Here is a 576716-nt window from a genome sequence, read left to right on the forward strand (position 1 = left end):
CGTCGAGCTGACGGTGCCTGATGGTGCGGCGACGGCATGCGAGAACGATGGGAGAGTACGATCGACAGTGGGCTGCAGGTGGGCCATATGGGTCATGGACGTAAGCTCCTCCCTGATGACATCCCGCAATGACGTTGAAGAAGGCTGAGTGGTACACACTGAAGGTAGTGTGAATCCCATTGATTCTAATTCTTCGCGTATTATCACCCTTATCGTTTCTCGTAGGTTTGGATCAGTCGCAATACGGGCCGTGTCACTGTCCGGTTGTAGGAGCATCGACTCAAGTTCTTCGAGGCGCTGACAGGTTGTGGCAACGTCAACAACGGTAGCCGGATTCTGGATTGCAAGGGCATTGAATGCGACGGGTCCAATCCCCTTAAGAAGCTGGCGTACCTTGTCTGACTCTGTCATTGGGGTGTCAACCCGGCGGCAAAGTTAAAGGACATCCTCGATGTAGGATGTATACGACTCCCCGATGTGCTGTTTCCGAGTCGCAAGAGCTTTCTTTGCGAGAGCTGAACGAACAGCCGGTGTGCCAAAGACATGGCGAAGCTGATCTTTGAAGGCTGACCAGTCGGGGATGTCGATGAAGTGGTTGAGGAACCACGTCTTCGCGTCACCCGTGAGGTAGAATGACACGTAAGCAAGTTTGTAGGTGTTATCCCACCGGTTAGCAGCGCCGACACGTTCGAAATCGTCCAGCCATTCCTCCACATCTTCCCCGCGCATACCAGCGAAGGGATGGGGCTCACGCTGGAGGCTGTTAATGACGTGAAAAGGCGCTGCACGCGGTGGCGGAGTGGGAACGGCTGCAGCACCGACCTCTTCTTGGTGCGACATATTTCCGGACACCTGGCCCAAGCGGCGACTTGAACGTAGCTCCAGGAGGTAGAGTGGTCGAGAGGATGACGGGGGATCCAACAGCACGCTCCACCACGTATGAAGTCTTGGTTTGGAGGAACTTTATTAGGCCCGAAGAACCGGCAGCCGACAGCTGAGATGAACGGACCAAAATGATGATGCTACGTGACAACGATGAGGATGCATGAGCAACACATGATAATGATGATAATGTACAGATGAAGAGGATGGTATACTAAATGCCCACAATATATAATTCGAAGGTCGTAGGTTCGATTCCTGCTTACAGTTGGTAATTTTTTCATCCACTTTTCTTTCTTCTTATTTACATTCCATTAATGTTAATAACTTCCCCTGTACATTCCTTGGCATTACTGTCTGTTATATCTCATTATTATTGTGTTAAAAACACGGAAAAACGAGCCCTTAGGTATACACTTCTTTCCCTTATTTTATATATATATATATATATATATAAACACACACATACATACATACACACGCATGCACATTCACACACACATACATACACACATTCATACACATATGCATACACACATACATACATACAGACACACATACATACATACATTCATACATACATACATACATACATACATACATACACATATACATACACACTTACATAAACACACTTACACATACATACGCACATGCACACATACATGCATACACACATACGCGCATACACACACATACATACATAATACATACATACATACATACCTACATACATACATACATACACACTTACACACATACACAACATACATACAGACATATACATAAATACACATACCTACATACATACATACATACATATGTACATACATACCTAACACAAATACACATACATACATACATATATACACACGTACATGCATACACCCATACACACATACACACACACACACATACATACATACATACATACATACATACATACATACATACATACATACATACATACATACATACATACATACATACATACATACATACATACATACATGCATACATACATACACACACACATATACATACACACACATACATACAAACACATACGCATATACATACACACATACATACACACATGAACACATACAAGCCTACATACATACCTACATACATATTACATACATACATTCACCTATATACACATACATACATACATATATACACATGCACACACCCAAATACACACACATACACACACGCATACATTCACACATATACACACCTAAATGCACACATACACACACATACACATATACATACACATATATACATACATACACACATACAAACATACATACATACATACATACACACATACGTACAAACATACATACACACGTATGTATGACTGCCCGTTTTAATGACTATCACCAAGACTTACTCAATGCCAACCATCTAGAAACACCCCTAGCACACTATTGTCAATTTCCTAAGCAGTTCTCAAGCATTGGAATGTCCAGCGCGGATCGACAAGTGCTTTAAGACGAAGTGGCACATGGGTTCACTTACAGAAGGCCATGCATACATTGGGAAAAACCGAACCATCAAGCGCGTCTCTCTTGTACACAAAAGTCGGCTTTTACGCAGCCATTACTTCAGCATATGACACGAGACGTTGCTGAACCACCTGATGCCCTGCACTCTTCGTCTCGCATACGTGATCCACCACCTGGGTTTTCGTCACTCGGTTCTTCAAGCGCTCCTAACGCTCACCACTTGCCTTATAAGGACGCCGTATTCATGGCAGATGAACTGGTGCATCGGAAAAATACTCTGCCAAGCCATTCTTCCGTACGGTTTCACGTATCACCGTCCGGTGCACACACCCTCGAGAGTCCAAACAAAACAGAAGGCTCAAACGCATCGAACGTCGCACGCTACCAGGCGCAAGAACTACTCGCAATGAACAGCGAAAAAGAAGCCCCTGAAGAGCTTCGTGTCATTTCTACGGCGCCGCAGACTTGCCAAAATCGGCCGTTCAAACCTAGTAATGCCATGTCACCTGTGGTGCCCACATGCAGAGCTCACCAATTCAGGAATCGAACAAATTCAGAAGTGCATGATACATCAAACCTCGCACACAGTTGTCTTTCGGAAGCGCCCGTAATGAACCCCGTCACCGAAGCCTCTGAAGAGCATGCTAGCAATGATGACGCATTACCAACTATGCCAGACAAGCAAGACACCAGTTCACCATTCATCAGTTGTCTACAGGACGCATCAAACACCGAAGGAAATGAATGCCCTATTCCGGAAAGCGCGCCACTACAGCCATCTCCTGAGCAGCTTCAGGAATGCAAGAAAAGCCAAGTTCATAAACTCATGCTACAACGAGAGAGACTGCAACAAGGGCATCGACGAACGCAAAATTCAACGGTAGCGCACTCACCAATAAAAGAACTTCGGAAAATAAGATCTCCAAACCAAAGACCAATTCAAGATGTCAGACACTTTCGCACAAAGAAAAGTCACCAGAGACACTCCCTGCCTCAGCTATTACACTGACAGCACCACCACAGAAAACGCCTAGAAAGACGCGGAAGCACTGCTTGCACACCGCAAGCACTCAGGCACTTCATCACAGTCTGTCAAAAAGCACGAAAGCAAGAAGCACCGGTATTGCACCATTCACGACGAAAATTACAACCCCGACGACATCCGAGCTGCCGATGCAACAATGCGTTCCAATCTTGCTCATTCCCAAGAACAGTTCAAGCAGTATTGTCAGTGTTGATTTGTAGCCCACTCTGTCCGGAACGCAACAGTCAAGCTCGTCCACCAGAGTCGTCATAAAAATCACCTCGGCCTTGAAGATTTAGTCAGATTGTGGAACTCCGTCGGGACATGAAACTGCGAATTCAGCCATTATTTTGTTTATTTTGTTTTCAATTAGTTGTAGTTTGTAACCGGTGCCAGCTTTCGGGGGAGAGAGAATTGTGTGACGTATGAAGTGATGGTTGGTAGAAGCTTAGAAGGAAGGAGTGAGATTGGAATAAACATGGTGTATGAGCCAGGCCACGTCACCCAGTCATCGTAGCGTCACATACATACATACATACATACATACATACATACATACATACATACATACATACACATGCACATACACAATATTACAAACACATACATACATACACACATACACACACACACACTTACACAACATATACACATACCCACACACATACACACACATACAAACATACACATACACACATATATGCACACATACACACATACATACACATACATACACACATATTCATGCATACACGTACACACATACACAGATACATACACACACATACACACATAGACAACATACATAGAGACACATACATAAATACACATACATACATACATACATACATTCATACATACATATATACACAAATACATGCATACACACATACACACACATATACACACATACATACACACATACATACATAAACATACATATACATACACACATACATGCACACACACATACACACATACATACAAACATACATACATACATACATACATACATACATACATACATACATACATACATACATACATACATACATGCACACGCATACACACACATACATTCATACATACATACATCCACATACACACATACACAAATACACATACACACGTACACACATGCATACATTCACACACATACACACTTATATGCACAGATACACGCACATACATACACACATACATACACATACATACACACACACATAATCATGCATACAGACGTACACACATACATACACTTACAAACATACATACGCACACATACACATATACATACACACATAAATACACACACAAATACACATACATACATACATACATACATACATATATATATACATACATACACATGCATACACATACATACGCGCATACACAAATACATATACTTACATAAACACATACATCATCATCATCATCATCATCAGCCTGACTACGTCCACTGCAGGACAAAGGCCTCTCCCATGTTCCGCCAGTTAACCTGGTCCTGTGCTTGCTGCTTCCAATTTATACCCGCAAACTTCTTAATCTCATCTGCCCACCTAACCTTCTGTCTCCCCCTAACCCGCTTCCCTTCTCTGGGAATCCAGTCAGTTACCCTTAATGACCAGCGGTTATCCTGTCTACGCGCTACATGCCCTGCCCATGTCCATTTCTTCTTCTTGATTTCAGCTATGATATCCTTAACCCCCGTTTGTTCCCTAATCCACTCTGCTCTCTTCTTGTCTCTTAAAGTTACACCTACCATTTTTCTTTCCATTGCTCGCTGCATCGTCCTCAATTTAAGCTGAACCCTCTTTGTAAGTCTCCAGGTTTCTGCTCCGTAGCTAAGTACCGGCAAGATACAGCTGTTATATACCTTCCTCTTGAGGGATAGTGGCAATCTACCTGTCATAATTTGAGAGTGCTTGCCGAATGTGCTCCACCCCATTCTTATTCTTCTAGTTACTTCAATCTCGTGGTTCGGCTCTGCGGTTATTACCTGCCCTAAGTAGACATAGTCTTTTACAACTTCAAGTGCACTATTACCTATCCCGAAGCGCTGCTCTTTGCCGAGGTTGTTGTACATTACTTTCGTTTTCTGCAGATTAATTTTAAGACCCACCTTTCTGCTCTCCTTGTCTAACTCCGTAATCATGAGTTGCAATTCGTCCCCCGAGTTACTCAGCAATGCAATGTCATCGGCGAAGCGCAGGTTACTAAGGTATTCTCCATTGACTCTTATCCCTAACTGTTCCCATTCTAGGCTTCTGAAAACCTCCTGTAAGCACGCGGTAAACATCATTGGGGAAATTGTGTCCCCCTGCCTTACACCCTTCTTGATTGGTATTCTGTTGCTTTCTCTATGAAGCACTATGGTAGCAGTTGATCCCCTGTAGACTTCTTCCAGAATGTTTATATATACTTCATCTACGCCCTGATTCCGCAGTGTTTGCATGACGGCTGATATTTCTACTGAATCAAACGCCTTCTCGTAATCTATGAAGGCTATGTAGAGTGGTTGGTTATACTCTGAGCATTTCTCTATTACCTGATTGATAGTATGAATGTGGTCAATTGTTGAGTAGCCTGTTCGAAATCCTGCTTGTTCCTTTGGTTGATTGAATTCTAATGTTTTCTTTACTCTGTTAGAAATTACCTTTGTAAATAGCTTGTATACTACAGAGAGCAAGCTGATCGGCCTGTAATTCTTCAAGTCCTTGTCATCTCCTTTCTTATGTATTAAGATGATGTTAGCGTTCTTCCAAGATTCTGGTATTCTTCCCGTCAGGAGACACCTCGTAAACAGGGTGGCTAGTTTTTCTAACACGATCTGTCCTCCATCTTTCAGCAGATCTGATGTTACCTGGTCCTCACCAGCAGCTTTGCCCCTTTGCATGCTCTCCAAAGCTTTTCTGACTTCTTCTATCATTACTGGTGGGGTGTAATCTGGGTTACTGCTAGTTCTTATAGTATTAAGGTCATGGTTGTCTCGACTACTGTACAGATCCCTGTAAAACTCCTCCGCTATCTTAACTATCCTATCCATATTGGTAGTTATTTTGCCTTCTTTGTCCCTTAGTGCATACATCCGACTTTTGCCTATCCGAAGTTTCCTCTTCAATGCTTTGACACTTCCTCCGTTTTTCAGAGCGTGTTCAATTCTCTCCATGTTATACCTTCTTACATCGCATACTTTACGTCTATTAATCAATTTCGAAAGCTCTGCCAGTTCTATTTTGTCTGTTGTACTTGACACTTTCATGATTTGACGCTTCTTAATTAGGTTCTTCGTTTCCTGTGAAAGCTTCCCAGTGTCCTGTCTAACTACCCTGCCTCCAACTTCCACTGCACACTCCATAATGATACTCGTCAGATTTTCATTCATTGTATCTACGCTAAGGTTGGTTTCCTCACTGAGAGCCGAGTACCTGTTCTGCAGTGACACTCTGAATTCCTGTACTTTCCCTCTCAGTGCTAGCTGATTGATTGGCTTCTTGCGTATCAGTTTCTGTCGTTCCTTCTTCAAGTCTAGGCGAATTCGAGACCGTACCATTCTATGGTCACTGCATCGTACCTTGCCAATCACTTGTACATCCTGCACGATTCCAGGGTGTGCACTCATTATAAAGTCTATTTAGTTCTTATTTTCGCCATTAGGGCTCCTCCACGTCCACTTGCGGTTTTCTCGTTTTCGGTAAAAGGTATTCAAAATCCGTAAATTATTGCATTCTGCGAATTCTACTAGTAGCTCTCCTCTGGCGTTTCTAGTACCGATGCCATAATCTCCTACTGCCTGGTCTCCAGCCTGCTCCTTCCCTACCTTTGCATTAAAGTCGCCCATCACTATAGTATACTGTGTTTTTACTTTACTCATTGCCGATTCCAAGTCTTCATAGAAGCGTTCAACTGAAGTGTCATCATGGCTGGATGTAGGCGCGTAAGCCTGTACTACCTTCATCTTGTATCTTTTATTCAGTTTAATTACGATAACTACCACCCTTTCATTAATGCTATAGTATTCCTCTATGTTGCCAGCTATGTTTCTGTGAATTAGAAACTCCACTCCCAGTTCTCTTCTGTCTGCCAAGCCCCTGTAGCAAAGGACGTGTCCATTCTGTAGCACCGTATAGGCCTCATCTGTCCTCCTAACCTCACTGAGCCCTATTATATCCCATTTAACACTCTCTAGCTCCTCGAATAGTACAGCTAGACTTCCCTCACTAGATAAGGTTCTAGCGTTAAACGTTGCCAAGTTCAGGTTCCAATGGCGGCCTGTCCGGATCCAGAGATTCTTAGCACCCTCTGCTGCGTTGCAGATCTGACCGCCGCCGTGGTCAGTTGCTTCGCAGCTGGTGGGGACTGAGGGCCGTGAGTTATTTGACGTAAGAATGTGGGAGGTAGTGGCCAGATACTGCACCAGGGTGGCCAATCCTTCTCTGGTGAGGGAGTGCGTTCTCGGCGGTGTTTGCCGGTGAGGCCGCACCCCAGGCCTCTTAATGCAGTTCCATCAACACGCGGATTTTTTTTTTAATCCGGTTGGGAACTGCGCGGTACCGGGATTTGAACCCCGGACCTCTTGCATGCGAGGCGGATGTTCTAACCACTACGCCATCGCCGCCTCTGGTAGTTATTTTGCCTTCTTTGTCCCTTAGTGCATACATTCGACTTTTGCCTATCCCAAGTTTCCTCTTCACTGCTTTGACGCTTCCTCCGTTTTTCAGAGCGTGTTCAATTCTCTCCATGTTATACCTTCTTACATCGCATACTTTACGTCTATTAATCAACTTCGAAAGCTCTGCCATTTCTATTTTGTCTGTTGTACTTGACACTTTCATGATTTGACGCTTCTTAATTAGGTTCTTCGTTTCCTGGGAAAGCTTGCCGGTGCTCTGTCTAACTACCCTGCCTCCAACTTCCACTGCACACTTCGTAATGATACTCGTCAGATTATCATTCATTGTATCTACGCTAAGGTTGGTTTCCTAACTAAGAGACGAGTACCTGTTTTGCAGCGACACTCTGAATTCCTGTACTTTCCCTCTCAGTGCTAGCTCATTGATTGGCTTCTTGCGTGTCAGTTTCTGTCGTTCCTTGTTCAAGTCTAGGTGAATTCGAGACCGTACCATTCTATGGTCACTGCATCGTACCTTGCCAACCACTTCCACATCCTGCACGATTCCTGGGTGTGCAGTCATTATAAAGTCTATTTCGTTCTTATTTTCGCCATTAGGGCTCCTCCATGTCCACTTGCGGTTTTCTCGTTTCCGGTAGAAGGTATTCAAAATCCGCAAATTATTGCGTTCTGCGAATTCTACTAGTAGCTCTCCTCTGGCGTTTCTAATGCCGAGGCCATAATCTCCTACTGCCTGGACTCCAGCCTGCTTCTTCCCTACCTTTGCATTAAAGTCGCCCATCACTATAGTATACTGCTTTTTTACCTTACTCATTGCCGATTCCACGTCTTCATAGAAGCTTTCAACTGAAGCGTCATCATGGCTGGATGTAGGCGCGTAAGCCTGTACTACCTTCATCTTGTATCTTTTATTCAGTTTAATTACACTAACTACCACCCTTTCATTAATGATATAGCATTCCTCTATGTTACCAGCTATGTTTCTGAGAATTTGTAACCCCACTCCCAGTTCTCTTCTGTCTGCCAAGCCCCGATAGCAAAGGACGTGTCCATTCTGTTGCACAGTATAGGCCTCATCTGTCCTCCTAACCTCACTGAGCCCTAATATATCCCATTTAACACCCTCTAGCTCCTCGAATAGTACAGCTAGACTTCCCTCACTAGATAAAGTTCTAGCGTTAAATGTTGCCAAGTTCAGGTTCCAATGGCGGCCTGTCCGGATCCAGAAATTCTTAGCACCTCTGCTGCGTTGCAGATCTGACCGCCGCCGTGGTCAGTTGCTTCGCAGCTGCTGGGGACTGAGGGCCGTGAGTTATTTGACGTATGCATGTGGGTGGTAGTGGCCAGATACTGCACCAGGGTGGCCAATCCTTCTCTGGCGAGGGAGTGCGTTCCCGGCGGTGGTTACAGGTGAGGCCGCACCCCAGGCCTCTTAATGCAATTCCATCAACCCGCGGATTTTTTAATCCGGCTGGGAACTGCGCGGCAACGGGATTTGAACCACGAACCTCTTGCATGTGAGGTGGAAAACACATACATACACACATACATACATACACACATACATACACACATATATACATAAGCACGTACATACAAATACACATATACACATATACATACGCACATATATACACACATACACTCACTCATACACATACATACACACATACACATAATACCCACAAATACACACATACATACATACATACACATACATACCTACATACATACATACATACATACATAGATACATCTACACACCTACACACACATACACACATACATCCATACACACTTACATATATACATACACACATACATACATACACACATGCGCGCACACACTCACATACATATACACATACAGACATACATACATACATACATACATACATACATACATACATACATACATACACATGCACACACATACACACACATAAAAACATACATACCCACATACATACATACACACTCACACATACAAAGATATATACATACATAAGTACACACATACACACACAAACACATGCACACATACATACATGCACACACATACACACACATACTTACATACACACAAATATACACACATGTACACACACACATACACAAACATACACATGCACACACACATACACACATATGCACATACATTCATGCATACATACATACATACATACATACATACACTTAGATACACATACATCCATACATGCACACGCATACACACACATACATACATACATACATACATACACATACACACATGCACAAATACACATACACACGTACACACATGCATACATTCACACACATGCACACTTATATGCACACATACACGCACATACATACACACACATACACATATACATACACACATACATAAACACATACACTCACACATACACATATATACCCACATACACACATACATACAACACAAATACATATATATTTACATACATACACACGCATACACATACATACGCACATACACAAATACATATACACATACACACTTACATAAACACATACATACACACATACATACACACACGCTTACATACACACATATATACATAAGCACGTACATACAAAAACACATATACACATATACATACGCACATATATACACACATACACTCACTCATACACATACATACACACATACACATAATACCCATAAATACACACATACATACATACATACATACATACATACATACATACATACATACATACATACATCCACACACCTACACACACATACACACATACATCCATACACACTTACATATATACATACACATTCTATTCTATACATACATTCTATTCGTTTCGCAAAATGTTTAAAGAGTACCTAATCACAAAACGTGTTTTCTAAACTCTGCCGTCGTGCCTTACTCCTAATTTTAGTATTTCTTTTACTAACTATACCACTTGCTGTTGCACAGAACTTTTCTTGCCTTGTTATTACAAAATTTTAACCATTCTTTGTTTAATTCGTACAAAGTGTTTTTCACTGCTTGCTGCATTGTTATCGCAATTTACTTATTCTCTAACGGAGGTCCCCCCGACAGTTTTCTAACTTCGGGACCTCCTCTGTACTGTAAAATTTTATTCACGTAATGTATGCATTCCTGAAATAAAGTTTGATTGATTGATTGATTGATTGATTGACACATACATACATACACACATGCGCACACACACTTACATACATACATACATAGACATACATACATACATACATACATACATACACACACACACACATGCACACACATACACACACATACAAACATACATACACACATACATACATACACACTCACACATACACACACAAACACATGCACACGTACATACATACATGCACACACATACACACACATACATAAACACATACATACGCACATACACAACATACATACACGCACATACACACATACATACACACGTACACACATACAATTATACATACCTTCGTACATACACATACACACATACATACACACACATACACCCATACACACCCACATACAAACACACACACACACACATATATATATATATATATATAAATAAATATATATATATATATATATATATTTATATATATATTTATATATATATACATAAGTGTCAAGTACAACAGACAAAATAAAACTGGCAGAGCTTTCGAAGTTGATTAATAGACATAAAGTATGCGAAGTAAGAAGGTATAACATGGAGAAAATTGAACACGCTCTGAAAAACGGAGGAAGTGTCAAAGCAGTGAAGAGGAAACTTGGGATAGGCAAAAGTCGGTTATATGCACTAATGGACAAAGAAGGCAAAATAACTACCAATATGGATAGGATAGTTAAAATCGCGGAGTAGTTTTACAGAGATCTGTACAGTAGCCGAGACAACCACAACCTTGATACTATAAGAACTAGCAGTAACCAAGATGACACCCCACCAGTAATGATAGAAGAAGTCAGAAAAGCTTTGGAGAGCATGCAAAAAGGCAACGCTGCTGGTGAGGATCAGGTAACATCAGATCTGCTGAAAGATGGAGGACAGATTTTGTTAGAAAAACTTGCCACCCTGTTTACGAGGTCTCTCCTGACGGGAAGGGTACCAGAGTTTGGAAGAACGCTAACATCATCTTAATACATAAGAAAGGAGATGCCAAGGACTTGAAGAATTACAGGCCGATCAGCTTGCTCTCTGTAGCATACAAGCTATTTACAAAGGTAATTGCTAACACAGTGAAGAAAACATTAGAATTCTATCAACCAAAGAAACAAGCAGGATTTCGAACAGGCTACTCAACAATTGACCACATTCATAGTATCAGTCAGGTAATAGAGAAATGCTAAGAGTATAACCAACCACTATACATAGCCTTTAGAGATTACGAGAAGGCGTTTGATTCAGTAGAAATATCAGCCGTCATGCAGACACTGTTGAATCAGGGCGTAGATGAAGTATATATAAACATTCTCGAAGAAATTTACAGGGGATCAACTGCTACCATAGTGCTTCATAAAGAAAGCAAGAGAATACCAATCAAGAAGGGTGGCCCCGCCGCGGTTGTCTAGTGCCTAAGGTACTCGGCTGCTGACCCGCAGGGCGCGGGTTCGAATCCCGGCTGCGGCAGCTGCATTTCCGATGGAGGCGGAAACGTTGTAGGCCCGTGTGCTCAGATTTGGGTGCACGTTGAAGAACCCCAGGTGGTCTAAATTTCCGGAGCCCTCCACTACGGCGTCTCTCATAATCATATAGTGGTTTTGGGACGTTAAACCCCACATATCAATCATCAATCAAGAAGGGTGTAAGGCAGGGGGACACAATCTGCCCAATGCTATTTACCGCGTGCTTACAGGAGGTTTTCAGAAGCCTAGAATGGGAACAGTTAGGCATAAGAGTTAATGGAGAATACCTTAGTAACCGGCGCTTCGCCGATGACATTGCATTGCTGAGTAACTCAGGGGACGAATTGCAACTCATGAATACGGAGTTAGACAAGGAGAGCAGAAAGGTGGGCCTTAAAATTAATCTGCAGAAAACAGTAATGGACAACAACCTCGGAAAGGAGCAGCGCTTCGAGATAGGCAATAGTGCACTTGAAGTTGTAAAAAAATATGTCTACTTAGGGCAGGTAATAACCACTGAGCCTAACCATGAGATTGAAGTAACTAGAAGAATAGGAATGGGGTGGAGCACATTCGGCAAGCATGTCAAATTATGTCAGGTAGATTACCACTATACCTCAAGATGAAGGTATATAACAGCTGTATGTTGCCGGTACTTAGCTACGGAGCAGAAACCTGGAGACTTACAAAGAGGGTTCAGCTTAAATTGAGGACGACGCAGCGAGCAATGGAAAGAAAAATGATAGGTGTAACCTTAAGAGACAAGAAGAGAGCAGAGTGGATTAGGGGACAAACGGGGGTAAAGGATATCATAGTTGAAATAAAGAAGAGGAAATGGACATCGGCCGGGCATGTAGCGCGTAGACAGGATAACCGCTGGTCATTAAGGGTAACTAACTAGATTCCCAGAGAAGGGAAGCGGGTTAGGGGGAGACAGAAGGTGAGGTGGGCAGATGAGATTAAGAAGTTTGTGGGTATAAATTGGCAGCAGCAAGCACAGGACCGAGTTAACTGGCGGAACATGGGAGAGGCCTTTGTCCTGCAGTGGACGTAGTCAGGCTGATGATGATGATGATGATGAGAGATATAAACCCACATACACACACATACTCACATACACACATACATACACACATACACACAAACATAGACACACACACACATACACACATTCATAAACCTATACATACATACACGCATACATACATACATACATACATACATACACACGCATACATACACACATATACATACATATACACACATACATACACACCCACACACACACAGATACATATTTACACACACAACACGTACACACACATACACACACAAACACATACATACATACATACATACATACATACATACATACATACACATAAACACACGCCTACACACATACGCATACATACACACACATATACATAAAAACACACACACATACATACATACATACATACACACACACATATATACACATATACATAAGTACACATACATACACACACATACACACATACATACACACACATATACATAAATACACACACATACATACATACATACATACATACATACACATACACACATATATACACATATACATAAACACACATACATACACATACACACATACATACACACATACGCACACATACATACATACATCCACATACACACACATATATATTGTTACGCCTGAAGTAGGGGTACGGGGGGTTTATTGAACGGAAGCTGGGATGGCGAGGCCGCACCGGATAAAACTGCCGAGAGATCTTCTTCTTCCCAAGTCCACACTTCTATTCCCTCTTATCAATCCGGCACATACACGTCGTAATATTTCCCCCTTCGCAGACGAAGCGCACCGCGCGTTTCATGCATCGTCCCGCAGTCTAAAAGCTTTGAGGCGAGCCACATGGGTAACCTCGGTCTTGGTTGATCGTCTCCCACTAGCTGTCAGTCGTGCTATTTTATAATCTACTGCACTGAGGCGCTCAAGGACAACGAATGGGCCAGTGTAGTGGGCGAGAAGTTTTGTGGACAAGCCACGCTTGCGGATAGGCTTCCACACCATTACAAGGTCTCCCGGTTCATATGTGACGTGGCGGTGCTTGCTGTCGTAGCGGAGCTTTGAGCGGTCTTGCGATGCTATAGTACGCAGGCGGGCAAGACGCCGAGTTTCTTCTGCAAGGCATAGTGTTTCAGCTAATGAAGGATCGTCATTGTCATAAAACGAAAAGATAGTGTCCAGGGTATAACGAGGGGGTCGAACGTAAAGAAGGAAGAAAGGGCTGTGGCCGGTGGTTTCGTGTTGGGCAGTGTTGAAGGCATACGTGATGAACGGTAAGACGTCGTCCCAGTTCTTGTGATTGGACGCCACGTACATTGAAAGCATATTCACCAGTGTCCGGTTCGTTCGTTCAGTAAGGCCATTCGTCTGTGGATGGTAAGGTGTCGAATGACGAAGTTCCGAGCCACACATACGGAGCAGTTCCTCAACAACGTCTGCCGTAAACTGACGGCCGCGGTCGCTTATTATGACGCGAGGAGGTCCGTGGCGCAGTATGATAGAGTGCAGGAGAAAGGAGGATACTTCGCCAGCAGTCGCAGATGGCAGGGCGGCCGTTTCGCAGTAGCGGGTCAGGTAATCGGCGCACACTACAATCCAACGGTTGCCTTTTGCCGAGCGTGGAAAAGGGCCCACGAGGTCAATGCCAACTTGCTCAAAGGGAGTGCTGGGAGGCGTCACAGGGTGTAGAAGTCCAGCCGGAGCAGTCGTGACTGATTTGTGCGTCTGGCATTGAGTGCAACTGGCCACGTACTGCTCAACTGACTGGCGCATGCGTGGCCAGTAAAATCGCTCCTGTGTACGAAGGAGTGTTCGCGTCATTCCCAGGTGACCCGAAGTTGCGTCGTCGTGCATGGCGCGCAGAATGGAGGAACGGAGTGTGTGCGGCACCACCAGCAAGAAGCGGGAACCCGTGGCCGAGAAGGTCCTCTTGTAAAGTAATCCTTCACGAACGCAAAAGCGTCCGGCCAAAGTGGACGCTCGTGCTTCAGCAAATAATGGCTCCAAGCTGACATCCTTCCGCTGTTCATTTTCAAAGGTGGTCTTGTCCGGGAATACTGGAGTCACTGACGCAATTAGGTGATCGAAATTGTCGGCATCGCAAAGTGTTGTAGTAAGCGGCATCCGCGAAAGGCAGTCAGCGTCAGCGTGCTTCCTGCCACTCTTGTATGACACCGTGAAGTCATACTCTTGCAAGCGGAGGGCCCAGCGTGCCAGGCGGCCAGATGGGTCTCGGAGGCTTACAAGCCAGCACAAGGAATGATGGTCTGTGACCACTTGGAAGGGACGACCGTACAGGTATGAACGGAATCGCTGTACAGCGAAGACGAGTGCCAAACATTCTTGCTCAGTCACTGTGTAATTCCGTTCTGGTTTACTTAAAGTTCTGCTGGCATACGCAATGACATGTTCCTTTCCACTGTGTCGTTGTACTAGAACTGCACCTATGCCAATGCCACTGGCGTCAGTATGAACTTCGGTCGGCGCCGAAGGGTCGAAGTGTCGGAGAATGGGCTGCGATGTGAGTAAGAACTTGAGTTGGTTGAAAGACGTCTCACAGTCATGTGTCCATTCAAAGCTAGTACCTTGACGTAGCAGACTGGTCAAGGGGAAGGCAACGTCGGCGAATGCGGGAATAAATCGGCGAAAGTACGAGCACAGGCCTAGGAAGCTGCGAAGCTCTTTCGTTGAGCGAGGTGGTTTGCACGCTTTCACAGCTGCTGTCTTGCTCGGGTCAGGCCTGATCCCATCTTTGTTCACAAGGTGCCCAAGTACTAAGGTTTGTCGCTCGCCGAAATGACACTTCTTCGAATTAAGAACAAGGCCAGCGTTTCTAATGCATTCCAGAACAATGTCCACGCGTTCGTTGTGCTCACGAAATGTGCGCCCAAAGATCACGATGTCATCTAGGTAGCACATACAGACGTTCCATTTTAGGCCACGCAGAATGGTATCCATGAACCTTTCGAATGTGGCAGGAGCATTACATAATCCAAACGGCATCACGTTAAATTCATAAAGTCCGTCTGGAGTTATGAAAGCAGTCTTTTCCTTGTCCGCTGGATGCATGGGAATCTGCCAGTAGCCTGAACGTAAATCGATAGACGAGAAGTATGACGCCGAATGGAGACAGTCCAAGGCGTCATCAATTCGTGGAAGAGGATAAACATCTTTCTTCGTGATGGAGTTCAAACGGCGATAGTCGACACAAAATCTCCAGGTACCGTCTTTCTTTTTCACAAGGATCACAGGAGCTGCCCAAGGGCTCGATGATTCTTGAATGATGCCCTTTTGGAGCATTTCACGCACTTGATTGTCTATTATCTTGCGCTCGGACGGCGATACTCGGTACGGTTTTTGTCGGATTGGCTGTGCTGTTTGTGTATTTATCCTATGGCGTATACGAAATGGAGGAATGGAAGGCGTATGGTCACTCTGGGAGAAATCAAAAACTTGCAAGTACTTTAACAAAACGTCCACAAGCATTCTGCGCTTGTCGGCAGTCAGCGCCTTATCAACCATAGGTAAAACTTTCGAACTGTCTGAGCAGGCGGTCACTTGTTCATCCCGTCGAACGTCACTGAGGACAGCTACTGTTGTTGGCGAGTATTCTTTAAACGACGCTAGCTTAAGTCCTCCTGGTAGCAGCACCGGTTCGTTTGAATAATTCGTTGTCCAAAGGTCTGAACGACCTTCACTCACTGAAACTATGCTGTGGGGTACCAACGTGTTCTTCTTTATACAACTTAGATGGAAAGGCTCCACTAGCGCATCGAAACTGGTCTTATTGTCGTTAATATGCGAAGAAGCTACTGGAACGCGCACAGCACAGAAGGCCGGGATAACGGTATCTTCATAGACTCGGAGCGCACCGCTTTCCGTACCCGAATTCTCGATAAGTCCATGAGGAACAGCGTCACTTATGATAACTTCGCCATTTCGACAGTCTACAGTGGCTCCGCACATTCGCAAGAAATCTATGCCTAGAATGATGTCATGAGTGCTCCGCGGAAGAACCGTGAATTCTGTCACAAACACTTGATCACTCAGTAACACTGCCGCGGTACAAACACCAATCGGACACAACGAGTTGCCGCCCACGCCACAGAACGTTATCGCTTTCTCCAACAAAAAGGTCACCTTTCTTCCCAAACGAGCTTTGAACGCAGCACTCATGATCGACACGGCGGCTCCAGTGTCCACCAAAGCCATCGTATGTACACCATCAACAAAAACTTGCACTTTGTTTTTAAACATAAGCACCGGTGGAGGTATCTCTTCTTGCAGCGAATCACCAGCGACCTCACCCCCAGCGGCCGCGCTGCCTAGTTTTCCGGAGGCGGCGAAGGGTAGCGGCGCCTAGGAGACGGCGACCGATTGGAGCGAGGGGCTGGCGGGGGTGTCAGACTGCGGTCAGAGGCTGGAGAACGGTTTCGCAGCGGCCTTGGTGTCTCGTAAGATGCGCTTCCAGGGAACGTTGGTGCTTGTGCAAAGTCGGACAGGTGGGATCTCGGTGGCCAGTCGTACCTCGGCGGCTGCCGGTAGTTACAGTACCTGGCAATGTGGCCTTCGACGCCACAGTTGTAGCAGATGGGTAGGGGTCGCTCGCCGAACCACTGCTGAGAGCGCTGGGCTGTGTAGGGTCGCCTAACCGAACGGGGTGGAGCAGATTGCTGAACGGGAGCTGCGCGCCTCTGTGGGGCGGGGCCGGGACGAAGACGTTGGTCATACCGCTGGTCAGACGCGAATGAGTCTCGGCGTGGCCACGAAGCCCTAGCTTCGCGAACGTCTGTCACACATACTGATGGTGGCAGAGGAGCGAACGGGGCCGGGTAGTAGGATGAACAGGTAGGCGTATGGCGGATGGTGTCGTGGAACAGTGTGTCTTGTCGCTGTAGTTCTTCCCGCACTATTGTCCGGATAGTAGCGGCAAGGTCGGCGGGCGGGCTCACGTCGACGCTGGCGACCGTTGTTACATTTGCCAGCCTACCAAATTTCGGGGCAATACGACGGGTCTTTAGCTTCTCAAAAGTACGGCAGTGACGTTGGACGGCGGAGACGGAAGTGAGGTCTTCCCTGCCTATCAAAAAGTTGTAGACGTCCTCTGCTATACCCTTCAGAAGGTGGCCGACCATGTCCTCTTCAGTCATGTACGGGTCTATGATCTTGCAGAGCATCAGGACCTCCTCTATGTAGGTGGTACACGTTTCTCCAGGAGTCTGAGCTCTTTGAGCCAACGTGCGCTCCGCGCTCTTCTTTTTTGAATCAGAGTCGCCGAAGCATTTCTTGAGCTCTTCAGTGAAACGATCCCACGTTGTTAAGGAATCTTCGTGGTTTTCGTACCACATCAGAGCTGTTTCCGTGAGAAACAGCGCGACATTTCCCAGTTGGTCGGTGGCATCCCAGCAGTTGTACCGGCTCACCCTTTTGTACTGTGTCAGCCACGCATCCACATCTTCTCCTGCTCTTCCCGCGAACGGGCGGGGTTCCATATAGTGATATCGAGGTGCAGCTGGCACTGACCTTTGTGTGGTTGAGAAGGCGTGACCTTCGCTCTCGGCCATGGCAGTTGGTGTCGGTGGCAGACCGGCAATACGACGGCTCCGGCGAAGTTCGAACAGCTGTGGCTCCGTGGTTCGTCGACGTATACTGTACCCAGCACCTTCCACCACTCTGTTACGCCTGAAGTAGGGGTACGGGGGGTTTATTGAACGGAAGCTGGGATGGCGAGGCCGCACCGGATAAAACTGCCGAGAGATCTTCTTCTTCCCAAGTCCACACTTCTATTCCCTCTTATCAATCCGGCACATACACGTCGTAATAATATATATATATATACAGACATACACACACATACAAAAACACACATACACACAGGCATACATACACACACTTATATACACACATATACATAGACACATACATAAACACACATACATACACATGCACACACATACACACATACATACACACGTATACACACATACACACACTTACATACATACAAACATACATACATACACATATACACACACAGATACACATTCATACACACATTCACACATACATACACACAAACACACATACAAACACGCACATAAACACACATGCACACACAATAGATACATACACACACATAAATACATACAAACATACACACATACATACATACATACCCGCACACATATATGCATACATACATACACATGCATACACACATACGCACACATGCATACACATACATACATACATACATACATACATACATACATACATACATACATACATACATACATGCACACATACACACATAAATACAGATACACACACACACATACACACACACATACATACACACATACACACAAACATTCACACACACATACATACACACACATACACGTACATTACCTATCTGCCATACACATACATTACCCATCTGCCAGGTTTAAGCGATCATACTCTGCTATCGTTCAACATCAACTTATCCTGTCCCCAGCGTGTAAAAACGGTTAAAACAATTCATGACTACGGTAAAGCCGATTTTGTCTCCAATAATAATGAACTTTTTACATTTCTTGATAGTTTCCTCTCCACGTTTGATAGTCGTAGTGTTCAAACTAACTAGGACGTTTTTGTAGATAAGGTGAAACAGCTAACAAATAAACACATTCCTGTTCGCACTATCACATCAGACCAAAATGCATCATGGTTCAATATACAGATTAAGCGTCTCCTAAACAAAAAGCATCGAATTTACAAGGCCGCGAAAAATCCTCCTGCATCTTTCGATCGGACAATTACAAAACAGCCTCCCAAGAGTACACCACCGCACTAAAAGATGCGAAATATTGCTATTTTAACACCACGCTTCCGAATATGCTACTAACTGATCCTAAAAACATTTGGCGCGTTATTACCCCAAACATAGCGAAGATTTAACCTTGATTGACAGTGCTGGAAACACCATTCCCCTTATTCGTGTGCAGAAGCCCTTATATATGCCTTTTCCAGAAATTTCTCAGCAACTACAGACGCCCCTGTTCCGACCACCCTCCATTGTGACTACCCACCCATGCCTCCTATTATTATTGACTACGTTGGTGTTGAAAGTGTAATCAAGTCCTTAAAGCCTTGCTCGTCTCCTGGGTGTGATACGATCAGTCCTAAATTTTTGAAAAACACCAGCTCTTATTGTTCAATCATACTAACGAAGATATTCCAACAATCGCTTCATGAAGGCTGTCTCCCCGTCGACTTTAAGATTGGAAAGATAACTGGACTGTTTAAAGCTGGTAACAAAAATTCACCGTCTAACTACCGGCCTATCTCGCTAACCAGCATACCTTTTAAAATACTTGAACACATACTATATTCCAAACTGGCAGGTTTTCTCGAATCTAACTCGTTTTTTTCCAAGTGTCAACATGGTTTCAGAAAAAACTATTCATGCGAGACTCAACTTGCATCTTTCACCTATGAATTAAACATCATTCTCGATCATTCATCCATCGCTGATTGCATTTTTTGGACTTTTCTAAAGCTTTCGATAAAGTATGTCACAAGTTGTTACTTCACAAACTACAATATTTTAATCTTGATTCGAAACTTTTATTTTGGCTTGAATGTTTCCTTTCTAACCGCGCTCAGTTTGTTTTAGCTAACGATAACGTCTCACCCCGAACGAACGTCTCTTATGGAGTCCCTCAAGGATCTGTCGTGGCTCTCCTGGTTTTTCTTATTTACATTAACGACTTACCTTTATCTGTTACTTCTCACATTCACTTGTTTGCCGATGACTGCGTCCTCTTTCGTTAAATATCTAACGACAATGACCTATTAACCCTTCAATCCGATCTTAACGCTATTTCTGTGTGGTGTAAAACATAGGCAATGGAACTCAACACTAACAAATGCAAGTTCCTTCGCGTATCTAGAATTAACCGTATATTGCCCACTTACTATCTGAACGATGCTCCACTGGAATCTATCAGCACTTACAAATATCTCGGAATACATATTACTACCGACCTCACTTGGTCCGTGCATACCACGTATGTAATTATTAACGCTAATCGCATGCTCGGCTACGTACGTCGAAATTTCTCGCAGGCTCCTTCAACACTAAAACTAACTCTCTACAAGACGCTTATCCGCTCCAAACTGGAGTATGGTGCATCAGTTTGGGATCCTAACCAAGAAAATCTAATACACTTACTTTGAATGGTTCAAAATAACTCTGTTCGTTTTATACTCTCTAACTACAACTGGACTGCCAGCATAAGCACTACGAAATCCAGCATCGGATCACCTTCCTTATCATCTCGTCGGAAAATTCTTCGCCTTTGTCTTTTCCTTAGGCTTTTCTATCACAGCCAGCTACGAAATGAACCCATTCTGCCTCCTCGGTACATTTCGGCTCGCATAATTCATGTCCATAAAGTCGACCTGCCGTCCTCCAGAACAAACTCCTTTTCCCAGTCATTCCTACCGCGTATATCACAGGAATGGAACCACCTACCCGCACTGACAGCAACAATCTCGGACCACCAACTTTTTAAAACTGCTTTAGTTAACACTGTTTAACGTGTAACACTGAAGTACATTGCATTTTTCTGTTTTTATTGTGTTTATACCTATTTTTGCTCTGTTTTATATTATGTTTGTAACTATAGTAACCCACTCCCCTCTCTAATACCTCTGGCCCTGAGGGTACCTAAATAAATAAATAAACAAATAAATAAATACACACACATACATACATACACACACATACACACATACATACACAGACACACACACACACACACACATATATATATATATATATATATATATATATATATATATATATATATATATATATATATATATATATATATATATATATATATATATGTGTGTGTGTGTGTGTGTGTGTGTGTGTGTATGTGTGTGTATATATATATACATGCACACACACATACATATACATTGGGCACGGTGGACCCGGCAATGCCATGACACTAAGCAGGAAACTGTTTTTCGTACTGCAGGGTTTGCTGGGAATCGCCGCTGGCTTACCAACGACTTGTCAGCTGTGCCACGAGGTGCGCCAAGCCAACGATGCATGCCAGCTTTTCAATTTGGTTTCGTCATGAAAAGAACTAGGGCCATCGCTTGATAGCGCGGAACTTCTGGCGACACCTATCTATCAACGAGGCGTGACGTCATCAACAGCCGGGGATATAAAACATATGCCTCACGACTACCACTTCATTGGGCACGGCGGACTCGGCAATGCCTTGACGCTAAGCAGGAAACTGTTTTTCGTACTGCAGGTTAGTTCTCATTAGTCTACGTTTCGATGTGACTGTCCTGGCCTAGTGGTCCTGCCGTGCCCCAAACGGTACTATAGCATTACTTATGAATGTGTGTTTATGCTGAAATTGCTGTTGTGTGGTGACGAGGAAAGAACCCTACACCTACACAAAAAGAAATTTTTGAAGAGCTGCTTCAGGGCCAGAAGGCCTTGCATTGTGGCTTAAATGAATTAAAGACAGAAATAGCAGACATGAAAAAGACAATAGAAAGGCTTGAACAAGCCCTGAACCCTTCCTTCCTTCAGGGCAAGCTGATAAAGTACAGGCAGTGCTACAGTCAGTGGAGCTTGTCAGAAACTTTCAAGCAAAAAAAAACTTACAGATCTGGTGGACTGAACCAGACGATCTAATTTGATAGTTCATAGAATACCCGAATCATTTGATGAAATCAAACCGTCGCTTAAGGATAAGGTTGTGAAAGACGTGTTCGAAGGTAAACTTGGCGTGAAATGTAGATCCATTGGTCACATTCATCAACGTGGACATCACATAGGCGAGCGCCGAGTGATCATATACCTGCATGATTTCAACGAAAAACAGGGAACCTTCGCTAATGTAAAAAAGCTAAAAGGCAGCTCAATATTTGTCCAGGATGACTACTCCGCATTAACATTACGAAAACAAAAACTACTTTGGGAAAGGGCTAAAAGTGAAAACCAACTCGGGAAGAAGGTTTCGCATATTCACGACAGACTAAGAATAGATAAAGAATAATTTTTTGAGCCGAAGCGCTGAACAAACGTATTAAAGCAACAAAAGCCGCACAGTTCATGCACGCAAAAGGTCAGCGCGATAATACATCCACATTATCATGCGACTGACATGATGCCTTTAAAAGCCCTAAAAAAGTTCGAATATTGAATGTGAACGCCAGCAGTGTGAAAACCAAAACTGAATCCTTAGAAATTTCGTTGCTACAGTATGATCCTCATGTAGTTGTCTTAACAGAAACCTGGCTGAATGAGGAGATATGTGACAATGACATATTCCCCCCTTCTTACACAGTATTTCGTAAAGATCGGCAGCCTAGGGGCGGAGGCGTGGCTATCCTAGATAAATACAGTATTAAGGTGGTTTTATTAGATGACGTAGTAGGTAGCGAAAGCCTGCGTGGTAAAATCTCTATCTGGGGCCTGAGTTTCATATTGAACGCAATTTATAGACCTCCAGTTACCACAACAAATGTATTAGAGACGCTGAATAATAAAATAACAATGCACGAAAATAAGAAAACTGTTCTCGGTGATATTAACCTGCCGGGAGTAGATTGGCAAGGCATTGCTGCCAGTATCTTATATAATAAACACGTCAGTATTATGTTCGATACTATGTTTAGGTATAATTTAATGCAGGTAGTCCATGAACCAACTCGTGTACAGAATTAATTTAGCTCTGTGGTAGACCTGGCGTTCATCAGTCTTGATTTTTCCGATTGCACTGTAGAAGTGGAGCCAGGGCTCTCTGATCACCATCTCGTAAGCATATCATTAACGCTTCAACCACTTAAAATATAAGCACGTTCCTGCACGTTCTTTTAAGGACTTTTCTTATGCCAATGACCCAAGCATCATCGATTAATTGCAAACTGTTTGATTGATTTCGTGGGCAACAACGCTGAATTACTTTGGAACAAGTTCAAAGATATGTGTCACTATGGCCTGGATAATTTCGTCCCTAATAAACTATATAAAGTTAAAAAGGAAACGCCTTGGATGAATCGGGAAATCATTCAACTAACACGCTGGATGAAGAGATGTAAAAAGAACCATGTGCAGAGTGACGAAATAAGGGAGATGCAAGATGACCTCGCTCGTGCTCTTTGCGCAGCAAAAGATTATTATTTCGAAATATTGCTTCCACCCTTCTTGAAAAAATGAGCCTGATAAGTTTTGGCACTACATAAAAAATAGCAAGTAACCAGTCACTCAAATATCAGTTAACGGGAAGCCGGTGACAGATAAGTGTGACATTGCTCAACACTTCAACAACTATTTTCAAAGTGTATTCTCTAGTGAAACTGTATGCGCGTGTGACGGTACATTCTTCAAACAATTAGATACAAGTTTTGTATCGTATGCTGTGGTATTTAATAGGCTTTTGAACTTGAAAACTAATAGTTCTTCTGGTCTCGATAAAATCCCTAACATAATTCTCAAGCGATAGGCCGAGCTTCTTGCAAACTTTCTTGTAATATTGTTTCGTGTCTCAGTCATCACTGCACAACTGCCTATTGACTGGAAAACAGCCTGGGTTGTTCCTGTGTTTAAGAAAGGTGACGGGACACTTATACAAAATTATCGTCCTATTTCACTGATATCCCAATGCTGCAAACTAGTGGAACATATTATAGCCCCACTGTGTTAGTGAATTTCCAGAAAATAATGCTGCACTAACAGAACATCAGCATGGCTTTCGAAAAGGGTATTCAACGATAACCCAACTAATAACAGTAGTTCACTCGTTCGCTTCATTTCTTGATTCTAATAGCCAAGTAGATGTAATATTTCTTGATTTTAGCAAAGCTTTTGACAAAGTTCCGCACAATAAACTGATCATAAAGCTTAGAATTCTTGGCGTCCCTGAACACCTCATCAGATGGATTTCTGCTTACCTAACTAACAGGAAGCAATATATTGACATGAGAGGTGAACGTTCTGAAAGTTTTGCAGTGCAGTCACTTCAGGGGTGCCACAAGGCAGTGTCCTAGGTCCCCTGCCTATCTTGGTTTATATTAAAAATATTATTAACGTAGTAAGCCCTGTGTTCAAATTTGATTACCTGCAAACGACTGCGTATATTCAAAGAAAATTTTCATCTTGATGATCAGGTTGAATTAGATAGCAATTTAAATAACGTATTGCAGTGGTGCGAAAATGGGAAATGGTTTTGAACTCTGATAAAACCGTATTGCTCCCTATAACGCGTATAGAAGCACTTTTGTCTTTTACTTACCAACTTGGTTCTTCGCCCCTTTTGCAAGTCGATAACTATAAATACTTAGGTGTTACAATAACAACTATATTATTGTCCAATAACCATATAAAAATTATTCCCCTCCTCTGCATTTAGAAAGCTTTGCTTTCTAAAACATAAGCTTCATAATGCCCCAAGCAATGATAAATTACTGAAATATTATTCTCTAATAAGACCTAAATTTGAATACGCGAGTGCAGTATGGGACCATTACCCTCAAACTAACATCAAGTGCCTGGAAAGAATACAAAGGAAAGCTGTCCGGTTCATTTTTAACAAGTTCTCACGAGTCAACTCTCCTTCTGAAATAATGAAGGCCAATGGCCTTTCCCTTTTTAGCACACGTCAAAAACATAAGAATTGACCTTCTTTCGCTTCTTCTGAACTACAAGCTTGCGATTGACCCATCACCGTACCTGATATTGTTATCAAGCAAACCCACAAGGCATCATCACGCCAAATCTCTAACACGCTATTTCTGCAGGACAGACGCTTGAAAGTTCTCATATTTTCCACGCACGGTCTCAGATTGGAACGGAACAACTCTGGCATCCTCATAGAATACATTTCGCCTCCGCTCTAAATAGCATGGTCCTGAAAATTCAGGCTTCCGATCTTTTATTACAGCGTTTTTCTTTTCTTTTCGTTTTCTTCTTCATCTTGTGTGTGCTGTACTTATTGTATACTTATGTATTCATTACTATCTTGGCTTGAACGATGAAAATAAATGTGTTAATTGTTTTGCATTTAAAATGTACTTATCTTTACTTTAATCGCACAACATATGAAGTGTGAATTTGTGGTGTTTTTTTTTCTCTTTTGTCTAGTACATGGGTTATTATGAAATAATTTGCTATGTCGCTCCTTGTGTTCATTCACTATGAGTGTATGAAACACTCACCCCAAACAATCTTTATGGTAAATACTGTTTCAACTTTGTCTTCTTGTAACTGCCCACTTGCTTGGACCTAAGGGTCAGCAGTATGTAATAAATAATAAAAAATAATCATGCACTTAATTCATATGCTGTGATTTTTTTGGAATATTATGCTTGGGTGCTGATTATACGTCCTAAAGTTTTCTATTGCACGTAGCGCATGGTTTTGAAGTATTTAAAGTGATCCTAAAATATGCTGTGTTGCAGTTGACCAAACTGAAATACAGTATGTTAAACGGAATCGTATAAGCGTGTTATAAATATGGTGCATCAAGCTTGTTGGTAACAAATATAGCAGCCTGTTTAATGCACCTAACGCTCGAGCAATACTAGTTTTGAGAGGGTGTATATGTGGTTACCAGGACATGTTCTCATGGAATATAACTCCTAAGAATTTCACCAGTATTCGCGCTGACGCCTAGTCAGTTGTGTTCAGCTTTCAAAATCAACGTGTGCACACCATGTTGAGCAATCGGATCTAAAACCATTTCAACTGGTGTTTAAGACTGCGTCATTGTGAATATATTTTTTCAACACAGCCATAAAAACTTTCAACTAGTTTAACCAAATTACGCGGGAATGATATTAGCCTTGTATTATCCAACTCTAATCGCATCTCCTGCTTTTTAAGAAGTAGAATCATTTTAGGCAGCTTTCATTCCACCGGTATTCAAGCTTTTGTCAAAGAAAAATTCACCATATTAACTATTTCAAAAAGAGAAATCTCGATTATTACTTTTATCACTGCATTGGTCACCCCGTCTGGTGCAGACACTGAATAAGATAAGTGCCTGAACAAACCTGCCAGCTCATGTAACTCCTCGAGAAAATCACCTGCTAGTGGTTTCACAATGTGCACTGTCATAGTTCACATGAATCTATCTAGGAGCGCTTTCGCAATATTTTTGTTTATTTGTTTATTATTTATTTGATACCCAGAGCGCTATAAGGCATTATATTGGGGGGAATACAACATGATTACAAGACAGAACACAAGCTCAGTTTGCGGCAAGTACAGTACAGCCTATCCAGATAGTAGGAAGTACACTGAATACACAACGTAACGGAGATTGACGAAAATGTACGAAAAATGCCAGCGGGTAATATACAGAAAAACAAATACAATAGGTATAGCAACCAACAAGACACCCGTCATCAACTGAACAATTCACTTGACTCTAACAAAGGAAAAAATGAATCACTACCAATAGCGGGAACGATCGCTGAAGGTAATCGATTCCACTGGGAAACCGTTTTAGGGAAAAAAAAACTACTGAAAGCTGCTGTCTTACATCGGTACTCCCGCACTCTGTAAATGTGATCGACTCGTTCAGACACTTAATGAGGTGGAAAGATGTAACTGTCACGAGGAATACTTGTTGGAGATAAATATACATCTATTAAATAATTTTATGCTAAATGAGAGAGTTCACGGGAAGAACTGAAGAGTAAATATTTTCAGAGAGTGGTGACATCTTTCAAGACCTCAAAAATCCTAAAAGCGCTGCTTTATTTTTAGCCCTATAAAGATAAATCACTTGCTGTTGTAGTTATTCTTTCCTTTACTTAATGAGTGTTTGAAGTCTGCTGGTGCGAATTCATAATCATATCAATTTTTCGGGCATTAGTTGACCAGGAGTTGTTTCCATGCATCTTTGTGTTTTATAGCCCTTTTGCATTCTTCATTTTACTATGAATTAAAAGAACCTCCTGTAGACGAGTTGATACAAAAAGTTGCGTTTTTTTAGTCATCTGTTTAGCACTGCACACAGTCTCATAGCCCTTGTGTCACTTTGCGTGCTCTAGCGACGAGTAAAAGTAGCCTTTGGGTCATTTTCTAAATTTTGTAGTTGACGACTGAGCCGACCTTTTCGGCGACAAGTGTTCTCGGAATGAGGGCAAAACTAAGAGGCAAGTGATCACTGTTAGTAGCGCAGTTTAAAGTTTTCCACAAGCATGTATTGAAGGATGAGTTTAAAAATGTCAAGCCTATTAACGATTTAGACAGACATCGGACAAAACTTGCCAAGTGCAAATTTAAACTAAATGAATTCTTGTCAAGAGCCCATTCTCACCAGCTTTTTCCGCTTGATATTGTTTTGACACCCAAGCACTGCCTCCGAGATGGCGGGCACGCGGTGTGTTTCTCTCCGGCCATCCCACTTGCACGGAGAGAGCGTGTTTCCAGAGGTGGGCGTGACGCGGCCTTTTCTCCGTACCGCGGCGCTACTTCGTATGATCGAAAAGGCTTCCGCGCTGTTGGCGAGTCATGACGTGGGGAGAGAATGGTTTTGCGCTTTTATATAACTTCGCACTCAATTGAGAATGTTGGGCCATGGTGTATGAGAGGAAAAGTCAATGCTTGGGTATATATATTTTTAGGTGGACTTTTTTTGCTGTAGATTTGCGCCGCCGATACTAGAGCGCATTTATTTGCGATGTTTCTACAATAGATCCGCATGTGCTGGAAACTTACCTTGCTTCGAAATTTGCAGGCTGTATAGTATGAAGGGTACTTAAGAAGAAAAAAATAATGACAGCCAGATCAACAAGAGAAGTCGGAAGCGCTCACAGGTTACACTGGATTGAAACGGTTGCTTTTTTATTCCTTTTATGAAACTACCGCTGCTTTTCTTTGTAAAGCCGTTTCAAGCATCCTCCCGTCGAGCCGCAAAAGCAGGATACAAGGAAGAGGGTGCAGGGCTGGTTACAAGCTTGTTTTGGTCAGTCATGGTCGCCCATTCACACTGTAAGTTGTACGGTGTTCAGTGGATACGTTGGACAATGTAAGAACAGAGAAATGTTTTGCTTGTTCAACAAGTACGCAACACGCGTTCAGAGTTTGATGTACCAGGTATGAGACACTGTGGTATTACATATAACTGATGACTTGTACTTTTTTAACAGCGCTTCGGTTTACCACCTCATAAATATGCATATAAGCAGTGTAATAGTAAAATGTCAGTCAGGATAGGAGAGAACTAGAATTCTACGACAACAGCTAGAGCAGTTTTCGCCTATGCAAGTCTAGAAAATAAAATAGGAATACTAGTATGCCTCTATATTTCTCAAATTGAGGTATTTAGCACCGAGAAAAATGAATCATGATGAAAAAAAGTGATACTGCCACAGACGAGTTGACACCTCCTTACAATTATCTAAGAGGAAAATGCAGGAATTACCATGCTTTATTTCGCAAATTGGACCAAAAAATGCAGTAACAGAAAAAAAGCTTTCCTTCAGTCCAGCCAGAAGATTCTGGTGGGGATCCTTGCTCGTAGGCAGGAAAAAAACCATGCGCACTCTAGAATACGTTGCGCTCTGCTGTATGCCATAATCTCAGCTGTCACCGGAACTCTCATTGAATGCACCCTCTTGTCGTAGCCGAGCGCGCGAGGCGATACTCATTGGTTTTCTGGGGAGCGCGGTGATTGGGATGGCCGGAGGGAAATACGCCGCACGCCCACCGTCTCGGAGGCGATGCCCCAAGCTTTGTGATGTGAATTGAAGCTCCCAGTAACGAATATATCCTTTCTGTTGGTAGATAACATGATATCTAGGCTTCTCGCGTATTGCACCCCGGCAGGAAAATGCGCATTTACAAATGAGAAGGAAGAATCATCGGATCATATTGTGTCTAATACAATGATTTTTGGACCAAGAACCATACACCGACAAAACATTTTAGCTTTAGGAATCAACTTAGTTGATATTAAGAGAGCAAGTCCACCACCTGTACCAGATCGGTCTAAACGAAATATCTGTTATTTTTTTAGATGACACTTTTGAGCGGTTGAAAGTAATGTTTCTTGCAGTGAAATGATATCTAGGGATTGTTTCGAAGGATGTGTGATAGGTATGTGGATACAGACACAATTGATCTGCATTTTGACTGCAATATGGTTCGGCAGCCTATTTTGATGTTAGAACCATAGCAGAAATTGCTTGCTGCGAAATGTCGTTTCGCTAAAAGACTTTCTTAGAAAGGTTCTCGAAGAAGTCTATCTTGAAGAAATACTTTCTGGGTTTCGAATTGTGTGAAGAACTTTTTGATGGGGGAGATCGGGTACACTACGGAGCCTTCTGAGAGTCCGTATACATATCTACAAAGGCTTCCGACTCGTCTGCTCGGAATCCAGATCATCATGTACTGTAGTTTTGGAAGGTCCTGCCTTAAGGGAGACAAATCGCTGACGTACTGCCGAACTGTCTATCACCATATGCTGTGACAACACCGAAGCCTGGGAATCCCAATATGGCGTATACGCTGCCCGAAGAATTTCAGACAGTTAATTTAAAGCCAATTGTGCAAGGTTCCAAAAAAGGTTGTTTGGGAGGTGGTCTGTTGCCTTTTCCGTAGCGGACTCTATGACAGATGTTGTGAGCGCTCCATCTATGGCGGTGGTACTACGAGCTGCAATGCCTGCAAAGCCTTTGGATCTACTTCGCTTCTAGAGCACCACTACCATTCTACAATCTCGAATATACACAGCTTCCTTCCTTTTGCCACTAAGATGGCAGAGTCTGCAGGATGCGCACCATTACATAAACAGCACCTTTCTTCATCTGAGCTGCAGTCGCGGCTGTCATGACTCTCTTCCCACTGGCGGCATCTAGGTACTGATCGGCATCCTGTAATGCTATATCCATATCGCCAACATTTCAAACATTGTAGGGGTTCGGGAGCAAGTGGCCTTACCTCATAGATTAGTGGCCATCAGTGTTGCTTAGTTGCCACTTAAATCGGAATGACTCGGGAATATTTACACAATTTTACGATTGCTGAAACGAAATGAGGACAATATTTGCAGGAGTGGAATTCTAATGAAATTGAGCACATTTTGCCCGAAAGGGAATGGCAGTGAAATTACATATTTTCCAAAAACAGAGCACATTTTTGTCACGAGATGCTCTTCGAACTTCAAACATTAGAAAATCAGAGCCTCGAGTTTAACATTAAAGCAGCATTTTTAAAATGACTTGGCTCTTTACAAGAACGGCACATGTATATCAGCACGCCTCCTACAACTCTGTTGGTATATGGAGTGTGTTTCTCTGCAGTTTGTCTCTATTATTCGCGTGATCGTGGTCGAGCAGAACTGCGGCCGCAGCAACCCCCCCCCCCCTCGCCGTCTCCTTTACGCCTTGGGATTTTTTCCTTCGAAGGAGCCCCAAGCCACCTGCTGAATCCCCACCCTTCGGTTCTTTGCGTTATGTCGCTGTCGGTGACTTGGGCGTACATTTGAAAAAAAAAGTTTTTTTTTTAAGTTGTGATGCGTATCAACGCTAGTGCTATGCTTTTGTTGAAACAAGCTTTTGCTTGCAAGCTCGCACGCCCTCTCACTCCATACCCCCCCCCCCCTTTTGCAGTACTGTCACCCCTGTCTAGACACATTGATGCCTTCATTCGAAACTATGTCGGCGAAAGTCTGTTGGTCAGCGCAGCACACAGCTTTACACAATAACTGTATGTGCTCCCCCTGCGCACAGATAGAGAGAGAAAGAGGTAATAAACTTTTGAAAGCATTGGTTCGGGAAACCACTCGAAGCATGAAAGCCCACGTAGACATGGCCAGGACGGTGCCTCCCTGCGTGCCGACGTGACGATTCATGCCGAAGAAAACCTATGTTCACTCTGTTCTCGAATGGAACAAGGCCTGTGTGGTGCCGCCGCCGCGCATTTTGGCGGCTAGGAAAGCAGTGCCATAATGCACTGCCACGTATATGCTCAGCGTCTAGTGGTTCGTGCTCTAGCGGCTCATATTTGTGAACCGCAACACATATTTAACTAGACGGCAATGATTTTATCAATATTTTTTAGAACCAACTGTTCGAAAAGCTGTCGTTCACAATTTACCTTTCAAAAACTAAACGCCGAAGCGTCCATTTCTTTCTCAATATTTCGTGGCAAAATTTATATACCAAAATAATGCTTCTTTTTGCACCATTTAAGGCTTGAGAACTTCATTGCAGCATTCAAAACCCCGAAAGCGATTAACAACTTTTTATTACGTAAGCCTGGCGACCAATGAACTATTGATCGATTACCGAATGTGTTCGGAAGACCATGTGTTTGGGAGAGCAAGCTCAGAAGATTGACGTTCCTGAGTCTCGAGCTGAGAACTGGTAATCCAACACTCCCGTGTACTCGGATTTGGGTACACGTTAAAGAACCCCAGGTGGTCGAAATATCCGGAGCCCTCCACTACGGCGTCTCTCATAACCATATAGTGGTTTTGGGACGTTAAACCCCACAAATCAATCAATCAATCAATCAATCAATCCAACACTCCTTGTGCTCCGGGGTGAGATCATTTCATTATTATTGTTATCGTTTTATTTAACTTTGCTTCGTTCCTATGACTCGGCATTCATCTGTGTTCACATCGTCAAACAAAAAGGACACCAGGGAGGAACGTATTTTGCTACACTTTTTAAACTTTCTACTGCAATATCACGCTCAAATCAGTCATGTAAGCCTTATTACACGTTCTATCGAAGTCAAACGCCACGCCGCATTCTATAGTTCCACATTTACAGCCATAGGGAGGGGTTGGCGTGGTGTGACAGTGGAAAAAATCTGCCCACTTTTCAAAGAGAAACAGAGGCATAAGTTAGTGTACAAACAAATACATTATCCAAAGTGATACTGGAGGGAGAAACAAATTATCCCTGCACGTTGGTACAAGCACATGAAAGTGGTGAATGTGATATATACAGCCTGTTCTTCATCTCCGAAGCAGTTTCGTACAGGACGCACGTAAATACCCTTTGCGACAAGACATTGCATAGCTGCGCAAAAGCGACACTGTTGGTTCTCGTCCCTTTTATGCTTGCGAGGTGCGCTTGACAAGCGTGAGCGCTGACGAGCAATGCAGCTCAGTGTTCCGTATTGCATGCAAAGGCACAAGGTGTCTTAGTGGTGGTTTATTGGGCGAGCCTAATGAACAGGCGAAAAAATCTGAGATAGCCACAGGACGAGAAAGATAGTGGTGCTCAAGCACAAACCTCGTGGTGCTTTTCTATGTGATGATGCTTGTGGTTTCCTGGTGTTGTCATCATTCCTTTATTACAATTGCCGCTGACAATAAAGACGAAGCCATCCTGGTGATATAGCAGGTGGGAATGAGCGCCTCAAAGTATGACTTCAAGTGGTCCACGTGAACAACATCGTGTCCACGCCGACGTTGGTCAACGAGCGGCGTAAGTGGTTCAATGGCGTAATTGGTGGGACATGTGCGCTCTACCACGCGGTATGAACCATTGTAATTTGAAAGTAGCTTGGTAAACAACAAACCAGGGGCACAGGGTGGTACATACAGACATACAAGGGTTCCAGGGGCGCACTTTGCGGCATGAGGGTGGTCTCAAGCGGGCATCTTTCTGTCGTTGCTGGTCGGCCGTAGTAACTGCTTCGCTAGTTGGTGGCATTCTTCGGCGTGACGGGTGGCTTAGAACACGGTCGTGCACTGGATGCGTCTGGTACGTATGGCAGCGAAGTGTCCATTGTGTGCGATGGTTCAGGTCCGTATAGACGGTAGAATGGGGAAAAGCCGGTGGTGACTTGGGTAGTGCCGTTATGCGCGTAGGTTGCAAACGAAAGAACCAAGTCTCAGTTCGTTTGGTCAGATGCAACGTGCGTCGCGAGCATGTCACCTAGGTCCAAAATTACTCAGCCAAGCGATTTGTCTGAGAGTGGTAAGCAGTACTCATCTGGTGTACAATATGGCACTGGTGAAAATGTGCATGAATTACGTCGGACAGAAATAAATGCATGGCCCCGGCAACTGAGGATTTCGCGAGGGGGGGCCATGACGTAGCACAAAACGATTGAGGATGAAAGCTGCGAAGTCCTGTGTGGTCGCTGTAGGAAGAGCAGTGATTTCAGCGTACCATGTCAGGTGATCCACAGCAACAATAGCCCATCGGTTACCTGCCGTGGTCAATGGCAGTGGTTCATAAAGATCAATTCCTACTTGATCGAATGGGCGGTCGGGGCACGCCAACGGCTGTAGTGGAGCCGCTTCGGGATGCTGTGACTGTTTCCGTCGCTCACACTCGTGGGAGCTGCGAATAAACTGTCGAACAAAGGTAAACATCTGGCGCCAGTAGTACCGCTTCCGTAAACATTGGTACGTCTTGAAGACACCGGCGTGAGCACGTTGCAGGTCGGAGTGAAATGATGCCCAGGTTGTTCAGCGCAGCATTCGGGGAATAACGAGCAGCCATTTCCTGCCATCTGGTGAGTAATTACACCGGCAAAAGAGGCCACCTTGGATGGTGAAGTGCGAAGCCTGGCGTTGCATTCCTCGAGTGGCTGGAAGAGTCGGTGTCTGAGATAAAACGTCTAGAAGCGAACTAATCTATAGATTATCGTGCTGTGCAGAGGACAATGTGTTGATGTCAAGAGCTGACAGCGCGTGTTCTATAGAAGATATGAAGGCAGCCTCAGTGGACAGTGGTGATCTTGAGAGCGCATCAGCATCGGCATGTTGGCGGCCAGAATGGTACACGACGTGGATGTCATACTCTTGAAGTCGCAGAGTACAACGAGGAAGGCGACCTGATGGATCCTTAGCGATGGCAGCCAACGTAAGGCATGATGGTCTGTAACTACAGCAAACGTGCTGCCGTATAAGTATAGGCGAAACTTGACAAGCGCCCAAAGTACGGCCAAGCACTCTTATTCGGCAACACTGTAGTTTACCTCAGCCTTGGTGAGCGTTCTGCTGGCGTAGGGGACGACATACTTAGGGAATCCAGGCTTGCGTTGAGCGAGAACTGCACCGATACCGACACCGCTTGCGCCTGTATGGATGTCAGTTGCAGCCGTGGGATTGTAGTGGTGCAATGTAGGCGGTGATGTAAGGAGACGGTGAAGGACGGTAAGTGCGTGATCACATTCAAAATTCACGACCAGATGTCATTGGCGCTCCTGAAAAATTGGGCCAAAGCGGCAATTATGAAGGCGAAGTTGCGCACAAACCGACAGAAGTAGTGGCATAATCCTACGAAGCTGCGTAACTGTTTTGCGGTCGTTGGTTTGGGAAGACAGTGACAGCGCGTAGTTTTTCGTAGTCGAAAATAACTCCATCTTTTGATACGACGTGACCGAGAATGGTGAGCTTCCGAGCAGCGAAGTGGCATTTCTTGAGATTCAGTTGGAGCTGCGCATTCTTCAGACACGCGAGAACATGTTTCAGGCGTACAAGGTGTGTTGTGAAATCGGGTTCAAAGACGACGTTATCGTCGAGGTAGCAGAGGCATATGTTCCATTTCAAACATCGCAGAACCGAGCCCATCATGCGCTCGAATGGGGCCGGCGCATTGCAGAGGCCGAAGGGCATGACATTAAACTTATATACCCCGTCCGATGTCATGAAGGCTGTTTTTGGACGAACGGCATCTGCTAAGTGCTCCTGCCAATACCCCGAACGCAAATCTAACGACGAAAAAAAAAAACTCCGCACCTTGTAAGCAATCAAGGGCGTCATAAATCCTGACTAAAGGGTATACGTATTTGCGAGTGATCTTATTTAAGCACCTGTAATCGATTGATATGTGGAGTTTAACGTCCCAAAACCACTATATCATTATGAGAGCGAGCACCTGTAATCCACGCAGAAGTGGATTGCACCCTCCTTCCTAATATTAAGAACGACAGGTGGTTACCATAGACTTTGGAAGGTCGGATAACGTCACGCTTGAGCATATTGTCAACCTGTTTGGTGATAACCTAATGTTCCGCGGAGGAAACACGGTATGGTCGTTGTCATGCTGGCACGTTGGAACCTGTGTCAATGTAGTAAAAAAGAACTCGAAGTTCGGCCAAGAGGAGTTTGAGCAACGTCAATCAATTGACGGAACTGGTAGAGCAGCTGGAAAAGCTCGGAGCGTTCAATGGCGATAGTTCGTCGGTGATCAATGAATTGAAAATCCCCGAAGGTGGTAAATTGGAAGGATTGAGTGCACTGACGACGTCGTAGTCCCCGGTACAATCTGTCGGCATGCTTAAAATTTGTTCTTTGTCAATGGCATGCACGTGTCCAAGAGATTCACCTTGAAACAGTTCGACGGGATACAGAAGGGCATTATTAATGTAGAGAGCACTATTTCAAGGAATTTCGGTGTCTTCTTCGATGATGAGTTTTTGTACGCTGGGTTCAATGTGGTCGATTGGTTGGTCGTAAAACGGGACGAGTTCAAGTTCAGGTCTTGCACAATCAAAAAGGGCGTGGTTACAAGATCGAAAATCCCCTCCATGTATGCTCTTGTGTGAGCATGACAAAAACACAATAAACACAACAGTGTAGTGGTCCGTCGCGATGATCAGTCGGAAAGTACAGGCATCTACACGCCAAACAGGATCCCCATTCGCTGTTTGCAAGGACATCATATTGCTACAGGAAATGGCCATTGCTCCACGCAACGCGGACTTCGGGAACAAAGAGAAACGCTAGTGGCATGACTACGAGCGACGAAGCCAGCCGTAATGCACCAGCCGGCAATGCATGCGCACGGTACTCCACCGAACAGCCGACGCGCGTGAAGAAGAAGAGAAGGAGTGTGCTCGAGGCGGAGGCTCACGAGGATTACCGACCTTCGGATCTTCTTTATCGCTGTGCGTCGTTCATTTTGGGCACAAGTTAGCCTATAATAAACCGTGTTAATAGAACTTCGTTGTTGTGAGGCTGCTATAATTGTTACATTTACTGGTGGAGGTGTTGGGTAGATGATCCCAAACCACACGAGAGAGCGAAGTCCAGGCCCTGACCATCCGCAAGCCGTAGAGCTCAAGCCGGTACGCCAACACACCAGTCGCCGTATTTGCGGGGATTCACTAGAATTGGGACCGATTCCCCCTGTGCAAAGGGCATCGGCGACGGAGACGAGAAACGCCACCACCATGACTAGCCAAGTTGCACCGTCACAGCTTAATGTCAGCCCACTCGTCATGCCGAAGGTGTTCCATGGTGACCCGCTCGAGGACGCCAAAGACTGGCTAGATCATTTGGACAGGGTGGCGAACATAAACCAATGGAACGAAGCAGGCAAGTTGTGCATTGTATACGTCTCTTTGGAAGACGCTGCGCGAGTGTGGTATGAAAACCACGATGCATCTCTGACGTCCTGGAAAGAGTTCGGGCGGCCTCTACTATGTACGTTTGGCGACAATGATCACCGGGAAAAGGCAGAAGCAGTTATTCGTGCACGAAATCAGCGCACAAATGAGACTGTCGCTATTACATAGAAGACATGTCCCGCCTGTTCAAGCGAGCTGATTCCACCATGACTGAAGACAAGAAGGTGCGTCATCTCATGCATGGGGTAAAACAAGAGCTGTTCACGGGACTTGTTCGCAATCCGCCGCGCACTGTTGCTGAGTTTCGAACGGAAGCGACAACAATAGAAACGACGCTGCAGCAGAGATCCCGGCAATACAATCGTTACGTAGCCTGTACATCAACAGGAGTCTTATCGACAAACGTTGTCGACAATCTTGACATTCTGCGGGAGGTTGTCCGGTCAGTTGTCAGGGAGGAACTACACAAGCTGCAGCCACCTGCTTCACCGGAACTGTTTATTGCGGATGTTGTTCGTAAAGAAATTCGGCAGGCCGTACGGGAGCCGCGGAGTGATGCACCACTGACACGACGCGCGGAAACTAATTCTGAGGTACGCAGGCGGCCTGCTGTCCACTGTGTGCCTATTGAGACATCAGGTATAGTTACGCACCGACAACACGTAGCCCTCACCATATTGTAGAGGCAACTCGCAGCACACCTCTCTCGACAGAGACAAGACCACGCAGAAGTGATTTATGGCGAGATGCGGAACGTAGGCCCCTGAGCTTCCACTGTAGAGAGGCTGGCCATCTGTACCGGTTTTGCCGATACCGCCAAGCTGGTCTTCGAGGATTCGCGATCAACGCACCGTGTCCGCGAAACGACGAAAGGCCGTCCGACATCGAGGAATACCTGTGCCCACGTCAGAGCTTCTACCTGCATCGTCGTCATCAACCGCGGTCACCATCCCCTATAAGTCAGCGCTCGCTAAGCCCACGTTCCTTTGCAAACGCAGCTAGGCATCGTTCGCCTTGTCGAAACCCGGGAAACCGAAGTGGGTGACCTGCGGAGGCGAGGCCGCTGGTGATTCGAAATATGAAGATCCTCCACTGCGACACCAGCGTGACGACGCGGACGACGACGACTGTCTCCAGGTAAAGAAGTGCAGTAATGAGAAGATAACTTCAGACTTGCCAATGGTAATTCACGGGCTAGAGCTCATGGCTTTAATCGATACTGGTGTGGATTACTCCTTGATAAGGTACGATTTAGCGGAGTGCCTCAGAAAAGTTCTTACCGAATGGAGTGGACCTCACGTACGTACGGCAGGCGATCACCCTATAACGCCTCTCGGCAGATGCGCCGCAAGAGTTGAGATACGAGGTTTCACATACGTTGGTGACTTCGTTGTCCTGCCCGTATGTTCGAGAGACGTTATACTCGGAATGAATTTTCTGCAAGCAAATGGTGCCATTATTAGTTTACAGAGGTACAGGGTATCAATTTCGATGGAACAAGCTATAAAGGTAGCCCGAGCCGACGAGCGATACACTATTCCACGGCGCATCGTGGATGATGATGTATCTGTACCGCCGCAAAGCAGAGTAATGGTTTTAGCCAGACATTATTTCTTTGGTGACTACAAAGGTGTGGCAGACAGCAACGTGGATATTTTCCTGAATAGATGTGTTTGTGTGGCACGAGGGATTATCCAGCTACGAAAAAGATACGCAAACATCCTTCTGACAAATTTCACGAATGAATTCAAGCACATCGGAAAGGGGACAGCCATAACCTTTGTTTATGAGGTTTGTGAAGCCACAGAAATATGCAGTCTTCAAACAACGTCAACGGATAAGAAATCAACATCTGATGTCGGCGACGTAATATCTGTAAATCCTAACATTTCAGTGATTCAACGTCAACAGCTATACGACCTTGTACGGGAATTTGGCAGTTGTTTCTCCAATAGTTCAAAGGTACGACGCACGACCATTACAAAACACAGGATCATGATAGACGAGACAACCAGACCGGTAAGCCAGCACCTGTACCGTGTTTCATCAAAAGAAAGGGAAGGTATCAAAAATCAAGTACAGGAGATGCTTGAAGATAATGTTATTCAACCTTCTAGCAGTCCGTGGGAATCTTTTGTAGTACTTGTCAAGAAAGATAACACGCTAACGTTTTGCGTCGACTACCGGAAATTAAATGCTGTGACTAAACGGGATGCATATCTCCTCCCACGTATTGACTACACAGTAGACAGACTTCAGTGTGCCAAGTTTTTCTCATCCCTGGACCTGAAAAGTGGATTCTGGCAGATGGAAGTTGATGGACGTGATTGCGAGAAGACTGCTTTTGATACCCCAGACAGACTCTATGAATTCAAGGCTCTCCCTTTTGGTCTCTGTTGTGCGCCGGCAACGCTCCAGCGCAAGATGGACACTGTACTTTCCAAATTGATGTGGCAGTGTTGCTTAGTGTACCTTGACAACGTGGTCACCTTCGCCGATACATTCGAGGAGCATATCAAGCGCCTACGAACAGTGTTAGAAACAATCCGTTCTGCAGATTTAATCATCAAGCCAGAGAAGTGCCAATTCGGTTTCGACGAGCTTCAATTCCTTGGGCACGTTGTCAGCGCCCACGGAGTTCGCCATGATCCAGAAAAGACAGCCGATGTTCCAAGGTTCCCGGTGCCAGCAGACGAAAAGTCAGTACGGAGATTTCTAGGTCTGTGTGCTTACTATGAACCCTTTTCATAAATACGCCACCTGGCAGTAAGCTTTTCATCAGTTTCGCTTCGCAAAGGAGCGTGAAATAGCTAGCGCCATCATAAGGCCAAGAAAAGCGAGATGTCAAATGCGTGAGTGCTGTGATGTTTGTGTTGGCGGCTAGTTCCCCGTATCATCTGCTGCAATCGCATGGCTTTATAGCTTGAACGAGCTCCTCGTACTCTCTAATAAGCTTTCTGAGCTGTGTCCGCTGCACAATGAGAAAATTTTGTACCCTTCAACGGGTTGCACGAGCCATTTGGCTTGTTATGTCTGGCAATGCATAGATCTGGCCTGCAAGAGACTCTTATTTGCGTGCCCTCCCGACGCGGTCTGTGTCCTGCTGGAACGCAAGAGGTGTCTGCGTGTGATGCAAGAAACGCGAATTAGCTTCGCTGGGACCCACAGCCTGCGTCGTATGCTGCGGTGCCCTCACAATGGCGGCAGACTGTATTTCGTGTCCGTGGTGCTAGGGGCGCTCTTTTTCGAGAAGGGTCCATAGAAGATTTGTTCGAAATTTTTCGCAGATCGCAGAACCCTTGACGACACTTACGAGAGAAGACGTACCTTTCAAGTGGAAAACCAAGCAACAAAGCACCTTCAACGAATAAAGAAAACGGTTGCAAGAGCCCGGAATCCTTACGCATTTCGATGATTTCAGCTGACATGGAAATACACATAGACGCCAGTATTATTGGCCTTGAGTGAATCCTAATACAGTGGCAGAATTGTGAAGAAAAAAAGGTGATACCATACGCCAGCCGTACTCTAACAAAGGCGGAGCCCAATTATTCGGCCACAGAGAAAGAATGCCTTGCCGTCATCTGGGCCATCAGTAGGTTTCGTTCTTACTTGTATGGTAGACCATTCAAGGCCGTGTCAGCGATCACCATGCCCTTTGCCGGCTCGCCAACCTCAAGGACTCATCCAGACGACTAGGAAGGTGGAGTCTTAGACTGCAAGAATTTGATATAACTGTGGTATACCGAACTGACAGGAAGCCTACCGACACCGACGGTTTATCACAGGCAGCTGCAGACACAGCACTATCAGAAGAACAGGACTTTCCATTCGTAGGTATTGTCGAAACTTTTCAGATAGCCGAATTTCAACACGTGGACGAAGAATTGCTCTCGTTCCTCAATCACCTGGAAGGAGCTGACGTACAAGTACCTCGTATGTTTTCTCGAAGCCTCGCATCATTGAACACTTCCGAGGAAATGCCTTCTACAAGAGAAACTTTAGGCCCAATCGTGAAAAGTTCCTGCTTGTCGTTCCTTAAACTATGCGACAAGAAATATTACAAGCGTGCCACGATGCGCCTACGTCTAGACATTTGGGGGTCACTCGAGCGCTTGCACGAATCAGTCTTCATTTTTATTGGCCCAAGATATTGTCTTCAGTACAGTGCTATGTTAAAACATGCCACGAGTGCCAAAGACGAAAAACGCCTTGTGCTAAGCCAGCGGGCCTTCTGCACCCGATAGACCCACCGAAAGCACCTTTTCAACAAGGTGGAATGGACCTCCTTAGACCATTTCCGACATATTTATACGGCAAGAAGTGGATCGTTGTAGCGACTGATTATTTAACGAGATACACGAAAACAGAATCCTTGCATCGAGGAACGGCAGCTTAGGTCGCCAAATTCTTTGTACAGAGCACAGTGCTACGGCATGGCGCTCCGACTGTTGCAATCACCAATCGCGGACCGGCTTTCATGGCAGAACTCATGGAATGCCTGCTGAACATTACCGACGCTGTTCACAGGAAAACTACCGAATATCACCCTCAAAGCAACGGCCTGACTGAGCGCCTTAACAGAACTCTAGCTGACATGATATCTATGTACGTGGATGGCGAACACAGTGGGACGAAATTTTACCATACATCACCTTCGCCTATAACACCGCCGTTCAAGAGACTACCAAGATTACCCCGTCTTAACTAGTTTACGGTCGTGTAGCTACTACAACACTGCATACTATGTTACCTATAGACCAAGATGACTACTCTTCTGATCTTTATGACTATATAAAGAGAGCGGAAGAGGCCCGCCAATTAGCAAGGTACCGAATATGTCACCAACAACGAATTGATGCCGACCGCTACAACCGAGGAAGACGTGAAACACCGTATGAAGTTGGTGACAAAGTGTGGATATGGACCGCAGTACGGCGAGGGGGCCTGTCTGAAAAACTCTCTATGTCCATATTTCGGTTATTACGAGGTAGTACAACGACTCAGTGACCTCGTTTATGAAGTCAAGCCTACAGGACACGGGCATTCCGAACGACGCAACCCCACCGAGCGTGTACACATTGTGCGCATGAAACCGTACTTCAACCGATACGAACACTAGCCACCCCACTCGCTTGCTGTACAAGCATTTCATTCTTTCAAACCTTCCGCAACTGCACACCCGGACCACCTGCCTCTACTGATATCAGCCACGTGGGCATCACTGATACCAGAAGCCGTCCAGGTGGCGCCGTTGCAGATTCCGGCTATATATGAGCGTCCTGTTCACTCCTCGGCCACTGGGCACGGCGGCACAGCCAGTATGCGGTGGTCTCAAAATCCGTTTGTCTTCCTTCTACAGGTGAGCAGGCGTTACGGAAAATGCTTTCGCTCAGGCGACCCGTTCATACTTGTGCTGCCATGCCCATGGTCTTCTGGTGTGTTTTATGATGTTTCTGGCTTGTTGCGACAACTGCTCCTTCTGGGCGGAGACATTGAGACCAATCCTGGTCCTGATTTGGCTAATATTGCTAAACAACTAGAGAGCATAGCTACTGACATAAAGGACATGAAAGAAAAGCGACTAACCGATATAGAGAAAAAATTGGACGCCTTGACTATTTTAGAGAACCAAATTGCTGCTTGCCAAACTCAAATAGCTTCTATGAGCACCGTAATTCATCAACTAGAAAAGCAGGTTGATCAGCTCGAAAACCATAGTAGAAGATCAAACCTAATAGTGTACGGCTTACTGGAAAGGGACAACGAGACCAGTGACACACTTGAACACGTTGTCAACAAAGAAGTAATTCAAGACTTGTTGGAGCTTGAACCAATTAGGATTGAGTGCATCCATCGAATAGGTAGGCCTGCACCAAACAAGATTAGCCCAGTTATTTTTAAGCTGCAAGACGCACACGACAAGATCTCAATTCTTAACCAAGGATCTAAGCTAAAAGGTTCAGATTTCTCCATTGGTGAAGATTTCTCCCGTAGAGTGCGAGATGTCAGACGTAAACTGTGGGCAAGTTCGAAACCAAACCGCGACAAAAAAGAGAACGTGTCGCTAGTTTTCGACAAACTATTCATCAATAGGAACGTTTACACTTGGGATACCGAAAAAGATGAACGCCTACTCCTACGAAAAAACCACGAACGAAAGCCAAATCGTCCACAGACGAGGCAACAGGCTCAGGCAATAAACAACGCATCATGATCAAAAATACTTTCAAAAGGCCAATCAACCGAAAAACCAGGAACACCCCTAACAGTAATGCGAACCCAACCAAAGAAAAGCAACTGCGCCTGCTGAACCTGAATGCTCGTAGTCTAATAAATAAAACTGACCAGCTTGAAATTATCTTGCTTCAAAATGACCCGCACATTGTCGTAGTGACTGAAACTTGGCTCCGAAGCGACATATCAGATGACAGCGTCTTTCCCACATCCTATCAGATCTTACGTAAAGACAGGGCCTCCAGAGGCGGGGGCATGGCTGTTCTTTTGAAGAACAACATACGGGTCGTTTTGTTGCCTGATATCGACGAACTTGAATGCCTGTGCATGAAGGTTTTGTGCTAGGGGTACTCTTTCATTCTTTACGCGGTTTACAGGCCTCCTGATTCCCCATCAGAATATCTAACTAGACTTCGAGAGCACATGTCGAAATATGTGAACAGCAAAGTTTTTCTGATTGGGGACTTTAACCTTCCAGGGATTGACTGGAAACGATTGATGGCTGGTTCAGAATTTTCGAAACACACAAACATAGTGTTTCATATCATGCTTACACATAACCTACTACAAGTAGTAAACGAACCAACTCGTGTACAGGGCCCTTGTAGTTCCCTTCTGGATCTTGTATTTATTCCCCGTAATTTTGACCGATACTCTGTTACAATAGAACCCGGGATATCTGACCACCACTTAGTATGCGTTACTTTACCCCTTCTCAAGTTAAGCTCCCAAGATAGGTCGACGACACGGCGCTTCAAAGATTACTCACGAGCAAATGACAAATCTGTACTTGACCATCTAGAAATATGTCTTGCCAGTTTTGATGGTGATGACGTTTGCAATCTATGGGGCCGGTTCAAAGACATGTGCCATTACTGCCTTGACAACTTTCTACCGAGCAAACGCAAAAAATTTCACAAGTGTACACCCTGGATAACACGCAAAATTGTTCACTTGAAACGCAAACTTAAAAGATTAAAAAAGAAGAAGGCACAGTCTGACGTTATCACTGAGATTAAAAATTCTTTGCAAAACGCAGTGCGCTGCTCAAAGGACCACTACTTTCAAACCCTCCTACCAAACTTCATAAAAAATGATCCTGATAAGTTTTGGCATTACATTACTGATAAAAGGCAGCCTGTAAGGGAAATGAAAATCGATGGGGACCTCGTTTCTGACCCTGCAATTATTGCTAAATATTTTAATCATTATTTTCACAGTGTGTTTTCTCCTGCGCAAACGTATCCACTGTTAATATCAGATCCTGACATTTATGACGCTGACTTTGTATCTTACTCTGGTGTACTATCTATGCTGTTAAATTTGAAAACCAAGTCTTCATGTGGTGCAGACCAGATTCCAAACGCCTTTTTACGCAGATATGCCGAAATACTTGCTAAGTTTCTTGTAGTAATATTTCGTACTTTTTTGTCCACTGGGAAGCTGCCAAGTGACTGGAGGATGGCTCTGATTGTTCCCGTTTTTAAAAAAGGTGACCAGTCCAGCTTTCAAAATTACCGTCCGATATTTTTAACGTCTCAATGCTGCAAGATCATTGAACATATTATTTCCAAACAGATTTTTGAATTTCAAGACGACAATGCCGTACTAACAAATTTTCAACAAGGTTTTAGAAAAGGTTATTCCACGGCAACCCAATTGGTGACAATAATTCATTCGTTCGCAGCGTGTCTTGACAATAATGGCCAAGTTGATGCTATATTTTTAGATTTCAAAAAAGCTTTTGACAAGGTACCACACGACAAACTAATAGCAAAACTTAAAAACATTCACACTCCGGATATTTTTGTTTCCTGGATTGCAGCCTACCTATCCAACCGCCAACATCTTGTAAAAATTAACGAAGAAGAATCTCGGTGTCTTCCTGTCACCTCTGGGGTTCCACAAGGTAGTGTTTTGGGACCATTGCTTTTTTGTTGTATATTAACGATTTAGTAACTGTTGTTGACCCTACTGTTCAAATTCGATTGTTCGCTGACGACTGTGTTTTGTTTCGGGAAGTCACATGTACTAATGATCAGAACGAACTCGAGAAAAACATTGAAAACGTGCGGGAGTAGTGTGTAGAATGGGGAATGGAATTAAATTTGGAAAAAAGTGTATATGTCTGTGTAACGAGAAAGAAAAACCCTAGTGAACACGTGTATAAATTAGGATCGTCTTCTCTCACACAGGTTGACAGTTATAAGTACCTCGGCGTTACGCTAACAAACAACTTATCATGGAACATGCACATAGATAATATTTGCTCGTCTGCCTTTCGGAAATCATGCTTCCTAAGATATAAGCTCTATAAGCTCAGAAATTCCCCTCCAAACGTAAAGCTTCTTAGTTATTTCACTTTCGTTAGGCCGAAGCTGGAGTATGCGAGTATCGTGTGGACCCCCATACTAAACAAAACGTTAAAAAACTTGAAAGGATTCAGCGGAAGGCTATTCGGTTTGTTTATTCTAGGTTTTTGCGAACGGACTCCCCCACAGACCTAATGCTAGCTAATAATATTCCTTCCCTTCAGGATCGTAGAAAGAAGTCCCGCCTTGATTTTCTGTCTCTTGTATATAATCGCAAACTTTCCCTTGATCCAACCCCTTTTCTTTCTCCATTAAACACAACACCGACAAGACATCACCAACCAAATGCACTAACTCCGTACTTCGCGAGAACGGACACGTTCAAATTTTCATTTTTTCCACGCACCATTTCAGACTGGAACCAGACAATCGAATCTAGTACTTGCGATACTGAGTAACTGTGCACTGTTTTGTTTTTGTTTTGCGTGTATTGTATTTCTCTTTGTATTACGCCATGCCCTCCTGCTTGGACCGAAGTGTGGTCCGCAGTATGTATTAAATAAATAAATAAATAAATAAAATAATAAACCGTACTAAATAGAACATTGTTGTTGTGAGGCTGCTACGTTTGTTACAATATGAAGAGACGTAGTTACTTTTCGGAGCTTGCGGCCGCTTGGTGTCTATCGCGGAAACGCAGCACCGGTACCAACTAGAGTATATGCGTGATTACCTTCTACCAAATTTCGACAATATTTGACTGCAATGTTCGAGAACTTGGGCATTTCTGCAGTGCAGTTCCGAACTCCTGAACTGTGACGGTTGATTTTCCTCGTGTTCAGGAGCTGTCCGACGACGCATGGGTGATAGGGAGCGACGACAGGGTGAAAATGAGTGACCAGACACACGTTCGTGAATATTCCCGTGAATGCGAGCTTGACTGAGGATCCGAATTCTCTAGACGAGACGGAAAAAGGTCCATGAAGCTGTTCTGTGTCCGGGCGTCTGTGTATCCGGGCACGTGACGACGGCAGAATCGGGTGATATGGCCAGGACCACCGCACACAAAACAGATGGGCCGGCTATCGCGCCTCTCCGGAAATTCGCGGTGAAGGGAGCAGGCTATGTGGTGGACGGGTGAGCTGGGGCTGTGATAGTGATTGGAGGAGCCCATGCGGTGAACAGCTGAGTCAGCGCTAAGGTATGCGACAGTCCCTGGAATGGCGAGAGTACCTGCTGCCGCTTTAGTGCCTCAGAGTACGTAAGAGGCGCAGTGACGGGGGGGCGGGGGGGCTGCTGGAAAGGCACCGGCCAAGCATTGAAAATCTGCTCCTGTACCACATGTCAGAGCATGGGAGCCAATGGTGGTGGGTGTCACAGCGGCTGATGCGGTGAGCGCTCCTGGCGTTTAGCAACAAGGCAGTAGAGAAAGCTGCCGAGCCACTTCCTCTCGCACAAAGTTTTTTAGTTGTGCGAGAAGGTTTGTATGGTCAGGCATGACGTCCAGTGTGGTCACTGGTTGGATTGTCTGGGATGAACTTCGCTTCTGAGCTCGTTTCCTCCTTACTTCAGCTTCAACATAGCTTTTACACAAAGTCACCACTTCGGCCACAGTGCTAGGAGGCTTTACGAGAAGCATCTGAAAAACGTCATCGTCAACGCCCTTCATAATATGCTGTATCTTGGCACACTCCTCTAGCTCATGGAGACATCGACGCGCCAGCAGAGATTGATTACTTCCTCTATATATGAGGTGAAAGTTTCACCTGGCTCATGTGCTCATGTGCGCAGACGTTGTTCGGCGCGTAGCTTCCGTAAGGCAGGGCGACCAAAAATGCCGGATATCGCCTCCTTGAAGTCGGAACAGTTCACGAACTCAGTTTCGTGGTTTGTTTACGATAGCTTCGCCACGTTGGTGAAATGAAAATTAACAGTGCCCAACTTAGCAGCGTCATCACACTTTTTGGTCCCACTGACTTTTTCGTAGGATGACAGCCATTCCTCGTTATGTTGGCCTTCGATGCCCACAAAGATTGGGGGGGGGGGGTCTCGCTGGTGAAACGGGCCGGGGTAAGTAGCGGCCGTGAGAGGTACTGTCTAGTGGACAGCGTCAACTTGCATGGTCGACGGCAGGGTGCGGGATTGGAGTCCAGGTCATAGGCAATGTGGTTACCCAGCACGATCCACCAAATGTACGAAGGATTATTGGGTGAACCTAATGTACAGCTTGAAGATCGGTGATAGCAACGGGATGAGGAAGATGGTGCTCGAGCGCTTTTCTCGTGGTTCCTTCCTCTGCGGTGGTGCTTGTAGTTCTCTGGTGTTGACATATTTTCTTCGTTATACTACTAATACATTTAGATCTAGAAGGTTTCATGTCTCATTACCAAATATTTAGTGAATCTTGGTTTTCTCTATGCTCACAACAACTCCATAGCGTGACGAAACAGATTTGTCTTCTTTAACGCTACTTTTGTCAGCATCAATATAAGCTATGTGGTCATTTCAGCATTAACACATCTAAGCTTAAACAATACTAAGACATCACATTTGTTCAAACATGCTCACTATGCAAACACTATATGTAGTGGGAGAACTGCTTTTATGATAATTATTATGGTGGTTCTACGGCATGAGATATTCTGGCAAGCTACTATCCCTCAACCTTGCTAACGCGTGTTGCTTTTTTTTTGCAGTACCTAATGCATCTCGTGACACCAGCTTTATAGGGGCGTTCATTTTCTTAACCCAATAGAACGATCAAGAGGCATTTTCTACACTGAGCAATCACAGGAATGGAATTGAACTGCCCGGCCATTCCCGGAGTGGGAATGGGCTAGGTTTTTTCGTTCTGGGGCATTGAATGGAATATCGGCAAGTCATAGTTCCGCGGAATGGAATCTAAATGGAATGAAGGCGCCTATTCCGCAACACTGGTGGCCATGCCTTAATTTTTGAATGTGTGATTGATCCTAAAAAGGTAAATAATACCGATCCGGTTGGGGATTTTTTGTTGTTAGTCATACGGGTGCACTTGTAGACTAAAATTACACCCGCAACCGAAAACAAATCCAGTATTTCTGCAGGTGTGAGGCTTGTGTTAACACTGCGAACTATTCCTTTCGAGCATGCGAGGTGTGCTGGAATGAACGGGCTTACTAGTTGCACTGCAAACTCAGAACAATGCACATGCTCACGAATGTATTCCTGATCTGCAGAACAGCACAGGATGCCTTCGCGACCGAACTGGCAGAAGTAAGTGATCGGCTGGAAATATGAAGTGGCTTTTCTAAGCTCCAATTGAATAACCTTTCTGTTCTTCAGGGGTATATTGGTGCCATTGGTAGGTAACAAAGCCACAGGGACGCTGCTCACTCCACTACGTAACAAATATTCAATAGGCCAATCCTCGACCAGAGTAGAAGCTAATCATGGGGAGTGCCCTTCACCAAGGAGATGAAAATGGCACTGAGATGGAAACTCGCTTTAGCTCAAAATGATCAATACAGCTTACAAAAATAAACATATTTTCAAGTAGCAATAAGGATGCCGATCCTAGGCTCAGGCAGCTTCTTCACAGCCAAGCTTGCAGTCCTGACAGGGCAAGAAGCAGAGCAGACCGAATATTTCTTCTGTGCCAGCGCGTGCTTCTTCTTCTTCCACTTGACCTCTTGAAGGTTGAAGGTTGAAGCGCCAGGGGCAGTGCATCCATAATGTACTGCGCCAAAACAAACGGTCTTTCTTTTTGTCTTTCTCGTCCCTTTTGCGGCTTCCCTCCGTGCGCAGCTTCACAAATAAACATGTAAGAACCTGTTTTACTTTGTTATTAGAAATGTATTTCCCCTAAGGATGAAGCATGTTTTTACTTGCATCTTTATTGATCTTTCACGGACTAAATCATTCTTTGCTAGCCAAGGATGACGCCGACGTTCATCGATGTCAAATTATCTGCGAAATTAGCTCCGCAACGCTGTTGCGTTAATAAGCCTCCAAAATCACAAACTTTTTAAATTAGCACCAATGAAGCTCCAAAATCAGCTGATGATTGAGCATGTGTTTAATCGACAGAAATGTAGAAATTCTGCAACGAGAGCACACGTAGTTCCTACAGAAAAAGTCTCGAGCAGCGCTCTGCGGCACTCGGCAATCATATTTCCCACTCTTTAAGTGCCGGTGGAAAGCTCCATTCGTCCGGCTGTCCAAGGTGCGGCACCGATGCAAATGGGGATGAGCTCCAAGAGAAGGATTGGCTCTCGTACCGGGTAGGGCCACACTGAGTCCACAAGCTGTGATGAGCCATCATGGTCGAATTCACTACCTGCAATGACACGGTTTTCAATGAACGCAATTTACTATTTGCAAAACGTACTTCCCAGATTGAATGTAACTTATCACCAAAAAGTAATGTCACCAACATTATACGACAGCGCGTTTTCCGGCGAAAATTGGAAAACGCGCTGGTATCCTTGTCGATTTTCCCCAAAAAAAGCTATGAAAGCTTTGATTCATATGTGGGGTTTAACGTAGCAAAACAACCATCTGATTATGAGAGACCCTGTTGTGGAGGGCTCCGGAAATTTCGACCAACTGGGGTTCTTTAACGGGCACCTAAATCTGAGCACATGGGCCTACAACAATTCCGCTTCCATCGGAAAAACAGCCGCCGCAGCCGGGATTCGATCTCACGATCTGCGGGTCAGAAGCCGAGTACCTTAGCCACTAGACCACCGCAGTCGGGTCTATGAAAGCTTTGTGAGTTGGTGAATAATTCCGCTGCAAAGAGTTTCACATGCACTGTGAAACACAGAACGCACTTTGTTGGTGCGTTCTGTGTTATTGGTGACGTATATCTTATTCTGCAAGATGCGGTAAGACATACACAGTGCAAACCAGAGTGGCTTGAAAGGCCGTTTAAGAGAGAAAAATTATTATGTGCACAATGCTGTTCAACGACACCTTGGATTCCACTGCCGAGACAGTGGCTGCGTGCCACTCCTTGAGCGTTGTGAGGTAATAGGCAAACATGACTCGTAGGCCACGCGTGAGATAATTGAAGTCTATCAAATAAGTTTGACGGTAAATATGTAAGTTGCCCATCAATAGCGTTGTTGCAAATAGAGATTGCGTATCTCGGTCATTTTTAAGCTACATGTGTATTTGTTTCTAGCTCATTCAAATAGGGACAAAAGTTTTGCTGTCATTGTATCGCAGTGGTTGTTAACTGCATCCTTTTACGCATGCCTATTCTCTTCTTTTCTCGCCTATATATGTACACCACTCCGCTGTCAGTTTATTTTTGAAAGTCAGCGCTCTTTTCCTTACTTTTTTTTCGCTTCCTAGTTACACTGTAACTACTTCTCAACTACGCTGCTCGTATTATCAGTACAATCTCGTTTGGCAACAGACTCCCTGATATAAGTCAAATTGCGAGCGAAACGTTCCGCTTAGTGTTCTCTTGTTGTCGTTGTGGATTGTTGTTACTGTCCGGAAATATACAGACGTATACTGGTGGAAAGTGACAAAGTATACAATAAAGTTTATGATAACAAAAATGAATGTCCTACGTTACCAACAAAAAAGTTGACGCGTTATTGTTACTGATAAGAAGTAAGGCATGTCACATCTTTTGTTCTTCCATACGTACAGGGCACACACATTGAGTCTTCAGTGCACCTTCTCTGCAAAGGAAAGAATTTCGTGCAAGACTCCGGAGATCATTGGAATGAAAACTTGTGAGTAACGTGGCACGTCATGTTACTGAATAATGTTAAGAAAAGTGCGTTACCCATTGCAGCTACTAAATATATCAACGAGCACATTACTAAACTACCAAAAAAAAAGCCTTACCGGTAACGTCGTTTCTTGTAACGTGTTACCGCTGACACCAACGAAAAGCGGCCTGGAGCCTACGTGTGCCTCTGTGCTGTGAACGCTCATTCTACGGGGGCCATTGAGAGCTTGGTTAAATATTACGTCAAACACCATATTATTTACGTAAGAGCTTTATATACAAACCTAGATCATGCACAAACTACGGTAAACAACGGTTAAGCTCACGTATACCACCGCTGTTTGAAGTACGGTGTTTTCCCGGATAAATTAAAGGTTGCGAAGGTAGTGCCAGTATTTAAAAAAGGTGATACCTTCAGTATGTGCAATTACAGGCCCATATCTGTCCTTCCCTTCCTGGATAAAATTTTGGAAAAACTAATTGAAATAAGAATATCTAAATATTTAAGCAAATTTAACATACTTTCTTCTTGTCAGTTTGGTTTTAGGGCTGGTCTTTCCACTGATACTGCAATTGCTTGTTTCACTGACAAAATCAGATCATTCATTGATAATGGTAACATCGCAGGATCTGTATTCGTCGACTTTACTAAAGCATTTGATAGTATTGATCATTTCATCCTATTTCGCAAACACGAGTACTATGGCATAACTGGTCCCGCATTAACGCTATTACAGAGCTTTCTTCTTAATAGGTTGCAGGTGGTCTCGGTCGATAATTTTACATCCAGTCCCAACCCCATTACAAGAGGTGTTCCGCAAGGTTCAATTTTGGGTCCATTATTATTTTTATTATTCATAAATGATTTACCACGTTGCCTTAATTATTCTTCCTGTTTACTTTACGCTGATGACACGACTCTCTTTTCTCATCACTTGGATTTAGCGACTCTCGTGTCAAGACTTCAAGCTGACCTTAATTGTCTTGTTGACTGGTGCAACTGTAATAGATTGTTGATTAATCCTTGCAAAACCTGTTTTATGCTTTTTTTATTCACCAAACAAAAAACTATCATTTATTCCTTACCTTAATGTGAACTCAATAGTTATTCCTTTAAGTGATCATACGTCATTTTTAGGAGTTATAATGGACACACATCTAAAATTTCAGCAACATATCAATTCTGTTTGTAAAAAGATTTCGTACGGTATCAGGGCATTGGTCAAGTCACGAATGTGTTTTAACGTCGAAACTCTCAAGGCATTGTATTATGCATTCATACACAGTCATCTCAGTTATTGCATTACATCTTGGGGTAATTCATATTCGATGCACATTTGGCCGTTAAAGGTATTGCAAAAACAAGCAATTCGACTCATAACTTTCGCTTCACGTCAAGCGCCATCACATGAGATTTTTCGCCAGCTTGACGTATTACCGATCTCCCAAATGTACGTTTACAATGTGTGTGTTTTGTTTTTCAAAATTTTCCACCGTACCCTCACTATCGACATCTTTCCTATTACCTTGTTGGATAATTCCAATAATACTAGATTCGCGGTCGCCCATAACCTGTTATTACCTAAAGTTCGCACTAATTATGGAAAAATGAGCATTGTTTTTTCATCAATTTCATTATGGAATTCTTTGTCACATGATGTGAAAGACTTAATGCACATTCATGTTTTTAAGAGGAAATTGAAAAAGTCTCTATTAAACGTATAACTGCTGGATTTTGTTAAGTTTTGATATCTTGCTTTGTTTGTAGAAAAAAAAAGTTCAAAATGTTCTGTGACTTGCTCTTTCGATATTCATATTTTAGCTTTTTCATTGTAATAACATAGGAGGTCCCGCCTGTGGTTTACTACCTTGGGACCTCCTCCTGCATACTTACTCACAATGGACACTTCTGATGCTAATAAAGAAACATTGATTGATTGATTGATTGATTGATCCTAAATTCATACCCAACCATACTTTATTTATTGCAGAATAAAAGATCAGTTCATTAAAAATAACAAAAGAACTCATAACAGACCGACATGATGACCACATTGATCCTTTTTGTGACTTTTATAGGTCGTGTATTCGGGTACACCTTGGATCTAATGGCCTGTGATAGAATGGAATGAAAAAACTTTATTTCAGTCCTGCAGGAGGCGCTTAGCGTGTAGCGGGCGTCTCCCACGTAGGGACTTACAAGGAGTACCTGGCGGCCGCTTCGTAGGCCTGCTGGACGGCCCATTGCTGGTCGGCGAAAAGTGTGCTCCTGAGGGACCTCTCCAACCTTTTTGAGGTAGAGTCAGGAGGAGTTAATCTACACTCCCAGAGCATGTGTGCGAGTGTCGCTGTGTGTCCACATGATGAGCATGTGTCTCTGGGATATGCAACAGTATAATAAACGTGAAGCGTGTCAAGGTTTGGGTACGTGTGTGCCTGTAATAGGCGTAGGGTTAATGTCTGCAGTCTATTAAGTTTCGAATGTGGGGGTAGAAAATGCGGCGTTCCAGGTAAAAATACTTTGTTATGTCATTGTACGTATTGGGTGCATCCCGAGTGGTCACCAACTCAGCAAGATGGGGTTGCCTTGTGGCGGTGCGGGACGTAAGTGCGCGGGCTGCATCATGGGCGATCTCGTTGTGGTTGGATAGAGCACCCGGCATCTGGTCAAGATGGGCGGGGAACAATATAACAGTGTGGTGCTTCAGGGCACTCGGAACCACTCTGTGCAGAATAATAACGCCTGGTTGGAGATGACTCCGCGTTCGAAGGCTTTGATGGCTGGTCTGGAGTCGCTGTAGATGAGTTCCCTTTTGCTGTCGAGCATAGCTATAGCTATAGCTACTTGCTCCGTTACTTCGGGGTTTCGGGTGAGCATTGTGGCAGAGTTAAGAGTCTGCTGCGTGGATGACACCGCGACCGCGGCGAAGTCTCGGTTGTTGTGATAGGCAGCGGCGTCCAAGAACGAGACGTTGCCCGCGTCTATGTCTATGCGCTTGAGAATGCTGGTCGCCCGCGCAAGGCGCCTGCCTCTGTTGCAAGCGGGGTGTAAAATTCGTGGAATGGGACCAATCGTGATAGGTTCGCGGATTTCACGGGGAATTAGAGTCAACTTTGGGGGGGGGGGGTTCCCTTGCCCTCGAGGAGAAGAAGCCGAGCTCGCGCAGAATATGCATGGTGGCCCGCCTTGGTGGTGGTGAGTCGGGTCAATTGCACGCGTTTCTGAGCTTCGGCGATATCTTCTAGTGTGTTATGTACGACAAGCTCGATGAGTTTGGCGTTGGGGTGGTGATAGGGAGGCCAAGGGTTCGTTTGACCCCCTTGCGAATAAGCGCATTGAGTTGATCGCGCTCAGCACGTAGCCATTTGTGTATATTGGCAACGTAGGCAAATTGGCACAAAACAAACGCATGTACGAGACGCAGCAGGTTGTCTTCTTTGAGGCCATTGTGTCTGTTGGCTACTCTATGAACAAGTCGTATAGCATTCTGAGTCTAAGTCCTGCGCTTGTGTACTGTTTGGGTGTTGATTCTGCAGGACTCGATGATCATGCCGAGGACCTTGATGGCGTCTACCCTGGGTATAATACGACCATCTCTGGCGTGGAGGGTGATAGTGTGTTGCGCCGGAGGTTTCCACCCTTTTGGCTTGACACCCCGGCGTTTGGGCAAACAAATCAACAGCTCCGACTTCGCGGGTGAGCACCTGAGACCAGTGTCGTCGAGGTTGGACTCGGCGGTGTCGATGGCCTCTTGCAGGGCGGACTCAATGAAGCCATCCGACCCTGTGGAGCACCATATAGTTACATCATCCGCATAGATAGTGTGGTTCAACCCGTCGACTTTCGAAAGTCGCTCGGAAAGACCGATCATCTCAAGGTTGAGGAGCGTTGGCGAGAGAATGGATCCCTGAGGAGTGCCCGGCTGTCCGAGCTTCACTTCTTCCGATGCTAGGTCTCCTACGCGGAGGACGGCTCTACGTCGAGTGAGAAAAAGAGTGGATAAAGTTGTAAAATGAATGACCTAGGCTGAGGGCTGCGATGACTTTCAAGATTTACGATTGTGTTATGGTATCGAATGTCTTTTCTAAATCGATACCGAGTATTTCACGAGTGTCTCGAGTGTTTCCGCCATCTAGAATTTGATGCTTTAGGAGTAACATCGCGTCTTGAGTGGATAACCCTAGTCGGAAGCCAATCATTAGGTGCTGAATGCAGTCGTTATCTTCGAGGTATCGACCAACCCAGTTGAAGGCGACGTGCTCAGCCACCTTGCCCACGCACGACGTGGGAGATATGGGGCGTAGCTGGTCTAGTCTCGGTGCCTTTCCCGGTTTGGGTATGAGAACCGGGTGAGCTAGTTTCCAGGCAATGGGTATCTCACCCTTTTCCATGTTTCGTTGATAGTGTCGGTGAGGTAAGTGACGGAGGGATCGTCCAGGTTGCGTAGGAGCTTGTTGGTGATGCTGTCGGGGCCAGGCGCTGAGCGGCCATTGAGCTCATGGAGAGCTCGGTGGACATCTTCAATAGAAAATTCAGTCCAAGATGGTGTTGTCACAGCCAGAGAGAGAGAGAGAGAAATACCGTTTATTGCACCCATCTAGAATGACGGGGGAGGAGGCTTCGGCCTCTACCACAATCATCCCCCTAGCCATCGGCCGGAATCCCTTGGGACTCGGCAGTGGTCAGGGCGAGACCGATAAATTGACGCTGTTCTTTGGCGTCACGGCTGTGTAATAAAGCCTCCCAGGATTCTACGTTTCTACTTGGATCATTGTAGGATGGGCAGACCACACCATGTGCACTAAACCCGCAGTGCTGTTGCAGTGCGCACATCTGGAGTTGAACACTTCCGGGTGCCATTTACTGTACAGGTGAGGGTTCGGAAACACCGCGGTTTGCAATTTTCGCCACATAATTTCCTCCTTTTTGCTGAGCTGTTTAGCTGCCTCTGGATAAATCTTACGGTGCAGTTTATAGTGTGCGGTGATTTCCTGAAACGTTCGTAGTTCGTCTCTTGTGGAGAGGGGCTGCTCGCGCGAAGGCGGCGGGTCAGCGTCGATCGACCGCAAAGTGAGCCCTCGGGCGATCGCGTGTGCCTTCTCATTCCCCTTCAGACCTTGATGGGCCGGGGACCATACTAGTGAGATTAGCTCTGCGGGTACGGGCCCTTGTCTTAGAATTTCGGCGGCTGTAGCAGAGATCCTGCCCATATCGTAGTTTTTAATGGCTGAATTAGAGTCGCTAACAATCACCCGTGTGCCTTTTTGAGCTATTGCCAAAGCGATTGCAAGTTCTTTTGCCTCTGTGGTGGTTGTGCTCTTAGAGGTGCAGCATGAGACCAGGTCCCCGTTCTCGCGAACCACTACCACTGTGTGTGCTCCCTTTCTTTCGTATTCTGCAGCGTCCCTGTAAAGCATGCTAGATCGACCTTCAAGTTTCGCCTGCAGGGCTACAGCTCTAGCTTTGCGTCTGCCTTCATGAAGCGCCGGATGCATGTGTTTCGGCAACGGTATAATTTTCAGTCTTGCCCTAGTTGATTTAGGTATGCTAGTGGTCTGCCTGAAACACTCCGTGGGCTCGAACCCCAAGCGCTCCATGATTTTCCTCCCTGTTCTACTTGTCAAAAGTCTTTGGTGCTGTGACATCATGGCCGCTTCTATTAGTTCATCTAAAGTGTTGGAGACACCCAGCCCAAGAAGTTTAACCGTGGAGGTGTTCAGGAGAAGCTCTAGCGCAGTCTTGATGCCTTTCCTTATAATGGCTTCAATTTTATCTTTTTCTGCTCTACTTAATTTAACATAAGGGGCAACGTATAGCACATGGCTTATCACGAAAGCTTAAACTAATCTTAAAAGATTGGCTTCTTTCATCCCCGCATTCTTGTTAGAAATGCGCTTAAGCAGGTGGCACGTCTGGTTCGCACTAGCTTCGAGTCCCCAGATAGTTTCAGTGTTTTTTCCATTTGCTTGTATGCGCATCCCTAGAATTCCAATACTGTCTACGGTCGGAATAGCATTACCATTCACTCGTAAAACGATGTCACAACCCCTTCCGAGGGGATTGTTTGTTTTCCTTTTTTGCGATGGTAGAAAAGGAGTCTCTGATTTTTCTGCCGAGCATTTTAACCTTAGTGGTTCGAGATATTGTTCGAAGGTATCTATAGCCACCCAAAGTGCGCTTTCAATATGTCCGTGCCTACTCCCGTTCATCCACAGCGTCACATCGTCTGCGTATATCGGGTGATGCAGATTTTTGATTCCTTCCAACTCCTCGGGAAGTCCAATCATCGCTATATTAAAAGAGTCGGAGAGAGTACAGACCCTGGTGGCGTCCCTTTATTTCCCAGTTTAATGTTTTCGAGCGACTGCCCTCCCATGCTGATAGTGACTGTACGATTTAAGAGAAAGCCCCTCACGTAGTTGTATGTCTTGACGCCTACGTTTAGCGCACAAAGGTTCTTAAGTAAGGCTTCATGTTTGACATTGTCAAACACCTTGGAGACGTCCCGACTTACAATTACGTTGGTGTCCACAGTCTTTTTGTCTATTATCTCCTCCTTTAGCTGTAGCATAATATCGCACGGCGATAGGTGGGATCTGAAGCCTATCATAGTATCAGGGTACAGGTTTTCATCTTCCATGAACCTAGTCAGTCTTGTTTGGATGACGTGCTCCATCAATTTTCCTACGCAAGATGTAGTGTAAATGAGTCTGAGATGTTCAAGACTGAGCTTTTTCCCTGGCTTAGGAATGAAGACTACATTGACCGTTTTCCAAGCTTGCGGTATGTCTCCCTTGTCCCAGCATTCTTGCATGTAAGCTGCAAGTTGACAAATGGAACCGTCGTCAAGATTCCTGAGCATTCTGCTATTGATTTTGTCCAGACCGGCAGCCGTTTTCGTTTTAGGTCGGTTAATTTCAGCCCTGACTTCTCCAACCGTGATGGGGCTGTCTAGGTCCGGGTTTTCTGAACCAGCGTAGTCGGGAAGCTTTTGAGATTCTGCGCAGCAGAGGTATCGATTCCTAACCTCCATTAATAATTCCGTCGTCTGACCTTCATATTTACACACAAGCTTTTGAAGTTGCTGTCGGGCCTCCGACTTGGTTTCTCTGGGTCTAATTGATGCCGTAGTAGCTGCCATGTTTTAGCACTGCCAATCTTTCTATCCATCTGATCACAGATACTACCCCACTTTTGCTTGGTAAGTTTCAATGCATAATCTTCGATCTCTTTATTCAGTGCAGCAACTTCCTTTCGGAGATTCCTGTCTCCTCTTCTGTGACTGATTTTTTGCTCTAGGTTTTTCTTTTTCATCCACATGCTTACAAGAAGTCTATCAACAAATTCCTCATCGCCAGCGTTAATATCTTCGGTAAAGTGCTGAACCGACTGGATCACCCCTTTACTTCAATCGGTAATATTATTTATGGGGTCTTGTTCCGACCTGATATTGCTAAAGGTCACCCAATCTGTACTTTTAACTTTTTTCTTATTGATCACCAGCGGGCCAGTGGCAACAATAATCTTTAAAACTCTATGATCACTACCTAGGTCTTCGCCGGTATTGCACCACGTGGCGGCGGTGCCACTGCTGACCAGGGCAACATCTGGCGTCGTGTCTTCAGATACGCTGTTTCCTTTCCTCGTTGGCTGCATTGGGTGTGTTATAAGTATGAGCTCATGTTGTTGAATTTTGTTCCGCAAACTTCTGCCCTTAACCTGGGTGAATTTATAACCCCATGCCGTATGATGCGCAATAAAGTCGCCCAAAATCAATAGTAGACCATTTGCTGAAATAACCTTTGTTTTCGTGAAAAGATCACCAAAGATGATTTCGTGCTGCCTGGGGGAACTATACACATTCAGGATAAAAAGACTCTTGTCTTTGCGCTTGCGAGGCACGAGTTCGACTAAAACATGATCAATCTGCGAGTTCCCCGTCTCGTGCTGCAATGTCGTAATGTTTCTCTTTATGAAGGTCATAACTTGGGTATCATTACCCGACCCGGCAAAAGATTTGTAACCTGCTAATTTTGCATTTTCCCCACACTACTGGATCGCAATAACCTCCGGTTGATCGGCGTTGGTAAGAAAAGATTGTAAAACCGCACGTTTGCGCGAGAAACCCCTACAGTTCCACTGCCAAGTCGTATTACTGTAAGGGTGCAGAGCCATCATGGTTTAGCTTCAGCGCTTGGCATAGCCATTCTATCTGTCGATCCCTGCTAGCATATTCAGCCTTAATTTGCTTAATAGTGTTGCCTACTTGTTTCATCTGTTCCAGTACAGCTTGGAGCATACCTTTATTGACTTTGTTACCACCTCAAGCGCTTCAATTTTCACTCCGTGATTTTCTTCAATTTCGGTTTCTTTAGCCCTCTTCTTCTTTAAAGGCGGTTGGTTTGCTACCTGGGGTGTTTCTAACGCCTTCCTTGGTTTACTGGTTAGATAAGCCTTAATCTCTTCAAGCTGTTTGCGTAATTCCGCATTTTGCTCCTGTTATATCCTGTTTTGCTCTTTAACAGCATTAATCATCTCTGTATTAGCATTCTGGGAGACCTTAGTTACCCAACCCACCTGTGGTCCTGTGGATTTTGACTTCTCCTGGGCACAATCACCACCATCATGGTATGCCTTGTGAGAAACTCCCGGCTTCTCCAGCGGTGGCAATTGGGGGAAGGATTCCAAGCGCCCTCTCGATGTACTTCGATGCTTGGATTTGCGCCTCAAACGATCTTGAACCCCGTCTGTCCTGCTGTGCCGCTGCATGCCCTCTTTGGCCTTGCGTCGTTCTTCTTGCTCTCGCGCTTTTTGAAGCTTCATTTCCCAGTGTCGCTTCTTTACTATATAAGGTGTCCGAAAAGGTTCTTTGCACCTTTAGTCTCTGGTCACGTGCTCCTGGCCACACAGACGGCACCTCGGCGTACATTCATGGTCCTTGGGTGGGGAGGCCACCCCACAACCTCTGCAGTTTTCGTTCGGGCTGTTACATACGTCGGATCGATGTTCCAGCTCACCACGCAGAGTAATCAGGGTGAGTGGTCACAGGGCCCATGGGAAGTGGGAGATATTTTTCCACGAGTGTCTTGACAACATCATCCGGTGATACTGTCCGTTTAGCTTGATGAAGTATCCTCATGATCGAACGACGCTGATTTGTGCGGGTGTCGGTTTAATTGAGGAGGCGTTTGAGTAAGTTCCACGTTTTGCCAATATGAGCCTGATCATCAATCGACTTACAAACTTCGTCCCACTGCTGTTTTGAAAGGATGCGGCAGTGAGCCATCATGGTCTTGTTCAGCTGAGATATGCGATTACGTACACTCCAATTAAGGCGCTGGCCCTTGCACCGGGCCAATAGAGACTCCGATACACCACCGAGTCTTGAGACGTGGATAACCTGTGGTTGTTTATTAAATTTTGTAATGACATGTTTGAGTTATAGATAACCTTTTTTTTTTAAAAATTCTGTTTGAGACGTTCGTAGGCTTCTCCTTCTGTGCATAACCGTGCCCAGTCTTATTGTTTTTTTTCTCATGAATGTTGATTATACTTTTGTGCAGTTCTCTCACAATAGCAGCAAGAGACTAGTTTTTTCTTTTCTTTGTGGCTCATTGTGAGTACACGTTCATTGTATCGATGTCACTTTAAATCAGCTTTGTTTATATCTTTGTGCCCTTATAATTTTTTTATTACTGTAATCATTCTGTATGATTATGTACCAGTGTATTCTTTAAGACAAATACTCCTTGGTGTGTCTATGCTTTTGCTGCCAGGGTGGCACGACCTAGTCAGGCGTTTACTTACCTTTTATTCATGTCCCCCCAAGGCAAAGTGCTACAATTTCACCTTGAATAAATTGAAAGTAAAATAAAATAAAATAAATAAAATGCAGACATACGTCGGTGTTCAGCGAAACTCGCGTGACTAGTGACTGTTCTCGCTCACGGTGCGTTCATCATTGCGAAGCAGCTTTCACGGCACGTGAAGATGACGCCGCCAACGGGGCGTTTTTTTTTTATTTAGCGTTTAGCGACCCTAGTTTGGTTTCCCTTTTCTTTTTGTCTCGTAATCTTTGAAAATGTCTCTAGCAAACAATAAATGTTAAATTGGCAGCAAGCGATCGTCTTCACCGTCTCTGTCCCTCATCGTGCTTGTTGGCCTTGTCTGAACACCTCAAACAACTACTCATTCTCGGAAAAGATTGGCTTGTGTGTTGCGTCGTAAAATATCGGTTATTACAGCTTCTTGCTTCTCACCGAGATGGCGTGAAGCAACACTGAAAAGCAAACCTGTTGACGCTTAGGTGCATAAATGTTACACAAACTAATGCTGTGGGAGGCAGCCTTAACGTAGCGTACCCGCCTTACCGCGGGGGTATAGTGGCTACGGTACTCGGCTGCTGACCCGCAGGTCGCGGGATCGAATCCCGGCTGCGGCGGCTGCATTACTGATGGAGGCGGAAATGATGTAGGCCCGTGTGCTAAGATTTGGGTGCACGTTAAAAACCCCAGGTGGTCGAAATCTCCGAAGCCCTCCACTGCGGCGTCTCTCATAATCACATGGTAGTTTTGAGACGATAAACACCACATAATAATCAACGTAGCGTACACAATGCACAGCTAGTTGCGGACGCACAGCCTTGCATACACTGAACTAAAACTCGAAGTAGAGTGACAACTTATTCAGGTGCAGCATCCGAGTGTTAAAGCAGTTGTTACAACGCAATCTGTCAAAGAGTGCCAAGTCACAACGCTTTCTAGACATTTTATCAGGCTCTACTGTCGCCTTAGTGCCGAGCATCCTGACATAGCTGAATACCTGTGCACACCTGGGGGGAGGCTGTGGTATTCCAAGGGTTCCCAATCGACCTCCTCTAAAATAGCGCTACCAGCCCTTCCCTTTTTCAGTTTTTTTTTTCAGAGAGATATACAGATAGTACCACGACATCACTCTTTCAAGTGTGGGCACTTTAGGTGGCTAGCCTGGCTGTCACGTGTGGTCGCCATCGCTTGACGTGTATAAGTTATTGAGATCGCGCGATTGTTCTTCGAGTGTCTAATTGATTAGCGTTTATCGTGATGAAAAATAAAAAGAAAGAAAAACTAGCGTCCTATGCGTAACGCAGGCAAATCCACGTATGAAAACAGAGAAAAAAAGGGGAAGCAAGCGCGGAATGAGGAAAGAGAAAAATAGCGAAACAAATGCGAAGAGGAAAAAGACAGAGATCAAGAAAGAGGAAAACACAAGTAGAAATAGAGAAAAAGAAGTCTGAGGAACACGAAAAAGAGACGAGAAAGAAAAAAAAGCCTGCAGCTCCGGGGTTCCTTTGGGCCCCTGGTGCGAAGCCTCGTTTATTGTTCAGCTGATTCGCCCGTACTTAACCATGGTAATCATAGTAAGAAAACCTTTGCTGTTTCTTCTTTTGCTGATTGTGAACAATGACTGCTGAAGTGAATGCCATATGCTTCGCCTTGTGATCGGCAGTGTTGAACAAGAACTATGTAAATAAAGCTTCACTTTCATGAATGTGTCCTTCTCATCGATGTTTGTTTTATTTTATGTATCATAACGTTCTTCACGTTTTCATTGAAACTATGTATTCCCTCTCTCCTGTAAATGCGTTGTAAATTCATTCATGGAATAAAAAAAACATCAATGTTTACTTCGTGTATTTATTTAGGTATTTATTTATTTACTGTATACACTCTGAGTCACATGCCGGATAAAGAACGGCGCATAGGTGGCGCGCTGTTGTGTACTGACTAAAATCCTGTGTATAGGAAGCCCAGCAATAAGAAAATACTTGTGTCATCCGCGCGGCGCGACATTCGCGCGTACAGCTGGTAAAAGCAGGTGCAAGAAGAAAAAAGAAAGAAAAAAGGGGAGAGCCGCCCTCTCCTTCGCGTCAGCCTAGCGCCAGAAGCTGGCATCAACTTACGCAGAACCGTTCAGCCACAAGAGCGAGCGTGAAACAAAAAAGAGAGACCCCCCCCCCCTCCCCTGCTGTCCCCACGCAAGCTGGGCGCCCAGCGCCGGCATCACGTTCTCTGTCGCCTGCATGCCGTGCCATTTGTGCGTCGTAGTTTCGTCCCGCTGTCTTTTCATGGTTGTTTTTCTGCAAGATGGTCTGGGACGAAAACATTTTCCAGTGCTATACGGGACGCTTTAATCAAGATATCATACATCTCTCTACATTTAGGCATAGACTGGGATGTGCAGTCCCACTGTTACTCCTTTGACTTCAATAAAAGGGTACAAACAACTTTCCGTTGTTCAGTTGTCGAGGTAGGACACTGTGTCATGCACTAAATAAAAGAGAGCTAGTGCATGCGCGACAGCTTACTGAAATACTGGCTTATTATGTTGATGCTCATATTCTACAAAACAAGTCGAACTGATGATTTTAGGAAAGCATGGCAAAAAGAAACGAGCCGAAGGCCGCCAAACAGAAAAAAATCAAAACTGAAAATCGATGCGTCGATGTTTTATTAGTAGTTGCATAATTTGAGGATGAACACCAAGTACAGAAGTCAAAAGTCAGGTGCAGAAGTCAGCAAGAGAGCCCCGCCAAGGTGATATAGTGGCTAAGTTACTCGGATGCTGACCCGCAGGTCGCGGGTTCGAATCCCAGCTACGCAGCTGAATTTCCGATGGAGGCAGAAATGTTGCAGGCCTGTTCGCTCAGACTGGGCGCACGTTAAAGAACCCCTGGTGGTAAAAATATCTGGAGCCCTCCACTACGGCGTCACTCATAATCACATGGTGGTTTTGCAATCAATCAATCGAAGTCAGCAGGAGAGCGTATGTCACCGACATTTGCTCACTCTTTCAAAGATTAGGTACAGTTCTCATATTCCAGCATGGATTTGTAACAATGAACCGTGACCGAGACAACCAGTGTAGTGCTGTGGAGATAATGTACCAGCTTTAAAAATCCCTAATTTCTATAGAGCAACTGCTAGCAGTAACGATAAATATTTTGAGGTTTATTCTGCACCATTTTTTGACCCCAACTACACGCTGACGCTCGCGAAAGAGATGTGCAGAGGCACTATTTATTTGAAGGGAGACCAACCTGTCCGTCGCTAATTTGTGTACGCCATACTTGACCTTGTCGCGCGTTTCGGCATTCACTTGAACAGCAGTGTGATGCTGAATAAAGGTAAGAGTAGCCACTCCCCGTAAGTAAGATCAGTTAAAGATTGAAAATGAGTAAAAACTGCTCTATATAGCGAAATAATGCGCACAAATTCTAATTGCAGAAATAAGTAATCTTTGAAGTGCTAAAAAGGTGCTGCTGCCCCAGCGTGCAGGTCGACTCATTGGGTGTTACACGACTACCAGATATTACCAGCACTGAATGCATACTGCTGAAAGTTCATCTCGAGGCATTTCATTTGGTAATTGGCGGATTTTACCACCCCCCGAACAGTGACGGTACTTTTTTTGAGGCGCGAACGGGTTTATGGGCAGGAACCACGCTTCTAACATTGTGCTAACCGGAAATTTCAAGACTCCACTAATTAATTGTGCTGGTGATTTTCAGGAAGCATTCTGTGCCTCCGCTGAACCACTCGTAGAGCAGTGTTTCATTACATGGCCTAACACAACTACTATAGGTGCCTACAAGAACACGAGAGAATAGTGAATCACTTTTGGATCTCTTCATTATTAGTGATAGTGTTCTTGATCGTGCCCTGAGAGTTGACATACTCAAAGGTATCTAAGACCACATGCTCGTGTGCCTAAATCTCGAAGTGAAATTCTGATCACGGCTGGCGAAGAAAGAATGCATTGTTCCGGTGTTTTCTCGTGCTAGTGATGTTGATATTACGGATGTTTTCGATTGTTCTTTTTTTTTGCTTAACTCGTTTTACGAATCAGATGCCTATACTGTTGAACATATGTGGTGCTTTTTTTTAAAGATTTGGGTGCACGTTAATGAACCCCAGGTGGTCTAAATTTCCGGAGCCCTCTACTACGGCGTCTCTCATAATCATATGGTGGTTTTGGGACGTTAAACCACACAAATCAATCAAATCAAATTCTGCTTTTTTAGAAACATTGTTTTGACTTTTGTGAAAAAGTTTATGCCACACAAACGAGACTTGAAGCGTACACAAAATCCATAGATGACGAAAGAGATTGCACGTGACCAACGTAAGTTCAACAAAGCGAAAAGGCAGTACAGGCGGTATCCATGCTCAAGTGGTTCAGATAAGATATCGGAGTTACGCAAACAAATGAAGAACCGTATTAAAAAGGCCAAAGATTTTTACGAGCACGTTCGTCTGAAAACTTTCTTAAAACTTCGCCAGAAAAATTTTGGCGACACAATTCGTCAAAAAAGAAACATCCTTCTACGCTCTAAATCGATAGTGTCCCTGTGACAGATAACGCAGTAAGTGCCAAAGCTCTTGATGATTATTTCGGTTCTGCATTTGTCGTCGACGACGGCCGCGCACCCAAATTTAGCAAATTCGATCATAGCAAAGTTATTGATAATGTGTCTATATCGGAAGAAGGCATACTAGCACTAGTGTTAAAACTAGATGACAAGAAATTGCCAGGCATAGATGGTATACCAAATGCATTTTTAAAGCGTTATCCTGAATTGTGTTCTAAATATCTATGTCTGTTGTTCAAGAAATCCCTGTCTAATGCAAATCTTTCATGCGACTGGAAGTACGCAAAAATCACGCCGATCCCTAAAACAAACGCGCCATCAACTCCGTCATCATATAGACCGATTTCTTTATTATGCACACGCGAGAAGGTACTAGAACACATAATTTTTAAACATGTATCCAGCTTCCTTGAAAATAAAGGCTTATATGGTTTCTTCCAGCATGGCTTTCCCCGTGGTTACTCTGCAATCACCCAGCTCATCGAAACTGTCCACGACTTAGCAGCAGCCCTGGACAGACATAACCAGGTCTACATTACAATTATTGACTTTGAAAAGGCATTCGACCGGGTCTCACATCAAAAATTATTATTGAAGTTTGAACCAATACTCAAGAACACCAAATTACTAGCTTGGATAGAAACCTACCTCTCATGTAGACAAGTCGTGGCCATTGATAAAGAAGCTTGGCGTGTCATTCCAGTCCTTTCAGGAATCCCGCATGGCTCTGTTCTTGGTCCTTAATTTTTTCTTGTATACGTCCATGACATTGTTCGGAACATACCCGTTAAAATAAGGCTCTTTGCTGATGATTTTATTATATACCGTGAAATTACCGCACTCCACGACCAGATAACGTTAAATAAATCTTTGGACCGAATTCAAACATGGTGCACAGACTGGCAAATGACCATCACCAAAAAGAAAACTGTCGCGATGACAATTAGTCGCAAAAAGCACCCTATAACGTTTTCTTACTGTTTTGATAATGAACCTCTGGAAGTAGTAACGAACTATAGGTATCTGGGAGTTATCATTTCTCACGGTCTTAAATCGAATGACCACATTGACTACATACATAGAAAGGCAATGAAAAAAAATTCGGATACTTAAGGAGGCGCTTGAGTAAGTCCTCTCCAGAAGTTAATATATTAGCCTATAAAACATTTATTCGGCTACTCCTGGAATATTGTGCCGCTGTTTGGAATTCATACACAAAAATAAACATTTCAATATTGGTAAAAATACAGAGGAAGTCAGTTAGGTTCATCTTTAATCAATACAGCTCGGAGGTATCAGTCACATCTCTTCTAGAAACGGCTCAGCTGGAAAAATTAGCAAGTCGCCGATACCGCGAACGAATGAAACTATTTTACCTTCTTTATCACGGACAATTAGGTAGAAAAAAGGATACATATCTAAAAGACTCCCACCGGCGGCCTACTCGGTCCCTTCATAATAAAAAATTAAGCGAGTTCTGTAGTCGCACGAACATTTTCCAGTATTATTTTTTCTCGAGAACCGCAACCAACTACAATTTCTTTCCTTCAGCTCTGGTAGAATGCCCGTCGCTATCATCCTATTTACAGGCCCTTCAGTCCATTGGACATAGCTCTGACATAATTTTACATGAACCCTGATGCTTTTTTTCTTTCCATATGTTTACGTATTCATGTTTTCACTAGGTATTTTAAAATATTCCTGCTGTGCTTGTATGATCCCGTTGTACTCTTCTTCTCTTGCTGTTAATATCGCCGCAATTCTTCATATGTGTTTATTGTAACCTTTTTTGTATTCACTACCCACTCCTGCCTAAGGTCTAAAGATCGGACCGCCAGTACTGTAATAACTAAATAAATAAATAAATCACTAAATAAACAAATAAATAAATAAACAAAAATTAATTTTAAATAAATACTGTATGTACCAAGTTAGCTCATTTGCGTTAAGGAACGTGACAGTTAAACGATAAACAAAAGATGGTAATGTTTCCAAGTTAAACGCATTATCTACAGCTTTGAAAAAACGTTTGTCATCATCGACAGCGACAACGGCATTAGGAAGGCGGTTCCGTCGGCGTGATGTTCTGGGGAAAAGGAATTCACGAAAAGTGATGGTATATGTTTCCTGCTTGGGTGCCGACTTCGTAGCGATGAGCCCTATACTGTGAAAAGTAGTAAGAGTGTGACACAAAGTAATAATAAAGATGAAGCACGTTTCACCGAGTGGAGCGTACTACTCAAGCGTCTGAATGCGGACACGGAAATAACTTATACGCGGCCTCTGTAACGCATGAAATATGTAATGCTAGCCCTGATCTCGCAAGATTTATGTGCATTCTATGCCCCCTTTTTAACTTATCTCCGCCCTAAGGCGCATTCCAGGAGGATACGCTGTATGACACCAAACACTTCAGCAATCTGCAGTAGTTTGCTTCTGCTACACAGCTGCGTAGGTCTGCATTAGCGCTGCATGTTTCTGGAGTTTACTGTTCTTGAAATCGAATAGCTGTTTATTTGTTCATTATAATTTCTTTGCTGAAATGCCACGTTTATCCTACTTTATTCTATGGAAAACCCCATATATTTAAAATTCCGCGTTTAATTTTGCACTACACACTGGGTCGTGGTGAATTGTATCCTATGTTCTTGTGACACGGTATATTGAGCAGACTGGGCGCTACCTGAACCTACATCTGCGACAACACTACAACGCGCTGAAGTTGGCCCCGTAGTCGCGCTCTTGAAGTTTAGTCCACGCCTGTATTCACCCTTCGTGACACAAAAACTAGGGGAATGGCGGAAGCTGTTTTCATTAAAAAAAGCATGATAGTTGTGATCGCTCACCGTCCATATCGCCCCGCCGCCGTGGTCTAGTGGCTAAGGCACTCGGCTGCTGCGGCTGCATTTTCAATGGAGGCGAAAATGCCTAAGGTTTGTGTGCTTGGATTTAGGTGCACGTTACCCAGGTGGTCGAAATTTCCGGAGCCCTCCACTAGCTCGCATAATCATATGATTGTTTTGGGACGTTAAACCCCGCCTTCTTTATAACTATTAAATTGCGAAATTTCGTTTCTGAGCGACGCCTCATCGCGTAGGAACCTAAGCTCTAGTTTTTTCTTACTTGGTGTTTTTCGGTTACATATTACTTTCGGTGAATAAACCAAGCATGCGCTCAATTGTCTTCTCCTTTTGCGTCCTGTAGGTTTGCGATGCCGTTCTTTCAGTACACTAGTAACTAGCGCGTCTTTGAACACTTCTGCAATGATTAACGTCGTTCGCAGAATGCGTGCTCACCTTGGCGTCGGTGCCACCGTGTGGGCGTTTGCCCATCTCGAAGAACGGATACCGGCCCACCGACGGGTTCAGGTCACTCCGTGCGGACAGGGCGTTCTCGGCGTTGTATTTGGGCTCGCACGTGGCACACACGGACAGCGGGTCGTTCTCGTAGTTGTTGTACCTTTGACGAAAGAGAAGAGCTCGCCTCGTCAGGTTGCCCGTGTATAGTTCACCCGCTATAACCGAGTAGGCACGGATAAAGTCCGTGAAATGGTGTAAAGATCCTTCCGTGAGTATGCGAAAGAATGTGTCCTTTGTGGCATGCATTAAAGAAAAAAAAGGGTCCTTTGTCGCCGAGTCACTTTGTGCCACGCATGTATGAGCAAGTGATCGAAGGGTGGACTCCTGGCGGTAGAATTGTTTTCTTCTAGCTTTTCATTGGCATTATTTTGTGACGTATATCCCCGAAGATATACGTCAGTGGAGCCGTGGACACTGGCATAAATTACTTTTGCGTAAAAAAATGAACAGCAGTAATTACAGCGTATGACAGCACTAATTATACGCCTGCCCATATATTCACACCAGCATGACGTTTCTCTTGCCTTCCGCCTGCTTTTAGGGGTGAATATTGTTACGACGTGGGTCGTGCATCTCCTGTACGTAGTAGCCACCTCTCGTTTTAGCCCTTAGATTGTCCGCTATATGACGGTACTTGTATATAATGAATATATGACGAAAAGATGTGATATGGTGGTACATGGAAGTGTTTACTTAGATGAACAGACGGACGGATTGACAGGCATACAGACAGATGAACATGTGGATAGACCGATAGAGGGACGGACCGATGAACATATATACATACAGACAGTAGAATGGATGGACGTAGAGACTGAAAGACACAAACGAACGGACGCGGCCAGCGGATAAATCACGGTTTGCCAATAAAACCCTTCAAAGTCTCGCTTAACTCACTATCGTTGATTCCGTGGATGTGCTGTGATTTTTTATTTAGTGTCATGTTGCTTGTGCACATTTTTCACTTTTCAGCGAAGAAGTTAAGTGCGAAGCTTTTAAAGAGCCCGTAAGCCACCTCCGATATTTTTTAAAACCTTTCAAGTAAATACGCGCATCATGTGCAGAATATTGTTCCGATCAACTATTCTGCACGTGGCAGCGCTACGAACTGCAGGTGCGTCACAAATTTCAAGAAACCATCCCTTCTTCTTTCCAGGCCTTTCGGGCCTCCGCGTGATGCGCTGTACGAATATTCTTGAGGCACCTTTCAAATATCCAGCCCCGCCGCGGTGGTCTAGTGGCTAAGGTACTCGGCTGCTAACCCGCAGGTCACGGGTTCGATTCCAGGCTGCGGCGGCTGCATTTCCGATGGAGGCGGAAATGTTGTAGGCCCGTGTACTCAGATTTGGGTGCACGTTAAAGAACCCCAGGTGTTCAAAACTTCCCGAGCCCTCCACTACGGCGTCTTTCATAACCAAATGGTGGTTTTGGGACGTTAAACCCCACAAATCAATCAATCAATCAACCTTTCAAATATCCATGCTAGCCACAAGAATGACGTGATTGGTCGAGCAAGAGCCTACAAACTACTGAATGCTGCTCAAATATGCCACAAGCTGCTGCCGCCACAACAACGCTGACAAGTAACAAATGTGGCTACGCCTGCTTGCTGTACAATGTCAATTTTTATGAACGAGATCACGGCGACGCGTGGCCTGCGGGCTCCGGTGGCTACTGGCAGCACGTTCAAGCGGAAGCAAGAGCAACCACAGTCTCTTTTCGCGTCATCTCGCGGCGAACAAAACAACCATTTGTTGGTGATATAGAACGACAAGCTTGCAAACCTTCCCCCTTCAAGGTGGTTACCAGCTCTCGCGTAATCGCCTTGAAGAGGGAGGGGGTCGCAATCTTGCCACTGGTTCCATATCAGCAACGAACGGTTGTTTGGTCGCTGCAAGATAACGCGAAAAGAGACTGTAGTTGCTATCGCTCCTGCTTGAACACGCTGCCAGCAGCCACCGGAGCGCGCAGGCCACATGTCGCCGTGATCCCTTTCATAAAAATTGACACTGTACATCCGCTACTGCGTGTCCTGCTGTGTAATAATATTCCGTGAACACCACGTGACGTCAGCGCCTATTTAGGCAGGGAACACACTGACGCCGTCAACATTTGGGCGATACGCATAGCCCAGCCCCGGCCGGTACTGCCGAAATTGCTGAAAGGTCATTCTGTCATATTTTAGGTTACCACTCAACGCTGCCCGAATTTCCCGCATTTTGCTGTCGCCATAAAAACGATCAAAAGTATTAAATGTAGCTACGCCGGCCTGCTGTACATCCGCTACTGCATTCATTGCTGCGTATCAAGATTCCGTGAACACCACGTGACGTCAGCGCCTATTTAAGCAGGGAACACACTGACGCCGTCACCATTTGGGCGATCCGCATAGCCCAGCCCCGGCCCATACTGCGAAAAGGCGAAAACGTCTTCCTGTCATATTTCGGGTACGCACCGCTCATTTTGTTACCTCGCTGCTCAACTAAAAAAAGGCTATCGTGGTTAGCTATTTCGGTAGTTACTATGCCTTCAATAGCGGAGCTTGAAAAATAAAAATTCAATTCCTAAAAGCTTCCCTTGAACAGGTATTAGACGAACTTCACTGGGCATTTGCTCTCGGCGAGAAAAAAGTACTAGAAAAGAAAAAAAAATAATTCAGGAAATGCAAAGTAGCCTCGTGTTTTTGAGGAACGAGTGTGAGAGCATCAAAGGTGAACGGAACGAAGTTCTCGCTGAGAGCAACGCTCTGAAGAAGGACAATGAGGACCTAAAAAAAAGCAATTGGTACTCTCACAAGAGATATCGCACTGTTAGAACAATAGTCACGTTTGAACAACCTTCAGATACGCGGATTACTAAATGATGCAGACGAAAAGTTAGTGCAACTGATGGTTGACATCGGTGCTAAAGTAGAATGCCCGATTGCTCCTACAGACATTGACACCGTTCACAGATTGCCCGCTACTAATAACTCGAGAGAAAATAACTTTTGTTCGGTTCGTGTTGAGCAAAAAAAGAACATCTTTCAGAAAAGAGCTAGGAAAGCTCGACTACCTGTGAAAGACCTCGGCATAAGCAAAGACTCTACCAAACTGTTCTTAACGACCACCTAAATCCGCAAAACAAGTAACTTTTTTTCTGAAGCGCTGAAGCTAAAAAAAAGCAAGCATTGACAGTTTACTTTGACGGATAACTGTGTCATTAGTGTCATTAAAGCGACAAGCAGTCCACTTCGCAAGATCAGATCACCAGATGATTTAGACGTCGCCACATGAAACCAAGCTACAACAACATAATTAAAAAACTGACAACCACGACCATTTAGTAGCCAGTTATCAGGCACATCCAGTTTGTCATTTCTACATCTCAATATAAGAAGCATACAAAAACAATATGACGAGTTCGTTGATTTTTGTGCTACAATTCACCACCACACTTCTCATTTCATTGCTTTATTCGAAACCTGGTTGTGTAAAAACACGTGTCATTTATACCCGCTTCCCGGTTATCGCCTAGAACTCGGTTATAGACGGAGCTTATAAAGCACAACAGGTACTCAAACTGCGCGTGGGAGTGTAGTTCTTTACGTGAAAATTACATAATATACAAAGGTAAAACAGACATAGCTTTTAAGTCCACATAGTGCGAATTACTTGCTATGAAAGTACCTCCGAATAAATCAGCCAAAACCATTCTACTGCATAAAAATAAAAGCACATTAGTAGGTGTGGTTAGAGGTCCCCACAAAACAATACAAATGAGTTTCTAGCTGAATTAGATGAGTGGCCTAATACTAACAATAACAAGAACACTCTAATGATTTTAAAAGCGATATCAACATTGGCATTAGTCGAACGGACATTTATGAGTACAAAGACTTGCTAACTAGGCACGAGTTCCAACATCTAATTGAATGGCTAACACGCGTTATTAGCTCAAGACAGCATGTTAGATCCCATTGTCAGAAACATATCGAAAATAAAGTTCAATAGCGGTACATTAGCATCTGACATTACCGATCATTTGCCTGTCTTCGCCACCACTTCTTGTAGCAACCAGTCGTGAATTCCCCTAAAGTTAATAACACAGAATTATGACATTTTCAATGCCCTGATGACAGAATACTGGCACTCTGTGTATTCAGCAGATACCACCAACGATAACTTTGGGAAGTTTCGTGAAGATATTCAACAGATGTGAAAAACCTGGTAAACGTGTCTTCGAACAGCAATATAGAGCGTAAACCATGGCTAACAAGTGGACTTTGATAGTCGATAAACCTGAAGGATAGCATGTATGGAAAATTAGAGCGAAAACCGTATAATGTGATCTTGGAAAGTAGGTACAAGATCTACAAGAAAAAAAGTTGAAACTTTAATCAAGAGTTCGTAGCAAAATTATTTTTATGCTAAATTTTGACGAGGTCATGGCGGCTCAAAAACTACGTGGAAAGTGATAAACACTGTTCTAAATACGTTTCACACACACGCTATATGTAGAATCCTGGTGAATGACACAATTTTAGGTGACCCTGCTATATTTGCCGAAAGCTTCAACAATCGTTTCACGACAATGAACAACAACTTAATAGCCAATAATTCACATGCATCACAACTAAACACGAACACAAGAAGCAACCCTTCCAGTTCTCTCTTTCTCGAGCCCACCGATCCACATAAAGTGAAAAATGTAATTCTCGCCTTAAAAATACTTCTTCGGCCAACGTAGACTCAGTGTCGCTATCACTGTTGAAACATTGTTTGATTATTATTTGCGAACCACTGTCACATTATATCAACAAGACAATTGCCTCAGGATTATTTCCGACGCAATTACAAATTTCCAATGTTGTGCCAGTATTTGAAAGAATGATAAGATGAATAAGTCAAATTACCGACAAATATCCGTATACCCAAAAATATAAGCTAAAAACAATACGGGTATATATAAAAGAGAATTCGACTGAAACAGCGGTAATTATCTTCGTGAAAAAACCGATGGTAAATTTAGAAAGAAAGCTATCAACTATGGACATCTTTATGAACCTAATCAAAGCTTTTGGTCATGTAAGCTACGACATATTGCTGCAAAAGCTTGACAAGTATGGTATTCGTAGAGCACCATTAAGCCTCATTAACACGTATTTTGGAAGCCGGCAACAGTATGCAGTTGTGAACTACATGACATCATCCCAAATTACAACAAACAGAGAAATTCCTCAGTGTTCTATTTAGGCTCCTTTCTTTTCCTGGAATACATAAATAATTTACCCAACTATATCTCAGAACACTGCATTTTAAACTTGGATGATGCATTAATCTTTTTCACAGCTGAAGCGGAGAGCGAACTTTACATAAAAAGGCAATTATGTCCTGCTGAAGTTATCTAACTGGCTTAATTTAAATAACCTTCGCGCAAAAAGAACAAAAAGTAACTGTATATTATTCAATGCAAAAAATACCCTACTAATGAGCGCTACGTTGTTGAACTTCAATAGCCTTTTTTTGCATTCAGTTCGTCACACGAAATCTCACGGTGTTCCACTCGACAGTTAGTTAAAGTGACATAACCATATACATAAAACAACGCTATCCATGTATAAGAAAATACCTATATTGTATAAACTCCGTTACATTTTTTCTTTGCACACCCTTCGCATTCACTATTTCAGTTTCGTATATTCATACAAAAATACGCCATCACCATATACGGACTCACATACCCCACGAGTTTATTGCCGATTATCAAGAGACAGAACATAGCGCTCCCAGATGTTCTCTTTTTAAAAAGAACCGATTCAAGTACATTTTCATCACCATTTTTCAACATTATTCTTGTGAAACGCTGCATTATTTACCAAGTTCTCGTGTGGCCGTTTAAAATCATGCATAAAATTATACTGTGTCCTTCTATAAAAATTAATTACCGAAACATTCCTTACCCGATACGATCAGTTACCTCCAGTACTCTCCGAACCCTCCGACGAATTAAGGATTATTTATATTCACACATATGGTATCACATCTTTGAAACTAACAACAGACCTAACAGACTGCGTGTCGTTTACCTGTTATAAAATTACCATACATTGGTTCATGCTCTCTTCGCTAGTTTGAATCTTACTTCCATTCTATCCGCGTCATACATAAGGGCCCCCTTCACAACTCCTCTGCGAGTCATGGGGCCCTGCCTTTATAACAAAACTGATGTACATAAGTCCTTGTGTATAATAAATGAATTGAATTGAATTGAATAACCCAACCTTCTAGTGTCCTCAGCTTGACCACTCTATGTCGTAATGCAATAAAAATTGTGGGTGTTAAGCCATGCTCGGCGAAAGCAACAGCTGTAATTTGAAGCTGTTACTGAAGCACCTCCTGCTGATTTTCGCCGCTGTTTTGTAATGATAGTTATTTCTAACAAGACACGCTTTACTGTTAGTTTTGCCTGTGAAAATGAAGGCGTGCGGTTTGCGAACTCGCAATAATGCGTTTAACACGAGATTTTTTTTTTTGCATCGTAACATGATATCTGTTTTTCTGTCAATAAATATTGTTCCCGTAAATTGTGCTTACTGGTGCCAGCTGCCAATGAATGCATTTCGGTTCCATGTAACCTCTGTATGCACAGGCACTGTGTTCCGAAGGGCGCTTTGGTGTGCTGCTAGGCGTATCGACGCGCTTAAAAGAAGCGGGCGAAAGATAACGAGACACCCGCAGCCCGGCGCGAGTCCTGTTCTCTTTCGTCCACTTCTGTTTAAAAAGAGAGCCATAGAAAAACGAATCTGCCGAGGCAACCGCGTAGGTGGATACGCACCCCATACCGAATAAAACTAGCGGCCATTTGTTTTTTTACGCCTAAAAAGCAAAACAAACAACAGAGTTTGTTTTTCACCTCCTGTTTATTTAGCGCCATATCTTGGTTGACCTCGGCAGTTCCATGCGCCACCGCTGCTTATTTTGCAAGCTGCTGTCAAGGCTATAAAATTTCCCTTCTCTAAATTGGTTCTATAATCTGTGGGTAGCGCCGGAGAGCGAAAATTGTCACGGTTTGAATAATCCAACACGTTTAACCCTGCTATGATGGCACCGTTTCAAAAAATTCTCACGGATCCGTATTCGTCGTGCACTCGTTCACAATTTCCCCACGACAACAGAATTTTGAACTTTATGTAGTTTACGGGCTCTGAGGCAAAACTTCGTGTGTCTGAAAAACACCCTCTACGTTGTTTCCTATCCCGCTTCATCGCTTTTCAACTGCGCTCATTGACGGGGACAGCCACCGCGCCGAGTGTGCTTGCCGCGCGAGCCGAGTACGAACGACGCAAGGCGCGCGCTTCTATCGCTGATGCCGGCTTTGCCCGTGAAGTGTGGTGGTTTGGGTTAGTTGGTATGACATGACGATAGTTATAGCGCGAGAACAGAACGACGACAAAGAGACGTCTCTTTCTTGTCCCTTCGTAGTCGTTCTGTTCTCGCGCTATAACTATCGTCACGTTTTGCCCGTAAGGTCTGGCGCTAAAGTTTGGGCATTCATGCTAGGTCTGTGACAGGCTGTAGTTCGACAACATGCCCTGTATACGCCAAGGAATGACCCAACAGCAGCCAAGAAGGCCACATTAGGCTCTTAAGATCAACTACATTCGCTTTTTCTTGAGATTTAGACAGAAAGTTCGCCCTGTTTAGAAAAGCACTGGCACAAAAAACAACTCATACCTCATATATGAACTGTAGAGTAGACATATCTAGGTATTGTGGCAAGCACTGAAGGTGTTTGGTTATAAAGCTGTATGATGGCTTCAAAATGTAAAGGGTAACGAAAGTAGCCCACTGTCCCGCGATTTTCGAAGCGACTACCTCTCAGGCACATTTTCACCGAATTAGGCATATGCGATGGCTCATTAAATTCATATATATATATATATATATATATATATATATATATATATATATATATATATATATATATATATATATATATATATATATATATATATATATTGATACGTGTATAAAACTGTCGCCCCGACACAGCTGAATTGACACCCAAATGAAGAAGACGACAACGTGGTTGTAGTGGGTTGGACTCTCAAGCTTCTCCCGTTGGCCTGCTTGACGGTGCGCTCTCTAAGCCGTTAGCAAGACCAGCTCTCGGTGAATAAATCTTTCCCGTAACATCTTTTGGTGGAAGGTGCTGGGTCTTCACACAACCCGGCTCTGAAACTCCGCAGTGGACGCCAGTTTTGTCCAGCAGCGATGCCTGAAACTGGCACTCAGGCCTCGCCATCCGCGCCGGCTCCATCACCTGTGATTCCCCCCCATCTTCTCTACCCTGGCACGTTTTCCGGGACGGACAGCACGGACGTCGAAGAATGGCTCGCATTATTCGAGCGCGTCAGCAAGCACTACAGGTGGGACGAAACGCTTATGCTGGCAAATATTCTATTCTACCTACGTGGCACGGCACGCGCCTGGTATGAGACGCATGAAGAAGAATTAACCAGCTGGGACACATGCAAGCAAAAGCTTCGCGATTTGTTCGGTCGGTCAGTTGCTCGTCAGATGGCAGCCAGGCAGGAACTCGCATCGCGTGTTCAATCATCGACGGAGTCGTACGTCACGTACATCCAAGACGTATTGGCACTGTGCCGGAAGACTGACAAAAACATGTCCGAGGCGGACAAGATCAGCAACGTGTTGGAAGGCATTGCTGATTATGCTTTCAACATACTAATGTGCAAGAACTGCACCACTGTCGACTCCATCATATCTGAATGCCGGCGATTTGAGCAAGCTAAAAGCAGGCGAATCACCCACCACATCGCGAGACTACCAAACACTGCTGCGACTTCGTCTTGCGAGGATTCTGCAGCGCCCCGTTCACTTGCGCCTCCTGCCAATATCGCAAGGATTGTTCGCCAGGAGCTGGAAGCCATGGCACCCGCTTCCTATCAGCCCCCTGCGACAGACAACTGGGCAACAGTCTCGCTTATTCAAGCCGTCGTACGTCAGGAGTTTGCTAACCTGGGCGTCCAGGTTCCCCAGCCCGCCAGACTTATGCCGCAGCCCATGAGCACTCCCGTCGACAACGCTGACCACCACTCTGCTCCACTTGTCGCTGCGGCAGCTTCGACTCCTCGGTTTCCACCACGCTACCGAAATCCATCTGAGTGGCGCACGCATTATGATCGACCAATCTGCTTTTCTTGCTCTCGAGTTGGGCACATCTCCCGCCATTGCCGCAACAGGTCGTATTTCCGGCCAAGCTTTCGTAATGTAGATCGCCGTCAGGACCGCGGACACTATTCGCAACCCGGTTTTCTGGATGACCATATTCTGGACCCTTCAGCTCGCCGTTCAATTCCACGCTCCGAACCGTCCTACGCTGACGTCGTCACCCAGAGAAACTGGTCGAGCCGCTCGCCGTCCCCTCAGGGTCGGCCGTCACGCTCCCCTCAACGCCGCCGCTCTCCGTCACCGGCTTATCCTGCTCATTCCCCGGGAAACTGACGAGTGCAGCTCCTGGAGGTGGCGTTGCGTTGACGACTCGGAACGAAAACCCTCAACCGGCTACAAATTCAAGACGCAATTTACTTCGGGTGTTCGTTGATGGCCACGCCGTTACTGCTCTAATTGACACTGGTGCCCAAGTATCTGTTACGAGTTCTACACTTCGATCTTGCTTGAAAAAGGTTCTCACACCACCTATGTTCTCTACTGTTCGAGTTGCTAACAGAAGTCGAACATCGGTGCTTGGTATGTGCACTGCCCGCGTTACTGTTGCTGGCCACCACACTTCCGTTCTCTTCGCAGTCCTCGATGCTTGCCCACATGACGTCATCCTTGGAATTGACTTCTTAACCGCCCACTCCGCCCTCATCGATTGTGTTACCGGTATCTTACGGCTCGAATTGCCTTTGTGCTCCGATTTCACTCCTCCAAGTCGCACTCGGCTACGATCCGTGGAGTCTCTACGGCTACCGCCCCAGGCTGCTATGTACATTCCTCTGTCGCCCTTCCCATCCGTTCCTGATGTAGACTATCTGGTAGCTCCCCTCATTGATTTGACCCTTACGCACCACATCGCACTACCACATACTATAGTGGTTGTTGCTAACAACACGGTGCTACTTCCAGTTCTCAACTTCTCTACGTCAATCCAAGTGCTTCCCCAAGGCATCACTTTAGCCGATCTTTCCACCCTTGATGAATATTCGATTTGTTCTTTTACACCTGACACTAAGAACATGACGAAACCTGTCATCACGTCGCAAAATAAGGCGTTCCTCGACAAAATGATATCCAGCGACCTCTTACCTTCCCAAGTTGCGGCGCTCCGGGGTGTTCTATTTTCTTACCTGGATATCTTTGACGTTGACGACCGTCCCCAGGGCCGCACAAGTGCCGTAACCCACCGCATCGACACCGGCGACGCCAGTCCACTTCACAAACGCCCTTATCGCGTGTCACGTGCTGAGCGCCCTGTAATACAGACGGAGGTCGACAAAATGCTGAGTAAAGACGTCATTGAGCCGTCATCGAGTCCTTGGGCCTCCCCTGTGGTCTTAGTTAAAAAGAAGGACAACACCTGGCGTTTTTGCGTCGACTATCGCCACCTGAATCGGATCACCAAGAAGGACGTTTATCCTTTACCTCGAATCGATGATGCGCTCGACTGCCTCCACGGCGCCAACTATTTCTCGTCCCTTGACCTTCGATCCGGATACTGGCAAATTTCGGTCGACGACCGCTACCGCGAGAAGACGGCATTCATCACACCCGACGGCCTTTACCAATTCAAGGTCATGCCTTTTGGGTTGTGCAGTGCCCCGGCTACTATTGAACGTATGATGGACTCTCTTCTTCGCGGTTTCAAATGGTCGACCTGCCTCTGCTATCTGTATGATGTAATAGTTTTCTCGCCCTCCTTCGAAAGCCACCTGTCTCGTCTCTCGGCAATTCTTGACGTTTTTCGTTGCGCTGGTCTCCAACTGAATTCGTCGAAATGCTCATTTGGACGTCGGCAGATTAAACTACTCGGCCACCTTGTTGAGGCCACTGGTGTTCAACCCGACCCTGACAAAGTCCGTGCAGTCCGAGAATTCCCGGTTCCGCGTTCCACACAAGAAGTTCGCAGTTTTATTAGGCTCTGCTCATACTTCCGCCGCTTTGCCTTCAATTTCACGGATATTGCTAGGCCCCTCACGGATCTCCTCAAAAAGAATGTGGCATTGTCTTGGGGAAGGGACCAAGAACATTCCTTCGCGTCGCATATTACCGCCCTCACATCACCACCTGTGTTGGCTCATTTTGATCCAGCGGCTCGAACAGAGCTTCGCACCGATGCAAGCGGCCATGGCATTGGTGCTATACTCGCTCAGATACAGAATGGCACCAACCGTGTGATAGCCTACGCTAGCCGCCTTTTGTCGCAAGCGGAACAAAATTATTCCATCACTGAGCGGGAATGCTTAGCCCTCGTTTGGGCTATTGCGAAATTCCGTCCGTACTTATACGGACGTCCGTTCGCAGTCATCAAGGACCATCATGCGCTTTGCTGGCTGTCTACGCTTAAGGACCCTAAAGGAAGACTCGGCCGATGAGCACTTCGATTACAGGAGTACACGTTCTCGGTTGTTTACAAATCTGAAAAGCTGCACAGCGATGCTGACTGCTTATCCCGGCACCCTGTTGATCCACCTAGCTCCACTGATTTGGAATCCGATGCCTGCGTTTAGCTATCACTGACTTTCTGAACGTGGCTGATGAACAGCGCCAAGATCCATCGCTGCTCACCATCATTGACCGCCTTCAATCGCGTTATGCTGACCCTTCTCTTAGCAGATACCTGCTTCAAGACAACGTTTTGTACCGCCGCAACTTACACCCCGACGGCGCGGAACTTTTAATCGTCGTACCGCATCACCTGTGAAAGGATGTTCTGCGACAATTCCACGACGCTCCAACTTCTGGACATCTAGGAGTCTCCAGAACTTACGACCGCATTCGACGACGAGTATTCTGGAAGGGTCTGTACCGCTCTGTTCGCCGTTACGTCACATCTTGTGACCTCTGCCAGCGCCGAAAGAAGCCTACGACTCCCCCTGCCGGTCTACTTCAACCTATTGAAGTTCCAGCCGAGCCATTTTATCGAGTGGGATTGGACTTGCTAGGCCCTTTTTCTACTTCTACAACTGGAAATAAATGAATTGCAGTGGCCACAGACTAGGCCACTCGGTATGCAATCACTCGAGCGCTACCAACCAGCTGCGCAACTGACGTTGCTGACTTCCTGCTGTACGACATTATTCTCCAGCATGGCGCTCCGACTACCCTGCTCACAGACCGTTGTCGCTACTTTCTATCTCGTGTGGTTGATGATCTACTCCGATCTTGTGCTACCCGTCACAACTTCACCACATCTTACCACCCTCAGACTAACGGCCTTACGGAGCGAATAAACCGCACATTGACGGACATGCTTTCCATGTACCTATCTACTGACCACACTGACTGGGACATAACTCTTCCGTTCGTAACCTTCGCCTATAACTCGTCACGTCATGAAACAGCGGGCTACTCCCCTTTTTATCTACTCTACAGACGTCATCCCTTACTGCCCTTCGACACACTGCTTTCATCAGACCACCCATCCTCCACCTCGTACGCTCAGGATGCAATCACCCGTGCCCTCACGGCACGTGCGGTAGCGCGTGCTCGGTTATCGTCGTCTAAGACAGCACAGAAGTCTCTTTATGACCGTCGACATAGAGATGCCGTTTTTTCTGCGGGATCTCTTGTTCTCCTGTGGCTCCCATATCGACGTGTTGGCGTCTGCGAGAAACTACTATCGCAATACGCTGGGCCCTACTGAGTCATTCGTCAGGTCACACCTGTGACCTACGAGATTGCCGCTACCCCAAACTCATCAGATGCTGCACCCAGAACGGAAGTGGTCCACAGGCACCGCGACGGTGCCTTACGGGCCGGGGTCATGATACGTGTATGGAACTGTCGCCCCGACACAGCTGAATTGGCACCCAAATGAAGAAGACGACAACGTGGTTGTAGTGGGTTGGACTCTCAAGCTTCTCCCGTTGACCTGCTTGACTGTGCGCTCTCTAAGCCGTTAGCAAGATCAGCTCTCGGTGAATAAATCTTTCCCGTAATAATATATATATATATATATATATATATATATATATATATATATATATATATATATTGAAAACATGTGTATACCCAAGGGCTCGTTTTTCCGTGTTTCGACACAATATTAACAAGACATAACAGACAATAATGCCAAGGAAAGTATAGGTGAAGTTGTTAGAACAAATTGAATGTTCAGTTTCAGTTTATTATTCATATCAAAAAAGTAGTACAGTAATATTAATATATAGACGGGCGTCCCAAAGTTAAAAACTGTAACGGGACCCTCGATGCATTATAACAATCAATAAATCAGATCAAGTTAACAAGCAACGAGTGAATTGAAATCAATTATACAATATAGAGTGATAAGTAATTATTATAGGCTAAGTGACACATCAGGCAATAAAAAGCAAAGCAAATAAGGAAAGAAAAAAGAAAGAACGAGAAAAAACCAATCTCGTTCAGTGGCGGACATTGTCAATCGAAATGCAATGATCTAAATGGCATAACCAAAAACGCAAAGCCCCCAAAAAGCCCATATACAGGCAGCTAATAATTTAACAGAAAACTTTTAAGCGACTCTTTGAATGATGACAATGTGGGTATCGTTTTAACAGAAAGAGGCATGTTATTCCAAAAAGTAATGGCCGCATAGGCAGTGGTCATTTTTCCATAATTTGTGCGCGACGCGGGTAGCAAAAAGTTAAGGTTCATTGCAAATCTGGTTACATTGTTGTTTTGTAAGAAAACTGAATCAATGAACTCAAACGGTAGCAGTGCATTGCGCAATTGAAACAGAAGAACGGCTATGCTATAAAAAAATAACTTACGAACAGGTAGGATTTTGTTGTCTTGGAGTAGATGGCCTGCACTGGAGTATCGTGAGCTATTAGTGATAATGCGGATCGCCTGATTTTGTATGTTCTGAATGGGTGATAAATGACAGTCATACGTGTTTCCCCAAGCAGCGATACCATACATGATATGGGAATGAATGAAGGCGAAATACAGAGACATAAGTACGTTTATATGAAAAACTTCACGAGCTTTTATTATAGCCCGAATTCCGAATGCAGTTTTCTTTCTGAGGTGATCAGTGTGGAGATTAAACTTTAAATGGCAGTCAAGATGTACACCAAGAAAAATTACAGTATCACAGGTGGGTATAGAGTGAGGACCTAGGGTTAAGGGTTGATGAAAAGGCAATGGCCTTTGAGCGGACCTAAATATCATAAACTTGGTTTTGGCTGGGTTAATAATAAGTTGGTTCTCGTAGCACCATTTACTAATATCTAGAAGTGTGTTATTCAAGTGTGAAGTAAGAGCGGTTAGAGAGTCCTCAGCTGCAGTTATAGTCGTGTCGTCTGCGTATAACACGCAGTGAGTTGATTTAATTGCATCGACAAGATCATTAATATAAATAATAAATAATAAAGGGCCCAAAATAGACCCCTGGGGCACGCCTTGATTGATTAGCTTAGTTTCAGAAGAAGCGCCTGATACGTACACCGAACATTCTCTATTGTGCAGATAATTTTTTAGGAAGGTTAATGGAGCTCCAGTTACCCCATAGGCCTCCAATTCGTTAAACAGGGTGGCATGATTAATGGTGTCAAAGGCCTTGGTGAAATCTAGGAAGACAGATCCAACAAATTTACCAGAGTCAATCGATTTTTTAAAGCAATCTATTAATGAAACTAGTGCTAAGCTTGTCGAACTGCCTGAACGAAAGCCAAATTGACACGGATGAAGTATATTAAATTTGCTTAGGTAATTACTTAAACGATCAACGAACAGTTTTTCAATAACTTTGCTGAGAGAAGAAAGAATTGATATGGGCCGATAATTAGAAACTGTTCTTTTGTCACCCTTTTTGAATACCGGAACTATTTTAGATTTCTTTAAAAGTTTAGGAAATACGCCTTGCTGAAACATTAGATTAATGATATCACTAAGTATCCCAGAAATATTACGCGCAACCAGTTTTAAGTGATACGCAGAAATATTGTCAAGACCTGCGCATTTATTTTTTAGATTCAAGAGAACTGAGCATACTTCGTCAGTGGTTACGGGCAAAAGAAAAAATGAAGAAGCGACCCGAGAAATGGAACATTTTGGCATGCCCGATTGTGTAGTAGGAATGCTAGAAAAAAAAATCGCTGAAAGCATTTGCAATAGAAGTTGGCTGTTGCAAAGAAATATTATTATATATTATTTCAGATATAGGTGAGTTTCCAGATGATTCGTTTAAAAAGTTATTCAAAAGGTTCCATTGTTTTTTAGGGTCCCCCTGATGTTTGGTCAACTCATTTTCATAATAACGCAATAATTCCTGTATCGGCGGGCAAGCGAAGTATTAAAAGGCTGTCTTTTTGTTTTTTTGTAAAGGTTATCTTTTTTTACGAACACTTGTCAATAAGCCGTTTGTCATCCAAGGATTGCGGGGAAATTTATACCGTTTTTTGCATTTAACAGTTGATGTACTAGATGTTACGGCCTTTAAAAATAAAGCGCAGAATTTCTGTAGCATAGCCTCTACGTCGGAGCAGGAATTATCAAGAATATCGGACTTAACAAGTGACCAGTCAGTTGTAGATATAGCATCGATAAACTTGTCATGATCCAGCACAGATGTGTAAAAACAGCTATCGACACTGGAGCGCCTAGCATTAAATGTTATGTAAACGGGGAAGTGATCTGTAATGTATGTGTCAACCACGCCAGCCTCGGGGGCGGGAGAAAAATTGCATAAGACATGATCTAAAAGAGATTCGTAACCCTGGTGGCCACATCTTGCTGGAGCAGTGATAAGTGATTCGTAGCCGAAGCCACTGAAGCAATTCGTGTAAGCCGAGTAGACACTGGATTCCATATCTAATAAGTTCATGTTGATGTCCCCTACCAGTACAACTTGCTTATTCTCAAAAGATAGCTTGTTAAGTAATCTGTCAAGATTTGACGGAAATTCTAGAACAGGAGATGAAGGAGAGCGATACACACTGCCAATGATTAATTTTTTTCCGTTGTTTAGGGGTGACTTGCCACATTCGATCCACACAGATTCGCACAGTGGTACGATGAAAGACAGATCAAACCTGCGCGTGTATGAAACCACACTGGAAACAAAAATTGCAGCCCCACCATGCGCGTCATAAGATCGGTGACAATACTCTGCCTGATACTGTGGAAAAGAATACATGTTACGGTCTGCGTCGCACAACCACGTTTCCGAAAGGCAGATAAACGAAAACTGGTGGTGCAGTAGAGAAAGAAAAGTGGTAATCGCGTCATAGTTCTTTCGAATGCTGCGAGCATTAAAATGAATTAGCGAATATTTCTGTAACGTAAGCGAATGTTTGAGGTTGCTAACGGTAATCGAAGACATAAAAAAAAAGAAAAACTTAGTGGTCGATACAGAATATGTAAGGCATCGTTTAAATGAAAATCGAAAGGTCAGAGGCGGTATTTATTTGAAAGACCCTGGTATCTTCAGACTTGCGTGCTAGGATGCGACAGTTCTCTGTCCAGAGAAATTTCCACTGATGTTCTTTCTTGAGAGCCAGTGCCCTAGCAAATAGCTTCTTATTCTCAGCAGTAAGGTGGTCATTCGTATAAATAGCCTGGTCAGAAGATTCCGAAAAGCCAATGCTGCCGGTACGAAGCCGAGCCTTGCGAGCTTTGCGGATGAAGTCATTTTTTTTGTCACGACTGCAAAACCGAGCAATGATGTTGTTCACTGCTGATTTCGTGGGAACACGATGCACTGTGTCTATGTGAGCAGGTGTTACAGTACATCCTATTGCATCGCTCATGCGCTTTAGAATGGCAGTACAGTCCTCGCCTTTAGTCGTTGGTACACCTTTAATTTCTATATTGTTTTGTCGAGAACATTGCTCAAGTTCAGCCAAACGGGTTTCAAGAGACTCGTTATGGGCCCTTAGCGCTTTATTTTCTGCAATGAGCGCATTCTGCTTCACACACATGTTATCGTACCGAGCACTGAGGAACTTAACGCTCTCGCATAGTTTTGCATGCTCTTCAAGGCCTTTGTCATCCAGTGTTTTCCTAGCCTCAGCCTTGAACTCTTTAACTGCAGTTTCTAATTGCTCTTTAAACGCAGATTCAAGCGCTTCAATTTTTTTAGCAAGTTCAGCACAGGTAGGCATTGTATACAGGTCAAAAGCAGCGTTGAGCAGCAGTCACGGTAATTTTTACAGCACAGAATAGTTACATAAAATTCGCACACCAACCTGGAAATACAGAGTGGGGCGATTCAGAGCGTGCACATTCCGCCGTGACTGCTGCTGCTGCAATGGATTCCAGGCAGTCCAGAGTGGTCCTTATAGCCCCGTTTTGGATGTGCAGAGCAGGATGCGCAACCGCTGCTTGCGTATCCCTTGAACACTGTAGCTGGCGACACGCGGGCGTGACGGAGCGATGTTGCGAGGGGTACCAGGGCGATACTCAGCAGTAGTGCCTGCCAAGCAAGGAACTTCGGGCACCTGGAAATACAGAGTGGGGCGATTCAGAGCGTGCACATTCCGCCGTGACTGCTGCTGCTGCAATGGATTCCAGGCAGTCCAGAGTGGTCCTTATAGCCCCGTTTTGGATGTGCAGAGCAGGATGCGCAACCGCTGCTTGCGTATCCCTTGAACACTGTAGCTGGCGACACGCGGGCGTGACGGAGCGATGTGGCGAGGGGTACCAGGGCGATACTCAGCAGTAGTGCCTGCCAAGCAAGGAACTTCGGGCACCTGGAAATACAGAGTGGGGCGATTCAGAGCGTGCACATTCCGCCGTGACTGCTGCTGCTGCAATGGATTCCAGGCAGTCCAGAGTGGTCCTTATAGCCCCGTTTCGGATGTGCAGAGCAGGATGTGCAACCGCTGCTTGCGTATTCTTTGAACGCTGTAGCTGGCGACACGCGGGCGTGACGGAGCGATGTTGCGAGGGGTACCAGGGCGATACTCAGCAGTAGTGCCTGCCAAGCAAGGAACTTCGGGCACCTGGAAATACAGAGTGAGGCGATTCAGAGCGTCCACATTCCGCCGTGACTGCTGCTGCTGCAATCTAATGTGGTTAAGAAGAAAAAAAAAGTGGGTGAAAAAATAACCAGCCGTGAGCAGGAATTGAACCTATGATCTTAGAAGCATCGAACGCCTTATTCGAAGGTCGTAGGTTCGGTTCCTGCTCACGGCTGGTTATTTTTTCACACACTTCACACTTTTCTTTCTTCTTATTTACATTCCATTTGTTTTAATAACTTCCGCTATACATTCCTTCGCATTATTGTCTGTTAGATCTCATATATATATATATATATATATATATATATATATATATATATATATATATATATATATATATATATATATACATATATATATATATATATATATATAGCTTACGAAATTGGTTGTAGGGCTACTTGGTAATTCTTCACATTGTAAGTAAACTAAGAGAAGCTCGCCAATTCCTCGAAACGCTCGCACATTCACTAAAAGTGTGTGGTGTATGTTGCTTGAATGGGAGTGTGTGTGAATGCTTGAGTGTGAAAATATCCAAGCTGTGCTAAACTCACTTACATTATACAGGTTGCTCCAGCTATCTTTAGCCAGGGTTTAAAAACCCGCAGACACACGCAATTACGACGTGACCAAATGCATATTGCTGATCGTTGTGTTGAGTTAGTAAGACCATTTTTGTGTTCTAAGTTATTGTTTAATTAGATTTGTTTATTCAACTACCTTTTGAAAGAACAAAGATGGATGAAAATTTTCAATAAGGAAGTTGCAAGTCGCTTGAAAAACGTCCGATTAGACAGTTTCGAACTATATATGTTTGTTATTGATTAGTGTTTTCTGCTAACTACAAATGCCCGTGAAATAAAAGAAATACCACGTGAGAAACCCACTGGTGCGCCTGCGTGGGCCGCGATTCTGGTGCTGTCTAACGTTCCACGTATAAACGATACGCTTTTATCGCACCGGTTCATGACCGCAATAAGCAGTGACCGCAGTTATCGCTTTTGTGGCCAATATCGAAACGTGATCGTGACAAAGCCACCACCATTGTTGCGGCCCGGTCGAGAGAGCAAAATCAGGCAAATGCTGTGGTGGTTCGTTCGCTGAACGTTAGGGAGCACTCGAATCATCGTGCACACTGGTGCACGAGCGGGTTTGTCACGTGGTACGTTATGTATTTCACGGGCATTTGTTGTTAGCAGAAAAATGCTAATAAAGCATTTCTAATTTTCGAAACTGTCCAGTGTTACGTTTAGCAAACCGATTTAAAAATTTCTCATTCAAACTTATTATCCATCATCACACATTCGAAACCCAATTGAATAAAAAGATCTAATAAAATTTATTTTACGACACAAGAAATGTTCTGACAAACTAAAGGCAATGCTAAGCAACATGCATTTGGTCGCGTCGTAATTGCGTGTGCAACATATTTTGAAACTCTGGCTAAAGATAGCTAGCATGCCCTGTATACCAAAAGCTGGTAGGAACAGTGACTCATGTGTACGCTCAAGAAATTCTGGTTAATGATAGTTTAATATTATACGAAGTGTTTGTTCCGATATTACCATTCAGGATAAGCAAAGCCCTCACAGTTTAAAAAGAGACGCCATCTCGTACAGTGCAATTTGTAGAGGCACCCGTTCCTTCGTTGAGCAGTGTCGCCCTTGTGGGCGATACCGATGGTGAAAACCAGGACAAACTTCCCCGAGACTCTTTACACCATTAGAGCCAGCAGGCCACCGCTGTGTTAGCGTTTGCCAAAGCTTGGCTAAGTAAGGTATTTCTAAAATTTTATCGCTATACGATACCAGATACCGGGGTAAACATTATTTGAGGTAGAGAAACACAATACTTCAGAAATAATTCTATCCAATACGATACTTGTCAATTGTATCTCTAGCTACTTCCACACGCTTCGAAATGATCTCTGTATATCTATCTATAAAAGGAAGCAGCAAGACCATATGAACAAGTGTTATCGCTCGAAAATTATGAACTTTGACCAGCCTTTTTTTTAACTAAATACCTGTTTATATCACAAGATTTGCTTTTCTTGCTCATTGTATATTAGTTTAATTGTGGAACAAGAATGCGGGATTTATTTGGCTGTTTTACGTGAGAGTTCTTGAACTAGTGTGGTGTTACTGGTTTGTGCTTAATCCTATTCGATTGATGGGGGTCGCTACCTAACTTAGCGGTCAGCTAAGTTGAACCGGGGTTTCAAACGCGTGGCCGGCCCGCATCCGAACTGCCAACCAGGGGTCCGCGCATGATGGTCTTCGTCCCGTACTTTGTCATTTTCTTAATGATTGTAATCGTAAACAACGCAGACACGACAAGTCTCGAGACATCTTTTTTTTGTGTGTGAGTGACCCCATGCAGTCATCATGTACTGAAACCTGACCATGGAACAATATACATATATATTGTCCCGCACCAAGAGCCGTAGATACAACACAGGAACAGCGGGGCAGAAAGACACGAGCGTGTATCTTCTAAACGAAGCGCTAACACCCACTTCTTCATCGTTCTCTTTGCCCTTTACGGCTGGCTAGGACTTGCCGGTCCATAAATCTAGGTGGCATTATTCGCCATCTCATTAGAGCATCGACTCAGTGCTCGTACACAAGGGAGAGCAGGGTACACAAGGAAAAAAAAAAGGAGAAACGCTACTTATAGTGCACAGGGCATATGCAGATGCAAAAAAAGTCTGTAGTGAGTCATAAGACGAAAAACATTAACACAGTTGACAGTTCGTTCCAGACCCAACAGACAACGTAAAAAAAGAAAATGTTTGCTGCCCGGGCACAATAAGGAGAGTATCACCGCATAAAATAAGGTTTTAGGCGGACGACATGCACCATCTTGGTTCGTGGTTAGTGGCGCTGGGTGTTGCCAAGCCTTCATCTGGAATAATTTCATAGTGGACCTCCTTCAACCGCCGTAATACTTTGTAGGGTCCGAAGTACTTGCTCAGGAGTTTCTCGCTGAGGCCTCGCCGTCGGACAGGAGTCCAAACCATCACTTGGTCACCAGGCTGATAGGTGACTTGTCGATGGTGGATATTGTACCTTCGGTCGTCTTCACATTGCTGCGATCTTATGTGCACGCGAGCTAGTTGACGTGCTTCCTCTGCACGCTGAATATAATCCTCGACATCAGGAGTTAGCAGCTCGTGCTGGTCGATGTCACAAGGAATCATGGCGTCTAGCATGGTTTGCACTTCTCGACCGTAAACGAGATGGAAGGGTGCGAACCTCGTCGTTTCCTGGGTTGCGGTGTTGTACGCGAGCGTTACGTACGGCAGGATCTCGTCCCACGCTTTATGCTGCACATCCACGTACGTAGAAATCATGTCCATTAGCGTTTTGTTTAGCCTTTCTGTCAAGCCGTTACTCTGGGGGTGGTATGCGGTTGTCTTGCGGTGGTTCGTGTAACTGAGCTTGAAGATATCATCCAACAGTTTTGCCATAAACGCTGTCCCTCGGTCAGTGATGATGAACGACGGAGCGCCAGGACGAAGCACGTGGTGCATAAAAAACTGGGTGACTTCAGATGCTGTAGCGTGTGGCACTGGCTTTTTTTCAACGTAACGCGTCAAGTAATCAGTCGTGAAGATGATCCACTTGTTTCCGGAGTGACACAGAAGAAACGGTCCAAGGAGGTCCATCCCAACTTGGTCAAAGGGTGTACGCGGTGGGTCGATGGGTTGTATTTAGGAGGCCTGCAGGCTTTACAGGTTGTATTTAGGAGGCCTGCAGGATTTACCTGCGACGCTGACAATCGCGGCATCCTTTCACGTAGCATTTGACGCAAGCTACGAGTTTTGGCCAGAAATATACCTGTCGTACCCGGTCGAGCGTCCGTGAGTATCCAAGATGGCCGGATGTCGGCTCATCTTGGCAGGGTAATAGGATGTCATCACGAAGGTTGCATGCGTCAGTGCGCACCTCTGTGTCAGCGTCCTCATCGAAATGACCAAGCACAGGAGGGGAAGACAATCTATGTTGCAGTTCCGCAAAGGCAGTCACTTGTTCGTCAGTCCACAGAAATGGGGTGTCGTCACGCGTAAGTCTGATGAGTGGCTCCGCAATCTTAGACAAGTTTTCAATAAAGCGGTGACAGTATGCGCAGAGCCCCAGAAAACGTCGAAGACTTTTCTTGTCTGCCGGAACTGGAAAAGCGGCACAGCGGCAGTCTACTCGGGATCGGGCCGAACGCCTGCAGCGCTCACAACGTGATCCATGAACTTCAGTTCTTTGTAGCCAAATTGGCATTTCTCAGGCTTGAGGGTAAGGTCAGTGGATCGTATAGCTTCAAGAACACTCCGAAGGCGACGAAGGTGCTCGTCAAACGTTTTCGAAAAGACGACATTATCTAGATAGTCGAGGCAACTTTTCCACTTGAAGTCAGCAAGAACGGTATAAATCATTCGTTGGAATGCGGCCGGAGCGGAACAGAGGCCGAATGGGAGCATTCGAAACTCATACAGACCGTCAGGAGTTACAAAAGCCGTTTTTTCGCGGTCACGTTCACCAACTTTATTTGCCAATAACCACTTTTGGGGTCGAATGAGGAAAAGTACTTTGCTCGCCTACGCCTGTCAAGGAAATTGTTCACTCGAGGCAACGTCTTTCTTTGTGACGTTATCGAGCTTCCTATATTCGACACAAAAGCGAAGTGTGCCATCCTTCTTATTTACAAGGACCACTGGTGATGACGATGGGCTGCTTGATGGCTGTATTACACCGTCTTGAAGCATTTCCGTCACTTGCTTTTGAATCACTTGTCGTTTGGTTGGTGAAACGCGGTAAGGCTGTTGCGTATAGGGTGCGCATCGCTGTAGGTGATAACACGGTGTTTGGTGATCGATCTCTGACGGATTCTCGATAAACGTGCAAAACCGGCGTGGAATTCTATCAACAGGTCGTTAAGCCTTCGTTTGTTTTCGTCATTATCGGTTGCCTCGGAAGCAAAACACTCAGTCACATTGGTTACTGCATGGGTAGGCATAGGCGATGACCATACTAAGGAAAAGGTGTCGGCTCTCGTAGCTGAAGTTTGTAACAAGAACCTCACACTGGCCAGCCTGGAGGTTTACTAGGCTTCGTGCTACGCAGACACCTAGGGAAAAGAGAAGGGATCGATTGCCCTCCGCAACCATTTCACCGTGTGCTCATTTGTTACACGCCACTTGAACCATCACACTCGAGCACGGTGGTATCATCACAGCGTCGTCAATTACACGCAGACATACTCGATCGTGGCTGGGAATATGCTCTAGGGTGCACTTTTTGTTGAAAATGTGACGAGGCGTTGTCAAATGTCGATGATAGCACTGTGCTACCTCAGAAAATCCATGCCAATGATCAGGTCTCGAGAACATTGACAGAGAATGCTTAAACGGACAACAAAGGTAGAACCACGAATCTGTATTTGGGCTGTGCAAACGCCGAGTGGCGTGACTATGTGCCCGCCAGCAGTATGAATTGGCCTGAGGTTCCAAGGCATCGTCATTTTCTTCAGAAGAGCAGCCTTTTTTCACTTATTATAGAAAAATCCGCACCCGTGTCAACTAATGCACTGACTTTGTGACCGTCGAGCAGCACTGAAATTTCTAATAAAATCTTTGCTGAACCAGCTAGTGTCGTCGTCGTCGGGGAATCGTCAGTTTGCAGAAGCGTTGGTAGGAGGCCTTGAGCTTGTCCAGTATGAGCGGCCTCACACCCGAAGGTCGCTGTGGTTGGTTTTTCCGGCGTGGACTGGATGACCGATCCTGCGCCAGGCTCAAATAGGTACGGCGATTAGGAGAAAATCGCCGTGGTGACGGGGAGCGTGACAGGTGCAAGGATGACGAAGTTATGCGCTGCTGAGCCACATACTCTTCAATTTGAGGGGGCCGCTGACCGAACCTGGGTGGCGGTGAGTTCGTCGGAAATCCACGTTGTCCAAGTTGACGGTAATAACATTGTTGGTATAGATGCCTAGCTTCGCCACAGTGGAAGCAGACAGGACGTCGATCTGGCGCACGCCAGACGTCTGATTTCCGTGATATCAGGCGAGGTGAGCTGTAATATGGTGCCGATTGGACCGTCTGCAGTACGGCTGGGGCCAAAGTGGGAGGCGGGATTTCAGGTGTAGGAGGTTGCCGCAAAGCTTGAGCATACGACATGCGGGGGAGGTCACTGGGTGGTTGATAATACCGCATCAAAGACGGTTCCCTTAGGGCAGGCTCGACTTAATCTCGGACAACGCTGGACAACGAGGAGATAGTAGGCAGCGAGGGCACTGACAGCTTCTGGAGTTCTTCGCGGATGACTGAACGTGTGAGCCCTAAGGAAAAATCCATTTGTCCACCGAAAGCTCCCAAGTAGTCAGTAGGTGAAGCATTGACGTACCGTTCGTATGACGGGGCCCGGTGCCTAAGAGAGCGTCCCACGGTGACGGCTTCTGTGAGAAATTCTGACACAGTTTTGGGTGGACTGCGCGCAAGCTCACCGAAAAGCTGCTCTTTCACCCCGCGCATAAGACACTGTACCTTCTTTTCTTCTGGCATGCCGGGGTCAGCTCGGTGGAAAAGGTGTGTCATGTCCTCGACATACATCGCAACCCCATCGTTCGGCATTTGTATGCGGGACTGCAGGTCGCGCTCAGCTCTGATTGATATGTGGGGTTTGACGTCCCAAAACCGCTATATGATTATGAGAGACGCCGTAGTGGAGGGCTCCGGAAATTTCGACCACCTGGGGTTCTCTAACGTGCACCCAAATATGAGCACACGGGCCTACAACAATTCCGCCTCCATCGGAAATGCAGCTGCCGCCACCGGGATTCGAACCCGCGCCCTGCGGGTCAGCAGCCGAGTACCTTAGCCACTAGACCACTGTGGCGGGGCACGTGCTCAGCTCTCTCACGACGGTGAGGGCTGGCATATGTCCCAAGACTTCGGCGTTTGAAGTCTTCCCATGATGTAAGAATACCTCCTCGGTTCTCATACCACACACGTGCGCCGTCCAAAAGACTGAAATAGACGTGCCGCCGTTCCTCTGCGTCGTCTCACTGGTTGTTCACGGCAACCAACTCGTAATGAACAAGCCCATCTTATACATCCTCAAGCGCAGTGCCATGAAAAGGATTTGGCGTTCGCGGTGTGAGTAAGGGACAATGAAGCGGCGTCGTGCCGTTCGTACCGGTTGGGTTGGTGTCGGTAGGGCTGGTCGGAGCTGCCATGTTGTTTGCGAGCAGTCCAAATTCAGGTGATTGCCTTCGAAATCTGCTGCTGGCGCGGTGCACATGAGTGACGCTTGATTTCTTGCTCTGTGGAGGGGTATGATGCATAGATCACCCAGCACGTCCACCAGATTGTTACGCACCAAGATCCGTAGATACAAGACAGGAACAGTGGGGCAGAAAGACACAAGCGTGTATCTTCAAAACGAAGCGCTAACACCCAGTTCTACTACGTTCTCTTTGCCCTTTTCGGCTGGCTAGGGCTTGTCGGTTCATAACTCTAGGTGGCAATATATATATATATATATATATATATATATATATATATATATATATTATTCTTAGCGTAGGCATCTATTATGCGCTTCAACCTCATCTGAACAGCCGTCAATCATCATCTTGTTTGAACGTGTGCTTCATTATTGGGTCCATTGCGCTTGTTTGTTCACGAGTTCACGGCCAATAAACCTCGTTACACCCGAGTTGTCATACGTGGTGGAGGTGGATTGACGATCCCAGTACCTCTCCTTACAACGCCTACTCGCTGGAGCTCCGTTCAGGCAGCCGCTTGGACGCTCAGTCCACCAACATGTCTCAGAGTGAGTGGGTGGATGCCCTTTCTGCTCTCGTCTTTGCACCGCAAGCCCCTCCTCCTTACATCGTAAACCACCAGCGTGACCCTCCGATCGTCGCTGGTCTCCGCGGCGAATACGTGAAAGACTGGCTCAATACCTACGAGCGAGTAAGCGCAACTAATCACTGAGACGACTCTAGCAAGCTCCGCCGAGTATCGCTTTATCTCACGGGTGTTGCCAAGACATGTTTCTCGAACCATGAGATCGACCTCACCGACTGGCCTGCCTTCAAGCAGCAGCTTCGCCAAGTATTCGGCACGCCAGCCGTTCGATCCGCTCTAGCGAGGAGGGCCCTAGTTACTCGCCAACTACATCCTGGCGAGTCATACACATCTTACATCGAGAATGTCCTTGCGCTTTGCCGGCGCGTCAATTCTGTCCGAGTCGGACAACCGCGCCACACCCTGGAGGGCATCGGAAGCATTGCCTACAATGCCCTTGTTGCCCAAAATCCTTCTACTGTCGCTGACATCGTCTCTACGCGTTCAGCGTCTCGACGAACTTGATTCGGTTCGCCTTCAGTCGGGCAATAGTGAACACCGTAGAGCAGACCGGGACCTGCGTGACATGATACGGGAGATCTTACGCGAAGAACTTCAATCAATGCGCATCTCACCACCTTCGCCATCTGTCACACAGCCTTCAAGCATGGCCCTGTGTGACATCATAAGGAATGAACTAACATCATTCACCGGTCCAGCCTACGTACAGCCACCTCCGTCTAGCCCTCCAGCGTACGCGCAAGTTGCAGCCACGCCTTCTCGCAACGTAAACTCTACTTTGCTGCTGCCATCATTCACGCCGGTTGCTGCTGCACGATCGGTCCACATCCGGCCAATGCCGCCCGACCCTCCGTCTGGCCACTTGAGTGCGCTATCTCCCCGTGCGCCGAACGCCCTCTACTACCCGCCTTGGCGCCCGTCTCGCCCAACATGTTTTTACTGTGGATATCGTGGCCATATATCGCGCTTTTGCCGCAAGCGCCAGCAGGACGAGCGTCGCGGGTACAACATGCGCGAACGGGACTTTTCCAGTGGGGTTTTCTTACGCTCGGCGTTATTCATCTGGACAGCAGCGGTCTTTATCTCCGCCCGTGTCGACTGAGACGCGGAACACTTACCGTTCAAGCCGACGCCGATCACTTTCGCCCTTCCGTCACTCCTCCTCTCCTCTTCGGCCAGCCTCGTTTACGACTGACAACCGGTCGGAAAACTGAATGATGCAGTTTTCGAAGGAGAAACTGCATGTAACAGTAGGACTCATATTCCTCCAGCCCACCCGTTGAACATGGTTTCTGTTACGGTGGAATGAGTTCTCGTGGACGCTTTGGTGGACACCGGTGCTACAGTTTCTGTGATTAAGTATGATTTGTGCAAACGCCTGAAAAAAAGTAATGACACCTTATGATGTACCCAATCTAGTCAAAGCCCAGGGAAACCTTATCCGCCCTTTTGCTCTTTGTACTGCTCGTGTGTTTATTAATGACGTTTTGCATTACATCAAGTTCACTGTGCTTATCCGGTTCTCACCACCTACTTCTAGGGTGGGACTTCCTATCTTCTTCAGCCGCTATATGTGTTGGTGAACGGAGTCTGCACCTAACTAATATGGACTCCATGTTCGACGAAGGCGTCTACAAGCCACTACGCCTGTTCGCTCGCAAAGATCTCGAACTACCGCCACATCAAGAACGAATTGTGACCCTGACTTTTAAGGACATCGACCACGGTGACGTCTTGGTGTCCCCTTCGTCGACTTGCGTCGCTAAAGGCGTAGCCCTTGCATCAGGTGTCGTACGCTTTCCCCATGGCTCCGCGCTCGACATTGCTACGAATGAAACGCCAGAGAAAGTTCTCCTGCCAGAGGGCACTGCAGTAGCCTGTGTTGTGGATGCTGAGCCTGTCAGCGTCACGCCTCTTAGACCTGCCTCTACCAACGACCGTTCTATGAGTAAGCCTGCATCATCCTCTCCCTTCACAGCCCTTATCACTGTTGACTTAACAGCTATGCAGGCGCAGCAGTTGCTTGCGTTATTAACGAAACATGCTGAATTTTTCGACATCTGCTCCTCAACGTTGGGCCGAACAACCACTGCAGCGCATCGCATTCACACGGAGGCAACATCTATTGTACATCACCGCCCGTGCCGCGTGCTCTCGCTAAGCGAAAAATCATCGAAGAAAACGTCGCTGACATGCTTCAACGAGAAATAATTCGTCCATCAACTAGCCCTTGGTCATCCCATGTTGTTTTGGTACGAAAAAAAGATGGCTCCGTGCGCTTTTGCGTTGATTACCGGGCACTTAACAACATCACACGCAAGGACGTATACCCCATGCCACGCATCGACGACGCCCTTGATTCACTGCAAGGCGCCGAATAGTTTTCAAGCCTTGATTTGCGTTCGGGATATTGGCAAATTCCCATGCACGATGACGACAAAGAAAAAAAACGGCATTTGCAACCCCCGACGGCCTATACGAATTTAACGTGATGCCTTTCGGGCTCTGCAATGCGCCCGCGACGTTTGAACGCATGATCGACACCGTCCTGCGTAGTCTCAAATGGAAGACGTGTCTCTGCTCCTTGATTACATTATCATCTTTTCATCAACGTTTTCCCAGCACTTGAGGCGCTTGGATGACGTCCTAACATGCCTTGCCGGTGCGGATCTGCAGCTCAACACTAAGAAATGCCGTTTCACCACCAAATCTATCAAGGTTCTCGGTCATGTCGTCAGCAAGGACGGTATTCGCCCTGACCCCGAAAAGATCGCTGCCGTCCTTCGATTTTCACGCCCCACAAGACTCAAGGATTTGCGAAGTTTTCTTGGCCTCGCATCCTATTTTCGTCGCTTCATACGAAATTTCGCGTCAATAGCTGCGCCACATCAAAAACTACTTGCTTGTAATGCACCCTTTGTGTGGTCCGAGGAATATCAGTCAGCGTTTGACCTATTGAAGGAAGCTTTGACGTCAGAGCCTGTACTCTGCCATTTTGATGACACCGCCCCAACACTCCTGCATACCGACGCCAGCGGTTGCGGTATAAGTGCGGTTCTCCTCCAACGCGATATCTCTGGATGGGGAAGGGTCATCGCAAATGCCAGCCGAGTGCTCACTTCTACCAAAAATAACTATGCCATCACTGAGCAGGAGTGCCTCGATGTGGTTTAGTCCTTACAAAAGTTCCGTCCTTATCTGTACGGCCATCACTTCACCATCGTAACGGACCACCACGCCTTATGCTGGCTTTCTACAATGAAGAATTTGTCCGGACGCTTGGGTCGTTGGATTTTACGCCTACAGGAGTATCAGTTTGAGATTATTTATAAATCGGGCAAAAAACATCTAGACGCCAACGATCTTTCTCGTTGCCCACTACCTAAGGCTTTGTTCGACACTCCAGCTGCCACCTCCTACGACACCAGTGCGGAAGTGACTCCCACTTCTGTTGCCTTGCTCGCCTTGCTGTACCAACCGCCAATCGACGATGAAGAACCCTTCGGTTCTCTCCAGCAGGCTGACCCGTATTGTTGGCGCATTATAGACCACCTCTCAGGAGCTACGCGTCCACCCAATACACGCCTTCGTCGACAACTCGAGCACTTCAAATTTCAGGACGGTGTGCTGTATCGTCACATATATCAACCTGACGGCCAACGCTGGGTACCTGTTCTGCCACGCGCTCTTCAACATCATCTACTTAACGCCTTTCATGACAATTTGACTGCTGGCCACCTCGGCTTTCACAAAACCTGCGACTGCATTCGAAACCGCTTATATTGGCCTGGGATTTCTACCAGCGTAGCAAAGTACGTGGGTTCCTGCTCTCCGTGCCAACTTCGCAAACTTCCGACATCTCCCCTGGCTGGTCAGTTACCGCCAATGACGTGCCCTACAACACCTTTCGAGGTCGCCGGTGTCGATGTTTATGGGCCCCTTCCTGTTACTGGTGCTCTAAATAGATGAATAGTCACCGCCGTAGACCATATGACACGCTACGCCGAGACAACTTCAGTACCTACTGGTTCAGCATAGGAAATTGCTGACTTCGTCCTTCAGGCCATAATACTACGTCATGGTGCTCCTCGTGTACTTCTAAGTGACCGTAGAAGGGTGTTCTTATCACAGCTTTTAGGTTATGTTCTTCTTGTAATGGTACTACAGACAAGATGGCGTCTAGCTACCATCCTCAAACAAACGGTCTGACCGAGAGATTTCGTCGAACCCTTGCCGACATGATCGCCGTATACATTCAACCGGATCACAGAAGCTGGGATAAACTTCTACCGTTCCTCACTATCGCCTACAACACCACTGTTCAGCGCACAACCGTTTACTCACCGTTTTATCTCGCCGTTTATCTCGTTTACGGACGTTTACGGACCGTTTTATCTCGTTTACGGACGTTCACCTACTTTCTTTATCGATGTTTCCTTCTTCACCAGCAATGGCCCTCTATCACCATTTTCTTCGAAGAGTATATTTCTCGCCTTGCCTAGTGCCACCAGCGCGCTCGTATGAACACCGAAGCTACGCAACAAGCAAGGAAGGCCGTCTACGACACCTCTCATTGTGTGGTATTATTCCGACCGGGTGACGAGGTGCTGCTATTGACACCAATTCGCACACCTGGTCTCTGCGACAAGTTCCAGCCTCGATTCATCGGCACATATGTTACTTTAGAGCAGACTTCACCTGTCAACTATGGTGTGACGCCTCTTGTCGTGCCAACTGACCACCGTTACCGCAGTATAGAAATTGTACACTTTTCCTGCATGAAGCTTTTCACACGACGTTCCCCGTTACCTTGACTACCCACCCGCAGCGGGCAGGGTGGCCGCTTCCAAGGGGGGAAGGGGGGGAATCAGTGTAGGCATCTATTATGCGCTTCATCCTCATCTGAACAGCAGTCAGTCATTATTATATGTTCTGGCTGACAACCATCATCTTTTTTGAACGTGCGCTTCATTATCGGGTCCATTGCACCACGGCCAATAAACCTCGTTACAACCAAGTTGTCATTATATATATATATATGTGACGCTACGATGACTGGGTGACGTGGCCTGGCTCATACCCCATGTTTATTCTGTTCTAACTTCTTCCTTCTCTACTTCTCCTAACCATCCCTGCCTTCTTACGTCACAGGATTCCCCCTCCCCCCGAAAGAAGTTGCGTCAGACTAACAGAAATTATAAACTGAACATGCAGGACTAAAAATTGAACACAGTCAAAAAAGGGAAGATTGTTCCATGTCCCAGGAAGTTTCCATAAACACACTAGCTTCACGGGAGAGTGCAGCAGTCCGGTTAGTCCTAGAGTTCTGGTGGGCGAGGCTGACTGTTGCGTACTATAGAACACAAGTACACCTTTAACGTGGAAACTGCAGATGATGAAACTGTTTGTACTCTGGCAAGGAATGAACGTAGTGTGAAGGCTTTGGAGCACCAGCAGCTTGGTTTGCGTAGGCGTCGTGCTCTTTGCCTTGATTGGTACACATGCAGGGCCACCCGTCTGCATGTTTGTTGACCAAGGTTGTTCCGGTGATTTCCGCGTCCTTCCGGGCTACAGGGTGTTGATTTGCGCCTTTTCTCTCGTCGTATGTCATGTTGCCTGAGTATTGATCTCAGCTTGAGAAAACTTACTCGACGTCCTTTGGGAAAACGTCTGGGATTCGATGCTTTCTTTGTCTCGAGTGAGGCATCTTGAATATGTTGTCGTTTCGGTTGAGTCGTTTGTAAACGTTTTTCTTGACACCATGTGTGTTCTTCCGACGTCTCAAGTTGTCCGTGTCGAATAACAAGACGCTTAATCTGGGCGATTTCATTGTTCTGACCTTGCTGATGTTGCGATAAGTGTTGATGAGGTGGCAGCCTTTTTGCAATTAGACAATGCTTTTCTTGGCGATTTGACGTATTGTTCAGTCGGCAGCTGTTACAAAGCTTTTCAGGCAGCGAAGTTGGTAAGACAGGTTTGACTGGAGGAACATCAGAGGCGCCTTCGGCAGCATTGATTACGTAGTCTTCTGGCACCTGGCAACCTGTTGGAGTCGCTTCCGAGCCTCCTGTGTTTGGGCTTTCAGATGGCTTTGTTTTCAATGGCGACGCCGCATCAGGCGTGGTTTGGTCAAATTCCAGTTGGGAATGGCTGTCTTTCTGTGCAACGAACGATGCATGCTCTTCTGGTGCATGCATCTGCACAGAAGGGCCAGAGCTTGGCTGAGCCATCGAAATAAAGTCTTGTGATGAAAAACACCTTTTCGAGTCGTCATGGCGTGGTTGGGCAACGTCTCGTGTCATACGCTGAAGCGATGATTTTGGAAGTGCCGTCTTGCGTGTAAAACGGAGGCCCGAGCGATGGCTGTGGTTTTCCCGAAATACGCTTGGTCGCTTGTAAGTGTACTCATGTTCTACTTTTTGTTGTGGTAGTAGTCGATTCATGCTGAGCATTCGTGAGCTTGAAGACTGCTTGTGAAATTGACAACCGAGTGCGATTGCATGTGGATGGTTGGTTATAAGCGAGTCTTCGTCATAATCGTCATTGTATTCTTGAAATCGGATGGTCATTTCTTCTTTAATCTTTTTCCATGACTCGTCATTTTGAAATATGTGAGTGAGGTAGAATTTGAAAGCCTCACCGGAGATGTAGTCGGTAAAGTTGATGATCATCTCCCGTTCCGACCATGATGCAGCGGTAGCATGGAGCTCGTACAGGTAGAACCAGTCCTGCACGGGTCCATCGTCCGCTGCTCCGGTGTACTTGGGGATGTCAAGGTCGGCCGATGAATCTGTCATGGTGCTGGTCGTTGTGTCCTCGTTGAAGATGAATCGGTAGATGATTTATGGTCAGGGTGTCTTGTGGGGAACTGCGTTCATGATGAGCGACTGATGAAGGGGCATGCAGGTCTCCATCCTGTCGACTTGTGTGACGCTACGATGACTGGGTGACGTGGCCTGGCTCATACCCCATGTTTATTCTGTTCTAACTTCTTCCTTCTCTACTTCTCCTAACCATCCCTGCCTTCTTACGTCACATATATATATATATATATATTGATGAACCTGCACTTTAACGCTAGAGCCTTAGCTAGTGAGACAAGTCTAGCTGTACTATACAAAGAACTAGAGGGTGGTAAATTGGATGTAATAGGCCTATGTGGCGCTACAGAACGTGCCTTTGCTATTGGGGCTTTGCTGACTGGGAGTGGGGTTCCTTATCCACTGACACATAGCTGTAAACATAGAGGAATACTACAGCATTAATGAAAGGGTGGTAAGTATATTAAATAAATTCAATAAGTTATACAAGATGAAGAGAGTATAGGTTTACGCGCCTAAAACCAGCCATAATGGCGTGGCAGTTGCAAGCGTCTATGAAGATGTGGAGTCGGCAATGAATAAAGTAAAAACACAGTATACTACACTGAAGGGAGACTTTTTTGCCAAGGTTGGGGAGCATCAGGCTCGAGGCCAGGCAGAAGGATATTGTGGCATCGGTACTAGAAAAGCCAGTGGGCAGCTTTTGGTGGAACTCGCAGAACGCAATAATTTGCAGATCTTGAATACCTTCTACCGAAAACGAGGGAACCGTAAGTGGATATGGAGGAGCTCTAATAACGAAAATAACGAAATAGACTTTATACTGCGTGCACACCAAGGCATCGTGAAAATTGCGGAATCGCTTGGCAAGGCACGATGCAGTGACCACAGAATGGTGTGGTCTCGAATTCCAAGAGACTTGAATAAGGAATGACAAAATCTGATACGCAAGAAGTCAATTCATGAGATAGCACTGAGAGGGAAAGTACAGGAATTCAAAGTCTCGCTTCAGAACAAGTACTCGGCTCTTATCAAGAGAACCAGCCTTAACGTTGATGCAATGAATGACAATCTGACGAGCATCATTACGGTGTGTGCAGTGGAAGTTGGAGGTACGGTAGATAGATAGGACATTGGCAAGCTGTCCCTGAAAACAAAGAGTCTCGTTAAGAAGCGTCCAAACATGAAAGTCTCAAGTACAACAAACAAAATCGATTTGGTCGAGCTTTCAAAGTTGATTAGTAAGCGTAAGGTAGCCGACGTAAAAAGGTATAAATTAGAGAGAATCAAACACACTCTCAAGAAGGGACGAAGCGTGAAAGCATTGAAGAAGAAACTTGGGATATGTGAAAACCATATGTATAAACTATGGAACAAAGAAGGCAAAATCACTACCAATATGAATAGGATAGATAAAATAACCAAGGAGTTTGACAGAGATCTGTACAGTAGCTGGGACAACCATGACCTTAATATAACAACTAGCAGTTCCCCTTATAACACTTTACCAGTAATGATAGAGGTCAGAAGCGCATTGAAGAGCATGCAAAGAGGCAAAGCTGCTAGGGAGGATCAGGTAATATCGGATCTGCTGAAATATGGAGGACAGATTGTGTTATAAAAACTAGCCACCCTGTTTACGAGCTGTCCTCTGACGGGAAGAGTACCAGTCCTGGAAGAATGCTAACATCATCTTAACATATAAGAAAGGAGATACGTGCGCAAGCTTTTGTGGTCGACTGTGCATACCTCGTGACTGTGTGAGATGCGGAGCTCCTCTCGACGCGGACATCAATGCGGTGGTAGTTATTGCAAATAAACCTACATCAAGAGTTTGTGTTGGCCGGTTTCTGGCGCGCACTTTGAGTTCGCAGTAACAGCGATTTCTCCCTGCGTGCCTGCGGCTTTTCGTGTGTGGCCGTCAGTGCGCCACCCGTTCGCTCAAGTTTTTGAATGTAGCGCCAACATCACAGTTTAGGCGTGGTCCCCTGGTACCTTACCACCGGAACTGATCCTGACTAGCTTGGTGCATAAGGTTTCCCATAAATACAATAGAGAGAACTTTGGCGCTAGTTTCTACGGCAGCTGCAACGCTTGGCGCTTCAGCGAGCATGGTAATGATGAGTAGTAAACAATTTTGCCAAATTTTTGTACTTTCAGCTCTGTTTGACGTCGCGTGGCTTGGAGCTGCTTTGTTACGAAACAGCAATCAGAAAATGTTCAGCAGTTTCACTTCACCACCTTAAACATTCAGACTTATCAATTCAAATAGAGTCATAAAGTTCAAAGTGGTTTGCTCTTTCCTTAAGAACCAAATCAAAAGACAGTAACAACAGAAGCCACAAGTGCGTTCGCCACCCGCAAGTACAAAGAATAGGTAAATCACTCATCATTCCCATGGTCATCGAATGATCGCAGCGCTAGAGTCCCCTCTAGTTATTTTTAAGAAACTCTACGGCTTGGCGCGCTGTGAAACCAAAACTGCTGCGGGGGGTTCCAAAAAAAACGTTTCTAAACAAATAACGGTCTAGCACTTGTGCAAACTAGGTTTTCAGCCATGACAACATAATCATAAGCTACCTATTGAAAAAAAAAATAATATGCAAGGTTTTCATGCTTAATCGGGATACGGAGTCACCACTAAGTGCCTACCACGGCATAAGTGCCCACAACGCTAAAGGTTCTTGAGAATCAGCGAAGAACCCAGAACACGTCCGTCGGACAACACGTGGATCATACTCAGCTTGTCACTTTGTTGATGGTTGATGGTTCCGCTGCTGGTGATGATAATGTAGCGATAGAGGAAGACGGGACGGCGGCCAACGTGGTCGTGTCGTTCTCTCGCCACTTCATTCCACGCCTCAAACGGAGCCACGGTGGCTGTCCACCTCCAACACACCAAGTGCGCTGGCTTGTTCTAATCCTCGCGCAGCTCGAGCTAGCATCAGCTGCGCGAGAGGCGCGGCGCGGTCACTGAGAAGTGATGATGGTGATGATGGCACTACAATAAAATATGTCTGAGCACTTTGTAGTGGATGCACGGGTCTTCAAAACAGCCACTCATTGCTCAATGCACATCTTTTGACGCCTGGCGCGAATCTATCCTTCTGCAGTGCAAAGTATCATTTGTTAAGATGGTTCATTTCACTATGTAACAATCAGATGTTGTTTTCGAAAGTGTTTTCATATAGTGCCTATGAAAACGATTTCAACCATTCTCGTTGTTTTATAGAGTATATGATTGTCCCACAGATGGTATGGTTTCGATCACTCTCGGACACAAAAAGTTTTATTCGTCTATCTATCTATCTATCTATCTATCTATCTATCTATCTATCTATCTATCTATCTATCTATCTATCTATCTACCCACCTTGGGCTCTCGTGACCGGACTGTTTATGAATTTTCTGCACATTCGGTTTGCAATGAAATGACTTATAAAACATATTGACTTATACAACAAATGATTGATTATACAACAAATGACTGGTCATTTATGCTTCAATCAGTATGATATTACTTCTGTTACTGAGCTGAAGGGTAGAGTTGGTTTACGGACTCTGTCGGGCTAAACTGAAATTGCCCTCCTTCGTTTTATGTTTAAAGTTGTGAAAGGCAAACAGAAAAGCAACAACTATGTACACGCCACACTTTCTTAAGGCTACGCCACAAGACGCAGAAATCCATTCACGTTATTTTCTTTACAGACAACTACAATATTTTCAAGTATTAATTTTTCCTCGCTTGGTAATCGAGTGGAACGAGCTTGATTGTTGATGGGTTGACGTGGACGGCGTTGATAAATTTCAGATGCTCATGGAAAATAGTGTGTGAAATATAATATTTTTCTGGGTAGATTTTACTTTCTACTTTGTAGTTAATTGTAATACCATTGCTGTTTTACGAATCATGTCTTTTTCAAAGTTTGTTTTCTTGTTCTTTTTTTCTTGTTAGTATTTTCCTATATGCTTTTGTCTTTCCATCCTTCTACGGCCCTTACTTGGGGCTAGCAGTATTGTAAATACAATATACAACGTCGTCAAAACTATGAAAAACTAGTCATGAACAGTCTAATTTACACGCCATGGTTGTGGTACTCCTGCGACCGTTTTCTTCAATTTATATATGTAAAAATTGGCACAATGAGACGTTTTTAGATGGCTAACATAAATGACAGACAGTCATAGGCGTATCAGCTATGGGGGGGGGGGCAAGGGGTGCGTAAGCCCTCTAACATATAAGCAGACACGTCCAGCGCTGCTCATTGGCCTCTATTTCTCTTTCTATCAGCAAGTATGAGCTCACAGATATGTATGTACATGCACAAACTTCTAAACATTGTTATGCTTCAAGTGGAAATATTTTATTATATTCATGGTCCATCTCGCTTATATGATTGGCAGCTAGTTTTCTTGAATTAAATTTAGTATGAAAAGGGGTTTATTGGCGACTGTTGCGACGGTGGCCCTACGATGAAACCACGATGGGGACAGAGCAACGGTCAAGCAGATGCCGGCGATGATCAGCACGAGCCGAGCGAGAGAAGCCCAGCACCCAGTACCCAAGCGGTGGCAATGTTGCTTTCCAACGATGCGTTTTCTTCTTCACAATTTGCCCCCGCCGGAAAAGAGCCATCCTGGCGACCTAAGAGTCTGGAGGCAGAGGGCTCTGATATGGCTTAAGGCGGGCGACATGGACGATGTCACATCCATGCCGGCGCATATCGTCAGATGGGGAAAGTGGCTCAATGAGAAAATTTACCGGCGAGGTTTGCTCCAAAACGCGATATGGGTCCTCGTACTTTGGAACGAGTTTTGAGGAAATGCCTGGGGTTTGGTAAAGAACAGCCAGCCATACAAGTGATCCCGGGAAACAGCTAGGGCTTTGTGAAGAGTCGGCTTTGTTTTCTTTCTGGCGCTGTTGTTCTTGTGACGTAAAGGTGCGTGCGAGTTCACGGCACTCTTCCGCATTTTGGGCAGCTTCGGACACGGATGGGCATTCGGATGCGTCAGTACGGTATGGAAGGAGAGTGTCGATGGTGTGGGATGGTTTGCGTCTGTAAAGAAGAAAGAAAGCTGAAAATCCAGTGGTAGACTGTGCCGCGGTGTTATATGCGAACGTGAAGAATGGAAGAATGCGATCCCAGTTAGTATGATCGGATGTCACATACATGGCGAGCATATCGCCAAGGGAGTGGTTAAATCTTTCCGTGAGCGCCTTAGTCTGCGGGTGCTATTCCGTGGTCTTGCGATGAATACCATGGCATTCAGAAAGCAGAGACGTGACGACTTCTGATAGGAAGGCTCGACCTCGGTCGCTTAGTAGTTCTTGAGGTGCACCATGTCGTAGTATGAAGCAACGAAGGATGAAGGACGCTACGTCCCGCGCAGTGGCACTTGGAAGGGCGGTGGTCTCAGCGTAGCGTGTTAAATGGTCCACACAGACTATGATCCACTGATTTTCATCTGATGTTGTCGGTAGAGGGCCATAGAAATCAACTCCGATCCGATCACAAGGTTTGGCAGGTCACTGAAGCGGTTGAAACGCACCGGACGAGTGGAAAGGCGGTGATTTGTGGCGTTGACAGTCAGGGTAGCCCATAACGAAATTTCGAACAAAATTATACACTCCGCGCCAGTAAAAGCGATGACGAATGCGTTCGTAAGTTTTGAAAACTCTGGCAAGACAACATTGGGGATCGTCGTAAAAGGAGGCGTAGATTTGTGATCGCAAGCTGCGCGGGACAACCAAGAGCCACTTACGACCTTCAGGGGCGTAGTTGCGTCGGTGTAGTAGCTGATCACGAATGGCGAAATGAGCAGCTTGACGTCGGAGAGATCGTGGTACCGCAGTGGTTTACGATCCAGAGAGACAGTTAAGAAAGGAAGTGATCCATGGGTCCTTGTGTTGTTCACTGGCAAAGGAGTTGAGGTCGAGAGATGCGACGCAGTTGGTACCAGTGGTTCCGCATGGCGAGTAGGGAGGTAAAGGCAAACGCGACAAGGCGTTGGCGTCAGAATGCTTGCGTCCGCTGCAATTGATGACGCGAATGTCGTACTCCTGGATTTGCAGTGCCCACCAAGCTAGGCGGCCAGAAGGATCTTTCAATGTGGCGAGCCAACAAAGTGCATGGTGGTCCGTTACCAGGTCCAATGGGCGACCTTACAAATAAGGGCGGAACTTTCGAAGCGCCCACACTAGCGCCAAGCACTCTTTTTCAGTGACGCTGTAATTGGCCTCAGCTTTAGTAATTGTGCGACTCGCATAAGCGACGACGTATTCGGAGTAGCCAGGCTTGCGTTGGGCGAGGACGGCGCCTAGACCAACCCCACTAGCGTCTGTGTGAACTTCCGTTGCAGCTGTTGGGTCTGAATGCCGAAGAATTGGAGGAGATGTTAGCAGACTACGGAGCGTGGCAAATGCAACGTCGCAGTCAGGAGACCAGGATTAAAGGTCTGCGTCACCGCGTAGGAGGTTGTTCAGTGGTGACATGATCGACGCAAAATTTTGCACGAAGCGCCGGAAGTACGAGCATAGTCCGACAAAACATGCGTAATTCTTTCAGTGTAGTAGGTTTCGGGATATCAGCGACTGCTCGCAGTTTTGCAGGGTCGGGTCGAACGTCATGCTTGGACACGATGCGCCCTAAGATGGACAGCTTTCGCGCGGCGAAGCGGCACTTTTTAAGATTTAGTTGTAGCCTAGCGTTGGTTAAACACGTCAGAACCAGTTGGAGCCGAAGCAGATGTGAAGGAAAATCGGGAGAGAAAACGACAATGTCGTCGAGTTAGCATAGACACACAGACCACTTCAGTTCACGCAGCGTGTTGTCCATGAGTGGTTCAAACGTGGCAGGAGCATTACAAAGCCCAAATGGCATTACGTTAAATTCGTACAGGCCATCTGGCGTAATGAACGCAGTTTTCTGGCGATCAGCTCCTGCCATAGGAACCTGCCAGTATCCAGATCGTAAGTCTAAGGAGGAGAAGAATTCGGCTCCTTCGAAGCTGTCAAGAGTGTCGTCGATGCGTGGTAATGAATAGACTTCTTTCCGCGTCACCTTGTTTAATCGCCGGTAGTCGACGCAAAATCGAATCGACCCATCCTTCTTTCGAACTAGAACGACAGGAGATGCCCAAGGACTGTGCGATGGTTGAATAACGCGATGGCATAGCATCTCGTCGACCTGGTCGTTGATGACGTGACGTTCTGCAGCAGAGACACGGTACAGTCTTTGACGCAATGGCTGGTGCGAACCGGTGTCAATGTAGTGGTGCACTGCGGAAGTCCGACCTAATGGCGGCTGAGAAACGTCGAATGAATTCGCGAAGTGCTGGAGGAAATTAAGAAGCTCGGCGCGTTCATGGGCACTTAAGGTGTCGGCGATGGAACTCGAGAAGGTGTCACTCAATGAGCATTCCAGTGGGGAAAGGGCATGAAGTGCGGTCGAGGCGCTACTGCGCGATTCATCTGGCATGTTAAGGAATAAAGAGGAATCGAGGTACTCCACTCGACTGAGACATTCGCCGGCAAGTAGCGTAAGCGGTGCAGAAAGGAGGTTGTGGACGAAAATACTGCTTGGGCCAGCATTGACGTCAAGTGTACCGAAAGGCAAGGAAACGGCTCTGCGGCTCATGAAATGTCGGAAGGTGTAAACATTACTGTAGCATCGTTATGGTCATCGTAGCAAACAGGGACAACGGCAAGAAAGGCTGGCGGAATTTCAGTGTCTTCGCGTACGACGAGTTTTGGGGACCGCTCAAGAGTTTCGTGCAAAGGTTTGTCAGACAGGTGCGAAAATTGAACTTCAGCGCGTGCGCAGTCGATGGCGGCATGATGATATGACAGGAAGTCCCACCCGAGGATAACGTCATGCGAGCACACCGAAAGGAGGATGAACTCGACAACGCACATTGAGCCTTGGATGAAAATGCGGGCTGTACAGGTGCCGAGAGGTCGAACTGGTTGTGCGCTCGCCGTACGAAGCGATAGTCCAGAGAGCGGCGTGGTCACGTTGCGTAGGGAGCGGCAGAGCAGGGCGGCTATAACAGAAACGGCCGCACCTGTGTCGATGACGGCTAAGGTAGAAACACCATCGACAGATATGAAGACGACGTTAGCAGGTGAAGTGCGAGGACTTAGGCATTTCGACGACGGCGCAGTTCTTGCCTCTGGAACTGCGGCGTTCAGTTTTCCCGGTTGGAGGAAGCGGGTCAGGGACGCATTGGGGAGAGAGATTGCCTGCGAGGAGACGGCGAGCGGGGAGAGTGAGTCGGAGCTGGGAGCTGGGGTGACTCAGACTCGGGAAGGTTAGTGTAGCCATACTGCGGTGAAGGATAGAGAGCAGGTAGGTGCGTGGGCTGCGGGTCATACCGTAACGGCCAAGTAGCGTTGTGTTGTGATTGAAAGCGACGACGACAATATTGTGTCACGTCTCCTGGAGTACCGCAGGCGTAGCAGATCGGTCGATTGTCAGCAGTGCGCCAGGAATACCTCACTCGCGGTGCGGCCCAAGGTGTCGAAAGAGGGGAAGAGTGGGGAGCAACTTCAGGCATGGGTGGCAAAAGCTGCTGGCGGGGTCTGCTGCGCACCACCTGGGCATAAGTAAGAGGCGCGGCCACGGGCTGCATAGCCGGCGCATGGGGAACAGGCATGGCCACAGGCTGCTGGTGGGCATCGACGGGAACAGCTTGAGCTACCTCTTCGGCAATAACGTCGCGGAGTGGTGAGGGCAGATGAGAGGACGGTGGCTGCTGCGTGAAGGGAATCAACGACTGCTGCCGAGCTACTTCTTCACGCACAAAGTCTTTATTCTCTTGCAGAGTTGGTGAGTAATCAGTAACAGAAGTAAGACTGGAGAGTGAGTCGTAGTGTGAGGGAAATGGCCGAGTCAGGGTGCGCCGCTTCTTCAACTCGTCGAAACTTTGACGCGAAGTCACAAGTTCCGCAACGGTGGCAGGATTGCGCTCCAGGAGCATCTGCGATGCGCCGTAATTTATCCCTTTGAGGATGTGCTGAATCTTCTCCGACTCGAGCATGGCGGTATTCACACGGTTGCAAAGACCAATAATGTCTTCGAAGTAACTGGTGAACGATTCAGATAGCTTCTGTGCGCGAGTCCGCAAGCGTTGTTTGGTTCTGGACTTGCGGACAGCGGGTCGGCCGGAAACGTCAGCAAACGACGTTTTGAAGATGGCCCACGTCGTAATTTAGTTTTTGTGGTTGTTATACCACATTTCAGCTACGTCAGTGAGGTAAATGATGACGTTAGTGAACTTGTCCGCGTCATCCCTCTTGTTGTTTGCGCTCACCAGTCTTCCACGTCTTTCTCTCTTTACTATATATATATATATATATATATATATATATATATATATATATATTATTGTATATGTATATGTATATATATATATATATATATGTGTGTGTGTGTGTGTGTGTGTGTGTGTGTGTGTGTGTGTGTGTGTGTGTGTGTGCTGACGAGTTAGGTGGATTTGTGGGTTTGCCTTCCCCCCCCGCACTCGCTCAACAGATGGTACGCACTTTAGGTGGTAATATGAGAATGATGGCGGGCTTGTCCTATGCATCATCATTTACATTGCACACTCACGGCACTCTCAGGGCCGTTGCACCAGCTGACATACATCACATCTGGTACTACGTCACGCGACAGTAACAAAACAGAAGAAACAGGCGATAATATAAAAATAATAGCACTTCATGTGAAACATCACTTTTATGCGACGCTCATGACGCACACGCGCGCGTTTGCTTTGTTAGACAAGATATTAGTGAGGAACAGCAGATAAAAAATGCCAAGGAAAGCACAGGAGATGATACCCGAAGATAAATAACGAAAACAAGTCTCAGGTGACAGCATGAATTTCAGGACATACATGTCATGTGCAACTTGATTTACATGCCATGCTCCTGGTGCGTTCGCAGTCAATTTGCTACTTCGATATACACCGAAATTTGTATTGCGTAGTGTGAATGAATGAAGAACATAAATGAAAGGTCGGAACATGCAAACGATGACACACATGTTATGAACAGCATGATTTGCTTTTTGCTGGCTGCTTTGCATTACATCAATTTTCACAATGCGTTGGATCTGCTGTTGTTTTTTTGCTTTAAAGACTGATATATGAGCAAATACTCAAGATGACCGCGTAGTATCGCAGCAAATCAGCCCGCTAAATGCAGTGTTGGCATTCATATATTTGTTTAGGTCAAAGACACCTGTATTGCACCAATCATATGCGCTGAGAACGAAATTACATGCGTTAGTTAACCCTTATTGTTCGCTCTTTAGCTTGTGAGTACCGTATATTGTACCTCGTTCTCACATGTGCTGTCTTTCTGTTAGTATGTTACTGGGCAGTTGTCTATAGCTATCTATGTTGTGTATGCTAGAGTACTTGATGTGCGTAGCAGCAATCGACCATTCTTTAGTAACATAGACGACGTGGCAGTGAGTCATGCAAATGCATACCTGACAAAGTCCAGGACTTGTTCTATACCACTCGGTTCCTTGGCCCCTCTCCTAAACATCAGTGCGCGCGGACACTTGTCGTAGGTGAACCAGTTGCCATGCTCAGCCGACAGTTCTGGCATACCGCTAACATTGTAGATTGTAGAAAAGAACCTGCATGGACCCAATTTCGCGCAACCATATCTTGTAAGAGCAGGACACTGGTAAGTAGCGCGCACTTGCACACAATCCCCCAAAGATTACGTGGATGTAGGACGGTTAACGCTGTACAATACTTGCAGCAGTGACACGGCTATAAAACAACGGACATAGCACGTAAAGTTAATACCACAAGCATTTCGCGACGAATATTGATGAATGTATGTAAAAAATTGGCCCGCTAATTGCAGTGAATGCAGTGGCCCGCTAAATGCAGTGGCGCGCTAAATGCAGTAGAAAAGAACCTGCATGGACCCAATTGCGCGCAACCACATCTTGTAAGAGCAGGACACTGGTAAGGCGCGCACACTTGCACACAATCCACCAAAGAATACGCGGATGTAGAACGGTTAACGCTGTACAATAATTGCAGCATTGACACGCCATTAAAAGAACGGACATAGCACGCAAAGTCAATACCACAAGCATTTCGCGACGAAGATTGACGAATGTATGTAACAATTGGCCCCGTATCTGCATGTTACACTTCAAACGTCGTCGGAAGACGATAGTGTTGCGTATAGAGAGAGTGAACCGAACGTTTGTTTGCTGTTTTGCGCATGAAAATTGATTGGTGAATGGTATTCTGAAGGCGCTGCGTTAAAGTGCCTCGAGCTTGCAGCGGAGGCGAACGAGCGCATCAAGCCACGTCACACGTGAGGCATGAGCACTATCTCGCAGTTAACTGTGAAAATGAAGCGCGTGGCGTGCGCGCCCGTCTCGGAGGTGATGAGGAGTAGAACGCAAGGCGTCGGGTATTTGCAACCACACTGTCGTCTTAGCAAAGCATTGGAAACACTTGCCCTTTCGTGCAAGCGTTGTATGGTCAGCGCAGCGTGACAATTGCCATGGTCCTTACAATTACTTATGTATGTCTCTTCTAGTAAAGACGCACATACAGAATATTGACGTGTTGTTTTGGTGCCTAAGATATGTGCGATAATTTCTTTTTCATTGACTATCGCACAAGTATGAAAGCCGAACTTCCCGCAATAATGATGGGCACTGCGGATGAAGTCAGCCCTTTGGGGCATCGTATGGTGCCTTTTAGAGCACCGTTAGGGCGAGCAGACGGACAAATGTACAGACAGTCAGGCAGACCAAAATGTTTCGTTGAACGTCCGCAAGAACGATTTCGTCTTTATTAACTGCATTAACATCAAGAATTGTAATTGCGCACAGAAAGCGAGGACGGAAAGTAAGCACACACACACATAGCGCCACTTTCAGCGCACTAATACCATTTTTGACCATGGAATATGAACGTTCCAAGATGTCCTCCTTGGTGAACTGCAATAATGTGTTTTGCCTTAGTGAAAGCTTCTTTGTTGCCCTGTGTACCACTACAGTTGTAATGGCTTGCTCACGTGCATGCATTATGTGTATTGCTTATTCACATGACTTCCTCAAAACGAGGACATAGGCGGTAACCCCATCAAGCTGCTTTTGTTTTTTTTCCGTGCAACCACCTTCTTCTTGTTGTTGTGAGAAAAACTGTGAGTAAAGATTCACAACACTACTTTACTGAACCTAGGAAAGTGTGAAAAAAAAGCACACTATCAACCAGCATGCTGCATCTTCCGACATAGGCGCTGTACGGAGTGCAAAGCAGCTGTTTATATGATCTTTCGTGACGCTTGCGCTCACGGGCGAGAGAGTGCTTTTGTTCCTTACGTTCGTCGTTCATGTGGGAAAGAAAACTTTCTCTTTGCAAGGAGGTGGTGTCCTCTTTCTCCAAGCTCCCCTTTACCGCTCTCTTGCTATGCTGTACTATACGCAAAAGACAGTGGTATTGGGTGTGTTGGTATAACATCATAAAGGTTGCTTACCAGCACAAACGACAGAGCATGAGGGGCTCTGTCTCGTCTCTTCTCCTGTCTCCTTCTGCCCTGTCGTTTGCGCTGGTAAGCAACGTTTATGATGTACTATACGATACACGGCACTGCTACGCTTTACTCTTCCTTTCCTTTTTTTATTCCCTTTCACCCTTACATAATCCACTCCCTCCGCTTTCTACCACAATCGGTATTGTGCACTATATTGCCACGTTCCTTTCGTCAAGTTTTGTTATCACCTTGTTACACTACGTTCAGCGCGAACCGTGCCTACGATGTTCGAGAAGCTTTGAGATTGTAGTAGATCGTTTTGTTGAGAGCATGCCTATTTTGTGAACAATAATGATTATGCGAGAACCTACGTATCAACTATCAATAACGCTAGAATATTCGATTGCAAGGATATAAATGCCCAGAAGCTTCGCCGCTTGTCCGTTGATCGACGGAAGATGTTCTGCTTGCCGTTACCAGTGCCAGTGTGTCGCTGTAATCTAACTTTCCTTTTACGTGGCCACAAGCTTGGCCCAAATAAACAGTTTATTATTTAACCCGCACTCTGCTCCCTTAATTCACTTCACCACTCCGTGATATCTGGTGGAGGTGCTTTCCGTTCATGTACTGAGCACCCCTTACCAGTCGAGAAGCAAGCCCTAACCATCAACCAAACATCCCCGCCAACCTCGACCTGCAAACAAGCTGCCGGCAACAAGGACTACTTCCGAAGTACGGGCTCTACTCGATAACAGTCGCATGCCGAAGGCGACCACCACTACTGCGTCAAATATTACAGCCCCTTTACCAACGCCCGCCATAGTCGCAATGTAGCAGCCAAAAGAGCCGCCCATCTTCCCGGGATCTCCATTTTAAAAACTAGAGACCTGGCTCGAAACGTACGACCGAGTGGCAGCCTTGAACCAGTGGGACACGGAAGAAATTCTGCGCCGCGTCTACTTCCACTTAGAAGACTCGGCAAGGACCTAGTTCAAAATTGGGAGTCCGCACTTCGCTCCTGGGATCTCTTTTTGCGGCGCATTTCTGGAAACATTTACTAGCGTTGACCGCAAAAAAAGGACCGCTGCTTTGCTGGAGACCCGGGTATAGCTACCAAATGGAAATATCACCATCTTCACGCGCAGGTTAAGAAGCCGCACCGTTGCAGTTCCGAAGCCAGCCATCGCCACCGTCAACGCCATACCGTCCACCCACCACCCAGCTCGACACTCAGAGGAAAACCGACGCGTGGCGTGCCCCCGAACATCGACCTCTCTGCTACCACTGCGGAGAAGCAAGCCACAGCTACCGTCAGATGAGACTGCGTCGTTTCGTATTAGATGCGCCACGACCACAGCAGGAGGAGACTCCGCGACAACGACGACTACTTCGCAGCAGTCCAGTGGATACCAGGGGGATCTTCCCGTTCGCCGTCACCCGGCTGCCACATGTCGCCCCACCGCCGGCCATATACTGGTACAACCCGGGGCTGGTCTCTTAGCTTTTATCCCGGAAACTACGGGAAGCAACCGCTGTAGTTACGGTTGCTTCCGATGACAACAATGACAACGCCGCGACGGTACTCTCCAAACACCACGCCAACCAGGCAAAGCCCTGACGACGAAACCCCGTCTACTGATGACGACCTGACGACGACCTGACGACGCAACATGGAAGCATCGGAACAAGCCGACGTAGACGTGACCCAGCGTTACTACCGAACTGCAACGCAAGACGACGAACTAGCGACTTCAACGTTCTTATCGACGGCTAGAGTGTGATAGCTCTCGTCGACACTGGAGCTGACTATTCTCTCATCAGTTGAACGTTCACTATGAGAATTAGGTCAAGCACGCCTGGGAAGGTTCTGATATAAGAACAGCTGGAGGCTACCTAGTAACATCGGAGCGAATCTGCACAGCGAGAGTTTGAGTTAACAATCGGATTCACCCCGCAAGCTTTGTAGTAATACAGCGGTGCTCGAGAGATACGACTCTTGGTATGGACTTCTTATGCCTTCATGGTGCAGTCATCAATCTGATATCAGAGTCGATAACGCTATCAACAAAACAAGCCCCCACCGCCGCACACGCCAACCGGGAAGCAGGCCTTGAATGTACTGGAGGATCAAATCACAATTCGCTCTCGATCCAGCATCCACCCTTCTGTCGGATCTCAGAAATCTGCATGCATGCAAGGCGTCGTTGAAAGTGGCCAGGGCTTGTTGATCAACTGCGAGATTTGCGCCGCAAGAGGAATAGCCCAGCTGAGAGAGGGGGAAAGCAGTAGTGATGCTCACAAACTGTAGCAATGATTACAAACACGAGAGGATAGGCAGTACGTTGCCTATTTTGAAGAAATTGTGGAAGCCAACAACGTTATTGCTCTCGCTGCGGTTCTAATGAATCTGCTTCGCCGAATCGAGGTCTCCACGACTCTTCCAAAGCATAAGCAAGAATGGCTGAAAAGCCTGCTCCAGCGATACAAGGACTGCTTTTCATAGTCGTCGAAAATTCGGCAGACACCACTAGCAAAACATCGCACCATAACACAGGAAAGTACCAGATTACTCTGTCAGATCCCGTACAGAGTTTAGACGCGAAAGCGGGAAGCAATAAAAAAACGAGTCGACGAAATGCAATGTGAAGACGTCGTCCAACCTTCCAAGAGTCCATGAGCGTCACCTGTGGTGTTAGTGAAAAAGGATGGCACCCTACGCTTCTGCGTCGGTTATCGTCGCGCGAACAAAATCACGAAGAAGGATGTGTATCCTCTTCCACAGATTGACGACACTTTTGATCGACTTCACAACGCGAGGTATTTTGCGTCAGTGGACCTCAATACCAGCTATTGGCAAATTTAAGTTGACGGAAGAGACTGAGAAAAAGATGACCTTCATAGCACCAGACGTTATCTCCGAATCCGAAGTGATGCCGCTTAATCTTTGCTCGGCCCACAACCTTCGCGCGTTATGGATACTTGGACAGGAAGACATCGTCCTGTGCTTGGACGATGTCATCGTGTTTTCTTTAAGCTTCGATGAACATCTCCTGTTCCTTGAAGCGGTACACAAAGCAATCAAGGACTCGAGACCCACCCTAAAGCCAGAGAATTGCCGCTTTGCGTGTGAAGAATTTATGTTCTTGGGCCACGTGATAAGCAAGTCTGGTGTATGTCCCAACCCGCAGAAGACAAGCGCCATCACTGTAATCCTTTTACCCGCCGACAAGAAAGCCGTCCGTCACTTTTTTTGCCTAGGCACTTAATACAAGTGGTTAGTAGAAAACTTCGCCAGAATCGCCCTACCACTCACTAACATTACTAGAGCCAACATAGAATTCGAGTTGGAAACGCCCCAGCAAGAATCATTTAAAGAACTAAAACGACGCCTGCAGACGCTTCTGTTGCTTGAGCATTTCGATAAATTCGCCGAAACAGAAATCATACCGATGTAACCAGTGTAGGACTCGACGTTATTCTTGTGGAGAGGACTGACAGACAGGAAAGGGTCATCAGTTATGCCAATTGGTCGGTATCAAAGGCGGAGGTCAACTATTCTTAAACAGAAAACGAGAGTCTTGCCATCATTTGGGATACCTCAAAGTATCGCCCCTACCTTTACGGGAAGTCCTTCAAAGCTGTAAGCGAACATCACGCCTTGTGTGGGCTGAAAAACTTGAGAGACCCTTCGGGTTGTCTCGCAAGGTGGAGTCTGAGACTATGAGAATTCGACATTTCTGTCGTTTGAGAGTCCAGAAGAAAGCACACCGACGCCGACTGCGATGCAACACCTTCCTGCTCCTGTACGCACCACCGCAGGATGACCGAGAGATGACTGCTTCGTAGGAACCGTAAGTGCCGTCGACTTCGCTGAACGACAACGAGCCGATCCAAAACTCAGGGGCCTTATAGAGTACCTCGAGGGCAGTGCTGGCGTTGTCCCAAAGGTATTCAAGCGAGCACTGAGGTCGTTTATCATACTAAACATCATCACCATCATCATCATCAGCCTGACTACGTCCACTGCAGGACAAAGGCCTCTCCCATGTTCCGCCAGTTAACCCGGTCCTGTGCTTGCTGCTGCCAATTTACACCCGCAAACTTCTTAATCTCGTCTGCCCACCTAACCTTCTGTCTCCCCCTAACCCACTTCCCTTCTCTGTGAAACCAGTTAGTTACCCTTAATGACCAGAGGTTATCCTGTCTACGTACTACATGCCCGGCCCATGTCCATTTCCTCTTCTTTATTTCAACTATGATATCCTTAACGCCCGTTTGTCCCCTAATTAACCTCTGCTCTCTTCTTGTCTCTTAAGGTTACACCTACCATTTTTCTTTCCATTGCTCGCTGCTTCGTCCGCAATTTAACATGAACCCTCTTTCAAGGTCTCCAGATTTCTGCTCCATAGCTAAGTACCGGCAAGATACAGCTGTTATATACCTTTTTCTTGAGGGATATTGGCAATCTACCTGTCATAATTTGAGAGTGAGTGCCGACTGTACTCCACCCCATTTTTATTCTTCTAGTTACTTAAATCTCGTGGTTAGGATCTGCGGTTATTACCTGCCCTAAGTAGACATAGTCTTTTAAAATTTCACGTGCACTATTACCTATCTCGAAGTGCTGCTCCTTTCCGAGGTTGTTGTACATTACTTTTGTTTTCTGCAGAATAATTTTAAGACCCACCTTTCTGCTCTCTTTGTCTAACTCCGTAATCATGAGTTGCAATTTGTCCCCTGAGTTACTCAGCAATGCAATGTCATCGGCGAAGCGCAGATTACTAAGGTATTCTTCATTAACTCTTATCCCTAACTGTTCCCATTCTAGGCTTCTGAAAACTTCCTGTAAGCACGCGGTAAATAGCATTGGGGAGATTGTGTCCCCCAGCCTTACACCCTTCTTGATTGGTATTCTGTTGCTTTCTTTATGAAGTACTATGGTAGCAGTTGATCCCCTGTAGATTTCTCCCAGAATGTTTATATATACTTCATCTACGCCCTGATTCCGCAGTGTCTGCATGACGGCTGATTTTTCTACTGAATCAAACGCCTTCTCGTAATCTATGAAGGCTATGTATAGTGGCTGGTTACACTCTGAGCATTTCTCTATTACCTGATTGATAATATGAATGTGGTCAATTGTTTGGTAGCCTGTTCGAAATCCTGCTTGTTCCTTTGGTTGATTGAATTGTAATGTTTTTCTTTACTCTGTTAGCATTTACCTTTGTAAATAGCTTGTATACTACAGAGAGGAAGCTGATCGGCCTGTAATTTTTCACGTCCTTGTCATCTATTTTCTTATGTATTAAGAAGATGTTAGCGTTCTTCCAAAACTCTGGTACCCTTTCCGTCAGGAGACACCTTGTAAACAGGGTGGCTAGTTTTTTCAACACAATCTGTCCTCCATCTTTGAGCAGATATGATGTTACCTTACCCTCACCAGTAGCTTTGCCTCTTTGCATGCTCTCCAAAGCTTTTCTGACTTCTTCTATCATTACTGGTGGCGTGTCCTCTGGGTTACTGCTAGTTCTTATAGTATTAAGGTCGTGGTTGTCTCGGCTACTGTACAGATCTCTGTAAAACTCCTCCGATATTTTAACTATCCTATCTATATTGGTAGTTCTTTTGCCTTTTTTGTCCCTTAGTTCTAACATCCGACTTTTGCCTATCCCAAGTTTCCACTTCACTGCTTTGACGCTTCCTCCGTTTTTCAGAGCGTGTTCAATTCTCTCCATGTTATACCTTCTTACATCGCATACTTTACGCCTATTAATCAACTTCGAAAGCTCTGCCAGTTCTATTTTGTCTGTTGTACTTGACAATTTTATGCTTTGACGCTTGCTAATTAGGTTCTTCGTATCCTGAGAAAGCTTTGCAGTATCCTGTCTAATTACCCTGCCTCTAATTTCCACTGCACACTCCGTAATGATACTCGTTAGATTATCATTCTTTGTATCTACGCTAAGGTTGGTTTCCTTACTAAAAGCCGAGTACCTGTTCTGCAGTGACAGTCTGAATTCCTGTACTTTCCCTCTCAGTGATAGCTCATTGATTGGCTTCTTGCGTATCAGTCTCTGTCGTTCCTTCTTCAAGTCTAGGCGAAGTCGAGACCGTACCATTCTATGGTCACTGCGTCGTACCTTGCCAACCACTTCCACATCCTGCACGATTCCTGGGTGTGCAGTCATTATAAAGTCTATTTCGTTCTTATTTTCGCCATTAGAGCTCCTCCATGTCCATTTGCGGTTTTCTCGTTTTCGGTAGAAAGTATTCAAAATCCGCAAATTATTGCGTTCTGCAAATTCTACTAGTAGCTCTCCTCTGGTGTTTCTAGTGCCGATGCATAATCTCCTACTGCCTGGTTTCCAGCCTGCTTCTTCCCTACCTTTGCATTAAAGTCGCCCATCACTATAGTATACTGTGTTTTTGCCTTACTCATTGCTGATTCCACGTCTTCATAGAAGCTTTCAACTGAAGCGTCATCATGGCTGGATGTAGGCGCGTAAGCCTGTACTACCTTCATCTTGTATCTTTTATTCAGTTTAATTACAATACCTACCACCCTTTCATTAATGCTATAGTATTCCTCTATGTTGCCAGCTATGTTTCTGTGAATTAGGAACCCCACTCTCATTTCTCTTCTGTCTGCCAAGCCCCGATAGCAAAGGACGTGCCCACTCTGTAGCACCGTATAGGCCTCATCTGTCCTCCTAACCTCACTGAGCTCTATTATATCTCATTTAACACCCTCTAGCTCCTCGAATAGTACAGCTAGACTTCGCTCACTACATAAGTTTCTAGCGTTAAACGTTGCCAAGTTCAGGTTCCAAAGGCGGCCTGTCGTCCAGAGATTCTTAGCACCCTCTGCTGCGTTGCAGATCTGACCGCCTGCATGGTTAGTTGCTTCGCAGCTGCTGGGAACTGAGGGCCGTGAGTTATTTGACGTATCCATGTGGGAGGTAGTGGCCAGATACTGCAACAGGGTGGCCAATCCTTCTCTGGTGAGGGAGTGTGTTCCCGGCGGTGGTTACCGGTCAGGCCGCACCCCAGGCCTCTTAATGCAGTTCCATCAACACGCGGATTTTTTTTTCCGGTTGGGAAGTGCGCGGCACCGGTATTTGAACCACGGACCCCTTGCATGTGAGGCGAATGCTCTAACCACTACGCCATCACCGCACCCGTGTTGTTATGTTCTAAATGTAGGTTTCAGCGGCGTATGAGTCAAGTTTGTGGTTATTTTTATAAAAATATTTTAATGAAATGAGATTTCTGCTGATTACCCCCTTAATTAAGGGTCTAGAGAGTACGGAGTTGGGCCTCCAATTAGCCTATGGGGTGCTGTTTATTAATATATTAAGCGGACAAAATTTAAATTCGTTTGTGAGGTGATGTTACCAAATTAATTTTTTTAGTGATTAGGCTTAATTTCGGTCACGAAATAGTTCCGGCACTATTACTCCTGTCCTGATGAAACCTGAGCGGCGACAGATCTACAATTAGGGCTTTGCACTGTATGAGTTAGAAGTTTCCCGGTAGGTTATTAGCAAAGTTAAAAGCGATCGTAAGGGGAAAAAACGTGGTTGAAGACTTTGATCTGACAGGTGTACCTTTCTTCCGAGCAGTGAGCCTTCCTCCTCCATTGAGCGAGGGTAAGCAGTGTTCTCCAAAAGAAGAGCTTCTCGGCACGTCGAGCCAAGTACCTTCTCGTCGTGCTTTTCGCATTGCGACCAGAAGTGCTGCAATCCCTGTACGACGACACCACGGCTGGACCCCTGGGTGTTTCCCGCAGGCTCGCCAGAATACAGAAAAATTATTGCTGGTCTCGCCTTGCTGCTGATGTTGCTCGTTACGTAAATGCTTGCCGATATTGTCAGCGACGGGAGACACCAACGACTAAGCCAGCTGGACTTCTACAGCCCATCGAGCCACCACGTGGACCAATCCAGCGAATCAGCATGTTCCTACTAGGGTCATTTCCTGCCTTGACTTCTGGAAACAAATTGATCGTCGACGCTACCGACTACCTCACATGCTATGCCGAGATAGAGGCCCTGCATCATTGCAGGACATCCGAGGAGTAGCCAAGTTCTTTGTTGAAAACTTCGTCCTACGTCACGGTGCGCTGGAGGCCCTCGTCACCGACTGAGCTACGGTCTTTACGGCAGACCTAATTCAGGCTATCCAGAGTTACAGCCTGACAAATCATCGCTGCACCATCACCTGTCATCCACAGACCAATGGACCCACAGAGCGGCTAAACAAGACCATCGCCGACACGCTGACCATGTACGTCGACGTCGAACACAAAACGTAGGGCATGATCCTTCCAAAATAACAATATATATGATCACTTGGGAGACCATAGCCAAAAACTTCGGAAATTTCAACCTTTTCAGGTTCATTGACGTGAACCTAAGTACACTGGCCTCAAGCAGTTTCGCTACCATTGAACCTGGATCACCGCTATCAACGTACAGCATGAATTCCTCGCTGTGCATTTTAATTTTGTTGGCGCGAGTTTGCCCAATACAGAGTTTCAGCTTTTCCAGCCTGACGGCCACCTGCTTGACTGTGATGACCTCGGGAAAGTACGTTCTGGCCTCTCTCCTAACTCTTTCCCTCCTTTTCTTCCTGACATCACTCTACCTTGCTCTCACATATCCCCGCTTTCCGCTCTCTGGCTACACTATAATATACGTAGCTGTGCTGCACATTGATATGTGTATGGTTATACCTGCGTCACGCCAATACACAGTATGAGGTGACAGCATACGATGACAGTATACTTTCTTATATTGATGCGCCTCTTAATATTTATGCGCTGTCAAAAACACGTCAAAATATAGTGGCATAACTCTAAAGCATCCAGTACTACATTCGAAGTAATAAAATTACCGAATGCGTTGTTTTGTGCTATCTTTAGTAATTAGTGGTAATTAGTTTGTAACTAAGTAGTTTATTAACCTACCACCAAACAGCTTGAGTAGTTGCATTGAAAAAAACAATCTACTATTGGACCCACAATGCATGAACACTTTGTTTTCTAGTTGTACTTGTCTCGGGCGAAAAAAAAATACTTTTCACATCGGTCCCGGAACGCGTTATGTCGAACAATTGTCGACAATCGTCAGCAATCGTCGGCTTTGCTTATGTCTTTCTATTTTACTATTCTGACAAGTAAGAATGCTTGTTAATGTTTGCTGCTGCTGTTATTGTTCTGGGAGGTGGGACTAGTCAAGCTGCCTACATGCAGCTTTTATTCCACCATCCTTGTTGTTTAAACATATTTTGATATATGTGGCAATAAAGTTCACTTCACTTCACAGTGGTAGTGTGTCCAGCAAAGTTATCCTCTGCAGAAACACGCAGCGTAATCAAGTTATATGATCACTACTTGTCTACTGAGGAGGCCTGCTCGAATTTGCATTCTAGTTTTAAGCCATTTGACAAAACTCTCGATGCGTGACGTGACATTGGAGGTGGCGTCTCCATTTGTACACACCGTGACTGAAAGGGATGCTGCGTGCGAAGGGCGGTGCTCCCGTAGTGGCGTGAACATATAAAAAAGGTTACAGTTTCACCACAAGGGTGAAGTAAGGAGTCCGATAGCTAAAGTGCAATGTAACAAGAAATAATAGTAATCATCATTAGCCTGACTACGCTAATTGCAGCAAAAATACGTCTCTTATGTTCAATCAATCAACTCGGACCTGTGCTAGCTGCTACCGCTTTCTGCCCGCAAACTTCTTAATCCGCTTGCCTTCCCTTGGAAACAAGTCTATGATCTCTAAGGACCAGCGCTTATTTTATTTTCACGCTGTGTGCCTATCCCATGACCATTTCTTCTTCTTCGTTTTGACCATGATGTCCTTAACACCCGTTTATTTACTGATATGCTCCGCACTCGTCTTGTCCCTTAGGTTACACCTGTCATTTTCCTCTTTATTGCTTGTTGCGTCATCCTCAACTGAAGTTGAACCCCCTTTGTAATTCTCCAGGTTTACGCTTCGTAGGTAAGTACAAGTAAAATGCACCTGTTTTATACCTTCATCTTGAGGGATAGTGGCAATTTACCATTCATGGTTTGAGAGTGCTTGCCGAATGTTCTCCAACCTATTATTCTTCTAGTTACTTCAATCTTGTGGTTAGTCTCCGCATTAACTACCTTTTTTTAAGTAGACGTACATCTCTACGACTTCGAAATTGAAAATTCGAAGTTACAACTTTGAATTGGCTTGCAGCCAACCAATTGGGCTGCAGCCAATTCCTTAAGAATCTGATCTGGCGTAATCCTTAAAAACGCAAGCGTAAGAGAAGGCGGCCGCTCCAGCTACCTACGAGATTCTGGCGCTATTTTTGTTTTTTCTGCTTCAACGTGAAGTAAGCTGTGAAAACAGAGTGCGTAGAGAGGCCTAAGCCGCTTGCTCCACTCAGCCGAGATATTAACACACCTATTCGATCAAGGTTCACAATAGACCCTTTTTTAATTCGCAAGTGTGCTTCTACGCGCTGCATGTTTTCCCAAGTAATCAGGGGACCTGTCATTGTACAAGCGGAGACGTGGTACTAGTTGAACGTGCTTGGCTTTGCCGACTGTGCGTGTTTGTGTAGAAAGAGCCGACTCTACACTTTCCACATCACCGCAAAGCAATTCGCGTTTGATCAGGTTGTTCGCAGTAAGTGACTAGACGCCATAATCGTTCATACTGCACAACAGCAAAGCTAGTTTTGCAATTGTGAAAACTCTCTATTTCTGGAGTGATGCAGGCTTTCTACCGGCACGTTTCATGCTCCTTCACCTTACGGAGCCGGTCGGCGTGCTGCCATTGCTGCATTAACTGCTGTATTGCTGTATGATTTGTCTTTTGGTATGGGCTAGTACAACGGCATCAAACGTAGATAAAATATACAAGCTACAAACTATAGCTATTAGGTATTTAACGAATGTCGACTACTATGCACACACTGATGAACTATATACGTGCTCTAATATTGTACCAATTGACAAACTGTACGAGTTTTCGGTAGCAATAACATACTACTCCTTACTGAAACATATACTACTCCTTACTCTATTCTTCACCTTCAACGATGGGACATTCCATTGTGTACAACTGATTTTGGGCGGCCGATGCTTGCCGCATTGATCCTGCAATGTTTCGCTGTTACTGAATAAACTACTTCCAAAAAATAACCACTAAAATGCAGTGCACGTGTCATCAGGGAAATACTTTTATAGTGACAATCAAGATAATCATTTTTGTGTTCTTTATTATTTTTGTGCAGAAAATTGTTGTTTATGTGTATCAAATGTTTCTGTTTTTTTATATTCTTTATAGTTCAACGAAACATATAGCTAAAGACTGCTCATGTATATTAGGCGTTTGTGCGTAGCATTGTTTACAAACAAATTTCCACTCCTACTGCGCTCCGTTTTTCCATGTTCTTTGTTTTTTTCACCCATGATCGACGTCGTCGTTTCTTCCATGTATCGGGGAGGCTTGGGTCGTCATCAAATGGCAAACGCCACTTTTATTTATATATTTATTTATTTATTTCATTTTCCACATACTGGTAACCATTTGGAGTGGTTTTACAGGAGTGGGAGCAAAAAGAAGAAGCACAAAAAAAACTGCCACATCAAAAGTAACAACTCCGATCGGTCGGAACAGCGTTGCTAAACAAGTACAAGTTAAGAAAAAGAAAACTACAGGTATGAATAAAGTAACAGCGGACGCATTATTAATCTTACCTAATCCTAAAAGTGGGTTGAGAAAAAGGTAACACATTTGTAACAGTTGGTGTAAATAAAATATTGGCACTTAAACCTTATACAAGGGGGCAATCTGCCGTCATCCTTGCGATGAAATAAATTTGAATTTTATTGAATTGAAAACCTGAGTGTCTTGAACCTATCTTAAGAGTCCTCGCGCTACAGAAAAAGCAAACTGGAAGACAGTGAGCAGATAACCAGTCGTAGTTTTTAAGCATTTTACACACATTTCTTGAAACACCCTGTATATAATGCGCATCAATGCAATAACTCATATCATGCCCAGGATTACAATCATGAAAGCATTTACCAATGCGCCAGCATTTGAAACAGGAAATGGTATTTCATACGCTACAAATGAAGTAGAAGCCACTAAAAACCTCTTGCTACCAAGTAGTGGTTGGCGAAGCATTGAACGTCAAAGCGAAAAATTGGAAGGTCACGCACAGAATGGCGAGCAGATCGAAACGTGCCCCACATTTCGCCCGCACAAATGACGCACAAAACGTACTTTTACGTGCAGAATAACGCGAATAAGCGTCTCAGTTGTTACTTCGCTGTGTCAGAAAAGCGCGCTCTTTTCGCGAACGCAGACTGTGCAACAATTGCAGTGACCTTCGTGCGCCCAGCAACTAAAACAGATACGTTCCGGTAAAAGCCGAACACCAGCCAAAACGTACGTTTCTTGCTATCACGAGCTAAGAGCGCGTGTGTGAGCGTCGACCCCAGGCTCTTCACGGGGGAAAGTGCGCGTGGGAGATGAAAGCGTGGCCGCCACGTCGTGACGATGTTGCTACGCGTGCTGATTACGCCATCTTGCTGGTAATGCTCAAAGCACGATAGTTCCCCTCCAAGATGTCCTTCAGCACCGGTAAGTGGTAGGTTCTGGAGTCCTCCCCTACGGTGTCTCTATCATATCGTGGTTCTGGGTCGTAAAACCCCACATAATGTTATTCATATTATAACCCCAGTTTGGCGGTTAACCAAAGAAATAGCAGCGTTCGTGGAAGATCAATTGGCCACCTTAACCGACTATTCGCTTTTGAGCTGTGTGACATCAGCGAGCCGTGGTAGGTTGTAACTGGTGTTAACGCGCCTGTGTGTGATAAGTAGCTCACTTGCTTTCTCTGCCGCTTTTTGTTGTCTTTTGTAAGCGAGGTCGTTCTGTCAACGTGGTTGTTCAGATTATAGTAATTCCGCTTCGATTCGATATATGCGACGGCGCTTCTTCAAAACAAAGCTCGTTTTACCGACGAGACTAGTGGTACTGGACTATGAATTGTAGCCCTATGGGCCCCACCATGCAGAGCTCTGGTGGTGTGTATTGCGGAATCCAGCCTCTATCTTTATGTGTAACTCTGTATACCGTTGTAAATACGTAACAGACCGATAAGGGCTCACGTAATGCTCAGACAAAAAATGAATGATTGAGTGAGTAGCGGTGGTGCAGTTTAGAAGAGCGAGTGGCAATTAAACACTCTCCTGAGTCTATGAATGAGCTCCTTATACTGAAACTTATACACAAATGTGGTAACCTATGACATGAGCTCAACTTGGTTGCTTCGTTTGCTCGACAGTTTTACCAACGTACGTGCATAGCCAGTGCATGAAGGATGCCGACTTACGGAATGTTGTACGAAGCCCAATAGCCTTGATTCTCCACCACGGAGGTTACGTCAGCCGACACGGAGTATCCTCTGCAGAAAAAAATCAACACATCGAACTTTTATTTGTTCACGTCTGAGTTGCGTTACGTGTCTGAGTGTTAGGGCGATGCATCATTTCAATGCAAAATTACTAATATTGCACCTATAGGACAAGCTATTTTCTATAAAAGCAGGATAAAGCTTTAAGAACTGCTTTGCCAAAAACCAGAGTTGAAACTTAATATCGAAAACAGGTCAAATGACGGCGCCCATAGTAAGCCGGAGCAACTGTGCGCTCCCAGGCACCCCATCAGGAAAGCGGAGGAATGAACACGGAGAAATGAACATGGTGATCACTGAGTAAAAGAAGATGTTATGATACAGAAGTGTGTCTCCTGGTTGGCCATAGAAGAAGTGTTTTATAATGTGTAGCCGTCAGTCAGTTCATCATTTCTGAAAGAAGTGCTGATGGTGCCATGCAAGCAACGAAGAGTTTAGTGTCGCCAAAATAAGACTCCCCTGAACGTCAAAGGAAAACTACTTCTTCACCGCCACAGCCAAGGCTTGCCACTGGGGACTTCTTTACTGCAAACAGGTTATTGTACGACCATGCCTGGGGACAAAAATTTCAGGTTGGCTGTATAAATACATTGTATCTGTCGCAACTTAGATTATCTATTGTTAAGTATCTACTAGTGGTATTATTTATTATTTAGGGTTAAAATAGCAAGTAAATGATAAACATTTTTCGCAACCTTGTATCTGGTGTAGCCTTATGCGTGCTCAGTATATATATATATATATATATATATATATATATAAGGGAAAGAAGTGTATACCTAAGGGTGCGGTTTTCCGTGTTTTGACACAATATTAATGAGATCTAACAGACACACACACACACACACACACACACACACATATATATATATATATATATATATATATATATATATATATATATATATATATATATTGAACGTTTTCAGATGGTGGACCAGCCTTCGTCCGAATAATGTGACGAGAATTCATACGTGGCTTTAAAAACTCATTTTAATAACAGGTCCGCGCCATCTGAGCTGGTTAGCATTACAATGCGCATCATAAAGGATACCTGTCTATCGAGCCCTACATCCCAGCTTTGAGGGTTCAAGACTCACAGCAAGCCACATCCGCCAGCTTTTCCCCAAGAGAATTCTTGACGCCATGTCGTCCTGGTGTGACCACTCGACAGAACAGCCCCCGAGCTCCCCGAAACAGACTTCAAGATCCAGAGACAGAATGTCAACCTACGTTCGGAACTGCAACACTCCGAACAAACCAGCCGCAAGAAGCCCGTGACTACAGGACTTCTCCGGTTCTCAAAATTTGAGTACTGTTTCGGCATGCTTTCTGAAGTACCGGCTGATGGTTGAAAAACGCATTTGCGTGGAATTACATGTTTGGTGCCTCAGGCAATATGTAAATACTTCCGAAATTCACGAAGGTGTTAGGCTTTATGTAAACCCTGCTACCTCTGAACTGTCAACCGCAAAGAAGCTTAGGCAAAGAAGATATGCTGAGAAATGCTTCATTTGAGCTTATTGGCATTATCATAAATCACTATAAAACGTCAATTGGTAAGCTTTTGAAAGAAGAAACTACCCTATCTAGGCAGCAAATTTGTTGAGTGGACATGAGAAAAGAAAGGTAGACGCCCTAGGCAAAATAAAAGCTCGGAAACTATTGTGGGCTGATGCTCCAGCAGCATTCTACATGACTAAGATTAGGAGTTCGCCATTTACTTTTTTACGAACACTTAAAACATTGCCGAAGATAAGCCAACAGGACGCCAATGCAGTCAACATTTTTGACGTTACATTCCTCCCAGCAGAGGAATGGGTTCTTTCAAAAGGCCTAAATTTTTGTCCAACTTCTGGCGGCCATGACGAATTTCAGTTGATGAAGAATATATATGTTTCGCTCGGAATCTCAGGCTAAAGGAGTGTTTTCACGACCATGCTAGCAACTAGGAAGCTCGCCCGGCTATACCCTCCATGACACAATGGATGCCCGCCTCGCAAAGAAGATAAGTGCCAAGACCTTTACATCAAAGCTGTCTCGCGTGACATGCTCTACGCTTAAAAAACGCGTAGTCCGTTCCAAAAAAAAATCGTTCTACCAGAACATTTGACGCTCTCAAAATTTTGAATGCACGTGATGATACTGTCATAAAACCAGCAGACAAAGGCAGCTCGATTGTGATAACGGGCAAAGAAAGTTACATAAAAGAAGCCGTATTAGAGTTATCTGACACTGCTTTAGAATAACTTCCCGTTATCCTACCACTGACTTCTTTGTCATCATAAAAGATACCATTAAAGCATTGGTAAAAAAGAAAAGAGTCCACGATAAGACAGAACGCCGCCTCATTTCGCTTATTCCTTTTGCCGGAATGTTTTAACTGCTACCAAAGATACACAAGTCAGCAAATCCAGGCCGTTCCATTGTTTTATCCATTCGAACAGTATTAGAAAACATATCTTGTTACGTAGAGAGTTGCATAAAATTTCTTCCGCCCACATTCGCTTCCTTTGTTAAGGGTACGAATGATTTTCTCATTGGAATATCGCAACTAGAAGTGTCTAATGATTCACTTCTGGGGACGATGAACGTCATCTCCTTCTACACTAAAATCCCCCTCAAGGACGGTATACAGGCTGTTCTATATTCATATGACCACCTCGAATCTGACAAGCTAATTGACACGTCAACTCGTGAAACACTGCTGAAGCTAATTGTCGAGTTAATAACGTCGAATTACATGACTCTCATTACGTACAGATCAGTGGAACATTGATGGGGACAAAGATAGGCTCTACATACGCAAACATCTTCATGGGAGTGCTCGAAGACTCGTTTCTTTAAGGGTGTGCCAATAAAGTCTGTGCACTTCAAACGCTGCATCGATGACATATTTTTTTATTTGGACACATGGTGAAACCAAACTTCTAAACACTATAGCGAAATTCAACCATGTACATCCCGGTATAACATTCTCCTATACTCACTCACCCTTGTCTGTAGCTTTCCTCAACGTCACGACTACCATTTCCCATGGACACCTAATTACGAAGCTTTTTAAAAAGCCAACGGTAATCACCAGACCCTTTATTTTGAAAGTAGCCACGTGCGCCATTTGAAAACTGGAATTCTATATAGCCATGCACAGTGCTTTAGGCGCATATGCTCCGAAGATCAAGATTTTAATTCCTGCCGCCATCATCTGAAGAAGCTTCTTAAGTGAAAATATCCAGAAACAATTATTGACAACGCCATTCTCCGAGCCAGAGGACGCGATTGAATAGACTGTTTAAAAGGTAGCATAAAAAGCAACGGGCTGCAGTAAGCCAATTTGGTGCTAAAACGCTCAGCGTGCATCTCCAAAGTTCAAGGTATACTGCTTAACCATTACAACATCCTCCCCCAAAGCGACAGACTAAAAGCGGTCTTTCCTGAGCCCCCTCGATTAGTGTAAAGGTGCTCAAAAAACATAGGTCGCATCCTGACGTCATGTAAAAGTGATACCACTCACCATACTGGTTATAGCTGCTGCAACAAACCGCGTTGTAAAGTTTGTTTCCATATAGAACCGTCATTTACGGCCACCAGCACATCTAACCAACTCATTTTCACAATTAAGGGCAGCTTTAATTGGGATTCATTCATTGTAGTGTATTTGCTTTAGTATGGCACCTGCCACTTGCAATACACAAGCCACACTGAAACCCCGTTCAGAATACGTTTTAACAATCACAGATCGCATGCTAAAACCCAACCAAACCTTTCATTATCAAAACATGTGAATATGCCCGGCCACTCATTTAGTAACCTTAATGTCACAAAACTAGAATCGGGATTTCACACCAGCCATGATCGTGAACTACACGAATCATATCTCATTCATAAATTTAACGATGTTTCCGCTGGAGTCAAAGAAAAAAAAGGAAAACTGACCTGTCTTTCAGAAGATTAAGAGCAATGATGCACTGGTTTCACATTGTACCACCTAAAACACGCCTTCTTTGTTTGCCCCTTTTGCTTTTTTTCAAATTCATCTACATTTTTGAAAAATTTATCTTCAATCATTTCACAGTGGCTTCAATTATACGATCACATTTTGCTGAGATATTCTTCTACTACCATGCAATGTAATTACACAACACTGTGCTTCTACATCTTTTAACTACATGTAGGAATTTTACCACGTCACAATAGATGCAAGGGAATCCTCAACCATGTCTTCAGTGTGTGTGTGTCCTTCTGCTTGTTTCTTTTTTTCTTTTTTTTCTTTTTTTTCTGAAGCACGTGAGACATTATGGTGCGCATTGTAATCGTAACCGGCGCAGATGGCGCTGACCTGTTATTGAAAGGAGCTTTTAAAGCCATGTATGAATTCTTGTCACATTATATCTGACGACGGCTGGTCTACCAGCTGAAAACGCTAAGTAAAGACGCTTCCGTGAAAGTTTCGTCGTCTTTCTTGCATACAATACGTCGGGTCCAGCGTGAATGACCTTCAAAGAATCTGGTATATATATATATATATATATATATATATATATATATATATATATATATATATATATATATATATATATATATATATATATATATATATATATATATATATATATATATATATATATATATATATATATATATATATATGAGATCTAACAGACAGTAATGCCAAGTGCCAAGGAATGTACAGGAGAAGTTATTAGAACCAGTAGAATTTAATTAAGAAGAAAGAAAAGTGGATGGAAAAATAACCAGCCGTGAGCAGGAATTGAACCTACGACCTTCGAATAACGCGTTCGATGCTCTAACCATTGAGCTACCACAGCAGCCTCTGTGGTACGAGAGGCCGCTTTGGTAGCCCTTATTCGAAGGTCGTAGGTTTGATTCCTGCTCACGGCTTGTTATTTTTTAATCCACTTTTCATTCTTCTTATTTACTTTCCATTGGGTCTAATAACTTCCCCTGTACATTCCTTGGCATTATCGTCTGTCAGATCTCATTAATATTGTGTCAAAACACGGAAAAACGAGCCTTTTGGTATACACTTCTTTTCCTTATATATATATATATATATATATATATATATATATATATATATATATATATATATATATATATATATACTGATGAAAAGAAGTGTATACTTAAGGGCTCGTTTTCCCGCGTTCTGACACGATAATAATGAGATCTGACAGACAATAATGCCAAGGAGTGTATAGGGGAAGTTATTAAACCAATATAAATGTAAATGTGAAGAAAGAAAAGTGGGTGAAAAGGTAACTTGCCATGAGCAGAAACCGAACCTGCGACCTTGGAATAATGCAGGTTCGGTTCCTGCTCACGGCAAGTTATCTTTTCACCCACTATTCTCTCATCACAGTTACACTTATATTGGTTTATTAACTTCCCCTATACACTCCTTGGCATTATTGTCTGTTATATCTCAATAATATTGTGTCAAAACACACATATATATAAAGTGTATGCGCAGTTGTAGACCTAGCTCTAAGAAATCGCCGGTGTTGGTTATGAAACCTCAATTCTGACTCTTTCAGCGGGACGCCACTTGGGGCCAAATTATATGTATATTGTTTCGAAGGTATGGCATTACAAAAACTACGCTATGATTGTGAGGGATGCCGCGAGGAAGCGCTCTGGAAATTCGGACCACCTAGTGTTCTTAACAGAACTCCATCGAAATGTTGGCCTTGCGTGGGCGATCCGGTACCGTGATCTTGGTACCGTGATCAGCAGTCGAGCACCAGATCCTGGTCAAGAAATATTCGGCCACCTTGCCGTGGTGCGTATATTTGTGGAGCTGTACAGCTGCACAGCCCCACTCAAAGAAATGGTGAAAACTACAACAATCAACAAGTAGTTGACTTGCCGCTACATTAATCCCTCCATGAGTATCCATACTGAAGAAACAAATAGGTCAGCTTGGAAGACTTTCATATCTCACGACGAACAAATTCTGAGAGTGCCCTTGAAATGGTCATTACACTAAGCTCTGACAGCGCTAAAAATGTGCACGCATAGCTGCTCTCACCTAGAAAACGTTTTTGCGGGTCAAATATGAAAGAAAGGGCACTGCATAACACTTGATTTGATTCTACTCCTTTGTGTCAGTTGTCCTGTTATATATCATATCGGCCACAGAACACGCCAAAAAAATTTAAATTTGAACTTACGGCAGCTCTTCGTGATACCACACAAAATCTTGCGGCAGTTTCTTCATTCTTGGCTTGAACAAGTTGTAGTCAATTACGGTCCATTGACTATTTCCCCTGTAAAGAAGTAAAAAAGGGTTGAACAAACTTGACTTAGGTGCCTGCAGAGTAGCAAACTCCTACTGATGGTGAGAGTTCATCAAGCTGTACACTCTAAGGCAAAATTACCCAAAAAACGAGTAACGGAGCCCAATAGGCGCGCGATTAACGGAGAGAGCATTGAGGAGCAACCACGGAGGGAAGCGTGCCGCGGGAAACCAAGGGATGAACCGCCCGGGAATCGCAGGCAGTGCGAAATGCGTTGTGAAGGTGACCTGCCCTCCTTCTCCTCCTCTGCTGGCCCAGTCTTTCCCCGTATTTTGCCGGCGACGGTTAGCGTTGCGTCGCACTCGGAGTGCTTGACCACGGCCGCCTGGATTTGACGATCTAAGAATTACGACGTAGTGCTTGTGTATACGCTTGAATGAGCGTGGGCTGCAGCTTTTGCGTTTCGTTGCACCCATGAAGTCTAGAGCAAGTGTCGACACGTCACCACGCCGCGCTGTATATCTCTGGCTTCAAGATAGTCACAACGAACACACGACAGCAACAGTAGGGAAGGCCAATATGGCGGCCGAGAAGATAACAGATCTATTGGATATATACTTCAGTTCGACTCAGGGCGGAAAACAGCGCTCGATTCTAAGGTAAGTAGGTTATCATTAGTTATTCTACTCTACTTGTCACGCTTGCTGGCAACGGGCTCGGTCGTGTTGTACATCGCACGCACGAAATGCATCGCGAAGGTCAGCCTGGGCGTCTTCAGTTCGCCTTAGCTTTGCGACCGCCGTTGGCCTCCCGTATGCTCGGTCGTCGAGGGCTCACCTGTCTTCGCCGCCGCGATGAGCTCTGGGCTGACGATATTGGGCTGAGACCTCGTCGCTGTGTTGGAGTCAACGAAAACATGTTGCGGGTTTTCGTAAAGAGCTTGGTTGTAGTATGTCGTGCACCGTAAGTGCACCAGCACGGGCTGGCGGGGCTTTCGCTAGCGTCGGAACTCATTTAAAATTGGGCGCCCTTACAGTTGGCTTTTCCGTCAGTCGGTCGCAAGCACCTCGGTGCCATCAGTTGGCCGCGGCGGTGGACTCGCCTTTGCGCGCTGCACTCGCTCGAGTTTGTGGAAAAGGGCCTCATTACCGTCGATGTCTTCAGCGCTAGCTCCAAACCAGCTCGGCGCTGTTCGTGGCTGTGGCCAAGCGTACACTCGCTCTCCTGTTCGAACTTCACTGGCGGCAGACACTCAGCGTGTAGCGCCGTGCTTGGTCTCACGTTCGCTTGCTCGAGCTGAACGACGTTGCTCGCTTGGGACTCACCGACTTGTTAGCGGCACGGTGGTTCGCGAATTTGTGGCTGCGGCCGCCGCTCCTAAGCTGTTGCGCTACGGGGATCGAAATGAGTCTTTGACGATGTGTGACATCACAATCAAATTATTAGCATGTCATATCTCACGTATGTTTTCATTTTATCTTGCACGTATTTCTCATATGCCTTTGTATTCATCCTCTGTCACGTGCGACTCACTATTTTATTTACTTATTGTGCAGCCGTGGGCACACGCCGTGCTGAAGACTGTGTCGCTGGCGTCTGCGATGCCTGTCATCCATCTCTTTCGTCAGAGCAGATTCAGAAGGACTGTGCGAAATGTGAAGATAAAGTTATTTGTGTGTCATATTTTAAGCCTTGTTTTTCTATTAACGCGCACGTACTTGTCATATGCGTGCATCTTCATCTCCTGTCACGTGTGTGTAACTATTTTTACTATATTATTGTGCGTGCAGCCGTGGGAACACAACAGGCAGGAGGCTGCGTGCCCTGGCGCTGCAATGCCTGTCATCTATTGCTTCCGTCGGAGGAGCTCCCCAAGCAGTGAACAAGATTTGACAACGTGACTGGACTTGTACACTTCACCGGAAATTCACTTAAAAGAATGTTGAATTTTCATGTGTATATAGAAAAATAAAAGATTTTGATGTCTCACTTTTGTCTTTCGTTGTTGCCGTGACTACGAAAGCAGTTACACATAGGTAGCTAACTACTTTCAGCGTGTTCTTTTCGGCGCAATTTGTTGCTCACTGCGCAGAAAAACCGGCGAAAAAAGTATTAGACCTGGCGGAAAATAAACAAAAAACTATGTTTGAACTGGAGACAAAAAGTCCACCCGATTGAAGTATTTGAGTGAATCAACCATTCGTCCGGCAAGGTGCAGCTGTGATGACTAACAGTTGCCCGGTAAGGTGTAAATGTGGGAATTAACAGTTGCTCTATAAGGCGCCAATGTGAGGACTAAATGTTAGTCCTTTGATGTGAATTGTGGGACTAACGGTTTCTCACTAAGGTTTAAATGTGCGGACTAAATGCTAGTCCCTTGAGTACGTCTGTGGGGACTAACTGTTATACTTGGTGCCGTTAGTCCATAAAGGGATTAATGGTTGTGGCAGTCCCATTAGTCCTCAATAGGACGAACCACACACCGTTTTAACACCCTTTTGCTTTAGAGTGTAGCACACTGAAGTATCGAAGGTATAAATTCTATATTATGCACTAAAACTTAAGATCGGGAAAGTCTCTTTGGCCGCTCTGGTGCAAGTACGTCTCTGATACTGCAGCTTAAATTAGTCCAGGCATTTATTATTACGCTAAGTTTTCTGTTAGGGAATCGCAGTTTGTCTTTCAGTCATATAACATCACAAATAAGTAAATAAATTATACACCATCTCCCCAAAGAGAACCTTGATGAGATGCGAAGCAGCAGCGGTGCGCACGGCATTGAGTCGGTCGAAACGGGCAACGAAGCGTGTTCTGAAAGAACAGTTTGCAGTGAAACTCGGTGTAGTGTACCGTTTACTCGAGTAAACGTTTGTTTGAAATGCAAAGACAAGGGAGGCGGGTTGGGTTTTGTGTAAGTTTCCTCACATGAACGAGCCGAAAGAGTATAGAGATGTAGTTTCGCGTCCGCAGCAGCCGTACGGATACAGCCTGCCAGCCTTTTTCAAAGACAGGCCACGTCCGTACGGCTACTGCATACACGCAAATAAATGCGTCTATAGGCGGTAACAGGCCAAGAATAATTGTAAGCTCCGCCCGCAGTGATCCTCATCCCAACTAGTCTGAATTTGATTAAATGTCTCAGGGAATCGCAATCGGTGAATTTATGTGACGTTAGGCAAATTTCGCGGACTTCACGCGTATAACTTGCTCATGCAGGCTGGTGTTTATTTCAAAAGTTTTTTATAGATCAATTTTACTTCTGGACAAATTTCATCGAAATTTCCGACTGCATTGCTCTGCGAAACATAACGTTTCAGCGAAAAACTACGAACCCTTATGTTATGTGTAGCATTTGCATTACCCACAAAAACCTGCTTATGGTTAGATCGTAAATTGGAAATCATTGCTCTCAATGACATGTTTAAGCCGCAAATACCACAAAAACAAGTAAAGGAACGCACAATAGCAAGCAGAAACATCCCGTGCATGTTTTTGTGTGTTCCTTTACTTGTGTTTGTGTTATTTGTGACCAAAGCATGTCAATAAGCAAATACCATTTAGGCCAACAATCAGCATTGTTACCATCATTGCTCTGTTGCACCGACGAATGACAGAGGAAAAATTTGACCCCCTATCTGCATGTTTCACTGCAAATGTCTCGAAAGACGATAGTCTTGCGTCTGGAGAGAGTGATAAAAATGGCAGCATGTCCACGGAGTGAATGATGGATAGTGTGGCGAAGCATTAGTCCATCCATTTATGCGTGCATCTGTGTGGCCACCCGTGCGTCCATCTACTCGTCCGTGCGTGCGTCTCTTCGTGCATCCGCACGTTCATCTGTGCGTCCGTCCCTCCGTTCGTCCATGCATCCGCTCCTGCGTTCGTTTATGCGTCCATTCGTCCATGCAGCCATACATGCGTTCGTCCATGCACCTGTCTGTGGGTCCGTTCGTTCACCTATTCAACACTCCAAGTACCACCATCTCGCATCTTTGCATCATATATTCTTCATATAGAAGCACCGTCATCCAGCGGACATTCCAAGGACTGAACGAGAGGAGGCACACGCACACTTTCTTACTGCTTGCGCTTCGTGTCTACTTCCCACCTTTAACCACCTCGAGTTCATGGTATATACTAGTTCACTGTATTCATGGCACTGCGACCCAACGCACGCTAAACCTTTCTAAAACCTAGGAGGTTACGCCCAGCGAGTATAACGTAGCAACCCTTTCTTGTCTTCTGCGCGTTGTTGAATAGTAAAAAATTTGCAGCGTGCGCGTTAAATAAAGACGAATTCTCCTGTCTCTCATTCCCCCTTAGCAGCCATTGCCATGTACATTGAGCACTATCTTTTATTGTACAACAACGCACAGGAGAAATCTCGCACCGCCACAACCCTGGAGGTAAAAATGTAATACTTGTTACAGACTACTACTACGGCCACGAGGGACGAACGGGTACCGCTTTAAGGAGCTTCACCATCAGCGTTCATGTTTAATTGTGTCAGGGCGGCTCTCACCGACGTGTGGGTCCAGTGTTGCGGCGGCGTCCCTTCGGCGTCTCACCCACATTCAGGTTCCCTGGGGCTTCGGCCGACAAGTCGCCAACCCCTGGGGCCCCTGGGAGGATGGCGTCTTGGGCAGTAGGCACCTCGCCAAAAAACATTGTTTCACGTTTACCGTTCCTGAAGGCGCGGTATTCGCCGATGAGATCATCGAGTGTCTCGAGCAGACGACTGGTAGCGAAGGGGTGTTGTTACTGCAGCACCTCAGCGCTTTAAAGTTCTTGGTAGCAACGAGGACAGCGGAACAAGCCACCAAGCCCATGGTGAATGAAGGTTTTGTCCTTCAGAGGAAAAAAGTTCAAGTGAAAGTAGTCGGCCCACCAAGTGTGTTCGTGAGGTGTACAGGTTGCCGTCGTCTGTACCCGAAGACGCGGTCATCTATGCTTTGCAGCATTTCGGCAAAGTACGTAGTATATCATGTGTTACTCTGCAACGACGTCAGTCTACATTTACCGGTACACGAGTGGTGAAGATAGAAATGGCAGAGCCCGCACCGAACTTCATTTCATCCATGGACACCGCGTTATGTTGGAGTACCGTGGCATGCTTCGCGCCTGTGCGCGTTGCCACAACGAAGGCCACATGGCCGTGGCCCGTGCAACACCTTTTTGTCATAGGTGCAGCGCGTCCCGACACGCTGTGGAAGAGTGCACTGAAGCCTGCAGGAGGTGTGGAGGTGATCACCTGACCAAAGAATGTTTCAAGCGCAGATCATAGGCAGACGCAGCTCAGAATATGCCGTCACCGAGTGTCATAGACTTCCCAACAATTGAAAAATCCTCTTCAAGCTCATCAGGTGTGACAAAGCAATCTAGAACCTATGAAGGACTGTGTCCTCAAAACAAAATGACACGAGTCAAGACACCAAACCACTGGGATGAAAAGAGACTGCCCGATGATTTCGTTGACGCAGACTCGGAAGACGCTACTAGCGTCAAGCTGACCAGTACGCCAGATGAGGCAACTTCAGATGAACAGCCCACTCAGACGCAACATGAACACCCAAATGGGAGTTCCACGAAACGTTCAGTGATTTCTCATCACTAGTAGGCAGCATCGAAACTCGACATAACTGTAGCTATAAATGGCGTCCGAGAAGCACCAAACGCCGGACGACCAGATACACATTACAAGAGGCATCGCCGAAAACACTGTTTGGATTTCCTCTCCCACGACAGTGACAGACGCCAGTAACAGTACACCAAACGCTAACCGTAGAATGTCGAGGACCTTGAAAACATGAAAGCTACGCCTTCGACATCGATGAAGCAGCTAAGAAGCCGACCATCGACGTGGAGTGAAACGGCAAACAGCAAGGTTTCTACCAAACCAGCACAATCTGCAGACGCACCGAGTCTTTCGAGTTTACAACGCCGATCCAAGCCAGGCAGTGGGAGCAACGGCAGTGACTCAGCTGAACAGGGAACATTTAAGAAACCCCGCGTGGGATTATCACCACGCCAAACGTCACCAACTGTGAGCGACGACGATATGTACTTTTAGCATTTGGCTCTCCTCTCTCTTACCTTTTCTTTCCTTTAAGCAACTTCCTCGCCTTTATTTCAACTATGGCATCACTTTCTTCATGTCGTTCAGTGTTCGCGGTTTCCGAAAATCGGTGAAGCAGCAGGCAGCACTTGACCTCGAGCTGGCGCATCGCGTAGACATGCTCTTGTTGCAGGAGACAAACTTTCGTACTAAGCTTGACGTTGCAGAGTTTCAGGAAAGGTTTCATGTTGCGGCCTTCTTCTCACTCACAGATGCGCGTGCACGTGGCACAGGACATGTTTTCATGAACGCAATGCTGAGGAGGGGTGCTCACGGTCTTGTTGACATCGAAGGCCGCATCATAACAGTAGATGTGGTACTTAACTGCAAGCGAGTCAGATTCGTCAACGTATATGCGCCCGTAACGAGGTCAGAATCGAACGGGTTCTATAAAGGTGTCATAAATTTTTTGATCAAGCTGATATCATACGTGCTTGTTGGAGCTTTCAACTGCGTGCTCGGTACTAGACGAGACGTCAGGGGTCCTGGCCATGGCACCAACAATTATTACGCCAGCGAACTACAGCAATTAGTTCAAAATCTCAAGCTGTCAGATGGGTGGTTGGCCCTACATAGAGTCAGGTTCGTCGCAACCCGCGCTTGTGGCATTTACCAAAGCCGAATCGATAGAGCTTATGTGCCCGAAGACTTTTTAGCGAACGTACAAGCATGTGAGGTGGTCCAGCTTGCGCCAAGCCAGCAGAAACTCAGCGATCCGCTCCGTTACTCTTCACGTTTAACGTGAGCACAACAACGAAAACCCACAAACTATGGAGGATGGACCTAACTATTCTTCATGATGACGAAAGCATTTCCGTACTTCAAACTGAGCTGGCGGCCTCACTGGCGGAAGTGGGTTGCATAACTCCGACTACATGGGACCATTTGAAATCTCGCTGGCACCTCATAGCTTAACAGGCAGAAAAAGCGCGCCACGTTTGCCTCAAGGCCAAGATGAATGAGATTCTCCGACGCATTCAAATTATTGAAAGACGTGGGTCAACTACGTTCACTATGCTCGAATACCTTGAAGCATAAAAAATTAAATATCAAAATCTTTTAAAGCAGAGGTCCCAGGCTACAAAGCTCGCAAGAGAAATGCCCTCATCGACAGATGAAATTAAAAATTTGACATAAGCGCAAAGAAACCGAGATCGTCGATGCCAGCCCCGCTACATCTATGAGGTGCTGAAAGAGGATGGTACCATTGTTAATGAACCGGATAATGTTCAAAAAGTTTTCCGAGACTATTTTGCAAAACTGTTTACTGCAGACCATGACGCAGAGGACGACGAGTTTACTGCTAAACTCTCAGCCTTTTGCGAAGGTTTGCCATTGCTAGGCTCGGAAGACGGTTTAGTATTATATGCAGAAACTAATAAAGAAGTATGGTACGCCCTAAAATCAATGAATACGTCCACGTCACCAGGCCCAGACGGAATACTCAGTGGATTTTACCTGCATTTCTTTGATATCTTTGGAGATGCGATCACCGATCTCGTGAATAGTTTGTTGCGTGATGGCCATAAACCACAGTCCTTCAGCGAAAGAAGGGTGATTCTATTGCTGAAAGAGGGTATGGAGCCATCAGATCCTAAATCGTGGAGGCCCATTACCCTTTTAAACACAGACTATAGGTTAGTAGCCACGCTGCTACCACGGCGTCTGCTACCTGTCTTGGAAGAGATTGTGTCCCCCTTGCAGTCATGTGCAGTACCAGGACACTCCGTCTTCGCACCTCTTACAATCATCAGAGACATCTTCACATATGCCAGAGAAAAACAAATCTCAGGAGTATATATTTCTCTTGATCAGGCCAAAGCATTTGATAGAGTTGAACATGGGTATCTTTTTGCTGTTTTGTGCATCTTTGGCCTCCCAGAGCAGTCTGTGCGACTGGTAGAAATACTTTATCAGGACATGTCAAGCTGTCTTTATTTCAACAATGAAGCGACCAGAAGCTTTGCATTTGAAAAGGGGGTGAGGCAAGGCTGTGCGTTGTCTCCGGTATTATTCATTTTGTCTCTGGAGCCTTTGATTAGAAAGGTTGCTAACTGCGAGCGCATAGTGGATTTCCCGACGCCAGGCAAGAAAACCTTCAAAACTGTCGCATGCGCCGATGACATTTCGGTATTTTTTAGTGACCTGTCTAGCTGTAGTACATTCCTGACATTTTGGCTGAGTACTCCTATCTGTCTGGTCCTCTTTTAAACACAACGAAATGTAAGGCATTGCGCTTTGGAGGCTTCAAAGAAATATTGGCAGGAGATTTAGATTACGTTCAAGCTGTAAAGGTGTTAGGCGTTTACTTTGAGGAAGGAGATGTATCCAAAAAGGCCTGGGATGACGTGCTTATTTTATCTACCGATGTCATAGCAGCAGCCACTCATTTTAACCTGTCAATAACGGCAAAAGCAACAGTGATCAAGACACAGGCATGCGCTTTTGCGTTTTACATAGCACACATCGCCCAGCTACCTCGCCGTGTTACAGGACGCCTCGCCTCCATGGCGGGGACCTTTCTCTGGGGAAGAAAACCAGCAAAGTACAAAGGAAATTTTTACAGCTTCCCACAAACCGTGGAGGCTTGAGCCTCCCAGATATACCAACGTTCACGAGAGCGCTAGCTGCAAAAACAACACAGAAGCTGTTCGATGACAGCAACTATCCCGGGTACAGACTCTTGATGTACTGGAACAGTACACTAAAATGTACTTTCACGGCCAATCCGTACATCAGGCCACGAGCGGAAATTCCTCTCAAGTTTTACAGAGCTGCCAGCGGTTTAAAACGAACAGTGGAATCAATAGGTTCATGCAGTCTGGAAGATGTTTCATTGCAAGAAATAAGCGAATTTGTGAGAAGTAGCACACTGAGCAAAAAGGAAGAAACAGCATTTTGCATGAGAAACAGGAACGATGGCGTTGCAATCGCGTACCTAACCAGGTGCGCGAATTTGACTGGTTGAGAAGATGGAGGGCATTGCCTACGCGTGACGGTTAGCACATTGGGGAGTCGTTCCCAATGACCGCTGCCCGAACTGCGGCAAAAGAGAGACGGCCCAACATGCTCTGTTTTAGTGCTCTGTGGCAAGGGGCACCTGGCACATGGTACAACGCCTCTTGGGCTTTCGCACGGCGCGCATTGGAACAGAACGTGGGCTGTTTGCAAGAATGGTCTTTACAGTAACCTTGTTCGTACTAAGGTGGCGATGGCGTTTAGCAGAAGTACGGCACAAGCCGCATAGAGGCGGCTTTCCCGCACTACAGAAAATTCGGCTCATTGTGAGGAATTACCTAGATCAGCAGCTGGAAACGCATGTCGAAGAGGATTTCCTTCGACGATGGCACGCACGTTTCTTTAAAGTAGGAGAGGGACAGCTGAGGTTTCCAGTTATCCCGTACTAGCCTTGCGCTCACTCTAGTACGCATGCATGTGTTATCATGTAAAATGTGATTAACTTCATCCTTTTTTCAATTTTCCTTTCACATGTAACATTTGGATACCCAGTGATCAATTAGATTTTGGTGCTCATTTGTAAGATGTATACACTGTCTTTACTTGTTTTCGATGTTTCGTTTGTGTACGCACAAGTTAAGTGTACAATAAACTTCCCTTTCTCGCCTCTACAATGTTTATTTGATGTTCTGCTAGCGAAAACTGCTGAATAGTATTCTGGAGGCGCTGAGTTAGAGTGCCTCGATCCGAGCAGCAGAGGCAAACGAGTGCAGCAGGCACGTTACACACGTGTGCTATCTGGCAGTTATCTTCGAAAACAAAGGAAGGCGTGCGTTCCTCTCTCAGAGGCAATAAGGTGTAGAACGCAAAGCGACGGGCAGGTGCCCTCACCGTGTCGTTTTAGCAAAGCGATGGCAAAACTTGCCTTTTTGATTATAGCGTTGCATTGTCAGCGCATCGTGATAAGCACTATGGTCTTTAGAATTACCCATGTATGCTTTCATAGTTTAATGACACTTATAGAGAATATTGCCGTGTTCTAATGGTGCCGCAGATATGCGCAATAATTGCTTTTCATTTGACAATCGCACAAGAATGAACGCTTAAACTAGGGCAATATTTATGGTTGCTGCGTATAGGGTTGGCCGTTAGGGGTATCGTTACGTGGAAATAGCCCAAATACGTTAAAGTACACTTAAAAAGACTGTCGTCTTTAAAAATTTGGTGGAAACAATTGCGAGACGCGATCAGCCAGATAAAGTAACAGTGACGCGTGTCCGTACTACCACTACAGGCATGGCATACTTATCGCCAAGTAGACGAAACTGAAAAGAGAAAGCTGTTTTTTTTTTTTCAACAACTAGTCCTTCGCGGGAAAATCGAGCCTAGTTACACATAGGCGTTGTTCCTGTTAAAAGCGAAAATATATTGCTCTCCTCTACAAAACTGACGCGCCTTTGACACACGCGACAAACGCTGTCGTCATGCTTTTCTGAGAAACTCATGCTGATATTTGAAGGTGGTTTTCGCACGTCTTGTGAACCTAATAATACTTGGTGCGTAACATATACGTACATGACTGACATTTCTTCCAAAATTTTCTAGGTACTGGCTCCCTATTTAAATGCTGTAGTTTTTGTGCAATCGGTGATGGTAAGTGTTACATGGAGATGGGCTAGCTAGATCTTGGGCGCGTGCAAACATCATGTGTAAACGCACATGCTTTTGATGACCAGCAAAGCAGAACTTGAACAAGATCGTGTGAACGCTCGTAAGCAACTAACCTAAACACCTAGAAGAATTTGTTGGCGAGCAGTACATAAACTCTTAATTACATCTCGAGTTATGTGTTGGTTGTAAGCAGGAAACTATAGACAGAAACGCTCTAGCCTCCTGTCTATACCTTGAACTTTAAGCATGGCATGATTAAGAGTTTAGCTACCACTTGGTAGTGTGCTAATAAACATTTGGAGCACATGTTTACGGGGGCACTGCACATATCTTCTCGCTGCTCTCGATATCGTTCCTCACTGCGCATGGGAAACACATTATATCTTTCTTTAACCTAAGAGTGTTAGAGCGCTCATGTCGCATGAATTCCGCTGTCATCGTTGGCACAGTTGGTTGTGAGTGACAAATTGGTCGTGAGCGAAAAATTGAGAAGGAAGCGAATAAAGCAAAGAGCAAAATTTTCGGTCGTATTGATGATTGAAACCGGGCGGCTGGCGTGGCAAGAAGGTGTCCTACCAGAAGCCATGTTGTTTCTTGCAGATAGTTTGGAAAGAAAAAACACTACATAAATGCCATGTAGTGTAAGGAGTCTTCTTAACGCAATTTGTTCGAGAGGTGTCACGACGAAAACGAGTCCATTTGGCGATTTGTAGGTGCATTTCGGAGGTAATGAAACTACGCCGAAAAAGGCCGAGATAATGCAGCCATCGCTGCTAAAAACACACAGGAACTTTCAAACAACACTAAAAACGGACAACTATATCTATCTAGCGTAAAATATATCATGCCTTTTGAGAGGGGTTGATAAAACAAACAGCAAACGCTAGATAATGTGATGCCGTTTGTAATTCCTCCAAGATGCCAAGCGCGCGGCGTGTATCTTGGAGGCCATGCGACTCTTCCTTCAGCTCAAAAACCTGTGTGTACTATTCGCGCGCTCATGCTGGTACAATCTGCCGTGTATGTATATGTGTATGTATGTATGTATGTATGTATGTATGTATGAATGTATGTATGTATGTATGTATGTATGTAAGTATGTATGTATGTATGTATGTATGTATGTATGTATGTATGTATGTATGTATGTATGTATGTATGTATTGATATGCCTGTGAGTCCACACCGAAGGTCCATGCCTCTGAAAAAGGCAATATGTGTCAAGGCCAGCACGCGAGCCCGCCTGACGCGAAGAACTCAACGGCGTCAGCACGCAGCGGTGCCTTTCTGGCGCGCGCACAGTGAGCCCGTTACAGCAATAGGCGCCTTCCTGTCTGGCGAGTCTTACGCAATGCGTGGCGACGTCACTCGTCCTTGACTGCAACAACGCGCAGCGGCTGCGGATTTGATGAGAACGAAGCGGCCCAGCGGCGACCCCATTGGAGGATTGTGACCTCACGGCCAGTGGCGCTTCTGGTTGGACATTTAACTACTCAAAGAATCCTCCCGGTGCATATAAAAAAAAGCCCTGCGGTGCGTCGCGAGCAGTAGACCGATGTGTCAGAGAAGAGAGCTCGGCTCTTCGAGTCTATAAGCTGTCGGACCCAGTGCCGAATTTGTAACGCCTCTGTATATAAGCTGTACATAAACCTTCTTTAACTCACCGTCGTCTCGTCCGCTCGTCTATCAGCTCTGCGCAGAAGCAGTCGCGAGCTGAGAAACCTACGCTACCAAATGACTGGTGATCTTCCCGGCGGAGTTCAAAGCAGTGGTGCTTTCGGGACCGTGTTGGCGTCGCCGTCATTCGTAACAGTATGTATGTATGTATGTATGTATGTATGTATGTATGTATGTATGTATGTATGTATGTATGTATGTATGTATGTATGTATGTATGTATGTATGTATGTATGTATGTATGTATGTGTGTGTGTGTGCGTATGTAACAAAACATAATAATAAGTGTGAACATAGTGGTGGAAGGGCGCACTAGGGGCTGGATTTTGCAATCGCTTTGAATTCTTAAAGGGTCCCCCAATTTTTTGACTTTGAACAATCAGCGAACCTTTTTAAGCACGCTACTCAAGCCATACTCACAAAAAATCGCAGCACATCCACGATATGATTTATGATGATTGGGTCGAAGCTCTTTGCAGGGAGGTTAATCGACCTAGGCGATCATCAAACTAAAGACATGAGAAACACTGTGTGTGGTATCAAAAAGAATCTTTATTGCTGTTGGGGAAGACGGGCGGCTTGTGGCGTTCCTTGATAATGACGAACGGACGGCCGCACGGATGGGCAGATGGACACACGGACGGGCGGGTGGACAGACAGACGGACGAACGAACGGATGTATGGACGAACGGACGCACTGAAGCACGGACGTACCTATGCATGCTTCGCTCTACTTACCATCATTCACTCCGTGGGTATGCTGTGACCTCATTTTTATTGACATCCAATGCAATTTTATGACCTTGAAAATGGGCTAATACGACGACACGGGACATGGGACCCACGGCGTAAGAAGCTTCGCCCCTCAAAAGTCGACGCACAACATGGCGCATATACTTTGAGAGAGCGAGTGTGGTGTTCACCGCCACTACTCGGACAAGAGTGAGTGAACACCAGGATGGCCGTCTGAGTGGTGGCGAGCCACCTTTCTAAGCCCACGTGCAGTAGACCAAATCTGGGCTGCCCAGGTAGCCAGGTCTACCACCGAGGACATCGCACGATGCTTAGTGGCCGACGGCTCCTGAAGTCCTAGCCTGGGCCAGTGATTCCTTGTTGGATCCCTAATAAAGCTTGTTACCTACCCACATAATAAAGTGAAAGAAATTCTCACTGCGCCAGTAACCGAAAATCACTATTGATTGCGATGTGTCATTGTGTTGCATAGACATAAAACAAATGTTCATGCCTGGTGGTATGTAGCTTTCCTTCCCTACACTCCGAATAAGGGTGTACGAGAGAAGGCAGAAAAAGGCAAAAAATGCCGTCATCCGAAAGAACATTTTTTTTCGCACGTCGCTCACTACCTTTCCTGACAGCTCTCTGACGTATCTTTTCTTCAGAATGATATCATTTGCTAAGTGCGTGTACAGACTGCATGCCTTGTACTAAGCGTGCGGTGCTTCCTTGAATATTATTTCTTTTTCTTGGTACGTCGGGTAACCTCACCGGCAACCACTAACGAAGCAGTTAGATGATTTCTTTAGCATATTTACTGCGTGGCTGCTAACCACACCTAAAGTTCATTTTGCAAGCGGAAATGATGAAAGGCCAGTTAGGGGACGTGTCAACAAGGCACGTTAAGAGCTGAAGCCGCTGCATGGCCTGTTTTTCGTGAGTGGGAAACACGACGCTCACTGATCGCCGGCTTTGCCAATAGCATCGCCAGTTACTATAACAACGGTGCATTTATTATTAATAATATTGTTACGTAAAAATGACACGATGCGTGTCTATTTAAAATCTATGTTCAAACTGATGCGTATGGCGTCGACTAAGATGGAAGTCAGCACGCACAACCGACAGGCCACTTCCACGTTGTCGTCTTTTGACCGCTGATACGTCAGCTACGTAGCATTACCCCCCCCCCCCCCGGCGGTAAATGCGCCATCTCGGTGCACAATAACTACGGTCTCCAGTAGGCAGCTAGTAAGGTTTTAGCCTGCTGACGTGCACAACATAACTGGGTGTGGTTGGAGGCAGGCTTGTGGTCTCAGTTGCAAGAATGATCTCATAGGTGACGTCGGTTACCTGGCGGATGATACGGTAAGGACCCATGTAGCGAGACAACAACTTCTCTGATAAGCCAACTCGACGAACTGGGCCCCACAGGAGAACAAGAGAACCGGGTGAGAAGTGAACGTCAGCTTGCCGGCTGTCGAAGATGGCTTTTTGGGTGGCTTGCGAAGCCGAAAGTCTAGAGCGGGTGATCTGACGTGCGTGGACGGCACGAGCAATAGCGTCGCGTGCATATTCAGTTGACGGCGTTGTAGTGGTTGAAAGTAGGGTGTCGAGTGGTAACTTCGGATCTCGGCCATACAGCAAATAAAAGGGTGAATAACCAGTAGTGTCGTGGCGCGAGAATTGTATACGCGAAGGTTACGTGAGGTACCGCCAGGTCCTAGTCATGGTGGTCGGAGGACACATACATCGCGAGCATGTCCGTTAGGGTGCGATTTAGCCGTTTGGTAAGGCCATTTGTTTGGGGATAGTAGGAAGTGGTCAGCTTGTGGTGCGTCGAGGAAGAGCGCAGAAGATCGTCGATCACACGGGACAAAAATGCGCGGCCGCGATCCGTGAGTAATTGGCGAGGAGCGCCATGGTGTAAGATGACGTCGTGGAGCAAAAAGTCTGCAACGTCAGTAGCAGTGCTGGTGTGGAGCGCTCGAGTGATGGCATACCTAGTCGCGTAGTCTACAGCAACGGCAACCCACTTGTTGCCCGATTTCGACTCGGGAAAATGACTTAGAAGATCTATGCCAACACGGAAGAAAGGTTCGGTTGGGATGGATATCGGTTGAAGTCTAGCCGGGGGCGCAGTAGGTCGCTTTCTACGTTGGCATTTATCGCAGGAGGACACGTAACGGCGAATGGACCGGGCGAGACCGCGCCAAAAGAAGCGGCGACGCACGCGGTCGTACGTCCGAGATACACCCAGATGAGCAGCAGTTGGTTCATCGTGAAGCTCGTGCAGCACGGTTGAACGCAAATTTTTCGGCACGACAAGAAGGAACTCAGGGCCATCTGGCTGGATGCTACGACGGTACAGCGTGCCATTCAGGAGGACGTACATGCGAATTGACGTATCGTTCGAAGCAGATTCGAGACGGTCAATAAGTTGTCGCAAAGAAGCATCACGACGCTGTTCATCACCAAAATGAAAAAAACTGGGACATTGACATGACGCTGAGGCTAGGCTCGATGTTCGGTTCGTCGGGCTGATCAACAGGGTAGCGGGATAATCAATCGGCGTCCAGATGGAGACGTCCACACTGATAAGCAACCGAGTAGGAATACTCCTGTAGGCGTAATGCCCAACGAACAAGTCGTCCAGTGGGGTCCTTCAGAGAAGAAAGCCAACACAGCGCGTGATGATCTGTGATGACACGGAAAGGGCGGCCATACAAGTAAGGACGGAATTTCGAAACCGCCCAAACAAGAGCGAGACATTCCCGTTCTGTTATAGAATAATTGCGTTCAGACTTAGGAAGCAGACGGCTTGCGTACGCGATTACACGATCGTTGCCCCGCTGAATTTGCGCCAAAACTGCTCCAATTCCATGACCACTCGCGTCTGTTCGCACTTCTGTAGGAGCATCGGGGTCGAAATGGGCAAGAATAGCAGGTGTCGTTAGAGCGGTGATTAGCTGAGAAAAAGGGTCAGCTTAAGGAGGGCCCCAAGAAAATGGGACGTCTTGTTTGAGAAGGTCGGTGAGTGGCCGTGCGAGTCCCGCAAAGTTTTTCACGAACCGGCGAAAGTAGGAGCAGAGGCCCACAAAACTGCGAACATCATGGACAGAGCGTGGGACTGGGAAGTTTGTTACAGCGCGTACTTTCGCCGGGTCTGGCCGTACGCCGGCAGCGTCAACAAGGTGACCCAATACGGTAATCTGACGAAGACCGAAGTGGCACTTGGAGAAATTGAGCTGCAGGCCAGCCCGTCGAAATATGGATAGAATGGTCGAATGGCGTTCAAGGTGGGTTGCAAAGGTAGGTGAGAAAATGATCGCGTCGTCCAGGTAACACAAACATGTCAACCATTTAAATACTTGTAAGAGCATGTCCATCATTCTCTCGAAGGTCAATGGAGCGTTGCAGAGCCCGAATGGCCTAACCTTGAATTGGTAAAGTCCGTAAGGGGTAACGAAGGCGGTCTTTTCTCGGTCCATGTCATCTACAGCAATTTGCCAGTAGCCAGATCGGAGGTCGAGAGATGAAAATAAGGTGGTGCCATGGAGGCAATCAAGGGCATCGTCAATGCGTGGTAGAGGATACACGTCTTTTTTGGTAATTTTGTCGAGGTGGCGATAATCAACGCAGAAACGCCATGAGCCGTCTTTCTTTTTTATTAATACCACGGGAGATGCCCAAGGGCTCGTTGATGGTTCGATTACGTTTTTCGTAAGCATTTTGGCCACTTCTTTTTCAATCACTTCTCGCTCGGACGCTGACACGCGGTACGGCCGACAGTGAATGGGCGCAGAGTCACCAGTGTTGATTCGGTGAGTGATAATTTTAGTCTGGCCCAAGGGATGATCGTCGGTGTCGAAAATGTGACTGTATGAGGTGAGAACTTAGCAGAGAGCGTCGGCCTGGTGAGGCGACAGCTCCGATCCAATCATGTTTCGAAAAACACCATCGTCTGAGCTGAGTGACCGTGAGACTGCGCTTCAATCAAGAGCAGATACAGCGACAACACTGACATCGTCCTCTGTTATGGCAGTTTGCTGGACTAGAGACATCTGGCAGGGCAACACTTGAGGGGTGAAACCAAAGTTAAGGAGCGGAAGTAACACGCAGTTATCCGCTGTGGTCGCGATGGTATAGGGCCCAGTAACACTGCGCGTCAGCCGAACGTCAGTAATTGGCGTAACAATATAATCACCGTCAGGAACGGGAGGGGTCGATGACAAAGACATGTACGTGGCGGCTCGAGGTGGCAGGCGAACGAAAGTGGTTGGGCTAAAACGGCTGGTGGGATTTGCAGAGTAGTCTGCAAAGAATGGTAGATCAAGGCGAAGGGTACCAGACGAACAATCAATTAAGGGCGAGTGTGGCAAAAGGAAATCAAGCCCAAGTATGAGGTCATGAGGGAAGCAGGCTAGCACGGCAAAAAGGACCACGGCGTGACGACCGGCAATGCTGACACGAGCAGTGCACATTCAGACTACTGGTACAGTACCGCCATCGGCAACACGTATTGCCTGTGCCATAGATGGCGTCATAATCTTTTGTAAGTGGCAGCGTAGAGAAGCGCTCATAATAGACAGGTGCGCACCTGTGTCAATGAGGACTGTCACAGGAACATGGTCGACTTGTACTTCAAGCAGGCTATGGTGCGTGGGAAGCGTCAGTAGAGGATTTTCCGCCGTCATTGGTATGGCAGCTTCACCTCTATAAGCTGCAATATCTAGTTTTCCTGCTGCGGTCGTCCAGAAAAGCTCGGCGAGGAAAAGTGCCGAAGTGGCGAAGAGCGGGATTGGCGACGTAGCGGCGACGGGGAGCGAGAGCTGCGGCGACTGAACAAAGGGGCATCAGGGTAGCGGTGAACGGGCAAAGGGGCGTCAGTGGAAGGCTCGCAAGATGACGAATAGAAATTGAAGGGTGCGGCGACGGAACGTCGAGGGGTCGTAGGATGCATGAGCGGCGAGGTGGCGAAAGTTTGACGTAGTTGGTTTAACCAACGGCGGCGGCAATAGAGAGAAACGTGCCCAGGCTGGTGGCAGGAAAAACAAATAGGCCGGTCGTCGAGTGTTCGCCATTCCGAAGGGTTACGGAAGGGCATTGTTGGAGGTGAACGGCGAGCGTGTCCTCGGGAGTAGGACGGGACTTGAGGGCGAGTCAATAGACATGCTGATGGAAGGCTGAGGTTCGCAAACTTCTGCCTCACCACAGCTTGTATTAACGCCACTGACAGCTGTCGTTGGTCAGAGGCGAGCGTTGAAAAAACGGGTGGCTGAAGAGAAGCCGGACAGGCGGCTTCAATTTCCCGACGAACAATGCGTGTGACGTTGTCATTTGTGGGGGACTGGCGGGCGGCTTCACACGATGAAGTTGCGGCCGTGTTGAGCAGCCGGGTGAATCGCTGAGTAATATGGCGGCTCTTGGCTTTTTCAAACCGCGGGCACTCTTTAATGATCGCGTCGACGGTGGCAACGTTGTTGTAAACTAGAAGATTAAATGCGTCGTCTGCTATGCCTTTCAGCACATGGGCCACTTTCTCAGACTCACTCATGTGCTCGTCAATCTGGCGGCATAAGGCGATGACGTCGTTAATGTACGAGACGTACGACTCCGTCGACGTCTGTGCACGAGCAGCCAGTTGATTCCACGCTGCGATCTGCCGCCTAACGGTGTCGACAAAAAGGTCGCGGATCTTCTCTTTAAAGGAGTCCCAGCTCGTAATCTTCGCTTCGTGCGTCTCGAACCACACTCGCGGTGGGCCATCGAGATAAAAAAGTACTTTGGCAAGCATAAGAGTCGGGTCCCACCTATAGCTTGCGCTGACCCGTTCGTACTGGTTGGTCCATTTGTCGACGTCAACGCCATCCTGACCGGAAAATACACCGGGATCACGAGCAAGAGGTGGAACGACGTATGTAGAAGTCACGGTAGGGGCAGGTGGCGAAGACGATAGTTGTTCAATCTGTGACATGGTTGGACCTATGATGATGCGGCCGTTGCGGAGCTTCGTGGTGAAGACGGGAAAGTACCCAGCACGTCCACCACGAAGATGTTACGTAAAAATGACACGAGGCGTGTCTATTTAAAATCTATATTCAAACTGATGCGTACGGCGCCGACTAAGATGGAAGACAGCACGCACAACCAACAGACCACTTCCTCAATGTCATCTCCTGACCACTGATACGTCAGCTACGTAGCAAAATTTTGAAGTTGCGCTGGCTTGGCGATAGGTTCACTGCTGGCAGTGGTCCGAAAGAGAAAGACGCGCGTAGCGGTTACTTTATCTGGTCGATCGCGTTCCTTCAGGAAGCCGAGACGGTTCCCCAGCTAGATTGTATCGTACACGGTGGTCTAGTGCTTCCAATCGTTGAGTGGTCGAGAGTTTCAGGTGGTGGAGAGGTGAAAGTGAGACAGAAGTGTGTTGCGAGTTGGCAGAGCGGCCGATAGCTGCTGCGGGTGAGAGCCAAAGTGACAGCAACGCGCAGTTGTGAATTGACCTACTTGGAACCGCTTCAACTCCTGCGGCGAAAGAGTTCGTGCGGACGTTCGGGGCAGGGTTACACAGGCTAGTCAAAAAGCTGCTCCAAAAAAATAAATTGCATCGTGAATGAAGAGGTTTTAGATACAACATAACGCAGTTTGCCGGCAAGTGAAACGGGTATAAAAAATGAAGATTCACCATTGGTTCCCCGAACATCATGGCAGGTACATTGCTTCAGTACATTATTAATAATACTTCGTGCCCTTCGCTACTCAGTGGGAAACATAAAAAAAACGCAAAGATGCCCCACTGAACAGAAGTGAAGAAACATGAACAACTAGTTTATTTCACCGCAACAGAATATAAGATAATGATATTGAAGACTTTGCTCTATGACGACGCATGTGTGAACACATGCGCGAATATTACTTATAATGATCAAGATATTTAAATCAATTTATTAGGGCGAAAGCCTTCAACAGCTCATACTCGGGGTGTCCAACCATCCGTCTATTTGTGTCCTTGAACGGTGGCAGCCGTAGCCTCTACCGCTCACACTGATAATTCAGCGGACACCAACGTATCTAACAATCACTGTACCACAGTGTAACAAGCCCACCTCTACGTGCTTTTTTAGTATAGCTCAGTGGCAATACAGATGCTAGGGCCCTATATTGTAATGTGACTCTGTTGAGACATACGTTCCTGCGCTGCCTCTCGAATACGTGTGGATCCATTCCTTGGCGCTCTCAGCCAGTCTCGATGCCGCCAGACTGCGGAATGCCGAAGGTACGGTGTTCTCAGGAGTCAGCCGGCTCCACAAGTCGCAGTTTTGGTTACGAATGCCCGTGCCAAGCACCGCCTGGAATAAACAGTACTGGTATTACGTTTATAAAAGCGTGCTTACGGGGGGGAGGGGAAGGCCGCCCCACTTCTAGACACTTGAGGCGAGAGGGAGGGGTGCGTTGTCTGCCCTATTCTTTAGAGGGTGGCATAGCAAGGAATATTTGGCCCCCTGAACCCCACGCCCGCTTATAAATACTTTCGCGAGAAAGCACAAGGTAACGGCGTCAAAACACTTTCAAGAGCGACTAATTTGGCACGCAGTTGAGCGTGCTAAATTGAGCAGGAGAAGCGCCTTGGAAAGGTGCACAATCAAGGTATTGCTCTTCGTGTTGCTAGGAAGATATCAAGAGACTCCGCAATTCTATATTATCAGCAAGGGCTTCCAGATCGAATGACAGACAAACGGAGGAAAAAGCCGGCCCTGCAATTGCGAGTGTATTATTCACTTCTTTTGCTCTTTTTGTCCCTCTTTTGTCTTTTTGGGATTTCCCTACCCTCGACCACGCACTTTTGGAGCGACTTTTCGACCAGTGTGATCGCTTAAAGTGCCACCGAGTTAAGGGCGCTCGAGTTGGGAGACTTCGACAAAATACGACCTGCTGCTCTATCGTCCATGAATAATGACTGCAGATCCTCAAATTCGCGAGATCATTCAAGGACGACGGGCTCCAGCCCCTGTGTCCAGTGCAAGAAGTTGAGAATTCTCTCGCAGGTACTTATGCGCATCTTTGGTGCGTCTGATAAAAAGACTAAGACTAAGTCAAGCTCTAGAAGGCTTCTCAAACAACGAGAGACATATTCAAAGCACCTATTAAAATACCTCTTGATCGATTGATCAAAGAAAACATCTCGGAAAAACAATTATTTGATCCCAGGCTGAATAGACAAAAGATTAGTGCATCATCGACCATGCTCAACACACGGGAGTCAGCTCAATGATATGGGTGTGTGCGGGCTATGTCATCTATTGATAACTTTTGGTGATTAAAGGAGCAGTGACACCACATTTCAAACTATAGATGTGGCATTCATTCAATTGCTTTATACGCGTGAAATTTTCTGGCGAGCAGGAGTAGAAACTTTATTTATTCCAAGAGGGAAGTGTGTGTTGGAGGAGTGTCAGAGGAGCTTACCAAGGGTAGAAGTTTGAGCGGCGTTCGTAACGTAGGAGTTTTTCAATTGTGAGCACAAACAGCGTACAAAGGTTTGAAGGTGCGCTTCCCGCGCAGTAACATCGATGGTATTTTTAGGTGTTCTGCGTTCAGCGAGCTGCTAGACGACGCTTCAGGCGCTGACTGGCAGTGAGTGAGCAGCGATGACATTGGCAATTTTAATATTGTGATTGCGTTGTCCACACTTGCTACCACCTGGTGGCAACGCCTGGCTACTTGGCAACGACTTCCCTTGGTAAGTTTTGCTTGGTTCCTGCAGTGCATTCCTATGAATCTTGCGCTTAAATGCGAAGCATTTCATAGCAAACTTCGGTGACTTTGAGCGTATCTATCTATCTATCTATCTATCTATCTATCTATCTATCTATCTATCTATCTATATATCTATCCGACTATGACCTTTAGCTTTCCTGGTCGTCTCGATAATGTTATGATACCAAAATGGATATTGCATAACATGACTGTATGCCGAGCATCACTGATCATTTATACCATAAAAATCATCACCAGTATGTCATGGATGTCATTACTTACACTTATTATTCTTGCTGCTCTTGCGGTGGTTTTCTTCACATGATATTTTGCAGAACTGATATGGTGTTGCATGACTGCATAGTGAACATAAGTGACAGACCCTAACGTGGAAATCATGGCATGCATGTCCTGATTTTCATGGTATGACTGGTAATAACTACAGGCCCCACTCATGACGCACTCGCAGCCGTCTTGCTAGCTTCACATATACCACACTTGGTGTTACGGGACGTAAATGAATGACGAAGGTATTTGAATGGTGTAGCATCATCATCATGGCCATTCATCATCATCATCATCATGTCATAGCCACAGCGTTGTCCCTCTCGCGCAGCTCATGCATAGCTCGAGCTGCGCGTGAAGAGAACGAGCACACGTGCCTGGCGTGTCGGACGCTTGCAGCCGCCGTGGCTCCGCTTGAGGCCTGAAATAAAGTAGTGAAATTGGCACAGCCACATCGGCCGCCTTCGACGTCTTCTCACGTCTCTCTCTACAGCTGGTACAAACATTATTATCATGACATGAGTGTCATGCAAAATATGACTACATGCTACGCTCATGGCGCGTTCGCAGCTGCTTCGCTAGCTGTACATAAACCAATTTGGTATCACGTGACGTCAATGAACGACGAAAGTAAATGACACGTCCAAAAATTACAATCGTGAACTGCGTGTCACGTATAACATGAATACATGCTACGCTCGTGGCGTGCTCGTGGTCGTTTCGCTGGCTCCAAATGTCACGTGAATAGACGACGAAGATAAATGACAAATCCACGCAATAATCAAGGCATGGAAGTCATGTACGTCATAATTTACGTCCACCTTGTAACGCTGTGCTCATTTTAAAGTGATATATCAACTTTCCTCATTCGTGTTTCGCATATCATCAGTTGTCAATGTACGTTGGATCTGCCTATTTTCTGTTGTGCCGCCTCGGGTGATTTCTCGGGGAGTAGTGACAGAGAATGCGATTATTTTTTTTATCATACGGTCATCGCAAACAAGCAACGCGCATGCAGCGTTCATATGTCTTACTAGCCAGTGTGCCACAACTGTGCGTCTCCAGCTACCTCATCGCTACCTCATCGCTGCTCGTTCAGGCATCGAATTCAATTTAACTGCTCAGGGGTGCTATGCAGGACGGCATGAACTTCTAAAGCAGGCGAGTTTCCTCCGAGCTCACTCTACGGCTGCCCTACGATCAGGACAGTATGAAGTGCGGGATAGCGCCTATAAGGAAATAGAACTAGTTCACTATAAAAGCACCACTGAGAAAAATGGCGGAAAAAACGCCTGTGGTGTCAAAAACGCATGTGGGACATTCATTTTATTTATTTATTTATTTTATTTTACAATACTGCAGGCCCTTCTCATGCCTATGCAGGTGTGGGTCGAAAAAAAAAGAAACATTTATACAAAGCAATAGGTATGAGCACATGCAAATGACAATGAATATGAACATTGTGCTGTAAACAAGGTACAGCCACCAGCACCTTTAACACGAACGCTTGCCGCGTGCCCTGCAGCAGTTTGATGGACGCTGACACCCCGCACGTTTGCATTCTGTTGCCAAGATGCTAACCATACACGCCGGCATACTATCCGGGCCTACCAAGGTACTATCTTGGAAAAAGCGCCCAGCACTTCGCGGCTGACATTAATCAAACTAGCCCTGGCCACGCATCAAAGTGTTCGTGTTAAAGGTGCTGACGGCTCTAGATACAAAAGCAAACAGTATTATAATACCTGTGCATATTGAAGGGGTAGCTGATGAAATACTAATGATATCAATTATTTCACCATTTTAAATCTAGATTCTCAACGCTGCTAATAGATTCATCATAAGTTGAGCAGTTGACAACATCAGCAGGTAGTGCATTCCATTGGGCAATTGTGTGTGGAAATAAAGAATAATAAAGTGTTACTATAACGGGGTTGCTGGTGTATTGTTTTCGTATGATTCGTCCGAGTTGAATGCCTGAATGGCGTACGAATGTAAGTCGCTTGGGGTATTCGATAAGATCCCTGATAAAGGAGGTATAAAATTCTAGTTTAGAAACCAGTCTCCACAGTACAAGTGATTGGATATCAGCCCTGACCCTCAAATTCGTTATGGAGGTTTGTCGTGAATACTTTGAATATTTAAACCGCAATGCTAGGTTCTGTATGCGTTCAAATTTATCGGTTAAATATTTTTGGTGTCGAGCCCATACTATGTCCGCGTACTCTTAAGCTGGCCTAATGAGTCTTTTATACACATTTAGTTCAACGCTGACAGGTGCGTTTTTTTAGTTTTCATCTGAAAAATTCAGCTTGCCTAGAGCCTTTTGATATACGGTATTTATACGATATTCCCGTCACACTTCTTCAGAGGGACGTTATTGACGGTGTACTGAGACTCACGAGGTTTTATTTATGTGCAAAAAAAAATACCAGTTGTTTCAGGCGAATTAATTTCATTCTCCACTTGTTGCACCAGTTTTATATAGACGCTAAGAAACTGTTTAATTCTATTCAGCCGTGCCTGCTATTTATTAATCGGTAGACTACGCAATCATCAACAAGTATTCGCATCTGAACAGGTGAAGAAATGCACGACTGAGCATCACTGATGTAGATCAGGAATAGTAGTGGCGCGAGCACTGAACCTTGTGGCACACCAGAATAAACGTCAAGGTAATCAGACACACAATTATTCTCCACTGTGCACAGCAACCTGTTTTCCATATAGCTCTTTATTCACGAAATTACCTTTTCTTGCATAGTAATGGCATTTAATTTAGTAACTAGGTCTGGATGGGGGACAACATCAAGTGTTTTTGAAAAATATAAAGTATTGCATTAATTTGGCTTTTAGCTATATCATGGGTTATCTCAGATAGTTGAGTGATAGTTGACAGTCCTCAACGCAAACCATGCTATGGGACGATGCTATCTGCGGTGGACCTCTCGAGGTCCTCCGAGCTCTGATACAGCGGGCCCGACTGGTCGCTGGAGTCGTCCTGGGAACCACGGACTAGGGGGTTCATCCCACGCCCTCATTCTCTATGCCTTTATGAGCATAGACGTTTCTTTCTCTCTTTCTCTCTCTCTCATGCTGCAAGTTGTATAGTAAGTTATTAGGCTCTTAATGTAATGACATGGCCTAATAAATACTATGTTCAAGCAATTCACAGTACTCAAATGGTAATGAAACTGGTCTGTATTTATTACCTTCATATTTAGAGCCCGATTTATGCACAGGTACTACTTTCGCAAGTCGCCGGTCGTCCGGTTCCCCAAAGTTTCTAATGATCGCTTGCAAATTACGTACAAATAATTTAACATCCATTCTGCGTTTTTCTTCAAAGGCATTCGTTATAGGGTCAGGACCACAACGTTTTTAACATCCAGTTTTTGTAGGGGGTGATGAATTCCTTCTTGAGTGATGTCTATTTCTGGCATTGAATTGTCGCAGTGATGAGGCATGAGGCCGTCAAAGCCATTTAAGATGCATAACGATTGAACAAACGCAATAAACGTATTTGATATGACGTCAGGCTGTACAATAGTTTTTTTTGCAACAGTAATCAGTGATTCAGTATGTCACTCCTTTGAGAGATAGCGCCAAAAGCCTTGGCGTTTTACCGTCTTGTAAGAAGGCAGAGTGACCGTTAAAAACGTTCTTGGGCTGCTTGTATCTTATCTTGTAGTATGCTCGCAAGATGTTGTAGATAACATGTATTTTTATTCTCGCGTTTTCTTTTAATTTGCCTGTTTAGGTGGATGATTTAACTCAAAATCCAAGGGTTTTCTTTACTAACTCGTTTTTTCTGGGAGGGAATGTAGTGTTCTTCACAAAAATATACAATCTGCTTAAAACGCAACCATAACGTGTTTACATCTTTTATCAAGAAAAACTGTGGAAAACAGGTGCCCAAATAATGCGATATGGCATTCTTATTTGATCGAGAGTAATCTTTGATGACAGTTATTGACGTTTTTACGCGTTCACTCTTGCCTGAAATAGGGCAAGAGAATACGATCATTTTGTGGTCTGAAATACCACTCTCAGTATTCAAAGTATTATCACGCGATAGACTGCTAACAAATATCTGATTGAGAACAGAACGTGAGGGACCAACTATTCTGGTCAAGTCAGAGACTAGTTGATCTAGAGAGAAAATAAATGAAATAAACAACAACGATTCAGCACTTTTTGTATCGGTATTACCGTATGAACGGTGTGTCCAGTTCATTCCAGGTAAATTGAAATCACCTGCGATGACAATATTAGAACGTGTGTTGGTGTGCTGTGCAATGTAATCGCGAATGACATCGAGGTACTCGGCCGGAGCATTTGGTACACTCCGCCTAGGAATATACTTTTTCCGTGAAGTCTACCCTTTCATAACTAGACACACTATCGAGAACTGTGAACTTAATGTTGGATTTAATTGCAACAAGCACGTCTCCACCAAGTGATTCTCTGTCTTTGCGGATAATACAACAGTAACACTTCTGATGGGCTGCAACTGCGCATTCTAGCAGTCTGAGCTTATTTACTACACTGCGAGCATTGATTGATAAAACTCTGATAGTTTTAGCGTTTTATGACCTGTTATTGTGAGTTGCCGGGTCAACACGGAGAGGGGAGGCATTGCTTTTTTCTTTCAAATCTTCAACCCTTGTGTTTAGTCTGGATAAACGTTTTGCCGCGTATTTTAAGTTTATCAAATGTCAATGATACTTTGCCCCCTTTGCTCTGTCGTTTACTGCAGTGGTTATCAAAGAAACACCGCTGGATGGATGTATCCGATTGTGCCCTTTGTTTCGGGTGGTGGCTCACGCCACCAAGCCATAAAGTTAAGTACTATCACTGTGTGTTCAAGGACTGAATTTCACTCGCACCTCCATTGTAGCCACCAATCAGCCACCTCCTGGTTATTTCTACCCGTTTAAAGTCTTTTTTGCCTTCGCTGTCCCTAAACCCTAATGCTTCGAAAAATTCGTCGCCATTACCTTCGACTATAGGGTGGAGCCCTTTACAGAACATCAAATGTTAAGCCGTTTCCTCCTCTTCTCCACACGCGCTACATACCATGTTTGTGCCTTTGTTATTTGCTCGGTACGTCTAGGTACACAATACCCCCGTTCTGGCCTCGAAGAGCAGAGAACTACCCCGAAAATTATTGTAGATATTTTCCCTTGCATTTTCATGCTTAGAAGTTCGGTAGGTCTGCAAATACAATTTCGTAGGCATTCCCATCTTCCACATGTCCCTCTCGGTTTTCTTCACATTTTGCTTAACCAATGTTTCCTTTCGCTTGGTATTCTGCTGTTTTCTAAATACTTGCTTGACAATTTTCGAGTTCGTTTCATTTATTTAGTATTGACATTCTTCATGTTCAAGTAACTGAAAACATTCTTATTCCAACGCTTCTCTATCATTTTTCTCAGTTACTCCTCATATTCTATCTTGCTGCTAGCTTCCCTGCACTCAAACGATGTCCATCCCATGTCTCCCTGTATCCCCTGATTTGGGATATTTCCGTTTGCTCCCAAAGCAACACTGTAAAATCGGGCTGCCATTTTGAGAACAATCTCTTCAACAATTTTGACGCGTCGTCGGCGTCAGAGCCATAAGACGGGTCTCCGCCGTCATTTAGCGAGCGGAGAGAAGCAGCGATGAAAGACAGAAAGGGAGAAGCTTCCAGTGCGCTTCGGTTGGCTACCACACGTCATGCGACTCCTCACTCTCTCTCGTGCCCCTTTGAGATCACCCCTCCTTGATACAGTGGAAAGAAGGCCACCACTCTTGGGCCAGATAGAGAGAAAGAGACAGCCGAGGGAGCCGGTGCATGCATTTCCAACCTGTTCCTTCGTGTTTCTTCGACCTTTTCTAGCACAAAAAATTTCTTAAAAGCATTTTTCACCATGGAATCTGGCAAGGAACGCCAGACGGAAAGCACCCAGCCACAAACAGTTGCAAGTGGACGACTCTGTAGGTGGCCCGTCGGTGTCTTTGGGCTGTCGCCGGACATCCACTTTTGCTGCTCCAGCCGCACTCGGTCTTTGAACGGCTTGTTTAGCACAACGTCGATCGGTTGGAGGGTGGACGTCATACCACCTAGTATCACGGCGAGGTCCGTTTTTCCATCACCCAGTGCGTGCTTCACAGCGTCTGTTAAGTGACCACGAAACGCATATAACACCAGCGTGCTGCAAAGACGCAGCAGTGCACCTGGCTGACGGTTCCAGACTACTCATAACAATCCGAGCATCATGGCCTCGTCCATGTATCCTTTTTTGTTGACGGGAACGACAATACCGGGCGGGAACACTTCCTTCGGCATTGTCTTACGTTTGAAAATGATAAACGGTGGAAACTTTCTACCATCTGCCATGCATGCCAGCATGACGGTGAAGCACGAGTGCTCGTTGCCAGTGGACAACAGCTTCATATCTTTGGCGCCAGGCTGCACCATCATGAATGATGAAGGCATATCAAACCACACGGGGGTCTCGTCGGCATTGTCAATCTGCCCCATCATGTGGTTGTTCTGCTCCAGAAGCCATTTTGCGAAGTCCTGAAAGTTTATAAGCTTGTCCTCGAACTCGTCGGGAAACTTCTGACAGATGGATATGTGCCACCGGAAAGAAAATCCTTTGCGTGTCATGAATCGACGTACCCGAAAGTTTGTTGCAAGAAACTCTTCTCTCGTGAGCCCAGCTTCTCGAGCGAGTTCCACAGCTTTCTTGCGAATCGTATTCTTCTTTTCTTTCAAATGGTATCCACGGTCACTGGCAGCGAGCACGCATGAACTTCCCACACAAAGTTCTTTAGCGTATTATCCAGCTGCGGATGAACCGCATTTCACCCACAAAATGACATTTTTCGAGGATTGCACATCTGCAGCTTCCCTTCTTGCACCCTCCAACAGCGCACGTTTTTTTCTGATAGACAAAAGCGCCGCTGAGCAGCCATATTTCCATTCGTTTCTGCGAACTCAACAACCTGTAGGTTAAACGCCGTTGAGTTTAAACACAGCCTTCTCATACCGCTACTCATATTCAGGGAACAATAAAAAAACCACTAAAAATGAAACACACTCTCAAGCCGAGCGAGAACTTCGAGAAGATTGGAGGCAAATCACGAACACAAAAAAAACAGGAAAGGGAGAAAAAAAAACCTGTTATTAGATTTGATTGGGAATATGGCCATGTCCAGCTTCTCATGCACATGCAAACCACATGTTGCGAGACAGCGGTGCGCTGTTGGCTAGACACTGCTATATAAGACGAGGGGCGGCTTCAAGTTGTTGTTTAATTGAAAAAGTCTCGACTTATATTACGGTTTATACGGTTGATAGCACTTCCAACTTTACGCAGCTAAGTGAAACTGTGCCACACTTAATAATTTATATAATATTGCTGGTTCGATCAATTATGATGATCCAGTGTTTTCGTTAAGGTCAAGGTGCTACTCTTTCAAGACCCTGATAGGTTAGTCATTTTATCTTCATTTTTGTCTTGGAAAAAAGTTACAATATGCTGCAATATGCATAAAATTTATGTCTCGTGTTCTTTAATTTCATAATGCAGTGTCTGTATCACACAAGTTAGTGCAGTTGACACATTTCTGGCGTTTCACTTCTGAAGCCCAAGTATTGGCGCAGTTTATGGAGCATGGATTTCTTTCGCCATTCTATTTTCGTTCCCAGGTAAGAGGGGCAGATCATAACAACTAAACGCTGTGGTAAAGGCAGAGTAAGCGGAGTAGCTCAGAGGGTACTCAGCCATTTCAGAATACTTTGAAGAATAAATGTGCAAGTATTCACAAAAGCTTTCGTTGCATATTTTATGCAGTGCTACCCATGTCGAATGACAGTGGCATGGCGACATAGACTACATTACAATTCATAATGACACAGAATACACTTGTTCTCATGAGCCATTATCGACAATGCATTGAGAGCCTGCTGTCACCTTACAAAAAATGCTACATTGATAGTCTAATCATACACCTAATTGACAAAGAGGCGTTACATGAGACGTTAAGAGATGTTAGTAATTACTTCAATCTAAAATTGACAACTTTTCATGTTCAAAAGTTTCAATCGGACAGTTTAGTTGTGTACGAAATTCACTAAAAAACGTCAATATAATGAATGAACATCGTCATTTGCAAATGATGACCTTTAGCTATTTTCACATAATTGTTATTAACTTGATGGCTTGCTTGTATTTTGAAATGATGGGAAACACATCAAAATGATAAAGTCGTAACATCATTTGAAAATGACGGCCTGTCGTTATTTCGATATAAGTATAGTCATTTGACGGTTTTCTTGTATTTTGAAATGCCGGGAAAGATATTAGAATAATAAAATTGTGCCGTGATTTGAAAATGACGGCCTGTCGTCATTTAGATAGCCATAGGCTTGGAAATAGAGCTGCCGGTATATTCACCGTCATTTCACAATTTTTTTTACAGTTAGGTCTACCAATGCCACGTTGTTCAATTTTTGATATTGCTTTAACTTCTGATTTCATCCGCAAGACCGCATTGCCGAACGTCAAACCCGGGACCATGACACCTTACCAAATCCTTCTCACAATCTCATACCTATTGTAGTTCCACAAAGTCCTATTTTCATTACAGATGCATTTCTGGTGCCCTGAGACATTACGTGTGTGTACACGTCAGCGCCGCCACTCAGCCAACAATTGAGATGTGCAGGACCATCAGCTTGATTGCCAGGCTATATTCAAATGCGAAGCTTTTCTTGGAGAACTTCAGCAACATTGAGCGTATCTACCTATCTATCTATGTCTCTATCTATATATCTATCTATCTATCTATCTATCTATCTATCTCTCTAACCGGTCGCTTATGTTTGGGTGCTTTCGCGGTCACCCCCTTAACCTCGCGTGAACCAAACCAGCCTGGGAGGGTAAGATGGTCTGACAAATATGACGCGCTGGAAAAAATCATAGTGTTGAATAAATAAATAAATAAATAAATAAATAGTCATTCGTTTAAACATTAGCATCTAGAAAAAAGACCGACTTATTCATACTAATCATTTACTTGTCACAAAAAGCCCTAACCTCCTAGTAAATGAAGGTAGTAAAATATTGATTAGTGAAGCTTGCTAGTTTGCAAAGTAGTTCTTGAATAGTTCAGTCAAATAATAAATAAATTACCGAAGTTTCAGTTAACGGGAATTTGATTGTACTTGTACATTTGCACATCAAGATAATTCAATTACATAATGATAAATAGGATAATAAGCGAAGTGCAGTTGTCCACGTAGATTGATAAGTGGTTGCTCCCAGAAAAAACGAGCGAACAACTTGAAGCCTGTGGACGACTGCAGGATGTCACTGTTATGGAACGGTAGTTGTTTATGCCAGCTTTGTCCCCTTTTCCTTTATAGATCATGCTCATTCTGCTGTTTCCATTTATCGGGGGCTTCACCATCGATTATTCTTTTGCTTACTGCCTCTCTCCAATTCTGCTTAGACTTCGGACCCAATGTCTTTATTGCCATAATTGGAATGCCATCTGGGCCTGTTGATGTACTACTGGGAACCCTCTCAGCTATTTCCCACTCTCGTTGCGAAAATGAAGCGATTGCGATACTTCATTCATCCTTGTTTATTGTGGTGCGTAAGGCACTTCTTTGTTGAAACTTTGTGTCACCCTTGCTCTTATATATTCAATAGCTTCGTCCCCTTCTAGCCTAGCACCCTGAGCTGTAGATTTCGTTACGAGAAAGAGACTGACTCAGAGGGGTAGTCAGCGATGTGTTTACAGCCGGTTAGGCGAGCAGCGCCAACCACACAGATTATCTCGCGCCAGTCTACGTGCTTTGTCGTGTTCAACTAACTCCATGCACTGGCACGTAGGATGACCCCCTTGCAGCAGAGGCACCATTCCGGTGCTTTAAAGGTCGTTATGTGACGCATTCTTGTAGGGCTTGATCCGCGAGACGTGTACGATATCACTGGGCCGCATAGCAGATGATGATGGACAGATGGGGCTGATCTCGTAGGTGACAGGTGTTACTTGACGCAATATACGGTAGGCTCCCGTGTAATGAGACAGAAGTTTTTCGGATAGGCCCAGTCGACAATGAGGGGACCAAAGTAAAACGAGGGTACTGGGAGCGAAGCGTACGTCTCTATGTTTCGCATCGTACCGACTGCATTGGTTGGTTTGCGACGCCATCAGCCGACTGTGAGCAAGCTGACGGGCATGATTGGCTTGCACAATCGCGTCGCGGGCATACTCGCTGGTGGACGAGGTGTGAGCTGAGATGACTGTGTCCAGTGGTAAAGTCGGCTTTGTTCCGTACAATAAGTGGGACGGCGAAAAGCCCGCTGTGTCGTGACGGGATGAATTATACGCGAAAGTTGCGTAGGGTAAGGCAAGGTCCCAGTTTCGGTGGTAGGGCGACACGTACATAGCGAGCATATTTGTTAAAGTGCGCTTAAAATGTTCCGTGAGGCCGTTTGTTTGAGGGTGGTAAGCGGTTGTCAGTGTGTGTTGCGTGGAACAAGAACGCAGAATGTCGGCGATAACTTGGGATAGAAATGTACGGCCACGGTCTGTGAGAAGCTGTCTCGGAGCACCGTGAATCAATATAACGTCCCGTAACAAAAGTCAGCGACGTCGGTTGCACAGCTGGTCGGTAGAGCTCGCGCAATAGCATAGCATGGTGCGTAGTATGTAATAACAGCTATCCATTTGTTTCCCAATGTTGATGTGGGAAAAGCACCAAGCAGGTCCAACCCAACACAGTAAAATGGTTCCGCGGGTATGTCAAATGGTTGAAGATGGCCAGTGGGTAGCAGCGACGGTGTTTTACGTCGTTGGCATTGGTCACACGTGGCGACGTATCGGCGTATCAAACGAGCAAGGCCTGGCCAGAAAAAACGGTGCTGGACGCACTCGTACGTGCGGGATACGCCAAGGTGTCAAGCCGTGGGAGCGTCATGAAGTTCGGTGAGAACACAGCAGCGCAAATGCTTAGCACAACAATGAGAAGGTCAGGCCAGTCTGGTCGGAAATTGCGACAGTATAGCACACCCTTTAGAATGACAAAGTAGCGGACGGAAGCATCATTTGTGGAGGATTCCCTACGGCTGATGATGTCAAGCAGCTCTGGATCACGCTTCTGTTCCTCCCCAATATTAAGGAAGTCAGACACTGACAACATAGAGTTCTCCGTGGGCTCGTCAGTGTCTTCAGGATCGTCGACAAGGTACCGGAAGAGGCAATTGGCATCATGGTGTAGCTGGCCAGATTTGTAGACCACCGAATAGGAAAACTCTTGAAGGCGCAAAGTCCAGCGACCAAGGCGGCCTGATGGATCTTTCAAAGAGTTGAGCCAGCAGAGTGCGTGGTGGTCGGTAACTACCGAAAATGGGCGTCCGTATAGATAATGTCGAAATTTCGCCATCGCCCATACAAGAGCCAAGCACTCGCGCTCTGTTATTGAATAGTTACTTTCAGGGGCGGATAGGAGGCGGCTGGCATATGCAATAACGCAATCATGACCATGTTTGTTTCTGAGCCAGCACTGCACCAATGCCATGTCCACTTGCTTCTGTACGGATTTCCCTAGGGGCAGAAGGGTTGAAGTGTGCCAGAATCGGAGGAGTAGTGAGAAGAGCGACGAGAGTCGAGAACGCAAAAGCCTCTTAGGAGCCCCATGAAAACGGGACTTCTTTCTTGAGGAGCTTCGTAAGCGGCCTCGCTATGTGCGCAAAATTTTTCACAAAGCGTCGGAAGTAAGAGCATAGTCCGATAAAGCTGCGTACATTCTTCGCAGATCGTGGTACAGGAAAGTTTTTGACGACGCTGATTTTTGCCGGGTCTGGTTGTACACCGTTGCCGTCTACTAAATGGTCAAGCACTGTGATTTGATGGCGTCCAACGTGACATTTTGGCGAGTTGAGCTGCAGGCCAGCGTGACGGAAGATTCTCAGATGGCTGAGAGGCGCTCTATATGAGATTCAAATGTTGGTAAAACGACGAAGACGTCGTCCAAGTAGCACAAACAGGTGGACCATTTGAATCCTCTGAGCAGGGAGTCCATCATTTGTTCGAAGGTGGCTGGAGCGTTACAAAGTCTCAAGGGCATGACCTTGAACTGATATAGGCCATCGGGGGTGATGAATACCGTCTTTTCACGGTCTATTTCATCTACTTCTATCTGCCAGTAGCCGGAACGAAGGTCTACGGAGGAAAAACGGTGGGACCCATAGAGGCAATCAAGCGCATCATCTATTCGTGGCAGAGGGTAGACGTCTTTTTTGGTAATTTTGTTTAGGTGTCAATAATCCACGCAGAAACGCCATGCACCGTCCTTCTTGCGTACTAGCACTACAGGAGAAGCCCAAGATGGCTCAATGATGTCCTTGGCGAGCATTTTGTCGACCTCACTTTGAATGATGTGACACGCGGCCACCGACACCCGTTACGGACGCCTATGAATAGGATGCTCATTACCAGTGTTTATGCGGTGGCTCATACCAGTAGCTTTCCCCAACGGACGGCCACTGATGTCAAAAACGTCGATGTAGGACAGCAGAACCCGGTGAAGCTCATCAGACTGCTGCGACGTTAAGTTGGAAGCGATCATCGAAGTAACAGCGCTGTCGGAGCAAGTGGCAGATTGATGTTGAGCGTGGGGGGTCAGAAGGAGCGGACATCGCGAAAACATCTACCGCATTGTCTTCTAAGGTGCAGAGCAACGCCAAAGAGATCCCTTGTGCCAGAACTTGAGGTGTCAAGCTAAAGTTGACAACTGGAGGCACGTAGAAATTCCTGCGATGGACAGAATGGTGTGCGGTGATGTAATTCCACGGCCTATAAGGACATCGGTGATAGGGGTCAGAACATAGTCACCGTCGGGAACTGGTGGTATTGAGACGAGCTCTATCTAGGTCAGTGTCTGTGGAGGGAGGTGCGCGTGTCCCGTTGTGCAGAGGCGACTCGGCCGCTGTGCAAGAGGTTCTGTTGCGGGCAAGTGTAGACGGAGCGTACTGGTCGAACAGTCTATGAGGGCAGAATGCGCGGACAAGAAGTCAAGGCCTAAGATCACGTCGTGGGGCATTTATCAAGGACGATGAAGAGAACAACTGTGTGTCTATCCGTAATGCTCACGCTAGTGGAGCACATTCCGACGATAGATGCTATTCCACCATCCAAAACACGGACGAACTGAGTGGTCGCAGGTGTGAGAACCTTCTTCAGCTGGCGGCGAAAATCACTCGTCATCACGGAAAGTTGGGCGCCGGTGTCGACAAGAGCAGCGACATGTACGCCGTCTACTTGTACGTCTATGAGGTTCCGTTTTGTCAGTATCGTCAAAAGAGGATTTTCGGTCAGTCTGAGCGATGCAGCGCCACCTGCGGGGGCTACAACGCATAGTTTTCCGTCGGGGAACCTCATGGAAAGGCGGGAAAGATGGTCGGCGGGGCTATGGAGAACGAGACTGGCGACGTTGGGGGGATAGAGAGCGGGAGTATCGGTGTTCAGAAGCAGGTTCCTGGGCAAAATGATCGCGGCTGGTCTCATGGCGATAGGCAGGACGTGGATAGAAGGGACGAGAAGACGTTTGTGCTGGAGGACCCCAGCGACTTCTGCAATGGCGAGAAATGTGCCCGATTCTGTGGCACGAGATGTAGATCCGCTTGTCATCGTGTGTTCGCCATGCGGCCGGATTACGCAACGTTGAGGGAGAGCCGGTCGGGAAGGGACGTGCAGGCGTGTATCGGGGCTGGTAGTCGGTGCGGGGAGGCGGTGAGATAGAGTTAATTCCCAAGCTGGCGATTTCCTGCCGGACGACTGCTTGAATGAGAGGCAACGTAATTGGTGGAGAGGGGCCAGGGGACATTGGTCCCACCTTAGCTGGAGCAGCCGCTTCAAGCTCCCGGCTGACGATTCGCGTCAAGTTGTCACAGGTGTCTGGTGGATGATATGTGTCGAGACACAAGGACGTCGTAGTGGTGTTCGGGAGGCGCTGGAACTGATGGAAGATGCGTCTGCTTTTAGCTTGTTGGAACCGGCGGCATTCTTGAATGATCGCATCAACAGATGACACATTGTTGAATATCAACAAGTTGAAAGCATCGTCGGCGATACCCTTTATGATATGCGCAATTGTTTCAGGTTTGGACATATTTTCGTCAGCTTGGCGGCATAGTGAAAGGACAGCCTGAATGTAACCGATGTAGGGCTTCGTCGAAGATTGTGCGTGAGTCGACAACTCATTTTTCGCAGCTTCACGACGACCAGAGATGTTGCCAAAAAGTTAACGGGTCTTTGCATTGAAGATGTCCCAGCTTGTTATGTCATGCTCGTGGTTGTCAAAGCAAACTCGAGGGGTTCCATCGAGATAAAAGATGATGTTTGCGAGCATAAGAGTGGGATCTCACCTGTAAGTGGCGCTGACGCGTTCGTAGAGGCGTAGCCACTGGTCGACGTCGGAACCCTCGCTGCCCGAGAACACGCCGGGGTCTTTGAGCGCGGGAAGCGTCACGAAAGTTGTTGCGGGCGCTGGGTTGACAGGTCGGGCAGAAGGGCGGGTGACCAGAGAGGATGTAGCCGAGTCTTGAGTGGTCATGTTGTAAGCCGCGAGGGAGCGTCCTCTTCGGAGTTCCGTGGCGAGGACGGGTATCGCACAACTCCATCAAATATGTTACGAGAAGGAGACTGACTCAGAGTGTAGTCACCGATGTATTTACAGCCGGTTAGGCGAGCAGCGCTAGCCACACACATTAGCTCGCGCCAGTCTATCTGCTTTGTCTTCTTCAACTCCATTCACTGGCACGTAGCAATATAAACCTCTTCTATAGGCTTGTCTCATATCTTAGGGAGTTTAACTGGTTCCAATATTTCGCAGCTGCCTTTCTATCTTTTTATGTACTTCCACCAGCCACTGAGCCCCCTTTCTTCTAATATTTTCATTGATCAGAAGGGATGCTTCTCTTTTACAGCTTTGAAAGATTTCCCATTTTCTTTCAAGATCATCTGTCGGTTCACCCTGCTGCTTAGCATGTATGTGTCCCCTAGCAGCTTCCTGACGTTTCGCTATGGCTCTCTTAACTTCCTCCTGTCACCAACCCTTGGTTTATGTCTTCTTTTTCGGGGTGAATTGTCACGTGCCTTAGCTACCTCCAGCTCAGTCTAATTAGGTTCGTGTATGTCCACACTGCTTTATTATCGTCAGTGATTACTTTCTCAATTTGTTTAGTAGCTATTTATGTTTGCCTTTTTGACTAAATTCTTTCCTGTAGCTGCTCATCTTGTCTCCTCCCAACTTTGACTGATCTTCTAAAACTTAGTTTGATACGTTTGTGAGCACAACTCTCTCGAGCCATATTCTTCTATGGGTATTCCCCTGAGCCTATCGTGCATCCTATGTCACATCAGTGCGTAATCTATCTTCGACTGCAGCCTTCCTACCTGCCATGTTATTTTCCCTTTACACTTCTCGGTACTGTTGCAAATAATCAAATTTTGCCTTTCACACACATTCATAATCATTTTGCCTGTTGAGTCGCTATACCCATCTATATCGTTTATGTGCGCATTCATATCTCCTGGTAAAATTATGTCACACACTTCTCCTAATTCCTCAATGTCCTTTGATGTGCACTCTACCATTGCCTTGTTTTCCTCTCTGAAATTTGCTCCCGTCTACAAGTACACTAAACCAAGGAGTGGCATTTGCCCTGCCACTCTCCCTTTAAGCGATAAATGTTCCTTGCACTCCTGCTTGACCCTTTGCCAGTCTGTACTTTGATGATTGAATGCCCTAAAATAGAGGTATTGTTCGCCGAGAAACGTTCAGACGCAGCTTGACAAAAGGTGCTTCATGAGGCAGGCCTGGCTACTGGTGAGCAGCGTGCGCGAGCTACTACTACTGCCACCGATCGTCATCGTCTTCTTCAGTAACAGCAGAGCGCCCGTTATTCAGATTCATTACAATTACTCGCCGCAAAATAAGGAGCCATCCTGGCGACCTATTGACAAGTAAACACGGGAGGGTCGTAGCAGGGCTTAATCTCGACACGTGGACAATTTCCTGGCCATGACGACGTCGGTCAGTTAATGGTTCTAGTGGCTTGATGAGGTTATTCACCGGTGACGTTTTTTGCAGTATACGATATGGGCTGTGATACTTGGGGGCCAACGTGGTAGAAAGGCCAGGTGTAGCAGAAGGGACATGCAGCCAGACGAATGAACCTAAATCGCAGGTAGTAGTGTTAATTTATGCGTCATCGTGGTGCTTTTGGCGTCCTTGGTCTTCGGTTGTGAATTATCTTGCCAGTTGGCGGCATTCTTTAGCGCATGTAGCGGCTTGAGACAGAGCCGTGGACTCTGAGGAATCAGGTCTCTACGAAAGAATGGTGTCCATAGAGAAAGAAGGTTCGCGTCTGTAAAGGATAAAAAAAGAAAGAACCCAGTAGTGCTTTGAATGGTGGTCTTATAAGCAAAAGTGGTAAACGGGAGCATTTCGTCCCAATTGGAGTTGTCTGACGAGATGTATATAGACACCATGTCACCAAGGGTGCGGTTGAAGTGCTCTGTCATTCCATTCGTCTGGGGATGATAGGCGCCTGTAGTGCGGTGAACGACGTGGCACTCACGCAGCAATGCTATTATGACGTCTGACAAGAATACGCGACCACGATCACTCAGTAACTCTCGAGGTTCACCATGACGTAATACGTTGTTGTGAAGAACGAAGTCGCAACGTCTTTTGCTGTAGACGAGGGAAGAGATGAATTTTAAGCATACCACGTGAGGTGGTCGACGCCAACTATGATCCAGTGATTACCGTCTGCAGTGTTGGGAAGGGGACCGCACATATCAATGCCGACATGGTCGATTGGCCAGGATGGGCATGGTAAGTGCAATAAGGTACCGCTGGCGTGATGAGGGGGAGTCTTTCGTCTTTGGCACGTAGAGCAAGCCAGAACGTACTGTCGCAGGAAACGTTACAGGTAACGCCAGTAATATCGGAGCTGTATGCGAGAATAGGTATTCAGGAAACCTGCGTGGCCACATTGGGGGTCGTCATGAAACGTGGAACAAATTTCGGATCGCAGATGGCGTGGAATCACGAGTAGCCACTGACGTCCATTGGGTGCGTAGTTGCGTCGGTACAGCACGTTTTCGCGAGTGGTGAAGTGCTCGACTTGCCGACGCAACGTGCGAGTAGGGGGAGAAGACGTCCGCCCAGCCAGGACGTTTAGAATAAAGCAACCCAAGGGTCCTTGCGTTGCTCAGATGGCATGTCGGCGATGGTGACGCCAGTGGCATCACAGATGAGACTTTCACAGGAGGCTGGGTAAGGCGGTAGGGGTGAACGGGAGAGGGTGTCTGCGTCCGAATGTTTCCGGTGGGAGCAATAGACCACGTGAATAGCATATTCTTGAAGCCGTAACGCCCGTTGGGTGAGGCGACCACTAGGATGCTTCACTGACGACAACCAGCAGAGGGCGTGGTCGTCAGTCATGACGTCAAAAGGGCGCCCGCACACGTATGGTCGAAATTTCTCTGTCACCCAAATAATGGCGAGGCATTGGAAAAGTTGATGACGGCAAACTGGAGGACAATTGTTCGGTGGTGTGCACTAGCTAAGGTTGGTTGGAACAGGAGCGTCGAATTAGTGGCAGCACGGGAAAACACAGGCACTAGGACTGTGGACAAATGCGCGATGCCGACTGCAGCTGTAGCAAACACTTTCAAGGGACTGTGATGGTCGATATGAAGACACGGATCTGTCAACGTGAGTTCAGCACGAGCGCAGTCGACGAGGGCCTGATGGTTAGAAAGTAAATCCTCTCCTTGTTTGACGTCGTAAAGTGAACGTGGAAGAACAACAAAGTTGACGGCGTAGCAAACATCTTGAATAAGAACAGGTGCTGTGCACTGAGCCGTCGGCGCGATGAAATGGGAGGTGGCTGTACGCAAAGCAAGACTCGTAAGCGCCATTGTACTTTTTCTCTAATGGCGACACAGTTTTTCACTAATTACAGAAACGACGGCAGCTGTGTCAACAAGTGCACGTACAGCAACATCTTCTACTAGCACAATGATTTCTTTGGGCGGACAAAGAGGAGGTCTTAGAGAGTTTGACAACGACGCAGTTCTCGCCTCCGGAACTGCCACTGTCAGTTTTTTTTTTCTCGAGCGGTGCTCGTGCGCCGAAGCATCGGGGATACAGTTCGGCGACGGGGCAGTAATGAGCGGCGAGAGCCGACAGGGCATCGTGGGGACAACGAGTCGGCGAAAGGGGAAGATGGTCGGTGGGGATTCTGGGCAGCCTGGCAATTTGCAGAATTCCCATGGTGCAGAGTCTGGAAGTTGCGACGGCGACAGTAGCGTGCTATATGTCCCACAAAACCGCATGCAAAACAGATGGGTGGATTATGAAAGGTGCGCCATGAGCTAACGACAGAAGGTACAGGCGGTGAAGTAGAATGGGGTGTCGTGCATGTAGGCAGTGTCGTAGGGTAAGAAGGCCCGGTGCCCCTGTATGCGCCAGAAACAGGTAGGACAGGGGTTCTAGCAGCGACTGCAGCGTAGGTCAGCGGCATAGGGACAGATGGCGATGAAGGCAGTGCCTGCGTGACCTATGTCGCAATAGTCTGGAGTAGACGTGGGTCTTAAAAGGTGACTGGCTCGGATGCTTCGGCAACAAGAGAAAGTTGACGCGCAACTTCTTGACGAATGAATTGTTTGATGTGGGGCAGTAAGACGGTGTGATCAGCAGCAACATCGTGAACGAGGTTGGAAACTTCGACTGTATCTTCAGTGGCCCTGCGCGTCGAGACACGCTGCTTGCGCAACTCGTCGTATTCCTTACAGAGCTGGACAACGTCGGTTACAGAGCTGGACAACGTCGGTTACAGGAAGGTATCGTCGTCAACTCCCTTGATGATGAGCTTGATTTTGTCGTGTTCGGTTAGAGATGCATTGACGCGCTTGCAGAGACAAGACATCTTTGATGTAACTCTTGTAGGGAACTATGCAAACGATGACGAAGCAGTAAGAAGCGGCAAGCCAGAGCGTTGGCGCACGCGCACGCCCCGAGCTTGCGCTTGTTTGTATTTTCGGCCTGTTGACGTTCCTCGCTCTACTGGCGTTCCTCGGCCTTCCAGTAGGTCTGTACATAAATAAACTATGTGACATCAAGTGATGTGTGGACTACCGTACAAACCTGGAACTTCGCTGCCGTAAGCTTCCCCCTCTACGTGACACGAACATGGCCACCGAGACCGTCCACGTCTATTGCGGCGCCGTGTATCCGCAACGAGATCCTCCTATCTTCACGGGCTCCACTGAGTCGGATGTCGAAGATTGGTAGGCGAGGTACGACAAAGTCGGCGCAAGTAATGAATGGGACGACCCAAGTAAGCTGGGCTACGTCACGTTCTACCTTGCGGACACCGCGCAACTGTGGTTTATTAATCACGCAGCTGACATTCCTACGTGGTCTGCATTCAAGACTGCTATTACGAACGTCTTTGGACGACCTGCGGCACGCAAGCTTCAAGCAGAGAAGCGTTTGCGCCACCGTGCGCAGCAACCAGGCGAGACCTACACGGGCTATATTTAAGGTGTGTAGCATCTATGCAACCGCGTCAACTCTACCATGCCTGAGGAAGAAAAAATCAGGCAGATTTTGAAAGACATTGACTACGGCGCCTTTCAGGTCTTGCTCGCGAGAAATCACAATTGCTGTGCTCGTTTCCCTCTGACAGAGCTTCGATGAGTTGCGTAGGCAGCGCGCACTTGCTTGTCAAGCACTCACGATGCCAGACACGCTCGCAAGCTTGCACCTAGCTGCCTATCCTACCGATCAGCAGCTGCTGCTTACGACAATCAAGGACTTCGTCCGCGAAAAGGTAGCGCACCAGCTGTCACTGCTGCCACTGACACATGAGCCCGCGCAAGATTTGCCACCGGACCTCCAACACGCCATTCGGACCCAAGTCGCTGAGGCCCTTCCAACGATGCATCAGCAAGCACCTGTCACTACGCCTTTCACATACGCCGCCGTCGCTGATCGGCCTACGCAACAGCGTATGCCGTATTCTCAACCTGCCACGTCACCCTATGTCGTGCCTACAGCCCCCATTGCTGCGCCGTATCCCTTCGCGAGATTTTCAGCCCCATTTTACCGTCGCTCAGACGCTCAGAGGACGGCGGATAATAGGCACATCTGTTTCGCCTGTGGTATCACTGGACACGTCGCCCGCCACTGTCGCCGAGATCCCCCTCCAGTTTACACCGTGGGCAGGCCAATTGCGTCGTCATTTAGGACGCCATCAAGGTACACCTCTGACAGTCATCGACCCTACGCAAACCATCGGTAACCATCGCCCCGACAACGCTCCCTGTCACCTATGCATCGCCGACCTGCTACGGAAGAGGGAAACTAATCGCTGCAGCTCCGGAGGCAACAGGTGCATACGATTCTAACTGCTATAGGCCTTCATCTTTTTCGCCACAAAACGTTATCGACGTCAATTTTTAGGGGACCACCGCACAAGCGCTTATCGACACAGGGGCCGCCGTTTCCGTAATCTGTGAGACCTTATGCCGCAAGTTGAAAAGGGTGAAGACGCTTCTCTCAGGCCTGATGCTCCACACGGCCAACTCGCAGTGCATAGAACCTACAGCTGTGTGCACTGAACGTGTCATTATCCAAGGTGAACTTTATGCCATTGAATTTTTAACTGCCATCATGCTCCCACGAATGTCATTCTTGGATGGGACTTCCTTTCGCGTTATCGGGCCATCATAGATTGCTCACGTGCAGAAGTTACCCTTACACCGCTGCCAACCTCTTGTTTGGTAGATTCTCTTTCTGAAGCCTACAAACTTGTCGTTGTTGCAGACACGGAAATAGCACTGAGAACATATCCACCCTTGTAGCCCTGACTTGTACGGCCGCTCCTGCCACAACTGTTTTGTTCACTCCGTCTGAGGTATTTACCCGCCGGCGTAGCCTACACCTGCCCTTTGCCATACTTACCGTGGAATCCGGGGCTACCACCACGCTCGTTGCGAACTCGCTATCGTCGCCAGTTACCTTACTTCGCGGAGAATGTTTGGGTAACATATAAGACGTTGACCTCTTGCACCCTCTGGAGTTTCCCGAACACCCACTTCACCTTCAGCTCAATGCTATGACGCTATCTGTGGCCGCACTGCCCGCGCCAGACTCATTCCAGCTCTCTGTTGCCACTGAGCTATCGCCGACGCAAAGACACGAACCGTTGTCCCTTCTTCGAGAGTTCCGTTCTGCCTTCGATTGCGCTCAACCATCTTTGGGTAGCACAGCGAACATCACGCACCACATTGACACCGGTACTCATGCTCCCTTACGCCAACGACCATATCGAGTTTCAGCGGAAGAGTGCCGTATTATCAACGAACAAGTCGACGATATGCTCAAGCGTGGTGTCATCCAGCCATCGCAGAGCCCTTGGTCGTCCGCTGTTGTACTTGTGCGCAAAAAGAATGGGAGATATCCGATCCTGTGTCGACTACCGCCGGCTCAATAGGATATATTTGAAGGATGTGTACCCGTTGTGACGCATCGACAATGCTGTCGATTGCTTCCAAGGAGCAGAATATTTCTCCTCTTTAGATCTACGTTCAGGATATTGGCAAGTTCTAATGGCTGATCCTGACCGATCGAAGACTGCATTTGTAACACCTGATGGGCTGTATGAGTTTAACGTCATGCCGTTTGAACGCTGAAACGCCCCAGCTACCTTCGAACGGATGATGGACACCATCCATCGCGGCTTCAAGGGGAACACGTGCCTCTGCTACCTAGACGACATCGTCGTTTTTTCTCGCGACTTTTCGACTCACCTTTTTCATCTTCGTGCTATTCTCACATGTCTCACCTCAGCGGGCCTTCAACTTGCCATCAAGAAGTGTCATGTTGTCGCTCGTCAGCTCAATATACTGGATCACGTCGTCTGCAAAAAGCGTGTTCTCCCGGACTTTATCAAACTCCGTGCCGTGGCCGACTATCCGAAGCCCAATTCAATCAAGATGCTTCGAAGTTTTATCGGCTTGTGCTCATACTTTCGTCGATTCGTGCGCAACTTCTCTTCCATCATCGCGTCTCTGACCAACCTGTTGACAACTTCCAAAGGAATTTCTGCTTGGTCAAAAGAGTGCGAGGAATCCTTCACCGCACTTCGGCGGTTAATATTATCACCTCCAATACTACGTCATTTTGACCCCCATGCGCCTACGGAGGTCCACACTGACGTCAGTGGTGTCAGTCTTGGTGCTGTATTAGCTCAACGAAAACCAGGATACCAAGAATACGTGGTCTCTTACACGAGTCGAACCTTCAAGAAAGCCGAGTGTAATTATTCCGTCACCGAGAAAGAATGCCTCGCAATTGTCTAGGCTTTGACGAAGTTCCGCCGGCCGCCCTTTTGAAGTCGTCACGAACCACCACGCTCTATGCTGGCTATCATCGCTCGAAGACTCGTCGGAGCGCCTTGGTCGTTGGGCGCTTCACCTACAGGAATACGACATTCGTGTCGTATACCGATCCGGCCGCAAGCACTCTGACGCTGATGCGCTATCCCGCTCACCGCTACCGGCTGACCCATCCTCCTCGTCACCTTCTTCAACTGTCATAACACCAATTGACTTCGCAGACATGGCATCGGAACAACGCAAAGATGGGCGGATTTTCCAACTCCTCACTTTTCTGACTTATCTGTTGAGTAATTCGGTCTCAAGAACTATCCGCCGTCAAGCCACACATTTTACTATTCGAGACGACCTCCTCTATCGGTGGAATTACACGTCTGAAGGTCGTAGGTGGCTGTTTGTGATACCCAACCACATGGGCTCGGAAATCTGTACTGCTTTCCACAACGACCCGCTAAGCGGTCACGCCGGAGCTTTCAAAAGGTACAACCGTCTACGTCAGCGGTACTACTGGCGCGGCATGTACACATTTGTCCGCAAGTATGTACGTACTTGTACTGCATACCAGTGACGTAAAGCCCCACCTCAACGCTCTACCGGTACACTTCAGCCGCTGCCTGGTCCATCGCGTCCGTTTGGCCGCGTTGGTATCGACTTATACGGGCCACTTCCTACGTCATCTTCTGGAAATAGGTGAATAATTGTCGGCGTGGACCACGTCACGCGTTACGCGGAGACGGCAGCACCACCCACAGCAACCGCGAGGGAAGTTGTGTTTTTCATCTTGCGCAACTTTGTTCTTTGCCATGGTGCTCCCCGCGAACTTTTGAGCCACCAGGGGCGTGTTTACTTGTCTGACGCCATTCAAGCCCTGCTCGCTCAGTGCAACATGCTTCATCGCATGACGACAGCATATCACCCGCAGACGAATGGCCTCACAGAACAATTTAATCGCACTCTCGGTGATATGTTGACGATATACACAGCTTCAGACCAGACTAATTGGGGCACTGCCCTTCCATTCGTCACGTATGCGTATAACACCGCTACGCACGCGACAACAGGGTTCTCCCCTTTCTTTCTGTTGTACGTACGCGAACCATCGTGCACGCTGGACACTATACTCCCATACACACCCGACTCCTCTGAGTACACTGCAATTTCTGATGTTGCGAGGTACGCAGAAGATTGCAGACGATTGGCCCGTTTTTTGACAAATGAGGACCAAGGCCACCAGAAGCTACGGCATGACACCGACCGTCATCTCTCTACTTTCATGACTGGTGCTCTCGTTTGGCTCTGGATTCCACCGAGTGCTCCTGGCATTTCGTCGAAATTACTGGCACGATACCACGGGCGCTACCGCATTCTCGCCCGTACGTCACCAGTCAATTATGAGATTGAGCCTTTGACACAGTCTGATGACTTACGCCGCCGTGGCCGAGAAATTGTGCATGTGAGTCGCCTGAAGCCGTACTACGACCGCGCTATAGTGACTACGCCTTAAGTCGCCAGGTTGGCTGCGCTATTCACCAGGGGCCAATGTAGGGAACTATGCGAGCGATGACGAAGGAGCAAGAAACGGCAAGCCACAGCGTTGGTGCACGCGCGCGCGTCAAGCTTGCGTTTGTTTGTATTTGCGGCCTGTTGACGTTCCTCACTCTGCTGGCTTTCCTCGGCGTTCCAGTAAGTCTGTACGTAAATGAACTACGTGACACTTTTAAAGGTCTCGTCCCTGTGCTGTACTCGGCTAGGCAGACGCTGTTCCGCGCAAAGCCGGCGCATGGCGGGACGACCGAAGACCGCAGCTATGATGGTCTTGAAGGCGGACCAGTTGATGATTTCGCCTTCATGGTTTTCGAACCAGAGGCTGGCCAGATGATCGAAGTAAAAGCGCACGTTCGTGTGCTAGACGCAGTCGTTCCATTTGTAGGAAGCGCTTACGATTTCGTACTCGACGAGCCAGTCCTCGACGTGCTGTTCGTCGTCATCGCAAAAAAATTGGGGGGTTGCGTTGCCGAGGCACGCCAGTAGAGAAGACTGTCGTTGGTGGGGCAGCTTGAGGAAGACCAGGGGCAGTCGTGGTGAACTGTGAGGGTAGGATCCGATTGCGAAGTTCCAGGTTGATGGGAACCCCGGCCCCTCCACCACTTAAAATAGAGGTGTTTTACGTCGAGAATAGTTCAGACACAGTTTGGCGTAAGATGCTTTACGAGACAGGCCTGGCTACTGGCGAGCGGCGTGCGCGTGGTACTACTACTGCCACCAATTGTCATGGTCTTCTTTAGTAACAGCAGAGCGTCCGTTATTCAGATTCATTACAGCCTCCATACCACTTCCTTTCTGCTGCCTTCTGTTCTATTACAATATTCCCATGCGAAGTCCGGTGGTGAGGAAGTTGTTAAGTGTCTCTAAGATGTGTTTCTACAAAATCGTATACCATCAGCCTCTCCTCCCTTAGCTGTTCTTGTATCTCTTCCCACTTCAGCCTGTTTCTGCCACCCTGCATGTTAATATACCCTATGTCTGAAATGGCTCGGCTCTCGTGGCTACGTCTATTTCTGCTCCGGACCCTACCAATGTTAAATACTGGTGCCACTTTGAAATCGTATCTGTCCATACCACCTGTCAAAGAGTCTCCCTGGTTGTTTTCTTTGTTACTAGCTATCCTGCACCCAGAAGGGCCCGTGGGCTTCTTAAAAAAGCCACTGCGCGTCCTGCAAGTCGCCAACCCACCTCAAAACCAAGCCGCCCGTCGAAGGAAGCTCTGTCTCATTGAAAACCACCCCACCTATGTACCTCTCTGTTTATTTCCACCACCTCGAAGCCTTTCTTTCTACTAACGCGCCATATCTCTTGGTTTGTGGTAACAACCGCTCTTTGCAGGTTGCCGTCACGCAGCGGTATCTCCGGTATCGTGCATATACCGGTACCGTGATATACCGTCACGCACCTGTACCTGAGGAGAAGTGGCGCGTATGTCATCGACCCCTTTCACCAGTGTGGTCGCTAGTCTTGTCGTATCTTCATTTAGGACATCGTTTAAACCGCCTGAAATTATCACGAGGTTTCGCCTATCAGCTGTAGTTTTGAGTTTTGCTCTTGCTTGCCTCATGACTGCTTCGAGCTTGCGTTATTGGAACATCCCTACTGCAACCCTTTTGTCACCTGTTACCCTCTTTTTGATTGCTTCTGCACATCGATTAAGATTCGAGTCCCCGGCGATTATCACATGCTGTGTCTTTTCAACTGGAGCGTCCTGCACCAGGGAGTTACTTGCACCTGTGAAGCCGGCTGCTTTGTCCGCTCCCAGACCCACCACTACTTCGCTGAAGCTGGGTATTGCGACAATCGAATTGGCTGAACGTGTTTTTTCCAAACTTGCTTGCTCTTTCTTTTCCGCCGTTCTGGTTGCCGGTGCCTTTCTGTTCTCTCTGTCAACTGCTCCTCTGTTCACCTTCGCTGGTGCTTCCTCGGCGTACTTCAGCCTTTCTTCCATAGCCCTCGCTTTCTCTTGCCCTGTCGCCAACTCAGTCTTCAGCTCGGTGATTCTCATCAGCAGTTCACTCTGGGTAACCATAATTTTCTCCATTGTTCCCCGACTTCACATTGCCTACACTTGGCGTAAACCTCTTCTCCAAACTTTTCTGCAGTTGGGTTCATTTTCAAGCTCAACCTGCATCCTGAACACTTTATGGCCTTTTTAACCATGTCTTTCTTACACCAATTGTCTGACACCACTTGTCTCACTCGATAATTAGCAAACACGATCCCTGCTATACGAAAAAGAGAAAGTCTGAGCTCTATTACAAAAATTTGCGTGTTCAATGTACGTGCACTCCGCCATAGGGTGGCAAGAGAAAAAAAACGAAGAATCAAACACACACTCACACACGCAATCTAGTACAAAACCTGGTGACTAACCCCCAAAAATCCGTACAATGCAATAAGTAGTACAAAGTTTTTACCTCTAAATAGTTAACTGCTGCCTTATTACTTTTAAAGCCACTCTCAAAAGAGGCAAAACCACTTATCTGCAGTCTATCGGGAGCACTCGATAAACACGTTCATCCACCGTGCCAGTCTGAACTGAACACCTTGGGAGGCGGCACTCCACTCAGTGAGCGTTGTTGGAATTGCTGGATAGGCGACTGGGGCAGCGATCTTGAGCGGTCACCCGAGAAGTGTACAGTTGCAACAATAGTGTACACGCCGATGGTCGCTAAACAGGGTGCGAGCTTCAGGAGCAAGCTCCTGAAAGTCTTAGGGTTCCATAAGCACACAAGAGCCATGGGAGAAACCTTGGTGAAGGGCTGCGTAAATTTCGGCTACCTGGAGTTTTTTGCCATATGCCTTGTGCAAATTTACGCGCCTAAAGAATTTTTGCGTCCATGGAAACATCGGCCCTAGTGGCCGCAATTTGGTGCCGCTACCTGAACGTCAGCATTTTAGCACCTAACCACACCACCACCGCGGTGGGTCGGCTCATTTCTTGTATGCTTATGTCAAGTCTTGACAGCTTATGTGATCCCGGAATGCATGAACCGGCAAGCGTATATGTAAGCGTCTCTGCAAACGTGATGCTTCTTCAGCTGCGTCAATATTGGTGAATGCAGATGCAAGCGTTTCAATACCTCTACCCATATTAGACCACTCACCAGGTTTTTGGTCGTGAGAAAGAAATCGTCGCCGGAAGACACGCTACCAGGATAGCCGGAGAATGTCAGCGCGGTGGCGGGGACAGGCTGGCCTGCACAGGTTAATAAGACACATCAGGGGGTTTAACTGAAATATTCCCTATATGCGAATGATATACATATACCAGCCGCACGAATTAATGGAATTAAGGACGTGACACTCCAACTGATACCTTATTGCAGTTCACCCTTCAATATATTCGCGATCGCAGCTGAATGCTCGCCACCCAGTGGCTGCGCATCCATCAGCATGTGCGCTCAAGTAAAAAGTGGGCCAGTTGGTGTGGCCTCACGATAAACACCACGGGCCGTTTTTTTGCGCTACTTCGTTCAGCCATTTATTGCACATGGCCAAAACCATAGGCAATGTACACAAATGCAGGTGCGGTACCGCACCAAAAGATGCCCCTAGACAAGAAGCTCATGACGAATCGCCTCTGGTAAGTTCGCTTCGTGAGCGTAGCTGAGCGAAGCAGGAATCTCAGACTGAATTTATGTAAACAGAAAATTGGCAGATCCCACGTACAGTGGGAATCGATGATATGCAAAGCACGAAAGAGAAAGGGTGATATGTCACTTTAAATTGAGCACAACGTTATGAGGTGGAGGTAATTGATGGTGTACATGACTTCTGTGTCATGATTATTATATTTCAATATGTCGTTTACCATCGTTATCTATTCACATCACCTGATACCTAATTCAGTATATGTGGAGCTGGTGAAATAGCCGCGAGCACACTATGAGCGTTGTTTGTTGTCTTGTTATTACATGACACGCTTGTCAGGATTATCATGTTTGCACCAGTCATATATTTCGTCATCCGTTGACGTCACGTAACACCAAATTTTATACATGTGGAGCTAAAAAAATGGCCACGAGCGCATATATGAAGGGCTCAATATACTCCAATGTAGCATTGACGCGTGCGCACGCTGGGCACAAGACGACACGTTAGCAATACGCGAGAACTCTATAGTGTGACGCCAGATGCGACCAGCGCAGCTCGAGGGCAACCGGCGCGAAATGCAGCGCCGATACTTTATCCAGTCAACGCTGCATCTCTCTCTTTTCGTGGTGGAGGAATGCTGCACGTGCCAAAACGCGTATGCGTCAAAGCAGCGCAGCACGGCGCGCGCCTGCGAGTATATGGCAGGACCAGTGCCTGGCGTGGCAAAGCCGGCGTGAGGCGAAGAAACGAATGCCGGCGAGCACGCCCAATGCGTCGTGTCGAAACTACTGGCAGGCACCTTTACTGTGGCATGTAGTCATGTTTTCACATGGCCCCGCCACGGTGGTCTAGTGGCTAAGGTACTCGGCTGCTGACCCACAGGTCGCGGAATCAAATCCCGGCTGCGGCGGCTGCATTTCCGATGGAGGTGGAAACGTTGTAGGCCCGTGTGCTGAGATTTGGGTGCACGTTAAAGAACCCCCTGGTGGTCGAAATTTCCGGAGTCCTCCACTACGGCGTTTCTCATAATCATATAGTGGTTTGGGGATGTTAAACCCCACATATCAATCAATGCTTTGACATGACACGCATCTCATGATTACCGTGTTTGCATCAGTCACATACCTTCATCTTCTATTCCCTTTCCATAATACCCAACTTGGTATATATGAAGCCAGCGAAATGGCCGCGAGCGCATTATGAGTGTGGCATGTAGTCATGTTGTTAAATGACACGCATGCCATGATTATCATGTTTGAATATGTCTGTGATGAGTGAAGAAAACGACAACGACGGAAGTGCGGGGCAAGGCGCGTGTAATGTGCGCGTGAGTGCCAGCGAATCAGCTGATGACCTGCGGTGGCCCATAGAGGTGGCGGGCCACGATTGGGCCACGGGCGACCATCACGTGGCAGTGGGCTTTGTTGCTCGGGACGAGCAGGAGCAGCGGCAGACGGGAGACAGCGGGCCGAAGCGTCGGACGCAGGTGATCCAGGTTCCGGCCAGGGAACGCGGCCGTCCACGCTACTGCCGTCCAACTACCAGCTGGGGTGGCGTTGCCGGCACGAGTACTGCACCTCGGGGCGCGGCCTGGCCTGCTGTTCTCTTCCTTGCCGAGGGCATCGCGGATCTCGGCGAGGCGTCTCCACGGTCAGCCGTTCGACACATCGATGAACGTGGCCTGGCTAATGGTCACGGTTGCGTCGAGCATCGCGTCTCGGCGCACGCTCTTCGCTGGATGGGCTGGCCATGCCCCGCATGGAGCATCGCGTCTCCGATGCGGGTTGACTGCTCAGTAGTCGCACTTATGCCATTGAGTGCCGGTGTCACCAGAGCGTCACACATCGGAAAACAAAGTGCATGGAGGTGAAGATAGTGTGGATGTCCAACTGGGATTGAGCGATGAGGAAGATTCTGAAGATGAACACCCAATGGATGATGAAGACGACGAAAAGGAAGAACTCGAGTTATTCAGGACCTGGCTTGATGAGAGACGGGAGACAGCGGGCTGAAGCGTCGGACGCAGGCGATCCAGGTTCCGGCCAGAGAACGCGGCCGTCCACGCTGCTGCCGTCCAACCACCAGCTGGGGCGGCATTACCGCCACGAGTACTGCATCTCGAAGCGCGGCCTGGCCTGCTGTTCTCTTCCTTGCCGAGGGCATCGCGGATCTCGGCGAGGCGTCTCCACGGTCAGCCGTTCGACACATCGATGAAAGTGGCCTGGCTAATGGTCACGGTTGCGTCGAGCATCGCGTCTCGGCGCACGCTTTTCGCTGGATGGGCTGGCCATGCCCCGCATGGAGCATCGCATCTCCGATGCGGGTTGACTGCTTAGTAGTCGCACCTATGCCATTGAGCGCCGGTGTCACCAGAGCGTCACACATCGGAAAGCAAAGTGCATGGAGGTGAAGATAGGGTGGATGTCCAACCGGGATTGAGCCATGAGGAAGATTCTGAAGATGAACACCCAATGGATGATGAAGACGACGAAAAGGAAGAACGCGAGTTATTCAGGACCTGGCTTGATGAGAGACGGGAGACAGCGGGCTGAAGCGTCGGACGCAGGCGATCCAGGTTCCGGCCAGAGAACGCGGCCGTCCACGCTGCTGCCGTCCAACCACCAGCTGGGGCGGCATTACCGCCACGAGTACTGCATCTCGGGGCGCGGCCTGGCCTGCTGTTCTCTTCCTTGCCGAGGGCATCGCGGATCTCGGCGAGGCGTCTCCACGGTCAGCCATTCGACACAGCGATGAACGTGGCCTGGCTAATGGTCACGGTTGCGCCGAGCATCGCGTCTCGACGCAAGCTGTTCGCTGGACAGGCTGGCCATTCCCCGCATGGAGCATCGCATCTCCGATGCGGGCTGACTGCTCCGTAGCCGCACCCAGGCCATCAAGCGCTGGTGTCACCAGAGCGTCGCACATCGGCAAGAGACGAGCGAGACGTTCTGCCGGGCGAGACGCGGGTGTGTGCACGGACCACGGAGCCGTGCAAGATCCAGGGTGGCCGAGGATCCAGGTGCCAGGGAAGTAGTAGTAGTAGTAGTATTTTTATTTACAGTAAGCCGGATACAGATCTCACTACAGGGGCAAAGGGCAAAAGGCGAACAGCCTGACAAAGGCCCTTGTCCCTCCGCAGTCCGTGACAGTGCAAAGCTTAGACATCAGCACTGACAAACAATATATATATTCAATACATTGGTTTCAAGCAACCTGAAATTGTAAACACAAAATGCAAACATAAATAGCATAAGAAGTTTACATAACACATTTTAAGAATTACAGGTCACTCTCGTTAAAATTCACAACTAAGCAATATCAATGAAACAAATCAAAAACATACACAAAATGTATGCGGATACAATGAATTCCGATGTATACACTCGTATAATTGACATAGAAGTTTATGAACAATTTAAGCATTTGCAGAGGCATGAGACTCCATTACGTAGTTTCGATAGTGTAGACCGGTGGTTATGAATAAGTTCTTTATTTGTTTCTTGAAAGTCGCACTACTAGCCCTAAAGATCAATTGATCTGCAAGGGTATTTAAAACCTGAGGTACCTGGTAAGCAATACTTTGTTCTCCATATTGGGTTCTTGTTCTAAGAGCTCGTTTTTTTTGTTCTCGCAGACTGTAGTGTGGTCTTCCGGTGCAACTTTCTTCATATAGCTTAGTCTTTTGTATTAACTGAAGTAATTTAAAATGATATAATTGATCAATTCTGAGTATGGAATGTTTAATGAATAGTGGAGCAGTGCGCAAGTCTTGTAGATTCTCCCTGTAATTTTCAAAGCAGCGCAATATTTTCTTTTGTATAGTTATTAACTTATGGTAATTCCGTTGTGATGTCGTTCCCCAGACTAACATCCCATAACTTACTTTAGAATGGAAGAGTGCATAGTACATACTTATTTTTAACCTCAATTGGATTAAGTGCATTGTTCTAAAAAAACAACCAACTATTCGCGCTAATGTGGTGATCAGATGATTTACATGTGTGTTCCAGTTTAATTCCTCCTGAAACCATACACCAAGAAACTTTTGTTCCCTAACATGTGCGATGCAGTTTCCTTCGAATTTTAAAGCTATGTTACTAATAGGTTTGTTTAAAGATCGGAATATCATATAGGTTGTTTTTTTTGCATTCAAGCGCAGTCCATTTTGTCTTAACCAATTTAAAAGATTGCTTAGATAATTATTTACACTGACCTCAAGTGATATTAGATTTTCTGATGAAAAGAAAACATTCGTCTCATCAGCGTACATTATAAGTTCATGAGAATGAGGTATATCGACAATATCATTTATATAGGCAAGGAACAATATTGGCCCCAGTATAGACCCTTGGGGGACTCCTTGGTTCAACTTTATCTTTGCCGAAATAGTGTTATTCAGTTTTACATATTGATAACGATCTTCTAGGTAACTTTTAAACAGTTGTACTGCAACTCCACGCACCCCATATCTCGATAATTTATGAATCAATGATTTCAATTGTATGGAGTCAAATGCCTTTTGAAAATCGAGGAAGAGTCCAAGAGTATATTTTTTGTTTTCCACATTTTCGATTATCTTATCTTTGATGTACAGTAGAGCTTGTTCTGTTGATTAATTTTTTTGAAAACCATACTGACTTTTTGTTATTAGTTGGTGCTTATCAAAAAAGGATGCAAGTCTATCATGAATAACCCCTTCAAATATTTTTGATATTGTTGGAAGCACGGATATAGGCCGATAGTTCGCTAAAGTATTCATATCACCACCTTTATGTACTGCAGTGACTTTTGCTACTTTTAGCTGCTCTGGAAATACACCGTTAGTGAGGGTGAGGTTGATAATATAGGCCAAGACATATGATATCAATGGTGACACCATTTTTAACTCAACAGAACCTATCTCATCAATGCCTGATGCAATATTGTTTTTAAGTTTTCTGATTAATCTTTCTACTTCAACCGGATCTGTGGGTGCGAGAAAAATAGAATACGGCAAAGGAGACTTATCAGGAGTTGGAGCATTATCTCCCTTTCATCCGTTAAAATAAAGGAACCCGCATTTAGCAAATGTTCATTCATGACATTGGCCAACCTTTCACCACTGAAAATCTCACCAATTATTGTTAGGTCCTGTGTCCTATTACAATCCTTATTTCTGTTCGTAAGCCCATTTATGACCTCCCGTAGCTTCCTCTAGTCATTGTAAATGCTTTCAAATAATTTTTCATAGTAGTTCTGTTTAGCTTCCGTATTTCTGAATTTAAGACGTTTCTGTATTTCTTGTACTCAGCTAAGGCGTCTGTGTTCCGCGAACGGATGAAATCATGATACAATTTATTCTTTATTTTTATGCGCCGGTAAAGATCACGATTTATCCAAGGCTTTCTGAATTTCTTATTTCTGCCACGTGAGCGCTTCTGAAGTGGAAATGCCGCATCATAGCTAGTACTCAATAACGTCATGAATGTGTTATAAGCATCATCAGGATTTTCTTGTCTATAAACAGTGGTCCAATCTATGTTCTGAACTAGCTGAAAAAAATGTTCCCGAGTTTTGCTGTTTTTATTTCGGTGGAAAGATGTCTATGTTTTCTGACCAATTTGAGAAGTAACTCGTGCAAGAAAGAAGATGGGCATATGATCACTTATGTCATACGCAAATACCCCGGATTTTATATTCTGTGAACTTAAATTTGAGGCGCATATATCAAGGAGCGTAACACTTGTTGATGTAACCTTTGTAGGTGAACGTATAAAATTTGTACTTCCATATGTAAGTAAGAGCGTTTCAAAATCTTTGGCATAAGGATCATTGGAACAGAGGTCAATGTTTATGTCACCCATAACTATGGAAGCAGTATTCCCGCGAACAGTGGATAACACAACATTAAGAAACTCAATAAATTTCTTTTTGTGGCCATGTGGTGGCCTATATACGCCAATTACTATGGATGGGCCACCACACATTGTAATGCATTCAACATCATCGTTCATAACAGTATACTTATCAAGCAGTTCACTCGAAAGCGTATCCTTAAAATAAATAGCAAGACCTCCACCTTTTTGCTGGTTACGACAGAGAAGTTCATGACTACAGCCTGGAAAGAACGGCGCATCTTCTTTATAAGTAATCCATGTCTCGGAGAAACCTAGCACATCAAATCCGATAGCTATAGACCATATAAAATTAGCAATGTCGTCGAGCTTTCTTTTTATGCTTCTACAATTTATATGCAATGCTATTAACAAGCCTTTTCCGGATTGAAATGCCCTATTATGTCTTCAACACTGTAATACTTTTGATTATTTACAAGATCAGTCATAGTGGAATGTTTTTCAATTTGTTATGACATATGCCACATCTAATTTCTAATTTTAGCCAAGCTTGTCTCATCGGCAATGTGTATCGCTCGCGATCCTTCATCTTTGCGTGCAAGGATTTTGCCACCGGATGTCCAGACAAATTTTCATGCGGCTTCTTTCTTTTTTTGTATTGCCGCTGCAAGCAATGCCTTGCCCTTCTGCGTCAAATGCTCATTTACAAAAATGGGCGTTTTATTGTCATCCCCAAGCATAGAACTATCGAGCCTCTTCTTTCTAAATTTCGCCAGTATATCGTCACGCTTTGTTCTTTTTACAAAACGAACGATTATTTTGTTCACATCAGGCTTAGGAGTGGGAATCCAGTGGCATGCGTCAATATCAGACAGATCAACTGCTGTGCCGACTGCTTCGCTTATCTTTCTTACAACATCCACTGGATCATTCCCGACCGGCGCACCTTTTATCTCAAGATTGTTTAGGCGCTGATATTGTTCAAGCTCATCGCATTTTTGTGACAGTCTCTTATTTTCCGCTTTCAATTCCATGTTTTGTCTTATGAGCTCTTGCATTTCAGCTCTCATATTCTTAATATCAGTGGCTACATCTTTCACCTCACTGCAGGTGTCAGAGCAAAAAGCTATGCTGTCTTTAATTTCCCGAATCTCACTTCTGAAATCGCGTTTGAAATTTTCGAATGCCTTCGTCAGCTCTTTTAAATCCTTTACATCTGCTGCGTCCTTTTCCGCGACTTTCCCCGCACTTTTTGCGGAAGTTGCTGGCTGAATCGAGGATCGCCGAGTGGTGCCGAGTGACGCGCCAGACTCGGACATAGGCCGCGAGCTCATGAGCTGCAGGGTGCAACCGAGGGTACCTGGCGGTGCCCTGGCCAAGAAGAAGGAACGTGGGAAAAGAGAGCTCGAGGGTTGCGGCCACGAAGGCAGACGAAGCAGTGCGCCGCTCGAGAGGACGAGTTCCTGGGAGCGTTCCTGCGCCGGACGTGGGACCCGTACGTGTCGGCCAGGTCGAGCTCCGGTGTGTCGGTTCGAGGTCGAGTCCATCGGCCTGTACAAGTAGGTGTTTCCGCCGCACCTGCCGCACCCGACGCTGGCCTTCATCGGGCTGCTGCAGCTGCTTGGGGGCGTGTTTCCCGCGCAGGAGGCGCAGAGCCATTGGTTCGCGCAGCTCATCAACAAGAAAGTGTCACTTCCTTCTCTGTTGTGCAATATAAAGCTTCTTTTGTTCGCATCAATTGTTGATGTTAATCCTTTCTCGTCCGCTATCGACAAACATAGTGACGAACGTCCGTAACCATCACAATGTCATTTACTCAAGTCGTCCATTCGCGTCGCGTAATACCGAGATTGGTACAGGTGAAGCTAGCGAAACGGCCGCGAGCGTATCATGAGCGTAGCATGTAGTCATGTTGTTACATGACACGCATCTCATCTTCACTATGTTTGCACCAGTATAAGACTTTTGCCCTCCATTCGCGTCGCCTAATACCAAATTTGGCATTAGTGAAGCTAGTAAAACGGCTGCCAGTGAATCTTGAGCGGGGCATGTTGTCATGTTTTTACATGACACGCATCTAATGATTATTATGTTTGCACCAGTTACACACCTCCGTCATTTATTCACGTACCGTAATACCCAATTTGGTATGGGTGACGCTAGTGAAACAGCCGCGAGCGCATCATGAGCGTAGCATGAGTCATGTTGTTACACAACACACATGTCATAATTTTCATGTGAGGGTCAGCAGCTTGTGTTCGCCATGCAAACATGTCATACCTTCCAGTTTCGCAACATGCCATGTGAACAAACCACCGAAAGAACTGCAGGAGCATGAATTGTAAATCATGACATTTATGACATACTTGTCATGATTTTCTTGTTATGACTAGCCAAATATGTTCTCATACAGTCATATTATGCCATACCACGTTTGGTATCAATACCATTATTGAAACTTCCAGGAGAGCTAAAACTCGTAGGCAGCTAGATAGATAGATAGATAGATAGATAGACAGATAGATAGATAGTTAGATAGATAGATAGATAGATAGATAGATAGATAGATAGATAGATAGATAGATAGATAGATAGATAGATAGATAGATAGATACGACCAAAGTCGCTGAAATTCGCTAAGAAATGCTTCGCATTTAATAATATAATAAATTCCACCCATCTATGTAAACAAAATGACGTGTGACTTAACATTCAATTTGTTTCTATTGCTGCCTTTAGCACACAGAATAATTTTTGGTAGAAATAATAGACAAGGAATGTCCTGGTTTAGAGACAGTTCTTCCTGCCTTATGCGTCTGCGTGGTCAGCCACTTGTTCATTCCACAGGTCTATGCCTAAACGTGCCTTCTCTACAATTAAGACAACTAACAATTTAACTCTGTATTGAAATGGCCGACACAGCTCTTAGCGATGCTTGTCGTTGTACGGAGACGTGCAACTTTGCATCCGGTGTGACTGTCTCATTTATAACGCTCAGACTCACTGGCGTCCGTTAGCTTATATTTGCAATAGAAGAAAGTTCGTTGAAATTATACTTACACATATTGTCGCCAGAACACATCGCAGCTGAAGGTGACGAGGTTTTTAAGGAAAGCGGACCTTGAAAAGGGGCTGTGAATGCTACGTCACGTGCCAGGACAGAGTGATGGGCTGACCAGCTGCGTGTGTGTGTTATGTGCTGCTTTTCTCTTTCTTTCTATGCTTTTATTTCCGTTTTAATCTCCAACATCCTGTTGCAGTGTGTAGTCTACCAAACCGGTTTTCTTCGACTGGCTAACCCCCCTGCCTTTCCCTCTCTTCTATTTCTTCTCGTGTCTCAACAATTTAACAAGCTACGTGGGCATGTCATGCCGCAATTCTGGCACCAATTCGTTTTCTATGAAGTGCGTGGCACTCTAGGGGCTCAGCTTGTCTTCTTTCCAATGATTTCATGAACCGTGATCACGCTTTTAATAAAATGGGGAATAGAGGTCTAAAAAATACTAGAAACGCTGAAAATCCGGTAAACTAAGCGGGCAAGGTGTAACATTGTATATATACCATAACTTCCTAAGAAGCAATTGTAATTGTTAAGTAAAATTGCTAGAAAAACTTCATACACATGCGGTTAAATCTTGCTCCTGACAAGAAAGAAAACACAACTGCCTCGAAGAGCACGTGATCGTTCCTTTCATTGATGCTTTTCCGGCGCCTTCGTCCTTACAACTAGAGTGAACTCACTACAGACGTCATGAATTACCAATACAAGTAGGAAGTCGACGAAGTGTAGCGAAAAGTAGCACTCATGTCGCACACCTCGTTTGCAAATCTTCCTCATGTTTTCTCGTTCCGGGGAAATCCTACTATGACCTCATCGACAGTTCGCTAAGCAGAGCAGTGGGAACTCCAAAAACGGGAATCTCTTCATTAGGCTTCCTCACGCTGGAGCCACATTGAGCTGCAGGTTAAAAAACACCACTCGCTAAACAATTCTTTATACTTAAAGTATTCGATGCTAAAAAATCAAGCTCTAAGAGGAACTAAGTGTGAGATGATGGCACTTGCTATAATCGCCATGTTCTAATTTACTGCGTCGTGCGCATGCCCGATTAACAAAGTCTGCGATACAACTGTGAGTATATATTTGGCGTGCTTGATGTGCGCTGGCTGCTTTATTTGTGATGATGCATGCAGTATTATTATGTTGTCCTACCTGAACCAGCCACTAACTTGTAGTTGAAGACGTACTTCTTGAGCAGCTTGTTCATACCGCTGTAGTGTCCCCAGGAAGCGTGAGCTGCAATTGCTTCAGCGCTGTTCGTTGTCGTCTTGAAGAATGCGACGCCGGGGTCTCTGGGTCCTTTCTTGCCACGCATGCCGAACGCCCATTCCAGGTCACCCACATCCTTGTACAAGTTTAGAAGCCTAGGTGTACAATGCCAGAAATTGAGTGCTGCTGCTCCTGATGCAAGCCTAACACCGATACTTCACCTTTCTACAACACCTACTTGTACAAATCCTAATTAAGTACTAATGCAACACCTAATTGTGTACTTCTATATCAATGTATATATACTCAACAATGATAGCAAATACTTGAGTTCAGATATAGGAAGAAAAACTGAATGCACGATCTCGACAAGGCTTTCCTTGCTTGGCTACGCTGCTCGTGGCAAGGTGAGAGGAAAAATGATGCACCATGCAGAGAAGTTCCAATCAATTTCGAGATGTGCAGTGAAATAATTACTCTGGAGCATATTGACAGATTACTTCCTCAAGTTTAGCTACCATCGCGTTATATTGTCAGTACTTAGACACTTTTAGTTGAGCGCACGTAACCAGCCTACGCACGTAGCAAGATACGTAGCGTACGCTGCAGGCGAAGCTCCGAACGACACTTCTATTTCACCGTATTGGCCATACAGAGATACAGAGATACGTTTGCTTCAACTAGACGTATGTTATTGGAAAGAAAACAGTTTTAGGTGCTTTTTAGCGTACTCATGCAGTAGCTGCCGTCATTCACCGAATACTATGCCAGCAACAGGTTCAGGTGCTCGTACACACAGCGTGCTGTAATTGGTTTTTGCAGGAATTCACTGACGCGCCAAGCAATCTCTTCCCATTGCTCCGAATGCCTAAACGGGTCGCTGGTTTGTGCTTCCGCTAGTAGCGCAACATCGCCCCTCAAGGTAAAATATACTCAAATTGGTCCGGCTTTGTTGCTTTCTGCATTCTACGCCATCGCTGCTACTTTGGTATTTGGTTCCTATTTCAATCAATCAACCGATCAATCAATCAATCAAATAAATTTGTGTTCATTTCATAATATACAGAGAAATGGCAAATAAAAGCGGCCTTTCAGCAGCTTGACGAACCCGCCACCCCCATTACAATGTTTCGTGGCAGCACAGAGACAGATCTGTTTAAACACAATTGTTGAATAATATACATCATGTCAAGGCTAGATCACTTCGAAACACAAGAAGATAGAAGGGAATCAAGCGACAACAAAAATAGAGCGAATGAGCAACACTAAACAAGAGCAACAGCAAATAGGAGCAAATTTATCACTAATATTACCAATACCACATCAATCTTATATGAATATCAGTGACTTAGTCTTTCGAGCTTCCAAGCTTCAAGCGTAATTTGCTTGATGCACACTAAGATAGATAAAAATTAGTTGATCTATTTTAATCGAGATATCCAGGGAGTGTCACGCCACCTACGCTCTGTCTGATCCCGTTTACGCATGCCACGTTTTTTTTCGGGCGTACCCATGCATCAATGGAATAGACACGTTACGTACTGCGCATGCGCACTTCTCTCAGCGGCAGTGCTGCTTACGTGGGCTCGTTACCTATGCCCAACTAAAAGTGTCTATTCTCAGCTCTTGTAGTGTTCTACAAACTTCAGGACTGTAGTAGATCGTTTTCATAACATTACACCCACTTCGTGAACATAACAGATTATTCTGCAACCTACGTGACTGCTATTGATAGCACTAGCATATTCGACGGCACGTGAATAAATCCTGAGGCGCTTCACCACTTGTCAGTTGATTGACGGCCGAAGCTCTGTTTGCCGTTATCAGTGCCAGTTGGTATCACTGTAAAACTTAGAAGGACAAAAGCTTGGGCGAGTTTGTATGACATTGAGAAAGAAAATTTGAAGCGCAAAAAACAAGGACTGAAGAGAAGAGTACACACGACGACCACTAGCTCAAAACTTTAAAAAAGTTGAAGGGCCACAAGTTTGGCCAAATAAACAGTTTTATTTTGAACATACGGTCTGCTCTCTTCGTCAACATCATGACCCCACTTCAATATGATTTGGCAATGTCCTGCAGCTTTCACAGATTGTGAGGAGGAAGGTGACTAGGTCAGAGATGAGCTCTTTCAGATAAAGCACAGCTCGTCCGGAAGACCTACGTTACGGTGGTAAGGTTGAACGTTCCTGTCCCAACGTGAGAGCACCTGCGTGAGTCTAAAAATGGATCGCCACAACATGAATAAAGCTTAGCACTCCACGCCAGACGATGAACAGCGTACCTCTCCCTCGACCTATTCATGTCTGTTGCGTGCCTACATGTAGGTTTAAAGCAGGAAAGGTGTACATGAATACATTACGACAGCGCAGTAAATAATACAACAAACAAGGTAAACACAGAATAGCGCATATCACATCTTCATCTTATTCTTTGTTTTCACTACTGCGCTGCTATAATACATCAGCATTAACCCAAACTAACTCGTTCACTTAGCCATTATACCACTAGGCGGAAGACATTTGTGGCCCATGTCACCGGGTTGCTCTCAAGAACCAAACCCTTGCACCTTTGCAGCCGTGGACGATGACAGATTCCGTCCAAAAGGAGTACAACACTCAAAAAAGTTTTGAGTTGCCGGAAAGCAACCTAAAACAGGCCTCGTGCATGTAGCCAGTGCACTGCTTCTAGGGTTGCTATATTATTCAAAATATCAGTTAAGGTAAAAGTAACGCCAGCTGCAGTAACTGGACTGATTAAAAAAGAAAAATACCACACGATATTCCTTACGTCATCTTGCTGAAAAATGCTTGAACACAATCTCGTACCTTTCTTATCGAATTTATTGAACCTAACAAAGTGCTATCTGATCAAGAACGTAGCTTTTGTAAAAAATGAATAAACTTTTCGACAATCACACAGCTCTGTACTACTGTTCAATAAGTCTCGTCGAGAAAGCTTGAGGTGTTGTCGACCCGCCGATTCAAAGCATAGTGTGCGTATCACTCACACTTGCATAGCAAAAACACTCTCAACTAGAACCACCTCACAAGAATTTCCAAAAACTTGGTGGGAAGAGGGAGACCAAAGCTTGCGATGAGCGAATCCTTAAACAGGGGTTGTGTGCTCGAACCGAAGTTTCGACAAGCAGACTTGTCTTCTTGAAGGCTACAAACATAAGCGTGCGCACGAGGGGAACAAGGACGGCCATCCCCCCCCCCCCCAGTCACCTAAACGGGGGCGTGTAGTCGACCCTTCACATTGAATGATAAGGAAGGGGGCGTCATCACTCGGAAGGGGGTGGGGGGCGGGAGCACAAAGGTTGCCCCATGCATGGTCATAATAGGAAGGAGTCTCTAGATATGCGCAGGGTTGCCCTTCGCACGCCTATGGAGCTGATCTTGAACCGAAGCAGCTCGGACGTAGGTGATCTTGCATTTTTGTAGAACTGTACAAATGCTCATAACTTTTGACTTTGCGCTCATATTTGATATTTGAGTTAGTGAAGAAAGCGACGGCTCCTTAAATTTAGTATAATTTAAATATGTACGTGCACTGGAAGCTACTGATTCTACCGTACTTTTTGTTTCATAAGTAATTAGCATGTGATCACTGTTTCTTGCGCACTTAACTATGGACCAACCCGAAACATAAAGGCAGGCGCTTGCAACAGTAAGATCCACTGAAGAAGACGTGTTACCTCTCACGTACGTTGGGTTTCCTGAATTTAAACAGGTCAGATTGTTATCTTGGAACCAGTCTCACAAATGGTTGCCGCACGCATCAGTTTTTACACCCCATGTGACATGATGGGTGTAACAATCTCCTGCCAATAAAATAATTGTTGCACACGTGCCGATTAGGGTGTACAATGGCCTGGTGTAATGTACGCCTGGCAGAAAATAAACATTGACCATTGAAAATGTCTGACGAGAAGGTGGAGTTTTCTCTATAACTAGAATTTTTAATTCCGGAACAGCAGCTCTAACGTTATCTTACCTTTATGGCAATGGCTTATAACAAAGTTATAATTTTACCACCTCTCGAAGAGTGGTCTAGCCTAAACAAACGGTCATTCTTGGCATAAAAGCTGTTGTGTGAATTAAGCCAAGTTTCTTGCAACAAAATCATATCAGGATATAGCTGAGTGCTAAGACAGTGTAAATTAGTAATTGTAGCATATATCGAACCACTCTTCCACTGTTAAACTCTTAAAGATGCAATTCGTGGAAGTAATCGTTGCAGCGACAACTTTTTCAAAACTTTCTCCTTCAAAAGTTTACTGGCCGGATTCTTTTTTGATTTCGCCTGTGGAGACGTAGTGTTTGGACGGTTAAGCGAGAACCGGCTGCGTTTCTGAGCACGGCCATAAATTTTCGCATCAGTAGATACGCTTTAGTCCAGCACAGGTGTCTGACCATTGGCCGATCAGCTTACATGGGAGCTATGTCTGCTTTCGAAGGCATGCATCTTATCGCCTATCGGGTTTATCTAATTAACGGTAGGGTGTATATACGACACGAGAGGGCCGGTTGGTTGCGGGGTTATAAGCTATGCAATTTGATTGCTTACAACTTGAGCAATATATTTGGAGATGCTGTCAACTAGTTGATTCATCACCATTGCCATAGCTTTTCCTACAGCTACCTCGGCGGCTTGTGCAATGCTCGTCTCCACCAACGTTTGACGGGCTGTAACGCCAGAATAATCGTACTATCTTTTGTTGATAATTGCTATGGCCTGCCTCCTAGAGCGTTTTCTTTTATCCATGACCTCAAGAACTTGCATTTTTTTCGTCTATTTGGGCAGTCTCAGTAGTCAGCAGATTGGCGTCCACCACAAAAACGACACAGACCCTCCTGTGCCGTACTTCTCGATTTGCGTGGTCTACACCACTTTGCTGCATCACTCCTCGGATTTACAGCCACCGGCACTATGACAGAACCTCCAGCAGTTCCGGCATTGTAACACACAAGACGCCAATTGATCTACTTGAAACACCAGATGCCACGCTTTCATCTCAGAAGAACATGAGGTGCCAGCAAAAGTCGCAATCATGGACTCTGTTGGGACTCCCTTGTTATCCACAACTAGATTGCGTCGATAAACGTCCGCCATACCTAGAGAGCTTCTCTAGAGTTTCGGCACGGCTCAGCTGCACGTCTACACCTCGTACAATTTTTTCTGTGCAAGCCACTTGAGGTGGAACAAACGCATTCACCGGAGTTAATGTGATGAACGAACATTTGAGAAGGTCTCTTGCACAATCCTGGCCTGGCGATCTGCATACTATTTCACCGCGACCAAACTGCCGCACGTCAGTTATGGTCTGGTAGTTTGGGGACGCTGCATGAAGGTGATCTTGAATGGCCTTGGGGTTATTCAACTTAATGTAGTGTCTACCCATAGGTCCCAGCGTGACAGAAATGCTGCTCACACTTTTGCAGAGAAACATGTCAGAAGAAAGGTCATCAGTCCGCAGAGAGGCCGTCCACGCAAAATGGTCCTGAGCAGGAAAATTCTTGGACATCAGTGCGCCTTCAAATAATCCAAAAAAGAAAATGACCTGGTCCAGTTTCCGATGTCAGATGAAGCGCCAAATATCCTATAAGGCAAGAAGACTACCCGGCACGTAGCCAACCAAACCAGGAAGGAAGCTAGAGTGCCGGCTTTGCGACGAAGCTCTTCTTGAGCTGCGAGGTGCGACGAGGCAGGGCATAAACACAAACACTTCGTCTTCTTCTGTAAGTATCCCTTTACACGAGATTGTGGGCGTGCACGTCGTATTCATTGTCTGCCCATTTCGAGTACGGCATTTGCCTCCCCGATGCTATAGCGGAGCCAGTCATTTGCGCATAAAGTAACTTTGTACAAGCGGCGGTCCTTCGCAGAGTCACTCGCTGATGTGCGGTTAAATGTGCACTACCTGCACAAGTTCAGGTCAGTGCGGGCGACGCCTTGTATAGTTTGGGATATCCAAGACGACCTCGTAGATAACGTCACGTAGTCGTCGCAGCAATCGATATTCTAAAGTATCTCCTGAGCTGCTTTTCACATAGTTCCCGTCTTCGTACAGGCGTCCACACCCATACCCTGTCCCCGGTTTCGTACGTTATACAGGTGTATGACGTACATTACAGCGACCTGCGTCTTAATCTTGCTGTTAGTTTGTTTGCTGTTGGTATGGTTGACATCCGAGCTGCCTGGCTTCCTCGGCGCGTTCAGTGAACACGTCGGCACTCGTTTCAGTGTTATCGCATTTGCTTGGCAGCATCACGTCCAACATCGTCCTCACTTCTCGTCCGTGAACAAAGCTAAATGGGGTCATCCGTTTAGCAGTATTAAATGGAAACGTTGTGTAAGGTATAATCGCCTCTCAATTTTGGTGCTCGGTGTCCACACACAGTGAAAGCATGTCTTCAAGAGTTTTGTTGAGCTGCTTGGGCAACCCCTTGGTTTGTGGATAATAGGCTGTCGGCTTACGATTTATAGTACCACTGAGAACCAACACATGATCTAAAAGCGTGGGCGTAAATGCGGTCTCGTGATCTGTTATAACAATCGATGGCGCACCGGGCATCAGCATAACTTGAAGTATCGGCCACCTCCTCTGCCGTGCCTCTCTGAATGACTTTAGTCTCGGCGTATCAAGTAAGGTAGTCGGTCACCACTATAACCCAGCGGTTACCAGCACTAGAGGTAAGAATTGGACCCAAGTGATCCATTCTGACCAGATCAAAAGGCTTTGGCGGGATCTGAACTGGGTGTGACAACCAGGCTGGTTTTGTCGAAGGTGACCTGCACCACTGGCAATCGAGGCAGGTGCGAACGTGATATTTCACGGCAGCGGCGAGTCTACGACAGCAATACCTCTCCCGAACGCTGCCCAGTGTGCGCTTGTAGCCTAAATGTCTGTGACCTCGTCGTGGCGCGCTTGCAATACTTGAGAACGAAGAGTGGTGGGGACGACTAGCAGGTAGGTGGACTCGTCTGATGAGAAGTTGACTTTGTACATGACATTGTTTTGCAGACAGAGCGATGATAACCCTCTTGCAAAGGCTTTCGGCGTGTTCTAACTCCTTCTTTCTACATAAATATTCAAGCCAAGTAGATCAGGAATATCTAGCTGGTGGTCTTTGATGGTTGACGTGCCGAGGATTTTGAGGAATGATGTCCCTTCATCGAGAGAAGCAGCCGACTTCACTGAGAGAAGCAGCCGGTGATCGAGACAGGCAGTCGGTGTCCATGTGTCGTTTTCCCGATTCGTACGCCATCCTTATAAGAAATTCCTGTAGTATAAGGCTTCAGCGTGCTGATCACCCGAAAGGATCTTTCAGATTGTTAACCAACACAGCAAATGGTAGTCACTGATAACCATGCATGGGCGGTCATTCAAGTATGGACGAAATTTCATAACTGCCCACACCACGGCGAGGCATTCTTTTTAGGTTGTCGAGTAAATTGCTTCTGTGCGTGACAGAGTTCTGCTTGCGTAAGCGAACATTCTTTTCTTATTTCCTGGCGCTGCACAAGCACAAGTCCCAGGCCAACATTGCTGACGTCAGTATGGATCATTGCAGGGGCTGGCTCATCGAAACGGGCAAGCACAGGGGTCGTGTGTAGACGTTGCCGCAAGTCATTGAAAGCAGCTTCCTTCTCGTCACCCCGAGCAACTGCAACATCATACCTCGTTAGTTGAGTTAAAGGCGACAAAATACGTGCAAAACCTGGAATAAACCACCGATAATATGCGCAGAGACCTACAAAACGCCTTACTGCTTTTTAATTGATGATGTTGGGAACTGTACAATGGCGGAAACTTTCTGAGAAGTTGGACGAACTCCTGCGTAACTGACGAAATGGCCAAGAAACTGTAGTTTCTCAAAGCGGAATCTCCAGCTTGAGCGTCAAGCCTGTGGTCCATATGGTCTGCAAGACCACCGGCAAGCGTTCAAGTTGTACGTCAAACGCTGCAGAAAACACAATGACGTCGTCAAGGTATACTAGGCAGTTTCTCCCTTTAAGCCCGGAGACCATGGTATCTACGAGACGCTGAAAAGTAGCAGGCGCTGTGCACAAGCCAAATGATAAGACCTTAAACTTGTACAGTTCTTTTGGCGTCACAAAAGAACTGTTTCTGCAATCCCTGGGGTCGACTTTCATCGGCCAATATCCACTGTTTAAGTCCACGGAAGAGAAGTAATGTGCGTGTTGAAGCCTTTCAAGCTAAACATCTATGCGGGGAAGCTGGTGCACAGCTTTTTGCGTCACCTGATTTAGCTTTCGATAGTCCACACAGAAACGCAGCCTGCCGTTCTTGAATGAAAAAACAGATGACGCCTCGGGGCTCTTTGACGGTTGAATCACGTCGTCTAAAAGCATTTTTGTTCAAGCTTCTTGTTCTTTTGAAGTCACACGGTGCGGATTTTGACACAGTGGTCTCGCCGTATCTTCTGTGATGATTCGGTGCTTGGTAAAGGATGTCCGGAAGGTCGACGCAAAGCAGTCTTGGAACTCGGCTAGGAGCGCTAAAAGGCGATCCTGCTTTTGTCGAGTTAAAGTAGGGCTGACGTCGACGTCAGGTGCTAGGAGATGAGGGTCTTGCGTAGATGTTGCTTTGAGTGGTGAAAAGCAGTCACGAACATCTGCTAACTCGTCGAAATATGCCAAAGATGTGCCATTTGGTAGGTGCTGGCACTCGGTGCTTAAATTGGTCAACAGCAAGTTCGTTCGGCCATCGATGACATGGACTATTCCTCGTGATACTGAAATCCCATGAGTGAAAAGCAGCGACGTTGGTTGGTCGATGACTGCTTCACTGTCGAACGGCACGTCACATGCTACTGAAACAAGGGTATGCGATTGAAAGAGCACAAGTATATCGCGGCCATTGAGACGAATCAATCTGCGCTCTGGTGACGAAAAATCTGTCAGACGAGCATACGGGTATTCCGTAATACGAAGCCACGCTGTCGGGGATGTTGATTACTGCACGATGCTCCTTGAGAAAGCCTATTTCCATAATTTTATTTTTTGCAGCAATCTAGGAGAATGATGATCGAAAGTCGCGACGAAAGAGGAAACTTCTATGCTGATTCTCACTGTGCAGCTTTCAGTAGGGAGCAGCAATCAAACCCCCCCCCCCCCGCTGCTTTTATATGTGGTCCTGCCCACAGCGTTTTCACTTTTCTAAGATGAGCGGCCAGATCTTGACTCACAAATAAGCACATGTGTTGACTAAGGCCGTCACTTGCTCTCCATCAATAAATACATTGAGGTCGGTGCTCACCATTTCGTCGCTGTTAATATTCGTTCGCGTCGTGACGCTCTGTAGCGGCAGTACTGGGGACTTTTTGTCGTCATGTGGTCGGGCTGCGAGCGTAGCCGGATAGGTCGCGGCTTTATTTTTCCCGGTAAGAACGTTACGACCCTGTTCTACGAAGGTGAGCGAAAGTACGTCAATTCAGTGACAATGCCTGTGCAGGGGATGTAGAGTGCGACCGGTGGTTGGAAGTGTGGCAGTTTGGGCTAGTTGGGATGACATGCCGATAGTTATAGCGGGAGAACAGAACGACAACCAAGAGTCGTGTCCTTTTTGTCTCTTTGTCTTCATTCTGTTCTCGCGCTGTAACTGTCGTCGGTGGTTGGAGTTGGGCTGGATATTGGGAAGTGACTCGTTGTAGGAGGGTCATTGGAGGTTCTGAAAAACCAGGGTCGTCATGGCAAACAGTGTAGTCAGCGTTGCTACGGCAACCGTCGTACCCTGGCCGTGATGGGCGAAACGATGTGTCACGGTACCAAAAATAGCGAGCTATATGTTTGGCAGCACCTCAGTTGAAGCGTCCTAAAGAGTCCTATTGTGGTGGTCAGTAAGACACGGCAAGTGATGGCTGGTGACATGAAGACATCGGAGTCATCGGCCGACGTCTGAAAGACTCCTGTAAAGGTTGCGACGGAGGTGTGGCTGTAGGTGGCTGGTAGTATGACGTAATTGGCGGGACGGGGGGTGGACGGTGGACAGCATCGGCGTAACTCATTTGGCACTGCTCGCTACCAATGTAAGCTGCTGAGAAAGCGTGCCTTACTTCTTCACGAACGATTGCGGCAACGGTGGTCACTGGTGTATCCACAGGTGCAGTCCAAAGCTTGTGAAGTTCTTCTCGAACAATATCCATGCATCAGGTCCCGCATGGATCCCTGGTTGTCTAGAGTCACTAAAGCAGCGTTGATTGGGGTGGCAGTGAACGAGAGATCGTAATGTATTGATCTTTCCAACAAAGCAGGCTCAATGGCAGTGTATTCTCGTATATAATCAGCAACAGTAGTTGGGGCATTGGGCACAAGCCCGCCGAAAAGTTATTCCTTCACGCCGCGCATAAGGTAGCACAACTTCTTTTCTTCAGACAAATTCTGATTAGGTGTGTAACATCCTCAGCAAACATTGCCACAGTTTCATTAGGTTTCTGAAGTCTTAACTCGAGCAACTCCTGAGCACGCTTTCTGCGTTCAGCGCTAGCAAAGGTGTCAATGACCTGCTGACGAAAGTCTTGCCATGTTGATATATGGCCTTCTAGATTAGCAAGCCACGTGTGAGCACTGTCGTCGAGAGTGCATTACATGCGGGAGACCTTTGTTGAGCAATCCACTGGTTGATGTCGGCAATGCACTCGAATTCTCAAGCCAACGTAAGTTCAAGCCAATGATCAATGTCATACACCAGTAATGTGATCTGGTACAATTTACTGAAGAAGCAATACATGGGCTTTATTAGAAGGAGGGCTGCCTTGTGCACTTTTTACCGCCTGTGGCTCGCTGGCGGGGGCCATTGGCAGAGGTACAAAATGCCTGGTAGAATGTTCCTCAGAGGAGAACAGCTCAGGAGAAACGCGTCAAAACCACCAACTGGAGCGGTGCACTGGCGTCGTAACAGGTGAGAGCTTGTCAGGACTCGACGAACGGCTCCCAGATGGAGTGTAGAGCATCGGCAGGCTTGCAGTCCTGCACCTCCAGCACTGTCGTGGTTCACCGTAAGTAGAACACCAAAACATTTTTTCCAAGAACTGACGGCGCGTTTATGCAGCCGCGTAGAGCAAAGACATAAACACGGACATGTCTTCTTCGATCAGTAACCCTTTTCCCGAAACTGTTGGCGCGCACATCGTCCTCGTTATTCTCCTGTTTTGAACTTCAAACGTGGCTTTATATATATTATGACGACTCGGTGATAACGAGGTTTATTGCCCGTGAACTCGGTAACGAACAAGCGCAACGGACCCGAAGATGAAGCACACGTTCAAAGACGATGATGATTGTCAGCCAGAACAGGTAATCATGACTGACTGCTGTTCGGGTGAGGATAAAGCGCATAATAAATGCCTACACTAATTCCCCTCACGTGTAAGCGGCCAGCCAGTCTGCTGTGGGTGGGTAGTCAAGGTAACGAGGAAGGTCGTGTAAAAAGCTTCATGCGGGAAACGTGTACAATTTTGGTGCTGCGGTAACAGCGGTGAGTTGGCACGACAAGTGGCGTCGCACGATAGTTGACAGGTGAAGTCTGTTTTAAATTTACATATGGGCCGATGAATCGAGGCTAGAACTTGTCGCACCGACCAGGTGTGCAAATTGGTGTCAATAGCAGAACCTCGTCATCTGGTCGGAATGATACCACACAATGAGGGGTGTCGTAGACGGCTTTCCTTGCTTGCTGAGTAGCTTCCGTGTTCATACGAGCGCGCTGGCGGCACTGGGCAAGAGGAGAAATATATTCTTTCCAAGAAGATGGTGATGGAAGGCCGTTGCTGGTGAAGAAAGAAACATCAATAAAGAAAGTAGGTGAACGTCCGTAAACGAGATAAAACGGTGAGTACCTGGTTGTGCGCTGAATAGCGGTGTTGTAGGCAAAAGTGAGGAGCAGCAGAAGTTTATCTCAGTTTCTGTGATCCGGTTGAATGTATACGGCGATCATGTCGGCAAGGATTCGATGAAATCTCTTAGTCAGACTGTTTGTTTGAGGATGGTAACTAGACGCCGTATTGTGTGTAGTACCAGAAACGCGAAGAACTTCAACTAAAAGCTGTGATAAGAACAGCTTTCAATGGTCACTTGGAAGTACACGAGGAGCACCATGACGTAGAATTGTGGCCTGCCAGATGAAGTCAGCAACTTCCGATGCCGAACCAATAGCTACTGAAGTTGTCTCAACGTAACGTGTCAGATGGTCCACAGTGGTGACAATCCATCTATTTTCAGTGCCAGTAACAGGAAGGGGCCCATAAAGAACGACACCGATGACCTCGAAAGGAGTTGCAGGGCACGTCATTGGCTGTAATTGACCAGCAGGAGGAGATGTCGGAAGTTTGCGAAGTTGGCACGGAGAGCAGGAAACCACGTACTTTGCTACGCTGGTAGAAAGGCCAGGCCAATAAAAGCATCTGCGAACGCGGTCATAGGTTTTGCGAAAGCTGAGGTGGCCAGCAGTCAAATTGTCATGAAAGGCGTTAAGTACATGATGTCGAAGAGTGCGTGGCAGAAGAGGTACCCAGCGTTGACCGTCAGGATGATATATGTGACGGTACAACACACCGTCCTGAAGCTTGAAGTGCTCGAGTTGTCGACGAAGCCGTGCATTGGGTGGCCGCGTAGCTCCTGAGAGGTGGTTTATAATGCACCGACAATATGGGTCAGCCTGCTGGCGAGAACTGAAGGGTCGGTCATCGTCGATAGGCGGCTGGTACAATGAGGTGAGCAAGGCAACAGAACTGGGAGTCATGTCCGCACTGGTGTCTTTGGAAATGGCAGCTGGAGTGTCAAAAGAAGCCGTAGGTAGTGGGCAACGAGAAAGAGCGTTTGCGGCTTAATGTTTTTGCCAGATTTTAAATAATCTCAAATTGATACTCCTGTAAGTGTGAAATTCCACGACCCAAGCGTGCGGACAAGTTCTTCATTGTAGAAAGCCAGCATAAGGCGTGGTGGACCGTTACGATGGTGAATTGATGGCCGCACAGATAAGGACGGAACTTTTGTATGGACCAAACCGCAGCGGGGCACTCCTGCTAGTGATAGTATAGTTCTTTTCGGTAGAATTAAGCACTCGGCTAGCGTATGCGACGACCCATTCCCGTCCAGAAGTATAGCGTTAAAGGAGAACAGCACCTATACCACAACCGCTGGCGTCGGTATGCAGGAGTGTCGGGGCGGTGTCATCAAAATGGCAGAGTACAGGCTCTGACGTCAGAGCTTCCTTCAGTAAGTAACACGCCGACTGACATTACTCGGACCACACAAAGGGTGCAATGGAAGCAAGTAGTTTGTGAAGTGGCGCAGCTATTGAAGCGAACATTCGTATGAAGCGACGAAATTAGGATGCGAGGCCAAGAAAAGTTCGCAAATCCTTAAGTCTTGTGGGGCGTGAAAATCGAAGGACGGCAGCGGTATTTATGGGGTCAGGGCGAATACCGTCCTTGCTCACGACATGACCGAGAACCTTGATTGATTTTGTGGCGAACGGCATTTCTTAGTGTAGAGCTGCCGACCCGCGCCGGCGAGGCATGTTAGGACGTTATCCAAGCGCCTCAGGTGCTAAGAAAATGTTGATAAGAAGGGGATAATGTCATCAAGGTAGCAGAGACACGTCTTTCATTTCAGACCATGCAGGACGGTGTCAATCTTGCGTTTAAACGTCGCGGGCGCATTGCAGTGCCCGAAAGGCATCACTTTGAATTCATATAGGCCATCGGGGGTTGCAAACGCCGTTTTTTCTTTGTCGTCATCGTGCATGGGAATTCACAATATCCCGAACGCAAATCAAAGCTTGAAAAGTATACGGCACCTTGCAGTGAACCAAGGGCGTCATCGATGCGTGGCATGAGGTATGAGGTCCTTAGGTGTGATGCTGTTAAGTGCCCGGTAATCGATACAAAAGCGCATGGAGCCATCTTTTTTCGTACCAAAACAACAGGAGATGACCAAGGGCTAGATGATGGACGAATAATTTCTCGTTGGATCATGTCAGCGACGTTTTCCTCGATGAGTTTTCGCTCAGGGAAAGACACGCCGTACGGGCGGCGATGCACCATGGATGTTCCCTTTGTCTGAATGCGATGCACTTCAGTGGTAGTTGGGCCCAACGTCCAGGAGCAAGTGTTGAAAGAATCGGCGTGTTTTGTTAATAACGCAAGCAACTGCTGCGCCTGCACAGCTGTTAAGTCATCACTGATAAGGTCTGTGAAGGGAGAGGATGGTCCAGGCTTACTCATAGAACGGTCGTTTGTAGAGGCAGGTTTAATTGGCGTGACGCTGACAGGCTCATCATCCACAACACAGTCTACTACAGTGCCCTCTGTCAAGGGAATTTTCTCTGGTGTTACATTCGTAGCAATGACGAGCGCGGAGCCATGGTGAAAGCGTACGACACCTGACGCAAGGCTACGCCTTTAGCGACGCAAGTCGACGAAGGGGACACCAAGACGCCACCGTGGTCGCTGTCCTTAGAGGTAAGGGTCACAATTTGTTCTTGATGTAGCGGTAGTTCCCGATCTTCGCGAGTGAACAGGCGTAGTGGCTTGTAGACGCCTTCGTCGAACATGGAGTCCGTATTAGTTAGGTGCAGAATCCGTTCACCACAACATATAGCGACTAAAGAAGAAGATAGGAAATCCCACCCTAAAATTAGGTGATGAGAGCACCGGGCAAGCACAGTGAACTGGATGTAATGCAGGATGTCATCGATAAAAACACGAGCAGTACAAAGAGCAAAAGGGCGGATAGTGTTCCCCTGGGCTAGATCGACTAGACCCCATCGACTAGATGGGGTCCACTATAAGGTGTCATTACTTTTTAGGCGTTTGCACAAATCATACCTAATCACACAAATAAATAAATCTCAGAAACTGTAGCACCGGTGTCCACCAAAGCGTCCACGAGAACTCCTTCCACAATAACAGAAACCATGTTGAACGGGCGTGTTGCAGGAATATCAGTCCTACTGTTACATGCAGTTTCTCCTCCAAAAACGTCATCACTTAGTTTTCCGACTGGTTGTCAGTGGTAAACGAGGCAGGCGAATGAAGGGAGAAGGAGTGACGAAAGGGCGAAGGTGATCGGCGTCGGCTAGAACGGTAAGTGTTCTGCGTCTCAGTCGACGCCGGCGGAGATGGAGACCACTGCTGTCCAGATGAATAACGCCGGGCGTAAGAATCCCCACTGAAAAAGTCCCGTTCACGCATGTCCTACCAGCGACGGTCGTCCTGCTGGCGCTTGTGGCAGAAGCGCGATATATGGCCACGACATCCACAGTAAAAACATGTTGGGCGAGACAGGTGCCAAGGCTGGTAGTAGAAGGCATTCGGCGCACCGAGAGATAGCGCACTCAAGTGGACAGACGGAGGGTCAGGTGGCGTTGGCTGGAAGTGGACCAATGGTGCACCTGCAACCGACGTGAACGACGGCAGCGGCAACGAGTTTACGTTTCGAAAAGGCGCGGCTACAACTTGCGCGTACGTTGGAGGGCTGGACGGAGGTGGCAGTACGTAGGCTGGACCGGTGAATGATGTTAGTTCCTCCCTTACGATGTCACGCAAGGACATGCTTGAAGGCTGTGTGACAGATGGAGAAGGTGGTGAGATGCCCATTGATTGGAGTTCTTCGCGTATGGTCTGCCGTATCATATCATGCAGGTCCCGGTCTGCTGGACGGTGTTCACTATTGCCCGACTGAAGGCGAACAGAATCAACTACGTTGAAACGCTGACACGTAGAGACGACGTCAGTGACAGTAGAAGGATTCTGGGCAACAAGGGCATTGTAGGCAATGCTTCCTATGCCCTTCAGAATGTGATGCAGTTTTTCTGACTCGGACATTGAAGAATTGCCGCGCCGGCAAAGCGCAAGGACATCCTCAATGTAAGATGTGTATTACTCGCCGGGATGTTGTTGGCGAGTATCTAGGGTTCGCTTCGCTAGAGCGGATCGAACGGCAGGTGTGCTGAATACTTGGCTAAGCTGCTGCTTGAAGGCAAGGAAGTCGGTGAGGTCAATCTCATGCTTCAAGAAGCATGTCTTGGCAACACCTGCGATATAAAGCGATACTCTACAGAGCTTGATAGAGTCGTCCCAGTGATTAGTTGCGCTTACTCACTCGTAGTTATCTAGCCAGTCCTCCACATCTTCGCCTCGGAGACCAGCGAAGATAGGAGTGTTGCGCTGGTGGTTTACTTTGTAAAGAGGAGGGGCTTGCGGCGCAGGGACGGGAGCAGAAAGGGCATCAGCCCACTCACTCTGAGACATGTTGGCGGACTGAGGGTCCAAGCGGCGGCCTGAACGGAGCTCCAGTGAGTAGGCGTTGTGAGGAGAGGTACTGGGATCGTCAATCCACCTCCACTACGTATGACGACTCGGTGGTAACGAGGTTTGTTGGCCGTGAACTCGGGAACGAACAAGCGCAATGGACCCGAAAGAGAAGCGCACGTTCAAACACGATGATGATTGTCAGCCAGAACAGGTGATGATGACAGAATGCTGTTTGGATGAGGATGAAGCGCATCGTAGATGCCTACAATATATATATATATATATATATATATATATATATATATATATATATATATATACATATATATATATATATATATATATATATATGTATATATATATATTTATTTATTTATATAAGGGAAGAAGTGTATCCTTAAGGGCTTGTCATTTCGTGTATTGACACAATAATAATGAAATCTAACAGACAATAATCCAAGGAAAGTATAGGGGAGGGTATTAGACCAAACTGTAAAATAAATGTGAAAAAAGAAAAGTGGGTAAAAAAATAACTTGCCGTGCATCTAACATGTATATATATATATATATATATATATATATATATATATATATATATATATATATTGTCGCGGTACAGCGCGAACCAAAGGCAGATAAATGTTGACAGAGCAACTCTCAGCAGCCAAACAGCAAGATCGCCTTCTTTATCTTCAATCAGCCAGAGCTCCACTACCTGGTGACCGCCAAATCCCCTTATCGTCGTTTTGGTCCACCAGTACACACGCGTCATTTGCCCCCCCCCCCTCTTAATGAGCATCGCCCCGATGCTAAACCAGTAGTGCATTTTTTTGTCTGTTCTTTTAGAAGTGTCTTGCGCTGTCACTACCTTTCATAAGGCTTCATGCGCACAACGTGAACTAGTTCAGGACGGTGCTGGCGAAGCCTCGTAGTATATGAACTGTCGTGGACGACCTCGTAAGTAACATCACTCAGTCGTCGCAGTACTAGATATGGCCCAACGTATCTCCTTAGGAGCTTTTCAGAGAGTCCTCGTTTCCGTATGGGTGTCCAAACCCATACTGTGTCGCCGGTCTGGTAAACGACTGTTCTGCGGCGAGAATTGTAGCGGCTCGCGTCGTACTCTTGTTGTTGCTGGATTCGCAGGCGTGCTAGTTGCCTTGCTTCTTCCGCTCCTTCTGTAAACATCTCGGCGTTCGGTTCGATGTCGTCGCATTCGTGTGCTAGCATCGCATCTAACATGCTTCGTACTTCCTTTCCGTGAATTAGGCTGAACGGGGTCATCTGGGTTGTTTCTTGCTTGGCAGTGTTGTATGCAAACGTGATACATGGCAAGATTTCGTCCCAATTTTTGTGTTTGACGTGTACGTACATTGAAAGCATGTCTTCAATTGTTTTGTTCAGACGCTCTGTAAGCCCGTTCGTTTGCGGGTGGTAGACGGTGGTCTTACGATGGGTTGTTCCACTCAGCATGAGGACTTGTTCGAAAAGAGCTGCCGTAAATGCGGTTCCTCTGTCTGTAGTTACGATGCTTGGTGCACCATGCCGCAGGACAACGTTCTCGATGAAAAATTGTGCTACCTCCGCTGCTGTACCTCTCTGGATAGCCTTTGTTTCAGCATAACGGGTAAGGTAATCAGTCGCGACAATAACCCAGCGGTTCCCAGCCGTAGAAGTAGGAAGTGGGCCCAAAATATCCATGCCAATCTAGTCGAATGGTGTTCTTGGGACCTGCACAGGCTACAGGATGCCAGCTGGTTTAGTAGGCGGTGACTTCTGTCGCTGGCAGTCGAGGCAAGTACGAACATGGTGTTTTACGGCTATGGTCAGTCTTGGCCAGAAGTAGCGCTGCCGTACTCTGGCCAACGTTCTTGTGTAACCTAAGTGGCCTGAAGTCACCTCGTTGTGGTATGCTTCGAGTACCTCGGAGCGAAGGGCTGCTGGGATTACGAGCAAATACGCAGATCCTGTCGAAGAGGAGATTCTTTTGTATAGTACTCCGCTCCGTAAGCAAAATGGAGACAGCGCTCTTACGAAAACAGTTGGTGCCTTCTGAGATCTTCCCTCCAGGTAATTAATTAGGGCAAGTAACTCAGGGTCGCCACGTTGTTGCTGCGCAATAGCGGTTGAGTCAAGCACACCGAAAAATGCTGTTTCCTCCTCATCGGATAGAGTTGCCGATTCAATGGGTGAGCGGGATAGACAGTCGGCGTCCATGTGGCGCTTTCCTGACTTGTGTACGACAGTCATGTCGTACTCCTGCAGCCTGAGACTTCAACGTGCTGATCTCCCGGTAGGATCTTTAAGATTTGTCAACCAACACAGTGGGGGTGGTCGCTGATGACCTTGAAAGGGCGGCCGTATAAATACGGCTGAAATTTTGTGACCGCCCATACCACGGCGAGGCATTCATTCTCAGTCGTGGAGTAATCAGTCTCGGCGCGTGTTAGTGTTCGGCTTGCATAGGCGATTACTCTTTCTGTGCCCTCTTGCAGCTGCACAAGCACAGCTCCCAAACCAATAATGCTGGCATCAGTGTGTAGCATCGTTGGGGCTTTCTCATCAAAGTGGCCAAGCACTGGAGGTGTCTGTAGTCGCTGGCGGAGGCTCTTAAAAGCAGCTTCCTCTTCGTTGCTCCATTGGAAAGCAACGTCTTCTCTCGTGAGGTGGGTCATTGGCAATGCGATGCGTGCGAAGTCCGCGATGAATCGCCTATAATACGCACATAGTCCGAGGAATCGTCGGACCGCCTTCTTATCAGTCGGCACCGGGAACTGTGCAACAGCTGCGACCTTTTCAGGATCAGGACGAACGCCTGCGTGACTGACAACGTGGCCAAGAAATTGCAGCTCTTCGTAGCAAAAGTGACACTTTTCAGGCTTCAACGTCAAGCCCGCTGACCGTATGGCTTGTAAAACTTCCTCAAGTCTTTCAAGGTGCTGGTCAAATGTTGCGGCAAAAACTACGACATCATCAAGGTAGACCAAGCAGGTTTTCCACTTCAACCCTGAAAGTACGGTATCCATGAGTCTTTGAAAGGTAGCAGGCGCTGAAAATAAACTAATGGGCAAGACTTTAAATTCATATAAGCCATCTGGTGTCACAAAAGCAGTCTTTTCGCGGTCTCTTGGGTCTACCTCAATTTGCCAATACCCACTCCTTAAGTCCATCAATGAAAAGTAACGAGCATGTCGAAGTCTGTCGAGAGAGTCATCTATACGAGGAAGTGGATACACATCTCTCTTTGTCACCTGATTGAGTTTTCGGTAGTCTACACAGAAGCGCAGGCTGCCATCTTTTTTTTTTTAACGAGGACTACAGGTGACGCCCAGGGGCTTTTTGAAGGCTGAATGAATTCATCTTCTAGCATTTTGTCGACTTGCTCTTGTATCACTTCGCGTTCCTTTGCAGCCACGCGATAGGGGATTTGGTGAATTGGTCTCGCCATGTCCTCGGTAATTATCCGATGCATGGTTAGAGGCGTGCGGCCTACTCTTGATGTTGTCGAAAAGCAGTCTTTGAATTCGGCCAGTAGCTCAAGAAGCCTCTTTCGCTCGTTCTTAGGCAAAGTAGTGCTAACGTCAAGAACTGGTGTCGAATCAAGTTTTGGTGCCTCGTCGACTACTGCCAAGCTGCCTTCTGCGTCTGTGATATTGTCGAAGTAAGCGACGGCCATACCTTTTTTCCAAAAGGTGCCGGCGCTCATCACTAAAATTTGTCAGAAGCAAGTCCGTGAGTCCAGCGGCGACACTGACGATACCCCTTGCGACGGAAATGCCGTGTGTGAAGAGGAGCGAGGTTATTCGGTCTGCTACTCCTTCGCCGTCAAACTGGACAGCGGCTGCCACAGAAACAAGCGTGCATGACCGAGGAGGGAGAACCACATCGTCAACAGTTAGACGCAATTGGTTTGGTCGCGCCTGTGTACAATCAGGTGGGCCCGAACTGTTGCGGAATGTAATCAAACTGTCTGGGATATTGATGACGGCGCCCTACACTCGTAAGAAGTCCATACCAATAATTAGATCCTTGCAGCATGCGGTGAGAACGACGAACGACGCAACGAAAGAAGAACCTCCTATGTCAATTCTCGCTGTGCATCTTCCAGAGGGCATCAATAACCAACCACCTGCCGTCCTTATTTGAGGGCCTGTCCACGGTGTCTTCACTTTCTTGAGGTGGTTGGCGAGGTCCTGACTGATGATAGCGAATTCGGCACCGGTGTCGACTAAGGCTGTTGCTTTCTGGCTGTCAAGAAAAACACTCAGGTCAGCGGTCACAATGTCGTCGCTCTCACGTCTTGTCGGATTTACAGCGTCGTGTATTGGGGGCTTTTCGTCGTCATCTTCATGGCCTGCAACCTTACCCCCGGAGGTCGCTGCCCTCAGTTTCCCCGTCGCGGGCTGGGTGACCTTCTTGCGTTAAGGTCTGCGGAGGTATGTCGGTGTGACGAAGGTGAATGAGCGGGAGAAGGAGAGCGGGATTGACGTCCCAAACCTGGCTGGCGGGTAGGTATTGCCTCCTCGACAGAAGTACGGTATTCGTAAACGTGAGAACGGGCTCCATAAAAAAAGGCGTCCTCCCGGCATGGTATGTATTCTTCGTTCGCACGTCGATCGTCAGACCATGTTCGAAGAAGGCAGAACGAATCACTGCGGTGCCAGCAATGACGGGCAATATGACCTGCACCTCCGCAGTTAAAGCATAGTGGACGTCGATCGATTGTACGCCATGCGTCTGTTCTTCGGAGCGGTGGACGTTTGAGCCTCCCTTCTTGTAACGATGTCCATGGTGCTGCTGTGGATGCCTGGTGGTACGTCGGTTAGCTTGGCGGTCGGCTCAGGGTCTGCTCTTGCCGTGGTGACCAAGGGGCCGTCGGCACTGGGTGATATGGCGGCGATGTACCAGAGGGTGAACGTCGCAGAGCATCGGCATAGCTCATGGGACGGTGCTCGTCACCAGGACCAGCGGTAGAAAAAGCGTGGGGGATTTCGTCGCGTACTAGTTCAGCAGCGGACGCAACGGGGGTTTGAGCCACTGGATTCCGGAACTTTTGCAGTTCTTCGCGAACTATCTCCCTGATGAGGTCTCGCAAGGAGCTTTGATCCTCAGGTTTGGCGGAAGCATTGATTGGGGCACTGCTAGACATTCGATGATACTGCCTGCATCGTTGATGAAGCGCCCGCTCGATAGCCGTAGCCTCCTTGATAAAGTCAACTACGGTACTTGGAGGGTGGCACAGAAGCCCGGCGAAAAGTTGCTCCTTAACGCCGCGCATGAGGTATCTCAACTTCCTATCTTCACTCATGTTCGGGTCAGCTCGACGAAAAAGACGAGTCATATCTTCAGCAAACGTAGTAAAGCTTTCATTGGGTTTTTGAACCCGTAGCTCCAACAGCTGCTGGGCACGGTCGCGTCGATCGACATTGGTGAACGTATCGACAAGCTGTTTTCGGAAGGCGCCCCAAGTTAACAGACTGGCTTCTCTGTTCTCATACCAAATTTTCGCACCGCCATCAAGGTAAAAATAGGCACGTGAGAGGTTTTCTTGTTCAGGCCACAGATTAATCTTGGCGACACGCTCGTAGTGCTCAAGCCAGTCGTCCACGTCTTCATGGGCGCCGCCACTAAAGTGATAGGGAACTAGTGGTTGAAAGATGGCTACCTGTGAAGGCTGTGTTGGCGGGGAGCCTTGGGGCGCCGGTTGCGGACTGGCGTTGGCCATTTGGAGAGGTAATCAGCACTTGCGAGGTTCCGTGGAAGGCGTGAACTCTGGAGCGAGGCCTATCAGCCGCCGACTGAACCGGTGTACGGGAGTTGCAATGGGTGACAATGCGTCCGAGGTAGATGAACGGCTCCCAGTGGGAGTATGGAGCGGTAGCTAGGGTTGCGTCCCAGCACCTCCACCAGTGTCGCGGTACAGCGCGAACCAAAGGCAGATAAACGTTGACACAGCGACTCTCAGCAGCCGAACAGCAAGATCGCCTTCTTTATCTTGCATCAGCCAGAGCTCCACTACCTGGTGCCCGCCAAATCCCCTTATCGTCGTTTTGGTCCTCCTATACACACGGGTAAATATATATATATATATATATATATATATATATATATATATATATATATATATATATATATATATATATATATATATATCCTGATGAAGACCAGACTCTAGGCCGAAACGTCGAAATAAACCACGTTGTGACCGCTCACGGAGGATCTACTAGTCTATATATATATATATATATATATATATATATTATCACGAGGTTGTGATACACGCAGGAGTCAGGGCGGTGTCAGGCGAACTGTTTATTGGGCGAACTTGTGCCCAGCAAAACGGGGCCAAACACAGCTCATAGCAACAGCGCCGTGAACAGTCGTCGGCCGACGGAAAAAAAGAAAAGACCCCCAGTGGCGCACTGCGCCGGCTTTTTATACACGCGTCGTAACGCGTTCCAGAGTGGCATACAAGATAAACGCGGCCTGCGTTGCGCTTAACAGAAAGTGATAGCGTCTTCCTTCGTAAAACCAAAAGAACCGCACGTGTCAGTCTTTTTATACACGCGTCGTAACGCGTTCCAGAGTGGCATACAAGATAAACGCGGCCTGCGTTGCGCTTAACAGAAAGTGATAGCGTCTTCTTTTGTAAACCAAAAGAACCGCACGTGTCACTACCCCCCTCTGAAAAAGCATCGTCCCGATGCTAAAGACCGAACATAAGAGAGAGTACATGCAATAAATTACATTAACAATGCGTCACAGCTAATCAGCGCGCGTAATAAGGTTTAAGTCGCACCACGTGTACGACTTCGGGTCGTGCACGGCGTCGTTGGGATGACGTTAAGCCATCGGGCACGACCTCATAGTCCAGTTCACCACGAAGTCGGACTACCTTGTAGGGTCCAAAGTAGCGTCGCAGGAGCTTCTCAGACAATCCCCGTCGTCGTATTGGCGTCCAGACCCAGACAAGGTCGCCGGGTTGGTATTCGGTGTGGTGTCGTCGAAGGTTGTAGTGGCGCCTGTCGACGCACGTGTCAGTCTTTTTATACACGCGTCGTAACGCGTTCCAGAGTGGCATACAAGATAAACGCGGCCTGCGTTGCGCTTAACAGAAAATGATAGCGTCTTCCTTCGTAAACCAAAAGAACCGCACGTGTCAATATATATATATATATATATATATATATATATATATATATATATATATATATATATATATATATATATATATATATATATATATATATATATATATAGTTATCTATATACCTTGCCTATATACCAAGTTACCTTGCCTTGTGTAACAATATATATACATATATATATATATATATATATATATTGACGCGTGTGTACTGGTGGACGAAAACGACGATAAGGGGATTTGGTGGTTACAACATCGAACGCGTTATTCTAAGGTCGTAGGTTCGATTCCTGCTCACGGCTGGTTATTTTTTCATCAACTTTTCTTTCTCCTTTCTTCTTATTTACATTCCATTGGTTCTAATAACTTCCCCTGTACATTCCCCTGTACATTCCTCGGCATTACTCTCTGTTAGATGTCATTAATATTGTGTTAAAGCACGGAAAAACGAGCCCTTAGGTATACACTTCTTTCCCTTATATATATATATATATATATATATATATATATATATATATATATATATATATATATATATATATATATATATATATATATATATATGTGTGTGTGTGTGTGTGTGTGTGTGTGTGTGTGTGTGTGTGTGTGTGTGTGTGTGTGTGTGTGTGTGTATTGTAGAGATGCTGAAGCAGACAGGTTAAAAAAACAAGCGTCTTTATTAGGGCGAACGTGTGCCCACGATTCTAAAGACTATGGTGGTCAAGTCCGAGTTGCACAGATACATATATTTTCCTCTTCCTCGTAGCCGGAGCGCACGAGCGCGTGGCGCATGCCAGCGGGGTCTTGCTGGCGCATGTCATCGGGGTCTTGCTGGGGTTGGTGACACGATGATTGTGGCGGGTTACTTGAACGTGGCCAACCTGTTGCAGCATTATCCCCCTCCTCAGACGCATCGTCCCGATGCTTAAGACAGTGAAAAGATATATGCGCACTCTCACTAGTTTTCTGACGATCTGTCATGATAGCGTTTCATGCGGACTACGTGTACCACTTCCGTGGGATTGCGGTGTCTTGAACTCACGTGTCCAGCGGATCTGACTTCATAAGTGACGTCGCTGATACGGTTGATTACTTCATAAGGGCCGAAGTGTCGGCAAAAAAGCTTTTCAAAGAGTTCATGGCGGCGCACTGGTATCAATATCCACACTTTGTCACCGGGATGATAAAGTGTGTCACTGCGTCGCTTGTTGTACCAACAAGAATCGACGTGATGTTAGTGGCATATTCGGTATCTTGCCATTTGCCGTGCTTCTTCTGCTCTTTGCAAGAAATCATCTAAGTCAGGTGCATAGCTGCTTTTGTCCTGTAGTGGTAACATGGCATCCAGCGAGGTGGTCACTCTTCGGCCGAACACTAGTTCGAAAGGGGCAACATGGGTTGTTTCTTGAACGGCTGTATTATATGCGAATGTTGCGTAGGGTAATATTTCATCCCAATGTTTATGTTCAACATCGACATACATTGATAGCATGTCGGTAAGAGTTCTGTTGAGGCGTTCGGTTAAGCCATTTGACTGATGGTGATACGCCGTTGTTCTCCTGTTATCGGTATTTGTCGTGCGCATAAGGCATTGCATTAGGCCTGCAGTAAATGCGGTGCCGCGATTCGTAATAACGACGATGGGTGCACCATGTCTGAGTACTATGTTGTTCACAAAGAACTTGGCGACTTCGGCAGCCGTCGCACTGTACAGAGAGTCAGCCTCAGCATAACGGGTCAGATAGTCTGTGGCTACGACTATCCAATTCTTGCCTGCACACAATGTTGGGAAAAGTCCTAGGAATTTCATGCCGTCTCGTTGGAATGGGGCATCTGGAGGGTCTATTGTCTGGAGAAGGCCCACCGGTTTTTAAGGGTGGAATTTTGCGCCTTTGACATTTGACGAAAATTTTTCACGTAGCGCTGCACTGATGTGAGCAACTTAGGCCAATAGTACTTCAGGCGAATCCTGGCGAATGTTCGGCTCACGCCAATGTGTCCAGATGTTGACTCGTCGTGGCATGCGTGCAGAATTTCATCTCGCATGGCTGTGGGCACGACTAGTAAAAACGTTTCAACATTAGCTTCGAAGTTCCTCCTGTAAAGGCACTTCCACGAGGGCAGAACGTGGAGGGCCCTCTGGAGAATATGCGAGGGACTTGAACGTCGAGACCCTGCAGGTGTTGTATAAGCGCCAGCAAATCCGGGTCATATCGTTGTTGTTGAGCGATTTCGGATGCGTCGACCACGCCTAGAAACGGGAAGTCTTCCTCTTCAGGTACACTTGGATCGACGGTAGAGCGTGACAGGCAGTCGGCATCGCTGTGTTTTTTTGCAGATTTGTACACGACAGTATTGTCATACTCCTGCAGCCTAAGTCTCCATGTTGCTAGTCGACCTGACGGGTTCTTGAGATTTGCCAGCCAGCATAGAGCATGGTGGTGACTGACAGCTCTGAACGGTCTACCATAAAGGTAGGGTTGAAACTTGTTTATGGTCCAGATGACTGCGAGGTACTCTTTTTCAGTTGCAGAGTAGTTTGCCTCAGTTTTTGATAGTTTGCGGCTTGCATGGGCTAACACTTTTTCTTGACCATTTTACCACTGGACAAGAATGGCGCCGAGGCTGACATTGCTGGCATCGGTATGGACTTCAGTGTCGGCTGTCTCATCAAAATGGGCAAGTATTCGTGAACCCTGTAGTCGTTTTCTAAATTCTTCAAAAGCTTTCTGTTCGCTTTCTCATGTGAAGGGCACGTCATCTTTTGTTAGTTTTGTAAGAAGTTCCGCAACCTTTGAGAAGTTTTCCACAAATCGCCTATAGTAGGCACATAAACCCACAAATCGACGCACGGACTTTTTGTCTCTGGGTGTAGGGATTCTCTGAACAGCGGCTGTCTTTCCGGGATCAGGACGAACACTCTCGGAACTAATAACATCTCCAAGGAATCGCAGCTCTTCGAAGCATAACTGTCATTTTTCGGGTTTGATTCCCAATTTTGCTGACCGGATGGCTTCCAATGCTGTACGCAGTCGCTCTAGATGTTTGTCAAACGTTGCAGAGAATACCACCACGTCATCCAAATACACTAGGCATGACTGCCATTTCAATCCCATGAGGACAGTGTCCATCATTCGCTGGAACGTCGCTGGGGCAGAACAGAGGCCGAATGGAAGCGCTTTGAATTCGTAGAGGCCATCATGTGTTACGAATGCCGTTTTTTCACGGTGCCCCTCATGGACCTCTATTTGCCAATATCCGCTTTTCTGATCTAAGGAGGAGAAAAACTTTGCGGATCGCAACCGATATAGTGTATCGTCGATACGTGGCAAGGAGTAGACATCACGTTTAGTTACACTGTTCAGTTTCTTGTAGTCGACACAGAATCTGAGTGTGTTGTATTTCTTCTTAATGAGCACTGCGGGAGACGCCCATGGACTAGTCGAAGGCTGAATGACATCATCCGAAAGAATCTCTTCCACCTGCTTCTTGATAATTTCCCTTTGTTTCTGTGACACCCGTAATGGATGCTGGCATATAGGACTCGTGACGTCTTGCGTTATAATTCCGTGTTTCTTGATTGACGTGCGCTGGACCTTCGAGGCACTTGAAAACAATCAGAGAATTTTTTTACCAATGCGTGAATCTGTTTATTTTGACTGTCTGGAAGGCTATGGTTGACGGTCTTGGATGTGTCGATTTTGCAGGCCACTGGTCGAGTGGTTGACGTCGTTAAGCTGCATAGTTCAGTCACCATACAGAAGTCGTGTAAATAGGCAATAGCCGTGCCTTGAGCGACGTGTTGAAGTTCATTGGAGAAATTTGTGAGTAGGACATCTGCACGGCCATTCGTCAAGTGAACAAGACCCCTATCTACGCAGACACCTTTGTTCGAAAACAGCCCTACATTTGTATCCGCTACGCCTTCGCGTTTGTAGATTGCGTCATTTTCTACGAGCACCAATATACTGCAGCGTGGCGGCACAGTTACGTCATCATGAACCACGCGTAGAGCATTTAGGCGTCGTTCCTCAGATTCCTCCACAGGTATAGCTCGTTCAGTCGAAAACGACACGCTGGACCTACGCAGGTTAATTACGGCGCCATTCGCTCACAAAAAATTCATTCCTATAATGAGTTCCCTTGAACATTATGGCTGCGATCCACTCCACTGTGTCACAAATTTGTTTAGCTTTTGCACCATCTTGTGACTTATCACTGAATAATCAGCACCGGTGTCGACTAAGGCATTCAGCTCCAATTCTTCCATTCTCAACCGCAAATCTTAAGTAACGCTTTCGTTGCTGCACCCATCTACCGGAAATACACCGTCATCACCCTCAAACCATATTGGAGGATCTTCGTAGCTGACGTTATCAGCGGCCTAACCTCCACAGGTCTCTCGCTTCAGTTTTCCTGGAGTGGATTTGAAGAGCGATCACCAGGCTGCCTTGAAAGTGCGCGTGGGCTGGATGACTGGTAGCGCGTAGGCGATGGTGACCGTGACCGATGATGGCGTAGAGGTGGCGAGTTCTGGCACGTGGACAAGTACTCCTCAATCTCCGCTGGTCGTTCGCCATTTTGGGGGCACGGTGCATATGACGGGAAGCCTCCAAATTCAGCCTGTCGGTAAGGACAGAATATTTACAGATGACCCGCTCCGCCACAATGAAAACACAGAGGCCTGCGCTCGTGATCACGCTAGACGTCACTTTTCCTGGGCCTATGCTCCACATAGCGATGTGTGCTACGTGCTCCTGCGGGCAGATAGGTAGCTGCTGCTTCCCGTGGACGAGGTGCGCTGCGTGCTGCAGGTGGGAGAGGAGTCGCCGCCATTGCAACTGCTGCATTGCTGTGTACCATAGGTGTCTGAAAATTTCAGATAATAATTAAATAGGTCGAACCGGCTGCAGCTCCCGCTCTGGCTCTCGTATCACCTGCCTCAGTTCGTCACGAACAACGTCCGCAACAGATATTGCAGTTGGAGTCTGGGGCCTTTGCAGTCTGCTCAGTTCTTCTCTAATAACTGAATTAACAAGCTCTCGCAGGGCTTCAACGTTGTTTCGCACACCTCCGAAAAATACCTGTGCAGATGCATAGTAAAGATTCCGGTTGTACTGCCGAGCTCGCTGTTCCAGTGTTTATTCGATGGCCGTCGCTTTCGAGTAAAACTCAGCAACTGTGCTTGGAGGGTTGCCAACGAGAACGGTGATCAGCTCTTGCTTCACTCCGCGCATTAGATGGCGCACCTTGTTATCCTCAGCCATGCTGTAATCCGCAAGCTTGAACAGACGGTCCATGTCCTCAATGTACATAGCAGCACTCTCGTTTGTGAGCTGTTTCCTCGATTGAAGAGCAGCCTCCGCCTTTTTTTCCGGTCTATGTTCGCGAACGTAGCCACCGCTTGTTGTCGAAATACCTCCCAAATAGACAACGAGGTTTCATGATTCTCAAACCATGTCTTTGCGAAGCCTTCTAGGGCGAAGTGTACGCGACGGAGCTTCTCTCTTTCATCCCATCCATTCAAGCTCGACACCATCTCGAACAGGTCCAACCAATCTTCCACGCCCTCGTACGAGTCGCCGTAGAATACTCGCGGCTGGTGCGGTTGTTGAATGAACCTGTTACCTGGCTAGTCATAGTGGTGGCATCCATCGTTTGAATTCCTGTCGGTGTGAAGTGAAGAGGACCGAACTCAGGTGAGTCACCTCGAAGACGGTGACTTGCCCTCTGGTGTACAGGAGTCACTTCCACGGGGTTCATACACTGGTCGTCGGGACTACGCAGTTTCGAGCTCGCAAGGCGTCGATTCTCAACCCAGCGCCTTCACCAGAAATGTAGCGATGCTGAGGCAGACAGGTGAATTTATTGGGCCGAACTTGTGCCCACGACTCTGAAGACTATGGTCGTCAAGTCCGAGTAGCCGGGTGGCACAGTTTTATTTTGATTCTCTGGGGTGATTGCTCATACCCACTCAGGGGGATTGGCCAAGAAAGTGTAGTGCAGTTTTTCTGTGATCATTTTAACTATGTGTAATGAATTGGTATTATAATAAGAAAATGTAAAACAGAGCCAACTATCTTCCTCTTTCTCTTAGCTGGAGCACACGAACGCGTGGCGCATGCAAGCGGGGTCTTGCTGGTGCTGGTGCCACGATGGTTGTGGCGGGCTACTTGAACGTGGCTAACCTGTCGCAGCATTTAATATATATATATATATATATATATATATATATATATATATATATATATATATATATAATTTTTTCATCCACTTTTCTTTCTTCTTATTTACATTCCATTGGTTTTAATAACTTTCTCTGTACATTCCTTGGCATTACTGTCTGTTATATCTCATTAATATTGTGTTGAAACACGAAAAAACGAGCCCTTAGGTATACACTTCTTTCCCTTATTTCATTGAACGAGGGTCTCGTACTGGCAGACTTGGTGTGTTTAGGTTGTATAAGAGGGACAATTAATCAGCTGCCCGCTCATAATAAGTTCACGTGCTACGTGACGCCAAACATGCGCATAAGAGTGTTTTCACACTCGTTGTTTGGCTTAGAGATGGCGCTGACTGTCTCGCTCCTACTTCTAAATTCACAGATAAACCCAAAAAAGTGGATGGAGGGAGGGCCGCTGTGATAGCTCAGTGGTTAGAGCATTGAACGCGTAATTCGAAGGTCGTAGGTTCGTTTCCTGCTCACAGTTGGTAATTTTTTCATCCACTTTTCTTTCTTCTTATTTACATTCCATTGGTTTTAATAACTTCCTCTGTACATTCCTCGGCATTACTGTCTGTTATATCTCATTAATATTGTGTTGAAACACGAAAAAACGAGCCCTTAGGTATACACTTCTTTCCCTTATTTTATATATATATATATATATATATATATATATATATATATATATATATATATATATATATATATATATATATAACCATCTCAACAGCCCCGAGACGGAGAACCAAGACATTCAAGATAAAGGTCTCTACCACCTTCAACTAGACAACGGTCAACACAGCCCGAGCACGGCGCGTCTACTTCAGCAGGCCGGCCCCCTACCACAAAGGACTGCAAGCCATCAGACTCCGTTTCAGCACCCAGGGAAGAAACATCTGCTCCCTCCTCAAAAAGGTACGATCTCCAGAAATACTGTGGCTCAACTAGGTTATGACAATCTGATCGCTCTAACCCATTCACTATCTCCCCCACAGGTGACCCGCACCCTACACATCAGACCAACGAAGTGAAAAAACAGCGCGTAACACAGGACACAGGACAGAGAAGAGACGGACGAGGCGCTGACTTACAACCAAAAATTTATTTCGTACAGGGGTGTATATATAGCACACGAAACTTGAAAAAAGAGGGAGAGAAGTCGAGTGACATGAAAGAGTAATTTTTGTTATGATTGTATGCGTATAACATATAAACTGTGATTGCGCAATCATTCGCTTGTCAAATACGCCAATTCCCTGGAGAGGAGCGTTATCGAAGGTGCACTGACACACATATCGCCTTTCTTGATTATGCAGAATGCCTCATAAATCTCACGTGTCCTTTTATCTCTGTAGCGTCGAAGTATCTTGCATTTGTCAAACAATGCACGGCATCCACAAATGGAGCTGTGCGCAGCTAAGTGGCTGCCAACAGAACCCCGCATTAGATTGCGGTGTTCCCTGAGGCGGTCATTTATACAGCGGCCAGAATGCCCGATGTAACAGCGGCCGCAAGAGAGGGGAATTTCATAAATGGCACAAAAACAACATTCAACAAACTTGATTGCGTGTTTTTTATCACACACGCGTGGCCCTCTGTCCTCTCTGTTCACCTGATGGCAGCCACTTAGCTGCGCACAGCTCCATTTGTGGATGCCGTGCATTGTTTGACAAATGCAAGATACTTCGACGCTACAGAGATAAAAGGACACGTGAGATTTATGAGGCATTCTGCATAATCAAGAAAGGCGATATGTGTGTCAGTGCACCTTCGATAACGCTCCTCTCCAGGGAATTGGCGTATTTGACAAGCGAATGATTGCGCAATCACAGTTTATTTGTTATACGCATACAATCATAACAAAAATTACTCTTTCATGTCACTCGACTTCTCTCCCTCTTTTTTCAAGTTTCGTGTGCTATATATACACCCCTGTACGAAATAAATTTTTGGTTGTAAGTCAGCGCCTCGTCCGTCTCTTCTCTGTCCTGTGTCCTGTGTTACGCGCTGTTTTTTCACTTCGTTGACCATGTACCAACCGGCCCAAATAAGCACTTTAGTACACATCAGACACCCCGTTTTCTTAAACTAAGAAAAATTGTTGATAAACGTCTGCGCCATGAACTTCATGTACGAACCCTAAAAATTTATATACGTTACGGTATCGCCCCTCGGGGCATTCAGCTATCATTTAGGTCATCGATGCATGATTTTAACAAAGAGGAAACTCAAGAATGTAATCTTATTCTAGAATCTTCTTCACTTAAATTAACTCAACTCGTTGTGGGGCGCTGTGAAAGGGTGCTCACGTCTCTGAGGGCGGTGGAATGTCAAGCGAGATCCAAAGCTTCCCTATCCATATCGAAGTCACTGAACTAGAACGTTTTCAGAAAAAAAGGACTGCGGAAGTTTTAAAAATTAAGGAGAATAAAAATAGCAAGGGATAAACTTCCGAACTTTCAAGAGCTATACACAGACAATTCAGAGGACCCACAACCAGTGGTTGTGCCACAATTTGGTATTGCGCAGGAAACCGTAAACGACCGGCCGAGAGGCCTTATAACCTCACAACACAACATAGAAGAAAACATAATTAACCTCTCCAACGTCCAACTCAGCAGTCATGAACGGACAGTAATCTCGCGCGGACTCACATTTTGCCCCTCCACTGGCCGATACAATCAGTTTTCCTTATTACAAGAGTTTGATAACTTCGCACGGAATCTTCGTCTAGAAGAATACTTTTTCGACAAACCCCAGAAAGAAACCACCACCAAAGTACATTCTAGTTCGGGGCAACAGTGGACACCAAGCTCGCAGCGGGAAAGGCATCTAGATACCTACATCGAAGCCACCCAAAAAGACATACTTCGGGAATATAACACACAGAGACCTGGAGCAGCCAAAAACCTCTCAAGAAAGTAGTATAAAGCACTTAAGGCACTTAGTGACCGAACGGACATCGTTATAAAACCAGCGCATAATGGAGGAGGAATTGTAATAATAAATAAACTGGACTATATCCAAGAGGGCACCCGCCAACTAACTAACACATATTTATACAAACCACTGGATAAAGATTCAACCCTAGAACATCAAACAATAATAACCACGCGCCTCCATGATCTTGTAGAGCTCGGAGAGTTAGATCCTAATCTATCTAGGCCACTTACTGTAGCACATGCCAAACCAGGACGGTTCTATATGCTCCCGAAAATACACAAAAAAAGGAAACTCCGGCCGACCAATAATATCAAAAAGAGGTACCCTCACTGAACCAATATCAAGTTACTTAGACTTCCTTATTAGGAACATACCTCCTACACACCCCTCCTACCTATGTGATACGAACCATTTCATTAGGACGATCAGAGACCTCATAGTCCCTGAGGATGCCTTTCTTGTAACTCTTGATGTTACTTCCCTTTACACCAATATTCCACAAAGTGACGGCATCAAAGCACTAGTACAAGCCTATAGTTCACATAAATCTGACAACTCACCAAACCCAAAAGTCATTGAAACCCTCACTAAGTTGGTTCTCCAGCTCAACAACTTCGAGTTTTCTAACCAATACTACTTACAAATTAATGGCACGGCTATGGGGACTAGCATGGCACCTAACTACGCAAGCATCTTTATGAATGACCTTGAAACTAAGTTTCTATCAACCTAGAAAATTCAGCCACTTCTCTACCGACGCTTCCTCGATGATATTTTTATCATTTGAAGAGACACACAGGACAGCTTAATCAATTTTATAGAATCATTTAACAAAGTTCATCCAGACTTAACGTTCAATAATTCGTACTTAACAGCTGAAATGAATTTTCTAGACGTCTACGTAACAGTAAAAGACGGGTCATTAGCTACTAACGTTTTACAAAAAGCCTACAGACAGGCAGCAATACTTTTATTTCGATAGCTGTCACCCTCGTCAATGCAAGGCATTCATCCCGTACTCCCAGGCTCACCGATTCAAAAGAATTTGCTCCCGTTCCGAAGACTTTGAGGCCAACACAGACAACTTGCGCAAGGTACTTTCAAAACGACATTATCCTCCTTCCATAGTCAACGACGCCATACACAAAGCAGCAAACCTAGATCGCCAGCAGCTACTTGACCAGCAAAAAGAATTGAAACAAGAGGCACGAAAGAATTCAGTTTTAACATTTTGTAGCAACCCCCCTAACGTAAACGAAATTCTAAAGAAACACTTTAACATCTTACACCAGAGTGAACGACTATCAAAATTTTTCCCTTCCCCCCCACGAGTGGTATATATACGCGCCAAAAACAGTAAAGATTATCTTGTGCGGTGAAAAACCGATAAAACGTCTAGAACTGGATGTCAACCACGTGGCAAAGTCTGCTGCAAGGTGTGCCAACACATACAGGTAACCAACGTGGCTGAAAGCACGCAATCTGATTTCGAGTACTTCAATAATTCAAACCTTAATTATGACATCTCCAATCTAATATACCTTCTCAAGGGCGGCAAATTCGGTATTCAATACATAGGACAGACTGACACAGCCTGTCGCATCCGCTTCAATAACCACCGTTCACATGTTCAATCACTTCCGGAAATGGCTCTGTCTTAGCAAATTAACTGCGGAAACCACCCATTTGATTCCATAAAGGTCACACTCTTACAAAGCGGTTTCTCTAGCACAAGGGAACGTGAACAGCGCGAATCATACATGATTTATAAATTTAATACATTAAAAGCTGGTCTAAATAACACTCCAGGCATACAATCTTCAATTCGCGCTCTGGAGGATTCGGGATAATATTTATCCCAACCAAACGTTTTAGTTTTCTTTTTTTCTTTCTTTCTTCTTTTCTCTCTTTTTTGGTTTTCTTAATTATCATTTTTCTTGTCACCTGATTTCGCCCGGAGCACGTGTTCGGGCGTGCGGCATGGGCACGCGCATTCCGAAAAAGGTGGACCACTAAACGAAGTAAAATGACACATCCAAGCCACGAGGTAAAACCTTGAAAAACAACCTCCAGTATATATTTAATATTCTTGAGCCACAGACAGGAGATCGTAGCTACGTGGCATGTGCCTATCCTGCACGTGCGGAGCATTGACACGCATAGCCTTATTTGTTGTTCTTCTCTCTCTTTTCTTCTTTTTTCCCTTTTTTCCTTTTCTTAAATTTATCACATCGTTCTGACGTAGCCCTCCTCACCAGGCTTCAAGAGCAACTATGGAGGGGGAGAACAGGTGGAATGCGAGAGCGACAATGATCTCAAGAAATGTACTGTGATATATTCTTTACAAGCTACCGGGAAAGCTGATGAGAGGTGAACATGAGGAGTCAAACTTTTCATCACTGGAATTTGCTTAGTTTAGCCCCCTGGACCAAAAAACTTGCCATGACTTATGTTGTTTACCACTCGTTTTTTTTTGTTTACAAAATGCACCTGCCATTATTAGTACGCAAACGTGATCGTTTGACTACTTATCAATGTATAATAGGTGGTATTGCCACTAGCCCAGGTGTCTCTCTTTTTTCTCTTTTTTTATGCACGTGCTATGCGTAGTACGCACACCTGGCCGTTCGGCTGCTTATCAGTGCATGATGGTCAGTGGGCCACTGGTATATGTGGATTTTTCTTTTTCTGTCTCTTTCTTTTTTTCTTTTTTTCCTTTTCTTTTTCTCTCGCTCTCTCTCGGCTAGAATTTGGCATAAAAACGCGTCGGAGCCTACTAAATTTGATCTTCTCCGATTGAAACGTCACCAATAAACAGTTTTTTAAAAGGCGTATGCTTATTTTTCTTATATATATATATAACTCTGTGTGCGCGCACATGGTAACTACGCAAACCGTCACCAGTTCATCCCCTGGCTTTTAGTAGTTACCAATTCGGGGCAATCTAAATTGTGACAGTTCCAACGTATTATACATACTCGTATGCAAAATCTGTAATGTACAATATATTGGTCATACAGCGACACCGTTTAGAACGCAATTTTTTAATCATAAGTCGCCTGCAAAACCCGTCCAAATCTGCCTCTATCGAAACATCTAGCAATGCCTGGTCATTGTTTCGACAAGACTAAAGCAACAGTACTGGAATCCGGTTTCCGCTCACATCATGAGCGGGAAATGCGTAAACCGTTTCTAGTCTACAAGTTCGGTACACTAAACACTAGAATAAATGAACACGCAGGCACAATCACCAATCTACCTTGCACCACTTAAGGCGTCTCAGGCCCTTCCTAGATTTCCAGTTTTTTTCTGTTATTTTACTTCTTATTTTTGTTTTTGGCAGAACCATCCTTGTTCCCTGCTCAACAAACTCGGTTGATCTGGTCATTTTTAGTGAGTATCGTTCAACCATGCGCTTCAAGCTACACGCATGGTTGCCATAATTCTTTCCATACTATGTGCCGTTCGTATTTAAAATCTCTTTCACTCGTACTGATGTTGCTATAACAATAAGAAGTGAACGCTGTGCCCATGTTACTTTGCGCATTGCATCTTCACACTAAAGGTAGTTAGCCTTTTTGTATAATCATGTCGAATCGCCACCGATCGCCATTGCGCATGTCCCAGTCCCAAAACATTTTAGAAATGTACATAATGGCTATGAAAGCCGCATTAGATGTCACACTAACGAAGGCTGGCTTACCAGCCGAAATGTATGTGATTATTGAAAGCGTTTCATCGTACGTCGTGCTTTCTCGCTTCGGTATAAATATATATATATATATATATATATATATATATATATATATATATATTGTACCGAAGCATAGTTGCGCCAGCTCTGTGCCAGCATGAAAGAAGACGCTGACGTCCGTGTGTGGCTTGTGCTTGCCGGGTTCCTGCCTGTACCAGCTTGTTGAGGCTAACATTTCTCGAATAATAACTTGTGTTTTTACGCAACCTTGCTCGTTGCATTTGGTGGAGGCGCAGGGTAACGTCCTGGAGCTCCGCAGCCGTAAGCTATCATCTCAGTCCGCGATGACCGAGCGCGTCGATCCCCCACAAATCTCTTCCACGCTGCCACCTGTCATGTGTTCTGGTGTACTTCGTCTGCGGGACCCACCAGTATACAACGGCACTGAAGATCAAGATGTCGAGGACTGGCTGGCAAAGTACGAGCATGCCAGCGTGATTAACAAGTCGGATAACACTGCGAAGCTGACTCACGTCATCTTCTACTTGACGGATTTGGCCAACCTATGGTTCCCCAACCACCAAGCCGGCATCCCCACCTGGTCGGTTTTCAAAGAGGCCGTCACCTCGTTTTTCGGTCGTCCAGCCATGCGTAAGCTTCGTGCTGAACTGGGACTGCGGGGACGATTTCAGCGAAATGGTGAGAGCTTCACGAGCTACATTGAGGATGTGATCAGCCTCTGTAGGCGAGTTGATGCGAGGATGACGGAGGCTGACAGAATAAAGAATATAATGAAAGGCATTGATGACGACGCTTTTCATATGCTTGTGGCCAAAGACCCACAGACCGTCACGGCCGTGATTCAGCTATGTCAAAGTTTCGATGAGCTGCGCAAGCAACGAATTTCTACACGTCGCGCTAATACGCAAACAGCTGATATTTCGGCCTTGGAGTGCAAAAGCAGTGGCCCCGACTACAGCGTGTTAATGCCTCAAATTCAACAGTACATCCGGGAGGAAGTTGCTCTACAGCTCTCTGTTGTCACCACCATCAACGAGACCCCCACAACACTGGATCACTCACTTCGCCGTGCTATTCAGACGCAAGTTGCCGAGGCTCTCCCTTCGCCCGCATCCCCAATATCAGTGGCTGTACCACTGACCTATGCAGAAGCCGTCCGCCGACCTCCTGCCCAACCGCCGCTCCCTTCATGCAGTCCAGCCACCAACTACTACAGGTCACCAGTTTCGGTTTATCGGTAAATCGGCCCTTTCCACCACCTCGAGCACCTGTAAACTCTTGGCGTACTCCGGATAACCGGCCCGTCCGCTACAACTGTGGTATTCTAGGATATGTCGCGCGCTACTGTCGTCGCCGTGGATTCTATTTTAATGATTTTCAGCATTCCGGCAACATACCTCGGCAATCAGAATCGCATGTGACACCTGATTCACATGACCCCCGCTCACGTCGACCAGACTTCAGCCGACATCGATCTCCTTCACCCTGTCTTCGGTCTCCTTCCCCCATGCATCGCCGTTCCAAACACGCCGAGGAGGAAAACTAACAGTCGCAGTTCTTCAGGCAAAAGCTGCGCCACTGACGAAATCTCCAAGGCCTCATCTTTCGCCCCCGAACGAGATTGCCGTGTTTGTGGACGGTTTCGCCACAACTGCTCTTGTCGACACAGGTGCCGCTATTTGTATAATCAGTGAAGTGTTAAGCCGCAAACTGAACAAAGTGACGACTCCACTGGTTGAAATCTGTTTACGCACAGCGAGTTCGCAACACGTCCAACCTTCTGCCACATGCACTGCTCGTGTTGAGATTCAAGTGGTGCTTTACATCGTTGAATTTGTCATCCTTCCGCATGCGTCACATGAAATCATCCTGGGATGGAACTTTCTTTCCGCTAATCATGCGGTTGTTGACTGCACTCGTGCTCAACTCGTTTTGTTTCCATTCAGCACGACATTCATAGATCTCCCTCGGTCACCTAAAAAGGTGATCGTCGCCGCTGACGTCATCATTTTTGCTTTTTCGGTCGCCGCGGTATCTCTTTTGTGCAACTCCGTTTCCGATTCAACTGCCCTATTTATGCCGTCACAAGAATGCGCTTGTCGCCGGAACCTTGTCGTCCCGTTTGCCGTCATAACACTTGCCAATGGCTCCAGTGCCGTGTACGTGTGCAACCCGTTCCCTTGTCCCGTTACCTTATTGCATGGCAAATGCATTGGGAGTCTTGACACTTATGATGACAGCTTTCCTTTCGATGCCCGTTCTGATACGACACCAATGTCCGTGGATGCTGTCACAGCTGCCACCGCGCCCTCACTACCTGACGAAGAGTGGGTCCGGCGGCACGATCGCGATGACACCAACTCACCACACGCCTCTATCCTTTGTGCAGCTATTAGTCATGGCCTGCTGCTCCTGCGGTGCTATCACCAATGCTTCCGCGGCAATGACTGCTACCCGAGCTCACCGCTTCGGCAACATCATGGCTGGTCCATCGTCGTCCTTCTGGAAGGCTTCGTCGGCACGTCTTGTCGGCGATTCCATGCGTGTTCGTCCTTGGAACCCCCCATCCGGCCCCCCGCCTCTGCTCGACGACTATGCTGGTGAGCGGCTATGCCACCCAATGACCACGTCCGCAGGGCACAGCCTTGCATCTGACGCCGTGCATCAACAATGGTGCCTGGCTCCCGCTGCCTTGCCTGTGCGGCCCCCCACGGTGCTGCGCATGCTTCGTCCGGGACCACGCGCTCTCGCCATTCCCACACGTGACTGCACCTATATAAATCGCCGTGACATCATCGCTGCTTTCAGTGGGTCCGGCGGCACGATCGCGATGACACCAACTCACCACACGCCTCTATCCTTTGTGCAGGTAACAAACCGCTTTTCCTTATTCACTAAACCCACGCGTTACCGTGGTCTTTTAGTGCTGCCGGGCCCACATGCAGCGTTTGCCATTCTTTGCGACTGTGTGAATATCATCATGAGTCTCCTGCAACTGTCTGGCGATGTCGAACTAAACCCAGGGCCTGCCACTCGTGCCTCTGCCGGTGACGACCATTCAGATGTGTTAGCAGCCTTGCGCGAACTAAAAACAGGCCAATCAGCACTACTTAGCGAAATCAAAGGTATCCGAGATAAACAGGCTGATAACGATAAAATGCTGAAAGACATAAAAGAGAGACTTACGAAAATTGAAGGGGAGTGCCAATCGCTGACGGCGATCAAAGCTGACGTGAAGAGTGTGCATGCACTCGCAGAGGCAAACGCGCATCAGATTGAGCAGCTGACTGCACGCACTGATGACGCCGAAGATAGAGCGCGGCGAAATAACTTAGTGTTCTACGGGATAGATGATGAGTCTAACGAAAGTTGGACAAAATCTGAGGAAAAGATTATCAGGTTTTCAAGCGAGCACCTCAAATTAACTATTGCTCCGAAAGACATAGAACGCGCACACAGACTCGGTACCTTTTCGCCAAATAAAACTAGACCAGTTCTAGTAAAATTCACCCATTTCAAAGATAAGGAAAAGGTACTAACTGCTAGTAGAGATCACAAGCATCCCAATGTTAACATTGTGCAAGATTTTTCACCAGCCACACGCCTAGCCCGTAAAAAACTGGTCGAGTTCAAAAAAACTCAAACTTTTCCCAGCAGCCTTCGTCATAACAAACTTGTAGCAGGGAAGAACACCTACGTGCATGACCCGGTTAATCAACAAGTCGTTCTTCGCACGCCGTAGCAGTTAGCTAGTGGTTGCCCTTACGGTCCCAAGGACTATTTATCGTTTCTTTTTACTAATATCAGGAGCGTCCTACCAAAGCGGGATATCTTGTCCTGTTTAATTGACTCTTCAGATTCCAACGTTATAGTGCTAACCGAAACGTGGTTAAACTCGTCTGTCATCAGCGGTGAAATATTCCCTTCTTATCCAGATTTCAATATTTTTCGTACCGACCGAGATGGCAGGCGAGGTGGTGGCGTGCTCATTGCTACTCACCGTGACCTTGGCTGCTATCGTATCAATATACCAACCTCACTCGAAATGGTGTTTGTGTGCTGTAAAGCCATTCAACCCCACGTAGTCTTAGGTGCATGCTATCGCCCACCTGATTCCGACAGTACATTTATACCAATGTTTCATGACGCGCTACAATCACTAAAGATTCATTTCCCTAATGCACCAGTTGTCCTATTCGGCGACTTTAATTTTCCGAACATAGATTGGTCTGACCTCGTCCTTGTCACATCGAAACAAAACATTGAAAGCAACTTCGTCGATACATGTTTAACATTCGCTTTAACTCAAATTGTTAATGCAGCAACGAGGCAATCTAAACACTCAGCCAATATACTTGATCTAGTACTAACAACCCATCCTGATAGAATCACTTCGCTTTCGTACCTCGACGAAATCAGTGACCATAAGGTCATTCATGGCACATTCCAATGTAGGCTGAAGCGCCCAGACAAAACAAGGAAAAAGCTTACCTTATACGATAAGTGTGATTATAATAATTTCAATAAAGAACTAACAAAATTCTGTCAGTTTGTAGTTAAAGATTTTAACAAACGATCTGTCACTGAAAATTGGTTAATGTTTAAATCTAAAATGCATGAGCTTATTAGTACTTACATTCCAACAATTACGATTGGTGAACGTAGCACATCCCGCTGGTTTAATCCTGAACTCAAGAGGCTCAAAAACAAAAAGAAACGACAATTTCGCGCCGCAAAAAACAGCAACAATCCTGTGGCGTGGCAAAAATACCAGACTACCACGAAACTATTCTGCTCTGCCATCGATAAAGCGAAGCGGCTGTTTAATAATACCACCTTGCCCAACTTACTCCGCACTAACCCAAAACAATTTTGGAGAGTGATTAACCCGCGAAACGAAAACAAATGCATATCAATAATGGATCCAACTGGACAGCCTATCGCGAATAATGCAGTAGCAGAAGAACTAAACCATACCTTTTCTTCCGTTTTCACCAGAGAACCGATTGAAAACCTCCCTGATGTCTCCCCCCACAACTACCCTACCATGCCGGACGTCATTTTTTCACCTCAGGGCATCCAGAAAATTATCGAGTCGTTAAAACTTACATCATCCTGCGGCATCGATGGTATAAATGCTAAGGTGCTCAAAAACACCAAAGAAATCACCAGTGTCATTCTTTCCTATATTTTTCAGCAATCACTCTCATCCGGCATCGTTCCTCACGACTGGAAAGTGGGTAAGATCGTTCCGGTTCCTAAGCCTGGTTCATCTAGTTACCGGCCAATTTCCTTAACCAGCGTCTGTTCAAAAATAATGGAACATATAATTCATTCACAAATCGCTAACTTCCTTACCTCAGTTAAATTTTTTCACCCTAACCAACATGGATTCCAAAGGGGACTCTCATGCGATACTCAGCTTGCACTATTCATCCATGACTTAAGCGCTAGTGTAGACCTTAACATACCAGTTGACGCCCTTTTTATTGACTTTGAGAAAGCCTTTGACAAAGTTCCCCACAACCGCCTACTACTAAAACTCTCCCAATTAAGCCTTAACCAACTTGTCTACAATTGGATTCAGGACTTCCTCACTAACCGTCAGCAATTTGTTGAAGCTAACGATACGCCCTCTTCCCTTTCCAACGTAATCTCCGGTGTGCCACAAGGTACAGTTCTAGGACCCCTCCTCTTCTTAATTTACATCAATGATTTACCCGATAACATTTCATCTAACATCCGCCTCTTTGCCGACGACTGTGTAATCTACCGACCTATTACTAACGTTTCAGATACAATTACTCTCCAGCAGGACCTACTAAAGCTGGACGAGTGGTGTCGCAAATGGCTCATGGTATTAAATACTAATAAAACTGCACTTATTTCATTTCACAGACGCCAAAACTTACCCACCACTAACTATAATATTAATGGCTCCATAGTTTCTTCCCTAAGTTCCATTAAATATCTCGGTGTTAACATTTCACAGAATCTAAACTGGTCTTTTCACGTAAGTAAAATAATTAACAATGCTAACAGAGCTCTCGGTTACCTTCGTCGTAACTTGCATCTTGCCCCTCCATCAGTCAAATTACTAGCCTACAAAACACTAATTCGCCCAAAACTAGAGTACGCATCCGCCATTTGGGACCCATTCCAAATTAACCTAAGTAAGTCCATCGAACTAATTCAAAACCGAGCAGTTAGATTCATCTACTCAGATTACTCGTATCATACCAGTGTTACCACCCTTAAAAGAATAGCAGATCTACCTAACCTTGACCTACGCCGTAAGGTTTCCAGACTATCCTTGTATCACAAAATGTATCATACGTTTCATTACAACTGTCCCATTCAATCAGCTCATCGTACTTCAGCCCGCACAAGCCACCACAAGGCCGTGTACCCACCTCCTGCATGTACCACAGCCCACCATCACTCCTTCTTCGCTCAAGCAGCCAGGGACTGGAACGATCTTCCCCCAAGTGTCATCCATCATAGCAACACGGATAGATTTAAAAATGCCATAGAATCATTGTTTTATTAACTCTATATTGTTTGCCCACACCCTCATGTAAAGCCCCCTGTTGGGTGGCCTTTGAGGTATATTAAATAAAAAATAAAATAAAAAAGACGTTCTGTTGCGCAGCGTAGACACCGGCCTTACGCAAGACCAGCGCAATCAGCTCATTCAACTACTTGACAGTTTCCGCGCCTCCTTCGACCACGGACAACCTCCCTTGGGACGGACGACAGCTGTCGCTCACCATATCGACACCGGTCATCATACATCACTTCGTCAGCGCCCCTACCGCGTCTCGCAGGCTGAGCGTGACGTCATCACTCAACACGTTGACGAGATGCTGCAACGTGGTGTTATTCAGCACTCACACAGTCCTTGGGCTTCGCCAGTGGTCCTCGTGCGAAAAAAGGATGGCTCCATCAGGTTTTGCGTGGATTATCGTTGTTTAAACAACATCACACGCAAGGATGTTTATCCCCTGCCACGCATTGATGACGCCTTGGATTGCCTTCAACGTGCGGAGTTTTTCTCTTCACTGGATCTGCGCTCTGGAAATTGGCAAGTGCCAATGGCTGAACCAGACCATCCAAAAACGGCGTTTGTGTCCCCTGACGGCTTATATGATTTTAATGTATTGCCCTTAGGTCTTTGCAATGCGCCTGCGACTTTTGAAAGAATGATGGACAGTGTCCTCCAGGGACTTAAATGGCACATCTGTCTTTGCTATTTAGACGACATAGTTGTATTCTCGGCGAATTTCGAAACTCATCTTTCCCGTCTGGAACAAGTTCTCCAGTGCCTTACGGCAGCCGGGTTGCAACTAAGCTTCAAGAAATGTCGTTTTGGCGCCCGCAAACTCACAATTCTCGGCCACGTCGTTTCAAAGAAAGGAATATTGCCATATACTTAGAAATTTGGCGCAACCTCGACTCACGCAAACACTCACACAAGCACACACACTTACACCAGAGCAACACACACGACACGCAGCGCTCACTACCAACTGTTTATTGCTCCTATCTGACCTTCTTAAATACGTACATCGAAATGCGCAAAGGCACAAACTAACAGAACTGCGCCAGTAGAAAACCAACATGGCGTCACCACACCACTAGGAACATAAAAAAAGTAAAAAAAGTAAAAAAAGTAAAAAAAAAGGGTTAACACAAAAAGGAGATATAATCGCTAAACCCTCGCATCAAGGAAAGATATTTCTTGTTGATGCAACACCAAAGATGGCTCGCTGACACATATATCTTTATTCTTTTCTATATAATATGCTTCTAACAGCAAACGTGCTGATAAATTTGAGCTTCTCCCAAGAATCCTTGTATCAGAAAATCGTGGTTCACACCCACATGCGGCAATATGCGACACAAGATGTGCGTACTTGTCCTCGTTTTTCTTAACCTTTAGCGCATGCTCCCTAAGCCGGTCATTGAGGCATCGCTCGGTAATGCCAATGTACACGTTACCGCAGGAAAAAGGAATGGAGTATACAACTCCCATGGAACATTTTACGAAGGCATTCTCATGTTTTTTCACGCAACCGCGTCTCTTGCCATTGCAAATACGCGGACATAACTTGGCGAGCTTTTCTGGCGCAGAAAAGACCACAGCCACACCATGCCTTGCAGCAACCTTCTTAATATTATGGGAGAGCTTGTGCACGTAAGGCACGACTTGAAGCTTGGAACCCGAAGGATCCCAAGTAGCTCTATCCCTTTGTGTTCCACGTTTCATCTTCTGTAGTAGTGACTCGGTGACCGCGTTTAGGACCGACGAAGGGAAGCCCGCCGCCGTCAATCGGCTGATCTGTTCATAAAAACTAGTACGCATGTGGTGTGGACACGACTTAATCAACGAGGATTCCAGACATAGCGAAGCAATACCTCTTTTAACTAATTTCGAGTGCGCAGAATCATACGGCAACAGCCCCTTCTTCACTCTAGGCCGGTAGACCCAACAAAAGTGTTCACCACCCCACAGTAGCTTGAGGTCTAAAAACTGGAGACAAGTCTCTGTGGGTACCTCGGTAGTGAACCTAAGTCCGCGTCCATGATCTTTAAAGACACTAAGCACAAGTTCACAATAAGAACGCTGCACTTCATATGATACCTCATCCGCACGCACACTCACTGAAGTACAGGCGTCTACTTGAAAATCTAAAACGTAATTGGGGGGTGTATATGGCCCCCGCTTGTCTAAAAGAATTAAAAAATCGTCAACATATCTAAAAATCTTCAAAACCTTATTCCCCCTTAAAAATTTATCCAACGTCCTATCTACATCTGCTAAAAAAATATCAGTAAGAACAGGGGCGACACAAGAACCTATACAGATGCCTTGTCGTTGTAGATAGGGCTTGTCGTTAAAAGTAATAAAAGTAACGTTAAGATAAAATTCTAAAAGTGCTAAAAAGTTTTCAACGGATACGCCCGCATTATTCATAAAAGAAACGTCACCATTATCCTCTATGCACTGTCGGACCGAAGTCAAAAGCTTATCATGAGGTACCGAATAAAACAGGTCTTCAACATCTACTGAGAAAGCAAAGGAAATCTGCTGGTTATTCCGTATGAAATCTGCGACATCACTAGAGCTTTTAGTGCGAAACGGGTCACTAACACTGAGTGGCTTTAGTTTGCTTAACAGGAATTTGCTAACGTTGCCCTGCCATGAACCATTTTCACTAACAATGGTTCTGAAGGGAATGCCCACTTTGTGGGTTTTAGCGGAAAAAAAGACGTTCAAGTTAGTGCTTTTGCTACTAGCTAAGGTTCCAGCCAGCGTAGGAAGTCCTACCTCCCTACAGAACGCGGTGAATTTAGATTTAACGCGTACAGCACTTTTTTTAACAGGTAAAAAGTTCTTGTCAATGGCGCTAATCGCTTTCTCATTGTAAACACCCTGTGGCAAAACAACGAAACCACCCTCCTTATCGGCTTGTACTAACATCAAATTCTGCTTCTTGAAAAAAGACACCACACTACTCAGTCTTCTGCTACCGCTATTGTCCGGAAGTTGGCTTGCACACCTCGTGAGGCAGTCCATACCGTCCAGCAGGCATCTTTCTCGGTCCTGGTTGGCCTTAGAAGACAGGTCCCTGTTCAGGCCTACCAGGTCATGGGCGGAAACACTTGGTGTGCACGCATACTTTGGTCCTTTTCGCAGAAGCTTTTCAATGTCTTCAGGTAGCACTGCACCCCCGAGAACAACGAGGTCCTGACAATTATCTCTTCTCCGTTTACCTTGAAGCCTCAAAAGGGGGGTCAACACGCTCCTCCACCTAGATTCAGTTGTCTGAGCTATACGACGCTTGACTTTCCCGAGTTTATAAGCCGCAAGTTGTTCAGGGTATTCGCATTGAAGAATCACACGAAGCCAATCATAGAGCAGCCTTACTTGGCGCCACAATTCCGCTCTAAGAATTTTGAGCACTCTTTTCACGTGTCCCCAAGAAGGTCTCACACACCCAAACAAGGCACTTACTTCTTCTGGTGTGATGGCTTTCCGGATGCAGAAGGCGGAAATCCTTGCTCTGCATGTGGCTTCACTGATGTAGCCCATAAGAAGGTCAATCTTCGCAGACACATTAGGAGCATAAAAAGAGGGGCCCATTGCACTAGAAATATAGCTTAATAAAACTTGTTGTTGGGCTAGTTGGTTATACATCATATACTTAGAAATTTGGCGCAACCTCGACTCACGCAAACACTCACACAAGCACACACACTTACACCAGAGCAACACACACGACACGCAGCGCTCACTTTGGTAGTGAGCGCTGCGTGTCGTGTGTGTTGCTCTGGTGTAAGTGTGTGTGCTTGTGTGAGTGTTTGCGTGAGTCGAGGTTGCGCCAAATTTCTAAGTATATGATGTATAACCAACTAGCCCAACAACAAGTTTTATTAAGGAATATTGCCAGACCCTGCCAAACTGCGTGCCGTTGCCGAGTATTCCAAGCGTACTACCCTAAAGGAGTTTCGTAGTTTCGTAGGATTGTGTTCCTATTTTCGGCGTTTCATTCGCAATTTTACCTCTATAATTGCCCCTCTGAGTCAGCTTCTCTCCCGTAGCGCGGACCTCTCTGGCTGGAATTCCCACTGCGATGAGGCAATTAGGCGCTACGCCGGCTACTCACGTCTCCACCAGTTCTCCGCCACTTCGATCCCAATGCACCCACGGAAATTCACACGGATGCAAGCATTGTCGGCCTCGGTGCCATTCTCGCTCAACGCAAGGATGGCTGCGACGAGTACGTTGTCACCTATGCCAGCCGTACACTAACGAAGGCAGAATCCAACTATTCCGCCACGGAAAAGGAGTGCTTGGCTATCATTTGGGCTATAGGAAAATTTCGCACCTACCTTTACGGACGCCAGTTTGATGTTGTCACAGATCACCATGCCTTATGCTGGTTAGCGTCCATGAAAGATCCTACTGGCCGCATCGCTCGTTGGGCTTTACGCCTTCAGGAATACGATATCCGTGTTGTTTATCGCTCAGGACGCAGACATTCAGACGCCAATGCACTATCCTGTTCTCCACTGCCTCCTGACCTTGCCTGCTTATCAACTGCCAATTGTGATTCGTCATCATTGAGTATTACTGACATGCCATTCGAGCAGTGCAAGGATTCCTGGATCAATTTTTTGCTTGACGTCCACTCTCTAAGTTCGCCAGAAACGACTTCACGCTTACTCTCTCGTCAAGCAAGTCAACTTGCTGTCCGTGAAGACTTGTATCGCCGCAATTACGTGACGGACGGCCGTAGGCGGCTCCTTGTCATCCCTCGTCATTCGCGTTCGGACATCTGCGCTGCCTTTCACGATGGCCCCCAGTGTGGCCATGCTGGAGTATTTAACACTTACTCTCGCCTTCGTCTAAGATACTACTGGCATGGCATCTATCGGCACGTTCGCCAGTACGTTCGGTCATGCACCACGTGTCAACGACGCACTACGCCTTCTCACAGCACTGCTGGCCCTTTGCAACCCTTAACCTGCCCAGCGAGACCATTCGACCGCGTTGGAATTGATATTTATGGTCCTCTACCCAACTCTTTTCGAGGCTACCGGTGGATTATTGTCATCGTGGATCATTTGACACGCTACGCTGAAACATCTGTGCTGCCTGCTACCGCTGCGAATTACGTTGCGTCCTTTCTTCTTCTCCATCTCATTTTGCGACACGGTGCACCTCGTGAATTACTGAGTGACCGTGGACGCGTGTTTCTCCTGAACGCCGTTGACGAGCTGCTCAAGGCATGTCGCACTGTCCATCGGAAATCCTCGGCATACCATCCTCAAACCAAAGGCATGACGGAACGCTTTAACCGTACCCTTGGAGATATGCTTGCCATGTACACCTCTGACGACCACAATAATTGGGACCAAGTGCTCCCTTTTGTCACGTACGCGTACAACTTTGCGCCACAAACAACCACTGGCTTTTCTCCTTTCTTCCTCGTGTACGGACGTGAGCCATCATGCTCCATGGACACCATTCTCCCTTACAGGCATGATGTTTCCGAAGCGACGCCTGTTTCCGAAGCAGCTGCTTATGCCGAAGAGTGTTGTCAACTCGCTCGCTCATTTACCGCACAAGACCAATGGCGCCAGAACACTGACCACGATTCCTCTGCGTCTAGTGTACACTATAACCCAGGAATGCTGGTTTGGCTCTGGGTCCCGTCTAACCCTCCTGGTCTCTCCCCGAAGCTTTCATCGAAATACCATGGCCCCTACCGTGTGGTGCGACTGACATCTCCTGTCAACTATGAAGTTGAGCCCAATAATCCGCCTTCGGAGCAACGCTGCCGTGGGCGTGAAACAGTACACGTATCACGCCTCACACCGTGCTATTATCCCCTTGTCGTGTCATTTCCCTAGGTCACCAGGTGGGCTCCTTTCTGCGCGGGGAGTAATTGTACTGAAGCATAGTGGCGCCAGCTCTGTGCCAGCGGGAAAGAAGACGTTGACGTCCGTGTGTGGCTCGTTCTTGCCGGGTTCCTGCCTGTACGAGCTTGTTGCGGCTAACGTTTCTCGAATAAAAACCTGTGTTTTTACGCAATTTCGCTCGTTGCAATATATATAGTAACGAAGAGCGGCGTGGTAGCTGTGGGCCACGGGCTGGAAAGCGAGGAAGAAGAGGCAGAATAGAACAGCAGTACGCTGCTTTAGTAACGCTTGACATAGCCAAGGCGTATGAGAGTGTGGAGCACTTCATATTGTTAAATACGCTAGAGATATTGAACTTCCCACAATATTTTATTGAGTGGGTGGCAGAATTCTCAAAATCAAGAGAATTCTACTGCGTCAAGGATGGATGTTCCTCATCTAAATTTAAACAAACGCGCGGAGTTCCCCAAAGAGCAGTCTTATCTCCATTATTATTTAATGCTTTAATGAGCCCAATTCCAACAGATCAAGAAGTTACTTTCTACATTTATGCTGATGACATCGCACTCTTTGCTGCTGACTGTGGTATTTACTCACTACAACTTAAATTACAAAGATATATTAACATGTAAGACATTTGGTTGCAGTCGATTTCGTTATCGTTAAGTGTCAACAAAAGCACGCTCATGGCGTTTCCGCTTGCAGAACCAATTTCAATTTCAATTCTATATAAACAGGAACCCATCCAGCAAGTAGACTCTATAAAATATTTGGGAATCATTTATAATGACAAACTTAACTGGAGTCCACACATAGAGTATAAAACTACCAAAGCACAGCGGGCTTCAGGCTTACTACACAAGCTAAGTAACCGGAAATATGGGTTACGGAGGCACACCTTGATAACGTTGTACAAGATTTATATGCGCCCCATCATGGAATTCGGCTGCATATTATTCTCGGGGGGCCCTGCTTATAAAACGAAACCTCTAGTTGTCTTGGAGCGAGAAGCACTGCGAATGTGTCTGGGACTCCCTAGATTTGTGGCTATGAACGTACTGTACCAGGAAGCGCGCCTGCCTACACTACTTTGTCGATTTCGAATTTTGACCGTACAAGCATTTTCAAAATTTTATAGCTTACCAGCAAGAAGATCTCAATATGCTTTTATCGCAAACCCAGACGCCTTCTTTCTTGCTCATTGGCCATGGTTTCGCACACCTCAGATAATTTTTGTACAAAAAAATCTACAAAGTATAAATGTGAACATTAGATATGTAATCGAGACGAATGACTCGAATTGTCATGTTATTATTGAGTATGGTAATATATTCCCCCAAAACGCCAAATTACAATCTCTCAAATTTTTAAATAACATATTATTAGATTACTTGGAGCATGCAGAAACTAAAAATATAATAGCCACTGATGCTTCCGTAAATAATCAAAAGGCAGGTGTAGGCATTGCCTCTGATTCGCTTGACTGGTCCTTTTCAGCGAGACTGCCTGATTTTACTCCAGTTTTTGAAGCGGAGCTCTTGGCGATTATTTTAGCTCTTCGAAAACTTCCATCTAATCAAAACAACGCAGTCATAATGACGGATTCTCTTTCAGTTTGTGCAGCTCTGACAGCTTCAGAGAATTCTCGAATTCTAAGCACATTCAAAACATTAGTACCCCCGCAGTTGAGACTCCTGAGATTACTATGGGTTCCGGGACACTGTGGATTAAGATTAAATGAATCGGCCGATTCCTTAGCACGAGCCGCACTTGATGGGCCAGTTTTGTCCATACTGCCAGATGTTAATATATCACGGCAATAAGATATTGAAAATCAGCAATCTCCACTGATACGATAGAAAAAGTAACTACATGGACAGACTATAACCACCTCATGTTTCCATGGCAACCCCACTGGAGACAGTCCAGAAAGCTCGAAGTCTTAATCATTAAATTTTGATGTCGTGTGTCCCCCCCCCCTAAACCTGTATCTACTCAGAGCTGGTCAGACAATGTCACGCCTCTGCGCATTCTGTGGAGAAATGGAATCACTAGATCATTATTTTTTTGTATTGTCGCCGCTACGATATACTTAGAAAAAGGTTACTAGTTATGCCATTTCGGAAAATAGGCCTACGATTGACGGCGGAAACGGCGCTAAGCTTTGGTGCCTCAGTTTTGGGACATTGCCACAGGGATGCTTTCAATGCCGTTTGTGATTATATTCAGGCAACCAAGCGTATACCTTTGTGATCTTCAATCAAAAAAATTATTTATTCCTCCCCAGTGCAGAGTGAAGTAAACGCAGCTGAGTGGTAATCATAACACCTCCATTCTCAAAATTGCTCAACTTGATTTTTTTTTCGTTTGCTCTTTTTATGTTGTTTTTATTTTTACATTAGTCTTATTATAATACCAATTCATTACACATAGTAAAAATGATCACAGAAAAACTGCACTACACTTTCTTGGCCAATCCCCCTGAGTGGGTATGAGCCAAAAATCCCAGGGAAACAAAACAAAACATCTTGCCTGGTTCCCAGGTTCCCAACTTCCCAGGTTCGTGGCGAATAATGTATTGTATTAAGAAGCGCGATTGCCAACACTCCTCTGTCGATTCCGCATTCTAACGGTTCAAACCTTCCTAAACTTCTACAGTTTACCGGCGCGAACATCAGAGTACGCATTTATCAGCGACCCTGACTCTTTCTTTCTTGCACATTGGCCTCGATTTCATACCCGTCAAATAATTTTCGTTAAAAAGAAACTGGATTGCATAAATGTAGACATTAGCACAGTAATTGAAACTAATTCCTCAACCATCAACATTAGAATAGAGTACGATGAAATCTTCCCCCCACAAGCCAAGTTGCAATCTCTTAGATTATTGACCACTACAATAAACGAATACTTGGTACATGCAGAAACAAAAAAAATGTAATAGCTACAGATGCTTCTGTCAACAATGAAAAGGCAGGCGTAGGAATTGCGTCTGATTTTCTCGGCTGGTCTTTTTCAGTAAGGCTTCCAGATTTCACTCCTATATTTGAAGCCGAGCTAGTAGCTATTATTTTAGCTCTTCGTAAAATTCCTACGACCGAGACCAGTGCAATCATTCTAACAGACACTTTCGGTGTGTGCAGCTCTGACAACCTCTGAACAATCTCGTGCCCTAGCAGCGTTCCACACATTAGCACCGCCGCATTTAAAACTCCTCAAATTAGTGTTGGTCCCAGGTCACTGCAGATTACAATTAAATGAATTGACCGATGCTTTGGCACGAGCATCACTCGATGGACCAGTACTATCAGTACTTCCCGAGTTAGAATACTTATCAGGGATAGATATAGAAAATTCGCTATTGTTACAGATAGTTTAGAAAATATCACACAATAGACACATTATCAGCACCTCAAATTTCCATGGAAATCCCAGTGGAGTGCGTCAAAAAAACTGGAAATTATAATCTCCAGATTCCGGTGCCGTGTCCCCCCATTAAATTTTTATTTACACAGAACTGGTCTGACACTTTCCCCCCTTTGTCCGTTCTGCGAAGAATAAGAAACTATTGAACATTATTTTGGCTCAGTCGTAACTATGCATTAATTAGGAAACGACTTTTAGATATTCCATTTGCGAAGCTAGGTTTAAATTTACCCACAGAAAATGTTCTAATTTTTGGTGCCTATGTTTCGGGAAATTGCCACAGAGATGCAGTTGATGCGGTGTGTAATTTTATTTAAGACTCTAAACGTTTTTTAACATAAAGCCCACGTTAACAGATACTCAAAAAAACGGGTCAAAAAGTAATTTTGCATTCTAGATAAATCCGTGACACACCAAATTAATTGGGTTTGGCAAAACCAGCTGTCTGGTTGGCTCCCGAAATCAAGTTGTAGCTATTAGTGTCTACTTTGTTGTTGATTCTTTTTTCTCACTATCTAAATCTTTAGTTTCTTTCTTTTTTTTAACATACTGTCTTCACTATACAACTCCCCCCTTTTTTTCGTTGTAAGCCACAACGCAGCTATTGTCCATAAACTATATGTTCTCTTGGCCAATCCCCCAGAGTGGGTACGAGCCATGGATTAGAGGATACAAACAAACTAACAAACAGCTTGCCTGACGAACAGGTGTTGTGTCTGTCTCGCTTATCACAATGGCGCAGCCATTCAACGAACCTGTGTGCGACGATCTGCGTGAAAAAACCGTCCTACGGAGCGGACGCACTCTCCAGCAGCCCGCAGCCCCTGCTACCGTGGCCATGGCATCCGACCTGGCCACCGCTGGTCCTGAAGCCAGCGCGCTGCCTGCAGGCGTCCTTGCCAAACCACAGGGTGACTCCACTGACTTGGCGTCGCAAACCGTCCCCTTGCCCAGGGACGCCGTCCACGCTCCCTTGGACTTCGCCTCAGGCACCATCGCTGGAGCAACGTCAGTACCGTTGCCAGAAGACAGGCGTAATTCCTCACCTGTAGCCGCCAGCGAACTCTGCACAGTTCTGCAGGCCATCGCTACTTCGAGCCAGCGTCTTGCAGACGCCACTGTCACATTCTCAGCAGCATGTGCACGCACCGCGTTGCCTCCTCCATCTATGGCAGAAATTCCTGACTTTACTGGCGTTGATCAAGACCCAACCGTCTGGCTGGATGAAATTCATTCGTTGGCCCGTCGACATGCACGGACTGACGACGTGACGCTATCGCTAGCCGTAAGCCGACTGCGCGAGTCCGCCAAAGCGTGGCATCAATACGATGGCTGCAAGTACAAATCCTGGAGTGACTGGACCACAGCCTTCGTCACGCCCTTCCCACCACTTCCATTCGCATACGACGACCATTTCATGCGCATGCGATCGCGTCGGCAGGCTCCATCGGAAGACGCCCGTAAATACGTCTACGATAAGCTCGGGCTTCTCGACAAATGTTGCATTACATGGATCTCTCCGCCTACCCGCCAGTATGTCGTTGATGGCTTGGCTGACCCTACCCATGCTGCCATCTTATATTTGCCAGTCACCTTAAGCGTCACTCCAGGTTTTCGCTCAAAGGGCAGCCGAACTTCAGAAAAACTCGTCGTTGGCTTAGCTTGGACACATTACTGACTGTTCGTTCGACTTACGCCTCCACACGACACGGATGCTTCAAGTGCGGTCGCGTTGGCCACAACGCCAAGGAGTGTCGTTAACCTTTCCCGACCCGAATCCACTACAAAGCTTATCAAACTCCTCGGATGTCCATTCATGTTGAGGGAATAGGTGACCTATATGCTCTGGTAGATACCGGTGTGGAACGAACGGCGCTACACTGACGTCATGCTCCGGACACTATCCGACCGTGACGCAACCTCCTCTCTGTGGACTTGGACGAAGTGCTATGCCAGTCGGAATGCTCGACATTTCAGTCCAGACGGCAGCGGGCCCTGAAGTTCTTCCAGCCATTCCCGTTTTTGGAGACCTCCCTGCCGACATGATCGTTGGTGCTGACTTCTTGCTATCTGATGACATTGAGCTCACCATACATCGCGGCCACGTCGAGCTCCGGTCTTCGACAGCTGGGGCTACCGCTACAGCCCTGCCACCACCGACAGGTAAGCTGTCCACTCCGCCTACCTTATCTTTTATATTGGCTCACCATCAGCCAGTAATCGCTAGCAATACAGCAGAACTGCCAGACACTAATTTGCTGCTCCATCGCATACCAACGGGAGATCATCCACCAATATGCGTACCACTGCGACGATACGCTGAACGAGAATGGGCAATGATCGCAGAACAAGTAGATGAAATGCTTGCTGCGGGCATTATTAGGCCGTCATCGAGTCCGTGGGCAGTGCCAGTTGCCCTTGTTTGCAAGAAAAACGGATTACCACTCTTCTGCGTAAACTACAGGCAGCTCAATAAGTGTACAATGCCTGACTCCTACCCTTTACCCCGCATTGATGACGCTGTTGATACAGTACGTCGCTGCAAGTTCTTTTCATCGCTTGATTTATGCGCAGGGTACTGGCAGATTAACGTCGCGGAGGAAGATCGATGTAAAATGGCCTTTCGTACACCTTTCGGTTTGTATGAAGTCAACCGCATGCCGTTTGGACAAAGAAAGTCTCCTAGCACTTTTCAGCGTGCGATGAATTCAGTGCTCGGACCATTGAAAAACCAAGCCTGTGTGGTGTATTTAGACGACATCCTGGTCGTTGGCAGGACGGAGGATGAACACCTTCGCAATTTGGACGAAGTACTACACAGATTCTACGCAGTAGGGTTTCGATTGAACAAAGAGAAATGCCAGTTTGGGGTGTCCAAGATTTCGTACCTGGGACATAATATATCTCCTGTCGGCATTCAGCCACTCCCGGAGCGAATATCTGCCGTGTCGCAGTATCCCACACCAACATGCTTGAAGCAGGTTCAGTCATTTCAGGGTATGGCGTCGCATTTGCGAAGGTTTATCCCCAACTTCGCTTCAATCGCAGCTCCCTTGAGCAGTCTACTTAAAAAAGACGCGCGGTTTGAATGGGGCGTCTCACAAGAAAATGCTTTTCGAGCTATAAAACAAAAGCTCACTTATTGCCCCAAACTAAGTCACTTCAATGAAGACTAGTCCACTGAAGTGCACACTGATGCCAGCCAAGTCGGCCTAGGAGCTGTGTTAGTGTAGCGTGATCCAGATGGCGTGGAACACGTGGTCGCTTATGCCAGCCGAAAATTTTCAGACATCAAGTGCCACTATCACTCCAACGAGCTTGAATGTCTTGCAGTGGTATGGAGCGTCGATGATAAGTTTCGACATTATCTTTTCGGGCGTAAATTCACTGTTGTGACTGATAATCCTGCTATAGCATGGATGTTCTCCAAGCAAAAACTTGAGCACAAATTTGCCCAGTGGATAATCACGCTGCAAGAATACGATTTTGACGTGCGCCACTGCGCAGGGGGCTAAACAACGTCGCCGATGCACTCTCACGAAACCCCCTTGACTGCGCGCAACAAACCAGGTAAACCCACATTTTTTTCGCCGAGATGGATGTATCCCGAGCCCAACAGGAGGATAAAGATTTGACATCCATTATTGCATCTATCACTGACAAGGGAAATCACAGTACTTTTGTGATGCCCAATGCCGCATTGTACCGGCGTAACTGGCAAGCGGACCGATTCGAAGAACGTTACCTCCTGGTGATCCCGAAATCCCAGAAGTCACAAATATTACGAGCCATTCACGACTCCCCTGAACGAGCCACACTCCGGAAACTGCATGACGTTTTGGTGGCCGAAGATGCAAAGTAGCGTCCGTTCTTAAGTCGCCAGTTGTAAAATTTGCCAGCAGTTTAAGCGACTGTCTGGGTGTCAATCTGGATTACTAACACCAGTCCAGATACCCGAAACAATTTTCCACACGATTGGCATTGATTACATGGGACCTCAAACCACCACCACTGCGGGAAATCGTTACGTCATTGTAGCAGTAGACTACCTGTCTAAATACGTGGAAGTGGAGGCCGTTGCATCTCTTGCATTCACTTACCTAATCGACTTCCTCAAGCACCAATTTGAATGGAGACATGGCTTACCAAAAAAGTTGATATCTGATCGGGCTACAACGTTTCGTAGCGGGTAACTGAAAACGTACCTTTGCACGGCAGGCGTGCAGCACCACTTCGCATCCGCGTTTCATCCTCAAGCATACGGCCTTACTGAGAGAACCAACCAGAGCATCCAGGCACGACTCGCTCCATATACGAAGGCAGGGAAAAGAGGAGAGGCCGACTGGGACGTCGACCTTCCGTCAGCCACTTTTGCGATTAACACGGCACTGCAGACGTGTACCGAGGAAACGCCCTACGAAATTGTTTTGGAAAACTACCACAGCTGAAAGCGGTCCTCAGTCTGCATGCTCCTATTATAATTCCACGTGCCAACGATCGCAAAGCGGCCTGTCATAAGATCCGAACTGAGGCGATCAAGAAAGCCACCCACGCACAAGAAAATCAAAAGCACCACTATGACAGACACCGTAGGCCCGCTCATGCTTACAACATCGGTGACGAGGTCTGGGTGCGAAGGGGCACCGGCGGGCCTGGCAAGAAGCTACTTCCTTAGTTCGACAGGCCATTCATAATTACTCAGCGTGAAGGAGAAAATACCTGGCGTGTGAACACCTCAGATGCGAACTTCACTCTCGATAAACGCAAAAGAAACAACTTAGCCGTGCATGTGTCGCGCTTGAAGAAAGCAGTCGGACCGCTGCAGGTGCAATGAAATGAAATTGACCATTTGCGGGAAAACCACTGCGCATGAGCAGTAACCGCACAGGTAGCGTTTCTGTACAGGCGTTTTGGTTTTGGTTGGAAAACATCAGCCTGGCGTTCCATCAATATGACCCGTAGTAACGGCGAACATTGCCGTTTTCACGCAAACACCGTACCTCACAGACGGTGCACAAGCCGTCCTCACTGAACCTATAGTTAATCGACAGACATTTCAAGGTTAAACTTCAAGTGTATAACATAATGTTCTTCTTAAAAGAGCAGGCGCAATGAGCCTGGCGAACCGTCGAGGTAGCGGAGTGCAGGTATCACCTCACTTGGTTATTTCTCAGGCTGAAACGCAAAAAATTCTTGTTTTACACCGTGTATACAAACGTCAACAGAATGTTTTTCTCCTTTACCTTCTTGTTGCAGTAACGGGCATGCGTTTTTGGTCCTAAAGCAACAAAACAGGCGTTTTGTTTTCCAACCAAAAGCGAAGCTTTCCTGTTTACACGACAGGGGGCGCTCACTTTTCCGCAAATGGTCAATTTCTTTTTTTTCGTTGTCAGGTCCGCAGTGTGGCCGAATGTAACGAAGAGTGACGCGGCAGATGTGGGCCATGGGCTGGAAAGCGAGGAAGAAGAGGCAGAATAGAACAGCTTGCCCGACGAACGGGCGTTGTGTCTGTCTAGCTCATATTAATATATATATATATATATATATATATATATATATATATATATATATATATATATATATTGTTACCACATGTGTAATTTAGGTATGTGCACCTGTGTAGCGGGGAACATGGTGGTAGCAGAAGAAGAGGACGTTCGGTTCGTGGCAAGAGCTCGCTGCTTCGCGTTCACTGCGGTATACCGTCGAGTCTACCGTTACGTCTGCTTCGAATAAACCCCTCGTAGGCGTAACAGAGTGGTGGAGGTGCTGGGTACGACACGTCGACGTACCACGGAGCCACAGCTGTTCGGAGTTCGCCGGAGCCGTCGTCTTGCCGGTCTGCCGCCGACAACAGTCGTCATGACCCAGAGCGAAGGTCAGGAATCAACCGCCTCGACTTCGCGTCAATCTACACCGACTACACCTCGGCATCACTACATGGAACCCCGCCCGTTCGCGGGAATGGCAGGAGAAGATGTGGACGCGTGGCTAACGCACTACAAAAGGGTGAGCCGGTACAATCACTGGAACTCTATTGATCAGCTGGAAAACGTCGCGCTGTTTCTCACGGACACTGCACTGATGTGGTATGAAAACCACGAAGAGTCCTTGAAAACATGGGCTCTTTTTGCTCAAGAACTCAAGAAGTGTTTTGGTGACTCCGACTCAAAAAAGAAAAGCGCGGAGCGGACTCTTGCTGGAAGAGCCCAGACTCCTGGAGAAACCTGCACTGCTTATATAGAGGACGTCCTTAAGCTTTGCAAGATTATAAACCCGCAGATGTCCGAAGAAGACAGGGTCGAACACCTATTGAAAGGCATAGCGGAAGACGTTTACAATTTTCTGATAGGCAGGGATGACCTCACCTCTGCCTCCGACGTCCAACGCCAATGCCGCACGTTTGAAAAATTGAAGACTCGTCGCATCGCCCCGAAATTTGGTAGGCTGGCAAATGTGACAACGGTTGCCAGCGTCGACGTGAGCCCGCCCACCGACCTTGCGGCTACTATTTGGGCAATTGTGCGTGAAGAGCTGCAGCGACAAGGTGGTAGGGTCGACGAAACCATTCCTCAGCCACCTACCAATCCACCCTACTACATGGCGGCACCATCAGCTACTTTGCCACCATCGGTATGTGTGGCTGACATCAGCGAAATTGGAAATCCGAGGCCACGTCGTGACTCATTCACGGCCGACCAGCGATATGGCCAACGCCTTCGGCACGGCCCCGCCACACAGAGGTGGGCAGCCCCCGCTCAGCAAGCTCGTCACCGACCTTTCACAGCTGAGCGGTCTCAGCATTGGTTCAGCGAGCGTCCTCTACCAGTCTGCTACAACTGTGGCTTCGAAGGACACATTGCCAGGTATTGCAACTACCGGCAGCCGCAAAGGTACGACCGATCACCGAGATTTAACCGTTCTGGCCTTACCCAAGCACCGACATTCCCGGGAAGCGCGTCTTACGAGATCCCAGGACCGCTACGAAACCAATCTCCGGCCTCTGACCGCAGTGTGACACCACCACCTGCCCCTCGTGCCAACCGATCACCGTCTCCTCGGCGCCGCCACTCCTCGCCTCTTACGGAAAACTAGCCGGCGCGGCCGTTGGAGGTGAGGTCGCCGGACATTCCTCGATTTCAACAGATATACCTCCGTTAGCTTCCATGCTTAGAAATAAGGTTCGAGTGCTTATCGATGGTGTACCGACGATGGCGTTGGTGGACACAGGTGCAAGCGTGTCAGTGATGAGTTTAGTTTTCACCCGCCTTCTTGGACGAAAGGTTATGTTTCGTTGGGATCGTCCTGATACGTTTCGTGGAGTGAGCGGAGAGGTGGTACAACCTGTTGGTGTCTGCACTGTGACTGTTAGTTTGGCATGCCAGAACTTTGTCGCGGAGTTTGCTGTTCTCCCTCATACTACGCACGACGTCATTCTGGGACTCTATTTCTTGAAGCTATGTGGTGCTACTGTTGATTGCCGCACAGGACAAATTACAGTAGATTCTTATATCCCAGTTTCGTTTATGGAAAACTCGCCCTCTCAAGAAAGTGCTCTTTGCGTGTCTGTGGACACAACTGTGCCGCCGTTGTCTGCAAAATGTGTCCCTGTTGCCTGTTCACCTGCAAGCGAGAAAACATTTGACGCAACTGTGGAGCCCGTGCATCTCAGTTGCATAAAGAAGACAGTTTTAATACCCTACTGTACATTATCGGTTGCGCAAGGGCATACTAATTTATGGGCGATTAACTGCTCTAATGAACCTACAGTGCTGCCGAAGGGTCTGAAACTTGCAGAGATTCGTGAACACCAAGTATTGTCGCTTGCCACCCTCGCAGAAAGCAATGATTCCCCGGATAAGACCCGTTGCGATAATCTGCACGCCAGGGACGCCACCATTATGGCTATGATTGATAAGTCACTCAGCACCAAGGAACGTAATGAACTGGCGAGTATTCTGCGCAAACATGCTGGTATTTTTGATTTCGCACAGCAAGATTCACCGTCATTCCCTGCTTCTCGTATAAAGCACCGAATCGACACGACATCTCACAGACCTTTCCGACAGAAACCATATCGTGTATCACCTTCCGAACGCGCAGTGATCAATGAACAGGTTTGCGAGATGCTCAAGCAAAATGTAATTCAAGAATCATGTAGTCCGTGGGCCGCTCCAGTAATTCTAGTGAAGAAGAAAGACGGGACATGGCGATTTTGTGTTGATTACCGCCGTCTCAACGCCATCACTAAAAAAGACGTATACCCACTCCCGCGGATTGATGATGCTATCGACTGTCTATCATCGGCCTCTTACTTTTCGTCTGGGGATCTGAGGTCAGGCTACTGGCAGATTCCAATGCACGAGGAAGACAAGGAGAAGACGGCATTTGTTACAACAGACGGACTATTTGAATTCAATGTGATGCCGTTCGGACTCTGCAACGCGCCCGAAACTTTTGAGCGATTTATGGACAACATTCTACGTGGATTGAAGTGGGAAGTGTGTATGTGTTACTTGGACGACGTTGTAATTTTTGGGCGCACCTTTTGTGAGCACAACACACGCCTTGGTGTCGTACTGGACTGTCTAAGCAAAGCACGCTTGGTGCTGAACTCAAAGAAATGTCGTTTTGGAGAGCGCCAAACACTCGTCCATGGACACTTAGTAAACAAAGAAGGCATAAGACCGGATCCCGCCAAGACGGCCGCAGTGGAGGCATTTAAGCAGCCAAGCTCGGTGAAAGAACTGCGAAGCTTTTTGGGGCTTTGTTCATACTTTCGCCGATTCATTCCTGGCTTTGCCAATATCGCATACCCACTCACGTGTCTGCTTCAGAAAGGTGCGCAGTTTGACCTGGACCCCGGAATGCGAGTCTGCTTTTTCGGAGTTGAAGTTTCTTTTGACGTCCCATCCGATTCTTCGCCACTTCAATCCTCTCGCTCTCACTGAGATTCACACAGACGCCAGTGGTATTGGTGTAGGTGCTGTCCTGGTTCAACGCTTGGATAATCAAGAACACGTCGTAGCGTATGCAAGTCGCTCGCTCAGCAAGTCCGAGCGTAACTACACTGTCACAGAGCAAGAATGCTTTGCAGTAGTCTTTGCAGTGCAGCGCTTCCGGTCCTACCTGTACGGACGCCCCTTTACCGTCGTGACAGACGATCATTCTCTCTGCTGGTTGGTTAACCTGCGTGACCCATCTGGTCGGCTGGCGCGCTGGGCACTTCGTCTACAAGAATATGACTTCACGGTTTCCTATAAAAGCGGCCGACGTCACGCTGATGCAGATTGTCTTTCGCGACTGCCGCTTCCAACGATTGAATGTGACGCGGACACCTTCGATACCTACACTGCATCACTCGACCACCCATTTCCCGATAACAAGACCTTTAGGGATGAGCAACAAAGGGACAGCGCCGTACAACAGCCTCTTGCTACCAAACCAAAATCATCGCCTACGCGCTTCTGCATCCGAGACGGGCTAGTGTACAAAAAGAGCTACACTAACACCGGCTCACGATATCTTCTGGTTGTTCCGAAGAGTCTTCGCGTTTATGTTTTGCAGGCTATGCATGATGACCCAACATCCGGTCATCTAGGCACAGCGAAAACTCTGTGCCGTCTTCAAGAAAGATTCTACTGGCCCAAAATGCGCCAGACGACGGAACAATACGTGTCTAGCTGTAACGAGTGTCAACGTCATAAGCGCCCAACAAGTGCTCCTTTAGGGCGATTACATCCGGTGCCGCCCCCTAGAGCTCCATTCGAACAAGTCGGGATTGACCTCCTTGGACCCTTTCTCCGGTCGTCTGATGGAAATCGCTGGATAGTCGTTTGCACCGACCATTTAACACGGTACTGCGAGACAGCTGCCATACCATCGGCAACTGCAGCCGATGTGTCTTCCTTCATGCTACGTTTTGTAATTCTTCGACATGGACCTCCCAAAATCGTAATCAGTGACCGTGGCCGACAATTCACAGCAGACGTGATGGAAGAGATGCTTCGTGTCTGTGCTTCAAGGTTTCGGCACTCTACGCCATACCATCCCCAAACGAACGGTCTAACTGAACGAACGAACAGAACTCTCTCGAACATGCTGTCTATGTATGTTGCATCCGATCATAAGGACTGGGACAGTATTCTACCCTTTATCACATATGCATTCAACACCGCTCAGCATGAAACTACCGGCTACAGTCCTTTCTTTCTTCTATATGCTCGACCACCTCGTCATACCCTGAATACCATCTTCCCGTGTTTGGACCACCGTGATCCCTGCATATCCGAGATCATCTGTCGGGCAGAAGAAGCTAGACGCCTTGCTTATTTGCGCACTCTTGCTTCGCAAGATCGCTCGAAGGCACATTTTGACCGCCGACGCCGACACGTGACGTACAATCGCGGCGACTTAGTGTTGCTGTGGACACCAACTAGAAAACGCGGTTTGAGCGAGAAACTTCTAGCGCACTATGCGGGACCTTATCTTGTTGCAGACCGTATCAGTGATTTAGTTTACCGCATAGCGCGTCTCCATTCAAACGGCCGACGGTCTGCAAAAACTGAACTTGTCCATGTTGCACGTTTGAAGCGCTTTATTCCTCGAGAGACTGTTTGACTCGCCAAGTGGGCTTCGTCTGCGCGGAGGGAAGTGTTACCACATGTGTATTTAGGTATGTGCACCTGTGTAGCGGGGAACATGGTGGTAGCAGAAGAAGAGGACGTTCGGTTCGTGGCAAGAGCTCGCTGCTTCGCGTTCACTGTGGTATACCGTCGAGTCGACCGTTACGTCTGCTTCGAATAAACCCCTCGTAGGCGTAACAATATATATATATATATATATATATATATATATATATATATATATATATATATATATATATATATATATATACTATTCTTAGCTTTTAATAGTTTTTACACGTGGCTTCAAAAATTTATGATGTGTGAGTGGCTTGTTTTCTGCAGACCTTACTGTCTACGTTGGTTGGTTGTACGTTTTGGGTACTCGCAATAAACGATGCAAACATTACTTGGTGGACGTTGGTTTGATCAGTCGAGGCCAGTTTGGTCACCTTGCGATAGTTAGACACGAAAACCGCGTTTAGCAACGAAAAAAAAATTGGGAGATCTCACGTCCTGCGGGAATCGATGATATGAAAAACACGAATGAGGAAGGTTTACAGGTCACTTTATGATAAGCACGACGTTATTAGGCGGATGGACGTAGCGCACAGTAAACACACGTAGAAATGTTATGTGCACTCGCGTACATACATGACATGCATGTGTTCATTTGCAAATCAGGAAATGTAAGTCATGTTCACAATACAGTGACGTTATTTGATCTCAGCTAAGGTGTATATTGCGCTATCATACCGGCTGCAAGCGCACCATGAGCGTGGCATGTAAATTAGGTCGTACATGACTTACATGTCAAGATTATCATGTTTGCACCAAGAATTTCTGTCGGTCATCTATTCACGTCAAGTACTAGCAAATTAAGTATATTTGAAGCAAGTGAAACAGCCGCGAGCGTGCTATGAAGATAGAAGTAGCCATGTTCTACATGACACGCATGTCATGAATATCATGCTTGACCGTGTCATTTATCTCGTCGTCCATTGGCGTCATATATTGCCAAATTTGGTATACGTAAAATACGAAACGGTTGCGAGTGCGCAACGAGCATAGCATGTAGTCATGTTTTACATGACATGCATGTCATGATTATCTGCCTGGATGCGTCACTTACCATTGTCCTTTGTTCACGTCATGTAACACCAAATGTGGTACATGTACAACTAGTAGGACGGCCGTGAGCGTGCTATGAGCCCAGCACGTAGTCATATTTTACATGACGTGCATGCAATGGTTATCATGTTGGAACTTGTCATTTACCTCGTCGTTCATTCACGTCATCTAATACTTAATTTCGTATATGTGAAGCTAGCGAAGCAGTCGCGAGTGCTCTATGAGAATAGCATTGATTCATGTTTTACATGACATGCATGTCACGAGTATTACAGTAGGACGTTTCATTTACCTTCGACGTCTATTCACGTCATGCACATCATGCACTACCAAATTTCGTATATATGAAGCGAGAGAAACGGCAATAAGCACGTTATGAGCGTACCAAATAGTCATGTCTTACACGACGCACGTATCATTGGTTAACTATGTTGGGACGTGTCATTTACCTTCGCTTTTCATTGACGTCACATATCACCAAATTTGGTATATGTGAAGCTAGTGAGACAGTCGTGAGCGCACGTTGAGTCTAGCATGCAGTCATGTTTTACATTACACGCATGTCATGATTATCATGGTTCGATATGTCATTTACCTTCGTCGTCTACTAACGTCACGCAGCCCCAAAGTTGGTATTTGCGAAGCAGGCAGAACGGCCGCTAGCGTGCTATGAACGCAGCTCGTATTCCTATTTTCTATACACACATATCGTGATGACCGTGCTTACACGTGTCATTTACCTTCGTCACCGTTTCACATCAGCTAATACTTCATTACCTTAACAAAGTTCGGCTCAAGGCATCACCGCTATGCATTTAGTGCAACGAAACTGAAACAATTGAACATTTCTTTTTATTCTGTCATCGTTACTCTTATCAGAGAAAAAGATTTTTAGTTGCCCCGTTACAAAAGCTAGGAATACAAGTAACTCTACAAGTAATTTTATCACTTGCCGGAACTTCATTTGGTTGCTGCCACAAGGATGTATACTCCACTCTGTTTGATTACATCAACGCAACTAAAAAATTACCGTGCTAGTGAACCCCTACCTTTTCAGATCGTTAGTTTAAATTTCGTAATTATGTCTATCAAAAACAAAAAATAGTTTGACCGCTTGTTCAGCAAACATTTTTGTAGTATTTTTAAAGTACTTTTTCAGATTGGCTTCATTTTTATTTTAGTTTCATTTAAGTATCCTGCCGCCCGGTTCTTGGCCCATCCCCCTTTGTGGGTAAGCGCCATACATCAGAGGTCATCAGCATCAGCATCAGCTTCGACAGCTGTGTTAGTGACTGACTCGTATTCCGTGTGTTAATTTTTATCGTTGTCGTTGGCATCAGAAGTACTAGAAACTTTTAAATCATTAATTGCAGCAAACTTTCCTCCAGTGCGAATTATATGGGTGCCAGACCATCGTAGTATACTTATAAATGAGATGGCTGACACACTTGCGCGAACACCTCTTGATCTTCCGATTGTGCCAATCATGCCTCCTTCAGCTTATGTAACAGAAGCGAGCTTTAGAAAACTTTCCCTTCTTGAAGACTCATCAAAAAATCACGATACCGAATCCAGATTTCTCGCGCCTGCACTTCACATGAAATAATAAATGGTGTCCCACGCGTAAATCGGAAGTCTTGATAACGAAATGACGTTGCCGTGTACCACCTCTTAATTTCTACTTAAAAAGGTATGGTCCGGTGCCATCCCCTCTGTGCTCAAGCTGTAACGAACCTGAACATATCGACCATTTTCTTATCACAAGTCACAGTTTCAAAAATCCATCAAAAAATTGCTTCAAAATTTTATTTAAAAAACTAGAAATATCACCTAATACCCCCAATATTTTGTCTTTTGGGGCCGCTTCATTGGGACACAGCGACAGGAACATCTGCGGTGCTCTTTCCGAATTTCCATATGACACAAGAAGATTACCTTGCTGAGTCAGGGATCAGCTCTAGAATTTTGATAGCCACACTACCACGTATTATTTAGCTGATACACTGCTATGATTCAGCTTTCAGAACAATTTCATATAACGATTACACCTCAGATATTCAACAAATTCTATTATTTCTCTCCTCCCCCCTTTTTCTTACATTGCGCAAAATTAATTTCACAGTCAAAACACAGTAATCATTATCCCGTGGTCTAGAAAACCTAAATGTATTGACTTGCATTGACCACCGGCTTCTTGGCCAATCCCCCTTAGTGGGTGAGAGCCACAAAAGAAAGGAACAAACAAGCAAGCAAGCATCGTCAACGCCCGGCTCTCTCGGCTCGTGCTTCGGTTCGCTGCTGTGTTGGTCACTGGACAGTTTTTCACGATGCCTCGCCGCTTTCCTTAACAACTAATAAACCTCTTCACATTTTGTGGAGGGCGCTGTTTATCGCTGTCGCTACACCCTAGAGCTGCGAAGCCACACGCTACCGCCCGTCATGACTGACGACGCCAACCCATCGGCGCCTTCGCCCCAGTTCGTCGGCTGCCTTAGCCATCGTATGCTACTTGACCTGAAGGTCTTCAGCGCTGCAGATGGGACCGACGTGGAAGACATGCTTGGGCACTACGAAGTGGTGAACGCTAATAATAGGTGGGATGAATCCGATGAGCTGGGCCACGTCATATTTTGTCGCACTGGTGTCGCCGAATTGTGGTTTAACAACCACAAGCACAGCATCTCCACATGAGGCGCCTTCAAGACGTCGTGTATTGAAGTGTTCGGTTGGTTGGCTGTCCGCAAGCAGCGGGCAGAACAGCGCTTTTGAGCACGCTGTCAGCAGACTGGCGAAAACTTTACCAGCTACATTGAGGACGTCGTCAACCTTTGTCGACGCGTGAATGACACCATGCCTGAATCTGACAAGGTCAAACACATCCTGAAAGGCATTGACGATGGCGCATTCCAAATTCTCTTGGCTAGGAATCCGAGCACAGTTTCCGAAGTCGCCCGCTTGTGTCAGAGCTACGACGATTCGAAGAAGCAACGCCCTCTGACTCGGCAGCCTCAGCGTCGTGGTGAGTCGCTGTCCAGTTTCGACACCATGCCTGACAATTCACCGTTGCTTCAGCAAGTCTGAGCCTCCGTCAGTGAGGAAGTCGCCTGCCAGCTTTCCCTAATGCCATTTACTCACGAGACCACCACCCGTCTACCTGCCTGTTTTCGCACTGCTATTTCGGAAGAGGTAGCCCAAGCTGTTCACCATGTGCACCACGAGCCGCCTCTATCTAGCCGTGTTTACTTCCCACGTGTCGTGCAGCCGGTAGGCGTTCCTGTCGTTTATCCGCCAGCCGTGCAGCCTGTGGCCGCGCCTCTGTGAAATGCAGCGCCGCCTGTGGCTCCTCCTATCGCCTGTTCGCAAGAGATGCAGCCTGTAACCGCGCCGATCATATATGCAGATGATGGGTGTAGGCTTCCGCAACCGCCCTTCACCACGCGCTCACTTCACGCACACCCAGCTGCTTATACTGCAACTTTGGCGTCACCACCAGTCGCCAATACTTGGAGGATGTCCAATAACTGACCGATTCACTACGCCTGCTTCACTCCCGGACACGTCGCCCGCTACTGCCACCGTCGACCTCAGACGTTCGGCGACTTGCCCGATCGCCGCAAACCGGCAGCCAACCCTTCGCCCAATACGGCCCGGTATCGTCACATCGCTATGTCACTACTCACAACCGTGACTTCCTGACACCGTGCACACCCTCATCTCGGTGGCGATCGCCCTCCCCAATGCGTCATCAGCCTGAACCCCCCGACGACCGGGGAAACTAAGCACCGCATTTCAAGAGACAAGAACTGCGACGCTTTCGAACTGTCCAAGCCTCTCTCCTCCCCTGCTGACATGGTTGCAGTAACTGTTGAAGGTTATTGTACTTTCGCCCTTGTGGACACCGTCACCGCTGTTTCTGTTATGGCCGCTGATCTCTGTCGTTTGTTACGCAAAGTCAGGACGCCGCTATCGGCACTGTCGCTCCACACAGCAAGCGCAAAGCAAGTAACGCCTGTCGCAGCCTGCACTGCAGAAGTGTCCATCGAAGCCATTCTTTACATCGTAGAGCTCATGGTTCTCGCTGTCTGTTCGCATGACGTCATCCTCGGGTGGGACTTTCTATCCCGCCATGATGCCGTCATCGACTGCGCACGTGCTGAAGTTGAGTTTTCACCCTTGTGTGACGTCCCATTGCTTAACGCTCTTCGTCAGCCACCGAAGTTGCTCGTTTATGAAAAGACCGATATTCCACCTGGAAATTTCGCACTTGGTCCCCTTTCATGCAACGCCTACACGGACGCTACAGTACTTTTTATGCCTTCTGATATCTTCACGAGTCGTCGAGCTCTGCCGCTGCCTCTCGCAACGATTGACCTTGCCGCCAGAAGAAGTATTAGGTTCGTACTCAATTCACTTTCCGCATCTGTCACTTGCTTGTAGGGGAATGCTTCCACCACGGGCAGGATTTTGACCCTTCGTCTTTGGTGGGTGTCCCGGACGACTTCTACGACCACCCAAAAGCACTGTAAACACTCAGGGAGTCACTTAAAAATACGTCGTTCAGCGCCATCGCCGACACCCTTACCCCCACAGAACATGCCACCCTAGTTGACTTCTGCATGAGTTTCGGAATTCTTTCGATGTGTCGCAACCTCAACTGAGCCGCACGTTGCAGGTCAAACATCATATTAACACCAGCCTACACTAGGCACTGCGTCAAAAACCATACCATGTCCCCACTAAAGAGCGCCTTGTCATCAACAGTAAAGTCGACAATATGCTTCGTAGAGACATCATTCGAACATCTCACAGTCCCTGGGCGTCTCATTTCGTTCTGGTGCGTAAGAAACACGGATCTATTCAATTTTTTGTGGAGTATCGTCGTTTGAATAGGATAATCCGCAAGGTCGTCTATCTTTTGGTGCGCATCGATGATGCAATTGACACCCTTCACTGAGCTGTATTCTTGTCGTCGCTAGATTTGGGGTCTGCCTACTGGCAAGTCCTAATGGCTCAAGCCGATCGTTAAAAAACTGCATTTATTACACCTGACGGTATATAAGAGTCTAACGTCATGCCCTTCGGGATTTGTAATGCACCTACCACGTTTGAACGACTTATGAATAATGCGCTACGTGGCCTAAAGTGGAATATGTGCCTGTGTTACCTCGACGATGTCGTGGTTTTCTCCCATGACTTTCCTACGCACATCCTTCGCCGCAGGCACGTTTTGACTTGTTTGAACTACGCTGGCCTGCAGCTTAACTTGAAAAAAGGCCGCTTCGCTGCACATGAGCTTGTGATACTAGGCCACATCGTGTCCAAGCATGGCGTATTACCTGACCAAGCAAAACTTCGAGGAGACGCGGGATTTCCGAAGCCGACGACCAATAAGGAACTCTGCAGTTCTGTAGGCCTATGCTCCTATTTCTTGTGCTTTGCTCGCAATTTTGAATCCATCACGTCACCATTAACCCAGCTTTTTTGCGCTGACGTGAACTTCTCCTCCTGGTCCCCTACATGTGACGTTGCCTTCACAGCCGTCTGCTCACCTCCCCACCTATTCTGCGCCACTTCGACTCGACGGCTCCTACTGAAGTGCGCACACCGACGTCAGCGGCGTCGCGTAAGGCACTGTCCTCGCTCAACGAAAGTCCAGCTACTCAGAATACGGTGTAGCCTACGCTAGCCGCACTCTGACAAAAGCCGAAACTAATTAGAGCGTGACAAAAAAGAGTGTTTGGCTCTGGTGTGGGCTCTTGAAAAGTTCTGGCCGCACTTGTACGGCCGCCCGTTCAATCTATTAACTGATCACCACGCGCTTTGCTGGCTCTCCCTGCTGAAAGACCCTTGTGGCCACCTTGCGCGATGGGCACTTCGCATCCAGGAGTACGACATTCACGTCGTATACCGCCACGGACGCAAGCACTCTGACGCTGATGCCCTGTCCCGCTCACCTTTACCACCAGATCCGGCGTGCGGAAACACTTGCCTCCAAACCTTCTCATCGCTAAATCTCGACTTGATTGCCACCGAACAACGTCGTTACCCGTGGGTCGCATCTTTTCTCGAATACCTATCCGGCACGCCCAACCTTCCGGTATCTCGATCCCTCTGATGTCAAGCTTTCCATTTTCCCATCCACAGTCAACTTCTTCATCGACGCAACTACGCTCCCGACGGCCGCCGGGGGCTACTAGTCATTTCACACACTTTACGATTGCAAGTATGCGCCTCTCTTCATGACGATCTACAGTGTGGCCACACCGGGGTGTTCAAAACTTATCAACGCCTTCATTCAGTTTGAATCAGTTTATTATTATTAGTCGTAACAAAAATAGAGAACAATAGGTAATATTTATACAGTTAGGACCCCAGACCTCTGAACGAGTTGTGGAAGGGGTCGCTATGACAAATAGCAAATAGTGTTATTTAGGTTCCTGTACAAAAATTCGATATATAGGTGTATACTGAACAAGACAAATCATTCAATGTGCAAAATCAAACTAGAAACTATGCAGAATGTGTTTATATATATATATATATATATATATATATATATATATATATATATATATATATATATATATATATATATATATATATATATATATATGAGGAAAAAAACGCATAAATCTCTTCTATACGTAGGTGTATGCAAAACAAAATAAATCGTTATACAGTGAGTAAAAAGAAACTATTCACAGAATAAACAAAATATAAGATCAAAAGAAGAAAAACAAAAGACTAAACGGTACGAAAACTCAAAAGCAAACAAAGATGTGTTTTTTTTAGAAATTGTAGAGGAAGTAGTAGCGCCGTGAGCTAGAAAAATTCTGAATGGATGATAAAGTGATTTCTGTAGGAAGGGTATTCCAAAGACTGGCTGCAGCATTTATAAAAGAGAATGCCCCATAGCTTGTGCGTGCTCGTGATCTTGTTAACAGCGTTAATGAAGAGGGCCGTGTTTGATAATGCGTGAAGTGTTCATCAAATTGAACTAATGGAATGCGTAAATTATTTCTCAGAAATCAATGCGTAAGAATAGAAATGCGGAAAAGAATGCTATGATGCAGCGGTAAAGTATTTAATAAGGAATAAGCAAATAATATAGAATCAGTTCACCGGCAAAACAAATTATCCGCATAAGAGTATTTTGAACTACCTGAATATTTATTTATTTATTTATTTATTGATACTGCGATCTTTTACAAGATCATAGCAGGGGTGGTACAAAAACATAAACAAAAACATCAGTGGAAACAGGCAAACAAACAATCAAAAACAAATGTAATACAAACTTATGTAACTGATAGCTGCAGTGATTCTTCGAGACAAGAGAATCAACAAAAAGCAAGGTACAAACATAGATAACAATCATTTCTGCAGTGACTCTTCAAATGCAGACAATGTATTTAGGGTAACAACATCATTATGTAGACTGTTCCAATCCACGATAGTCCTCGGAAAAAAAGAATATTTGAAACAATTTGTTCGTTGCATCAATGGAGAGATAGTAAGATTGTGTCTCTGTCTTGTTTCGTAACCCAATGAAAAGTGAATGATATGTGATGTGTCAACTGCATAGTGACCTTTTATTAACTGGAAAAGAAATTTTAAGCGCAATATTCGATTTTGGTCCGGAATGTTTGGAAGTTTGCTTTTCAAGAGAAGTTTTGTAATTGAAGTAGGACCGTACGAGTTATAAATGAACCTAACAACCTTTTTTTTGCACCCTTTCAAGTTTTTGAATATCAGTCTGAGTGAACGGGTCCCATATGACCACAGCATACTCCAGTATAGGGCGGATAATGGCATTGTAAGCGAGGAGACGAATACTTGGTGTGGTTGATCTTAAAGAACGCCTTAGGAAAAAAAGTTTACGGAGAGATTTAGCTACTACAAAATCTATGTGCTTTGACCAGGATAGATTTTTTATAATCCAGAGACCAAGGTACTTGTATTGAGTTACTTCTGACAGAAGTGTATTGTTGGTAGAGTACTGGAACAAAAGAGGTTCTTTTTTAAGGGTAATTCTCATAAAAACTGTTTTAGCGAAATTAACAGGCCTCTGCCATTTGTCACACCACGAAATTACTTTTAGAAAGTTCCGATTTAGTTTAATTTGATCGTCAACTGAGGTGATCTTTTCATATAAGACACAGTCGTCGGCGTACAACGTAATGTGAACAGAAAGGTCAGTGACGATATCATTTATATGTAACAGAAAAAAAAGAGGCCCAAGGACGGATCCTTGAGGAACGCCTGAGTTTACAGGAGCTTGTTTAGAAGATGTATTTTTTACCGTAACAAATTGACGCCTGTTTGTTAGATATGCAGTTATCCAGTCAAGGATCTTTTTGTTTTGTAGAATACAAGTTAATTTGTGAAGTAATTTAGCATGCGAAACTTTATCGAAGGCTTCTTGAAAATCCATAAATATGGCATCCGTCTGCTTCCCTTCGTTAATTGCTTGAGCAAAGTCATGCGTAATTTCCACTAATTGAGTATTCGTTGAAAAGCCCCGCCTAAACCCATGTTGAACATTTGTTAATACTTTATGAGAATTAAGGAAAGTAATGATATGTTTATGAATAATGTGTTCTAGAATTTTACATGATGTTGATATAAGGGAAATCGGTCGGTAATTCGGAATAGATGACTTGTCTCCCGCTTTGTGTAAAGGCTTAATTTTGGCGATCTTCCAGTCATCTGGCAGTTGGCCCTCATTCAACGAATGGGTATACAAAATAAACAAATAGCGAGAACACCATTCTGCGTAGCGCTTCAAGAAGGCATTTGGAATGCCATCTGGCCCGGTTGATTTTTTAACATCCAGATTCAGCAGTAAGTCTAAAATGCCATTCTCGGAAATGACTAAGTCTGGAATAGGTGGGAGTGATATTGAAAAATCAGGAAGCATGCCGTTATCACAAGTAAAAACAGACTTGAAGTGGTTGTTGAAGGCGGAACAAACTATTTCTTCATTGCATGTTCTTTGGCTGCTTATCGTGAATGAGTCAATCGAGCGAGCAGTTGGCGTGATCAGCCTCCAAAATTTCTCGGGTGATGTTTTGATAAAAGTTGGAAGCGATGTTTCGTGGTATCTTTCCTTGTCGCGCGCTACTTGCAGTTTTAGTTCGCCCGACAGGTTAGCTATCAGCGGTGTATAAGCAGCTTTATCATGAGATTTCGCTCTTTTGCTTTTTATTCGTTTAAGTTTTCGCTGTAAATGTACACTGTAAGCAAAAACTATCCGAGTTTGGGGTTTTTCCGGCTCTTGACCTCTGAAAACTCTCTCCGGTTTAAAATTACTACCTCGCGTAGGAGTAAAAGATGGTACATGACATAGTTTTACCACCACCTCTCAGGCAAGTAGTAAAAGGATGTCAAAATCCAGTTTTACCACTTAGGGAGTTTTCTATCACGTGATTTTTAAGCTGCCTTTCAGAGTTTATTACCACGTGACTGCAAGGTGCAGCTGCTTCGGCGGCTTTTGCCCCATACCCCCCTTGTGACGCTCTCAGTGAATACTGAAGGTACGCGAAGCCCACAGATGTTTTTTTTTTTTTTTCATCGCCGTGCCTCTGGACTGACTTCGAGTCCGCGTACTTTTACTGGAACTGGGGGCAGCATAAGCACAACAAGCGAGAACAGCATTCTTTGAACGAAAAAAAAAAGACGGGGGGGGGGGGGGGGGCTCTCAAAAGAGAAAAAAAAAAGAAAGAAAACCTGCTGTGGAAAGCTGTCCTGCATATTTTCGCAAAATGTTGCTTTTGCTCGGCGGTGGCCTTGGAGACAGACAGTGCAAGAAGCTCGGTATCTGTGTGTCTGGTTGGGCTGATGGATCTCACGTGTTTCCTACATCACCGAGCGACCATGCTCTTCCGAGCGCCTCCGAACCTGCACGTCGCGGATATCTCACTTCCGAGCCGAATCGTGAAGATCTGCCAGTGGTAACAAAATCAATCTGGTGTCATCGTCGGTGCTTGCCTGCTGGAGAAGCAATAAGCAAAATGCTTCACTCTGTCGTCGTCACCGAGCCGTGGCCACCAGTGACCAGTGGGAGTGTGTCGCCGGGGCAGGTGAAAGAAGCATCGCATATATTTTGTTCCACAGTAGGCGATGTCTGCATGAGTAAAGTGCTGCCCGAATTGCCCACCTCATGCACCAACTGTTCTCAAACATGTAGCGCGAAGCCGATACGAGGCAGACGGAACCAACAAGAGGCTGCCCGTGAGCACGAAGAAAACCCGGATGGTGGTCTTTCGTTGGAAGTGTGCATACACCGCCCCGTCCCCGTAAGATAGCGGTGACGTGTTCATTTGTGTCTGAAATGACGACGAAATTCGCACAGGATATGTGTTCTGTGATCGCCAGCTGTGTTTTATCGGATAGCCGTGCTCCTCAAAAAGGCCTAGAACGCCGTCGGTAAGCAGCTTGTATGCAGGCGTGGACCGCTCTTCTACGCCCGTTGTGATGAATACGTGCTGCTACTGTGTTTGTGCACCGTCGCTGAATGAAAATCATTGAGCTACCATGCTTTCTGCGTACTTAGGTATATTTTGTGGACTTGTGCATCAGCAGTGCTAACACGCGTGGGGCAAAGAGCCCGGTGTGCCAAGCAATTATTGGATAATCAAAAAGGTGAGATCGTGTAGATTTATAATAAAAGGTTGGGGTGACATTTAGTGCCCTGCAGCCCACCTGAAGCTTACGCTTGCACCTTCAAGCGTTGTTGTTAATCGATGCAAAAAAAAGAGCTCTCCTACCGGTACTACATTGCCGGTCAAAAAGTCGTGCCTATATATATACCGGATTGTCGAAGTGTAGTTGAGCAACGCGTGCAGTCTGTGCTAGTGGTGTATTATTCTGCATTTGTTGTGTGTGCGTGTTTGTCTGTATGTGAATGTATGTGTCACCAATTCTGCTGTTCAATAAATTAAATCAATTCTGCTATTCAATTAATTTGTCGACTCTGGGCGAGTGCACCCGTCATTTTTATTTTTTTTACCACCAGAAATAACTCCCAGTAATCACCTCAAAAACCTTGTGAAGGTAGTAAAAATTTACTCTCTCTATACTCGCTGAAAACCTCACTGGGGTAAATAATTACTACTCTCGCTACGTTCAAAAACTCAGTTAGCACGAGAGTAAATTTTTACCTCGGTAGTAGGTGGTAAAAAAAACCCAGAAAAGGTAGTGCGCTAGAGGACAAATGGTTTACCCAGTTTTTGAGGTTATTTCAGGTCATTTTTGTTTAGTGTGTAGCGTTTCTCTTGTAATCCAGGGGTTCCGGCATTCAGTTTTTTTAACGATTTTTGGTATGAAACTCTCCACGCATTCAAAGACAATATCTTTAAAAGTAAGCCGCAGATCATTCACACTGCTACCCGAGTGTTTAAAATCATCGTAATCAAAATCAAGGATATCTAGAATGGATTCATCGTCAGCTCGGGAAAAATTCGGAAAGGAAGTTTTTGTACAGCAGCGGTCAACACACATATCTAAAAAAGTTAGCAAAACTGCCCTGTGATCCGAAATACCACTGATAACTTCACATATTGCCGTGTTTTAGATTGAGCCACTCAAAAAAAAATAAGTCCAAGATAGATTTTGAACCATTTAGTTCTCTAGTGTATTCTTTAACAACCTGCAGTAAATCGAACGAAAAAACAATATCTAGCATTTCGTGATTAGCATTGCTAGTAGAATGAGAAGAAAAATTTTCCCAGTCAATATTAGGCAAGTTAAAATCTCCTGACAAGATGAGTTTGTCATGTGGCTTTATATTTTGCCGCAGGTAGGTTCTAAGCTTATCCAGAACACTATCAGAAGAGTTCGGGGGACGATAAAACGCACCTATAACATAACGAACTTTGCCTATATAGACTTTGCAAAATATGCCCTTAACTTCTAATATATCAGGCAATTGTTGCGGATGTAATGAGTTCTTGAAAAGTATCGCAACTCCTCCTCCTCTTCGGTCGCGGTCCTTGCGGAACACGTTATAGCCTTTTGGGACAAATTCGCTATCAAAAATTTGACTGCTTAACCACGTTTCAGTAAGTACGGCTACATCGGCATCGTGCGACAGTATGAGACCCTCAAGCTGGACTGATTTGTTGACAGTGCTACGGCAATTTACGTTTAAGATAATGAAAGGCGATTTCGTTTTGTTATGAAGTCATTCGGAATTTCCGGAAACCTTATAACGCTTGCCTTTTTTTTCATCCCATCTGTATATTTTCTTGTCGATGCTTAGCTTATCAAAAATCATTTTGACCTTACTACCAGCTTCTCTTTCTTCTACAGAACTCTGCCAGAGCTTTTTCCGAATTTCCCGCACTCTCTTAGAAAAATCTTCCGAGACCGAAAACGGGGTTCCTTTTAATTTTGGACACGACTTCAAAATCTTCACCTTGTCACGATAATCTAGGAGCTTAATTATAACCGGGCGAGCTTTCTCGTTCTTTTTGCCAAGTCTGTGGCACCTTTCGATACTGCTCACCGAGATTTTAAGCTTCTCTTCGAAAATATTCGTTTTTATCTTCTCGACAAGTTCTTCGGGTGTTTCAGACGGGTCTTCATCGATACCGTACAGAATCAAGTTATTTTTTCTACTCCTATTTTCTAAATCGTCAACCTTTCCCAAAAGATACGACACGTTTTTTTCTAGTCTCACTACAGTATCCTTTAGTGCACACATATCTGTTTTCAAAGCACTTATTGCAGACAGCTGAACTTCAAGGCCATTTAAACGCTCTGTAACTGACGTGATATCTGCCTCAAGTTTCGTTTGCTTACTCAGAATTTCATTGATAGATGCTGTCATAGCAGTTTGACCTGAAAGAAGTTTAGCCAACATTTCCTTCTCGCCGGGACCAGGGTTTGATTCAACGTCTCCGCAAATCAACAAGTTCTTAGCAAAAGTGCACACATCGAAGTGTAAATTGAGAACACACAGTGGGCACGGCAGCAGAAACAAAAAACGGTCATCGCTACGATAACATTTTCCATAAGAATAGGGACTAACCTGCAGCGTACAAAGAAATGGATTGTTGAGCATCTTGCCCGTCGTGCTGCTGCCGAGCCCACTGGAGGGGATGGCTGACGTGAGGCAATTTATACGAGCTGGTAGGACCACGTGGTAGTCCGTTCCTGAGGCAGGCGCCGGCGCAGAAGATACCGCAACCGGCACGATGAATTCCTCCGCTTCACACCGGTCGCAGGCCACTTGATAAGCCTCCGTTGATGCTCTGCAGTCGACAACGCTGGACGAAGGAAGCGGTAAAGGATCCAAAGCACAGCCATGCTCCGAAAATTGCGACACAAAAAGTGAAGCAAGAACCTGCAGCGTACAAAGAAATGGATTGTTGAGCATCTTGCCCGTCGTGCTGCTGCCGAGCCCACTGGAGGGGATGGCTGACGTGAGGCAATTTATACGAGCTGGTAGGACCACGTGGTAGTCCGTTCCTGAGGCAGGCGCCGGCGCAGAAGATACCGCAACCGGCACGATGAATTCCTCCGCTTCACACCGGTCGCAGGCCACTTGATAAGCCTCCGTTGATGCTCTGCAGTCGACAACGCTGGACGAAGGAAGCGGTAAAGGATCCAAAGCACAGCCATGCTCCGAAAATTGCGACACAAAAAGTGAAGCAAGAACCTGCAGCGTACAAAGAAATGGATTGTTGAGCATCTTGCCCGTCGTGCTGCTGCCGAGCCCACTGGAGGGGATGGCTGACGTGAGGCAATTTATACGAGCTGGTAGGACCACGTGGTAGTCCGTTCCTGAGGCAGGCGCCGGCGCAGAAGATACCGCAACCGGCACGATGAATTCCTCCGCTTCACACCGGTCGCAGGCCACTTGATAAGCCTCCGTTGATGCTCTGCAGTCGACAACGCTGGACGAAGGAAGCGGTAAAGGATCCAAAGCACAGCCATGCTCCGAAAATTGCGACACAAAAAGTGAAGCAAGAACCTGCAGCGTACAAAGAAATGGATTGTTGAGCATCTTGCCCGTCGTGCTGCTGCCGAGCCCACTGGAGGGGATGGCTGACGTGAGGCAATTTATACGAGCTGGTAGGACCACGTGGTAGTCCGTTCCTGAGGCAGGCGCCGGCGCAGAAGATACCGCAACCGGCACGATGAATTCCTCCGCTTCACACCGGTCGCAGGCCACTTGATAAGCCTCCGTTGATGCTCTGCAGTCGACAACGCTGGACGAAGAAAGCGGTAAAGGATCCAAAGCACAGCCATGCTCCGAAAATTGCGACACAAAAAGTGAAGCAAGAACCTGCAGCGTACAAAGAAATGGATTGTTGAGCATCTTGCCCGTCGTGCTGCTGCCGAGCCCATAGGCTTTAATGTTGTTGGATATGTGACACCGTAGACTGAAATACAATTTGTGATTCAACAAAACTATGGCGAAGAATCAGAGTGGTGCGTAGTGGAAACAGGAAGCGTAGCCTATAAAATATTGCATATCTTTTAAATCTTTCTAGTTGAATTTTGCACATGACTATGCCACGTTAGATGTTCATTAATGACTGAGCCTAAGAATTTTGTTTCACTGACCTTTTCTAGAGAAACTCCATCGAAAACCTATTTTCCGTCGTGTCTGAGTGGTCCATTTCGGGCAGAGCAAATTATAAACTTACTTTTAGAAAGATTTAGAATTAATTCGGTTGTGTGTAGTCAATATACAATCTAAAAATATCGAGTAAAAAGGGTGTATATTTGTCCAACAACAATAATCGTCATCAGGCTTGCGTGTGCTTCCTTTCTTGAAAACTCGGCACTGGCCACTTTTCTATCGAGAATGCAATGTAACCCTGATAGTGGGCATGTCGATTGGGACCAGATTGTACCGGGCGTGGGGCGACAGCGCAAGGATGGAACGCAATAAAGATGACGATTATTGTTGTGGGACAAAAAGACAGCCTTTTTACTCGCTCTTTTTTAGAGTGTAGGAGAGCCTCATAAGAGTGCGATTACCTTTTCGGTATAAATCTGTCTTAGTCTTATCCGCTAAGAAGAGATTTGTGACGTCAGCGTATAGGACACATTCTCGCTGTATGTACGATAGGAGACCATTTATGAGAATGAACAAAAAGGAACCTAATATTGGCCCCTGTGGGACAGCTGAGGTTACGGTTTTTTTATCAGAATTTCATTCATTGATGCACACATACGGTTGCCTATTTTTTCCGTTCGGGCAAGCAAGGCAGTTCTCTACTTTTAGCTTTAAGGTAGCCATATCGCGCGCTTGATAAGAGTTTGTTGATTTCAAAATAAAAGCTGATTCGCTTAAGAAGTAATTTCTTGATGACCTTAAATAGAGGTGAAAGAAAACTAATGGGCTGGTAATTTTCGACGAGTACTTTGTTGTTTTTTTTTAAATACTAGTATTACTTTGCCAACTTTCAAGGCTATTGAGATAACACCACAAGTAAACGCTGTGATTGTGATGTTGGCTAAGGGTTCTGCAATAAAACTCACTAAGTGCTTCAACAGGGCTACAGAAAACCATCATGTCCTACAGAATTTTTATTGTTTAATGCCAGTACAGCACTTCGGACCTCAGTAGGATCAGTAGGTGCCAGATAAAAGGAGCTATTACTGGCGCGGCTTTAACTGGCGGCCACCTACTGGCGCGGCATGTACAATTTTGTACGCAAATTCGTGCACAGCTGTCCTGACTGCCAGCGACGCAAATCAACACCTCTACGTGCGACTGGCGCATTGCAGCCACTTCCATGCCCTGCCAAGCCATATGATCGCGTTGGTGTTGAATTTTACGTCCCCCTTCGATTGCCACCGAATGGTAATCGGTGAATTATTGTGGGGGTCAACCACCTGGCTTGCTACGTCAATATAGCCGCTTTGCCGAGCGCTACCGCTCAGAATGTCGTTTTTTTTTTCATTTTACGTCACTTTATCTTTCGACATAGCACACCTCGCGAGCTCCTAAGTGACAGAGGGCACGCTTTCCTCTCCGAGGTCGTCGAAGCTCGGCTTTCGCAATGCCAGGTCATTCACCAGAAAACGACGGCATTTTACCAGCAGACTAACGGGTTAATGGAATAGTTTAACAGCACGCTGGGCTATATGCTGTCAATGTACGTGGCGTCTGATAATAGCAACTGGGACCGTGTTCTCTCATACGTCACATTCGTATATAACACTGCAATACAAACAACCACGAGATTCTGAACGTTCTTTCTTCTTTACGGGCACCAGCCTTACCGTTCAATCGAAACTCTACATCTCTGCCGTCCTGGTGCTTCCGAGTGTCCACCTATCTCCGACGCTGCTCGACACACAAAAGAGGGCCACCAGCTCGCCCGTACGTTCACCTCGGACGAGCAGCAACGCCAGAAAGAAATTCGTAGCACCACCTTTCCAGGTCCCAGGTATGCCCCAGAGTCTCTTACGTGGCTCGCCATTCCATATCAAACTCAGGAACTCTCCTCGAAACTTGTACCCTGGTACGAGTGGCCTTACATCGTTTTGTAGAAAACCTCTCTGGTTAATTTCCTGATTGAGCCAGTTTCCCGATCGGACGACATGCACCAGCGTGCTCGTGACATCGTCTATGTTTCCCACCTGAGACCATACCATGAGCCTCTGCCTGAAACTTCTTAGTGTAGCAAAGCTCAATAAGCGCCATGTCACTGTTTGTATTTTTAGTGCGCATGCCTGGCGGCGGCGCTAATTGTGTATATATACTCGTTCTTGTTCCGGCAATAAAGTTGTTAATTGCCTGAAGCCGACTCGCACACATGGTGGCAACGGATTCCCGTCACTATGTCGGGTCCGTCAACCCTGCTTCCCCCACCCAAGCCACTGGACCCGTCGACAGACGCATGGCTTGCATGGAAGACATGGAAAAGTGAGTTCACTTTGTTCTCCACCGCTACCCAGTTGAGAAAGCAGCCTAAAGAAGTACAAGCAGCAACGTTACTCGTAACAGTCAGCGAAGAAGGTAGGAAGGCTTACAACACCTTCAAATTCAAAGATGATGCAGACAAGAACAATGTCGAGACGTTGCTCGAAAAGTTTGAGGAATTCTACAAGCCAGTGACTAACCTGACGTTCAATTAATTCCGCTTCGGATCAAGGAACCAAAGGCCAGGGGAGTGTTTCAATGACTGGCTAACCGATCTCCGGCTTTTAGCGAAGAACTGCGAGTTCAGGGACCTAGAAGACCGTTTGCTTCGCAGCCGGATTATTCTGAGATTGAGAGATAAACGCTTGCAAGAAAAGCTTATCGCCGAGAATCCGTTGTACAGCAGGACCGTCGAAATGTGTCGCGCCCAAGAAATTGGGAAGGAGCAGTTTAAAGAAATTAATGAAGGCACAGAAGCAGCAAGCGCTGCAGTTATTCAGGCAGTCGGCACCCAAAAGCATCACTGTAGTCGGTGCGGTTATAGCGCGCACGGTAACGCAAGGTACCCGGCTACAGGAAAAACCTGCAAAAATTGCGGGGGGCGTAATCGTTTCGCTCAAGCATGTAGATCGTCGGTGCGGTGACAAAACAGAGGCGTGGAAAAAGAGCTGCACAAACTACACATGGATGAAGAAAATTTTTTCTTGGAAGCTTTGACCGTATGCGCAGTCGCAGCGGGAGATAACTGGACTGCAGAAGTTGACATCGAAGGCTGCCAGTTCACGTGCAAGCTAGACACGGGTGCTAACTGCTGCGTAATTTCAAGCAAAGACTTAAAAAAAGCTTAGCAAGGGGCCCCTGCAAACCTGCCACGCAACCCTGACCGCCTTCTTCGGCCATAAGACCCCAGCGACAGGACAAATTCGGCTGCGCCTACGTGCTAACAGCAAAGAGCACGAAGAAACTTTTTTGTGGTCGAACAAAATGTGCCTGTGACTCTAAGTGGATTAGTGGCGGAACGCCTAAGATTTATTTGCCGCGTGCAAAATTTTCACGTCCAACAGTTGTACCCAGCGGCTCAACCTTTCGCAGAAGCCTTCAGTGGATTGGGACAGCTGAAAAGCGAAGAGTACGCAATGAAGTTAAAGCCCGGAGCCATTGGAATCGTCGTGCCAGCCAGGCGAGTTCCCGTGGCCCTTCAGGAAAGAGTCGAGGAAGAGCTCAAGCGTATGGAAGAACAAGGCGTGATAACTGAGGTAAGGGGTCCAACAGAATGGTCAAGTCACATGGTCACCGTCGTTAAGAAAGATAAAGTACGCATCTGCCTAGATCCCATCGAGCTCAACAAAGCACTTTTGCGGGAGAACTATCCTATGCCCACACTGGAAGACGTTGTGCCAAAGCTTGCTGGAGCCAAATTTTTTTCGACATTAGACGCAGCTTCAGGGTTTTGGCAGATAAAGCTGAATGACTATAGCTCCAAACTTTGCACAATGAGTACACCGTACGGACGCTACCGCTTTCTCCGCATGCCCTTCGGTATTGCCTCAGCACCAGAAATATTCCAAGCAGCGATGCATCGTGTCCTAGAAGGTCTCTCAAGTGTAGCGGTAGTAATTAACGACATTCTTGTCTGGGGCAATACAAAGCAAGAACATGACTACAATTTGCAGCTCCTTCTGGCACGCTGCCGCAAACAGAATCTTCGACTAAACCTAAAGAAGTTTCTTTTTGCAGACAGAGGTTCGCTACCATGGGCACGTGCTCACTGCCCAAGGCTTGCGTGTGGACCCACAATGTGTACAGGACATTTTGGAAATGCCGACACCAAAGAACTGTAAGGAGCTACAAGTCTTTTTGGGCACAATGAACTTTGTACAGCGTTTTATTCCAAACATGTCTGAGGTCACAGCACCACTTGGTACTTTGCTGCGGAAAGACACTGCATGGGTCTGGACGGAGGTGCAGCAAGAAAGTTTTCTTAGACTGCGTGAGGCTCTCATACAAGCGCCAGTACTCCGGTATTTTGATTCCAGTAAACCGGTGACCTTATCGGTGGATGCGAGCCAGCTAGGGGTGGGCACTGTCCTAATGCAGGATGCGCAGCCCGTCGCATTTTCGTCACGGACACTCACGGAAGCGCAGACAAGATACGCACAGATAGAGAAGGAAACACTTGCTATTGTACATGGGTGCACTAAATTTCATGACTACATATTCGGACAGCATGCAGTGACGGTGGAAAGTGACCACCGTCCCTTAGTAGCGATATTCAGTAAGCCGTTGTATCAGTGCCCACTACGGTTACAACGCATGCGCCTTACTCTACAACGTTACCCCATCCATGTGACTTACAAACCGGGCAAAGAACTATTCCTAGCTGACGCTTTGTCAAGGTTTCCGAGCAAAGCATGCATGCCAGAAGACGAGCAGTTTCAGGTCAATGTTCTTCAATGTATTTCAGCCTCTGCACGTGCACTGCAAGACTTGCTTCAAGCCACCAATGAGGACTCAACCCTGGGCAAGCTCCGCGAATACTCAAGTACAGCATGGCCCCTTCACAAGCAAGACGTCCCCGAGCCACTTCGGACGTACTGGGTGTACCGGGACGAGATACACGAACAGGACGGCCTCGTATTCCGGAGTAACAAGGTAATCGTGCCACAATCTAAGACATCAGAAATGATGAGTACTCTTCACTCAGCGCATGTGGGAGTCGAAAAAATGAAGGCTAGGGCAAGGAACGTGATGTTTTGGCCGAATATGGCGGGCAACATCGAGCAGTTCTGCAAAGCTTGCAAAGTATGTCAAAAGCATAAACCTCAGAACCCTAAGATGCCACTTTTGAGTCACGAGGTACCCTCGCTACCATGGCAAGTTGTCGGCATAGATTTGTTCTGTTTCGAAGGCGGAGAGTTCGCCGTCATTGTCGACTTCTACTCATTCTTCTTTGAACTACGAGAGTTTCGGACGACAACGGCGATCTCGCTTAAAATATGGTGTTCAGAAATTTTTTCCGTCCATGGCTTGCCACTAAAGTTGTGCAGTGATAATGGCCCGCCTTTTAGCAGTCATGAGTTCAAAGAGTTTCTAGACACTTTGGGCATTGCTCACATAACCTCAAGCCCCTACCACCCGCGGTCAAACGGCATGACAGAAAGAGCGGTCCAGGAGGCAAAAAAGCTTTTAAAAAAGTGCTCATTGAAAATGCCCGTGTTTCAAATGGCTTTGCTTGAGTGGCGCAATACTCCACGTGATGATGTGCTCCAGTTCCCTGTGCAGAGGCTGATGGGACGCCAGACTAGAACTCTGCTACCGGTGCCTACCAGCCATTTGGAACCGAGGACCATCCCACCGAAAGTGGTACAGGGCCGCCTTCAAGAAATACGGCAACGACAGAGGACCTACTACAACCGCGGTAGCAGAACACTACCGCCTGTGAAGCCAGGCCAGCAGGTCACCGTATATGATACAAACCAGCGGACCTGGGCGCCTGCAGTCTTCATCAGACCATTCGGGGAAACCCGCTCGGCCATCGTTAAAACAGAAGACGGCCGGGAACTTCGGCGCACAAGAGAGCATCTCCGCTTGCTAGAACCGCAACCAGAATCAAACCAGCCAGAAGCGAGCCATGTCCCTCCAAACGGGGCGTCCTCAACAGCCCCTACAGAACTACGGCGAAGCACAAGGCAACGATGCGAGCCCTGTCGGTACCCTCTACCTGAGAGGCGCTAACCAGGTGTTAACTGCCCTGTAAAAAGGGAAGATGTAGCAAGGCTCAATAAGCGCCATGTCACTGTTTGTATCTTTAGTGCGCATGCCTGGCGGCGGCGCTAGTTGTGTATATATACTCGTTCTTGTTCCGGCAATAAAGTTGTTCATTGCCTGAAGCCGACTCGCACACACTTAGGTCGCCAGGAAGGCTCCTTTTTCAGCGGGGGTGATTGTGAAGATGTGCCTGCATCGAGCAGCACCGCCAACGCCCGTTTGTCTCGGCTCGTGCTTCGCTTCGCTGCTGTGCCGGTCTCAGGACGGTTCTTTATGCTGCCTCGCCTCTGTTTTTAACAACTAATAAACTTCTTCACACATGTAGTAATGTTTCACACGACACGCATGTCGTGATTATCACGCGTCGGTGTGTCACCTACCTTCGTCGTCTGTTGACGTCATGTAATGCCAAGTTTCGTATATGTGAAGCTAGTGAAACGGTCAGGAATGCGCTGTTAGCGTAGCACGTAGTCATGTTTTACATGACACGCATACCATGCTTATCATGCTTATCATGCTTGGACGCGTCACTTACCTTCGGTGTTTTTTCAGCCCACGTATTGCCAAATTTTCGTATATGTGCAGCAAGCGAAGCGACCGTGAGCGCAGTGTGAACTTTGTATGTACACATATGTTCTTACATGCCACGCGTGTTAAGATTGCCATGCTTGCATTAGCCATATACATGCGTCATTCATTCACGTTACACAACAGTAAATTTGTCATATGATAAGCTAGCGAAAGGGCCGCGAGCACACGCTGAGCGTAGCATATAGTTATAATTTACATGACCTGCATATCACGCGTATCATGTTTAGACGTGTCAGTTACATTCGTCGTCTGTTCATGCAACGTAATACCAAATTTGATATATATATATATATATATATATATATAATGAAGCTAGCGAGATCACCCCGAGCGCATTATGAATGTTGTGGCATATAATCAAGTTTGCACCAGTGACCAGTGTTCGTTCATTCCAGTGGCGCAGACGGCTTCACGCGGCTTTCCTCTGAACCTGGCACACGCTGATAAGTCTGCGACGCAGTTCCGCTTCGCGGTATTCATAAGCGCTGATTCCTTTTCATTGAAACATCTATGGAACTCTTCATCAAGATAAAACGTAGTCTGCGTCGAAACTAGAGGGCCTGACGAGCTTTGCTGCCTGAGACGCCCACCCTAGCGCCGTCTCGTCCGCCATGACTTAAGAGCGACGCCGATGAATCAAGCGAATGCCGGCTGGCTACGCTTGTGCCGGTCCTCAGTGTGATCGTCGGCCGATCAAAAACGTCATACAAACTACTGGAACATGTCGCTATTCCTGCTATTTGATCTGTGATTTTTTTTGTACTAAAAACGAGTGTAAACAGGCTTCTGGAGGTTCTGGAGGTTGTTTTTTTCACCCACTCCTGCTATATTCCTTAATGGGCTGCAGTATGTGAATAAAAAAAATGACACCGTCACGCCACCTACAGTCGCTGAAATGATCGAGTATACCTTTGTCATTCATTCGCGTCTCGTAATACCTAATTTCGTATCTGTGAAGCTCGCGAAACGGCCTTGATGGCATCATTAGCGTGGCAAGTATTCATGTTCTTACCTGACCTGCATGTTATGATTAGCGTGTTTGCACCAGTCATATACCTTAATCATTCATTTATGAACGTAATAATAAACTTGGTATATGTCAATCTAGCGAAACGGCTGCGAGAGCTTCATAAGCGTGGCATGTAGTAGTGTTCTTACAAGACACATTTGTTATGATTATCATGTTTGCAGCAGTCGTATACCTTCGTCATGCATTCACGTCACGTATTACCAAGTTTGTTAAATGTGAACCTAGCGAATAGACCGTGAGCGCACCTTGAGCGTAGCGGGTGCACCATGAGCGTGACGGACAAATCACGTACAAAACATACTCACAGGTACAGACGCACGTGAATAAGCGTCTCAGTTGTTACTTCGCTTTGTTTGAAAAGCGCGCGATTTTCGTAAACGGAATCTCTCATCATTTCGGTGACCTTCATGCGCCCGGTAACTACAACAGAATTGTCCCAGGTAAAGCCCAAGGCCAGCTAAGACGTATGATCCTTTTCTCCTCCCCACCGCGAGATGATGTGCCAACCACTGGCACGCGTATGCTTGCGCCTTCGCCTCAGAAGCGTCAAATGCGCCTTTCGGCGTTAACGTCGGAGGGGCATACGTGAGGATTTGCGAGAAATGAAGCCGGGCTTGATATTTTCACCTACGTCCCCACGTGGCGTACAGCGGCGCCAACCGACCAAAGGTCGCGATGCCTCTGAATGTTGTGCCTAATGGCCGCCGCTTTGAAGGCACGGCCGAGTGCTAAGCAAGCACGGAAACTACTCCAAACGTTCCTAAATGACCACTTCATCATCTAAAACGGCAACGACACGACGAATGATGGCTTGTGCTGCAGCGTGACGCGGTTTTGTTCAGAGTTCGAGCGACGCCGACAAATCCAGCGAATGCCGGCTGGCTACGCTTGTGCCGGTCCTCAGTGTAATCGTCGGCCGACCAAAAACGTCGTACAAACTACTGGAACATGTCGCTATTCCTGCGATGTGATCTGTGATTTTTTGTACTAAAAACGAGTGTAAACAGGCTTCTGGAGGTTCGAAGCTTTGAGGGGTAGCCGTTGCCCACCGCAGAGGCTATTCAGAGTGGTGTCATCTACATCCAGCGTAAGCCTCTACCGTAGAGTTCGTATGAACCGACTTATGCGTGGTACATCAGTTGAAATAAAATCGATGGTAGTTTCCATCGCAACGTAGACACTCCATACGATGCCAGAAACACCGCGTAGAGAGGAATGTTTATCTGCACTGTGTTTTCAAAGTTGGTACGCATCATCGCTGAAAGCAAACCTCGTACTAACCTTCACATTTCGGTGATTTCAAAACGTACGCACTTACATAGGTGTATTCACAGATTGCACGACGCTGAAACATTCATTGGCATCGGTGCAAATCGTTCGCGTGTGTTGCCAAGCTAACAACAAGCGTGCGCTGGTTAGTAGCAGTGTGATGTGAATTTGTGTCGGGTTCTAGCGATGCTGACACATTCAGCTGTCAGAGGTCTCATTTCAATTCATGTACAAGATAAAAACTCGAACGTGCGTTGCTGTGGTGTTGAAAAAAAAAAGTTGCATGATTAAGTGCGGCAGGTGTTGCCTCCTATTTCACTTCTCGATTATTGTTCTGCTTCTCTGCGACGCTCAGTATCACGTTGTTGTTGGCGACGTTCTAACACACACTTTTTATAGTTCATTTCGATACTCATAGCTATACGTATAAAGGGCGCTCCTCTATCATTTTACAGTTTACTATAATATAACACGCGTTTTGTTTACAGCTGGGCAGATACTTAACTGAAAATTTCGTGAGGGAGAAGTACCTGATTTGAAATCAGCTGCATGATGACATGATAGTAGGAACAGAAGGTTACCACACGTATGCACAGAATGAATGAAAGTGCACTAGTACAGTACTGCAATTTGTTTGGAAGAAATGAAAACAGTGCTTCATCTGACTTATTAGACCATTGAGAACTATGCATGTATTTATCCATTCCTCCAGACTGCAATGAGTTGAAGAAATTATTAGATGAGTTCGAACACTGAATGTTTGTATGTGTTTGCAAGGACTGCTTCATTTCTGTTCAGTTTTTATGTATGCCCATTAAATATGACTATATCTGCATGCGCCTAAGCATATGCAATATATCAAAATATTCAGTTTAGTTATGTTAAAAACTTGCGAAAAACGTCTATAAAGTGCTCTGGGGCAACTTCATGACCGATAACTGTCGCATAAAAATTTTTCGGCACGCTTTATTGCATTATATGGTATCTAGACAACTGATGATATATGAAAGTCTTCTATGCAGTGCTTCGCTGCAATCTAAAAACCATTCTTTGCCTCATTAAGAAGTTTCGGATACATTTTGTGGGCGCTAAAGGATATTTAAACTGCCAACAAAGTGCAAAAGCCTTCAACACAGCACTCATCCGCAATCAAACTCCAGGTTTGAGCGATTTTTAGTGCTCTCTAACACGTTCAACTAAAGTTAACAAACACCGGAATGATCTCTTTGGTTTGGTTCGTGCCACTAGTGTGTCTAAATTTGGCAGGCATTTAGGTCGTATTGGTGTTCCATTTCTTTCATTTTTTTACCGGGCTGAACTGGGAAGGTTGTGATATTTGTTTACGTTGGCGCACTTATTGTGATACTTAGGTTTATTTGCTTTCATTTTGTATTTAGGTACACTGCTCCTGCAGTAGGCCTGCATTGGGCTGCAGTATATAAAAATATATAAATATATCATAAGAAAGCGTTCCACGCAGTGCTCGGTTCTAATCTTATGACCTATATCTTTTGCAACATGTGGTGTCGAGTGTGGTTTATTACAGTGGAGACCATTTTGGCTGCCGAAAACGTTCAAAAGCCTTCCGCACAGGGTTCACTTGCAATCTAAACACCGACATCTGCGACTTCATGAAGTGTTTGGTGCGATTTGTGTTTTTAGGGAATATTTCGACTACAAAAAATTACCAGAAGCCTTCCATACAAGATTTACTTGCAGTGTTTTGAGCAATATCTGTCACAATATTAGGTGTCAGACACAGCTAGTTGCGTTAGAGCATATTTCGACTACAGACGTGCTTGGTTCCTATTTTATGACCAATATCTGTTGTATCATGGGGATCCAGGTGTAACTTCTTGCATTAGAGAATGTTTCTTATACAGACATCCTCAAAAGTTTTCCATACAGGGTTCATTTGCAATTTTATGATCAATGTCTGTGAGATCACAAAATGTCGGGTGCGGTTTGTCACTTAAGAGATCATCTTGGCTACAGACAGCGTCCAGAATTCTTTCACACAGGTTTCAGTTGCAGTAGTTTAAGCAATATTTGTCACATCAAGAAGTGTCAGGCACAGTTAGTTGCGTTAGAGAGTCATTCGACTACAGAAAATGCCCAAAAGCATGCTATGCAGTGCTTCGGTCCTATCTTATGACCAATATTTGTTGCGTCATTAGGAGCCTGGTGTGCTTTCTTGCATTGAGAAATATTTCTAAAACACAGATGATCAAAAGCCTTTTATCCAGGTTCAGTTGCCATCTTATGATCAATATCTGTGACATAAAGAAGTGTCGGGTGCACTTTGTCGCTTTAGAGAATATTTTGACTACAGACAATGTTCAAAAGCCATCCATACTGAGTTCAGTTGCAGTCTAATGACTTAAAGCTGTGACATAATGATCTGTCGGGTGTGTTTTATTGAATTAGAGAACATACAGCTCTCAGTTGCAGCCTTATAACCTCGATATGTGACATCAAGATGTGTCTGGTATGGTTTATCGCATTAGAGAACAGCTTGGCTGCATACAACGTTCAAAAGCATTTTACACAGGGTTCCATTGCAATATTTTATGACCGACATCTGTGACTTCATGGAGTGTTCGGTGCGATTTGTCCCTATGGCAGGCTTTCAGCGTCTCCTAGAAGACGAAGAACTTGTGCCGCAGCTGCTCTGCGTGTTCGAGCCAGCACGTGAGAAAAAGACGCCAGCAAGAGCAGCGTCTGTAGAAATTCATGCCAGATAAAGGTTGATAATAAATTGGCAGCATATCCACGGAGTGAATGATGGAGCGTGGGACGAACCATCCCTCCGTCAATTTATTCTTGCTTCCGCCCGTCCATGCTTGCGTCTGTGTGGCCGCCCGTGCGTCCATCCGTCCGCCCGCGCGTGCGTCTGTTCGTGCGCCCGCACGTCCATCTGTGCGTCCGTCTCTGCGTTCATCCATGCATCCGCTTCTGCGCCCAATCATGCGTTCATCTGTCTGTACAGCCATCCGTGCGTCCGTCCATGCATCTGTCTGTGCGTCCGTTCGTCCACCTATTCAACACTTCAAGTACCACGATGTCGCATCTTCTCATCATATATTGGATGGATGGATGGATGGATGGATGGATGGATGGATGGATGGATGGATGGATGGATGGATGGATGGATGGATGGATGGATGGATGGATGGGTGGATGGGTGGATGGATGGATGGATGGATGGATGGATGGATGGATGGATGGATGGATGGATGGATGGACGGATGGATGGATGAATGGATGGATAGATATGGCTGTACCCTTCAGATCGGGCGGTGTATAGCGCCGCCAAGCTGTTATACTCCATGATCCACAAAATAGATTTACTTTTTCTTTCAAATAGTGTGGTTGAGGATTCGTACTTTGCAGTGAAGAGTTTATTTTCACTCGCGCCTTGACTTTAGCCACCAATCAAATAACTTCCTTCTCATTAATTCTACCCTCCCTGGCCTTAAACCCCAGTGCTTTAAAAAACTCTGCGCCATCATACTTAACTATAGGGTGAAGCCCTTTACAGAACATTATCAAGTGTTCGGCACTTTCCTCTTCCTCTCCACCAGCACTGCATACCTTGTCTACTCCTTCGTATTTGGCCCGATATGTATTGGTTTGCAATACTCCCGTCCTGGCCTCAAACAGTAGAGAACTACCCCTAGTATTATCATAGATCCTTTCCTTGGCAATTTCTGGCTTAAAAGATCATTAGATCTCTAGTGCGGACTTCTTAATCATGTCAATTTTCTACATATCAGTCTCAGCTTCATTCACCTTCTTCTTAATTGATAATTCTGTTTGGTTTGGCCTGCTGGTGTTTTCTAAGTATTTACCAGTCAATTTTTTGGTTCGCTTCCTCCATTTTGTATCGACATTCTTGATGTACAAGTAGCTGAACACCTCCCTAGCCCAACGCTCCTCCCCCATTTCTCTCAATCGCTTCTCAAGTTTTGTCTTGCTGCTAGCTTCCCTGCCCTCAAATGATGTCCATCCAATATCACCTTGCACTCCCTGATTTGGTATTCCCGTGAGCTCTTAAGGCGAGCCTACCTATTCCACGTTGCTTAATTTCTAATCTTGCTTTAACTTCTGATCTCATGCACAAGACCGCATTGCCGAACGTCGGACAAGGAACCATGACCCCTTTCGATATTTCTCTCACAACATCATACCTAATGTAATTCCAAAGTGCTCTGTTTTTCGTCGCCGCTGCATTCCTGTTACCTTTAGTCGTCGCGTATATTTCGTGTTCCCTGAAATACTCGGCCCCATTGCTTATCCAAATGCCTGGATATTTGCATTTATCTGTTATGTCTAGCGTGACCTCCTGTATTCTAAGCTCACTACCTTCATTGTCATTAAAAATCATGACTGCTGATTTTTTCTTACTGATTCTGAAATCTAATTTACATCCCTCATTACCGCAAATTTCCATCGATCTTTGCAAATCTTCCTTGTTGTTGGCCATTAGCACTATATCATCTGCGTACATCAATACCGTTAGTGCCTTGTTTGACGAAAGAGGGGTTGAAGCCCAGTCCACTTCTCTCTTATTTGGGCTCTAATCCTTGTAGGTACATCATGAATAATAAGGGTGACAGAAGACACCCCTGCCTAAGCCCCTATTTTACCTCTGCAGGCTTGGATACCTGTTTTTCACTTTATAACCACCTTGTTTTCTTAATAGATAACTTTTAAAAGATTAGTGACTCAATCTTTCACGCCTAGTGTGTCCAATATTCCTCACAATTTCTCTTGAACCACGCTATCGTACGCTTCCTTGATATGCAAAATTGCAAGCCACAGGGACCTGTGTTCCTTTTCTGCTATTTCGATGCACTCCGTCAGTAAGAACAGATTCTCTTCCAACCTCCTGTGTTTCCGAAACCCATTATGCAGTTCCCCCAGCCCCCCCCCCCCTCTCATGCTCTATCCATGCCTACAGTGTTTCCTTTATAATCTGCATCGCCAGCCTGTGGACCACTGACGTCACTGTTATAGGACGGTAGTTGTTTATGTCAGCTTTGTCCCCCTTTCTTTTATAGATCATGCTCACCCTGCTAAGTTTCCATGTATCAGGTACTTCACCATCGATTATTATTTTGCTCACTGCCTCTCTCAAAGCCTGCTTAGACTTCGTACATAATGACTTTATCAGCATAATTGGAATGCCATCTGGGTCTGTTGATGTACTACTAGGAACCCTGTTCTCAGCCCTTTCCCACTTTTATTATGAAAATGAATCCATTGCGCCCTTTGATTCATGCTTGTCTATTGTGGTGCATAAACCACTTTGTTGAAATTTTTCTGTCATCTTGTTCTTATATAATCAATAGCTTCGTCCCCTTCTAGCCTAGCACCATGAGATGTAGTTATAAACCTCTGCTGTAGGCTCGTCTCATTTTTAAGGAGTTTAGATGGTTCCGGAATTTCGCAGCTCTCTTTCTATCTTTTTATGTACTTCTACGAGCCACTGAGCTCCCTCTCTTCTAATATTTTCATTGAACAGAAGGGATGCATCCCTTCTACAGCTTCGAAAGATTTTACATTTTCTTTCAACATCATCTGTCGGTTCACCCCGCTGCTTATCATGTCTGTGTTCCCTAGGGGCTTCCTGACGTTCTGCTATGGCTCTCTTAACTTCCTCAACCCACCAACTTATGGGTTCATGTCTTCTTTTCAGGGGTGACTTGTCACGTGCCTTAGCAAGCTCTAGCTCAAACAGTCTAATTAAATTCGTGTATGTCCACACTGTTTTATAGTCCTCAGTGATTACTTTCTCGATTTGTTTAGTGGATAATTCAACTTGCCTTTCTGAATAAATATTTTCTTGTAGTTGCTCATCTTCTCTCCTTCCCAATTTCACTGCTTTTCCAAAACTTAGCTTGACACGTTTGTGATCACTATTCAGATTTCTGGAGCCACCTTCATCTATGTGCATTCCCCTGAGCTTATCATACATCCTATGTGACATCAGTGCGTAGTCTATCGTCGACTGCAGCCTTCCTACCTACTATGTTATTCGCCCTTGACACTTCTTGGTACTGTTGCGAATGATCAAATCATGCTTTTCACACATATCCATGATCATTTGGCCCTCGGGCTGGTATACCCACTTATATCTTCTATGTGCAAATTCATATCTCATAGTATAATTATCTCGCACGCTCCTCCTAACTCCTCAATGTCCTTCCATATACACTTTACAATTGCCTGGTTTTCCTCTCTGGCCTTTGCTCCCATCCACAAATACACGAAGCCAAGAAGTGCCATTCGCCCTGCCACTTGCCCTTTTAGCCATAAATGCTCCTTGCACTCCTGCTTGACCCTTTGCCAGTCTGTACTTTTATTAATGAATGCTCCAATTCTACTCCCCCCCTTTTTGCTGCCTTCTGTTCTATTACAATATTTCCACTTGTAGTCCGGATTGTTAGGAGGTTGTTCCATATCCTTAAGATGTGTTTCTACAAAACCGTATACCACCGCCTTCTCCTTCTTTGGCTGTTCTTCTATCTCTTCCCACTTCAGCCTGTTCCTGCCACCCTGCATGTTAATATACTCTATGTCTTAATTGTCTCGGCACTCGTGGCTACGTCTATTTCTGCCCCGTACTCTACCTACCTTAGATACTGGTGCCACTTTAAAATTTTCTCTCCATACCACCTGTCAAAAAGTCTCCCTGGTTATTTTTCTTGTTACTAGCTATCCTGCACTCTGAAGGACCCGCGTGCCCCCAAGAAGGCCACTGCGCGTCCTGCAAGTCACCAACCCACCTCATGACCTAGCCGCACATCGAGGTGAATTCTGTCTCATTAAAAAACACCCCACTCATGCACCTCTCTGTTTATTTCCACCACCTCAAAGCCTTTTTCTCGACTAATTCACCATATCTCTTGGTTTTGCGTTGACAACTGCTCTTTGCAGGTTTCCGTCACGAACCGTTACCTCCGGTATCGCGAAAATCACTACCTGAACTTGAGGAGAAGTGGCGTGCAAGTCATCAACCGCTTTCGCCAGTGTGGTTGCTAGTCTTGCTGTATCTTCATTTAACACATCGTTTAAACTGCCTGAAATTACCACGAGGTTTGGTCTATCAGCTGTAGTTTCGAGTGTTGTGCTCGCTTGCCTCATGACTGCTTCCAGATTGCTTCCTGGGAACGCCCCTAATGCAACCCTCTTGTCACCTTTTACCCTCTCTTTGGTTGCTTCTGTGCATCGATTTAAATTCGAGTCTCCGGCGATTATCACATGCTGTGACTTTTCGCCTGGAGCGTTCTGCACCTGGGGGTTACTTGCACCTGTGACGCCGGCTGCTTTGTTACCTCCCAGCCTCACCACTACTTCGCTGAACCTGGGCCTTGCGACAATTGAACCAGCTCAACCTGTTTTTTCCAAACGTGCTTGCTCTTTCTTCTCCGCCGTTCTGGTTGCCAGTTCCCTACTGTTCTCTCTGTAGGCCGCTCCTCTGCTCACCTTGGCTAGTGCTTCCTCGGCGGACTTCAGCCTATCTCCCATTGTCCTCCTTTTCTCTTGCTCTGTCGCCAGCTCAGTCTCCAGCTCAGTGATTCTCATCAACAGTTCACTCTGGGCAATCAGCATTTGCTCATTTTTTCCTCGACCTCACATTGCTTACACTTTGCGTCAGCCTCTTCTCCTTACGCTTTTACACTTGGGTTCACTTAGAAAACCACCCCGCATCTTGAACATTTTACAGTCTTTTTAACCAAGTTTTTCTGACACCAATTGTCCCTATGACTTGTCTCATTCAATAATTACAAAACTTGAGCCCTGTCTTACGAAAAAGAGAAAGTCTAAGCTCTACTACAAAAATTTGCGTGTTCAATGTACGTGCGCCTCCCCAACGGGGTGGCAAAAAACAACAAAAAAACAAAAGAAGGAACCCACAAACGCACAAACTAATAAATACCTGGTGGCTGACCCCTGAAAAATCTCTATAATAAAATGAGTGCTACACCGATTTTAACTGCTGCCTTATTATTTGTAAAGAGAAGCTCAAAACATGCAAAACCACTTATCTGCGCAGTCAATCGGGAGCGCTCAAAAAACACGTCCATCCACCGTGACAGTCTGAACCGAACCCTCATATTCCTCATATAGAAACACCGCCATCCAGCGGACATTCCAAGGACTGAACAAGAGGAGGCACACGCACACTTTCTTACGGCTTGCGCTTCGTGTCTACTTCGCACCATTAACCACCTCGGCTTCATAGTATATAATAGTTCAATGTATTTTTTGCGCTGCGGCCCAACGCTCGCTAAACCTTTTTAAAACCAAGGAGGCGACGCCCAGCGAGTATACTGTAGCAACCCTTTCTTGTCAGATATTGCTCAATGTACATGCCAATGGCTGCTAAGGGGGAACGAGAGACAGGAAAATTCGACTTTTAGTGAAGGTGCACGCTGCGAATTTCTTATTGTTCAACAACGCACAGAAGAAATCTCTCACTGGCACCACCTTGGAGGTGGAGTTGTAAGACTGGTTACACACTTTTACTACAACTACGAGAGACGAACGGGTGCGGTTATAAGGAGCTTCGCCCCTAAAATGTAGCAAACCAAACGCCGCACGTCTTTCTACAAGCAGTGACCCGAACTTCGAGTGGCAACGCTCACCTACTCAAGAGACAGTGGGATTGGGCGTGTTGGTATAACATCATGAAGGGCGCTTACCAGCGCAAACGACAGGGCAGGAGGGGCAGGAGGGGACAGCCACTCTGTCTCGTCTCTTCTCCTGTCCTCTCCTGCCCTGTCGTTTGCGCTGGTAAGCACCCCTCACCTACTCGTCCTTTCATCAACGCACTGAGTGTCATGGCCAACTCTGCTTCTTCAGTGCCGTTCATTTCAGCTGACCATGGACACTACACCAAACAGGAACGCCACGCAGAATTCCACGTTACCTGACCCTGTCGTCGCTACTCTGAGGCTTCCGGAGTTTCGGCAGGCGGACTCTGAACTCTGGTTTCTCAGCGTCGAACCACTTTTCCGACGACACTGGGTAACGTCGCAAACAGCTGGGTACGACTATGTCATTGGCACGTTACCACCTGCTGTCATCGCCATCAAAAGAAACAGTCTGCGTTCTCCACCCCCTTAAAACCCCTACGACACCTTTAAAGACGAGCTCATACGCCGTACAACTGATTCGGAACAGCGTAGGCTCCAGCAGCTACTCATTTCGGAAGAACTCGGTGACCGATTGCCTACGGAGCTTTTGTGCCGCATGCGACAGCTGATAGGGGCCCTCTGTGCTGCATTAGAAGCCTCCGTCTTACCCGAACTCTTCTTACAGTGAATACCACAGCAAGTGCGGATGATCTTTAGTGTATCATCTACAGAAACCTTCGACTCACTAGTGTAGATGGCCGACAAAAAATTGAATATCGGTGCCCCGTACATACCTGCGATGGAGAGAACACGTGATTTTACCTTCTCTGTCCCGGTCCGCGACGACTGCTTGCCGCGCCTTCTTCAATCTAACGAAGAGGTCAACCGCAAGGGGGATCAGTAGGCCACTTAACTGAGCGCTCTCAAGGTAGACAACCACCACAACGCGTAACGACAACGGCGCCAAAGCCGCGAAAGATCGCCAATTTTGCCTCCAAGTGTCATCTGGTACCACTACCGATTCGGAGCTTGAGCTCGTCAGTGGAAACAGCCGTGCCAGTTAGCGGGAAACGCACAGTGCACGCACTGACATTGGCCAGTGTTTCAGGCCCGACATATCGCCGCCTATGTCAGGAATCGCGTCACTAAAGTCTGCTACCTCATCGACACAGGTGCCGAAGTGCGAGTTGTTCCTCCTACGTTACAGGACCGATGACGACGCTAGACCTCGCCGCCTTTCACCGCGCTCAATTTTTCGACCATACAGACCTACAGACAGCGATCTGTCACGCTTGACATCGGCCTGAGACGCAAGTTTCGGTGGAACTTCTTAATCACCGACGTGCGTACACCCATCATTGGTTCATCATCAATGAACGAGAAGGCAGTGTCTCCATTCACCACATAAAGACGGCTTTCTTCGGCACTGATGTCGTTCTCGAACACTACAAGCCATCCGCGAAAACCAGATGAACAGCAGAACCTAAAACCTGCTCATCGGGATCGCTCCTTCGCGCACGGGCTTAAAGTACCTGAACAAAAACCTAAGTAGCGCCATTCATGTCAATGAGTAGGCTCCTCTCCCCTCGCTTGCATAGCTTTTGTGATGATATCGCAAGCGCCATATTGTTTGTACACTTTCATTTGCACGCGAACCATGAGCAGACGCCACCGGCGTACCTATTCAGCATACCCGAGACACGGCCCCTCGATGAACACACGGCGCAGCAGTGCCTGAGCTGCCCAAGTGTCTGGCACATACAGGCCACCCGCGTGCTTTCGCATTCATAGATTCCTGATGGACACTTTAGAGGCGCTGCTGTGGTTTCTGGAAGAGGAGGTAGAAGGAAAGGGGTGTTGTTGGCGCTACTTTAGATTTTTCAGGGACTCTACACTGGCTTCCTCGCTAAAGGGGGGCCCTAATGCAAGCAGTCAGCGTCTCAAAGAAGAAGAAAAAGTTGTGCCGCAGCTGCTCTGCGTGTTCGAGCCACCACGAGAGCAGAAAACGACAGCGAGAACATCATTTGTAGACGTCCATGCCACAGCTGAGATACATAAAAAATGTAGAAAATCAAACACAGCATGTCAATTCCTACATTCCTCCGAGAATATTTTGCCTACAGACAATGTCCAGAAGTCTCCCATACAGGATTCAGTTACAGTATTATGACCAATATCTGTCACATCATGAAGTGTCGGGAACAGTCGTATCAAAGCGTATTTCGACAACGAAAAATACTCAGAAGCATTCTACGCAGTACTTGGGTTCTAACTTATGACCATTATCTTTTGCATCACCAAGAGTCAAGTGTTGTTTGCATTTGAGACTATATCTATCGCAGACATCATCTGAAATCCCTCAACATAGGCTTCCGGTGTAGGCTTATGACCTAAATCTGAAATATCATAAAGTTTAGGGTGTGATAATTAAGTTAACGAGTGGTGTGAATTATGAAATGTAAATGTGCCTAATGTACCACGTAATTCACATTATTAATAATGACTTTGGTATCGTACATATAGCGACCTGGGGATTTATTTACATTGATCTTTATAAACCTGATTTATATGCCTACTTAGGGGGGCAACCGCCCCCTTATTCACTAAAAAGAGGGGGAGGGACAATATCAGCTTTAAAGAACAATATAATGAGGAGGAAGACGCTAAGGCAGCCGCTACATTTACTTAATAAAGAGTGGGCACTGCGGCGAACATTCTCTTTCCCCTTAAGGAGAACCCTGCGCACGCCTATGTAGACTACAGTATCTTGAACAAGAATTTTCATTCACGGGAGTGGCGCACGCACCGATTTTGATTTCTGGGGCATACTGCTGTAGTTACTTTACTCACTGCAATGTTAATTAGTTCAAAAATAGTCAAAACTGTGGTGGGTCAAGCACGATCAATATTTTCGCACGCGATCTTATCTACGGAAACGTACGACTCCGCTCCAGTTGAGAACGCGTCGTTCTGCGCTAAACTTGAAATTTTTAGGCCAAAAAAATCAAGCAACACTGTGCACCAACCAGCCTTGAACGCGTGAGCATGAATGTGGTCGATGCTTGCCAGTGGTTGCATGCCCTTTTTCTGCACAGGCGCGACTAGATGCTTTTGACGCGTAGGCGCGTGCATACGTCTGCCGGCGGTTGGCACATTAGGGTGCGTGAGGGAGCGTCGCTTCCCCCCTCTTAGCGGGGCAAAGCACGCGTGGGAGATTAGAGTGCGCGCCGCCGTATGACGTGGCGGCGCGCACGCATGGCACCATCTTGCTGGTAATGCTAAAAATACGATGATTTCCCCCCCCCCTCCAGAGATGCCCGTCAGTAGCGGTAAGTGGTAGACATAAATAGCTTGCGTTGGAATGGTGGAAGACGTGCTCCTCGTTTGCTGAGTGATTAACGCATTGCATTCATGATTCAGAGGACCCAAGCTGGAGTCAGCGCACCGGAGTCTTTTTTGGGGTTTTTTGTTTCTAGCACTATATATATATATATATATATATATGTATACATATATATATATATATATATATATATATATATATATATATAGAGAGAGAGAGAGAGAGAGAGAGAGAGAGAGATGTATACGCATACGGTGAGTGACCGTGTCGCTGACGTAGACGCCGGCGGCAACATTCAGCCAAGTGTGTTCAGTAATTGCGATGGCAATAAAAAGCCAGGGGACGTAAAACTCATAAGTGGCTTGATAGATAGATATATAGATAAGATAGACTGAATGTCTCAAAAGTTTTCTAAGAAATGCTTCGATTTAAAAAAACACCAGAGCTGCCCTGAAGGCGCCGCAGTGTGACAGATAAAGCTAGAAGAGGGGCATTTAAGAGCTTCTTTAACGCACTTCTGCTAACAATCATTTTGTAGTAGGCAGTCATTCACTGTGTCATCCTTCGTCATTCTTCAGAGAAGCGTAGTACATGCTGTACACTTGCAAGAAACTTTGTGCAGTTGTATGGTGCTGTTGCTGACTACGATGAAAAAATATGCCAGAATATTTTGTAATCCCCCAATCCCCACAGTGGGTGTGCGCCAGAGTTAATGGGCGAAGAAGCTCAAGTTTCTGTAAAGATTTACGTGGATAATTTATATTGACAACAACAATTAGAATCAAACACCCGTAAAGTAGAGAGTGCCTTATGATTACTATGCAAGTTTCGCAATAAGAATTCAGAGATGCGCAGGGATAGGCTACTTATGATTTACAAATATTACGTACGCTCAATTCTAGAGTTTGGTTGCGTTCTGTTTTCCGGGATTGCTGAGTACGATTTAAGAGCTCTAATATTGCTAGAAAGGCAAGCTCTGCGGCTGTGTCTCGGGCTACCAAGGTGTGTTGCGAATAGGGTACTTTATTTGGAAGCTCGAATCATTCCACTTGATGCAAGATGTCAACAGCTTACCATGCGAACATTTCTAAAAATATACGATGCGTTCCTCTCCCGTTCACAGGCAGTTTTCATCAAATCTCCAAATTTTTTCTTTAAGCACCCGTGGTGTCGTTATCAAAGGCCCCAAGTCAGCTTCATCGAGTCTCTGTTATCAAATCCTAATGTTTCCCTCCAGAATTTAACTGCCCAAATTCTATGCTCGTTGCCAGTTGACTTTGTTTTCGATAACATTTTTCCCGAAAAACGCTAAATTACTTCCAAAGCATGTTCTGGAGGGCCTCCTTCAAGACTGTCGCAGTCATTTTCCTAATTACGTATTAATTTCGACAGGTGCAATAGTAAATCTTCCGAAGGCTGGAGTAGGTATGTTTTTCATCACCTTTCATCACCTGGCTCATCATGAGGGAGAGCTTGCTGCAAGGCTTGCTGCAAGGAGAGCTTGAGCCAGTAAGACGGCAGAAGCTTGCCGTAGTGCCTTATCTACATGGAATCTCCCACAACTTGAAAAAGGTTGGGGAGCACGCCAATGTATAAGTGAAGTTTTCTGCCCCGAAAAAGCTCTCGTACTTGTGTATGAAAGTTGCTTCACAAGCAAAACCGGGATGCTCTAAAAAGCACTTAACACTGTTTGTCACATGCGCGCAATTTGTAATCTATCAGATACCTCTTTCATGCGGTAAATACTACATAGGATAAACTGGCAGGTGCATTAATGACCGGCTCCGCGAACACGCTTGCAACGTAAGAAATGGACGAGATGGTTTTTTAGCACTACATTGCAGCACGTGTGGCTGCAAACCACTTTTTCATGGTACGATAATCATAGGAAAAAACAGAAATAAAGTGACAAGGGAGATTATTGAAGCAGAAAAGATTAGTAGATTAGGGCTGAACTGCGTCAGCACTCCTTCTCTCGGTCTTTGTGAAAAAGAATTGTCGTTTTTGAGATCATAAGTTTTTAGCGCATGGCAATAGAAGGTTTTTCATCTGTTTATGTGTTGTCTTCGAATTTCGTGAGCATATATATGTACGCTCCTCGAAATAAAGATTTTGTTGGAAGTAAGTGCTCCCATCTGTCTCTTCCCTTGTCCTATGTTTCTAAACGCGCTACGGCGATCAACTATGTCTTACCAACATGCCCAACTTTATACTCTAGTTAAGAACGTGACTACATGCTATGCTCGATTGCGCTCACAACCGTTTGTCTAGTTCCACATACACAAAATTTAGTACTACGTTATGTCAATCGGTGACGAAAATAAATGACACGGCGAAACTTAATCATTATGATATGCATATCAAGTGAAACATGACTTCATGCTACGCTCATAGCGCACTCGTGGCCGTTTTGCTAACTGGTGATATACCAAATTTACTATTACATGAAGTCCAAAGACGGCGAACACAAATGCCAGGCGCGAACATGATAGTTATGACATCGAAGTCATGTACGGCATATTTTGCGTCCGCCTCGTAATTTTGGGCTGATTTCGAAGTGCAAATCAACTTTCTTCATTCGTGCTTCGCATATCAATTCTCACTGTACGTGGAATCTGCCATTTTTTATTTTATGCGATATTGGTTACGGACACCGACGGTGGACAACTACGACGTTCACGTGAGCCGTGTTTTGACCTCATAACATCTTTCGCTGTGAAAAACAAAATATAACAGGGGGTGAGCATCGGAGCAGCATGAACTTGCAGTAGGGCACATAACTAGCAGCAAGAAATTGCGTCTATATAATAATTATGATAGTACCAGCAGCGTCATCTCGCCTCACGGTGTCACAGTTTTGTACGCCGCCGCATTTTATTTTGACGCAACTATCTGAAGGTACAGTTTCCGTTCTCTTCCGTGCTAGGTGGTCTCTGAGGCTCTCGTTTTCCCCCCACCCAGGCACAGCCCACGCTTGAGATACCGAAGAGTAGTAGTATAGCGCCATTTTGTATATGCTGACTCATCTGCAGTTTGTATGTTCTTCTATGAGACAGTGGCATATACTATACTGCTCGGGAGATACTGCCGCTTATGCCTGACGCGGGAGAACTTTAGACTATAAGTAGCCTCACTACTAAATCAACACAGTGAATTTTTCGACAACTGCCTTCTAAGATACGACAACTGTGTCATTGCCAGAAGTTGACGTTGCACCCCACTGTGTGTAAGCAACAACAGAGCTTCTGCAATTTATCTTGTTGGATTCGGTGATGTTTTCAAAGGATTCTGTCATTTTCATATGCTGATAAGAAACTTCAAGTTTTCAAGTTCTGTGTGTTTACGTGTTCAGTGTGTTTTTTCATGCTATGCTTGGTTTTATTTCAGATTACAGAAAAAAATGCGCCCATAACCTCAAGTGAATTGTGAGTAAATGTGAATGCTATTCTTCTGCCGCTAGAGTGTACCATGGACGTCAGGCATTCGTCTTGGCCCACTACGGCCATCGTCTTGAAAGGGGTGGAGACAGCGAGTGGCCTAGAGGCAGGAGCGAGCGGACGAGAGAGTGGGGCGCGAGCGTTTTCGGCTCAATGTTGACTTTGAACAGTAGCATATGGAGCTCACACTAGATTTATATGTGGGGTTTATCATTTCAATACCACCATATGATTATAAGACACGCCGTAGCAAAGGACTCCGAGAATTTCGACTACTTTGGGTGACCACACATTTCCGGATGTTTTTGAGAGGCGCCCAGCCAGCGAACCACCGAGAGTGAGGCGTGAGCGGACGGGAGAGTGTAGCGCAGAAAGGGAAGAGTGCGAACGGCGATAGAAGGAGCGGCGAAGCACTGCACCTACCCTCTCCTACACTCTTTCGCACCACATTCTGTGGTTGCTAAGGGGGAAGATAAGCGCGCGTGCACGCAGCTGTTGCTTTGGGAGAAAGAGTGAGATTGGAGAGATGACACATTCCGGCGTGCGGACACCGCCGCTGACAACGCAGGATGCCGGTCATAGGCCGAATAAAAAATGCATTTGAATTTCGAAAATACATGCATGGTTTCTTCAAACATCAAGAAATCCGACACCACCTGACACCTTGAAAATCGGACCCCTATTGAAAAAACGTCCATCATAGGAATGATAGATTCCACCATCAACCATTATGGTGGAATATCGTGCTGGAAATGTTGGTGGCACATGGTGTATGGTGGGGTATGGTTCAGCGGATGGTGGATCGCGTGCTCCAGCCGGCAATGCTGGAGCGCTAAGCAGCGTCAGAACGACCGTTACGAGCTGCCACTAAAAATTACTAAAAATAACTGTATAAAACGATGTAAAAAGCACCCGTAAAAAAAGTACCGCAGTGCGGAGTCGAACCTGCCTTCTTCGGAGTTATAACTGAGCACAATGACCACTGCGCCACGCCACCAGAATTTAGCTTCGGTGTTAATGAAGTACTGAGGTCACAAAGTCGTCGTTTAACTTCAGTTTATCGCTTACTCAAGATGAACGGGATCTGCACCTGCTACTAAGATTTGCACACTTGATAAACACGAACAACTGCTGCCTGTAACGATTCCCACTGCGATAATGGCAAGAGCGCTATGTTTTTGTTACAATTTACAACCACAAGAAAAAAGAACAACTCAGTGGACTGAGGAGCAGGTAGAGTTTACCGGCAGTTGCTGCCAAGATTATTATCCGTTTCTTGCTCCTTCCAAAGTGCGATATCTGTTCAGGCTTTATGACGCTTCAATGCTTATTCGATAGTTACGCCCACCAATTGATAGTGATGTTTTTGTGCAACGCACAGCGCAGTCATGCCAGCGCGCCACTGTTGCTTTGTCGTTAGCAACAACTACATAACGGCTTGGCCAACACGAATGCAGTGCGCTAGAAACATTATGCTATCATATTGGTTCAGTAAACATACGAATTGAGGAGTCTGTGTTCTCGCATGAGAGCCAGTGAAATGTCGGCGAGTCCGACCGGCGGCTGTTGGTGAGGGGAGGCATACATTTGGTGGAAGTGCTGCAAACGCGTCCCATCGATGTTTGTCGCTGATTTTGCGGACAGCAGACACAATAAAAAAGGCTTCATTTAGGTTTAATAATGCCACAGCGGTGCTGTATTGTCATTTTACTCGTCAAAAATTGTGTATTTTGAAACCCAGAAGCACCAAAAATACTTGTACGGGCTCGGTCGGTACTACAAACCTTTGGTGGAAATCATGGTGGTAGAACAGAGGGGGTGAAAGTCAAATTCATTGGGGCTCGTCTCGACGCATGTAGAAAGTGAAATTCTATGCATATTCACGCGCACTTTGTTAACTCGAAAGTACGGCTCACGCGATAGAGTGTGTAAGAATTGCCAGATTTGCGTTTCTTTCGTGGCGACATCAAGTGACCGCTGTGTTCTGCTCTAACATTAAAACAGGCAATAGCGTACTGGAGCTCATTTATTTCTTGACATCTGCGTGCCGATTTAAAATATTTTTTGTCACTGTTCACAGTGACACAACTAGTCTTCTCAACATCATAACGAAAAAAACGGCAGCATATCGACGGAGTGAATGATGGAGAGTGAAGTGAAGCATCCGTCCGTCCATTCGTTCTTGCTTCCATTCGTCCATGCGTCCGTCTGTGTGGCCGCCCGTGCATCCATTCGCCCGTCCGTGCTGCGTCTGTTCGTGCGTCCGCACGTCCATCTGTGCGTCCGTCCCTGCGTTGGTCCATGCATTCGCTCCTGCATCCGTCCATGCGTCCATCCGTTCGTGCAGCCAGCTGTGCGTCCGTCCATGCATATGTCTGTGTGTCCTTTCGTCCACCTATACAACACTCCAAGTCCTACTATCTCACATCTTTTCATCATATATTCCTCATATAGAAGCACCGTCATCCAGCGGGCATTCCAAGGACTGAACGAGAGGAGGCACACGCACACTTTCTTACGGCTTGCGCTTCGTTTCTACTCCCACCTTCAACCACCTCGAGTTCATGGTATATACGAGTTTACTGTATTCATGGCACTGTGGCCCAACACTCGCTAAACCTTTCTAAAACCAAGGAGGTTACGCTCAGCGAATATAACGTAGCAACCCTTTCTTTTCAGATAGTGTTCAATGTACATGTCAATGGCTGCTAAGAGGGCATGAGAGACAAGACAATTCGGCTTTTATTTAACGCGCACGCTGCGAATTTTTTATTGTACAACAACGCACAGAAAAAATCTCCCACCAGCACCACCTTGGACGTCAAAATGTAAGACAGGTTACCCACTACTACTACGACTACGAGGGACGAACGGGTGCCGCTATAAGAATCTTCGCCCCTAAAAACACGTCATCGATGTCAAACTGCTGTAATTACGTGCGCGAAATGCAAACGTACTCACGACCGCTTACGCTCCACAAAAATTGAAGCGCTGTTGACACCACAGGGACAAAAAAATAAACGTTCTAAAAAGTGTAATGAGCAGCGTTGGTTTCTTTTGACCGTAAACATGTATCTTTGCGCATTCAAGAATGAACCGCTACAAATACGTGATTTCACATACTGTCATGTGCTTTTTCATCATGCCATCATCATTCCCCAAATTTCCATCTTGCCACCGTCATCCACCTTGCTCACTGAGCCTTTCACCAAACACGTTTTGCCTCGCCACCATCAGCCGACATTTTCCGCCGTCAGCACCATTGGCTCGCCACCACCACCACCATCTGCCGTCATTTTTCCACTCTCGCCGTCATCAGCTATTATGCCCACTACAGTTTCCATTATATCCACTAATATTTCCACAATATCCACCATTGATTCCAGCATCCACCAAGCCAAGATCTTAACACCAGCCTTTAGAATGCCTTACTGCGACCAACGCTTCACTACATTTTTCGATTGATGAAAAAAAAACACGGTTTATTTTCTGTCCTAGGAATCGGTTAGCACAAAAGTGAACCGTCTGCTTACAGCAGTTGCGTAGTGTGAAATGTACATTGATAAAAGATAGCTTAAGCTCATGCAATGTTTCTTGTTGACAGACAAGTAAATTAAACCAGCGTTTTTCCGTGAATGCATCGATACTCATGATCAACGGCATATCCTCATCGAGACGACTAAATTTTAAACATGCTCTTCTGGGCATGGATGTCTGTGGCAATTTATTTACTCTGGTAGTTACTGGTAGCGCAACCAAAGAAAGTGGTGTGACAGCTGAAGAGCACGACTGATTGTATGCCAAACTAGGGCTAAGGTCACCTACTCACGGCATGTTAGAATTATTGAATGCCACTGCCTGATTAGAGGGAAACGGAACGCGCGTTGAGTCTTCCGTCTTGGCAAGCCATAATATCCTGCGTGACTATTATTAGCGGAGAACGCGAAGGTACATGCTCGCGAAGCAAGCACGTTACTATATGCTTCGCAGAACTATTGCTGGTATCGATGAATGCTATGAGCCATGCCGGTGGTTTGGGTAAGGTGTGGAGATAGGTTTGCTAAAGGCTTACCTTACGAAGTACCGGGAAGGAACATGGTGATCTCCACTACCATCGCACATAACGACTCTAAGGCCGGGTTTGTCGACTCTCCAACACCGCGCAAATATGGCCCTAGAGGCAGGCTTTCAACCAACAGGGGTTTATTTACCAAAGATAAAGCACAGTGCAACAATCACAGGCTTGCGAGCCAGCTGGAAACTTTACAAGACCGATCAAGTTTCCGCTTGCCGGCAGGCGCTAGGACTAACAGACAAAGGGTGGCAGCGGAGTGCACGTGCGAAAAGCCGCCTGCTGAAGCAGCGCGTCTACATCTCGTGCAGGCCTTCGTAAATTTGGTGGAGGTATAATGGTTAGAAAAAAAAAGGCGCCCGCCTCCTTTTTTTTCATCAAAATCCCACTGCCAGGCGATTCATAGCCGATCCCCCGTGGTGGGTTGAGCCATTCCTTTTAGGTTCCCCTAACCGGTAGGGAGCATAGCGCAGCGCCTGTGAATGTCCCCGGCGGTGGGCCAGTGCCTAGCGAATACAAGCTACCGGGAAAGGGGTGTCACGGGTGGCCAATGAGGACCAGCGGAGCATCGTGATGTGTGCTGGCGTAGCGCGAGGAAGAGGCGTCGTCCGGGCCTGTTAGAACTTGTGTCTCTTTGCAGGGAAAGCCGAAGCACGGCTCGCCCCAGACTAATTGGCTTGGCGGCGAACCCATGGTGGCCACGCTCCCGGCACTGGTGCCAGATGCGGTCACCAATCACACAAGCTGAATAAGCGAGGCGCCAAAGGTGAGGGCGTGCTTGATTCACGCAATGGTTGCCACCTGGCTGTACTTGAAAGTGCTGAAAAAAATGACACTTCTATTTGAGAGGAACCGAACAGGATGGATGCGTAGAAACGACGCGTTGAAGGTAACTAATCGTAGATTTCACCGTCATTATGCGCTATGACACATTACGAAGAGAACTGCTAGAGCACAGGTATATATAAAATGCGTATATTTCAAGCGTACACTGTATCTAGCTGGGGCGTAGTCACTGAAAAAAAAAAAGTTACCGTGGCGCAGTGGTCAGAGAGCCGCGCATCTGTTGTCGCCTACCGAGGTGTTGTGGGTTCGACTCCAGTTAACAAAACCTTCTCTTTTCATTTTAAAATTTCTTTTACCCGTCATGAAAATCAATCACAGAAATATTGCTGGACCCAGGCATAAAACTCTTTCATGTTAAGAAATTGACCACGCCTCCCCTAAGAAAGTCGTAAGCAAATGCGCATGCTTTTCTTGCGTGGAGAGTACAATGCATAGTAATTTTAATGGCGTGAAAATCACAAGACGAGGACTTGTACCGCAACTATTTATTTCCACATTTAGCAGCCAGTGAGGAGTTAAGAGTGAGGCGTGCGCCTCACATATTTATATATACGTGTGAGCGAGTGGACGGGAAATGAGGGCGCTGGGAGGAGAAAGAGTGAACGGCGAGAGTAGGAGAGGTGAAGCACTGCACTTGCCCTCTCCTGCACGGCCCCTACATATGAGGGAGCTCCACTGAGCTCCCACGATGCGAGCGCTCTCACATGCCACAGCCGCTGATGGATGTCAGGGTCTAAAGTGCGCTCCTCCTATCCACATACTCTCCACCACTCCTCCCGGAGCACCTGGTCTGGTTGCTATGTGCGAGGATAAGCGCACGCGCCCGCAGAGGCTGCTATGTGAGAGGGAGTGAGAGCGGAGAGTCAACAACTGCGGGTTCGCGGATGCCGCCAGATGCCTGACATCTGCTGATTAATAAATGCATTCGCATTTAAAATCTTTCGACAATCGTTTTGGGCAAGCCATCACTTTTGATGCGGAAAAAAGGAGCTCAACTTACACCAGCCTTTCGAAGTCGGTGGGTACTTCATGCGGGTCGTAGCGAATGCTTGTTGCTCCAGTCAAACCTCGCTGCATGCCCGAAATCTGCAGGATGGCTAGCTCGACCTGCAAAAATAAGCTGCTGTACTCTTCGACAACAAATCTTCAGGTAATTTTATAGGGGAGTGCAGATTACCTTGGGAAACTAACCCCCGTATTCACAAACACTCCTCGGCTCGACTTTCAGCTTTCACTTGTCAGAGTTGAGCACTGCGCCACCACTCGACTGAAGATGACGCTGCGCTACTCATGAATCGCAGCAGAATATCGCTGATATGTAATGACCTGCCGTGCCTAGATACGGCGCTCCCGTCGGCTTTCTCAAGTGAAGGTGAAGCGTTGAGCGAAGAGACGTTCTAGATTACGGGGGTAAAACACCACGAAAACAACACTCATAAGAGCGTAGCAAGAAGCCTTCTTTCTGCCACGTGTTCTTTTTTTAAGAAACCCTTCAGTCTCCTAAGCAAGAATATTGTTGAACCAAGTAGCCGGTCAGCAAACTGTATTGGATCTCGATAGTGGAGCTAAGGTAACGAAGGCGGGGCTTCCGCAAAGTCATGTTGGTCCACAAAACTTGTGGACCAACATGCTTGTGGCTGAGTATGATTTTATTCACTCGCAATGTTAATGCGTTTATAATATAATGGACAAAAAAAATCTACCGACATTTTCCCACGGGGAGAACTCGAGTAAGGGCGTCGAGGAGTTGTGGGGATATCACGTGAACGTTGCGTATTTGCGTATGGCTTGGGAACGCCTAATTTTTATTTCGTTCTTTATTGTTTCAACTTATTTCATGAACGAGGAGCGCTGCCTTCAACGTCAAGTGAAAGCCAAGTAAAGACGCGCTTGACTGAATTGCTTACGCGTGATCCGGTGCCTTCATATACGGGGTGGTCAGTGAAAATTTGTGCGGTGCGAACAGTCGCGTTTTAGAGCGAAGCAGATATTTGACTAGTATTTTATAATACTGCCTCTTAAGTCCGTATGAACCCCATCGCCACGGGGGTTGGAGTGGTGCCAAGTAGGTCAAGTCGCGGCTGCGCGTTGACGTTACTCTCTCCCGCAGCAGCTGCCCGACCCTCCGCCCGCTCGAAACACACTTCTCTCTCGCTCCACCCTCTCCACCACCCGCAACGCTTCACCGCACGCCTAGTGGAAACACTAACATATTTAGTTGCCCGTTCACAGCAGCCGTACAGACGCAGCCTGCCAGCCGTTCGTACGGCTGCTGCGGACGCACAACTAATTCTGTCTTCTCTTTCAGCTCTCAGTTCATCTGCGATGAAACTTACATGAGACCCATACTGGCTCCCGTGTCTTTGTGTTTCAAATAAACATTTACTCGAGTAAACGTTACACCGAGTTTCATTTCAAACTGTTCTTTGAGCACCCGCACCGACACCCGTTTCAACCATGTCAACGCCGTACGTATTACTGCTGCTTCGCATCCCTTCAGAGTTTACTTCAGGGAGATGGTTCATATTTTACTAGCAGATGATGCCTGTGTCAGCTATGCGAGGCGAGAAAAGGGGAGGAGAAAGAAAGTTTTGCGGGTTTCTTCATGGGCTGGCACGAGACGCTAGCAGGCGGCAGTGTGTTTAAAACTTATCTTGGAGTGCACGGGATCATGGTGTGGCTAGCGCTGCAGTCGTGCGCCGGCAGCAGCTCGCGCAAGGGCCCACGCTTGTAGAACATCCTTTTGAACAGCATCGTCTGTGATGACGGTGAGCGCTGGCCACAGTGTGGGGCAACCTGCTGAATTAATCGTCGCTACGGGAACTATAGATGCCGATATTTGTAGTAAACGTTGTACGATATCAACCTGTCAGCCTTCATGGGTGATAAAGAGGTTCTACAGAGTTTGAAAGCATACGTTCTTTGCTCTTTCCAAATGTCTTGATGCTGGCGGTGCTCTAGTATATATTTTTTGTTGTGTGTGAACCTCAGTACGCTGCGGCGGGAATACCCGAATGAGCACCTACCAGGCGTGGTATTTATTCTACGTTAAAGAAAAAAAACGAAAAAGAAGCACTCTACAGAGACTGCCATGACGCTTTGCGGGTTTAGCCCAATAAAACAAACGTGATCGAGCTCAGGAATGCTGCCGACTAAAAGAACGACCTCAAGGTGCTTCGATGGCATTTCATTACTTGAAGTCGCACTCACTCGCCAGCGCCAAAATGCACGCGCAAAACTTCAAACTTGACCTAACACCCCGGCAAGTCCCCGGTGGCATCGATGACGGCGCTCATTTAGGAAGGTAGTAAGGCGTACTGTGACACAATGAGAAATGTTGGCCCAGCTCACGCGGCAACGATGAAATTCGTCCGCTGCCTGACAATGTGGCCAGCGCTCAACACCTTATAGCCAACGATGTGGTAGAACCGTTCAACACAATGGCCCTCTAACGTCTGCGCGCGCGCGACTTGCTGTTGGTACGCGACTGCCGCGCAGGCCACATCGCGAGGCAACGCGCTACGAGATTTCCCCTAAGTGCGTAACAGACTGTATATCTTAGTGTCATATTATGAAGCATCACGAATCACACATTACTGAACAAATTTTCGCTTGGCGAAATGAACGGCAACTGCGTGGCCGCACACTTACACACTACATAATGGACACCATGTTCAGTTTGAAAAACTGACGTGCTAAAAATGGGGCACTGTCTAAGAGATGAAAAAGAAAGGAGGGCATCATTGAATTATCATTGAAACAAAGATCACGTGAAATCCTTCAACGTCAGACATTAATTAGTTATATTATGAAAACTGCAAATTTAAGGGCTCACTTTCTTTGTTAAGTACAATATTATTGGCAACTAAAAGACCATGATGCCAAAAAATATGGCGGTGTTATCAGTAGAAAGAAATTCGGACGAAAGAAAGAAGGGGTGTTATCTGAAGAAAGAAAAGACCAAAAAACAACTAGCCGCCTGAAGAGACCGAATCTGCGACCTTCGAATAATGCGTTAAATGCTCTACCCCTGAGTTATGGTGGCGGTAATTAATCTATTCCATTGGTAGAGTATATAAACATTATCACTACCATCATCGTCACCATCAGCATCCTCAAAATCACCAGCCTGGCTGCGCACACTGCAGTGTAAAGACCCCTCCCATGATCCGCCAATCAACCCGGTCTTGTCCTTTCTGCTTCCACTTTATGCCTGCAATTTTTTTAATCTGCACGGTCCAACTAACCTTCTGTTTTCTCTTCATGCGTTTGCCTTCTGGAGGAATCCTGTCATTTGCTCCTAATGGGCAGCGGTCATCTTGCCTACGCGCTACGTGCATGGCCAATTACAATTTGTTGATTTCAACTGTGATATCTTCAACCCCGGTTTGTTCATAGGCCTACTCTGCTCTCTTCTTGTCTCTTAGGGTCACTCCTATCATTTTCCCATCATTCTCTCACTGCGTCGCCCTATATTTAAGCGGAACCCTCTTTTTAACCATCCAGATTTCTGAACCGTAGGTAAGTACTGGCAAGATGCAGCTGTTATATATCTTGAGGATCAATGGTAGATTACTAATAATAATTTGAGAATGTTTTCTGAATGTGATCCACCCCATTTTTATTCTTCTAGTTACTTCACTCTCAAGGTTCGGCTCCACCTCTCCTAAATAGACATATTACTTTACCAATACCAACGACATTTCACTCATCCTAAAGCGTTTTTTTCTGGCAAGACTACTGTTGGGCTCGAACTTCGTGCGTTCCCCGAATACTTTATGTTACCCACCCCTAAGGCCGGCGACCCCTCGTCAACAAAGAAGCAGGGCCACCGGAATGCGGGACGATGACTGTCTGCTGGCCACAAAGGACGCGACAACTCCCGTGCCCCAAGGGGTTCAATTATGGCGCCTTACAGGAGACCAAGCCAGGCTTCAGGTGACCGGGCCAGGCTGCAAGGATGGAAGGTACACGTGCGCGTCCGCCGGACAACCAGAATCAGCGGAGGCGACGGCATTGGTGCACGGGCAATTTTTATTGATGGCCTGTTAGCCCGGCATCGCGGGAACTTACTCGGAGGCGCTTTTCCACGACCCGGCAACGTCCGTCGTCGATCATTCCAGGAACCGGGGTGAAAGAAACCTGAGCGACGGCGGAGAACCGATGAGTGGGCAAGAGGCGTTGGGTCTTCGAGGTTGTGGCGAGGAGAGACATCTGTGCGTTCCGATTGGACTGTAATAGTGGTACGTTACGATTGGACTGTAAGAGTGGTTGAATGGGGAGACAGGGGATAAAACCAGGGGTGCAGGGACAGAAAAAAAGAAACGAATAAACGTCTCTATATTCAGATGATGTCGGAGTGGTCGTTTCCTCAAGGTGCCAGCAGATGAAAAGTTCTCGTCTTCGGCTTCCTTGGCGGCAGCAGCAAATGTGGCGCAACAAGTGAGAGGCGAGGGGAAAGAATCAAAACGGAACGTAACTACTACTACACACTGATACTTTGGTTCCATGCATAATATTTTCAGGCCTACTTTTCTGTTTTCCGTGTCCAGTTTTTTAGTCGTGAGCTGTGATTGGTCCCCAGAGTTACTCATCAAAGTAATGCCTTCCGCGAATGGCAGGTTACTTACATACTCTCCTTTAATGAACTTTTATCCCGAACTCTTACCAATATAGGGTTCTGAAGACCTCCTGTAAACGCGCGGTGATCAGCATTGGTGAGATCTCTTCTCCCTGCCTTACACAATATTTTATTTGTATTATGTCGCTTCACTTATGGAGAATATTGGTGGTAGTGAATTCACTGTAGATTTTTAATATATTATGTAGGGTTCTTCGATGCCCGGATTCCGTAATGCCTGCATCACTGCTGAAACGCCAGCTCGTAATACTTGAAGCTCTGTATATTGGTTCTATTCATATTTGTTATGACAGTGTCTTACTTGTTTCTTGATGCATACATGCCTTTTTAGCCTATAAGCACGATCTTGCTTTCGCAGATATTAGGCCTTTTGCGCTTTTAACGCAATAGCGGTAAAGACAGATACATATGAAGCATTTCTGCCAGCGTTTTCCGGTGCCGCTTCCCGCGGCGTCATCGCGTCAACGCCGCCAGAGAGGGTGGCAAAACATATGAGGAGCACCAAGGCTAGTGTCAGCACAGCGTCGCAGAGTGTGTCCAAGAGGATGAACTCGAGACCTAGCAAAGCAGTGTGGAGTGTCCGTCAATGTAGCAACAAGGCATATTCCTGAAAACCAGTTCTATGCCTTACTTGCAATTTTAAGGTGAGAAAAAAATCACAGTACCACCAACATTTTTTTACTTCTATCGTCAACTGTGGAGAATAGAAAGAGCCTAAAACTCGCAATATACGACCAGTGAGCTTGGACATTATACATCTCTGAGGCCACGTATTCAGCCAATACATTCAGGCCTTCTAACCCTACTGATGGACATGAGTATGACGCTCGAAAACTGCTCGAAGAATCCCAGTCGCTTTCTGTCAAATCTTCTGAGGAACAAGCTAAGAAAATGCAAGAATCATTTGAGAGTTTTCTGGTCACACAGAGCACGGCGCGGCGAAAATTCCCAGGTTTTGGCTTGCACCACCTCCAAAACAGAAGGCATGCTTACACTAATATTCAGCGTGTCAAGTCGCAAGGTAGGGCTGAGGAAGAGCAGTCTCCTTAGGTTCTTACACGCATTCTTTAAGAGCTAAATTAATTACATGACATCCTCGCTAAAACGGTCTAAACGCGAGGGGGATAAACTCGACAGTTTAATGCGCAAAGGCAGCAAAAGAGTACTAGGCCTCCCCGTGAGCACCAATACGGACGGGCTCATGAGTCTGCGCATGCACAACACCTTCACGGTGGTGACCGAGGCACAAACACTAGCTCAGTTCGCACGACTCTCCTCCACGAAAGCTCGGCGGCGTCTCCTACAGTGGCAGGGATGTCATGATATGGCAAGGAAGAAACAGAAGATCTTCCTATGACAAACTATGAAGGGCACGTACGAGGTAGCACCCTTCCCGCGTAACGTTCATTCACAGTACAATGTTGGCCGGCGAAAGATACGGGCGAAGTCTCTCTTTGATTTCGTGGCTAAGTGCACGGGCCCCACGTCCGGGTCACCAATGTAGTGAGAGAGGAAGACGGGACGGCGGCCAACGTGGTCGTGTCGTTCTCTCGCCACTTTATTTCCAAAGGCGATTGCCGAAGCGGAGCGGCGGCGGCTGCCACGTCCGAACCGCCAGGCCTGAAGCTCGTTCTCTACTGCTCGCGCTTCGAGCTCTCGCGTGAGCTGCACGAGAGGCGCAGCGCGGTGGCTAGAAAAATGACAATGATGATGAATGGCGATGATGATGACGCTACATAGCTTTCATCGATGCCGCACAGTATGGCCGCTCCGATCGTTTTGCAACTGTGGTCGTTGATGATCGTGGTAGCGTACTCTACTCAGCTTCTATCAGGAAAGCGTCTGCCTCCGTAGCAGAGCAGGTATCGATAGCCCTGGCGATGACGGACCTTTCGCGTCCAGAAATATTTATTGACTCCAGGACTGCCGCCCAGGCCTTTGCCTCGGGAGTAATCTCTAGGAAGGTGGCCGCTGTTTTAAATTCCAGGGGTATAGTAGGCTACCACATAATCACCTGATTTCCGGCCCACATGGGCTCAGAGGTGCACCCGACTCTTCCCAAGGCCAACGAACTTGCCCATAACCGTGAGCGAGAAATCGCAGAGGTGAGTTTGTGGATAACTCTAAGATCCTTTAACACCTTTAACAAAGTGACGTCCCCTTATCAGTTGTATAGATTGAGGTACCCTCTTCCGCATTCTAAGCTCACTCGGCCACAGCCGTTGGTCCTTCGGATGCTACAGGCAGGTTCATTGCCATCTTGTAGCACATTCAGCCACTTTGCTGATGACGTAACTCCAGGATACCATAGATGTGAGGCACATAACTGCACACTCGCTCACATGTTCTGGCAGTGCCCGGAGTTACATGTCGCAAAGTGCAGCACAGAAGAAGACTGGGAGAGGGCTCTTAAAAGCTTGGAGCTTTCAGTGCAATACTCGGAATTGCAGGAGGCCTGCGAGCAAGTGGAGGGTCACGGTCTTCCTGTCTCTGCAGGGCGCAGTCAACGACTGTGGTGTACTTCTCGTAAGGGTGTGTCTGACTAGTTCTACAGAACCAAATGAAGTTCATTTCACTTCAGAGTACGGCAAAGACTTGATAGATTTGAGGTGGGCGGCAACCATTTGGACAAAAGCAAACGCTGCTGTTACGTAGCGGAAGTCACTGGCATCAGTGTGCTGATTGGTTCTCCATTCATCGACTTGCTTCCGGCGTCGGCGCCGATGCTGCACATACATATCTGGATCGTCTAAAGGTGGACATTTCAGCCACCGTCCCCGGCAGCGTCGACGCCGAGTGACGCCGGCGTACGAAACGCCGGGGAAACGCCGGAAAAACTCTGCATATGTTTCCGGCTTAAAGAGCTCGTTTTACAGAAATTCTGGCATCGGCGTCTGTGCCGGCGCCGGTGTTGTTGAATGTGAGGGAAAAATCACCATCCTATGCGCGATCAAGAAGTTGAGAACGATGCAAATAAAATAAGTACATGATGAGAAATCCTGCAGCAGAATGAGGAGCGAACCAGGGTTGTTTGGGTTGAAGTGGGGATTGAAGCCGGTTTGTTTGCGAGTCAAGCGTACGTTATACCACACGGATACGCCTGTGCTTGCAAAAACAGTAAAAAAACTACGTCTGATTGGAAATGCAATGAAAGTAGCTTGCATGCTTCACGAACACACGCGCCCTGTATGTATGATGCACAATGCAACATGAAATATAGCAATAATAATGTATGGTATAAGCGTCCATTGCCAACGAGCGCCAGAATATTTGGTTATCATATAGGCTTCATAATTTAAACCCAGTACACCACTAGGAAAGGCACACAAGCTACTTTTAAGGCCACGTAGTGGGTGCATTCCGAATTCAAAGGTTTCATGCATCAAGTGTTTAAAGTACGCACTATAGGAACAGGACGTCACAATCGCGTTCAACTCCTAACGGTGAAGAAATACTTCGGTTTGGCATAGATAGTTTATAGTAATCATTTGAAAACGTTAGCGAAATTACGCGAGCAAAGAAACACAGAAAGACAAAGAACACTGACTTTGTCAGTGCCCTTTGTCTTTCTGTCTTTCTTTCCTCGTGTCGTAGCGCTGCCCTTTTTAAACTGTGTACTAAAGGTGAAGATATAGGGTCCCCTAATTTTTTACCGCATGTTCCATTCTCTCCGTGTTATACCTTCTTATGTAGGCTACATTACGCCTCTTGATTAACTTCAAAAGCTATGCCAGCTTTAATTTGTCTGTTGCATTTGAGGTCTTTATAATTAGTCGTCTCTGAATACGATTTTTGGACTTCTTGGATAACTTGCCAGTCTCCTGTATAGTGACTGCACCTCTGACTTTCAATGCACACTCTTTGACCATGCTAGTTGGGTTATCGTTCATTGTGCCCACGCTAACTTCAGTTATCTCGTTTAATGCCGAAAATTTATTTTGAAGCGAAACTCTGAATGCTTGTACTTTCCCTCTCAACGCAAGCTCATTTATTTGCTTCTTGCGTATAAGTTCACGACTGTGAATTTTTAAATATAGCTAAGTTCGAGCTCTTACCACCATCAATATTCATTATATGCATTCGCTCCTGCTAGTGAAGCAAAAGAAGAAAAAAAGAAGAAGAAAGAAAAAATGGGGGGGGGGGGACTGTACGACATCCGGGACCACTTATCTGTGTGTTCTGGCTGTGCTTGAAGCGGCAAACATTTCCTTATTGTCAGGTGCATACGCTAAAAGCTTTGGTAGAGGCTAATAATATTGTTGGCGGCGCCACAATTACCGGCTCTTTGATATTTTCTGATGCCACCAACATGCACTTGAAGCGCTTAAGCTCTCCCCACCGATTTGTCGTAAACTTCAAAGGAGGGCAAGCCGCCATCAAAATTGCACTGGAAGGTGAAGTATATAGTAATAATATATATATATATATATATATATATATATATATATATATATATAGATTTAACTGACAATGATGCCCAGAACTGTATAGGGGAAGTTATTAGAACAAATGCAATGTAAATAAGAAGAAAGAAAAGTGGGTGAAAGAATAACCAGCCATGACCAGGTTATTCTTTCACTCACTTTTCTTTCTTCCTATTTATATTGCATTTGCTCTAATAACTTCCCCTATACATTCCTTGGCATTATTGTCTGTTAGATCTCAATAATATTGTGTCAAAACACGGAAAACCGAACCTTTAGGTATACACTTCTTTCTTATATATATACATATATCTATATCTATCTATCTATATATATATATATATATATATATATATATATATATATTGTGATGTAACGGTGAAGGCAACCTTTATTGCGCCCAGAAGACACGATGAAGCAGCCACGCCCAAAGCACAGAACTCTGACAAGCCAAGTCCCCACAGCAGATGAAGATGACGACCACTCATGATGATGAATATGTCTAAAGAAAGTAGGTGTGCATAATGAATGCCTACACTAACTTCCCCCCCCCCCCCCCACGTGAAAGCGGTCATCCTGACCGCAGTTCCTGGCCGCAGTTTAAAGAGAAGATGAACGTCGTATGAAAGGCTTCATGCGGGATACGTGGACTATTTCTGCTGCCCTGTAGCGGCGGTCCATCGGAAGAAGAACGGGTGCCACGCGATAATTCACAGGAGACAATTGCTCCAAGACAGTGTAGGGGCCAATAAAACGTAAGTGAAACTTCTCGCACAGTCCGGGAGTGCGAATGGGTGTAAGAAGAAGGACTTCGTCGCCAGGCGGGCTGAAAGACACGGCACGACGAGAGGCATCATATTCAAGCTTGCGATCTTGTTGCTTGGCTTCAGTGTTGACGCGAGCCAGCTGGCGGCAATGGAGTAGACGAGAAACGTATTCTTCACTTGAAGATGAACATGGTTTGACAGGCGCAGAGAAGAAAGAAACATCGAGGAAAGAAAAAGCATAGCGACCGTGGACGAGGTAGAACGGCGAGTAACCGGTTGTGCGCTGTACAGAGGTATTATACGCAAAAGTGACAAATGGCAAATTGGTGTCCCAGTTTCTGTGGTGGGGTTCGATATACATCGCTATCATATCTGACAGTGTACGATGAAAGCACTCAGTCAGGCCGTTCGTCTGAGGATGGTAACTAGAGCTTGTTTTGTGTGTAGTGCCAGATGCCTTGAGCACTTCTTCAATGAGTTCTGAAAGAAATACTCTTCCACGGTCGCTCAAGATTACACGAGGAGCTCCGTGTCGAAGGATGATTGCTCGAAGGATGAAGTCGGCCGCTTCCGAAGCTGATGCAGAAGGCACGGGAGCTGTTTCGGCGTAGCGGGTCAGGTGGTCGACAGCTGTAACTATCCATCGATTGTCCGTGACAGTCATAGGAAGCGGACCATACAGGTCAATGGCAACTACCTCGAATGGTTGCAGGAGACACGGGAGTGGTTGTAATTGTCCACTTCAAGTTGATGTAGGTAGCTTGCGACGCTGACAAAGGGTGCATGAGGCAACGTATTTCGCGACACAGGTGGACAAGCCCGGCAAGTAGTAGTGACATCTTATGCGGTCATACGTTTTCTGGAAGCCCATGTATCTAGCAGACATGTCGTCGTGATATGTCTTGAGGACTTGAGCCCGAAGAGACCGAGGTAGAACGGGCACCCAGCATTGACCATCAGGGTGGTAGATATGACGGTACACGACGTGGTTGTTGAGCTTGAATTGCGTCAGCTGTCAGCGAAGACGGGCGTTAGGGGGTCGGCAAGTCCCGTCAAGACGATCCATGATGCGGCGACAGTAAGGGTCAGCACGTTGGTGGGATAAGAACGAACCACACTCGCTTGGAGAAGTTGGGTCCACAGTAGCTAATGACGAAACATGTAGGGAAGAGACGGGCGAAAGCTTCTCGAGTGCGGCAATGGCGGGTTTGTTAAATGGCTCCGAAGAGAGCGGGCAACGCGAAAGTGCGTCGGCGTCTTGATGCTTGTTTCCCGACTTGTATGTGATCGTGAAGTCGCATTCTTTTAAGTGAAGAATCCAGCGACCAAGGCGGCCGGATAAGTTCTTGATTGTCGAGAGCCAGCACAAGGCGTGATGGTCTGTAAAGACAGTAAAGTGGCGGCCGTGGAGATACGGTCGAAACTTTTGTATCGACCATACGACCACTATGCACTCCTGTTCGGTGATGATATAATTCTTTTCGGCAGGGGTCAGTGCACGGCTCGCGTATGCGACGACTTTCTCACGTGAAGATTTGTCTCGCTGTAGGAGAATTCAACCAATGCCTCGACCACTAGTGTCTGTATGCAGGAGTGTAGGCACGGTTTCGTCGAAATGGCAGAGGACTGCTTCGGATGTGAGTGCACACTTCATTTGGGTAAACGCCGCTTCACATTAAGAAGACCACACAAAGGTGACGCCTGATCCGAGCAACTTGTGCAATGGTGAAGCTATTGAGGCGAAGTCTCGAATGAATCGGCGAAAATAAGAAGCGAGGCCGAGGAAACTGCGCAAGTCTTTGGCTTTTTCAGGACGCGAGAAGTGTTGGACAGCGGAAATCTTGTCGGGATCGGGATGAATACCGTCCTTGCTTACGATGTGGCCTAACATTTTAATCGTCTTGCTCGCAAAACTGCACTTCTTGGTGTCCAGCTGAAGGCCTGCGTTTACAAGGCACGTAAGAACTTCGTCCAGTTGTTGCAAGTGCTGAGGGAAGGTTGACGAGAAAATGACGATATCGTCTAAATAGCACAAGCAAGTCCTCCACTTCAAGCCTCGTAAAACAGTGTCGATCATCCGTTCGAATGTTGCTGGAGCATTGCAAAGGCCGAATGGCGTGACGTTGAATTTGTACAGCCCATCTGGTGATGCAAACGCTGTCTTTTCTTTGTCATTCTCGTGCATGGGTATATGCCAGTAACCTGAACGGAGGTCTAGGCTTGAGAAGTACTCAGCACCTTGCAGTGAATCCAAAGCATCGTCTATGCGTGGCTTGGGGTAAACATCCTTGTGGGTAATCTTATTAAGTGGTCCGTAGTCTACGCAAAATCGCACGGAGCCATCTTTGTTCCTACTAAAACAACAGGGGATGACCAAGGACTAGCGCAGGGACGTATAATGTTCCATTGCAGCATATTGGCTACATTTTGTTCCATAATCTCACGCTCGGACGAAGAGACGCGATGTGGTCTACGGCGTACGATGGAAGTGCCATCGGTCTGGATACGATGCCTAATAATGGACGTCTGTCCCAGAGATGAGAAATGGGCATCAAACAATCTCCTATTCTTTTGTAGCAAGGCAAGCAACTCATCCGTCTGTGAAGAGGTCAGTTCTGGACTAATAGTCGCAGCAAGAACAGAAACGCTTGATGAACGTTTAATAGAAGGAAGGTCAGAACACGCTAGCATAAGCGGGACAACAGAGACAGGTTGAGATTCAGAAACGCAAGCCATTGTGGTGCCTTTAGGAATGAGAATTTTCTCAGAAGTCTGGTTTGTAGCGTAGAGAAGTCCGGAGCCATTGTGGAATCGCGCTAGACCTGAAGCAAGGGCTATACCTTTTGCGAGACAGCGTGCAGATGGTTGGACAAACACGTCACCAGAGTCGATCACATTAGAAGTAAGGGCAACTATCCGCTGATGACCAGGTGGTAGCTCGGTATCTTCAGCAGCGAGAAAGCGATTGGGCTTGTCATCCGCTTACAGGGTATAGTCAGTTTCCATCATATGAACAACATTTTCTCGACAGCAGATGGAAGCGTTCGCCGTAGACAAAATCTCAGCCTAATATAAGCTGGTGGGCACACGAACTCAGCACAGCAAATTGCACAAAATGAAGACCAGCTATGAAAACACGAGCGGTGCACATAGTGGCAGGTCTAATGGCGTCCCCTTGAGCAGCGTGCAGTGTAGGTCCATCATAAGTGGTGGTGACTTTTCGCAAACGGGAGCACAAAGAACGATCAATCACAGATAAACAAGCACGAGTGTCTATTAAAGCGTCCACGTACACACCTTCTATTAAAACAGAGATCATATTATATGGACGCACTGGAGGAATTTCTGTATTTTCGTTCGATGCAGCTTTTCCTCCAAAAGCTGCAGAGGTTAGTTTTCCGGGCGTTGGTTAGTGAACTGGTAGACAGGTTACAATGGAGATGTGGAGCGGCGGAGGGGTGAGGTTGAGTGGCGTCTAGTAGAGCGGTAAGAACTGGTTGGCGCAGATGTCGCAGTTGGAGACGGTGAGCGACGTAGCGGCGGTTCATAAGGACGACGTTGGAAAGCGTACCAGCTAGTCCCATCATCCCGTCCGTAGGTGTCGAATTCACGATGTTCGTCCTGCTGACGCTTCCGACAGACGCGTGCAATGTGGTCCCGATAGCCGCAGTAATAACAGATTGGACAAGGCGGCCGCCACGGTGGGTGAAAGGGTTGGCTAGGCGCACTCGGAGTCAACGAAGCCAGCGGGACAGGCGTCGAGTGTGTGGGCATCGGTTGTACGACGGGTGTTGATCCAGCGAGGACTTGTGCGTACGTCGGCTGGGGTCGAGGTATTGGAGAGTCTACATACGCTGGCCCAGTCATGGACGCCAACTGCTCTTTGATAACATCGCGCAAAACAGTGTTGGAGGGGGGAGGTGGACTCGGTTTCATTGAGAGGCTGAAAGATTGCAGCTCTTCCCGTATAATCGCCCGGATGATGGTACGCAATGAGGCATCAGTCGTGGTGGTGTTTTCAGCGCTGTCCGGTGGTAACCGTTGGGATTCAAGTTCCTCTAGGCGTTGGCACGTGGGAACAACGTCAGCGACTGTAGTCGGGTTTTAAATGACCAAGGCATTGAACGCGACCGTGCCGATCCCTTTCAATAGATGACGAACTCTCTCTGATTCAGACACGGACGTGTTGAAATGGTGACAGAGAGCAAGCACATCCTCTATGTAGGATGTGTAAGACTCACCGCATTGTTGCTTGCGAGCATCCAGTGTCTTTTTCGCGAGAGCTGAACGAACCCCCGGGATGCCGAAAATTTTGCGAAGCTCTTGCTTGAAACGTGTCCAGTCCGTAATGTCCGTTTCATGATTGAAAAACCATGTTTTTGCTACGCCTGTCAGATAGAAAGAAACATGGCGAAGCTTGGTAGGATCATCCCAGTTGTTAGTGAAACTCGCTCGATTGAACTGGTCCAACCCATCCTCCACATCTTCACCTCGAAGTCCGGCGAACGTGGGCGGCTCACGCTGGGGCACGGTGATAATCCACGATGGATAGGCCGCGGTAGCCGGGGCCGTGGAGCTAGACGCAGAAGCGCCGGTTGGCTCGTCCTGAGACATGTTACCGGACACCTGGCACAACCGACGACCTGAGCGGAGCTCCAGGAGGCAGATCGGGCTTGGAGAGGACGGAAGATCGTAGAGCGCACTCCACCACTTGTGATGTAACGGTGAAGGCAACCTTTAATGGGCCCAGAAGACACGATGAAGTGGCCACGCCCAAGGCACAGAACTCTGACAAGCCGAGTCCCCACAGCAGATGGAGATGACGACCACTCATGATGATGAATATGTCTAAAGAAAGTAGATGTGCTTAATGAATGCCTACAATATATATATATATATATATATATATATATATATATATATATATATATATATATATATATATATATATATATATATATATATACAAACGTGGAAGTGTGATGGAGCGCCGCCAGCAGCCATTATGGCATGTCGCGGCTTCCTGCTTGCCTAACGTAGCAAGCGATGCCATTACGAGCTTGCATCTTGGAAATAATCCCTCACATATTACCTGCAGGAATCACGTCTGCCAGAACGAGACCTTCGCTATAAATCAAGGAGAAAATCATGTTTTTTCCGACTTGTCCTTTACTCACGTTTAAATTACAATAATACTAAAATCACATACCCTATACTTCTTGTTGGCATCGTTGTCTGTTAGTTCACATTAGTAAACAAAAACAACCGTTTATAATTCTTTCCTTCATTTGTAACCTGGTTCTAGTTCCGACAGACTTCATGCAGGTAGTATACGAATGATTCTTCTTAAGCGGCCACAGTGTATGAGATCTCGTAGTACGTGAGGACAAGAGGGGAAAATAGTGCTCCACAGTTGCCGTAATGGCTACAAGCGGCGCTTACCGACACTACCAGGTTGAAATGTTCATATATACCGCACAATTTGGTGGATCGCCGATCTAGCTAAGTTGATGAAGCATCGAACGCGTCATGCGAAAGCCGTTCCTGTAAGCGGCAAGTAGTCTTTCTTTTCTTCACATGTAGAGCTTTCACGGCAACACTGCGCGGAAGACATACCTGATGCCAGAAGGGGTCTTTATCGCCGTACTGGACAGCGTTCTCGAGCAGCGACTGTAGATTGGCCCTGTAGAAAGCGAACAGCCGGTTGCAGAACGTCGGATCAGAGTCGCAGTAGTTCCCGTATATGTTGGCATAATGCTGATCAGTCATAAGGCTGGTGGCCGAGCCCTCGGCGTAGCCTGCTGCGTACGCCTGCTGAGAGTCCTTGAAGCGGCCGTCTGTCTTCACAAACACTGACGCCCACCTGGTGGAAGTCGGAGAAATCACCAATAAAAACGGTAAAAGAAGAGTGCATTTTGAGAACAATTAAATTAGATAAATGTTTTGCATCAAGTACATAACGGTAAATCAGTGGCTCAGACACTTGTCCTGCGCAGTAAATTTATGCCATACGAAGGAGTACAGACAAATCATTCACCTGGTACTAGTTTTAGTGATCGGCCAGGTGCTGATTGAGTAACTACACCAAACTCTTGATTCATTCGAATCGCTGCATATAATGTCACGAACTCAAACGCGCAAAGAAATTTTCAGCATACAATGTTTTGTTCGCGGAAGCTCCTGACCACGTCATAAACTTAGGCATGGGACGTTCATGTGACCGTGTACGCACACAAGGTCAGTGAAAAAGTAGAAACCATCAAAACTTACGCAGTCGTCTGCCCATGAAATATGGTCATCATAATTACGGAGGTTTTACTGTCCAAGTTGCCCTATGTTCACGAGGTTGTGTCGACGAAAAAGGTATCAGTGAAGCTGTTAAACACAAAGCTCTTTATGGGGTGAACACGTACCTAGAAAATGAAATGCCAGAATGCAAGCTATAGAGATGGCACACGACGATCACAGTCATCAGCCAGTGGTGTACATGCAAATGTCTTGGTTGGTTGATAAACTGTGAGACACGGTAACTCGTTAAAGATGTAGCTGCGCACCCTTTGTCTCAGCAGGAACATGACTCGCTGTCTGGGCAACGTGCAGTGACATGCTATAACGCGTACGTGGGGTTTACAGGACGGTCAAAGGATAAACTAAGTTTCAAAGCTCCGTATCTCCGCCAGCGGAGCAGTGTAGGCTGAACAGTGGTGACGAGAAGTAAACGCGCTGTAGTCTGATTTCGCGCTATTCTCGGTGCATCGTCTGCTACGGCGGTGTGCCGCAGCGGTTCGCCGCACTGTTGCTCGCGCTGGCTTCCCTGTTGGTCAGTTATTGAACTTTACCGTTCATTATGCTTCCAGCCAACATTCTCACGTCACATTAGTAGACTGCTTATGTGGATGCCTATAAGGTCTTCCGTATAAATTAACACAAATGCGTTGCTCATTGCAAGTTGACTAAGAATTGATGTCCTGTCTATGCGTGCGCTGTCTGCATTCGGTGTAACCGACAAGTTTGGGAAATGCTACGTGAAGGAGCATTTGCAGCATAAAAATTTGACGACGACCACTACCATTTTAACCGCTGTCATCTTGCCTAGACGAAAAAGAGCCCAAAACGTCAGTAAAAGCTTCAAAAAAGTTGAGTCACTGGACAGTACGCATGTTTTTTACTACTTACAAAAAGACTTTATTGAAGAAACAGTAGGCATGCTTCTTATTTTTCACCAGAGAAGCCTTCGCGACGGCTACCAATTGAGATCAGAGTGCGAAATGTTACAGAACTTTCGCCCCCCTGCTTGCATTTTCAGCACTTTCAGAAAGTTCCTGATTGGCTGTCTTGCAAAAAAACAGATATTATCATCACAATGTAAAATATCGCTACTCTAACCATCACGTTATCATTATTATCGGTATAACTCAAAAGTTGCTGTGGCAACCACTTGAACTCTTCTAGTACAATCAAAAATAGTTCATCAACCATGGGGATTTTGTAGAAAGCCTCTCGACAGTTTTCTCAGTTGCTTTTACAGTGAAAAGAAGGCTGCGAAAGGGATGATCTAAGCAGCCTCTTTTCAAAACACTCCATCTCAGTGGGTACAATGTCGTGTGGTTTGGACACGCCTGCTCCAGCGGTACTTGTGAGAGACGCTAGTGGACTCCTTCGAAATATGTCACTTATCCTATTTTTCTGCCGAAATACTCACGGTGTGCTACTTCCTGGTCCACTTCTCTGCACAGAGAAAAAGTGACACCGATATGTGCCACACCCCTTTAATTCTCCTAAGGCCCAGAAATGAGAACAATGCGATTGAGAAAAATATCTGGCTATTTCTGTATTATGAGAGACATGTCACAAAGCTTGGTGACTGGCAAAACACGACCACTTACATATTTTTTGTTGTTAATAAAGGAAATATAGAATAAAAAAAATAACTGGCAGATCACTCATAATGCGGGGATAAATGATCTGCGAAGCTTGCATCAAGAAGGTTGATGTATATGTCACGTTAAATTCACGACAACGTTACGAGGGGGACGTAAATTATTCCAGACATTACTTCCATGTCATGACTATTAAGTTTGGACGTGTAATATATTTTCGACATCTATTCACATCACGTGATAACATATTTTATATACAGTCAGCTAGCGGAACGGCCACGAGCATGCTATAAGCGTAACATGTAGTCATGTTTTGCAAAACGCACAAGTCATATTATCGTGTTTGTACGTCTCATTTAGAATGGTAGTGTTTTCACGTCGCGTGATCCTAAAATTGGCATATGTGGGCTAGCGAAACAGCCGCAAGCGCACTATGAGCGTAGCATGTAGTCATGTTTTACATGACAGACATGTAATGATTATCATGGTTGCATCAGTCATATACCTTCGTCATCTGTTCACGTCAAGTAACACCAAATTTGGTATATAGGAAGCTAGGGAAACGGCCGCTAGCGCATCGTTAGCATGGCATGTAGTTATGTTCTTACATGACACGCATCTGATGATTATAATGTTTGCACCAGTCGTATTCCTTCGTCATCTAATCACGTCCCATAATACCAAATTTTGTATATGTGAAGCTAGCGAAAGGACCGCACGCACACCATTAGCGCGGCGTGAAGTAGTGATTCACGTGACATGCATGTCATACTGTTCACGTTAGGGTCTTTCACTTATGATCGCCATGCAGTCATGCCATACTATACCAGTTTTGCAATATGCCATGTTAAGGAAACCATCGCAAGAGCAGCAAGTTCATGAAATGTAAATTACGACATTTATTATTTTTAGGTGTTGACTAGTCACTTATCTTCGTTATACAGTCGTGTTCTGACAAACTAATTTTGGTATTGATACTATTGACGAAACGGCCAGAAGAGCCAGTAGTCGTAGGCGTCAAGATAGATAGATAGATAGATAGATAGATAGATAGATAGATAGATAGATAGATAGATAGATAGATAGATAGATAGATAGATAGATAGATAGATAGATAGACAGATAGATAGATAGATAGATAGATAGATAGATAGATAGATAGATAGATAGATAGATAGATAGATAGATAGATAGATAGATAGATAGATAGATAGATAGATAGATAGATAGATAGATAGATAGATAGATAGATAGATAGATAGATAGATACGCACCAAGTGACCAAAGTTCGCTAGAAAATGCTTCGCATTTTTAATATCCATTGATTTAAGGCAGCGAAATAGTTGACAATTGATCTAATGTCAGCGTGATGCAACTCTAAGTATTGATAGCGTTGCTCACCGCGTCCTTTTCGTCTTGCTGTTCTATTTCTGGCAGCTCCTCCAAACTGCGCACCGAGCATTCAAGGGGCGCCATGCTCAAGGGGGGGAGGGGAGGAAAGAAACAGGTGCCTTAGTTATAAAATTTCCGGCTTCGATATATGGGATGGAATTTCTGGGAACAAGCGCGGAAGGGTCGCGGGTGTGAGCTGCCTCTTAACGCGTGGGAACAAAGTTCTTTTCAGCAGCACATGATGGTAGTGTGTTACGATATTGTCTTTGTCACACTGAACGTCATGTACTTTGCGTTTGGCAGGGAGCTTTCTATCGTTGAGAAGCAAAGGTTGCTGCTACCTTTTAAATGGCATCGCATTTATTCGGAGGCGTGTCAGGATTATTAATATTCGTTTATATCCAATCAAGAAGAAATGATGGCACGTAAATGATTTACTTCACTACACCTGATTTAAAAGTTCTACTATTGTAGAATGGTCTCAACTTATTTGGATCGCCTGTTCACTCTCCTGGGTTATTTTAGGGGCGAAGGTTTTTATAGAGGCACCCGTTCGTTCCTCGTAGTCGTAGTATTAGTCGTGGTGTGTAACCAGTCCTATATTTTGACCTCCAAGGTGGTGCCGGTGAGAGATTTCTTCTGTGTGTTGAACAATAAAAAATTCGCAGCGTGCGCATTAACTGAAAGCTGAATTCTCCTGTCTCTCATTCCCCCATAGCAGCCATTGGCATGTACATTGAGCACTATCTGACAAGAAAGGGTTGCTACGCTGGGCGTAAGCTCCTTGGTTTTAGAAGGTTAGCGAGTGGTGGGCCGCAGTGCCATGAATACAGTGAACTAGTACCGTATATACCATGAATTCAAGGTGGTTAAAGGTGGGAAGTAGACACGAAGCGCAAGCCGTAAGAAAGTGTGCGTGTGCCACCTCTCGTTTACCCCTTGGAATGTCCGCTGGATGGCGGTGCATATGCGAAATAAATGATGAGAAGATGCGAGATGGTGGTACTTACAGAGTTGAATAGATGGACGAACGGACACACAGACAGACGCATGAACGGACTCACGGATGGCTGCACCGACGATGGACGCATGGACGGACGCAGGGGCGGATGCATGGACGAACGCAGGGACGCACAAACAGACGCACGCACGGACGGGCGAATGGACGCACGGACAGTCACACAGACGGACGCATGGACGGACGGAAGCAAGAACGAATGGACGGACGGATGCTTCACCCCATTCTCCATCATTTCCTCTGTGGATATGCTGCCATTTTTTGGTTGGAGGTTAGAACTACCTTTCAGTGTGCTTTGATCGTGCTCTCATAATAAGTTGTAGGATAAACGACTGTTGCGTCCGCTATACACATATTTGCGATGTTTGTGCGTTGTATATTATTTCAAGGTGACAGTTTTAACGAGCTCGTTTCACTAAAATTCTGGTGTCGGCTTCGCTTGCAGCGTCTCCGGTTGTGAGCGAGGAATGATCATCTTGTGTGTGATTGAATGAATAAACTTTATTTGAAGTCTGACAGTTTCCTCCGAGTGAGGTGGGGGAAAAGAGGCTAAGCTCTGACCTTTTCCACCTTTCGACGTGCCTCAGGTTGCCGCTCAGATGGCCGCTCGAAGTCCTAGGACCCGCGTGGCATATTCGGCTTGCCGGACGGCCCAAAGCTGGTTGGCAAGATCGTCACTCGTGAGTGCCGCCTCGCAGCGGCAGCGAAGTTGACGTAGCCAATTCGCAGCAGTGACCGTAGCCGCAGTGGCGGCCGGTCACTGCCCTCGCGTGGTCGTAGCAGCAGCAATTCGCTTCAGAGTTCCTGCACACTCCCAAAGCATGTGTGGCTATTTCCCCTCACGCATTAAAGGCGTATTGTCGGGTATATGTTTGGATAACACAGGCGTAGGATCGCCGGGCTCGTGTACGTATTTGCTTGTAATGATCTCACAGTTACGGCCTGTCTTTTGATGAACTTGTTGTGTGGTGGTGGGTATTTGCGTCTGTTTAGCTTGTAATGTTGTGTAATGTCATTGAATGTGGTCAGCCGATCACCCCATGACCATTCCGGTCATTGCCGTTGTGTTGATAATGTCATCGCCCCGCTCTCGAAGGTAGAAGCGGCCACCGAATCGGCTGCTGCTCGGTGAGTCAGATCTCGAGCCGCGGTGTGGGCCACCTGATTGCCTGCGAGTCGGACGCTGTTGTGAGCTGGGGTCCACAGCAGGAAGGCAGCACATTTTCAGTCTTGAGATACGAGGACGACGATGCCTAGGCCATCGGTCGTTGAAGCTTGGCGCCGTCCTTGTAGCCATAACTTGATTGAAGTATCCGCACCACCTAACACGAGATGCCACTGCGCGCGAAACCATGGCTGGCAGCTTGCGAGTCGCTGATCACGACCGCAGCCTCTGGTGCCGCGACCAGTTCAAGAGCATCGCCGCCTCTTTGGCCGCCTCTGTCTGTTACCTACGCACCGTGGCGCCAGCGATGCATTTGCCTCTGCAATTCACAACTGTGATCACGTGAGCACGCCTTCCCTCTGGGTATCATGCTGCGTCCACGTACATCAACCTCGTCGCTGTTTCGATACATTCTTCGGAGGTCACTCACTCTTTCGTCTTGGCGCCCGACGTGCTGCGTCGGATTCATTTGCTTAGGGAGCAGCGGGAGAATGAGACGGTCGTGGACCGTAAGCGGAACCACCGTCTTCTGCCGGTGTTTTGTGTGATGCGCTATGCCTAGAGACTCGAGGATGCGCCTGCCCGTCTTGGACTTCGACAATCGCTCGTATGGTGTCATGCTGTGCGTTTCGTTCAGTTCGCCCAGGGTGTTGTGCAGGCCCAGCTCGAAGAAATCTATTAAACTTCTCAGCGCTAAAAACCTCCGACAACGAACACAAGAGACGAAGACGATCGCAGTCTTTCAACTGATTTATTACTAGTAAGACGCACAGAGATATGTTACAGAAAGGAATATAAAATAACTTGTTTACGCAGAAAATAAAAACACACAAAACAAAAAATCAAAACAGATTGAAAGAAACCAAGGGCTCAACCCGGACCCTCACGTGCCGAATTTAAATGAGCGAATTCTTTTTCCTATAAAGCTACCGATGGATTGCTGATGCAGCTGCCTAGAGCAATTGCTGCTGCTTCAATTGAAAGTCTTGTGCTCTCGTTAGCGTGGAACGCGAGAACCCTTGCCGTTCCAAACAATACCTGGCTCCCACCTTCGGAACAATGAGCAGCCAAAAAAATCTATCCCGCCATGCACTTCTTACTTTCTGGCAATGTTCTTGAAGTCTTACATTAAGGCACTTGACGGACTGACCTACGTACTCTAGTCAAAAAGACAGAGGTAAACCATAAACAGTCCCTGTTGCACACTCAACAAACTTTTTTTGGTGCTTGATCTTGAAGTTGCTCGCAATGATTCCTACGGGACTTGTTCGAACAGATAACTGAGGCAATTCATTCGGTGGGAAAAAACCACCGACACGCCCGCTCTATGGCCTACTTTTTGAGTTTATGCCAGATACCATGTAGATACGGTATCACCTCCACCCTTTTGGGAGTTGATTCTTGTAAAGCATCCCCATCGTTACCTTCTCTGGAATTTTGGCGCAGCTCCTCACAGAAAGAAACTGGCAACGAACCGGGATAGCCCGCTGCCTCTAGATGGAGAATCTACCTGTAGAAATTTTGTTACAGTGAGTGGAAGCAAGATTTTCGTTGAAGCGTTATGTATACATGCTTTTACAATTCCACGCTTCACCATGAAGTTTGCTCTGAGAAGGCGCGAACGGCAAAATGAGCTTCTTCCCCAGTGGCTCATACATCCAACAAACGTGCCCAGCTGAAAATGATAGTATTAAAATCTACAAACCTCAGGGAACCATTTTCTGGCAGCTCTTGCGTGAGAAATCCTGTATGAGATGGTTTTTGGCCACTCATTGTTCCGAATATGGGTGAGAGCAATTGTTTAAAAAGGCAAGGGTACCCGTGTCCCACCCTAACGAAGGCACAAGACTTGTAATCGAAGCAGCACCAATCGCTCGCAACAGCTGCATCAGCAAATCATCAATAGCTTAATATGGAAGAGAATTGGTGTATTTAAATTCAGCACATGAGGGTCCGGCGCGACCACGTGGTTTCTTTCAGTCTCTTTTGACGTTTCTGTTTTGTGTGTTTTCTGTTTTTCGGCTGAAGCGAGTGATCTTATCTTCTTTTTTGTAACATAATTATATGTGCGTCATGGTAGTAATAAATCAGTTGAAGGTCTGCGCTCGTCCTTCTGTCTTGTGTTCGTTGTCGGAAGTATTTCGCGCTGAGAAGTTTAATTATGAATTACCAAGTAGCCCATTATACTCTTCACTTCAGTAGATTTTAAGTTCTTCGGGCACAGTTATTTGCAGTTCCTTTACCCCCTTTTTGCTGGTGACGCTCATTTCACTTTTCCTCTGCCGAGCACGGGCTCTGACCTACTGCATTTGTGTCGGTAAGCTACCACTGGCCGTTCAGGCTGCGGTCGGCAGCCTGGTGCCGTCCGTCGGACACCTTACTGAAACTCTGATACAAGCTCGTATATTTCAATATTTCCTCTACGTTCAAGTAGACCATGGTCTGAAAGGGTGAAAAACACGACACGAACGGACAAAGCTGATCAACCATGCTGTAGAGAGCAGATAGAAACAAGAACTGCTTCTTCATCGGCGCTAGAAAAGGCGTCCCCAGGAACGCTCTGCAGGAAAGCTCCACGTTGAAGAGGGATTAAGCCTTCCAGACTGCGTCTGGACAACGATAGCCCTGGCACCTAGGTTCGCTGCGGAAAAGAAAGACTCACCTGCGGGACTGCTTTTGTTAGTGTGAAACGTTCCAAGGGCTGCTCCAGACAGTGAATCTGAGAGGTGTGTTTCAGAAGGTGTTGATGCCCTCTGCCGTTGTGCGGCTGAAGAAAAGACCATTCCAGCGAGAAAGGTCATCTCCTACCTCAAAAGGAACAACCTATGTCTGCTGCCTTCAGACATAGAAGGCGGTTTTTGTGCCGTAAGGATCTTGACCTTCATGAGTAACGGCCGCGTGGCTGTTGATTCTGAGTTTAGTCTATATCTACAAGTTAATCTGAAGGATGTGAAGCAAAAAGCGTGAAACAGGCTTAAAAATAATAATCTAGGTCGTCCTGCAAGATCGGTTAACAAAGAAAAAAGATTGGCACTGAATTTGTCTTCTTTCTTTGAAGCCGCATAAGATTGATATGCCAGTTCATGTAATATTCTCCAAACGGGACACATGGAAGAAGTGTGCTGCCACTTGCATTTAGAGTTGCCTAAAGCGGGTGCTGATCAATGAACCTTTTTATTGAACGATTCTCACAGATTATCGGTTATCTTCGTCAATACGTGTCCGCTCGTGGAAAGGGTGTTTTCATCGACATGAAGGATCTTCATTATGCTCTTCCTCAAAAACCACTTTTTGATGCTTCTGAAAAGGCAGCATTTGAATTTGGTTTTGTTTCCCACTAAACCAAGTGTGGTGTTTCTATTTCTGGCTTCCTGGATAAGCCGAAGCTTTTACCTTGCCTCCAGTTTTGCGGAGCGAAGTGATGAAGTTTTTTTTGCAAACAACAGGCATGTGTATTGGCTCGTGCATCGCCGCAGTGAAGCGCCTTCTCTTTTTTCAATGTCCGGGCGAACGCTGTCTTCCGGCCGTCGAGCGCGCTATCCACCTCTGCCACTCTCCGCTGCCGCATGGTGACGCTGCACGAGTAGACTACGAGATTCTGGCGCTCAATTAACAGCCATGGGTATGAGAAAGCTCGCTAGCTCGTGTTTCCATGCGAGTTCATTTGTAGTCGTGCTTCTCGACGACTTCACGGATGCGGGGAGGATGAAAAGTAACACGAACAAAGCGGTGCGTTGTTTCACCGGGCTATGTCATGCCGTGCCACCGGTTCGATATATGCGTTCGATTTCTATAGCATTCGCGTTTTATTTTCTTTTTCAAGCTATTGAAAGCTCTTTATTTACATGCCGCAGTACATAATACTGCTGTGTACCTTTCTGCATTTCTGACAAAAAAAGAAAATGAATTCTCCTTTTCAATTCTGATTAGCTACAAAAAAACTTGCTGGTTTCCTTATTCATTCTTCTGAGACGGCTTGTTTGTTTGTAGCCTGGAATCTAGAGCAAATACTCACTCTGGTGAATTGGCCAAGAAAACACATATTATCCTAAAGACGTAAACTACACTACTGCTTACAAAATAGAGAAATTGATGTTGAAGGAAGACATTATTTAAAAAAAGATTCAGTGAGTGAGAAAAAAACAATAAAATATTCACTAATATAAAAACTTAACCTTGATTTTTGGAGCCGACCAGACGGCTGAGTTCGCCAAACTTGTATAATTTTCAATGCATGTCTCATATTTATTTACGTTTTAAAAATTACCTCCCGACTTTTCTCTTTTTGAGTATTTATTAAAGTGGGCCTTATGTTGAACTACGTTTGGTGTCTTGAATGATTGGTTAATTTCAACCCAGCGAAGTTTTTATATGATGCCATCAAGTTATGTGGCCATCCGTTAAGTCACAAACATTTATGATATGTGGCGTCATATAATGACGTTTTCGCCTAATGATAATTTTTCGCGTCACTCGTGTTCACGCCACTGATGCGAGAAGACGCCGTACGCCCCCGGCGATCAATTTTTGCTTTTGATGAGGCATTTAGTGCTATCGCCTTAATGCAGTGTACGGTTGTAGCTCCGTGAAATTTCAGCTTCCGCTGGTGTTCGGGGAAGCGTGCTTGCAGTAATCAGGCCGAACAATAGGTCTCCTAATAAAAAATCTTCGTACTAGACTCTAATTTGTAGCCGTCGTTTACAACCTGAGTATTTTATAGATTATAAGTAGTGGCGGCTGAAGACTACCCATCACGTTTGGCCACATGATAATTGGAATCCCTAAACGGGAGTGCTCGGCATCCGAACACTCAACAAATGAGTCTACCAGTAGCGACGCTGCCTCGCGATCACTGCCGTGTGCAACGCTTACATCATGTCCTGAAGCTGACTGGTAGCCCATGGTCACCAAACAGCCATTTGGCCTCTAGTCTGCTCACTACCGAATCGAGAGGCCAAAGGGAAGATGAAAAAATAGAGCTGAGCAGCCGGATAATAATGCTATAAAACTCCATTTACGAATACAAAGACAAGCTCAACCAAGTGACCACAGGCCGCATCGTTCATGGCTTTCACCTTGGCTCCATAGGAGAGTCGGCATTACAATTCAGACCTTAACTGCGGCTGTTTAAAACATAGGCAATGATCGCCGAATTGCGCCTGATATGGAGCTGTCCTTGTCTATTTGACGATCATTCTGAAACAGTGAAATCACCTGCCATAGTTCCTCATTTTCTGACACTTGCTTTTTCTTGGTGGCAACACATGTAACGCTTTGCGGTAGAAACGGTTGATGACCTATGTCCCTGGAAGCAGTCTATTGTCATTTTGTGCTATTTCGTGCAAGAAATCCAGGCTTCCGCATAATGTGCTACGCCACTAGAGAGTACCAAGCACCGAGGAACATTAGGCACCGAAGCTTTAATTATTAGCTCTTGGCACAGGCTTCTCTCAATAATCGACTTTCAGTTAGTCAAAAAAGCAACTCTCAGTCAAGTGAACGCCACGGTGACAAAACGACATTCCCTGGATTACTGGTATGAGCTATCTAGTATCGGCCTAGCAGAATACGTGCGAGCACCTCGATTAAGTAGTCGCGAATGACACAGGCCTATGAAACGAGCTCGGTGTTCAGAACAAGCGCTTCACTATTCTCGTTTCCAAATTTCTATAACACCTCAGACAATGCAATTACAGCCAAACAAAAAACCGAGCCGTGGCATTCGCTTGCGCGAGAAACGACGCGGTGGCATCTCGACACCAGTTGCGGCACCTGGCGGTGAAACGCCGCTTTACCACCGACGGCCGCTTCCCATAGAAATCCCCTCTTTCGCCCGGGCGCTCAAAAAATAGAGGAGGCACTGCGCAGTGTTAAGTGATTTGTATCTAGCTCATTTGCATAAAAATATTCATGAGTGGTTGGCACACATGAGTGTTAGTAAGTGCTTCCGGTTTGTCGATAATTTCTTGGCTGTGTTTTATTGCAATTTCGATGTTTTTAGTGAGTGCTTCCAGCAAGTCTCACAAGTGTTCCAGAAATGCCTTGAAGCACTATCTTTCACGCATGAGGTGCCAAGAAAATGTTCCCTGAGGTTGTTAGATTTATACTAATACTTTCAGCTGGGCACCTAATTTAGGCTGCGCACTTAAATATTTGTGCCAAGCTGAAAGCTGGACACTAATATTTTCAGCTGGACAGGTATGTCAGCTGCCCTCTTGACCGCCTTGTGAATCATGCATAGGATCTTGTTCCGTTCAGATGCCAGCCACTTAGGATAAAGGGCTACGAACGTTATGCGACTGATCGCTAACGCCTGTACGAGGCAGACTTTGAAGCTTTCGCGGATAACGCTGTGTCTGTTCGTTCTGCGGCGCAAGGGTCGAATCTTGTCGTCTAACAAACGTTTAAGTCTTGGTAGCATGATACAAAAATTATGAAACCTGCCAATAAAATAAAAAAATTTCGGTGCCAGTGAGAATGAAACTCAGGCTTTCTGCGAGGGAATGTGGTATTATACAACAGAGGCACGCCAATGGTCGAAACTGATTCGGAAAATAAGCAACATGAATTTCGTGTAGTAGATGTTATTGTATGCAGCCGAAGAAGCGAAGCCTTATGCTTACAATTCTTATGCTCATGTAGTAGGAAGAATTTCTTCAATCCGCGCAATATTAGGTAGTAGAAGCGTACAATCGCGCCAGGCGGGTAAATGTGCGAAGTGCGCAACGAGTGAGTGTTAGAGAGGCCCAGCCATCGTAGCGCTCAGACCTAATGTTTTGCGCGCGTTGCTTTACGGACGCTTGAAGGCCTCCTCGAAACTATACTTGCAGGAGAGATTACACGATAGTTTGAAACGGTCAGTGTTGCACAGACAAGCGTTCGTTCCCTCACGGTATGATTGAAGCATACACCAAGCCCCAAACTAGGCTCGTAATTCTGAAGGTGATTCGCAGTGGGTCCAGTTGCGCTATTGTGGTCTACTCTTGAAGGCGAAGCTCACGCGTCCCAAAAGTGTTGTGATTGCCGTCTTTGAAAATGCTGCCTATGCATATACATAATACTAAACGGCGACCAATCTGCCATATCTGTAAATTGGTACCGCATGTATTAATAATAATAATAATAATAATATTAATAATAATAATAATAATAATAATAATAATAATAATAATAATAATAATAATAATAATAATAATAATAATAATAATAATAATAGTAATAATAATAATAATAATAATAATGATAATATTAATAATAATAATAATAAAATAATAATAATAATAATAATATATTATTGTGGGCAATTATTATGCACGTCTGCCTTCGTCATCAATGTTCATCATAATGGTTGGGGGAACTCGGATGGCTGGTAATCGATACCTTGGGTGTGGTCCCTTCATTGTGCCTCCTGGGCCCAATAAAGGTTGCTTTAACAACAATAATAAGCGTGGTGAAGGCTGCTGAGCAATGATTTTCTGTCTCCTAACCGCAAGCTTTATCTCCTGGAGCTCCACTCAGGTCGCTGTCTGTGCCATGTGTCCGGTAACATGTCTCAAGACGAGCCAACCAGTGCTCCTGCATCTAAATCTACGGCCCCGGCTACCGCGGCCTGTTCACTGTGGAACAACACTGGACACTAGCGTGATCCCTCCAACGTTGACCGGCCTTGGTGGAGAAGATGTGAAGGATTGGTTGGTCCGGTACAACCGAGTGAGTGCGAGTAACAGCTGGGATGATCCGGCTAAGCTACGGTGTGTTTATTTTTACCTGACAGGCATCGCTGAAACGTTGTTTTTCAGCCATGAATCTGGCATCACAGACTGCAGACAGGTCAAGCAGCAGCTCCACCAAATTTTTGGTACCCCGGTGCTTTGTTCAGCTCTTGTAAAGTAGAATCCGGATGCTCGAAAGCAACAACGCGAAGAATACTACACCTCATACATAGATGATGTGCTTGCACTCTGTCGCCGTTCCGACTCTTTTATGACAAAATCTAAGAGGGCTCATCATCTACTAAAAGCATCGGCATGGTAGCTTTGCCATCGTTGGCCATCCAATGCGTTGGCCATCCAAAACTCGATAACAGTCACCGACGTTTTTACCGCGTGCCAATGCCAAGGTGAACTCGAGTCTCAATGGTTGCCGCCGCATAGCCCCAAAACACCACCACCACCGATCCCTCGTCACGTGCTATGACACGGACCATTATTCAGGAAGAGCAGCACTTTCTGGGCCTCTGGGCCTCTATACGGCCCTGAGTACCTCTCAGTCCTCCAGCACCCTTTTGCAATACGTCATGAAGGATGAGCTGGCGTCCATGGCTGACTCAGCGTACGCAGACTTTACGGCCCCTCGACTACAGGCAACCTAAGACCAAGTCCTCACTGGTTGACCAGCCATCGTACATTCGATGTCCGCACACTCAACGCCTGTCCCCCCGGCTTCGATGTCTACAAGTGCGCCTAGCCAGCCCACCTACCCGCCATGGCGATCGCCTCGTCTGTATGTTGCTATACCATGCGTATCAGGCCCACATTGCAGGCTCATGTCGGAAGCGTCAGCAGGATGAGCGTCGTGAATCTGACACATACGAACGGGATGGCGGAACAGCCGGGGCCACTTTTGAACACCGTCCTTACGATCCGCCGTCATGTCTCTCTTCATCGGCAACAGCGACATCTGTGACAGCACATCTTTACCGTTAGACAAGACGCCGCTTACTATCACTCTTTCGCCGCTCTACGTCAACACTGCGACCTGTCTCGCAGTTCACCAACCAATGCCTGAAAACTATCCTCTGCAGCTTGTGGAGGAAAAGCTGCATTGCATGAAAAGAGAAACTTCCCCAGTGCGTCCTTATAATAAGTTATCCGTTTTCATCGAAAGAGTATACATGCAGGCTTTGATAGCACTGATGCTTCTTTGTAGATATTGCTCTTTATGGCCCCGCCGAAGTGGTCTAGTGGATAAGGTACTAGGCTGCAGACCCGCAGGTCGCGGGATCGAAACCCGGTGGCGGCGACCCCATTTCCGATGGAAGCGGAAAGGTTGTAGGCTCGTGTGTTCAGATTTGCGTACACGTTGAATAACCCCAGGAGGTCGAACTTTTCAGAGCGTTCCACTACGGTGTCTGTTGTCGTCATATGATGATTTCGGGACGTTAAACCCCACATATCAATCAAATCATTCTTACTCCTTCTTTGTGATTCTGTCTTCCAAAAGTGACGACCCCTCAAAATGAACCCACATTGCTCGCTGCTCAAGGGGACACCATAAGACCTGCCGCCAAACGCTCCACTCGTGTGGCAGCTTGGGCTAGTTGGTACGGGATGACAATAGTTATAGCGCGAGAACAAAACGACGACACAGAGTCACATTGACAAAATTCCTTATACATACAGTTTGCAGTGCTGAGTTCGTGTGCCAACCAGCTTATACTAGGCTGGAATTTTCTGCCTATGGCAAAAGTTTTATCTGATGTCACAAACGTGTTGTTCAAATCATGACAATCGACTACGCCCTTTATGCGGATGACAAGCCACTTTGTTTGCTCGCTGTAGAGGATACCGAGCTACCACCGAGTCATCAACAAGCCGTTGCCACCAAATCTGCCCTGATCAACTATGGTGGCGTGATTATCCCGCCGTGTGCACGCTTTCTCGCAAGATGTATAGCCTTTGCTTCAGAGTCAGTGGGTTGACACAATGGCTCCGGACTTTTGTTCACAACGAACCACACGTCCGTACGAGAAAATTCTTATTCCAAAAGCACCACTAATGACGTGCGCCGCCAAATCTCATCCTGCCTCCGTTGTTCCGCTGGTGCCGGCTTCCTCTGGCATTCCTTCTACTGGATGATCCTCAGGCATTTCTACTCTTGCTGCGACCATCAGTCCCGACCTGGCCTCTTCGCATTCAAACGTGTTGCTTGCCTTCTTGCGAAATGGAGATATGGTTTGATTCCCATTCAGCTTATTTAGGGCAGACATGCATTATCAAGCATCGTAATGAGACCGATGGTACTCCCATTGTACGCCGTCGACTGTATCGGGTGCCATAATTCACGCGGCAGGTCATTGGGGAAAATGTCATCGATATGCTGCACTGGATCATCATCCGTCCATCCGCAAGTCCTTGGTCAGCTCCCGTTGTTATAGTACGGTAAAAAGACAACTCCATGCCATTTCGCGTAGACTACAGGGCACTTAATAGGATCACCCACAAGCATGTCTACCCAATGTCGCGCATCAATGATGCCTCGGATTCACTGCAGGGTGCCGACTACTCCGGTATAGACCTGCATTCGGGCTATTAGCAGGTAGTCATGCATCAAGACGACAAGGAAAAAACAGCGGTTTCAACTCTATAAGGGCTACCCGAATGTAACGCCATGTCATTCGGCCTTTGCAATGATGCTCCTGCAATATGCGAGCGCATGATTGATACCGTTTTGCGAGCTTTATACTAGAAGACTTGCTTGTGCTATTGTACGATATTGTTATTTTCTCGACAATTTCCCCTGAGAACTTGCAACGACTGGACGAAGTTCTAACGATCCTTGTGAACGCTGGATTACAGCTTCTTTTTATTTGCGACAGACTTGCCTTTAAGGCATAATATTTTTGCGAGTATATTTGTTAACTGTGCGCCATTAGGCAACTGTTGTGTATGAAGTGAAGTAGTGTCTTGTGAAATGTGTTGTCATGTATCCAGTGATTGTAACTGGCTGTGTCGCTGGAGCGAAAGCTGGCTTGAAGGAGGGGATGGCAGTGTTTTGGCTGCAAATTTGACATGTCCATTTAAGGTGGTATGCATCTCCTTGCATCGCTGGAGTGGAACAATACGGACACGTATCACCTACTCGTAAATATGACCAGTTCCGTGATGATATAATGGCTAGTGGAAGGGCCACTCCAGCCCGGAGCCTCCTGAGCACAACTTCCTCCGCCCTAATAGGGGGAGGGGGAAAGCAGACACAAGGTGGAATGACAGCGCATGTATCCTGCCGGAAAACATTTTTACGGGTGTGGATTAAGTTTAGGGACTGAGGTGGAAGGGGATTGGCTGGAGTGTATATTTCGGGAGGGCAGTGCGGCTGCTGGTCAGCAGCTATGTTGTGTGCGCTCGCAGTATGGCCTTGAATCCAGTGTACTTTTAGGCAAGTAGCTGTATTATGGCCCAGCTTATCAATCGCCTCGTAGATCTTCATCACCTTGCGCACTTTCTTGAGCTCCTGAAGAACTCCTAAGGCATCATTGTATACGTCAATGTGCCTAATTGTAGGTAGTTCGGAGGTAGCATCCTGGATTGCGTCATGGATGGCTTGAAGTTCCATAACAAGAGGAGTGGCTTTGGTAGATAGATAACACTGGTAGCCACTGATAAAATTAGACGTAGTACTCAGGAATGATAGCCTTCCGCCGACTTGCAGAATAGCAGCATCTGTTTATAGTTTGCAGGTATTAGCTCATGGGGCCTCGATGATGGAGCGTTCATCCAATGTAGATGATGTATCGGAGCGATGTAACTTTGTTGTCTTATAGTTGCGATGGTGGTGAATTCGCAGCGAAGCATAGAGTCCGGCTGGTTGTTTGGTTGATTGATATGTAGGATTTTACGCCCCAAAACCAACATATCATAATGAGAGACGCCGTAGTGGAGGGCTCCGGAAATTTCGACCACCTGGGGTTCTTTAACGTTCACCCACATCTCAGCACACGGGCCTGCAGCATTTCCGCCTCCATCGGAAATGCAGCCGCCGCAGCCGGGATTCGAACGCAAAACCTGTGGGTCAGCAGCCGAGTACCGTAGCCACTGAATTACTGTGGCGGGGCTCCGGCTGGTTGGCAATGCGGGAGGCAACGTTGAAAGTGAGCGCGCAACACAGCAACAACTGGCACAAGTTGCCTTTTGATTTCACGAGCTTTTTTCTTTGCGAAATCAGCTCTGCGATTGTGTGAAGCGGGGGGTGCTTCTGTAAAATTGGTATGGGAAAGATGCGAAGTAACGTTGTTATTTTGCGTATAGCATCACAGTTGTAGTCTCTAACTGGGGCAACCGTGCCAAAGTTAACCTTTGAAATCGCGCCTGGTATAGAATTCTTGGCTGCAGAACTGTGCAAACGAGCTGCCGAGCTACATGTGTACAAGCTTCAGCTACTTTCGATGCAATGCGGCGAATCAAATGAAGTGTTTTTGTAAAGATCTGTCTGACTTTGCAAAGCCAGTACATTCCCCTGCTGAACTGGTGAATATCAAGCCCTAGTATGTGGACCTCCAAAACCTCAGGAATGGTCACTGCACCTAGCGGAAATGTGAGAGGCCACTGCTTGATTTTTCTGCATCCTGCTTTGCTAGCCACCTGAACAAAGCTTGATTTTTGGATGGACATGTCGAACTCTGCGTTCCGAATTGTAGTTCTGAAGAACATCAAGGGCTTTCTGAAACTGCTGTGCTTGTCTTGAGACGTCTTTATGCAGATACCATAAAGTCACATCATCAGCGTATATCAGAAACATCAAGCCTGGAATTCGCTAATTCGCTGTAGTTGCCATGCTAGAGGTATTAGAGCAATGTTGCACAAGAGAGAAGCCAAAACGAATCTTTGCGGGACACTTCTGTTGGAAATGAAGCAACCTTCGGGCTTTCCATCTACTCTTATCGCAAATGTGCGGTTGTGAAGAAAAAAGAAAATAAATCTTACTACACGCAGTGGAAATCCTGGCTCAGTGAAGTTGGACAAAATGACGTGAGTTGTCGTAAGCTTTCGTTACGTCCGTTGCTACTACAGTGTGTACAGTGTGTCTGTGTGACAAAACTTGTAAAATATCTTTCGACAAGATAGAAAAACCGTCTTCAATTCCCAAATGAGAACAGAACCTGATTTCAGCTGAATGGTACTTATTGTGTCGCTCAGACTACCTGGAAACATTTGTCACTAGCATCTTTTCAGCAAGCTAGCAGACAGTAGCATTGAATGAAATTGGGCGAACGGATTGCAGGTTATTTGAAGACTTTCCGGGTTTTAGAATCGGGACGACAACTGAGTATTTCCAATGTGATTGGACGCCCTCAGTCTCCCATACTTGATTAGTAGTCTGCAGAAGTGCATCGCGAGCTTCACTTTGCATGTTCTTGAAAACTTCGTAAAGAATACTGCCGGGACCAGGTGTTGCTGCTTCGTGAGAAATTTTTATCGCAACTTTTAGTACGACCATGCCGAAAGGACTGGATATATCAGATTTGGCACTTGGGTCAAGCTCGTCGATTACAAGGCAGGTTACACAAGGTGCACTGTCATACTGCGAGAAAAATGCTCTTGCAGCCTACTCAGCAAATTCTTGCGGCGTACTTTGCATCGACAACGCAACACTCGCTGCAAGGTCACGTTGCTTGTGACCGCGTTCCATCGACCGCAACGTACGCCAAAGGGTTCTGTTTCTTACACCACTCACGCCCCTGCTGTCTAGAAAGCTGCTTTTTGTGCCGACGCGCTTTTGCTGCTATGTGGTTGGCATGTGCATGGCTACCTGGCACATCTGGATTCCTCGGTGCATTCAGCTACACATCACATCATTTTGCCTAGAGCCTCAGAAGAGCGAGGTCCGGTTGAGGTTGTTCTTCGTCAATGGTGTTCACGCCAGTGTTACTGCGGAGCGGTTCTTGCAAAGCGGGAAGAATTTCTTTGGGCTCTGTGGGAACTTTCTGAAATGATGATTCTCAAAATTTATCTCAATGCATGATCGCTACGCGTAGTCGCATTTTCCTTATGCAGATTCTTGGACAACCACTATTTATTAGCATATGGTCACTAACCCAAGTATCCGGCTCCTTTCGCCATTGCGGCGTCCTAGGACCCAACCACCATGTGAAATTTCGAGTGTACGTTTCAGATGTTGTACGCACAGAGTAGGTAGACACAGAGTGGTGGTTCAACAGAGTAAACGTGGCATCTGTCACGGTGTTTTAAACTGATATTCTCGTTGGGAACCCCCAATCCGTACGTGGAGCATTAAAATCTCCACTTACGAGGATAAAAATATCCAGTACGTAGAACGCAGATGTTCTATCTGTCAGAAGTTAAAATGTGTGCGCCGTGGTCTGGCATAAAAAGACACTTGTATGACAGGAGTCTTCGATGGCCGTGTCAGGGCAGCGACAACGTCTAGATCGCCGCTGCACTATAGTGCGATAGTAATTATTGTATGAGGAATGCGCGATGGCACATCTACTGTGGCTTTCCACGGCCACCAAGAAGTGCCACTTGCGAGCAATACAATAAAAGTGTTAAGCCACATTGTAAGCAAGGACGGCATTTGTCTTAATCCAGGCAAAATTTTCGCGTTGAATGCCTATGTAGATCTTGAAAACGCCAGATATTTGCACAGTTTTGTCAGCCTTGCTTCCTACTAATGTCGATTCATTCGAGACTTCGCCACAAAAGCTTTGCCTCTGCACAAGTTGCTCAGATATCAGGCTTTTCCTTCGTATGACCTCGTGAATGCGGATCAGCGTTTGCCCAACTGGACCGTGGCCTCACATCTGAGCCAGTTCCTTCTTTTTCCGACGAAATCAAACCTATTCTCCCGCATACAGACGTTAGTACCTATGGCATTGATGGTATCCTCCTACAGCGAGACATGTCTTCACGCGTGAAGGTCGTCGCATACGCTAGCCGTATATTGACGCCTGCCGGAAAGAATTACACTTTAACCGAGCAGGAGTGTCTAGCAGCCATTTGGTCTCTACAAAAGTGTCGACCTTATCTTCATGGCCACCACTTTATTGTGGGTATGAACCATCACGCGTTGTGCTGGCTCTCGACACTCAAGAACTTGTCTGGCCGCCTTGGTCCCCGAATTTTTCGTTTGCAAGAATGTGATGTTATTATTGCATACAAGTCGGGAAAAAACACCAAGGCACTGACGCGCTTTAGCGTTGCCCGCTTCATTCAGATCCTCATAACGACGCCATCTATTTCGCAAGCTATGAGGTCTCGAAAGTCTTTTCTCTGCACGTTTCGTCCTTAACTATACTGGACCCGACTCCTCTGAACTAGTGTGGTTCACTGTTATCAACGCACTAATCCTTACTGACGCCACCTCATGGCTCGCCTTGACGGGTTTTCGTGGATCACGACGCCCGTCTTCTTCCACAGTGGACGCAATTCAAGCTCGACAACTGCGTTCTACCACCACATCTGCCACTTTGACGGTCAACGCAAGGTACCCGTTCTACCTCACTCTCTTTGGGCGTGTGTCCGCAAAGCATATTACGATGACATGACAGCTGAACATCTGGGCTTCCAGAAAACCTAGTACCGCATCAGATGTCGCTACTACTGGTCGCGTCTGTTCACCAGTGCAGCGGAGTAAGTTGCCTCGTTTGCACTTTGTCAGCGTCGCAAACTCTCTACATCAGCTCACACCAGACAAATTCAATCACTTCCGTGTCCGATGGACCCATTTGAGGCAGGTAACGTTGACCTGAATGACCCGCTTTCTATGACTGCCACGGGCAATCGATGCATAGTTACAGCTGTCGACTATTTGACACGATATGCCGAAACTGCTTTCGCGCCATCTGCATCAGCATCGCAAGTTGCCGACTTTGTTCTCCGAGCAATAATCTTTCGTCACGGTGCTCCTCATCTTAGTCTAGGTGACAGTGCTGAGAATTGCTCAAAGCCTCTGACCCCATGCACCCACAAAACAAGCCCCAGTTACCATTCAGAAACAAACGGGCTGACAGAGCGTTTTCATCCACGCTCTCGGATATGATAGCCATGTAAATCGACCCGGACCACAGAAACGTGGACGCAATATTGCCAATTGTTTCTTTTGCGTACAATACTTCTGTTCAGTGCACAAATGAATGCTCGGCGTTCCACCTCGTTCATGGTCGCTCCCCTTCTTTTTCCCGAGACGTTTCGTTCTTCTTTGCGCCTGTGAAACCATCTTCATCCTCCAGTGAAAAATATGTGTCAGGTCTGAGTCATTGCTGCCAGCTGACCGGCGTCAACGCTGCAGCAAAGCAACAGCGCTCGTCTTGTGTTCTTTCTTTTCTCTGTCTATGTTTTTTGCGCTTTTTACCTCGACTAGCAAAGGATCGGAACATTGACTATGATTCATCTCATCGTGAAATGTCGTTCAGCCTTGGCGAAGAGGTGCTGCTTGCATCCATTCGCAGTGCTGGTCGGTGTGACAAATTTTAATTACGCTTCATTGGCCCCTATACTGTCACGAAGCAAACGTCTCCGGTCAATTATCGCGTGGCACCCGCTTTTCTTCCAGCGGAAAAACACTGCTGCGCAGCAGAGATATTCCACGTGTCACGAATGAAGCCTTTCACACGCATTCTTCTTCGCTTTAAACTGCGGTCAGGATGACCGCTTTTGCGTGGGGGGGGGGGGGTAGTTAGTGTGTTTGTTCATTAAACACATCTACCTTCTTCATACATGTTCATCATCATGATTATTCATCTTTTCGGCGATTGTGGTAACTCGACTGGCTGTTGATCTGTGCCTTGGGTGTCATCCCTTCATCGTGCCTTCGAGGCCTATTACAGGTCACTTGAAGCGTGATATAATAACAATAATAATAATCATAATAATAATATTAATAATTATTATAATAATACTAATTATTATTATTATTATTATTATTATTATTATTATTATTATTATTATTATTATTATTATTATTATTATTATTATTATTATTATTATTATTATTATTATTATTATTATTATTATTATAGTTTTTAAACGATGATATGAACTCTCGGGTATCACGAAGGACTACACAGGAACATGCTTACGGTCATTTGTCTGCTAGGTCTTTCTCGCAGTGCAAAAGAGATCAGGGCCTACATATACGAGGTTCTCAAGCTGCTTATACCAGCTATTATGTTGGCCCTCGCCACTGTGTAATCATGTTTACAAATAAAATATTGATTAAGCACACCAACGAACGAACAAGTTGCGGGAAGCGGACTCGTCATTTCGGTAGCCAGCGTTAAGGCGCGTACACATGGACAATTTCGGCCTCCGAAAGTGTGCCGAATTCTATTCGGCGGTGGCGAAATTCGCCGAAAGGGCTCTCTCCACGCCGATCGCTCTAGAACCGATTTTGGCAGCGTCTGACGCCAAAGTAGTCACTGTGGACCATCAGGAGCGCTAGTCAAAAACTTTTGAAAAATGGCGGCCAACCCCTTCTTCGCCATGCGAATATCTGAACGTAGTCACCAACGGGTGCTTCACCCACTCTCTGCCTACTTCACGTCCCTATTTGGTGGAAGAGGTGACCGAGCTGGTCGTTGGCGTGACCGAGCTCGTTGCTGTCTTGCAGAGTTAGACGAACCCGCCAACACCGCTGGCATCAGCGCTTTTTTTTTTGCTCTTCATGCAATGCAAGACAGCGACTCGCCAGCAAAGTAAGCTGTACTCCTTCTTCTTGCTTCCTGCGTACGAGAATCATCGAAGTCTGGACCACAAAATAACATAGTGGCGTTCGCGAGCCGCGACAACAACCGCGTAACATCACATCCATACCGCGTGCGCCCAGTGGTACATAGCATGTTCGGTGGCGCGATGCGCGTCTAGTGCGCACGGTGCTGCGTTTTGGCAGAAAGAGAATTTCAGTCGCTGTAGGGGGCCGCTAGGCGACGTCGAAGAGCGCGGACATTGCATATATAAGAACAACGGTGACAGAAAAAATTCAACAAAGAAGTGCTTCATGCACCGCAATATACAAGGATGAATCAAGTCGCATAATGGCTCCATTTTTACAATAAGAGTGGGAAAGGGCTGAGAAAAGGGTTCCTAGTAGTACATCAACAGACCAAGATGGCATTCCAATTAGGCTGAGAAAGACATTAGGTCCGAAGTCTAAGCAGGATTTGAGAGAGGCAGTGAGCAAAATAATAATCGATGGAGGAGTTCCCGATGGATGGAAAGTTAGCAGGTTGAGCATAATCTGTAAAGAAAAGGGGGACAAAACTGACATAAACAACTACCGTGCTATAACAGTGACATCAGTGGTCTACAGGCTGGCGATGCAGATTATAAAGGAAAGACTGCAGGCATGGATAGAGGATGAGGGGGTGCTGGGGGAACTGCAGAATGGGTTTCGGAAAAACAGGTGGTTGGAAGACAATGTGTTCTCACTGACGCAGTGCATCGATATAGCAAAAAAGGAACACAGGCCCCTGTAGCTAGCAATTTTGGACATCAAGGGAGCGTACGATAACGTGGTTAGAGGGGAATTGTCGGGAATACTGGACACACTAGGCGTGGGAGATGTAGTCACTAATTTTTAAAAGGATATCTATAAAGGTAACAAGGTAATTATAAAGTGAGAAAAACAGGTATCCAATCCTCCAGAGGTAAAACGGGGGTTTAGGCAGGGGTGTCACCTGTCACCATTATTATTCATGATGTACCTACAAGGATTAGACGCCAAATTAGAGGGAAGTGGACTGGGCTTCAACCTCTCTTTCGTCAAACAAGGAAAACTCATTGAACAGGCATTGATGAACTACCAGCATTGATGTACGCAGATGATATATCGCTAATGGCCGAGAACAAGAAAGATTTCCAGAGAATGGTGGACATCTGCGGTAATGAAGGAGATAGGTTAGATTTCAAATTCAATAAAAAAATCAGCAGTCATGATTTTTATTGACAATGAAGGTAGTGAGCTTATAATGCAAGAGGTCACGCTAGATATAGCAGATGAATAAAATATCTGGGCGTATGGATAAACAATGGGGCCGAGTGCCTAAGGGAACGTAAAATATACGTGTCGACTAAAGGTAACAGGAACGCAGCGGTAATGAAAAACAGGGCACTGTGGAATGACAATAGGTATGATGTTGTGAGAGGAATATGGAAAGGGGTCATGGTTCCCGGTCTGACGTTCGGCATTGCGGTCTTGTGCATGAGATCAGAGGTTAAAGCAAGATTAGAAATTAGGCAGCTTGGAATAGGTAGGCTTGCCTTAGGAGCTCACTGGAATACACATAATCAGGGAGTACAAGGTGATATGGGATGGACATCATTTGAGGGCACGGAAGCTAGTAGCAAGATAAAATTTGAGAAGCAATCGAAAAAAATGGGGTAGGAGCGTTGGGCTGGGAAGGTATTCAGCTTCTTGTCCATTAAGAATGTCGATACAAAATGGCGGAAGCGAACCAGAAAACTGACTGGTAAATACTTTGAAAACGAGCAGGGGGGGCCAAACCAAAAAGAATTATCGGTTAAGACGAAGGTGAAGGAAGCTGAGACTGGTATGTGGAGAATTAGCATGATTAAGAAGTCCGCACTAGAGATCTGTCAAACTTTTAAGCAAGACATTTCCAAGGAAAGGGTCTATGATAATACTCGGGGTAGTTCTCTACTGTTTGAGGACAGGACGGGAGTATTGCGAACCAAGACATATCGGGCCAAATACGAATGGGTAGACACGATATGCAGTGCGTGTGAAGAGGAAGAAACTGCCGAACACTTGAAATTGTTCTGTAAAGGGCTTCACCCTGTAGTTCAGGTTGATGGCGCAGAGTTTTTCAAAGCACTGGGGTTTAGGGACAGTGAGGGCAAAATAGACTTTGAGCAGTAGAAATAACTAAAAGGAGGTTATCTGATTGGTGGCTAAAGTCAAGGCTCGAGTGAAAATTAAACCCTTCACTGCAAAGCACGAATCCTCAACCTCACTATTTAAGAGAAAAAATAAATCTAGTTTTTAGTTCATTAAGTATTACAGCTTGGTGGCGCTAGCCTCCACCCGATCTGAAGGTTACAGTCATATCTATATATCCATCCATGAAAACTTCGGCTCCCGCTTTCCTAAACGTTTTCGGTCGTTTTTAGGGGCGAAGCTCCTTATAGCGGCACTTGTTCGTCCCTCGTCGCCGTTGGAGTGTGTGACAAGTATAACATTTTGTCCTCCAAGTTGGTGCCGGTGAGAAATTTCTTCTGTCCTTTGTTGAACAATGAAAACTAGTGCTCAATGTACATGCTGATGGCTGCTAATGGGGAATGAGATTGATTGATTGATATGTGGGGTTTAACGTCCCAAAACCACTATATGATTATGAGAGACGCCGTAGTGGAGGGCTCCGGAAATTTAGACCACCTGGGGTTCTTTAACTTGCACCCAAATCTGAGCACACGGGCCTACAACATTTCCGCCTCCATCGGAAATGCAGCCGCCGCAGCCGGGATTTGAACCCACGCCCTGCGGGTCAGCAGCCGAGTACCTTAGCCACTAGACCCCCGCGGTGGGGCAATGGGGAATGAGAGACAAGAGCATTCGGCTTTTAGTTAACGCACACGCTGCGATCCCCATTAGCAGCCATTGGCATGTACATTGAGCACTATCTGACAAGAAAGTGTTGCTACGTTATACTAGCTGCGCGTAACCTCTTTGGTTTTAGAAACAATTAGCGAGCGTTAGGCCAGTGCCATGAATACAGTGAACTAGTATATACCAAAAACTCGGGGTGGTTAAAGGTGAAAAGTAGACCCGAAGCGCAAGCCGTAACAAATTGTGCGTGTGCCATCTCTCGTTTAGTCCTTGGAATGTCCGCTGGATGGCGGTGCTTGTTTATATGAAATATATGATGAAAAGATGCGAGATGGGGGTACATGGAGTTTTGAATAGATGGACGACCGGACACACAGCCAGAAGCATGGATGAACGCATGAATGGACGCAGGGACAGATGTATGGACGAACGCAGGGACGGACGCACCAACAGACGCACGCATGGATGGACGGATGGACGCATGAATGGTCACACAGACGAACGCATAGACGGACGGAAGCAAGAACGAATGGACGGACGAATGCTTCGCCGCACTCTCCATCATTCACTCCGTGGATATGCTGCCAATGCTTTTTTTTTGCTACAAGATCACTTGGCTTTGTGCTTATTCATACAAGCAAGCTCTGCGGTTTCAGTGGAGACGCTATTTTCGGCAGTGAGGGAACTCTTAGACATATTTTCGAACTTTAATGTTGCGAAGCCGTGAGCGTCCCTACTAACCCTAACCACGCCTAGGGTTGGCGAGCAGTACGGCCATTAGACGTAGCCAAGGACACAGCCAGACGTGGCAGCTGCTGGATCATTTTCCGTAGGCCGCAGCCGACAACCAGACACTGAAAATGCCTTCCACCGTAACCGTAGAGATATGGAAGTAAGCGCGGAGATCTTCGACGGACCAGGATGGGCCTACTCCTTGGCACCCCGAAGATAGACGACTCCACCGAATGAAAAGCTGGTTGCTGGGACGGTCGAGCACAACAAGCAATCGAAGCGCCCCAGAGGCCCCAAAATGAGTCAATCGGCACTACACCATGTGGTATCCACTTCCAGGCTACCCCGTAAACCCAAAAATCATATCAGGGTAATCGTGAGACTAAGAGGAGGATTGGACATAGCCAGAATTGACCCCGTTCTGCTGGCGAGAGCCGTCATCACGGCCGCCAGGATCATCGACAAACAAGCACGGGAGGACACGATCTGCTCCAACAAGATGTAAAACATCATCGTTATTACTACGCCGCACCAAAATATTGGTACGTCCTACGTGAACGTGCAGAAACTGCACAAAAACCAGGGCTTGTGCAAAGTTGCCGCATACGTGGCCACGAACAATAATCTATGCCAGGGCGTCATCGAGAACGCTGACCTCTCCCTTGATGACGCAATGCTCAAATGCGTTATTGTGCACGACCGAAATTCCCCTGCGCTTCAGGCAAGACGCATTAAAAAGGCCCAAGTCGTTGCAATCCTCTTCGGCGGGTTGCGCGCTCCAAGCACAGTAATGTGTGGAACCGCAATGACTCCCTGCTCGCTCTACAAGCGACAAGTCATTGTTTCCAGAACGTGCGGAGGATTCGGTCATCGCGCCGATGTCTGCCGGCGCTCAAACGAGAAAGAAACGTCAACACTGCGGTGAAACGCTAAAAGTATACTGCGTGCATCACTGTGAGCCGAAATGCAAGCTTTGCAATGGCAGTCACCCCACTGTAGATCACGAATGTAAAAGACGCTTCCACATTCCACACATAGTGAGCAGGAGAAGAAGAGGCAGAAAGCAAGGGTGGCAAGCACAACAACGTCAAGACGCGCCAACATTTGTCCTGTTCAAGGTACCCAGCCACAACCAGGTGTCAAGATGGCAGAACGCTTCGAGCATCTATCACCGTTCTCCAACCAGGGGGAGATCCTGATCCAGCAGGTGTTCCCGATCCAGAGGGCGTTCTCGTTCCAGAGGGCGCCCCTTTACTCTGTTGGGATCCCACAACCGCCTGTCATCTCGGGAGTGCTCCAGATCTCGGTCGAGGACAAGACCAGCAACCGCGCAGCAGCAGCAGTAGCCGAACAATGGCTCCTGGACCAGCAGGGATAAAAAAGCATGACGAAGTCCAAGTAGCCATCCCAAAGGTAAGGCACAGCCAGAGCATGCTTCTGATTTTCGCATACTAGCGCTTGAAAAGAAAACAGGGGCCTCACGTAGGAGCTTGAAGAACTCCGGGCCTCAATAGACAGCATAGAGAGCGGCCAATTAATTAACCAGTCGAGCTCACAGGTACCACCGACCACTCGCTCACAACAAATGATCCACAACACGCACAAACGCAAAGGCGTAGACAGTGACAGCGATACGACGGAGGAGATCGAGATGGCCTCGAGCGATAAAGAAGCCCCACTGACAAACGCAGAGTCTGCGATAACTAAACTCCAAGACGAAATTGATGCGTTGGCGAACACGCTTGCCAAATTTATGGAAAACTTCAAGACTTACACTTACAAAGCTGACCAGAGGTTCTCGAGCCTAGAGAAGATGGTAGCCAACCCATCTGTAGCGGCTGCTTCTCAGAACCTAAGCACGGGAAAACCAGCGCTTACGGCAAGCGTGCCGAGCATAAGTTCTTGATCTAAATTCCGACCAGTCATAGCACGCAATCTCGCGGAGGTAACAGGCCGTGATGCACACAAGCTACCAAGCCAGAATGGCCACTGACCGTAACGACATTAAGATCACTTCCGTGTCCGATGGACCCATTTGAGACAGTCAGCGTTGACCTAAATGGCCCGCTTTCTATGACTGCCACGGGCAATTGATGCATAGTTACAGCTGTCGACTATTTGACACGCTATGCTGAAACTGCTTTCACGCCATCTGCATCAGCATCGGATGTTGCCGACTTTGTTCTCCGAGCAACAATCGTTCGTAACGGTGCTCCTCATTTTATTCTAAGTGACCGTGCTCAGTAGTGCTCAAGGCCTCTGGCCCCATGCACCCCCAAAACAAGCCCAGTTACCACTCAGAAATAAACGGGCTGACAGAACGTTTTTATCCACGCTCTCAGATATGATAGCCATATAAATCTACCAGGAGCACAGAAACGTGGACGCAATATTGCCATTTGTTTCTTTTGCGTACAATACTTGTGTTCAGCGCACATCTGAATGCTCCCCGTTCTACCTCGTTCACGGTTGCTCCCCTTCTTTTTTCCGAGATGTTTCGTACTTCTTTGTGCCTCTGAAACTATCTTCATCCTCCAGTGAAAAATATGTCAGGTCGGCGTCATTGCTGCCAGCTGACCGGCGTCAACGCTGCAGCAAAGCAACAGCGCTCGTCTTGAGTTCTTCCTTTACTCTGTCTATGTTTTTGCGCTTTTTACCTCGACCAGCTGAGGATCGGAAGCTTCACTATGATCCATCTCATCGTGAAATGTCCTTCAGCCTTGGCGATGAGTTGCCGCTTCCACCCATTCGCAGCGCTGGTCTGTGCGACAAATTTTAATTATTCTTCATTGGCCCCTACACTGTCTCGAAGCAAACGTCTCCGGTCAATTATCGCGTTGCACTCGCTTTTCTTCTAGCGGCCAACCACTGCTGCGCAGCCGATATATTCAACGTGTCACGCATGAAGCCTGTCACAGGCATTCTTCTCCGCTTTAAACTGTGGCCCGCTTTTGCGTGGGGGGAGGTTGGTGGTTAGTGTGTTTATTCATTAAACACATCCACCTTCTTCATACATGTTCATCATCATGATTGTTCATCTTCTTCAGCGGTTGTGGTAACTCGGCTAGCTGTTGATCTGTGCCTTGAGAGTCGTCCCTTCTTCGTGCCCTCGAGGCCTAATACAGGTCACTTTAAGCGTGATATAATAATAATAATAATAATAATAATAATAATAATAATAATAATGAAATAGAATTATAGTTTTTTGAACGATGGTATAAACTCTCGGGTAACGCGCAGTACTACACAGGAATTTGCTTACGGTCGTTTGTCTGCTACATCTTTCTCGCAGTACAAAAGAGATCAGGGCCTACATATATGAGGTTCTCAAGCTGCTTATAGCAGCTTTTATGTTGGCCGTCGCCACTGAGTAATCATGTTTACAAATAAAATAATGATTAAGCACACCAACGAACGAACAAGTTGCGGGAAGCGGACTCGTCATTTCGGTCGCCATTGTTAAGGCGCGTTCACATTGACCATTTCGGCCTTCGAAAGTGTGCCGAGTCCTACTCGGCGGTGGCAAAATTCGCTAAAAGGGCCCTCTCCACGCCGATCACTCTCGAACCGATTTTGGCAGCGTCTGACGCCAAGTGGTCACTGTGGACTATCAGGAGTGCTAGTCAAGAAATTTTGAAAAATGGCGGCAAGCCCTTCTTCGCCGTGCGAATAACTGAACGCTGTCACCAACGGGAGCTTCACTCACTCTGTGCCTACTTCACGTCCCTATTTGGTTGAAGAGGTGACCGAGCTGGCCGTTGGCGTGACCGAGCTCGTTGCTGTCTTGCAGAGCTAGAAGAACCCACCAACGCCGCAGGCATCAGCGTTTTTTTTTTTGCTCTTCATGCAATGCGAGAGAGCGACTCGCCAGCAAAGTAAGCAGTACTGCTTCTTCTTGCTTCCTGCGTACGAGAATCATCGACGTCTGGACCACCAACTAACATAGTGGCATTCGCAAGCCGTGACAACAACCGGGTAACAGCACATCCATACCGCGTTCGCCCAGTGGTGTATAGCATGTTCGGCGTCGCGGTGCGCGTCTAGTGCGCATGATGCTGCGCTTTGGCGGCAAGAGAATTTCGCTCGCTGTAATGGACCACTAGGTGGCGTCGAAGAGCACGGACATTGAATATATAAGAACAAGGGTGACAGAAAAATTTCAACAAAGAATTGCTTTATGCACCACAATAAACAAGGATGAATCAAGTGGCGCAATGGCTCCATTTTCACAACAAGAGTGGGAAAGGGGTGAGAAAAGGGTTCCTAGTAGTACATCAACAGGCCCAGATGGCATTCCAATTAGGCTGATAAAGACATTAGGTCCGAAGTCTAATCATACTTTGAGAGAGGCAGTGAGCAAAATAATAATCGATGGAGAAGTTCCCTATGAATGGAAACTTAGCAGGATGAGCATGATCTATAAAGGAAAGGGGGACGAAACTGACATAAGCAACTACCGTCCTATAACAGTGACATCAGCGGTCTACAGGCTAGCGATGCAGATTATAAAGGAAAGAATGCAGGCATGGATAGAGGATGAGGGGGTGCTGGGGAAACTGCAGAATGGTTTTCAGAAACACAGGAGGTTGGAAGATCATCTGTTCTCACTGACGCAGTGCAACGAAATAGCAAAAAAGGAACACATGCCCCTGTGGCTAGCATTTTTGGATTGGACGTAGCCAGGAGGATTGGACGTAGCCAGAATTGACCCCGTTCTGCTGGCGAGAGCCGTCATCACGGCCGCCAGGATCACCGACGAACAAGCACGGGAGGACACGATCTTCCCTAACAAGATGCAAAACATGATCGTTATTTCTACGCCGCAACAAAATATTGTTACATTCTACATGAACGGGCACAAACTGCACAAAACGAGGGCTTGTGCAAAATTGCCGCATACGTGGCCGCGAGCGATAAGACATGCAAGGGCGTCATCGAGAACGCTGACCTCTCCCTTGATGACGCAATGCTCAAATGCGTTATTGTGGACGACCGAAATTCCACTGCCCTTCAGACAAGACGCATTAAAAAGGCCCAAGTCGTTGCAATCCTCTTCGGCGGGTTGCGCGCTCCAAGCACAGTAATGTGTGGAACCACCATGGTTCCCTGCTCGCTCTACAAGCGACAAGTCAATGTTTACAAAACGTGCGCAGGATTCGGTCATCGCACCGATGTTTGCTGGCGCACAAACGCAACGAGTAAGAAATCTCGCAACTGCGGCGAAACGCTAAAAGTAGACTGCGTGCATCACTGTGAGCCGGAATGGAAGCTTTGCAATGGCAATCAATTCACCGTAGCTCGCGAATGCAAAAGATGCTTCCACATTCCACACATAGTGAGCAGGAGAAGAAGATGCAGAAAGCAAGGGTGGCAAGCACAACAACGTCCACACGCGCCAACATTTGTCCTGTTCAAGGAAACCTGCCACAACCAGGTGTCAAGACGGGAGAACGCTTCAAGCGTCTATCACCGTTCTTCATCCAGGGGGAGATCCTGATCTAGCGGGCGTTCCCTATCCAGAGGGCGTTTTCGTTCCAGAGAGCGCCCCTTGATCCTGTTGGGATCCGACAACCGCCTGTCATCTCGGGAGTGCTTCAGAGTCCAGTCGGGGACGAGACCAGCAGCCGCGCAGCAGCAGCAGCAGTAACCGAGCAACAGTAACCGAACGTCAAGCCACCTGGGATAACCTCGTTAAGGACCTATTTAGCTACCACTGCATCCTGAAATTACCATTGAGAATGAGGTGAAAGCGCAAAGAAAATTCAAAGTCACAGACTGGGACCAGTTCCGTAAAATAAAGGAGCAGAATGCAGTGCAGAACAATCGTATGAAACCCTCCTAAATTAATTAAAAATGTCAGCGAATCAGATCACCAAAGAAGTCGAGACTGATGAATCCATCCAGGTCATGGACTCCCACCTGGTCAGTGTCGGCAGAAAAAGTATGGCCTAAAAAAGCGTGGCGTAAAACAAGCTGAACAGTCACTTAGGCACGAAAATAGCCGACCTTGGCCGCAAAATCGAAACTCGCGCCAAAACGCTCTGCGTCCAGCAGTGGAACAACACATGTGACGAAGCAGATGGCAAACTACGGAGGGGAAGCAATTGAGGGCTGCTCAACCACCTTATGGTGGACAGCGACAAACCAACGAGAGGCAGCACCCAGCTGCAAATTGAACGATTTGTGCACAAGCACGCCCAGGACATTGGTGGATCCCAAGCTCTCCTGAAAACGCTAGGCCAAAAATATCTTCCACTGGAAAGCAAAGCAGTAGCCTGGGAAAACGAAAATCCCTCATATGAATGTCGACCGCAAGAAAAGCTAGACGAACCGTTCAGCGAAGCTGAAATGTAGTACGCTCTACAGCAACTGAACGGCAGATTGGTGCCAAGGCCAGATAGCATCGACAATAAACTGCTACAGAATTCAGACGATAAAACAATCGTAATCATTACTAAGAAGATAAATGAGGCATGGGAAACGGGTACCGTGCCACGAAATTGGCGTAGTGCCAAGGTTTCACACATACCGAAACCGGGAAAACCGCTGTTCATCTATCACTTAAGGCCCATATCACTCACATCTTGCGTTTAACAAGTAGCTGAGCAAAAAATTCTCATCTGTATGACTGACCACATTGATAGCAATGGGCTCTTTCGACACAATATCATTCGCTTCCGCAAAGCACTCTCCACACAGGACGACATATTGATGTTACGAGAACACGTATGTTACGGGCTCCTCCACATGTCCAAAGCCCTAATAGCCCTGGCCCTGGCAAAGGCCTTTGACACCGTAAACATGAACACATACTGGGAGAAATATCGCACATGAACTTTGGCGAGGAATTCCACAACTACAATAAAGCCTTTTGGTGAGCAGAACCGCCATCATACGCATAAGAGAGCAATACGGCGAACCCGAATGACTCGGAAATATCGGCACCCCACAAGGGTCAGTGTTCTCTCTATTAATCTTTGATATTGCGATGCACAGGTTCTCGGAGAATCTCTCTCAATTCCCATCCGTGCACCATGCCATACACGCTGATGATATTACCATATGGGTCCCATGTGGTCACTCATATGGTGCCTTGGAAGGAATCCTTTAACAAGAACTGACTACACCCGAAAAATTTCTTAAGCCAACTGGACTCCCACTCTCCCCCATTAAATGTACTCTAACGCTCTTTCATCCTCGACAAAATTCGGACAAGAGGAGCAGCAAGTATTGCTCAAATCTCAGAAGAACCCAATGATACCACAAGTATATAATGCCAAGGTACTAGAGCTAGCGTTAAGCGCCAAGGAGGGTCACAACAAGGACAATCAAGCGCCTTGAAAAAAGCACGAACAATTTTGCAAGAGGCAATGCTAGAATAGCCCGGAGAGCAGGCCTCCTAGAAAACAGCATCATGGAGGCGTTTCGCGCGTTTCTCGTAAGTCACGTAGCGTACGCTTTCTCGTTTCTGAAACTTACGAAGGCTGAAATCAAGAAGATCGACTCCATGCTCCGCAAGGGACTGAAAACGGCACTCGGCTTACTCAATAGCACGAGCAACGAGAAACTCGAGCAACTCGGACTGCACAACACGGCCGCAAAAGTTTTAGAGGCTCAGAGAGTGGCACAGATCACACGCCTGTCGTTGACGCAGGCAGGCCATCTCATCCTACGAGACGCGGGCATTTGCCCAATTTCACAACCAGACAAAAGAACCACACTTAGCAATGACGTGAGCAAACACAATAGGGTTGAGTCAATACCTCGCAACATTCACCCAACGTTTACAAAGGCCGAAGGAAGGACAGAGCGAGGGCGTTCACAAGAAAGGCAAAAAAAACACAACACCCACGAGCTTTTTCTTGATGCCACCCGCTACTGCGGCAGAAAGGCATTTGCCATAGCTGTTGTTGACATAGACGGAAACATCAATAACACGGCAACTGTCCAAACAGACCACGTCGACGAAGCAGAGAAAATGGCAATCGCGCTAGCCTTGCAGAGCTGCCAAGCCCATCCCACAATGTACAAAGACTCCCAGACGGTGACACGACCATTCGCGGCTGGCCTAGTAGCTAGAAGCACTGGAAAACTGACCGTCAACGCCAAAGTGTACGAGAGCAAAAAATTCCTTATTGAAGAAGAGAAAGCTCAAATCTACGTATCCTGGTTCTCAGCCCAAATGGGACAGTTACCGGGACCCGACAACTGCAATCCCAACGAAGAAGTCAACCACCTGGCACGTGAGCACACACGCCGCGCCGCGGACAACGACCCCTTGAAGAGTGGGCTGTACGAGAATCTCTGAAGCCAGGACAGAGCACTCGCATACCACGACATCACTTCACATTACCGGGGCAAAAGATGTGCCTTCCCAGCATCGAACCCAAAACCTAATGCATAAGCTCTAACTCTAAGAAGATTGCAAACACGTGGGTACATAATACCATCCGTCTTACACCAAGTCGACCCCGACACACCACCCACAGGCTCCATATGCAACCATTCCTATTGCCATTTCGAACACATGCTTTGGATGTGCCCTACCCACAGCGCAGCACAACTAAATACCCAAGAGGCTTAGGGAAGCCCTCAAAAGGACAAATACAAGCAGCAACTACAGGCGGTCCAGAGGGCCTGGGACATCGCTACAAGCCTTCGGCTGCAAACGCCATTCTGGGCAGAGCCTTCAGTCTGAATTAGGGATCGGAATCACCACTTCTCAGCCTCCTCAGAATATGTTCAATAAAGTCAATCTCACTCCCTCACTCGCTGTATAGAAAGCGGATGCTTCAATGTGAACTAGAGGTTAGAGCCTGGAACAAAGCTAGCGGGAGTACCTCACTGACTGTAAAAAAATATGCTCCTTTTCACTATGCCTCATACATGACAAACGTGTTTTTGTACAAGAAACTACGCAGTGCCAAAAACAGGCGCAGAAGTGACGTGGCGAAACTGTGCACCAATCGTGTTAGGTGCTCGCACGTCGCTGCCGCTGATCACAGCACTCGCACCCCAAGCCGTGGGAGCAAAATCGTACAGCTGCTCCAATAGTTCTCGCAACCGTCACGCGGCCGGCGTCTCCGGCGGAGCTTCCATACTGAGTTTATTTTAGTAACGTTGGGCATTACCTTCGGCAAAGCACATCGCGAGACTTACCCGAAGTCTAGTCGGCTGTCACTGAATGCGCACACGGCGATAACGTCCTTGGCGCTCGAGTCATTGTGCGCGACCAGCCTGTTCTCACGCACGTCCAGTGACACGGCCACCAGTCGCTGTTGCCTACTAGCCCCACTCACCAATTGCATCAAGGTGAGCGCACACGAGAGCCACAGCCCCAAGGTCACTTTCTTCATGGGGGCTGATGTCGACGACCTGCACGACATTGTAAAATGTATGTACTGACCCGAAAACTTGCAGTTGCGACTTCAACCTAGAAACGCTGCCTTCTAAGCTAACCTCTCTATAAATGGCTAGATAAGCTTAAGGGCACTATGGGAAAGTAATTACAGCGTATTCTGTTTTGCTTTCTTGTAACTGTCTTGCTATGAAGAGGTTCTTCAAAGCTAGTTTCGGTACTTATAGTGTACACTGACGTCACTGCAAGCTGTTGATTATTCGTCACGTGGTCGTGCAAGATATCATGAGGTTTCCACGGTCACTGAGCAGGCTGGTTCTGTTGATAGCTCACAAGCGATCATTTCGAACGTTTCAGTGCTGACCTCCTCAAAACTATTGATAATATCGATGATATGCAAACGAAAAATAAGGAAGGTTGATATGTCAGTTTAAAATCAGCCCAGCGTTATGAGAAAAACGTAAAAACACCGTACAAGGCTTTCATGTCATTATTATCATGTTTGGAAGTGTAATTTACCGTCGTTGTTCATTCACGTCACATATTACCAAATTTGGTATATGTGGAGTTGGCGAAATGGCCGCTAGCACTCTATAAACGTAGCATGTAGTCATGTTTCAAATGACACACATGTCATGATTATCTTGTTGGACGTGTCATTGACTTTCTTCGTCTATTCACTTCACGTCATACCAAATTTTGTATATGCGGAGCTAGCGAAATGGCCACTAGTGTGCTACGAGCGCAGCATGCGCAGTCAGATTTTACACGTGTGTTATTTCTAATCGACCACAAAGGTATTTGTTTTATTAGAAAACGAAACTTCATGAAGTCTGCTAAAACCGTGCGTGGTTTCATTTTTCGACTTCGTCATTGTGAATGCCTCCACCGACTGAAGAGTCGTGGTTATTCATCTCACCAATTGAAGGAGACTTGACGCAGATAAAAATTGGGTTTCAACAATTTTTACATATCTTCAAAAGAAACCACTACAACGTTGCACACTTGAGTTAGGACGCTTTTTATTGCGCCACAAAAATGAGAAACATAGAAGGATGGTAGACAGTTCCTTTAAACAAGTAACGTGAAAAAAGAAGTTACGGCTTCGTCGCGAAAACATTGGTTGCTAGCCAGGTAGATGGCGCCCTATGCTACTCTATTCCAAGACAACTTTCAAGCGCTGTTATTGCGATTGCAATTGATTGAACACTCGCGGCTGAATTTTGCTATCGGCGTCGGCGTCGGCACTGCCATCCCTCATCGCATATGTATACGTATCTCTATGTACGAAAGTGCAAGAAAGAAAAAAAATCAAAAGAAAGACCCCGGCGCACGGAATCGAACTTGGATCCTCTGAATCGTGTGTGCTGGCGTTAACCACTGAGCCATTGAGGATCTTTTTTTCTTTGGCTACAGGTCAAGTTAATCTGAAAATTACTCATGACGCACGTTTCATGTGTGCTAACTATGAAACGAAAATATCAAACGTTCAACGCAGTCCGTCTTCAGATACGCATTTCGCACTTTGATAACAGCTTTCACGTTAATTACAGAGGAAACAGCTGCTTCATATGGTACAGACATTCCTCTCTCCTCAAGCCACGTTTTCACGGGCAAGGTTCCCGTATGGAGTTTGAAAAATAAAGTTTTGACATTGGGTGGTGTCCCCGTGTTTTTCACTCGCTTTAGTACGTCTTGCGCATAAGATTTTTCTATACATCGAAAAGTAAAGGCGCACAGGAAAAACATTCTGTATTAGGTCTTTCCTAAGGCGCTTTTTTTCCCTTCAGTTAGGTAATCCATCAAAAACCTTGCACTTAAGAATCGATATGAGAACACAACTTCGTGCAAGAACGGTGACAAGGTGCGTCGTCCCTGCCAGTCTGAAGATACAAAGAAGTCAGGCATGTGGTGTGCTAACGTTGTTTGAAATAAAGAACATAAAAATGCATCTCTCTGGTGTCTTATTAGCATGAAACGTGAGATTACTTGGTTAAGAAACAAGTGCCACAAAAACAGCCCTCCTTGATAAACACGTCGAAACAAGTTCGTTCTAGATGTTCGCACCTATGTGAAGCTCCAGATGAATGTGGCCAAAACCCTGTGGATCAGGGAGGCAGTGAGTTACGAGCTAGCGGGTGTACGACGCCATGACCCCTACGCGGGTTGCAACATATCGGATACCCTGTGGAGTTTATGGATGCTTTTACGCGTACACCTAAGGGTTTGTATAATGAACATGATTTTAGCAGCCATAAACACGTTATATACAGCTGACTGAGAGAAAATGAATAAGTCCCGACAGCCCGATTCTTCAGCTGTCACGCGCAGTTCCTCCGCCTTTCAAGCCAAAACGCTTCACTGTCTTGTTGTCCATTGGTACCCCTTGGTAACGACTAGGTGTTGTGAGCCACTAAATATTTCCAAAGGAACTGTGCGTGAGGTCGCAATAACCATGCCATAAACCAACGCTTTTTTTCTTTGTTCTCAAACTTCCACTCGTATCGCAAAACCTTTCAGAAATTTCCGAAAACAAAGCGACAATCTCTATCAACAGCAAAAAAAGCAATATTGTCTGCGCATGCCATAACACGCCATTCACATGACTGCAACTTGGAACCACGTATCCCTGGGTGCTTAGTTACTTCCTGACAGAGTGGTTCCAAAAATAGAGCAAAAAGTAAAGGCCTTAGAGGACACCTGTGGCGCACAGAGGCAAGTACTTGTATGTGCTGTGAGAGTTCTCCATTCACAATAAATTTGTGGTTGAACTTTCGTGTGGCTGTGTATTACCTTTATTTATGATCGTACTGAGAACAACGTACTCAGTTAGCGTGAAGAGTGTATTTTGTGGAACTATGTTGAAAGCCTTGGCTAGATCAGTTTGTAACATGTCTACTTTCAAAAGAACAGCATCACAATACTCCAGAATGCCCCTGGTGACATGAATATTTGTTTAATATGCTCCTGCGTTTGATGCTACAAGTCTGATGGGGTCCGATGACTTTTGTATAACTCTTTGCAATCTCCTAGCCAGTACGTTCATGAACACCTTATATTCCGCGTCAGCGTGATTGGCCTGTACCTGTCACTCTGCGTAAAACACGTTGCTCTTTTTCCTTAGAAATCAACACGGTGTGCACACGATTAAACGATGAAAGCAGAAGCCCTGAATCAAAAGACTATGAAAAAATCTCATGCAGTGCTGCAGCTATACCTTTCTTGAACGCTTTTTAAAAGGCGGCATCTGGACCGGGCCATCTGGGCCGGGCGACTTGCCCATGCCAAGATTTTGGATAGCCCTCTCACTTTTTTTTATACTAATAGACATTTCTAATGTACTTAATAGACATTTCTAATGTACTTGCGTTCTCAGCACTTAGTGTCGGAAATTCTGTCAAGATCTACAAAACCGTGTTTCATCGGCTCACGATAAATAAGCAATTCTTGATGGTAGATTTCAAAGTATTTCATAGTATCTTTATGTTTTCTAATTATTTTCCCATTCAATTATATTTCTAGTATTTCGGGGGCTCGAGCGTATGCCTTTCCATCAGCAAAACTCCCTTTGTCGAGACTTCACCCACAAGGTATTTCTCAGCTCTTGCGCGAATAATCACCCCTTTATAATTATCCTCTTCAAGACATTGCCCCGCCACGGTGGTCTAGTGGCTAATGTATTCGGCTGCTCACCCGCAGGTCGCGGGTTCAAGTCGCGGCTGCGGCGGCTGCATTTCCGATGGAGGCGGAAATGTCGTAGGCCTGTGTGCTTAGATTTGGGTGCACGTGAAAGCACCCCAGGTAGTCAAAATTTCCGGAGCCCTCTACTACGGCGTCTCTCATAATCATATGGTGGTTTTGGGACGTTAGACCCCACAAATCAATCAATCATTCTTAATGGCATTCAACTTGGTTTTTGACGCCCTGCAGTTGATTTGCAAATAAGCCCAAGGGTTTCTGTTTCAATTATCACTAAATCTAAATGCTCCACCCTGAGCTCGCTTTCCTGTTTTCGAGCTTGATACAGCATGCGGAAACCACACTACATTGTCATCATTTTTATCTTTTCATCCCACTCCTTTCTGCACTTTTGAAGCCACGGAGGAGCCCCGGCCTCCTTGAATCTCCAAATGGCAAGCTCTTTATATCTACCGTTTACCGCTGCTGATGGGGATCTCGAGGAATGGGGACTAGCCTGTTTTCACCATTACCAGCAGAATGGCGCAATGAGCGCGTGTAGCAAAATCGTCGCGACGCGGGGGCGCGCGCCCTTATTTCGCGGTGTGAAGGATCGTAGGTCTTTGTTGGCCTTCTGCTTTTACCGGAACGATTTTGTTTTAGTTACCGAGCGCACAAATATCACTGCACTCGTAGCGCAGTCTCCGTTTACGAAAAGAGTGCGTTTTACAGACACAGCGAAGTAACAACTGAGACGCTTATATTCGGGTTCATGTGTACCTGAAAGTACGTTTTGTGCGTTATTTGTGTGTGAGAAACAAAGGGCACGTTTTCATCTGCGCGTGACCTTCTAATTTGTTGCTATCGTGTTTATTGCATTACCTTTGTGGCGAAGTTGTGACTTTTTCTGTTGCCTTAAAATGGGAGCACGTCTCAGCGTCTCCCAAAGGATGGGGAGAGTAAACAAGGCAGCAGAAGAGGAGGACAGTGACGTATGCGGTGAGCAGCATATATATATATATATATACAGTCATCTAGTGTCCCGCAGACGGGATTGAATAGCCGCCCGGAAGACCTGAATGCGGCGGTCAGTGCGGAACATGAGGTCGCCCTGTGTGCACGTGGCTTTTGTTTTTTGTGCAATTTATTTTTTATATCGCTTTTCATGGGGTGACATTAGACAATAAAGTTGAACCCTGGAAGTCATTGCGTGTCCAAAGAGATGCTTTGCACCTTGATGATTTTTCACATCGATTCGTTACGAGCAGCGAAACTCTGCTGTGACAACCCCAACTTCTAAATATTTCTTCCTAGCCGTCTCAATCTTAATTTCACCCGTGCCATTTTCTTTATTGAAGCTGGAAGATCAAATAACAAATAAGCAATACGTCATGCGCAGGCAAGTTCTCTTGCCTGTTCATGCACGTACGCCATCAGTGTTGGGTCGTTTGGGCATTCTCGGTAGTCTGTTTCCTGTTTCTGAAAGATGCACGCACGTTTGGAGAGGCTGGCATGAATTGTGTATTCTCAAGGCTCGTTCACACTAAAGGCGGGGCGGAAAAAGCAGCGAGGCGGCAACGCTGAAGGCGGGAAAATCCTCCTCTCCGGGTGGAGCAAGCGGGAGAAAAGCCAGGTGGCAAGGGCGATCGCTCTCGCAACAAATTTTTGCCGCCTGCCGAAGCTCGCCGCTTTGCCGCAGCCAATCAGAATGGCACGTAGCGAAGGCGCAGTGGTGGCACTGTAGTAAATTTGGGAGAAGCATTGCCGCGTCATAGCGACACGCACGCAAAAGCGCGAGATGCGCGCCTCCTCTGTCGCGCGGCAAGCCGAAAGAGGCACGCAGTCTGAACAGGTTCACCTGCTCGCTGCGTCGCCGCTTGATAAGCCCGCTTGGCTGCTTTGCCGCAGCGCCTTCTATGTGAATGAGCCATTACTGTGACACACCACGTGCCACCGCTGGAAGTCTTGTCAGAGTCAATGCTCCAGAAACACGACAAGCGTTGCCAGGGTGTGACGACGAGAAAACGTCGAGAAAATGAACGCATGCAAAACTCGGGCCGATTTTTGTATTCGCAATGCACACGAACGATATGTGGCGCGCGTGGCAATTCAAGATGGAGGACCAATAGAAGATCAACTTGTTTACTGCACGTAGCGTGTTGTAGCATGCCGGCCTTTTCTGGTCTCTGTCAGAGTTGATTCTGAACGGCTGTGAAATGCCGCTGCTTTTTACAAAGCAGCTATCACTAGCGAATATTATGGCACACCTCGAAGCTTCTGGAAAAAGAATTCGGTGTCTCAACGAGGGAGAAGAGGTTTTGAACCCCGGCCACCTTATTTGTTGTGGCGTCAAAGCATGCACCATTGATGCCGTTGCCATTCAAGGACTCTGCCTGCAAACGTCCCATGTTCGAGGAAAGGCTAATGAGCTGGAGCTCGTTTTCGACGTGAAAAGTCGCATCAAGGTACGTACTACGTGAGCTTTATGCGGTCACAGTGGCTGCGCATATGTCTACACCGAACCGTCACATACCCGATGTAAATATCGATGACTAGCATGCTCAATAAGTAATGCGCACGTGCTCGACATAGTGCCGTCACGAACAAGAAGTGCGTACGCGCTTATCTTACTGCACAGTTTCTGAAAATGACGATATGGCTGTGTGAGTTTTCGGAGTAGGCCAGAAAAAGTACGCTGTTCTCGTTTGCAAATTGGATTATGATCGAAGGTAGTTAGTACACGATATAAGATAGAGATTAGATAGCTAGTGACGGCACGGAGCTACGGACCCTGTTACGTTCCCTGTTACGTTCGTATGCAATGAGCCTGCGAGGTGAAGGACGTGCGCTTAAGCGTGTCGCCCAGGAAACTTGCTTATTCTGTTTCGCCTGCCTGAGCAACGAAAACAAAGCAAGATGTTAGGGGTGGGGTTGAAAGTACTATCGTACAACCAACGTGGGTTCGAAAATAAGCGCCGCGAATAGCCGAAACCCAAGCAATAATTGGTGTACGTTACGGTGAAAACTTATTTCTGTTATTCCGTTGATTATGAAACAGGTTGCACCTTGCCATTTTCTCCTCAATTGCGAGCTGCAACTCTGTACTTCAAAAGTTTATTGTATTTTTGTCAAACTATAAACACTCAAAATTCATGCACAGCGGCGATAAACTGTGTGTATGATGCAAGTGATCAAGCAGTGTTCTTAACTGAATTTCAGCCCTCTATATTTATGGCGCCCCTAAATAATGAAACGTTACTCAAAGCAACAAAATTTTTTGTTGTTAACAAAACCGCAGTAGTATCAATACCCAAAATCAGTTTGCAGATTTTATGCTTTTATAACTGACCCAATTAAACCATTTTTAGGTAAACTTTTGGTGGTTAAGGTGCATGTCAGGATAGGGTGGACCAAGTTTGACAGTTGCCAGCTGTTATCTGGAAGCAGCTTTCCTTTCTGAGCCTAGGAGACTAACACAGTAGTGCAATCTTTATTTGGAAGAGTGTTACCATGTTCTCAAAGCTGGCTTATGTGCATAACCTACTTTCTTCTGCAAGGCCACTGCTCCTGCAAGGCCGGAAACTCTGAGCGTTGCAAACATATGATTGCAATGTTGCTACATGTGAATAGGCAAGGAGCAGTTTTCTGAATTTATTCAATTGTATAAAACACCAACCAAGCAACCAGATGGAAAAACAACGCGATCTAAACTTCCATCGATATTTTCTACAGCGATGAAACTTGTAGGTGTGCGCTTTGGTTCAGACTTGAAAGTAAAACTTGTATGTGCTTATAATCTCGGCAGGTACATGGAAAGAATGAACATGAACAGGCGCCAACTTTCAGCTTTTATTTATCATCACCCTACAATATATATTCATGATACAGACATTTGCAAGTTCACGTAGCCACATGGTCATAATCAAACAGGTTACAAAAAGGCATGCAAAAATTAGCAATCACTATTAAATGATGATACTGATTAATCGCTATCACAAGCATTGGCTCTTACAGCAACTGTCCTTCTTACACTCTCAGGCATAGTATACACACTATTCGAATCCATGGTGTCGAAAACTCGAAAACAAACAAACACTAGAGGCGGTTCTAATTTTCACTTCGCCACTTTCGGCTTATGGCTTTTAATGTTGCAGCAGCCAGAATTCAAATGCACAGATGCTTCTGGTGCCTCTAGTATGATTCAATGGGGCTACTGTCTCAACAAAAATTGTTCGTAAACTCTGATGGTAGTGCCAGAAGCTGCACCACCAAAAATATTTTTGCGAAAACCTTTCGCAGCATTTTTTTGCCTCTTCGCATTCAAGCAGCTCAAGACTGACTGCACATAAATAGTTTGTATGAGTAGCTAAAGTTACAAATGAGTGAAAAAAATTTTATGGTTCACTGTGGTCTCTTCATGCTGTTTGGTTTATGCCAGAATCACTGCTAAAGGCTCATTTATACAGAGCAAAATAAATTCTCAAAACTGGGAGCATTGTCGTGCGCAAGAAAATGTTCAAGATAACTGTGTAACAGGAATGTCTCAGAAAGTGAGCCAAAATCACAGGTTACTAACCAGTAAAACTTTACGTGCGACTGTGCAAAACATGCTCGACACGTGCTTCCCAAGTAATCTATTTCGCAGCACTGCAATGTAGCAGAAGCTATCTTGAGTCTTAATTGGGGTTTCTTTCATTTTATTAATAGGACTGGCATCCAGAACTTGGACCTGCTGACGTCTACTGATGTTACACATGCCTGGGGCAAGTTGAAGACAAATGTACTATATGAGGCCTGTAAACTCAAAGAACTGTGCCACGTACAGTCCAAACCGCTGCCAATTCTGGACACCGAACAACAAGAGGAAATACGCCAGCGACTGATTGCGACAGCACACCAAGTGCATTGGCGCTGCATCAGTCTGGCAGAATACACCGTATTGAAAGCAATCAAGTTCGCGAGTAACCAACTATTCAGGAGCAAATTTTAATGAAGCACATGATGAAGAATGGATTATAACGATACAGTGAACTAATTTTCCATGACGTGGTATTCAGTGATGCTATAGCAATGATAATTTATGTTTTTAAAAATGACCTTGCAAAAATTTAGCTTTAATTCTACAACACACACATTGAACTCACTGAAGAGGAGGCACTTCTAATGCGCACTGAGACAAGGCATCAGGACAACACAAAGTGTCGAAGAGCTTAAAATGTGAGGATAACAGGGAGGATATGTCACGCTTATTTTACATACATTCCAAAAGATCCAACATCTTGGGAAAGCAAGGTGTCCAAAATGCTCTCCGAAAGCTTCTGGGGCAATAACGCTACTCGTTATGGTAAACACTGCGAACAATCTGCAATTGAGAAATACAGTAGCATAACCAGAAACGACGTTTTAAAGATCGGTTTCGTTGTTCACCCCAAGGTTTCAGGGCTTTGATACAGACCAGATGGTGTTGTTTTCAAGAATTCCAACCCTGCAATTTTGTTGAAAGTCAAGAGCCCTGTACTGGGAAAAACTTCAACTGCGGCCCAACTTGCTACGCAAAAGAAGCTTGCCTATATAAAGAAGAACGGCGAAAACTTCACTGTACACCCTAGGCATGCATACTTCTCGCAGGTGCAGCTTGGCATGTTTCTTTTGAACTTGGCTGTTACACACTTCATAGTGTATTCAGAACTGGAGTCGATGACATTTACTGTGAATAGAAATGGTGACCACATCGACAAACTTGTCCGCAAGCTGCAATTTGTGTATTTCAAGCATGTTTTGCCAAATGTTGCTGAGGTTGCTTAAGGATGAGCAGGCTATGCATTTCTGTTCAGTAACATTTGCCCTCGTTTACCTGTTCTGCCATGTTAAGTTCTTAAGGACTGTGGGTAGCGTAAATTTAATAAAGTGAGATTAAGATTTTTTGGTTATTTGTGGTGATAGAGCTTTCCTTAGAAATATTCAATTCCCCACACGTTTTTGTGTCTTTTGATTAGGCTGAGCGACCTGACTTCTGAAGACCAGCTGATGAGCAGCCAAGCCCCTTTTTTCTCGGAGCGTGCACAACTTGGGGTTCCTGGCTCAAGCGAATATAAGGGTACTTGCTTGAGCAAATTAGTATCTATTCATTGTTACGTTATCGCGCACCACTTAGATGACGAAGAATTTTGTAGGACCACTGTGATATCATACTTTCACAATGTTTCCCATAGCCTGAAAAAGATTGGGGGCCGTGTCTGAGTGCAAGCGGTTCTTCTGGCACCCCGTCAGTTCTCATCATTTTGCAGGGTAACAAAGAAAAATGTGACGGGAACAAATGCTTTCTCAACTAACCACACGAGCAAGTTTGTGGATTGTGTCCGAAAAGTGGTAATGTGATACCGCTCTCGTGCGGGAAGAAATACGTAGGCCAGAGTGGAAGGCGCCTTGATGAATGACTCCGGGAGCAGAACAACGCTGTGCACAGATCTGTACAAGGACACCTAGGCTTGCATTGTCAAGACTGCGGATGTCAGTCGAAGTTCCATGAAACCAAGGTGGTCGCTATACACAGTTATTAGATGCGCGAAATCATTGAGGAGTCAGAGATTATTCGACTGCGGAATTGCTGCGTCAGTATGCCATCTGTGGGACTAACGCAAAAAGGTGTAATGTGTATGTATTCTTAATGTAGGGTTGTGCGATAGGTATGTGGTTTCTCGGCATGTGTGGTTATCAGCAGTGCACTATTTACATTTTTGTAAATCAATCTTTGTCAACACTTTTTTCTAACCATGAAACGCAATTGTACAAAAGCATCATTTGTCCATATAATAAACTCAGCTAAAAGTTTGCGCTTCTGTCCGTGTGGTTCAGTCTTTGTCATTTAAGTGGTGCGCAATAACTTAAAAATAAAGTGATTTTTTTAATTGAAACGAGTACTTATTAGCGTAACAGACTTCCAGAAAAGTATTATGGCTACCTGAAGGTACTTGACGCTGCTTTTTTTAACATTTGGCATGTGTTGCATTCACCTAGACCTAATGCCTTGTGTGTCCAGGACGTGCATGTAGGCGCTGTTCTGTGCATCTATTTTCAGTTTAGTTGCACTATTATTGATTTTTGTTGCGGTGGCAAATCATATTCCCCCTTTATTTATGTGGACCTTCCACAAACCGTGATTTCCAGTAATTGTATCTGTACAGATTGCAAAGAAACCATGAAACATATAGAGAACACAGTGTATTACGTTTATTTAAATGAAAATCCCCCGAAGGTGCCTTCTTTGAAACTGTTCTGACTATTTAAAAGGCCTGCATGGCCGCACTAAACACTATAAAGGCTGTTTGGGCGTAACACTGTGATATTATTTGGTGCAATTGACCGCCATTATCAGTATTCAGCCAAAACAGACGGAAGTTACAGCAAAGCGAACCAGGAACAAGCAAAGGGAGATGATTCATGTCATGATTTCATGGCAGATGATCTAGTCGAACAAAACAAGAAAAGAACTTTTTTTTCATTTACGCTCTCTATATGTCGCAGCTATTTTTTTGTTTTCTTTGACCAATTATCAGAGCAACCTAAAAAAATTTGGCAGATCCCACATACCATGAGAATCTTATGTTAAACGAAACATGCGGAAGGGAATTGACTGTGCTGTAATTGATTCATTTAGTAAAACATTAGAAAATGATGCTAAAGATATGCACAAATGCTGTACGCACACACAGACACATGCGTTTTATATAACCAGTTGTTAAGAGTTCCGTAACAATTCCAACAGCAACGTGGATATTACCAACATCAGAAGTGGTTAACTTATATGTATCTCTTAAGCTTGCGAGGACAGTAGTCTTGACTACTGCAACCTATACTAACTTTGGAAAATGGCGCCTAACTCCAAATGATGTTAACTCAACTTGACGCCTGCATCATTGCAGTACATAGGTAATATTTAGGTTCATATAATTAGGTAGAAAGCACCACAATTGACACTGCACTGGCACTATGGCTACACAGGGCCTTTTTCCGAAACTGTTTCGAGACCTCGTGTGGTACTACAGTAAAATACTTGAATGCCCCAAAGAATCACCAATGTTTATTCTCACCATTCCTAGGTAGATAAAAACTGTCAATCACCTTCCTCGCATTAACTGTCTACCGCGACCCATGATAACAGGTATGGGCACACGTGTCTTGAAGAAAAGTTAAGACGATGTACGTGACAGGATTGTCCCGTTATTCATATCATGATCAGCCACATATATTCTCAAAACCTTCTTATCCTTCTATACTAATTTTGGTCTACCCCAAGTCAAGGAGGCAATCATGAGACATAGCATCCAGGCTTAGGCGGCGAGACAAACAGGCTGTAGTTCGCTAAGAAATACTTCCAATTTAAGACAGAAGATCAATTCTTCCTCAAATAAACCAAACATCAATACGAAGCTACCGAACCATAATGAGGTAATGACGAAATGTACATGCTTCGCTAAACAAATGTGAAAAATATCAACAGTGGATAGATTATTATCATTTAGTTCCACTGCAGGAACATGGCTATGCACCAAATGAAACAAACCCAAACACTTTACATGCAGTAAAGAAAAAATGCTAGCTACTGAAGCCTTAGAATACATGGGAGATAGGGGCCTACCCTCTTCCCTTAAGATATGCGTAATGTCAATCATCACGTGCTCTATACACAGCCATGGTGTGAGCAGTCGGAAGCATCAATGGGTTTGTAAATAATAATGTGGTAGCATTAAAGAGCTCGTTTTACATAAATTTTGGCGTCGGGATCGTTGGTTGTGAGAGAACAATCATCTTGTCCTTGATTAAAAAATCGAGACATATGCGAATAAAATAAGTAATGAATTTCCGGGTCCGAGTAAGGATTGACCTCAGGCCATTTGCGTAGCTAGCAGGTGTTCTACCACACAGCTATGCATATGCTTAGGAGTACATCGAAAATAACTTCCTCAGCTCGGCAATGCAGTTGAAATAACTCTCTTCACAAACACACGTGTCCCGGGTGGGGTGGGGTGGGGTGGGGGGTACAACTGTGCATTGACATAGAAGATGGCTTTCGTTTTCAAGTCTTCTTAGGTGATTGCCCAAGGGACCCTGTGTGTCGGTCTGTTAACTCAATAGTCTTTACATAGCACAATGATGTGTTATCCCTCATGTTGCGGTGCTCGTCTTCTTTAGCTTCTTCATTGACCTCAGTTTCTGAATACCTGCATAACAAGTTCTACTACATTACATTGCGAACACGAGTTCCATAATATCCCTCGAACCTTTTCTCAGAGAGAATAGGGGAGGAGAGATTTACAATTTCACCAATCACAATAAATATTTCATCAAGCGCGCCGACAACTTCCCAAGGTACAGGTTTCTTCAGAACTTTAAAAACTTTCATTCTCTGAATTGCATGCTCCACGTGCACGCGTGCCCTGGCTATTTTTAGAGTCTTTTCTGAGTCTTTCGCCGTGAACTGCAGCTTTCCACGAAAAAACGGAGGCTGCACAACCTCTTGCACAAGGTTTTTGCATAGCGAGCCCAAGTTGAAACCTTTCTCAACCATGACATCATCTTCAAAGCTGTCGAGTTTTTCTAGAACTCCCGATTTCTCTACGCAAGTCCTGTCTGACGCTCGGCCTCCGAAACCACAGCTCACAAAAGTAATTAGGCCAGCAGGTGAGACGCCAAAGAGAAGCTTTGCTGTGTGTGTACCTTTGTAATGAGAGTATGTTAAAATTCTACAAGAAGCACAGTGCGATTTTTCTACTGCAACATCTGTGCAGTCTAGCACATCACGCACCTCTTTTTATTCTTCAAAGCATTGAGGCAGATTGCTTGCGATTTCTTGTTTATTTGGCCATGGAATGGCCCATTTCAGTACCGCTGCAAGGTTACACAGTGTGCTGTAGAAGTGGCGAGAGATGGTTGTGCGGCTCACATAAAATAGTGGTGCCATACACAAAAAGGGTAAGCAAGTTTTCAATCGCACAAGAACAAGAATGACTCGTTTAAGAGTAGACATTTCAACTACTGCGTCTCCAATCCTGCTCACTTCAATACTAATGGCTACAAGCAAAGTCATTGATGACACACCAGTAAAAGCAAGCACAGTATTATCTGATGTCAGCATATCTACAAGCCTGAACTGCTTCTCTATAATGGAGTCTACATCGACCTGGATGCCTTTGTCTTGTGTGAACATCATGTCTGGTACATCCTTCGTGCACTGCGAAAGCTGAGGAAGGGCTTCTGCAACCTCCATTGTTGATACAGCTGTTGCAGTTGCACCACTAGCACATGGATGTGATGCAGTTTTCTGGCCCTGCTCTTGCACCTGCACGCAAGGAAGATTTCCCATAAAGACAGATTCAAGCCAATGCAAGAGTGCTGAGAATCTCCTAATTCTTGGAAAAATGACGTCAAAATGATTTAACTTGTTTTGGCTTAATTGCTATAAAAAGTAAATACATAGCTCGTTTGGCTTTGCAATTATTTTTAAATGCTTCATAACATCACGCGTATACACAGTTGCCTGACGACTGAAGATGCGTGCCATAGTGTGATGCTATGATCTTACACTGTTTATATCAATTTGTGCATACGGTTGAACCCTTTTATAAGAGGCATACACCGGGGAGCAATTCTTGACATGTACATAAGATGTCTCTTATGAGCAGGGTACCACATAAGCATTTTCTTATTAACCCCTGTTTAAATTTAAGCACACTAGTGTCTCTTATATCCAATTGTTTTTTTACATTAGTGTCTCTTATAATTGGGTTCGACTGTATCAGTGTTCTGGCATTTCACTCCCTGCTTATCTTGTCAGCTGCTTGACTCATTGTTTCTGTGATAAAGTGGCATGTTGAGATTTTCGACTACAGAGCAAAATATGAGAAAATTTTAGGTACATGCTGCAACAATTCTATTTTGAAACAAGAGTATGAATGCTTGCGTTAGATGAAATGTGGTAAGTTTTTTTCCTGGAGCGTCTCTAAAAATCAGTAGGAGTTTTCACTTTATATTCCATGATAATGCATAGATTGATATGCATTCCTTGAGCCGTTTTGTAATTTTACCCTGTGCATACCTTGCATACTAGCTCGTGCTGCTCACTTCATTCTCCGCTGTCGTCCTGCCAGCTATTAATCGTGCAATATTGAAAGTTAGATCAGTGTACTGCTTATGCTGGTAAAAAAGTTGCCAGAGGGCGTAACAACGCTTTGAGTGATACGTGCTTCAAGCTATTGACATAAAGTTGTTCTCTCTGGTTAGTATAAATCCTTATTTTAGTTTCGAAGCTTTCACCCTGAATCCATATAACTACAATAGCACTAAATATTACAGCATATGATTGAGCCTTTACATTACAAAGGGCTTCATCGGTGTTCTCTTCACAAGCTGACACGTGCACAGGTTGAGCAGGCTCTCAACAAGTTCCTTGAGAAGCTGATCCTGCACAAAAGTAAAATGAAAGAATTCGTAAACATTCTGCATTACAAAAGAGTATGCAGGCACAGTGACAGTTCAGAGTGTACTTACGATATGTTGAACATGCAAGCCTGATGCAGTTTATACTAAAGAGTGATTGAAAACTGCTTTATCTTGGCCATAGCACGACATGGGTATACTTTGAATAGTTGTAGATTGGTTTACATTTTCTAGCCCCAGATGAGTGCAAGCAGCTCTACTGAGCAGCACATTTTTATTCTTGTTTACAGTGATGTAGTCTAGCCATGTGAGTAATGCTTTATATTAGCCCTGTTATGTCCTGAATTCCAAATATTATCTGGCAGCAAGGGTTGGAAAACTGACAAGTGAACTCGCTCAAGCTCGAAGTGGTGAGTATGTGTATGAGTGAGTCGGAGTAAGTAATATAGTCAATTTGAGTCCAAATCAGAAAATGCTTTGTAAGCCAGAGGACGAATGAGCCCTAAGGGCAAAATGTATTTGCCGAGCGTGAGTGAGCTCTACCTGCTTTTCTGACATACGTCTGGCATTAATACATCTTGTGACCACCTGAAATCACTGCAAAGAAGCCCATTTTTAGCGAGTAAAGGAGTGTAACTAAAAGCTTTCACTTCCTGTCCTGTCATTTCTTCACTGCTTAAGCTCGAGCACGAGAAAATGCCGTTTGGACAATGTCACAAGTCACATTCTATGCCTTGTTGGTTTTTTTTTTTGCTGCAGACTTTTTACAGCATGCACTCGAAACTTCACAGCAGCTCTTTCACATCAAATAGTCCGAGCGATAAGTTTTGGCTGCCAGTCAGTCTGGCTTGTTTATGGTTCGTCAACCATGCATTTCTGCAGCCAGCTGTTGCATTTTTAAAGACTTAGGCACTTTCAAGTTTATTTCAAATGTGATTGCAAGGCACAGACTCAACACAAAAGACAAACAGAGACACAAAGGCAGATTGCACTCTACGTAAGGAAAAACAAGGACAGAAAAATGCGCTCTCTGTGTGTCTTCTTTGTGCCTTTGTTTCTTGAAGTGGTGAGTGCACGTTTCAACCAATGGCCAATATTGGTGTCATGCACTTATGACGTTTTGCATGAGTTTCGTTGTGTGCATTCTTAGCAGTTTCATGCCGCACAATTCAGTGGTAGCCTAATGTCGTGGTAGCATTGTTTTGCTGTGTCTGCAACATCATGGTGGTTGCAGAAGAAATTAGAGTCCTAAGAAATCTAGGAGAGATGAAACCTTTGCCTATGGATGGTGTAGAGATTGCTGACAGCTAGTAGTGCTTAAATAGCTTGCAGCACTTCCAGAACAGAACAGAAGTGGTTTGACATTACACAACTGACTATTTTCTTACAACTGACTATCCCACATATTAGTTACATTTCTAGTACATCGGGCATCTGTATCTCCTCTTCTACGAGCCGTTCTTGTCAATTTAATCACTGCGGTGGTTTGCTGCGCATGCTCTCTGGCGTATTGCATCTGGCTAAAGATACTTTCCTAATCAAGGCATTGTTTGGTGGCCTCACTCTCTCTGTTGGCAATGGCTTAGGAATATCTAAGATTGTACGCTCGGAATGGCTTCGGCAGGCTCGCCTGTACCATCAAGTCCTGCAAATACAACTTCTCGGGAACGATCACACAGCAGCTAAACAAAAGAAATGTCGTGAACCCTCCAGCCTCGTGGACCCTTTCCGGTTACTTTTTTGCTGTGTTCGCGCCTTGAAAAAAACTTGTTAATATGACTATCTATGGGCTTACTATCATTTCTATTCTAGTTGAACAAATGCCAACTAATAGACAATATACCACAGTGCGACCCACTTATGATCGATTCTACAGCTTTCCAAGGTTTTTTTGTTGTATGCCTTGTGTGGCGTGTCATAATAAATGTTAATAATAACAAACATACCATGCTCATGTCTAGCAGAGGCACGGGCACCTCGCGCTGCTGCTTCCTGAATCCTTGACAGGTCTTCTTTTTAATGTGTTCTCATGGGCAAGCTCGGCGAAGGCACAGCAGTCTTCTTCAGTCGTCTTCGATTAGGTGTCCACAATTTGGGATCTACACAAAATGAGGATTGAAATGAAATCCTGAAATTTTATGTGCCACAACAACGATCTAATTTAGTGCACAGCAGAAAAGCGCATATCAAATACCTTACTGTTAAACGAGCATTCAATGCATGCATGGTAGGTAGCCAAGCATTTTACGTAATTCTGCATTCATAACGATGCACCGGCCATCGGTCAAATAAAAAATTAAATTGTTTTGTTGGTTAAACCAGATTGCTAATGCACATTAATGAGACTTAAAAACCAGTCGCAAAGCTACCGCGCTGAAAAGCAAAGCCTGTGTCACAAGGACAGTTTTCTCGCGATCAGGGCCGATTTGCATCGGACTCGGTCCAGATCAATCGCCCCTACAATGCCACTTGCGATTAAGTGTGATTGGGATTGATATGATCGCGGTTTCGTTGACGTCTGTACTAAACATGATCCGCACAGGTTTTTGCCGTGTAACAGTCTGAAATTCCGATCCGGATTGGCCCTGATCGGAATGAAAGAGCCTGCGAAGAAAGACATTTCAAAGTGCAGTCGCGCATTACGGTCTGTTAAAGATACCGACAAAATGCCAAAATTAACGCTCCCTTCATTTTATGCGGGTGACAGACACCCAGGCACTAGCTTTCTAACTCTCCAAAAGCAACACAAAAAAGCTCCAAAAGCGGTGTTTACGTTCATCGTCCCGCATCGACGGCGTCGTTCGTTTCAACAATATCGTTAGAGCATAATCCTTATGCTTTTGTGAACAATGTCAACAATTAGCATTTGGCTTACCGATGCAGCTCCAGAAGAAGTCTTCGGTGACAATATGTGCGCTGCAAACCTTCATTGGCTGCGTCACAGGCTTGCCTATACGGAGCATCACCACCCACTCCTTCTTGAGTCGCAGTTCCAGCGGTAACGAATGAAGGCTTATCTCATCCTTCACCGCTCTGTTCGTGCACTGAGGCATGCAACACATTCTGTTGCTCTTAGATTTTTTGTCATCGCGTGCATGAAAGTTGGTAAGAAACGAGAACCCCGCCTGGCTCCACTCCTCAATGGATCATCTCTGAGATTTTGCTCTCGCCATTTGTGCATTGTGCATTGCGAATAGCATGTGTGCATTGCGAATAGCATATTGCTGCTATTCGAAACTGAAATAAGAAAGTTGGCAGATCCCAAGTACTGTGGCAATCAATAATATGCGAAGCATGATTGAGGAACGTTGATATGTCACTTAAAGATCAGATCAACGTTATGAGGCGGCTCAACGCAGTCACAGTATACACATGTAGAAATGTTATGCGCTTTTACGTATATATCTACATGAGATACAAGTATGTTTTTACTGTCGCGTGACGATGACACCACTGACGTTTGCAATACCAGCACCAGCAGCGGTAAGCTGGTAAGTACATCGATTTGCATGTTAGAACCTGCAATTTAAGGACACTCACACTTCAATAATGTAATTCATTTTGCACACAAAATATTACTATTCACATAGCTCTAAAGAAACAGATTAATTTCGGTTCAGTAAGACATGCCCATTCCTGAACTATGACAGTTTATTGAACTCACTAACGAAGCACTAGCAGTAAATATACATTTGCTAAAAATCTTATGTGCTCCTCATACAACCTAACCAACTGAGGAACTCATGTTTAAAAGTAGGACTATCGTTCATGGAAACCGTGACTAAGGGAAGGCTCACACATCATGAAACAGCAATGGCTCAAATGTCAGTACAATCATGGATCAATGTTGAAGTGTTCCTTCCGCAGACCACTACAGACAATGGAGAACATGCAGCAGCTAGATGCCACCTAAGTTGCAACAATACCACATTATTTCTGTAACCAAGCATTGACAAATATAAAGTAGCAGCGCATTTCAGCATTTCCACCTTCAGAGAATCACAGCCATAAGCACGCTTTATTCCACCACATGGCCTCGACCTGCTTCGACTGATGCTAACGCCGCCATGCGTTGGGCACGGTTTACTTACTGCAGCGAAAAATAGATAGAGCGCAGGTCGATTTCTCCTGCAAATTTTCAGTTCTCTTCTGCCTAACTGGCCGGTAGAAAACTCACTTGGCAGGTTCCCTTTTGCCACTGTTTGCACGTGGCTATTTTAACGCAAGCCCTTGAAATTCGTTGCCAACGCTTATCTCAGCAATTACGCATTGCGTGTGACAACTCACGCGCTTCTCTAGTTTGAAAGCGCAGATTTTGCTAAAGAAAAAGTGATGTATTGGAAAAAAACTAGGGAAACGCACGACATCGCATCGAGAAGGGGTCACTTACCACTGCTGTATTTTCAGGCTGTACCGCTGATGGGCATCAGCTAGTGGGCTCCCAATTCTTGGCAGCAGTGTCAATCAGAACCAGCTTCGTTCTAGTCGACATCATTCTTTGCACAGCCACATTTGGACGGAAACAGTCGCCTCATATGGCTACCGAGATCGTCAACTGATATCATCACCGCCACCGGTTATGAGCACCCGCCTACAACTGTTTACTTTGGGCACGACATCGCATCGAGAATGGGTCGCTTACAACTGCTGTTTTTTTAGGTTAGTTGCCCTGAGTGTGCTGTTTGTGTGAAGAACGATAATCGTTTTTTTATGGCAGTGTCGTGGCCAGCAACGTTGTTCGATTCTGTGAGGCGAGCATGCTGCCTTCCGGCGCGCCTGTGCCATGCTCTGTTTGAGCTGTTGCTCTTGCTTATCGTTTGTCGCCATGTCGAGACGAACCCTGGGCCTACCTTGCGAAACACAATCGCCACAGTTTTGGAGGTTGTCGGTGGACTTGAGGCTGGGCAGGCCACAACACTCAATGAATTGAAAAGTGTTCGGGAAAGGGAAAATGTGGCTGACTAGCAGATTAAGCAATTGACGGAAAGTGTTACTGCCTTGGCAACAGCAAGGGCTGCAGTTGATTCCACTGTACTCGAATTTGTGCCTAACGAGTTTTTGCGCAATAGTACTGATAGGCTACAGTCTATAACTTTGAGATGTGATGACGCGGAAAACAGGCAATGGCGGGACAATCTGCTCTTTTTTGGTATAGATGACAAAGACAAAGAAGATTGGGCAACATCCGAGAAAAAAAACGGAGATCTTGGCGATTATTTTAGCTCTTCGAAAACTTCCATCAAATCAAAACAACGCAATCATAATGACGGATTCTCTTTCAGTTTATGCAGCTCTGACAGCTTCAGAAAACTCTCGAATTCTAAGCACATTCAAAACATTAGTACCCCCGCAGTTGAGGCTCCTGAGGTTACTATGGATTACGGGACACTGTGGATTAAGATTAAATGAATTGGCTGATTCCTTAGCACGAGCCGCACTTGATGGGCCAGTTTTGTCCATACTTCCAGATGTTGAATATATCACGGCAATAAGATATCGAAAATCAGCAATCTCCACTGATACGATACAAAAAGTAACTACATGAACAAAATTTAACCACCTCACGTTTTCATGGCAACCCCACTAAAGCCAGCCCAGAAAGCTCGAAGTCCTAATTACTAAATTTCGATGTCGTGTTCCCCCCCTCCCCCCAAAAAAACCTGTATCTACACAGAGCTGGTCAGACATCACCCCTCTGCGCATTCTGCGGAGAAATTGAATCACTAGAACAATATTTTTCGTATTGTCGCCGCTACGCCATAATCCGAAAAAGGTGACTAGTTATGTCATTTCTGAAAATATGCGTTTGATTGACGGCGGAAACGGCGCTAAGCTTTGGTGCCTCAGTTTTGCGACATTACCACAGGGATGCTTTCAATGCCGTTTGCGATTATATTCAGGCAACCAAGAGTATACCTTTGTGATCTTCAATAAAAAAATTATTTATTACTCCCCAGGGCAAAGGGAAGTAAACGCAGCTGAAACGTGATCATAACACCTCAAGTCTCAAAATTGCTGAACTTGACTTTTCTATTTTTTTCTCTCGTTCGCTCTTTTTATGTTGTTTTTTACATTAGTCTTATTATAATACCAATCCATTACACATAGTTAAAATGATCACAGAAAAACTGCACTACACTTTCTTGGCCGATTCCCCTGAGTGGGTATGAGCCATCATCCCAGGAAAACAAACAAACAAAAAGTATTAACCTTCTGTTCTTAAAAAAAGTGCCGCCATATCCACGAAGTGAATGATGATGAGTGGGCGAAGCTCTGGAGGAAAACCTGGTAAACCATGAATCTTCCGTACATTTTGCCTACTCGATTTTATTACAATGCTCCCCCTAGCGTACGTCGCCGCACTAAATCGAACGATTGCCTTCCACCAATGACACGTGCCATATGTGACATCTTTCCTATTTTATAACATCTCGCATCTTTCATCATCAACTACAAGTACCGCCGTCTAGTTTATAACATCTTGCATCTTTTCATCATCAGCTTCAAGTCCCGCCATCTAGTGAGCACTGAAAGAACTAAACGAGAGGTGGCTACATGCAGGAGACGGTGCCGCCATCTACTGAACACTGCAAGAACTAAACGAGAGGAGGCGACATACAGGAGACGGTACCGCCATCTAGTGAACACTGCAAGAACTAAACTAGAGGTAGCTACATACAGGCTACAGGGGACGCACAGCCCACGCCCTAAGGAGCTTCGCCCCTAAAACTTGGCATCCCCCTAGCAAACGACCACTTTGAACGGGTACATAGACTGAGAAATTATAAGACTGATAAGCAGCGGCCAATCATAGCTAAAATGAGTTCCTTTAAGAACAAACAAAAAGTTCTTTCTGCCACGCATAAATTAAAGGGTACCGGCTATTCAATTTGTGAGAACTTCTCGCCATCTAGACTTTATTATTTGAAAAATCTAATTGAATTAGCGAAACGCCTAAATAAGCCGATAAAGTTGTCAGTAGAAAAATACTCCCAAGCATTTCCCCGAGGATGAACATGGTTAAGTGCGAATACACGGGGTGACGCTATGAGGGGTATTTATAATTCGCACTATTATATTTATTATTCACACTATGGTGCCTTTATGGTGTAATGGTTCCTGGAAATCGCAATTTGATCACACGGGGGAGTTTACGTTAACTCACTGGCGAATGCCAACGGATTTTTACTTTACTCGCCCTCACGACCCGCTCTCGACGGGAGACTGCGAGAGAAGGTGGGTGCGCGAGAGAGAGGGAAGCGCGCGCAGCTGCAGCGAGCGAGGAGAGCGGAGGAGCGAGCGAAGGGGGAGGGGGTATAAGGCGCGTTACTGACACCGACATCAGCGTCGCGTCCGTGGCTTATTCGGTAGAGCGTCGCGCTGCGGCCCGCCAAGTCCTCCTTCTTTTAAAGATTGAGAGAAGACTGCAGACGCCGCCGACGGCGGTGGATGGTTTGGGGCCGCTTATAAAGTGTATTCACATTTAAAATTGCGCATTGATGAAAAGACCTACATGTAAGATCACGCAATGGATTCCGTTATACTTCACAAAACATAGAAAAGAAATCATGCACACGCAAGAGAACCTAAGTGGTCAGATTATTATAACAAGTCACCATTCATGCAGTTATGTTTTACTAACATACGCAGCCTTATACCCAAACGTGATCAGCTTTGCTCGTTCTAAAGATAGTAACCCCGACTTTTGAGCGATAACAGACTTGGCTTCATTCTGATATACCCGATCACGAGCGTTTCCCCGATAATGGCTCCTAAAACATATTTAGGCACGAACACGATAAAAAAGAGGCGGTGGCGTTCTACTAGCTATTAAAAAGACACTGTCATCATTTTTACAGCAATTTCTACAGCCTCCGCTGTAGAAATTGCATGGACTGCATGCATCATCACATAAGCAACAAAAATATTGATAGGTGTATGCTATCGCCCTCCCGACTCGGATAACTCGTTTGTAAAAGAGCTGCGCAAAAGCTTCGATTCCGGAATTCGGCAATGCTCTCCTGATAATATATATTTACTCGACGACTTTAATTTCCCCAGATTTATTGGTCTCTTTTAACTCTCAACGAATACGTGCCACGAAGCAATGCAATTGGTAAGAGTAACCCTAGATTATAACCTCTTTCAAGTTGTCGATGAACCGACTCCTGGTACAAACTTTTTAGTTCTGACACTTGGCAGCGCTGGCAAGTGTCAGACACTTGACACTTGGCAGCGCTGACACTTGGCAGCGCCGTGTCTGACACTTGGCAGCGCTGGCATTAGTCACAGCAAGTCAAGGCGCTGCGTCGAAGCATTCAACTTAAGTGTACCGATGGCTGAAAATTATGTGGCTGAAAATATAACTTACAGCTGTGGTCATAAACCGTGCACCAATGTCAACAAACTGGAAACAGGCTATAAAACGATATGCAGGCATGGCGAAAACCTCTCGATGCTTGTTCTTCTGGTAGAGACAATTGCTGGTGTGCAGGGTTCTGACCATTTTCTCCCCCAAATCAATTTCCAAAGTTTCCGTGAAGCTCCTATGCGTGCCGTACTGGCTTCTGTCTACCTCATTGTGATGGTAGTCCACTTGACCAAATGGAAGTCTTTGGAACTCCTATCAGCCGACTCTAGGCAGCCCTTGAGGGCATCACGCCAATAGCCACGTGAGTCTGCACACACACAAACCAAAAATTGTTTCATAATAAAACAGCAAAACAGCACTGATTACTACATCACGATGACTAAAACAATATGCTGAGTTTTATAAGCTCTGAATTACACTCGAACTAGAACACATGCAGTGGAACCACACTGAATTATCCTTGAGAAGACAGTAAGAAATGAATTTAAGGGCTGAAAAACAGGTGAAACAAAAAATGCACTGGTGAAGCACACAAGTTTTAATTTCAATTCATACACTTGAAAACAAAATGTGCAACGTTTCTTGGAGTATTTACTTATTTGAGATGAGCAGCAAAAGCCTCTATGTAGAGCGCCTGTAGTGTCGCACGCACTTAATAAATATAGTGCCACCATGGCGAAAACTTCGCAAAAAAAGGCCTCACTTATATCTGTCCCCTGCTGAGCCAGTGTCAATGAGCGATAACAAAGCCCTGTAGGCAAGCAGTACGAGTTTGGAACTTTACGAAAGATGGAGAAATTTTTTCAGTCATTGTTGTGATGATCAAAAATCGCAGGTTGATTTGGCATTGCCACTTAAAAATGGCTGCGACTTAATTCAGTTATGCCTGGTTGTGCGTAGCGAGAGGTACCGTTATTCTTATTGGCGAAATTCAGTTAGCATCCGCAACACCGTTGCGAACACAACCTGTCTTAGGAAATGGCTGGAAGGCTACATATACAGAGCTGCTGCGGATGCCCACTAAACATGGCTATTACTTTCAGCTTGGTTCTCTGCAACGTTACACTTTTCCAGGCATGAGGCTCGTTCTTACTCCGTGTGCGTAGCTCGCTGCCTCTTTTTGGTTTCGTTCCGACGTCAATGACTCATTTAACCCCATGGTTTTGACTCACTTTTTATATCTGTCGATAAATCCGACCGAGCCGCCACTTATATATTTACGATGCAATATACCAGCCCCTCCTCTGTTAAGTCTGAACAGCACAATGGTGTTGAACACGCACACACAATGTTAGCTTTCAATTGTAAATGCAGTTGCAAATCAGTTTGCTTCTCCTCTGTCGCATGCCAGATGACGTGGTAAGTGGTGCAACCACCAAATGCTGCGAAACAGTAATAATGAAGCCAATGTAGCTCCCACTACAAAACTCTGGAATTCATATGCATAGCCAAATAGGGGTACTCTACAGTCTCACTAAGCTTGACAATAATTATAGCCTCAAAGTGGCATGGCAGTGATGGTGAAAGTGCCGATATCTTTTTTCTTGACTTGCATGCGCTGAACATTTTGTTTGTGAAGATTAGGTAATGGTGATGGCATCTAAAGATGAAGCTTCCATGATCAGTGACACAAGGAGCACTTAATTAGAATGGTGTCGACAGACTTGACTCACAGGGCAGCTTGCACATTTGACCTTTCAACATTTCACTAGCACACAATGACTGCTAATAAAAAACACTTGAGAGATAGAGAAAGCACTAAACGTTTATTTTAGAAACAGTGCCCCGAGCAATGCCCGGTGTCACCCTGAGGTGGGAGGGCTCCTTAGTCAAGGAACCCTCTGGCTTCTACTGCCCTGTTGGCCCTGGCGGCGAGTTGTTGTTGGTTTTCCAAGAAAAATATTTATATTCTTTCTTTATTGTGACAAAGACTTGCCTTTAAAGAAGAATATTTTTGTTAAATATGTGCTGTAAGACTGGTGTTGTGTATGAAGTGAAGTACTGTCTTTTGGAATCTGTTTTCATATATCCAGTGGTTGTAACTGGCTGTGTCCCTGTAGCAAAGGCCGGCTCGAGCGAGGTGACGGGAGCGTTCTGGCTGCAACTACTTACATGACCAAATGCGATAAGTATCTGCTTGCATCGCAGGAGTGGGACAATATGGACACGTATCATCAACTCGTAAATGTGAGATGTTCCATGACGATATAATGGCTGGTGTAAGGGCCACCCCTGCCCGAAGCCTCCTAAGCACAACTTCCTCCGCCTTAGTAAAGGGAGAGAAAAAAGAGCAGACACTCGGTGGAATAAGAGCACGTGTATCATACCGGAGAACATTTTTATGGGTATGGAGTAAGTTTAAGGGTTGAGGTGTACGGGGGTGGCTGGAAGGTCTATGCATGGAGGGTAGTGCGCCTGCTTGTCAGCAGCAATGTTGTGTGGGTTCGCAGCATGATCTTGAATACAATGTACTTTTACGCAAGTAGCCGTATTATGTTTCAGGTAATGAATGGCCTCGCAGATCTCCATCGCCTTGTGGAGTATCTTGAGCTCCTTGATAGCTCCTAAAGAATCAGTGTATACGTCAATCTGCTTAATTGAGGGCAGCTTAGAGGTAGCATCCTGAATTGCGTCGTGGATGGCTTGAAGTTCCATCACAAGAGGAGTGGCTTCTGTAGATAGATAACGCTGTTGGTCACTAACAAAATTATGCGTAGTAATCAGTAATTATGTCCTTCTGCCGTCTTTTAGGATAGCAGCATTTGTATATAGTTTACAGTTATTAGCGTATGTGGTGTAGATAATGGAGCGTTCACCAATCGTAGATGATGCATTGGAGCACCGTAACTTTGTTGTTTTATTAGATGTGATGATGGTGAATTCTCCAGGAGGCATAGGCTAGAGCATATTCGCATGGAGCAAAATAATGTATGAGTGGTACTAAAGCAACCTAAAAGCTGGTAAGCTTCGGGATTCGCATGTCAAATGCTTTTTCGAGCTTTTCCCGAAGCATGAGCGCACAGGAGCAGCGCATCCAAGAAAATATGTTGGCTATGTAATGATTATTACGTCTGGTATGCTCATGCTCTTCCAATTAGACGTAGGCACTATCGTAGGGCCATTTTTTGCATCCACTAATATGTTGAAGTACAGTTTTTTTCTGAGAATTCTTCTGAGCATTGTTTACTAGAATGACCTATCTGCTTTATTTCTTTTCTTTTGTTGCCTGTTATGCTTACACTCTAAAAAAAGAGCGAGTAAAAAGGGTGTCTTTCTGTCCCACAAGAATAATCCTCATCTATATTGCGTTCCAGCCTTGCGCTATCGCCCCACGCCCGGTACATTCCGGTCACGATCGACATGCCCATTATCAGGGTTACATTGCAATCTTGATAGAAAAGTGGCCAGCACCGAGTTTTCGAGAAAGGAAGCGCATGAAAACCTGATGACGATTATTGTTGGGGGACAAAAATACACCCTTTTTAATCGATATACTTTTAGAGTGTAGGATGTGACAATATTTGTTCTGTTGAAGAACTTTTGATGTTATCGTTATTCTTTCCTATTGTATTTATATACCCAACTCCCGTAATACACTCTGTTGGGCTTCATTACTTGAAAATAAGTAAATACTAATAATCAGTCGCTTTCACCGGTCACGTCAACTTCATTTTGGACAACACATGTACAAGTGACCAAGAACTGCGGTATTCGACAAGTCACCTGAATACTATCGTAGGTTCACTCCTATAAAAAAATTCTCGCAAACCATGCTTCCTAGGATTGGCATACTGCGCAAAGCATAGCACTTACTGACATACCTCTCCCACGTCTACGGCAGCTCAGTGTAATCACATATGGTTGAATATCCTGTATTAGAACAGCGCAAACAAAGCTTCGCAATTGCGTTGCGCGTGCGTTCTGAGCAAACCACTCGCGGGCTCCGTTTATATGACGCTCGCAAAGCTACACCTCCAAGCTTCGCGTACGGTATTCCTTACGCAGGTCACATGTAGCTAGCGATCAGCAAGCGCTCTGGGACATGACCTTGTTGGTTAAACACGGCGTGGTTGAGCATATAGCAAAGAGGGGGAGGGGATCTCTTTTTGGACGAGGCTAGCGTGAAAAGATTTTAAAAATACGCACACTAATGTAATCAGAAATTTTACTTCACCTGTAGTATGCAGAAGTACGTGTCGTAGTGGCAGCCTTTGTTCTTCTCATTGGTGCTCTCTGAAAGCACTGTTGGCGTACCCAGGAGAGAAGTCGTCAACGTCCTTGCGGCTCAATCGCCGCGCTAAGGTGACCACAACCACACGCTCTTCACTCTTATATCCTTATCGATCTTGTCAAATGGGTATGTATAAGAGCTGCGTCTCAGTAACAGTTGGCATGCGAGCAATCTTTCGGGCAAACATGATTCTTTGTGAAAGCCATTAGAAATGAAATACAATGCCAGTATTAGTAACGGAGCTGTTAAGGGGAATGTTTCACCCATAGAGTTTCCCACAAACATACCTAGAGAGAAGTGTGGTGCCACCGTCTATGCGAATTTCTTAAGAGGCCCCTCTGGGGCGCTGGGAATGATGGTATATGTCTCTGCGGCGCTTGCATTGGCTGGTGTTCAGTGTGGCTTCGGCTCAAAAGTGAATATGACAACATTATTCGGCTTATCTAAAACAAAATCATTATGAACGGATCTCATCCACGAGTATTATATTCAAAATAAAAGCCCTCTCCTCTCCACGGCACAATCAAGCGGTGAAAAAACAAATAGACGACATAAACTGGCAAACGAAATCCTCACTTTGTCGTCTGCCTGCCAAGTTTAGCGGTCCTGGGTTACTTCTTACGCTTCGTAAAATTGTACAAGAAGTGAGAAAGTTCAAGTATCACATGAAACACTTTTTTTTGTGCGATGGCAAGAAATAAATATCCTAATACGTGCTTTTTTTGTAAGAAATAACCATGTTAACGTGAAGTCAGACGTGTCCTAGAGGTATAAAATACGAGTAAAGTTCGAAGCTCACTTATCATGGCATTCCCTTGCATCCAGCAGCTCACTAGCGCCAAGTTTCTCTTTAGGTATTATTGTGACAAATTCTATACTTTCACCGTTAAAAAAAAGTATAGTAGCAATAGATATTCTTGGCCTATCAACTGTGCGGTTTTAATTGAAAAAAATTGGCAGATCCCACGTTCAGTGGGAATCGACTATATGGGAGAAAAGTTGATACGTCACTTTAAAATCAGCACAGCGTTACGAAGTGGAGATAAATGATGTCGTACATGACTTCCGTGTCATGATCATCATGATTGAATGCGTCGTTTACTTTTGTCATCTATTCATGTCACGTGATACCAATTTTAGTATATGTAGAGCTAGCAAAACGGCCGTGAGCGCGGTATGTTGTCATGTTCTTACACGACACACGTGCCAGGATTGTCATGTTTGCACCAGTCCTATATTTCGTCATCCATTGATGTTACGTAACACCAAATTTGGTATACGTGGAGCTAGCGAAATGGCCGTGAGTGCATTATAGAGGGCTAATTATACTCCAATGTAAAGTTGACGCGCGCGCACGATGAGTACAGTGACGCTAGCTTAGCGAAACGCGAGCACACTATAGTCTGCCGCCAGGCGCCACCAGCATCCGTCAGCGCGGCCCGACACCAACCGGCGCGCAATGCGACATGCTGCATTTCACGCCGATGCTTTACCCAGACAACACTGTGTCTCCTTCTTTTCGTGACGGAGGGACGCCGGATGCACTGAAACGGCCATGCGTCAAAGCAACGCAGCGCGGCGCGCGCCTGGGTGTATCTGGCAGGACCAGCGCCTGGCGTGGCAACGCCGGTGTACGCGACGAAATGAACACCGGCGAGCTCGCGCACTACGTCACGTCGAAATGTATTGGTGCCTTGACTGCGGCATGTCGTCATGTTCTAACATGACAACATTTTATGATTATCATGTTTGCACCAGTGACATATCTTCTTCATCCATTGGCGTCACGTAATACCAAATTCGGCATATGTAAAGCTAGCGAAATATCTGCGAGCACATCGTGAATGTGGCATGTAGTGATTTTACATGGCACACGTGTCATGGCTATCATGTTTGGATGTGTCATTTACCTATGTCGTCCGTTCGCGTCACGTAATACTGAGTCTGGTACACGTGAAGCTGGTGAAATGGCCACGAGCGTATCATGAGCGTGGAATGTAGTCATGTTGTTACAAGACACGCATGTCATGATTTTCATGTTAGGGCCTATCGCTTGTGTTCGTCATGCCATCATGTCACACCATACCAGTTGTGCAACATGCCACGTGAACGAAACTACCGCAACAGGTGCAGGACCATAAAATGTAAATCATGACATTCATGGCATACCTATCATGATGTTCACGTTATGACTAGTCAAATATGTCCTTCATACAGTCAGGGTATGCCATACTAAGTTTGGTATTGATACCGTTATTGAAACGGCCAGGAAAACTAGAAGTTGTAGGCGGCTAGATAGATAGAAACGCTCAAAGTCACTGATGTTCGCTAAGAAATGCTTCGCATTTAAAAAAAGCCACAGCTTTGGCGAAAAGGCAAAGCAATGAACGTGATAACAACAAATTGAAAGATCACGTGCCGATTTGAAAGCAGATTGAAACATGTCCCGCGTTCCTCGCGCCCAAAACTTACTCACTGGTACAGGTGCACGCGAATAAGCGTTTCATTTGTTACTTTGCTGTGTCTGAAAAACGCGTGCTTTTTGCAAACAGAGACTGCAATGATTGCAGTGACATTTGTGCACCAAGTAACTATAGCATAATTGTTCTAGGTAAAGCCTGAGGCCAGCCAAGGCGTACGACCTTCCCCTCCTTGCCACTGCGAGATAAGGCGCTCCCTCACGCGCCCTTATCTCGCCGGGCGAAGTACACGTAGGAGATTAGAGCTGGTGCCGCTGCACGATGTGACGACGCCCGGTCTTTGCGCCACCTTGCTGGTGATGCTTAAAACAGAATTTTCTCCGAGATACTCGTGAGCAGCAGTAAGCGGTAGATATAAAGTAGCTTGTCGCTTGAACGGTGAAGGGTGTTCTCTGGGCTATCTCAGTGGTTAACGCCTCGCTCTCACGACGCAGAGGTTCCACGTTCGTTTCCGCGCGCCGGCGTGTTTTTTCTGATTTTTTTTCTTTCTTGCGTTTTCGTGTATATAGATACGCATACATATTTATACAGGGCATGACATCGGCGCCAACGCCGGCGGCAAAATCTAGCCGAAAGTGTCCATATAATTGCTATCGCAAAAAAGCCAGAACTTTAAACCATAAATATAGCAGTAACAAGCATGAGCACACTGCCACAATTTTATTTTTATTATGTTTCCACTTTTTTTGTGTAATCAGGCTTCGGTTTCAAACGACACCAAAGCTACTTAGTTTTTTTTTAATTGAGCGCCAGGAATTGCCACAATTTTTTTCCTGGGCTCAGGACTATTTCTTCTATTAATAAATTCAGCCGGCAAGATCACGATAATGCCTCATTCAAATTAGGCACCAGAAGAAAAAAACCCTAATGACGTACGGGTCGGGCCAATTAAGTAAAGCTTCTGCTTTGGCCTAATTTACCTACCCCGCCGTGGTTGTCTAGTGGCTAAGGTACTCGGCTGCTGACCCGCAGGGCGCGGGTTCAAATCCCGGCTGCAGCGGCTGCATTTCCGATGGAGGCGGAAATGTTGTAGGCCCGTGTGCTCAGATTTGGGTGCACGTTAAAGAACACCAGGTGGTCTAAATTTCCGGAGCCCTCCACTAAGGCGTCTCTCATAATCATATACTGGTTTTGGGACGTTAAACCCCACATATCTATCATCATGGCCTAATTTTACTCTAAAAAGAAAAAACAACGTATTATTCGAAGCACTCAGATTAATTCTCCCAGAATGTGACATAAAAAATAAAGAAATTATTACACCTAGGTTTCAAACTTCTGTCAATCGTAGTCGCGAGTTCTCCAACAGCGCGCTAACTGACTCAGCCAACGCAGCAAGTTGCTATAGTTCGTACATATGCAATAACAGCATATGTACGACAGTACGATGAAATACTAATATTTCACTGTTATAGCATGGTGTGTGTGTGTGTGTGTGTGTGTGTGTGTGTGTGTGTGTGTGTGTTTATTCGTGCGTACGTGCGTGCGCGGGTGTTATTTGTTGTTGCGTCAGTACCGTGCACCTGTTGAAGTTATGGGCCCAGGCCCGTGGTGTTTTAGGCAGTCACACTAGATTGCGCAAACCGACTCATCATGGAAATTTCCCTGCAGACTGTATGGAGCCAGCAAAATTATCGTCTGCTACCCTAGATGCCGCTTAGGTAAGTTCTATTTTGAAGTAACTATTTTCATCCGTCACTCTTGATTCGCACACGAAGCCGTTATATTCGTGCTCATGTGAGGCAACTGATTTTTTTTCTGCCGTAATTGACAGCTTTCCTTCTCGGGGCGATACAGTTAGCTGTTTCACATCTATGCATCAGCTGTGCGCCCAGCGCGAGGAGCAGGGGGGAGGTGTTGTTAGTAGTGTAGTAATGGTACATACATACATACATACATACATACATACATACATACATACATACATACATACATACGGACGCACGGACGGACGTGAGCGCACCATCAGTGTGGCATGTAGTCATGTTGTTACATGACACGTATGTCGTGATTATCATGTTTGGATGTGTCATTTACCTATATCGTCCGTTCACGTCACGTAATACCGGGTTTGGTACATGAAAAACTAGCGAAACTGCCGCCAGCGTATCATGAGCGTGATTGATATGTGGAGTTTAATGTCCCAAAACCACCATACGATGATGAGAGACGCCGTAGTGGAGGGCTCCGGAAATTTCGACCACCTGGGGTTTTTTACGTGCACACAAATCTGAGCACACGGGCCTAGAACATTTCCGCCTCCATCGGAAATGCAGCCGCCACGGCCAGGATTCGATCCCGCGACCTGCGGGTCAGCAGCTGAGTACCTTAGCCACTAGACCACCGCGGCGGGGCGCATCATGAGCGTGGCATGTAGTCATGTTGTTACATGACAGGCATGTCATTACCCTCTTGTTTGCACTAGTCACATACCTTCGTCATTTATTCACGCATACCATAATACCAAATTTGTATATGTGACGCTAGCGAAACGGCCGCCAGCGCATCATCAGCGTGGCACGTAATCATGGTATTACATGACACTCATGTCATGACTTTTATGTTAAGGTCTGCCGCTTGTGTTCGCCATGCAATCATGTCATACCATACCAGTTTTGGAACACGCCATGTGAACGAAACCACTGCAAGACCTGCAGGACTATGAAATGTAAGTCATGACATTCAAGATATAAATATCATGATTTTCATGTTATGACTATTCCTATATGTTCTTCATAGAGTCATGTTATGTAATACGAAGTTTAGTATTGATAGCCTTATTGAAACGGCCACGAGAGGTAAAAGTCGTAGGTGGCTAGATAGATAGATAGATACGCTCAAAGTCGCCGAAGTTCGCAAAGTAATGCTGCTCATTTAAAAAACGACATAAACGCGCAAAGGTGTCACTACACTACCCTTTGACAAACGAAGAACGGCTATATGAGATTGTTGGTTAAATTTCGTTCCATTATAATTTGCCTTCCGTTCCTCGCCTTTCGTTTGCTTTTCTTCCAGCACTTTTGTGCTAGCGCTGCAACCCTTATTGTAATCTTTGACAAACTCTATATTAACGGCTAAGCCTTCATTCAAAATGACAACCTTGATTTGACCTCATAGGTCAAAGCAAGGTCCTCGGGCCCACCTCTCTTCGCCAACACACTCACTGAGCCGGCCCATTGATTGAAGCACCACGGCGGGACATTGTGCAATTAGTACCGAATCGTGCAAGAAAGGAAAAAAAACAAGGCGTGGGGTTAGTATGAGGTAACCTTTGGCGGCGTGTTGGGTGTAGCACAATTAATGAGGCTGATGCAGAGCGTGGAGCCTGTTCTCGACCTGTCAACTTAGGAAGCTGATCGGTTCCGCGAAGGTAAACGCGGGAGACCTGTGCACGGGAAATAAAGGAGACTCCTTCGTTCACACGGTTCGCGAGCGGAGCCGTCAAGGACGCCCCCGTTTGGGACTAGAAGGGGAAGGCTTACTCGGAAGAGCGTTCAGTAACAAGCAGGCCAGACACCGGCATCTGAGTTTAAGCTACTGTTGGCATGCACGTGTACCAATGAGAATGGCGCGGTGAAGCGACCACTGGGTTGACCGAGACATAGTGGCCGCACGGACACGAGCTTATCCTCCCCCGCTATACGTCATTACCAAGCGTTGTTAGGATGGCGGGGCGCCTTTCTGTCGCATGCACACCTGGTCAGCGCACAAGGCCAGACGGTGTAATCTCCGCGCTTACGGAAGCTTCTACGAAGCGACGCTAATAAGAAAGCTGATGGAGCCTGAGCGTGGGAACGGCTACCGACAGAGGTCGGCTGATATTCGGCCTGGCATGGCAGAGAGTGTGACACGGGGAGAACCTATCTTCTGTCGTGTTGCATTTCGCAATGGGATTTTTACCAGTGCAGTGCTTGTTGTGTAAGTATTTTTGTGATTGGGTGTGGTGATGCGAGCCCACACTTCTTATTGACTTGTGGGGACACCATTTATTCAACCGAGGGTTGAAAAGAGGATGTTTGAATCTGAAATAGGAGAACGGAGGTTCGAGCTTGGACTCGGACAGACGCCTGAGGCTTCAATAAAGCGTCTCTTCACCGGACTACGGCTCTTCCTTCGCGCTGCCACCATGCGCTCAAGTTATTGAGGAGACCCATTCCGAACCTCAAACATCTTCCCTACTTAGCTAGTGTAGAAGCTAGCCGAGGAGGAGGAAATTAACTCGTTGTATACTCGGCGGTGCATTGGTTCTTTCTGCTGTTCAACAAAGGCCTCAAGCTTGCCTCGGCCCCAACCGTGACGCCTCCTCAGCTTCTGGCCACCGTGTGGGAGTAACCAGATAACGCGCAGTCTGAGGAAAAAGAACGGTGCCTGCGGAAGTTATTGACCGACTTGGGAGGTCTGCGGTGTCAAGTAGTTCGTAATAATAGTCGTTATTACCAGTGGTGTGGTATATTGGGGAAAATGACTTCAGTTCAAGCTGATAAAAAAGTTGGTCTAGCAGTACTTCCTTATCACTCCTTCTACCAAAAGCAAAAAAAGCACTGCACAGGAATTTCAGGGGATTGCTTTAAAACCTTCAAAAGTCAAGAAAAATGCCCTTCAACTCATGGAACAGCTGCACCTTGACGCCCTAGTCAAGATGGCGAAGAAGAGCAAATATGATTTGCCCTCGGTGTTGTTCACGCTTAAGACACGTAGGCTGGAGCGCCTTATGACAACGATTGTAGGAGAAAGGTTCGTGGTAGAAACTTGTGGGTAGGTTTTTACAATGCTCCCTAAGCTTCCCGATGATCCTTGTGACATTGACCGTTCGAGTGTGATAGTTAAGGCTTTGAGGGTTGCAGGGCTGGTAGCGAACACAACTTTGCAAATGCGAAACATTTATTAGCAAACTTTGGCAAACTTGGGCATGTCTATGTATCTATCTATCTATCTATTTATCTATCTATCTATCTATCTATCTATCTATCTATCTATCTATCTATCTATCTATCTATCTATCTATCTATCTATCTATCTATCTATCTATCTATCTAGCCACCGACGACTCTTAGCTTTCCTGGCTGTTTCGATAATGGGATCTATACCAAAACCTTTTGAGCATAACATGACTGTAATACGAGTATAAATGGCTAGTCATAACATCAAAATCATGATATGTATGTCATGAATGTCATGGTTTACAAGTCATGGTCTTGCTGCTCTTGCGATGGTTTTGTTCATATAACATTGCAGAACTGGCATGGTATGACAAGACTGCATGGTGAACGTAAGTGGCATGCCCTAACGTGGATATTATGATATGCATGTCATGTAAGTCATGACTACACGCCGTGCGCTCATGGTGCGCTCACGGTTCGTTTCGCTAGCTTCCCATATACTGAATTTGGTATTGCGTGAAGTCAATTGATGGCGAAGGTGTGCGACTGGTGCAAACACTATAACCTCGACATGCGTATTATATAAAACATGACTACATACCATGCTCATGACGCGCTCTTGGATGATTCACTTGCTTCACGTATACCAAATTTGGTATGACGTGACGTGAAAATACGACGAAGGCGAATGACACGTCAAAACATAATAATCATGATATACGTGTGTTGTAAAACATGACTACCTGCTGCGGTTATAGAGTGATCACGGTCGTTTCTCCAACTCCCCATGTATTAAATTTAGTGCTACGTGACATAAGTGGAGGACGAAGCTATACGAATGGTGCAAACATGATAATAATGGCATGCGTGTCTTGTAAGAACAAAAATATATTCCATGCTCATGATGCGCTCGCGGCTGTTTCGTTAGCTTCAGATATGGAAAATTTCGTATTACGTGGCACGAACGGATGATGAAAAAATGGACACGTCCTAACATCATAATCATGACATGCGTGTTATATAAAACATGGTTACATGCTACGCCCATAATGCGCTTGCGGTCGTTTCCTCGGTTTCACATATGGAAAGTTAAAGAATACGTGAAGGGAATGTATGACGAAGGTATATGACTGGTGCAAACGTGACAATGACGACATGCGTGTTATATAACAACATGGCTAGTTGCCATGCTCAATATGCGCTCGCTGTCACTTCGATAGCTTCACATAAACACAATTTGGTAATAAGTGACGTGAAGGGGTAACAAAAGAAATGACACGTCCTAACGTGATAATCATGACATGCATGTTGTGTATTAACATGAATACATACTTCACTCATAGCGCGCTCGTGGCCGTTTCACTAGCTTCACATATACCAAATTTGGTACTAGGTGACGTGAAAGGACGACGAACACAAATGCTAGGGGCAACCACGTAAATCATGAAAGAGTAGTTATGCATGGCATAATTTCAATGCTCACAACTGCTGAGGCTGGTATTGCGAACGTTCGTGGTGCCGTTGTTACGTGACTATGAACAACATACTTGCATCTTGTCTAGATACCTCAGTGCACATAACATTTACACTTGTGTTTACTGTGTACTACATCTATGCGCCTCGTAACTTTGTGGTGATATGCAGTGACATATCAACCTTTCTCATTCGTGCTTCGCAAATCATGGGATTCCCACTAAACGTGGGGTCTGCCTATTTTTTTCTGTTGACATTGAGGAGATGTATTATTGTGTACCCCATAACGCACTGTTTGCAGTTCTGTGTGAGGACATTGAATCGCATGGCGAGACGTCTTTTCAAGGTGCGTGCGGCCTTGCAACTGAGGACTTCATTGAACTTATGTACTTTTATCGGTCGGCAGCTTTTTTCACCTTCGATACCAGGTGAGAATGTGTAACTCGGAAACCAAATAGTTTGAATGAACATTAATTGGGATCAATTGGTCCCAGTTGTAGGTCAACTGGTTCAGCCGGGAATCAACTGGGAACAGTTGGTCCCATTTGCAAGTGGTCCCAGTTATAGCTCAACTGATTTCAGCTGAGAATCAATGGGGACACTTGGTCCAGTTGTAAGTGGTTCTAGTTAGTAGCTGGTCACAGTTACAGCTCAATTGGCCGCCGACGGGGAACATCACCAGTTGAACTGGAAGCTGTTGGTCACAGTTAAGTTCTAACTGGAAGTGCGACATGTTCCATTTGCACACTTCTTCGCAGTGAAAAATGAAAAAGCTTCTACTCGACTGTATAGGACGTAGAATAGTTGCACCTCTACAAATGGCTTTTATTCAAGTTTTTTTTTGTCTATACACACAGAAGTGTACCGAACCACCAGCCTAGTAAGACATATATGACAATAGCAAAATGAGTGTCTCCTGATTTACGAATCTGTTACCTTTTACGAATCATTCTCTGTGTATTCTTGTAACCTCACTAACTCAATTAAAATGACATTATTGGTGAATATTTATTTGCACAAGTGCGCAAACACATTGCATAGACATGCACACTATTTTAGCTTTAGTAAATTCAGCTGCATTTAGCTAACGCTAATATTTTTCCGTTAATCGCGCTGACAATACCCTGGTGAAGTGGCCTTGATTGACGTCAGGCTTTCATGTTGCAGAATTATCTCGCAGTGAGCATGCCTGGTTGACAGCCTTGTGTGCTGCACCGATATTACTTTTTAACAACAAAGAAACATAACACAGTGTCGAGCCTGAAGCTATTACTGCTGAGACTGCTGATATCCTATAATGCTGCAAAGTTCCAACGCAAACGTGCATCCTAGAGCAGCGCAAACTCCTTTACCACAAACATCTACCATTCTCTCCCGCTTCCTCTCTGATATTCTACCTGAATGGCCAGTAGCCATAACTTTAGTACCGTATCTAATCCTAATTACGCTCAAATACTGAATAAAACAGTAAAATATAATCCGACATATATAAAATAGGGGTAAAACGCTTTTATAGGCGCAGATTGTGCAATTTTCAATTGAAGAAGCGCAGAGGTAGAAAAATTTTTAGCACAGTGACGAGCTCTTTCGTACAGCACATGTAGTGAGGGCTAGCTACATTGTCACGGATAGGCCGGTAAGCGCGGCGCAGTTGTGTTGTTCTTGATGAAGAACGAGGAGTCAGGGCACACAGAATTTAGGCGTTTTGATTAGTGCTCGACAGTTTCATCTCAGGAAGACGTTGCGACTTCAGGCGATCGTCTAACGAGTGTGTTAGCCTGTGACAAGACGAGTATGTGAAGCCATCGTGTTTGGAATACCACCCTGGTTGCCTTGTCCGAAATGCGGCCGTTTGAAGGCAATTATTCTCTTCTACTTCGAGTAAGTGGAGATGTATATACCGGGTGTTCAAAATTAAGCTTTATGATTTTTTTAAAATTAGGCGCTCGAAGGCACGTGAGAACCACTTGTGCAAATAAGTTAAGCGGCCAGGGGGACAGAAAGTTAGATGATAATTATCGCTGTCAGCAGCCCAATTAACTAAAATTTAATAATTAACTTTTTACTGGCTGCGGTAAGTTGGCATGTTTATATTGAAAAAATGTAGGCAGTGGTGTTTGTACACAGTTTCAGTTGGAAGATTTTTTCTAGCACGCCTGTGTTCCGAGATATCCGGCTCCAAAGTTTAATTGTCTTTCGCACGATTACGCATGCAAGAGGGTGAGGGTCCGCGCAAAGCTCCTCCCTAAAGTGACGCATCTGTTGCGTGTGGTGTTTAGTGTGTGAAGAGGGTGGAAGCGTAGGCATAGGTGATAGCAATTACCCTTGCCCTCTTCGGCCGGCGAAATCAAAATGTGACAGCGCGGTGCGCAATGAGCCTTACGCATGATCCTGATGAACGCGATAACAGGAGACCATTTTTCGCGACGTTTTTTCGTGACTTTAGATCACACTGAGACATCTTCTTGTGAACGCGTTAGCAGGACCGTCCTGCACTAGGGTGCCTCCGGTTAGAGCACAGCGTCTCTGCATTGAAGGTCTACCAAGGAAATCCACGTGGAGTCCTTTCGAGCTAATATGGCTGCTTCTGGCGTGAGGTATTCTACCAAAGTAAAAGTAGACGTGGTGCTTGCAATGGCTGAAATGAATGGCAACGCTTCGTTAGCAATGGAGCTTTACGCGTCTCGCCACCCACACCGTCCCCTTCCAACAAGGCCCACTTTCACAAACCTGTTTCGACGCTTCTGCACAACAGGCTCTGTCCACCTTCCGAGACGGACCAGGAAGGCAATCGTCGATGAAGACTTTGAAATCGACGTTGTCGCGTGCGTAACCTCGATGCCAGAGCTCAGCATCCGACAGATTGCCGATCAGTGCGGTCGCAGCATCGGAACAGTCACAAATGTTTTAAGAAAGCACAAGTTCCATCCATATCACGTTTACCTTCATCAGGACCTAAATGAGGCGGACTTTGAAAGGCGAGTTGACTTCTGCAATTGGGGCCTCATCAAAACTGATCAAGAAAATGACTTTTTGCACAGAATAATTTGGACTGATGAAGCTCGGTTTTGCCGAAATGGAAGTGTTAATCTTCACAACGCCCATTATTGGGCACAAGAAAACCCACACTGGCTGAGGCAGCACAAGCATCAAGTTCGCTGGAGTGTGAATGTGTGGTGCGGCATACTCGGGGACAGGATCATCGGACCTCACTTTTTTGAGGACAACTTGAACGGAAAGATGTACACAGAAGAAATATTAGGTGTTGTCATTGATGATCTTGTCTGCAGTCTTTCCCTGAATGACCTGCGCCAAGTATGGTTTCAGCACGATGGAGCACCACCACATTTTTCTACCAGGGCGAAGAACTGGTTGGACAGACGTTTTCCACAACAGTGGATTGGGCGCGCAGGAGCGATGTTTTGGCCACCAAGATCACCTGACCTTTCTCCGCTCGACTTTTTCCTTTGGGGCTACGTTAAAGATCGAGTTTACGTAACAGAGCCCAGCGATGTTAATGACATGAAGGACAGGATAACATCTGCCTGTGCGAGTATTCCTGCAGAAGTACTGCGCCGAGTCATCGAGTCGACGCGACAGCGGTTCATGCTTTGCGTTGCTGCCGAAGGCAGGCATTTTGAACACTTTTTGGGGCATTGACGTCTTGAGAGGTGAAGAGTTTCGATGAGATTTGTGCATGACCGAAATATGCTTATGTAGCAGCAGGAAATATGCGTTAGCAAGGATAAAACTGTTTCAGTTATTATTGGTGGAGTTGTTGCTCTTGTTTCAATAAAAGTTACAGTACTCGGACATCAGCAGTCACGCTATTCGCGTAGCCCAGGCAACGACCACGCATGCTTCTCTAGTGATTATTACGCACGCGCACTGGCATCCAGATTCTCCGCTCGCACCATTATCTCGGCATGGTATCTGCCACTATCGTTAGAGGCTCTGCAGTTGCGTGTTACGACACTGGTTGCAAGCGTTCTTCGATTTTTGATTTCGACGGCCGAAGAGGGCAAGGGTAATTGCTATCACCTATGCCTACGCTTCCACCCTCTTCACACACTAAACACCACACGCAACAGATGCGTCACTTTAGGGAGGAGCTTTGCGCGGACCCTCACCCTCTTGCATGCGTAATCGTGCGAAAGACAATTAAACTTTGGAGCCGGATATCTCGGAACACAGGCGTGCTAGAAAAAATCTTCCAACTGAAACTGTGTACAAACACCACTGCCTACATTTTTTCAATATAAACATGCCAACTTACCGCAGCCAGTAAAAAGTTAATTATTAAATTTTAGTTAATTGGGCTGCTGACAGCGATAATTATCATCTAACTTTCTGTCCCCCTGGCCGCTTAACTTATTTGCACAAGTGGTTCTCACGTGCCTTCGAGCGCCTAATTTTAAAAAAATCATAAAGCTTAATTTTGAACACCCGGTATAATATTATGCAACACAGAGTTTTGAGAGTGTAGATGATGGAACGTTCCCGGAACAATGCTTTAGACTTCGCAGATTCGAGGCCTTTTATTTCAGAGCATGATAAAATGAGTGTCGATTGCTCACAACTTGTGTTCTACAGCACGCTACATAACTATGAATTCTACTCGTGCAGGCTTGTAGCTCTATTCGAAGTACTGGAAAAGGGCACATATTTGTTTGGTAATTAAACATCCCCAAATATGTTGTCTGTGTGTGAGCATCGACTTTACTGTCTCATTCTTTTTTTTTGCCATGGAGATATGCTCAGTGGTTCAAAAATTGGAATAGACCAAGACATAATCTCTACAGATAGTGTTAAAATAATGTAGAGTGAAATTTATGAGAATTCTCGAGGGAATAATGATTTTGAATTACCCGTGAGACGAGTTATTTGTGTTGTTATTATTTGATGTGTAAGGTTTTAACCTATACTGTAATGTATCTGTACCATTTACTGATATGTACAATAAAGGTGCACCCATTCATTCACAAACTTTGTTGTCCGTATGATTGAACGCTTTGTAGATATCTGCGATCGCATACTTGAACGCACAATTGAGCAGAACTTCACTTGTGATTGTTTCATAAAAATATCCCATAATGGTATAGTCATCGATCGAGTCACGCATTAAAAGGTCTGAACTAAGAGCCACAGTTTCCGCTTAGAAGAGCTGTTCGTAATGGCGACTATAGTACTTGTTTTGGCTGATATGAATATCGGCTTTACGATTCTCTAATATGTATAAATTCAATTTCTGGCAGTATTGCGTGTATAAAGTGGTAATCACAGTATCGCTAACAGTGCAAATATTTCTTTCAAATGGCTCCGTACGCACGATATCTACGAAATAGCGAATTTCTGCTACCTTTCAAAGGAAGCAATCAAGATGCTTCACAGCCACTGTACACTCTACCTGCAAAGTTTCCAATATATGAAGTGAAGTTTCAACGCCAAGCTTCCTCGTCTATATGCACTGCAGGGGTCCACTGGCAACAGGAAACAATGGCACCTGTGCAAGTGGTTTATGGTCAGATTCCCAGTGGCGACCAGTTGCCACCGGGTCTTATCTGAGACCTGTTGAAGTGGTTAATGATCAAATTCCCACTGGGGACCAGTTGCCAATGAATTCCAGTTGTAACCCACTCGCAACTGCTCCCCACTGGGAATTAGACCATAAACCACTGAACTGGCCCCAGTTGTTCTCAGTTAGAATATTTTTATTCGGGATGCCAAGTTGTTTATAAAGTAAAATAGTACATGCATAGGGTCTTGTGTTTTTCCGATGAGTTGCAGTATTTTTTCAGCCATGTTAAAGAGACGCTTGTGCTGAAGCCTTAATGATCACTGGGTGGTCTATCTCTTTAGATATGTTGACGATTGTATTGTTTTTCTTAGTATTGTGGATAGTGATTGTATATTATATGTCATTGGTTATATAATATCAGTGTTTCAAGCACGATGCCCATATTTCCGTTTCACGCAAGAAGTTCCCCCAGAAAATTTTATTAGGCCCCGCTGCCGTGGTCTAGTGGCTAAGGCATTTGGCTGTTGACCCGCAAGTTGCGGGACCGAAACCCGGCTGCGGCGGCTACATTTCCGATGGAGGCGGAAATGTTCTGGCCCCGTGTACTCAGATAAGGGTGTACGTTAAAGAACCCCAGAAGATCGAAATTTCCTGAGCCATACACTGCGGTGTCTCTCATAATCATATGGGGGTTTTGGGACGTTAAAACCCATCATCATCTATCATCAAAATTTTCTTAAGTTTCTAGACCTAACACTCATGTTTTATCCTCATATTCACATCTGCTGAGTGCCCCACCACGGTGGTCTAGTGGCTAAGGTACTCGGCTGCTGACCCGCAGGTCACGGAATTGAATCCTAGCTGCGGCGGCTGCATTTAAAATGGAGGCAGAAGTGTTGTAAGCCCGTGTGTTTAGAGTTGGGTGCACGTTAAACAACCTCAGGTGGTCGAAATTTGCGGACCTCTCAACTACGGCGTCTCTCACAATAACATGGTGTTTTTGGGACGTTAAACCCCACAAGTCAATCAAAATCAATCAATTCAAGCTGGTCAAACGAGGTATTGCCAATCTCCGTCGGTCAAATGCTCTTATTAAGAGTTGCAATTTTAAAACGCAAGATGGCATAGTTGAGCGAAAAAAATGGAGGCGGAAATAGGTCCGTGTGCTTAGATTTGGGCGCACGTTAAAAACCCCTCTCTGTAAGTCTCCAGGTTTCTGCTCTGTAGCTAAGCAACGGCAAGATGCAGCTGTTATATACTTTCCTTTTGAGGGATAACTGCAATCGACCTGTCATGATTTGAAAGTGCTTTCCAAATGTGCTCCACCTCATTCTTATTCTTCTAATTACTTTAGCCTCGTGGTTCGGCTCCGCGGTTATTACCTGTTTACCTTCTCGAAGCGCTGTTCTATTCTGAGGTTGTTGTACATTACTTTCATTTTAAGCAGATTAATTTTAAGACCTACTTTTCTGCTCTCCTTCTCTGACACTGTAATCATGAGTTGCAATTTATCGCCTGAGTTTTTCAGCAATGCAATGTCATCGGCAAAGCGCAGGCTACTATAGAACTTTCCATTAACTATTATGCCTAACTGTTCCCATTCATGGCCTATGAAAACCTCCTGTGAGCACACGGTAAATAGGTTAAATTGAGGACGACGCAGCGAGCAATGGAAAGGAAAATGGTGCGTGTAACCTTAAGAGACAAGTAGAGAGCAGAGTGCATCGGGGAACAAACCGGGGTTAAGGATATCATGGTTGAAATAAAGAAAAGGAAATGGACATTGGCCGGGCATGTAGCACGTATACACAGGATAACCAGTGGTCATTAATGGTAACTAACTGGATTCCTAGAGAAGGCAAGTGGGTTAGGGGGAGACAGATAACCGCTAGTCATTAATGGTAACTAACTGGATTTCTAAAGAAGGCAAGCGGGTTAGGGGGAGACAGGAGGTTAGGTGGGCTGATGAGATTAAGAAGTTTGCGGCTATAAATTGGCAGCAGCAAGCAGAGGACCGAGTTGACTGGCGGAACATAGGAGAGGAGGCGTTTGTCCTGCAGTGGACGTAATCAGGCGGATGATGATAATGATGGTGATGATGATGATGATAATAATAAAAGAAACCCATATGGTCTAAATTTCCGTAGCCCTCCACAACGGCATATCTCATAATCATATGGTGGTTTTTGGGACGTTAAACCCAAATATCAATCCATCAACTTGGTCCAGTGAAATGTGCTGTGCAGCTTCGGTATATCTCACCTGGAAAGAAAGTTTTTTCCTAGCACAGTGTTGAGCTGCTCAGATTAGCTGGTTTTATGGTCGGTCATCTGCGCATGCGTTGCAGGGACTTGGAATGAACAGTTTTTTCCGAAATAAAGCGTCGCTTGTTTGTGCCACTTTGTCCATGTTTCTGCCACTCTGATTTTTTTATTTCAACGTTTTGCGGCTTCATTTGTAGTTAATCAAATCTTCCACAAGCCGACTTTCTAATCGAATAAAAGTAACTTCACTTTTGACATAGGCCGTCTAGGGTTTACAGTCGTAATAAATAAATATATCTGTATATATATATATATATAAAAATCCGAACATCTCACGTACCATGGGAATCGACGTTATGCGAAGCGTGCGGAGGGAGGGTTACCGTGTTGTAATTTTGTTATTGAGCGACACGTCACAAATTGCCGCTAATTATATCTACAAATGTTTCATGCATAGACGCATGTTGAACAGTTGTAGACGCTTACGTAACAAGCAGTTTGCACTTGCGCAACGGCGCTAACAGTAACATCAGTATTAGCAACACCAGAAGCAATAAGCTGATATATAGCGCAGATGCTCGCGAACATTGTAGCCCTGGACACTGCTACAGAAATCCACTTCAGTTGATGGCGCTTAACTGCAAGTGACGTTAAGAAGACGTAACGGTTGTATTATAGGAGTACATATGTTATGCTTATGAAATTGAATATTCAGCACTGCAACCACGACTGACGTTTCACGAACATTAGAATCTATGTGATCACCAGTTTCGAGACGTGGCGTGCCTCTGTGGTAGATTACTTGATTGCTAAGCAGATTGTTAGCGATCAACTTCTGCTGGGACCATGAAGTTTTTCTTTTACACTCGATGAGGCAACGCGACCAATGTCAGCCTTTCTTGTTCTCGCATTTGAATTGCAAATATTAGTTGTCACCGTTTCTCGGTAAATTAAACTGTTAATCAACTGTACCTCATATCCACTTACCATTGGCCCACATCCGCCTGCGGGCATGTGCCAATGGTAAGCTCCGCAGTACGGAAGAATGGCTTCGTATTTAATAAATAAATAAATAAATAAATAAATACATAAATAAATAAGTAACAATAGCTCGACATACTTCTTACGGCATTTGACAGCAAGTAACTTTAGAGAAATCTGGTAAGAATACAAATGAAAACGTATTATTTATTGAAAGAAAACCCAAAGGAAATGCACGTGCGACGCTAGATATTGCTTCCGTAGCACAAAAAGACCGCAGGATAAAAGAAAACACTAAATTGAGAATCAGTTTACGCAACAGAATTTCTACATACCTTCTCAGCATGGTTACTGCGTTTCAAGTTTCAAAACTGCATGGCTTCAATATATTGAGAGGCACATAAGCGATGATATCAAAAGCGTATGTAAGCGTAGTGCACTGGCGGCACATTTTCAATAAAGATAATATACCTAACCTACCATGAGCAATGTTAGGTTGCTCCAGCTAAGCGCAGCATGGGTTTCGTTAACCATGCTGCCGAGTTTTTGTTAGTAACAATTGAATGATGCGAAAAGGCCGTCAGATTGAAAAGTGTCATGTAGAACTTAAATGTAAGAAGCAATTAACCATAGCCGTGTAAAAACTCGGTATGGTGGCTTCGTAATGCAAGTGCACCATTTTCTGTCATACTTGCTGGAAACGAACATGCGCATTCGTAATACAAGTGTATGATATTAGCACAGCCATGGGTGGCTAGTGTCACTCTGTCTGTTCATGTTCCCCGCCCCCACCCTCCCTCACGTTTCGTCTCCATGTGGCCGACTTCATTTCGATAATGTATTTCATGCCAGTATAAACGCTCTTTCTACCTACTTGAAAAGTTAGGAATTTTTGTTGTTTCAGATTACGTATTCGGTGGTAGGGTTTGACTGTCTCAATCTGAAAGCGGCCCACTGCACGCCGAGTAGCGCACTTCAGGACTATCAGTAAAATGTTACAAAAAATGACATTCGTTTGTTCACTCTAGCCGAATCACAAATGTATTCCAGAGCATGTGGTATGTAATAGTACGCAAGCAACCAGTACCGAAGGCGATACCGATTGTATAATAACATGCACACGAAAGCTTACCGAAGTGTCTCCTTTGAATTCTAAGATGGCGGCCAGGTGGCACTTGCAAGCTACACTCGAAGTGGTGGTATGGACTGTTTTTGCTGCATTAATTGAACTCCAAGAACAATACGCCTCGGCTATAGATAAGAGGAGCCCTGATAAGAGTGATAGTATTCATGAAAAAGACAATAGGTGTGTGGATATCTTAACGGCAAGAGGAATTATAGGGGAATCTGAGAGACCAGGAGTGATTTTTGGTCGACTAGCTCGTACATAATTATGAGAAAAAATTGTAGACGCTTGGAACACCAAAGGGAGATTGAGGCACAGGGAAACAGCGCCGCTCGACACCGCTTAGTTCGCAGGAGAAACCCGGAAAATATACAAGCCACACCATGCGTACTGACAAATCCCTATCTCAAGTGAGTAATTACTAAACAACGAAACACGAGGTCATTAGAAAAACGTATCTACTCCAGCAATGAAGAGCAAACTTGAAACTCAGACATGCGGAAAACAACTGATGAGTCACTTATACAAGTCTCCTTTCTTCTTTCTCCAAAGTGCTTCCATTATTTCCCGGGCTGGAAATGTGAAATTTTGGCACGAACACAAAACCCTTGAAAACTTTGCCTCACAAGAGCAGGAATGACAATCTAGAGGCAAATAAGCTGCCGAGTCAACTCTAACTGACAGTTCTTGTTCCCTAATTCTGACGTTCAAACACCGACCACTTTGGGCAATAAAAACCTTCCACGTCGACAGAAACTTCTATAGTTTGCTGAACCCTTTTAGGCAACACATATGAAACACTGTAAATGCGTAAAAACTTTCCCTGGCTACGTCAAACAGTCAAACTCTTTCCTTAGATACGTCAAACCTTACAAGGTAGGCCGCAAAGGCAGATGGTTGGGAGAAGTGGTGGTGTTGTACTATTCTTTCGATGTGATCTGGGCTTTTGCGCACTTTCTGCACCACCGAATACTGAGTCCTTGTGGTGCGAGATTCAGTTGGAAAATATGTGCTTGATTACTGGCACCGTTTAGCGGCCACCTGGTTTTGATACGAAACATGTGCACAATGTTAGCCAATTTTCACAAAGTTACGTTACTTCAACCACTAACATTATTCGCATGAGCAATTTTAATGCTCCTGCTGTAGACAGGTCATCAGTTAACAGTTAGAAGTATCCATTGGAAGAGAGCTAATCAAACGTTTATTATAATGTGGCATTAACCAATGTAAAGAAATTTACTCGTAATAGTGCAGTTTTGGATCAAGTTTTTGGCACTAGATCTCTAGCTTACCCCGGTTTAGAATGTGATGTTATCGATGGCATATCCGATAAAGGAGCTATATTTTTATCTGTTTTTGGTATTGTGCAAAAGTGCCGTTACACTTACTGCACATTTCCTGCTCTACTCTGTTGACCTAGCACTCACAGATGCCGCCTACGGCTCTTTTCAACACTCTGAACTATCAAAAACCTCTAGTGATGTCAAATAATTATCAGCTTTTTCAAACGCATTATCAGAAAGTGTGTCAAAGCCAGAAGTGTTCTCAGTATATATACCAAATTTCTTTCGCTGGTCTCCTATTATGCTCCACATAAAATCGGCGTTACTGAGACTTGACTGCACGATGGAGCACATGATTCTGAAATAGCTCTCTCTGGCTACAAGGTGGTTCGGTGCACTGTTGGGTAATGGGCGCCTCTATTACAGTCCAATTCCATTGCGAGGAATGAAAACTTCCCACAATTTCATTCCTTCCAAATCCTCGGAATGAAAAAAAAAGTTCCCGTTCACACTGCAGGAATGGCCGGACTGTTCAATTTTATTCGTGTAATTCCTCAACCTCCGAAAGACATTTTGACAGTTTGATTCAGTTAAGAATGAATTCCCCATAAAGACGACGTCATTCGATTAAACAAAACTGCAAAAGGACTTTTAGCATTGCCATTGTTTGGGCGTTTTGGTAAACCAAATTCGAAAACATATTGAGAGCTAACATATTAAGCGCAATGTTTAGTCGTCCCCCTTACGTCCCTGTTTGTTAGCGTTCTGTATGATTTCAAGCGTTTATTTTGGGTGAACAGATATATATATATATATATATATATACCACATATATATATATATATATATATATATATATATATATATATATATATATATATATATATATATATGTGGGATATGACACAACGGGAGCGTTGTCAACAAGGATAAATATGTTTATTTCTCAATAATTTCGGGAGGGGTGCTCCCTTCATCAGGGAATGAGTATTACTGACATGAAATTCCAAACTTCGTTGCTGCCGCGTCCCTCTCGCCTTGAAAGATGTTTGCGAGTTTGAGAGGGAAATAAAAAAGGGAAGAAAGAGAAAAAAAGGGGTAAGAAAAAAGACCAAAAGAAAAAAGAAAAAAAGAAAAAGAAAGAGAAGAAAGAAAGTAAAAAAAGAACCACTGTCAACACTGAGAACAAAACCAACTATCCGCGTACGTCGGTTTTGTTCTCAGTGTTGACAGTGGTTCTTTTTTTACTTTATTTCTTTCCTTTCTTTTTCTTTTTTTTCTCTTTCTTCCATTTTTTAGATCCTTCTCACTCTCGCAAAAATCTTTCAAGGCGAGATGGACGCGGCAGCAACGAAGTTTGGAAGTTCATGTCAGTATAACTCATCTCCTGATGAAGGGAGGACCCTCCCGAAACTGTTGGGAAATAAATATATTTATCGTTGTTGACAACGCTCCCGTTGTGCCATATCCCATACCTTCACGAAGACTAACTGGCCAATTGAATTTTTACTCCACATTATATATATATATATATATATATATATATATATATATATATATATATATATATATATATATATATATATATATATATTAATGCCTTGAAGGGGAAGGATATTACGAATCCGCGCCGGGAGTGTATGAAGTATAGTAGATGATTTAGAATTTGCGTAAGAATGAAAAACATGCTACTAATGTCTAATGTTAGTAGCTTGGTGATATATCTCGTGCAGTAACCTACCCTGCTGATTCCCATAGGGGCAGTTCTATCTCCAACTATAGTATTTGCATGATCATCATGTTTGAACGAATGGTGATGCTTTAAGATCGTGTAAGCTTAAATCTGTTAATAGAAAAGTCAAGGCAAAGCGTATTTTTCTTCTGACCATAATAGGGTTAAAGAAGACTAATCAGTTTTGCAAGTGCGGAGCGCTCGTGAATACGAAGAAAATTAAGATATGCTTAAAGCGGAGCAAAACCCTAAAGACCTCCCTGAGTTTTTTGCGACAGTGCACCGCTCGGGCACCTTCTGCCTTTGCATCGAATACTCAACTCTAGAGAGCAGCAGTCTCGCTTGTCAAGCGCACCTCGCAAGTATGGATGGTGTGAGAACTTGTGTTCACCTGTGCGCAAGTATGCAAGTATGCAATCTCTTCCTTTTTCTCAAAGGTTATTTACGTCGTTCGGGTACTAAACTGCTGATGGGATTAAGTACAAACCGTATACCTAGAGTATCATTAGAAACCAACGCGCACGGATAACTTGTTTCTCTCTTCTGTATCTGCCGCGATAATGCACTTGTTTGTGCACTAACTTATTCCTCGGTTTCTCTTTCACCTATAGGCTGATCGTTTGCTTTTGCATCAAGCCTACTCTTGGCTATGGCTTGGCTCTGGCTAACTAAAGGTACAGCCAGAGAACGCGTAGTGATTATTGACTTCAATACTAATTATTGAGGTTTAACGTTTGAAAACCACCATATGACTATACGTGACGGCGTAAAAAAGGACTCTGTAAATATCGAGCACCTGGGGTTCTTTAAGCCCCTAAATCTGAGCACACGACCCTGACGCGTTTTTACCTCCATCGAAAATGCGGCCGCTGCGGCCGGGATTGCATCCGCGGGTTGTGGGTCTGCAGCCAGGGGCCTCAGCTACTGAACCGCCGTGGCGGGCCAACCTTCGCTTTCATAAAAAAAAACATGTACACAGGCCTACACGACTAATTTGAGCATGATATTACGTAGTAGCATTTAAGGGTATAGCAAAATACAATCCTCCTCAATCTCCTTTGCTTCGTGATGCGTACACGGGTATTCTCCACTCCACAGAAGCGAGTGGAAGATGCAAAGAAAAACGAGAACGATAATTTTAAATTTTTTTTATAATATTGTAGTTTATACTGAATACAAAGACTATACTGTCTGATATGAATGGTAAACAGTTATTCAATTTTATGTTTTTAAGTAGGTCCTTTCTTTTTGTATGAATATTTACTTGAAATGTCTGGAAAAAAAGAAAACGCCAGGCCTACGGGAAATGCGCCACACAGTCACAGCAAAAGCTGGGAGACTGACCTTTCAGATCCTTTTCTAAACACTCTTTGGGTAAATGTGGCCATTTGATGGGTATCGACTACGCCATAAATTTTCATACTTTTGTGTAGTAGGCCAGCTTTCCCTGTGGTATCCTCCGTCAATATTCGGAGAAGCGTGCCATCGGCTACACACCTCCTAGGAGTTTGGCGAAATGTTTTAACGCTGTGGCTGATGCCGATGAAGAATTATGCTTGACATGGGTATGCGCCACAGTTATTAGGTGATCAACAGCATGTTTTTTAATAGGTTGGAACACTGGACGACCCGCTCGTTACGCAATGGCCATTGTGTGACGCCTGGTTGATTTTTTGATGTTCTAGAAGACTTAATTAGTCATTAGAGGTATTCCTTCCCCGACATCAAGCCTGCATAAGAGCAGTAGCAAACGCTCGCAGCTAGCGGAACTTAGAACAGACTACCCACAATTTGATATTTCAATATATTTCTAATTCAGTCTCATCGACTCAAAAAACATTTGTACAATAGCTACACGTCCGGCAATTGGTCACTAATTCTTTCGTAACCACTACATTGGAAAAAGTGCTTAGATGTCCCCGTGATTTTTAAAGGCTGCAATAAATATAGCAAGCAGTGCAAAATGCAAAAAAAAGTTTTATTTTGATTTTATTCATCAGAATTTTACAAGCAATTTTCATGAGCTCACTCGGCGTTTGACCATTTAGTTTTCTAAAACCAAAAATGAGAATAAATGCTGCTATGATCAATCCTGAAAGAAAAAAAAATAAATGTCATTAACATTTTCGTATACCTATAGCTGTGAGTCGCGCTTAACAAACATCAGCTGCTTAAAAAAGGTGCCTGATTGATTGATTTGTGGGGTTTAACGTCCCAAAAACACCATATGATTATGAGAGACGGCGCAGTGGAGGGCTCCAGAAATTTCCACCACCTTGGGTTCTTTAACGTGCACCCAAATCTGAGTACACAGGCGTAAAACATTTCCGCCTCCATCGGAAATGGAGCCGCCACAGCCGGGATTCGATCCCGCGACCTGTGGGTCATTAAAAGAGGTGCCTGACAGCCGGTTTTGCTTCACAGTCAGGATCAGGGATGCCGTAGAAAAAACGCGTTCCACGTCAGCTGATGTCGCATTCACGGTAAAAACTGCCCTTGTGAGGCGAGAAAGCAGGCGAAAGCGGCTTTAGTTCACTTTCCAATAGTTCAGAGGCTTTACCGTATCTGCACAAGTTCCCTCTGAAAGGTAAAGCGAAATTTCCCCTGAAATGAATCCAGGCGAATTGTCTCGGCAGGCACTATCAAATTGTCTGATATTTTTACACATAAATCTGCTTGACTATGCTTCAGTGTCTGCTCCGCGACAGTGTGGTCACCGTCTGGCTCTAAGAAAAGTGGTCTCCTCCCTAGCACAGCAGAATGCATCTGCTCGGATGTTGCAAATGAACACCAAGAACACTTAAATTAAACCGTGGGTCTAGGAGGGCTCCCATAAAAAAAAACAGAGTCAGTCCACGTGCTTGCGAACTGCTTTTCTAGGCTATGTTGTAGGCATTTAGCTGCCTTTTTGGAAAGAAGTGTGGCTTTGTTTAGAGTTTCTGAGAGACAAACTTCAATATTTTGCAACGTAAGAAGTAAAAACCCGGCTGTCTCGTGCCTTTTCTGCAGATACTCCGTGGCTTCCTCTAGAGGGCAGAGAACCTTAATCAGGTCTGTCACCTGTCTCTGGTCATATTTAGACAGTTCAACATTCTTGCACGCGTGTGGAATTTCTACCAGGCCTGGTTGACTGGAAAAAGTGGCAGCAAGCTTTCTAATCATTCGAAGCAGATCGGCCACATTAAACACTTCTTTCGTGTGGGCGGTTCTCTTGCGTATAGATGCAACGATGGCACCATATTTTTGTACGACTTTCTCGGCACTTGGGTCTTACAATAATGTTAGAATGACAATTACTGAACGTTAATATTTCAAGTACATGCAATGAAAACGGTCAATGCAACAGAGTTCAAGAAAGAGAAGTACGACATATGATATAGAAGGCTATCAAAGGAGAAAATAGCAAAGAGCCGAAAATACCATAAAGAGAAAAAATGGCGAATTCTACGTACAGTAGGAATCAATGATATGCGAAGTACGAATGAGAAATGTATATATGTGACTTTAAAATCAGCATAACGTTACGAGGTGGCGGTAAATGATGTCGTACACGACTTCCGTTTCAAGATCATCACGTTTAGATGTGTCGCTTACCCTCTTCATCTAATAACGTCACGTGATACCAAATTTAGTATATGTGGAGTTAGAAAAACGACCGCGAGCACGCGATGAGCGTGGTATGTTGTCATGTTCCTACATTACACGCGTTTCAGGATTATCATGTCTGCACTAGTGATACATTTTGTCATCCATTGAAATCACGTAACACCAAGTTTGGTATACGTGGAGCTTGCAAAGCGGCCGTGAACGCAGCATGAACGGCCCAATATTCTTGTATGTAGCGTTGGCACGCACGCACGCTGGCAGAGCGACGCCACGTTAGCAAAACGCGAGCACTTATAGTCTGACGCCAGGCGCGACCAGCATGCGTCGGCGCTGCCCGACGGCAACCTGCGCGAAATGAGAGACACTGCAATTCGCGCTGATGCGTTACCCCGACAACACAGCGTCTCCATGTTTTCATGACGGAGGGACGCCGCATGCGCTGAAATGCGCATGCGTCAAAGCAAATCAGCGCAATGTGTGCCTGCGAGTATATGGCACGACCGGCACCTGGAGTGGCAACGCCGGCGTGAAGCGACAAAATGAACGCCGGCGAGCACGGGCACCGCGTCACGTCGAAATGTATTGGCATCTTGACTGAGTCATGTAGCCATGATCTCACATGACACGCATCTCGTGATTATAATCTCTGCACAAGTCACATACCTTCGTCATCCCATTAACGGCACGTAATACCGAGTTTCGTACATGTGAAGTTAGCAAAACGGCCTTGATTTCATCATAAACGTAGCAGGTAGTCATGTTGTTACATGACGCGCATCTCATGTTTTTCATGTTTGCACCAGTATCATACCTTCGTCATCCATTCACGTCCCGTAATACCAGATTTGGCATAGGTGAAGCTAGCAATACAGCTGCCATCGCATCATGAGCTTGGCATGTAGTCATGTTATTACACGACACGCCTCTCATAATCATCAAGTTTGCACCAGTCACATACCTTCGTCATCCGTTCACGTACCGTGACACCAAATTTGGTATATATGACGATAGCAAAACGTCCACGAGCGCATTATAGGCGTGGAACATAGTCATGTTGTTACATGTAACGCATATCATAATTTTCATGTTAAGGTCTGGCTCTTGTGTTCGCCATGCAATCATGTCATACCATACCAGTTTGCAGCATCCCATGTGAACGAAACCACCGCAAGAGCTGCAGGACCATGAAATGTAAATTATGACATTTTTAGCATATATGTCATTATCTTCATGTTATGACTAGTCAAATATGTTTCTCATACAGTCATGTTATGCCATACCAAGTTTGGTATCGATACTATTATCGAAACGGCCAGGAGAGGTAAAAGTCGTAGGCGGCTAGATAGATAGATAGATAGATAGATAGATAGATAGATAGATAGATAGATAGATAGATAGATAGATAGATAGATAGATAGATAGATAGATAGATAGATAGATAGATAGATAGATAGATAGATAGATAGATAGATAGATACGCTCAATGTCGCCGAAGTTTGCTAAGAAATGCTGCACGTATAAAATAGCTTTAGCTTCATGTCGGCAAGCGTGCCAGCTGCAATTACCACGCAGCCAATGTGTCGCGCTGATATATACGCCACTTTTGGGACAGGGGGTATTCCACTCACTTAACAGTCACCGAGAAAATTGTCAACGCTAGTGTCTCAACGAGCATTGCAGTATTCCTTGTCGAGCGATAAAAAAAATGACAGATCCCACGTACAGTGGAAATCAATGATATGCGAAGCACGAATGAGAAGGCTCGATGTGCCACTTTCAAATCAGAACAAAGTTAAGAGGTGGAAGTAAATTATGCCGCCGTCGACTTCCGTGTCATGGTTATCTTGTTTGGATGTATCGCTTACCTTCGTCATCTGTTGGCGTCACGTGAGACAAAATTCAGTATATGTGGATCTAGCGTAACGACCATGAGCACGCTATGAGCGTGGTATGACACGCGTTTCATGACACGCATCTCATCATTATCATGTTTACATCAGCCTTATACCTTTGTCATTCGTTGACGTGACGTGACGCCAAATTTGGTATACTTGGAGCTTGCGAAACGCCACGTGTGCATCATAAAGGGCCCAATATACTCTAACGTAACGTTGACGCGCGCGCACGCTGGCCACAGTGACGCTGCGTTAGCAAAACGCAAGCACACTATAGTCTGACGTCAAGCGCAATTGGCGTGAGCAGCGTCCGTCGTCGTGGCTCGACGGCAACCGGCGCGAAATGCGACATGCTGCATTTAGTGCCAATGCGTTACCAAGCCAGCACCGTGTCTGCGGCTTTTGGAGACGGAGAGACACGGGACGCCCTGAATCGCGCATGCGTCAAAGACGCAGCTCGGCGCGGGCTTTCGAGTGTATAGCAGGACCTGTATCTGGCGTGGCAACACCAGCGTGATGCGACGAAATGAACGCCGGTGCGCACGCGCACCGGGTCACGTCGAAGTGTTTTGGCGTCTTGAGTTTGGGACGTAGTCGTGTTCTTACATGACACGACTCTCATGTTTATCCTGTTTGCAGCAGTCTTATACCTTCGTCATCCATTTACGTCCCATAATACCAAATTTAGTATAAGTGAAGTTAGCGAAACTGCCACCAGCGCATCATGAGCGTGGAATGTAGTGATGTTGTTACATGACACGCATCTCCTGATAATGATGTTTGCACCAATCAGATACCTTCGTCATTCATTCGAGTACCGTAATACAAAATTAGATACATGTGACGCAAGCGAAATTGCCGAGAGCGAATCGTGAGCGTGGCACGTAGTCATGTTGTTACAGGACACGCATGTCATGATTTTTATGTTAGGGTCTGCCGCTTTTGTTTGCCATGCAATCATGTCCTACCGTACTAGTTTTGCAACATGTCATGTGAACTAAACCACCGTAATAGCATCAACACCTTGAATTGTAAATCATGACATTCATGGCACTAGTTAGATTTTCATGCTATGACCTGTCAGATATGCTCGACATATAGTCATGTTATGCCATACCAAGTTTGGCAGCGATACCATTATCCAAATGGCCTGGAGAGCTAGAAGTCGTTGGTGGCTAGATAGATAAATAGCTTGATAGATACACGCTGAAGTTCGCTAAGAAATGCTTCGCATTTAAAATGATTCAGCTGAGGGCACTTTGCGTGGTGCATCCAAAGCTCTTTTGGGAGTGCATAGGTGAAACTTGTGCCCACCGTACGGCTGATGGGCAGTTTCTGTCGACAGGGTAGCAAAGGCCTGCAACAGGAAAAATAGCTTTACCTTCATGTCGGCAAACGTGCCAGCTCCAATTTTCATACAGTCAAGGTGTCGCGCTGATATATACGCCAGTTCCGGGTCACGTGGTATTCCACATGCGTAAAAGTACCAAAGAAATCATCAACGCCAGCGTCCCAGCGAGTACTGCAGTATTCCTCGTCGAGCAATGAAAATGCTTCAGCTGAAGGCACTTCAAGTGGTGCATCCAAAGCTGTTTTGGTAGAGCATAGGTGAACCTTGTGCCCACCGTAGGGCTGATGGGCGGTTTCTGTCCAAAGGGTAGCAAAAGACTGTGAGGGGAAAAAATTGGCACATGCTACGTACAGTGAGAAACGATGATATGCGAAACGTGAATGAGGAAGGTTGATATATTTTAAAACCACCACAACGTTATGGGGTCGAGGTAAATTATGCCGTACAAAACTTCCCTGTCTTCATTATCATATTTCGTTGTGTCGTTTACCTTCGTCATCTATTCACGTCAAGTGATGCCAAATTTAGTATATGTGAAGCTGGAGAAACAGCTTTGAGTACGCCAACAACGTGGTATGTTGTGATGTTCTTGCATGCCACGCGTGCCATGATTATCAAGTTGGCACCAGGGATATACCTTCGTCATTCAGTGACATGAAGTCACACAAAGTTTGGTACAAGTGGAGCTTGCGAGACGGCCGCGAGTGGATCATGAAGGGCTCAATATACGCCAACCTGACGCTGACGCGCGCGCACACTGGGCACAGCGACGCAATTTGTTAGCAAAACGTGAGAACTCTCTAGTCTAAAGCCAGGCGCGACCAGTGTCCATATGCGCGGCTGTATGGCGACCAGCGCGAAATAAGACATGCTGCATTTTGTGCCGATGCGTTACCCAGACAGCACTGCGTCTGCCTGTTATCGTGACTGAGGAATGCCGGACACGCTGAAACACACATGCGTCAAAGCAACGCAGCGCGGCGCGTGTCTGCGACTATATGGCCTGGACCGGCGCCTGGTGTGGCCACGCCTGCGGGACGCGACAAAACAAACGCCGGCGCATACGCACGCGCTGTCACGTCGAAGTATATTGGCGTCTTGACTGTGGCATGTCGTCAATTGGTGGCATGACACGTATCTCATGATTATGATGTTTGCATCAGTCACATACCTTCGTCAGCCATTGACGTCACGTAATACCAAATGTGGCATACGTGAACCTAGCGAAATGGCTGTGAGCGCATCATGAGTTTCGCATGTAGTAATGTTGTTACATGACACGCATGTCGCGATTATCATGTTTGGATGTGCTATTTTTCTATATCGTCCGTTTGAACCACGTATTTCTGAATTTGGTTCATGTGAAGCTAGCAAAATGGGCACGAGCGCATCATGGGCGTAGCATGTAGTATTGTTGGTAAATGACACGCATCTCATGTTTATCATGTTTGCACGAATCTCATACCTTCGTCATTTATTCACGTCCTGAATACCAAATATGGTATAAGTGAAGCTAGCGAAAAGGTCACAAATCCATCATGAGCGTGGCATATAGTTTTGTTGTAACATGACACGCATTTAATGATTATCATGTTTGCCCCAGTCACATACTTTAGTCATCCAATCACGTACCCTAATACTAAATCTTGTAGATGTTACGCCAGCAAAATGGCCGCGAACGCGTCATAAGCGTGGCATGTAGTCACGTTGTAGTAAACAGGCATGTCATAATTTTTATGTTAGGGTCAGTCACTTCTGTTCGCCATGCAATAATGGTATATGAGAGCAGATTTGCGACATGTCACTTGAACGAAATCACCGCTAAATCAGCAAGACCTCGAAATTTTAATCATGACATTCATGACATACACGTCATGATTTTCATGTATTCACTAGTCATATGCTCATCATAGAGTCATGTTACGCCATACCAAGTTTGGTGTGGATACCATTGCTCAAACGGCCAGGAGAGCTAAAGTCTTATGCAGCTAGATAGATAGACGGATACTCTCAAAGTCACCGAAGTTCGCGAAAAAATTCTTCGCATTTAAAATAGTTTTAGCTTCATGTAAGCAAGCGTGCCAGCTCCACTTCCTACACAGCCAAGTTGTCACGCTGATATATACGCCAGTTCTGGATCACGTGGCATTCCACACGCGTAACAAAAGCCGAAAAAATCGTCAACGCTAGCGTTAGAGCATGCAGTGCATTAATCCTCGTCAAGCGATAAAAATGCTTTAGATTCAAGCACTTCACGTGGTGAATCAAAAGCTGGGTTGGCAGTGCATAGGTGAACCATGCGCCCAGCGTACGGCTGATAGGCATTTTGTGTCCAAAAGTAGCAAAAGCCTGCAACAGGAATAATAGCTTTAGCTTCATGTCAGCAAGCGGGCCAGCTCCAACTCCCACGCAGTGAAGGTGTAGCGCTGATATATACCAAAGTTCTGGGTCACGTGATATTCCATACACGTAACAGTAGCCGAAGAAATCGCCAACACTAGAGTCCTAGCATGCACTGCAGTATTCCTCGTCGAGCAATAAACACTATTTAGCTGAAGGCACTTTGCGTGGTGAATCCAAAGCTTGATTGGCAGTGCATAGGTGATCCGTGGACCCACCATACGGCTGATGGGCAGTATCTGTATAATAGGTAGCAAAAGCCTGGCAAGGAAATATTGCTTTAGCTTCATGTTGGTTGCGTGCTAGCGCCAATTTCTCCGCAGCCAAGGTGTAGCACTGATATATACGCTAGTCCTGGGTGACGTGGTATTCAACACGCGTAACAGTCGTCGAAGAAATTGTCAACACTAGCGTCCCAGCGAGCACTGCAGTATTCCTCATCCAGCAATAAAAATGATTCAGCTGACGGTGATTCGCGTGGTGCATTCAAAGCGTGGTTGGAAGTTCGCAGGCGGAGCGTGTGCCCACAAAACGGTTGATGGGCAGTTTCTGTCCAATATGTAGCAAATGCCTGACAAGAAAAAATGGCTTTAGCTTCATCTCGGCAAGTGCGCCAGCTCCGATTCCCACAGAGCCAAGGTGTCGCGCTGATATATACGCCAGTTCTGCGTCACGTGGTATTACGCACGCCTAACAGTCGCCGAAGAAATCGCAAACGCTAGCATCCCAGTGAGCACTGGAGTATTCTTCGTCGAGTGATAACAATGCTTCAGCTGAAAAGCACTTCACGTGGTGCATCTAAGGCTGGGTTGGGAGCGCATAGGTGAACCGTGGGCCCACCAAGCGCTTGATGAAAAGTTTCTGTTGAAAAGGTAGCAAACGCATCAAAAGGAAAAAAAATTGGCAGGTCCCACGTACAGTGGGAATCGATTATATGCGAAGCATCAATGAGAAAGGTTGATGTGTCACTTTAAAATCAGCACAATGTTACGAGGTGAAGGTAAATGAAGCTGTACATGACATCTGTTTGATGATTATCATTTTTGAATGTGTAATTTACCTTCGTCATCTATACACTTCACGTGATACCAAGTTTTGTATACGTAGAGCCTCAAAAACGGCCGCGAGCACGCTGTGAGCGTGGTATATTGTCATGTTCCTACATGCCACGCGTGTCAGGATTATCATATTTGAACCAGTCATATATATCGTCCTTCATTGACGTCACGTAACACCCGATTCGTTATGTGTGGAGCAAGCAAAATGGCCGCAAGCGCATCCTCAAGAGCCCAATATACTCCGATGTAGCGTTCACGCACGTGCACGCTGGGCACAGCGAGGCTACATTAGCAATACGCGAGCACTTACAGTCTGACGCCAGGCACGACCAGCGTCCATCAGCGTGGCCCGATGGAAACCGGCACGAAATGCGAGATGCTGCGTTTCGAGCCGATGCGTTACCTAGACGACACTGCTTTCCCTCTTTTCGTAACAAAAGGACGCCGAAGCGCTGAAACGCTAATGCGTCAAAGAAACGCAGGGCGACGCGCGCCTGCGTGTATATGGCAGGACCGGCGTCTGGCGTCGCAACGCTGGCGTGACGCGACAAAATGAACGTCGGCGAGCACGTGCACCGCGGCACGTCAAAATGTATTGGCGCGTTGACTGTGGCATGTAGTCATGTTTTCACATGACATGCATCTCATGATTATCATGTTTGCACCAGTCATATGCATTCGTCAGTCATTGACGTCACGTAATATCAAATTCGGCATATATGATTCTGTCAAAACGCCCGCGAGTGCATCGCGAGTGTGGCATATAGTCATGTTGTTACATAACACGCATGCCTTGATTATCATGGTTGAATGTGTCATATACATAAGTCGTCCGTTCGCGTCGCGTAATACCGAGTTTGGTACACGTGAAGCTAGCAAAATAGCCGCGAACGCATCATGAGCGTAGAACGTAGTCATGTTGTTAGATGACACGAATATCATGACTATCATGTTTGAACCAGCCGCATACCTTCGTCATCCATTAACGTGCCGTAATACGAAATTTGGTATACGTGATCCATCGTGAACTTACTTACAGCGCAACAACAAAAAATACAGGACAGGGATAGAGTAAGTAGGTTCACGATGGATCCTAACCAACTGGCCCAACTTACCGTCTTACTACTTGGTATATGTGACGCTAGCGAAACGGCCGCGAGCGCATCACGAGCGTGGCATGTAGTCATGTTACATGACAGGCATGTCATGATTTTTATGTTGGGGTCTGTTGCCTGTGTTCGCCATGCAATCATGCCATATCATACCAGTTTTGCAAATTCCATGTGAACAATACCACCGCAAGAGCTGCAGGACTATAAAATATAAATCATGACATTCATGAGATACATGTCTTTATTTTCATGTTATAACCAGTCAAATATGTTCTTCATACAGTCATGTTATGCCATACTAAGTTTGGTATCGATACCATTATTGAAACTGCCAGGAGAACTAAAACTCGTAGGCGGCTAGATAGATAGATAGATAGATAGATAGATAGATAGATAGATAGATAGATAGATAGATAGATAGATAGATAGATAGATAGATAGATAGATAGATAGATAGATAGATAGATAGATAGATAGATAGATAGATAGATAGATAGATAGATAGATAGATAGATACGCTCAAAGTCACCGAAGTTTGCTAAGAAATGCTGCGTTTGTAAAATAGCTTTAGCTTCTGGTCGGCAAGCGTGCGTTCTGCAATTATCACGCAGCCAATGTGTCTCGCTGATATATACGCCAGTTTTGGGACAAGTGGTATTCCACTCGCGTAATAGTCACCGAGAAAATTGTCAACGCTAGCGTCTCAACGAGCATTGCAGTATTCCTCGTCGAGCGATAAAAAAAATGGCAGGTCCCATTTAAAGTGGGAATCGATGATATGCGAAGCACAAATGAGAAGGGTCGATATGCCACTTTCAAACAGAACAAAGTTAAGAGGTGGAAGTAAATTATGCCGCCCTCGACAACCGTCTCATCATTATTTTGTTTGGATGTACCGCTTACCTTCGTCATCTGTTGACGTCACGTGAGGCCGAATTTAGTATATGTGGATCTAGCGAAACGGCTATGAGCACGCGATGAGCGTGGTATGTGCTATGGTATGAGCGTGGATTCGATCCCACGACCCGCAGGTCGTGGGATCGAATCCCGACTGTGGTGGCTGCATTTCCGATGGAGGCGGCAATGTTGTAGGCCCGTGTGCTCAGATTTGGGCGCACGTTAAAGAATCCTAAATGGCCAAAATTTCCCGAGCCCTCCACTACAGCGTCTCTTACAATCATATGGTGGTTTTGGGACGTGAAACTCCACATATAAATCAATCAATCAATCAATCACTTGTGTTCGCCATGCAATAACATCATACCAAAGCAGGTTTGCAACATGTCATGTGATTGAAATCGCTGCCCTATCAGCGAGGTCATGAAATGTTAATCATGACAATCATGACATACACGTCCATGATTTTCATGCAGTGACTAGTCTTATATGCTCATCATAGAGTCATGTTACGCCATACGAAGTTTGGTGTCTATAACATTTTCCAAATGGCCCGGAGAGCTAAACGTCTTATGTGGCTAGATAGATAGATACGCTCAAAGTCACCGACGTTCGCTAAGAAATGCCCGGCTGTGGCGGCTGCATTTCCGATGGAAGTGGAAATGTTGTAGGCCCGTGTGCTCAGATTTGGGTGCACGTTAGAGAAGCCCAGGTGGTCAAAATTTCCGGAGCCCTCCACTACGGCGTCTCTCATAATCATATGGTGGTTTTGGGATGTTAAACCCCACATATCAATCGATCAATCAATCGCTAAGAAATGCTTCGCATTTAAAGTTGTTTTAGCTTCATGTCAGCAAGCGTACCAGCTCCACTTCTTACGCAGCCAAGTTGTCACGCTGATATATACGCCAGTTCTGGATGACGTGGTATTCCACACGCGTAACAGTCGCCGAAGAAATAGTCAACGCTAGCGTCCAAGCATGCAGTGTAGCAATCCCCGTCGAACGATAAAAAAATTAGCATATCCACGGAGCGAATGATGGAGAGTAGGGCGAAGCATTCGTCCGTCCATTCGTTCTTGCTTCCGTCCGTCCATGCGTAGGTCTGTGCGACTGTCCATGCCTCCATCCACCCGTCCGTGCATGCGTCTGCTTGTGCGTCCGTCCCTGCGTCCGTTCATGCGGCCATACATGCATCTGTCTGTGTGTCCATTCCTCCATCTGTTCAACACTCGTAGTAACATCCTCTCGCCTCTTTTCATTATGTATTCCCCATATAGAAGCACCGCCATCCAGTAGACATTCCAAAAACTGAACGAGAGGAGGCACACGCACACTTTCTTACGGCATGCGCATCGTGTCTACTTCCCACCTTTAACCACCTCGAGTTCATGGTATATACTTGTTCACTGTATTCATGGCACTGTGGCTCAACGCTCGCTAAACCTTTCTAAAATCAAGGAGGTTATGCCGAGCGAGTATAACGTAGGAACCTTTACCTGTCAGATAGTGCTCAATGTACATGTCACCATCATCATCATCATCAGCCTGACTACGTCCATTGCAGGACAAAGGCCTCTCCCATGTTTCGCCAGTTAACCCGGTCCTTTGCTTGCTGCTGCCAATTTATACCCGCAAACTTCTTAATCTCATCTGCCCACCAAACTTTCCGTCTCCCCCAACCCACTTGCCTTCTCTGGGAATCCAGTCAGTTACCCTTAATGACCAGTGGTTATCATGTCTACGTGCCACATGCCAGGCCCAAGTTCGATTCCTCTTCTTGATTTCAGCTACGATATCCTGAACTGCCGTTTGTTCTCTAATCCACTCTCCTCTCTTCTTGTCTGTTAAGGTTACACCTGCCATTTTCCTTTACATCACTCGCTGCGTCGTCCTCAACTTAAGCTGAACCCTCTTTGTAAGTCTCCAGGTTTCCGCTCTGTAGCTAAGTACCGGCAAGATACAGCTGCTATATACCTTTCTCTTAAGGAATAGTGGCAATCTACCTGTCGTAATTTGAAAGTGCTGGCGAAATGTGCTCCACCCCATTCTTATTCTTCTAGTTATTTCAATCTCGTGGTTTGGCTCCGCGGTTATTACCTGCCCTAAGTAGTCATATTTTTTTACAACTTGAAGTACACTATTACCTATCTTGAAGCGCTACTCTTTCTCACGTTGTTGTGCATTACTTTCGTTTTCTGCAGAATAATTTTAAGACCCACCTTTATGCTCTTCTCGTCTAACTCCGTAATCATGAGTTGCAATCAGTCCCATGAGTTACTCAGCAATGCAATGTCATTGGCAAAGCGCAGGTTACTAAGGTACTCTACACTAACTCTTCTCCCTAACTGTTCCCATTCTAGGCTTCTGAAAACCTCGTGTAAGCATGCGGTAAATAGCATTGGGGAGATTGTGTCCTCCTGCCTTACACCCTTCTTCATTGGTATTCTGTTGCTTTCTTTATGAAGCACTATGGTAGCAGTTGATGCCCTGTAGATTTCTTCCAGGATGTTTATACATACTTCATCAGCGCCCTGATTCCGCAGTGTCTGCATGACGGCTGATATTTCTACTGAATCAAACGCCTTCTCGTCATCTATGATGGTCATGTACAGTGGTTGGTTATATTCTGAGCATTTTTCTATAACCTGATTGATAGTATAAATGTGGTCGATTGTTGAGTAGCCTGTTGAAATCCTGCTTGTTCCTTTGATTGATTGCATTGTAATGTTTTCTTTACTCTGTTAGCAATTACCTTTGTAAATAGTTTGTATACTACAGAGAGCAAGCTGATCGGCCTGTAATTCTTCATGTCCTTGTCATCTCGTTTCTTATGTATTAAGATGATGTTAGCGTTCTCCCAAGACTCTGGTACTCTTCCCGTAAGGAGACATCTCGTAGACAGGGTGGCTAGTATTTCTAACACAAGCTGTCCTCCATCTATCAGCATATTTGATGTTACCTGATTCTCACCAGCAGCTTTGCCTCTTTGCATGCTCTCCAGAGCTTTTCTGACTTCTATCATTACTGGTGGGGTGTCATCTGGGTTAATGCTAGTTCCTATAGCATTAAAGTCGTGGTTATCCCGCCTACTGTACAGATCTCTGTAAAAATCCTCTGCTATTTTAACGATCCCATCCATATTGGCAGTTATTTTTTTCTTTGTCCCTTAGTGCATTCATCCGATTTTCGCCTACTCCAAGTTTTCTCTTCACTGCTTTGACGCTTCTTCCGTTTTTCAGAGCGTGCTCAATTCTCTCCATGTTATACCTTCTCACATCGCATACTTTACTCCTATTGATCAACATTGAAAGCTCTGCCAGTTCTTTTTCGTCTGCTGTACTTGAGACTTTCATTATTTGACGCTTCTAATGAGATTCTTCGCTTCTTTTGAAAGCTTGCCAGTGTCTTGTCTAACTACCCTGCCTCCAACTTCCACTGCACACTCCGTAATGATGCTCGTCAGATTATCATTCATTGTATCTACGCTAAGGTTGGTTTCCTCACTAAGAGCCGAGTACCTCTTCTGAAGCGACACTCTGAATTTCTGTACTTTCCCTCTCAGTGCTATCTCGTTGATTGGCTTCTTGCGTATCAGTTTCTGGCGTTCCTTCTTCAAGTCTAGGCGAATTCGAGACCGTACCATTCTATGGTCACTGCATCTTACCTTGCCACCCACTTCCACATCCTGCATGATGCCTGGGTCTGCACTCGTTAAAATGTCTAATTTGTTCTTATTTTCGCCATTAGGACTCCTCCATGTCCACTTACGGTTTCCTCGTTTTTGGAAGAAGGTATTCAAAATCCGTAAATTATTGCGTTCTGCGAATTCTACTAGTAGTTCTCCTTTGGCATTTCTAGTACAGATGCCATAGTCTTCTACTGCCTGGTCTGCAGCCTGCTTCTTCACTATCTTTGCATTAAGGTCTCCCATCAGTATAGTATACTGTGTTTTTACCTTACTCATTGCTGATTCCACTTGTTCATAGATGCTTTCAACTCAAGCGTCATCATGGCTGGATGTAGGTTCGTAAGCCTGTACCACCTTCATCTTGTATCTTTTATTCAGTTTAATTACAATACCTACCACCCTTTTATTAATGCTATAGTTCCTCTATGTTGCCAGATATGTTTCTGTGAAATAGGAACCCCACTCCCAGTTCTCTTCTGTCAGCCAAGCCACTATAGCAAAGGACGTGCCCAATCTGTAGCACCATATAAGCCTCATCTGTCCTCCTAACCTCGCTGAGGCCTATTATAACCCATTTAAAACCTTCTAGCTCCTCGAATGGTAGCAGCTAGACTTCCTGCACTAGATGAGGTTCTAGCGTTAATCGTTGCCAAGTTCAGGTTCCAATGGCGGCCTGTCCGGGTACAGAGATTCTTAGCAACCTCTGCTGCGTTGCAGATCTGACCGCCGCCGTAGTCAGTTGCTTCGCAGCTGCTGGGGACTGAGGGCCGTGAGTTATTTGACGTATGCATGTGGGAGGCAGTGGCCAGATACTGCACCCGGGTGGCCAATCCTTCTCTGGTGAGGGAGTGCGTTCGCGGCGGTGGTTACCGGTAAGGCCGCACCCCAGGCCTTTTAATGCAGTTCCATCAACACGCGGATTTTCTTTATCCGGTTGGGAACTGCGCGGCACCGGGATTTCAACCACGGACCTTTTGCATGCGAGGCGGATGCGCTAACCACTACGCCATCGCTGCAACATGTCAATGGCTGCTAATGGGAAAGTAGAGACAAGACAATTCGGCTTTTACTTTCATACGGCTCTCACTTCGTATCTACTTCCCACCTTTAACCACCTCAAGTTCATGGTATATACTAGTTCATTGTATTCATTGCACTGCGGTTCAACGCTCGCTAAACCTTTTTAAAATTAAGGAGTTTACACCTAGCGAGTTTAACGTAGCAACCCTTTCTTGTCAGATAGTGCTCAATGTACATGCCAATGGCTGCTATTGGGGGATCGCTGCGTGCACGTTAACTAAAAGCCGAATGCTCCTGTCTTTCATTCCCCATTATCAGCAATTGGCATATACATTGAGCACTAATTTTTATTGTTCAACAATGCACAGAAGAAATCTTTATTCAGCACCACGTTGGACGTCAAAATGTTTTAATTGTTACACACTACAACGGCTACGAGGGACTAACGAGTGCCGCTATAAGGAGCTTCGCCCCTAAAATGCTTTAGCTGAAGGCACATCCCCTGGGGCATCCAAAGCAGGGTTGGGAGTGCTGAAGTGAACCGTGTGCCCACCATAGTGCTGATGGTCGGTTTCTGTCCAAAAGGTCGCAAAAGCCTGCAACAGGAAAATAGTTTAAGCTTTATGTCGGCAAGCTTGCCAGCTCCAATTCCCACGCAGCCAAGGTGTCGCGCTGATATATACGCCAGTTCTGGTTCACGTAGTATTCCAGAGGCGTAACAGTCAGCGAAGAAATTGTCGACGCCAGCGTGCGAGCGAGCACATAGTATTTCACGTCGGACAATGAAAATGCTTCAGCTGACGGCACTTCACGTGATGCATCCAAAGCTGGGTTGGAAATTTTAAGTGAACCGTACGCCCACCTTACGGCTGAGCGTCAGTTTCTGTCCAAAGGTAGCAAAAGCCTGCAACCACAGAAATAGATTTAGCTTCATGTCGGCAAGCCTGCCGGCTCCCATTTCCATAAACATAGTATACATTAATATGAACATAATACCACTTCTCATATGTATAATCAGATTGAAGTGAATACCATTTTTGTGTTTCTAATGACAATGGCTTCAAGGAAGGCTAGACATGCGATACTGAGTTGTTCGAATTCACGACCAACGTTGACTTCATTATGAACAGTAGCAATCAAACAGATCACCTCGTTTACTATGTCGCCGACGCTTTTGATACTGTTGCTCAGTGCTTTGTAATTTCTAAATTGTCATCCGTCTGTATCCATTCATTACACTATCTTGTATACGCAACTTCTTGTCTTCCCGTCAGCAATTCACGGTGGCCAGCGACGCATTTGCGATGTCACGTGCGGTGTTCCCCATAGCAGTGGGCTGGGTCCGACGCTCTTTTTAATATATATAACCGACCAATATATACGATGTGTAGACGATTATTGTGCCCTTGAAAATTGCCTTCATCTAGCCTTTAGGTGGTGCGAAGTTCTATGGCAGATGTAATGAACGCCTGTAAATGCCAGGTAAATCTCATTCACTATAAAAATATTGGCGCCACCTCTCCGAAGGCAATCGCGAGAAAATTCGAGTGCATGGCGCAGCGTTCATTATGTCGTTCGCACATGAGAACCCAGCGTTAAAGGGCCACTCACCAGGTTTGACATTTTTGAGCTGACAAGCGCAATGCGTAGACGAGGCGTTCATGATCACGTCTGCCGAAATTTGCAACGCTACGCGCCGCGGAAATGGGTCAAATTTCAAGGTGAGAGCTGCTCGCCCTCCTTTCTACCGGCGCACGTGTAGAAAAGGAGGGCATGACGTGGGCGTAGGAATAGCCCAACGTACACAGCACTGCGGTCACGTTGGTCCTCTGCGTAGACGACTCTGCTCTGACGTTGTCAACAGTATATCACGTGACATGGCAAAAATTATTTAACAAGACATGCGTAGTTTATGTATTTGTTGCTTTAGGAGATTAATAAAACTTGAAATAAATAATGAGACGCAATAAAAAATTGTGCACGTTTTTCTTACATTTTGTTCCCATAAAATGCTACGAGATGCGGGGCTAATGTGCCAGCATTTCTTATGCGTTCGGGTTCCCCCGGTCAGCGCGTTGAGCAGACGACCGCCGTGAAACGCGCCTACGCGTTCGCGCACTCATTGTGCTCATGTATTCTACCGCGTCTAAGCCAGCGTTTCCAAACAATCCCGCAGCAACAGGCAGAAGACCACAAAATAACGCTGGTAGACAAAGCAACGCCGCTCGCGTGCACGGGGGCTGGGCTTGTTCGGGCACGTCATGCGAACGTCACCTCTTGGTCGGACGCCAGAGAGGGTGGGGAAGAGGTTTGGCTTGCGAAGGCTACGCGGAGGAGCGGCAAGGGTTTCGAACTCGTCTCGTCTCACCCTCGTTTCGCGCCGCTTCAAAAAACCTGTTTTCTCCGCTTTTAATGAACCGATTTCAAAAATTTTTGTGGCAGTACGTTCCTCATCGAGCACCCAACAACGTTTACTGCCTAACTAAAATTCGGTATGGGGCCTCGTGAGTGGCCCTTGAAAGAATAATCGTTTTTTTTTTAATACGCCGTGCAGCCAATAGGGCAGTTCACCTCACGTGGCTTTTTTGTGTCGTGCGAGACACGGTGCGCTTTTCTAGCTCTAGTAGCTAGTGTGCATGGTTGATGAATTGGCACCCGGCACTGGAGCAGAGGGCGCGATGAAGCATTTTGGGCCGCCTCAGCATTGTTGGTAGTGATTGCCAGGGATACCAAGAAAACGAATCTCTCGCTGAATACATTGAGACGCATTAGTGTCAATGCCCTTTTTGGCGCATTTTCAAAAAAAGGCTTCCTAGGCGCTTACATATCAGCCGTGACCTCCCTGCTCACAACTAAAAAAGAAAATATATGCACGCGCAAGTATGGTTTTGCTGCATTTAATTGCTAGGGTACGCATTGGAAGACTAGGTTTTGCTGCGCCCTACTCACTAGGCTGTGTGTTATGGTGCTACCATCAGATCACGTAAACTGCATAGCCGGGTGCCTATACATGAAGCGAACAAAACAAACAGCGTTATTTGCTCGGCGCACAGCCGCGTCTCGAGTACATATTCCCGGATGTATTAGGGGCGAAGCTCCTTATAGCAGCACACATTCGTCGCTCGCAGCCGTTATAGTATGTAACAAAGTATAGCATTTTGAGCTCCAAGGTGGTGCCGGTTAGAGATTTCTTCTGTGCGTTGTTGAACAATAGAAGATAGTGCTTAATGTACATGCCAATGGCTGCTAAGGAGAAATGAGAGACAGGAGAAATCGGCTTTTAGTTAATGCGCACGCTGCGAATTTTTTATTGTTCAACAACGCACAGAAGAGAAGAAATGGTTGCTACGCAGGGACGGACGCACAGATGAACGTGCGAACGCACGAACAGACGCACGCACGGATGGGCGGATGGATGCACTGGCGGCCACACAGACGCACGCATGGATGAATGGAAGCAAGAATGAATGGACGCACGGATGCTTCGCTCCACTATCCGTCATTCACTCCGTGGATATGCTGCCATTTGTTGAGAGGCCCCCAGCCAGGGAATGGTCGAGAGTGAGGCGCGAGCGGACAGGAAAGCGGGGCGCAGGGAGAGCTGACGGCGAGAGAAGGAGTGGCGAAGCACTTCACGTACCCTCTCCTCCATTCACTCGCACCACTTGTTCTGGTTGCTGGAGGTGAGGATAAGCGCGCTCGCTCGCAGCTGTTGCTGTGGGAGAGCGAGTTAGAGCGGAGAGATAACAGCAGCTGAAGCACGGACACTGCCGCGGACGCCGCGGACAATAGCGGATGTCTGACATAGCCCAACTAAGAAATGCATTCGCACTTAGTGCGTGCGAACTATTTGCTTCTTCTGTAGTGATGGAGGCGAAAATTCTGTGGGCCCGTGTGCTCTGATATGGGTGCACACTTGGGTGCAAGTGGTTGAACTTTCTGGAGCCCTCCACTATGGCGTCTCTTATAATCATATGGGGCTTTTGGGACGTTAAACTTCACATATAAATAAATTGATCAATAAATCAATCAATCAGTCAGCCTTTCTCTATACTACCAGAATTGCCATTGTTTCAGGAACCCCGACGTACACATATTTTGGCGTACACATTTTATCAGATTTATCCTGGACTACGTCCGTAGCTGCTGTCTCATTTAAAGACTCCCAAATTCTCGACTGACGGCGCAGAAACTTGCGCAACGCTCCTTCAAACGTACGCGCATTGTTCTATCTTACTTATTCTTGCCTGCAGCGAGAGTATGCATCATTCACATGATCCACACATCAAGAGAACCTTGTCCGTATGTTAATAGCCCCGCCGCTGTAGTCTGAGGCCAAGGTACTCGGCTGCTGAGCCGTACGCAGCAGAATCGAATTTAGGCCGCGGCGGTTGTATTTTTGATGGAGTCGAGAGTGCTTTTGATGAGTGAAGGAGAGGCACGGTGCGCATTCTGAACGTAGAAGTACGAGGCAGTGCACGGGGAGAAAAAAACTTTACCCGACGGCATGCGAACCAGCCCCGTCGACGCAGGTGATTGATCTGAAAAAGACTTGTGGCACACGACCCGAACCGCGAAAAAAAATTTCAGAGGCTGAGTTGGCACTTTGCGCTGTGGCTCCGAGCTGCGAAGACTTGGGAAAACCAGTGACGCTACAGTGATGGGAGCAGCACAACCGTCTGGTTCTGAAAGGATATCGGCGTGAGAGGCCTGGGCAGTGGCCGCTTAGCTCGGAAGTGCTCCGGTATGAAGCTGCCCAGACTTCCCGCACCCTTTCCCAGCAGCCCAGACAAGTCAGCGAAATGGGCACGTTAGCAGGGACATTCATGTCGAGCTAAGCCTAGCGAGGCTGAAAAATTATCATTGAGCAATGGATTCCTTTTAAGTTATGGAGTGTCATTGAGATCTTTAACGCGAACTCTGTGTATTTATTTTCTTCGTTTTGGGAAACAAAGTGTGTCTGTCTTGTTACGCCCTTCTCCCATTTCTCTCAATTCCATTCTTCACAAGCGCACCCCCGATAAACTCATGGCATTGCTCTAGGCCATGTGCTCAGATTTGGGTGCACGTTAAGAAGCCCAGGTTGTCGCAATTTCCGGAGTCCTCCACTGCAGCGTCTCTCGTAATTATATGGTGGTTTCGGGGCGTTCAATTTTACGTATCAATCAATTGTATGTTGGGAACTATTCACAATAGGGCAGCGGGATGAATCTCTGTTAACTATGACTGTCGCTGAAGTATCACTCTTCAAGGGCAAACAACCTTGTTACCGCTTCTACTTGCTCCCACCGCATGTTTTTAGCTCTATCTTTTACTGATTGGCGTACTAGTTGTATTGTTCGTTTTTTGCTTGTGTTTGCAAAATGTGTTGTTTGTATTGTAAGACAGCAGTAGCGTTGGAGTGTTGACGGCGTTTATTAGGCCGAATCGCGTATCAACCCTTCGAACGAAGACGACGTTTTTCGTGATGTTGATTATATACTGATGAAGAAGATGAAGGTCAAACGTTATCAATATTGTGCTTACACTAATTTCCCCCTCGCGCGGAAGCGGCCGATAAGGCCGCTGTTTATGACGGTGGTGTAAGGCGCACGAATGGTTTTAAGCGCGACACGTGAACAACCTCCGTGCCACGAAAACGGCCTTCGAAAAGCATGACAACAGAGGTTACTCGATAGTTAACAGGAGACGTCTGCTCGACTATAGCGTATGGGCCGATGAAACGTGAGTGAAACTTATCACACAGGCCCGGAACCCGCGTTGGGGTCCACAACAGTACTTCGTCTCCAGTATTGAAGTGAACTACGCGGTGGACACCATCGCAGCGAGTCTTCCGCTCTTGTTGGCTTGCCTGTGTATTGAGGTGGGCTCGTCGACGACAATCAGCCAGGCGAGAATTTAAGTGCTCCCTCGATGACGATGACGAGTTCAAAGGGACGTCAAAAAAAGAGATATCGAGAGGAGATGTTGGTTGACGGCCATAGACGAGAAAGAATGGGGAATAGCCCGTGGTGCGCTGCGTAGTGGTATTGTACGCAAAAGTCACGAATGGCAGGATTGTATCCCAGTTGGTGTGGTCGGCGTTCATATACATAGATATCATGTCGGTCAAAGTTCGATGGAAGCGCTCTGCGAGGCCGTTAGTCTGGGGATGGTAGCTAGATGCCGTCTTATGAATCGTATTACATGCGTAGAGGACTTGTTCGAGTAGTATCGAGGGGAGGGGAGGGAAAAACCTTTATTGATGCTGGCTGTGCCAGATAGCCCTTATCTCCGCCGGGCTGGTTGACATCCCTAGTTCGGGACGTCATTAGTCGAGGCCGCCCTCGAGCCCGCTGCACTAGAGTTCGCTGTTCCTCTAGTGTGGAGCTATTGAGTAGGGTCGTTTCCCAGTCCTCTTTGGTGGGGTTGGGAAAGGGGCTTAATTTTGGGTTCATTTGGCAGGCCCAGACCATATGGTAAGTGTTGGCCATTTCCCCACAGTACTGGCACTGCCAACTTATTTTAGGGTCATAATATTTTAGTATGGCTGGACAGAGCAGCGTATTTGTCTGTAGGCGCCGCAGGATGCGCTCCTCCGTTTTCGAGAGTCCCTTCGCTGGTGCGGGATACAAGCGGCGTTGCTCAATGTAGTATTCTTTGATTTCTTGAAACCGTGTTAAAGGTGTGGGACGTTCAGGTCTACCAGGGGAACGGCGAGTTTCCCGGGAAGTAAGCACGCGGGCCGCTGCATGTGCAGCCTCGTTACCCTGTAGACCCTGATAACCCGGAGTCCATATAAGTCGTTTTGGGGTAGGATCGCGGTTCCTGATGCTGAATTTTAAAAGTCTATTAGCCAATGGAGAGATTTCTTCTGCAAGATAGCTCTCGCAGGCTCTTCGGGAGTCTGTAACTATTTGTTTTGAGTTTGGATGGGATACTGCCAGTGCAATGGCCACCTCCTCCGCCTTACTTGAGCTTGTGGCTTTGAAAGTGAGGCCGTCCACCTGCGTTCCTTGATGTATTACCGCCGCCGTGTAGTATCCCCTAGGTGACGGCCCGGCCACATCGACGTAATAGACCCCATTACGGGAGCCAAGCCGTTGTTCAAGTGCCTCAGCGCGCGCTTGCCTTCTACCCTGGTGCGCCTCCCTGGTCATATTGCGGGGAAGCGGGGACACCCAGAGTTTTGTTCTCCAAAGTTCAGTAATACGCTCCGCGTTTTCGATTTCGCATTCGGGCCAGATCAAGAGGCGGTCCAGTAGGCGCCGCCCGGGGGGCGTCTGCGTAAGACGCGTATATTGATTTGTGAGGTGGGCTTCTTGGAGCTCTTGTATAGAGTTAAAGACTCCCAATGCAGAGAGTTTCTGATTTGAAGTGTTTATGAAGTGTTAATCAAGTGCGCGCTTAATTACTTTCCTAAGAATAGCATCGACTCTGTTCTTTTCGTGTTTAGTCATTCGTAGGTACGGTATTGAATATAGAATCCTGCTAGTTACAAAAGCATTGGCGAGCCGAATCGCGTTCCTTCCTCATAGCCCCCCGCGCTTGTTTGACACTCGGCGGATCATGTGCCCTACCTGTTCTCCAATTTTCCGAAGCCTGTCTAGCTTGGTGCTGTTTTTTGTTCTGTTATGAATCAGAAGGCCAAGGATTCGTAGTTCTGAAACCTCTCGTATTGTTGATCCTGATACCATCAAGTTCAGGGTCGTCCTATCTTATAATGTTTTCTCTGATATGCAGGAATTCAGATTTGGTTGGAGCGCACTGCAACCCACACTGGGCCGCATAGTCCTCCACAATGGAGGCGGCCTGCTGCAGGCGGTCTTCAATTTCTCCTAAACTGCCCCGATTCGTCCAGATTGTTATATCATCGGCGTATATAGCATGATATATTCCTTCCACTACTGTCAATGCTTGCGGGAGCTTCATCATGGCAATGTTGAATAGCAGCGGAGACAAGACAGCTCCTTGCGGAGTTCCCCGCGTCCCCATTTTGAATGGTCCATGTTCCTCGTTATCTATACGAATGAAGGCCAGTCTTTCAGAGAGGAAGTCTCTGATGTAGGCAAATACTTTCTTACCGCAATGGACACTACTCAAGTTCTTCAGGATGCTTTCATGTTTAACGTTGTCGAATGCGCCTTCAAGGTCGAGTGCAAGGATCGCTCTGTCGTTGTGCGTCGAGAAAATGGGTTGGGTAATGTCTCGTTTTAGTTGCAAGAGGATATCTTGCGCAGACAGGTGGGGCCTAAAGCCAAACATGGAATCTGTGAAATGCCCCTTGCTCTCGAGGTACGCGGTGAGATGGTCTCTAACCATTGTTTCCATCAATTTGCCGGCACATGAAGTCAATGATATAGGTCTGAGGTTGTCCGTGCTGATTTGCTTGCCTGGTTTGGGGATGAATGTGACAACTGCTGTTTTCCACTCAGTTGGCAGTGGTTGGCCATCCCAGATCGCGTTAATGTATTGCAATAGATGCCGATAAGAATCGTCTAACAGATTTGCTAACAGTTTTACCGTGATCAGGTCTCGGCCCGGGGCTGTGCCCCTGCGCACTTTTTTCAGTGCTGCTTTCAGATCGCACATTTCAAAAGGGGCATCGAGCTGACTGTTTTCTCTACCTGCGTATTCATATGCGTTCCTGTTGGGATCCGTGGCGCTACATAGGTATCTAGCACACAAATCATCAGCCAGCTGGGAGTTGGTTCCCTGAAAACTGTGCAGGGCTCGACGGAGCTGCTTTTGCACTTCTCCTTGGGTTTGGGCGGGGTCCACGAGAGTTCGAAAAAAGCGCCATGCTTTCTTTGTATTCATTTCTTTAGCTACAACATTGCACCGTTCAATCCAGTTGGATTCGTTCAGTTGTGCAGCATATTCATCCGCTTGCTTACTCAACCTGGCTATTCTAAGTTTAAGCTTGCGGTTGAATTTGTTTTTCCGCCAACATTTAGTTAAGCTTCTGCGGGCGTCCCAAAGGTGGAGCAGGTACTTATCGACGGCGGGAGTGTCTTCCGTTGTCTTTATAGTTTTAAGACACTTGGAATTGGCTGCAAGGAGCTGTTTTGCCCATCCTGTATATCCTCCCGCCCCTGGCACAGAGGGAATCACCTGTGAGCGGAAGGCTGTCCAATCTGTCAGCTTAGCTTGGCTCCATTTTCTACGGCCTATGTTGCCGGAGAGTGTGATTCTGAGGAGACAGTGATCACTGCCGAGCGTTTTTTCTAAGTTTTCTCATGTTGCGTAGGAAATGTTCTTAGTCAGTGGTATATCTGGGCAAGTATCTCGGTTTACAGAATTCCCGATTCTAGTGGGTTTCATTGGATCTGTGAGAAGCGATAGACGAAAAGTGGATATGAGTTCTGCCAATTTCAGTCCCTTGGGGACTTCGCGGGTGTAATCCCAATGATAGCTGGGGGCGTTAAAGTCGCCCAAAATCACTAGTGGGTTCTTATCTGCTTCCTTAATCGCTTTATAAAACATTTAGTTGAAGACACATTGCCTAGATTTTGGAGAACTGTTTACATTTAGAATGTACAAGCTGGGAACTCGTCTTTTATTGGGAAGGACTTTGACCATTGTGTATTCATGCGCCTCTGACAGATCAAGGTCTATCTGACAAGCGGTATACTCCGGTAGAACACAGGTGGACGCACTTCCCTGAAATGAGTTGTAACCAGGCCATTTCGCCTGTAAGCCGGTTTCTTGTAGCGCCAAAACTGCAGGGGTAAAATGTTGATTCTGCAGGAAAAGGTTAAGAGTGGCCCTCTTTTTCCTATCTTTAAACCCCCTGCAGTTCCACTGGAAAATATCGAGTTGCTGTTGCTTGGAGCTTTTATTATTATGTTTAGAATTGCCTGCCATCATGAATTTATTATTGACGAGGTGTCATTTTCGCCACTGCATCCAGCGTGAGAGCCTGGAGAGGCGTGGGGGACTCAGTTTGGTTGGTTAACGACTGGGCTATGTTGTTCTCGGATTCAGAATTTGGCAGGTTACGATGAACAATTTTGCCTCGGGGTTGTTCTGTTGTCTTAATGCTAGTTTTGAGTTGGTCCAATTGGGGTGTGAGCAAATTTTGAACAGTTTGTAGTACACTGGCTGTGAGAATTGGCAAAATGATTTGCTTGAGGTCTTGCATAGCGGCTTGAACTGATAGGTTCAGCTGCTGCGGAATAATGTCTTGTACTGTAAGCTTGGTTTGTTCTAGAATCATTTTGCTCTGCTCCTCAAGCTTAGCCTCTAGTCTGCTTAGTCGACCTTCTATGTCGTTCGAAGCACCTACTACAGTTTTAGACACACTAGTGTTACCCGATACGTCTGACTGAGTGTCCTGCTCATTGTCCGAGCAGTCGGAGGTGTACAAAGCCACCGGTTCCGACGGTGGTGGAGGAGTAGCAGCCTGCGACGCCTTCAGCGCCCGATTTTCGCGTTCCAGAGTTTCAATGTGTTTTTTCATGGCTTTCATTAGTTTTAAAACTTCAGAATTGGAGGGGGAGGCAGTGGTGGTGATGAGAGACTGAGAGGAGACCCCTACCCCATTGCTCACCTGTTTGGGCGGGTTTGCTAGTGACGGGAAATCCTCGGCGCCGAAGGTAGGCGGCCTCGTCTTCTGTCCGGCTGGGGCTTTGATCGGCTTGGGCTTGTTATGCACGGGCTTCGCTTTTTCGTCAGTCCTGAGAGGGGCTGAGGGCTCTTCTTGCTTGTTTTTTAGTCCATGTTGGCGCTGTGTTAGAGCGGGCTTCCATGCCTTTTTGAATTTTCCGACGCACTGCGCTGAGCCTGTGAAATGGTTTTCACCGCATATAAGGTGCTCGGGTTGACAGTCGTGCTTCGCTGGGCCCTCTGGAGTGAGTTCCACCTTCGCACCACAGTAAATGCACCGCTGATTGTTCGGATTGGGGCACGCATCCGGTCTTTGGCCCACCGTTCCACACCGGTAACATGCCGGAACCATTTTCTTGTAGTAGCGCACTGGCACGTTTTCAGAGCAGTAGTGAATGAATCTTGGAACGCGGCGTCCTTTGAAGGTCACCACTGCCATGTTGGATGTTCCGATTTTTCGCACATACGAAATTTCACCGTCGATCCACTCGAGCTTGCGTCGAAGGTATTCCGAAGTTTCATTGTTTGCAGCGGTGACGACACCCTTGCAGGTTTCTCCGGCTGATTTCAAGTGTTCTTGAAATGGTACCTGGCGGTCCCCGATCGTCAGCGTGATGTCCCCGATGAGCTTCGAGGCCAGGCTTTCCGTTTTCACACCTAGAACAACGATGTTTTGGTCCCACACCGGCCACACGGAGATACCAGCGTTCGTAGTGCTGCCGGTGAAGCGTTGCACTGCTGCGCCAATCCCGCCTGGGCTGAACGCAGCATGCAGATCCATGGTTATTTTTGGTTTAAGCACAATAACCAACTTGTCCGACCGGATTCGAGGCGTGTGTGTTGGCTTCCACGTCGCCAGCTGCCGCGGGGACTCAACGCAAGCTGCGGGTGTTGATCCTGTTTTGCGAGCCTGTGGCTGGGCGGCGGCCGTCGAGCCTCGGGGCTTCATTTTAGCGAGCTTCTCTTGCATTTGGCGAACCATGATCTGAAGATATTTGTCTTCACCTGGTATAGGGTCTTCCCGTGTTTCTGCCACCTTGATGTCAACCCACTGCATCGTGCTGGGGTCGTAGACTGTCTTCGTGAACGCTGCCATGGCTGGGAAGCCCGGGCGTAAGCCTCGTCGGCGTTAGGCTTAGCCGGGCTCGGGCGTCGCGTGGTGTTGAACCAGTCGTAGATTGGCGGAAAATGGGCCTACCTGGATAAAATAGGTATCCAGAGGTTCCTGATGGCTTCGCCGAAACGCTGAACCCAGTTTCTGGTGGGTAATTGCGTAAAAGTCCATAACGTTTGTCGATTTCCGACGGAGAAGACGTGACATGCGTCTCACGCGCACGCTGAAACGCCGCGTCTCAGTAGTATCGAGAGAAACGCCTTGCCGCGATCGCTCAATAAGATTGCCGTGGTGCACCATGACTTAGAAAGAGGCATGTCTGGCCGACACGAAACAAGTGAACCGAGAAGCGGTGGAAGGGATCACGTATGAAATCTCTGAAAAAAAACTCAACGTATAATCTCCTTTGAGATTTAAATAAAGAAGAGGTGAATGCTGGGTTTGGTTTAGTTGCATGAAAGACCACAAGGGAACCCTCAAACGCTACTCAAGTACTACACTTAGAAGGGGCAAAAAAATGGGCGGTTTTTATACTCTAATTTCGTCCAGTAGTACACGCTTGCACTAAGTGGTCCACTGCTAAATAGTGAACATGTGTGCATCGCCTATCCAGATTTCGCTGTCTTGAGAAAACATAGTGACATAGAAAACATAGCCTCGTCACGGGTCCCGTTAATTAGGGAGGCGATCGCCGGGCATATTCCAAGCACCGAAATATCGGCCCTATCGGCCCCCCGAACTGCACCACAAAAGCGTGAACAATTTAGAAGTGGTCCTATTTGGCGCACCAGCGGACGCCGGCTGTGGCCCAAAGAACAAGTCAGAGCTGAGTGTTGATAATCAAAACAAAATTTTATTCTCAATACGGCAGATCAAATCGATACACAAGTATGCACACTCGACAATAGTTGAATACAATATGTCACCAATCAAACAACGTACTACACATTACAATCAGCCACACTCGAAACAATGGACACAGACAACAATACGCACTACAATGAAGTGGCATGCATTGAACAACCAAGACACTTAAAGAATAAAGAGTTAGAAAACTTATTCAGTCCAAAGTTCTTGGAACAAAAGTCTGAATGATACTCTTCCGAGAGTCACTCACTCAAAGTCCAGCGTTGTTGTCGTTCCGCTGGCCCCGAAGTTTCTCTTCCAGGAAACCTCGCGTCTTCAATTGGCCGCTCTCCAAGCACCCAACTTCTTCGCAGGTAACACGTCGTCTTCCCACGCGCAGGTGTTACCACGCGTCTTCGCTCGCTGGTGGTAGACACAGACTCCTGCCTGTAGCACGAGTCTTCACCCCTCAGGCGGAAATCCTTCTCCTCCTTTGTCACTGAAGACAAAAAGGCTTCGCCCACACGGCGGAAACACCCTAGGCACACTTGCGCAAAACTTTCATCTTCTGCCTACACACACGGGCGCGAACTTCCTTCTCCTCCTTTGTCACTGTGGACCAAAGGCTTTGCCTACGAATCGGCGGAAACACCCCACGCACACTGGCGTGAAATTCCTTCTTCTCCTGCTCTTTCATCTCTGCTGCTCGGTTAAATACCTTCCGCGCGAGATTCCAGAAAATTCTCTTCATTTCGTCGGCGCGAGACGCAGCGAAGGCCGGGGAAAGCGCGAGACGGTTCGAGAACCATCCGCGACAGATGACGCAACCCTGCATCACCACGCCCCTTTCCATCGAGAACTTTCCAGGGCTTGCTCGGCCGCCGATGTGTGTGTCCGGCCGTGGTGGTCTAGTGGCTAAGGCGGAAATGTTGTAGGCTCGTGTGCTCAGATTTGGGTGCACGTTAAAGAACCCCAGGTGGTCTAAATTTCCGGAGCCCTCCACTACGGCGTCTCTCATAATCATATAGTGGTTTTGGGACGTTAAAACCCACATATCAATCAATCAATGGGCCACCGATGTGAGGAGGCTCGTCGGCGAACTTACGCTTCCGAGGGGAAAGAGACGCGCGCCCGGGGAGTCTCTGGATGCTTGTTTTCTTCTTTATCGTTGACCTCGAGGCGTTTCTCCGGCGCTTCATCGCGAGAATTTGGCGGCGCGCCCTTTTTGAGCGCTGGTTTTGTGACACTGCCCCCCACTTTAAGAGTATTATCTCGTAATATTCAAAACCACACAAACGAGTGCGAACAGTCCCCACACTCTCAGAGACTGTAACATAGTCCGTCGCTCATGACACGTCACATTCACAATAGATCAATCAATACAATTATACATTGTATTTCAATCTCACAACACATGAAATATAACCACAGGTAGATGAGTACAACACTCCATCACATATTCCGAAGAATACAAATGTACAAAGTTCTCTCTTTACAACAATTGTACGATCCTATACATCGCATCACCGCAACAAAAACTTTGATCCGCTCGACATACCATCGTGACACAGGACAGCAACAAAATTAACACAACATATTGCTCTCAGCACTGCCAAACACATTCCGATTCGACCTCAGCACATATCCTGTGTACTTTCAGTGGCGCTTGCGCCCTTTCTTGCGGTGCTCGCTCGATCTCTTCTTGTTTTTCCTCGTTTTGTTTCGGCGAGCCCTTTCCAACGACGGTATCTGAGGTGGCGTCTCAGCCATCGTTGTCACTTCCGACACCGTTAACGGGTCATAACGTTCAACGGGTCTTCTCTGTTTATTTACCAGCTTGTTCATGTCATGGCATTGGGTCTGGCTGGCCGACTCCGTCACCTTTACACTGTCGGTCAGTTGAGGTCGTGCCGACGTAAGTCCAGCTCCCCAGCATGTGTGCTCATTCAACACGATCATCTCCTCATTCACTGTCTACAAATGTACAAAGTTCTCTCTACAACAATTGTACGATTCTATACATCGCATCACCGCAACAAAAACTTTGATCTGCTCGACATACAATTGTGACACAGGGTAGCAGCAACATTAACACAACATATTGCTCTCAGCACTGCCAAACACATTCCGATTTGACCTCCGCACATAACCAGTCCGGGTTGCACCCGGGCTTTACCTTGGCCTCGAGTGAGATGCATCACGGAGTGCCTCTCCGCTGTACCTCGCGGTTCTTGTGTCAGCAGGGCCTCCATCTTCGGGTCTTCCCCCAAACGTTGTGGATCATTCGGCCCTCGCACCCCGTCGATGTTTCCGATGGCAAGGTCATACAGGGGGGTCATCATGCATAGAGCAGTAACCTTCCCGCTGAAGTACGGGGTTTCAACCTCAATTTCTGCTTCGGGAAGCATCCGAACCAAACTGTCAATTAGGCAAACTCGTTTCGTTTTGCCTGTTAACTCACTTTCCCGTACCAAATTTCTCCACACGATAACCGTGGAGCTACCGGTGTCTCTTAACACCGTAATCTTCTTGCCCGCAACTTTTCCAGGCAGCGTTGGCATTCTCTTCGTAACGCCGGTTGGCTGTTTTGTCATTACCGAATTCACAATAGGAAGTTTCTCCCCATTTTTCAACTCTACAAATCCGTCGGTGACGGTATCACCATCGGATTTCGGTGCTGCTAGCACACAGGATACCTGGTGAGTTTGACTCGCTCCGTTACGACATGCATCTACTTTGTGCCCAATCTGACCACACTTGAAACATTTTACTACCGTAGGGCTCGTAAAGATCGTTCGACGGCTGTTCGCATGGTGACCCACTCGGTTACACAGAAAATATCGCGTACCACTCTCCAGTGCACGCTTCTTTTCTTCGGGAGCCGATCTCTTCGAATCTTCAGGACATTCCTTCTTGACCTTGGCCAAATTAGTGCCACCTTGCGCTTCCAAGAATTGATCAGCTAACTCAAGCATGTCTTCAAGTGACTTAGCTCTCCTCTCTTTCAAGTGCAGCGACAGGCTTGGGTGGCAACTGGTGAGAAATCGTTCTCTAATAAGGAGCTCTCTAAGCTCATCGCACTCCTGCGCTGTCCCCGAAAGTTCAATCCATCTGTCGAAATAATAGCTAAGTCGGGCGGCGTACTGCGTAGCCGTCTCACCATCAGCTGGCTTTCCGGTCCAAAATCTGTCCCGGATTCTTTCCACAGTAAATCTAAATCGCTTCAGTACGGCAGCTTTCACCTTTGCATAGTTGGCTGCATCGGTCAGCGTCAGCCTACTGTACACACTGAGCACTTCACCACTCAAGCAAGTACTAAAGGCAGTTGCCCATTGATGTTCCGGCAAATTCTGGCTCCTCGCAATCGTCTCAAATCGTTGAAGGTATGTGCCAAGGTCATCCTTCCTTTCATCAAACGCTACGAGCAGCTTGCTTGGGTTCAAGCGGAAGCCGTGGTCCTCCCGTTCACTGCTTTCAACTCTAGCTTGGACCGAAGTTTCACTTCGCTGTTGCGAACGGAGCCGCTCGAGTTCCATTTCGTGCTGTCGCTGCCGTTCCCTTTCGTCTCTTTTTTCTTTCGCCCTCTCAGCCGCTAGTCTTTCTCTCTCCAGCTCCAACTTCAATTGCTGCTCTCTTTCTTCTTTCAGCTGTCGCTCCTTTGCCTCTCTTTCTTCTCTCATCATTTCGGCTGCCAACTTCTGTCTCTCCAACTCAGCTGCTTTTTCTGCTCTGGCTCTTTCGACCGCCAACCTTTCTTTTTCCAGCTCAGCTGCCTTTTCTTCTTTGGCCCTCTCTTTCTTTTTTTTTCCTTCTGAGTGACCCACTTCCGTAGTTCAGCGCCAGAGAGACCCATCTTCTCACCAAGAGCTACTAACTTTTCGAAATCCATTGTGTCTCGCAAATGAAGTCTTGCCGCGTGCAAAAAGTATCTGCCTAAATCAGTCTATCGAAACACTCCCCTACACTCGTTAACGAGAACACTGAGCAACACACAAAATTGTTCCGATAGCAGTATCAACAACTCGAGGCTCTTTCTCACTACTTTTACACACTGTGCGTCAAAAAGGTCCTTGTCGCGGACGCCAGAATAATTGTCACGGGTCCCGTTAATTAGGGAGGCGATCGCCGGGCTAATTCCAAGGACCGAAATATCAGCCCCCGGAACTGCACCACGAAAGCATGGACAACTTAGAAGTAGTCCTATTTGGGGCGCCAGCACACACCGGCTGTGGCCCAAATAACAAGTCAGAGCCGAGAGTTGATAAACAAAACAAAATTATATTCTCAATTACGGCAGATGAAATCGATACACAAGTACGCACACTCGACAATAGTTGAATACAATATGTCATCAATCAAACAACGTACTACAAAGTACAATCAGCCACACTCGAAACAACAGACACAGACAACAACACGCACTACAATGCAATCGCATGCATTGAACAACCAAGACACTTAAAGACTAAAAAGTTAGAAAACTTATTGAGTCCACAGTTCTTGGAACAGAAGTCTGAATGATACTCTTCCGAGAATCACTCAAAGTCCAGCGTTGTTGTCTTTCCGCTGCCCCCGAAGTTTCTCCTCCAGGAAACCTCGCGTCTTCAACTGGCCGCTCTCCAAGCACCCAACTTCTTCGCCGGTAACACGTCGGCTTCCCACACGCAGCTGTTGCCACGCGTCTTCGCTTGCTGGCGGTAGACACACACTTTTGCCTGTAGCTCGAGTTTTCACCCCTCAGGTGGAAATCCTCTTTTTCTTCTCCTTTGTCACTGTGGACAAAAGGATTCGCCCACACGGCGGAATACCCTACGCACTCTGGCGTGAAATTCCTTCCACTGCTTTGTCAATGAGGACAAAACCTTGGCCGACGACATGGCGGAACACCCTACGCACTCTGGCACATACTTTCTCTTGCTCCTTCTTTGTCAATAAGGACAAAGCCTTCACCGAATGACGTGGCGGAATGACCCCACGCACACTGGCGCTAACTTCCTTCTTTTCCTAATCTCCCATCTCTGCTGCTCGGTTAAATACCTTCCGCGTAAGATTCCAGAAAATTCTCTTAATTTCGTCGGCGCGATACGCAGTGAAGGCTGGGGAAAGCGCGAGACGGTTCGATGGCCGTCCGCGACAGATGACAGAACACTGCATCCCCACGCTCCTTTCCATCGAGAACTTTCCAGGTCTTGCACGGCCGCCGATGTGAGTAGGTTCGTCGGCGAACCTACGCTTCTGAGAGGAGAAGAACGCGTGCCCGGAGAGTCTTTGGATGCTTATTTTCTTCTTTATCGTTGGCTTCGATGCGTTTCTCCGGCGCTTCATCGCGAGAATTTAGCGGCGCGCCCTTTTTGAGCGCTCGTTTTCTGACAGCCTAAGACTACTGCTGGTTGACAGCTTTGATTCCTCTTGAGGCATTGAGCCACACATGAATTATGTATGCAGATCCAATAGCAGTTAGGAGTTTTGCAATCTGAGATATGCTCATTCAAGCGTTCCCGTTTACAAGAAATCATGCTGTACATCCGATGCTGTCTACCTGGGTGGTTCAGTTTTTACGGCGCTCATCTGCTGACCCGAAACATAGGGGTTCGATACCAGCTGTGGCGGTCGCACTGCGGCGGGGTTGAAATGGCGTACAATGCACGGTTTGTGTATTGTACAATTTCGGCGCAAGTTAAGGCAGGCTTACATTACAGCGACACGACATTAGTTTAGGTTTCCTGACTGTATTTGTGAGAGTGTTTTGTTTTGCCAACGTACGATTTACACTGCATGGACGCCTACAGTTTGCGGATGGTCTGTAGAAGACTCCGTCTGCGTCTTCTTGTAGTCACAACTCTTCGTTGGCTGATTCTCTTGTCCCACTGGATCATTGTTGAGCAGAATGGCGTTCACAAAGTGACATTCCAGGAACTACTTCCTTTTTCGAGGATCGCGGTAACCCCAATGTTATAGTCAGGACCGATGGAATGGTGACGGTAACATATAAATTCTACGACATAATGAAAAGGAAAGTGGTGTTCCTTTTCTCAACGTTCGAGAGCATTCAACAGGCATGCGTACGCTGGCAGCACATGCAGAACATAGCGGATGTTCAGCCTCATCAGGGACTTGGGTGGTGTACGTCCTGTTTTACAGTTCAACTTGCCAGCCGGAGGCTCATGAAAGTGCGCGACATTGAGATCGACCGCGTGCACAAGAGGCAGTTTATTTTGCAAAGTAGAGCTGCTATGCTCGAGTTTTACCGTTGGTCATAGAATATCACGAATCACCACACGCTCTCATCAACCTTTTCTGCTTCGCTCTCAGAACACTTGCACTTCTTTGACCGGTGTGGGATGCCAAATTTTCAGAGAGCGAGAGGGCGGACAAAAAGTGTAAAAATAGAAAATAAAGGCATTTCGGGTAAGTGAAAAGAAAAATCCTTGGTGACAATACTTCTGGGTGAGGCAAAATTTGTAACCACCTATCCACAGAGTCAAGGCGAGTGTCTTAGCCACTTGGCCGTCTATTTTTTTTCTTTCATGGTATCTGAGGTTAGGAATGGAGGAGGCCAACAAGCCGTGAAAGCCGTCCCACCGTCAACTCACTCAATGAAAATGGCCGTAATTGAGGCATGCGAGACGGAGAGGCTTGCGAAAAAGAAGGCCATAGTTGGCTAACAGGACAGATCTCCGATCTTGCTCTACACGAGCAAGATCGGAGATTCGCGAGTTGCTGTCTTCACTCAGCGAGAGCATAAAACAGCTAGGCGAGATGTTCTCGCACACGCAGGGCAACATGGTAGCCACGGAGGAAAGGCACAGTCAGCGGTTTTCCAAGAAAAAACGTTTCTGGAAAACCTCATTGCTCATGTCGAAGATCACAGAGCAATGTCTTCCAGCAACGGCTAACCCAACGAACCAGTCACCACAGCAGCAGGATGGCTGCATAAACCAGGGCATTCATAATTTGGCAGTGGAACTGCAGGTGGTTTCTTCAAAAGAGGAACCTTCTAAAGCAGTTTATTCGCTCACTTTCGAAAAAAAGCACAAGTCATCTTGCAAAAAACTCTAACCACTAACGTCACGCTACCCTGTCACCATTCTGTCACTAAGAAACAAGAATGAAGAGGCCTTGCGGTTCTGATAAGTAACAAGCTGACCCATGTTATCCACGCTCTTGATGTGGGATCATGCAAATACAAGCATTCATGATAGAATTCATCCTTGAATATACCCATAAAGAGAGCATTTTCATTTTCAATGTATACAGCAGCCTTAAAGACTTCAGACAGCACTTCCATTCTCTGCTATTCAAGGCTGTACAGTTGTCCAGAGCCCCCCCCCCCCCCCCCTGATTTTAGCTGGTGACATTATGCACCCTATCCCTCTTATGGCTATCTGTATGACGCTCATGAGAGGGAGGACCTGTAGAGGGAAGCATTGAGGCAGGACCTAGTAGTTGTAACATACCCTGTGTTCCCTACCAGATGTGGTACTGCGTCCACCAGGCACAGGACACTGGACCTCACCTTTGTCCAAAGCGTGGTGGAGGTCAAGTGGTCCAACCTCAACGTGGACTTCGGCAGTGACCACTACCTCCTCACCACTGTTTTGCAAGTTGGACAGACAAGGCCACGTAAGTTCAGAGTGATCGACGTGGACTTGTTCCGCAAAGTAAGAGACGACAGGTCTGAGGATGAGGAGAAGCTTTACCTGGAACACTGGACGGCGCAGAAAAAAGACGGCAGTCAGGCTACCACTAAGGAAGTCACCACGGATCTGCCAGTAGAAAAGATAGACAGCAGACTGGCTCATCTTCTCTTAGCCAAACAGTCCCTCCTGGCCAGCTGGAAAGGGCACCGTCTCAATCGCAGGCTTTGCAAGAAGATTGCTGAGGTGAACAGAAGCATTGAGGAACACTGTAGGTTCCTCTTTAAAAAACAATGGGACAATATTTGCAATTCGGCAGACTAAAAGATGGGCAGGGCAGGCCATTAGATTCTCCTAAAGCACCCGTTGGATGACACCAACACCATATAGAACCAGAGGCGCACGCAGACTCGAATACTTCATGCAGTTCGGTGAAAATCCTCGGACGATCATTTACTGGCAGAGCTGATTGGGAAGTACCTGCTAATCGCTTGAGGCCCGCTACCTCCAGCTCCTATTAACCGAGAGGGCGCTAACCCCGAACTGGACGCAGAATTTGGAATCGAAGAGATCAGGCAGACATTGCATCAGCTTAACGGCAAGTCAGCCCCAGGTTTTGATAAGTTCACCAACAAGGCTTTGAGAACCTGAATGACAGGTTGGTAGAGTACCTGACTGATATCTTCAGCCATGTGTGGAAGAGTGGCAGTGCCCCAGTGATGTGCAAGACAGCCTCCACCATCCCCATGTCCAAACAAGGCAAACCTCCCGGCCTCGACAACCACCGACCCATCTCCCTGATATCATGCGTAGGTAAGGTGGCCGAACATGCTATACTAAACAGGGTTACCCGATACCTGGATTAATGCGACATTTACGCCCACAACATGTTAGGCTTCAGCGTAGGCCTCTCGACCAAAGACGCTAAAAAGCTGATCAATTATAAAGTTATTGATACGACCACAAATGACGTAAGAGCCATAATGGCACTGGACTTGAAGAAGGCACTTGACAACGTTCTGCACCTCTTCGTGCTGAGTCAGATCTCAAGCCTTGGGCTTGGCAAGCACTTCCACGCTTACATAAAGTCATTCCTGTCTGACAGAGAGCCTATGCTCATGATGGGCGATCTCGTTTCAGATCCGGTAAATCTTGGCTCCAGAGGGATATCACAAAGCTCAGTACCATCCCTGGTCCTCTTTAACCTCGTCATAATCCGTCTATCTGAAAGACCTCCCGAAGTCGATGACATTAATCATATCATCTATGCTGACGACATCACCTTATGGTGTACTGGTGAAAGCGATGGACGAATAGAGGCCGTGCTACAGGAAGCTATTGAGGTGACGAAAAACAACCTAAAACCGACTGGTTTTCGGTGCTCGCCAAAGAAATCGGAACTGCTTCTGTACAGGCCCAGCACAAGAGGCCCCTAGCGGGGAGGGTGGAAGCCATTAAAGGATATTTACATCACTCTTAGGACAGGTGAGGACAGCTTGATTGATATGTGGGGGTTAACGTCCCAAAACCACCATATGATTATGAGAGACGCCGTAGTAGAGGGCTCTGGAAATTTTGACCACCAGGGGTTCTTTACCGTGCACCCAAATCTGAGCACACGGGCCTACAACATTTCCGCCTCCATCGGAAATGCAGCCGCCGCAGCCGGGATCCGATCCCGCCACCTGCGGAGGTGAGGACAGCTTGATCACCAGCGTGGACTCCCTCCGGGTTCTTGGTATGACCATCCAGTCTAACTGCTTCAATATCCTGATAGTCATGAGTCTCACAAGAAAAGCGGACGATGCCATCAGACTAATAAAGAGTGCCAACAGGTAAGAGGGACTTGGAGAAGATAACCTCATAAAGTTGGTGCACGTCTTTCTGATGTGTCATTTCACCTATGTTGCAGCCATACACAACTGGCAGTGATTGGGGCACACTAAGCTAAACATGTTGATCAGAAAGGCCATAAATAGAGCATTCTGGCTTGCCTTGTACACAAGCAGAGATAGACTGTTCCATCTCGGCATGCACAACACGCTGGAACAAATCGTAGAGGCAAAGCAGTGGGCGCTATTTGCCAGACTTTCCACCACGCGTTACCGCAGAAACATTGTGCTAGAGCTGGGTATTCCACCGATAAAAATCAAGTCTCACTTGTGCAACATTTCTTGTCAACAACAAGAACACATCACCGTTGTCCCCATCCTGCGAAATGTCCACCCCGAGCATAACGAAGGTAGAAGACGGAAAAGGACAAAGGCTCTACTACAAAAGGCTCAAGAACATTTTAGGGACTGCTCCTTCGTCGATGCGGCCCGATATCTCGAGGGGAAGGCGTATGCGGTGGCAGTGAGTATCAATAACGAGGGCAGTATCACCAACTTGGCAACGGTAGGGCCAACGGTAGCTGAAATAATAGAGCAACTGGCGATTGCATTGGCCTTGCTGGATAACAGGAGGTCCACAGTTTACAGCAACTCGAGATCGGTGGTTCGACCATTCGCGAAGAGAACAATATTGGAACATCCTTTGTGAATTTTTCGAGAAAAAGACATTGAGTCACACACCCTCGTTTAGTTCCAGGCTCATATGGGACTCATTAAGGGAGCCCCGCCCAACCTAAACGAGTCAGCCCACATAGCTGCGCGACGACTAGTAAACCGCGTAGCTGTCGGGGGCGCGGCGCTGATGTCTTGGAGAACCATGACTCCCCCATATCGTGTAACTAACAGACAAAATATTTTTACTTGGCGCGGATACAATACCCTACACCACGCAGATATCTAAACAGACCTCAGGCTCTGACGCTCGGGCTTCTTCAGGTCGGGACCTACCCTAATCCCACGCTATTGAACAGAATTCACCCCGGAATACAGCCAAACAATGCACGTTCTTTCTGCGACCATATAGTTACTTTAGAACACATGCTCTGGCGGTGCCCCGCGTTACAATGTGGGGAACTCATCGCGCCGTCCAAAAGAGAGGGTGCTTTTGTAAGCTCCCGACTCGAACAACAGCTATGAGCAGTCCACCGGGCCAACGACGCAGCAGAGAGACTTCATCTTTCTGTTCAGACATGTCGGCGATCGACGACGTGCTAAAGCACGTTCCAAAGGACCGAATAAAGTTCATTAATCCATTCATCCATCCATGGTATTGACAACTGGTCAGTTTACCTCCGCCGATTCTCTAATAAACATGGCTCCGGCTCGAAGCTTAGCGCGCACTATGAAGAGAAGAATGAGGTGCAGGGAATCAATCTCAGAACCTCTTTGTATATATCGTATACCTCTCTAAATAGACTGTTTGAAGATTGCAAACGTTGTGCGTTGTGCGGAAGAAAACTTCCGGTCACCTTATTAACCAGCTCCTAACGTCAAAACCTAAAAGCATTTTCACGTTTTTTTCGAAATTAAGGAAAGTTTCTTATTAGCTTTCCTGATAAAAAGAACGTGCATAACGTTCAATAGTCTCTTGTACCTTCTATTTAGCTCAAAAAACTTTTGTTTGAGTATATTTTGCCAAATTATGGAACGGAAATGTAAACAATCAGTGGGGTATTTTGCAAGAACCTTCCTGGCCACCTATGATATTGTAACGCACTCTTCAATGATTTCTTTTAATAAGCTAACGTAGGCAAGGCGAACTTGTGGCCGAGAATAATAACACAGCTATATTGTCTCGAGTATTCACTTCTGCCTCTTCTTCTACGTTCTTCTTTTTTTCCAACTCAATTCGCGCGCAGCTGGGTCTCGCAGGCTCGTGCGTCGCAACCATCTAGAGGGCACAAGTATTGGCTAGCGCGCGTAATTTGAAGTCACATTGTGTCATTGCCCCCCTTTCCAGAGTGCATCGTCCCGATACTTGTGTCGAAATGGTTGCATGGCAGTCATTCACAAACCCTCGTCGGGGATGTCATTAACGTCAAAGAACGTTGTATCTTCGGCGTTTCATTGCCTGTCGTGTTACGGTTTCATCCTGACGACACGTACAGTTGCCGCGTGATGCCGCCGTCGGGATGAAATGTCCTGTCCCTCTGGCATAACTTCGTAGTTGAGCGAGCCGACAAGGCGGAGCACTCTGTATGGACCGAAATAGCGGCGAAGCAGTTTTTCTGACAGGCCACGTATTCGTACAGGAATCCACACCCATAATCTGTCTCCTGGTGCGTACTGGGCGTCTCTTCTTCGCAGATTGTATCGATGCATGTCGGTTTTCTGCAGTTGGAGAATGCGATATCGTGCCAGCTGTCTGGCTTCTGCTTTTTGTATGTAGTCGTGAACGTCATAGTAATTCTCCGGCGTCTCGCCAATAGGTAACATTGCATCTAAAGGTGTCGTTACCGTCCGACCAAAAACAAGTTGGCGTCATCCGTGTTGTCTCTTACATCGCAGTGTTATAGGCGAATGTTGCATAGGGTAATATTTTATCCCAAGTACGGTGTTCTATATCAACGTACATTGCCAACATATCAGCCAGCGTTCTTTTCAGTCATTCCGTAAGACCATTTCCTTGAGGATGATACGCCGTCGTTTTCTTATGACTGGTGTGCGTCAACTCCATAATACATTTCATCAGGTCGGCCGTAAATGCAGTCCCTCGGTCCGTGATCAACGCTTTTGGGGCTCCGTGCCGCAGTACGATGTTGGAGACGAAGAATTCGGCTACTTCAACAGCTGATCCTTTAACAAGAGTCGCTGTCTCAGCATATCTGGTTAAATAGTCGGTCGCAACTATTATCCACCGTTTTCCCGATGACGACGTAGAAAATTGGCCCAATAAATCCATTCCCACTTGTGTGAATGGGGCTTCTGGTGGTTCTACAGGTTGAAGGTGACCTGCTGGTTTTAGCGGTGGCGTTTTACGTCTTTCGCAGTCCCGGCAGGTTCTGACATAGTGTCGTACAGAGCTAAGCAACTTCGGCGAGTAGTATTTAGTGCGGATGCGTGCTAACGTTCTGCTTACTCCTAAGTGTCCAGCTGATGAATCGTCGTGGCAAGCTTCCAAAATCACTGGTCGCGGAGGTGAAGGAACGACAAGCAGGAATGTCGCTGTATTGTTTTCAAAGTTTCTTTTATACAGGATGTTGTTTTGTAGGACGAACGCTGACAAGCCGCGGACAAAAGGTCGTGGAACATCGAGAGACTGTCCTTGTAGGTACTTAATCAAGAGGAGTATCTCAGAGTTGAATCGGTGCTGATGTGCCATATCTGATGGTGTCACAGCTCCCCAAAAAATAAAATCTTCACCATCCTCGGTGGAAGCAGAAGCAGCAGGTTGAATCGGAGCACGTGACAGGCAGTCGGCATCACTGTGCTTGCGACCTGACTTGTACACAAGCGTGACATCATACTCCTGTAGTCGCAAGCTCCATCGTGCAAGCCGTCCACATGGGTCCTTGAGATTAGCCAGCCAGCATAGCGAATGATGGTCGCTTATAGCTCGAGAAGGCCTACCATATAAATATGGTCGAAACTTGCTGATAGCCCTTACGATGGCAAGGCATTCTTTCTCGGTCGCTGAGTAGTTCACCTCAGCTTTCGAAAAAGTGTGACTGGCATACGCAATGACTCGTTCTTGTTCGTTTTGCCATTGGATGAGCACGGCCCCAAGACTTAAATTGCTTGCATCCGTGTGGATATCGGTGTCTGCTTCCTCGTCAAAATGCGCCAGAACAGGATGGCTTTGAAGGCACTTTCGTAGTTCATTGAAGGCATCCTCTTGTTCGGCAAGCCATACGAAAGGCATTTCCTCTTTTGTCAGCCGAGTCAGTGGTTCAGCAATTCGTGAAAATTTTTTAACAAACCGTCGATAATAGGCGCAGAGACCTAAAAATCGCCTAACAGCCTTTTTGTCTCTTGGCTTCGGAAATCTTGCTATAGCCTCAGTTTTTGCAGGGCCTGGGCGGACGCCTCCTGCACTGATTACATGGCCGGGAAAAAGGAGCTCACGGAAGCCGAAATGACATTTCTGCGGTTTTATCGTCAAGTCCGCTGATTTGATCGCAGTGAGCACGGACCGGAGCCTTTCCAAATGTTGTTCGAAAGTAGCAGAGAAGACTACAACATCGTCGAGATAAACCAGGCATGACTGCCATTTAAGACCACAAAGCACTGTGTCCATCATCCGTTGGAATGTGGCGGGTGCTGAACAAAGGCCAAAAGAGAGTACCTTGAACTCGTATTAACCGTCCGGTGCCACAAACGCTGTGTTTTCGTATCTTTTTCGTCAACTTCTATCTGCCAATACCCACTTTTAAGATCCAATGAGGAAAAATACCTGGCATTTCGCAGCCTATCCAGAGTGTCATCAATTCTTGGCAGAGGATAAACATCCCGTTTGGTGACGGCATTCAGCTTCCGATAATCAACGCAGAAACGTAAGGTTTGGTCTTTTGTTCTCGCAAGAACAACAGGTGACGCCCATGGACTTGACGAAAGCTGGATTACATCGTCTTCGAGCATTTCTTTAACCTGATTACCAATAGCTTCTCTTTCTCTTGGTGACACTCGGTAGGGATGCTGGTGTATTGGCCTCATGGACTCGTCGACAATGATGCGATGTTTGGCGATAGGAGTGCGTCGAACCTTAGATGACAACAAGAAAAATTCGGCGAATTCCCTTAAAATACCCTCTATTTGCTCTTTTTCGCTTGGTAGTAGGCCTGGCCCGATGTCGATGGCTGCAAGGACAGACTCCACGTCTTCGAAATCAGACTCATTGGTTTCGAAAGTGCGCAGCTCCGTAACCTGGACGAAATCATTCAAACTGGCGATGACGGTTCCTTTTGCAACGTGCTGCACCTCATTTCCAAAGTTTGTGAGTAGAACATTTCTACATTAATCACGTAACTTAACAAGGCCTCGTGCCATGCAGATCCTTTTTTGGAGTAGTAAGGCAGTGGTGTTGTCAGCAAATTCTTCGAATTCACTGAATGCTTTGTTAGTTACTGCGACAGATATGTTCGATCTTGGCGGCACCTTGATGCCATCATCTGCAATACAGAGGTCATATACGTTTTCTTTCGTTTCAAAGGTAGCGATCGCGTGCCTAGTCGAGAATGAGACGGAAGATTCTCGCAATTTAAATACAGCGCCATTAGCTCGTAAGAAATCCATGCCGAAAATCAAGTCTCTTGAGCATTCCGGCAGCACAATAAAACTGGCGACGTACGTGAAACCTCGTATTCCGATTCTTGCTGTGCATATTCCAGTAGGGTCGATGAGGTGCCCTCCTACTGTGCGAAATTGTTGTCTCTTCCAAAGAGCCAGCACTTTCTTCAGTAATTTAGAAAGCCCGCTACTCATCACTGAATAATCTGCGCCGGTATCTACCAGTCCGATGACTTCGTAGCCGTCAACAAACACACGTAAATCGGAAGAAACGTCACTATCGAAGCACCGGTTTCTGAATCGGTCGTCATTCAGAGTCAGCAATGGAGGTTTTTCTGCAATAGCGTCGACAGCGGCGTTGCCTCCACAGGTCGCTGACTCTAGTTTTCCCGACGCGGGCTTGGGGAACGAGACCTTGGGGAGCTTGCTGAAGGTCGGGGGCTAGGCGATCTATACCGCCCCGTTGTCGTTGCCCGAGGTTGGTGGCGTTGGAAGCCACTTGAGGTTTGACGACCTAACAGGTATTCTTCGATATCGAAGGGACGTTCACCATTTCGTGGTCGAGGTGCATTAACAGAAAAACCACGTAGTCCTGCCTGGTGGTAGTGGCACGTTCGGTAGAGATGACCAGGCTCCCCACAGTGGTAACACAGCGGTATCCTGTCGGGAGTGCGCCAGACATCGCTCTTCCTTAGTCTCCTCTCTGGTGTTGGCTGCAGGGTGCTCGGCGGCATCGGGTACTGCATAGGTGTAGCCGCCGCGACGTCCGCACGTCCTGGAGGTCCTCGTAGTAGCACATCAGCATACGTCATTCTTGTCTTCTGTTGTAGTGGCGGTCCTGGCTGTGCGTTGCTCGAAGGTTCGCGTACCACCTGCCTGACCTCCTCACGGATCACATCGGCCAGAGACGAAAGCATTGGAGCGTTCTGGTCAAGACGCTGCCTCTGCAGCTCTTCTCGCACAACAGACCGCACCAGCTCGCGTAGTGCTTCCATGCCGTTACCGAAGGCTGGTGGCAACATGTCCAAGGAAGTGACGATCGCATCCCGGTTGTATAACCTTGCTCGCTGTTGTAGCCTCCTTTCCATTGTAGTAGCCTCGGAACGAAACTCGCCGACGGTGCGCGGTGGGCTTCGAATTAGTCCGGCAAAGAGTTCTTGCTTCACGCCTCGCATCAGATGGCGCAGCTTCCTGTCTTCGCTCATATTTGAATCCGCTCGGCGGAATAAGTGAGACATGTCTTCCAGATACATGGCGACAGTTTCGTTATTGCGCTGATTTCTTGTTTGGAGCGCAGCTTCAGGTCTCTCTTTGCGGTCTGTGTTCGGGAAAGCAGCAATCAGCTCCCGTCGAAAATCATTCCATGACCGGAAGGTGGCTTCGTGGTTTTCATACCACGTTCGTGCGCCATCTTCCATTGCGAAGTAAACACTTCCAAGTTTGCGCTCTTCCCCATATCCGTTAGCCTTTGCGACGCGTTCAAAGTGCTCAAGCCAGTCCTCTGCGTCCTCGTAGCTTTCACCGTGGAAAGGCTTTGGTAGCATTGGCTGGTTTAAGACAATGTTGGCTGGAGTGACCTGAGCTGTCATGTCGGTTGCGTACCCGTTCACAGCCGTTGACATTCGAAGCGAAGTCGATAAAGGTGAAAATTCAGGACCCTCACCACGTAGGCGTCGACTGCAGCGCTTATGAACAGGCGTCAGCTCGTTGGGACGAAATCGCTGTGGTTCTGGACTGTGCTCCGTCACTCGAGAGGGGCTTGACATCACACCCAGCACTTCCACCAGATTTGTAACGCACTCTTCAATAAACTCTTTTAATTGGCTAACGTAGGCTGGGCGAACTTGTGCCCGAGAATAATAGCACAGCTAGATTATCTCGAGGATTCACTTCTGCCTCTTCTTCTACGTTCTTTTTTTTTCCCAACACGGTTCGCGCGCAGTTGGGTCCCGCAGGCTCGTGCGTCGCAAACCATCTAGGGGGCACAAGTATCGGCTAGCGCGCGTAATTTGAAGTAACATTGTGTCAATATTCAGCCGTATCGGTGGACGAATACGGAAGTCATCAAGGGTCTGTGTTTGTAAACAGTGAAAGGGTCTATAGTCTGTATAAATAAAAGTATTGCTTTCGCTGTAGGCATGAGCACGAGCAGCAACCACAGTCTTTGTTCTTTTATTTCGCTGGCGCTCTTGCTTGTGCCATATATACGCTACAGTATACTTATCTGTTACACGCTGCTACTCTAGCGTCGTATATGCGTGACCTCAGCGACGTGAGACCTGGCTTGTTCATTCCACACACAAGTAGAGGCAGTGAGTAGGTCAGAAAACAACAGCTTTATTCTGGCTATTGCGACACGAACACTGTAAATTACACAATTGAAGAACTAACAATCTTCAAAGAGTACAATATGCTTACAAGATACAATTATTGCAAAATACACTGAATGAAATAGCACTAAAGCTTATTGCAATAAGATTAAACTCTAAAGACATGAATGTTATTTGTATAACAGGTGAAGACATACGTGAGATGACTGGCAGCGTTGCGTTCACGACGATCGGATGCAAGAAGTCGTGAAAAATTCTGGCAGAACTGCCGTATTGGTGGATCCGAATAGGAACGCGGACCTCTGGAATAACGTAGCCAGTCTTTGCACTGATCTCCATCTTGCCCCTCCATAAACGTCACCTTCGTTTAGAACGTGACATTTTATTGGTGAATGTGCTCAGTGTGTACATAGACGTGCAGCGCAAGACGTGGAATGAGGTACTGCCTTACGTACCTTTCACGTGCAATACCGGTACGCAGAAAACCACGCGCTTCATGCCGTTTCGTCTTCTATACGGTCGTGATGGGCAGATGATGTTTGATGCCATCCTCCCATGCGACATGGATAAACTTAACAATCTTGATGAGGACACCGAGTCCTTTGTTCAAAGAGCTGAGGAAGCGCCCCAACTGGCTCGTGTGAACATAAAGAAACAACAGGACATCGACGCACGGTGCCACGACCACCGCCTCAAACAAGTCGAGTACCAACCCGGGGACCAAGTGCTAGTTTGGACCCTAGTTTGCCGCAAAGGCCTTTCTGAAATTTTAGTCAGCCGATATTTATGCCCGTACCATTTGCTACGACGAGTGATTGACCTCAACTACGAAGTCGTTCCCGGTGGCAGGCAACCACCACGACGCCAAAAGCCACGGCCAAAGATTGTACAATGCACGTGGTACGGTTAAAACAATACAAAAAATAGTGACAGTCATTTACCATTGATACGATGCTCTTTCGGGAAAAGGGATAAAGCCACGCGCTTTGCTTACCAGCTTGAAAGAGGCAGACTAAGACGTAGTAGCTGTCGTGCGGGTGCCTTTGTTCTGGTTGTTCTGTTCCGACCACTTTTGGGACGAATCGGACCTTGTGAAGCCGCTTTTTAAATGACGTCTTCGTTTAGAACGTGAAAATTTATTGGTGGAGGTGCTGCGTATAAACATAGCCTTGCAGCACAAGAAATGGAATGAGGTACAGGCCTATGTAATATCCGCGCACAATACCACTACGCAGGAGACCACACGCTTCACGCTGTTTCGTCTTTTATATAATAGCAATGACTTGCAGACAATGTTTAATGCCACGCTCGCTAGCCACGCAAACAAAGTCGACAATCTTGATGAATACACCGCGTACTTCGTTCAACGAGCTGAAAAGTGTGCCAACTGGTCCGTGTGAACATAAAGAGACAACGGGACATCGACACACGGTGCTACAAGCTACAACCTCGGCCACAAACAAGCCGACTGCCAACCGGGTGATTAAGTGCTAGTTTGGGTCCCCGTTCGCCGCAGAGGCCTCTCTGAAGAGCTTCCAGCTGCTATTTTGGCCCGTACAAGGTGCCAAGACGAGCGAGCGACCTCAACTACGAAGTCTTCCCGGACGGCACCGAACCACAACGACGCCGACAGCCACTGCCGTAGATTGTTCACGGGACGTGGTTGAAACCATACCAGAAATTTTGACAGTCATTTGTTTTCGGCGACAACTTTATTGGCACGGAAAGGAAAGCTACGGAAGCGGAGCTTCTGCACATCTATCACTGCGCGAATTAGTTCATTTTGGCACGTCTCATGACGCTACGGAAAGTGACGGGGGCGCACCATCAGCGTTTCATGTAGACGCAGACGCCACTCAGCGTTTAAGGTGCACGTAAAAATGTCGGGAGTTTCTCGCGCGTTCAAAAACACGAAGTCACAACGAATAACTGAAAGTTAATATGGCTATCCTAATCGAGGCAGACGTGTCCAGTGTCAAATAACTCCATATTGAAAATAAAGAGGAAATTTATATATTGCACGGTTAAAATACGGGCGCTGTTGTCGAATTACATTCACTGGCGGTATGATGCCCACGATTTGGCTCTGTAGCCTTCGCTCCAATGCCTAGAAAAGTTTTCGCCGAGTATAGTATCAAAGCAATGCTCTTTCGGGAGGAGGGGTGATGCCATGTGCTTATTCTGACAGCGTGAGAGGCAGACGAAGACATAGTAGTTGTCGTGCTCATGCCTTTGGTTTGGCTGTTTTGTGCCGACCGCTCTCGGGATGACTTCGACCTTTGAAGCCGCTTTATAAACGTCTCCGTTTAAAACGGGACGATTTAAGACTTATTGGTTGAGGAATAACTTCTGCTCCCACAATGTTATATGTATGAAAGGAGATGCACTTTCACATAACGACTGTTTATTTAGCTGATGTTTCGACGCGAGCAAGCCCCCAGCCATTTTTTTTCAAGGCATAATATATTTACAAGTTTTCCGTGTCTTCTTATTGGCCTCGAGGACATACCGTGGCGCCACCAACATTACGACGTCACTCATAGGATGGTGGGTTGTGTTGCCCGCTACAACACCACATTTTCTGCACTTTTGCTGTGGACACCAAGCGTGCTTCCCTTTGTTTTGAGTCTAGGTGCTTAAAGAAGCGGTGAGACCTGATTATACGGGCAAGCAAACTACAAATTCATTCCCCGGTGTGATGGAGTAGCTTAAAAAATGCGAGCATAGCAGACGACAGCGCCACATCAACTGGAAGGTGACAAGAATGAAGGGGCATTGAAGCGCGCTCGTTCAAAAGGAAAGAAGAGAAGACGCTCGCGGAAAACGAAGCTGTTCGAACGCCGACAAGACGACGCAAGGGAGCCTGGGGTGAACCCGCAACTGCGCTCGAGGTTCGAAAGGCCGGGTTCCTGTCCTCGAGCCATCGACGTCCTCGGGACACGGCATGTCGGCGTGGCCAGGCACGAGTTCTTAATGAGTGGTCCTGCGGGCATCTTGGTACGGCGAGCGCCCTCGAACGGCTGAAGCTGCCGACCACGTCCAGCGAGCCGACGTCGCTGATAGTGTGCGGCTACGCCTAGACCTGGTGATGCCCTCTACAGTAGTATGCTGACCTGGCACCCAAGCGACGACTGCATCCGAGCACGCAACGGGCCCCCACTTCAAGACACCGGGCTACGGAAAACACTGTGAGACGGTTTACTCTTTTCTTTTGTGTGAACCGCGTGCGTGTACGACTTGTAGTACTGTACGTGCAATAGTTTTTTGTCCAATATAACTTCCTTTTGTCTTCTTCACTGTCTCCATCTTCCTCGCGTCACACGCCTTGCTACGTGACAAACCTAACCACGACGCCCGGTGGCACTCACGTGTCTAATTTGCATTGTAGAAGTGTGGCCAAGAAGCGGTGCTGCCATAGGCAACGATGAAAAAGGTGTCGCGGAACCAAAGCTGCCGCATTTCACAACCACTACCCTATTTGTGACGTCAAAACGGTCGCAGTGCTGGCCGCTCTAGTGGAGGCCCTCGCGGCCAATAGCCTGTTCCGGCAGGAGGGAAGTGGACAAATGGAACAGGATGAACGAAGAATAAAAAAAAAGGGAAAGGAAAAAGAAGACGAAAAAGAAAAAAAAGAAGAGTGAAAAGCACGACGGGGTGAAAAAAAATGACATCTCAAGAGAGTAAGGCGAACGCTTAAATTGTTGTACTATAGTAAAGCAGCCACGCCATCATTGACAACATTACACTACACGCACTCACCTATCCCCCAAGTGAAAGTGTGACGACCAAGGAAGTTATACTAACACTTTTGGAGCGGTGGTGCCACATACCCGCCCATGTATCCAAATGAAGCCACGGCGGCCATATTACTCAAGGCAGAAGGAGGTGGCGCTGACTTGTAATGCCATGATGCTCTTGGTGCTTGCGGCCGTGCGTTTTGTTACAGCTACTAAAGCACCTCTTTATTATTCTCATGAGGCTAGGGAACGTGGGAGGGACTTTATTGCACATCTACTTTCTTTTCTTTTCGAAACATAGCGTTTTAGGCGTGTTAGAAGAACGCCAGGTCTGCGCAGAACGTGCAGCACAGTCAGCGAAAGCTTGCAGAGTGGTCTTTCAGAGATTTTCCTAAACACTCTTTGGGATGTTTAGTGGTTTAACGCAAACTGTGTGCATTGGTTTTCTTCGCCGACTCTTTGTTGGGCAACACGTTGTGAAATTACGCCAAACATCTGTACGAACGTTGCACCCATAGACATAAATTCACAAGTCGCAGATGTTTACACGAACCATTTGTTTGATCTTGCGCAATGATGTCAAATGGAACATGCGTAATAAGAACACAAGAAGCTGATATGAAGCGCTGATGCTCGCGAAGGTGCTGGTCTTGGATACTACTACCTGAATGAAATTCAGTGCATGATACCTAAGCAAAAATCACATTAGCCTGACGTGACGGCTGTGTCAAGGGAGTGCATATGAAATGTTTATAAAATTTGCTAGGCAAAATTACCATGACTATTGTGGTTTCATGAAGATTAGCGTCTATTTGAAAAGTATTTGCGAGACCTGGCGTAGCTCTGTGGTAGAATGCTTGGCTTCTACACACAATGCTTGGGTTCGATTTCTGCTGGGACCCTGAAATTTATTATTTGCATTCGTCGGGGGGTCAACGCTGCTTATGTCAGGTTTTTCGTAAAACTGACATTTATTTTAAGCCTTCGTAGGTTTGACACTACCGATTTCGGGTATCGCTTAACGCTCTTGCGTTGGAACTGCCCATGTGTGTTCTGGTAGTTCCTAGGTAGGTACTAAGTGTCAATCACCTGTGGCACATTACCGCATATCAGTGTCACATCCCAGCCTGTGGGTAGATGCTACTGTTCGGCGGGATGTGTTTATGTATTTATTTGTATATATTTATTTGTAAACCCCTCAGCGTACATTTTTACATCATAGAGGGGAGGGGCGGAAATACAGATGAACAACAAAATAACTACAGGATTATGTAAACACATTTAACATTAATATAATTATAATGATGAAGTTTTGCATGCAAGAAGTACACTTTATTAAAAAACCACAAACAATCCATCAGACGGTCAATAACACTTACGCGATTAGTACAGTTCACGATTCTGACTTTATTAGTGCATTCTTAAATCGAGTGGGGTCGGAGATGCTTACTAATGATGCAAGTAGGTTATTCCAATCTATTGACGTCTAAGGGAGGAATGATTGTGAACATGCTAAGGTTCTGTGACGAGGTACGCTGACCTGATACACGTGATCATGGCGAGTAGAGTGGTACGATGCCGGGTGAATCCAAAGTGAGCGAAGGAAAGTATTGTGGTGTTAGTTTTTATGAAATAATGAGATTCGCGAGTTCTTCCTACGAATAGAGAGTAATAGAATATGGAGTGCACTCTTCATTATAAAAACACTAGCAGAGCGATGATAATTAGGATGAAACAAACAGCGCGATTTTGTACCGATTCTATTTCGTTGAATAATGTGACTTGATGTGGATGCCAGATGGATGAGGCGTATTGATGATTAATTTGTGGGGTTTAACGTCCCAAAACCACCGTATTATTATGAGAGACGCCGTAGTGGAGGGCTCCAGGAATTTTGACCACCTGGGGTTCTTGAAGATGCACCCAAATCTGAGTACACGGGCCTACAACATTTCCGCCTCTATCGGAAATGCAGCCGCCACAGCCGGGATTTGATCCCACGACCTGCGGGTCAGCAGCCGAGTACCTTAGCCACTAGACCACCGTGGCGGGGCGCGAGGCGTATTCCAGTTTGGGGTGGACGTAGCTCATATATAGCAGTCGTTTTAATTGTACGGGTGCAAATGGAAAGTTTCTTTCAAATAGCCTGATGAGCGGTTAGCTTGTGATGTTGTGCATTGTATGGGGTGCTTCCAAGAGAGGTCATTGGTAATATGAATGCCAAGATAACAGTAGGTGCTAACAGATTGAAGGGGGCAGTTATTTATTGCATAGGCCGGGCAGATTGTGTTAGAACGAGAAATGCGCATCGATTTACATTTGTTAATGTTGAGTTCCATGCACCATGTGAGGCACCACTTATATAAGTTATTCAAGTCGAATTGAAGGGTTGTACGTCAGAGGCATTTGTAATCTTGCGATATACAACGCAGTCATCAGCGAATAAGCAAATTTTTGAGGAAATGTTGCCGGGTATATATGAAACTTTCATTAAAAATATATGAAGACCAAGGATGGACCCTTGAGGAACACCTGATTCGACAGAAGCCGAATGAGACGTGAAGTCATTCGCACCCACAAATTGAGAACAAAAGAAAGAAAACTTTCTATCCATCCAAGTACACCCGTGTCAATGTTTAGTGCGCGTGGTTTGTGTAGAAACAATACATGTTTAACCCTGTCAAATGCTTTGGAGAAGTCTAAAAAATACAGTCTGTAAAAGAGCCGTTATCAACATACACATGCAAGTCATTAGTAAAAGTTACCAGTTGAGTCTCACAAGAAAGGAGTTTGCGAAAGCCGTGTTGACACCTAGAGAAAAAGTAGTTTTCTTCCAGAAACGTAACAAAGTTAGAGAATATTATGTGTTCCATTATTTTGCATGGTATCGAAGTTAACAATATGGGCCTGTAATTAGATGGGTCATGAGTATCACTAGATTTTAAAATCGAAATGCTTTTCGTTGTTTTGTAGTCGGAAGGTAAAAGTGAAGACGTGTACGATTGTGAAAAAATGCTCTCTAAGATAACTGAGAAGTATTCTCTGGTATTTTTCAGAAATTTCGCCGTGATTTCATTGATTCCACATGAAGACGTAAGCTTGAGGCTGTCTATTCTTTTTTCTATGCCTGTGGAGCAAAAAATTATTGAATCCTTGGGTAAAAAGTAGCAGCTCGGTAGCCATGGTAGTTGTACATCATGTCTTGCCGGTGAGAAAGCCTTTACAAACGCATTGTTTAGAATAGTAGCACAGTGGTTCCGGGGAATGGGATGACTGGCAGATGAACTGAGTGATATGATTTTGGATTTGGTAGGTTTTATTACATTCCAAAAGGTTTTCGGGTTCCCGATAAGCATGGTCGGAAGGGTGGTGTTAAAAATGAAAACTTTGTATCTTTTACAGCAAACGTATAGGTCGAGGCAGCGCCTTTGTAAGCCGTCCATTCAGCCTCGCTTTGTACCCGCTTAGCTGTGCGAAAGAGACGTTTTTTTGGTGAGACAGTCGTTTTAAGGATTTAGTATACCATGACGCATTGTTGTTCGCGAAAACACGCCTCGTTGGAAAAAACTGGTTGACAAGATTATGAATTTTTTTTAAACATATTCCACTTAGCATCCAAAGAGCGTTCAGCGGCATTAGGAAGGAAATTATCGAGGAAGGCAACAAGTTCATGGTTGATAGCAGTAAAATTGTTTTTTTTTTGTAGTCTCGAATGGTTTTCAGACTGTTATGAGACCAGAAATTTGGAAGGATAATGGCAAAATGCAATACGCCATGATCACTCAGACCAGGCGAGTGTGAAACCTGGGCTATCATATCTGTTGATGACGTTAGAACGAGATCTAAAAGGGATGATGTGGTGTTCGTTACACGTGTAGGCGAAGTAACAACTTGAACTAGGCTAAAGTCTGCGCATATGTCGATGAAACGTTTTAGTTCTGTGGAAGTTGGATTTAATGAAGGACATGTGCCTGACCACAAAATGTTCGGAAAATTAATTTTTCCCATAAGCATAATAGGTGCACTGGGAAAACGAGTACCTATTTGACACAAACAATCGTGCATGCTGTCACAAAAGGTGGAGGCAGATGATGGTGCTCCGTAACAACAACCAATCAGAACCTTTTTATAATTGGCAGTAACACAGCACGCACACAATCTATGTCGCATGTTATAACCACAGGAAAACAGTCAAAGCATTCATTGACAGCAATTATTACACCATCACCAAGTTCCTTAGGACGATCGGCACGGTAAACATTATACTTCTTATTGCAGTGGAATAACTCAGAATTTGTAACTTCACTCGACAACGAAGTCTCAGTTAGTGCAATTACATATGCATCAAAGTCATTTATTAGGCTGCATAGAAGATGTTTTTAGGTAAGACACTGCGTATATTAGTAAAAAGAACCGGTAGGCTGAATGTTATCGGTTCAGCGTCCCGACCCTTCACCTTATCCTATGTGGGTGCTGTTGAAATATTGCGCCGGGGTCTCAAGACTCGAGCAGACGCTGCGGTATTATTCATGGTACTCAATGGAATCATTTCATAAACCTTTTGCTTATTAGCATCGTAGCCATAGCACTTTCCAACAACTTATAGCTTTTTGTATCTTAACATGTATGACCGATTCAGACTTTTTCCATATACTGTTAGGGTTTTTCTGGCGTTGTGTGTAGCGGCACAAAAATCTTCACTAACAGAGATATTACTTTCGTTTAGCCGTGCACGCTTGAATAAGATTTCTTTTTTTGTTTTATAGGCAGTAAAGCTAGCAATTAGTGGACGTGATTTCCCTTCAGAAAACCGACCGATGCGATGCGCCCGCGATATGTTATCGCTAGGAACGCATTTGTTTAGAGTGCTTTTTAGGATGTCGAATAATTTCTGCTCTGATTGAAAGGCAGACTCGCCGGAAATTTACGTTATCCCAAAAAACAGTAGATTATTCCTACGAGAACGAACTTCTGCATCATTCAATCGGTAACATAGAACTGCAGCGTCTTTAGTGATGCCTCCAATGGCCTCGGCGACTTCACCCAATTCATACTGCCATTTTTCGAAATTGCCCGTCTGAGTCTCTACGTTCTTGAGTCTTACTTTGATTTCAGATATCGCACTGGCCACTGTTTTCTGATGTGTTTTAGCTCACTAATAGCAACAAGCATTTCTTTTTCATTATCTTCCATTACTTTAGTTCTTTGATTCAAGTCGCGCAATGGTTTCAGGACTTCGGTTAACTTATCCGATGGTTGTTCTTTCGGGGGCCCAGGATTGCTTTAAATATCGCCACACAAAAGTAATAGCAAAGAACAAAATGGAGCAAGCACTGCTTCTGGGCATGGAAGCACTATTATAAATGGATCGTTAGATTTTAGTCTTGTCATAGAAAAACAACTGACCTGTGGAATGAAGAAAAAGATGTGTGAGGCCATAATTCCTGTTGTGCGTTCATGCCCACTGAAGTCTGCGTTCGACGCGCCGACCTTAAATGGGTCAGCAATCAGCGCAGATGTTGACGTTGTGGATGCGCAGTGGATATCGAACGATTGTCGATCCGTGACGCACCCTTCCTGACAGAGAAGGACGGCAGTACACGAAAACAGGGTAGCTGGGAAGCTGTCCACCGTCATAGCCCAGTAGTAACGTTCATCTACAGCATTTCCATTGACAAGGCACTGGTTGACAGGACGTCTCTAAGACTGTGGCAAGCAGTAGACATCAGGCCAAGACGAAGCAGGTGAGGCATATTCATCCATAAGGCTTGCGTCTGCTGTTGCCGAAGCGTTGCGTAGCGTGCCACCTTGACCAAAGATGCCATGGCAGTCCGGGCCAAGGGCCAAGGCGCCAAGCAACTGTGGAATGAAGAAAAAGATGTGTGAGGCCATGATTCCTGTCGTGCGTCCATGCCCACTCAACGCACGTGACGGGATTATGACATTTTTCGGACTGATGACGTACGTGACGGGATTATGACATTATTCATGTGTTGACCAGCGCGTCATATTCTTCTGACCATCTTAATCTCCCATGCCCCGCCGCGGTGGTCTAGTGGCTAAGGTACTCGGCTGCTGACCCGCATGGCGCGGGTTCGAATCTCGGCTGCGGCGGCTGCATTTTCGATGGAGGCGGAAATGTTGTAGGCCCGTGTGCTCAGATTTGGGTGCACGTTAAAGAATCCCAGGTGGTCGAAATTTCCCGAGCCCTCCACTACGGCGTCTCTCATAATCATGAAGCGGTTTTGGGACGTTAAACCCCACATATCAATCAATCACTCAATCTTAATCTCCCATGTTAATTTTGTTTCACGCCAAGTTTAGGAGGTGACCACGAGAGCACCCGTACCTAAGCGGCTAGATATATAGATACGTTGAAATTCACCGTAGTTCACTAAGAAATGCTTCACAGGTAAATATGAATAAGAACAAGACTCCAGCGCGCGGGATTGAACGTAGGACCTCCGAAGTGAGTTTGAGATGTCAACCTCTGAGCCACGAAGGAGCACCTTCTTCAACGTTCAAACGGCAAGCTATTTACATCTACCATTTACCGCTGATGACAGTTGTGTCAGGAGGTACTGTCATAATTCAGCATTACTCATTACTAAAAATGGCGCACAACGGTCACTGCATTCGTTCTCCAACTGGGCGCACAGCAGCGGTCACAGCAACCGGGCGCACAAAGGTCACTGCATTTGTTGCACAATCTTCGTTTCTGAACTGGTCGTGCTACTTAGATACAGCGAAGTAAAAACTGAGACGCCTGTTTCCGTTCATCTGTACCTCTGAGTAAATTTTGTGCGTCGATTGCGCGTAAGACACGCGGGGCACGTTTTCATCTGCTTGCCATTGTGTGTGATGGTCCAGTTTGCCGATATCGAGTTCATTGCTTCGCCTTTATGGCAAAGCTGTGTTTTTTTTTTTTTGTCGCAAGTGACAACGGGTGGTGCCATTGAGACTATTCTGTAGAAAACTTGAGGTGGCGGAACGTCACCAACAGAAGCATACTTCGAAGCACCTTTGGAACAATCAACCTACAATGGCAGAGGCAGCATTTCTTCTTGCATTATTGTTCAAACACGTCTGGCCTGCATTGCAGATACTGCCGCTTGCCATAAATTACCTTTAGGAGACCAAGCTACTGAAATCCCACCAAACTCGGCTTCTTGTGCTTCACGCGGGTGACAACGTGCGGCGGAATATGCACTATACCACCTTTTTCGGCTCATTCTCCTCGGTGCGGATAACAACGGGGGACGCAATCGAAACAATCATGTAGGAAATAGAAGGCAGTGGAACTTCAACAACATAAGAGGACCTAAAGGCATCCTTGGAACGACCAGCTTCCAAAGGAAGCGGCAGCGGTTCTTCATATAATGTGGTTCGAACATGTGTGGCTTGCAGTGCACATCCTGCCGCTTGAAGCCTAGTGCAACGAATCAAGCGATCTGCTTCTCGCATTACTCGGCCAATTTTGCTCGTTGCGAGTGACAACAGATGACGTCATCGAGACTATCCTGTTGAAAATTCCGGGCGGTGGAACGTCCCAAGCAGAAGGTGATTTCAAAGCATACTTGGAATAACCAACTGTCAGTGGGAGAGACGGCGCTTCGTCTTGCAATGTTGTTGAAACACGTCTGGCTTACATTACAGACTTTGCCACTTGCAATTAACTGCAGGGGATCAAGTTACCAACATGCCCCGCCACGGTTCTCTAGCGGCTTAGGTACTGGGCTGCTGACCCACAGGTCGCGGGGTCAAATCCCGGATGCGGCGGTTGCATTTTCGATGGAGGCGGATATGTTTTAGACCCGCGTGCTGAGATTTGGTTGCACGTTAAAGAACCCCTCTCATAATCATATGGTGCTTTTGAGACCTTAAACCCCGCATATGGTTACGATGGGGCATGTTTATTGAAGAACGAATGGCTAAGGGTAACCACGCCGACACCGAGCTGCTTCCAAAGAGACCACTTCGTTCTCTTCTTGCCTCCTTCACACGTTGCCGCTTCAGTGAAACACTCCCTTTTTCCAAGAAGAAGCCCCCTGAGCGAGCATCAGTCATGATGATGAAAGCGCTCTATGCGGGTGACGTGAACAGGCTGCGTCTGCCTTGAACGGTAGCCGCGAGATACGAGACGAGTGATTGAATATGTCACATCAATTAGGCGATCGAAGATGACAAAAGGACCCATGTAACGAGCCAGGAACTTCTGACACGGGCCACGCTTGCGAAAGGTGTTCATAGCCATATTGTTTCTCTTTTTTGTACTTTTTTTGTACGACAGGTTCTTGGGCCGTGAATCATTGGCAAACTTGGAGCGGTCTTGGGATGCCAATGTTTGGAGCTGAGCTAGGCGACGTGCTTTCTACGCGTGGCAGAGAGTCTGGGCAATGGAAGAGTCCTGCACACGTTGTAGTGCTATTGAAATACCACGTCAAATACCACGTCCTGCACACGTTGTAGTACCACATGAAAACCTGCACACATTGTATTACTACGTGAATAGCAACAAATTTAGTTCCGAGAGGTCAACTCACCGATGGCATAATTTAGTAACCGTCAATGTCATCAGGAACCAAATGTGCTCTGGGGCCAACAGGCGAAAAACATCTGCAGACTGGAAGCTGCCGATGGCATAGCAAATAAAGGCTGGCCAGGCATGCACATTCCTTGATAAAGTGTAAGGACTGGCCATGAGCCGCTGTTGTCGAAGCTGTAGTGCCGTGCAAAACGGCCGGTGACCAGACGCACTCGAAAACCTGTAGTTAGCCGGTACTGCCCTACATCTTTATTCAAAGCAAGGAACCGGTGAAATTTTCGCTTTTTCTGACGGGTGGAGGGAAGCTTGACGTTCACGGGCTCTCGCTGGCACATACAACTTTGAAGTTTTTACCAAAGAACACTCTAGGCGTGCTCCCAAAACAACACGATCCACAACAGAATGTTGTATCTCGCGGCTTCAGTTCATCACACAACGGCACTCGTAATATGGTTATCAAAAAAAGGAGTAGTGACGCGTTAACAAACAAAAACGCCAAGCCGCACCACCGCATCTTCGCTGGGCAAAACAGTTATCAACGCTGTTTTGAATTTTTGGTTGCACAAGCACAGCCTCTTCACAAGTCTTGGAAGGGTCAACCCAGCACCACTGTTCACAACCAACACCACTTCACTCCCGAATACTGGAGTGCTCACAAGAAAATAGAAGCGTACAGACTAACCAGTGGCTAACCGAATACAGCGCGTAGTTCATATGTTTCCGTACGTTTCTGTACAGTAACTCAAGTAACGTGCCAAAACGCTGTCAATCAGAAATGTCACATAGCACCCAACTTAGAGACTGGAAAGTGAAGCGAACAAACTGTTACCAGCACACAAACACACATTGCAGCCTTCTCGAGTGCTAGTTGTCGTTGATGTACAGGCGCCGATCTCGCTTGATAAACACACCGAGGCACATGATTTCGCTACACTTCACCGTACACCGATACACAGCCGCTGGTTTTTACATCGCCTAATAGCACTGAAAAAGCAGCGGTAATCAGAACACAACCAGTCTAACGCTGCCGGAACTCAAGCAAGAGGCATTTGTTAAAATTCGCACCGACCGATATGCTATTTACGACGACATGTTGTTTTCGACAACTGCGCAGCACGTAAGAGAGCTCTTACAAAGTACTTGCGCATTTTTCACGGCATCACCAAGTTTGCTCTTCTGGCCTAGGGTGACGATATGACCAACACGACAGGCGTGCCACATGAAAGAAGTGTTTTGGAAACGTCACGGAGGGAGCTGATGTTGAGAACATTGCTTCGCAACTGATCACAAGCTGCGCCTGTTGGTTAAGCCGTCGCCTGCTCAGGTTTGTCGTCTGCTTCGATCAGAGCATGTGACGGAGGTTTCGTCTTCGCAACGCAATTATTCCCAAGTCAAGTGGTCGCTGCATCGCACAGCGCCATGTCAGTGGCTTGCTCTACCTTTTAATGATATTCGTGTGCCAAGTTAAGCGGCTCGTAATTGCCACAGGGACAAATTCCACCAAGGTTCGCTAAACGTGAGGGTCCGCACATTTCCGGTGTCATTTCAAATTACTAGGGCCATTTTATCCCGACTGCTTGCCATATTATCACTGTCCCTACTGGTTTCTGAATAGTGAAGGTAGAAACGCTTGATTTGTTTGTAGCTCCATTCGTAATCACGCACAACGCAAATACGCTTCGGTTTACAAAAAACGCGCCCTATTCGAGATCGTTCCAAAGTGTATTGACAGCTTTATATCAGAATTCGCGCCAATTAAACAGTCAATGCCAATTAAAGTACACTACAGCACAAATACAGAATAGACTTTGTGGACCGCTAACTGAAAAGCTCCACTCATTTCTATTTTCATTAGCATGCAAAGAATGTGCTCCTATCAACCTCTTTGCTGCTAATTTCCACCAATGAGCTAAGGATCTCGAGTTTTAGTTTTAATTGAATTAGGTGCGTTGCAACACAACAGAACAAATAAGGTTGATAATATGTCATGCCACGTTCAAATTCACCGACCATTGACGTAGCACACTGGTTTCCATCCAACCACAAGTTTTTACATGCATAAATTTACAATATTGACGCCCGATAGGATTCGTCAATTACAGCGACTCAAAACCGATTCGGAGACGGTGGTTATCAGTACCATACACTGCCTGCAAAGGAAACACACGAAACTCAAAGCGCCAAAATAAATAAAAACGCACCAGCAGTCTAGGCAGCCCAACATGAGCATGAATTAACTCAAAACCAGCCAGGGCAACAAGGTATACCGCCATGCCGGCAGTTTCTAAGTAGCCACGTTGTTCTTAAGAGTAGTCCGAACCACTCGTAGGATTTTTTCTAGCTATGCTGTTGTTACGCAAAGTTTCGCTTCTTAAATCTTTTTACGAGCATTCTTAGGTGACGTAAGCAAACATAGCAACTGCATCATCATCGCTGATATGTTCCCGGGCAGTCACAGCGCGCTTTATTGCACCGGCCAATGTGACAACGATGGCCTCTTACGGCGTTTTTTTTTCGTATTATTACGAAATAATTGATTGATTTGTGGGGTTTAACGTCCCAAAACCACCATATGATTATGAGAGATGCCGTAGTGGAGGACTCCGGTATTATTACGAAATAGGATGAATGATGATTGAGAGGTGGTTTCAACCTACCGGAAATTGACTGGTGATGCTAAATTTCAAGGAATATCATTACTGATTTTTTGTACTTCTCTTTTTTTCATCTAATGGACACTCATGCATTTGATCAATACGTTCATAGTGCATCGCGTGATGATAGTACTGGCCATGTCTTGAACTTGCTTTTGTGTAATCAGTCTGGTATTGTCTGAAGTCCTTGCTTTAGCTGGTTTGAGTGGCCTGACCACAGCGTTGTCGTTGCTGATGTTTGTGTTAAAAAAGCATCTATGGCGAAGAAACCACCTAGAAAAGTATTCTTGTATTGCAAAGCTCATTCCTGCTCAATAAATTTGTCGTTACATTCGTACCTCCCCATATTTGATACATTAGCGGATGACTTGAGCGTTGAGAAGTTGTGTGAAAGTCTGAAATAAAAACTTTTCTATTTTCTAGATAAGTTCGTTCTAACGCGCATGTTTTTTTCCTAAACGTGATAAGAATAAGCCGTATATTATTCGGCAACTGCGCATCATGCTGCGCAGGATGCAGAGGAGGTAAAGTATCAAAACAATTTGTGCACGGAAAACCTAGGGGAAGTCTGAAAGTTGATTTTGAGAATTTGATAAAATCAAAAATCGGAAACTTATTTCGCTCAGCTTGAGGAACGTTCCATAAAATGTGCGAAGGAATTTTGAAAGTATATCCAGCGTAATGGTGAAAGCAATAGTTCAGTTCAACCTTTTTTTAATTTTTAGGCACTGTTATCCAAGATGACAAGCGCCAAGTTGAAGAATTTAGTAGTTACTTTTCTTCCGCATTTAGTAATCCGCAACCTCGGGTTCTAAGTGTGCATTTTTTGTTATTTCATGAAGCAATTTTCTATGCTGAGTTTGCTATGGAAGGTGTAGCAATACAAATTGCTCTTTGCAAATATTTCTCCTCGAAAAGGAACTGCACCGGATGTTGTAGCAGCAGCAACGATTAGTAATTGTCCTGAGTTTTTAGGGGTGAAGCTCCTTATAATGGCACCCGTTTGTCCCTCGTAGCCGTTGTAGTATAAAACAAGTATAACATTTTGACCTCCAAAGTGGTGCTGGTGAGAGATTTCTTCTGTTCGTTTTGAACAATGAAAAATTGTGCTCAATGTACATGCCAATGACTGCTAATGGGGAATGAGAGACAGGAGCATTCGGCTTTTAGTTAACGCGCACGCTGCAATCCCCATTAGCAGCCATTGGCATGTACATTGAGCACTATCTGACAAGAAAGCGTTCTATCTGACAAGAAAGGGATCTCCTTAGTTACACCCAGCGAGTCTAACTAAGGAGGTTACACTCGCGGGGTGTAACCTCCTTAGTTTTAGAAAGCTTTATCGAGCGTCGAGCCGCAATGCCATGAATACAATGAACTAGTATATACCATGAATGAACTCGAGGTGGTTAATGGTGGGAAGTAGATACGAAGTGCAAGCCGTAACAAAGTAAAAGCCGAATTCTCCTGTCTCTCATTTCCCATTAGCAGCCATTGGCATGTACATTGAGCACTAACAGGAAAAGGCTGCTACGTTATACTCGCTGGGCGTAACCTCCGTGGTTTTAGAAAGGTTTAGCGAGCGTTGGGCCGCAGTGCCATGACTACAGTGAACTAGTATATACCATGAACTCGAGATGGTTAAAGATGTGAAGTAGACACGAAGCGCAAGTCGTAAGAAAGTGTGCGTGTGCCACCTCTCGTTTAGCTCTTGGAATGTCCGTTGGATGGCGGTGCTTGTATATGGGGAATATATGATGAAAAGATGCGAGATGGTGGTACTTGGTGTGTTGAATAGATATATGAACGAACGGACGCACAGACAGATGCAAGGAAGAACGCATGAGCGGACGCAGGGGCGGATGCAAGTTCGAACGCAGGGACGGACGCACAAACAGACGCCTGCACGGACGGGCGGATGGACGCATGGACAGTCGGACAGACGGACGCAATGACAGATGGAAGCAAGAACGAATGGACGGCCGAATGCTTCGCCCCACTCTCCATCATTCACTTCGTGGCTATGCTGCCAACTGTTTATTTCTCTATTTTTGCCGCCTTTTTGAAAAGAGTTGAGACAAGTACCGTTTCCAGAAACTTAAAATCAGGTAATATTGTGCCTGAAAACAAAAGCGGACCTTAGAACGGCGTTGAGATCTACAAGCCAGTGTCTTTAATTCGTATTACATGGAAAGCAATGAAACACGTTATATATAGTAGTACTACATCGCATCTTGGTAAACATAACTTATTAAATGCAAACCAACATGGTTATAGGCAAGGCTCCTCTTGTAGTACGAAGCTTGTGGAATTTACTCGCGATTCGGCCCTAGCAATAGACAAAAGATCAGAAATCAATTGCGTCTTTCTAGGCTTTCGTAAAGCGTTCAAAGTTGTAGCTCGTGACCTTCTTGTTAGCAAACTACACGCCTGTAGTACGAACTGAACAAATATGTAATTACATGAATAGGGGAATCACTGTCGCACAGACAGCAGCCTGTGGTTCTGAATGGCGTCTCCTTTGAAGTGGCTGTGGTCACCTCTGGGGTCAATCAACCAATCGATCAATCTTTATTTGCGTCATAAATGTAGCACATTGTAATTATGTAGGCAGGAGGAGATCCCAAGGTAGTAATCCGGAGGCGGGGCTTCCAATGTTAATACAAACAGAAAGCTAAAATACGAATAACGAAAGACAGAGTCACAAGAACATTTCGATTTTTTTACAAGCTAAGCAAGATATAGAAATAAACAGAAAGCAGTAGTTATACATTTAACAGACACTTTTTACTTTGTCCTGAAAACATGTGCACATCATTTGATTAAAAATTCCATTATAAAAATATATGAAGAAAGATGCGCCTTCAGTATTTTTAATGTACATAAATTATGGTATGAGAGGTGTGCCATATTTCAGGATTTTTGCAGTTGACAGTGAAGTGTATTGACTTGCTGATTGTGATTCTGATTTATGTCACCTTCAGAGTGATTTAGATAAAGTTTGAGCGTGGTGTTTGAAATAGGAAATGTCTCCAAATGTTTTGAAATGTTCACTCATTACATTTACAAGGAAACCCTCACATAACGCATATGAGTACAAATTACGTTACGTAATCACGTAACGTAACGCATGGCTTTGAAATAAAAACAGTTAGGAGTTTAATATTTACTTCGGATTCAAGGTGGAATAGGCATGCACAGAAAATAAAAAGAAAGACAGCACGAAAATTAGGTTCCTACGCCGAAATTTTACACAATTACCTAGTTTCTTGAAAGAACGGCTCTAGTCCACTCACGTACGTTCGACACTTGAATACACTTGTGTAAGCTGGGATACTCATCGTTGTTTGTGGGTCGACTTACTAGAAAAAATTCAGAAAAGGTGTGTATTGTTTGTTTTGAAGAACTATAAGAAAAACCTCACTGTTTTTGAGAGTAAGCGTGCACTTCGTTGGCAGTACTTGAAGGACACACTCAAAGCACTGTCAAGTTTATTCACAGCATTTATTGAAAAACAGGCATTGACAAAAACAAGTATATCGCATTACTATCATATATTTCACGAAGACCATGCGTTGAAAGTTTTTGAATTTCCTTTTGAAGGTCAGACTTTATGTTATGCATTTTTTTCATTGGACTGCGAGTGAGTGGGAAGCTCTTCCGTCAAATATTACAGAAAGTCAGTGTAATGATGACTTTTATGACGCTTCGTGTGCATAAATAAATGTCAATTGACCCTATATATATATATATTGTAACGGATATAACAACCTCACAACCGGGACGTCCTATTTACAAGGTTTAATAAGGGCGAACTTGTGCCCAAAGCCAAAAGAACTACACAGTAGCTGGGAGAAAACAGCGAACGCTCGTCGTCCTCTTCTTCTCCTCTTTTCTTTGCCGCTGCTCGGTAGCAGCTCGTGCACAGGCTGGGCCGGCTCGTGCCTTCCGGCGGGCTTCATGAGTCGTAGCGATGCCGTCAGCGTTCCTCTTTTAACAACGTCTGCGTTGTACTGCGCCTTAGCAATTCCTCGTGGCATTATCCCCCCTCTCAAGCGGCATCGCCCCGATGCTTGCGATGAGGCTGTTCAGTACTTTTTTTTTTTTTTTTTTTGTGTGTGTACAAGTTTGTAAAAATGAGGTTGCAGTACGTCAAGGGATTGGGGTGGCTAGGTTTGGAATCGGTGGTAGTACGGTTTCATCCGTACAATGTGTACACGCTCCGTGGGATTGCGTCGCCTCGAATGCAGGTGGCCTGCAGGCTTGACTTCGTAGACGAGGTCATTGTGTCGCTGTACGATCTCGTAGGGGCCAAAATACCGGGAAATGAGTTTTTCGGAGAGGCCTCGTCGTCGTACTGGAGTCCATATCCACACTTTGTCGCCAACGTCATATCGCGTGTCAAGTCTTCCTCGGTTGTAGCGGTCGGCATCGATGCGGTGTTGGTGGCGTATTCGGTATCTTGCTAACTGGCGGGCTTCTTCCGCTCTTTGTGGAAAGTCGTCAAGATCGGGGGGGTAGTCATCTTGGTCTATTGGTAACATAGCATCCAGTGTTGTGGTAACAGCACGACCGTAAACTAGTTCAAATGGGGTGATTTTGGTGGTCTCTTGCACAGCCGTATTGTAGGCGAAAGTGACGTATGGTAAAATTTCGTCCCACTTTTTGTGCTCGACATCCACATACATGGATATCATGTCCGCTAGAGTTCTGTTAAGGCGTTCGGTCAGGCCATTGCATTGAGGATGATATGCAGTGGTTTTCCTATGAACAGTGTGAGTCATGTTGAGCAGGCACTTCAAAAGTTGCGCCGTGAAAGCCGTTCCGCGATCGGTGATTACAACCGTTGGAGCGCCATGTCGCAGGACTATTTTGTGTACGAAGAATTGGGCCACTTCTGCTGCCGTTCCTCGTTCCAAAGAGTCTGTTTCGGCGTATCTAGTTAAATAATCAGTGGCCACAACGATCCATTTCTTGCCGAGTAAAGATGTCGGGAAGGGTCCAAGGAGGTCCATTCCAACTTGGCGGAAAGGCGCTTTCGGTGGATCTATAGGTTGTAGAAGGCCCGCTGGTTTAGAACTTGGTGTTTTTCGTCTTTGGCACTCGCGGCATGTTTTGACGTAGTGTTGCACTGAAGCTAGTAGCTTGGGCCAATAATAATGGAGACTGATCCTTGCAAGCGTTCGCGTCACACCCAAATGTCCAGATGTGGGCTCATCGTGACACGCTCGAAGTATTTCTTGTCGCATAGTTGCTGGAACGACAAGCAGGAACTTTTCGCGGTTGGGCTTGAAGTTTCTCTTGTAGAGAACGTTTCCTCGGAGGCAGAACGATGCGAGGCTTCGAGAAAATATACGGGGTACTTGTACGTCAATTCCTTGCAGGTGTTCGATAAGCGGGAGTAATTCTTTGTCTGTACGTTGGAGTTCGGCTATTTGAGTGGTCTCGACAATTCCTACGAACGGAAAGTCGTCTTCTTCTGATGGTGGTGTGTCTGTAGGAGCCCGTGACAAACAGTCGGCATCGGTATGTTTTTTGCCAGATCGGTATACCACGGTTATATCGTATTCTTGCAGTCTGAGGCTCCACCTTGCTAGTCGTCCGGATGGTTCCTTTATGTTCGCCAGGCAGCAAAGCGCATGGTGATCGCTGACTGCCTTGAATGGTCTACCATATAGGTACGGCCGAAATTTACTGATGGCCCAGATGACGGCAAGGCATTCTTTTTCCGTGGCCGAATAGTTTGTCTCTGCTTTTGTTAGAGTCCGACTGGCATAAGCTATCACTTTTTCTTCACCTTTCTGCCACTGTATTAGAACGCATCCAAGGCCGATGTTACTGGCATCTGTGTGTATTTCCGTGTCGGCTGTCTCATCAAAGTGAGAAAGAATCGGGGGGTTTTCTAACCTCTTTCTCAATTCGTTGAAGGCGCTTTGTTGCTCGTTTTGCCACTGGAAAGGCACATCTTCTTTCGTAAGTCTCGTTAAGGGTTCTGCGATCTTTGAAAAATTTCTCACAAATCGTCTATAGTACGCACATAGACCTAGAAATCTCCGTACTGACTTTTTGTCTGTTGGCACCGGAAACCTTGCGACGGCGGTCGTCTTATCAGGATCAGGGCGAACACCTTGGGCGCTGACGACATGCCCAAGAAAACGAAGCTCTTCGAAACCTAATCGGCACTTCTCTGGCTTGATTGTCAAATCTGCCGAACGGATTGCCTCTAACACTGACCGAAGGCGCTTGATGTGCTCCTCAAATGTAGCCGCGAAGATGACCACGTCGTCTAGGTACACTAGGCAACACTGCCAGTTCAATCCGGAAAGCACAGTGTCCATCATGCGTTGGAACGTTGCCGGCGCACAACAGAGACCAAACGGGAGAGCCTTAAATTCGTAAAGTCCGTCCGGGGTAACAAAAGCAGTCTTTTCGCGATCACGTTCATCAACCTCGATTTGCCAGTATCCACTTTTCAGATCTAGTGATGAGAAGAACTTGGCACACCGAAGTCGATCTAACGTGTCGTCGATGCGTGGAAGGGGATATACATCCCGTTTAGTCACAGCATTCAGTTTCCTGTAGTCGACACAAAACCGTAGCGTGTTATCCTTCTTCTTGACAAGCACCACGGGAGATGACCACGGGCTGTTAGAAGGCTGGATAACATCATCTTCAAGCATTTCTCGTACCTGCTTCTTGATGACTTCCCTTTCCTTAGGGGAAACACGATACGGGTGCCGGCATACCGGCCTGGTTGTCTCGTCCGTTATGATCCTGTGTTTTGTAATGCTCGTGCGCCGTACCTTTGAACTGTTGGAGAAACAGCTGCCAAATTCCCGCACGAGGTCGTATAGCTGTTGACGTTGAATCTCTGAAAGATTAGGATTTACGTATATTGTGTCGCAGGCATCAGATGGAAGTTTCACATTCGGTGACGTCGTTTCAAGACTGCATATTTCTGTCACTTCACAGAACTCATGAAGAAACGCTATTGCCGTCCCTTTTGCGATGTGCTGGAATTCGTTACCGAAATTCGTCAAGAGGATGTCTGTGCACCCGTTTCGCAGCTGGATAATCCCTCGTGCCACACAAACGCCTCTTTTCAAGAAAACATCCACGTTGCTCTCCGCCACACCCTCGTAGTCGCTGAATGCATCATTATGCACGAGAACCATTATACTGCTCCGTGGCGGTACAGTCACATCATCGTCGACGACGCGCAGTGGAGTGGTACATCGTTCATCTGATCGTGCTACCTTTAAAGCTTGCTCCGTCGAAAAGGACACGCTCGACCTCTGTAAATTGATAATCGCACCATTAGCTTGTAGGAAATCCATTCCCAGTATCACTTCCCTCGAGCACACAGGTAGGACGACAAAGTCACCGACGTAAGTGAAGCCCCGTATTATGACCCTTGCGGTACATCGGCCGGAAGGGGTTATGAGGTGACCACCTGCAGTACGTACTTGAGGTCCACCCCATTCGGTCAGAACTTTCTTGAGTCGCTTCGCTAATTCGTAACTTATCACAGAATAATCCGCACCAGTATCGATCAAAGCATTGAGCTCTAGTCCGTCAATCACCAACGGCAAGTCTGAAGTAATTTTCTCTGTACTGCACTCCTTTACCTGGAAACAGTCGTCGTTATCAGGCTCGTACCGCAGTGGAGGATCTTCATATCCCAAGTCGCCAGCGGCCTCGCCTCCACAGGTCGCCCTCTTCAGTTTCCCGGATTTGGGCTAGGCGAACGCTGCCTAGACGTGCTTGGGAAGGGACGTGGGCTAGACGAGCGGTAGCGCATAGGGGATGGTGAGCGTGGTTGATGACGACGAGGCGGGTCAAATTCCCGACGTGAGCATAGGTATTCTTCAATCTCGGAAGGTCTTTCGCCGTTTCGCGGACACGGTGCATTGATGGCGAATCCCCTAAGACCAGCTTGACGATATCGGCAGAATCGGTACAGGTGGCCAGCCTCTCCACAGTGGAAACACAAGGGCCTACGTGTGGCATCTCGCCACACATCGCTCTTCCGTGGCATCATCTCTCTCGCACGAGGTGGAGTGCGTGTTGCCTCTACGATTTCAGGCGGGCTGCACATTGTCTGCACATAAGTACTTGGTGTCTCGATCGGCGAACAGTGCAGAGTAGGTCGCCTGAGCACCTCGGAGTACGTTACCGCCCGTCGTGTCGCTGGCACATCACTCCGCGGCTCCCGCATGGCCTGTCGAATTTCATCTCGGACAACTTCAGCAAGAGACAGCTCGGGGGTGACATCAGGTGACTGCAGTTTCCTTAATTCTTCCCTGACAACAGACCGGACGAGCTCGCGCAATGTGTCAAGATTATCCACGACGCCTGCTGAGTAGACTCCTGCGGATGCACCGGCTACGTCGCGGTTGTACTGTCGGGCTCTCTGCTGAAGCGTCGTTTCGATGGTTGTTGCTTCCGACCGAAACTCAGCAACAGTACGGGGCGGATTGCGGATGAGTCCCGCGAACAATTCTTGCTTTACCCCGTGCATGAGGTGGCGCACCTTCTTGTCTTCCGTCATGCCAGGATCAGCTCGCTTGAAAAGGCGGGACATGTCTTCGATGTACATCGCGACAGTTTCGTTCGTTCGTTGAATCCGTGTGCGGAGAGCTGCTTCCGCCCTTTCCCGGCGATCACTGTTGGCGAACGTACTCAGTAGCTGCCGCCGAAACTCTTGCCACGACGTCAGAGATGCCTCGTGGTTTTCGTACCACACTCGTGCAGAGTCTTCCAACGCAATGTAGACGTTACGCAGCTTGCCTTCCTCGTTCCACTGATTTAGATTTCCCACTCTCTCGAAATGCTCTAACCAGTCTTCGGCGTCCTCGTATGGGTCACCATGAAACACCTTTGGAATGACCGGTTGGCTTACGATGAGTTGTGCCGGCGTAACTTGGCTCGTCATGGTGGTGGCGGCGCTTGTCTCCGTCACCGATGCCCTTGATACAGAAGGGAGTGGCCCAAATTCTGGCAACTCTCCTCGGATACGGCGGCTGACTCGTTGGTGCACCGGTGTAAGCTCCACTGGTTGCGGCTGGTCAGTGCTTGGACTTCGCTCTTGCGTGGGGCTCGGAATCATGTACCCAGGCTCCTCCACCAGAAAATGTAACGGATATAACAACCTCACAACCGGGACGTCCTATTTACAAGGTTTAATAAGGGCGAACTTGTGCCCAAAGCCAAAAGAACTACACAGTAGCTGGGAGAAAACAGCGAACGCTCGTCGTCCTCTTCTTCTCCTCTTTTCTTTGCCGCTGCTCGGTAGCAGCTCGTGCACAGGCTGGGCCGGCTCGTGCCTTCCGGCGGGCTTCATGAGTCGTAGCGATGCCGTCAGCGTTCCTCTTTTAACAACGTCTGCGTTGTACTGCGCCTTAGCAATTCCTCGTGGCAATATATATATATATATATATATATATATATATATATATATACACAAAGTATGTTCCACCTTATACACCATTACTCACCCAGCAAGACATTTTCCCAAAATGTCGAGACTCTAACTCTCGTCACAAAAACCAATCAAAAGTTGTTATGCCTAGGGACAGACATTCCCAATAAAAAAATATGCAGTGGGAAACAGCACAAAAAGAAGCATCTTAGTAACTCAAACGACGCCTGCAGACACCGCTGGTATGGTTCATTTTGAAGAATACGCCGAAAGAGAAGTACCCACCGATGCAAAAAGCGTACGACTCAGCGCCATCCTGGTGCAAAGAACCAATGGCCTGAAAATGTTTAATGGTTATGCTAACCACTCACTATTCAAGGCCCAAACCAACTAATCCATAACAAAAACAAAGGGCCTACCCGAAAAGAAGAAGAGCGTCTTGCTAGCATAAGGATAGCGTCAAAGTTTCGCACTCACTCTTTGGCAGGCCTTTCAAAACTGTTAGCGACCACCATGCCTGGGTTGGCCAGCTAACTTGAGGTACCTTTAGGGTAAGCTCATGCGGTGGAGCTAAAGACTTCAAGAATTCTACATCATCATCGAGTACAAGTCAAGAAGGCAACACTTCGACGCCGTCGGCCTTTCTCGCGCTCCTGTCTACTCACCACAGCACGACCAGTGAACTCTGTGTCGTCAAAGGTGTTTCCTCAGCGTATTAGTAATATAAGCTTTGGTTGGATTGTCGTTTCGAAATTGAGAACATTATCATTGTGTTCTCTTACCGTATGCATACCGTATCGTATGCTTACACGCGATTGCGTAAGTATATTTGCCTCCCCTTATGTATGTTGTACGTTTTAAAGTTACGTCAAGCAACACTGATGTATTGTAAAGATAGATGTCGAATTTGCGTCATTGTATTTCTTTGTTTTCACTCCTGCATGTGCCCGAGAGGTGCTTGCAGTATCTGTAAATAAATAAATAAAACCTATCAGAATGATGATTTTTGAGAACCATAATTGTGGAAGCATTTGCGAAACGCCAGCGAGCCAATTGGGAGATCAGGGGCGTAGTGGAATAACTCAGGCGTAACACCATCTTCGTTTTAAAAGTATTCAGGCGAGAAATCACGTCATTTGTCTTGCAAAAAATTGTACACATATCCTCGATAGGGAACCTTGCGTTGTATGCGAAGAAGCCATAGTTAGACTTCACTGTTTCTTCCCCGTGCGAAAATAGTTATATTTTACCTGTCTGGGGAAGATAGCAGCATGCCAAATTTTCGAACAATGAATTTCTCTTTCTAGAAATATGATTTAGAGAAACAAAATATTATTCAATGAGCTCAAGTGTGAAAAGTGTGTAATTTTTGGTTGCCAGTCGGTTAACGGTGAAATAAAAACATATATGCAAAAATAGCCAAAACAAAGAAAATTGAAAATATAAGTTTTGAAGGTGAATAAGGCAGGAACAGTATAAAAATAAATTTTGTAGAAGATGTTTGTAATCACACGAACAAATAAAACCAGAACCAAAGTGCTGCTTCGTTGCTCGCGCAATGCAGTGAAGGATTGCTTAGTTTTTTGGGAGACACAAGTGAACTCGCACACTTTCCTCAGAACTTTGTTTGTTTTTTTTCTTTGCGATAAGAGCGCGCAGGTTCTCTAATATAGATTAATGCTGTGCTGAGCATAATCTCTCCATAACTATATGTCTACTGAACTTCGCTATTTTCTCTAAGGTCACCTATTTCTATGAGCCACCTCACTACGCGTGGGTTGGCGTTCCAATATATGTAGCCAAGCATATTTCTTTACATTTTGGCAAACCGTATTAAAAAAGACAAAGTCACAGCATGTCCACAGAGTAAATGATGATGAAAGGGGCAAAGCGTACGTCTGTCCGTTCGGTCTTGCTTCCATTCGTGCATGCATCCATCTGTGCGACCCTCCGTGTGTCCGTCCGTCCATTCATCCATGCGTCCATCCATTCATGCATCCATTTATCCATCCATCCGTGCGTGCGCCAGTGCATCTGTCTATCCATCTGTCCGTCCATCTAGTGGACACCCCAAGTATCCCCATCTCGCATCTTTTCATCATATATTAAGCATCTACAAGTACTGGAATCAAGCGGACATTCCAACGACTAAACAAAAGGTGGCACTCGCACACTTTCTTACGGCCTGCGCTTAATGTGTTCTTCCCACATTTCACCGCCTCTAGTTCATGTCTATATACTAGTTCACTGTATTCATGGCACTGCGGCCCAACCCTCCCTAAAGCTTGCTAAAACCAAGCAGTTTATATCCAGTATGCTACTCTGTCTGTGCATTCGTCCATGCGTCCGTCCGTGCGTCAATCTAGTGAACACTCCAAGAACTGCCATCTCGAATCTCGCATCCCGTGTAGCACATACCTGCTCTGGAGCGGGTGCCACCGGTGGCTACTTACTGCTATTGCATACATATGGACGCCCGACCCACGCCTCAAGGAGCTTCGCCCCTAATTGCATGCAGTTCCAAAACTTTTTGCGTGGCTCAGCAGCCAGGGCCTGGTGGCCTACTGTAGTGAGGAGAATCCCTGCAGCCATGAACCTCACACGTAACCAGAGTAGCTCTAACATTGTGCACAAAGGTCAGCCGCTACGCGCTTGTGATAGAGGAGACAACTTGAGACCGTAAACGAAACAAGCCCAAGAAAGGCTGTGGATGTCTGGGGCCGACGCAAGACATCTCCATAAAACTTGAAGCTGAGTTGTTGTCATACTCTAAGCTCGTCCTTACTCAGTTCACGTGCGGTTGGAAGACAGTTTCGAGCGGTGTGTGTGTGTGTGTGTGTGTGTGTGTGTGTGTGTGTGTGTGTGTGTGTGTGTGTGTGTGTGTGTGTGTGTGTGTGTGTGTGTGTGTGTGTGTTTGTGTTAAACGCATGCTGCAGGTGCGCACCAATTCGCACTTAAAGACGACATCATAGAAGCGACTAGGGACACTAGATGCAGCCTGTGTCTAATACAGGCACAATAACAGCTGCTGGAACTGGTTCACGAGCTCACCTCAACACTTTATACATGTGGGAGACCTTCGGAAATTTTTTTGTAGAAAAGTTTTTTCCCATTTCTCGCAAAAGCTCTCTATTTTGTAGCTGGCCTAAACTATGACTATAATTACTGTTCAATACAGTTAAATTGCGAAAAGGACACCTTAATTTAATAATTGACTTTGAAAGGCTATTCTGATTACGTAACTTTGATGTTATTGTAGCATAACCATGAGGAGGACGCACTTTTGTCAACTTCGCCAGCCAAGTGCATTTTCTCGAAAACACACGCACAGTAATTCGTGGAAAGGCCTGTCAAAATTCAAAATGTTGATAAAAAGGTCAATTCAAATCGATTATGAAAATTGAGTGGGTGGACTAACCACTAGAAAGTGTTGGGTGCACGGGAAACAAAACCAACATGCCGAAATTGACAATTCAAAAGCGTTGTTCACCGGTGATCAATTTCAATAGGCATAGTAACGAAAGAGTTAAAGTCCTGCAAAGAGGTGCTCTTATTCAACGCCATGAGATTTTATGGTTGCGCACCCAGCCACTTCGCGAGCCCTCAGGTCCACCGCACTCATGCTCATGTCTTAAATAATACTACTACGCTATGTGTGTGTGAGTGAGAGAGGGTAGTGAGTGCTTTTATTAAAGAGACAGTGCAGCGCCGCTAGTGGGCCCCACTTACACAAGAGCACGAGCAGGAGAGGAAAGAGCACTTTGCCGCAGAGCCTTCCAGAAGTAAGCCGTTTTAATATATAATGGGGGACAACTATTCTTGGCACTGAAGGGAAAGCTGTGTAGGCGGAATTTCTGCACATGTATCCCTACGTGAAGAAGTTCATTTTGGTGCGCGTCTCGTAACGCTAGAGAAAGTGATGGGGGACACCATCAGCTTTTCATGTAGACGCAGACGCCACTTAGCGTTTGATGTACACGTAAAAAGGCGGGACTTCTTCACGAATTCAAAAATGCGAGGTCACAACAGATAAATTAGAATAAATACGAATATCTTAAAGGTGTGAGCTTCGTCCTGTATCAAATAGCTCCACGTAGAAAATAGAGAAAGAACATGTCTGTTTCTCGTTGAAAATATTGATGGTACTTTGGAACACCTTCACTTGTGGTAGGGTGCACTCGAATTCGCTCTGTAGTTTTCCCTTCGGTGCCAAGAAAAGTTGTCGCTGAGTACAGGTGAGACATGTTCAGTTTTGGCCGACGACGCCAGCGCTTGCTTTTCCCCTGCTGGAAAAAAGAGTAGAACTGTAGAGCAGTAGTATGCTTCCGCTTACTCATCCATAACGCGGCTTCTGTACGCCAGCAGGCGAAATTGCCGGCCGCCTTTTTAGGGAGCCTGAAATGCAATATGCGGCGGAAGCCAGCGTTGCCATAGAGCGCGTCTTGCTTGCATGCAAGACAAGAGGTGTGCCCGCCTAAATGTATGCACCAGTGTGACCGTTGGGGCATCTGCTAGCCGACGCACAGGGTTTATCGTAATCATGCTTATGACGCCATCAGTAAGAGCAGTAGCGAGCTACTGCTCTTACTGATTTTCGGCAGCAGAGGCAGCCACGGGAACCGAGAATTTACCCCAAGTTTATTCTGCAGATACTGACGCTCAGGGACTTACAAGTTAGCGGTGGGCCACTGCATCAGGAAGGCAACTGTACCGACGCATTAAGAGATGTCATTCCTTGCATCGGAGCTGCATCGCTGCGCTTTTTGCTTGAGCTGTCTGCAACTGATTGTGGGACCCACGTGGATACACGTAACGTCAGCTATTCTGCAGGCTCTTTATAAGGAGTACCACCTGTTCTTTTCCGTCATTTTGGCAGCAGAGGCATGATATATTTTTTATATGTGGGGTTTAACGTCCCAAAACCACCATATGATTATGAGAGACGCTGTTGTGGAGGGCTCCGGAAATTTCGACCACCGGGGGTTCTTTAACGTGCACCCAAATCTGAGCACACGGGCCTACACCGTTTCCGCCTCCATCGGAAATGCAGCCGCCACAGCCGGGATTCGAACCCACGACCTGCGGGTGAGCAGTCGAGTACCTTAGCCACTAGACCACCGTGGCTAGTGGCTAGACCACCGTGGCTAGGGGAACCGAGAATTTACCCCGCGTTTATTCGACAGCTTGGAAACTACTTTTCAATATTTTTTGTTACTTAAGTCTGATTTGCTGCCCTGCTGCCAATTGTTGACTAAGGTGTATTTCTTTAGAGATGCTTGTTTTGGTATAGTGTGTGTGGTTTTTTCTGCTATTCAAAATGAGAAATAATGTGGCTGAACTTAAGCGGGAAATTGCGGATTTGAAACATGAGTTTCGTAAAGAACTGCGAAAACTCAAGCAAAGTGTGAAAATTACTGGTGAGTAGTATGAGGCAACGAAAAAAGAATGTGAAGCATTTAAGCAGAAAAATGGCGATATAAAATCAGCCCAAGAGCCTCCTTTGCAAGAACTTGAGAAATTAAGCAAACAAGTGTCTCATAACTCGCTAAAGACAGTGACACAAGATAATTATTTCAGAAACAAGCATATTGAGGTGAAGGGTGTTCCTTGCTCGCAGCGTGACAACCTCCGGAATATTCTGGAGAAAGTGGGTGAAGTGCTTGGCATGCCAATAACAGAACACGATATCGATGCTCACCATCGCGTCCCCGTACGGAACTCTGAGAATGATAAGAACACTGTCGTGTCTTTCAACCGTCGCTCTGAATGGGACGCTGTAATTCAAACAGCACGGAAGGCTAGAATCACGGCAAAAGACATTGGTTTTTCTTTAAAGCAGTCAGTGGTTGTGTATGAACACTTATGCCTCCAACTGAAGCAACTGTGATGCTGTAAATCAAAAAGCACGAAAGGCTAGGTTCTTGGCAGAGGACAATGGTTTTTCTTCCAAGCACTCAGTGTTTGTGTATGAACACATATGCCCTCAGCCTATGCAACTACTTCATACGAGAGTTGCAAAGAAGAAAGAAACGAAATGGCGATTTGTATGGGTGAGGGACAGGAAAGTGTTCGCCCGGAAAAATGCAGAATCTGGTGTTGTTAAGACGACGTGCGAAGCAGGTCTATCTAAAATATGGTAGTGATTATTACCAACAGCAAATGTTATTCATTCTTTAATGATAATTCCACCACGTAAACTGGTTCAACCTGGCTACGCCGATTCTCTCGCTTTGTTGCGTTTCAATGCTCAGTCTGCCCATAATAAGCATGACAAGATAAAAGCATTTCTTAGTGATTTTACATTTGTTTCATATCATGATAACTGAGACTTGGTACTGTGCAAAATATGATATTATTCGTTTGCGAGGTTATCAAAACTTCATTTTAAGTAGACCAAGCCGTCGTGGTGGAGGAGTCATGCAGATGGTGTCAGAAAAATTTTCATGTAACTTGGTTGCAAATTTTTCCAAAGCCACACCCGGCTATGAAGAGCTAACAATACAATGTAGTTGCAAGAATTTCACTGTTTTGTATCGACCACATGATAGAAATTGCGAAAGTATTTTCACCTTCCTAGAGAAGCTACTATGTTATGCATATCAAAATAAACTGTGCATAAACATAGTTGGCGATATCAATATAAATCTGCTGCAATCGAAATCAATTACTCAGGCCTTAAACTTGCTATTTGACTCTTTACGTTGTGCGAACGTGATAAGAGCACCCACTCATGTCATATGCCTTACTGAATCCCTTATCCACTTATTTATTACAAATAGCCCAGTGCCAAGCATCAGTGCTGGTACCACTGCTGCTCATTTAGGCGATCATTTGCCGATTTATATAATTTCTAAACGAAACATTATTCTTGCAGCAAGACGACGCGAATGCAAATATTTTGTAATTCAGGAGGTAAATCTAGGAACAATAAATGATTTTCAAGATTAGCTCAAATCCATTGACTGGACACCCTTGTTCAACTGTAGCGACGCTAGCACAGCTTACGATACACAAATTCGCATGACAAAAATTATCTACACTGATTTTTTAAGGTAACAACAATAAAGACATCAAAAAAGCTATGCAAACCTTGGTTAACAAATGATTGTTTGAAGCTATTTTGTAAGAAAAACGACTTGTACAGCCACTTTGTGCGCTCGAGCTGCCCAGATAACCTTTCTGCTTTTAAGAAATACCGTAATTTGTAACTAAGTTTCTTCGAAGTACAAAAAAGGCATACGTGGAAAAACTGTTGAGCGATACGCATTCCAAGGGCGATTTAGTTTGGCGGCCACCTAATAAACTTCTAAATCAAAGCAAAAGCAATGAAGAGCTCGAAGTTGGTGAGAATATAGCAGCTAAATGGTGTTGAATGAACCAGCACTTCACAGGTTTAGAAATTAGCGGTCGTAGTACAGGCGCTGTCATATACATCGGAGCGCCCAATGTACACACAGCGTTTTTTGAGCCCACGACACCTGAAGAAGTTTACTCTGCTTTCATATCTTTGAAGAACAGTAATGCAAGGGATATTGATGGTCTTCAGATTGAATCAACTGAATTTGCATTAGATTTTCTAGTAAATGCTCTTGCGCTAGTATTCAATATTTGCACGTCTACTGGTGTGCTGCCGACAAAAATAGAACAGGCAAAGATAACTGCTTTGTTCAAATCGGGTGACTGAAATGATATGTCACATTATTGGCCGGTGTCAGTGCTCCCCGTCGTTTCAAAAGGCTTGGAGAAGATTTTCTGCAGAAGGGTTGTGTCATTTTGTGAAACATACTGGCTATTAACTCCATACCGATTCAGGTTTCGTACGGGCCTATCGACGGAATCGGCTCTATTAACACAAAAGGATTTATTTTTTGAATGGCTTTGAAGAGAAAGAAATAACGGTAGGTGTATTTGTTGATTTTTACAAAGTTTTTGACAGGATCAACCATGTTTACTTCACTAAAAAAAGCTAGAAAATTATGGATTCCGTGAATTACAAGAGGATCTTCTCAGGTCTTACCTGACGAACAGAAAACAATAGGTTTGCTTCTCAGGTGAATCTCATCTCAGACCCGCTAAATCTGGAAGCTGGTGTTTCTCAGGGAAGCATAATAGAACCCGTACTGTTCAACATCTATATAAATGATTTAGTGAATATTAGCGACTTACCACACTATATATTATACGCAGATTACAGCAGCTTCTTCTTCAAGTCGCGTAGGATTGAATATTTATCCGAACAAGCTAAATCTGTATTTGTGACACTGTAACTCTGTATTTGTAGAAAAAGGAAAATTCTTTGCAGGTTAATTCTAAAAAAAGAAACAAAAGCAGTTCCTTTTGCACCAACCCAAAACACGTAAATCGTAATCTAAACATATGCTATCGATCAGAACGAATTGAAGTCATGGCTGACGTGTTAGGTGTAATCTTTGATCAGCACTTGCTGTGGGACAAACACATCGAACGCGTAGCAACACGTATGGCGAGAGCAGGCGGGGCACTGTGCAGGCTCGGGATGTTCTTACATCAAAAATACGGCTATTGTACGATTCAATATTTATCTTTCATGCTAATTATTGTAATTTAGTATGGGGAACAACGTTAAAGAGGAATTGCATGACGTTATTTGTGCTACAAAAAAAACATTCCGGCATGTTACGTGTAATCTTATGACAGCCATACAAGTTCAGTGCTCCGTTCAATGTTTTTTCACGTCATTACCATTATGAGTTAAACCTTGTTATGAAGTACAACGGAAGCGTTAAACGAGGCCACAGCGCATTTATTCATCTTTGTAACTTAAACAAACCACATCAACTCAATTATGGCATCAGAGAGCGTGAAACTTGGGCTGTCCCCTTTTCGCGAACCAATCATGGAATATACCGGCTACCGTGCATGCCGTATATCATTTCTGCTTAACGATTTTGAAGAGGAAAACATTAGTTTAAATGCTACTTCGCGTCAGATGTGAAAGCAGTATTTTTTTAGCCATGCGGCTTTATGTGAGTAATTTTATGCTATATATGTGCTTGGATTTTCTTGCTTGTTTCTTGGGTATGGTACACCTTTTCTTTTGGTGGTGTGTGTGAAAGCCTTCCTGCATGCTTTTCTGTTTTTACAAATCTGTATGGTTTCACCGTGATACACATTTTCTTCGACTGTGTTCGTAAATGTTGCGAACTGGTTAAAAAAACTTTCTTCTGCGTAAGAAAAAAAAGGAAATTTTTCTTGTGCTGTGAATTTGTAACATATATTTCAGTGTTTTATTCTTTTCTTTGAAAAAAATATGTGTATATAGATGCATTCCAGCTTTTGTGTACCTATGTCGTCTCCTGTCAAACTGTGTAGTCGCAAGGGCTTTGTGAAGCCGCTATGATAGCGGCTTTTTGCTCCTGTCCTAGCCTTTGTTTCAAATGAATGCTGAAAAAAAGAATCTGAATCTGAATTTTAAACACTGTGTGAAAGCTACCTTAAGGTGACATTTTCGGTATGCCTGTAAGAAACCTGTTTGTGGCGCGCGCTCTGACTGCAAGGGGTCTTTGGCGTCAGCAGGCGAGTGAAATACGAAAGAGAACGTTTCTCATCTTTATCTGCTCGAGTTTTAAATTTTGAGGAAGCGTAACGTCATTTTTTGTGCGTCGATATGCATCATTTTCCTCAAAATTGTATCAGCAATCAATACTACAGGCGTTCCTGTGCTAAATAGGGTGGTCGCAAAAGTGTCGCACGGCCCTGTAAGTAAGGTGATTTGTGATCTTTTTAGTTAGATGATGCCAATATAACCGTGCTCAATCCAGAATAATTTATACGGTCTTCGGTGTTGTGTAATTATCATGGTTTATCATAAGTAGATTAAGTACGTTGGTAAAAATGCGGTATATGGGACATGCTGGGATAGATCTCAGTCTAATAATTTAGCCATACTTTCTATTTGCCTCAATTATCATCAATTAGAAGTAAAGGAGCTTAACCCTTATCAAGTCAGTTATAACAATAAGGTTTCCCCTCGGCTTGAATTCACTGGGCTTATAAATATACCACCTTGAATTCATTGATCTCAATTAGGTTCACCTTCTTTGGGCTACGTATGCTTGCCTAAATTAAATGCATTCATGATCAAAAATGACTAATTAGCTTTAGCTATACTTATTGCGGCTCACCTCAGCTAAACTTGGGTTAATATGAGCACAGCGAGCTAGACACAGCCTAATTATTATCGGCTAGGTATGTTTGGTTTGATTAAATGGTACCTTCTTCAACTTAATATTGGGTAACGCAACAACGGTCGCGTTAAGCCAGGATAATACCATGATTATCAAAGTTTAACTTAGCTTAACGTGACAAAGCAAAGCTGGGATGAGAAAACTCGATATTTTGACGATGTGGGATCGACAACAAAGCAGAGGATAACCAAGAAAGAGGCTTTATCAAACTCGGCAAAAAGGCAGTCATGTCTTCTTCGTCCTTGTCCTAACGAAATAAGTGTTCGCACTGCTCTTTTGTCATCGCCACCGACACATACACGTGGATTATTCTTTCAAAAAAACAACAACAAAACATTGTCCCAATGGTGCAGGCTCATAAAGCAGGAAACTATGGTCACTGAAGGTATGGCTTCAGACGAAGCACGCAAACAATTTATGGCAAATGTCTTCAGTGCTTTGAACTCTGAGGGCCATCGGGAACAACCTAGTAATTCATCTCGCTCAAGCGTTGAAGAACCTTGTAAAGCTCGAAGTATCTCAGGAATAGTCTTTTGGAAAGACCATGACGAAGAATGGGTGTCCAGACCCCTACTTTGTCGCCGACGTTGTATGTGACGGGTCCTTGCCGGGCGTTTTTCTGTTGATCGATTATCCACAACCGCGCAAGTTGCCAAGCTTCTTCTGCTGGCTGCGTAAAAACTGTAGCTTCTATTTCAGGAGCCTCGTTTTTGTGGGGGAACATTGCTTCTAATATTGTTATAACATCCCGGCCGTAAACTAAACTGAATTGCGTCTTCTGAGTAGCCTCCTGACAAGCCGTACTGTACGCAAGCGTGACGTATGGTAGGAGTTTTTATGACTGTGGAAAGCTTGGGCCAGTAGTAGCTTTGCCTAATTCTTGCTAATGTCCTGGTGTAGCCCAAGTGACTAGCGGTCGGCTCGTTCTGGCAGGCGTAGAGGATTTCACGTCGAAGTGATGACATAATGACGAGCAAATAGCTACTGCCACTATAGGTGAGAAGTTCTTGTAAAGTACGTCATTGCGCAAGCTATGTGACGCTAGCCCTCCTGCAAATAATTTTGCACGCTATTGGTTAGTCATTCAAAGTATTGAATCAGTGGCTGAATTTCAGCGTCGTCCCGCTGCTGGCGTGAAAAGGCGGCAGTGTTCAAGACGCCCAAAAAGGCCACGTCGTCATTGTCGTGCTCAGCTGCTTCAAAGAGATACCGAAAAAGGCTTGCGGCATTAGCGTGTCGTCCACCGAATATGTAGGTAATGGTGAAGTCGAACTCTTGGAGCCAAATTCTCGGGTGTGCGAGTTGGCCAGATGGATTTTTCAAATTCATTATTCATCAAAGTGAATGGTGATTGCTGTGAGCTGTGAACGAGCGACCACACAAATACGGACGAAATTTTATGACTGCCCGTACCATTGCGAGACATTTATTTTCGGTCGTTGTGCAGTTGGCTTCTGTTCCGGGCAGCGTCCTGCTGGCATAAGCGATCGCCTTTTCGCTGGCACCCTGCCACTGTACGAGTAATGCTCCGACACCTACATTACTCTGTGCAATATGGTCGACGTGTCTTCATCAAAGTTGGCTAGGGCAGGAGACGTTTGCATGTGCTGACAAAGCTCGTAAAATGCCCGTTGTTTGTCTTCACCCCATGAGAAGGGAATATCCTTTTTTGTGAGCTGGGTTAATGACCATGCGTTGCGTGAAAATTGGCAATAAATTGCCGGTAATAGGCACATTGTCTCAGAAAACGCCGTACTGATTTTTTGATCGGACGGGGTTGGGAAATTCGCCACGGCTGTAAGTTTTTCTGGATCAGGTCGGATGTCTTAGCTGCTAACGATGTGACCACGGGATTGAAGTTCGTGAAAGTCCAAGTGACATTTTTTTCGGGCTTCAGTGTAAGGCCAGCATAACGTATTGCGTCAAAAACTGCTTTTAGCCTTTTTATGTGCTCCTCGAACGTCTGAGAAAAGACAATCATGTCATTGAGGTAAACCAGGCAGCTCTACCACCTGAGTCACAATAACACTCTTCATTAGAGGCTCAAACGTGGCTGCCGCCGAACACAAACCGAAGGGGAGCACCTGAAATTCGTGAAGCCCGTCTGGCGTGACAACGGCGGTATTTTCATGGTCTCTCTAATTCACTTTCATTTACCAATAACCACTGTTCAAGTCCATTGGTGAAAAGTACTGCGCGTTTCACAATCGAACCTTAGAATTATATGTGGCAGTGGATAAACGAGTTTCTTTGCAATCTGGTTGAGCTTCTGATAGTCGACACAAAAACGCAAGCTGCCATTGTTTTTTTAATATCATGAGCGATGCCCTAGGGCTGTTGGATGGCCTAATAACGTCATCTTCAAGCATTGTTTTCACTTGGCTTTGAATTGCATCGCGCTCTTTTGGAGAAATGCAATATATATTTGCCGAATGGGTCTGGCGTCGGAATCTGTGATGATGCGGTGTTTCGTGAGGGGTGTCTCACCAGCTCTGGAAGTAGAACAAAAGCAGTCGCAGAATTTGTTGATCGATAAGGCGGTCTCACCCTGTGCGCTATAACGTCGGACTAACGTGAACAGGTATAGTCTTTGGGATAGCAAATGGTGCCGCCTCTTCCACGAGATGGCAATCTTCTATTTGCGCGAGTTTGTCGAAGTAGGCAAAGGCAGTGCCCCCTACAATATATCGGCGTTTCTCGCTGAAATTAGTTAACAATACTTCAGCGCACCCATCGACAACATGAACGACACCCCTGGCTATGGAAATGCCACATGTGAATGCTAGCTCGACGAGGCATTCATGGACGCCAGTGCGACTCTGTGATCTGCCGCGATGTACTGGTACGAGAGACCAAACTCCGTGGCAGAAGTATGACGCCGTCCCCGCCGAAACGTAAACGAGGTCGCTGATTTCAGTATGGTTAGGTGTGTCCGAGTTGGTAGCAAATCGGCACGGACGCTAAGTACTGCTTAGTGATCACGCAAGGAATCGTTTCCCAAAATAACTTTACAACATTCAAGAAGAATTACGAAGGTGGCGATGAACGGTGAACCACCGTTTATGAGTCGAGCCGTGCACGTTCCAAGAAGTGTCTCAACTGGCCTACGACAGTTCACATATTCGGCCCGTATCATAGCGTCTTTGCCTTCTTCAACCTGTCGGCGAGTTGCTGGCTTATTGTCAAAAAATGTGAGCTGGTTTCAACCGATGCCGTCGCTTGATTACTGTCAATTTTAATAGAGTGGTCAGCACTCATAACTTCGCGTATACCGGTAGGCGTCATGTTCATCACGGTCGTCGTTGTAATCGTCGGCTTCGGCATCTGCGCTTGGTCATTCTTCTGCAACGGGGGCGGTGGATAGTTTCGATTACTGGCAACCTCACCCCTGGAGGTCACTGCGTTTAGTTTCCCCGTCGAGGGCTAGGGAACCGGTCCCTAGTGACGTGGGCCAAACTACGATGATTCGGTGAACTATAGCACGCCGGAGATGCACATTGTGAACGAGGCGTGGTTGGGTTTTGCGGCAGACTATTTGGATGAGCGTCATTGAATGCAGGCCGAGCGTTATACGTCGCGTCGTCATTGTATATACGCTGACTGTCTATCGTACATAGCGCTATTCGGCTGAAGAGGTTATTTCCGATTTTTGGCGTTGCGATAGTGGCCAACTCAGTAGACGTGCCCTGCTTCACCACATTAATAGCACACTGGTCGATGGTCAGCGGTGCGCCACAAATCGGTTTTCCGGAGCTTGTAGTTCAGCGGGGCTCTCAGTTCAGCCGCGGTGCGCTGTTCAGGTGTCGACTGTACGGAATTCTTTGGGTCGGCGAGACCAATGTGGTTGGCGGCGATGAGGTGGGTGGTGATATAATCGACTGCGTTTGAGGGGTAGGTGTTCGACGAGTCGCTGGAGACGTCATCGTCAAAGCAGCGACGACGGGACATCGGACAGCATCAGCATAAGTTTGGTGCCGTTGCACGTCTCCATTGCCTAGTCAACAAAGTGTTTGACGCACCTCTTCTCGGACAACGTCAGCAACAAACGACCAAGCCTGCTTCGGTTCTAGTGATGAAATAAACCCACCTGACGAAGCTCATCTCTCAGAATCTCTTTGATCACTTCACGCTGAGGCTTGTTGTTTCCGTATATGCATGCCGCAGCCATAACGGAGGTGTTTCAGAAGGACCTGAGAGACCGCAGAGCCGATACGTCTTCGGTTTATTGTTTACAGAACGAGAACGAAAAAGTATACAGAGCGTGCCCTTGGCCACTTCTTCTTCCTCGACTCCAAGCTCCATCTACAATCTGTTTTTTACATCTTCCCGCCGGCCAGATTCAACCGAAGACTACTTCGAGCGAATACAACAGTTGAACCGGCCTTTTGACTAATTTGCCTTCAGGCGTACGAATCAAGCATGTTCTCACTAGTCCATCCTTGCCTGGAAAAATCTTTTCGACCTTGCAGAACTTCCACAGCGTTCCTTTTCGCGCTTCTCCAAGCAGAACTACACCTCCTTCTTGTATACTTGTGTGACCCTCCATTTCTTTGCTGGCACACTTCAGCTCCTTCAGGCGCTCCATTTCCTATCTGGTACACCATGTTATCACTGCCTCATTTCTTGCACTGAAGTCATTCAGCAAACTTCATTTTCCGAGTTTGTTTTCTTCCGACTTGTTCATTTCTTACCTGCCTCCTATAACATCCACCGGTGTGATGTGTTGTGGCTCGTTAGTATTGTCATACACATAAGTAAGAGGCTGGATGTTAAATACTCCTTCTGCTTCAACAACCACAGCCCGTAGTGTTTCTTCACCCAAAAGCCGAGCACCTATAGTTTTTGCCATGGATGTCTTAAAGCTTCTAATCAATCTTTCATAAAATCCTTCCAACCATGAAGCTAACTCTAGAATAAACTATCGTTTTGTTTTCAGGTTACTGGTACACTGTTGAACTCTTTCAGCTCCCATCTTTAATATCATGTTCAACTATTTCTCTGATTTCTTGGACGCTCTTGCACTATCACTGTAAATAGTTGTACACAATCCTCTTCTACCTACGAATCTTCGAAATGTTTGTATAAACGCTTTTGATGACATCCTCTTGACCAACTCCAGTTGTATGGCTCTTGTTACTGCTCACGTAAATATCACAATGTAAAGCTTTGTAATTTTGTCGCCTTTCTTCTCTCGAGCATTTAGCGGTCCAGCAAAGTCTATACCAACTGTGTTGAATGGCGTCGTCTGTGTTCTCCTGTCAGCTGGTAGTAGTGAAATTTCTTGTGCCATTGGTCATGAATTAAATTTTCTACATGTGATGCAATTCTTTATCACTTATTTCACCATCTGTCGGGCACGCACAATGCAAAACTTTGTTCTTAGATGTGTCAATGTTGCCGCAACGCCACAGTGCATTGTCACTTGATGTACGTTCAGAACTAGGAGTTCTGAAAAGTGACTTTCTTTCGGTAAAACAATAGGCTGCTTCTCATCAAAGCTCAACTCACTCCGCTGAAGCCTCCTTTTTACTCTTAGGACACCCTGATCATCTTCCAAGATGTTCGTGCCGTACAGATTCATGTGGTCATATATTCGTGTCACTGCATTTTGTAACGTTTTATGCTCCTGCTTTATAAGCACAAACTCTGCCTTGTCCAATTCTTCTCCTGTGAGCGACCTTGTTTTCCTTTCTTTTCGTTGGTTTTCTATATAACGCATCACCCACGCGGTAACTCGTAACCCTTTCTCGTATGATCTAAACCTGTTCACATCAATTATCTTCTCTTGACACGTGGTGGTAGTTAAGCTTGCCACGGTCTTTTCTTCATCTTGGTTGTCATCACTGTCCGATTCTTGCGTGATGTCATATACAGGCCTTTGTTTTTCATTCTTGATCCACGTGGGGCCTTTCCATCAAATTCACTGTTCATCAAACGTTTCATCTTCTTCCCCCTTGTCATCAAATCCGCAAGATTTTCATCACTTTTAACAATACCATTGACTCTCCTTGGAATGGCTCTTGATTTCTGCTGCGCGATTGCGAACAAACAGATCTTTCGTCTTGTTTCACATTATCCAACATAATTCAATTTGAGAGTCAGTCCAGAATTTCACACTCCTTAGATTCCTGATGAAATTTTCAGTTATTATTTATTTATTGCATACTGCCAGCCACCTCTTGGTGGCCAAGGCAGGAGTGATACAAACTTTCATACTTGCAGCCACATATAACACTACACTTCACGGCGCAGAAATAAAATCACCACATAACAGGTTTGCGTGGAACATGAATACTCGTGTTACAGGAGCAACACAAGAGCGGTATCGAAAATATAATCCAAATTTTGTTCCTAACACGAAGTGAAAAAACATCATGAGAAGAATTGAAATCTGCACATATGACCAGACAGCTTTTACTACAAACAGGCAGTGGCAGCTGATAAAAATGCGTCGGGCGCTGCGATGCTGGTGACGTCATGAGGTAGTTCATTCCAGTCGGAAATTGTTCGTGGAAAGAATGAATATCGCCGAGAATTTGTTTTTGTAAGTGGCACCACTATGGTGTTATCATGCTTGTTCCGAGTTTTTCGCGATGTATTGTACTGCATGTAAGTGTTAAAGGCGAGTCCTGAGTGTCCGTTGACTATGTTATAAAGGAATTTTAAGCGATGTAGCTTTCTACGGGACTCCAATGTGGGAAGAGCGGATCTATTACGGAGTTCAGTGACTGAACAGTGTCTACTGTACGCGTGGTAAATAAACCGAAGGGATTTATTCTGGACTCGTTCTAGTAAGTATATTTCTGTTTGTGTGTGAGGATCCCATACAACGTCAGCATATTCCAACAATGGGCGTACCAATGTAGTGTAAGCGACTAGTTTTGTTTTGCTGGTGCAGTGCCTCATGCGATGCTTTAAGAACCACAATCGCCGCAGTGCTGCTGATGTTATACCTTCGATATGAGTTTTCCAGCTCAAATTAGAAGTGATTGTCAGACCAAGGTATTTGTACTGGTTAACGGTTGTTATAGCAGTGTTGTTTAACATGTAAGTGAATTCCGAGGGTTTTTTTTACGTGTTATGGTCATCTTGACGCACTTTGCTATGTTGAGGCTCATTTTCCAGGAGTTACACCATGCTGTAATAACCGATAAGTATTCATTTAGGGTGGCGTGATCTGTTCTTGATTGAATGGGCAGGTACGCAACGCAGTCATCCGCGAAAAAACGACACTGCACAGTAGATTCGGAGGACATGTCATTTAGATAAACTAAAAATAAAAGTGGTCCTAGGACAGAGCCCTGCGGTACCCCAGAATGCACGGGAGCGGAAGAAGAATTTTTATCTGCTATCCGAACGTGTTGTTGTCGGTGGGATAGATAACAATCAAGCCATCGAAGAATTCTTTCATTGGTTAGTATTCGGCGAATTTTAAACATCAAATGGGAATGGGAAACTCGGTCGAAAGCTTTTTCGAAGTCTAAAAAAATCGCATCAATTTGTCCGCCTTTGTCAAGTGTTTTTAGAAAGTCATCAGTAGTGTGAATTAACTGTGTGGTGGTTGAAAAGCCTTGCCGGAAACCGTGTTGATTTGGGGAAAAAAATGGTTACTCTCCAGAAATGAACTTAAGTGTTTGAAAAGGAAGTGTTCCATAACCTTGCCGGCTGTACATAACAACGAAATAGGGCGGTAGTTTTTCACGTCATATTTATCACATGATTTATGAATGGGTACCAATTTACCCTTCTTCCAATCTACTGGAACTTCGCCTTGTAACAGGCTTTCCCTAAATATTAAGCCTAAGTATTTGGAACACCACTCGGCGTACCGATAAAGAAAAGCATTAGGTATTTCATCCGGCCCAGCCGATTTTTTTGTGTCAAGATGAAGTAGAGCTGACAAGATGCCTTCATCTGTTATAATCAAGTCTGGCAGTTCGAGATTGTTTGCGTGGAAATCAGGAGGGGTGTCACCCGTTCGCAAAAAAACAGAAGAGAAGTAGTCGTTAAATGCTGTCGCTATGCAGCTGGCATCAGTCACGTCCGCGTCCTTGGTTTTAATTTTTGTCACTTTCACTTTTTTGTCGGAGAGGTGCATCCAAAATTTTCTTGGATTGGTTGTGAGAAAGTTGTGCATTTTTACGTTGAAGAAATGAAATTTGGAGCTTTTAATCTTGTTGCGCAGTTCGGCGCGGAGGCTCGTCAGAGCAGCACTACGTGGTTGTGTTTTTGAGCGTGACAGGCGTTTTATCTTGCGTTTTAGATGGAGTATTTTGCGCGTAATCCAAGGACTACGGCCGTGTATTTTTTTCACTTTCTCCGGAACGAACGAACTTATACATTTGTGAACGGTTGTTATAAAATGCGACCATAGCTGGTTAACGTCACAGCGATTATGAAGATGTTTGTTAGAAATTTTGTCATACTCCTCCTCTAGGAGGTCCAAAATACTTTCGTCCGAAGCAGTATTAAAATTGAGGAATCTACATACTTGGGTAGCCGAGGGAGTACACAACATGTTGGTTTTAAATATTACTAGTTCGTGGTCCGATATACCTGGTACAACTTCAATTGTGTTGTTAAACTTGCAAATAGACTCAGAAACAAAAATAAGGTCCAGAATCGAACTCGTGCTTGCAGTGACACGCGTAGGAGTCTTTACAAGTTGCGTCATGCTACAGGAAAACGCTATATCAAGTAGCAATTCGGAGTGCTGGCAGGGTGTTGTAACGCAAAAGTGATCCCAGTTTATTTTTGGGAGATTTAAATCACTTCCCACAAGAATGTGGGTATAACGTTTGCTTTGTTCGAGCAAAAAATCTTGCAAAGCTTCGAGTACCGCTATATTGGAATTGGGCAGCCTGTAGACAGCGCCAATGAGCATGCTCAAATTTTTATGCCGAAGAACTATCCAAGTCATTTCGACGCACGTCCCGTGCGACAAAACTTTAAAATCCATGCCCTTTTTCAGCACTATCGCTACACCGCCCCCCTTTGCACCTCGGTCGTGACGAACGATTTTATGAGAGCTGGGAATTACTGCCGAGTCAGGAATGTCATTTGGAAGCCATGTTTCAGTAAGGATTGTGACGTCGGGATCATAAGCAATGAGGGCGCTTTCTAGATCGACCGATTTGTTGACGACACTTCGAGCATTTATGTTTATTACAGAAAATGTTGACGGGACCGCGTGAGAAAGTGGAGCCGGTAGCGTTCGTTGATGCTCCAGGTTGCTGCTGTGTTGCTGTCACTGCACAGCTACCGGAACCCTTGAGTTCAGTGAGTCATCTCACCGATAAAGCCTGCCGTTACCTTTGATCTTGTCAAAGATCAAAGCAACTTTTGCTCCACTACTCCGTTCTTCTCGTGCGCTCGCCCATAGCTTTTTTCGTATTTGTTGAACTCGAGGCGAAAAATCCTCCGAAATGCTGAACTCTGTGCCTTTTAGATTACCGCAGTTCTTTAGAATCCTAGTTTTGTCTCTTCCGTCAACTAGCTTCAGAATGACTGGCCGGCACTTGTTTGCCACTGGCTTGCCAACCCTGTGAATGCGCTTGATGGCGACATTTGGCACCTGAATCATGTCTTCCAAGATGCCCTTTGCCACTTGTTCATCAAGAGGCTAATCAGCATCGTTCTCTTCTGTCACGCCAAAAATAAGCAAGTTATTTCGTCGACTGCGGTTTTCAAGGTCGTCGATTTTTTTGTCAGCCCGTCTACTTGTTTTTGTAGGTCATTTACCTTGGTTGTGTTGGAAGCGACAGTTTGAGAAAGGTCGTCCAGTTTTTTTTCGATACTGGTCAGCGTATCAACCGTTTTACTTAATTGTTGGTTGACTGCGCTCGAACTGTCTTTTAGCTCGCGAATATCATTGATAATCGTTTTCAGCATTGCTTCTGTTGTGGGGCCCGGATTAGGCTCAACATCACCACACGACGACAATAAGTCAACCAGGCATTCATAAACGGCACAATACGCAAGAAGCAATGACCGTGGGCACGGCAGAAGCACGAGGCAAACATTGTCGTCTCGATAACATGAAAGATTGCGATCGTCTCTCACCTGTACGAAAAACAGGAACGGATTCCTGAGCAACATATTCGCAGAGCTTCCGCCGTGCCCACTGGTGAAGATGGCCCGGTCCAAGCGATTTATACTCTCTTCCATCGCTGACGTAATCGACGTCGTGCTGAGCTGCGCAGCTGGTTGGGGTAGCCAAGAGCGCATGCCCAGGAGTTCGTCGCTGAAGCAGCATTTTGAAGAATCCATGTTCTAGCTGCCACGGTGCCAATCTTCGTTGTTGTCCGGGAGAGCGCTGCACTCCGCCTGCCCGTGACTTGTGGATGAAGCGAAGACCACGGCCTGTACGAAAAACAGGAACGGATTCCTGAGCAACATATTCGCAGAGCTTCCGCCGTGCCCATTATATGAATGGTCAATATGACTGATATTGTGGCAGCCAACAACTCCCTTCTTGCTAGTGTAACCTTTTTGATTGGATCGACTCTACCTTTTGCAATGATTAGATTGGCTTCGTTGCTTTCATCGGAGTATTTTGTTACAAGATATGCTTGTGCTCCATACGCCATCGGACTTGCATCGGAGAACACATGAAGAGTCGATACTTTCACTTCAGCTTGCCTGTTGTCCTAGCATCTATTAACGGTGAAGTCATCTAAGTGCCGAAGCTCCTCCGACCAGTCCTTCCAAGCTGATCGATGCTAGCTTGGTAACGGGTCGTGCCATTTCAGTTTTTCTATACAAATTTTTTGAAGCAATATTTTTACTCTAACTGAAAATGGTGTCAAAAAACCTAGAGGGTCATATAGCGTAGACGTGGCTTGCAAAGCCTGTCTTTTTGAGAGTTGTCTCATGTCCTTGTCATTTCACCATGTAGTGTCGGGAGAGCTCAACACGTCGTCTACGAAATTTCATTTCAGTCGCAAAATTTTAATTTGTCCCTGTTTTCTTATTGCTCGGTCAAGATCATCTCCTTCTTCATCAAACAGTTTTCTTAGCTCGACGTCATTCGAAGTCCGTTTTCTTAAATTCATTCCCGCAATACAAAAAGAATGTCTCGTGCTTCTTTGTGTATCTTTGTCCATGTCGAGTATTCGTCGGTTCCCAGTGAAACGTCATCGACGTAGATTCCTTTCCGGAGTTGCGCCACAACTGCAGGATATATCTCTTCAAATTTATCCAAATGTCGATAAACTGTGGCCGCTAGAAGGAAGCTACTCGGTGTAGTTCCGAAAGTAACCCTCGTCATCCTTTAGGTTTTTATCTTCAGGGTTGGCCTATCTTCGCTGAGTATTCTTTCCCACCACATAAATCGCAGTGCGTCTCGGTCCTTTTCATGTATCTTGATCTGCGAAAAATGCTTTTCCACGTCGGATGACATAGCGATCTTGTGATGTCGAGAGTTCATCAACAAGCTTGTGATGTCAGGGTTTAGTTTTGGCCAATTTATCCAAGTTGTCATTCAAGGATTCACCTGGATTCTGGCTTGACGATCCGTCAAAGACAATCCGTATTTTCGTCGTTGTCCGGTCTTTTTTAATTACCTCTTGATGCGGCATTTAGTATACAAATTTGTTCTGTATATCTGGTTCAGTATATTCTTCGACGTTTCCTGCTATTTTTTGCTCAAACTACTCTCGGATAGCTTTGTCATAGGCTGGGAGCTCATCTTTATTCTTGTATAATTTCTTTGTCACCTGGATAAACCTCTTCTCTGCAATGGAGTTGTTGTCGCCCAATGTTAGGCATTCCTTTCATGGTAGCCACACTAGGTATCTTCCTGCCTTGAACTCCATTGTTTGTCGGACGTACTCTAGCTCATCTTTGTTGCTGGTTTCTTTTTGATGCCCATGTTTTCCAAGTCCCAGAATCACTGCAGTTTGTCCACAGTCGTGTCCGACTTGGCACTGACCTTGAGTACCATAACCGTCGATGATTTCATTGGCACACATGGAAGTCCTACAGGACCTTGGACCGTCCATCCCAACATCGTTTCTGTTGCCATTACTTTTAGATGGATCTCGCGAATGCGACCAGCGCCTACAGTCCAGTAACAATCTGCTCCGATTAATATCGAAGTTTTCATATTATTGCTTTTTTGTCCGTCTTCTCACTGTCATCAGCCAAATTCTCATTGATCTTGCTCTTTCGTGTAATTTCATCGGTGGCTATGGTAGAACGTCATGGGATATAACTTCTATCTCCAGCGCCTCAATCCTGACTGGCTCAATGTGGGGTCCTTGTTCATGCTGACCTCGACGACTTTCATGTCTAGTTCCATCTCTCCTCCTCCAAATGATTCATCCATAATATCTTCGGGTCTTTTACATTGCATGCTAGTTCTCTTGACAGTCTTTTGAGGATGAATGTCCTTTGGCTCCCATTGTCCAGCAGAATCCGTGCGTAGCACCCACTGTCTTCTCCCTCCATCCACGAAAAGGCTGTGTACAGTAGTATGCACTTGTGTTCACCAGACTGCTGTGTGTGCATGTTGCAAGACTTCCTGGTGTCTAACCGGTCAGGTTGCACGCTTTTACGCAGTTGCTAAAGATCATCACTGCTTTGCTGCTGTGCTGGCTTTCCTGCAGGTGTACGTGGTCGACACATGAATGTGGCGTGCCTTCCCTTGCATGTTTTGCAGCGTACGTTAGCGCGGCATATCTTCACCGTGTGATGAGGTCTGGCACATCTGAGGCACCTTCGCTCCCGTTGCAAGACTTCTTTCTTCTGCTGCATAGTGATGCTTCTTCTGCAATCTTCCGTCTAGCAACTAGTCATCTCACAGAAGATGCATATTTTAATCGAGGTGCTTCGAAGCGTACATGTTCTAGTCCACCTCATACTGTGCGGTGACTGGGTCACGTCGTATTTTTTCTCTCGAGCCTCTCTGCTGCGTATATATATATATTTAAAAACTCCATAATTTCTTTCAAACTGCTCCTGCTGTCTCTTGACGCTGAGTCTGATTCCGTAGTTACTGGTCTGTTGTCACCTTCCTCTATCCCCGTCATCTTCATCTCAATCCTCCTATCAACCCGTAGCACAGATTTTACGACAGGACCTATCACTTTGGCATAGCTATTTATTTCCACTCCTAACGACTGCAATGCTCGTGTGTTCACTTGCAACTTTTGGGAGCGTTTCTTTGAACCATCTACATCTTAAGGACTCATCACTGCTTCCATGTTTGCAAGCTCTTTTATGTAGCTCTCTCTTAAATGATCTTTTCGTCCGAATGTTTCTTTCAAAGAGCGACTGCATGCTCGTAATTCTGATCAGAAAACTGCAAACCTTCTATAAGAGACGCAGCCTCCCCACTCAGAGATGCCAAAATGTAATTATTTTTTATCTTCTATTCTTCCTCTATTTTTGTCGTTGAGGCGACAATCTTCATCTCATAATGCGAAACTATTTCAAATTTTGCCTTCGCGTATTCTTCTTCGATGAGTGGTTCAATCTGTTCGTTAACTTGTCTTAGCATCTGTGACACGCTCTTCATATGGCTTAGAAGCGTCATGAGTTGCGCTCAATCGGCGTCTTTTTCTATTTTAATAATTTCGCTCGTAAGCGTTGTCACATTTGCTCGAAGCGTCTTCCGCTTCTTCGATAGGACTTCTTTATACATGCTTAAAACGTGTTGAAAGAGCTCTTTCCTCTGTAAGTGCGTCGCCAACAGTCATCGGTCGTGGTCCTTCCCTCGACGATTCGTTCTTGAGCCAGACGCCGCTGCTTCGTTCTTCAAGCCGTTGTTGCGAATGGGGCTGGAGTCTTTGCGTGTGTCCTCAGATATCCTGGTCCCGGCACCATGTTTCAGAAGGACCCGAGAGACCGCGGGACCGATACGTCTTCGGTTTATTCTTGACAGAACGAGAATAAAATAAAATACAGGGCGTGCCCCTTGCCACTTGTTCCTCTATTCCGAGCTCCATCTACAATCTGTTTTTACAGGAAGTATTCGTGACGGAGTTAACTATGTTGTCATGATGGCGGTATCGTTGCTGTGTGGAACGTTCGCAGTTGCCTCTTTAATGAAGTCAATCACTGTTTTCAGGGGATGTCTCACATGGCCAGCGAGCAGTGTCTCATTCACTCCTCGTATGAGATACCGTAACTATCTTTCTTCTAGCATCTCGGGATCTGCCCGGTGAATAATACGAACCATGTCCTCAGCAAACATATCTACGCTTTTGTTTGGTTTCTGGATGCGAGCTTCTAGTAGGTGCGGCGCATTCTCCTTTCTCTCATTACTACTAAATGTGTTGTGTGGATGGGTGCGGAAATCTTCTCACGTAGCAAAGCTTCTTTGCCGGTTTATGTACCACGTCTGGGCCTTGTCCTTTACATTAAAGTAGACATTTGAAAGCTTGTCTTCTGTGGTGGCCCACTGGCTGTACTTGGCACACCATTCGAGTTGGCTAAGCCAGTCTTAGGCATTTTCATAGGCTTCATCACGGAGACAGCCGGGAATCATAGAATTCTGCAATGTCAAGTGGTGCGATGGAGCTGCAGTGACCATGGTAATTGAAGGTTGATGGCTGGAATTTTGCGGCAGGAGATTGAGCTCAGGCACCAGGTGTAGTAGAAGTTGACTACAATGGTACACCAGTGTTTCGACGCGTAGGGTCGATTCCGGGCTCGAAGGTTGGCACCGCGGGAGAGTGCCAAGCATGACGCTTATCCAGCACCTCCACCGGTGTGACGACGCGGGATCGACGACTAAGTGAAGGACGACTGACAAAGAGGCTTCTTCTTTTTCTTTTTCTCCTCATCTCATGGCTCTTACCAAATTCAGGGTATTTACCAAGTGTTAGATGATTATTTTTTTTCTTCACATTGCTACTTGTATCGACAAATTTCACCGGAAACACGTCATAAAAATGTGGTACCGTTGTTGCAGGCGTTTGGTTTCACTCGGTAGGCAAAAACCGCAGCGCCAACCGCAGTTTCTGCTCTCTTTTTGCTGGCGGGTGCACTATTGTGGCCATGGAAAAAAAGAGTGCTATACCGACTAAATTTCACGGTGATTTGCATGGAAAGGCTCAACAAAGATGAACCGGGTTTTTTTTAATTTTTTTAAAGACGATAGTCTTTCTTGGGGAATTTCGACGCAAAAATTTTGGTCTGTCTGTCTGTCTGTCTGTCTGTCTGTACATTTGTCTGTTTGTTCACTCTTAACGCCATCGGTTACTTGAAACGGCCGACCCTATTCGCAGCGCCCACCAATGTTGCTCAAGGTTTAGCGTTCATGCTTGTGCAATAGACAATTAAAAAGCAATTATTGCGCATGTCTGGGGCACCATGGCAACCCGTATATATTCTGCATGTGCCTCTTTTACTAGACAAGGAAAAAATTATTTTAAGGATCGTAGCGCTTATCACGCTGTGCTGTCCACGCAATGCTTGCACGGAACGGAGAGCGTTTCCAACGCTTTGCTAAGATGAGACGACGGTGGCACCTATTCGTTGCCTTGCGTTCTACACCTTATGGCCTCTGAGATGGGCAGGCACACCCGTCTCAGAGCCACGCGCTTTTTTCTAAGAAAACTGACAGAGGGCCCTCAAGTCTCACGTGTAACGCGACTTCATGCATTCGTTCGCGTCTGGTGCACTCTCGAGGCACTCTAGCGCAGCGCCTTCAGAATACCACTTCCCAATTTTCTTGCGCAGAACATAAAAAAAGTGTCTTGTTCACACTTTCCACACGCAAGACTATCGTCTTTCGACGACTTTTGCAGAAACATGCAGATACGGGGCTTTTTTTTTCAGTTATTTGTTGACCATAACCGTCGCCAATCAGCCGCAGCTGTGAAATGCGAAAACTAGCCTTCGACGCCATTTCACCGGTTATGTTTTGAAATGGTTTACCCATAAAAAGCGATGATCATCATGAAGCGTTGGAATAAGCCATGGAATTACGTTTTTCTTTAATAAGCCGTTGAGGAGTAAGGAGCACGTTTACCTCAAGGCGCGTTAACGTTCTGGATAGCATTGCCATATGCGGAGCATTTTTCATGGATGCAATTGTTGATATTGTCACAGGGTCGAGACGTGGACAAAAACAGGAGACTTTGTTTTGGAATTCAACTGTTTATTTGGGCGAACCTGTGCCCGGTAAACGGAAAGTCTGATCACAGTAGCAGTCTTGAACTGATAGCGGCGAACGGATTGTCGGCCATTGATCAACTACTGACAAGCGACGAAGCGCGTCGGCATTTATACTCTTGCCGTCGAATGTTCTAGCGTTATCGCTGGCGGTGGCATAGGTTCCAGAATAATCTGTACCGTTCGCAGAGTAGGCGTGATCTTATCGAAATGGTCTACTTCAGTCCGGAAGCTTCTCGAAAACTGCAGGCGCGGTTTGCGCTGAGAATCGTGTTGTGTTTTGGGACGATAACAAAACTTGGGAAATGGAACATGGCATTGCCCCCTCTGAAAAAGGCATCGTCCCGATGCTTTAACTAAAGATGAAGGTACAACAATAATGCAAGAAAGTACAATGAATAAATTACGATACAATAATAATACAAAAAAACACTGTTTCAGTTTGTTAACGCGCATTAAACGGCTTGAGGCGCGCAAAATGACGACTTCATTTCACGATCGGCGTCGTTGAGAGTTCGTGATGCCGTCGGGGACAACCTCCTAATCGAGTGGGCCGAGACGTCGAACCACCCTGTACGGTCCAAAGTACCGTCGTAGAAGCATTTCACTTAGTCCACGTCGGCGTATCGGCGTCCACACCCAAACACGTTCACCGGGCTGGTATTTCACGAAGTGTCGTGGAAGATTGTAACACCGGCTGTCGGTCGTCTGTTGATTCTTGATACGGATACGAGCGAGTTGTCGGGCTACTTCGGCGCGTTGAAGGTACTCACTCACATCGAGCTTTTCTTCGTCGGTGACGTTGGGTAACATGGCATCGAGCGTCGTTGGCGGGCTCCTTCCGTAAACCAATTTGTATGGAGATATCTGCGTCGTCTCCTGCACCGCTGTGTTGTATGCAAAGGTCACGTACGGAAGAATGGCGTCCCACGTGTTGTGTTTGACATCGACGTACATTGACAGCACGTCGGCGATCGTCTTGTTAAGTCGCTCGGCGAGGCCGTTGGTCTGTGGGTGGTATGGTGTCGTCCGGCGGTGGTTTGTCTGGCTGTATGCCAAGATCCCTTGAGTTAAGTCGGCAGTAAATGCCGTTCCTCTGTTGGTCATAAGGGCCTCCGCGGTGCCGTGACGTAGGACGATATTTTAGTCGAAGAACTTAGCTACCTCGTATGCACTGCGTTTTGGCAGTGCTTTTGTCTCGGCGTAGCGGGTGAGGTAGTCGGTAGCTACCACGATTCACTTGTTTCCGAAAGCCGACGTCGGTAACGACCCCAGTAGGCCCATACCAGTCTGTTGGAGAGGTCGGCAAGGTGGTTCAATTGGCTGCAGAAGTCCCGCTGGCCTTGTCGGCGGTGTGTTGCCTCGCTGACAGTCCCGGCATGTCCTCAAATAACAAATGATGTCGGGGGTAAGACGTGGCCAGTAATACCTTTCTTGTATCCTCGCGCGCGTGCGAGAAACACTGAGGTGCCCCGCCGTCGGATCGTCGTGCAGGGCCTGCAGGAGTTCTGGTCGCACAGCTGAAGCACCACAAGGAGGTGCTTAGCTCGAAGCGGTGAAAAGTTTTTCTTTTGTAGAAGACCGTTTCGCAGGAAGAACGACGCAAGTGCACGCGTGAATACCTTCGGGACTTCGGCGGTTCTGCCTTCGAAGTATTCTATTAGGGCCTTAAGTTCCGGGTCGGCCCACTGTCTTTCAGTGAAGTCGTTGGTAGTTATTCTTCCCAGGAAGTAGTTGTCATCCGGGTCGTCGGGTAGTGGTAGGTCGACAGGCGCACGAGAGAGACAGTCGGCGTCGGAGTGTTTCTTGCCGGATTTGTAAATGACACTAATGTCATATTCTTGAAGTCTCAGGCTCCATCGTGCGAGGCGACCTGAAGGGTCCTTCAAGGTGGCTAGCGAACACAAGGCGTAGTGGTCGCTCACAACTTTGAAGGGCCTGCCGTAGAGGTAGGAGCGAAATTTCTACGTAGCCCAGATGATGGCGAGGCACTTCTTTTCTTGTGGAATAATTGGCTTCTGCTTCGAATAGCGATCGGCTGGCGTAACTAATATTCCTATCAAGTCTGTCAGCCCTCTGCACAAGAACGGCACCAAGACCTACGCTACTTGCATCAGTGTGTATTTCTCTCTTGGTGAATTCGTCGAAATGGCCTAATAACGGAGGTGTCTGGAGGTGATGTTTAAGCTCCTGGAAAGCGTGTTTCTGTGGCGTTTCCCACCTGAACTCCACGTCGGCCTTGGTAAGGTGTGTGAGAGGATCGGCGATGCGGGCGAAGTTTTTCACGAACCACTTATAATAGGCGCACAGGCCGAGAAATCGGCGCACCAATTTCTTGTCAGTGGGCGGCGGGAAGTCGGCGATGGCGGCTGTTTTCCGTGGATCACAACGAACTGCAGACTTGCTAATAACGTGCCCCAGAAACAAGAGCCCCTCGTACGCAAACCTGCACTTTTCTGGCTTCAGTGTGAGTCCGGACGTCTTGATGGCTTGAAGTACAGCTTCAAGGCGCCGAAGATGCTCGTCGAAACTCGATAAAACACTACGACGTCCTCCAAGTACACAAAGCAAGTCTGCCACTTCAATCCTGCCAGAACTGTATCCATAACGCGTTGAAAAGTTGCAGGCGCTGAGCAAAGGCCGAAGGGCATCACCCTAAACTCGGAGAGGCCATCCGCTGTTATAAACCCCGTCTTCTCTCGGTCTCTTTCATCGACTTCGATTTGCCAATAGCCAGCCTTGAGATCCATTGACGAAAAATACTTGGCGTTATGGAGTCGATCAAGTGCGTCGTCTATTCGTGGGAGAGGATACACGTCCTTTTTTGTGATTTTGTTCAGGCGGCGATAATCGACGCAAAAACGTAGGGTTCCATCCTTTTTCTTCACTAACACCATGGGGGATGCCCATGGACTTTTGGACGGCTAGATAACGTCATCCCGCAGCATTTCATAACTTGTCTCTTCATGGCCTCACGTTTTCGCGTCGAAACACTGTACGGACTCTGACGGAGTGGTCTGGCATTTTCTTCGGTTATGATGCGATGTTTCGTGATTGGGGTCTGCCGAATTTTCGATGACGACGAAAAGCAATCTTCGTATTCCAGGAGCAGGGCCTTGAGGTGTTCTTGCTTGTGGTTTGAATGTCTGGGATTGAAGTCGAAAGCTATGGGAGGGGCTTGGTTTCTCTGAACAGGTTCCGCAGAACCGGCGAGGTCGAAAGCACTGGTGGCTTCGACAATTTCTTCGATGTAAGCGACCGTTGTTCCTTTGTTCACATGTTTGTACTCAATGCTGAAATTCGTGAGCATAACCGTTGCTTTGCCTCCCCGCAGCTCTGCAATTCCTCTTGCGACGCCAATATTTCGGGTGACCAACAGATTCTGACTGCCTTCAACGACGCTTTCCAAGTCAGGTGATTTAGGAGCGCCGACTGAAATAATGACGCTTGAGCGAGGCAGAATGGTGACTTGTTCTTCCAGCACATTCAAGGCATGGTTTCCTGACGGCGAGTGCGGCGGTAGTGCTTCTTCTGTGGATAACGTTCTTGACTTTGTTTTTAGGTTGATGACAGCACCATGGAGGTATAAAAAGTTCATGCCAAGGATGACATCTCTCGAGCAACGCTGTAGGACTACGAAGTCTGTAGGATAAATACGTCCGTTAATGGTGACTCTCGCTGTGCAGATTCCTGCAGGCGTTACGAGATGACCTCCGGCTGTGTGGATTTCAGGGCCTTCCCAAGTTGTTCTAACTTTCTTTAACTTCGCGGCGAACGACCCACTGATGACGGAATAGTCGGCTCTAGTATCGACGAGAGCGATCACACTGTGGCCGTCGATAAGAACGCCGAGGTCGCTAGTTCACCGTCTTGCATTACCGTTAGGGCGTGGCGTCGGGTTACGGCTGCGTCGGCTTGTTCCGCTGCTTCTACGTTGCGTCGTCAGGCCACCTTCGGTAAGTGAGCTTTCGCCGTGAGGGCTCTGCCTGGTTGGCGTTGTGTTCGCAAAGCTCCGTCGGGGCGTCGTCGTCGGTGGAGGATCTTCGGTAGTTCGTCTCACAGCAACCGCACCTCTATCGGTTGCTGCGCTTAGTTTCCTGGATACCGGCTGGGAGACCGGCCCCGCGTTGGGCCAGAGTACTGCCGGGGGTGCGGTGACATGCGGCGGCTAGGTGACGGCAAACGGGAAGGACTTCGGTGGGGGTGGTGGCGGCGGTTTTGTCTGGCGACGGAAGTGCGATGGGGCAGTGTTTTGGCGTGCGCGTGGAGGAGGGGCGTGGCGGCGGGCTGCAGCAGCATAGCTCATGGCTGGCAGCTGAGGCTCTTGAGGCTGAGGAACGCCAAGCGATTGCTGGATCTCCTAGCGTACGACGTCCACGATGAATTCCACGTGAGGCTGCGCTGAAGGAAGTTTTTTCGCAGCTCTTCTTGCACGATCGCTCGCATCGTCTCACGCAAGGCAGTGGTTCCTAGCGCTTAAATGCCGGCGTAGCTTGTAGGCGAGCAGCTACGGTTATATTCCCGCATGCACTTTTCGAGCGTCTTGTGTACCGTAGATGCTTCTGAAATGAATTGGGCGACCGTCTATGGCAGGTTTCTGATCAGCGCGGTGAGAGTTCCTGCTTTACTCCTCGCATGAGCAGACGGACCTTCTTCTCGTCGGAGATGTTGGTGTCAGCGCGGCGGAAAAGTTTAATCATATATTCCTTGAATAGCGCCACGTTTTTGTTTGGCATCTGCATTTGGGTTTCGAGAAGAGCTGTGGCCTTCCCCTTGCACACCACACTTGCGAAAGTGGTGAGGAACCTGGCGCGAAAGACGTCCCACGTTGTAAGGCTTCGCTCTTGATTCTCTAACCAGGTCCGAGCAGCATCTTCTAAGGCGAAATACACATGCCGGAGCTTGTCATCGTCTGTCCAGTCATTGAAGGCAGCGACGTGGTCGAACCTTTCGATCCAGCTTTCCGGGTCTTCCAGTGGCAAACCGCGGAAAGTTGGCGGCTCTTTGGGTTGCCGGAGCAGGAGTGGTGCAGGCGGCACGGGGGCGGTCATAGTTGCAGTAGTTGATGTCGGGATCCGGGTCTGCCTGGCTGCTTCAGGAAGGGGCCCATACTCTGGTTGTAGTCCCCTCTGCCTGCGGCTTGTTCGCTGTTCAGGGTTAAGTCCGTGTCTTCTTTGCCGCTTGCGCTGGGGTCGCGGCTTGAAGGTGGCATCCGGAACATCAAAGAAGCAACACCTCCACCAAATGTCATGGGGTGGTGACGTGAAGAAAGGAGACTTTGTGTTCGAATTCATCTATTTATTTGGGCGAACTTGTGCCCGGTAAACGGAAAGTCCAATCGCAGTAGCAGTCTTGAAGTGATAGTGGCGAAAGGAGCGTTGGTCGTCGATCAACTACTGACAAGCGGCGAAGCGCGTAGGCATTTATACTCTTGCCGCCGAATGTTCAAGCGTTATTGCTGGCGGTGGCGTAGGTTCCATAATCATCTGTACCATTCGCAGAGTGGGCGTGATCTTATGGAAATGATCTACTACAGTCCGGAAGCTTCTTTTATTTTTTTATTTAAGGAATACTGCAGACAGTTTTTCACCATACTAGCAGGAGAGGGTTACATAAGGTTCCTAACACAGAGGTCAAAACTAGAAGAAGTCGGAGTGCGCACGCAGTCAGAAGGCAGTGAATTACAGTCTTCAATAGTTCTTACAAAAAAGGAGTACTCGAATGTGTTATTCTTAGGAGCATATGATCTTACAGTTTTTGAATGATTTGACCTTGCTGAGCGCTGAGGAGGTGGCAGAATGTACAATTCTTTATTTAAACCAGATTTATTGTTGTATAGTTTATACAAAAAAGACTAAACTTGCAATTCTTCGCCTACAATCCAGTGGTTCCAGCTCACATTTATTTACCATTTCAGAAACGGAGGAGAGGCGCCTAAAGTCTGAAAAAATGAACCGTGCGCTTAGCCACCGAATCCTTTCCATTTTATCTATGTCTTTCTTTAAATATGGGTCCCACGCAAGGAATGCGTACTCTAGCACTGGTCGAACTAGGGTTTTATAGGCTGCAAGTTTAACTTTCCAATCACATGACCTCAGCTTCCTTCTTAAGAAGCATAGCTTCTTGTAGGCCTTGGCGCAAACGTTGTCGATGTGAGCGTCCCAGCTAAGTTTCGTATTAATGGTCAATCCCAAATATTTTACGGTATTATCAAATTCAATACTTTGGTTACGGACATGGTATTTATATTTAAGAGGAGTTTTTTGTGAGTTACTGTAAGAGCGCAAGTTTTTGAGTAGTTAACAATCATCTGCCACCTCTCACACCAATCAGCAATTTTGCACAAGTTGTCGTTAAGCAATGTTTGATGCAAGGGGCTACTGAAAGTTGTATAAATAACACAGTCGTCTGCAAACATTTTCACAGTCACTCCCGCGTCAATATCATCCCAAATATCATTCACATAGATCAAGAACAAGAATGGTCCCAAGACCGACCCCTGGAGCACTCCTGGCAATACATCAAGGTTTTGTGATTGGCAGCCGCTAATTTTTACAAACTGCGTTCTGTTTTTCACATACGCAGAAATCCAGTCCACGAGGCGGGGAGCAATCCCGACACGCGGCATGTTTCGTATCAGTAAAGAGTGTGGTACCCTATCAAAGGCTTTTGATAGGTCAAAAAATATTGCATCTATTTGTTTTCTGTCATTAATAGCATCAGCGAAGTCGTGTGTGACTGATACGAGCTGGGTCGTCGTTGATAACTTTTTTCTAAACCCGTGCTGGAAGCTGCCTAATATGTTTTTTGATTCCAAGAACGAAGTTATCTGACTGGAGAGGATGTGTTCAAGTAGTTTACAGCAACTACTGATTAATGATATTGGCCTGAAGTTCGAAGCGAGCAGTTTGCTTCCGTCCTTGTGGACTGTGACAATTTTTCCACACAACCAATCAGTAGGTAGGCATCCGCCATTCAAAGATTTATTGAACAAAATATATAAGTGATGTGAAATAATATCCGCATAACGCTTCAAAAAGGCATTATGAATACCGTCAGGGCCTGAAGACTTTTTGGTATCAAGTTTTAGAAGAAGAAGGCGAATACCATTTACATTTAAATCTATATCCGGCATTACGTTGGGCGAGAGAGGAGTTGGCTCCGTCGGATTATTGGTTAAACTCTGTTGACTGAACACACTGTGGAATGTTCTGTTTAGCGCATTAGAAACACGTAAGGATCAGTAACTGCGCAGCCGTCAACGTGAAGCTGTTCAACATATTTTTGTTTTCGGACAAGTATCCCCAAAACTTTTGCGGAGCGTTTTCCAAGAAGTTAACAAGTGTCGTTCCAAAAAAATAATCTCGAGCGGTCCGTATTCTGTGCTTCAGTGTTACTGAGAGTGAAGATATGGCCTGGTTATCTTTACGTGCTGCTTTACGTTTTCTTGATATTATTCTTTTCAATTGTATTATATCGCGTGTTATCCAGGGGTTGCACCGTTTCTTTTTCTGAAGTTTCGGTACGAATTTATCAAGACTTGATGCAGTAACGTTTTTAAACGTATTCCACAGACTTAATGCGTCTCCTCCTGCCTCGAGTCACCGAAGCACAAACCAAGTTTATCTATATTAGCTTTGTCATCCGCAGCAGAAAAATTAAAGACACTCTTGCTCACAAAATTCTTTTTGTCAGGGCAGAAATTCGCGGTAAGTAAAACCATCTTGTGATCAGAGATTCCATAATAAACACTGGCCTTAGTGTCATCTGGAAAGTTTCCAACAAATAGAAGATCTAGTACACTTTCAGTGCTTCTAGCAACCCTGGTAGCATCTTTAACAAGTTGAACGAGATGAAAGTTCAGCATCAATTCAAGCAACAAGTTACAGTTCACTACGTCTGTTGAACCTGGGTGAAGAGTGTTCCAATCTATTGATGGTAGGTTGAAGTCCCCCGCTAATATGACTTTTTGATCAGGCTTGCACTTCTGCTGCATGTAAGACTGAATGTTTTCCAAAAACGACTCCGGCGAAGAAGGGCGCCAATAGACTACACCTAGGAGAATCGAGAGCCCACGAAAATCAATTTGACACCATACACTTTCATTGTCGATTATTTCGTCCATAGTTATGCAAGTGATTTCCTGTTTGACCACCAAAGCAACGCCTCCTCCTCTGCAGCCTCGATCACGTCTAACCATTTTATGAGTTGGAGGAACTATTTCAGAATCTAGAATGTCCGGAGTTAGCCAGGTCTCTGTAATTGCTATGATATGGGGATCATAGGTAAATATGATTTCTTAAATCTCGTGAACTTTATTGACAATGCTCCTAGAATTAAGGAGAACAACTCGCAATTGTTCGTGATCGAGTCATTAGTCGAGGTTACGTTGCGAGCGGATACATTTCAGGCAATCCATCCGCTCATCCCATTCGTATATATCATCGTCCACTCTCAGCTTATTGTAATCGAGCGATACTTTGCGACCTTGCGCCCTAAAATTATTGAAATGAGACCATAGTTTGCTGCGCTTTGCTATAGTGGCCTTGCAGAAGTCATGGTTTACCGAGATTTTTGTTCCTTTCAGTTTGTGACAGTTTTTTAACACTTTAAGCTTCTCGTTGTAGGCAAAAAATTCATTATTACCGGTCACACTTTATCGTGGCATTTTTTCCCAACCCTATGTACTCTTTCCACAGAGTTACCAACCACTCCGAGTTTATTCCCTATCAGTTCCTCGATTATCTTCTTTCTTATTTCTGTAGCATTTTCACGATCCGGTTCAGGAAAACAAAAAATAACAAGATTGTGGCGTCTGCTTCTATCTTATAAATCATCCAGACACCTTTGATGTAGTTGAAGATTACCTTTCAACGCTGTAACTTCAGTCTGCAGTTCCTTGATCTCTACTTTCTGTTCTTTTATTGCTACCATAACATCGTCCATTCGGGCATTAACCGTATATTCTAGCTTATCGTGAATGCTAAAGGCCCGTGTGCTCAGATTTGGGTGCACGTTAAAGAACCCCAGGTGGTCAAAATTTCCGGAGCCCTCCACTACGGCGTCTCTCATAATCATATGGTGGTTTTGGGACGTTAAACCCCACAAATCAATCAATCATAGCTTATCGTGAGCAGTAGCTAAATTTTTTATTTTTGTTTTCAATTCTTCCTAGGAAGCAAGCATAGCGTTCATCAATTTTATGAGATCGTCTGTATCAGGCCCGGTATTCTGCTCATCATCCCCCGCAAGAAGAACCAAATGACCGTCCATGCGTCCACAAAAAGACATGCACAAGTCGCCGGGCACGGCAGAACCACAATTCTTCTACAATCGCTACGAAAGCTGGTATAAGATTGTTTGCCACCAACCTGGGCGAATAATAGAAAGGTTATAGCGATGTTGCCATTGCGGTCCCGCCATGCCCTCTGAAGAAGTCGTTGATGCGGTTGTTTTTATATGCTTGAGCAGGGGGCGTTGTTTCCAAGAAGTTGGATTCCGGTGACGTCATGTGCTGCGTCCACGGGATTGGCCAGTCGGAGTTCACTGTCGGTAGATCCAGGCTGCTGCTGTCATTCTTCGGTGTGAATGACACGTGCTGAGCAAGGGCGTACAGCGTAACCTGGGCGAAAAATACAGAAGGGTATAGCGATGTTGTCATTGCGGTCCCGCCGTGCCCTCTGAAGAAGTCGTTGATGCGGTTGTTTTTATATGCTTGAGCAGGGGGCGTTGTTTCCAAGAAGTTGGATTCCGGTGACGTCATGTGCTGCGTCCACAGGATTGGCCAGTCGGAGTTCACTGTTGGTAGATCCAGGCTGCTGTTGTCATTCTTCGGTGTGAATGAACTGTGCTGAGCAAGGGCGTACAGCGTAACCTGGGCGAAAAATACAGAAGGGTATAGCGATGTTGCCATTGCGGTCCCGCCGTGCCTTCTTGAAAACTGCAGGCGTAGTTTGCGTTGAGAATTGTGTAGTGTTTTGGGAGGATAACAAAACTTGGGGAATGGAACGTTTCAATATAAATGCTAACGTCTTTGCCACGTCAACATGATATCGCCTGACTGGCGTGAACTAAAGGTGTCAATCGGCCATCGAGCCAACTATCGAGCCAACTATCGAGCATGTGTTTCTGCGTGGGTACGGTTAATTAAAGTAGCAGCGAACGAAAGGAAGACTTAGACAACGCCTTTTTCGTATATATGCGGCTGCGATGACACAAATGTATCGGACAGAGCCATTCTGGCTCTGGTGCGCTTCACTAGATTTTCACATTCGTGTGAATTCACAGAAAAAAAAATCCCGCGGGAAACTTGCTCTGTCGTGCGCATTTCACGGCGTCGGCTTGAGCGTATGAATTGAGCCGCGGACGTTACAAACACGTAACCATAGTGTCCACAGCATGTTGTTGACGCATAATCGCAAGCGCATTATGGATGATAGTTTCGCCTAGGTTGCTCTGGTCATTTGCTTGGAGAACTTCTCCTGTACATTTATTTTGTGCGAGGATTTATCATAACAATTAATGGCCACGTATGTTTACACCACGCATTTGCAAATTGTACTCTAGGGCCTCTTGCTGACTTGGGTCTGTCCTTGCATTAGTACAAATTAAATTTCGCACGTGTGACGTAGGCTGCAGCAACGATGATGACATTTCGCAAAGGAGCTACATTGCCACAATTAGGATACCTCATATGTTTTAATGAGGTTCTCAAAGGTAGATTTACACGTCAACATAGCTCATATGTTAATTTCAGAGCCCCTATCAGCAACTGCAACTTCATCTGTTAAGGTCGCCGCTTGTAAAATTGCGAGAGGCGTCCCGACACGCTTTTCTCAAAGGCAGCTTGCGCACCTACTGCGCTCGTCGCCACGTTTTCATAGAGGCTGCTGGCGCGCTTTCAGCTGGTACGACTGGGCGGAGCCAACCCGCCGTGACGTGTTTACAAACATGGAATAAGTCTATAAGCTAGGAATAGGAAATACAAAAAATTAATTGCTGAATATAATATTTCAAATGTTTAAAAGGATGAAGAATATAGCTCAATATTCTTTTAGTTTGACTAACAAACTTTTCCATGGCGTAGTAAACATGCCTGTGACTGTAGCCCAGAGTAGAGGTGCAAAATGATAAAACAACTGATTCTAATAATTCCGACGACCCAAGTTTGGAAGAGGCGGTGCTATGAAACTTCTCAATGATGTGTACCGGCGACAGGACAGAAAGTAATGACTGATTGTTGAATTACTTGTTTTATGCAGGTAAATGTTGAGGGAGGTAATCCGGCAGCGAAGTTTCGTTATGGCCACTTCAATTATTCTCGACTGCGATAACTCACTGTTCAGGGAACTCATAGGTGCTTATATGCTGGAGATGCTGCGAATAAAGGGTCTGATAACCACTTTCTAAAGGTTAGGGTGCGGAATCGTGAATTTGTAATGGATGTTGTCAGTAGAAAAACCGGAATTATTGGCTTTAAAAGCGCCGCCTTTGCTAAAGAATCAGCACTTTCGTTTAAAAACAAATTTTTGTGTCCTGGTACTCAAAATAGGTGGAGATTTTATAGGTGCTTGGGAACTAGTATTCTGAAAAGCTTTAGAAGAGGCGTTTCACCAGATTCAGGGAAAGAACACACTTATAGTGAGTCAGAGATAATTGCTACTACTGTATTTACACTGGGTAACTTTTGGATAGCTAATATAATGGCCATAAAGTCAGCTACAGAAACTTGAATAAAATTCTGCAGTCGCAAACAAAGAGACCAGTCAAGTTAAGGGCAGAATATTTCCATGCCAGCTTTTTCCTCCGTATGTGATGCATCTGTTGCAATAACCACATTCTTTGGCAGAATATTTAGATGCACTAGTAACAGTCTCTTTAAAACTCCGTAAGGTAAATTCGCGTCGTTTGAAAAAATATCGGGATAGACAGTGCCTGTGAGTTTATTTCGCATGGTCAGAGGATGTACATCATGAATTTGGACATTTAAGGAATCGAGTAATATTTGTACAAATGTAATTTTTGGCTTGCGAAATGTAAGCCAGTGCTCGGAGAAAAATAAATCATGATTGGAGATGAAAATTCTTTTAGTGTGATTAGACAGTGTTTCGTACATCCGTAAGAAAGTCTGCACCTCAAGTAGGTTGAATCGGCTTAATAGGGGTAGGTTCTCACTTCCAGGTATAATACTACATTTGTCACATATTTTGGAAGGCCTAAGCACAGCCGTAAAGCTTCTCGCTTTAATAGCACTAGTGGCCGAAGCTCGTATGCTTCCGCCCTGAATAAAAGAACAGAGTCGAAGTCTAGTACCGCTCGTACTTCATATTGTAGACTATCAAAAGTGCTTTGATTCTCATACCTGATCTGCGGCTGCTCAGCCTGCGCAATACACTCATTGCCCATGCTCCTTTTTTTTGTAATATATTCAATATGAGCTCCCGAGTTTAGTTGCGCATTATCTACATAATCATCATCATCATCATCAATAATTTTTCTCTGAACAGCCCCTGTTGGGGTAATACATAAGAGGGTGGGAATAACATAGAAATATAGACATGAGACTTGTCAGGTCAAAAATTTGAAACACACATCTCAGTGAAATGATTAGGTGTTATGATGCAAAAAATAAAAACATTACAATTCAACGAGACATGGAAAACAGTGTAAGGTTGTGACGAATATTACAGCGTGAGGTGACCAGTAAGCAACTGCTTAAACACAATGGTGTTACGCTCGGAGACAAAACTATCTGGCTATATATTCCACTCTGCAATGGCGATCGGCAAAAAGATTGATATATGACTTCAAGGTATTTTAATGAATCTACTTGCGAGATATCCTGCAGCTTGTAAATAAGAGGTATTCTTACTGTATTCTTAACGGGAAAAACCACAATAGCACACTAATTGGCATTAAGACTTAATTGTATTCCAACTACCCACTTCTCGAGTTCACTCAAGTACGACTGTAAAGTTTCGTAAAGGCGATGTATGTCAGCAGCCATGGCAAAATAGGCTATGTCGTCCGCATAAACCTAAGTCTGCACCGCTGATCAAGTAGGAATAGTACACATCAAGATGTTAAATAATACTGGTGAAAACACTAAACCCTGGGGCATCCTCGCGTCTGCTGGTGCTTGCAGGACGAAAAACCATCTTTAACGCAGAAAAACTCTCTTGCTTCTAGAAATTCCTTAACCCATTCTTTAATACAAGAAGGGAGTCCAAGGCATCGTAAACAATTCATTAGCAGAGATTGTTCGACACTATTGTATGCTTTACAGATGTCTAAGACGATGAGTAAGGCGCGTTGTGAATCTATTTTTTACTATTGAGCTAATTGATTTAGTGTTTCCTGTAATTCTTGCGATGTGTAAACAACTAAGTTCACATTTAATGCATTAAAATTTTCTATACAACGTAGGAAATAGAATAGTGCTTGAATCTTTTTTCATTTAGACGGTAGTCATAATGATTCTTATAATATTACTATTTCACGCGCGATACTGACGTTTAAATGTTGCCGCAAGGAATAATTAATCCATCCATCTTTGCGCGCTCCGATTTTGTATAAGCTTTTTCCATTCAGCTTTTTTTCTTCTTTAATTCCGCGTACAATCTGTGTTCTACTATCGACTGGGTGGAGCACTCTTGGATGACACCGACGTAATCACAAATTTCGAAATGTTTTTGGTAATTCTAAAACAGGGAGAACGTTCTTACCGAGGTATTAATTTCTATCACCGGATGCTACCTTATTGCGAAAGCGCAAGCTGTCTAAATATTTTATATTTCAACAGTGTTATAGCTTTTCTTTCAAACAATTTGATGGGACACCTATTTGAATGTATACCGATTGGTGATCACTGTTTGATGCGAAATTGACTGTTCTCCAGGACTTCAGCGAAGCACTTGCGCTACAGAAAATCAGATCTCACACTTTGTGCTCGACCGCGAATAAATGTAGGCTGCGTAATATTTAGGCAGGTAAAACTTTTATGCGTAATCCAGTCCCACAGAAAACTATCAGCAGAGTCTGTTATAAAACACCATGACACGTGATGGGGGTTGAAATTGACAGTGTGAATTATTTCGCTCTTGAAGCTACTTGAGACACAGTCCAACTGTTGTGTATTTTGTACGCCTGAGGGAAAATATGCATTTATATTAGAGAAAGCGCGGAATCCTGACATGTTGATGGTGTTGATGAATGGTAGACGAGACCACGGCGAGGAGCCCTTGCCGAGGTCACAGCTTTTATTTCGGACGCAGGCGCAGGCAGAGTCGCTATTTCAGCGTCTAGCCAAGCCAGGAATGCCGCCATTCTTAGGTTCCTTCTGGCTCACACATCACGAGCCATGCAGCTCAGTTTTTCATCAGCGTGGCAGCTGGCCATGGCTGGTGAGGCGCTACATAGCTCTCCCACTAGCGTTTTGTGTGATTTCAAAAGAACATACAAAAGTATAAAAAGAAAGTGACATGGACTATGTAGCAGGTCTACATCCCGTAAGAAAGTGCGAGTCATGGTCTGAAAAGGCATAGGTTGCGTGTCGTAGCTCCAGTGGGCCGCACTGTGAGCAGCGGAGTGGGCTAGAATAGTGGGAGACGAACACTGCTGGTGGAAACACTGGTGGTCAACCGTATGAGTGGGCTACGCAAGTCGTGTGCCCCCGACGTAGGCGCGGGAAGCTGCGATGATATGTCACCGATTGGCGTGTTGTGCAGTGTCCATAGTGCTGCCATGATTGCACAGGTCGGCGGGTGCTGGAACGTGCCGTGATGTCCACATGACGTGTACCGTTGGTGCCGGGCTGCAGTGCAAGTGGTGTTCTGGCGTTGGAGATGCAGAAACGACGGTACTGGTGGTGCGAACGGCGTTGTCAGCACAGTGTCGGCTGCTGGTGTGGAAAGCATCGATGCCGGTGTGCCTTTTCTATTTGACGACTTGTCAAGGGGTGCTTTCGCCGCACTCGAGCCTTCCTGCAGTGAATGCTTGAATCCTGAGTCAAACTGGAAAGGTGGGTGCAAAGTTGCCCGTGTCTTCGGCTCGAATCAGAATGACTTCGTCATCTCGGAAAAGCAAGAGGGAGAGATGCATAGTTTTAATAGAGTGTCGGCGTACATAAAGCCAGGGTGCATGCATTTTTGAAGTTTCACTCGTTGCATGGCTGGGGCTCGTTAATGAAAATGTCGTGTAGAGGAGGCGCAGGCTCCGCAGTGAAACAAGACTTCAAAACAGTGATGGTGGAATTTTCTTGAAGGTCAGATGACGAAGAGCATGCGCGCAGGGCAGCATGCTGAATGACTGCTTGTGTGGCTGTCATAGCATACACGGGGGATTGCAATCCTGGCTGGCCCGATGCGTTGTACGCCGTCGTCGCTGTCCTAGTGGGAGGCTCGGTGGTTGTGCACGATAAGTCATCAAGAGGATCAGCTGGCTAGTCTGTTATCGGTGAATCTGCCGAGGTAGTCGGCGCAGCAGAACATGACTCTGCAATTAATCTGATGGCGTGTGATGCCGTGACTGGCGATGAGTCTGTCACTGAGAGGGGTGGAAGTGGCCCTTGTGGCAGAAGGAACACCTTCGAGATAGGAGGCGGAGACAACGGCGAGTCGGGCCGTTCGGTTGACGGGCCACTAGGAACGGCAGGGTGATCTCCATCACCTGTGTGACCGGGAGTTGTTGGCCGGTTGATAGCCTGGACTGGCCAGGGGGCGGGAAGCTTAAATGAAGATGAGCCAGACACCATGGTGTAGGTTTTGAGAAGGCGATGTTCGGTTTCGTAATACTGGAGCATGGTGTAACGCAGGTGACCGTAAGGGTGAGAGCTCCAGCGAGGTACGTGAGGTGGTATTTGAGGTCTCACAGAAGATGGTAATCAAGTACCTCAAACATGAATTGTTGGAGCCAGATGCTGTTGAGCTCCAAGGCTGCCTCGATCTCTTGGAACCATAACTCGATGCAGGAGGTCTGGAACGGAAGTAGATGTGGGACGAAGTGTGGCTGCAAGGCTTAAGCTGGCTAGAATATGGCAGTGAAGCGAAGAGGCAGCGGTGCAGCGCCTGTCGCTTGTCCGTTCGTCCGTGGTCACCACTTGTGTAGGAAGGAGAGACAAGACCGCGGTGACAAGCCCGTGCCAAGGTCACAGTTTTTATTTGGGACGCAGGCGTAGGCAATGTCACCGCTGCAGCATCCAGCCAGGCCAGGAGCTCTGCCGTTCTTCGATTCCTTGTTGGTTTGTTGGTTGGTTCCTCAACACCTTGGCGCAACCCACCTAGGGGGATAGGCCATGAACGGGACGGGGCCTTGCTTTTTAAATTATTTCACTTCTTGATAGGAAGGATTGGATTATTAGTTAATATAGGTAATAATATAAACGTGTTAGATTTCTAAACTAACAACAAAACCTTGAAAAAAAAAACATAATAAAAACACAAACACAAAAGAAAAAGATTTCTATACATAAAACAACTGGAATTATCCATGTTTGCATTGCTCGCGCATTACGAGCCACGCGGCTCACTTCTTCATCAGCGCGGCAGCTTGCCAAGACCGGCGTGGCGCTACAATAACAATTGCCACAATGTCACAGTCTGAGAAATAAATAAAAAAATTCAGACCTTCTTTGTGGCAAAGTTTGATATTTTTATTATTACACCACCCCCAAGTGAAGGGTGATCTAACCAAAATATTCGAAAGTTTTTAAAAGAATTTTTATCAGGCGTAAGCCAGGTTTCTTGCAACTTTACTATGTCGGGATTTAACTGAATATTTAGGCAAAATAATTCTCTTTAAGCGGAAAACAAAGAACGACGATTCCACTGCCAACTTTCAAAGTATCAGGGTAATGCACGGAAGAGATCAACAACGACTGTTTCCAAATTACTTTAAGAATTCATGTGGTATTAGAATAACCTTTTTTTGCTTTAGAACTGGGGCACGTGAATTTTACTGGGGACTCAGTTTGTTTCAGGCGCCTGCTACACAACTGATTTCGATCTCATCCGGAAATACTAGTTAATTCAAGGTGGGAGGTTCCAATACAGCAGGCGTTATATTTGCCTAATGTTCCAGTTATGGTGCTGAACTAGACACTTCTGCGCCGGCTACTGTTGTTGCGTAAGACATCAGAATGGTCATCGGCGCTACAGCTTTAGAAAGTAGTTGTGTCAACTGCGAGCAAAACAATTGCGAGACACACCCAGTTACAGTACTTATTATCTGATCCAACGCCCTCGGCATCAATTTGTGGACTGCTGACTCAACAAGTTGCAAAAGTTTGACCTCACAATGACTCTTGCCTCACAGCAAGACCAGTATATTCGAAGGTCCGACCTTTGACAACAGGAATAGCATGTCGTCGTAAACATTTTTGCCTATCCATTATTTCCAGGAGTTGTATTTCGTTTCCCTTTCCTGACAATTTATGTAATAAGCCATATCTGCTCCACAAAGACATCATAGTGCTATCTAAGCAGTGCATTTATTGGAGGGATGATCAGCACCACACTCTCAGCAACGGTAACTTGATTTACAACCCCCAAAGCTGTGCCCAAAACGCCAGCAGTTATGACACTGAAGAGGACGGGAGCCTAGGCATTCTGCACGAAAAATGAGTAGCCATATTTTCAATTCAGATGGACAAACAGTGCTGGCAAAGGTGAAAATAACTGATTCTGTGGTGACTTTCTCATCATTCGCTACACGGTTATACCATATATGGCTATCACGCTAGCGTCCGGCAGCTTCTCCGGAGTCTCGGTTGGTGACAATCGAGAGTCAGGTCCTCGAACGATTCCCTTTGTACATGCCAAATGAGGCTGAATGAACGCATTAACCGGAACTGACACGAATGCCTTGAACTTTAGGAGCTCCGCAACACATGAAGGATCTGACAATATACATACCGCACCACCTCTTTCAAATTGTCGAACGTCGCTTATCAATTGAAAGTGTGAGGTTATGGCCTGGAGGTCCACCTGGACAGCTTTTGGATTGTTCAGCCTGATAAATCGCCCACTCGAACAACGCACCAGCGTCACAAAGATGCTGTTAAAACCACTGTGAAAAAAGGATTCCAACGGCCGTTAATCATTAGGCAACGAGGCTGACCAAGAGCTGAGTGCTTGGCCAGGAGACGAATTAGTCATTGGCATGGTTGCAATCGTCTAAATGATAGGAATAAACATCGCTTAGAAGTTAACACCGGTCAAATTCACCCAAGTCTCGAAGAAACCACCGGTCAAAGTTCTAGCTGAGCATCTTTAAGATGCTCGCAGCTTGCACACGACACGTTAGAGCCCAGCGGCAATAGCAGTTTGATCACGTTACCACTATTTGAAGCCAACCAACGAAAAAGCAGCCACGTCTCCTTCGTCCTGTCTTAACCAAATGTGTTCGCGCTGCATCTTCGTCCTCGCTATTGGCACATATGCGCGGCAATATTGTATTCTTGTCTGCACTAGGTTATGTGATGCTAGCTAGGCTTATGCTAATTAGCCTTTACAAGAAACCGATATATGCTCATGCTAAGTAGCCTTTATATATTAGCCTTACAAGCTCCGTGGTTAAACTGGCCCCACCACAGCCACTACGCAAACGAACGGCATCTATTTGATGGAGCAAAGAAAGCGACACCCATTTGTCAATTTGGCTACGAGGGCCGTAAACCTGTAAACAGAGCGACAAGCGAAGGCATGCACCTGTTAAAGGCGGGACGAGCATGGGCATTGCAGCAGGCGGCAGATTGGTATAAGGTGCGTTGATACAATCTGCCACGCGATCCCACGGTCTGCACGCTTCTGCTTACGTCTGCACCTCACCAACTGCTTGTGCCAAGGGGAGAAACCTCTTGTACCTCCCATGTATATTCGCTCTTGCAGGCTGACACGCAGTGGCATCGCCGCTTGTATCATTGGTGGTTGCCGGTCATCCTACAAGAAAGAAATCACGAACAAAAAAATTTTTGATGACATCGCTGGTGAGGTCACCAAGTAGAGAGAAAAGACGAAAAATTGAGAGGGGGAGGTTTGCTGAGGAAGCCCTCCTTCTCCACTTCGTATCAAGCGAAACACGCTCGTGCCGCATTTCAGGTCCGTTGGTCGCTTGGGCGATGCGACAATCCGTAAAAAGTTTATAATCATTTTTTTTTCCAAATTTCCTTAATGTGTTCTGGAGAGGCGAAAGTTACACCGAATGATGCCTCAGTATAAGAAAACTCAATTGGTACAAATTAAATGAACGTTTTTATTACACGTTTCGCATAAAAAAACACCTGTACGTGTTGTGAAAGTGCCGATCTTTAAAATCAGCTTTAATTTACAACTGACATAAGGTTATAATGAGCAAACATTGAACTCAGAAGATGCGAACCATGCAATGCGAAAATTATCGACAATCGCAGGTAGAACACGTCGTATTTGACTCAATCACGTCATGTTATGACGGCGCACATAGTTTTCTCACAGATGACTTAAGAGACTGAAGTCCAAAGGCGCGGAGAGACTTGAAGCGATCAGAAGTTTTTTGAAGAAGAACGTCGCTGGTAACAGTGTTTTGGCAAGCTGACTTGTCCTTGTCAGGGCAACGACGTTGCCGTGACAAAGAAAAGTTCACTTGTCAAAACGTCGACACCACCGACATTCTCTGTAATACTTTTTAGAAGCATTTAATCCATCAAGGGTGTTTGAGTGACAGCATTAGAATACTCACAGATTTTGAACGAGTGGCTACAAGAGTCTCATGAGCAGGAAGCAGCCTATAATTACTTGACAGCATTGGAACTACACGCTAAAAGTAAAAAAAGAAAGCTAGAACTATGTAGCCAAGTCAACTCCAATTGAACCCTTCAAATAAATGCATCTTCGTGACAGTAGATCGGCCGCCGTCTTGACCAATTAAACAAGGGGCAGCACATTTCTGTCAGACAACTAGGTTTACTCATGTACCAATGCAAAATCAATACCTGCTCAAATACTTGGCCCAAATTCTTGGGCTCACCCATTATCTTTAGAAAATGCTGAGAAACCTTCGCGGACCTAGAAATCACCGGGTATGCACACTTCAGAGCCATGGAAAACATGTGTTGCCTGATTGAGCCTTTTTCGACAAATGCATGGTTCACTTCTTCGGCGTAGCTCACTGCGGTTTGCATTCTCTGCCCGCCACCCCTTGCGGTGTTTCTCTTTCCCGTAGTTGGCATGCACGACCACTGAGCGAGGGGCCAGGAGGAGAAGAGAGAAGAAGCAAATGCTAAGAACTCATTTCAATCACTTTCAGCGCTTCGCTCGATATAAATTTCACAAAATGAAGAATAATAAAAGAGATATAAAGAAAAGGGGAGTTTTTAAAGGGTTATCGAATACTTTATTTGTAAAAAAATTTGAAGACAATAAAGGTGAACAATCACATCAACCTCACTATAACAAACCGGCCCTTAGGATGCCCAGCCACCGCTAAGAGCGTGCATGTTCCTTGAAACCGCAAGTAGTGCCGAGTTTCCCGGGCCTTCTTGTACCTTGAATTTTCAGTTGCCGGGCCCAAACTTGCCCACAAAAAAAGTGTCGTCTTGAACACGCTTGCTGCGGCTTTCTCCAACGTTACGGCAACAGGACATTACGGTACATAATGATCACAAAATAACGTTATATGATTGTAAGCAAGAGAAAACAATGCATCTTGTTTTACAATACTTTTACGCAATATTTATAAGAGTAGAAGTGTTCAACCACATCTGTCGGTGCTCTAAATATTCCACAGTTACTTTTCTTTCAACACCTGTCTCTAATGATGGATCTAGTGGGCCATAATAGACTATTTATGGTAGTCATTGATTCAGATTCATCGTGAAAGTTCAGGTGGTGTGTGGTAATGTTATTAAGCGCACACGCAGTCCTGACTTCATTTTGGGGTCGAAGTTATTGAGATGAGAAGTTCCGCCATCTTTAAAAGCGAAGCATTTCTTCGCGTACTATAGACTATCTATCTATCTATCTATCTACCTATCTATCTATCTATCTATCTATCTATCTATCTATCTATCTATCTATCTATCTATCTATCTATCTATCTACCTATCTATCTATCTATCTATCTATCTACCTATCTATATATCTATCTATCTATCTGTCTGTCTGTCTGTCTGCCCGCCTGCCTGCCTGCCCGCCTGCCTGCCTGCCTGCCTGCCTGCCTGCCTGCCTGCCTGCCTGCCTGCCTGCCTGCCTGCCTGTCTGTCTGTCTGTCTGTCTGTCTGTCTGTCTGTCTGTCTGTCTGTCTGTCTGTCTGTCTGTCCAGCCGCCTACGTCTTGGTGCTCTCGTGGCCACCTGTTCAACTTGTGCTGAACCAAAATTAGTAGGGAAAAAAAGAGAATTACAGTAGTGTAACTATCAGTTCACGACTTGTATATAACGTGAATCCTGTCACGTATGACCTCAAACCTTTAAACCCTTTCCTCCAGACACGTGTGGCACATACCCGTATACCATGGGCATATGCGTGTAAGCGCCACAGGTGCTTGGCAGTATATCTACAGAGAAACGGCGAGAACACACCTTGGTAATTCAAGCGCGAGAGCATTCAGAAAAAGCGACATCGGGAGTCGGGACCAGGCGAAAGGAAAGACTAAGTGCATGTAGTAAGCGCATGAGTAAATGTCACCTACACCAGTTAGATGCGGCAAGAACGTTGTACTAGCCTCTAGGAGCACACTACGGACGTTGCAAAAGCCTTATATGCAACATCTCCTAAGACTGAACTAGTTGACCACTACCTGTCGAAGGGCCACGTGCTTGATTTTTATCATGTAACGACACTGACACGACAAGAACAGTGGAGCCCAAGCTATTTTGTGGAATCATGATACATCCATCGTAATCAAACTTGTGGGTATCGAGCTTGCTGCGTCCCGTCCGTAAATATAGCAAGGGCGACGGAGGCTTCACGTCTAACAAAAAACAACATTTATTTAACTAAACACGGCATACGGCAGGGCTGGCTCAGGGTGAGAAAGCCACGCAGCGACCATAAACCCGGCAGTGACAAAGGACCAGCGCGGGTGACAGTCTCCGTCCTTCGTGGCAGCCAAAGCGTCTCTTCTCCGGGAAGCACGCAGGATGGCCCTTTTCAAATAAAGCAAGTGAGCCACGCGCACCGTAACTGCGCAACACGTGGCACTATGTTTTGATAGCCGGTGCATGTGGTTCCATAAACTGTATGTAGTAATAATCGTGATCCACTACGGAATATTTATGGCAAGATATAACTACAATGCATTCTTTCATCGCGTGTCATTTGTGTACTGACGATGCCACCCGAAAAGATGGCTAAACTTCTATTGTTTGTTAGTTTTATTGTTCTGTGGTTGTGTGAAGCCAGGGATAGGAAAAAACAATGCATAAGAAACAGCACGCTCAACCGCACGGACAGTAATCTGCCCCCGTATACGCAAGATGTTCGTACGCACGAGCTTTAGACTATTTAAACGCTTAGCTTCCGCCTTAGCTTTCATAGCGAACAATGCTTTCGTAGTGGGTTCCTCAATGCCTTAGTATATTGTTTGTTGTTATCGTCCACTTCGTCTTTATATTCAATGACTCTTCCCGACTAGACACGCATGCGCCGAAGCCCTGATTGTAATTGTAAATGTGTTTCGCGTCAGTTTTTTATGTGTTGCTACAAAATTACACCACAGTAACCTTCCCTCTGCAAGGTTCGTATAACATAAATTCCCATGGTACGTGCAATATGCCAAATTTTTCGGAAAAAACTTTGGGCCACATGCACGCACGCCCACAGAGAGAGGGAAGTAAAGGTAGGCACGTTCTAACAAGCGCATGCACGTACGCTCAAAGAAAAAGCATAGGGTAAGCACTTTTGACTTCTTCTTGTCACCTGCAAAACCAAGTAGCTAGGCTTACCTGGGACGCCTACTGTAGAAAAACTCGACGCACATAGAAGGCGAAGCAATAACCTAATGTGGCGCCCAAGAAGGAAACTTATTTCCTCAAGCGGGGTAGAAAACTCAGCGACAGCATCCCTTCCCTTAAGTGCTTCTGTCAAGTCTCAACAATGACAGCGAATATATACGACCGAGCAGGTCCTCGCTTAATTAGGGTAGTTCCCGGGCTGGCTTCATCCGAGCCGAACATGCCTGGGCGCAGATTGCTCGGGAAGTAATTCTTTCCCTTCTGGGGGGACATGTACTACACACACTCGAGACGCGTTCTCGGCGCCCGTGTTTTACGACAGGGAGTGACGAGCTGCCTCTTTCGGGCTGCCTTAAAAGAGCACCTTCCTGAGTCCGTCCGACCTGCACTTCCTTCGCAGGATTGAGACGTGGTTGGAGCAGTACGTTGGCCTTTTCGTTCTAAAAGACAGGAAGTTCACACACGGACACAAGAAGTAAGTCAGGACACCGAAACATTGCCCAGAGTGTAAGTACACGCCAATATTTTTTTTAAATGCTTTTGGCCGTCATGGGTGTAATAGAGTAGGTACAGCAAATGTTCCATAAAACAAAAACAAGTAAGAAATATTTTATTGAAAAAATACCTATAAAATTACACCTTTTCATCAGAACAAAAAAAGATTAATTAAAAATGCTGTAGAAAAACGTACATGCAGATATTGTGATGGCATGCACTATGCAATAACTACACGATGTATTCCCGAACAAAATGGCATTGTACACACGTAGAAAACTCGGAATGGTCAATGTTATGATATATGTTTATTGCACCCTTCAAAGCTTTCACTGCTCCCCGAATTCAGTACGGACACTAGCAACTGATTCTACTCTTTTATCGTTAATCGAAAAAAGAGTGCGCGTACACGTCAAGATCGCCTCCTGGAACCGAAACCACGAAGTGATTGCATTATCTGGCATTGCTGATAAGCCTCGAAAAAAGATAAGGTTCACTTTTATTATTTAGGTGTCTTTTTTATAACAACAATTTATTTCGAACGACTTTCCGGCGTTGAACCAGTGTACGCAATGCCGGCAATCGACTCGTTTCAGAAACATGGTCACGAATAACACAAAAAACTTACCTTGAGGTATGTCTTTGTATTTTTTAAATTCTGTTTACTAGGCCCGAATGGAATGAATCCCATATTGCACTAACATATTCTAACACTGGCCTTAAGCAAGTCAAATATTGCAAGAAGCTTCACGGATTGTGTCTAGTTTTAGTTTGCGGCGAAAGAACCATAATTTGTTTTCTGCAGCTGCACAAATGTCATGGAAATGTGATGTCCAACGTAAGTCGTTTGAAAATATTAAGAGCAGGTACGCATCAGCTTCATTTAGGTGTAGTATTTATCTAACAATGACAATTTATTACGTACTTTTTTCCGTTTGTAAACCTGAGCACAGCTGATTGGCATTCATTGTTTTCGATTGTTATTTAGTGGCCCATCTTTCTACAGCATTAAAAGCTTGCTTAAGCGACACCAGATCGTTCTAGTTATTAATTCCACAATATAATAAGCCATCATCTGTGAACAAACTGACAGTCACGTGGTCACCTGGATCGTGAGCAATAGCGTGCATGTCAAATTTTAAAAAAGCAGTGGTTCTAAGATGGATCCTTGCGGTACAGCTGACGAGGGGCAATGATCGATTAACTTGAATAAAGGTGAAACAAAAGGCCTTATAAGTTATCTTCAATGTAAACTCTATGCGTGTCACATTGATTGGTTCTCTTTTTGCGTAGTTATGCGCTGATACGTTTTTGTGCCTTTATTCTTTTTCGACGCGTTGTGCGCACCATCACTAGGTGTCCCATTCTGACTTTTTTTACCTTCTTCGTGTTTGCAAATCTTGTGCGTATGAAAGCATACATATCAACCAACTCAGTTATTCTTAGCTCGCGTTTTTTTCTCCTGAGTTCTCCAGTATGACTGTGCGTTCTTGTTTCTTGCGCATAATGTTGCATACTTTTGAAGACGGTAGTCTTTCTTGCAATGCTTAAACGCAGAAATTTTCGTGTGTCTCTCTTTCTGTCTGTCTGCCCCACATTTCAGCGACTTGGCCAAAGTTTCAACATTTTCTCAACGTGCAGTAATCTTGAAATGGCGCCTGCGTTCATGCTTGGAACATTGTGAATCAAAAAGCAATTACTACACCTATCTGAGGAGCAATATCAATATGTAAGCGTTAAGTACATGGTGTGCTCCTTTACTGGGATATACATAGACACGTAATTCTAAAAATCACGGCGTTTCCTAGCCTACACTGAAAAAGCGATGAATCGACGCTGGCACAAAGACGCAGACATTTGCAGACAAGCACGCGGATACGTGGCTAAATTTTTATATTGAATTTCTGTTTGGCTGCATAGCTACGTGCGCATTGTTCCGTGATTGTCTGTACGTTGTTTCTTCGCTTGCTTGCTTTTCATCTTTGTGTTGTTATTCATTTTATACAACCTCAAACTTTGATATAACGAACTTTTTCCTGATATGCTGAAGTTCGCTGATCAATGTTCAAATGTCTCTATAAAAGTTCTTTCGTTTCCGACGCTAAGCAAAAAAAAAACGAGAGTAGAAACCTTGTAAGCTGCGAAGACAGCAGCTTTCTGCCTTTATACTTGCGCATTGTTCCCGGAAGTACTCGAAGAAATTTGCTGAATAAAAAATTGATTTCGAACTTAGGTTTTAATTAGGAGTGGTTTTTGTGTCCATTACGTAAGACAACTTCCTTGGCCTGTATCGGTTTATCGAAGACATTCTGTCACTTTCTTCGTTTCGAGCCGCACGTGGTTACCAAGCCTTCTTGTTCTTGTCGCAGGAAACTTCGCAGAAGAACAATGCTTGTGCCTGCTCAATGATTAAGCACACGTGATATTTTTCCTTTCGAACCTGATAAGACTGCCTATCATCAGAAAGATTTTTTTTTATTCAAGAGCGTCTCAATGCTTCAGTGCGCGTAGGTCAAAATGAGAAGCATAGCCGGAATTCCAATAGGCGGAAGGATGGCCCTCACCGCCACTGACGCCTTGTTTAGTGGTTCATTGCTGAGCTAACATGTTATGGTCAAGGAGGTTTAAATAAATCTTGCTGGGGTCGAGGTGGCCTATACATACCCAAGAGGCGCAGTGAAGCTGTGGTGGCCATCTAGGCAAATACGGTATAGCCAAAGCACGCCCGCCGCTTCTTTCTGCCATGGTTCTTGACGGTTATGGTGGGCATTAAATGGTAAATTGTCAATTAAGAAATCAAGTGGCAAACAAAAATACAGTCGACTCTACTTCGTTTCTCTGGGCGTTTTACTTGCAATAATGCACACTGACAAAAGGTATACAATGCTGTTTTCATTGTTTTTAAAGAAGCATAATTGGGAGAGCTGACCTTACTTTCGCGGCATTTATTTCTTGTTTATTTTCTTCTTCATGTGACAAAGTTTTATGTATAAGAAGATTTCGACCACTTTCTTAGCGTGGATTATAAAAGTGGGTGTCCCAAGCTTCTCATGTACAGAAGGATATGCACATCGAACAAGAGATGTACTTATGATTGAAAACTGCAGAGAGCCGCCTTTCCCCCCAACACCAACTTTCAGCAATGGGCTTTTAATTCTTGATCCCTTTTATTTATCTGGAGAACAAAGCCTGGCCCTTTTGGTTCACTAGAATTTCTCGGTGGTATAATTTCTTTCTGGGGCTGTTTGAGCTCCCCTTAGAAAACACAAACCTTTTTTAAGAGCTATCATGTAGTCGATAGAACTCTCACATCTTCAAGTTGAATACAAATGATGGCATGAGTATCGCTCGGATATGATCGCTTTCATTGTAGTTAGTTGCACCACAAACATTGCACAGTTTAGACAATGGTCTTTACTCGCTGCACTTCAAATAACAAAATAAAACGCACAAATGCTAAAAAAACAGGTCCCTGTGTGTTGCCCAAACAATGTTAGCTACCCCCGTGGAAACAAGTAAAGCTTCTAATTAATACAACAACAATTAACACAGGGTTTGGCTTGCCGATCCCTGGCTACGGCAGGGCCGTAGCCAGAGATCGGCAAGCCAAACCCGTCTCCCCCCCCCCGCCCTTCCTCCGTTCTCCCCAAAAATTTTTTCGCCATGGCATAGGGAGCGGTACATGGGGATTTCAAGGAGATGCCCCTCCCGAAAACAACAAAACACCCTCTCAAAACCATCGAAACAAAATTGGCTTCGCAAGGTTTATGACCAGACTAGTTGGTGGCGATCCATAATAGCTAATAGCTCAACCACAGCGCACTCCGTACGTGTCGCGCACTTTGAGCTATTCTGGCTATGCCGCTGCCAGTAATCAAAAACGAAATGACGGAGACGCTTATTTATTATAAACTAATAGTTAACGATGCGTTCATTTCCCTCTCGCTTACCACTCTAGTGGTATTAACAAGCAGAAGGATTTGTAAAGTGGAAATTCCAGGTGTTTTGAAAACGCATCTAGCCCAGTAGGTCAACTAGCGGGTGACGGTCCAATCCGGTTGTAACAATTTTACAAGTGCCTCTAACATATGTGATCGCAGTATTTTCGCTACCAGTCATTCCGTCATCTAGTGACACGAGTGTTCAAAAGCACACCCCGAAGTGTTTCGAACATTTTGATCCATACGAAATCCGTTAGGAAAAAAAGATTGAGCGTCAGATATACGAATACTGGTTGAGAACTATGAACATGCGTGTGCTCCAGCATACAGTTTTCATCCAGCTCGAAATATTCGCCCCACCGTGGTCGTCTAGTGGCTAAGGTACTCGGCTGCTGACCCGCAGGTCGTGGGTTTGAATCCCGGCTGCAGCGTCTGCATTTCCGATAGAGGCGGAAATGTTGTAGGCCCGTGTGCTTAGATATGGGTGTACGTTAAAGAAACTAAGGTGGTCGAAATTTCCGGAGCCCTCCACTACGGCGTCTCTCATGTTTATATGGTGGTTTTGGGACGATAAACCCCACATATCAATCAATCAAATCAAGCTCTAAATATGATACTAACATCTTAAACAATATACCAGAAAACCATCTCGCATGACTTACGTATCCTTAAGAAAGGCACGATGTATTCATTGCGCCATCCGGAGGCTATACAACGCCGGCGAACATCTAGAACACCTGTGCGGCCGCAGCCGCTTGAGTTGAGGAAGGCGCGCTTCCTGCCTAAGCAAGATAACGGCACACGGCTTCACCTGAGGGCCGCCTTCTCCACTCTAGGAAATATAACTTTAACCTCCCTGGTTATAGTGAACTTCTATACTAGAGTGTGCAGCAAGCTTATAGGAGTGCTATTCGTCTTCTATCAGCCTCTGTCCCACTGTCTTCATCGACTTTTTTCTGCGATCGCTTCACTTCAGGCGTTCTCTGAATTGAAACTTGGCAGCAGTGTTCAATTTATTATCGCATAACGAAAAAAAATAATTAAAGGATCGTCCGATCATATGAATCGTTTAAATGAATTTTATAAACAGGCATTATAAGAACCAATCATGCTAAAATCTAACTCTGTATGACACCAAACTATCCTCGGTCGAGTGCTAATCTGACACCATGTGGTCCTTCACTACCTTTCAGCTCCTAAGGTCGAGACATTCTTAATGAACTCTCTCAATTAAGTGGGCTGATTTATATCATTCTCTTAAAGAAATGAGGAGCCAATTTTTCGATGACCTCAACGATTCCTGCAGAAATGAACTTGTGGGAGCCGCGCTAGTGGCGTGATACCTTTATTAGTCGTAATAATAACAATTAAAGTATTTTATTATTAGAACAACATTTATATGAGATGCTTAAGTACAAAAATCACCTTATAAAAATGAACGTGTCGTGATTTCCAATTATTATGAACACCTGAGCTGTTTACCCTGCACCCAAACCGAAGTACACCGTGGGTACTCTTGCACAAGACCATGACCTTCAATGGCAATTGAACGAGTTATTACTACCACGGTGGTCTTCCCCATGAATGTGTAGTCCAGGACTCTTAACTAGAACTTGGTTAAATTGCTCCTACTGAACCAGTTCGTACTGAGTGTTAGCTGCACTCTCACAAATGAATAATAACTCCGAACGAATGAAAGTAGGTAAAATACGAGCGCGTCTCAGAGACAATCACATTAAAATACAATATCTATTTCAAGTATCTTGAATGACGAACTCACCCAGTCAACGATTTCAAACGAAAATAACACTGGCACGGCCGGAGTGGTCTAGGGGTTGGGGCTTCACCCCCTCCCGAAAATTTTTGATGTAGCATGCTTCTACATACACAAATATACAAATTCATGCACCGTACATACGTAAGCGTAACTAAGTCATCGATTCCTATCCCCTCCCCACCCCCAAAAATTCTGTCTATGTAACCAGAAGTTAGCCAAAATTACGATCAAGACAGGAAAAGGTGTCATTGCAGCTCCTAAATATTAGAACGTGACATTCGGGCATTAATCAGCACATAGAATAGATAATGCGCCAATTGCCTATATAGAGAAGAAAAAAAAAGTGCTTGTGCACCAGCAGATAAAAAAACAGACAGGCTCGCGCGGAACGAGCAGCACACTCATAGCGAAAGCCAGCAGAGCGGCTTTTCAGAGGCTTTTCTAAACACTCTTGGGTAACTGCTACAAGCACACTTTCTGGGTACCCACTACGCCATAACTATTCATAATTTTTGTTTAGTCGGCTGGCATTCACTACGCTATCTTTCGTCATTCTTCGAAGAAGTGTGGTGTCCGCTACACACTTGCAAGGAATTTTGTATCAATCTTTATGCAGTGGCATACGACAATTATTTATGCCTGATGTGGGTATGCGGCACACGTAGTAGGTATTCAAGAATAAGCTTTTCTAGTGGGTTGTAGCATTGGAAGATCCACTCGTTACACAATTCGCATTGTGTGAAGCCTGGTTGTTTTTTGATGTTCTAAAACGCTTTATTAGCCACATAAGCCCAATTCCTTTCTCAGCGTAAAGCCTGCCCAGTTGGGGAACGAGCTAATACAAGGACCGACATTGCTCAGTGGCGGAATGCTGTGCTGACACACAGTGGACCCGGGTTCGAATACCATTGTATCTCTAGTGTTTTTATTTATATAGTACATTTTCTTATCTTTTTTTGCGATACCAGTTACGTACACCAGTGGCGCCGGCGACGGCGGACAACTACAGGGTCGCACATCACCCGTGTTCTGATATCATAATCACTTTCGGTGTAAAAATTTCTCGTACTATATAAAATTACTGAGTTCCAGGTATCAATGTTCGGCGCTATTTTAAATAATTTGCACCAGCATCATGACATATGCCAATGGATTGATTGATATGTGGGGTTTAACGTCCCAAAACCATCATATGATTATGAGAGACGCCGTAGTGGAGGGCTCCGAAAATTTCTACCACCTGGGGTTCCTTACGTGCACCCAAATTTGAGCACACGGGCCTACAACATTTTCGCCTCAATTGAAAATGGAGCTGCTGCAGCCGGGATTTTAAGGACAAGGTACTCGGCTGCGGGTCCACAGCCGTGTATCTTAGTCACTAGACCACCACAGCGGGGCATGCCACAGGACGTGTACGGTAATATGCACTTATGATGTGTTGAATAATGTATTAGGTATATTAGGATACAAGATATTGCTATTTCAACGTTATCGTGCGAAAGAAAACCATTCGTCAATATAATTCTGCTACCGAAAAGCCACTTAAATACTCACCAGGGCGGCTTAGTGGTCGTGGTGCTCGACAACTGACCCGATGGCGAAATACCAGCAGCGGCAGCAGCAGCATTTTTCATGCAGGTGAATATGCTACGGGGGCCCGTTTACTTTAGGTGCACGTTAAGGAACCCTATATGGCCGACATTACCCGATGGCACATCTGATAATTTTATCTGGTGGTTTTGGGAAGTTCAGCCCCAGTAACTATAATTATTAGATCACATGCATGAAGCTAAATGTAGCAAAACTCGTAAATTAGTCAGCCAAAGTGAAGTGTTCTAGAACAGCAGACTGCTCGGAATGTCGACAATAGCACCATTGAAGTGAAGCCCAAACAGGGTCAATCCGCTCGTGCTGCTGTAGTCGGTAGTGTGGCGTGTGTCGTTGCTTTAGGAGGTGCGCGCAGCTTCTCGAAAGTTGTTGAGAAGTCGAATGGCCGCTTTCCACTCAAAATTTTCGGGTTTGAAACACACCTGCAAATGGTCGAATTTAGGAGCGAAGCTCTTTAGGTTGTAAATCGTTCTTTCGTAGTATGTTGTAGTAGCCGCTTCTAGTTAGTTTGAAGAATTCCTCAGTTGAATGCGTTGTCTGTGTATGTCTTCGGAAATAATATCGCTAGATGAATTTATTGGTTTTCGTATAGTTGAGGAATAAATAGCAGACATGGCACTATTGTAATAAGAAATTCGCAGCATATCAACAGAGTGAATGATGTTGAGGGGGGGAAGCGTTCGTGATCCGTCTGATGCATGCTCTAGGGTTATAGTAGCGGACGCATGGACGCACGGACGGACGAACAGACAGACAGACAGACAGATAGACAGACAGACGAACGCTTCACCCACTTGTCATCATTCCCTCCTTGGGTATGCTGTGATTTTTTTTTAGTCACTTGTTACAGCTTTATTAGTATAGTGACATCTGTATTGGTATTTCCATCGCTGTATTGGGAAACAGGCCAAGCATCGTGTTCACTAAAATATCAGAGTGGATACTTTACGCTTTCGTTGAATCTCGTGTGATGGCGCCACAATGAACTATGCGCTGACATGCTTGCTTGCTTGTCTTGAATTGATTTATGGAAACTTGCCTTTACTGAGTATCGGCAAGGAAACTTGCGATAAATATTAAGAAAATTTTTAATTTTAGTATAGAGTGATCGACAATTGATCGCCAGTGAAATAGACAGAAATTTATTATTGAGGGTACTACATACAGTAACAGCTTGCATTATTTTGGAAACCAGTTAAGTAATAAAAAATTCCGAAGTACAAATATTTTCTACGAAATTGTGTTAACAGGAACTTCTTCTTGTGTGAACAGAAGAGAGAAAGAGAAAGAATAAGAAGAAAGAGAAATTAGCATATGGCTAAGCAGATGTCCCTGTTACTGAATCCCGAAAAGAAACACCAAGGGAAAAAATGTTCTGGGAATTCAGAGTAACTTTTAAGTATGTGAATATCTTTTTGAAATGCTTTTTATGGCGAGTAAAATGACGGCACGCTAACCCAAAATGATCAATATTTTCAGGCTCCTGGCATTATAGCACATAGGAGATGGCACCAGAAGAGACCTGTATCAGTAAAAACTCAGCTAGGGTATACGGCATCGAAATTTCGTTATAGACACTTTTATTTTTGAAGTGGGACACAATATGGTATTTCAGGCAAAAGAACATGGTCATATCATAGCATGGATAACTTCATATTCCTGGCATCTCCAAGTAGTGAGAACTTTTGCAATCAAGACTCCTTCATAAAAGCTGTGTCAGGCCCAATGAATAAAGAGAAAGAAATCACGAAGAAAAGCTTTTAGTTTAATCAAGCTTGGCACGGTTAGCTACCATATACCTCGAGAGAGGCAAAGGGATAATATTGCAAAAAGAAACGACAGGGAGAGGACGAAGAGTAAGAAGAGATAGTTAGCTCGAGACTTCAAAGCATGATCTCGCGCTCTTCTTTCCCAAGCCTTCGTGAAGTCTGGATTTCTAAAGAAGCACAAGAGAGTTTTTGTGGCTTTGCGCGTATGGGAGACCGCCTGGACCACCTAGAGACCACTGCGCAGCCATCGTTTTTATAAATATCCCACGATTTCCTGCAACCCATACTCAGGTTTCGGTAGATCAATGATAGGAAAGCTTTCGGTTCAGAAGACTTGTAAGGAGAAAAGGCAGAGAGATACAAACATACCAGTGATTTACACACTATACAAACCTCTGATCATTTACTGAAAGGTTTCCAAGGGCTAATATCATTCTTACCATTAGCTGACGTTTGAATATGAAAATATAGTCTTGAGAAAAAAAGTTATATATATATATATATATATATATATATATATATATATATATATATATATATATATATATATATATATATATATATAACTATATATATATATATATATATATATATAGGCAGGCATGGTGGTTGAGTGTGGCTGTAGCGTTGCATATAGTCAAGTAGATTTTCCGTGAGCGGTCACAACGTGGTTTATTTCGACGTTTTGGCCTAGAGTCTGGCCTTCATCAGGATGAAGGCCTGATGAAGGCCAGACTCTAGGCCGAAACGTCGAAATAAACCACGTTGTGACCGCTCACCGAGGATCTACTTGACTATATATATATATATATATATATATATATATATATATATATATATATATATATATATATATATATATATATATATATATATATATATATATATATATATATATATATATTGTTAAGCGGTTTATTGGCGGACACTCAGCGATGATTCACGACAGCGACAGTCAATGCGGGGATCGACTCTCTGCACGAGCTGCTCTTCTTCTTATGAAACTAGAAGGCGCTGAAGAGGACGACCCACTGTTCAAAGGCTTTACCACAACTACCCCGGGTACGAAAAGGGAGCCACCTGGCGACCTAACAGCTGGTTACAATGAGCGGGTCATGGTAGGCCTTGAGGCGCTCCACGTTAACAATGTAGCGTCCTCGACGACGCATGTCCGAAGATGGTTCGATGGGTTCAATTAAGTAGTTGACTGGGGAAGTGCATTTGATGACACGGTAGGAGCCTTCGTATTTGGGCAATAGTTTTGAAGATAGGCCAGTTGCAGTAGTAGGGATCGAGAGCCAGACGAGCGCTCCAGGGAGGAACGTGGGCGCAGTAGTGCTGGCGTCAGCGCGAATGCTGTTTTGCCGCTCTTGATCATGCGCAGTAAAGGTCTTTGCAAGCTCTCGACACTCTTCAGCAAGCTTGGCTGCAGCAGAAATAGGTGCCCACTCAGACGGATCTGGCCTGTACGGAAGTATCCTGTCGATGGTGTGTGACGGGTGCCTTTCATATAATAAAAAGAAAGGTGAAAAGCCAGTTGTGCTCTAAGGGGCGGTATTATATGCGTAGGTGACGAAGGGTAGAATGGAATCTCAATTTGTGTGATCGGTGGCGACGTACTTGGAGAGCATGTCGCCGAGCGTACGGTTGAAGCGTTCGGTGAGGCCATTCGTCTGCGGGTGGTAAGCAGCAGTTTTGCAGTGACAACGTTGCACTCTTTGAGAATGGCTTCAACGACTTCAGACAGGAAGACACGGCCTCGGTCACTGAGCAGTTCCTGGGGTGAACCGTGTCGCAGAAAGAATCGTTGGAGCAGAAAGGGGGCCACATCGCTCGCTGTAGCCGCGGGAAGAGCGGCCGTTTCGGCGTATCGCGTGAAGTGGTCCACAGCAGCAATGGCCCAGCGGTTACCAGCCGATGTTAGTGGAAGTGGCCCATACAAATCGATGCCAACTTGCCCAAACGGCCTGGCAGGGCAATGTAGAGGTTGCAAACCTACCGGTGACAGGTGCGTTGAAGTTTTGCGGCGCTGACATTATATGCAGGAGCGAACGAATTTCTGCACGTAGCGGTACATGCCACGCCAAAAGTACCGTTGGCGAATGCGGTGGTAAGTCTTCGATACTCCGGAGTGCGCACATTGCGGATCAGAATGAAAGAATTCGCATATGTCAGAGCGCAGACTGCGAGGTATGACTAGTAGCCACTGGCGGCCGTCACCGTTGTAATTGCGTCGGTAGAGGAGGTCATCGCGAACGGCGAAATGGTGGGCTTGACGACGCAACGCGCGAGTGGATGAAGTGGGTGGATCAGTCAGCAAGTCTATCAGTGAGGCAGTCCATTGATCCTTGCGCTGTTGAGTAGCAATGGCATAAATGCTAATCGAAGAAATGGCAAGGTGAGACACTGAGTTGTTGGCATTGTCGTCAGGCAAGGGAGAGCACGACAGGGCGTCGGCGTCAGCATGTTGCCTTCCATTACGGTACAGCACGCGGATGTCATAGTCTTGCAGGCGAAGTGCCCACCGGGTGAGACGGCCTGAGGGATCTTTCAATGACGACAACCAGCATAGTGCGTGGTGGTCGGTGACCACATCAAATGGGTGACCATACAAATAAGGCCGGAACTTTGCAAGGGCCCATACGATTGCCAAACATTCTTTCTCGGTGACTGTGTAATTAGTCTCGGCTTTAGTAAGCGTACGGCTCGCGTACGCCACGACATATTCCGGGAACCCTGGTTTGCGCTGCGCAAGGACAGCGCCGAGGCCGACACCACTGGCATCTTTATGTACCTCTGTAGAGGCCGTAGGGTCGTAGTGGCGGAGTATGGGAGGCGACGTCAACAAACGACGAAGCGTTCTGAAAGCGTCGTCGCACTGTGATGACCACGAATGGAGAGGCCCATTACTTCCGAAAAGCTTCGTCAGCGGCGATATGATAGTCACGAAGTTTCGAATGAAGCGCCGAAAGTAGGAACACAGTCGTACGAAACTGCGCAGTTCCTTGACGGATGTCGGCTTGAAGAACTCGGTCACGGCCTGAAGCTTGGCTGGATCAGGGAGAATCCTGACCTTGGACACGACGTAGCCGAGTATTGTCAGCTGCCGAGCTGCAAATTGGCACTTCTTTAGGTCCAGTTGCAGACTGGCGTTGCTCAGACGCGTTAAAACATGCCGAAGACGTTGAAGATGCATCGAGAAGTCAGGAGCAAAAACGACGACGTCATCGAGGTAGCCCAGGCACGTGTGCCATTTCAGGTCACGCAGAACTGTATGCATCATGCGCTCAAAAGTGGCGGGCGCATTGCACAGCCCAAACGGCATAACGTTGAACTCGTACAAGCCGTCAGGGGTGACAAAAGCGGTCTTCGGTCGAGCGTCCTCAGCCATAGGTACTTGCCAGTACCCTGAGCGCAAATCGAGGGATGAAAAGGATTGTGCTCCTTGCAGGCTGTCGATCGCGTCATCTACCCGCGGTAGTGGATGCACGTCTTTACGAGTGATCTTGTTGAGGCGTCGGTAGTCCACACAGAACCGCACAGAACCGTCCTTCTTCGTGGCGAGAACGACAGGAGATACCCAGGGGTTGCTAGATGGCGAATAACATCGCGGTGAAGCATGTCGTCGACTTGCTCGTTGATTAGACGGTGTTCTATGGGAGATACGCGATATGGACGTTGCCGCAGCGGTGGCTGTGCGCCTGTGTCGATGCGATGCGTAACGGTGGATGTGCGGCCGAGAGAAGGTATAGCGACATCGAAAAAAGAGCGGAATTCTTCCAACAGGCCCAAAAGCTGGGAACGCTGGCCCAGCGTAAGGTCGTCGGGTATGCAGGGACCGAATATATCATCGGATGATGAAGCAGATGTCAAAACAGCACCAAGCGTACAGGAACTTGAGCAGTGCATGTCATCGGTTTGACCCATAACTTGCACGTCTTCGATGGGTTCCACGCTGCCGAGACATTCCCCTTGCATCAACGTAACGCTGTACGGAGATGAGTTCACAACAAAAATTGTGGTGCTGGCGTGAGTGAGTTGCACGGTCGCGAAAGAAACCAGCAAGATTTTTTTTATGAAAACACGATGAGATGGCGAGAGTAGTGCAGCGGTGTGAGAAAGGCTTGCGCAGTAGAGCGACACTGCAACGAACGAGTTTGCAGGCACTTGAGTGTCGTCTCTGACGAGTAATTTGTTTGCAGCAGATGAACTGTCGGCTGGCGTCAAAAAACAGAATGTCATGAGTTCTATTTCTGCTGGTGCGCAATGAATGACGACGTCGTGGCGGGAGAGAAAATCCCATCCTAGGATGACGTCGTGAGAGCATGAAGAAATTATGATGAATTCAACCGCATACATCACGTCCTGAATCATAAGGCGGGCTGTGCACATCGCTGTAGGGTGAATGCTTTGGGCGCTGGCTGTACGGAGGAAGAGCCCGCAAATCGGCGTGGTCACTTTGCGCAGTAATCGGCTAAGTTTTTCGTCCATCGCGGACACGGCGGCTCCAGTATCTACAAGGGCAGATGCACGAACGCCATCCACAAGCACGTTCATCACGTTCGACGGGCTTTCCTGAGGGCTTCCGCAGTTCGACAGCGTCGCAGCCCTTGCCTCGTCGACTGCAACGACTAGTTTTTCTGGTCGCCCTCGAGTGGACGGGGCCGCATTGGCGACAGTGAGCGACGTTGTGGAGATGGTGAACGGCGGGTAGACGGAACGGGGCGGGGCGACGGTGACATAAGCGGCGGTTGGTCATAAAAGCGGCTTGACTGGCTTGGAAAGTTGGAGGCGACTTGCGGTTCCTGCACACGATTGCAATAGCGTGCTACGTGACCGACGCAACCACAAGCAAAGCAGATGGGGTGATTGTCAGCAGTGCGCCATTGGTTTGCGGGCCGCATCCATGTCGCAGAACGCCATTGGCGAGCCGGCTGCTGATAAGAGTGCATGGTAGGCGGCACTCGGGGCACGTGGGTGACGCCGGCGTATGTAGAAGAGGCAGTTTCTCCAAAGGCCTGGGGCCTCGCGACGGATTCGGTGTAATTTAGGGGAGCAGTGACAGAAATCGGTGGGGGCGGCCTGGCAACAACTTGGGCGTAGCTGAGTGGCACAGATGCCGGAGGCAGCTGGTGGTATTCAGGGACGACCTCCGCGATTTCCTGCTGAATGGCTCGGCGGAGCGGAGGTAGAAGTGTACTTGATGGCTGTTAAGCATGTTGTGGGGAAGCAAAAGCCAGTAGAGAGACCAGGCGGGCAACTTCCTCACGCACGAGCGACTTGATTTCGGCGAGAAAGGTTGCGTGGTCAGGAACTGCTGACAAGGCCGAGAGAGCAGCATCATGTTGTGGCGGTCGACGGGTCATCAAACGCTGCCGCTGCAGCTCGTCGTAACTTTGGCATAACATGATGACTTCTGCCACAGTGTGGGGGTTCTTCGCCAGGAGCATGGTGAAGGCATCGTCGGCGACGCCTTTTAGAACATGCGTGATTTTGTCAGCCTCTGACATGTTCAGGTCGACTTTCTTGCACAAGTCAAGGATGTCCTCGATATAACTTGTGAAGGACTCGCCGGTCTGCTGGGCTCGTTCACGTAAACGCTGTTCAGCTTGCAGCTTACGAACGGCCGAGCGACCGAACACGTCGACGACAGCGGTTTTAAAAGCGGACCATGTCGGGAAATCAGATGCGTGGTTGTTGTACCACATGCCGCCACACCCGCGAGATAGAAAAACAGGTTGCCGAGTTTACCTGCCTCGTCCCAACGGTTAGGGACGCTCACGCGTTCGTACATGGCCAGCCAGTCCTCGACGTCGGTGCCATCCGCTCCGGTGAAAACAGGAGGGTCGCGGATGCGGGGGACACCGGGACATGGCGTCGGCGTAGGAGGAAGCGTTCGCTGGGCGGCGTCTTGGTGCATGGTTGGAGGCACGGTACGGGATCGAAGCTCCAAGGGCATCGAATGCGGACCGAAGGTGTTTGAAGGGCACAGCGCTCTCAGCACTCCCCACCAAATTGTTAAGCGGTTTATTGGCGCACACCCAGCGATGATTCACGACAGCGACAGTCAATGCGGGGATCGACTCTCTGCACGAGCTGCTCTTCTTCTTATGAAAAGGGCGACCCACTAGAAGGCGCCGAAGAGGACTACCCACTGTTCAAAGGCGTTACCACAATATATATATATATATTTATATACATGAATATATATATATATATATGTATATATATATATATATATATATATAGATTGTAGTGAAGAAGAGGAGCTTCAGCGGCATTTCTCGGCGCATCAGAGGCATCGCCATCAGCATAAGCTCGTGCTTGCTGCGCTTGGCCGGACGCTGCTGACTGCTTCGCTTTCTGCGTTCTGCGCTGCAAATAAACCCCGTTACAAGTGGTGGAGGTGCTGGGTTTCGATCACCCTGGAGCTTCGGAATCGCACTTTACCATCCATTATGCCTACCGACGCAAGCGCCACTCCAACTCCTCCACCGGCACCGCCTACTGTTCTCTGCGCCGGTTCTCTGCGTCTGCGAGATCCCCCTGTCTTCTCAGGCACAGAAGACAAGGATGTTGACGACTGGATTTCAATGTACGAGCGAGTGAGTACTCACAACAAATGGGATGACACCACCAAGTTGGCCTACGTCTCTTTCTACCTGTCGGACGTGGCCAAGCTGTGGTTTATAAACCACAAAGCGGAACTCCCTACATGGTCGGCCTTCAAAACGAACCTCACACAAGTTTTCGGGCGGCCTGAGGTACGCAAACGCCGTGCAGAACAACGCTTACATACTCGGTCCCAGCAGCTTGGTGAGAATTTCACAAGCTATATTGAGGACGTTCTGGACCTTTGCAAGCGAGTGAACGAGTCAATGTCCGAAGAGCTTAAGATCAAGCATATCATGAAGGGCATTGAGGACGACGCTTTCCAAATGTTGCTTTCAAAGAGTCCTCGCACTGTCCTAGAACTGACCGAGTTATGCCAGAGTTTTGACGAGTTGCGCAGGCAACGTCTTTCCACCCGACGTCCCTCGGTGCTCGACGACTCTTCGTCCAGCCTTTCCACCCTTGGCATAGGAGAAGACCATGCCCCTCTTCTCTCCAAGATCCAAGAGTTCATCCGCGCTGAGGTCGCTCGTCAGCTCTCTTTGATGTCCTGTGTACCCGATCAACCACGCAGATCGCCGTCTACACTCCGCGACTTCATTCAAGACCAGGTCGCACAAGTTCTTCCTCCCGCCCGTGAACCTCCCCCAGTCGCCGCACCTCTCACGTACGCCGAAGCCGTTGCTCGACCTCGACAGCCTGCGTTCCAGTCAGCGCCTATGTATTCGCCGCCGCCCTTTTCGCCGCCGACCTATTCACCGCCGACCTATTCACCGCCGACCTATTCACCGCCGCCTATGCAGATACCACCTCGGCCGCAGTTTTCTGCCCCCCAGCCGCAAGTCGGAGTCTACTCCGACCAATGGCGGACCTACGACAACCGTCCCATATGTTTTTCTTGTGGTGGTGTTGGCCACGTGGCACGTTATTGTCGTCGTCGCCAGGCTGCCCAGAACATTCGACGAATGCCCTCTTTCGACCCTCAGTTTTCGTCTACGCCTTCAAGCCCTCCTTCCTCTTCCTTTCCTTCTGATCGTCCACACGGCCCGACCCGCTGCTCCCCATCTCCACGTCAACGTTCGCTTTCCCCTATGCGTCGCCGTTCCGGACCCACCGACCAGGAAAACTAACGGCCGCAGTTCCCGAGGCACGAACTGCGTCCCCGTCGCCATGCACAAGTCCTCGCCCCTGTCCAGCTAACGTCATTGAAGTGTCAGTCGATGGTATCGTCGTCATGGCGCTTGTTGACACCGGAGCCGCTCTATCCGTCCTGTCCATGAACCTGTGCCGCAAACTCCGCAAAGTTCTGACACCATTATCCGGCCTCTCTCTTAGAACGGCTAACGCAGAAAGTGTAACACCTCTCGCAGCCTGCACCACACGAGTCGTCATCGAAGGGATTGTGTATATTGTCGAATTCGTAGTGCTGCCCTCGTGTTCCCATGACATGATACTCGGCTGGGACTTCCTTGCGAATAATAATGCCGTCATTGACTGCTGTCGCGCTGAACTTGAGCTATCTGCACTTCCTGATGTTGACGCTGTCGAAGCCTCCCTGCCGTGTTATAAACTGTTTGTTTCCGACGACACCACCGTACCACCGCGCTCTTCTCTGCTGGTGACTGTGTCGTGTGACGCTATTTCCGACGGTGATGTTGTATTTACGCCCTCTGCCCTGTTCATTCAACGGAAATGTTCTCCACTGCCCATTGCTCTCCTTACTCTCCACCATGGCGTCACGAAGATGCTCGTGTACAATACGCTAGAAGGGCCTTTACCTTTATTCTATGGTGAATGTCTCGGTCACGTGCATCCGATCGACGCCCGTCACATTTTTGACGCTCCATCTAGTTTACTTTCTACGGACCTCAGCGCACTCATTTCTGACTCTGTTGTTGACCAGTCACTCCTTGACGCTTTCCACCGCTCCATCGATGTCGCAACGTCTTCGTCAGAACGAAGCCAGTTAGTGAACTTGCTGCAAAAGTTTCGTACTTCTTTTGACAGCCACGCTTCTGGCCTCAGTCGCACATCGAACATATCTCACAAGATTGACACAGGAAGCCATACGCCTCTACGGCAGCGCCCCTACCGAGTCTCAGCGTCGGAGCGCCGTGTTATTGACGACCAGGTTGCTGACATGCTCCAGCGGGGTATTGTACAGCCTTCTAACAGTCCCTGGGCGTCACCGGTCGTTCTTGTTAAGAAGAAGGACGGCTCCATTCGGTTCTGTGTGGATTATCGACGTTTAAACAAGATCACCCGCAAGGACGTTTACCCGTTACCTCGAATAGACGACGCCCTTGACTGTTTGCAGGGAGCAGAATATTTTTCTTCGCTGGATTTACGGTCTGGATACTGGCAAGTTCCTATGGAAGCATCTGACCGACCGAAAACAGCATTTGTCACACCTGACGGGTTATACGAGTTTACCGTTATGCCTTTCGGCCTTTGTAACGCTCCAGCCACTTTTGAAAGAATGATGGACGCTATTTTACGAGGCCTCAAGTGGAACACATGTTTATGCTACCTCGATGACGTAGTTGTCTTTTCCACCGATTTCGACACCCATTTAAATCGTCTCGAGCACGTCCTCACACGTCTCACTGACGCCGGCCTTCAACTCAACCTCAAGAAGTGTCGTTTTGGTGCTCGGCAGCTCACCATTCTTGGCCACGTCGTATCGCGGGACGGCATACTTCCCGACCCCGCCAAGCTTCGAGCAGTCGCCGATTTTCCGAAGCCAAAAAACTTGAAGGAACTTAGAAGCTTTGTCGGCTTGTCGTCATACTTCCGACGCTTTATTAGAAATTTTGCTTCCATATGTGCGCCCCTTACGGACCTTCTTAGCGGCGACAAGGACCTTTCCACCTGGTCACCAGCATGCGACGATGCATTCACCAAATTACGCCACCTGCTGACTTCACCACCCATCCTCCGCCACTACGATCCTGCCGCTCCCACGGAGGTTCATACTGATGCCAGCGGTGTTGGACTTGGCGCTGTGCTCGCGCAACGAAAGGCAGGGTTTGATGAATATGTCGTCGCCTACGCAAGCCGTACATTGACGAAAGCCGAGGCTAACTACTCCGTGACCGAGAAAGAGTGTTTAGCTATTATTTGGGCCCTTGGAAAATTTCGCCCCTACCTGTATGGTCACGCATTCGACGTCGTCACTGACCACCACGCCCTTTGTTGGCTATCCACACTTAAAGACCCTTCCGGACGACTTGCTCGCTGGGCGCTCAAACTTCAGGAATACGACATCCGCGTTATTTACAGATCTGGTCGTAAGCACACGGACGCCGACACCCTTTCTCGCTCACCCATATCGGATGAAGGTGTTTGCCTCTCTTCTCTCGAGCCTGCACTTGCGTCATCCGCCTTGCGCAACATGACGGTGGAACAACGAAAGGATCCCTGGATCAGTGGCCTCATAAGCATTCTTTCTGATCCTCTCACTCCTTCGCCGTCTCGCGCTCTCCGCCGCCAGGCTAGCAACTTTTGCCTAAGGGATGATCTTCTTTATCGACGCAACTACCTTTCTGACGGTCGCAAGTGTCTCCTTGTGATACCCCGCCATCTTCGAGCTGCCATCTGCGAAGCTTTTCACGCGACCCACAGTGCGCCCACGCAGGCCTCTTCAAGACATACGCTAGGCTTCGACTCAGATATTATTGGCGTGGCATGTATAACTACGTGCGAAAGTTCATTCGCTCGTGTGCTCAGTGCCAACGACAAAAGTTACCTCCCGGGCAAGTCTACCCGTCACAACCTCTTCCTTGTCCTAGTCGACCTTTTGATCGCGTCGGCATTGACATTTACGGACCACTACCATCAACTCTAGCTGGTAATCGCTGGATTATTGTTGCGATAGACCATCTGACACGCTATGCCGAAACAGCCGCGCTGCCGACTGCCACAGCCCGTGACGTTGGAACGTTTCTATTGCAACGTTTCATTCTGCGTCATGGGGCCCCTCGCGAGCTCTTAAGTGACAGAGGCCGTGCCTTCCTTTCTGACGCCTTGAAGGCATTACTCAACGAACGCCGAATCGTGCACCGCACAAGTACAGCGTACCACCCTCAAACAAATGGCATGACGGAGCGCTTCAACCGTACTCTTGGAAGTATGCTGTCGATGTACGTCGCCTCTGATCATTCAAATTGGGACCAAGTTCTCCCGTTCGTCACCTACGCGTATAATACTGCCGTACAAGCTACTACTGGGTTTTCGCCATACTTTCTTTTGTACGGACGAGAACCTTCAAATACAGTAGACACTATTCTTCCATATAAACCTTATGAGTCCGAAAGTACAACTCTGTCCGAAGCTGCCCGACATGCTGAAGAATGCCGCCAGCTTGCCCGCTATTTTTCTACCGAGGACCAGTGGCAGCAGCAATCCCGCCAGACTAGGGACCGTTCGGCTCCGAACTTTCCACCTGGTTCATTAGTATGGCTTCGGGCACCTGCTACCGCGCCTGGCCGCTCCGCAAAACTTCTTCCCAAATACATCGGGCCATACCGCGTTGTAGAACAAACGTCACTCGTCAACTATATCGTGGAGCCCATCATCCCATCCACAGACCTACGCTACCGCGGCCGCGACACTGTCCACGTCTCTCGTCTCAAGCCATATTACGACCCATTAGTCGTTTCTTCTCCCTAATCCGCCAGGATGGCGTCTTTTTGTGCGGAGGGCGATTGTAGTGAAGAAGAGGAGCTTCAGCGGCATTTCTCGGCGCATCAGAGGCATCGCCATCAGCATAAGCTCGTGCTTGCTGCGCTTGGCCGGACGCTGCTGACTGCTTCGCTTTCTGCGTTCTGCGCTGCAAATAAACCCCGTTACAATATATATATATATATTATGACGACTCGGTTGTAGCGAGGTTTATTGGCCGTGAACTCGGGAACGAACAAGCGCAACGGACCCGACAAAGAAGCGCTCGTGCCAAGCAGATGATGATTGTCAGCCAGAACATATGATGATGATTGAGTGCTGTTCAGATGAGGATGAAGCGCATCATAGATGCCTACACTGATTCCCCCCCCCCCGTGGAAGCGGCCAGCCTGGCCGCTGCGGGCGGGTAGTCAAGGTGACGAGGAACGTCGTGTGAAAAGCTTCATGCGGGAAACGTGTACAATTTCGGTGCTGCGGTAACGGCGGTCAGTTGGCACGACAAGAGGCGTCACACGATAGTTGACAGGTGAAGTCTGCTCTAAAACAACATATGGGCCAATGAATCGAGGCTGGAACTTGTCGCAGAGACCAGGTGTGCGAATTGGTGTCAATAGCAGCACCTCGTCACCCGGTCGGAATGATACCACACGATGAGAGGTGTCGTAGACGGCCTTCCTTGCTTGTTGCGTAGCTTCCGTGTTCATACGAGCACGCTGGCGGCACTGGGCAAGGCGAGAAATATATTCTTCGCAAGAAGATGGTGATGTAGGGCCATTGCTGGTGAAGAAGGAAACATCGATAAAGAAAGTAGGTGAACGTCCGTAAACGAGATAAAACGGTGAGTAGCCTGTTGTGCGCTGAACAGCGGTGTTGTAGGCGAAAGTGAGGAACGGTAGAAGTTTATCCCAGTTTCTGTGATCTGGTTGAATGTATACGGCGATCATGTCGGCAAGGGTTCGATGAAATCTCTCGGTCAGACCATTTGTTTGAGGATGGTAGCTAGACGCCATCTTGTGTGTGGTACCAGAAACGCGAAGAACTTCACCTAAAAGCTGTGATAAGAACACCTTTCCACGGTCACTCAGTAGTACACGAGGTGCACCATGACGTAGTATTATGGCCTGAAGGACGAAGTCAGCAACTTCCGATGCTGAACCAGTAGCTACTGAAGTTGTCTCGGCGTAGCGTGTCATGTGGTCTACGGCGATGACTATCCATCTATTTCCAGCACCAGTAACAGGAAGGGGTCCATAAAGATCGACACCGACGACCTCGAAAGGTGTTGTAGGGCACGTCATTGGCTGTAACTGACCAGCTGGGGGAGATGTCGGAAGTTTGCGAAGTTGGCATGGAGAGCAGGAACCCACGTACTTTGCTACGCTGGTAGAAATCCCAGGCCAATAAAAGCGGCTTCGAATGCGGTCGTAGGTTTTGTGAAAGCCTAGGTGGCCAGCAGTCAAATCGTCATGAAAGGCGTTAAGTACATGATGTTGAAGAGCGCGTGGCAGAACAGGTACCCAGCGTGTGCCGTCAGGGTGATATATGTGACGATACAGCACACCGTCCTGAAACTTGAAGTGCTCGAGTTGTCGACGAAGGCGTGCATTGGGTGGACGCGTAGCTCCTGAAAGGTGGTCTATAATGCGCCGACAATACGGGTCAGTCTGCTGGTGAGAACTGAAGGGTTGTTCATCGTCGATTGGCGGTTGGTACAGCGAGGCGAGCAAGGCAACAGAAGTGGGAGTCACGTCCGCACTGGTGTCGTTGGAGGTGGCAGCTGGAGTGTCGAACGACGCTGTAGGTAGTGGGCAACGAGAAAGAGCGTCGGCGTCTTGATGTTTTTTACCCGATTTATAAATAATCTCAAACTGATACTCCTGTAGGCGTAAAATCCAACGACCCAAGCGTCCGGACAAGTTCTTCATTGTAGAAAGCCAGCATAAGGCGTGGTGGTCCGTTACGATGGTGAATTGACGGCCGTACAGATAAGGACGGAACTTTTGTATGGACCAAACCACAGCGAGGCACTCCTGCCTCGCTGTGGTTACAATATATGCCTACAATATATATATATGCCTACAATATATGCCTACAATATATATATATATATATATGCAAGAAAGAGACGACGAAACTTTCACAGAAGCGTCTTTACTAAACGTTTTCAGCTGGTGGACCAGCCTTCGTCAGATAAATAAATAAATAAATAAATAAATATAAATATATATATTGTTACGTTTGAAAGAGACTGGTAGACGTTGAAAGGGGCCGTTTATTAGGTCGTGAGGGGCAGATCAGAAGCGGCCGACTGGTTAAAGATCTTTCTGATAACTTCTTCCTTTCTCGCTCTGGGCGACAAGTGCATTCACCGTGTACGCTTCTTTGTCTTCGTGCATGTGCGCAACATTCCCCTCCGCGCAGACGAAGGCCGCCGGACGAGTCAGTCAAGTGGTCGTGGCGTGTACAGTTTCAGGCGGGCAACATGAACCACTTGAGTTTTGGCAGCTCGTCGACCACTCGCCGTGAGACGAGCTATTACATAGTTGACCTCTGTAAGTCTGTCGACAATGACAAAAAGTCCATCGTAAGTGGCCAACAATTTTTGGCATAACCCGCGCTTGCGCATCGGAGTCCACAACCCCACCAGATCACCACGGCAATAAATCACTGGTCGATGGTGAATGTCATAGCGTGCCTTCGCTTTGTCTTGCGATGCCAACGTGCGTAGTCGAGCTATGCGATGCGCCTCTTCGGCAAGGCAGAGAGTCTCGGTGACAGTGACGTTGTCATGATCACAGAAAGGTAATACTGTGTCGATTGTGTGCCGGGGCGAACGTGCATAAAGCAAAAAGAAAGGGCTATAGCCTGTAATCTCGTGCTTCGCTGTGTTGAACGCGTAAGTAATGAACGGGAGTACGTCATCCCAGTTCTTGTGGTCGCAAGAGACATACATAGACAACATGTTGATAATGGTGCGGTTAGTACGCTCCGTCAGTCCATTAGTTTGGGGGTGGTATGGTGTTGAGTGGCGCAGGCGGGATTCACATAAACGGAGTAGCCCCTCCACGACATCCACTGTGAATTGTCGGCCACGATCGCTGATAATCAGGTGAGGTGGGCCGTGTCGGAGGATGACGTACTGTAACAAAAACGACGAGACTTCAGTGCAGTTGCGGAGGGGACGGCCACCATCTCGCAGTAGCGTGTGTGGTGGTTGACGCAAACAATTATCCATCGGTTGCCCTTAGCCGATTTTGGAAAGGGGCCCAGAAAGTCAATCCCCACTTGTTCGAAAGGTGCGCTTGGAGTAGGCATCGGTTGTAGAAGACCAGCTGAACCAGTTGATGGACGTTTGTGACCCTTACATCGCATGCAGCTTGCCACATAACTCTCAACGGACTTTTGCATACCAGGCCAATAAAAGCGCTCTTTAGTCCGGTTAAGCGTCCGCACCATACCTAAATGTCCAGATGTTGGGTCGTCGTGCATGACACAACGGTTTGCAGGCTCTCCGGGACCACTAAAAGAAAACGCGCGCCACTGCTGGAGAGGTTCCTTTTGAACAACAGTCCATCACGCATACAGAAACGGCGTGCACTAGTGGAAGCGGATGCAGCGGCGAATAGTGGTGCTAGTTTAGCGTCCTTCCGCTGTTCTACTCTGAAACTGGGATAGTCCGGGAACGTAGGCGACACAGACGCTACAAGCTCGTCAAGTTCATCGAATTCACAGTTCGTTGTGCTAAGTGGCATACGTGAAAGACAGTCCGCATCAGCATGTTGACGACCACTCTTGTAAGCGACGGTAAAACTGTATTCTTGTAGCCGGAGGGCCCAGCGCGAAAGGTGGCCACAAGGGTCACGAAGGTTGACAAGCCAACACAACGAGTGGTGGTCGGTTACGACTGTGAATGGGCGTCCGTGCAGGTAAGACCTAAACAGCTGAATTGCAAATAATACCGCTAGGCAATCTTGTTCCGTAACAGTGTAGTTTTGTTCCGGCCTGCTTAGGGAGCGCCTTGCGTATGCGATGACCTGTTCGCGGTCGCCGTAACGTTGTACTAGGACGGCTCCAATACCTATGCCGCTAGCATCCGTATGAAGCTCTGTCGGAGCAGAAAAATTGAAGTGCTGAAGGACGGGTCGTGACGTTAGCAAAAACTTCAATTGACGGAATGAAAAATCGCACTCCGGAGTCCACTCAAAGGAATTTTCCCTTCGTAAGAGGCATGTGAGAGGATACGCAACGTCGGCAAACTTTGGAATAAAGTGGCGGAAGTAGGAACAAAGCCCCAGGAAACTACGAAGCTCCTTGACCAAACCGGCGCATTGAACGCCTCAACTGCTGCTGTCTTCTGGGGGTCAGGGCGGATGCCATCCTTGGCCGAGCACAAGCGTCTGGCGTTCTCCGAGGTGGCGTTTCTTCGAATTTAAAATTAGGCCAGCATTTCGGATGCAGTTCAAAACAGTATCCAGACGAGAGTTGTGTTCACTGAACGTGCGGCCAAAGATGACGACGTCGTCGAAGTAGCACATGCAGATGTTCCAGTTCAAGCCACGCAGAAGGTGTCCATAAACCTCTCGAACGTTGCCGGTGCATTGCACAGTCCAAATGGCATCACGTTGAATTCAAAGAGCCCATCAGGGGTTGAAAAGACAGTCTTTTCCTTGTCCTCTGGGTGCACCAGATTTTGCCAAAAACCGGATCGTAAGTCTACGGAGGAAAAATAAGAGGCCGAATGTAAGCAGTCGATTGCGTTCTCTATACGGGGCAGCGGGTATACGTCCTTTTTAGTCACAACATTCAGTCGGCGATAGTCGACGCAAAATCTCCAAGATCCATCTTTCTTCTTAACAAAGATTACCGGTGCTACCCACGGACGGGCTGACTCTTGTACCACTCTCTTTTGCATCATTTCCTGCACTTGGTCGTTGATAATTTGTCTTTCTGACGGGGAAACAGAATATGGTTTTTGGCGAATCGGACTTGCCGCGCCAGTGTTGATGGTATGGCGCGTTCGAGACAGGGGGATAGGGATTACATTGCCCTTCTACGCAAAGTCAAATACCGAAACGTGCTTCAACCGCACATTCATTAAAGTTCGGCGCTCGCTTGAGCTAAGCGACTTATTTATCGTTGCCATAAGCGCCCCGTCCAAATTTTGACAACCAGTTCCCTCACGTTCTTCCGGCACGTCTGTGAGCTCAACCACTGATAAGGTCGCGTGTTCTTTGCTGACCGAAGCTAATTTCAAACCATTGGGTAGTGTCACGGGCTCAGAGGAACAGTTTACAGTCCATAGGCCAGTTTGTCCGCCATCTATCGACACCAAACAATTGGGAACCAACACATTCTTCTTCACTCACTTTATGTGCATTGGTTCTACGCTCGCATCGAAGCTGTCAGAATCCGCGCCGCGACAAACAACAAAAACTCGTACGGTAGACAACGCAGGTATGAACGTATCGCCACAGACACACAGCGTAGTTTGATCATTCGCTGGAGTTTCCAGAACTTCTGAAGGCGTCTTGCCACTCACAAAGACGTTCCCCGTGTGACAGTCTACAGTGGCACCACATTCTCGCAAGAAGTTCATGCCGAGAATGACATCATGTATCGACCGATGAATAATCGCAAACTCTGTCGTTATCATAAGGCCTCTCAAAAATACTTTTGCACTACACACACCAATAGAGAGCAACGGCTCTCCACTCGCTCCACAGACCATCGAAGTTTCATCCCAGGTAAAAACAACTTTCCGCCCTAACACGTCTTTAAAGGAAGCACTCATACGGAAATCGTTGCACCTGTGTCCACCAAGGCCATCACAGGGACATAATCCACCAAAACACGCACTTTGTTTTTCAAACATACACACAGGAAGTATTTCTGTCAGTAGCACGTTTCCAGCGACCTCATCCCCATTGGCCGCGCTGGCTAGTTTTTTGGTGGCGAAGAGGGCGCTTGGCGACGCAGCGGTGAAGGAGAACGATGAGCACGAGGTCGCGGGGAGGGGGGGGCGTTAAACTCCTGTCAGATGCCGGGGAGTTGTTGCCGAAGTTGCCGGGCCAATAGTTGTCATCAGGTGGTATGTGGGCCAGCCGCCGGACACCATGAGGCTGTTCGAAGGGTCCTGAAAAGTCGAATGGTTGGTGATACCGAGGAGTGACCCGACGGTTGCAAAATCACGATATGTGGCCTGGCACACCGCAGGAATAGCACACCGGCCGAGGTCGAAACGTTGGTCGCTCGTCGTTGAATCGAGCCTAATCATTTGTTCTTGTGTAACGGATGTACTGGTCGGGTACGTCGTACAGAGACGTCGGGTGTCGAGGAGGCATGCGCTGAGAGCGTCGGTCATACCACGACGCAGGAAATCTGGTTGTCATCCTTCACTGTGGGGCTGAGTTGTACTCCACAGTTGCCGCGCTCATCGTCGGTTGCCAAGGGGTCAAACGAGGCACATCCATAGCCTCGCGTGGCAGACACAACTTGCGATGGTCAGCTGTCGAACACGACATTTCTCGGTGGGACAGTTCCTCACGAACAATCTGTCGAATGGCAGAAAAAAGGTCGAGGCCAGGATTTGTGTGCACACTGGCAACAGTTGTAACGTTAGCCAGCCGACCAAACTTGGGCGCAATTCGACGCATCCTGAGTGTTTCAAACGTTCGGCAATGCTGAATGACGTCGGACAAAGATCTGAGGCATTCTTTTCTAATTAGAAAATTATACACGTTCACAGCGATCCCTTTGAGCAGATGCCCAACTTTGTCCTCTTCCGACATGGTAGCACAGACCACCTTGCACAACCTTAACACTTCTTCTATGTAAATGGTGCGTGTCTCACCTGGTAGCTGTGCCCGTTGCGACAGTGTTTGCTCAGCCCGCTTCTTTCTAGCAACCGAATCGCCAAAACATGCCCTGAGCTCTTCAACAAAAAGATCCCACGTCGTGAGTGTGTCCTCGTGGTTCTCGTATCATATTAGTGTGTTGTCGGTAATGGAGAACACTACGTTGGCTAGCATCGCGGCTGCATCCCAACCGTTTACTTGCCCACACGTTTGTACTTGGTGAGCCAGGCGTCGACATCTTCTTCGGCTTTTCCACCGAAGGGCGGTGGAACTCGGTAGTACGGAAGCGGGCCAGACGGTGCCGTCCTGAAAACGCCTGCTTCTTCGGGCATGTCGAAGTCACTCACGGCAGATGGTGGGAGACCGGCAAGTCGACGGCTTCGTCGAAGCTGTGGTAGTGATCGTTCCGTAGTTGAAGCGCTTACCCAGCACCTCCGCCACTCTGTTACGTTTGAAAGAGACTGGTAGACGTTGAAAGGGGCCGTTTATTAGGTCGTGAGGGGCAGCTCAGAAACGGCCGACTGGTTAAAGATCCTCCTGATCCTCTTGTTCCTTGCTCGCTCTGGGCGACAAGTGCGTTCACAGTGTACGCTTCTTTGTCTTCGTGCATGTGCGCAACAATATATACATATATATATATATATATATATATATATATATATATAACTGATAATATTATGTTTCGTAAAACTAATAATCTCCTCTAAATGTCTGTGTATATATATATACACAGCATTGTCCTGATAATTCAGGTTTTCGATCCTTATTACAGCGTTTTTCTTTTGTTTTAGTTTTCTTTTTCATCTTGTATGTGCTGCACTTATTGTATGCTTACGTATTCATTACTTTCTTGGCTTGAACGGTGAAAATATTTGTGCTTATGGTTTTGTATCTATTATGTATTTATTTTTACTTTAATCGCACGACACATGAAGTATGAATTTGTGGTGTTTTTTTTCTCTTTTGTCCGGTACATGCGTTATTATGAAATAATTTGCTATGTTGCTCCTTGTGTTCACTATGAGTGTATGAAACACTCACCCCAAACAATCTTTATGCCACTTATTGTTTCGACTAAGTCCCCTTGAAACTGCCCACCTGCTTGGACCTAAAGGTCTGCAGTATGTAATAAATAAATAAATAAGTATGGGTTTGTATATATATAGTACATATGTGTGTATATATATAGGCTTATTATTGTTCGTATACCTTTTTTTCTTATCGAATTGTACTCATTTATGCCTACTTTATTTCACTTACTTATCTGCTGTGAGTTTTTTTTTTCCTTGCTGTTTTACATTGCTTCTGTTATGTATATCTCCAGTCCCCTCTGTAAAGACCTCGGGCACTGAGGGTACAATAAATAAATAAATAAATAAATAAATAAATAAATAAATAAATAAATAAATAAATAAATAAATAAATAAATAAATAAATAAATAAATATGATTGAACACCAGACAGTAATCACGACAAGTGCCTGGACATTTATATCACCGCTGTACAGAAAGATATAGTACACGAATACCACAGACAAAGAGCGAACCGAGAAAACTTGACGAAATTTGAAAATATGTGTATGAAAAATCTGGCATCTAGGACAGACATAACAATAAAACCCGGTGACAAAGGAGGAGCAATTGTAGTCCTTAATACAACCAGCTACTTACAAGAAGCATACCGCCAACTAGACGACTCAAGATTTTATGAACGCCTCCCAGGTGATCCGACAGACAAATACAAACGTATCGTATCAACAGAACTAAAGAAACTGTTGGACGCAGAAAAGATAACCAACACTGACCACAAACTGATGCAAGCAGCATACCCTCGTCCAGGTCGCTTTTACATGCTCCCAAAAATTCACAAACCTGGTAACCCTGGTCGACCAATCGTATCAGGCATCGGTACAATAACTGAACCCATATCAGGGTACGTGGACAAATTAATAAGCCACATTCCATGCACCCTCACGTCGTACATAAAAGACACCACACATTTTCTTTGAGACATTTCAGGTCTGTGTGTGCCAAAAAACTCGTACTTGGTTACTCTTCATGTCTCTTTATTGTATACAAATAATCCTCATGGTGACGGCATAGCTGCATTACAAAACATGTACACAAACCATAGACAATATAACACTCCAGATTTCTCTGCCATCGAAACTTTGACGAGGATGGTCCTCGAAATAAATTCATTCGAGTTTAACCAAGAGTATTTTCGACAAATCAGCGGGACCGCTATGGGCACCAAAATGGCACCCAACTATGCCAATATATTTATGAGAAAGCTAGAATCGGAATTTCTTGCACAAAGTTCCTTGAAACCACTGTTATACAGAAGATACATAGGCGACATCTTTCTTATTTGGACCCACAGCGAGGACGAACTTCTCAGCTTTATCGACACTTACAATACTGTACTTCCGAACATACACTTCAAACACTCATACTCGTAAGTAACCGTAAATTTTCTTGATGTCACTATAACGATAGAAGAGGACAAGGTCTCTAACCTCTATATCGCAAACCAACGGATCGACAAGAATACCTCCATTTCCAAAGCGATCACCCGCGCCACTGTAAAAACAGTATCCCATACAGCCAGGCTCACCGGTTTAAGCGAATCTGCTCAAGAGACGCTGATTTTGACACGAGCTCACAGAGGCTAAAACTTATGCTCAAGAAACAAAAATACCCCTCACATGTAATTGATGACGCCGTTTAAAAAGCGAGAATGCTGAAGCATGATGACTTACTTATGAAGCAACCACCGCAAGGAGACCCACAGCAAACAAATCTCTGCTTGACTTACAGCACAAACTTCCCTAATGTAAACAAAATCCTCAAATGACATTACAACATTCAGGAACAAAGCGAACGTCTGAAACGCGCATTCCCATCCGCTCCAGGCGTCGTTTACCGACGACCACGCAACCTCAAAGACACACTTGTCCACTCTCAAATCAACACCTCACCCCCCAATAATTCATGCCGACCTTGTTAAAAGTCACGATGACTTGTATGTAAGGCGATGCGAGAAACACACAAAGCAACCAGCACACAATCCAAGTTTTCGATTAACGCACGAGGAAGTCTAACATGCGATTCCTCTAATGTGGTATACCTACTCGAATGCAACGTGTGTATTATGTAGTACATCGGACAAACAGAAACACCATTTAGGGTTTGCTTCAATAATCACAGATCCCATGCGAAATCAGCCCCAAATCTACCCCTATCGAAACATCTTGATCTTCCCGACCATGCATTTCACAAACTATCACTAACGCTCTTATAGACGGGATTGAAATCAAACCGAGAACGTGAACAACGAGAGTCATACGTTATCCACCGATTTAACACCCTCGATAGAGGAATAAATGAGAATCCTGGTACACTTGCAGCAATTAAAGCATTAGAAAACAATAATGGCAATAATGAAAATAGTAACTGTGTTCATGGCACTGCAGCTGCGAAGGGCACTGGACAACTCAAAACAATTCCAAGTGTAACTACTCTTCTTAATTACAGCTGCCGTCTGTTTTCTGTTTTATTTCACTACCCAATCATTTGTGCCATGCATGACACGCACAACAGCAACCCTGTGCACAGCCTGGAGGCCCCTACTGCACGTTCAATCCAGAAGCGGGCAAGGAATTCGCATTGAGCCCGCTTACCAGTCTCTGCCGCAATACGCGGCACCTCTCTTTCTACGATGAAATGTTGACGGGGCGCCGAGTAGTTAAAGGCTTAAACTTCCTAAAAAAAGCTATTTTTTGCCCCACACCGAACCACCAGAGCCAGGAGGCGCCATCAGGTCGGGAAGAGTGCGTTATTGAAAGGAAGCATACACAAACCACTGATATCAGAAAGGTGAAGGGGAGAAAGGGGAGAGAGATGAAGGGGAAGTGGAAGGTAGAGTGGAAGGTGGGCGCCCTGGGGGAGTCTACCTTATAGTCTTTTTCTCTCATTCTTTCTTTCTTTTTTTCTTTTCTTCTTTTCTTTTCCTCTTCTTTCTTTTTTCTTTCTTTTCTGTCTTTTTTTCTTTTTACCTCTAATTTGAGATTGTATAAAGCTGAGCATTAACAAACTGTACCTTCGATCCTGATGAAGGCCAGACTCTAGGCCAAAACGTCGAAATAAACCACGTTGTGACCACTCACGGAGGATCTACATGACTATATATATATATATATATATATATATATATATATATATATATATATATATATATATATATATATTGTAACAGCGAGCTGTGATAAGATGGTTTTATTTACAGAAGGTGAACGATGGTCGTTTGCGGCAGCACACTGCGATCGTTCCAAGACTCTTCGTCTTCCTCTGCTTCTCTTCTCTACCTTTTTCTAGTCAGTTACACTCCCCCGCAAGCAGACGAAGCCCGTAGGGCGAGTTATGATGCACAAAGAGGGCAGAAAGTTTTCAGGCGAGCAACGTGAGTGAGCTGCGTTCTGCTCGATCGTTGACCATTGGACAAAAGACGAGCTATTACGTAGGTGAGCTGGCTTAGACGCTCCAAAACTACAAATGGGCCTGAATAACCTGAAAGAAGCTTTTGACACAATCCACGCTTGCGTTGCGGTGTCCAAAGTAACACAAAGTCACCTTTTTCGAATAAAACCGGTTCGTGATGGTCGTCATATCGTTCCTTCGAACGACGTTGAGAGGCCAGAGTACGAAGACGAGCGATTTGACGGGCTTCTTCCGCGAAGCACAGGGTGTTTGATACAGAGTCGTCATTGTGTAGAATGAAGGGTAAGAAAGTGTCTAGAGGGCTTAGTGGCAACCTTGCGTACAACAGATAAAATGGGCTGAAGTTCGTTGTTTCATGTTTTGCCGTGTTGTACGCGTACGTGATAAAAGGCAGCACTTCATCCCAGTTCTTATGATTGGAAGAAACATACATGGCAAGCATGTTGGTCAGCGTTCTGTTTGCCCGTTCAACGAGGCCATTCGTCTGCGGGTGATCCGGTGTGGAATGACGGAACTGTGTCGTGCACATGCGTAGTAATTCTTCAACGGCATCAGCAGTGAACTGGCGGCCACGGTCGCTGATAATAACATGCGGTGGGCCATGGCGGACAGACTGATATTTATATCAAAATGAGGCGTTTTAGTGCGGCACTCTTTTATAAAACAGGAAAGAGGTCACAAGTCAAGTGGTAATGGCGCAACCAGCCTGTATACCCAGCCAACCAAACGTCGTCCTCTTCACAGACTGAGTGATACCCCCTGCTTTTCCGCGTAGCACTCATCTCCTTCTTCACTACATTTTCCTCCCCTCCGGAGAAGAGCCATCCTCGTGACTCATAGGCAGGAGACAATAGAGGGATCATAATGCGGTTTTAGGCGGTCTATTTGGACGGTCTCACATCCACGGCATCGTCGATCATGGGGCCGCTCAAACGGCTCCACAATGTAATTGACGGGTGAAGTTTGTTTAACCACACGGTAAGTGCGGTTATACTTGTACATCAGTTTCGTTGAGAGAGTAGGGCTGGTTCAAGAGATGCGAAGCCAGACAAGTTCATCAGATGCATAACAAGCCGGACGCGTCGGGCTATCGCGGTGGTGTTTCTAGCGTTGCTGTTCAGGTCTTGTGAGGGAGCGGGCAAGCTGACGACACTCTTCCGCGTATTTAGCAGCTTGTGACATCGTCGTCGACTCAGCAACATCCTGGTGGTAAGGAAGGATGGTGTCTAGCGTGCAAGAGGGCTCGTGACCATAAACTGGTGTGGTCTATAGCAGTGCCAGACGACGTTAACGCGGAGATTGTTGCACATGGCACGCTGGCACGATGAGTGGTGTCACGCTGTTTCCAGAGCTCGTCATAACTCTGACAAAGTTGGATCACTTCCGCTACCGTTAGTGGGCTCTTGGTGACAAGCATCTGAAAAGCGTCGTCAGTCACGCCTATCAAGATGTGTTTGATCTGCTCGGCTTCTGTCATGGCCGAGTTGACATGCCGGCAAAGGTCGACCACATCTTCGATATAACTGGTGTAATTCTCACCATTCTGCTGAGCCCTAGTACGCAAGCACTGTTCGGTCCGTAGTTTGCGAAGCACTGGACGGCCAAACAAGTCCGCAAACGCCGTTCGGAAGGCGGACCAGGTGGGGAGGTCTCTCTCGTGATTACGGTACCACAAACTTGCGACGCCGGTCAAATAAAATTCGACGACAGTAAGCTTGTGCGCATCGTCCCACTTGTTCTGCTTGCTCACCTGGTCGTATTCGTCGATGCAGTCTTCCACGTCCTTGTCATCGGTTCCACTGAAGGTAGGCGGATCGCGTTGCCGAAAGGAGCCGAGACAGACAGGAGCTGCAGTAGTTGGAGTAGAGGCGGCTGCCTGCTGATTGTCGTCCGTGGACATCGTAGCAACTGGAGGCAACGTACGGTTTCGCAATTCCAGCATTATGCGTTACCCAGCACCTCCACCAATTAAAATGAGGCGTTTCAGAGCAGCACTCTTTTATAAAACAAGAAAGCGGTCACGACAAGTCAAGTGGTAATGGCGGAACATATGGCGGAGTATATATATGAATATACTCCGCCAGAGATTGGCGGAATATGTATATATATATATATATATATATATATATATATACATATATATATATATATATATATATATATATATATATATATATATATATATATATATATATATATATATATACGACCGTGATAAAAAACGCTCTAAGGAAATGCCCGCTACCGTTTCCTCTCCATACGATGGTGCATCAGTGTTATTTACATTATATATTCTCAAATGAAATAAATGGTCTTTAAGTAGGCGAAACAGGAGATAGTATTAGGCAAAATAAATTTTTAGTGGTACCCTTGATTTGTCTTTTGAGATAATGACACGTATATTAACCTTTTTATATTGTAGCTGGTCTTGCACAAAATAATTTTGCAATTTATCCAAGTGAGACCAATGGTCTAAAGAAAAGTTGGTGATTAGATATGAATACAAACTTCAAGCGCCTTTGAGATCATGCGTAATTTTTATGTATGTTTGTATGTTTCTATGGTAAGAATGAGTAATCTGCAAGCTAGGGTCAGTATGCAGGCTTATTCATATGAAACATTAATAGCAGTATATTTTAGGCGGTCCTCGTTGAGTACAAAGCTGATGCAAGGTCTAAAAAACGGAGCAACATACATACAATAAATTATCAGTATAGTTTTCCTGCAGTGCCCAGATGGGTGCGCACCTACTCTACGTAACACCCCAGCAGCCCATGTTACCTTCTTTTGACATGCTCAATGTGTATACGCCTGAATTTTTCATCGTAAAATACACCTAAATATTTAGCACTCTAATTTCACTGAAATATTTTTTGACGATACTCAACAGAAAATGCAAACTGGAGATTCGATACGAAAAAAAAATCACGAAACTCATGCTGACCTTCAATGTCATTCGAATATGTCGAAACCATATTTCGCAAATTGCTAAGTGCACTCGTTATACCGCATATAATGAGTGTGAATATTAGATGCCAAAGCAAAGAACAACACAAAATCTCACCTGCATATTCAGACTTTACGGTATTATGCAAAGGCACAGTTCTTCATAGAGCAATTATTGAAGCATTGGAAAGAACAGCATCTTGAGCGACCAATTTGAATTGAGCATGATTCGACGTTGAGAATCCACGTTGAGAACAGTAAAAGTTTCTATTTTTTAAAAATTGATATACGCAACTATCAATATTTGACGAATTTTTATGTGTGTTTAAGGCATTGAGGAGGATGATATGTTGGACACTGTAGTATGCCTTGGTTAGATCAAATGTCTCTGTAGCTGCATATAGCCGCTTGTGAGCAGCAAGCTAATATGTACATCCCTGTTAATATACACGTGCATGCCTAATGGAGTATTCAGGTCCAAATTATTCAGACGTGGGCTCAGTATATTGACAAGTTTGCATTAAATATCAATATTATAATGCATTGCACTGCGAAATATTTATATACATGTGAATTTAGAGCAATAGTTCTAAGTATCAATGTGTACACGGGCTTCTTGTTTTTCAGGCAAGGGAATTACTTTTGCTACAATCCAATTAGGAGGAATTTAACCATTTCCGAGTAAGTAGTTTACAAGATTTAGGAGGACCTATTTAGAGAAATCACACAAAAATACATAGCATGCTAGTCATAGTATTTTGTGCACCAGAAGCTTCATTGGGAAGATGAAGTGCAAGCGCAAGTTCTTCTAAGCTTACATTTAAAAACTTGGTTACATATTGTTTTTGGGAATATTGTTTGTCATCACCATCAGCCTGACTACGTCCACTGCATGCGAAAGCCTAGCCCCGCTGCGGTGGTCTAGTGGCTAAGGTACTCGGCTGCTGACCCGCAGGTCGCGGGCTCAATTCCCGGCTGCGGCGGCTGCATTTCCGATGGAGGCGGAAATGTTGTAGGCCCGTGTACTCAGATTTGGGTGCACGTTAAAGAACCCCAGGTGGTCAAAATTTCCGGAGCCCTCCACTACGGCGTCTCTCATAATCAAAAGGTGGTTTTGGGACGTTAAACCCCACAAATCAATCAATCAATACAAAAGCCTATTCCATGCTTCATCAGTCCACTCGGCCCTGTGCTTGCTGCTGCCACTCTATACCCATAAACTTCTTAATCTTATCTGCCCCACCAACGTTCTATCTCCCCTAACCTACTAGCCTTCTCTGGGAATCCAGTCAGTTACCCTTTATGGCCAACAGTTTTCCGGCCTACGCGCTACATGCCCAGCCCATGTTCATTTCCTCTTCTTAACTTCAACTATGATATTCTTAACCCCAGTTTGCTCCCTTCTTGTTCCTTAAAGTTACACCTATCAATTTCCTTTCCATCCCTCGCTGCATCGTCCTCAATTTAAGCTGAACCACCTTTGTAAAGATACAGGTTTCTGCTCAGTAGATATGTCCCAGCAAGATGCAGTTGTTACATACCTTTATCCTGAGGGATAGTGGCAATATACGAGTCATGAATTGATGGTGCTTGCTGAGTGCGCTCCACCCCATTCTTATTCTTCTATTGTTACTTCAATCTTGTGCTTCGGCACCACGGTTATTACCCGTCCTAAGTAGACGCAGTCACTTACAACTTCAAGTGCACTATTACCTATTTCTAAGCGCTGTTATCATTTGAGGTTGTTGTACAATACTTTTGTTTTCTGCAGAATAAATGTAACAGCTATCTCTTTGTTCTTCTTGCAATCCGTCTCCCAAATTTTTCAGCATTGCATTGTCATAGGCAAAGCGCAGCTTACTAAGGTGCTTTTCCTTAACTCTTAACTCTTACCCTAACTCTTCCCATTCTAGGCCTCTCAAAACCTTCTTAGAGCACGTGGTAAATAGAATTGGGAAAATTGTATACCCCTGTCTTGCACCCTTCTGGCTTGTTTTTGTAATGGAAAGGCAAATCCTTTTTTATAACGAAGGAATTTTCTTATTTTGATTCAGCATATTGTTTTGTTGTTAGTACCAGTGATCTGACGTTAATGGGCCTAGAAGCAGTCTTACGAGATCTAAGAATTCTAAAATCACTTTTTTATTCCCGCTTTTTTAATAAATAATAATATCAATTGTCGTCTTGGTTAGGTTTGGTTCTGGAATCTGTTCCTTTAAATATAGCTTTGCCCTTGGCTCGCTGTCAATTTCTTTCTTTTTTTACTTCCCTTTTGCCTTAGTTTTCGTAGCAATACGCGGCAACTGAGGCTCAACTTAGGAAAAAAAGGCAACCCACTTCAGCACAGAACACCTACCAGTTTGACTACAGTTCTGAAAAGTGAGAAAGATAAAAGTGGCACACAAAAAAAGACAAGACATAAGAGACAGGTAGAGAAGAACACGTGCTCTATCTGTTTTCTGTGTCTCGTATTTTCTGGCTCTCTACTTTTACTTTTGAAAAAAGCACCAGCTTGCCCAGCTACGCATTGTGTTATGTACCAAGTGACACTAAACTAAAAATACTCCATCTAGAGCTGTGACTCGAACCTAGGCCCTTACAGTGGGAAATAAGGATTTTACTGCTGAATAACTTCGGCCGAGCCACGCGCATGTCCTAAATCAATGGCACAATGCCAACTATCGACCGCCACGCCCCAAGCGTGTTGACCTTGTTTTGGCTCCACTTTTTGGAGCTCGTTACGAGCAATCCCCAGTTCTTCTCTAGTGAGGAAAGGCGATCAGCTTGCGATGGGGCTAAGTCACTTGGTGCGCTCGCACTACGCCGGCTAAAACTAGCCACTTGGTTTCTTCACTCTTTTCACATTTAGTATAGTTTTCTGTTTGTGCTGTTTTCATGCAACATGCTCGTAGCCACTGTACTCCACGTACAACACGCGCGAGGCATCTTTGCCGCTAGTTATGATACTGCTATATTGCTGTCATCAAAGGTTCGCTTACGTTGTGTTTCGTTAGAAAGTCAATAGCGAAGCCACATTGCTACGTCGTGATCGCAAATACGCGTAACTTGTCTCCTTCCCATCGTCACCCTTCATCACTTTTTTTTCTCCTGTCTTCCCCTGGGAAAAGTAGCGCGCTAGAGTGAACTAGCTCATAATGACCCCTCTGCCTTCTAATGATTTATCTCTCTCTCTTTCTCACTCTGAAGCCTGCGCTAGAATGGGACTGTTTTCCTGTATTGAGTGGCGCCACCATCGCCGTTGGCTGCATAAACAACAGACGTAAAAGAGGGAATGATACACATAAAAACTAACGTAAAATTACCCCTGATCTAATAAAAATTTTATTTAAAAATACTCGCCAGTGGCCTGAGAGACGGGCAACGCTATCGCACTCGCCAGCCATGAAATAACATGATTAAGAGTGATAATGTCACACTAAAAATCAGGACGCAAAGATGGTGCGCGCACACACGCACACACACACACACGCACACACACGCACACACACAAACACGCGCGCGCGCGCGTGAAATCACAGCGCATAGACATCTGGGCACGTTGACACTGCTTGACGTGACTCATGAGGCGAGAACTTGAAGCGGCTGATCCAGCTAATGTGGGACCAACGTCCCCTGACCCTTCTTCTCCAATTACGTTGCCCCTCATTCAAGCAGTCGTCCGGCAGAACATCGCCAACTTGAAAATTCACTCCATTTCACCGCCTCCCCACACCGACTTCCAGCCCCAATACACGCCTGCACGTCCCTTCCCAACCGGCTCTCCCTCAACGTTCCGTAATCCATCCGCATGGCGAACACACAATGATAAGCCAATCTGCTTCTCGTGTCACCGGATCGGGCACATTTCTCGCCATTGCAGAAGTCGCTGGAGTCCTCCTGCCAAGCCTCCTCTCGTCACTTCCATGCACGTCCTACCTATCGCCATGAGACCAGCCGCGACCACTTTGCCCAAGAACATGCTACTGAACACCGCTACTCCCGTTCTCCATCCCCCCAACGTCGCGAGTTTTGTTCTCCACAGCCCCGCCGACCATCTTCCGCCGCCTTCCCACGAGGTTCTTCGACAAAAAACTAAGTGTTGCAGCCCCCAGAGGTGGCGCTGCATCACTCGGACTGATAGAAAATCTTCTCTTGACGATACGAACAAAACGGAAGCTTATTGACGTACAAGTAGAGTGCGTACATGTCACTGCTCTTGTCGACAGTGGCGCTCAAATTTCTGTGATGACGAGTGATTTTCGCTCGCCGCAAACTCATGAAGGTTTTCACAACTGCGACCTGCCGTGTTGCGGATGGCGGAATAGCATCTACCGTTGGAATATGCTTCGCTCGTGTAACCATTGCAGATCGACACACAGTTGTTCTCTTCACCGTCCTTTAAAAATGCACCCACGACGTAATCTTATGCCTCGACTTCCTGTCCACGCATTCTGCCCTCAGAGACTTTTGGACCAGTACGCTCCTCTACACTTCCCCGCAACAGAACGTCTTGCACAACGGCCGAGCCACCTCTGCACAACGGGACATGCGCGCCTCCCTCCACAGACACTGACCTACGTAGAGCTCGTCTCAATACCACCAGTTCCCGACGGTGACTATGTTGTGACCCCTATCACCGATGTCCTCATATACCGTGGCATTACATTACCGCACTCCGTTCTGTCCGTCGCAGGAAATTCCACGTGCCTCGCAGTTGTCAACTTTAGCTTGACATCTCAAGTTCTGCCACCAAGGATCTCTTTGGTGCTGCTCTGCAGCTTAGAAGACAATGCTGTAGATGTTTTCACGATGGCCGCTCCTTCTGACCCCCACACTCCACATCAATCTGACACTTGCTCCGACAGCGCAAATACGTCGATGATCGCTTCCAACTTAACGCCGCAGCAGACTGACGAGCTCCACCGGGTTCTGCTGTCTTATATCGGCTTTTTGACCTCAGTGGCCGTCCGTTGAGGAAAGCTACTGGTATGACCCAGCGCAAAAACACTGAAAAAGAGCATCCTATTCATAGACTTTCATATCAGGTGTCGGCGGCCGAGCGTCACATTATCCAAAGTGAGATCGACAAAATCCTCTCCAAGGACATCATTGAGCCATCCTGCAGTCCTTGGGCTTCTCCTGTAGTGCTAGTCCGCAAGAAAGACGGTACATGGCGTTTCTGCGTTGATTATCGACACCTCAACAAAATTACCAAAAAAGACATGTACCCTCTGCCATGAATAGATGATGCGCTTGATTGCCTTTTTGGGTCCCACTATTTTTCCTCGATAGACCTTCGTTCCGGCTACTGGCAGACGGAGGTAGATGAAATGAACGGTTAAAAGACGGCATTCATCATCTCCGATGGCCTATAGCAGTTCAAAATCATGCCCTTCGGCCTTTGTAACGCTCCAGCCGCCTTAGAACGAAAGATGGACTCCCTGCTCAGAGGATTCAAATGTTCCACCTGTTTGTGCTACTTGGATGACGTCGTCGTCTTTTCAATATTATTTGAAACTTTGTCACAAAGGCACAGGGACGCAGCCAGAAAAGCCGGGCGTTTACTTTCGTGACCAAAGACCAAATAGCACGAACATCAGAGCACACGCCCACAGAACTACTTCGTTATCCTCCTCAGAGGTTGGCCACTATAGTTCCCAGCCTACCTTGCGTAAAGTCCCCCTTTTCAAGAGCGACCGTCCCGGTCGGCTGACTAAGATGCTAGAAATGGCCATAAAAAATATGGTCACGTCAGCGAAAAAAACGTAAGCCAGTGCTGTTGTGAATAATAAAAAAAAGCTCGAAGTGTTCCTAACTTGCGGGCGTGGTACGGTTTCATCCGTATCACATGAACCACGTCTGGACGTGGACGTCTTCTGTTTAAACTGGTATCCGAGCTTTGAGGAACTACCTCGTAATTCACGTCACTGAGGCAGCGCACAACTTTGTAAGGGCCAAAGTAGCGTCGCAATAGCTTCTCCGATAGCCCACAATGTCGAACTGGTGTCCAAACCCATATATAGTCACCTGGTTGATAGGGGACGTGCCTTCTGCCTTGGTTCTAACGGTGAGCGTCGACATCTTGCTGCGTGCAAATGCGGTTCCGTGCAAGCTGGCGGGCTTCCTCGGCTTTCTCAACGAAGTCATCAACGCTGTCATTTCCACTGGTGTCCTGGTCTACGTGGAGCATAACGCCTAATGGTGTTGTGACACGACGGCCATAAGGAAGCTCGAATGTTGTTAGGTCTGTGGCCTCTTGCACAGCGGTGTTATAAGCAAACGTGACGTACGGCAAAATTTCATCCAACGTTTTGTGCTCTACATCAACATACATAGATAGCATGTCGGTCATTGTTTTGTTTAATCACTCCGTCAAGCCGTTCGTTTGGAGATGATAAGCTGTTGTTTTCCGGTGGTTAGTGTGCTTCAGCTTGGTGACTTGTCAGAATAACTTTGCCGTAATTGCTGCTCCGCGATCGGTTATGAGAACAGCAGGTGCACCATGACGCAAAACAATGTCGTGGACGAAGAATCTGGCGACTTCAACTGCAGTTTTACTAGGCACAGCTTTGGTTTCTGCATAGCGAGTCAGATAGTCGGTTGCGACGATAATCCACTTGTTTTCTGAGGATGACGTAGGGAATGGACCAAGAAGATCCATTCCCACTTGCTGAAACGGCGCTAGAGGTGAATCTAAAGGTTGGATGAAGCCGGCAGGCTTTGCGGGTGGAACTTTACACCTCTGACAGTCACGGCAGGTGTAGACATAGCGCTGAACGGACGAATACAGCTGTGACCAGTAGTACCTTTCCCAGATGAGCGCTGATGTCCTAGCAAAGCCTAAGTGTCCGGCAAAAGGATCGCCGTGGCACGCCTGCAAAATTTCCTCACGCAGTGCCGTTAGATCGGTGAGGAGAAAAGTTTCCTGGCTACACTCAAGATTTTTCTTGTAGAGAACATTGTTCCGCAGGCAATACGATGTTAATCCACGTGAGAGCCGGCGTGGGACGATAACGTCTTCTCCTTGAAGATGCTGGATGACAGGTAGTAGCTCAGTGACCTCACGTTGAAGCTCAGCCATACGGACCACATCGACGATGCCAAGAAACGGTAAATCGTGTTCAGTGTCAGATGACGTCGGCGAAATGGGAGCACGAGACAGGCATCTATATGCTTTTGTCCTGATCGGTAGACCACCGTTATATCGTACTCTTGAAGGTGGAAGCTACAGCGGGTGAGGCGGTCTGATGGATCCCGTAGATTGGCAACCTGGCAGAGCGAATGGTGGTCACTGACAGCTCGAAATGGCTGGCCGTATAGGTAGAGTCGAAACTTGGTAATGGCCCAAACGACAGCTAGGCACTCTTTTTTGGTGGTAGAGAAGAAGTTAGCCTCTTCTTTCGTGAGATAGCGGCTCGCGTAAGCGATCACACGCTCTGTGCCGTCCTGCCATTGAACAAGAATAGCTCCGATTCCTACATCGCTGGCGTCCATGTGAGTCTCAGTGTAGGCAGTATCGTCAAAACGTACCGGTACTGGAGCTGTCTGAAGTCGATTTCGTAGCTCTATGAATGCTTGTTGTTGTTCTTCCGTCCATACGAAGGGTATACCTGGCCGTGTCAGTCCTGAAGCGGTTCCGCAATTTTTTGAAAATTCTTCGACAAAACGGCGATAGTAGGCACGGAGTCCGAGGAATCGCTGATGAGCCTTTTTGTCTCAATAACGAGGGAATCGGCAACGGCAGCCAACTTCTGCGGATCTGGTCGAACAACCTCCGGGCTCACTACAGGCGGAGAAACTTGAGTTCCTGATAGCCAAAGTAGCACTTTTCGGGCTTGATAGTAAGGTTCGCTCTCCTTATTGTAGTGAGGACACGCTTTAGCCTTGAAATATTTTTGTCAAACGTGCTCGAAAACACAACGACATCATCGAAGTATACAAGACACGTCTGCCACTTTAGTCCAGCAAGTACAGTGTCCATCATGCGTTGAAATGTGGCGGGAGCGGAACAGAAACCGAAAGGCAGCACTTTAAATTTGTAGAGCCCATCGGGAGTCACGAATGCGGTTTTTTTCACGGTCACCCTCGTCAACTTCAATTTGTCAGTACCCTGACTTGAGATCTAATGATGTAAAGAACTGGGCATGGCGTAGACGGTCTAAGGCGTCTTAAATCCGTGACAGGTGGTAAACGTCGCGTTTTATGACTTTGTTAAGCCGTCAGTAGTCGACGCAGAAACGTAGTGTGCTTTTTTCTTTACTAGGACAACAGGTGACGCCCACGGACAGATCGAGGGCTGAATGACGTCATCATTCAGAATTTCTTGTACTTGACGCTTAATAACCTCTCTTTCCTTCGGGGACACACGGTATGGATGTTGGCGAAGAGACCGCGCCGACTCCTCGGTAACAATGCGGTATTGTGTAACGTTAGTACGTTGAACTTTAGATGCTGTGGAGAAGCAGTCCGAGAATTCAGTCACAAGGTTCAGCAGCCGCTCCTTTCGTGAATATGGCTAGCCTAGATTAACGTGAATGCGGCTGCCCAGGTCAGCACAAGATTTTGCATGCGGTGAAGTCGTATTCAATGCGCTTACATCAGAAAAGTCGGTGATTTCACTGAGGAAAGCGACAGTGGTGCCTCTAGGGAAGTGCTGAAACTCATTGCTGAAGTTGGTCAGCAGGACTCGAGAGCGTTTATTCTCTATCCGAACAAGGCATCGGGCTATTCAGATGTTTCGTTTGAGCAGCAGCGGGATATGTGCCTCTGAAATACCTCCATAGTCATTGAATTCATCGAAAACGTCGCAGGTTACCAAGGTCAACACACTACTCTTCGGCGGTAACGTGAGGTCATCGTCGACAATTCTCAAAGCATTGACGTAACTGTTGTGAGGGTTGCGCGATAAAGCTAGTGCCGTGGAAAATGTCACCTGTGACTCTTGCAAGTCAATAACGGCTCCGTTATCGCACAAAAGCCCAGTCCGAAAATCAGGTCCCTTGAGCAAATGGGCAGTATTACGAATTCTCCGACATACGTAAATCCGTGAATACTGACTTGCGCTGTGCACCGTCCCACCGGAGTGGGAACATGGCCTCCTGCTGTACGTATCTGTGACCCAGCCCACTGAGTAGAAACCTTATTCAGCCTGCAGGCAAGACCCATGCTCATGACGGACGTGTTTGCTCCAGTGTCAATTAGTGCCATTACTTCTTCGTCGTCCACGGTTACCGCAATGTTTGATGTCACTACTCTTCGTAACTATGTTGGACTGCGTCTGTACATCTTTTTGCTGCCGTCACTGTCATTGTAGTGGAGGATCTTCCGTAAAGTCAGCGTCATCAGCCTCACCTCCGGAAGTCGCTGAACTCAGTTTTCCCGACTTGCAGGACTGGGTGAGCGGCGTCTCGGAGCGCCGTCTGAATATGCTGGGTTCAATGACCTGTAGCGAGTAGGCGACGACGAGTAAGGCTCGTGCGACCGATGTTCGATACTGCATCGATTCAAGATGAAGTTCTCTATTTCCAGTGTTTGCTCACCAGGTCGTGGACGAGGGGCATTAGGCGAGAATCCACGGAGACCCACACGGCGGTATGGACATGTTCGGTAGACGTGTCCGGCTTCTCCGCAGTGGAAACAAATGGGTCTGTGGTCGGGTGTATGCCAGATGTCACTCTTCCTCGGTCGTGCTTCGGCGATCAACGGCGGGCTGCGAGGACGGAAGCCTAACTTCAATTGCTGAGCGCGTCGCTCATTGAGGTAAAACACGCTGGGCAAACTGCACGACGGAGGACGTCACACTGCTTCCACATCGCTCATCTCGATGCATTGCCTCTGTTGTGGCGCCTCAGACAGTGGGAAAGCGCGAACGGCTTGCCTAGCTTGGCGCGTACCATCTCCGTAACGGAGAGCTGCCCTACAGGTAAAGCAGTCACCTGCATCGGTTGTAACTCCTCCTTAATGAGAGCTCTGATGAGATCTCGCAGCGCGCTGATGTAATTGCCGAGAGCGACAGAAGTGACCTCTAATGTACACCGCGGTCATAATGCCTGGCATGCCCTATCCATGGAAATGGCTTCCTCATGGAACTCCGCAAGTGTCGCAGGTGGGTGTCGAATCAGGCCCGCAAAAATCTCTTCTTTAACACCACGCATTAAGTGACAGACTTTCTTGGATTCGGTAATTAAGGGCTCCGCACGCCTAATAAGCCGATCTATGTCCTCTATGTACGTCGTCACCCTTTCGTTAGGGCCTTGAACCCTTGCCTCTATAGCACGCTCCGCTGTCTCTTTCCTGTCCTCGCGGGCAAAGGCCTTGAGGAACTGCCGGTGAAACTCATCCCATGACGTAAGCGTTGCTTCGTGGTTCTCAAATTACGTTTTCACGGAGTCCTCGAGAAAGCAGTACACATAGCGTAGCTTACGCTCAGGAGTCCAATCGTTGATGACGGTGACCTGATCGAAATGCTCGAGTCAGTCGTCGGCATCTTCAAAAGCAGCTCCGTTAAATGTCTTCCGCGTCTTTGGCTGGTTGACAACCAGGTGCGCTGGTGCTGGCGTGGTGACGTTAGGTGGTGTTTGGTTCATAGTCCTCTGACGTTCAGGCAGCAAACCGTGCTGTGGCTCAAGTCTCTGGAGACGACGGCTGGAACGTACGTGCACAGGAGTAAGCTCGGCTGAGCTACTTGATGGGCTTGCGTCAGGGGTGCTCTCTGGGGACCGTATTCATTCATTCACTCATTCATTCACTGTTTATTCAGACAAAAACAATGATTGCCTAGGTTGAAGGGACTAAAGGCAGATTACCTCTGCCTGACTAAGGTCTCTCCACCCATACACTTGCTCAGGCGAAGTGTAACAAAGGATACAAATTTCATTCTGCTTTTGAATGAGGGGACAGAAAATTCAAATTCAACAAGTATAACAGATGTCGACTCATACGTTTCAAAAAAAACATTACAGTCAACACCAATTTGTAGTACCATTATAAAAATATATATAAAAATGCAACAAGAAGAAACTTCTGACAGAATTACTGAGTACCACAGAGAAATACATTTGAAAACAAAGAAATTGAGCACATTTCATCTGTTATGAAAAAGCACGAACGACACAAAAGAAATATTTATAATAAATATTACAATTAGGGTCCATACAAGAAAGGAAGTACATCTTCACATTTTTCTTCACGCTGTTTTTAGTGTTATGTTCTTTCAAATGTTCACGGACATTGCTATTTTCGTGGAGTAGATAAGGTATTTGATATCATAAAGTTTGCTTACCATATGTGGTTTAAAAAAAAAGCAATCCAAAACCATCAAAGCGTAGTTCATAGGGTATATCGCTTGGGTAGCAATGCTCCATATAAGTGCCAACGGTGTTTCCTATTTCATTAATGACATAAAGCTGAGTTTACGATTGTATAATTGGTAGACAGTAAGTATCTGAAGCTTGCCAAAAAATGGAGGAGTATGTTCTCTAGGTTTCAGGTTTTCTATGTAGCGTACAGACCTTTTTTGTAAAACTGACAGCCTGTCAAAATTGGTTTTTGAAGTTGTGCCCCAAATTAAAAGACAGTAATGTTGATGGGAATGAACCAAAGAATTATGTAGCTGTAGTTTTAACCAGTTTGGAACTAGGCACCTAAGTTTATTTAAAACCAAAATCGATCGAGACATTTTGGCATGTACTTTATTTATTTGAAGTGTCCAACTCAGGTGCTCATTAAAAAGTACACGTAAAAAGTTAAACAAAGAGACTGGTTGAATTTCATTATTTTTAAACCAGAGAGGAATCCTGTAATCTTCACACTTGTTTTTTCTCCTAAATAAAATAAATTTAGTTTTACTAACATTCAACTGTAGTTGGTTTGAATATAGCCAGTAAGAGAGTAAGACCAGGCATTCATTTGCTTTCTTCTCACGATCTTTTAGACAGCTGCCAGAGAAAAACAAACTTGTATCATCTGCATACATAACTGTAGAAGAAGCCACTGGCACATGAACGATATGATTTTTATAAATAATAAAAAATAGAGGTCCCACTATAGAACCCTGAGGCACACCTAGTGTTACTGGTTTTAACTGGAAATTATACCCATGAACACATGTATATTGTAACATGTTTGTTAAATAGCTATGTAATAACTCTAGAGCAATACCTCCAATGCCATAATACAGTAATTTCTTTTACAGAACTTCATGCTTAACCAAATCGAATGCCTTTCGAAAGTCTAAAAATATTCCCAGGGTGAACTGCTTGCTGTCTATATTTTAACCGCGTTGTTCTTCAATGCCAAGTAATGCGATTTCTGTAGATTTCTTTGCTCGAAAGCCGGATTACTTACAGGCAAGTAGTTCATGATCATCGAGAAACTTGGATATCCTTGTTTTTGTTACGTTCTCTAACACTTTCGAGAATAAGGGTAACACCGATATCGGCCGGTAATTATAGAAATAATTGATAGGGTCTCCTTATATAAGATTGTTACCCTCGCAGTTTTCATTGCAGCTGGAAAAATGCATGTTGATTTGATTGATTTGTGGGGTTTTACGTCCCAAAACCACTCTATAAGTATGAGAGATGCCGTAGTTGAGGGCTCCGGAAATTTCGACCACCTAGGGTTCTTTACCGTGAACCCAAATCTGAGCATACGGGCCTACAACATTTCCGCCTCCATCGGAAATGCAGCCACCGCAGCCGCAATTCGATCCCGCGACCTGCGGGTCAGCAGCCGAGTACCTTAGCCACTAGACCACCGCGGCTGGGCTGGAAAAATGCATGTAACTAGCGCTCTGCTGCAGATTTGTTGTAAAGGTGCGGCAAGTAAATTTGCAACAAAAGTTATTGAAATGGCTTTGATTTCATCGTTACCTGCCACAGTATATTTATATAGCCCCATAAGAAAAGTATAGATCTCGAATTCACTACATGGCGACAGAAATAGAGAATTCATACAAGAAGCTATGTATTTTTCAATGTTTAATTGCTTGGTGGAAGACGAATATGTACCAGAGGTTAAGAAGTATGAATTGAATTTATTTGACAAAGCCTCTTGACTGTATGAGACACCATCAATCACCAACGTGCTAGGAATGGTATTTTGTTCTTGACCAATTAGAGTACGTAATGTGTTCCAAACTTTTTTGGGGTCATCGGAAGCAGCAAGGAATCTGTTTTTGTAATATTCAGCCCTAGCTTTCTTGAGGTGAGAGTTTAACTTGTTTCTCACTTTCCTATACTCCTTAAGAGTCGCTAAGTCTTTCAGAATAATAAATTTATGGTACATGATATCTCGTGCTTTAATTATCTGATGTAACCCTTTTGTTACCCATGGTTTTGTACTTTTTTGTGTATGTTTGCATAACGTTTAGAAAAAGCTTCCTCGTAGCAACGCTTGACCTCTTTGAAAAATCTATCGTATGAGATGCTTGGGTTTTCTTCCTCGAGAACATTTGACCAGTCGACAAGCTCGATCTTTGAGCGAAAAGCAGAGAGAGATGTTTCATCAAACTTACGATAAGGAACAGGAGTAGTACGTGTTCGGCATATTCTGTTTTTTCTAGAAGGAAAGATGCAGAAAATGGGTTGGTGGTCACTCAAATCGCTCGTGAAAATTCCAGAAATAACATCACTTTTATCAAAGTTAGTAACACACAAATCAATCAGGGTTTCACTTATTCCTGTATTTCTAGTTGGCGAATTTATTACATTTCCAAAGGAGTATCATTCTATCAAGTTTAATAATTGAGCTGATTGTGGAGTGTTTCTCAATATGTCACTGTTAAAGTCACCAACAAGAATAATAGGCAACATTTCTGTAGACACATATTCAAACAGGGAAGTAATATATTCAAAAAAAGGGTTAGTATCATATAAAGGGGGGCGGTGAACCGAAGCAATAACTCACGCGCTTAACAACAACGAATCCATAATTTGCCGTAACACCCAAACATTCACCCAACACGTCATAAGTAATACCATTCTTAATATACAAAGAGGTTCCTCCACCTCTAGGATCGGATCTTTAAACAACTTCTGATCTATAACCAGATCATTCTGAAACCAAGTTTCCGTAAATGTCATGAAGTTGAAATTCTAGTCAAGCGACTCAAAAAATGAATCAATTTCTAGTTATTTGTTTATCAAGCTTCTAATATTTACATGGAAAACAGACAAGATATCATCTGGAGGCGGAAATGTTGTAGGCCCGTGTGCTCAGATTTGAATGCACGTTAAAGAACGCCAGGTGATCGAAATTTCCGGAGCCCTCCACTACGGCATCTCTCATAATCATATGGTGGTTTTGGGACGTTAAACCCTATATATCTGTTTATCTAGACAAGATGTCACCTCTACTACTCACGTTTTCTACTAAAGAATTGAATGAAGAAAGATCGTGATACAAAATCTCAGTGTGGTCAGCCATCGAAACAGAAATGCGAAAAAGGAAAGCAAGAACGCGGCGAAGTTATCTGTGCTCAAGCAATTTTATCAAGAGCCGCTTCGCATTCGATGCGCAATGCACGCTGGCCAGAAGCTTTAGGTACAAAAAGTTTTCCACCCTTCTGCCACACAAAATCGTAGTGCATTTCCCGGGAATCGGCCTTCATCATCCGGAGAAGTTTTTTGTTCTGTGGCGTCAAATTGTCTCTGAATTGAACCGCAAGTTTAGCATCTCTAAGTTCAGTTCTCTTGGACATCCACTCATCACGTAAAACACGTGAAGTGAAACGAACTAGTATTGTGGGATTGTTTCCAGGCTTAGCTGACAGTCTGTGTAACACCTCAAACACCTCAAGGTCAGTGTGAGTCAACGCGGGAAGGCGAAGTTTCTTTGCCAGTTCGTTAATCCTTCGAAATAAATCCTTTTTATCGATAACCGACATACCCTTTATTTCTAAATTATGCGGTCTACTGTATTGTTGTAGAGGATTTACTTGTTTTCTTTATTCGGAAACTTCCTGCGTACTGTTAGACGATGTCACAATTTCAACTTTCTTTCTTAGGCTTGCGATTTCAGCGGATTGCTTTTCAAATTCTGCAAGCACCGTGTCGTACTGTTCCGACAGATACTCAATGGAGTGCTCCAAATTGTCGACAGTTCCTTTGACAGAAAAAAAGGGCATCCATCCTACGCTGGATTATTGGTAACTGAGCCAACTTCTCGTTAATTTAAATGAGCACTTTTTCGAGGGCTTTTCACCTCTCAGGCTACCATCCGCAGACTGATTGCTACGAGCAGCTGAGACGACGCATGTCTGGCACTTCCAACCGTACCCAGCACCTCCACCAGAAAATGTCACAAGGGCACAGGGACGCAGGCGCAAAAGCAGGGCGTTTACTTTCGTGACCAAACATATCACCAGAAAAATGCGCGCTGGTGGCTTTCACTCGGAAAGCAATGACCCCTTATGTCATCTCAATCTGCGGGCGACCGATTTCTTACGCCAAAACCCACCGGTTTCTGGGCATCATTATTGATAGGGACCTCTGTTGGAGTCCGCATGTGACCTATATGAAGAAGCGCCTGACCGCTATTTCTAAACTGTTCAAGTTCCTGGCAGGAAAGACGTGGGGGATGTCAGTAGACGCAATGATGGAGCTCTACAAGGCTCTGTTCCTTGGTTTCTTCAGATATAGCTTGCCCGTGCTTAGCAATACCTGCAAGACCAATGTTCGTGTTTTACAGGCAGTACAAGCCCAAGCGCGGAGAGTGTGCCTCGGTCTGCCCAGATGTACGTCAACAGAAGCAACAATTGCAATTGCTGGTGACTATCCGACACAAACTCACATTGTTGTAGAAGTCCTGAGAACGCACATCCGACACTTCGCACGTGCCCCCGGCCATCACCTTGCACTGTTGCCTTCAGAGAGGCGCCAAGCATCGTTCGCCAAAATTATCGTGAAATACAACGATAAACTTCCCTCGGGCTTCACTCATGCATCTAAACCATCCATACCACCTTGGTGTCTTATTCGACCCACAGTGCATCTTAGTGTACCAGGGATCCGGAGAAAATCTGAGTTTTCGTCGCCCGTG

General features: G+C 46.0%; 1 protein-coding gene, 1 long non-coding RNA gene and 1 pseudogene across 8 annotated transcripts in view; 1 reads left to right on the top strand and 2 right to left on the bottom strand.

The window, feature by feature from the left end:
• Positions 1 to 50718: 50718 nt before the first annotated feature.
• Positions 50719 to 402265, bottom strand: LOC119166688 (putative phospholipase B-like 2). 7 transcript variants are annotated; one of them, XM_075882399.1, is made up of 12 exons: positions 402188 to 402265; positions 355545 to 355760; positions 319514 to 319760; positions 304066 to 304172; positions 195189 to 195400; positions 184652 to 184743; positions 155658 to 155818; positions 135245 to 135340; positions 128970 to 129041; positions 113548 to 113700; positions 70123 to 70285; positions 50719 to 51002 (listed from the first exon to the last, which is right to left on the bottom strand). In XM_075882399.1, exons 2-12 carry the CDS (start codon positions 355739 to 355741, stop codon positions 50832 to 50834), a joined length of 1671 nt encoding a protein of 556 aa, XP_075738514.1. In that variant the 5' UTR covers positions 355742 to 355760; positions 402188 to 402265; the 3' UTR covers positions 50719 to 50831. The 7 variants fall into 7 exon arrangements, 5 of the variants coding, with proteins under 5 accessions (XP_075738514.1, XP_075738515.1, XP_037273905.2 ...); XM_075882400.1 differs by having other exon boundaries at positions 355685 to 355760; positions 402188 to 402252; XR_012888461.1 differs by lacking the exon at positions 70123 to 70285 and adding an exon at positions 80543 to 80666 and having other exon boundaries at positions 50873 to 51002.
• Positions 402266 to 460975: 58710 nt separating this feature from the next.
• LOC142783738 (uncharacterized) overlaps positions 460976 to 576716 on the top strand; it is a 121171-nt gene continuing 5430 nt past the window's right edge. Inside the window, exons 1-3 of the long non-coding RNA XR_012888433.1 lie at positions 460976 to 461341; positions 525892 to 525998; positions 561303 to 561356. This is a non-coding gene — a long non-coding RNA (uncharacterized LOC142783738). The remainder of the gene's footprint in view (positions 461342 to 525891; positions 525999 to 561302; positions 561357 to 576716) is intronic.
• Positions 510940 to 511511, bottom strand: LOC119167805 (uncharacterized; annotated as a pseudogene).

The sequence above is a fragment of the Rhipicephalus microplus genome, unplaced genomic scaffold (genome assembly GCF_043290135.1).
Source record: "Rhipicephalus microplus isolate Deutch F79 unplaced genomic scaffold, USDA_Rmic scaffold_12, whole genome shotgun sequence".
In the NCBI taxonomy this organism is placed as follows: Eukaryota; Metazoa; Arthropoda; class Arachnida; order Ixodida; family Ixodidae; genus Rhipicephalus; species Rhipicephalus microplus.

Coding starts and splice junctions, on each gene's coding strand:
- LOC119166688 (XM_075882399.1), bottom strand. CDS start 355,741: ATGAAGAAAGTGACCTTGGGGCTGTGGCTCTCGTGTGCGCTCACCTTG. Junction 304,173..319,513: donor AAGACCCCTTCTGGCATCAG/GTATGTCTTCCG, acceptor TTATTTTTGCAG/GTCGAGCTAGCCATCCTGCA. Junction 129,042..135,244: donor TGGTATCACGAAGAGCTGCC/GTAAGTTCAAAT, acceptor TTTTTTCTGCAG/AGGATACTCCGTGTCGGCTG.